Consider the following 495,769-nt stretch of genomic DNA (forward strand, 5'->3'; position numbering starts at 1 on the left):
TCTGATTATCCTGAAATTTTTTGTATGAATAGTCAATACCAATATGTGTATTCATGAGTAGTATGAACTTGCGGAAATGTCTAGTATAGAAGTTACAGGGATTCAAAAATAGAAATTTGCATTGAGCTTTATGGAGTAATTCGTTATTTTGCCGAACATGAATAGGCTATCATTAAGTTCTGAAAGTTAAGCATCATGATCGTTATGTGTCGATGTTCAAAATGCGTGAATTTAATGCGCATTCACAAACATTATAATAGCTAAAACTGCATTCAAAATTGTTATTTTTAAACTTTGCGCACTCATAGTAGTGCAAATTGATTTTTTGTAGATGGCACCGCATGTCTGCACCTATATAATAATGCAGATGCATCAGAAAGCCTCATTTTGATTTTGACTCCTGAGTCGACAACATCGGGTTTTTCTCTCTCTCTCTCTTGTTCTCTCTTGTTCTCTCTTGCTCTCTCTTGTGCTTTCGTCTCCACTAACCCTTTTTTCCCCTTCTCTTTCTATCACCCCTTTCTTCTCTATCTTTCTCCTATTTTAGGTCCGGTCTCCCCGCATAACGGTAGCCATGAGTCAGCATTACGCTGGGCTCAAACAGAAGGTCTCCTTCTGGCTACCAACGACTGCGGCCAGCAACGAATCCCGATGAACTATTTTGTTGATCGGGGATCCTTTGGATCATTTCGGTGCCCTCGCCATAAAAATCACAGCACCAGTGAGCGAAGTGCTGCTAGTGGTTCTTTCTTCGAGAATTCGAGGATCCCACTAGTAGACCACCTTCGTCTCATTTATTCCTGGGCTGCTGATGCTGCTTACGAGGAGGCAGAGAATGAGGCCTCTGTCTCCCCGAACACTGTGGCTTCCAGCTACACCCAGTGTCGCTAGGTCGTGTCTTCCATGTTCCTAGGACATCAGGAACATTCGGGGCGGATTGGTGGTCCCGGTATTGTGGTTCAAATTGACGAGGCCAAATTTGGTCGTCGAAAATACCACAAAGGCAGGTTCATCGAGGGTCATTGGCTGCTAGGGATTATATTGGATGGTTCGGAGGACTTAGTACTTTAGTTAGTTCTGCAAGTTCATACTACATTAATACACATATAGGTATTGACTGTTCATACAAAAAATTTCAGGACAATCAGAAGGGGGCTATAGTTTAGCCTTATTAATCAATTGATTATCTCTCTCTTTCTTTAACTAAAAGAATCTTGTTTACCAAAGTAAATTACCCTAGTAAACAAGTTAATGATTTCGATCAATGATCACAAGTTTTAAACAAATCAAATTTCAGAGAGTAAATTTAAATTCAATTGAAACAATAAAGACAAGAGATTTTGACCATTTCGTCAATTCAAACAAATTAAAAAGATCAACTTATCTTTTACTTTCCTCCATTTTGGTTCCCACGAAAAGAAAAAATTCGTCACCAACATGAAAAACAAAAAAAAACAAAGAAAGCATACAATTCATATTCATTTTAAAATTCAGATTTTGATATAAATACATTAAGTTACCTTTTTCTGTCGATTCTCCTTCTCTAATTAATCAATTAGTTCCTCGTAATTAAAACAATTACCTCTAAAATAGAAGAAAAGAAAAAGCCTTAGTATTGTAAACGGTCAAGGTAAATTACCCTGAACCGAAATTACAAACACCAGATTCTGATTGATTAATCAACTAAGTTAATCGGAAACAATCAATTGATTAACTCACAAAAGTAAATGACCCTTATTAAGTTAATCAAATTGATCAAAATTAAACAATTAAAACATAAGAAATTACAAATTTCAACTTACCTTCTGATGTGAACGGGGTTCCAATTGAGAATTTCTCACAGAGATTCTGAAAAACTATTCAGTCGATTTTCATGATTCAAACACTATCAGAATAAGCACATTTTAAATATCAAAATTGACAATGAATTAAATTAACAATTTATTAACTAATTAATTAAATTAATTTAGAGAAGAGACAAAAGTAAATTACCCTTAAATTTTATTTGCATTTCTTCAAAGTGACAACATGTTTTCACTTTTTCTTTGTTTCTTCAATCAAATCAACAATTAATTAATTATTTTTTCATTTAATTCAGTAAGTTAAAGGTAGATATTACGATAATTTACTCTAAACTACCTTTAAACAAAACTAATTCAATTAATTAGTTTAATTAGAAAGTGTGACTAAATTACCCTGGTCAACACGTTGTCTTCAAGTGATGCGTATTAATTTTGATTTGATTTCTCTTCAATCCTCGTTTTCTTGAGAAAATGCAACAATTAGTTAATTTTCAACAAAAGTTCAACAATAATCAACAATTAGATTAATTTAAAATTTTTCCTTTTCCATTCCTTTATCAACAATAACTTCAAAGTCAAAGTAGATATTGAATAATTTACTTCAAACTACTTTGTTAACTCTTATCCTATCTAATTAATTGTTGAATTAGGGTGATTTACTTTATACAACAATTAACTTTCCTCAATCAATCCTTTAATTGTCAACCACAAATAAAGTGCAAGTTTTAATTACCTGAACCCTTGGTGACATTGGTTGGATACGTGTTGTTAAATTTTGGATAAATTTAAATGGATAAATGGATAAGCAGTTGTAATCGAAATGGAACTGATTAGGTAATGAAAATATTGAGGTGATGAATTTATAAAGGAGTTGGATGGTGAAAAATTCAAGAAATTCATCAAATTAAAAGTTCTAAAAGTTTACGGTGAAATAACTGAACGTCAATTCTCAGTTTCATTCGATAATGTATCAGTTCAAGCGGATTTACAGTGGATAAGGTCAGTGGTGATCAACGATCTTACATTTGTATTCTATGTGATCAAATAGCACGAGTTCCGATGAAATGTATGGACTGTACCTTCTTCTATTGTCGTACCTGTGCTCGTTTTCTTCATATTCTTTCCAAACAATTAAAATCAACCTCTTACCAAGAATATTAATGAAAAATGGAATAAACAATTTCTATGTCAATTTAATATTTGCGGAATAATGGATTCTCAAATTCGACCTTTAGCCGAACGAACGACAATTAATCACCAGTTATAAATAAATTGTATATATTCAAATTGTAAAGAAAATGGTGATAGCGTTACAATAGGTAAACATTGTAAAATTGTAAACAATCATGCAGCAAATTCAATTATATTGTTCAATGTGGCCGATACTTTTCTTCTCAACGTGAAAATTATTAATCCGAGCGATTTATATTTCATCGATCAAATTGGTCGAAAATTTCACCGAAGATATTCAAGCTGCTTATAAAAAGCAAGCAAATTCATCATGAAATTTATTCAGTGATCCTGAACAATCAACATTATCAGATTCATCATCATCATAAACGCTCATCTGATACCGAATCAAATATTCCAGCTAAAAGAAATTAACTTCTGAAATATCTTCAAAGAAAATCTAAATCTAAAATTCAAAACAAGTAGAACAATTAACAATTAATCAAAAATCAATTTCACCGACTCCTTCATCTTCAACTACAACTACAAATACAACCACAACAATTAAAGAACCAATTTCAGTAGCAGATCTTTTCATTTAGCCGACTTCATTTGAATTACTATTAGAAAAATTAGGTTCACCTTTACCTATTACTCCTTCATCAGATAAACAACAAACTCCCAAAATGCTTTCCGTAATTCCACCTCCAAAACCTTTTACCTTCCAACGTCAAGAAATGTGTGATTGGAATAAACCTCCTCCACAACAACAATTAAAGATTTCATGTGAAAATCTAACGACAATTATTGAACGAATTCCTGATTCAGTTCCTTCAACTCCACAGTCAACTCCCGGTCCAACTCCTTCAGATCCTCGAACTCGCTGATCTATTCCTTCGTTGCACCTCTCATCATCTCAAGAATCTACTTCATTAGCTGTTCCTTCAACTTCAGCATCTCAACCATCTCCTTCTCCATGTTCATCTCAACAATCACCAAATTCAGATGATATCATTTTCAACTTCAGTCCAGCCACAAAATCACTCATCATCCGCCTCATCAGCCGATCACTCAAGCCACTCCAGCTCATACACCTGAAACTGAAGCTGAACTTCTTAAACGCCGTAAATCCCGATTATTACGAAAATATACTAAAGCAATGATTCCTCCTGAACATTTCTCGAAGCAAATTGCTTCCGCAGTTAGAAAAATCAAATATTATGGTTTCAAAATTTGTGCAATTGATATTGAAAAACAAACTATTGTAATGAAGGATGGAAGAAGATTTTAAAAATGCTCCAGTATGGATTTCGATTGTCAACCAGTGCAATAATATTATCTACAGGGCATTTCACTAAGTTTCCAACAAGTTTTTCTCGAATAACATTTTTGTTTTTAAGTGTTGAGGTCCCATATTCGAGTTATGGTAGTTTAGGCCGTACTCAATTGTCATATTAAAATATCAAGGTCATTCCGGTCATTCTGTTAGGATACGGTTTCAAGGTCATTTGGTGGTCACAATCATATTAACTTGCAATCATTAGGCTCCGTACATGTTTACAACTTTTGGACATTTTTAGTTGCAGAGATCAAGTGAATTAATGTCTTTGATGCCCAGGATGTGACTGATTGAACTAAGTATGTCTCCAGATCCGAAAGAAACGCTTTTTCTATCAATTGCTCTCACGCAACTTGATACAACAGGCGATGGATACATCAATGCTCGTTCTAGTACAGAGAAACAAGAGTTAATTCGTTGCGCTGCTGTCCCACGAACTGAATCAACTTTAACACCTAATTTTTCAACAACAAATCCAACATCCCCAACGTATCCCCATTGGATCGCTAGACCATGAAGTCCATGTTTGAATCTCTCTTGACAAATTGAGTGGTAATTAGAATTGAGAAATCTTAATAAGATGAACAATATTAAGAGAGAAGTCTAAAACCAAACTCAACTTGAATTCAGTTAATGGTTATATATTGAAAGTAACTTGGGGATATAATTAAAGAGAACTTCTTCCCTTTTCTCCTTTCTAACTCTTGTTATTGGAGATAAAGATGAAGATGAAGATAATCTTAAGATTAACATAATAAGATGATGATGTTTATACATCAAGGGAATACAAAAAATTAGACAGTAAAAAGAAAGAGAAAGATTTAAGCTTAACAACAAGAGAAAACCAAAGTTACTTTAACCTTTCGTCATTAGACAAAAGCTTTAGCTTTAACTATTATTGCTCATAAGAGTAAACAAGTAATTAGACGATACCATATATGGTTAACCATTTGGTCTTTGTCTGGACATTGAGACTGTTGATAAATAAGTACAAAAATTATTAAGAAAAAGTGACAATTGAACAATTAATCAGTTAATCAACATAAAGTTAACTCTATAACTGGGTTAATGTTAATTGTAATTAAAGTTAAAGTGAAATAAAATTAAATTGTTATAAAAAACTTTGATTAACTAAAGTTAAACAAAGTGAAAAGTTGATAATTGAATATTGAAGAGACTAAATTAAGATGATCAAGGATCAACAATCAAACTTAAGTTTGATTCCCTTCATAATTGATGATTGAATAGTTCAATTATGATCAAAGTTTATTGGATTTATTATTATAAATGGATCGAAATTATTAGATCAAGTGAAAAATGCAAAAAGTCATCGTGAAGTGATAAGTGAAAGATGAACATTGGTTATTAAACAAGCGATCAGTTAGAGAACATTATTATCATCTTCTTGGATGCTGAAGAAATTGTTTGCTATTTTTTCGATAGCGTCTAAGTTCAATCCAATTATCGTGTGATGATTACCATCAAAAAAGTGTTCGGTTCCAAGCTAAGAAAACACATAAATAATCAGTTGATTAGTAAATTGTGAACAAGATCAGATTGGTTAGTAAATTGACCAATAGCTTTGAAATTTACTTTGGTTTTATTAATACTTACTTTGAATTGAGTTTGTTTTGCACTTTGGAACAACGGTAGATCAGTTTTAGCTTGAATATGAATTATTTCAATAAATTTCGAATTCATCGTTGGTGAATAATTGGTAAGCATTTGTCCTTTCTGCAAAGTTAACTCATTAACTTTAGAAATCATATCTGCTTTATCTGCGGGAATTCCTTTATCGATCATTATTTTTGTGAATTTTTCGAATCTTTCTTTTCGATTGTAACAATTAGCTATTTCAGCATCGAATTGATTTGAATCTAAGTTTGTAAAATTCTTTTCACTACACCCTTGATAAACTCAGTCTCTTGAGTACTCAAAGGAGCATCATCGATGCGATTTTTAGTAATCTCTACCACGTTTTTCAACTTTTCAGGATCAGCATCAATAAGAATCAATTTCTCGATTATTGGTCCACTTCCACTAGAAAGAAAACGGCTCTCTAATTCACAAGCGATATTATAAGCAATTATACCTCCAAAGGAGTAGCCGACCATGTGTATTTTGTCATTTGGTGAATGAGATTTGGTCAAATAATCAGCATAATAATTTGCTGCAGACTCGATTGAGGTAAGAGATGAAAGATCGTAAGGCCAATTAAGTCCGAGTGCTGGTCTTTTAACACGATCAATAAGACCTTTCATCAAATCATAATTTCCTTCGATTGGAGGAACATAATAAGTTGGTTTGAATGAATTTGATCTTTCTAAATCATTCAGATTACTGATTATTCCTTTTGGAACTTGAATTGATAACAGTGATCCAAACATTGAATGTGTATCGTTTAATGAATTGGTCATCGAGATGTTGCTTGATAATGCTGTTGTTTGTTTATCATTGTTCATTTTGGTTGATAATTCCTTCAATTTAGATATTTTGAGAGCTCGGATCTCTTGAGAGGTGATCGAGATGCTATACTGTTTCTCCAGAACATGTTGAACTTCAATTGCCATCAACGAATCCATACCAAGTTCACCTAAAGTAATATTAGGATCAAGTGAATTAATGTCTTTGATGCCCAGGATGTGACTGATTGAACTAATTATGTCTCCAGATCCGAAAGAAACGCTTTTTCTATCAATTGCTCTCACGCAACTTGATACAACAGGCGATGGATACATCAATGCTCGTTCTAGTACAGAGAAACAAGAGTTAATTCGTTGCGCTGCTGTCCCACGAACTGAATCAACTTTAACACCTAATTTTTCAACAACAAATCCAACATCCCCAACGTATCCCCATTGATCGCTAGACCATGAAGTCCATGTTTGAATCTCTCTTGACAAATTGATTCCATATAAGAATTGGCTAATCCATAATTAGATTGACCTTTGTTACCTCTTCCACAAGCGACTGATGAGAAGACCACAAAATAATCACAATCAACTGGAGCTAATGATCGAGTTAATTTATCTAAATTCTTTGTTATTTTAACTTTAGATGAACAAACTTTTTCATAAGTTTCAGCATTTTGATCGGATATTAAAGCATCAGACAAAACGAGAGCACAATTAAATATCCCACCAATTGGATAAGGTGAAAGGGATTCGAAAAGTGAACAACAATCCTGTTCTTTAGTTAAATCGTGTGTCGATAGAATGACATTAGCACCAAGTGACTCTAATCGATCCAAAGATAATTTATGATAAGACGTTTTAGGTCCCGATCGAGAATTAAGGACCAATCGACGAGCTCCTTTACTAATTAACCAAGATGATAATTCCAAACCAAATCCACCGAACCCACCGACAATAATATAAGTTTTATGTGAATAGAAAATCGGCGATTTAATTGCCAATGGTATCGATCTTGTTGATATTCCATTCGCGTCTTTTGATGGCATGAAAGAACATTCACCATCTCTAGTTTCATCTTTTATTTTGATCAAGACTTTACCAATGTGTTTACCTGTGGCCATAAAGCGAAAAGCTTCTTCAACCTGATTCATTTTGAATACTTTGTGTGGAATTGGCTTAATTACTCTAGAAGCAATCCCTTGGTTCATATATGCAGTGATTTTCTCTTTGTTATTTTCTATTCCAACTTCTTTACTAATCGGACAACTCGCAGAGCCAATGAAAGAATCAAGTATAATTCCATGAAAAGTTCTACCCTCATCGAAAAGTCCCACGTTGATATTGTTATTCTGCATAATGTCATATTTACCAATTTCCAGAAATCGTCCACCTGGTGCTAAACATCTCACACTTGCTTGTAGTTTATCCTCAGACAATGAATTGAGAACAACATCAACACCTCGACCATTTGTGTGTCTAAGAATATGTTCTTCGAATGAAGTTGATCTCGAATGAGAGAAACTCGTTTCGTCGAGCGAAGGAAATTGTTCTTGAAGAAATTTCCGCTTCTCATCTGTACCAACCGTTGTAAAGATCTTACAATTCATACTCAAACAAATGTTTATCGCTGCTATTCCAACTCCTCCTGTTCCTGCATGAATAAGAACAGATTCTCCTTGACGAAGTTCACCACGAACCAAAAGACTATAAATCGCAGTTGCATAAACGACTGGAACGGTAGCTGCATCTTCCATGCTCCATGTTGAAGGAACAGACCAGCTAAAATCATTCGAACCAACTATAAGGTTAGTCGCTAATGCTCGATGAGGGACAATACCCATAACTCGATTACCATTTGAATCGACACCAGCATATTCTAATCCAATCGGTGTTGGCATTTCTACTGGAATACGCCAATCGGGATTAAGATTAGAAGGTAATCTTCCAGTCGCATGCATAATATCTTTAAAATTAAGAGATGAATAGTTGATCGTCACGAGAGATTGACCTTTTTTAGAATCAGGAATTGGATTGAATTGAGTCCATACAAGTGATGAAAGATCACCAGGAATTAAACACTGGACATAAGCATCTTTACTTTGGATTAAACATTTGCTATCGGTCTCTGGTTTTGTCGGTATCTCGAAGTGACAATAATCTCCCCATCCGAGTTTATCATCATAAATATTGAATTTACAGTCATTAGATATTAGTTGATGGAAAGTTGCACTATGCAAATCGATTGATGATAAATCGATTCCTTTAGAACCAGGTTGAAGAGCAACACAACGAATTCGAGATCCAAAGGTTCTAAACTCAGACATTTAGCTAAACCAAGTACACTTACATCAGAAACATTTTGACTAACCAACCAAATTATTGATTCTTCATTGGCTTTTATTTCATCCTTGAGATTCTCAAGCCACGAATATTCAAATGGATTAACTCGGATAATCTTATGTTTCTCAAGATTAATCGACTCTGGTAACTTTTTGAACATTAATCCGACCAAAGGTAACGATTTGGATGAAAGGGTTCGTTTACTTATACAAACCCAATTATTTTCTTTCATTTTATCAATTAGTGAATTTGAGTCAATTGAATTTGGGAGAAAATCTTTCAACAGATTTTGAACTAATGGATTCGATCTTAGACTTTCAAGGTTTGATGTCTTTGAGTTCTCTCTGGTCAATATCAACAAATGACCATTTGGTTTTAGAATCGATTGAATTTTTTCGACATTTGAGATTAATGAATCAATTGACTTATTAGTCAGTTTGTAAATGACTAAATCGTTTTTACTCAGATCACTTGGAGCTGGTGATTCATCGATATCCCAAACAATTGAATTCACAGCCGAAAGTTTATCAACGGTCTCTGATTCAGGTACATTCGATTTCACCAAAGTATAATCAACTTTCATTGAGCCTAATGATTGTGTTTCAAGAAATGATTGAACAGAATCAAAGAGAAAACATTGAGTATCATTGATTTCGATAATACTGGATTGCGAATTAATGTGTCCACCATAATATTCATGAAGTGTCGCAGTATTTACGAATGGCTTTAAAAATCTTTGATTAGAATGAAGAACTGCATTTGTACCAATCAACAAGTCATCAGATAGTTTAGAGGTAATTTCTGCCGTTGGTGTTTCTCCTCGACACAAACAGATTAAATAATTAGCCAGTGAATGTTGCTCTTTTTCCAGGTTAATGGTGTTTGTTAATGATGAAATTTCCTGATCAATGTTACAATCACTCGAAGTTAGAGTCTTTTTTCGTAACAAATCAATCAGACCAAAGACCAGTGATGAATATGATTCGATTGATTGTAATGTCATTTCATCAACAGAACAACTTTCATCGAATGGAGTGAAATCATAAGTTTCAAGAATAACTAATTGGTTTCTCCGATTAGTATCGGTTGCATTGAGCCCTTTGACCCAAACGCCATCAGTTGACAATGTTTGTGTAATTGGATCATGATAAACATTAAATTCTGGATAAATTTGTTTCTTTTTATCATCGGTCGAAGATGAAACTTCATTTGATAACTTTGAATCCTCTTCAGTCATCTGTGGTGGTTTATTTAAAGAGTTAACTTTTTCCATGATAGAAATTGGATCACAGATCAACGATTGAAAACCAGTAGGAATATAAGATCACGATTATTTTGACTGGACAACAAAATTAATTGTAAAGCTGAATCAGTAAATGTTATCCAAGTTTTTAGAAAACTGAAGATTCCAGCAAGAGATTTACCGATTGTGGTTGACGCTTTCAATTCTGAATTTTTTGGGTCTCGCCATTCGACTATCCCATGTGATCCTGAGTTCGAGGCTGAAGTAAGACACTGAAAATGTGGACCATAATCGTAGCCACGAACTCGTAACTCTTTGTAAATATCTTCTTTACTGAGATCATATTCACGAGTTTCTTCTTCAAGCTTAGAATGACAAGTTCTTACCAAATCCAAATCAGGACCTCCAAACGCTTTACCAAAGGCAACAACAGCACCACTTTCAAAAATACTAAAAGTTCCGTTATAAGGTAAATATTGAACAGTAAACTTAACCTCTTTTTCAGTTAAAACCGTAGCTCGAATTAGTCTTATGTCTCGAAATTCAATCGGAAAACGTGTTGATACAATTCCAAAATACTTAGCTACTGTGTACCAAACAAACATCAATAAACCCGTCGCTGGGTAAAGTATTCGGCCATCGATCTTGTGGTCTGCTAAAAACCAATCTTCAGAATCAGTGAGATTAACTCGAAAAAGATTAATTGTTGAGCACTGCATGTGGTCAAAGTATTCAGGATATTTGAAGACTTTCCAATCGGCCGAATGATCAAATTTGATTAATGAATTGAGTGAAAGAGTATCAACTGGAACAGGATAATTAACAGTTGGATATAAATGTTCAAGACAATAGTCGATTCCTTGGTCAGCGTAAAGTTTACCTAAACAGGTAAATAAACTGTCACCAGATAGAAAACCTTTATCGCTGTTGGATAAATTATACTGAAGCAGATTAGATGGTGAGTTTTGTTGATTAAAAATTGATTTCGGATAAATGAATTGTTGATCATCTGCGTTGACTATCAGGGCTGAAGTTGATTCTGTCAACTCTAAAATCACACGAATGTACTCATCTGGCTGAAGGATATTTCTGATCAGGTAACTTTTTAAATGGTTCATATTAATGATTCCTTGATATTTAATTGGACGCATCAACAGAACTCGTATTGAAATCAAAAAACTCATCGTTCTCAAGCGATTCTTTAGGCCATTTGACCATAATATTAGCCATTTGTAGATCGACAATTGTATTAAACATTTCATCATAATGTCCAGAGATGATACACGATTTACCTGATGTTTTCTTTGTGAGTTTTATTCCTTCTGATAAATGAGGTTTAATTTGTTCACATGATGATAAAACTTCAATTGTTGGATTGATTATTGATTGATCTTCTATTTGGACGAAATGTCCAAACCAATAAGCAGTTAGAATGACTTCTTGTTCAGTCATCTTATCGTTGGCATAAAGATTAATCAAAGATCCAATTGTTGGAATCACAACTCCATCGATATTTAATTGTATCGATTTAAATGATTAACAATCGCCAATTGAATAGCAATCGATGTAACAATCGATTCCAAAGGGTTAGTAATTTTTATCTCACCGAAAACAAGATCAAATAAATTCAAATCAAATGGTGTGAGGTAAGTTGTCAATCTAGCGATAGTATCTGAGAAAACAGCCAAATCTCTTAAATCTGGATGCACGTTTTTGAGATTTGTTGATGATGTCAGATAGACTTTTCTCCGTTCAACTGAATCGAGTTGGTTTCCAATGAAATGTTTCATTGAATATTTTCCAGGTTCTCCTTCAATCAATGTGAATCCACGATGAGGCATTTTACGAGTTTTTGAATATTCATTAAGAAGATCGAGAAATGATCTGGTTAATTTATTGACCGATGATTCGAGATAATTTTGGACATATTTAATACCTTCGACTGAACGACCAGGGATATTTACTAATCGAGGTAATTTTGATAGAGTTAAATTGAACTCATCAGCCGATGATCGGACATTATGACCACGGAGAATAACATGAGCATTAGCACCTCCAAATCCAAAGCAACTTAGCGAGATAATTTCATCTTCGAAAGGAGTAATCGTTGTAACTGGAACAATTGTCTTGTTCATTAGTCCTTCAATTCGAGGATTAGGAGTTTTTAAATGTAAATTAGGAGGAATCAGACCTTTTTGAATTATCATGTTGGCCTTAATTGTAGCGCAAATACCAGATGCGGCCTCGGCATGTCCCATGTTTGATTTCAAACATCCAACTTTCAAAGGTTTTGATGGATCTCGACCAATACAAAAAACATCGTGAATGGCTTTTAGTTCAACCGGATCACCAGCCTGAGTACCAGTAGTATGAGACTCGACATAGCTCACTTTGGTTGGATCAAGACCAACTTCGGTGTAGGTTTCATAAATCAATTGTCGTTGTAAATCGACCGATGGAAATGAAATGCCCTGATCTTTATAACCATCGGTATTGGATCGAGAATTAACTATCGTTGAGTAAATACGTTTAGCATCTGATGATTTTTGTAATACGATACAACAAACGGCTTCAGATCTTCCATAACCATCAGCTGATTCATCGAGACACTTAGATCGACCATAACGAGAAACCATTTGAAGATCTCGAAACTGTAAAGTGACCACTGGTATTAAGCAAATGTTGAATCCAGCGACCAAAGCTTGATCACAAATTCCTGACTTAATAGCTGTAAATGCTTCATTCAATGCTGAAAAACTTGACCCACAGGCGGTGTCGAAGTGACAAACTGGTCCTTTTAGATCGAAAATATAAGGAACCAATGTCGCATACATTTGTTTGTAGTTAGGAGACTCAAGTGGCTCTTCACCCCAGGCTATTTCGGTCTCAGCAAACGATGACCCATAGAAAAATCCAGTTTTCGATCCTTTTAATGATTCTATCGACTTACCTGAAAAGAAATGAAATAAAGTTTCCAATTATGTGTCTTAGAAAAGAAGATCAACATGATCAATCGTTTATTCACACAGTCATTGGCGAGGTAAGAGATCAACAAATCATTTTGGTATTGTATATTCAATCACTATTAGGTAACAGTAACAAATTGTCCGAATTCATAGAAGAGTAAAAAAGTTCTACACTATTTAGTTTATTTTCAGTCTCATAACTTTCAACATATTCTTGATATAAATAACAAAAGATCCCCTCATACGTCAAGAGAATTTCCTTCCACGAATCTCTCTTAATCGCTTAGGGCAGACTGACCCATGTTCAATTACTGTTCACATAGATGCTGCAAAGGTTTCACTTGATTGATTATTAATAATACTATCGTTAAACTATTGATCGATATCCATTTCTTACCTGAATCAATGATCGCTTCATAAGTGACTTCCAATAATTTCCTTAATTGTGGATCCATGTGATGAGCTTGATATTCGGGGATCGAAAAAAATTGAGCATCGAATTTGTTTAGATTACAAACTTTTCCGCTTACTTGAGGTAAATTAGTATGACCTGTAAATCAATGAAAAATAATATTGAGACAACAGTTGACCGTCAACGCTAGAGTTTTTTAAATTTTGAACATTGAACGCTTTAAAATCGGTTTTATCAAATTAATCTAGATTTGTGTCTTTTACATGGTTTCAAGTTTCCAAGAAGTTAGCTTGTGAAGATCTATTTAATTACCTGAACGGAATCGATCATTTCCTCCAGTTATCATGTCAACAGAATTGAACAGATTATCAGCAAATTCATCCACTGATTCCGATTTTGGGAATCGACCAGACATTCCTGAGATGACCACATCCTCTTTCACTTTCCATTTACGATGAATAAAGTTATCGTTATATTTAATATCCATGATTTTTCTAGCTTTATAATAGCAGTAATAATAATTAGCTATTAGTACAAGAACAAAAATGGAAGAAAGATCAAGTTTCACAAAATTTGTAAGTTTATTGATAAATCAAAGTTTATTAGAGGTATATAATGTCAAGCATCGAGAAGAAATAAGCAAATGAATTACATTTAATTAGTTGCATGTGATTAGTTTCAGATTTTTTTATCAATTTGATCAATTGTCTTTGATTTATTAATAATTATGGGCATCAACATTTGGAGTTGTTTTTGATTATTTAAATGAAGATTAAAAGTACATGTGAACGATCTGATTAACAGTATTAGCATTAGTATTGCATGTAATACATTGAGTATTATGATATATAATCATGGTTTTCTATCAATTTGATCGATCACGAAACTAAAGCAGTAAGTTAATTGAGATTAAATATATGATAATAACAATATTTTATCCTTGAAAAGAGGACAAAATCACTAATTGTAAAATAACTCAATTTAAAATTTTGAAATTGATTATCATTGATTAGATAATGTCAATCAAAGTGTTAAGAGATCAGTTAAAGTTGTCCCATCAATAGTGCTTTAATATTCCGACATTACACAAAAGACGTATTTTCTTGCGAAAACTAATTTAATGAATCAAGATATGAAGAAAGACAAATAAATGTATAGATTATATTCTTTTGCTTTATTCAATCAAGACTTAGATATTATCCAAAAAAGTCAAAAATCGAATAACAAATAATTAATCTAAACTATTCCATAAAAATTAACACAAAACGTATTAAATTAATACTTTGTAGCGATATCAATCAAATGCATGTACTTTTATTTTATAATGTATGTTATTGATTCTTAATCATGGTCAAAATAATATGAATTTCTCATTCAACTCATCTTAAATTGTTCACGCTTTCGAGTCTCAATGCATTGATGGTTTTGGATTGATGGCACAGTTTTTTGTCAATGAAAAAATAATAACTTAAACTATGCTATTATCATACGAACAGATTTAACGAGATTAACGAACTTAGTATCATCTTTAATCAAGGTAAGTAATTAATCAGTTGTTTCATCTAAATTCGTATTTACTCAGGCATTTATTGCAATGAATGCCTCATAAAAGCCTAAAGTAATTTCCTTGATTTTTGATCCTCATGATTATGATATTTATGTATCGAGAAAAAATTCGTCTTTAAATTTATTCATTGATTAACAAACTTTTCCCTTGTGTTAAATCATTACCTTTAAATAGATCAAATGATAACGACGATTCTTTGAAAGTAAATGCTCGGATGAGATCGATTTAATTGATTAGATAATTTTTCAATCTGGTTACAAAAAGTATAACAATAATCTGTTGAGAAAAAGTTTAGTAATTTTAGCGAAATGGCCATTTTCAAGATCGGTTTATCTTATTCGGAGCTTATTGAAATGTCAGGAAAATGTCTCAGCTTTTTACCTTTCTACTCATTATTACTATTATATTGTTCATTAGATTGTATGTTAACTTTTCATTTCTTGTCCTGAATTGGCTCATTATGATGAAATTCATTTTCTCGGAGCGGATCTTTAGCGAAGTAAGTAGAATAATTGATAAACCAGTGATTTAACCTTGTAAGCTTTAAGGCATTTGAACCTTACCTGGTACTTGTATTAGAATTAGTTCGAGACAACTCTGGTTCTTCACAAGATTCTAGAATTTAATCATTAAAAATACTGAATTCAATAAAAGTGAGTCTATCAGAACAAGCGGAAAATACAAAAATTGATCACAAAGTTATAAACGATGAATTAGAGAGCGTTAAGATTATTGGATATCGAAGAAATTGTTCGCTATTTTCTCGATAGCGTCCAAATTTAATCCAATTACCGTGTGATGATTACCATCGAAAAAGTGTTCGGTTCCAAGCTAAGAGAAATTAAAAAAATATTGATTAGTAATTGTGACAGAATTAAATTGGTAAATCGATCAATGGGTTTGAATTATTCTTACCTTGAATTGAGTTTGTTTTGCGTTTAGGAATAATGGATGATCAGTTTTAGCTTGAATATGAATCATTTTGGTTAATTTCGATTTCAGTTTTGTTGAATAATTGGCAAGCATTTGTGCTTTTTGAAAATTTAGTTCATTTATTTTAGAAATCATGTCTGCTTTATCTTCGGGAATTCCTTTATCGATCATTATTTTTGTGAATTTTTCGAATCTTTCCTTTCGATTGGAGCAATTTCTTATTTCGAGATCGAATTGATTCGGATCTAGATTTTCAAATACTCTTTTGATTACTCCTTTAACAAATTCTGTTTCTTGGGTACTCATGGGAGCATCTTCAAATCCACTTTTAGTGAATTCTACCACGTTTTTAGCTTTTCAGGATCAGCATCAATAAGAATTAATTTCTCGATTATTGGTCCATTTCCGTTAGATAAAAATCGTTTCTCTAAATCACAGGCGATATTATAAGCAATAATGCCACCAAATGAGTAGCCAATCATGTGTAACTTGTCACTTAGTGAATGACATTTGGTCAGATAATCAGCATAATAATTTGCTGCAGACTCGATTGATGTAAGAGAGGAAAGATCGTAGGTCCAATTAAGTCCAAGTGCTGGTCTTTTCACACGATCAATAAGACCTTTCATCAAATCATAATTTCCCTCAATTGGAGGAAAATAATAAATTGGCTCGAATGAATTTGATCTTTCTAAATCACTGAGATTGCTGGTAACTGTTTTTGGAACTTGAAGAGATAAAAGTGGCCCTATCATCGTATTTATTTCACTCGATTCATTTACACCCAAGCTGTTATTTGTCAAAGATTCTGATGTTTGTTTATCATTTTTAATTTTGTTTGATAATTCTTTCAATTTAATGATGGTTAGAGCTCGAATCTCCTTTGAATTCATTGAGATACTGTACTGTTTCTCTAAAACTTGTTGAACCTCAATTGCCATCAACGAATCCATACCGAGTTCACCTAAAGTAACATTTGGATCAAGTGAGTTAACATCTTTGAAACCCAAAATATGACAAATTGAGCTGACTATGTCTCCAGATCCAGTTGAAAAGCTTTTGGTATCAACTGATTTCACCAAACTTGACACGACGGGCACAGCATAAGCCAACGCTCGTTCTAGTACAGAGAAACAAGAGTGAATTCTTTGAGGCGCTGTTCCATGAACAGAATCAATGTTGCCACCTAATTTTTCAACAACAAATCCAACGTCACCAACGTATCCCCATTGGATCGCTAGGCCATGAAATCCATGTTTGAATCTCTCTTGACAAATCGATTCCATATAAGAATTGGCTAATCCATAATTAGATTGGCCTGGATTTCCTCGTCCACAAGCGACTGATGAGAAGACCACAAAATAATCACAATCAACTGGAGCCATTGATCGAGTTAATTTATCTAAATTCTTTGTTATTTTTACTTTAGATGAACAAACTTTTTCATAAGTTTCAGCATTTTGATCGGATATTAAAGCATCAGACAAAACGAGAGCACAATTAAATATCCCACCAATTGGATAAGGTGAAAGGGATTCGAAAAGAGAACAACAATCTTTTTCATTAGTTAAATCGTGAGTTGATATGATGACATTAGCACCAAGTGACTCTAGTCGATCCAAAGACAGTTTATGGTAAGACGATTTAGGTCCTGATCGAGAATTAAGGACCAATTGACGAGCACCTTTACTAACCAACCAAGAAGCTAATTCCAAACCAAATCCACCGACAATAATATAAGCTTTATTTGGATAGAAAAGCGGTGATTTCATCGACATAGGAGCCGATTTAGTTTCATCCATTTGTTTCGAGTCTTTTGTGGGTAAATAACATTCATCATCGCGAATCTTAACTAACACTTTTCCAATGTGTTTACCTGTGGCCATAAATCGAAAAGCTTTTTCAACCTGATCCATTTCGAATACTTTTCGTGGAAGCGGCTTGACGGCTCCTGAAGCGATTCTTTTAATCATAAGTGATCTTATTTCTTTTCTTAATTGCTCCATACCGTCTATTTTACCAATCACATGACCAGCAGTACTAATGAAGGAATCGAGTAAAATACTATGGAAAGTTCTACTCTCATCAAAAAGTCCCACGTTAATCTTATTATTCTGCATCATATCATATTTACCGATTTCCAGAAATCTTCCACCCGGTGCTAAACATCTAACACTTGCTTGTAGTTTGTCCTCAGATAATGAATTGAGAATCACATCAACACCTCGACCATTTGTGTGTCTAAGAACATGTTCTTCGAATGAAGTTGATCTCGAATGAGCGAAACTCGTCTCGTCCAGTGAAGGAATTGTTCTTGAAGAAATTTCCGCTTCTCATCTGTACCAACCGTTGTAAAGATCTTACAATTCATACTCAAACAAATGTTTATCGCTGCTATTCCAACACCTCCTGTTCCTGCATGAATAAGAACAGATTCTCCTTGACGAAGTTTACCGCGAATCAATAGACTATAAATCACAGTTGTGTAAACGACTGGAACGGTTGCTGCATCTTCCATGCTCCATGTTGAAGGAATAGGCCAGGAGAGATCATTTGATCCGATGATTAGTTTAGTCGCTAATGCTCGATGAGAGACAATACCCATAATCCGGTTACCATTCGAATCGACACCAGCGTATTCTAATCCGATTGGTGTTGCGATTTCTACTGGAGTGCGCCAATCGGGATTAAGATTAGAAGGTAATCTTCCAGTCGCATGCATAATATCTTTGAAATTGAGTGACGAATAGTTGATTGTACAAAGAGATTGACCTTTTTAGGATCAGAAATCGGATTGAATTGAGTCCATACAAGTGATGAAAGATCACCAGGAATTAAACACTGGACATAAGCATCTTTACTTTGGATTAAACATTTGCTATCGGTCTCTGGTTTTGTCGGTATCTCGAAGTGACAATAATCTCCCCATCCGAGTTGATCATCATAAATATTGAATTTACAATCATTGGTTATTAGTTGATGGAAAGTTGGACTATTCAAATCAATGGATGATAAATCGATTCCTTTAGAACCAGGTTGAAGAGCGACACAACGAATTCGAGATCCGTAAGGTTCTAAACTCAGACATTTAGCTAAACCAAGTACACTTACATCGGAAACATTTTGACTAACCAACCAAATTATTGAATCTTCATTGGCTTTTATTTCATCCTTGAGATTCTCAAGCCACGAATATTCAAATGGATTAACTCGGATAATCTTATGTTTCTCAAGATTAATCGACTCTGGTAACTTTTTGAACATTAATCCGACCAAAGGTAACGATTTGGATGAAAGGGTTCGTTTACTTATACAAACCCAATTATTTTCTTTCATTTTTTCAATTAGTACATTTGAGTCAATTGAATGCGGAAGAAAATCTTTCAATAGATTTTGAACAAATGGATTCGATCTTAGACTTTCTAAGTTAGATGAGTTTTCTCTGGTCAATACTAACAAATGACCATTGGGTTTTAGAATCGATTGAATTTTATCGATATTCTCGATTAATGAATCAATTGACTGATTAGTCAGTTTGTAAATAACTAAATCATTTTTACTCAAGTCGCTTGGAGCTGGTGATTCATTGATATCCCAAACAATCGTATTCACTGTGGAAAGTTTATCAGCAATTTCTGGCTCAGGTACATTTGACCGCACTAGAATATGATCTAACTTCATCAATCCCAATGATTGAAGTTCGATAAATGATTTGATACAATCAAAGAGAAAAGCTTGAGAATCATTGATTTCGACAATTTTGCAGGCCGAAGTATTAGAACTGTTATAGAATTGATGACTAGTTGCAGTATTTACAAATGGTTTCAAAAATCTTTGATTAGCATGAAGAACTGCATTTGTACCAATCAACATGTCATCAGATAGTTTAGAGGTAATTTCTATCGTTGGTGTTTCTCCTCGACACAAACAGATCAAATAATTAGCCAATGAATGTTGATCTTTTTTCAGGTCAACTGCATTCGAAAATGATTCCATTTCTTCTGCGCTAATCTCAATAGAGGTTAGAGTCTTTTTTCTTAACAAATCAATTAGTTCAAAAATCATTGCTGAATATGATTCGATTGATTGTCGATTGTCGATTGATGGTCATTTCATTGACTGCACAACTTTCATGAAATGGGATAAAATCGTACGTTTCGAAATTGATTGATTGATTTCGTCGATTTGCATCGGATGCGAAAAGACCTTTACCCAAACACCATCAGTCGTAACTGTCTGAGTTATCGGATCGTGATACACATCGAATTCTGGATTTTTTCGTTTGGATGAGTCTCCATTCGAACTTTCATCATCAGATGAATTTGCGTTTGGTGATTCAGAAGCCTTTTGAGTATCATTTAGATGCAAGGATCTATTGAATCGATTAACTGTTTCCATGATAGATACTGGATCACAGATTAATGATTGAAAACCAGTAGGAATATAAAGGTCACGATTCTTTTGACTTGAGAGCAAAATTAACTGTAAAGCTGAATCAGTAAATGTTACCCAAGTTTTCAGAAAACTGAAAATTCCGGCCTGTGCTCTTTCCTGCATGGATGAAGCTTTTAACTGTGAACTGCTTGTTTCTTGCCACGCAACTTTACCATGTAATCCTGAGCTCGAAGCGGAAGTTAATCGTCGGAAATGTGGACCATAATCGTAACCACGAACTCTTAACTCTTTATAAATATCATCAGTATTTAGATTGTAGGCACTAGTTTCTGCAATTCTCAATTTAGGGTAAGAATTTTTAACAAGATCCAAATCTGGATTACCAAAAACCTTACCAGAAGCAACAATATCGTCACTTTCAATGATAATAAAATTCCCGTTATCAGGCGAATATTGGACGATAAACTTGATCTCCTTTTTGGGTAAAACTGTAGCTCGAATCAATCTGATGTCACGAAATTCAATCGGGAATCGTGTTGCTATGGCTCCATGAAATTTAGCAACCGTGTACCAAACAAACATCAATAACCCAGTCGCTGGATAAAGGATTCGACCATCGATTTTATGATCGGCCAAGAACCAATCTTCAGAATCAGTGAGATTAACTCTGAACTTATAAGTGGTTGTAAGTCTATCATGATTAAAGTATTCAGGATATTTGAAGACTTTCCAATCGGCCGAATGATCAAATTTGATTAATGAATTTAATGAAAGAGTATCAACTGGAACAGGATAATTAATAGTTGGATATAAATGTTCAAGACAATAGTCGATTCCTTGGTCAGCGTAAATTTTACCTAAACAAGTAAATAAACTGTCACCAGATATAAAACCCTTTTCCATATCTGATAAGTTGTAATGGATAAGATTAACAGTTAGGCTTTGCGAATTGACGATTGATTTAGGCAAACAGAATTGTTGCTCATAAATAATAATTATTATCGTCGCAGATAATTCTGTAAAGCTTCTAACAGTTTGAATGTAATGATCTGAGAATAGAATTGTCTTGATCATGTGACTTTTGAATTTATTCATAATTTCTTGATTTTGTCCTGGATTTAAGAAAATATTTTTATCAAAGTCATTGCCAGGATCAAGAATTGATTCTCCAGGCCATTTAATCGTAATATTAGCAAGTTGTAGATTGATGATCGAATAAAATATCTCTTCATAATGTCCAGAAATGATACATGATTTACCCGATGTTTTCTTTGTGAGTTTGATTCCTTCTGATAAATGAGGTTTAATTTGTTCGTATGACGATAAAACTTCAATTGTTGGATTGATTATTGATTGGTCTTTTATTTGGACGAAATGTCCGAACCAATAAGCAGTTAGAATGACTTCTTGTTCAGTCATCTTATTGTTAGCATAAAGATTAATCAAAGATCCAATTGTTGAAATCGCAACTCCATCGATATTTAATTTGATGGATTTAAATAGATTAACAATCGCCAATTGAATAGCAATTGATTTAACAATCGATTCCAAAGGGTTGGAAACTTTCATCTCACCAAAAACGAGATCAAATAAATTCAAGTCAAACTGTTTGAGGTAAGTTGTCAATCTATTGATGGTATCAGAGAAAACAGGTAAATCTTTTAGATTTTGATCAACGTTGATTAGATTTGTTGATGATGTCAAATAGACTTTTTATGCTCAACTGAATCGAGTTGATTTCCAATGAAATGTTTCATAAAATATTTTCCAGGTTCTCCTTCAATCAATGTGTATCCTCGATGAAGCATTTTACGAGTTTTTGAATATTCATTAAGAAGATCAAGAAATGATCTGGTTAATTTATTGACCGATGATTCGAGATAATTTTGGACATATTTAATACCTTCGACTGAACGACCAGGGATATTTACTAATCGAGGACATTTTGATAAAGTTAAATTGAACTCATCAGCCGATGATCGGACATCATGACCTCGGAGAATAACATGAGCATTAGCACCTCCAAATCCAAAGCAACTTAGCGAGATAATTTCGTCTTCGAAATGACTAATTTTCGTAACTGGAACAATTGTCTTATTCATTAGTCCTTCAATTCGAGGATTAGGAGTTTTTAAATGTAAATTAGGAGGAATCAGACCTTTTTGAAATATCATATTGGCTTTAATCAAAGCGCAAATACCTGACGCACCTTCAGCATGTCCCATATTAGATTTTAAACACCCAACTTTCAGTGGATCTGATGGATCTCGCCCGATACAAAAAACATCGTGAATTGCGTTTAGTTCAACGGGATCACCAGCCTGAGTACCAGTACAATGAGCCTCGACATAGGTTACTTTAGTGGGATCAAGACCAACTTCGGTGTAGGTTTCATAAATCAATTGTCGTTGTAAATCGACCGATGGAAATGAAATACCCTGATCTTTATAACCATCGATATTGGATCGAGAATTAACTATCGTTGAGTAAATACGTTTAGAATCGGGTGCTTTTTGTAAAACAATACAACAAACGCCTTCAGATCTTCCATAACCATCAGCTGATTTATCGAGACATTTTGATCTACCATAACGGGAAACCATTTGTAGGTCACGAAATTGTTCAGTAACAAATGGGACTAAGCAAATGTTGAATCCAGCAAACAAAGCTCTATCGCAAATCCCTGATTTAATTGTTGCGAATGCTTCATTCAGTGCTGAAAACTTGACCCACATGCAGTGTCGAAATGACACACTGGTCCATTCAGATCGAAAATATAAGGAACCAATGTTGCATACATTTGTTTGTATTCAGGATACTCAAGTGGCTCTTCACCCCAGGCTATTTCAGTCTCTGCACATGATGACCCATAGAAAAATCCAGTTTTAGATCCTCTTAATGATTCAATGGACAAACCTTAAATGTAAACAGATATAATTCAGTGTCAATTGGCAATGTTAAAAATTATCTTAATGATGTTTATATTTCTGGTCATTCTTGGTATAATTAATTTTTATTCAAAACAATTAAGCTAAAATCCTTTAGAAGCCATGAGAGAGTGGTCGTTCATCTTCGAGTGCTAATATCTCCGAAACTGAGGTATGACTGGTAATGTTTTTGACTAATTTTTTAAAATTGATTAGCGGCTGACTGGATAGACTTATTGACTTTATTCAAACGTTATAATTACGATTAACTCTCTGGCTACAATTGATGAAAAATTCAATTTCATGATGATTACGATTGAAAAAATACGGAGGGCCAAATGGGGAATCGTCTTCTTTTGGATCTAATTCTCTTGAGAGTTGAGATCAATTTATGAAAATTAACATGTAACATGGCCTATGCAAATGTCAAATATGAAAATCTCAGCACTAAAGGCCATTTTGTTATTAAATTTTGAAGTTGATTTTAATGAAAATGATATTCAATTAGTTTAGGAACTTGGGCTGGATTGAGGCAATTCGCTGATCTTTTTTCTTATTACTAAATTATTTATTGTAATATCCGACTAGAATTTAGATCAATTGCTCGAATAATTAACCAAATAATAGAAAAATAACATTAACATTGGTTTGTATGGAAATTTAACTTTCGAGTTCGAACTTTTGTCCATAAAAAAGCCATTTATCGACATTTTTCTGAAATTTTTTCTAAGGTTAAATAATAGTCCAGAAATAGGTTATAATTAGTTTTTAATCGTCGAAATTCTAGAAAAAACTTTTATCTAATTATTTATTCGAGCATTAGAAAGTATTTTTTGCATTCGAGAGATAGAATTTCCATAAAATTTTGTCTATTTTTGTTCAAAATTAGGTATCGCAGTCTGTTTTCTAAAAATACAACGGAATTGTGGCCGGAGCACTTTAGATATTTTGGTAAGATCTTAGTTAATGGTTGGAGGTGTGGCCAATGGTTAGTTTTCACACTAATCTTATCAATTAATCGATTTAATTAATTAACATGAGACCTTATGATGAAGACTATTGTTTTTTTAAAATGAGTTTCCATGAGTTTGATTTTTCTAAATTAACTTTAGTTAATTTTGATTCAATGATTACATGTGACCGTGAAATATTACCTGGGTTTGAGTTTGCTAAACATGTTAAATTGATCAATGCCCCTAAAGCCCATCGATGTGTCGACTCTAATTGTGACGGTGTAATGACTATTGAGAAAAGAGATTCACTCAAATTGAAATACCGGTACCACTGCAACAAGTGCAACGCAGTACTTAACTTAGCCCAATATACATGGTTTTCAGGTAGCCGGTTGGATGTGTTGATGTCGTTGAGGTTGATATTTTTTTGGACAACCAAATGCTCAGTAAATTTTACCGCTAAAGCCCTTGGGCTAAATAAAAATACTGTGCTTAATTACTTCAGCGAGTTAAGAGAGATATGTATTAATAAATGTACTGACAACAAGGTAAAAATCGGTGGTGATGGTCATGAGGTCGAGGTGGACGAAACTAAGGTTTTTCACAGAAAAAGTCATCGTGGTCGTTTAACGTTTCAAGAGAGAAAAAAGTCGTGGGTTATTGGAGGCATTGATCGTGAAACAAATGCTTGTTTCGCTGAGCTGGCAGCCGACCGAGGATCTGAAACAATTAAGGTGCTAATAACCCGACGTGTTCACCAAAAAACTCGTCTATTGACGGACAAGTGGAGATCTTATTTGTGTCTCAATAATTGTGGTTATGTAGTGAACCAAGTTAATCACTCGAAAAATTTTGTTGATCCAAATGATCCGACCGTCAACACACAAAAAATAGAGAGAAACTGGCGCTCACTTAAGGCCTGCTTACCGAAAAGTGCACATGGAAAAGGTCGAAGTAGTTACATAGAAGAATTTGTCTATCGGAAAACATATTTTACGAAAAATTTTGGTTCTAATTACTCGATTGTACTACAAGATATCGCTTCTTTCTATCCGGGTTGTTTCTTATATGAATGAGTGAATTAAATCGATTAATTGATAAGATTAGTGTGAAAACTAACCATTGGCCACACCTCCAACCATTAACTAAGATCTTACCGATATTTTTTTACCAAAAAAATTTGATTCTCTGTAAGGACATGAAAAGTTGTCGATGGAATAAAAAATTCATGATCTGGAAACGTATCGTTGCTGAGAAAAAGCGACCTTTCAACTTCGAGCTTGCTTTTCTCGAAAACTACTGATCAGATAAAAAAAAAATAAAAAAATGTATTTGGACTTCATATTTGTGATCCTACACAAAGTTTTAGCTCTTAACTCAAAACTAAAATTTGATTTGATTATCTCTTACCTGAATCAATGATCGCCTCATAAGTGACCTCCAATAATTTCCTTAATTGTGGATCCATATGATGAGCTTGATATTCGGGGATCGAAAAAAATTGAGCATCGAATTTGTTTAAATTACAAACTTTTCCACTTGCTTGAGGTAAACCATTATGACCTGTAAATCCATTCATTCAACGTATAAAATATAATTAATAACTAGCAAGAATAATTAAATGATCCATTTAATTAGAGAACAATTGTTTCTTTCTTAAGGTATGACTGGTAATGTTTTGGATTAATTTTTTAAAATTAATATCAACTCTTCTATTCCTTATCTTATTTCATGGAATAGTCCAAAAGTCTTGTGAGTAAAGGAGATTGATTTTATCTTAAATTGTATCGATATCATTGTTAGCACAAAGTTATCATAGTTGGAAATTTGATGAATAATAATAATAAAATAAATATAAATAATAAATTATAAGAAATGCAAAATAATAATAAAGGTAAAGCGAAAGAATATGCAAATTACTGATAGAGATAATGGATTTTTGACTTATAGCCTTAGGTAGGTTTAGGTTTTTATCGGAAACTCAAAAAGCGTAATTCGAAATATTTTCATAATGATTAAATCATACAGTCCATTGAACCGATAAGCAGTAATTGTTGATATTAATTACTGATGAATTTATTTACCTGAACGGAATCGATCATTTCCTCCGGTCATTAGATCAACTGAATTAAATAAATTTTCAATAAATTCATCCACTGATTCTGATTTCGGAAATCGTCCAGACATTCCTGAGATGACCACATCCTCTTTCACTTTCCATTTACGATGAATAAAGTTATCGTTATATTTAATATCCATTATTTTAGTTTTGTTAATTGGACAATAAAGAAATAATATGAATTATTGTTAATTAGAACGCTTAAAAAATGAAACAAGTAAAGGATGAGTATACAAAATTCAGAATTTCACTTATATATTTAGAGTATAAGACGATCAAGGTTCTTTCGAGCATTGAATATAAAATTACAATTGTAAAGTTGATGATAGATTAATAGGAAAAGTTATCGGTTAGATTATTAAGATAAATGCGATGTATATTCGCATTATCTGAGTGCATCGTAGCTCCGCCTGATCGGAACCTCTTTCAGGGCCAATTCTGTTTTCGTTGATTCCTTTGGACACTCAGAAATTTTAATACAATAAGTTTATCGAGAATAAAACAAAATCAAAACAGAAAATTAATGACAATTAAGTATAATTAACTTACTCTCTCTTGAAAAGTTCAAAATTGATTAATATTGTTGCAATTCAACATGTTTGATTAACTTGTTAGCTTTTAATTTAATTATCCTTTACGAACTTTCATTTAATTAATTGATATGATTATAATCAGAATAATTTTCGCCTTTTTGTTTTCTCTGAATTAAGATGAAGATAATAAGAGTTATTTTCCAAATAATTTCAGAACTCTTAAACTGCTCTAAGATCAATAGTTATTTAATTATTCTGACGTAAAGTGATTAAAATTATCATTTAATTTAATTGGATGTGATTAAAGCAAAAAGATACAAAAACTTTTCTTTCTCAATTTATAAACTTACATTTTGATTAACCTTCGATGAAACGAAAACAAGATTAATTTTCTCGAGATAATCGGAATCAGATAGATTGATTCTTATCGATTAGATAGTTGATTGTAAAGTTTAATTATAATAAAGATAATTTGATAACATGAAGGTTAACATAAAATTATGAGGGAACTGAACTTGTTGTTTATCAAATTGATAATATCAATAATAAAACTGATGATTAATTGTTGTTTTTAATTACATTGTTATTGTATCAATGTTACTTGTTTATTTGTCGGTATTAAGTCAATCGGTAACTGAATTTGTTGATTAAAATCTTGTGAGTGAATTATTTGCATTTGATGATCATCAAAACTCAGGCCTTTAGTTAATTATTAATAGATTAAATTAATTCAAAATATTAATTTAATAATTATGCAAACAATTAAAAGTACATTTGTATTATTTTCTTAGTGGATTTACTTGTAAATCAATCTTGTCAAGAAAACTTTTCAACGATTTATAGTTGATATTAACTTGACTTTATATTTATCGATATTTACGAAATTATGAATTTATATCCTAAACAATTGCTGATTATAATTCTTGGTTATTAATTCAATTAGATTATTGGGTGTTTGTTATATCGTTATTATTATCATCTTCTTGGATAATGAAGAAATTGTTTGTTATTTTCTCGATAGCGTCCAAATTTGATCCAATTACCGTGTGATGATTACCATCGAAAAAGTGTTCGGTTCCAAGCTAAGAGAAAATCGCATAAATAATTAGTAAACTGTGGACAAGATCAGATTGGTTATTCAATTGATCAGTAGCTTTGAACTTTACTTTGGTTTTTCTTACTTTGAATTGAGTTTGTTTTGCATTTTGTAGTAATGGTAGATCAGTTTTAGCTCGAATATGAATTATTTCAGTTTTTCGATTTCATTTTTGGTGAATAATTGGCAAGAATTTGTGCTTTTTGAAAATTAAGTTCATTTACTTTAGAAATCATATCTGCTTTATCTTCGGGAATTCCTTTATCGATCATTATTTTTGTGAATTTTTCGAATCTTTCTTTTCGATTGGAGCAATTAGCTATTTCAGCATCGAATTGATTTGGGTCGAAATTCGCTAAAATTCTTTTCATTACACTCTTAATAAACTCAGTCTCTTGGGTACTCAAAGGAGCATCATCGATACGATTTTTGAGAGTTTCTACCACGTTTTTCAACTTTTCAGGATCAGCATCTATTAGAATTAATTTCTCGATAATAGGTCCACTTCCGTTGGACACAAATCGAGTTTCCAATTCACAAGCGATATTATAAGCAATAATTCCTCCAAAAGAATAGCCAATCATATGTAACTTGTCACTTGGTGAATGACATTTGGTCAAATAATCAGCATAATAATTTGCTGCAGACTCGATTGATGTAAGAGAGGAAAGATCGTAGGTCCAATTAAGTCCAAGTGCTGGTCTTTTGATACGATCAATTAGACCATTCAATATATCATAATTTCCTTCAAGGGGAGGAACATAATAGATCGGTCTGAATGAATTTGATTCTTTTAATGCACTATTTAGATTGCTGGTTATTGTTTTTGGAACTTGCAGAGATAAAAGTGACCCTGTCATCGTATTTATTTCACTCGATTCATTTACGCCCAAGCTGTTATTTGTCAGAGATTCTGATGTTTGTTTACCATTTTTAATTTTGTTTGATAATTCCTTTAATTTAATGATGGTTAGAGCTCGAATCTCCTTCGAGTTCATTGAGACACTGTACTGTTTCTCTAAAACTTGTTGAACTTCAATCGCCATCAACGAATCCATACCGAGTTCACCTAAAGTAACATTTGGATCAAGTGAGTTAACATCTTTGAAACCCAAAATATGACAAATTGAACTGACTATGTCTCCAGATCCAGTTGAAAAGCTTTTGGTATCAACTGATTTCACCAAACTTGACAAAACAGGAACAGGATAAACCAATGCTCGTTCTAGTACAGAGAAACAGGAGTGAATTCGTTGAGCTTGTGTACCTCGAATAGAATCAACTTGAACTCCGAATTTTTCAACAACAAATCCAACATCACCAACGTATCCCCATTGGATCGCTAGACCATGAAGTCCATGTTTGAATCTCTCTTGACAAATCGATTCCATATAAGAATTGGCTAATCCATAGTTAGATTGACCTGTATTACCTCGTCCACAAGCGACTGATGAAAAGATGACAAAATAATCAACTGGAGCCATTGATCGAGTTAATTTATCTAAATTCTTTGTTATTTTTACTTTAGATGAACAAACTTTTTCATAAGTTTCAGCATTTTGATCGGATATTAAAGCATCAGACAAAACGAGAGCACAATTAAATATCCCACCAATTGGATAAGGTGAAAGGGATTCGAAAAGCGAACAACAATCTTGTTCATTAGTTAAATCGTGTGTCGATATGATGACATTAGCACCAAGTGACTCTAATCGATCCAAAGACAGTTTATGATAAGACGTCTTAGGTCCTGATCGAGAATTAAGAACCAATTGACGAACACCTTTTTTGACCAACCAAGATGCTAATTCCAAACCAAATCCACCGAACCCGCCGATAATAATATAAGCTTTAGTTGGATAGAAAATCGGAGATCTAATTGCCAATGGGATCGATTGAGCTTCATGTATATTTTTCAATGCTTCTGTGGTAGAATTAATTTCGTCATCTAGAATCCTAACCAAGACTTTCCCAATATGTTTACCTGTAGCCATAAATCGAAAAGCCTTTTCAACCTGATTTATTTCGAAAACTTTTCGTGGAAGTGGCTTAACTGCTCCTGAAGCGATTCCTTGGATCATAAATGATCTAATTTCCTTTCTGGCTGGTTCCAAATTGTCTTTTTCACCGACCATATGACTTGAAGTGTTGAAAAACAAATCGAGTAAAATACTATGGAAAGTTCGACCCTCATCGAAAAGTCCCACGTTAATCTTATTATTCTGCATCATGTCATATTTACCGATTTCAAGGAACCGACCACCCGGTGCTAAACATCTAACACTTGCTTGTAGTTTGTCCTCAGATAATGAATTGAGAATCACATCAACACCTCGACCATTTGTGTGCCTAAGAATATGTTCTTCGAATGTAGTTGATCTCGAATGAGCGAAACTCGTCTCGTCGAGTGAAGGAAATTGTTCTTGGAGAAACTTCCGTTTTTCGTCTGTACCAACCGTTGTAAAGATTCGACAATTCATACTAAGACAAATGTTTATCGCTGCTATTCCAACTCCTCCAGTTCCTGCATGAATAAGAACAGATTCTCCTTGATGAAGTTTACCACGAATCAATAGACTATAAAGCGCAGTTGCATAAACAACCGGTACGGTAGCTGCATCTTCCATGGTCCATGTTGAAGGAATAGGCCAACTGAAATCATTTGGCCCAATTATGAGTTTAGTCGCTAATGCTCGATGAGGGACAAGACCCATAATCCTGTTACCATTCGAATCGACACCAGCATATTCTAATCCGATTGGTGTTGGCATTTCTATTGGCGTGCGCCAATCGGGATTCAGATTAGAAGGTAGTCTTCCAGTCGTATGCATAATATCTTTGAAATTAAGAGACGAATAGTTGATTGTCACGAGAGATTGACCTTTTTTAGGGTCAGGAATTGGATTGAATTGAGTCCATACAAGTGATGAAAGATCACCAGGAATTAAACATTGGACATAAGCATCTTTACTTAGGATTAAACATTTGCTATCGGTCTCTGGTTTTGTCGGTATCTCGAAGTGACAATAATCTCCCCATCCGAGTTTATCGTCATAAATATTGAATTTACAATCATTGGTTATTAGTTGACGGAAAATTGAACTATGCAAATCGATTGATGATAAATCGATTCCTTTAGAACCAGGTTGAAGAGCAACACAACGAATTCGAGATCCATAAGGTTCTAAACTCAGACATTTAGCTAAACCAAGTACACTCACATCGGAAACATTTTGACTTATCAACCAAATGATTGATTCCTCATCAGCTTTTATTTCATCTTTGAGATTATCGAGCCACGAATATTCAAATGGATTAACTCGGATAATCTTATGTTTTTCAAGATTAATCGACTCTGGTAACTTTTTGAACATTAATCCGACCAAAGGTAACGAATCAGGTGAAAGGGTTCGTTTACTTATACAAACCCAATTATTTTCTTTCATTTTTTCAATTAGTACATTTGAGTCAATTGAATGCGGAAGAAAATCTTTCAATAGATTTTGAACAAATAGATTCGATCTTAGACTTTCTAGGTTAGATGAGTTCTCTCTAGTCAATACTAACAAATGACCATTGGGTTTTAGAATCGATTGAATTTTTTCGATATTCTCGATTAATGAATCAATTGACTGATTAGATAGTTTGTAAATAACTAAATCATTTTTACTCAAGTCGCTTGGAGCTGGTGATTCATTGATATCCCAAACAATTGTATTCACAGCCGAAAGTTTATCAGCAATTTCTGGCTCAGGTACAGTTGATCTCACCAGAATATAATCTGATTTGATCAATCCTAATGATTGAAGCTCGATAAATGATTTGATAGAATCAAAGAGGAAAGCTTGAGAATCATTGATTTCGACAATTTTGGAGTTCGAATTGTCAGAACTGTTATAGACTTGATAATTAGCTGCTGTATTTACAAAAGCTTTCAGAAATCGTGGATCTGAATGAAGAACTGCATTTGTACCAATCAACATGTCATCAGATAGTTTAGAGGTAATTTCTATTGTTGGTGTTTCTCCTCGACACAAACAGATTAAATAATTAGCCAATGAATGTTGATCTTTTTTCAGGTCAATTGTATTCGAAAATGATTCCATTTCCTCTGCGCTAATCTCAATCGAGGTTAGAGTCTTTTTTTTAAACAAATCAATTAGTTCAAAAATCATTGCTGAATAAGATTCGATTGATTGTAAGGTCATTTCATCGACTACACAACTTTCATGAAATGGAACAAAGTCATAGGTCTCGAGTGTAACTGATTGATTTCGTCGATTTGCATCGGATGCGAGGAGACCTTTGATCCAAATACCATCGGTCATAACTGTCTGAGTTATCGGGTCGTGATACACATCAAATTCTGGATTTTTTCGTCTGGATGAGTCTCCATTCGAACTTTCATCCTCAGATGGATTTGCGTTTGGTGATTCAGAAGCCTTTTGTGTATCATTTAGATGCAAGGATCTATTGAATCGATTAACTGTTTCCATGATAGATACTGGATCACAGATTAATGATTGGAAACCTGTAGGAATATAAAGGTCACGATTCTTTTGACTTGAGAGCAAAATTAACTGTAAAGCTGAATCAGTAAATGTTACCCAAGTTTTCAGAAAACTGAAAATTCCGGCTTGAGTTCTTTCTAACATGGATGAAGCTTTTAACTGCGAGCTATTCGGTTCTCGCCATTCAACTTTTCCATGTAATCCTGAGCTCGAAGCTGAAGTTAATTTCTGGAAATGTGGACCATAATCGTAACCACGAACTCGTAACTCTTTATAAATATCATCAGTATTTAGATTGTAATCACTAGTTTCTTCAATTCTCAATTTAGGGTTAGAAGTTTTAACAAGATCCAAATCTGGATTACCAAAAGCTTTACCAGAAGCAACAATATCATTACTTTCAATGATATTAAAAGTCCCGTTATCAGGTGAATATTGGACGCTAAATTTGATATCCCTTTTTGGAAGAACTGTAGCTCGAATCAATCTGATGTCACGAAATTCAATTGGAAATTTTGTCGGTACGGATCCGTGACATTTAGCAACCGTGTACCAAACAAGCATCAATAACCCAGTCGCTGGATAAAGGATTCGACCATCGATTTTATGATCGGCCAAGAACCAATCTTCAGAATCAGTGAGATTAACTGTGAAATTATTGGTGGTTGTTAATTTCGTTATATTGAAGTATTCAGGATATTTGAAGACTTTCCAATCGGCCGAATGATCAAATTTGATTAATGAATTAAGTGAAAGAGTATCAACTGGAACAGGATAATTAACAGTTGGATATAAATGTTCAAGACAATAATCGATTCCTTGGTCAGCGTAAATTTTACCTAAACAGGTAAATAAACTTTCACCAGATAGAAAACCTTCATCGTTGTTGGATAAATTATATTGAATAAAATTAACAGTTGGACTTTTTGAATTGACGATTGTTTTCGGTGCATAGAATGGTTGCTCATCAATAGTAATTATTATCGTTGCGGCTTGTGTAAGCTTTTTAACCATTTGAATGTAATGATCTGAGAATAAAATTGTCTTGATCATGTGACTTTTGAATTTATTGATAACTTCTTGATTCCGTCCTGGATTCATTAAGATATTTTTATCTAAACCATTGAAATATCCACGATCGTCAATTGATTCTCCAGACCATTTAATCGTTATATTAGCAAGTTGTAGATTGATGATCGAATAAAATATTTCTTCATAATGTCCTGAGATGATACATGATTTACCTGATGTTTTCTTTGTGAGTTTTATTCCTTCTGATAAATGAGGTTTAATTTGTTCATATGACGATAAAACTTCAATTGTTGGATTGATTATTGATTGGTCTTTTATTTGGAAGAAATGTCCAAACCAATAAGCCATTAGAATGACTTCTTGTTCAGTCATCTTATTGTTGGCATAAAGATTAATCAAAGATCCAATTGTTGGAATCACAACTCCATCGATATTTAATTGTATCGATTTAAATAGATTAACAAGCGCCAATTGAATAGCAATTGATTTAACAATCGATTCCAAAGGGTTGATAACTTCCATCTCACCAAAAACGAGATCAAATAAATTCGATTTAAAAGGTTTGAGGTAAGATACTAATCTATTGATGGTATCAGAGAAAACAGGTAAATCTTTAAGATTTGGATCAACGTTGATTAGATTTGTTGATGATGTTAAATAGACTTTTTTATGCTCAACTGAATCGAGTTGATTTCCAATGAAATGTTTCATTGAATATTTTCCAGGTTCTCCTTCAATCAATGTGAATCCACGATGAGACATTTTACGAGTTTTCGAATATTCATTAAGAAGATCGAGAAATGATCTGGTTAATTTATTGACCGATGATTCGAGATAATTTTGGACATGTTTTATGCCCTCAACTGAACGACCAGGGATATTTACTAATCGAGGGCATTTTGATAAAGTTAAATTGAACTCATCAGCCGATGATCGGACGTCATGACCTCGGAGAATAACATGAACATTAGCACCACCGAAACCAAAGCAACTCAGTGAAATAATTTCACCTTTGAAAGGAGTAATGGTTGTAACTGGAACAATTGTCTTATTCATTAGTCCTTCAATTCGAGGATTAGGACTCTCGAAATTTATATTTGGAGGGATAAGACCTTTTTGAAATACCATGTTGGCTTTAACTGTAGCGCAAAGACCTGACGCGGCCTCAGCATGTCCCATATTAGATTTTAAACACCCAACTTTCAGCGGGTCTGATGGATCTCTACCAATACAAAAAACATCGTGAATTGCGTTTAGTTCAACGGGATCACCAGCCTGAGTACCAGTACAATGAGCCTCGACATAGCTCACTTTGGTTGGATCAAGATCAACTTCAGTGTAAGTTTCGTACATCAACTGTCGTTGTAATTTGACCGATGGAAATGAAATACCCTGATCTTTATAACCATCGGCATTGGATCGACAATTAACTATCGTTGAGTAAATACGTTTAGCATCTGGTGCTTTTTGTAATACGATACAACAAACGGCTTCAGATCTTCCATAACCATCAGCTGATTTATCGAGACATTTTGATCTACCATAACGGGAAACCATTTGTAGGTCACGAAACTGTGTAGTGACAAATGGTATTAAGCAAATGTTGAATCCAGCGACCAAAGCTTTATCACAAATTCCTGATTTAATTGCTGCGAATGCTTCATTCAGTGCTGAAAAACTTGACCCACAGGCTGTGTCGAAGTGACCTATTGGTCCTTTCAGATCGAAAACATAGGAAATCAATGTTGCATACATTTGTTTGTATTGAGGAAACTCAAGTTGCTCTTCCGCCCAGGCTATTTCAGTCTCAGCAAATGATGACCCATAGAAAAATCCAGTGTTAGTTCCTCTTAATGATTCAATTCCCAAACCTAAGGTATAAACAGATAAATCCCAAAGAATTTGAGTTTCCAGACTTTTTTAATCATTTTAAATTGTTATTTACAATTCAGGTGAAATATTATAATAGCTGATTGATTAAAATAAGTAAGTATATTCCAAAAACACGTGTCATTCAAATTCAATTTCTCAAACAATTTCGACAGAAAGTTTGGCCATACTTGTCACTTATATCAATAAATTACGAATTGATATTAATGAAAAGTTTCGATCATTATATTTTAAAGGCATTATTGTCAATTGAATTTAGTTTGATTTTAGAGCTCAATCCGTTTCATTCCTTACACCCTTTAATTATTTTTTAATTCAATCAATTTGAACCTAAAGACTTAACTCTGATTCGGTCCATTATAATTGCCACAATTCAATATTTTTGTAACTAAAAATATTGGTTCTAAGTGTAGCAAGACTAACTAATGAACTAATGATTCGTCTAAATAAAAAATTTCAATCAAGATTGTAATTGACTTAAATCATTTCTTACCTGAATCAATGATCGCCTCATAAGTGACTTCCAACAATTTCCTCAACTGTGGGTCCATGAGATCTGCCTGATATTCAGGGATCGAAAAAAATTGAGCATCGAATTCATGTAGATTACAAACTTTTCCACTTGCTTGAGGTAAACCATTATGACCTGTAAATTAATCGATTGAACGTAGACTATTAAAAAGTAGCAAGAATTTTCTTGAGGACATCAAGAAGAAAATGGTAAATGTAGAAAATGATCTGTTTCTTTTAATAACGCATATGAAATGAGTATATTCAAAATTTTATGGTTACTTTTTCACTTCTATTCTACTCTTCTACTTCTATTATCCTTGTTCTACAGAAAAGTATGAGAATATTGTGAATAAAGAATTTTACATTCAATTTATAAACATCGTTGAAATTATTATACATATGTAACAGTTAGAAGTTTGCTCGATGCATTGTAAGAAAGGAAAAGAAAGAAAGAAAGAAAGAAAGAAAGAAAGAAAGAAAGAAAGAAAGAAAGAGAGAGAGAGAGAGAGAGAGAGATTCTCTCAATGATTCAAAAATTAGTATACAGCCAAAGACTTTGAGTTTGCAACCACTTTTTAAATCATTCACGCAGTCAATGACAAGCAAATAACTTTTGATATCTGACCAGTTGACCATTTTAAGACTACATCACTTAAATTAGTGGACAAACTTATCATCATATCTCTGGGTTAACTTTATCTCTCATTGATTATATTCAACTGCGTGGATGATTTAAAAAGTGGTTGCGAACTCAAAGTCTTTGGTTGTATATAAATTTTGACCTTTAGCTTTATAAATTCGGTAAAGTTTTTTCTGATTGAGACTAACAAAAACTAAATTTTACGTATGTTTATAGCTCAAGGTAAATTCTTCTCGGAAAATCAAAAAATCGTAATAATTTTATGTTGACTAAATCATAAAATCCATTAAACCGATAAGCGGTAATTTTTGATAATTAGTAATTAATAAATTTATATACCTGATTGAAATCGATCATTTCCTCCGGTCATCATATCAACTGAGTTAAATAGATTTGCTGTAAATTCATCCACCGAATCTGATTTTGGGAATCGACCAGACATTCCCGAGATGACCACATCCTCTTTCACTTTCCATTTACGATGAATAAAGTTATCATTGTATTTAATATCCATGATTTTTGTGTTGTGAATTGAAATGAAAATAATTAACTAGAATAATTGGAAAATAAGACAAGTTGAGCATAAAAAATACAAAGTTAAACTTTTATTAAAAATATAAGATCAAGATTCGTTGGAGAATCGAATTTAAAATTACAATTGGAAAGTTGAAGATGAACTAACAAGAGAGTTATCGGTTAGATTATCGAGATATATTCAGATCATCTGAGTGAGAAAGTGTATCATAGCTCCGCCTGATCGGAACCTCTTTCAGGGCCAATTCTGTTTTCGTTGATTCCCTTGGACACTCAGAAATTTTAATACAATAAGTTTATCAAGAATAAAACAAAATCAAAACAGAAAATTAATGACAATTAAGTATAATTAACTTACTCTCTCTTGAAAAGTTCAAAATTGATTAATATTGTTGCAATTCAACATGTTTGATTAACTTAATTTGTTAATTGAACGTCAATTAAGCTCATGTGTTACCGATTTTTAGTTGTTAGCTTTTATTAATAATTTAATTATCCTTTACGAACCTTCATTTAATTAATTGATATGATCATAATCAGAATAATTTTCGCCTTTTTGTTTTCTCTGAATTAAGATGAAGATAATAAGAGTTATTTTCCAAATAATTTCAGAACTCTTAAACTGCTCTAAGATCAATAGTTATTTAATTATTCTGACGTAAAGTGATTAAAATTATCATTTAATTTAATTGGATGTGATTAAAGCAAAAAGATACAAAAACTTTTCTTTCTCAATTTATAAACTTACATTTTGATTAACCTTCGATGAAACGAAAACAAGATTAATTTTCCCGAGATAATCGGAATCAGATAGATTGATTCTTATCGATTAGATAGTTGATTGTAAAGTTTAATTATGATCAAGATAATTTGATAACATGAAGGTTAACATAAAATTATGAGGGAACTGAACTTGTTGTTTATCAAATTGATAATATCAATAATAAAACTGATGATTAATTATTGTTTTTAATTACATTGTTATTGTATCAATGTTAATTGTTTATTTGTCGTAGGACTTTATTGAGAAATTATAACAATCCATTTAATTTACTGGAATTGTAACAAGCACAGACAATTTATATCAACATTCAATTGATCAAATTACAGAGCCAATGATCATTAATTATTGATTCCAAAGGGTATCAAAAATAAAACACATTGATCTCTAAAATTAAACTAAATTCAATTGATTTTAGATAATTGTTATCTAAACAAATCGGTAACTGAATCTGTTGATTAAAATTCTCGTGAGTGAATTGTTATCATTTTATCATCATCATAACTCAGGCCTTTAGTCTAATTATCTTGAATTAAATATTAATTTAATAATTAAGGCGTTGAATAATTATGCAAACAATACTAACAATTAAACAACATTAGTATTACGTTCTTAGTGGATTTGCTTGTGAATCAATTTGTCAGTTAATCATGTCAAGAAAACTTTTCAAAGGTTAATGGTTGATAAAAAAAGCGGAATCAGATAGATTGATCCTCATCGATTAGATAGCTAGTTGTACGGTTAATTATAATCATGATAATTTAATATCCCGAAGGTTATGAAGAACTAAACTTGTTGTTTATCAAAATAAAACTGATGATTAATTATGGCTTTCATCACTATAGAATTAGTGATGAACGATCATCGATCGAAAATATCGATCCATGTTCCACCAAATTTCTCTAATAGTTTTACTCAATTTTAATCAATAAAAAGTTCGCACCATTGACTACGAAGCAGAGATATTAATAATTGCTTTTACTTTTGTTTCTTTCTTTTCCCTCTGTTTGCAATGATAGATTTTCTCGCAAAATCGATCGGTCAATTTTATTCTAAATAGGGTCGACCGACTTATTGATTCGGATCGGTGACCGATCATCGGTCCATCACTATTTTCAATTACATTAGAATTGTATATCACTTTTATCGGCCGTATAATTTTATTTACAGTCAAACCATTTAGGTTGAACCAAGTTTCTATTTAGCACAGAATATTTTCTATTTAGTTTGGACATGCCATCGGCTAATCCATCGGGATAATCTCTTTTCTCTAAAAGGGTTGGAATTTTTTCTATTTCCACGGGAAGATTTTCTATTTAGTTTGAACATTTTCTTCTGATTTTTTATCATTTCTCCTTCGAGACTTGTTTAAATGTAAATCATCATGTTCTCATAATAGTTGATTTAATCGTTTGCAGTGGCCATTTAACTTGCAAGATCAACTCATTGAAAAACATCATCAGGTGTATTTGGGTTGAATCGATTATAATTTTCGACAATTGGTTTTTCTTTTCTTTACTAATTTAACCATAATTCTGAATAGCATAAAAAATCAGAAAAAAATGTTCAAACTAAATAGAAAATCTTCTCGAGGAAATAGAGAAAATTTCAACCTTTCTAGAGAAAACGGATTAACCCGATGGATTAGCCGATGGAAAGTTCAAACTAAATAGAAAATATTCTGAGCTAAATAGAAACTTGGTTCAACCTAAATGGTTTGACTGTAAATGTCAAAAACAATTCATTCACTTAAACAATTAATAGACACAATCATTACAAAAATTTGTCGGAAAATTTTAATTAATTGTCTAACAAGTTACTAAGTTACAAAGTCGATTAGTATAGTTCTTGATTGAAAGTGAAAAAAATGGGAGACCCTCCTTAGATTGTTTATTGATTTAAATGTCAAGGAAACTTTCAACTTAAGATTAATATATGATATTTGATAAAAGACACATATTTATCGAAATTTATATGAATTCATATCTTAAACAATTTTTGATTATAATGCTTGGTTATTAATTCAATTATTAATAGATTGCTGGATGTTTGTTAAATCGTTATTGTTATCATCTTCTTGGATATCGAAGAAATTGTTTGTTATTTTCTCGATAGCGTCCAAATTTGATCCGATTACCGTGTGATGATTACCATCAAAAAAGTGTTCGGTTCCAAGCTAAGAGAAATTTTGATAGATTATCAGTTGATCAGAAATTGTGAAATTTTAAGATGAGTGAGTTAACCCATCAATAGATTTGAATGTTTACTTACTTTGAAATCAGTTTGTTTTGAACTTTGGAATAATGGTAAATCAGTTTTAGCTCGAATATGAACTATTTCAGTTAGCTTCGATTTCAGTTTTGGTGAATAATTGATGAGCATTTGTCCTTTTTGAAAAGTTAACTCATTAACTTTAGAAATCATATCTGCCTTATCTTCGGGAATTCCTTTATCGATCATTATTTTTGTGAATTTTTCGAATCTTTCTTTTCGATTGGAGTAATTTCTTATTTCGAGATCGAATTGGTTCGGATCTAAATTTGAAAACACTCGCTGAATGGCTCCTTTAACAAATTCGGTCTCTAGAATATTCATATCTTTAGTTTTAACTCGAGTATTTTTAGTTATTTCAGCCACTTTTTTCAACTTTTCAGGATCAGCATCTATCAGAATTAATTTCTCGATTATCGGCCCACTTCCGTTAGACAAAAATCGAGTCTCTAATTCACAAGCGATATTATAAGCAATAATACCTCCAAACGAGTAGCCAACCATGTGTATTTTGTCATTTGGTGAATGACACTTGGTTAGATAATCAGCATAATAATTTGCTGAAGAATCGATTGAAGTGAGAAGGGAAAGATCGTAAGGCCAATTAAGTCCAAGTGCTGGTCTTTTAATACGATCAATGAGACCTTTCATTAAATCATAATTTTCTTCAATAGGAGGAACATAATAAATTGGCTCGAATGAATTTGATTTTTCTAAATCATTAAGATTGCTGATTTTTGATTTTGGAACTTGAAGAGATAAAAGTGATCCAATCATTGAATTTGTGTCACTCGATTCATTAATGGTCGAGGCATTTGTTAATGATTCTGATGTTTGTTTATCATTTTTAATTTTGTTTGATAATTCCTTTAATTTAATGATTGTTAGGGATCGAATCTCCTTTGAATTCATTAAAATATTATACTGTTTCTCTAAAACTTGTTGGACTTCGATTGCCATCAATGAGTCCATACCAAGTTCGCCCAAAGTAACATTAAGATCAAGTGAATTAATATCTTTGAAACCCAAAATGTGACAAATTGAGCTGACTATATCCCCAGATCCGGTTGAATAGCTTTTGGTATCAATTGGTTTCACCGAACTTGACACGACAGGTACGGGATAAGTCAATGCTCGTTCGAGTACAGAGAAACAAGAGTGGATTCGTTGAGCTGCTGTTCCACGAACTGAAACAATGCTAACACCTATTTTCTCAACAACAAATCCAACATCACCAACGTATCCCCATTGGATCGCTAGACCATGAAGTCCATGTTTGAATCTCTCTTGACAAATCGATTCCATGTAAGAATTGGCTAATCCATAATTAGATTGACCTTTGTTACCTCGTCCAGAAGCTACTGATGAGAAGCAAACGAAATAATCACAATCAACTGGAGCCATTGAGCGAGTTAATTTATCTAAATTCTTGGTTATTTTTACTTTAGACGAACAAACTTTTTCATAAGTTTCAGCATTTTGATCGGATATTAAAGCATCAGACAAAACGAGAGCACAATTAAATATCCCACCAATTGGATAAGGTGAAAGGGATTCGAAAAGAGAACAACAATCTTGTTCTTTAGTTAAATCGTGAGTTGATATGATGACATTGGCACCAAGTGACTCAAGTGATTGATGAAGTTTCATTTATTTTGGTCAATGTTTCTGTTGTCAAAGAACTTTCATCATCTCCATTTCCATTATTTATCTTGACCAGTACTTTACCAATTTGTTTACCGGTGGCCATAAATCGAAAAGCCTTTTCAACCTGGTTCATTTCGAATACTTTTCGTGCAATGGGCTTTACTATTCCTGTAGCAATTCCTTGGTTCATATATGCACTGATTTTCTTTTTGATATGTTTCGTTCCACCTTCTTTACTAATCGGGCAACTCGCAGAGCCAATGAACGAATCAAGTATAATTCCATGAAAAGTTTGGCACTCATCGAAGAGTCCCACGTTGATCTTGTTATTCTGATTAATGTCATTTTTACCGATTTCGAGAAATCGTCCACCCGGTGCTAAACATCTAACACTTGCTTGTAGTTTGTCCTCAGATAATGAATTGAGAATCACATCAACACCTCGACCATTCGTGTGTCTAAGAATATGTTCTTCGAATGAAGTCGATCTCGAATGAGCGAAACTCGTCTCGTCCAGTGAAGACAATTGTTCTTGAAGAAAATTCCGTTTCTCATCTGTACCAACCGTTGTAAAGATCTTACAATTCATACTCAAACAAATGTTTATCGCTGCTATTCCAACACCTCCTGTTCCTGCATGAATAAGAACAGATTCTCCTTGACGAAGTTGACCGCGAATCAATAGACTATAAATCGCAGTTGCATAAACAACCGGTACGGTTGCAGCATCTTCCATGGTCCATGTTGAAGGAACAGACCAACAGAAATCATTTGATCCAATTATGAGTTTAGTCGCTAATGCTCGATGAGGGACAATGCCTATGAGACGATTACCATTCGAATCGACACCAGCATATTCTAATCCGATTGGTGTCGACATTTCTACTGGAATACGCCAATCGGGATTAAGATTAGAAGGTAATCTTCCAGTCGTATGCATAATATCTTTGAAATTAAGAGACGAATAGTTGATTGTCACGAGGGATTGTCCTTTTTTAGGATCAGGAATCGGATTGAATTGAGTCCATACAAGTGATGAAAGATCACCAGGAATTAAACATTGGACATAAGCATCTTTACTTTGGACTAAACATTTGCTATCGGTCTCTGGTTTAGTTGGAATCTCGAAGTGACAATAATCTCCCCATCCGAGTTTATCGTCATAAATATTGAATTTACAATCATTGGTTATTAGTTGATGGAAAGTTGCACTATGCAAATCAATTGATGATGAATCGATTCCTTTAGAACCTGGTTGAAGAGCCACACAACGAATTCGAGATCCAAAAGGTTCTAAACTTAAACACTTCACTAAACCGAGTACACTTACATTTTGACTAATCAACCAAATTATTGATTCTTCATCAGCTTTTATTTCACCCTTTAGATTATCGAGCCACGAATATTCAAATGGATTAACTCGGATAATTTTATGTTTCTCAAGATTAATCGACTCTGGTAACTTCTTGAACATTAATCCGACTAAAGGCAACGAAGTAGGTGAAAGTGTTCGTTGACTTATACAAACCCAATTATTTTCATTCATTTTTTCAATTAGTGAATTTGAGTCAATTGAATTTGGAAGAAAATCTTTCAACAGATTTTGAACAAATAGATTCGATCTTAGACTTTCTAATTTTGATGAGTTTTCTCTGGTCAATATCAACAAATGACCATTGGGTTTTAGAATCGATTGAATTTTTTCTATATTCGAGATTAATGAATCAATCGACTGATTAGCCATTTTGTAAATAACTAAATCATTTTTGCTCACGTCACTTGGGGCGGGCGATTCTTCAATATTCCAAATAACTGTGTTTATTATGTCAGAAAGTTTATCAACGGTCTCTGAGCACTTTTTTCGTAGGTAATTGATTTAGGATAGAAGAATTGGCGATCATCAGCATTGACTATCAGGATTGAAGTTGGTTCTGTCAACTCCAAAATCACTCGAATGTACTCATTTGGACGAAGGATGTTTCTGATCAGGTAACTTTTTAAATGGTTCATATTAATTTTTTCTTGATATTTAATTGGACGCATCAATAAACTTGCATTCAAATCAGAAAATTTATCATTCTCAAGCGATTCCTCAGGGCATTTGACCGTAATATTAGCCATTTGTAGATCGACAATTGTATTGAACATTTCTTCATAATGTCCAGAGATGATACATGATTTACCTGAAGTTTTCTTGGTGAGTTTGATTCCTTCTGATAAATGAGGTTTAATTTGTTCACATGATGATAAAACTTCAATTGTTGGATTGATTATCGATTGGTCTTTTATTTGGACGAAATGTCCGAACCAATAAGCCGTTAGAATGACTTCTTGTTCAGTCATCTTATTGTTGGCGTAAAGATTAATCAAAGATCCAATTGTTGAAATCGCAACTCCATCGATATTTAATTGTATCGATTTAAATACATTAACAATCGCCAATTGAATAGCAATTGATTTAACAATCGACTCCAAAGGGTTGGAAACTTCCATCTCACCGAAAACGAGATCAAATAAATTCGATTTAAAAGGTTTGAGGTAAGATTCTAATCTATTGATTGTATCAGAGAAAACAGGTAAATCTTTAAGATTTGGATCAACGTTGATTAGATTTGTTGATGATGTTAAATAGACTTTTTTATGTTCAACTGAATCGAGTTGATTTCCAATGAAATGTTTCATCGAATATTTTCCAGGTTCTCCTTCAATCAATGTGAATCCACGATGAGGCATTTTACGAGTTTTTGAATATTCGTTAAGAAGATCGAGAAATGATCTGGTTAATTTATTGACCGATGATTCGAGATAATTTTGGACATGTTTTATGCCCTCAACTGAACGACCAGGGATATTCACTAATCGAGGCAATTTTGATAGAGTTAAATTGAACTCATCAGCCGATGATTGAACATTATGACCACGGAGAATAACGTGAACATTAGCACCACCGAAACCAAAACAATTCAGTGAAATAATTTCATCTTTGAAAGGGATAATCTTTGTAACTGGAACAATTTTCTTATTCATTAGTCCTTCAATCTTTGGATTAGGCGTTTTTAAATGCAAATTAGGAGGAATCAGACCTTTTTGAAATACCATACAGGCTTTAATCATAGCGCAAATACCTGATGCGGACTCAGCATGACCCATGTTTGATTTTATCTTAAATTATATCGATATCATTGTTAGCACAAAGTTATCACAGATCAAAATTTGATGAATAAATTACATGAAATGAACGAAATGGTAAAGAGAAAGAATTTGAATATTTATGATAGTGATAATCAAAAGATAATGGATTTTGGACTTATAACCTTAGGTAGGTTTAGGTTTTTCTCGGAAAGTCAAAAAGCGTAATTCGAAATAATTTTATAATTACTAAATCATAAAGTAACATTAAACTGATAAGCAGTAATTGTTGATATTAATTAGTGATGAATTTATTTACCTGAACGGAATCGATCATTTCCTCCAGTCATCATGTCAACAGAATTGAACAGATTATCAGCAAATTCATCCACTGATTCTGATTCTGGGAATCGTCCAGACATTCCTGAGATGACCACATCCTCTTTCACTTTCCATTTACGATGAATAAAGTTATCATTGTATTTAATATTCATGATCTCCGTAAGGAATTGGCCAATAGACAAATAACCAATAACAATTAATTAAAATAATTGGAAAATAAGGAAAAAAACAAAAGTAAAGATGAGTTTAAAGAGTAACGTATTCACTTACATACTAGATAAGAGACTATGGTAGTCTTTGAATATACTGACGTAAAGCGGAAAAAGGAAATGACTCAGTCGGAAACAGTTCATGTTTGATCAGGTAAATCTACAGTCAAACTCATAAGTTTGTATACGGTACAAATGAATAAATAACAAGGGACAAATTAAGCACTTAAATGCGTATCTTTATTTAAAAGTGTTGTCAAAGTTAATTGTATGATAAACCGATGCGGCTTTGCCGCACTTTAGTCTGAATATTAAGTTACTTTCTAAAAGTATCAACAGGGACTTAAGGCCGAATTTTTCTCACTGATAAGCACTGAAGATAAATGCGGGGAAATAAGGTAATTGTGATTATCTCTTTTGTTTACCTGATAGAATTAAGAAGAAGCTTCACCTATTCTAAACCCTTTAGTCTTAACACCTTTTATTAATACTAACCATACAGGGTGTTTTTAATTGAGCTCCCGACATTTGAACAATCATAACTTTTTGGGTAATAAATTTAGAGATTTGATTTTTATTTTAATCGAAAGCTCAATGTTCAATTTAGTTAAGTCATTTGTATTCAAAAAATCAATTTATCACTTGATCTTAATGTTAGGATAATCCATTCATTTCGATGAAATAGTTAATAAATACAGTCGTTGCAAAAAATTTTTTGGTGGAAAGTTTTTATTAATAGTTAGTTGATTAAATTACAAAGTCGAGTTAGTATATTTTTTACAATTACTGATAAATTTCGAGAGGAAACTGAAAATTGACATTTCATTTTCAATGAATTTTTTTATTTTCGCAAATAATCTCATTGATTATTTTTGTTAATTTAAGTTGAAATATTAACAGTGTAAATCTTTGAAATGATTTAAATTATTATTAAAAGTATAATCTAATAATTTCTTGGTCGTTTAGAAATCAATTAAATAAAATGTCAAGGAAACTTTCAACTTAAGATTAATATTTGATAAAAGACACATATTTATGGAAATTTACATGAATCAATATCCTAAACAATTGCAGATTATAATGCTTGGTTATTAATTCAATTAGATGGTTGGATGTTTGTTAAATCGTTATTATTATCATCTTCTTGGATATTGAAGAAATTGTTTGTTATTTTCTCGATAGCGTCCAAATTTGATCCAATTACCGTGTGATGATTACCATCAAAAAAGTGTTCGGTTCCAAGCTAAGAGAAATTTGGATAGATTATCAGTTGATTAGAAATTGTGAAATTTTAAGATGAGTGAGTTAACCCATCAATAGATTTGAATGTTTACTTACTTTGAAATCAGTTTGTTTTGAACTTTGGAATAATGGTAAATCAGTTTTAGCTCGAATATGAACTATTTCAGTTAGCTTCGATTTCAGTTTTGGTGAATAATTGATGAGCATTTGTCCTTTTTGAAAAGTTAACTCATTAACTTTAGAAATCATATCTGCCTTATCTTCGGGAATTCCTTTATCGATCATTATTTTTGTGAATTTTTCGAATCTTTCTTTTCGATTTGAACAATTAGCTATTTCAGCATCGAATTGATTTGGATCTAAGTTTGCAAAAATTCTTTTCATTACACCCTTAATAAACTCAGTCTCTTGAATATTTAAAGGAGCATCATCAATGCGCTTTTTAGTAATTTCTGCCACGTTTTTCAACTTTTCAGGATCAGCATCTATCAGAATTAATTTCTCGATTATTGGCCCACTTCCGTTATACAAAAATCGAGTCTCTAATTCACAAGCGATATTATAAGCAATAATACCTCCAAATGAGTAGCCAACCATATTTAACTTGTCATTTGGTGAATGACATTTGATCAGATAATCAGCATAATAAGTTGCCGCAGACTCGATTGAGGTAAGAAGAGAAAGATCGTAAGTCCAATTAAGTCCAAGTGCTGGTCTTTTGACACGATCAATGAGACCTTTCATTAAATCATAATTTCCTTCAATTGGAGGAACATAATAAATTGGCCTGATTGTTTTGTTTGATTTTCCTAAATCATTGAGATTATTTGTTATTGTTTTTGGAACTTGAAGAGATAAAAGTGATCCAATCATTGAATTTGTGTCACTCGATTCATTACTGGTCGAGGCATTTGTTAATGATTCTGATGTTTGTTTACCGTTTTTCATTTGTTTCGAAAACTCTTTCAATTTGGATATCTTGAGAGCTCGAATCTCCTTTGAGCTTATTGAAATATTAAACTGTTTCTCTAAAACTTGTTGAACTTCGATTGCCATCAACGAATCCATACCAAGTTCACCTAAAGTAACATTTGGATCAAGTGAATTAATATCTTTGATGCCCAAGATGTGACTGATTGAGCTAATTATGTCTCCAGATCCAGTTGAAATACTCTTTCTGTCAATTGCTCGGACCAAACTTGACACGGTGGATACAGGATAAGCCAGAGCTCTTTCTAGTACAGAGAAACAAGAGTGAATTCTTTGAGCTGCTGTTCCTCGAATAGAATCAACTTTAACACCTAATTTCTCAACAACAAATCCAACATCACCGATGTATCCCCATTGAATCGCTAGACCATGAAGTCCATGTTTGAATCTCTCTTGACAAATCGATTCCATATAAGAGTTAGCTAATCCATAATTAGATTGTCCTGGATTACCTCGTCCACAAGTTACTGATGAGAAGACGACAAAATAATCACAATCATCTGAAGCTAATGATCGAGTTAATTTATCTAAATTCTTGGTTATTTTAACTTTCGATGAACAAACTTTTTCATAAGTTTCAGCATTTTGATCGGATATTAAAGCATCAGACAAAACGAGAGCACAATTAAATATCCCACCAATTGGATAAGGTGAAAGGGATTCGAAAAGCGAACAACAATCTTGTTCACTAGTTAAATCGTGAGTTGATATGATGACATTGGCACCAAGTGACTCTAATCGATGCAAAGATAATTTATGATAAGACGATTTAGGTCCCGATCGAGAATTAAGAACCAATTGACGAACTCCTTTTTTGACCAACCAAGAAGCTAATTCCAAGCCAAATCCACCAAATCCACCGACAATAATATAAGTTTTATTCGAATAGAAAATCGGCGATTTAATTGCCAATGGGATCGATCCAATTGATGAAATTTCATTTATTTTGGTCAATGTTTCTGTTGTCGAAGAACTTTTATCATCTCTACTTTCATCTTTTATCTTGACCAGAACTTTACCAATGTGTTTACCGGTGGCCATAAATCGAAAAGCTTCTTCAACTTGGTTCATTTTGAATACTTTTCTCGGAAGTGGCTTTATTGTTCCTGAAGTTATTCCTTGGTCCATAAAAGCAGTGATTTTCTCTTTTACTTGTGACACTCCACTGTCTTTATTACTGAGACGATTTGCAGAGGTAATGAATGCATCAAGTAAAATTCCATGGAAGGTTCGACCCTCATCGAAAAGTCCCAAGTTGACCTTATTGTTTTGCATCATATCATATTTACCGATTTCCAGAAATCTTCCACCCGGTGCTAAACATCTCACACTTGCTTGTAGTTTGTCTTCAGATAATGAATTGAGAATCACATCAACACCACGACCATTCGTGTGTCTAAGAACATGTTCTTCGAATGAAGTTGATCTCGAATGAGCGAAACTCGTCTCGTCGAGTGATGGGAATTGTTCTTGAAGAAACTTTCGCTTTTCATCCGAGCCAACTGTTGTAAAGATCTTACAATTCAAACTCAAACAAATGTTTATCGCTGCTATTCCAACACCTCCTGTTCCCGCGTGAATAAGAACAGATTCTCCTTGACGAAGTTGACCGCGAATCAATAGACTATAAATCGCAGTTGCATAAACAACCGGTACGGTTGCAGCATCTTCCATGGTCCATGTTGAAGGAACAGACCAACAGAAATCATTTGATCCAATGATTAGTTTAGTTGCTAATGCTCGATGTGGAACAAAACCCATAATCCGGTTACCATTCGAATCGACACCTGCGTATTCTAATCCGATTGGTGTTGACATTTCTACTGGAATACGCCAATCGAGATTTAAATTAGAAGGTAGTCTTCCAGTCGCATGCATAATATCTTTGAAATTGAGCGACGAATAGTTGATTGTCACAAGAGATTGACCTTTTTTGGAATCAGGAATTGGATTGAATTGAGTCCATACAAGTGATGAAAGATCACCAGGAATTAAACATTGGACATAAGCATCTTTACTTTGGACTAAACATTTGCTATCGGTCTCTGGTTTTGTCGGTATCTCGAAGTGACAATAATCTCCCCATCCGAGTTTATCGTCATAAATATTGAATTTACAATCATTGGTTATTAGTTGATGGAAAGTTGCACTATGCAAATCAATTGATGATGAATCGATTCCTTTAGAACCTGGTTGAAGAGCCACACAACGAATTCGAGATCCATAAGGTTCTAAACTCAGACATTTCGCTAAACCGAGTACACTCACATCGGAAAATTTTGACTTATCAACCAAATAATCGATTCTTCATCGGCTTTTATTTCATCCTTGAGATTATCGAGCCACGAATATTCAAATGGATTAACTCGGATAATCTTATGTTTCTCAAGATTAATCGACTCTGGTAACTTTTTGAACATTAATCCGACCAAAGGTAACGATTTGGATGAAAGTGTTCGTTTACTTATACAAACCCAATTATTTTCATTCATTTTTCAATTAGTAGATTTGAGTCAATCGAATCTGAAATAAAATCTTTCAATAGATTTTGAACAAATGGATTCGATCTGAGGCTTTCTAAGTTCGATGATTTCTCTCGGGTCAATACCAACAAATGACCATTGGGTTTAAGAACTGATTGAATTTTATCGATATTCTCGATTAATGAATCAATTGAACGATTAGTAATTTTATAAATAACTAGATCGTTTTTACTCAAATCGCTTGGAGCTGGTGATTCATCGATATTCCAAACGATCGTATTCACGACACCAGAAAGTTTATCAACAGTCTCTGGTTCAGGTACATTAGATCGTACCAAAGTATAGTCGACTTTCATTGATCCCAATGATTGTATCTCGAGAATTGATTTAATCGAATCAAAGACGAAACCTTGAGAATCGTTGATTTCGACAATATTAGACTTTGAATAAACGTCACCGCTATAAGATTCGTGTCCAGTTGCAGTTATAACAAATGGTTTCAAAAACGTTGATTAGAATGAAGAACTGCATTTGTACCAATCAACATGTCATCAGATAGTTTAGAGGTAATTTCTATCGTTGGTGTTTCTCCTCGACACAAACAGATTAAATAATTAGCCAATGAATGTTGATCTTTTTTCAGGTCAACTGCATTCGAAAATGATTCCATTTCCTCTGCGCTAATCTCAATCGAGGTTAATGTTTTTTCGCAACAAATCAATTAGACCAAAGATCAGTGATGAATATGATTCGACCGATTCTAAGGTCATTTCATCAACTGCACAACTTTCATGGAATGGTACAAAGTCATAAGTCTCGAGAGTAACTGATTGATTTCGTCGATTTGCGTCAGATGCGAGAAGACCTCTGACCCAAACTCCATCGGTCGAAACCGATTGCGTAATTGGATCATGATAGACATCAAATTCTGGGTTCATTATTTTGATTGAATCTCCATTTGAACTTTCATCTTCGGTTGAATTTTCCTTCGGTGATTCAGAAGCTTCTTGAGTTTCAGTTGATTTCAATGATCTATTGAACCGATTAACTGTTTCCATAATAGATACTGGATCACAGATCAACGATTGGAAACCAGTAGGAATATAAAGATCACGATTCTTTTGATTAGATAATAAAACCAATTGTAAAGCTGAATCAGTAAATGTTATCCAAGTTCTAAGAAAGCGGAAAATTCCTTCTTGAGTCCTTTCCAAAACGGAAGTTGCTTTTAACTGTGAACTATTTGGTTCTTGCCATTCAACTTTACCATGTAATCCTGAACTCGAAGCTGAAGTTATACATTGAAAATGTGGACCATAATCGTAACCACGAACTCGTAACTCTTTGTAAATATCTTCTTTACTAAAAGTAAATTCACTATCTTCTATTCTCAATTCATTATTTGAAGTTCTAACGAGATCCAAATCTGGATTTCCAAACGCTTTACCAGAGGCCACAATATTGTCACTTTCGGTAATGACAAAAGTTCCATTATAAGGTAAGTACTGGACGATAAACTTAACCTCCTTTTCGGTCAAAACTGTCGCTCGAGTCAACCGAATGTCGCGAAATTCAATTGGAAATCGTGTCGTTATGGTTCCATGAAATTTAGCAACCGTGTACCAAACAAACATCAATAGACCAGTCGCTGGATAAAGGACTCGACCATCGATCTTGTGATCTACCAAGAACCAATCTTCTGAACTAGAAAGATTGATTCGAAAACTATTGGTTGTTGAACATCGTGTGTGATTAAAGTACTCAGGGTATTTGAACACTTTCCAATCAGCCAAATGATCAAATTTGATCAATGAATTAAGTGAAAGAGTGTCAACTGGAACAGGATAATTAACAGTTGGATATAAATGTTCAAGACAATAGTCGATTCCTTGGTCAGCATAAATTTTACCTAAACAGGTAAATAAACTTTCACCAGATATAAAACCTTTTTCCATGTCTGATAAATTATATTGAATCGACAAATTCTGAGCACTTTTTTCGTATGTAATTGATTTAGATAAACAGAATTGTTGGTTAACCATATTAATCATTATGATAGAAGATGATTTTTTCATCATTTGAACATGATCATCTGAGGAAAGGATTTGCCTGATCAGGTAGTTTTTGAATTTAGTCATAATTCCGTTTTTACCAGGATTCAATAAGAAGTTTGTACTAAATCCAATAAAATTTTCAGAACAATCAGTTGATTCTCCAGGCCATTTAATTGCTATATTAGCCATTTGTAGATTGACAATTGAACTGAATATTTCTTCATAATGTCCAGAAATGATACATGATTTACCTGAAGTTTTCTTGGTGAGTTTGATTCCTTCTGATAAATGAGGTTTAATTTGTTCACATGATGATAAAACTTCAATTGTTGGATTGATTATTGATTGATCTTTTATTTGGACGAAATGTCCGAACCAATAAGCCGTTAGAATGACTTCTTGTTCAGTCATCTTATTGTTAGCATAAAGATTAATCAAAGATCCAATTGTTGGAATCGCAACTCCATCGATATTTAATTGTATCGATTTAAATAGATTAACAATCGCCAATTGAATAGCAATTGATTTAACAATCGACTCCAAAGGGTTGGAAACTTCAATCTCACCGAAAACGAGATCAAATAAATTCGATTTAAAAGGTTTGAGGTAAGATTCTAATCTATTGATTGTACCAGAGAAAACAGGTAAATCTTTTAGATTTGGATCAACGTTGATTAGATTTGTTGATGATGTCAAATAGACTTTTTTATGCTCAACTGAATCGAGTTGATTTCCAATGAAATGTTTCATTGAATATTTTCCAGGTTCTCCTTCAATCAACGTGAATCCACGATGAGGCATTTTACGAGTTTTTGAATATTCGTTAAGAAGATCGAGAAATGATCTTGTTAATTTATTGACCGATGATTCGAGATAATTTTGGACGAATTCAATACCTTCGACTGAACGACCAGGGATATTTACTAATCGAGGACATTTTGATAAAGTTAAATTGAACTCATCAGCCGATGATCGGACGTCATGACCTCGGAGAATAACATGAACATTAGCTCCACCGAAACCAAAGCAACTCAGTGAAATAATTTCATCTTCGAAAGGAGTAATGGTTGTAACTGGAACAATTGTCTTATTCATTAGTCCTTCAATTCGAGGATTAGGACTCTCGAAATGTATATTTGGAGGAATAAGACCTTTTTGAAATACCATATTGGCTTTAACCATAGCGCAAATACCTGATGCGGCCTCAGCATGTCCCATGTTTGATTTCAAACATCCAACTTTCAAAGGTTTTGATGGATCTCGACCAATACAAAAAACATCGTGAATGGCTTTTAGTTCAACGGGGTCACCAGCTTGAGTACCGGTAGTATGAGCCTCGACATAGCTCACTTTGGTTGGATCAAGACCAACTTCAGTGTAAGTTTCGTACATTAATTGTCGTTGTAAATCGACCGAAGGAAATGAAATGCCCTGATCTTTATAACCATCGGTATTGGATCGACAATTAACTATCGTTGAGTAAATACGTTTAGCATCGGGTGCTTTTTGTAGTACTATGCAACAAACGCCTTCAGATCTTCCATAACCATCGGCTGATTTATCGAGACATTTTGATCGACCATAACGGGAAACCATTTGAAGATCTCGAAACTGTAAAGTGACCACTGGTACTAAGCAAATGTTGAATCCAGCGACCAAAGCTTTATCACAAACTCCTGACTTAATTGCTGTGAATGCTTCATTCAATGCTGCGAAACTTGATCCACAAGCAGTGTCGAAGTGACATATTGGCCCTTTCAGGTCAAAAACATATGAAACCAATGTTGTATAAACTTGTTTGTATTTAGGTACCTCTAGTGGCTCTTCACCCCAGGCCATATCAGTCTCGGCAAACGATGACCCGTAGAAAAATCCAGTTTTAGATCCTCTTAATGATTCAACTGACAAACCTGAGATAGCAAACAAACAAAATCAACAGTCAACAAGATTATCAAATTTACAATTAACTTAATATCACCTTAACCCTTTACTATCATGACACTCAATGTCAACGACTCTGTCAAATTTTCTGGTTTGTGAATTTTCAATTTTATTTATATTAATATCACAGGAATTGTAATAAAAACCAAGTTATATTAATTTACAATTAATATTTTCATTCCGATGTTTAAAATTAACAAAGTTAACTGTTAATTTAACCTCCATTTAGGAGCCTTGATTTCTTCATGATTCAGTTGATTATCTGAATCATCATCGTTGTAACTTAATTATGATCTCTTCTTAATTCATCAAGGATTAAGTTAATTTTTCTCTGGATTAATATGAAGATCATGAAAGTCATCTTTATATTAAACTAATTGTAAACAATTAAATCGCCCTAAGCTAAATTGTTACAATGATTTTTAATTTCATTTCAACTGTTTAAAAAAACTTTCATTCTCATTATAAACTGAACGAGGTTAACACGTTGAGTTTTTTTCTTCACTTAATCATAATCAAGGTGAGAGATTAACTGATTGTTTCATTTTTGTTTGTTTTGATTAAGATTAATTTTCAATCAACAATTTGTCAGAATTAATGTTCTTAAAGTTAATCTCTTGATTTCGCTTTCTAAAAACTCTTCGTATTTAAATCTAATTGCACAATTAATCAAATAATCTTTAATCAAAGGTTTCTCATGCCGATTGATTTCGATGAACAATTAATCCTTTTGCGATAATCAAGAAAATCAGATCAATTTAACAAGAAATCACCACAGGGATAATCAATTGATTAATAAATTTGCATGATTTTAATTGTATTAATTTGACTACACAACATAATTGACTAATCTCATCATCGATTAATTTAATCAATTGTTTTATATTAATTGATTTTTAATCGGATTAATTAACAAAAATTCTGATTATCTCAATAGATTCATTTTGCTTTAAGGATCATCTCTTGCTCTGATTAATTTATTCACTTATATACTATTTCAACAATTATCAATTAACAATTAATTTAGTCTCTTTCAGTGATTAGCATGATTGAAATTGATTTTAATCAATATCTTAATGGACTAACGATAGTTTTGATTATCAATTATTGATGATAATTGGAGCTTCAAAATAATTTAATTTGATCCTTTGTTCATGATTAATAGTAATTATTAATGGAAATTGAAACAATAAAAGAAAATCACTAAACAATTAACAGTCAAAATAATGATTAACTTCTGAATTAAAATTGAATTAAGGTTGATTGATAGATGACACTAATATTATCAATATTCACTCACTTATAATTGAGAATGTTAATTGAATTGGTTTAATTGTTATACAAACGATTAATCAACAATTAGTTATTAACCGATAATCATTTCTTACCTGAATCAATGATCGCCTCATAAGTGACTTCCAATAATTTCCTTAATTGTGGATCCATATGATCAGCTTGATATTCGGGGATCGAGAAAAATTGAGCATCGAATTTGTTTAGATTACCAATTTGTCCACTAACTTGAGGTAAACCATTATGACCTATAAATTAATTAATAAAAATAATCAAATGATTACATGAGATTAATTAATGATGAAAAAGAGACAATTGATTATTGTGGTTGGTAATTAAGTTAACAGTTAGGCCTGATTGTTGACGCTTGGGGTATTTAAAGGATATGCATCACTAAGATTGGCTCAAAAGTTAATCAACTGATTAAACGTAGACTATTATTATTGATTAAGGACCATTGGATCCTCGAGGTTATTAAGAAATGATTGATTAAAACGTTTAATTGGCAATTTGATTTATAAATTGTGACGATAATACAAACATTTTAGTGATAAACTTACAGTCAAGTTAAAAGGCAAAGTTTAATTTGCGAGGGAAATGATAATTTAATTTCACAATTAGTGCTGTGAATAGTTATAATTACCGAGGAAACATCAATTAAATCAACAATTTAAGTTTGATTGCTTAATTCTGCAAGGGAAAAGTTTAGATAGTTGGCTATCAAATTTTATTGTTGATTTTAATCATAATGATGGTGATTTAATTAGCTAATTGTTTCTGCAATATTTTGGGACAATTAAGTGTAAATTGCAAATGCAACGGAAATTGTTGATAAGTGAAGAAAAAAATGAAAACATGATTAAAATTATACTAACTACTGTAATTAAACAAATTCTGAAAAATTAAAGTTAATTGTGATGTGATAATTAACCTGCTTGTTTGAATACAAAGCAATTGCATCAGAGTTTTATCTTGATTTTTTTTCACATTTTCAAGATTAAAATGATAACATTAATTGTTGAATTTAAACAAAATGATCAAAATCAAACCGTAATTGTGATTATAAATTATTTACTTATCAAATTGAATTCAATCAATTTACCGATCGATAGCTAATCGAGTTTTAAATCAAGTTCAAAGACGAACCTAAATTAACTTGCTAATTGTTGAGATTGATTAAGAATAAATTTAATTACCTGCTCGGAATCTACCATTTCCTCCGGTCAACATGTCAACAGAATTGAACAAATTATCAGCAAATTCATCCACTGATTCCGATTTCGGGAATCGTCCAGAGATTCCCGAGATGACCACATCCTCTTTCACTTTCCATTTACGATGGATAAAGTTATCGTTATATTTAATATCCATGATTTTTGTATTATTAAATTAGACAATAAACAAACAATAAAAATAACAATCAGTTAGCACAATTAATTAAAAAAACAAATAGAGAACCAATTAAAAATTGTATTCGAAAAGTTCAGATTAAGTCAAAGTTTCACATTTTTTCTAGAATATAAGACGATGATTATCATTTGGAACACAGAACTAACATGAAGTTCAGATGCAAAGAAGATGATCAAAGATGATGACGGATGAAGATAATTGAAAGAATGAGTTGTTTAGCTCCCAAGGCATTCATCCGTGTTAGTTACTGTTAATTATAAAATAAACTTCGCTCCGCCTCATCTGAATCTCTTTCACGGTCAATTTTACTCTCATCAGTTCCCGTACACACTCAGAGATATTGAAAGAGCAAAACCAAACCAATACAAAGAATTAACATCAATTAACCATAATTCACTTTCTCTTTTTATCCTTTTACCCTCTAGGAGATTAGAATTGGGAACAAAAAAACGAAAGGTTGATAATGTAAATCAGCCCAGTCGATTTTACGATAACTTATCGACAATATCGTGTTTATCTAATCTACTAATTGTTAGTTAATGATTCTCTTTTCTTTATCATGTTTAGTGATCATTAAAAGGACATTGATTTCTATTGGTTGATTAGAATCCTAAGTAATCTGAATGGAGAATCTTTTTTGTTATTGATTCTTTTTTTCTTCTTCTTGACCTTTACTGAACCTTAAAAGGTTATTTATGTAAAAGAGAAAAGAAATAAATGCCAAGAATTTACAATGACGAGGTCATTAGAATGAAAGAGAGAAGGTCAACTCTTTTTGGACTGTACAGTTTTCGAAATACTTCGAGAGATCGAAAAAGAGAAAAAAAAATCAAAAGAAAGTATCAAGTCTTGAGAAGGTTTTTTCTTTTCGGATGTTTGATTTTTATCTGTTTTCAAATTTTGATAATTCTTGTTTCTATCAACTAGAAATACACGATATCATCTCTATCGCCTCAGGGTAAACTTGAATTTTGATAACAATTCTGGTTCCATCTTCTCGTTTTTCATTCTTTGGGGTTTTCCATTTTCCTAATGCTCTTTATATTAATAATATATTGTTTACACGATACAAGTTAATTGATATTAGTAGCTCATTTCAGCCTTTGACGCTAAAAATGATGATGCTCATCATCATCATGAGGGGATAATCATGAAAAGATGATGATTACTTTCACTTTATCATCAAATACAAGTCAATGAAACCAAACTTTCATTCCTGATAAACAATATCAGTGTTGGTATTATTTTCTTATGAAATAATTACCTTGCATATTTATTTATTCAACTTGATTGTTGTTGTTTTTTATCATTTCTTTGATTGCTGAAAATTGTAAATTAATCAGAATTGGTTAAATTTACCTTTTATTTCATTCATATTTCATATTCTTTCATTTTTATTACTCTCTCTCTCTCTCTCTCTAATCAAGGTAATCACAATGTGATGCAAATGAATCAAGATGAAGGTTATCGTTTATGAAAACGTGCCAATTAAAACCCGGAATTATTAATAATTTCAATTCTTATCATATAATCAAAGGTATTAATTAATTTGTTGATTGCTTGATTTTCTAACTGTTAATTACAGAAACAAAGTTACCTTTTACTCTTGATTTTAAATTCGATCAGTGTTGATTTAATTAATTCTATTTTTTATAAAGAAAAATTGGTAATTACTTAATTATTATTACGTAGAAATCAAATATTAATAGATGAACAATTGAAATTGTTCAATAAAAAGTTAATGACAATTAATAACATTGAAAGTGAAACTTAACCATCAGACTGATTAACTTTAGCTCTCATGATTTATTTGATTGTTTGCAGCACAATTTTAATTGTAACTTTCCGTTGATGGTCAATTTAACCTTGTTTAATATTTAGATTACAATCTAATTGCAACATTGGATTTTCATCCATAGTAAATATCAATGGTAAATTTCCTTGAGATTAACTTAATTGACTCAACAATTAACTATACGTAATATTTGAACATTGAATTTAGTTTAAATTTTTAAAATTTGGTGGAAAAATTTGATCAATAATTAAGTGAATTGTCGGGTAATTTACTTTGCTGCTCCAGGCAATTACAATGATATAAAGGAATTGAATCAGTAGATGGTTAATCTAAATTAGATAACGAAACGTTATTCAAATCGTTAATTGTTCAAGGAATCTTTTTATTGTCCTTAACAATTTCTCATTGATTATTGTCGTTAACTTTTAAAAGTTTCAATTGCAAATGATTTAGATTAATCATTTCAAAGTAAGATTGAAGATTTAAGTCATTGAAATTGATTCTTATTGATTAGATAGTTGATTGTTCAATTTAAATGTAATAATAATCAAATTCAAATTGAGATGATTTGGTTATACGATAATAGGAATTTTAAATTGTCTAACTTCACTAATTGTGCAAGAAAAAGTCTTAATTATTATCAATGTTTCGCCAATTGTTAACCAAATAATCTTAATCTTTCATTGTGTATTAAATTAACTTTGCGAAGTTAATTAATCGCAACGGTAATTAATCAACTGTGAATAAATGATTACAATTAACTTATCATCTCCGAAGGCCTTAGAGATTAACTTAAATTGTTGATGTCCTTTTGTTATTGTTTTTAACAATGTAAACAGTTTGTTAATCAACTTGGTTGATTAACTGTTCTCAACTGTAACCATTTAAAATTTAACCAAGGTAACAATTAAGAAAAAAAAACAATTTAAAACTTTTAATTTCTCATGGATTTAATTTCAACTCTTGTTTAAGCTTTACAATCAAAAGTATTAATAACTACATGATTAAAGGTTAACGATAATTCATTTCATTTTATTTCACAATTGTTGAATTAAAACCATTAAGATAATAATTAAAATGTTAGCTAATTATTAAAACTTTTCTTCAATGAATTAGTAACCGAAAGAGGATATTAATTGTAGGTATGCTTTAGATGGTTCGGATTTGAATTCTATTATAAAATCTATTTATTATTAGCCTGGAGATTTACGATTTATGGATATTTGTTGATAGTCAGGCCAAAGCACGGGAATAATTAACAAGAGCGATTGAAGGAGATTGGGGAGTGTGCCAGAGTTTCGTCCTATCAGTAAAGTTAAGGTCACTTTTGTCAATGTGCAATCACGTAACGAATAAAGAATCGAACTGAGTTTCCGTTCGTCATCTACTGGCCTTGCCCCGAGTGACTTTACTTTACAATTTACTTTTCGAATGTGCAGAAAATAGATTCGCCCGTGTAAAGTACACTTGCCTTCAGCTGAAGCTCCGAAGGCCGAGGTTTTCTCAATGAAAAGAAGCCATCTTGGTACAGAGAGGGAATGTAAGTATCTTGTCTTTGGAAAAGGTTTATTATCGCCCGAGGGAATCGAGTAATGTTTCTAATAAATTTTTTATGACATAAAATCTCAATTTATCGAGTATCTTGATAGAATCTAAATCGATAAATTTCCTGTAAATGATTTACATAGTCAACTAGTTAGCTGATCGACAACAATTTACCAATAATCATTTTTTTAATTGTTTAATTTTTTAAAAGTTCTACTTTGTTTGTTAACAACAATCAAGGTGAAAATGATGATTAGAGGTTGATTAAACAACGAAGAGCCATAATGAAGGTTATGAGGAACTAGTTGCAAACAAGAAATAATTTAATTCCGATTTTAATCATCGTAATTACTGTTTTATAAACTTGACCATTAACTAAAATCTAATTGTCTACAGATAATTACATTGATTGAGACAACCAATAATTAATTTGTCTGTTTAATCTGGTCAAGATATTATAATCTAATAACTGTATTGGGTTAACCAAAAATAATCCATTTCCAGTTTTCACCTTGTTAAGATTTCAGTTAATTAAGTGAATTAAACTCGAAAACTTTAATTGATATTCAACAAGATATGTTACTTTTAATTGTTTTTCAAGAGTAAAAAAGTGAGATTTCATTAAATAGTAATAAAGGAGGGAAAATAATGATTGACCAATAAATGAGAATGGGAGTTAATTTTGATTGATTTTAAGGACTCCGATTGTATATTTGTGATTATTTGATGATATTGGCACCAATTAATATGTTGACATTATTGTGATTTTGGTCCGTCTTTTGATTGTCCATTTCAACTGCATTTTTAAACTTAATTTTCTTTGAGATGTTAATTCAATTTTGGCAAAAGAAAAAGTTGATTATTGTTAATGGAAATTGCAATTGAACTTTGCTTTCCTTTTGAGTTGCAGAGATCGGAGTCGAGATCGATTTCTATTATAATAAATGTTATCGTTAATTGTTGTTGTCATTGTTTCTTCAATTGTTACAAAATTAAATTATTTGTTTCTTTTGAGATGTTTGCCCTTCGAGAGTTTTCAAAATTTTTATATTCTTTCCGTCTTCTTTTCTGATGAAAGGGAATCGATATTTAAATTATTATCATGATTAAATTATTGTTGTGATTGTTGTTGTTGGTATTGGTAATTTTGTTTGATTCCGTCTCCATTTCCAACCAACTTTTTCAAAACACTGACGGAAGATGGACGATCTTAAGGTCAAGTTTTGATGGATCTAAATCTTCGGGATCATAGGATTGAATGTTGGATGATGATTGTTGGGATGATGAAGATGGTGATGTTGATCCATATGATGTTTTACCAACAAGTGAAGTCATCACTGGTTGTGAGGTTTGTGAGTATTTTCCAGATGATTGGACTGGTGAAGTAAGAGTACCAGAGGAGGTTGATGATGAGATACCTTTGACCTGACCGTTGGCTCCGTTTGATTGGACTTGAGAGATTGATGAGGTATCTTTGGAAGCGCACTCGGGATCTGAATAATATTCATTAGTGATCTGTGAATCGGTGTAAGCGGATGAGGTTTGTTGCGAGATGGGCTGTGAGGTTGGAGGGACGAGTTTATAAGATGGGCTGGAAGAAGGTGATGTTAGTGAGTAGACGGGTCGATATGAAGGTGATGAAGGTGCAGAGTAGCTTGAGCTTCCACTGGCTGATGAATAGCTTGATGATGGCTGGTAAGATGATGATGGAGCAGCGGCTGATTGAGATGATGAGTCTGATTCGTAGCCTGAGTTTGATGAGGTCATTTTAACTTGACTGTCACCTGAATAGTTATTGGTATAACTGTTTTGACCTGATCCAGATGAAGAAGCGCCAGATGATGAATAACCATCGCTACCATATGAAGATGAGGCTGGTGAAGCGGATGAAGAACCTGAAGAAGCTGAACCAGAGGACGATGATGATGATGGTGAAGTTTCCTGAGATTGACCATAGTTAGAAGTTGAATCGCTTGATCCTGATGAAGTGTAACTTGATGGGATTACCTGAGGAACTGTATTGTATTGAAGAGCGGCTCCCGATTGTGAGGGATAATCTCGACTTGATGAAGGTGAATAAGTTTGCTCAGGAGTAGCGACCTGAGTGTAAGAGGTCAAAGCTGATTGAGAAGCAGGTTGACCGTAGCTTGAAGCGGACGACGAAGAGCCAGAAGATTGTGAGGTTGAGGGTTGGCTTGAGTAGCTTGAGCTATAACTGTTCTGAGAATAAGTTTGCTGAGGTTGTTGGCCATAAGAACTGGACGCCGAGGTTGGATTTCCATAGCTCGACGAGTAAAGTGATTGTTGTGAAGCATAAGAAGACGATGGAGCTGAACCATAAGAACCATAACCAGTTAAGCCTGAGGATGAAGATGAAGATGATGGTGATGAGCTTGATTGTTGCGATGATGAGCCAGATGATCCAGTGTAACTATTGTCACTTGTTAGACTGTTCTGACTGTACGATGACGACGGGGAAGCAGCGCCATAAGCAGAGCCACTCTGAGGGGTCACGTAAGTTTGACCAGCAGATTGACTAGAATATGAAAGGAAAAGATAAGAAGAGTCCCGTTAATTAGAATGTTAAATTAGAAATTAAGTTAATTGATGTAATCAATTGAGTATATCAAAGACAAAAACAACAACAACAATTTAAAACAATCAAATAATAACCGATCCAATTGTTATCGATTTCAATTGGGCAAATGTTGAGTAAACTATTTAATCTCGTTGATGATTAGAAATTAAAAAGCTTTACATTTGTGACAATTAGATTTTTTTTACAAGAAAAAAACGTCAACAATTTGATTTAATTTTTTCTCTTATTGTTTAATAAGCTGTACAATTATTATTTATTGATTATTCATCAGTGTTGTTGATGCAAAAAACAAAACAAAAAGTATTTTTCATCGGTTGATTGTTGAGGTCATTTGAATGTTTGGTTAGCCCGAAAGTGAGTTTAACCAGTGAGAATAAATTTCTTGACCATCTTAATCGAACTGTCTCTCGATTAATTAATTGTTTGTTTCTTAAAATTGATTACATTTTGATGGATTACCAACGTACCTGTATGGGGCAACATTTGAATAAGATGAGATTGGTGATGATGATGATGATGATCCATAGGATGATGAAGCTTGAGGTTCGTAGGCTGAGACTGAAGATGAGCCACTTGGACCATATTCAGTTTCGGTGATGGTACTTGGTTGGGGTGTTTCGTCGTAAGTTGGGATCGCGGAGGCATAAGGTGAGGCACCGAGAGGTTGATGATAACCAATTGGCGATGATGCTGCTGATCCATAGGTGGTTTCGATTGGGAAAGAGGATAAGTAAGAGGGATTAATTGGTGAAGTCGCTCCAATACCATAGGTTGTAGCATCTACTGCAGCGGCGGCGGCTGCTGCTGTTGCATAATCTCCGGCACTGGCCACATAGGCACCGCTGTTATCGGCGGCTGCTGAACCATAACCTTGACTAGAATAACCTGATCCGCTTGCAGCTGAGCCATAAGATTGAGGGGCAGCTGAAGCATAACCAGTATTAGCACCACCATAGCCAGAGGAAGTACCGTAATTACCACCAGCTGATTGACCGCTGTAAGAGTTTGGTGCATTTGCAGTTTGTCCGCCGTAATTGTTTTGTCTTGATCCAGATGATGAACCTTGACCATAAGATGAACCTGTGGCTGGTGATGATTGTCCACCATAACCTTGAGCAGATGAACTTTCGTAACCTCCGTTTGAGGCTCCATAAGATTGACTTGGACCACTTGCAGGTGCAGTTGCTGCAGCGCCATAAGATTGGCCGCCGCTTGAAGCTCCATAAGATTGGCTTGGTCCACTTGAACCGCCATATGATTGACCGGAAGATGATCCACCATAAGATTGAGCAGAGTTTGATCCGCCGTATGATTGTCCAGCGTTAGAACCACTTCCATAGGATTGACTTGATCCACCGTATGATTGACTGGGTGCGCTTGATGATGACCCATACGATGATGGGGCTGAAGCTGCGGCACCGTAAGATTGGCCTCCAGTTGAAGCTCCATAAGATTGACTTGGTCCAGCTGAAGGAGCAGCACCATAAGATTGACCGCCGGTTGATCCACCATAAGATTGGCCGGAAGATGATCCGCCATATGATTGAGCAGAGTTCGAACCACTTGAAGCTCCATAAGATGAGCTCGAAGCTGGTGCTTGACCATAACTTTGGGAGGCTACTGGAGTTTCTTGACGTCCATTATATTGTTGGCCATAACCTTGGTTACCATTAGCTCCATAGTTGGCATTTCCCTGAGCGGGAGCGGCGTTACCATAACCGGCTTGACTTTGAGGAGCTCGAGATTCTTGTTTTTTAGCTGCTGCCCCACCAGTTAGAGCTGATGGACTAATAGCTGGTAAATCGTAAACATCTTGATTAGTTAAAGCTTTAAATTCGTGATTTTCCAAAGCACCAGTGAAATCTTGGAAAGCGCCTTTTTGATGATCTTCGATAGCCAATGGTTTAAGACCAGGAAATCGAACAGCTTGAGCACCTAAAGCGGCTGAAGAGTGTTTATTATTTGAACCATAACCAGAGTTACCTGAATTAGCGGCTACGGCGAGATGTGAATTGGGACTAGCGGCAGCGTAACCAGCTTGAGCAAGAACGGATGAAGCTCCGTTTGATGCTGATTCGGCGGGATAAATTTCGGAGGGTCGACCATATGAGGTTGAAGAGACTGAAGATGATGGGTGGCTTGCGGCTGGTTTTGAGGGAGCAGCATAAACGGCAGCATTGGTACGAGAAGGTAAAGCCAAGTAACGGTTTCCTTCAGTTCGAGTTGTTACCTCACTTTGTCGTCCAACCGATGAAGATACTGGTGATGGTAAAGATGCTGAAACGGATGATGAAGGTGAAGAAGCAGCGGTAGCAATGGTTCCAGAAGAAGCTGAAGAAGCTGATGGAGCAAATTGTGCTGCAGGTGAAGATGCGGATGCAGCGGGAGCTACAGCGGCAATAGGAACTCTTTGAACTTTACCTGAACTTTCAGCTCCCTGGATGATATCGTGAAACATTGGACTCTTTGCCTGGTTTGAATTACGAAGGTACAAAGGAATGGCAACTATGGAGGGCTGATGGTTGGACGGAGCGGCAATGGGTCCAAGGGCACCCGATGCTCCATTAACTAAACTTGACCCATGGCTGATTGCTGATCGTTTTAAACTGTAGCCAAGTTTTTCTTTGGCAAATAATCCTCGTAAAGCAGCTAAATCACTTTCAAGAAATTGTTGATTAAGAACGGGAAACTTTGGACCAATCGACCAAATCGAAGTGACTTGTAAAAGTAAAAACACTAAACCATAATTAAGGGTGAACATGATGATGATTAAAACAAAGTTAAACAACAATCAGCTTGATTACTTAAATCACAATGAGAAAACAATAACTAAGAATATGAAACAAATTGAAAAGTAAAAATGAAATTATTATCACAATGGAAATTGAATTGAACACAGTTTCTTATATTGATGATAAATCGTAAAAAGTTAATTAATAGTTGGATCTTAGAACCATTCAGTTTGAAATGATTCGTGAAAGTGACCTTAAGTGTTGGTGAGATGGTCAATTTATTTATTACAAGAGAGTAAATTGATTGTGGGAGAGATCAGAGTGGAAAAGGAGGAGACAAGGATGAAGATGAAAAAAAGAGAATGAAAAAAAAACAAGAAGGAGGAAAGAGAAATAAAAAGATACCTGAAGATGGAGATGAAGATGAAGATGAAGATGGAGATAATGGTGATGAAGAAGATGGGCTTAGGTAGATTACAAGTCTTGACCTCAAGACCAAGTTTATTTAAAGATTAAGTTTATTTCGGCCGTTCGTTCATGGCTCATATTCAGTTGACCAGTTAGTTAATCAAGAGAAAGTATGAAAAACATGTTATGTTTCATTCGGAATCAAAACACTGAATCAATCCAGTTACTAATACATTAGATCAACCTGCTTATCCATTATCATCTTTATCATCAACTTTTCATTTATCATCATCAGTTTATCATCATTCTCTTAACCATTTTGCTTAATTATTATTGACTTTTTACCCTTAGGGCGATTTCTTTTATTCTTGTGTTTCTCTCTCTCTCTCTTTCATTCAATACATAAAAATATTAGTAAAAATATACTTTCAGTTGAATGGACACAATTTTTTATCTTCTTGAGTAACAAATGATTTCTCATCTTCATGATCATCAATTTCATCATCATCTTAATCATAATCAGTTAATCATTGGTTTCAATTTACCTCTTTAATCTCACATTTCATGAGCAACATTAATTTTGATTCTCAGAACGAAAAGAAAAAAAAAGTGAAATCTTAATTCTTATCAATTTTCATCAATTGACCTTAAATTGTTAATCTTGATTACCCAATTAGGCGTGATTAAGATATTAAGATTAGTATTAATAGCTTATCAAATATCAACAATCAAATCAAGGGTTGAAATGTTATCACAATGGTAACCATGACCGGCGACATTGGTCAAAAGTAATTACTTGTCAACAGTTAACTCGACTGGAAATCTACTTCGCAATTAACTTTTTGTGATTAGAATTAATTAATCTTACTAATAAATTGGGATTTCACCAGAACAGTAATTTGATGTACTAATTGATTATATGAGTAAAACAAGCAAAGTTAATTAGTTTCAATATAAGTAAATGAGAAATGATTAAGATTAAAACTATTGTAAAGATAAAAAAAGGGAATTCTAATTGGGTTAATCTGATGAGATAACATTTAAGTGTCATATCATGATTAAGAAAATGTACAAATTGTTTACAGTTAATCCAGTTATATGGATTACAATTAAATCAACTTGTGAAGCTGTAACGTATCGTCTAATGATTCCTTGGTTAATCTTAGCTTATTACTACGATTTTGATTGTGAGGATTTTTTTGATCTTTTTGATTAATTGTGAGTAAATCAAGTTGGTTAACTAACTATGGCTACGTCAGGTAAGGGAAAGGTAGCAATTATTGGAAGGTGAGTAAATTATTGAACAATTTAGTCAAAGGTAAATGAACATTTTGTTTTAATTGTGTCAAATTAAAATTGTCAGTGGGCTGATTGGTCAAAGTTGGGCTATGATCTTTGTCTCCGCTGGTTATAAGGTTCAATTGTATGACAATCAACCGGAGAAAGTTATTGGAGCTGTTAAATCACTTGATGAACAATTAAACAATTTAGAGTCAAAGGGTATCCTTCGTGGCCAATTATCGGCTCAACAGCAATCAAATTTAATTAGTGGAGCAACATCACTTTCTGATTGTCTCCAAAATGCTTTTTGGGTTCAGGTAAAAAAACTTATCATTTATTATTCGTTATTCGGTTTGAAACATTGGACTAAATCAATCAGCGGCTAATCGTTTAACATTACTATTAATATTTCCATATAATATTTTCTCATGTTGATTGAATCAAGTAATCAATCCATTTTTCTCAGATCAATTTCAATACCTTCCGAATCAACGACTAAAGGTCAATGAAAAGGATTAACCACTAGCTGATTGATATAAAGTCGTTTTCCTCCAGAATCACCTTCTTTCTCCTTAGAAATAAACTTTTTTTCATTAGAATTAATTTTTCTTCAGTGCTGAAGAGGTTTAATTCCTGTTCTTATTAGAATTGGCCCTTTTCTCTTTCTAAATGAACTTTTTCTTCAAAGCAATTGATCTGTACCAATTCGATCTCATCAGTTGAAGTTAATTTTCCAATTGAACTCACCTTCTTTGGTTAAGAATAGATTTGCTAATAAAATAAGAAGAGATCATGAAGATAGTCCTTTGATCCTAAGATCGTTTTAATTTATATTCTCTGTGGAAATTATTATGATTCAGAAAATCTGATTTTCGATGATGAAAAAGAAGGCGAATTCAATAGGAATAATATGATTGAATTATTTATCTTTGAAATTTTTTATCCAAAAAAGGAATGTGTCTTCGAAGATGTCGATTTGAAACGAGATATTTTCACTCAATTGGATAACCTTGTCTCCGATGAGGCGATCCTTGCAAGTTCCACTTCGTTCATTCCTCCCTCAAAGTTCATGGAAAATCTGAAACATCGTGGTAATGCTTTGGTCAACCATCCAGTTAATCCTCCCTATTTTGCTCCGTTGACCGAATTGGTACCGTCTCCATGGACCAAACCAGAGATTGTCTCTCGTGCAAAGAAAATCTTATTCGATGTCGGATCAAGGCCGATTGTGGTCAAAAAAGAGGTTCCAGGCTTTATTATCAATCGAATACAAGATGCCATTTTCGCCGAAGCTTATAACCTGATTGACGATGATGTTATCGATGTCGACGATTTAGATGCCGTCATGTCCGAAGGTCTTGGAATGAGATATGCGTTCATGGGTCCATGGGAAACGGCTCATCTTAATGCCAACGGGATGGTTGAGTATTTTGAGAAATATGCTCAAGGAATTCATGATGTTCAATCATCATTCAAACCAATTCAAAAGATGGAAGGACCAACGGCCAAGAAGATAATCGATGCCATGTTAACCAAAGTTCCAATGAACCAATTGGCCGCTCGACGAAAGTGGAGAGACGAGATGATGATCAAATTATCTCAAATTAAGAAAGGAAAACAATAGATTCCAATTAAAATGATAATCTCTTGAAAGAAAATTAATCTTATCAATTCCAATTGGTAAACATGATTTGTTAGATTAACGATTATCTCAAAATATTGTCTCAATTAAGAAAACAATTAAAACGAAAGTCAAATGAAAGTTAAACTTGAAAACAAAATCTCGCAGCAATTGAACAATTATCTTTGTTGATAATTCGTGGTTGTTTATTATTACATAGTTAATCTTTATAATCACAATTAACTTGTTAATCCTAATCTTTAACTGAATCAATAATACAACATTAAGATGATTAAGGGTGATGATAATGATCATGTTGACGATGTTGATGTTTAATAATAAACACCAACAATTTAATTTAATTTAACTGTTGTTTCTAATATGTTAATAGTAATGGACGTGACTCAATCAACTATATTTACAATTAATAAACAACATCAACAATCAAGCAAAGGTTATCAAGGTTAAATTGTTAGGGTTTGGGTCACAATCAACTAACAATTACAATTTTCATCCATTTTCACGTTTTTATTTACTATTTTTTTCATCATCATCATCAACAACAACATCATCATCATCTTAATCATCATCTAAATATAATAATACTTTTAATTCAAATCTGAATAAACTTGATTTAGTTTAATTATTATCATTAAAATTAATCCAACAAAAGGAAAAACAAAAAAAATCATCATCTTTTACCCTCTCATTTGATTAACAACAATTTAAAGTTAATCAAGATAATCAGGGAATCGATGATTAAGTTAATTCCATTAATAGTTTCAACTGATTAACTAATCAATAAAATTAGGGGAAAAAATTATAAATGAAATATATTTGAAATGATTTCCAGCCAATCCTTTTTAAAATTAGTTACCTTTCAGCAATTAGTTTATTAATCAAGTAACAATTTTGTTAATCATTAAAATGAGTTCGTAAACAAATTAACAACAATCACACAATTATTTTGATTAACATGGCATACCCATTGAAAGATGATTAAAGTTAATTGTTTATAAAAATGACATTCAAACATTTATAATATTAAATTAAGGTGAAAATGTTAATGTTTATTATTATCACAATCAAGACCTAAATTGTTGATCTAATCTAATCTCATCTTTTTCAATTTAATTCAATAATCATAGAGATTAATTTCATCTAAAATTGTAATAATAATAATAAGGAGATAATGATTAGCTTAATCCAGTTTGGGATTAGTGTCTTACTTTTTCATCATAATCAAGATAATGTTAATCACCTGTTTGTTAACTATAAATTACAACGTAACAATTTAATTAACAACAATTAAACAGGTAAGATTAATGAAGAGGCAAAAAAAACTGAAACCGTTTTTTAGACCAAAATTAAATTTAATCCAATGATTTACAATCAATGGACAATAAATAAATTGTTAATTAAAAATAATGACCATTCAAATGGACATGATGATCAGGTCAATGAAAGTTGTGTACGGTTGCTAATTGGCGATGATAATGATTAAAGTGACCTTAATTGTTACCTTAATCATAATTAGAAGAAAAGTTTTTTTTTTCTCCTTTTTTTTTGGTTACAGTTTTAATTTAATCCTCGACCCTTTAGTTACTTTATTAACGATCTCAATTCTCATACATGATTAGTTGATTATCATCGTTTTGCTGATTGATTGTTAATTTTAATTTGACAAATGATTATTTTCTTGTGATTAATAATATTAATTGCGAAAGTGAATGAACAAAAAAGTTATTACATTTCTAATCTCATTGGTTTTATCATTTTCTACATTCAAATTGTTAATAATAATCATTCATCATTATTTTTTAATCAATCATCACAATATCATATATTTAATTAACTCCCAATTGACTATAATTATCATAAATTTATATTTTTATGTTTAATAGAAATTAACTAACATTAATCAGCTGATCACTTTGTCTCTCTTTCTCTGTGTCAATCAGTCTCTAGGTAAGAAGATGAATAATATATAAATTTACCGTTACTTTTATCATTTTTTTGGAAACTTTTTTATTTCTTTTGCGATTTCAGATCAATGAACTTACAATTCTTACTCATTTTCTTGTATTTGCACCTATCATTTCAATAATATTACTACTTTTATCATCATCATCATTATCATCTCGTGTTAATGTTTTCTTCCTTGAATCATTTCAAATGCCCTAAGGCATTTTTCCAGGTCATTATTCGTTCGCCATCATCACCATCCTCATCTTCATCTTTTAAACCACCAAATGATATGATTTTATCTGTAAAAATGACTATTTTTTTATCATCTCTCTCAATCTTGTGTTAATGTTTTGGTGTTATTTTGGTTACAAATACAAACCTTTAACAAAAAAAAACGCTAATTCCTAATGAAGATAAAGATGAATTAAGAATCAGAATCAAAAAATGGATACAAAAATCGCGATTATCAATATTATCGATAATCCATCTATTATTAGTTTATTTAACTTGAAATTAAATGTTAGTCAATAATAATAATATTAATTACAATTACAATTCTGATATAAGATTAAATCAGATCTCACTCATTTAACAGTTAATTATATTATATGATTTTTGCTGTTATTACTACAATTAAATTTGATTGTAATCATCATCATTTCATTGACACCTTTTTATATGGATTTTGATTCACTTAATCCATCCTCTTAATCCCATTTAAATATCAATTTAAAGGAGACACCAATTAACTATATTATCGATCGGTTTAATGGCCTTAATTATCAACTTAATTGTTTAATTGTTTGAATCTAATATTTATCCAATTTAACAAGACAACACTCAACTTGTCCTACTAATTAAAAATAACTACCATGATATGTCCGGTAATCATTTGGATTAATCTTAATTTAGATCAACATTAGTTTGTAATCCATTGAGCTTTTGTTGTGATCAAATTAAGTTAATCTATTAACTGTGGTTTATTTAATTGCAATTAACTGTTAACCTGATCATTTGAAAGTTAATTTATATTGACATATCAATAGTAGATCTAATTAAGTTTACTTATAATTAACATTGTAACATAATTAAGGTTAAATATTAAAGATGAACTTTAATTAACTTTAATTGTTAACAAGATTAGTATCATTATTGTTTTTAATTGTGTAATAACAATTAGAGTCTACATTTCAATGAGTACTACAAATTAACCTGAATTTTTAAATTGCTGATTCAATTGTCAATACATTTCAATCAATGTTTAATTGTAATTGTTTCCGGTCAACGATTATCAATATGATGATGACACTTTAATTGTTAAGATCAACTAATCAATAATTGCAGATTAAGTTACAACAATTAAAATCTATCATGTAAGTAATGATCATTAATATTATTAATATTTTTAATTCCTCAAAAGTAATCATTTAATTGAACAATTTAATCAATACAATGTTTACCTTTCTACTTGTTAATTTAATTGTGGTCACTTAATAACCATTACTCTTTAATTAGTTAACTAGTTAATTAACTAATAGCGTGTAGGTTTCATTTAGTTTTTTAATTAAATGAAAAATTAGAGGTAAACATTTTAAAGATGATTATCTTAATTGTGAATCATTTAAATTGTTTGATTAGGTTACATTTTAGTCAGAGCAATTTGTAATATCTTTCAAAAGCAAGGTAAGAAAGTAGAGTTAATTGTTACAATCAATTTTAATTGTAGAAGAAAAAATTAGATTCAAAGGGCTCATCTAATCAAAATGTTAATTAACAATTTGATTCAAGGTTAAATACTGATCCTATTTCTTGCCACCACCAAACAATTAACTGATTAACAATTAAATTGGAGCAGACAATTATAATTAATTGACTTAATTGTTATACAAAAATTAAATATAACTTTTTATATGTTTTTACCTTGATTACATTTCCAATGACCTAAACTTTCAAGGTTAAAGGTGAAGGAAACAATTAATTATATATTTTTAGTAATTAAACTTGAATTAAAACAATGACAATTAATAGTTTAAAGCTCCTAAATTGTTACAATTTAATGATATTAAGAAAAGGTTTCCAATGATTAACTACAATTTATGTGTGTATGTATAAATAAATACTGATTTTGTGTTAATTGTTTGCACAATTAAAAATGTAAATAAAAACAAACCAAATTCAGGTAAGTTAATTTGGTATCATCATCATTATAATTAATAGAAAACTGATTAATGATTAGTTAATAATTGTTTCTAATAATGTTAATCACAAATGATCAGTATAATCATAATTAACCATGATTTAGTTTGAAGTAATTTGATTATCGTTCAATTGTTATAATTAAACGTGAAATTGATTATGATCAACAACTATTGACTTGCAGCTGAACATTTAGTAAACAATTAAAATCGCAAGTTAATTCAGTTACAAATTATATTTAGATGATGATGATTAAGATGATTAATAAAAAAATAGTAAATAAAAACGTGCCAATGAATGAAAATTGTTACTGATTGTAATTGTTGGTTGATTGTGACCCAAACCCTAACAATTTAACCTTGATAACCTTTGCTTGATTGTTGATGTTGTTTATTAATTGTAAATATAGTTGATTGAGTCACGTCCATTACTATTAACATATTAGAAACAACAGTTAAATTAAATTAAATTGTTGGTGTTTATTATTAAACATCAACATGATCATTAACATTAGTTGTTGATCTTAATTTAAATATAAAAAATTAACAATTACTTTCATTGAGAAGGTTAATTAAAGTTCCAAATTAAAACAATGATGATGATTAAAAGTTATTCTTACAGTTCGTTGACATATTATCGTATTGGTCAATCAAATATCAATTTTAATTTGATTGATTTGTTCATGTGAAGTAATTAACTTGCTTGACCAAAATCTAATTGTCATTAAATTCATCATTAACCTTGATCAATTTTCTTTCTCAATTCATGATAACAATTAAAATGTTGTTTTTTTAGATTGAATCGTGTAGATGGTTAATCTACTTGTTAGAAATATCTAATGATAATTATAATCATGATACCGAATCAATTTCCATTAAATCAATCAACTTAATTGTGGTTACATGTAAATCATTTCTTATCATCTTTTACTTGTCATTTATTAACAATTTAAGATGATCAGTAAATATATTTAAATTATGTTCACACAAATAAACAGGTAAACATGATGATGATAATATAAACTGACCAAGGTAAATAACGGTAAATGTTGTAAACTGAACACAACCTTAATGTTGTCCATCAATCAGATGATTATCAAGCATCATAAATTGTTGATTATTATTACAACGTAATTAACGTTGTTCTGTAAATCAAAATGTTTAAATATGTGGTCAGTTAATTGTTATCAGAGTAAAATATCAAAGTTTTGTAAGATGAGAATAATTAATTCACTTGAAACACTGAACAGTTTTAATTAAAAGTTATGATTTTATCTGAAAACATTATCGTTTTCATAATTGCAAATACAAGTTATAATACATTTAAATGAATCATATCAAATGATAAACCACAATTGAATCAAGAGTATAATAATCAGCGGATAATCAATTAATTACAAGGCGAAACAAATCTCATCAGAAAAAAAATTGATTAACTAACAATTAGAACGGTAGATGATTAAAACACCAAGATTTAAATATAAATCTTAATCCACAGATGAGTTAAACAAAATCATTACAGTTACTATGTTGAAACACAAAGTGAAACTAATCTCAATTAAATCAATCACAACAATTTAGCAAGAAAATATAAACAATCAATCAGCTGGGTAACTAATTTTGAGAGCGAAAGTTAATCAAGAAGTAATTACAATGGATTATACAAAAGGGATTATGATTAGAAACGACTCTCTCTCTCTTGGTTAACTAGAATACATTTAACAAATTAAAAAGAAAATTAAATCAGCAATTAACTAAGAGAAAAAAAATGAACGATTAAAAATAGCCCAAGTCTTGAGGTCAATCAATGAAAAAATAAAGAGATGATGAAGATAACTGTATCTTAATTTTCATCTTCATCCTTTTTTTTCACCTTCTCTTTTTCTTGAAAACATTTTAATCATCTTCATCTTCATCTTCATCTCCATCATACTGTTGATGATGATGGAGATTGCAAAAAAACATTAAAATTTCATCTTCTCCCACAATCAATTTATTCTTGTATTATTATTATTAATGGATAATATCGATAACATGAACACTGATCAACACCATTAACATGAAAAGGTCACTTTTAATTTTAAATCATAAATTAGCTTCCAGTTCAATTTAATAATAATAATATTATATTGATCATCAACCTTGAAAAGAAAACAAATTTACAGGTAAATACGTGATCTGATTAAAATTGTAATAATAATAATCATAATCAGCATCAGTTTGCAAATGATGAGGATGATCAGTTATCTGTTTTTTACCTTGAAGATGAATTTAGGTTTATAAATAAGACGAAGCGAAAAAAAGTTTCATCAATTTTAATCATGATCGCGAATCAAATCTCGCTCACAATCAAAACTGATCATCGCACTAATATTATGATTATATTATTAGCCTCGATTGGCTAATAATTTGATGTGATATCATGACAACATCATCATCAACAACAAAAACAACTGATTCTAATCAAAGTGATTAGATATCAAACATTAATTATCAGTTTAAACCCAATAATTAGTTAAACTTAATTCTCGCAGTTACCCAAACAATTTATGATTTAAAAGGCAATCGATATATTAGAAACATTGTTTTCAATCAACAGGAATTATCTAATTTACTGTTGATTGTTGATTATCATGATTACCTGTTTTCTTTAAGATGGACTAATTAGTTTGATTGCTACTTTTATTGGAATTAAATTGCTAAATTGGATAACGAAAAGTTTTTTTTATTATTTATCATTTGAATACTAATTTTTGCTTATTATTTGTAGGGATTTTCATGTCATGATTATTATTGTATAATCCATGTTTCTAATCACATTAACCACTAATTAATTACCGATTTAGGCTAATAATTATAATCTAAAACAATCAAATGATCATGAGAAATATTTATAACCACAATTGAACAATTTTACTTAATCAACATGTTCAGGTCACGCATAAGGAATGGCTAATTATTTTCATCATTTTCTGTAAACAATTTAAGGGTTAAAGGCTAATTGTTGCTTGATTACAATTAATATTAATATCGTAACTCACAATCAGAACGAGATTAGTTTTCTATTATTAATTGTTTAAGTTAATCAGTAATATCGAAATGGAGATTTTTCTTATTATCTCCCAATTATTGACTATCAACGAGTAATTGACCACGAACTTTGGACCAAATAAACGAACTTTTTTTCTCTCGAACAATCGATCTGATCGATTCTAAGTTATTAGAATGAAAGAGGAAAAAATATTAGATAATCGACTGTCTTAATTGGTCAACAATTAATAAATTGTAGACAATTGGGATCATTTGGTTAGTTGCATGAACCAGGAATCAATTGAAAATGAAATTTATCAATCAATTGTCTCAATTGTACTTTCTAATTACTATTTAATTGTTTACTCAATGACTGAGTGGATTTTAAGTGCAAATTTAATCATCCTGATTACAATAATTCTGTTAATTGGTTGCAATTGAAATTAGTAATTTCATCTCTGCAATTTGATTACACATATTGTATTCTAGCATTAGATCATTATATCAGCAAACATAATGTTGTTAATGATGATTAAGATGAAGAGAATATAGTTAATTGTAAATTAGGGAAAGGAGAGGCTCATTTAATTGTTGTTCGTTTCAATTCAAATTGCTTGATTAACTTGATGTTTCCATGATCTTGGAAACTTGTTTCATGAGATAAAGGGTTGAATTCAATTCAGATTCATTTCTCTTTCTTTTCTTTCTTTTTTCTCATCTTCATCTTTTCTTTGAGAAAATCTTTTTGCTTCATCTTAGATAATCAAAGGTAACAATCAATTTTAATTGAAATACAATTAAATTGGAAGATTAAGCGATCAACATTTCTTTTAATCAACTTAATCAATTTCTCACATTATAATAATAGTTTTCTAATTTCCCTCGAGTAAATTTAATTGAGACAATTAACTTTTACCATAAACTAAACATGATTTGGAAGTTGCTTATTTATAATAAATTACGTAAATTAAATTAATCACAATTAATTTCAACCAATGTTTAAAAGGTGATAATGTCTCCCTAATGTTGATCATCCGATTGATGATAAAGGAAAAGGAAATGGATGAAAAGTATTTGTGTGCATGGAATTGATTAGAGAAATTGTCACATGATCAATGGTATTAATTAAATAATCCAGTTGAATTATCTACTTTTATAACTCAATTTGTTGTTCATGACCATTCACTTTACATGTCAAGTTTGAATCAAATGAGATTTGAGACAAAATTGAGATAATTTAGTTAATTTAAATAATGAAATTTAACAATATTTTTAAATTGTCTTTTGTTTTCTATTTCATCATTATTAATATGTTGTTAATCACAATCGATTGTTACAATAACAGTTTAAAGGGGAAGATCAGAGTGATAAATAATTGTAATTATTATAATATAAAAACAAATCTATTTAGATTGTAATTGTTATTAAATGTATTTATAATAAAGGTTCAAAATAAGTTGCCTTGGAATTGTTATTTTGATTAATTTCTTTATACACATTCATGAATTGACCATGTTGTTTGTTATTGTACCACAATTAAGCAATTTAGTGATAAATTTTTCTCTCATCAGGCAAAAATGGATATTCACATAATTCACTTAAAATCTTGTTGATTTTCACTACAATTGTTGACGATGAAATCAAGTTCGACTGCAAATTCACTGATTAAATAAATAAATCAATTTTCTTTTCTTTAATTGAGAAAATGGAGGGAGGATAGTCCATCGTGATTAAAGTTATATGGTAGAAGTTATTTTCTCGTGCTTTTTGTCACCACCATGAAGAGAACAACAATTAGTGAATTCTTGTCTTCTATTAATATTCTGTTATTCTCAGCGTGTTGCCTATGTGTGTTTCCCTAATAAACGATGATAAACACATTTTTCTCTTGTTCTTTGTCTTTGCCATTGTTTTAATGTCGCTGAGTAGATTTGCAGTTGTTGCTTTTTTTTAACTGCTTGTGGTTTTTGATGCTCAATCTTAGTTTATAAATATTTTACATGTAATTGTCATTACCACGAAGAGGAGTCTTGTTATAAACTGGGTTTGGTACAACAGGACGAGGTGGGTAATGAGATGAAGGAGAAGAGGCAACAGAGGAGGATGATGATGATGATGTTGAGTGAGATGGTGAAGAGACAATCTTTTTAATGTTGCTTTGATTGCGAGATGCTGGTGATGATGATGATGATGATGATGAAGCTGATTTTCCTGATGAAGATGAAGAGGTAACATCAATTGAACGATTAGTTAAGCTTGTCAAAACTTCTTTGACAAAAAATTCACTAACTCCAGGATAAATTTTCTCTGCAAGATCAAAGGCTCGTCGAAGTTCATCAATTGTATCAGCTTTATTACTCTTTGTTCCCATACTATTCCTCGTATATTTTAATTTCAACTACAAGAGAAAGAGAGAAAACAATTATTATAAACAGTTGAAACAAAACAATAAATTGAAATTTACCTCATTAAAAACTGGATTAAGAATCATTGTCGTGTAAGGAGAGGATTTTGATAGATTGGATTTTTCTAATTTACTGGTCACTTGGTCTATTTCTTTTTCTGTGCGTCCAGGTGATTTACGGTTAACAGGTAACACTGGATTAACATAGGAGCAGGATGGATTGTCCGTAATACTATATTTTTCACGTTTATCAGAATCATATTTATCTGAATATTGTACTAACGGGTTTGGTTTCATACGATGGTCCCTTACAGGTGATGAGGTTGATGGTGATGAAGAATTATTGAAATTACTATTTTTAGATGAGTTACTATCAATTGAGGGTATCGAAGATGATGTTAAAGATGAAGAGGATGAAGAGGATGTTGATGTAGGACTTTTTGGACGGTATTTATCCTTTGACAATTTAACAGCAGATATTTCATCTCTAATTGGTTCTTTAACATTTTTAGGTGTCTAGACATGAGAATTAGGAAATAGAAATGATAAAAAGTATATAAATTAGTTCAAGTGATGAATCAAGAAAATTAAAGGGAAAAGAATTCGTAAATAAATTATTTACATTGCCATTTTTAGCATCACCATTTTTGGGCTTCGATTTAACGTCAACTGTTTTCTTTGGAGTGACATTCACTTTCGCAGCTACCTTAGAAACACCATTGACCTGAGACTTGGCGATATTGGAAGGTGTGGAAGAAGAGGATGTAGATGAAGATGAAGAAACGAAAGACGAAACGGACGAAGGAATAGTTTCCTTCTGTGAATTGGAAATTGATGACACCTCAGAATCTTTTGCTGTAACCGATGATTTACTTAAAATAAATGGACTGATTTGTGGTCTAATGGTTAAATCCCAATTTAGACTATCACCTTCACTGTTATTTCTAGAATCGTCGCTACTAAATTAAATAAAGATGAAATCAAATGTTAGTTAGGTGTTACAATTAAATCGTAAAATGGAAGAAGAAAATAACTCACGAATCAGAGGCTTCAGAGTCGCTATCACTTTGACCACCGCCCGCTGCTTTCCAGCGTTTGTATCTTTCTATTAAGTCAATCAAATGAGAATTTTTCTTGGCTTTCCGGATGAATGGAAATTTAAGAAGCTCCTTAGCTGATGGTCTCTGAAAGTGGAAAATAGAATTTTTTGTTGTTGATTCAAGTGAGATACAGAGAAAAATAGAAAATAATTGTAAAGAAAGAAAATAACTTGTTCTCTACAACAAATTAAATCTCAAGATTAAGATATCATGGTTGGGTTACTATTAAGGTCTTACGTTTTCCGGGTCCTTGTTCAGACAAGCTTCGACAAACTCCTTAAATTGTTTACTATAATTTCCTGTTAGCTGAGGTGGATTGTTCTTGGGTATAAGGAAAAGAACTCTCATCGGATGTAAATCTGAATTAGGTGGTTCTCCTTTTGCCAGTTCTATTGCTGTAATCCCAAGACTCCAAATATCAGCCTAATGGTTTAATATGTTGAATAATTAAGTTGATTGAATTTCAATGAATAATAATTCCAATATCAGGTAGGAGAGAGGAACAGAGATAAAAGCAAAGCAAAGAAAATGAGGAGAGGGAAATAAAAGAGAAAGAAAGAAAGAGAGAGAGAGAGAGTAATGAATTAGCAAAATTATTCAACAGAAAAAGAGTGTTGGCTTTAACACTCAGAGAGAAGCCTTAAAGTTAACATGTAGTAACCTTGGAGTCATAATTAGATTGTTTTATAACTTCAGGAGCCATCCAAAAAGGAGTTCCTACAAATGTATTCCTTTTATTGGTGGTGTTAGTCAATTGTCCGGCGACTCCAAAATCAGCCAGTTTAACGTCTCCTTGTTCTGAGAGTAAAACATTAGCAGCTATTGAGCAGGGGAGAGAAAGAACAATTGATTACTAAATTATTACGAAGTTTTCTAAACATCGATCATAATCTCAACAATAGAGGAAAAGAAAAAAAAAGGTGTATTTGTCTATAGTTAACAAAATGGTAGAGAGAGAGAGAGAAAGAAAGAGAAAATTAAAAAATTAGAGTTGATGGTGATGTGTAGAATGGGGAGAGATTCAGGTGAGTGTTTACCTTTTATATCTCTATGCAATTTTCTTTCTGAATGTAAGTAATCCAATCCTTTAAGAACCTCTCTGAGGATAACAGCGATCAAATTCTCTTCAAAGTTACCAGCTTTCATTAGATCTAAGGCTGAGCCTCCGCCAAGATATTCCATGATGATCCATAATTTAGTTCCCTGAACGATAATTGAGGTAGAAAAAAAAGAAGAGAAATCTATTCAAGTTAAAACAAGTTCACAAGTAGAAAATATAAATGTATAAATGAGAAACAAACACACCCTTTCTGAAAACAACCCATTGGAAAATAACTACTAACCTTCAAGTATGATCCATAATATTTAGTAACAAAAGGTGAATCACATTGAGATAGAACCATAATTTCCTGTTGAATATCTTCAATTTCATCTTCAGCTTCTTCAAGGTCAATTATCTTAATGGCAACAACTTGCTGGGTCCGATTGTCGATACCTTTAAATACTTCACCAAAAGAACCTTTACCGATACGTTCTTGTTTGGTAAATATTTGCTCGGGATCAAGCCTCTGGTAATTATTATTCATCATGGTTTGTTTATTCAACCAGCCACATGATTAAGATTACGATAGTAAATTATCATTTAAGTATTGAGACAAATGATGTTGTCAGTTGTTGTTTTGGTTGTGAGGTTCATGTTGTATTTTGAACAATTAGTATTCAGAGTGTTTGATTTATCCAAGATGTTATCAGGAACCGAAAACAATCAGTGTGAAGAGAAGGAAATCAGTATGACGATGATAAAGATGATGGAGGCAAAAAGAAAAGAGAAAAATAAAACAAAAAGAAACACAATTAGTCGCAATGAATATGATAATATGGATGTTCAACATTAATTAGATTAAGGTAAGTAAAGGAGTGAACCAAAAATCCTTTAAAAGGAGTAATAAGGTTGTGATGATTTAAGGTGAAGGAAAAAATTGTTGATGGACACACAAAATACAAGAAAAAAAACAAGGTTGTAAAGGTAAAAAAGGAGGGTGAACAAAGATGGATGATTAAGTTAATTAATTTACCTCATTGTAGGCCATGTTAGACATCACGTTCAGATATGTGGAAAAATAAAATTCAAACTTGATTCTCTATTAAATTGATATAACTGATACATTGGAAGAAGAAGGTTCTTTTTTAGTTGAAGTTGGTTTGTTGATTTAATAGTTGTTTACACCGCAGTGTCGCTCATACACAGAGGGATGTTTCAAGATACAAGTTACACCATTAATCACAACCATCTTGGTGATTAGAGATTTAATGGAAATAGGAATAGAATTGGAGAGAGAGAGAGAGAGAGAAAATATATCGAACACAGAGAGATTATCAGATAATAGAAAAGATAGATAACAAAGAAATAGAGATAGAGAAGGAGAATAGATTAATAATAATAGGAAAAAATGATGATGATGATGTTAATAGTTGTTGTAGTGATGATGATGATGATGATGATGATGATGATGGTGATGATGATGATGATGATGGAGAGAAAAAGAGAGAAGGAGAAAGAGAGAATAGAGAATAGAGAAAGAGAAGCGATAAATTAGACACAGAACAAAATCAGATAAGAAACTGAAAGAAAGGTAAACAGTTAAGGTTAGAATTATAAAGATGCTTTTTAAAAGACCTTAGATTACAATTAGTTAATTGTTTAATTAAAATTGACAATTAAATAATAAACAAAATAGGAAACGAATCAGTTTATTGTTACTCTTGGTCTTTTAAACCAAACAGTAAACATTTGGTTCATTGGACTAAACCAAATATTCAAATTTTTTGGCGCTTTTTTCGAATTTTGATTTAATTCGAAATTTATTTTAATTTTGTTTATCTTTTTTTCCCCAACGATAATGGTTTGTTGATTACATGGAACAATTAACTCATTAATGTGATTTATCGTCATATGATTTGTGTATTTATTTGACGATCAGATTGCATGAGTTTTATCAATCATTTAAAAGGTTAATTTGATAATTGTTTTTGTCTCTTTTTGATTAATTAAGTTTCTTTTTCTTTCTTCATGTTAATTAGTTTTGATTGAATTAAATTGGGGAGAAGATTGTTTACTTTTTAATTGTTGTTGTTATGTTTTAAATTAGGTGAGTAGATCAAAGATGATTTAATTGTATTCGTTTACAATTAATGATTGTCTTATGATCATTTATTCAAATGGTTGAAGGTTGAATCTTTTTTTTTATAATTTAACAATTAAGTTAATTAATCTCATCTTGATTGTTGTTTAATTTTTTTTCTCATTCTCGTGATGTCTAATTACATAAGAATCTATGTTAATTAGATTTTCACTTGACAGTAACTTGAGGTTTGTTGGATGATCGTGATAACTATTTGATTTTAATGATCAATTTTGTAAATTGACCAAATTTTCATCAACTTAATTTGATTAGTTGTTAATTGAAATTAAAATCAGTTCTCCGGATGATTGATCAGCATGCGAACTAAAAAAATATCGTTCTGTCATAAGAGTAATCTAATTCCCATCTTAATATCAGAATAGATCTCAATTAATTTGATGAGATTAAAGTTTTCCATTTAAGAAACAAGTCAAACACTTTCCAACAAAGTTAATTGTTATTTAATTACTTCCATGGTGAAATCTAAACATTAAAGCTCAATATTTAGTTGATGAAAGATGATAACTCTTGTTAAGTCCAGAGAATTAACTTTGCATTCATATCCAAAAGGTGAAATGGTTAATGTGAACCATATTGAGGAGCATCATGTTAATCATGTAAATGTAGAATTGGAAATTTGAACAATTAAATGACAGAATGAGCCAATTGAATGGAGACAATAAGTTGGATTCTTATGGAGACCCTGTAGCAGGTTTGATGCCGTTTACAAGACAAGGATTTCTCCACGTAGACGAATTCAAATGTCAGACCAAGTCAAACCTGTCGAGGGAAAGGTAATTTATCTTCTCTCTTTCTCTCTTTCTCTTTCTTTCTCTCTCACAATTACCTGAGTAACTTGAAGCTGAGAATCGATGAATCTCAAAATGTCCACCCTTTTCCTTGCATCGATTGTGTGACGATTTGACTTGTCATAGACTCTCCTTCATGGTGACCTTTCATTGTGAAAGTTAACTAAATTTAGAGAGCTGAGCAATTAAGTTAATTTTACTCGTAGCCGCCAATCTTAAGTCGAAAAGCAGCTTGATGTTAATATTTTAAGCTGACGGATTCTTGTTCTGCTCGGTTGCTATTGGCAACAAATTGTTATTCTGATTCACTTTAATTGTCTCACATTTTGTTAAATTTTTCTTTTCTTTTTCTTAGTTTTTTCTTTGTTAATTTTATTAAAAGAATTCATTAAATTTGTATTTTCAGAGACAAAGTATCCAATGATTCTCAGAATTTTATTACTAACTTACTTGGATTACTGGATTAGATTAGATAATCCTAATTCGAATTGTGCTTTAATTCGAGGTGATGTTGAAATTCTTGCTACTATTGGAGGTGGAAAATTAACAAGTCACTTGTTGATTGACGAAGAGGAATATCAATGGTGAATAGTTGATCTTTCAGATGAACGGCCCGTGAATCTGCCCATAAACCCAGTTGAACGCAATTACATTATCATTAAAATCCACCGAATATACAATTACCCGTTGGTGCCCACATTAAATACTGATTTCAAATTATTGTTACATTTGATTTCTATCGCGAAGTTAATTGGACAGGTCAAACCAATCGAAAAGGTCGAGAGTACAAACTCCGTCTCAAGTTGTATCACGATGTAAACAACATTGACCATTGGCCAGCATTTTCATATCCATTATATTTACCACCATTTTCAGTGGTCTTTACAAGGATTGATTGTAATCAAAAAAATTGTAACAATTAACGATAATTAAACTTTCATCGTTGTTTCCATCAAGAAATAATTTTCATTTCAATTCTTCGATTCAAATTTGTCTCTCAAGTTTCGAGAACAATATCTAACTTTTCAATAGATTATCACAAGATCAGTTTTGATGAGAAAATAGATGTTTAAAAAGACAAAGAATTTAAATTGTCAATTCAATTGGTTTAATTTTCCTCTCGAACAACTTGTACACGTTACTATGAACAACAAGCTCTCCCTTTAATCAAGTTTCTCACTTGTCTCTTTGCCTTCATCATCAGTTGTTCATTTCTTTGTTTACAATTTTTGTTTCCTCATTTTGTTTTCTCTTTCTAATTGTTAATCAAATCTAATCATCATCATGGTTAAAGCAACAATTGGTTGGGACAATCTATTCACTTATGACAGTTTAGTCCATGCCATGGCGGGATCGGCCGGTGGGGTCACGGCGATGACCACTTTCATCCCTTGGATACTGTTAGGTCCCGATTACAGGTTGATGATTTAGCCAAGGGAAAGAATACCTGGATTCTGATCAAGGAAATTCTCGATGCTGAAGGAATGTAAGTGTAACAATTAACCCCAGTTAATTGGTGAAAAGTCACTTTGATCTACCAACAATTAATTGATTCATTTCTCTTTGTTTCTTTTTTTCCCGTTGTAATCATTTGTTTCCACCATAAAGGGAAGGCCTTTACCGAGGATTAGAACCCGTCCTTATATCTCTTTGTGCTTCTAATTTCGTCTATTTCTACTCATTCCATGGATTAAGGGCCATGTTCAAGACTAAAGCACCTTCTGCAATTCGTGATTTATTTCTTGGTTCAATCGCGGGGACAATTAACGTACTATTAACAACACCCTTGTGGGTTGTTAACATGAGGATGAAGATGCAAGGAGCTAAGGTATTAGTAATTGATTTTCACTCTCATTTCATCACTTGGGTTATAATGCATTTGTAATTTAGGATAATTAATCAATGTTAAAATTGTCCTGTCTTAATTGAACTGAGAATTATCATTTTCCACCAAATACTTTCCTTATTATGACCCAAATTATAGTTTTTATTTTTTCTATTTCCTTATTTTCTTCATTGGTTTTCCTTATTGATTTTTTTGTTACTTCTTCCCATTCAAGTTGAAACATGGCGGCGATTCAGTTGTCAGAAATTCACCTCGATACAAAAACATATTCCATGGTATTTATAAAATAGCTGCAACTGAAGGTGTTCCCGCTCTCTGGGCTGGTGCGATTCCATCCCTTGTTTTGGTTACTAATCCAGCGATACAATTTATGATTTATGAGAATCTTAAACGTCGAACACAATTATGGACTGGACAAGAACAAATCAAAGGGTCGACTGCCCTTCTCCTTGGAGCGATTTCCAAAAGCATGAGTACCATTTTAACTTATCCATTGCAAATCGTCCAATCAAAATTAAGAGTAATTATCTTCCAATCAATTGATCAACTTGAGATTCGTCATGAATTTGTTTCTCCTTCTATTATCTAATAATCTGATTGATTTATATTTTTCTTTTCTCTGATCGATTAGTATGGAAGTGAAGATGTTAGAAACAAAGATATGATGCAAGTAATTCGGATGATTTTACTTCGTGATGGGCCCAAAGGACTTTACAAAGGAATGGAGGCCAAACTTTACCAAACTGTTCTGGCGACAGCGTTAATGTTTTTCACCTATGAGAAAATCGCAGCATTTGTGTTCACCATAATGAAGGGTTCGAAGAAGATGAAAAAATAAACAGAAAACGCGAGAACATAATTTCCAATGGTTAATCTCATCGTCTTTTCTTTAAATCAATTATCCTTTACATACGATTTTCTTTCATCGTTTTCACTTTCCAATGTCCAAGGCCAACTTTAAGTGCCTCGTCTATGCAATATTGACTTTTTTTCTTTAATTCTCATTTTATTTTCGTTTTCTATTCTATTCCAACATTAATCCATTTATCAAATGGATACATTTATATGATTACCATAACAAAAAATTTTCACCTTAATATATAATTTAGATAAAATATCAACACAATTATCAATTGTAACGTTTAAAATGCTCAAAAGAGCTTTAAATTGACAATTATTTCTTTCAAACGTAGAGAAAGTTTCAATCTTCAAAAGGAGGTAATCCAAATAATTCAGGCTTAAAATCGTTTAAAGATGGAATAGATAATGTCGGCTCTGCATCATTCCATGGTAGTATCATTGGATCGGGAACTTGGACACATTGCATTCCAGCGGCGATGGCACCTTTGACACCATTAGTTGAATCTTCGAAAACTAGAACCTAAAACGAAAACAATCGAGATTTTAAGGATATTATTAATTTCTCTACAATAACAACTATCTAAACAAGAAAAGCTTCCAAATTCATGAATTTACATGTAGATATACAGCCAAACACTTTGAGTTTGCAACTTTTTTTTTAAAATTAGGTAATGATATGATATACGAATGATTTAAAAATGGGTGCAAACTCAGTCTTTGACTGTGTATTCTCATTAGGTGAAATAATTTATTGAATGATTTTGATTACTTACAAGTGATGGATCAGCTGGTGGATTAAATCTTCTTGCACAAACAAGAAAAGTGTCCGGATGAGGTTTACCATGTTTAATATCAGGATCAACTGCAGCCTTAACGATATGGTGAAAATATTTATCCGTCTCAAAGACTTCTTTATGCTTGACAATTTTAACATTAAACGAAAATTCCGAACTAGATGTTGCTATTGCCATTGGAATTGAATGTTTCTTTAAATGGTCCAATAACCTTAAGGCTCCAGGCATAAAGTTAATATTTTGAAATAGCTCTGAATAAATAGGCTCTAATAATTTGGTTGCCTCTTCAGGTGTAAGAGGTAAGTCAAGAGCATCTATCACAGTTTGTGAAGCATCTTTCCCAGTCTTTCCCATAGTTTTAGCTGCAAGTAAAATAAAAAGACAAAATGGAAAACAAAAACGTTAGAATAGAACAAATTAACTAGAAAACCAAAAGAATCCACAAAAAGAACAAAACCTTTAATCTCAGGTGTATATACTTTTCCATATCTTGCCGTAACCTCGGTTATTGCTTTAAAATATATGGTCTCAGTGTCTATAATTGGAGAAGAAACAACAATTAATATTAATAATTTCCAATTTAATTAGAAAATCAATTTCAATCTTACCTAATAAAAGACCATCAAGATCAAAAATCACATGAGTAATTGGTTTAAATGAAGTACTTGTTGCCATCTTAACTAAAGACTAGGATGTGAATAGAAAACAAAAGGTTTAACAAACAACCAAACAATCAAAATAACGTTAAACAAACTCAACTACAATTAAAAAGAGATAAAATTAATTAAGGTGTTAATTTAATTAACTGATTAACGGTTAATCATTAACCTTGCGAAAAAAGATTCACATGTAACCAGCGAATCCCAAACGATCCGATAGTATCGATACTCGTATTGGATAAATGGAAGTGAAGCCGAACAAATGGTTCGTCGGCTCAACAACTGATTCTTTTTCCGGCTCAAGACTGGCGACTTTTTGGAAAAGTAAGAGACTTTCATTTCTCTTTCTTCATGGCACTTTCTGCTTGTTGAGTTGTTTGGATTCCGATTTTTTTTACATTAATCAATTAGTTAATTTATTTAAATTGATTGAGTATTTTTCTCTTCATCTCTTTGTTTTAATCTATTAATTGTTAATCAACAAGACACTGAATAAATTGAACCTTTTCTTTTTTATATCTTGTGTGCTTAACTGTTGCTTCTAAATTGGTGACAGTTACATTTTACTCTTCATCCATTGATTTAGTTGTTTCTCTTTTTTTTCACTTTTCTCTCTCTCTCTCTCTCTCTTTCTCTCTATCATTGATTCTTTGTGTGTTTCCTTGTTATGTATTTTCCATTTCTACTTTCTATCAATTCTTAATTTAATTTCAATTTGTTCATTTTTCTATCAATTTCCATCATTCTTACAGTGTCAATTATTCTCTTCTAACTTAATATAAACCCTGACATTCTGTTCTCTCTTACTCGTTCTCTATCCTCTTATCCCTTTAAATTGATTCTTTTTCTTCTTCTACCTGTTCTTTTCTTTCTTAATTATTCTTTATTTCTCTCTGTTTAAGTTAAAATTGTTTAACTTCAATTTTATTCGATGGCAACAGTTTCAAATGACAATCTTCTTGAACTTTATCTCAATCCAACCTATCTATTTCCATTGATTGGTGTAATAAGCGGTTTAACGGTTTACCTGTTGGGATTTAATAAAACCAGTTCAACTCCACCAACACTTCAATTATTTGCCAATGGAAAGGAAAAGAAGACACAATTAATTGGTAGAAAAGAAAAGAAACGTGATAATCTTAATTCAACATCGATTACCAGTAGTCCGGCTAAATCGAAAACCCAAGCCAATGGTAAATTAAGCAGTTCTAAATCAGCATCTCCTGCAACTAAAAAAGGCAAAAGTAAGTAGATTAACATGAAAACCGAAATGAAAATAGTATTCAAATTAACGATCCGGTAAAAACTGGTTTAAATCGTTATGACATAATAAGGGAAAGAAGATGAAGAAAGTTGTTCATTTTACTGTTATAACGATCTTCTAACCAATTCTACCTTTTTTCTTGATTGTCTCTTTTTCAATAACACCCAAATATTTGCTCTTCCAAAATAAGGTTAAATTGTCTCACCGAAATCATACTTGTTATGATCAAATTTAATTTTATTTATAAATTAACAATTAACTGTTTCCCTTTTGCTTCTTCTTCTTCTTCTTCGTCATCTTCTTTCTCTTAAAATTTCTGAATACGTGGACATTTTAGATATAAAACATGAGTGATCGTCATCAGAGATAAATTACTGTTAATTGTTTCGTACGTCGACATCTGCTTCTCATCCAGCTCTTGTAATTAATTCTCTTTCTCTTACCTGATATAATATGTTGATTAACGATTTCTTTCAAATCATGATCCTGATTAAATAATCTTACATATGCTTACCAAGCTTTTACAATGATTTTCATGTTGACTAAAAAACTAGAAAATGATTAGTTTTTGATGAGTGTTTGTTTCTAGATATGATTGATTTTATTAAACATTGTGTCACAAATTATCAACAAAATTGATCAACTACTCACCATTAAAATGAAATATTGAGTTTATAGTGACAACGTATGAATCTCAATTGCTACTAGGGAACTTTAATTCCTATTCAGCTGTGTTGATTATCATTATTTTCTTGTTAATTGTTAACATAACCATTTTAATTATTATTATTATTATTATTTATTAATTTTTGTCTCTCTTTTTTGTTTTATCCAATTTTTAGATGTAGAAAGTCCTAAAAATGTGAAAGCAAGTTCAAAGGATAAATCGTTGGATTCTGCAAAGGTTAATGTTGGCAAGAAGAATAAAAAGAACGCAAATGAAAAGGAGAACGAGGTTCACGATGAGATCGACCAAATGTTGAACGATACCAGTGACGGCGAATGGAAAATTGTCACCGGTAAAGAGAAAAAGAGAAAGGATAAGAAAGACGAGCCCGAAAAGAAAGAATCATCAAAGAAAAAATCTAATGAGAAAAAAGTGGCTGATAAGAAAGTTGCTGACAAGAAGATCGCTGATAAAGAGATGATCAAGAAAGAAGTGGAAAAGAAAGAGGTGCCCAAGAAAGAAGTATCTAAAAAAGAAGTAGAAAAAAAGGAATTGCCTAAAAAAGAAGAGAAGAAAGAAGTAGAAAAGAAAGAAATTCCCAAAAAGGAAACATCGAAAAAAGAAGCTACAAAAAAAGAGACAAAAAAACAATGAAATTAACTTAGAATTAGTCTTCATAATCAATTGATAAGCAAATCAGATCAGAATCAATTATTTTCTTTGGTCCATTCTGATTAACTCTATTTTTCATTATTGTCTATGTTATAACTATTTTAACTCTATCTCTTCACGACTCATCTCAAAAAAAAACAAAAAATTTTCTCTCGGGCTTAATGTTGGGCGAACGGATTTGCGAAAAGACAAGAGACAGAAGCCAATTATTGCCAAATTATTTTCAACAATCAAATCAAATTTATTTTCCAAGTGTTGGTCTGCAAAATTGATAAGCAAAACCCCATACACATTGAAAGCAATCAACCTCTCGTCTAAAATATTTTTAATATAATTTAATATAATCAATGTAATCATCATAATAGACTGAGTGAAGACAATTAAGCCAATCACAATCATCATCCATTTTACTTTGGTCAATTTAACAACAACAATTAAGATTTCTTGATTTTCCTTTGCAACGTTATCCACTAAAGTTGAAACCGATGATTCCATTACCTGATTATGTGTTTTAAAAGCTGCTAACAACTCAAATCGACTCAATCAATTGTTTTTCTACAATTATCTGGCTAATTTATCAACTATTTCCAAGATGATTATTTTATTCATGGCTTAATCGATAAAGTCTTCACAATTAATAGGAACAAAGGCCCGACGATAACCTCAATAATTTAACTAAAGCTCAGTTACATTAGTTGGATTGGCCAAAGATTCCATGTCTCCTGAAGCTCATTGTGATGTTTTTAATTATATTACATACAATTTGTGATGGTTTCTTTATATTCTCAATATTATGGAAACAGTGAAAACAAAAAAAAACTCCAACCCTCTTGATTCAGCTGATTAATTTGTAAATATTTTAATAGTCTCTCTATTTCTCTCTCTCTTCTCATTCAATTTATTTTGTACACAGATGAAAATTCAACCTTTCCAATCAACTTGATCATTGTGAAGTTGAAATTTCAAGTCTTGTTGATTATCAATCAAAAAAAGAGAAAATTTCCAATTGTTAATCATATTCAATTTCTTTCAATTGAGGTAAAGATTGAATTACATCTAGTGAACAATTAGCACCTTCCTTATTCCTAATTTCAAATCAATAACTTCCAACAATCATAAATGACCAACTAATTTCCAAAATTATCCTAAACAACAAATGATGTAAATTTATACAACTAATGTGTTTAAATGAGAGAGCAAAATTGTCCATTCCATTGTTAAATCATTATCAGAATGAAACCTAATTGTAAACCTAATTAATATGTCACACAGAACAACATCAACAAAGACAAATCAATCCTAATTATGTTTGGTAACAATTAGTTATCATGATCAAATTTATATACAATTTAATCAACGAAAGGGTAAAAACGAAACATGTGAACAAAAAAAAAATCCCAATTTCCTTTTCCTCTTTTCCTTGTCTTATATTTTTGAAACAACATTTGCAATCGTAACTAAATCAACTTATCATTTCAAATCAACATGGGACTTCAACAACAACAACAACAATCAAATTAAATATTGATCAACAAAAATAATAATAAAAAACTACTACAAATAAAAATGAATTTTAAATGAACATTCAAACTGATACATCCAATCGAAACTTTTAATTTCGGTTTAATTGTTTGGGTTACTAATTTAATTTTAGTCTATTATAATCAATGGAAATAGAATGATGTTAATTGTTGAATTGAACTATTTTTGGGTTAGGAATTTTTGGTTTCTTTCATTTTCGTTTTTGGTGTATTGAGCCAAATTCATGTAACAAGAACTAATTTGGTTCTGCTTACATGTTAATTCAGTTTCCACTCCTTATATTGTATTAAATGTTTGTATTCCTGTGGATGTCTGATTTTTTTGGTAATTGTGACGATTGATTTTCTAAACATTGTTAATCACAGTTAGCTAACAATTAACCTTCCAATTGCAATGGTCATTAGAGTTTTGTTTATCATTTTCGGAGTAAAATTGTCGCAATTGTTTTTACTGCTAATTGAGTTGGTCAAATTTTCTGTCTTTTAGTTTTTTTTGTCTCAATGATTTTAATTATTGCTCATTGATAGTTTTAGTTTGTTAGTTATGATTTTGAGGCTTTGTGATTTACAATTAATCTTTGTTTGATATGATTCAGTCTAATTTAGTAAATTTGAATGATTTTTATGATTTTAACACTTTTTTTCTGGTCGAAACTAAGCAAAAACCAATGTAATTTAAAAAGTTCCCGGGCCAAACCTTAATTTTGTTTGCGATTAGTTGTTGATTGTGTATTTTTGTTTGCAATTTGATGAAAAGATGAAATCAAATGATGTCGATGGAGAAAAGTTAACAAATCAATCTCTAATTTGGATTATGATGAAGCCAAAGATCATGGGGAATTATTGGCAAAGGGATAGATTGTTTTAAAGAGGAAAATGATTAAGATGATGAGAAGAAGATGAAAAAATTGTACAAAAATGAAGATGAAGACAGAGGAAAAAAAGAAAAAATTGACAGAGAGATTTGCAGATAAAAGGCAGGAGAAATGTGAGAAGATGATGAGGATGAAGATGAAGGCGAAGATGAGGATGAGGATGAGGATGAGGAAGATATATGTTGGAATGAGAGTGAAGATTCATTTTTAGAACCCAAAATGATGATAAGGATAATGATTCTTTCCCATATCTGGATAAGCTCAAAGATGCTCCTTCATCATCATCTTAATTTAACTAAATTTAGACTGTAACCATAGATGGATATGATCAGGATGATTATAATTAAGGATGAGCAGTTGCAATTTATTTGGATGATGATTAACAATTGATGAGATCCAGTTTCGCACAGTAACCTAAACATTTGAAAGAAAAAAAGGAAAAATTTTCTTAATCAAGAAAATACAACAGGTAATCAAACCTTGTTATTGATTAAATTACAATTAAACTGTTGACTTTTTAATCGTAAACAATTAATCAGCAGTTGAACAAACCGTTAAACTGTAAATTTGCCTCACTAAACTTTCCCTGTAATTAGTTGATGAGCAATTAACAATCAACCGAATGATTTGCTTAATTGTTGAAGTTTTTTCTCTTTCTCTCTTCGTTAATCCAAAGTGATCGAAAAGTTTTCTTTGGTTAATTGTTTCAACTTTTCTTTTCTGTTTTAATTAATCACGAATTCTCGAGGGTATGAAATAAATTTATGGACACAAAATCAATTGAATTTTTTTGTTGTTTACATTTCCGTTTCCGCTTATCGTTTTTAATTTATAATAATATAATTAAAGAACAGTCAAGATCGTGTTGGTGTTGAAGTTGTCGATGGTGTGTTTTGGTTGTGTGTGTTTCGTTTTGTGTTGATCTTGGACACAAAATGTAATAGTAATAATAATATAATAATAGTAATAGAACAGCGTTTGTTTCAATTTCTCTGCCTTTTTAGATTTTCTTAAAAGGGAAGGTGTGAAAGTGAGAGAGAGAGAACACATTTATCCTGTGTGGGTGCGAGAGAAAACGATAGAGAAAGGAAGAAATTGACAGAGAGAGAAATATGTATATATAATTGATTTCCATTGAATTGATGTTGATGTAACTTTGATTGTTGCTGTAATTTGATGTTTCGATAATATTTGACAATCTGATTGCTTTGTTGTTGTCGTTGTTTTGAAATTTTTTTTTGTTGATGTTGTTTTGTGATTTTGATTTTTTTGTCTTCTTTCTTTTTCTTTTCGTCTCGAAATTGTTGATTTAGAAGCACTTTCTGTGGACAATTGCGGGTCCTGATTCGTCGTACTCTTGCTTTGAGATCCACATTTGTTGGAAGGTTGAAAGGGAAGCCAAGATGGAACCTCCAATCCAGACAGAGTATTTTCTTTCGGGTGGGGCGATGATCTTGATTTTGAGGGTTGATGGGGCCAAAGCGGTGATCTCTTTTTGCATTCGGTCAGCAATACCAGGGTACATTGTGGTACCACCGGAGAGGACAATGTTGGCGTACAAGTCTTTCCTGATATCAATGTCACACTTCATGATTGAATTGTAAGTTGTCTCATGGATACCACATGATTCCATACCCAAGAATGAAGGTTGGAAAAGGGCTTCAGGACAACGGAATCTTTCATTACCGATGGTAATTACTTGACCGTCAGGAAGTTCATAGGATTTCTCGAGGGAAGATGAAGAGGCAGCGGTGATCATTTCTTGCTCAAAGTCGAGGGCAACATAGCAAAGTTTTTCCTTGATGTCTCGAACAATTTCCCGTTCAGCGGTGGTTACGAATGAGTAACCTCGTTCAGTAAGAATTTTCATCAAGTAATCAGTAAGATCTCGACCAGCCAAGTCCAAACGAAGGATGGCATGAGGTAAAGCGTAACCTTCGTAAATTGGTACAGTGTGAGAAACACCATCACCAGAGTCGAGGACGATACCAGTGGTACGACCAGAGGCGTAAAGGGAAAGAACAGCCTGGATGGCAACATACATGGCTGGGGTGTTGAAGGTTTCGAACATGATTTGGGTCATCTTCTCACGATTAGCTTTTGGATTCAATGGAGCCTCAGTAAGGAGGACTGGGTGCTCTTCAGGGGCAACTCTCAATTCGTTGTAGAAAGAGTGATGCCAGATCTTTTCCATATCATCCCAATTGGTGATGATACCGTGTTCAATTGGGTACTTAAGGGTGAGGATACCTCTCTTTGATTGAGCTTCATCACCAACGTAAGAATCCTTTTGACCCATACCGACCATGACACCTTGATGACGGGGTCGACCGACAATTGATGGGAAGACAGCTCGAGGAGCGTCATCACCAGCGAAACCGGCTTTGCACATACCTGATCCATTGTCAACAACAAGGGCTGCTACTTCATCGTCACACATTTTGATTGATTGGGTTTGTTTAAGTTTTCACTGGAAAAACACAAAATCAAAAGAGAAAAAGAAGAAAATTAAAATTAAAAAATCAAAAAAGAGTTTCAACAAAATACTAAAGGAAAAGGTTAAAGATTGTTAAAAGTTTGTTTTGGACTATCCAAGTTTGGGCACAATTAACTAATTGAATGTTTTTTTTTCACTAAAGGAATGAAATATTAACACAATTGTTGATTCACTTACAGTTAAAAGATGAAAATTAGAAAGTGTATAAGACCGGCTGGGAGGACTAGAGAGTTATATTCCAAGTACCAAGACGAGACTGAAAAGCAAACTGATTAACTCTCGAGGCCCGGGGTGAGTTTAAATACTAACGATGGGTCTGGCCCTGGTAAGGTTGAAGGATGAGATTGCGTCGATTGTTGATCACAAAACGGTTAACCAAAGTATTTAGTTGATTATATGCGCAAGATGATGAACAGTTAAAGGGGGGGCTGATCAGAGAGAATTCGTTTCTTCGTCATCTAAAGTATAAAGTTGAGAAGAAGAGGGATGAACAGAAAAGGAAAGGAAGATGATAACTAAGAAGAAGAGAGGAAGAGAATGAGAGAGAAAAAAAGAAAGAGAAAGTAAGAGTAGTAGTTACATGGAGGGCCAAATATAGTCAAAAAAAGTTGGTTAAACTTAGGAAAAAATAACGTGTTACTACGAATGGGGATTCATTTGATAGATTAAACCAATTTTAGGAAGATACAGATGAGAAAAAAAGTGGAGAATGAGAAGAAAGAGAAACACAGAGGGAGAATGAAAATAATAATAAAGGAGGTCCGGGTTAAGATTAGTCTATGATGAATAAACTAAAAATAACGAGAGACTATGAATGTGATTCAAAAAGTATAGATGAAACCAATTTTAGGAAGATTCTTTTTCCACCTCTTGTGTATCATCATCCTCCTTATAGTCTTCATGAAGAATAACATATTCTCTTGAGCTAAAACCAAATTTGATAACATCTTTCTCGAGTAGTTCATAATATCTTTTTGGTTCAATTGGTTTGTTATTTAGAAATGTTCCATTAGCGGATTCCAGATCAATCAGGTAGGGACGAATTCTTTTACCAGAGGAACCATCTTCTTTCTTATAAGACACAAGGCGAAATTGGATCACGGCATGTTGCTTTGAACAGGAAGGATGGTCAATGGGTAAATCGGCGATTCTTCTATCACGGCCCAATAAGAATGCACTTTGATTTTTCAAACTTAAATGGGGTAAAGTCTCTTCTCCCTTAAAAGGATACAATCTCCATCGGCGCTTGGGAATTTTAGCTTCAGGTGGTTCGGTGTATTTAATGACAACTCCATTAAATGTATTAGTATCTTCTGCTAATTTACCACTTAATGAATAATTTGGCTTATTTTCAGGTGTATTAACCATGATTAACAAAAATATTTTTTCGAACTCAGAATAATGAAACAATCAAAAAAATACCAGTCAAGTTGAAAGTGTCCAGTGGTTTAGTTTTATTGTTTACATTTTCTCATAAACCAAACTGATCCATTCCAACTGAGGGCGTTACCTAGAGAACAGCGAAACGCGCTTCATTTAAAAGGATTCGTATTCAATGGTAATTAACTAAATGTTTTCTGATAAAATCAATTATTAATTAAAAATGGAAAAACGATTAATTTATAATTAAAATTGTTCCACTCGTAAACAACAATTCTAAAATTGAACAAGAACAAACCAAATAGAATTTCTTCTTGTCCACCAGATGGAGTTACTTGAAATTCGTTTTAAAAAAGAAAAAATTATTTTTAATTGTTCAAAATTAGAATAATGGTCTATTGATTTGTTAATTATTTCGTTTAATTTCTTACCATTACTTAATTGTTATTGTTCTTTATTAATTTTAACCTGAGTCGTTTTGTTTAACCGTTTCTCTATTTTAAGTTTCATTTTATTTTCTCTCAAGTTTGTTCTTTTTGTTCCTTAAAGAAAGTGTAACAATTTGTTTTCCAAAAAGTTGACATGATTGGGGCTAATTAATAGGGCTTTGATTTAATTGTGAAGAAGAGTTAATATTACTTCAGACATACTGGTGGTTACCTGATCTTCTTAAGAGCTAATTCAACGTCAACATGGTTCAGATTTGATGTACTAATTGGTAAGTAATTTAATGTCGCCAATAATTGTGTTTTTCATGATTTTATTGGAAACAACAAATTCAATTTTCTCTTTATAATTAAATGTTTATTTGTTTTCTTCAATGATTAATATTTCAGCGATAAATACACAAGGTAGAGAGAGAGAGAGAGAGAGAGTATAATTTGATTATTGTGATCAATAAAGATGATTTGATGAGAGATGAAAAGAGAAAATTGAAGCTGCCAATGAATAAGAAATCTTATTTTCCCTCAATCAATTAAAATTGAAGATTCGACGATGATGCTGATGAAGGAGAAGAGAGAAAAAGTAATATCAACAATCAAGATCAACAATTTGTAACTAATGTCGTTCAGAAATCAACCAATTGTGATGGATCTTTTTTTCTACTTTTTTTGTGAATTAGTTGAATGTTCAGAAGTGATTCCAGTTGGTTCCATTGATCGGTTGAGGAGGCGACGGAAAGCATTTCGATATTGTGGATTCATGATGAAATAAATTATCGGATTAACGGAGGCGCTAAACAACACCAACCAAAGAGAGAGTATGTAAAGGTAAGGATGCCTAAAAGAAAATCGAATAGATTATTAATTAAATTTAGAATCATAATCTCATTTCAATTGAATTAAGCAATCACAGTTATCTATTTCTATTTATTTATAGATTAATGAATTAAATTGTTCAATCCATCAATCAAATTAATACTGGAAACGTTTTGCTTTTCTGCTGTTATAATTTGGATCACCAGAAGTGAATCTGATAAACGTTAATCCCGATGTTTACCCATTGGATTAAAGATTAAGTCACATTTAATTGAATAACAGTAACAATTAGTTGTAACAGCAACAATTAAATAGGAAATAATTATTTTCTTTTCCAACTACAATGAGATAGAATTGGTGATAAAAATCAATCATGATGATGATTAAATATAATTTCTTACCTCGTTGAAGCTGAAGTTATTTGAAGGATTACTGAAGGTGCATAACATATAACGAAAACAGCGAAAATGGTGAACATTAATTTGGTTAATCTCATTTCTCTTTGGCTTCGATTTATCCCTTTATCAGCCAAATTTCGTGTATGAGAACGAACCTTAAACCAAATGATTCCATAGCAAAGGATAATTGTTACACAAGGAATAACGAAACTAATCAGGAAAAGGAAATCTTTCAATGCCTCACTTCCCATAATTGTACATGTTAACAGATTCTCCTGGTAACCGAAATAGCCCCAGGTATGGGTCAAAGGTAAACATAGAATTGTGAATGGAATGATCCAGGTAATTATTACCATAATCAAAAGATTTCGATTGCAATAGAAATTATTTGATCGACTATTAACAATAATGATAACCAATCTGTAAGAAAAGAAGGTGATTTTACTTTAATTGTAGAAAATTGTTTTTAAACAATTTAACACTGACACTGGAAAAATTAATTAATGTTAAAAAAATATGGGAAGTTAATTGTTCAATATTATTACTTTCTAGGAAAATGTATGTTAATTTGTTTCTAAATATCCGTTTCATTGATTAACTAATTACAGTTAAATTACAATTGAAGCGGAAATACCGGTACAATTGACAGAAGATGTTTAAGATAAATTGTTTGATTTCAATTGTCAATAGAAAAAAAGTTTTAATCGAAAATAATTAACAAATTAACGAAATTTGATTACCTGTTGATTGCGATGAAAGTTATGGACAAAAGGGAAACAGCGATGTTGCCATAGTAAAAATAAGGGTAAAGGTGACAAACGAATTGACCAAAAGGCCAATTTCGAGTGAGAAATGGTGTTGCCGTTAAGGGAACATTGAAAAGGCAGAAAATAAGATCGGAAGTACTTAAATTAATTACGAGTTTGGTGGTTGGTTGTTTAATTAAAGTCGTTGAATATTTGGTTAAACATAAAATGACCAAAAAATTACCAATGGAACCAATGATTCCAATTAACAGAGCAATTGAAAAGGTAATTATCGCTTCGGTTTGATTAGAGATGATCATTGTGATTAGAAATATATGATTACAGTAATAATAAAGGTCCGGATAGATTTGTTAATTGTTGAATTAACTAATTACATGGTATTAATTTGGTTAAATGAATAAACACTTGATGAACACACAAAATGATTTAGAAAGTTGATTGTTCACAATCAAAGGTTGGGAGGATAATGAATGTGAAAACAAAAACAATGAATATGAAAGATTAATCAAAGTATGAGTCTGATTAGTACAATTATTATGTTTTATAGTAACGATACTAATTACAGGGGAAACGGAAACTATGGTGGAGGAGTTACAGGTTAAATCAATTTTTTGCCACCAATCAATTGGATAATCAAATGAAGAGAAAAAAAAATTCACTCAGCTGATAAGTTGTTGATTTTAGTTAAATCAACTCATACCTTGTTCGGAAAACTGTTAACCAGATTTATAGTCAATGTTAATTGTTGATTCCAATTTAATCTTCGTTTCTTTCGTGAGTGTTTTCGTCTTTAGTTGATTTAGAGCGAATTTCATCTCGTTTATGTTTTCCAATTCTATTGGAATAATTTCCAATGTTTTCGTCTCTTTGGTCTTCTCTTCGGGTGTTGATTCTTTCTCTTCGTTTTCGGGTCAATTTTTCATCAACAATCATCATCTCTTTCCTTTTTTTCTGTTGAAAATCTTCATTATCATCATCGTTTTCTTCATCTTCTTTGAAAGAACTGAATTTGTCACTTCTTGCTTCTCTTCTACACAGAAAAAAGAGAAAAAATGACAATAAAAGTATAACGTTTTCTTCGGACAATTAAAAACAATCTATAAACTCACCTTAATGTTGAAGGTAAAATAGAATCTTTATCAAGTCTATTGATCGACCAGGAAAGTAATTGGTACTTGGAATAGACTAATGAATCATGGTTAACTTTGGGTAATTGTTGTTGTTGGAAACAATTAGTTTGTAAGAAAATGGTTAGAGAAGTAAAAACAATGAACAAAATGGCGGACACCAAATTCATAGTTCAAAGGCTCAATTCAGGAACAGTTCAAAAAAGTCTGATGATTTACCAAGAAGAACTGTTTCCATTTTTTCATTTTGACGATTATTTATAGAAGAAAATTTTTTCTATTTAATTAGCTGATGTGATTAACAGGACATTGGACTCAATGAAAAGGGTTAATGATGTTGGAATATGTAACAAGATAAATACACGATTAAGGAAGTAGCGATCAGAGTAATTAAACAAAACAAGGAACAGGTATAATTAATAATTGTCTTCATCTTCATCGATTTCCAAAACAAAATGATCAACACTAATAGAAAACAATTCAATTTTCTTATTTACTAAATAATCAACCAACTTGTCATTCCAAGACAATTTGATGGTCAGATTGTAATTAAATCACTTGAAGTCAGAGAGAAAACGTACGTTTGAAACTGGAACGACTTTTTGGAACAAAATTATAAATGTGAATTAATTAACTCTTTATGTGATCAAATTACCGAGAAATTGTTTAATTAAGATGAAAGATTGAAAGAAATTAAAAATTTGAAATCTTTTTGTTTTGACGAAAAAATTTGTTTTTCTGTCAATAGATGTCACTGATTTTCGGACAAAAGTTAACATGTGTTGAGATTTTCACTTTTCTTGATCAATTGTTTATGTTTGATTTGATGTGTTTTCCTTACTATTGTAATTAGTTTTGATTAAGTTACAATTATGAGGGGTAAATATAAGCTTCCTAATCACTATGTTCATCCAAAATATTGCGATTTGTGGAGCTTTGGTCTTGAAGCTAATCAATTGAACGGTCACATTGAAAATGCTCCTTACCAAGGATTAGGAAGGTAAATTGATTGTTGAATTTTTTTTCAACAAACTTTGTTTTGTATCTTGTTGATTTACCATTTAAATAATTATCTTCTTATTCATTTTGTTTGTCACTCAGATATGTTTGCCAGTTGAAAAGGATCACATTGAAATTTTGCAAATGGGGTCTGGGAAGCAAAGGAACTCGAGATTACATCGAAACTGATTTGGTTGATTATTGTCGCAACAATCAAGGTGTTGTAGTTTACCTTAAGCCTCGAAGGCACAAAGCACCAGTAATGGTTTGTGAATATTTGAATGGAAGCTACCACTGGATGGCTCTTCATGGTATGGCCTCGAAACACATTAAATTATGGATCGATTTTCATACTAACAGATCAGGCGAACCAATTAGAAAATTTGTCAAAGATGTTCGAACCGCTTGGCCATCTGTCCAAGGTCCATGGAACCCGTTCTTAAATACACCCAGTGAAGTAAATGTGACACCTTTCCCAAATGAAGATCGGTCTGAGTTTAGACCAATGAAAATATCTGCTACTGAACAGTTACTACGTTTAAAAGCCGAAGGCAAATTAGACAATATATTATTTGGTGATGAAAAAAGCGATTCAAAATTTTCAATAATCAAACCAACAGATGATAAATAATTCAACACCAAGTTAATATAATTGTTGTAATCTTTATAAAAAAAAATATCAAAGAAAATTATAGTTACTCTAGTGTAATAAAAATAAACTTAGTATTGTAAACAAATTACTAAACCAATCTATTAATTTTGTATCATGTTGTCATGAAAATACATCATTATAATCAAATAATTGATTTGGATATCGATGTTAATTGTAAGGAATACCAAGTTTTTTCATTTCCACAGCAACTTTGAACAGATAATCATAACATTCAGCCATTGATTTCGCTTGTTTCCAATTAGCGCCCCAAATATAAACACCATGATTACGGACCAGAACTGCGTTTGTATCTGGATACTTTTTAATTGCCTCGGTTAAACTTTCAGTTAAATCACATTCGAAACAAGTATTTTCAATTATGGGAACAATTAACGTATCATCGTACCGATGAGAGACATTACTTGATCCTTTCTTGATTCCCTTGATCATCTCTTGTTTAGTTATCTTGAATTCTGATCCATTGGTGATAATCGTGGCGAGAACAGAAAACAATGAATGTGAATGAATAACAGCTCCAGCTGATCGCAGGGAATAAGCAGCAAGAAACAAAGGAGTACATTCACTTTTCTTTAGATTACAATTAACTGGATCCTCGATTGTTTCTCCGTCACCATTAATCACGAAAATATCTTCACTCTTAATTAGCTCTTTCTGGACACCCGATGGAGCGATAAAGATACGATCGCCAATTCTAACGCTCATTCCGCCTCCGGTACCCGAAACCCAACCAAGTGAATAGAAATGATTACACAAATAAGGAATCAATTTCTTTCCATCTTCTTCGTCTAGAATATTAATCGACATGATTAACTGGGCAACAATCAAGTGAATCACAATTAATAATAGAAAACAAATGAAAAATGAAAAAAAACTGAAATGAAATCAAGATGAAATCAGTTGACTGCAAGTCTCATTGCTCAAACTCACAAACAATCACATGGCTGATAAATTGCTGATTAACATTGTAATTAAGGTTTGATCAATGAATTTTAATCAACATTTAACAATTGATTTTACAACAATGTAGTTTTTTTTGATAACATTTGAAATACATGAATTTTTGAAATGGATAAATGATATAACAGTAATTAGATGAGATTTTATCATTTAGTTGTAACAATTTTTTTTTCTTCACTTCAATCGTTAATTACTGTTCTTGTTTAAAGCGTTAATTGTTAATTAAATGGATAAAATATCTCGTTTAAATCTTTTGGCTTTGAGAAGATTTGAAGAACGTGAATCATTATGATAACCATTTGATAAACTTGAATCCATCACAGAATTAATTACAGATTCTGTTGATTGTTCAATTTTACTTCTTTTCAAATTGATTGCGTTACAATTTGATTGAATGTTGATCAATTCTTGGTGATTTGGTTCATCCATTTCTCGCATCCTTTTGTCAATCAGTTTATTCATTAAAGTATCAATTCGGAATCTTGTTTGACTCTCACGCTCTGAGATGTTGATTATATTCTTTGAAGGATCAACACCGTTAATTTGTCTTGGATTAGGATTAAATTGAGAAAATAATTCCTGACTTATGCCAACTTGAACTTCTTTATCTTCCGTTGAGATCACTGATTTAAGGTCGGAAGATGAATTAAATCTAATTGGAAATGGAATTGGAAGTGGAATCGGCATTGGAAGAGGTAGTAAATATGGATGGGCCATTGGACCAAATGAATTAGGATAATTAAATGAACTATTTGGTCCTGATTGTCCCATAATTGGTGCTGGATGAAATTGTAATGATGCCGGTGGTTGAGAACCTTGATGACCTGGTAAATGAGAAGGACAAGAAAATGGTGAATGATGATGAACTGGAATCGGAGGAAATGGTGGACAATGATGTCCACCAGGTAATCGGAATAAATTTTGTTGATTAAACGGTGGCATTGGAAGAGATTGACGAAGACGAAACAAGTCCGGTCGAAGTTGATGGAAGAATTGATGAGATGGATGAGGAAAATGAGGTAACCTCACTGGTCCATTAGGAAAACACTGATTCGGCAAATTGGTAAATGTCGGTGAACAATTAGTAACCGGCTCTGAGAATTTAACTGGCATTGGTTGATTAATTGAAGGACTAAGAGATGAAAACGGTACTGGATGATCATTAGGAGGGACAGATTCACAAGGTACCGAATTGGCTTTTGAACGTTCGTTAGTGCTTCCAATTTTGCTTCTATTTGAATCGACGATATTTTCTTGATTGTTGTTGAGATTTCGCTGACTTTTGACGGAACGTTGCTTGTTACAATTACCACTAGAAGATTTAAGAATTGACGAAGATTTGACTTTATTTTCTCGAGAATTACCAACTACTTTGAACTTAACTAAAGCTTTTTTAGTCGAAGTTTCAGTATTTCGAGCAATGTCTTTGGGTTTCAATTCTTCATTAGAAAGATTTAAATTGTCACAAATTTCTATGGGACATTTGTCGATTGGAGCTTGATTGTTGTGGATAGTTAATTGCTGAGAATTACTTTTCGACGAAGAGGCTGGCGAACTACAGAGAGACTCTAATGTTGGAGGAGGACTTGAGGATAAACTTGATCGTGATGAGGAAGATGAAGAAGTGGCGATCAATTTGAGGAAACTTGAATTTCGAGGCCAAAGATCCGGGGTTGTTGGTGGAGTTTCAATTTCCTTTGGTTCATCTTTATCACTCTCATGAAGGAGATCATTAGAAGAACGAAAAATATTTCCAGAATTAAGATAACTTCTAGGTGGACTTGGTGATCGATATACAGCAGAAAATGCGTTTAGATGAGCCTGAGTTTCACGACAAAAAATGTTCATCTTATATTGATTAAGACATTTGTCTGAACAAAATTGAAGTGTTTGTTCACCAGTGTGAAAATCAACATAATTAACTGTGTGACGAACGTGTTTACACCAATCACAAACTTTGTTTTTCTTAAACGAGGCTCGTCTACATTGAGCGAAACACAATTCACTACAAAAAGCCTTGAAGCCATTGTGAGTTCTCAGAGAAAACACTTTAGAGCCAATCTTTTGACACCAAGCACAAAGAACGTGACCATTTGAATCTTCATCTTCGTCACCATTAGAACCACCGGTGGAATTTGAACATCCATGAACATTAGAAGTAGCCATTGATTCTGTTGGTGAGAGATAGTCAACAATAGGAGGAGAAACAGTTGAACAATTAGAAGACATGATAAAAAAGTAAAAAATAAACGAAACGTTGACTAAGTGAATTGTTGATTACATCTGATGATCTTTATCGTCTTCAGGGTTCCCTCTCACCCATAAACACTAAAGGATGAAGATCCACCCTCTCTCTCTCTCTCTCTCTCTCTCTCTTTCCTACGCAAGAGTTAAGGATTATACGATGGAGATGAAAGAGAAAAGAAAACAAAAGTATAGAAATGGCGGCGTCGGCGAAGGGAAAACAATGTGATGTAATTTAATGGGAGAAAAGAAAAGTGGGTTTGATTGAGAGAACTGTAACCGGAGAAAATGAGATGATGAAAGTGAGAGAAAAATTCAAAGAACTTGATAATCAACGAAATTGAAGGCTGATGATGAGAAGAGAAATTAAAGAAGGAGGAGGAAGAAGAAGAGAAAAGAAAAAAATAGGAGGTAAAAGAACGAATTCTCGGTGATTATGGTAAACACGTTGTTGACAATTTCGCTTGGCGTTGGTGTCTTTTCAATCACAAAAGGTAAAGAAAATTTGATTAACTTTACTAATGAAGATCAACATGAGAAAGAGAGAAAATGAAAGTGAGAGTAAGAGTGGGAAGAGCAAATTTAGAAATATAATTTTCGACCTCAATTTGTGAATATATAATAATAAGGTTAAGAAAATGATCTTCAATGTTGATAGAAGAAGAAGAGAGAAGAAAATAAATGAGAGAACATCATTGTTTTCTATTCTATTCTATTCTCTCTCACCTACGCAATCATCATTTACTCTCATTCAATTGATCTTCATCTTCCTTTTGGGTGGACGATGTTTACCTGATATTTAAATTGTTACCTTTAAATTGCCCAAAAAAAGTCATCACTTGTGATACTTTAACTTTAACTTTCACTTGAAATTCATGAACATGAAATGGATTAAGATGAACATCTTGTCATGGACAAATCGTGGGAGATTAAGGGAGGAGAGTTAATCAACAGTTAATCTCATCTGATAATCTCGCCTGTTGGATAATTTTATCTTTTGTTTACTTTTTTTTTCTCTCTCTCTCTCTCAGACCTTTGTTTCCACCAAAAAGGATGATAATGTTGCTCATCAGATCAATTAAATGTCTTTATAATTAGTTAACTCTAATGGATATTAAATTGATTCTCTTTTAAACTGTTTGGTCAATTAACAACACAATTAATCCTTGGGATCGAGACACTAATCCGATGGAAGATAATCAACAAGGCGCCAAGAAAACAACAATCAACTGGTAACTAACCCAAAGTCTAATTGTTTCACTGTTTAGATTAGTGATTAGACAAAAACAATTATTTTCTCTTGCTCTCCAATAACATCAAACATTCATAATAGTCAATTGTTAATCTGATACTTGATGATGGAGATAATGGTAATCCTATTTCATTACATTTCCATTGATTCTTAACCATTTTCATCTCTCTTTTTTTTTATTCTTTTCTAACCAATAGATACAAATGGAGGATAATCAAGGATGAGTGTATTCAAGAAGGAGGATGAAAGGAAGACGGTGGTTGCGGTGGAAATGGAGGTGGGAAGAGGTGGTGGTTCTGAAAAGGAAAGGAACTAGTGAAAGAACCACTCCTTTGGTATGGAAAAAGAGAATAGAAAAAGGGAAGATAATGTACCTTGTCTCTTTTTTCATCTTCTTCTCCTCCCGAATCAAGGTGATTTCTACAAAATGAAAGGGAGGAGTTCGTCTTCATCACCATCATCATCTTCATCTTCATCTTCTTCATCAAAGGAGTTACTGATATTTTCCTCATCATCCATCAAACATTTTCTTCATCTTTAGTATCATTATCTTCATCATCTCATGAATAATTTGGTCACCTTTCAATATCCTTGGTGAATTCAGTTCTCAATATGAACATCAAGTTAACCAACGACAATTAACAGGAAATTTCACAAGTTTCACCTGAGAATAGCGATTTGATTAACTCATTTAATTAATTACAGAATTCAATTAATTAATTAACCATATTTGTTGATATTAATATTTTCTATCTCACGAGTTAATTGTTGAAAAATAAACTAAACTTTGGTATAAGTACATCAGCTGATCGAATTTTTCTCAACCCATTTATCAACGCAAATGTTACAATTTATATTGATCATTAATTTAGAATATAATTCGCCCTCTCTCACTCTTTCATCGACCAACAATCGATCAAAATCTTGGTGATTATATTATGGATCTTGATGGAAATTGAATGTTCATGTTTTTTGATGAGAAATTATCGCTTATAATATAATAACTTGATCCGCCTCTAATTTTCAGATTATCGGTACTAAATCATTATCTCTATTGTAGAGTGGAAAAGATTAACATCATCATCATCTCTCTCTCTCTCTCTCATCCTTTTCTCCTCCTCTTCTTTTTTTCTTTCTTCACTTTTTCCACCAAATATACTCCACCCTGATACAAGACACACTCTCTCACTGAAAAGAATCCACGATAATCAAGGAAGAGGAAAAAGAATTAGGAAAATGTGGGCGAAAATGAACTCCCAACGCCCTATGATTAACATGAAAAGATTGTGATCTAGTCTATTAAACACATTGAGAATCAATGAGACTCATCCCAGAATTTTGGTGTTAACCTTAATATTTGTGTTCCATTACACAATTAATCTAATTTAAAGTTTCAATGAAAAGTTTCTCAGTCCGAATGCGACTCACCTTCATTTAGATCATTTGATTGATAATTAGTGGCAGTTGATGAAAAAGGTGATGAACATCGTGACGATGGTTTATCACTTTCCTTGTCCATCCATTTGGTACAATTAACTTTACACTTGTTTCTAATAACTGATGAGAAAAAAGGTAAAAAGAAACAATAACAATCTAATAATAAACAACAAAAACTAATTAATTACCTTTGTTTTCATTTAATCCACAGATATGATTGGTTAATTTTAATCCGTTTGCTTTTCCAGTATTTAATTTATCTAATCCATACCAACCAAGTAATTCATTCATTGTTATTGCCTCGTAATCCTGTTACCATCACCACCAGAAAGAAAAACAAAAGATTAATTAAATTACCAAGACCAAAAAGGATAAACAATTTCAAAGTTAATAATGATGATGATTAGTGTTGATTCACAATCAAAGGCAATCTGAACCCATCATGGAGATAAAGGAGAGAGAGAGAGAGATAAAAACAAAATGGACGCCGCAAGATGAAACCAGAAAAAGTAAATTGAAACCCGAATTTGGTTCAAGTTATCTGATCACCATGAATCTTGAGTAATACGAATCAACAAATTGTTAGCCTGATGAACAAGGAACCTTAATAACATCATAAGTTTCGTTGAAAATTTCATATAAATTGGAAACTCACCAAGAAAAACAACAATCGATTCCTCAATCAGACTAATGAATTAACCATTGGCAACTAATCATGATTAACTTTCTAATTAGTTAAATGATTATAACTATGATAATATTATCATCTATTACCATATATGTTTATTTAAGACAATCAAATTAAGATCATCATCTAATCATCCATCCATCGATAATTAAGGAGAAAAGTAGATGTTTAATCATTAATTGTTGGAATAGAATAACAATTATTCAATAATTTAATTGAATTAATTACTATTAATCCATTGTGGTTAAAAGTATCGGATTGTGAAATGGGAATCAAATTTACTCATTGAAATTAAATTGATCATGTTGCCACAATATTAGATTAATCAGTTAACCCTTTTCACAACAATAACAATTACAATTAATTCCTTGATTGTTATTAATATGAATTTAGTTACTTTTGATTATGAAAGTTTTAATCATAGATAATTAACAACAAAAAAAGCAAGATATCAAATACAATTTAATTTAATAATGATTGAAATTTGATTCTATCAATGTAACTGTTATCGGAACTTTTTTCTGTTAAATCTTTTGTTTCAATTGTTTACAATTTATGATTAAAAGTAATTTGATTGAAAGTTTTAAGGTTTTAAATTAAATTATTGTATTTACCTTAATTTCATCCTTAATTGTTGTTGAGTTTAATTTAACTCTTTCCTCTGAGAAATCATTAGATGTTGAGCTTTGTTGTTCAATTGATTGTTGCTTTCCAGTCATTAATTTAGATTTAGAGTGTTAATTATTACAGATTATTTGATTAATTGTTGATTAAGATTGTGATGATTAACTTTCCCAGGGAAACAAATTGTTTATCATTCTTGTTTTCATGTTAACAGAACAATAGTTTAAATCAACTGAAAGTTAAATTCATCCATTGATCATATTTCATCTCACTGATTGTTGATGAGCATGTTCCGTACAATTTATCAAGTTAATTGTGATTACAATGGATTTTAATTAAAGATCATTTAATCAGTAATCTATTAGATTGTTGTCAATCTAAATGTTGAACATATAATTATATCTAATCAATGATACATCATACATAGTTGATTTATCTTCATAGTTCTGAGGTGAAGGTCATTCGGGATGACCTCGACAGAGGTTATTCATTGATACGGAATCGAAAGGTAAGAAATTTCAACAATCGAAGTAGAGAATTCGAGAATTGAACTTATCGAATTCATGAAAGAATTGATTCCATCATGAAGACAGAATTCAAAATGGAAAATAATTTACAATTAGAACTTTTTTATCGTTTATTTGGATGAGTTATAATCGAATATATTTTGTACAATCAACAGATTAATTAGAAGGTTAATTTGATGATGATTAATGATCGATTGATTCCTTAATTTGGCAATAGAAGTGGACAAAATTGCGAATTGATTTAACATCCGTTTCACTGGAATCAATTGCGATTATCTCTCTTCCAGTGTCGATTTGATTATCGATCAAAAACACCAATGAACCTTTACGGTCGAAAGTGTGACTGAACTCGCTAATGTCCACTTCGAGTGTCTCATGAACAGAAAGACACTTAATCAATTGTTCCAATTGTTGGCAATCTTTAATTTTAACTGCGCTTGATAATCTGCTGATTCTCAATTGTGGTTCCATTTTTTTAGACTCAATTTTCACTTCGATCAATTTTTTAATCGAACGAAAATATTCAACAAAATAATCACTTATATCTTCGTACGAGTGAAAATCAAATATCAGATCCAAATCTTTTCGAGTTTGATCTGCTCGAATAAGATTAACGGCCACATAATTGTGTTCGAAGTTCATCAAATTTGGTCCTTGTTTGAGGTAAAGACAATCACGGAATAAATTAATTCGATTGGGAACCAAGTTAATTATGAATTTAGTTCGCGGGTCAACTGAATCGAAATTGATAATCTCTTTCTCGATTAATGATCGAACCCAATTGTTGGTAATCACATTGGTCAATTCGCTGAAATATTTCTTAAGAAAACCAGTGTCTTCCCATCGACCATCAACTTGGAACGATTCAGTTTCCAAATTATCGTTAATTTCATCGCAATCAAACGACAATTTACAATTTAAATTATCTTCACGTTGTTTTTCTGATTTACAATCAACTTCATTTTCCTTTAGTTCTTGACCTTCCTGTTGATTGTTTGATTGATTGTCACTTTCACTTGTCTTTACAGTTTCACCTTCACTTTGATCATCATCTCCTTTATCATTAATTGGTCCAGTTAATTGTTTAACCCGTTTCTTAATATTTTTCACAATTAACTCTTCCACATCCAAGTAAACGTAATGCCAACCAAGTTGGTCTTTAATTTTATCACCTCGTTTTAGATCATCATTTAGGAGATCAAATATAAATTCACCTTTATTGGAACCATAGCCACCTAATTGTAGCAATTAAGTTTAATTAGCTCATTTTAAATTTATTCTGATTAGTAAAAAATGAGAAAAGTTTCCAATACTTACCAAAGATGAAGATGCATTTATAATTTGAATGATTTTCGTCCCTGAGAAAGTTAATCAATTCATGTGCATCTTTAACTGATTCAATTGATTGATTGTTCATTCCGCTATTAGATGGTGATTCAATTATAGTTAAATATGATTTACTTAAACGACAACCCATGATAATTCATGAACTAAATTAGATAATGATGATGATGACGATGATGATGATGGAACCACAGAGCAAACAATTAAAATATTCATCGCCTTCAATTAACAAACAACATAACAATCAGATGAAAGATTTAATTGTGTAACTTATTAGTTGATTGATAGAATTTCAAAGAAATCAAAGTGCAACATGATAACTTTAAGAATAAAATATGAACAACAATTAAGGGAAAATGGTTTAGATTAAGATGGAATCAGAATGCGAAAAACAGAGTAACTCAGAATTTCCCCTGATTCTTTGTTGGTTTTTCTACTCTCTCTCTCTCTTATTCTGTTTGATAGCTCACTCACTCTCACAAGTTAATCATCTTTAATGGTCCAACAACACGCTTCTAATTGTGACACAATTGAATTTCCATCTATCCCCTTGGAAATGTATACGATCAATTTCAAAACAAATCAAACTCCACCTTCTAATGGATTAAAACATTGAGGTGAATGAGGAGAAAAGGAAAACATTTAATGATATTTGGCTTTTTCTTTCTTTCTACAACCTTGTGGTCACTATCTTTCTCTTGACCAATGTTCTAGAAAATGATAATAATAATATTATTCATAATGCATAGTCAAATATGAAGATATCTCATGCTAATGGTCATCAAGCGTCCAAGAAGTAGGAGGAAGCCACTGATTAAAGAGCTACTATTTCAGTTTGAGTGGTGATTATTTGTCTCAATTCTCTGGTGTAATATTAATCATCATCATGAATGATACAATTTGGTTAATAGTTAGACCATGAAATTCAACAATTCGCAACATTTTTCAGGTTCTGAGTTAACCAGAAAAAAAAACAGCAACAAATCAACGGTCTAATATTCATGTTGACCAGAACCCCGACTTGATTACTGGTCAACCTATTTTCTTAGATTTCGATTGAAAAATTCTTAACATTATGAAATTACCTTCAAATGACCTCCAAACATGTAAGTTCATCAATGAGCATCTTTCGATAGAAATTCGAGTGCTCGTGCCGTTCAAATTTCTATGGCTCATACATGTAATAGTTGGTAAGAGAATGGCTGAATAGCCTTGAATATCATATTAAATTTACTCTTTTATCATGAGAATCACCAGAATTTTAATTAGTTAAATGAGAAATGGAAACAGTTGATGTAATACAATAAATATATAATTTAAGTCGATTAATCACCCAGACAATTAGTTAAACCATCTTGTTGTTACAATAAAGGGCTTCTCGTGAGTTCTCATAGATCCACATTCCGTATGAAGAGACTCGGGAATAAACTCCAGGGTAATTTTTGTGAGCACATTCAACGCCCCAGGAAACAACACCGACAACGTAAACACGTCCTCGTATCTTGGTCATCAAAGGTCCACCAGAATCTCCTGAACACGAGTCATACTTTGAATCACCGGCACAAATATGATCTTCAGTAATTCGAGAAAAACTGAGAAGCTTTTGGCACGTTTGTAATGGCCTTTCTTTCACAATTACCTCCATCAAACGCGTTGATGTTTCTTTCCCTTCACCGAGTGCACCCCAACCGATAACCTTTAAAGAGTCAAAGGTTCGCCTCATGTTTCGAGGAGGTAAACAAGCAGGTCCAATGTTCTGAGTAAAGGTCACATTTCTTTTCAATCGTATCAGAGCGATGTCAAACTTTTGATCAGCTGAATTCGGTTGGTACTTTTCATGGACAATCACCTTATCGGGCACATAAACGGTAACATTTTCAATCTTGGCTAAATCATGAGCACCCAAAATGATTCGGATGGTCGACTGATCAACATCATTGAAACAATGACCAGCGGTCAAAATGTATCGATTGTTGATCAACGTTCCACCACAGAAAACATTTTGTAAGTTACGATCAGAAATCGCGGCGATCCAACGATAATTGTTCGGAATCGCTTCTTTACCGTTAACAATTTTAGCGTCAATTCCTTCAATCCCACAACCTAGAAAATGTTAATCAGATTTATTGAATTAATGGTTAATCTAATTTTTCACAATTAACTGGACAATTTGTTATACTTACTGCAATTTAATTTGTCATATGTTAAAATGGGAACCAGTTGATTTAGTAAACAAATAACAACAATCAAAGAAACTGTAATATCCATTTTTGAACAATTTAAATTGGAACCAATTGGAACAGATTTACAATTTAATCTAAAGTTGATTAGAAAGTTATAAAATTGATTATAAATGACAATCTAATTGATTAGTTTAATTGTCGTCTATGGACATGAGTGTTTTCTTGTTGATCAACTTTTACCATTTGATTTAATTGTGAATCATTACAATAATGGGCCTTGTCTTTCACAATTAAACATTCAACTGATTCATAAAAGTGATTCTAATTGTGATGTAATTGAATTTCAATGATTTCATCTATTTATAAATTAAATCATATCAATATTTAATTGACAAGGTCAATGTTAATTACTCACCTTGATTATAATGTGACTTATCTATGGGAAGACACGAGAAGCTCAACAATTAACTAATAAATTATCATCGTAATTCAACATTATCCTAAATAATTAGTTGAAAAATAAATAACAATCATCATTAACAATCAATCAATAATCATTTTGACCAGAACATAAAATCATCTTAATCCAATTCAGTCAAAATAATGACTCGAGACTCGAGAGGTAAACAGTGTTGGTTTATTAAGACAATTAATGTTGGGTAGAAAAATGATTTAGTGATTGATTAGATCGTGATATGAATAACTTAATTGCTGTTCTGTTGATGAGAAAAAAACATTGGCTCAATTGGAGGAAAAGTTAACATATGGAATTACCATGTTACCAATAATCATCATTTTCTCTTGATAATATTTTATTTATTTTCTTCTTGGTTCAAGGCCTTCATTCATTCTGATTGTTTATAGTTACTTAATTGTTGGAGAAGTTTTTCTTTTTTTTTAAAGATCATATTGAAAAGGAATCGATATTAGAATGGAGTTTTAGGTCACTTTTCCGCTTTCGAAATTACCGCTTCAACGAACAAAGATCAAAATATTCTGCTCTTGTTTCCATTGTTTGGACAAAACTTTCGCTTCTTAAAGTGACATTTAAAATCTATTGTTTGTTTATTCTTGTGTTTCTCAATTGAATAACAATAATAATTAGATTGTGATGGACAATCAGTTTAATTGTGGTCACTTTTCACTAGGGCATCAAAGTGGTTTCAACGGTTTATCAACGATGGAGATGAAAGTTGAACCTCAAGGCGAATCGATAAACATGAGTGTTAATGGTAATGAATTTTATAGATCGAACTCATTATTTGTTAATCGTTTCCATTTCCGTGAAGAAATTAACCAATTGAACGACTGATTAGTTTATTTTCTTATCTTAATTGTTGTAAGTCTTTTCTTCTCTTCGCTAATAGAAATGACCAGTCGATCTTCATTCAATGGAATGGTTCTTTCTGGTCAATCCTCTGGTACTCTTGAGACACATGGAAATGGTTCCAATCAAATTTCAATTAGAGAAAATTGGATGAAAATGAATAATCGAATGGAACAATTAACTTCTAATGTTACAAATTCTGTTCGAGCAAAGATTCAATCCAATGAGAGACCAAAACCTCATAAACCAATGAAAAGTGTAAGAAAAAACAATTGGAACTTATTGATTATACGAAAAGAATAATCTAATTGCTGATTCATCTCAATTTAAATTCTCTGTTTATTTTTGTCTTTTAGAAAATGAGTCTCTTCAATAAGAGACAGAAATTTCTCATGAGGGAGATATTCAATCGGAACATTGAACCAGTTCCATTCGAACACTTTACCGACGTTTTCAACGCTTTTAGAGATAAAGACGCTCAACTTTTTGATTTTTCGGACTTTTATACTTGTTACGAATTCTATTTACGTTCATTGATAGAGGTTGGAATTCACAAGTTTCGAAAGAGAAAAACTCCCCGAGAAAGAGACATAAGGGCAGTTAAAGAAGAGTTGGAGAAGCTTAAAAAAGCAAAACGAGATTACGATGATCGATCAATGATGTTCGACCTCATGTCACAACTCGAGATGTCCAACAATTAGAAGGAAAATAAACTTCGGATGACAACATTTCTTAGCTTGTCGTCATTTTATAATATTAAGTAAAAATCAAGTACAAATTAAAAGTGTAAATTGGAAATCAATGTGGATTAAAGTGAAAATTTGATTTGATTAAATAATTAGACTTTAACTTGATTGAGTCTCTGATGTTGTAGTGTTTGTTGGGATAATCGTGAGATGATTGTTTATATAATTTACAAAAAAAAGATGATTTGATTTGTTGATTAAAATATAAATTGATGCGTTAATTAAAAATTGGGATAAATGAATTAAGTTATTCAGCGATTTCGGATCCAACTTCGGATTCACGGTCAATCTGGTCTTCTTCGACTCCTTCTTCGTCTAAATATACAAGATGAAAGAGCAAATTATTAATAACTTCGTTCAAATTAAGCAGTCGATAGATTGATTGCAATTAACTTACCATTATCATCACGATTTCTTTTTCTACCTCTGTATTGTCGTCCTGGAGCTCGATTCAGAGGAAGATCGAATTCGTTATGTTGTATCAAACTACTTCGATAGCTCATCAATGGCTGCCATTCGTCGTTGTGTGTTCCTGGTAATGCACTTTGAACACATTTGTCCAAATAAAGTAAACTAAACGAGAAAATACAAATTTGATTAATTTGATTGATAAAATCATCAGATTTGAATTAATCAGGTGATATACATACACAGTCTTTTTATCTTGTTTAATCAATTTGTTTGAAAATTCACTAAGAATTTCAAGAAAAGGTAAATTAGGTGGAGGTCCGAGAGGATCAATTGGATTGTCCAATTTATCAAAGCTAAAATGAATTCCTTCTCGATGTAAAGATGCTACGGCATCTCGATTTTTTTGATTATCAAGACCAAAAGATAAAGCAAATCTTTTAGCCAATTCTTTCAATGCCAAAAAGTTTTCGTCTTGTTTTGTAAATGCATTTGCGTTTTGATGGGATTCCGTTTGTAGCTCTTTGAAAACTTGGATCAAAGCACTGGCCATTGTTTTCGCACAAATGACCTTATTCATTTCTCGTAATTTACCAAGTGTGGTCTTGATGATATCTCCAAAATCGTTGAAAAACTGTTAAAGGAGCAAAAAATACAAATTTAATATCACATTAATTTGCAAATCGCTGCTTTCTCAATGAAAATACTCACTCTAACATAGTGCCTGATAACACAAATAGCATGTCTCATTGGGATTACGTTATAAATGATCAGTTTACAATATCCAGCGAGCAAGTGCCTTTTCTTGTGAAGTCGTTCAACCGAATTTTGGATTCCAGGCTCATCTAAAGTTCAGAATTGAAAGAAGAAATTGAATTTCAAGATCTACATGACTAAATGGATTAACTTCTTACCCTCAGATTCTTCATCATAAACAAAAACTCTCTCCATAATGAAAGTTTCCAATTGTTTGATCAAAGCGTTGTTCGGTCGATAAACTAATTGGGCTACTGCTGGTGAATCATTTTCGAGTTGGTGATCAAACATGAGAAGTAAATCGCAAATACTGAAATAAGCCTAAAATAAAATAGAAATTGAATTAAGTGAAATGAATTGATGAAATTTATTTTAGTGTTACATTTACTTACTTCTTGAGCTAAGTCTTCATTAGGATGGGTCAATATGTCACGTAATTCAGCAATAAATTCAATCAAACGATTACGAGTATAATGATCAACAGGTCCTTGATTTCGAGCTTCAGAGAGAGTGTGCAGTTCCCAAATCAAAGCATAATAACAAACACTTATCGAATACTTAATAGCTTCTTCGGGAACACTGTCAGCGTTTTCTGATCCAGCTCCTCTTATCCATCGCTCGAAAATTGTGTCCCACATTTCGTAAGAACTCATATCATGACAGGATATGAAAGCTGCAATCTTTTTCGAAATCATGACAACAGCTTCTCTCTCATCTCGTCCATTAGGGCGTTCAGAATAAGCTTCGACTGCATCTTTGTGTTTTCGAAGAACCAGAGTATCCAATAAAGAACTTTTAGAAACCCAGACTTCTCTTTTGAATGTGAAATTTTCGTCGTACAAGTACTCATATGCTTTGGCACAAGCTTCCAAAACTTCCGAATCCGAGTGAATTTCAACAAGAACATTTATCAATCTCAAAAGAGATTCAAGTTGATCATTAGTCTGTGAATAATAACTTAGCTCAAAATATTGAGGGATAGTCATTAGATTGGCGATTTTTTCAGGATCGGTCTTGTATTTGTCCAAAAGTAAAGGAAGAGCAACAATAAAATGCTCTGAGATACGGTTCTTGTCATCGGCCACTTGTTTAGCTTCTTTGGTTGATATTTGTTTTCGAACGGGACCTCGTCCAATAGGATATTCTCCCGTTGCCGCTTGTTTTATTGCACAAACCATAATCTCAATTAAACTGGTCTCTTGTCGATCATCTAGTGCTTCTTCATCAGGCCCTGGCTCTTCGAGCAGTAAATCAGTCATACATTCCCAATCTTTCATCATCGGGTGACTCTCGATTAAACTGTCAACCAGATATGCACCATGTTCATGCAGCTCACTTTCAATGAAGAAAGTTATCAAATCTCTAAGTAATGGAGTGTGAACCGATCGCTTTTTACCTCTTCGAGAGCATAAATTTGCTGTAACTTCTTCGTCAACCTGGAATAGTCTTTCATTCAAAAATTCACCAGCAGCTTGAGCGACATTCCGATGAGTAGCGTAAACCAACTCGTAAACATGTTCGCAATCTTTATCAGTTAAAACTTCTCGGTGATACTTGTGAATACTGATGATCAATTTGACCGCTTGAACTGCGACCTCATATTCTTTGTCCAATGACATGGCGACAATTCGTTCTTTGAACTTGTTGGTAAACAATTCCATTTTTCTTGCAATTTCTTCAGTTTCATAAAGTGGTAGCAAGGATTGTAAACATTTAAGTCGCACATCACCAACTTTATCATGTAATGTCCACCCAACGTATTTGAGGAAAGAATCATCGAGGAAATAATTTGGAAATCTTTTCATCCAAATGCCAATTTCATACATACACAACGCTCTGATTTCTGGAATAATGTCTCTGTATCTATGGACGAAAATTGATTTGAACAGATATCCAAGCATAGTTTTGATATCTTCCATGTTGTCATCAAGTTCTTGTCGTTTAATTTGCAAGCCATCAAGTTTATCTCCTCTTCCTCCTTTTTCTAGACGGGCTTTGTCATATTGACGCTGAGTATTATCAATATTGATACTAAGAGTAAGAGCGACATCAACTAACGCAGTCATCAGTTTCATAGCTGCTAAAGTTGCTGTATGACGGAAAGCTCGAACTTGAGAGTCAGATAATGTGATCAAGAAGGAAATCATATTCTCCATAAGATACTGGTCATAAATTATACTGTATTGACATTGTCGGATTAAAGTGTGGACAAATTCACAGAAGTTGGACCTAAATTTTTTCCATTGAGGGCCATTGGTAATTATTGGATAATCTCCACCAGCCTGGTCATCAAATTCTTCAACCAATTCTCTGATGATTCTTCCATTGTCCATAGTTTCTTTCATTTGTGGTGTTATTTTTCCCTTACAACCAGAGGCTAAGCTGAAAAACTGTAGCAGCTCAAGAGTTGCCGTATTTCTGTCTTGTCGATAAGATTCAATCCATTCATCAACAACAGACTGTAAATAATGTGGATGACAAACTCATATTAGTTCTAATTGAACAAATAGATCTCATGAATCTCGTTCTTACCTGTAATGCAGCTCGACCTTTTTTGACACTGGCAAACAATGAATTTCCCTACAAGAAGTTGACATGAAAAAAATAGAAGAGAAAAATAGAAGAACAAATAAGTAAACCAAATTACAAAGAAAAGATAATGATCAGCATTACTTACATATGATTTAAGAAGCTCAATGTCCATTTCATCTTGAACTATTGACCAAAGAAAAATGAAAGAGAAAATAAATTAGATTGAAAAGGTTAATGTCAATGTAACTCAAAAAGAAAATGAAAGAAACAATAAACAATAAGCATTACCTTTGCCATCTTTATCTTTATCATCTTTTTTCCCTCGTCTTTGATCTGATCCAACATAATCCATTTTAATTGTCGAACAAACAGAGCAGACAGTTGAGAGAATCAGTAATTAAAAGTATTAAAATATATTAAAATTAAAGTGAAATCGATTACAATCAATTAATTCACTTAAAAACAAACATTCAATTTGAAGAAATTTCCCAAAATGAGCGGGTAACCCAAAGGTGGCGCTTCGAATGCTTTTTGTTCTCTCTGTCGCTTTTTCTGTCTTCTTTGTTTTTTTTCGTTCTAATTGTGATTAATTTAAATATCTAATTGTTCAACTATTTGTTGTTAATCTGAATATTCATTTAATTATAGTAATTAAAACTCATTCTCATGAATCGCTTCTCAGAAAATGCAGGGAAATTCAGCTTTTTGTTTGTTTTCTTTTCATGATTACTCGAAAGCTACTTGGCCGATATGGTCCATATTTCGTCCAGAGAATTTGGAATTCATGAGAATATGAGAATTCAATGGTTAATATCACCTGAAAAATTTAGAATAACTAAAATGTTTCGAGATCTAATTAATTAGTCTCGATTATTGTTTCTCTGATTTCTTGGTCATCCAATTTTCTGAATTTAGCCCGTTAATTAATCTAATAGTAGAGAAATAAAAATCACCAACGAATCAATCAAGAATCGATCATGTTTTGTCATTTTCTCATTGTTTTCCAATTGATTTTCCATCTGATTCTAGATTATCAATATTCAACTGTAAAAATCAGCTTTATAATCAATGATTATAATCAAATCAAGGTTAACATTAAACAAATACTAACTAATTACCTGCTGGAATATTCTGATGATCTGTTAATTGTGTAAAGATTTATTTGAAAACTTTGTTAGTTCATCTAAAATCACACAAACAAAAAAAATCAAGGTCTAATTTTAGTTTACCATTAGTGTGATGTAACAGTAAATATTTTTAAATAATCTAAATCAATTTCAAGGATTCTGATTGATTTAGAGTTAATTTGGTAATGAAAAATTGGCTCAAATCCGAGTTGATTAAATGTCACCTTCAGTTGCCTTTTTTAGCACAGGAAAACCCCAATTTAGTAAATTACCTGAACATGAGTAACATTTAATGAGCAACAATTGAATTAGTTGTAACACGTGACACGTTCAGTAAACTGAATTAATTCGATTGATTAAATAGTAAATTCAAATGAAATATTCAAAGGATTCATGATGATTGATTAGATAGAAATTATTTGAACATTTTAAATAATAATGATAAATGGATTCAAATCAATTAGTAATGATTTAAATGATAATTGATTAATGATATGATATGAATGGTAATATTGAAACGAAAAGATTGATTAAATGAATTAGTACTATTCAGATTAACATCAATAACATTGAAAATTACTGAAAACTATATTTAGTAAAATTAATAGAATCAATGAATAGATCAAACTAATTTAATTGAGTTAATCATATCAATTAGATATACGAAGTGACAATGATGAGTCATAATAATTACAATGAATTGAATGTGATTAAATTATTAAGAAATCTGTAAGATCAATTTAATAATAAATGATTATCTAATATCTACTAAATCATCAATAGAGAAATGAGATAATATAAATCTAAATAAATAGATATGAAACAAAATGGAATAGAAAATAAAATGAAACTGGATTATTTTCTTGGTTAATTTGAAATCATTAAAAGGTAAATTAAAGATAAAATACAATAAAAATTAAATTTGAATAGAATTTCGTTAATTTATCGAAAGACAAAAAACTTTCCTCGCAAGTCCATCAAATCGACGAATAAGATGAAAGAGTTTACAAGATGATGTCCACCGGCATAATTGTACCTTCTTCACATTTAATTGTAAATTTAATCTCATTGTAAACGACGACGAAGATAACGATGACGCTGACAATTTAAATCTAAATATTGGTAATGATTGTTTCTCTTTTCCACTCCAATGGCAGTTCGAATTGGCACTTTTTTAAATCGAATTTTTCTTTTAATTTCGACAATTAAAACCACTACCAAACATCAGACTTTTTATCACGTTGTTTTCCTCGTGATTTGGTTCGAGCTTTAAATGAGGCGATATTTTCCATTTTCTAAGAGATGAAATGAATAATAGAAATGAAATAGAGAGAGAGAAAAAGAAAAGTAAATACGATTAGTAAACAGAAAATTAAATCACATTTTAACGATAAAAAAATATAGTAAATTAATGAAAGGGAAGCAAAAAGAGAAAAATTCAATCATAACAATTAATGACTCACATATCGAAATACAAGTCATAAGATTGATTGAAGAGGATAAATTGTAATTGAAAATAATATTCATGGTAAAGAATAACAAACAATTGAAACAACAACAAAAGATCAGAAACTCGATTAAAGAAAGAGAAAAGAACTTCAACAAAATCCAAACTAGAATCGAATAGTTTCTTTTACTTTTATAATTTCGAACAAAAGGAAAATAATTGAATCGTGTTCATGCTCATGAGAATTTGGAATGATGAAAGAAGTAAAAGAAAAAGGATAACCCAACCTTTTGGAATTTACTCATTTTGTGAACTGGTTCGTCGATTGGTAAAGGAGTACCTAATTCGAAGACATCGCGTAAAAGATCATTTTGTTTGAGATGTAAGTTCATTCCAGATCCTAGAACATTACAAAATGCTTCATATTGTCTTTTTCGACACCACGAATCGATGAATAATCTTTCTCGGCCAAATTTAACTGTTTCTGAGGGAATCTCATCGTCTTCAATATATTTAAGAACATCTCGAAAACTTGAACGTTGTTTCCGTCTGTCCTTTTTAGCTCTAAACTTTTGACTATCAGTGGCTAATTGTCGTAATTTATCAGTTAGACCAATTCCAGGTGAAATGTCCATTCGACCCTCACGACAAATCTCAAAGATAACGGCAATTGTTTCACCTGCGGCAATCCTAAGTTCAACATCACTACTATCTAATAGCTCAATTAGTTTGGTTAAATATTTATCGGCAAACTGAGCAACATAACTGACCGGTTGAGTGGTACAAACAAGTGTCCAAGCATATAAACAGGCGACATGTAGAGCGGTTATATCGGTACCATGATTGGGAGCTACACCGTTACCTTTAAAATAAGATGCACTGAATAGAGTTTGAAATGATTCCAATATTTCATCACAACTTTCACAATCAGATCCTGAAATGAAACAACATAAACCTAAAGTAGAAGCAAATTGAGACCTTACAATAGGTCCGACACTTTTATCCATCAAAATGGTCAACATTTGAGATTTTAATTCAATGAAAATGGCATCAGTATCTTCACCAGAACCCAAAGATATACAAATAATGGCCGCCAAAAGAGCAGCGGATCCCTGTTCTTCACCTTTTCCTTTTTTGATACACCTTTCCAATATATCACAAAAAGTTGCACGTCTATGATTATAGAAAAATGGAGAATAGAAAAAAAAACAATTCTATTGATATATAAAGTAGATATGGAAAATATTTCATCAGATGAAATACATGTAATGTATCATGGAAAGTAAATCATTTGACATTGATAGATATTAATGGAAAAACTCATTCGCTTACCTTTCTGCTATAAAATCAATGGCGTATCTCGATATGAAGGCTTTACGAATAGCCTCAAGGGCAGTAACTCGAGTCTTTGAGGCTTTTACAAATGTTGCATCAATCGCAGCCATTAATTTATCTTTAAAATCGTCCTCAGTTTCTGGTTCTTCATTTAAACCATCACCATAACCAACGTTATCTTCATCATCCTCAAACCGAGAGGATGACATAGAGTACATGGAGCCACATTCATCATGAGAATCTGTACTTGGAGCCATTGAGAAGATGAAAATTATGATTAACACACAATTAGAAAGGAACAATGAAAATATTATTTTAATTCGTTAATTTGTTGCAATCAAACAGAAAATTGTTGTTATTGATGTTACAACATGAGATTAAAATGTGTTGGGGAAATTATTTTTGCTCCCTCAAAGGAGTGAGTCTTTAAGGGAAAATATTCTAATAAAAAAAGAGAAATTTGTGTTTTTTTCTATTCGCAACAAAATTAAGTCTTTTTAATCAACAGGTAGAAAATGTTTAGATGAAAGATTAAGTTGAATGTCGGGAGCAAGTCAATGAATCACTTAGATTGGACGATTTTATCTTGATTGAACTTTCAGGTTCGTTGAGGGTAAATGCATGAGGAATGTTACATTCGGTGAGGAAAAGTTGACCAGTTAAAGCAGTTCGACATTGACCACCATCGAGGGTACAGTCTTTGAGATGAGTTTGACCAAAATGAACTTGTAATAGGCCTTGTGATGAATCTGCTGTTCGAAAGGTTAAATTGGAAATACTGACATCATTTGAAGCACAGTGAAGAAAAATTTCACCCGTTGGATCGCTAGATTCAAGAATGACCTCTTCTTTGGTCAAGCCAATTCCCGTGACACTTATGTCTTTAGTTATCCAAAGGGTTGTTACACAAGCATAAGTTCCTGGAAGAATTAGAACTTTATCTCCTGAGTAAGCGGCAGAAAAGGCTGAAGGTAAATCTTGATGGAAAATTATTGGAATTGAACTTTTCCCCTTGGACTTTAGAGAGGAAAGAAAGAAAATAAAAGATTAGATAATATGAAATAGATTCGAGTAGATGATCAATATTTCTTACTATTTGTGAATTTTTTAAATAAGAAACAATTTTCTCGAGTAGGGAAAGATTGAATTCAACAGCAACTAAGTGAATTCTTTCACCATCATCCATTTCTTTCGGAACATCGACAATCATCATGATATTTCGGAGAAGAGGATCTTCAAGTCGTGACATTTCCAGATCAAAATCTTCTAATTTCATTTGTAGTCGTAAAGACTCATAGAGATCAAAATCATTTATAGCAATTTCTTCGTTGGTTCCCCAATCACCTCCATCTAATCCTTGATTAACAGCTTCCATTTTCTTTTTAACATCTTCAAATCGAGCCTTTAATCGAGCACCTTCATCAAGTAAATAGTTGATCCGATCAATAACTGGCTTGCTAACCGCACCAGAGCCAATTTCAAAGTAAAGTCGGAGTCTATCGGAAAGGTAACTCTCAACAAAAGATGCAATTTGTGGACGGGTCAATATATCATCCCAGGGTCGCCAAATATGACGATAAAAGAAGCGAACATGTTCAATAACCACCGCAGTAACAGAATATTCATCGCTGTTTTCATTGATAACATAAAGCTCTGTAAGGGAAACATTGACAATCTTTTTCTTCAACAAAGAAGTGATTGCAACTCTTTCCTCATCATTACAATCGTTTCCTTCTAATGGTGGATATAAAAGCTTTTCAATGGACACTGTAGCTTCCAAATCACTATGAGAAACATCCAAAACTTCAACAATAAAATCACAAACTGTTCCCGGTGAATTAATTCCAGTCTCAGTGGTTCTCCAAACAGCTCGCCATCCAGCAGGTTCAATCAGAGAAGTGACATATTTAACCATACATTCATGAACCTTACCTGTCGGAGATGAGCCAATGATAACTTCAGAATACAAGTTCTCAATCTCGGATAATTTAACTGAAAAGAAACCAAACAATTAGATACAATTAAGAAAAACCCAATACAATGTAGGGATACCTACAGATCTTAAAAGCAAAAAAAACCACTTACCTAATTTTATCTTGAAGATTGGTGGATAACTTGAAGTGTGTGGAGTAAATGATGTTCGTTTCTTGAACATGATGATTAAGAAAAGTAAAAATTAATTCAAAACACTTAAAAAAAGAAATTAAAACGCAGAACAATTGAATTAAAAGATTCGGAAAATCAGTCAACAGTTAACATTGATCAAGACGAAAAGGGCGGAATATATTTGAAGGAACCGCGCAACTTTTTTTGTTTTTCCAGCTCTCTGATTGGTTGATTTTTTTTTGTTTATTCTTTTTCTTTAACCAATCGGATTGGTAAACATTTCATTTGATTTATTGTAACTGTTAATTAATTAAAGTAAATTAACTGATAATTTAAAGTAATTATGTCACGAGGGACTCTTTATTTCATCACCAGTAACATGGATAAACTTTCAGAGGTGGTCGCCATCTTGGGGAAAGATTTTCCATTCAAGGTAATACAATTAGTTTTGGTGAGAGAAATTAATTCATTTTAACAATTTAATTAATTATTTCTATTGAATTGATATTTGGTTTGAACAGTTAGCTTCAAAAAAGGTTGATCTTAATGAGTATCAAGGTGATGAAGATTTCATTGTGAAAACTAAATGTATTGAAGCTGTTAAACTTGTTGGTGGTCCAGTTATAGTGGAAGATACCAGTTTGGGTTTTGAGGCTTTCGGAGGTTTACCTGGTCCTTATATTAAATATTTTCTTGATGCAATTGGTCCGGAAGGATTGTTTCGAATGTTAAATACATGGAAGAATAAAAATGCATTGGCAACTTGTCGAATTGGATTCTGTGAGTCATCCAATTCAGAGCCAATCATTTTCAAAGGAATTGTTAAAGGAACCATAGTTGAACCTCGAGGATCTTCAGGATTTGGGTTCGATTATTGTTTTCAACCCGAAGGATTAAGTGAAACATTTGCTGAAATGAACAAGGAAACTAAAAGTAAACTGTCGCATCGATATGCTGCCGTTGAAGCGATGAAAAGACATTTCCTACCATCAAACGATAATGAGCAAAGCTAAAGTTCAAATAAAGTTCAAATGAAGCTCATTGATTTATCATATTATGGTATTATCACATTACCCTGATACACATGCAGTGTAACTAAGACCAAGAATTAACTTTATCCTAGTCCAAGATGAAGTGTATGGATAACAATCCACTCGAAACTGATTAAAAAAGGGTCATTACAATCAGCTAATCATCTTGCCTCATCTTTTACTCTCTTTCTCATTTTCTGATTTAAATACTTTTGTTAAAAATTAAGAATGAAAGTAAAACTAAATCGGCAATGTTAATAATCATTGATAATCGTGATAGATTGTGGATGAAAATCAGTTTCAAATTACATTAAATGAAAGGTCATGAATCTATTCATCACTAAGCAATAATGATTGATGAATTGATTTTAAATTGTTAACCAAAAAACAATCGGGGAAACTGATTGGTTAATAAAATCACAAGCACAATGAAAAAAAGTTAAATGTTGGTTGAAAATCTCGTAAGGCGGAAATTGTGAAGACAAATTAAAACTCTTTGGTTAACAAACGATTCTCCCATTCGGTGGACAAAATTGAATTAACACGATCCAGTTAATTGCTCAGATTTTGTTTATTCTTTTCTTTAACCAATCGAATCTTTAAACATTCCATTTGATTCATTTAATTGTTCTGTTCACTATCCATCATTAACATCGATGTATCAGATTCGTTTCTATGGGAACGAATTCTCTTGGACAACAAATCACGAAATTCTCGAATATTTTCAAAGCGAAAAGTTGATTGTGATTAGATGAATTAATTTTTAATCTTCAATTCCAATCGATTCAATTGATTGTTCGATACTTTATTATATTCAAAAAGAAAATTGTGTTGTTACTATGATTCTGTGTCTAGGTTCGTATCCATTTATCAGAATTTCGATTCAATCGAACATCAATTTAACTTGATTGTTTTTCTTTTTCCAGGTTTACCCAATTCAGGAAAAACACTCTTACTTCGATCATTATCATGTTATCCTGATAAAATTGAGAAATTCGAAACAGTTTCAACAGTTGGAATTAATTTGGTCAATTTGAATTGTTCTCTAAATGAATCAATCACAATTAGGGAAATCGGTGGTTCTATGGAACCGATTTGGGAAAATTATCTCAATTCCAATGTAACTCACATATTATTCACAATTGATGTTTCTAATCCAGTTGAAATTGGATCAAATGTAATCACGTTGATTAATTTGTTCAATTCGTTATCGGTTAAATTGTGTCAACCTCGTTTATTGCTGGTTCTTACTAAATTAGATTCCATTGGAACAATTAAATTAGATGAGACAATTTCTGGTCTACTTGTTGATGATTTAATTTCGTTACATTCATTGAACAATTCAATTGAAATAATCGGAACCAGCGCAATTACCGGTCAAGGATTAGATGATATTATCAAGTGGTTGTCGAGTTGATTAAAAAATCTTAAGTGTCTCCAAGCTAATTGAACAATTAACTTACTATCATCATCAATGAACAAAAAAATAATTGAGTTCATGTTAATTAATCAGATTGATAACAAATCGCTTTTCACTTCATCAAGAAAATTGTAACCAATTAATTGGTTAATCAATTGTTTAGATAAAAATTGCCATTGCCAACACAAAATCATAATAATCATCATTTTAATTAATTGTAAGTACTAATTGTTATCATTATCAATCAAGTTAATTTAATATCTTCTTTTGATTGTTCCAATAATTTTAATCTAACTGTTATTAATACATTGAGGGTCACATGTTGATTGTTTAAACCTTGTCAATTAGAGCACGAGGTTTCCGTTGATTTAATTTCATAATCATTTGTGATACACTTAATTGTTTAATCATTTAAACAAAAAAATTGATTAAATTGGGATCAAGAGGTGGATCAAGATTTGGATCCGATTGACTCAATATCTTTTGCTTGGTTGTTGTTGACAACAACAAATTGTTGTTATTTTTGATTGAGTTGAGCTCAGAACAAGCTGAAAGTTAATTTGATTGAACATTTTTCATTCTAATTGTGATTTAGATTTTGTTAAATTGTTCTTTTCTCTTTTTTTCTAATTGTTCGTTATTAACTTTTCTTTTCTCAAAGGTTGACCAGTAATTGTTTCCAATAAGTTTCTTTGTTGTTTCGAAAGACAAAATGTCCAATGATCTCAAAATGTTATTCGCTGGATTAGAAGGAGGATCTTCTAATTCGAACTGTGTTCTAATTCGTGGTGATGGTGAAATTCTTGCTACTATCGGAGGTGGAACATCAACAAATCACTTGTTGATCGGTGAAGAGGAATGTCAACGGCGAATAGTTGATCTTCTAGATGAGGCCAAAAAAGCCGCTGGACTTTCGGATGAGGTCAAACTGGACGGTTTAGGCCTTTGTATGAGCGGTTGTGAGGATAATGAGGCTAACCTTAAATTTGCCGAATCAATGATGAACCGTTATCCTAAATTGTCTAAATCAATTATCGTTAAAAGTGATACAATTGGATCGATTATGACAGTTTGTCCAACAGGTAAATTCATTGAAAAGTTTCCATCAAATTTGGAGAAAAACAAAAACAAAACCGATCCCTTTAAGGTTTGTACATTTACAGAAAAATGGATCAGTTGTTTTGTTTTTTTTTTCTCTAATCAGTCAAAACTTTTTGTGTTACAATTTAATTAAGATTTAGAGAAAGAAAATTTTAATCAACAAAATCTTCTCATCTTTTCATCTTGCAAAGTTAATCAACCATTTCCGAGCATTTGTTTACCTGAAACAAACTTGCGACAACTTTGATCGCACCAAAGTTTTTCACGATGAAAAGATTGAGCTAAATCGTAAATGATAAGATAAAATTAATTGATTGAGTAATCAGATTACGATCAATCTTTTCTTTCTCTAGAGAGAAATTATCTCCCATGATTACCTCAGAGTCTCATTGTAAATGAATTGGACAAACGCCCTTGAATCGAGATACACCTTGTCACATGTTCGAAAATTATTTTATTCTTTTCTCATGATAAGAATGATGAAGAAACTGATGATGATGATGATGAAGTTTCATTGAAATGGAATCTTTTTTTTTACATGGAAAATAATCTTTTAATTTTCTCTTTTTTTTTCTTCTTTCAATTTTCAATCTTCTTTTCTAACAATTAAGGTGGAATTGTTGTAATTGCTGGAACTGGATCAAACAGTTTACTTCTAAATCCGGATGGATCAACATTCAATTGCGGAGGTTGGGGCCATTTACTTGGCGATGAAGGCTCAGGTTGTTGGATTGGAATCCAAGCAATTAAAACAATTGTCGCCCATGAAACCAATTTAATCCATAGTCCATTCCCTATTGATGTGGTTCGTCAAACGGTTTTCGACTATTTTAATGTATGTTCATACCAACTAATCAACAATTAGTCCAATCATTTCACTCTGTTCATTAATCTCATACGATTTATACTTTACAGATTAAAAGTCCAGAGGAAATATTCAAACCCGCTTACGCTGAATTTGTCAAGTCTCATTTTGCTGGAGTTTGTACAAACATTGCAAAAGGTAATTAAAGTTAATCACTTGTCAATTTACAATGAAACCAATTGATAATTAACTGTCTTCCTTTGTTTAATTACTTTCAATTAAAGTTGCCATGGAAGGAGATAAACTTGCTCAAAAGCTTTTTTATGATGCTGGTGGTATGTTAGCTCGTCATATTGTTGCTCTAGTGCCTAAAATTGATCCGGTAGGTTAATTGTCACAATCAACTAGAATCTATCAAATTATTCATTAATTGTTTAACCACTTTGTTCTTGTCGCAAACAATTTAATTTTCAGATTTTGATGAGAGATGGTAAACCAATTACTGTTGCTTGTGTGGGCTCATTATTCAAAAGTTGGCCTTTACTTCAAAAAGGTAATTATATTAATAGTTATAATTAACTGCCCTTTTTCATTTCGAGTTAATTGTTGATTTGTCCTAAATTAAAAAGGTTTCCTTGAGATCGCCCAAACCGCTGGTGTTACATTTAATTTGGTACAATTAACTCGACCCTCATCATTGGGAGCTGCTTATTTATCCGCTTGCAATACAGATTTCAAATTACCGATAGATTTTGCTACCAACGCGGAGTTAATTGAACAGGTCAAACCAATCGAGATGGTCAAAAGTACAAACCCCGTCTCAAGTTGTATCATGATGTGAATTGTCAACCAAATCGACCATTGGCCATCATTTCCATTATATTTACCCAAATCTCCTACAAATTGTAAACTTATATTTTGACTTTACCAACAAATCAGCTAACAATTATTAATATTTTAAGTGAACTTTACATAAATTTATTATTATTAATATAATATAATCAATATCAATTGTAACTAATAATGATAATTAAACTTTCGTTTTCTTTTACTAAAGGATATCCCAAAGAGTAAGTTTTACTCTTTGACTGCTTATTAATTAAAGTAAATTAACTGATAATTTAAAGCAAAGAGTAAGGAACAATTAGTTTCTCTTTGATTTTTCCATAGAAAGGGTTTAATCAGTGCCCCTGATCCAAATAGTTTGCAACTTGTTCACTCTTTGATTTAGTAGTAAATTATTAATAAAGTTAAAGTAATTATGTCACGAAGGAAACTATTTCATCGCAAGTAATATGGATAAACTTTGTGAGGTGGTCGCCATCTTGGGGAAAGATTTTTAAGAATTGATATTTGGTTTGAACAGTTAGCTTCAAAAAAGGTTGATCTTAATGAGTATCAAGGTGATGAAGATTTCATTGTGAAAACTAAATGTATTGAAGCTGTTAAACTTGTTGGTGGTCCAGTTATAGTGGAAGATACCAGTTTGGGTTTTGAGGCTTTCGGAGGTTTACCTGGTCCTTATATTAAATATTTTCTTGATGCAATTGGTCCGGAAGGATTGTTTCGAATGTTAAATACATGGAAGAATAAAAATGCATTGGCAACTTGTCGAATTGGATTCTGTGAGTCATCCAATTCAGAGCCAATCATTTTCAAAGGAATTGTTAAAGGAACCATAGTTGAACCTCGAGGATCTTCAGGATTTGGGTTCGATTATTGTTTTCAACCCGAAGGATTAAGTGAAACATTTGCTGAAATGAACAAGGAAACTAAAAATAAACTGTCGCATCGATATGCTGCCGTTGAAGCGATGAAAAGACATTTCCTACCATCAAACGATAATGAGCAAAGCTAAAGTTCAAATAAAGTTCAAATGAACCTGTTGAAGCTCATTGATTTATCATATTATGATATTATCACATTACCCTGATACACATGCAGTGTAACTAAGACCAAGAATTATCATTATTCTAGTCCAAGATGAAGTGTATGGATAACAATCCACTCGAAACTGATTAAAAAAGGGTCATCACAATCAGCTAATCATCTTGCCTCATCTTTTACTCTCTTTCTCATTTTCTGATTTAAATACTTTTTGTTAAAAATTAAGAATGAAAGTAAAACTAAATCAGCAATGATAATAATCATTGATAATCGTGATAGATTGTGGATGAAAATCAGTTTCAAATTACATTAAATGAAAGGTCATGAATCTATTCATCACTAAGCAATAATGATTGATGAATTGATTTTAAATTGTTAACCAAAAAACAATCGGGGAAACTGATTGGTTAATAAAATCACAAGCACAATGAAAAAAAGTTAAATGTTGGTTGAAAATCTCGTAAGGCGGAAATTGTGAAGACAAATTAAAACTCTTTGGTTAACAAACGATTCTCCCATTCGGTGGACAAAATTGAATTAACACGATCCAGTTAATTGCTCAGATTAAGCAATTAAAACATTAGAACAGCTAAATGATTAAACTTAATTGATCAAGTGTTTATTTATTGTTTATCATCAATCAACTTTATCATCAAATAACAAGAAAAACAAAACAATTCAAATATCACCAACGAACGAGGATAAATAATAAAAAATCATTTTCGTGATTGTGATTAACAACAATTTAATTGATTTCTTTTGTTAAATTTGATCGCCATGGAAAAGAGTTTACTCTTCCTTCTGGCTTATCCATTTGTCGCTGGATTAATTCCTTTAGCAATTAAGACTTTTTTCTATGCCGAAGAAAAAATATCTCGAACATTGAACAACGATTATTGGGAAAATTCTTATGACTTTATAATCGGTAAGTGTTTGGTAAATCTAAATATCGACAATCAAGATAATTGATCGTAATCATCTTCAACTCAATTCAATCTTTTCCCCTTAATCATCGATTCTAATAGTTGGCTCATCAGCGGCGGGATGTGTTCTCGCCAATCGATTGTCCGAAGATCCAACTAAAAGTGTTCTATTATTGGAAGCGGGCGGACCCACTCCGAGTCTTAGTGAAATTCCCGCTCTGTCCAATATCTTCCAAGGGTCAGTCTACTCTTGGAAATTTAAAACTGTCCAACAAGAGAAATCATGTTTCTCTATGGAAGATCGAGTAAGCAATTAACTAATTCAATGAATAGGATCTTAATTGTCGGTTTGAGAAAATAAATTGAAACTTGTTGTACATTAGAAATGTCGATTGATTCGCGGAAAAGGCCTCGGTGGGACAACTATTTTCGATTCGATGATCTATTCAAGAGGTCACCCTGATGAATATAATTCGTGGTCTGCGTTGGGGTTGAAAGAGTGGCGGTGGGAACGTAACTTTCCCTATTTCATTAAAGTTGAACAGAAACGTGATTTCAATCCACATGATTCACATTATACTAATCGTAAGTTAATTGTTGCCACCAAATTACTTGTGATCAGTTTTATGCTTATTGTTACACTTTCTCTCAGGTAATTATGGTTCGAATGGTTTACTTCCTGTTAATTTGGATCCATTTGAAAATCTATTAACCAGATCGATGAGATCAGCGGCAGCGGAATTAGGCCTTCCCTATGGTGATATAAACGCTATTTCTAATGTGATTGTCGCTCGACCTCAATTCACTCAGTTCAATGGTACTCGATATTCAGCAGCTAAATCGTATCTTGATCCGATTATACATCGAACCAATTTAAAGATATTAACATTTTCTCGAGTTAATCGAGTTCTAATGGATGGGAAACGAGCGATTGGTGTTGAATTTTCCCGTCACGGGATAAACCATATTGTTTATGCTCGACGAGAGGTCATTTTATCTGCAGGTCCGATTAACAATCCAAAGATATTGATGATTTCGGGTATTGGACCGAGAAATCTACTTGAAGAGCATCGAATTGAAGTTGTCGCCAATCTCCCGGGAGTGGGAAAGAATCTGGTAAGTCCGATCTGCGCCTTTTCACTTAACTACAAATTTGAAAATGTCCCAAGGAATTTTCTCAATGATCAATTTGATATAAACACAGTGAATGAATACGCTGAAGGAAAAGGTGAGAATAAAAATATAATCAAGAAGAAAACGAATTAATGATAAAGTTTATCGAGAATAGAAAAAAACAATCGGTCCAAATGGTTCTAATCGATTGTTTGATTTCTTCAGGTCGATTCACTACCACGGGTTATGATTCAGTCGCATTCGCACAATCCAATATCTATGGTTACAACGATACCGGACATTGGCCTGACATTGCTTTGTTTCTTTACTCAGGTGGTCTAATCGCTGATGATGGTTACTTTTTCCGTAAAAATATTGGCCTGAACTCTGATGTTTGGGTGAAATTGTTTGAATCTAACACGAAAACACCTTCATTCACTTTGGCCGCTTGTCTAACTCGACCCCGATCAAGAGGAAGTGTTAATATTGTCTCAGTTGACCCGGACGATGATCCTGAGATTGATCCGAAATACAATCAACAACCAACTGACCTTCAATCCTTGACCAATGCCCTGAAATTGGCAAAAAATTTGGGTAAAACTCGAGCGATTCGTGAAACTGGTGCTACCCCATATTCCGATAAACTACCGACTTGTCGAGAATTCGCCCTTTACACCGAACCATATTTAGCTTGTTCGGCTCAATCGTTGACAATTCCCTCTGAACATTTGGCCGGAACTTGTCGAATGGGAGATCCCCGAGATCCTCTCGCAGTTGTAGATCAAAACCTTAAAGTTCTCGGCGGAGTGACCGGATTAAGGATCGCCGATGCTTCCGTTTTCCCTTCGTCGCCCGGTTTATCATCAGGACCAGAATACATGTTAGGTGAAAGATTAGCCGACATAATCCGAAGTCGTCGACCTTTAATCAACCCTTATACTATTCCATATTAAACTGATTCTTTTGGTAATTAATTAATTTCTCTTTCTCTCTATCTCTCTCTCTCTCTCTAAATTTCACTTTCATACTCTTTTAATTAAGTTACTTAGGAATCAGTTGTTAATTAAACCAATTAGACCAAATTCTCAGAAGGAAACATTTGGTTCTGTTTGATTGAAAAAGGATTTCAATTGACATCGAACCAATTTCACTGATATCTATTGAACGAAAAGCAAATTAATATGATTTATTTTACAATTTAAATTCATTTTATTCACTTTCTCCTCTTTTCTTTCACTCTTCATTTGTTACATTCTGTCAATTTACTCATTTTCATCATGATTACAGTTCGTCATCATCAGAATCATTGTTAAATTACCATAACCATAACCATTAACATTTTCATTATTCCTTTTTGTCACTTCCTACACATATTTATGTTTTACCAATCACAATATAAATCATTCATTTTTTTGAAAATCAATTTTTACAATTAATAATCAGTCGATGTGTCGATTGTATAATGATATTAACAACGTAACTGAAAGTTTTGAATGATTTAGATAGTGGAGATAAGTGGATAAGAAATGGCTTACAAATCATTTTTGAAAAAAAAAGTAGATAATGATTAGTACAATTATTGCTTCTAAAAAAAGATCGCAATTAATAATAGGGAAAGTAAGAATTATAATCTTAATCAAAGTGGTTGGAGATTAAAAGACGAAATATTCAAAGCTTTCGCTATAATATTTGATTCATTCTGAGAGCTTGAATTTCTTGGGATTCCTTTGAGGTGTATGAACATCATTTGAATCAATTTCTATTGAATTGTCAACAGTATCCAGAGTTTGTTGGAATGATTGTTTGTCACTTTCGTTGAGATTTGTCTCAGAACTCCAACTTGGTCGAGTGTCACATGGAGTCGCTCTTCCTGAAAGTTGATCACAGCTTTTGCTTAGTTTGGGTGTTTTCGGAGTTCCATTAATAGAACCTGGAAAGAGATTCAATCCTTTTCTAATTCCTTTTCCAACAGCTTTCATCATGTTACTCGCTCTAAGTTTAACACTGTCATCCTTTTTTACCGATAATGGAGTAATTCCACCATTTTGTCGATTAAATTGTTTAATTAGACTTTTCTTTTTAGGAGTTTCTGGCATACTACTAATAAAAGCGTAAAGTTCAGCAAGATGTTTAGCGGTTTCAGGTTGTTTTGGAATATTATCACGACTACAAAAGGTCAAAACTGTGTCCACTACATCGTCCGTAGCATCTCCGCTTTCAAGTTTTTGGTATTCTCTTTTAGCATCGATAGCTAATTCTTTTGGTGGATCAAAAATTATATTCACATTGTCAATCATAAATTTGAGTTCGTCCGTTAAAATAATCAAATGCTGTTGGATTTCACTGGCGGTCATTTCTTTTGGGAACAAAAGATGTGGCGCAAAAAGAGTAGACAAATTGCGGGAATTCATCTTATTGTATTCACTTTGAGCTGCAGTTTTGTTTAAAAGAAGCAATAAATCACGAACAAATTTACGCACATTTGCAGGTAATAAGAGTAGAAGAAGTTGAAGTTTCTTGAGTTTTTTGTTCTTCTTAGATGGTGATAATGAACCAGAGTTTGTAACTTGTTCAGTTATATCAGGAATTTCACAATTAATTTTATAGAAAATGTCTGTGAGAAGAGGCTGGGAAAGTTCCGAGAGAAATGTCTTTAAAACATTAGCGCAATCATGTACATTATACTGTCCATCCTCTAAATTAACCTTTGTCCCTCGAGTTAACTTGGATTTGAGTTCTTGTTGTCTGACTAAACTTCCACATCTTCGGAAGATACCTTCTTGCACAATATCTGTTGAAATAGAGAAACAATTTAGAAATAAAAAAGATGAAAAGAATTAGAAGAAAAACTTACTTGAGTCTTGAGCAATAAAATCGATCAATTGATTCATACAAAGAATAGTTGCATCACCAATCTGTTTGGAACCTGAAAATCGGCGAAAAGATGAGAGAAAAAAATCAACATGGATTAACATAATGAAAGTCGTTCGTGTCAAATATTAAAAATCAAAGTAACAGTTGAATAATTGAAGTTATTTAAAAAGAAAAGAGAAAAAGGCAAAGACAAAGAGAGAGAGAACAAAACAAGACAGATGATTTTTTTAGTGTCAAAGACTAATGATTAGATTGGTTAACGGAATATAAATTTACCATCAACACTTTCATCTTTCGATTTGTCATCAAACAAGGAAGCTAAAGTATCTCCAACAGCATCAATGTTAAACAACAAATGCATTCGAGCTAATTTGATGAAAACATCTTCCCGAGTTGATCTTAATTTCTCAATGATATCTTCATGCTCACTGTTAAGGGAACCACTTGAAGAGAAAACGGTTGAGCCCGAACAAGAAGAAGATGTACTCATACTCGTTACTAGTAATTAACAGTTAAGATAAGACAAAAAAAGAGTAAAACCAACAAAAAGACACAATCAAAAAAATATTAATAATAATTAAAGGCGAAAGATAAAACCAAAGATTATAATGAAAAAAAGTCTCAACTTGATAATAACAAGAGAAAAAAAGACAAACATCAAACTTTGAATTTCAATCTTCTTTTCTCTGATTGGTTGAACCGGAAATTCTTTTCAATTCTGATTGGTTGACTTTGTTTCGATGGATCGAATCGCTGTTATACAATCGATTCGGTTTTCTTGTAACCAGAAACATTTGAAGATAATTAACTTATGATAATTAATAGATTATCACTTAATTATTTTGTTTTAATTTTGTTATTCATTTTATTACCTTGGATTACTGTGAATCAATTTTCTGTCGATCCCGATAAGAAACAATGACAATGAGGTTAAGTTGGATGATGTTTTTGATAACTGGTATCAACAGTTGGATATTTACAAAAAAACTCACGTTTTCTTGTTATTGTATTTCTCCTTAATCATCTTTACCAATCATCGGCTAATTAATTAGTTTCAAGGTAAATAGTGATGATGATCATCATCAACTTCTTCTTCTTCTTTTTTCCCCAGATCACAATGGCGGTAAGATTAGATGAAGACAGAGAGTCACAAAGAGAGGAGGAAAAGATGATAGAGATACATGACAGTAGAGGAGAGATCAATTAAGGTAATTAAATAGCACAACAATTTAAATCAATCAATTAAGTGTCAATTTTTCTCTCTCTCTCTCTCTCTCTCAACAGTTACATTGGTCATTTAGTATCGAAATTTGGTATGATTACTTTACTTCTAAAGGTCGATATCAAATTTTACATGTTAATTGATTGTTCCGATTTTCCGTTTGGCTTCATTAACTTTACAAGGACATTGGACTAGAAAACGAATATAATAATTACATAGATTTTGCTTATTTCTCATCTCTCGTGTCAAATGTACACCATTTACCTTTTATTAGCTCACCTTATTGATACTCGATGTAAACTAAAACGGAGAAACATTACCGTTGGTTAATGGCCTTGTTACCAACATATCAATACCTTGGTAGTTGAATGTTTAGATACACAGTGTACTTATCATTAATCTGAACAATCAGATGATATTATTTGGTTACTATGAAGAAAGTTTTCACCGTGGAATCGATTGTGATCTTCTTGAGTTTGTTTTAGGCTTTCTTGGTATTTGTCTGCAGGTTTACATCTTCGTTAACATTGAGTGGACATTTTTTTGTTTGGTCGAGTTTGGGTTTAGTAATTTGAAGATAAGTTCCGAATAAATTATGGATGAATTAATGGTAATTTGAATATTCTCTCTCTTAATCCAATTACTGGTGGAATAATTGGTTCCATATTAAATTTACTTTTCATTTTGGAAGCAATTAAACACCAAGAATACAAATTTACAATCACCATAAATAATTGAATCTACATTAAGTTTACTCACCATGACACTAATCTCCATCCTCTGGCTTAATCCTTATCTGAAACGAAAACAATATTATACTGATAAACGAATTCTACTTACAGATATTATTTGTAAAAGTTCACAAAAAGTGAGCGAAGCTCAAGGCGAATGTGCCTTCGATTATCAGTTACATATTCTATTCCCAAAATATCCTTTCATCGCCATTTCAGAAATTGATTCAATTGATAATGAGCACGAAAAGGATGAAAATGAGCCAATTAAGGAACAAAGGAAAACGAAGTTATCCCTAAAGAAGAGAAAACGTCAACAACAATCAATAACAATCAAAATCTTTACCGTTACAATAAGTACATTTGGATGGAATCAGTGATCAAAATTCACCGAATCTCTTACATAATATTATTCACAGGATCTTATCGACAACCGAGCAGTTGATTGGAATCGCTATTCGATGAGGCGGACAATGATGAAGATGACAATAAAATGACCTCTAGGAAATGTCGCGTGAAGAAAACTCCAAAAAAGAATAAAATTTCAAAAAAGTTATAACTTATATCTTATATTTTCTTCTTCTTCTAGAATCAAGGTTTGTGCTAAACAGAATTTGACTGAAAAAACTATTTCGCTATTCTATTCATCGATTTGTCGGAAACTTAATTGGTGGTTATTTCTCCCGTGAAATCGATTGACGAAATGTATTCGGCAAAGAAAACGAGAAGGAAGAATGAAAATGCCCTGATTCCATTATTTGTTCTATGGTTAAAAGTCCAATGTATCATTCGACTATGATTTGTGTGTTGATGAACATCTTAAGTTGATCATCTTCAAAATTAGAAGTAGGTAAACATGATTGTGTAAAGCTCACAACAATCAAGCAAAGGAAAACAAAGAAACGTCAACAATGATTAACATTGGATTAACAACTCGAGTTACCCAAATCTGAGAAGTAAAATTGTTACAATTAAGGAAAATATGACGAATTCCTGATTTACCTTTACCTCGATATCGATACCAAAAGAACCTTGGATGGAGCAATTAACTTTGATTCTTAGTGAGAAATAAGCAAATTAAAAGACACGAATATGGATACAAGAAGACAGATTAAACCTCGACTCAATGGAAAGGATCAGTTACTTACCAGGGAAAAGGAACTTAATTAACTTGGAACTTATCAAATTAGCCCATTCGATTGATTAACTAATGGGCGACAATTTAGGACAATTCGTTTTGTTGGATTACGAACAATTAAAAGTGAAAGAGAGAGAGAAAAGTTTTTTTTTTCGCTAAAATCTGGTTCTGTGATTCTGACATTGAATTTAGATTAACAATCAATCAATGATGATCGTTGATTGGGTGATAATTTTGAAGATGGAGATGATGATGATGATGAAGAAGCAAAAAAATACAAAAAAGTTACAAGTGAAATTTTTTCCATGTTTTCAGCTGATTTTTTGAGTTGATTATCTCAAGTATCAAGTTGATTTTAATTGTGATTCGTTTCCAATGTTGAGATAATTAGATGATTAATGACGTCTTTTGATTGATCGCTAATCAATCAGTTGGTTAGCCAACTATCCAGTTTGAAGGCTGATAACAAAAGTCCAAATTCAACAATCAACAGGTTAATTGTTACATATGGTAATCAATTTGGTACCAATGGTTAATCCATTTAATTAGAGGAAACAATTACAACCTTAATTGTTAAGGGTGACAATTAGATTGCAGATTAATAGGAACCAATGTATTTTCTTGGTTGTAAATTTTTGATGATATGGTGACATTTTTGATTATTGGAATTCATTTAATCAGATAATTAATAACTACTTCAATTGATTGTGTGTGTACATTGATCATCAAAATATAGAGATGATGATTAACTCTTAATCAAATCTAATTGCTAATTCTGACAATTGCTGACAAAGAAAAAACCACTTTAACCTTTTTTTCTTAATCAACAGAACATTTAATTTAATTGAACTTAATTTAATTGTCAAGATCAACTGACATCAGCATGATCATGATCATGATCATGACAATTTACTAAACACAATCAACTCAAGGTTCTAATATATTGAATAGTAATCACAATCAACTAGATTTTCTTAACAATTTGACAGTTAAATTATGTTTCCATTATAAATCAATGTAAACAATTAACTTTTAAAGATAAAAAAAAATCTACAATCAATTGAAAAGATTATCAAACCCAATCAATAACAATTAACAAGAGAATTTAAATTTTTCGATCAACAATTTACTTTTCAACGATCTAATTTTAACATTGTTACATTAATTAACCAATTTACTAAATTAAAAGTTGGATCAAAGTTCGGTTACAATTAACTTTCTATTTTTTATTCATTTCATTTCATCATAATCAAAGAATCACAATCAACTCTAATCAATGATGAACTCGAGAAAAAGCAAAACCAATTGATTAGTAAATTAACATCATCGATTTACTAATCATTGGAACAAGAAAAGATAATGATTAAGTTAATCATAAATGAAAAGATACTTGAATTACATTCTTAATGATGTTGATTAACTCTTAATGATAATGAAAATGTGATCAATTTGGTTTGTCAAAAAAAGTCACAATTAGATCAATCGAAACAATTTAATTGTCATAAACAATTAGCAAACTATTGGATTGATTAATAAACTTTTTCCAAAGCAAATTTACTAATCAAGAGAAATTGCTCTTAATTAATAATTTAAAACTTATCTTTATCACTTTTTTAGTCCAAACAATCAACTAATTGTTTGATTAGAAGGTTGTTGTTATTTTGATTGTTTTAATTATATTTATAAGGAAGTAAATTAGTTGATTGATTATTTGTTAATAAACACAAGTGATTCAAATTGTTACTGTTAAAATCTAATTGTCACCATAATCAATATCCCGATCATCTTACTTATAATCTGATATTTAATCTGTTAATTATGGTCGAAGACCTTTTAACAATCAAGTTAATCAATCCTGTTACAATTAATCAACAACATGTAATCACTTAAATTAATATGATATGATAACAATTAAATAATAATAATTGGACATTTCTTATTTTCTCAAGCAATTTAATTTGATGAAAATAAAAGTAAATCAATGATTATGATCAACAAGTAAATGATGGAGTGAAAATTTTTCCAACAATTAAAATGTACATCGCAATTTAATCAAAGTTAATTGTAGAGAGAGAGGACAAATTAATCAAATTAAATTGACAATAAAATAGAATCACCGATAAAATGAATGAATATCTTAATTATCTTTAAGAAAATTAATCAAAAGAAGGTAAATTGTGACATAACAATTTGAAGCACTTTAATTAAGAGAACAGGGTAACTAACTAATCACAATTAACTCGATAACATGGTGACATGAAATCGACAAAAAGTGAAACAAATCAATCAATTTACATAATTTAACTCTAATTGTTAAATGAAAGTAAGATAATGATCATCATCATGATGGTTAATCATGGAAATTGATCAAATTAAGTTGATGATGGGACAGAAACATCAATCAAAGAGCAATCGGATAAATCACCACAATTTCAACCACAATTGAATTTAATTGGAAATCAATGGTAATCGAAATTGAATGAGAAGAAAAATCATCGAGATTAGATCAACCTGTATAAGAACAACTTAAAGTCAAGAGATAATCTGATAATCTATTTTCTTCTGTCAATTTTTCTCTTCTCTTTCTTTTTACCAAGAAGATAAAGTTCATCATTACATAGAGAGTTGTATGAGTTTGCTTTTCTTTTGGAAGATAAGGAAGAGAGAGAGAGAAGAAAAGAAAGACCTAAGAAGATAGAGAGAAATTTAAGAAGAAGAAGATGATCGAAAGAAAGAAGAAGAGATTGGATGAAAAGGTAATAAGAGAAAGAGAGAAAAAAGATGATGAGCTTGAAGAAAATAAAGAAGAAGAAGAAAAGAAATGAAATCTTTCTGCAAATTCAGATAATCATAATTAGCACTAATCATCTAATTGTGGGAGTAGATTAATTAAAGAAAAAGAATCAAATTCTCTCCCCTCCCTAATCCATCATCGATTTCATATAAAAGGAGTTGAATCAAAGCTTCGGGAGATCATAAGTCTGCAGCCTCTTCCCCAGGAATGGATCTCAGACTAATTCTCGTTTTGTGCGCTCTCGCCGCCACCCGAGTCGGTAAGTTAATTAACGATTAACTTTAACAGTGAATTTGACTTAATTGTTACGAGTTAAGAGTTAGTCCATCGAAAAGTTTACTTTTCTTTTCAACTTCTCTGTGCGTTAATTGTTAACATCAACAATCAACTTATTTCTTTCGTTGATCAATCGATTAGTGGATTTTCTTGTTCTCTTTTTTTTTTCGTTAACTTTTAATTCTGTGTTTATCTCGTTAATCTAAATTTTAATTCTTCAATGTGTTTCTTTTTTATTCTGACCAACAGCTTCACAATCGGACATCCACAATGGACAATGTGCCAAACAATGTAAATGTATGTATTTACAGTTAAGGAACCATTGTGATGATTAAGTTTCTCTTTAATTTTTCTAATTGATTTGTATTGTTTTCTCTTGTTTTTAGCCTCCGAATTGAACGAATACCCCAATGGCCTTACTCATGTATACAAATACTCAACACGGACTCTGGTAAACTCATGGAACACTGAAATTGATGTTAAAGGTGATGTTCTCCTTACCCGATTATCTACCTGTGATTACTCATTGGAGGTAAGTGACAGTCTCTCTCTCACTCACTTGAGGTTTTCTTTCTCCGCCATTGGAATATTGTTCTCATATCTCTCTCTCTCTCTCTATTTATCCCCTTGTGTTCAGCTTCGTAACGTTGCCATCAATGGTCTTCCAGAGTCAAGATCATGGGAACAACAATTGGCAGCCCGAAGTTTAAGATTCTCCTGGATCGATGGTGAAATCACTGATGTTTGCCACCACCCAGAGGAAGAAGAATGGGTTATCAATGTTAAGAAGGCCATCATCTCCTCTCTCCAAGTTGTTGGAACCAGTGGTTATGTTTCAAAGGTTGAACGGGACATTCTTGGTGATTGTCAAACAATTTACCAACAAGGAGATGTAACCAATGACCGAATTGTTATGTTCAAGTCAAAGGATATTTCTTCATGTGAATACCACACCGATGATAAACTCGCTTCCGCCATTGAGACTATTTTGACTCCAGGTAAACCTGAATACCAATGTAAACAAACCTGGTCATCTCAATACGTCCTCAAGTCCGTTAAATGTGGTCATGTTGCTTCCGCTCAAACCAATGTCATCGCTAATCTTACCATGGATTATGTCAAGACTGAATCAAGATCTTTGGCTGCTCCTCTTGAATCATTCCGACGAAGTCAACTTCATGCTTCTCGAGTTGAATTACCAAAGAAAACCATCACCGAAGTAACCAACTCATTGACTCACCTTTGCCAATCCGTTGACAACCAAATCAAGTCACAATCTCCATCAGCTTTCCGAGAGTTTGCTCAATCATTGGAAACTTTGAAATACGATGAATTGAAAAAGGTCTGGAACTCATTGATTTCTGGTCAAATCCACGAGTCTTGCTCAAACGATCGAGTCAAGATCATGTTCGTCGATGCTATCCTTCAAAGCCGAACTGGTTCAGGTCTTAAGCTTTTGGTTAAAGATTTGTACAAGGTCAATACGTTTCAGAAATGAAATTGAAGTCCGCCATCTACTCACTTATCTACCGACCATCACCTTGTGCCGAAACCATGGATGCCATCACTGAGCTTCTTCGAGGTGAACGATCATTTGTTCAAACTCTTTTCGGAATGACCGCTGCTATCCAACGATACTACGAACTTACCCATGATCGAGTTGTTGCCTCCGTTGCTCTTGACATGGTTATCGCTCGACTCCACAAGGCCAATGAAGACCAAAAGGTTGTCATTGTCCGAGCTTTGTCTAACGTTCGATTCGATGCCGAGAAAATCATCAAGGCTTTCGAGAAGTACTTCGACTCTGCCAAACCTGAACTCAAAGTTGCCATCATTGAGACTCTTAACTTAGTCGACTCATGTCACGAATCAGTTTACGGTAAAATCCGACAAATGGTTCTTGAAACCAGCCAACCAAATGAAGTCCGAACCCGAGCTCTTAAGGTTTACCTTCGATGCGCTGATGATGAAGCCGTTTCACAACTTAAACGACACATTGAATCACGATCAGAGGATGAACATTTCATCTCATACGCTGACTCTTACCTCCGAAATGCTTTGACCACCATGAACCCAGACAAACAAGTCGTCAAGGTGATTGCCAATCTTGGTCAATCATCATGGAAAGAACCTAAATTGACCATGGCCCGAAACATTGAATTCTCAAAGATGACACCAGAAGGTAAATTTGGTCTCAACTACGAAATCGACTCAATCGTTGAAAATGGTCAAGAAGCTCCAGTTTGGATGGTTCTTAACTCATCAATCCCAATCCGACGAGTCAACGCTCTTAACTTCGAGATTGGTGTTCGACAAGAAGGTTTAGACAAATTCGCCACCAAATTGTTCAACAAACTTTCACAAATCAAGGCCCAAAACTGGGAAAAGATCATCAAGGAAGCCAAAGACCGAAAAGACTACCAACCAATCGTCAAAGAATTGACCCAAATCATCGAAGAGATCCAACAATTGGCCGCAAAGACCGCTAAAGTCTCTGCCTACATCAAGATCAACGGTGTCACCCTCTTCTACATGAATGCTGCTGAAAGCTCATTCGACCGACGAGAATCTCTCCAACGATTGATCATTGAAAACACCGAAGCCCGAAAAGCCATTGAAGCTTCACTTGGATGGATGCTCATTGACTACAAGGTCAACTCTCCATTGGCTTCAGGTCTCACCCTCCGATACAAACACGAAGGTTCAATCATCCCTGGTCTCAAAGCTTCATTGAAAGCCCAATCTACCTCAAACGACCACGTTTTCGGTTTCTACCCCAACTTCGCCGTTGAATTCGTTTACGGTCGAGAATTGGTTCTCCAAAAACCCGTCGCCAGCAAACTCGTTAAATTGAACTTGAACTCTGATGTTGTTCTTGATGGTCTTCACTCTCTCATCCGATCTGGTGAAGGAAAAGCCCACAAGTTCGTTCTCAACACCAAAGATGAAATGGATCTTCTTCGATTGGAAGTCTCAAAGGTCACTCGAGACGCCAATGGAGTCGAAATGAAGGAATCAGCTTACCCAAGCCTCCGACAAAAATGGTGCTCAACTGAATACACTGAAAAGATCTTCGGATTTGTTTTCTGTTTCGATGGTCAAGAAGAAGTTAACGCTCTTCGAATGAAGGAAGATGCTCGAATCATCCGACGATTATACGCCAAGAAAACCGACAAGAGTCTCAAGACTTACGAATTGATTGTTAAGATGGACGAAGGTGTTCGAGGTTTCATCCTTGACACTCCAAACACCAAAGTTAACCGAAAGGTTGAAGTTATGGTTGGACGATCAGGAAACTTCAATGTTAAGAAAAACTTTGCTGGTAAATTCTGGGTCTCAGTTAACTTACCTGTTAAATCAGTCGATGTTAATGTTTCAGCTGCTTTCCCCACTGGTCAAGAATGGATCGTCACTCTTGATTCCCGAGTTGACCGACAACTTCACTCTGCTCGAATCACCTTGGCTCCAAAATCAAACCGACAACACATTCTTAACTTGATGGTTAACTCACCTGCTCTCCGAGAAAAGGTTGACTACGATCTTACCTTCACCAGCCCAATGGAAGCTGAAAATGAAATGATGGCTCAAATTCACTCAAACCGATCAGGTAACAAGCGAAACCGACTTGCCCTCGTCAAGGTTATCCGAAACCAACAAGATAAAAACAAAATGGTCAAGATTGAACTTGAATTGAACAACGAGCGATCTGAAAAGATCATCTCACTTTTGGTCGATGGTTCAATCAAGGGAACTTACCCAACCATCAATGCCATCCAATACAACGGTAAAGTTGAATACCGACGACGACAAGGAAAGATGGAAACCGTTCAACTTAACGGTAACCACAAGGTTGACACCACCGGAGAAGCCAAGGCTTTCACCAACAACTGGGAACTTAAGACCACCCAATGGCCACGAGTTAACGGTAAAACCACTCACAAGATGTTCTTGAAGATGGGCGAACATTTGGAAAACGAGGTTGAAGCTCGATGGGGCCGAGACTACGAACAAGAATCAACCCTTAACCGAGTCATCTTCCGACAAGTTTCATCCGTCAAAACTGGTGCCAAGAATGTTGAAATGAAAACCAATGTTATCATTGAGAACCGAGCTCGACAATTTAACCACAAGGTTGAAAGCAAGATCACTTACGTTCCAAAATCAATGGAAATGTTCAAATACGAAATTGTTCACACCGACTTGAACCGACCTGAAAACAATCACGCTTTGGTTATCGACCACAAGTTGATCGCTCAACAAGAAGGTAGCTTGTACGTTAATGTTTCATCAATTGGATCACGAAGTGTCAAGACCACTTACTCACTCAACAAAATGGCTCCTAAATTGAACGCTATCTACAAGAAACAATCAGCCGACAAGACCATCCGAGGTTACCAAGTTTCTGCTTCTCTTAACCGAGAATCAGCTAAGAAATCAGCTGACTTGGAAATCACCAACTTCCCTGAAAACAAACAAATTCTTAAGACTGAATTCGACTTGACCAAACAACGATCAAAGGCTATCGGTTCCCTTAAAGTAACTTTACGAGAATCACCAATTGTCAACGCTGAATACGAACGAAGCGCCGACCAAATCTCTGGTAAAATGACTGTTCCTCGAACTGGATCACTTGAAGCCAACCTTGACCGACGAATGAAATCAATCCGATTCATCACCAAGAACTCAAATGACTGGACTCATGAATTTGTTGCCTCCGCTGGTGAAGTTAAGGAATTGAAATCTAAGACCCTTACTGGTGTTTCATCTGTACCAAACTTTGAAATTCACTACAACCCAATCAAAAAATCAATGAAATTGTCACTTCGATCAATGAAGACCGATTTCCACTCTGAACTTAAAGACTACACTAGTGAACCAGTTTTACTAGTTGAATTCAAGTGCGCTGAACACGCTGACAAACATTTGACTCAATTCAAATGGTTGAGGGAATCATTCATGTTCACCTCTGAACACGAATCAAAGGGAATTAAGGTTTACAACACTGAGATCCTTACAGAAGGAAAACCAAACGAGAAAATCATCAAGTTTAACTTTAAGAATGGTAAATTCGAGACTCGAGTCCAAAATGTCTACAACTACGATCAACGAACCCTCAAGACTGACTTTTGTCAACCGCTGACAACTTCGAAACCAAGATCAACTCTCGAGTTTCTCTCCCCGCTCAACGAGGTCGATTCTCTCAAATGGCCAAATCTGAGCCATCAAAGGTCGACATGAAGGTTAACATCAAGATGAACGGACGAGAAACCTCAATGATCTTCAACAACGAACAATTGACCAAATTACATCTTCAACACCGAACCCGAAACAGTGTTCCATTTGTTGTTGACAGTAAATTCGAATCAGAAAAATGGACCATCATTGGTAACGCCGGTGAACTCAAATACAACTTGATCATTGTCCCACAATCAGCTGTCAAGTCAATTGATTTGGGTCTTGAAGGTTACGGTAAACAAGCCAAGCTCAACTTAGCTTTGAACAAGGAATCATCCCAATGGGTCGCTGTCGCTGAATCAAAACTTACCATCAACGGTGAGAAGAAATTCGACGAGAAAATTGAAGGTAAATTCGCCAAAAATTTGATCGCTGGTCCACACTCAGTCTCAATCAGAAACTTCGAACAAGAAATGAACGTTGTCTACAAACTCGATGATAACAAACTTGAACTTACCTTGGTCGCCACTGAGGAAGGTCAAAAGCTCATCAATGCCAAATTCAACGGTGACAAATTCACCCGAGGAAAAGTTTGCAGCGTTTCAGGTAAACTCGAACTTTCATCTGAAAAATACCAATCACTCCGACAAACCGTCTACGAACTCAAATACAACCGAGATGGACGAAAAGTTGACGCTCAAGTTGAAAAGAAAGGTACCAACCCAATGACCATGAAGCTTTCAGCTGATATCGCTCGAGAATCAGCTAAAGTTAACGCTGAAATCAATGGACGAACCGCTTCAGGTAAACAACGAAAACTTGTTGTCGACTACAACCGACTTAACAAGATCGATTTCTCCGTCAAACTTTACGACATGTCTAAGGTTGACTCTGAACTCGGAGTTTCCATTCCTTTGGTTAAAATCGCTGAATTCATCGGTAACGAAGCTTCACTTTACCTTAAGTCAAAATCTTTCGACTCAGAGATCGCTCTCTCACTCAAGGCTCCAACCAAGACTTCAGTCACCGGTTTAGCCAACATCAAGGTCCAAGGACAACAAATGCTCCAATACAACTTGGCCATTAACGATGGTTCATCAATCCAATTCTTTGGTGCTGAGAAACTCAACAACCAATTGACCAACCCAATCGCCGTTTCCAATGAAATCATCTTCAAAGGTAAACAAATCTTCACCCACCACGTCTTGGTCTCAGATAACCTCATCTCTCTCAAGACTGAATCACCAAACCATTTCAAGATCAACCAAGCTTTCATCATGAAAGAAAAGCTTCCTGAACTTTTGGGTAAATACTGTTTCGGAAACTCTTGCTCAAAGATGACCTCAAAATGGACTCTTGGACAAAAAGGTTTAATCGAAATGAACATTGAAGGACCAAAAGGTGCCGAACAAAAGTACGACATTTACTTCAAATGGAACGGAGAAGAAGGTAAAGAATATGGTTCAGTTCTTTTCGTTAACAACCAACGAAAATACGGTCACGAATGGTCTCGATTAGTCAAGAACCAATACAACACCGTTTACGAAAGCAAAATTACTCTTCCAAAACGAGTTATGACCATCACCACCACCAAAGATGTCAAGACCTCATCTGATGAGAAATTCATTGGTTCATACACCATCATGATCACCCCAAAGGAAAACGCTGAGACTCTTAAGATCACCTTGGAACGATCCGTTAAACGATCAGCCAACAACTTGAAATACGATCATCACATTACCTTTGAACACAAAGCTCTTACCCGACCAATTAAAATGATCACCTCAATGAACCTCGTTAAATCTGATGCCCAACGATACAACCTTTTGGGTGTTAAATCCGCTGACATGAAAATGACCCTTAACTATGACGGTGAAAACAGTCACGATCTTAACTCTGCCCTTTTCTGGGAAATTGTTGAAGACAAATTGACCTACAACTGGAGAGTTTGGCAAAAAGAGGAAAAAATTGACTTTGGATGCAAAGGTGAACAACTCACAACCGGAAGCATCAAAGCTAAATTATTCCACTCACTTAAGGACTACTCATGCCACTGGGTTGACCGAAATGGAGAACGAAAGGAAATCAAGCGAGAGCAAAAAATCTCAATGGGATCAGAGATTCTTGGTGGTCTTCCACGAATTACCTTCCACGATAACCTCAAACACCCACTTGGTTCATACTTCTACAACGGTACCTTCCACCTTTTCGAGGCCATTAAAGACGCAACCATTGACTTCCACACCCAAGACGGACAACGATACCACCTCCAAGCTAAATTCGATACCACCAAGCAAGAAAAGTGTTTAGAAATGTCTCTTTTCGAGAAAAATAACGAAGAAGAAAAGTACGGTCTTCGAAGTTGTTTCAACCCAAAAGCTCGAGCAGGTAAATCAGTTTTCCTCTTCGAAATGATCACTTTCGGTAAAAAGGTTAACATGGCTGACGGTGAACGAAAAGCCACTTTCACAATCAACCGAATGAAGGACTTTGCCAGCGACTATCTCATCTCACTCATCTGGGACACCAACACCATGGCTCAGGCCACTGTAAGTATCAAAATCGAAAGACAATTTAGAAAATGAAAGTTAATCTAACTCTCTCTCTCTCTCTCTTAATCTTAATTTAGTACCAAGCCATTGATGCCGTTGAACAAATGTCAAACAAACGAACTGCCATGATCAACGAACGAGACGCTGAATTGAAGGCCAAGATGGACTACATTCGATCATCTCTTGGAGAACACATCAACAAAGCCAAGCGAGAATTTGACAACCAAGTCGACGATTTAAGCAACGAAATGAGACCTGAAGTAGAAATGTTGGTTCGAGCCATCAACAAACTCGCCAAAGCCACACGACCCAAACGAGCCATCTCATTGATCCGAAGTGATGAACATTCAAAGGCCGACCTCACCTCACCCATGTCTTACGAATGGAAAGAATATGACATCGACAATGGTCGACTTGAATTAATTCTTCGAAATGTTGAAGCTCAAAAGGTTCCTCAATTTGTTTACAAAGTTATTTTTCGAAATTATTTGACTCAAGTTTAGGACAATTTACATAGATAATTCTAATTAACAATCTAACTCAACCAAACTAGAAACAAATTAATTTGCTCCAAGTTAATTGCGTTTTATTTTTTCTCTTAAAAATCTTTTATCCTTTCACCTTTCACCAACCACCCACTTTCCCAATCTCTCTCTCTCTCTCTCTCTTCCCTTTTAATTTTTAATTGTAATTCCAATTGTTTTGTTAAATTGTAACAATATGATTGAAAAAAAAACACTCAACACATAACGATGTCTAAATTTTATGGTTGTTACCCTGTTCAATAAATTATAACATTTCAAATTACCAGCATTTGCCTCCAATTTTGTGATATCATAAAAGTTGAAATATTAATAGAAGGGCAAAAAAAAAGAAAGTAACAATTATCGAGAAGATAAAAATTACCAATGAAAAGAATACAAAAAATTATGTCAGAAGTGGGGTTCGAACCCACGCCCTCAATTGAGGACCAGATCTTAAGTCTGGCGCCTTAGACCACTCGGCCATCCTGACGGAATAAATAATTCTAGGATATGTAAATATAAAAATGTAATCACAATTTATATTAATCATTATTTTCTAATTGTTAGACAACAATTAAATTTTAATTGTTGTTTGTGTATTTATAGACATTTAACTTATTCTGTGTGTAGGTGGAGAGTGAGGAGTGTTCACCTTTTTTCTCTAGCATATTTTATATCAAATACTTTGTAATTTAATGATTGTAATGTAGTTGTGTCATTGGAGATCCCGGAAGTTTATAGTTAATTGAATTTCAAGTAATCATAATTTAATTGTTGTTGTTTTTAAACCAGATATTTAAACAGTCGTAAGGATTAATTGAATTTGTAATTTCTTTCATTTGTTTAAATTAAAACTTGGTGTCATCACAATTAAGGATAAGGAAGTTAAACTTTTTGTTTGTTTTCAATTCAATAAACAACATTGAGTTTGGGATAATTGTTTCAATCGGTTTTAATTGTTGTACTATATTTGTCCTTGATAGAGTAACCAGATTTTGATTAGTTAATTGTGATTAGCAAATTAATTTTTAAAATAATTGATTTTTGATCGTTCAATTGTCTCTAGTTTGTTCCTGATTATCCTTGAATGGGAACAAAGGTTTTAACAATTGATTAAAGTAGTAATTAAATTAAACAGCAAGAAGGTTAATGAACAACAATCAAAATTTAATCAAACAATTTAAATTACCATTGAAATTAATTGTTAGCTGATTGTAACTCCCAAGCCTCACCTTACAACGGTCAAACTAATACAAACAATGGTCAAGATTTAATTTCAATGGAAACTAATTGCTCCTTTCAGGGATAATTGTGTCACTTTTTTTTCCCAATCAGATAAATAATTAAATCATCATAATGATGAAATGAAGATAATTATGATGATGATGTTAATAATTTACCAGAAATAACTGATTTCCAGTCCACACCCTAAATCGATCAGTCAAATTCAATATTCTGACAATTTAGTTTGGTGATTGTTGTTTGGTCAGTTGTGGTTCCTCAGTTGGTCAACTCATTGTTGATTTTTTTTCCCTCTCTATTTAATTGTAATCATCTGATAATCTCCACCATAAGCAATCAATTCAATTGTTTCTAATGATAAACGTTTCATGTTTGATTAAAATTATATCCACTCCTTAGCGATCAATTATCAACAATTAGATCAATAATCCTATTCACTTAATTGATCATTCAAGTTGATTGCCAATGGTAATTATCAGACTTATTATCATTACTTTCATTTGAATGTCAATTAAAAATCATCAACAATCAAATCAGTTTTAATTCAGTTTTGTTTCTATCACTATTATTAATTATAATTTCACTTGTATTCATTGATAAAGTATAAAAAATAAATAAATATCCATTCAATTGATTGTTAAATTAATCACTTGGGTAATAAATCAAACCTTACAATCAAATTGCCAATACACTTTTGTTAATCTAATCCAATGAATGATTGTTAATTCATTTCCACTTCATTCAAACAACAACAACAACAATCAACTATTGACCATTAGTTTAATAATCTTAGTTAACTAATTGCTCCCCAACAATGGACAAGGTCAACGATCATAATAACCAAAAAACTTTAATCATTTAGCTGATTACGAAATGATCCAAACCAACAATCAACTGTTTTAAATTATAAGTGACCTCTAAATGGAAGACAACAATTAACTACCTGATTGTTACTCTAAACTTTCCATCAACAATTAACAATATTTCACCATAATCATAATCAAACTGTTCCGTTATATTAAATACTAAGGCCAAGGTAAGTTAATTACTATCACCGAGAACGTAAACTAATTGTGAATTAACTTTCGTAACAATTAGTAACAATTAACTCGTCATTCTAAACACCATAGAAAACTTATCATCAAGTTTAACCTTCGAAGGTCAATTCCAAGTCGATTTGAGAAAAGTTCTAAAAATTTTTTTTTTCGACAATTCGATTGTGAACATTTTCAATTATCTTTTAATTGTATCTAATCATTTGTTCATTGACATTTAATTTGATTATCAAAATTTGGAGAAGAAAAAGAAAATTCTAATTAACTAGAAAATGTCAATAATCTTTCCTTACTTAGAAAACCCAAAGAAACTCCTTCTTTCTCTTTCTTTTCCTCTGTCTACTTTTTTCCTTTAAATTCTCTTTCATTTTCTCTTTCTTTTTACTCTGTCGCATTTTCTTTCTCAATCTCACTTCTCTCATCGATGGAACAACAACAAAAACATCTAAACAATAATAAATTTTTAGATAAGGTTTTTAATCTAGTTCTCTGCGATTAAATCTCAATTGAATTTGTGATTAAATTTCAACTGAATTTGTGATTAAATTTCAATTAAACTTGTGATTAAAATTAATTAAATTTGTTCCCTCAATTGATCATCCGGGTCTTCAAGTTCACGAGAATACAAGTGAAATCTACCTGAAGCCAACTAAATATTAGTGATCCTCCAGATCTAATTGTGAACATCAATCAAAATCACCTGCCCTTTCTCTATAACAAATCACCTCCAAAATAAGAAAGTGGAAACTAATTGGAAATAGAACTGTCAGCGAACATCATCACCGACAAAATGCCACCCAAACCAAAGGTAAGAACAAGACAGAAAGATGAAACAACCACAAATGTATTCTAATCAAATGTATTCTAATCGAATGTATTCTAATCAAATGTATCTACAAAACCTTACAGACTCCAATACTATTCCGTCGTGGAAAGTAAACGAAAAATTCAGCGAGGAAGAATATAAAACAGCAGTCGAAAGAATCAGACAGATCTTCGGCAATGACAACAACAACTCGAAAGAGACATTAGGAAATTGCGTGCCTAGACTCAGACACGCTGAGCAAAGACATAGAAACGGTACGACTAATGACATTGGACCCGATTGACACGATGGGTAACATCATTAAAAAACACAAGCTGACACCACTGAGAGGCGCGATCAGTAAATTAGAAAACGCTCTTAAGAAACGGGATAGAGCAGCTAACGCCGAAACTGCGGTCGCCGTGGAAGAGGAATCTGAATCCTCAGCATCCTCATCGGACGAAGAAGCACTTAATGAAATACAACCTCAGAAAAAGAAACTAAGAACATCATTGAACATCATGAAAAAGATAAACCCGAAACACCAACGAACTGGTGGAAATGGGATGAAATGCAAAGATTCTTCAGATTGGTAGTAGAAGGACCAGCAGAAAAACGAACCGTCCACAAAATCACTGAAATGATTTCCCGCCTCGACAGAATATACAAATTCAGAGTAATTGCCTGGAAAAAACTATCCATCATAATCACATACACAGAGCAAGACAGATCGGAATTACAACAAACACTGAAAGACGAGAGTCTAACCTTCTCGACACCCGAATGGCAAAACCCGAAAATAAAACTACTATTTATAAAACCACCAGAGAACGAATCTTGGAACACGTACATGACTCGCATAATGAGACTAAACGGGTTCAGAGACCCGAAACAATTCAAATTAAGAAGCTACTTCGACATGGACAGAGGTGAAAAATTCGGCGTGGTAATGGAGGTCAGCCCGGCAATCCGATCAGCGATCGAACAATCACTGAAAGGAAGGATGTCGGTAGGCTACACCTTCGTCACAGTACGAGACTCTTTCGATGTTATAAATTGCCGATTATGCCAAAAATTCGGGCACACCAAAAACAAATGTGTAAACCAAATGAGGTGCACACTCTGCTCAGAAAGGCATACAAAAGCCAACTGCAAAAATACGGAACGAAGATGCGCTTCGTGCGAGAAACCAAACCACTCAGCGTACTCGCAACAATGCATATTATACAAGAGCGAACTGCAAATGGCCATTTCGCAGATCGACTACCACTACGATTTCTTAATGATGTAGAAAAGCTGACTCCGAACTGAGGTCGCCGTGAGAAAAAGAAAATTAATAAATAAGTAAACACTCTCAAGAAGATTAAACTAATCCATAGCCTGAGAAGAAGAAAATAAAGAAAAACGAATAATCCCAAACTAAGACTGACAACAATAAAACTTGAAACTAACATTATCCTGTAAACAAACTAACAATCAGAACTCATTGAAACCAATTAACCTTCACTTGTAAAACCGAAAACTGAGAATTAAATAAAATAAAGAATTAAAACCAATCAAAACTGATTAAGTCTCACAGCCTTAATAAAATAAACATAAACAAGAACAGGTTAAGCCAGGCCAGAGGCCGAAAACAGAATTAAAACTACCGGAGGGTCAAAACAAATAATCACAAACAACGAAAGAATCACGACAACCAAGAAACATTTAAACACAAGTGAAGATGGACTTGACACCAGAACAACTAGTTAAAAAGTTAATAAATGACAAGTTAGTAAACACCAAATTCACCGAGTGGTATGAAAATACAAAAAATCTCCAAGAAACGCTAACAGACCTGATCGAACTAGATACCGAAGAGTTCGAAAGAAAATGGAAAGTGGATAAACAAGTGGCCACGGGTTTAAATGTGGTAACATCTCTACTGACACAACAAGACAGTGATTGGAAGCCCCAACAGCCCAGAAGAAACTGCTCCAGATCATCGAGCGACAACCATTAGAGGAAGAATTCGACCCCTATGTGGACGACTGCTTGGACGAAGAGATTGTGATCTACCACAGCAAAAACAAGAAATGGACACCACCAGACTTGATCAAGACCAGGATTAAAAAGACACTAGAGGGGAAGAGGAAAAAAGTACATGTGCTAAAACGACCACTCACGACAGACATAATAAGTGACTTCTTCGACTGGACCCCAGACGAAGTACACATGGCAATCCTGGGCTGGTATGTGCTATCAGGCACAACACCAACAATAACAAGAGACATTCAATCAGAAATAAGAGATTCGTTGAGCGAATTCGAATCTTTGTCGAGATTAAACATATGAATGAAACGACGATCAATGTCTTTATTAAGAAAGAAGAAGACTACGGAAAACTTAAGAAGAAGACACCGACAATTAAAATCGGAAATACTGAGATACATTTAATAGGTCGAGCCAAATACGGGCTATGCGAAGAGTGCTCGACACTTTATCAAGGGTGGCACCCGAAGCACTAGAAAGCGACAGCAGTTAGGCCGTAGCACTTCTCACCTCCGATAAATGTATGTCGCCAGATTGATAAAAAACTAAACACCCAGGGGTGTAACACTGTAACAAATCATCCAGAGATGGATAGATAACACCATTATTTATTTCGAAATAAAGATCACCCTCACACCTCAAATTAACAACCGTATGCCATCCTATTTTTTATCACCTCCGGGATGAGAAAACGATCACCAAGATCGATCACCTCTCCGGAAACAGGGATAGACGCTGGTAAAAGCAATTCGATTGTAAACTCTCTGAGAACCACCAACGTCGAGGGTAAAAGACTCTTCCATCTCGAACATGATATCCTCATCGTCGAACAAAACGGGGTCAATGTAAAAAACCAACAAGTCAGGCATTTGCTTGATAACCAAATCTCTCAGCGAACGGCAGGGACTTCCACAAACACCCCCATGAACGCGTTTCGGGCAAGTAAGAGAAATACCACCAGACCAAGAGACAGTGTGAAACAGCCTCGCTAAGAAGGAAAGGTACACCGGCCTCACAATAACCACGACCTAACCGAAAACAGGGAAATTATGAACAAAAGCAGCACCAGGGCCTCGACAATGTCGACAATCGAAAACACCGCTCACAACAACCATGAACAAATCGTGATAAAATCGATGGTCTTGAACCAACTTCTTACAGAGATCGGTATAAACAAGATCCTCCGCCCACCAGGAGTGGAATAATGATCAGAGATAAACTGGGAAAATGCCGCAGCAACCGGTGAGATGATCATCAAGATTGATATCGTTGGTGGGCTTCACCTTAGGCGGAAGAACTACCTTTCGGCCAGGCCAGAGCTTGTTACTCAATCCAGGGGGAAGATTACGAATGGAAAAATCGATGACAGCGGAAGCTTTCCGAACCTCTCGATGATACTCATACAAGCAGCAGGTCCACAAGAAACGAGTCTCACCTTGAGAAAGTATCACCTCCTTCTTAGTGGGACAAATGATCTTCCCATTGTTGATCTCACCAGTAACGGAGAGAAAACACTGAAAAGCACCCTGACGAATGAAGAAGAATGAAATAAAGGCACCAGAGCAGAATTCAAAAAACAATGACCCCTCCAGTTAGGCATAGGAACAACGCGAAGAGGCTGAAAAGTAAGAAAAATTAGGTTAGAAACGCTGACTCCGAACTGAGGTCGCGGGGAAAATTACCATAACAAGAACAAGGTGGTCATCGACGATAGAAGTAAGCAAACGATGACAGGCCATATCGTACGAACGATTGAAACCATCATCAGCACCAAACCCACAAATCCACCCACCACGGTACTTCAAATCAACGCGACAGAGATAGATTAGCACACCATCACGATCATGATGACAATAAGAATAACGTATCTCATGAACTCCAGAGCTCGGCATGGTAAGAATCTCTCGCTGCAGGGCCTGCTTGGAACCACGATGAAAAGGCTTACCAATCAAAGCAGCACAAAGGTTAATCCGGGTCTTAAGAGCAATCTCCACCTTAATAAAATAATCCGGGATACGATCCCGAGGAAGACTAACAGCCATGAATACTCTAGAGAGGAAAAGAAAACAAAACGTGAATTAGAAATGGAAGTGAAAATTAACCACATCAACTCGAACAAAAACTACAAATCAACACGTAACGCTATTATCAACACAATAAAAAGTGAAAAAACAATAACATCGATTAGTGAACCGAACAACCGAGCGACCACGAGATGGTTAAACAACCTCAACATCTTCGGTAAAAGACGCCAGGCAATGATAATATCACCGGACCTCACAGCGAAACCGATATTCAACAAAAGTGACTCTGTGTGTGTGGTGAAAGTGCTTGAAATTGATACAATCATCACAGCGGTATACATAAACCCTGCCGACACGGAACAAATGAAGTAAACAACACGATGGTAATGGGAATGATACGTCAAATATGTGAAGACTTCAAAGGGAAAAACCTGATATTCATGGGAGATTGGAATACAGTCTCACCAGCCTGGCAGAAAGACTACTCGACAGGCCACGCGAGTGGAAGACGAAGAATAGTGTTAGAGAAATGGCTTAACGACTACAACTTGAGACCAATAACAAACAACTTTCATACGACATTCAAGAAATCAAGGAACGTATTGGACATGATATTCACCACAACAACAATCGAGACCATAAATCCGAGGCTGATAGACGAAAAGCACTCGGACCACTACAAGATAACGACAACAGCCAGAATGAAAAGATCAAACAAAAAAGAAACCACATCAAAAGGAAACTAATGGGATCGTGGAAACTGAAGTTGAAAGAAATGAAAACGAAAAGCGATAAGAAATCGACTCTAATACAAAACTGCAAGAAAATAATCAACTTCCCGGACGTTCATGGCAAATGGATCTACACGAGATGTAAGAGAAACAAATTCAAAAGACTAACCACTGAAAGAAGGAAATTAGAAAGAAAAAGAAACAGAGATACGAGAGAAGATCGCCGATTAAAAGAAATAAGGGAAGAAATAAAACGGAAGATGAAATCATATTCGATAAACCGAACGCTGAACAACACCAAAGACTCGAAAGTAGTTTGGAAAACTCTGAATAAACATCTGCTACTAGGCAAACCGAAGATAAATTGGGATGAGCCGGTGACCAAGAAAAGCAAGAGAAATGGCTCGAAAACTTCACCAGCGATAGACCAAGTTACAAAGACGAACCAATCGGGGTGAAAGGCGTACTGAGAGACGAAGAGGAAAATCATAGGGATGAGATTCAAGACATCGAGCCTAACGGCCGACACCTTCTCAATAAGCAACTGGAATCAGTTTTTTAAAAGAAACAAACAAGAAATAGTGGAACTGATTGAGAAAATATTCTCGATATCGCACGTACCAAACGTGGTCACAACACTGGGCTGCGGGTTTGTAACCAAAGCAGACGGACTAAACCTACGAATGGTCCGCTCGCCAAACTACTTATATAAGATAATCGACAAGATACTCGCCGAACGACTACTGGAAATAGCGGACGATTACCTGATGAAGAAACCCAATTTGGATTCTGTAAGGAAAGAGGAGAGAGGACTACTTTTACCAAATATGGAAACACAGAGAGTTAGAAACCTCGACAATCATAAAACTAGATGTTAGTAAAGCTTTTGACTGTGTAAGCCTAGCCCCGATCTGGGATCGGCTGAGTGGTGATCGGTAACTCAACACTGAGCCTAATCCAATCAGCGTATTCGAACAGATGGCTCACGTACTACGATGACGGCAAGAATTATACATGAAAGACACATCGAGCGCAGCACAAGGCACCTCGACATCACCAATCTTATTCGTATTTGCTCTAGACAATGCGATCAGAAGACTGAGAGCAAAGAACATCTTCATAATATCCTTTGCCGACGACATGGTGATACTATCGGAACCAAGTAAAGTGAGCGAAACCATGAAAGAGGTAGAGGTGGAACTGGCAAAGATAAACCTACAGCTCAACAAAGAGAAGACAGAGATCTACCCACCGAGGAAAAAGCAATGGCTGGAGCTAATAGGCTTCGACCTACCAAGAGGCAAAGTATCAGCGACAGAAATACGAACGAGAATGCAGAGAACATTCGAGGAGGAAGTTCACCCAAGATTGTCAAAGGACTGGCCAGAAATCAGAAAACTCAAACCTCAAATCAAGAAACTACTCTCGAATTCGATTCTAATGCCGGCGATGTACAAGAACGTACTTTGGGCCGCGAGGGACGAGAATCGAATGATCGAAATCATTCAAAACATGGGAACGATAATGAATCGATTCTTGGGGAAGAACCCGAGAAACAATCGCTGGCTACACCTAATAGAGGGTTACTACAACATCGTGGAAACGGCGATAAGTTACAACTACCGATGGGAATGGCGAAACAGAGGAGAAAACGAAGAGGGCATCAAATGGGCGGAAGACGAGTATGTACCACTAAAAGAAATAACATGGAGACGAAGAGAATTGAACGGAAGAAAAATCAGATACATGACTTACAACAAGGGGATACTGGTGATGATCGAAACGGATGGGAACCAGGAGTATGTGCGAGTGGAGATCGAAGGAAAGAGGAACAGATTCAGTATGACGATATCGGGCCTGGAATGGATCGTAGAGAACTTCGGGAACGAAAGAACGACGATAGAGTTAGACGAGATATCAACCAAGTATCTATATGGAGAATCAAATTTTGCGAACGGGATAAGGCGCGCACTCAAATCACCGGGAGAATGGACGTTTATACCATACGAGAGACCGTGGCAATGGAGGGAAATCGGCTCGTTGGACTCACCTCTTCTCAACCCAAGGAACAACAACCTGGAACAAGAAAACCTGATAAATAAGAAAACAAAAGAAATAATGAGAAAACTTTACAATAAAGGAAAACTCAATTCAACATGTTTAATTACCAACTTGGAGACCAACTCACAAAAGGAAAAAAAGAACTAATGAAGAAAATGACGAGCTACAAGATACAAATGGACTGCTGCGGAAAATCTAAACAACCATTAATACATTTCCTGGACGAATGCGAATGGATGAAACAACAAATACCAAACCCCAGAGATAATCAAGAAACCGATCAAAGATTGGAACAGAGAAGAACTAAGCAAAATGGCGAAAGCATATGACATAATCAGAAAAAGCCAAAAGAATTATGTAAAAGAAATTATGTAAACCGCGGTCGAGATCATGTGACCGCTAGAGGGCAACACCCGAGGTTGCCCAGTCATATGACGACCGTAAAGGTCTAAACAAATAAAATCTCACTTCATTTCTTTATTTATTTTTTAATTCTTTTTTTCATTTTCATCAATCAACATTTAATTTTCTTTCTCCATCATAATTAATTCTTCTTTCAGATTAACCACCAAAGACTTTATTGTGATAAACAATTTGTGATTCTTTTCAACAGATCAACAGACTAATTAACTAATAGTGATCGCGTTTCAATCACCATATTCAGTGAGTGTCTACAAATCAGCGAATCATTTTGCTAATTTTAATTCATCTTATTTTCTCTTACATTTTCTACTTAATCCTTAATCCTAAATCTCTCTCTCTCTCTCCTTTATCTCCATGCAAGGTCTTCCATCTCTCTCATTGATGGATTAATCTTCCAATAAACACTCGGAATCACCAGAACTCTAGTCTGTTCACTGTTTCAATTTCACTACCTGTTAATTGACTCTCATATTTGCTAAATCAGTGAAAAGGTACGTGTTTATTTGGTGAGAATTTGCTTGATTACCAGTGAACCATATCATGATTTGATCTTATTTAAGTCTATTTTTCATTCTCTCTCTAATCTTTTTCTAATTTTTTTTATCCATCTTTCTCTCTCTCTCTCTCCTCTTTTGTTTATCTTTTTAATCATTCCCTTTCCCCTTTCTTTCAAATTAGGCTGCAATCAACGGTTCATTGAATTTCGTTCAAAATTTTCAATCGATTAATCAAAGAAACAGTAAATTAAACAATAGTGCCAAGATCAGAAAATTATTTACTTTTCTGTGCCTTCATATTACTCTTATAAGGTAATGTCTCAATTTATCTCTTGGCATATCAGTGTTATTACAATTAATTGTTCTTCCCCTTTTCTCTCTCTATCTCATTCTTTCAGAGGTGTTTTTTTTCCAACAACAATTTAATTGGTCTCCATTTAATCACCTGACTTGATTCTGTGAAATTATGTGTTTCAATTCATCGGCTACTACCAACACTTAAAATCTTTACATCATATAGGAGATTCCAACCAGTACATCTTTATGGTCTGTGTGTAGTTTTTGGTTATAAACTTTGATTTTTTTTTTTGGACAAAAGACAAAACAATATGAGTGACATGATTGTTCAGTGTTTCACTTGCTGTGTAACTCAACAAACACGATCGGTGGGTGATTAATACATCGACAAATTGGTTCAATATTTTCAGAATTTTTTCTTCATCACCAAACTAATCTGATTTTTATCTCTTTCCTTTTCCTTCTTATTTTTCTCTCCTTATTTTTCTCTCTCTTTCTCTTTTTCTCGTTTTCTATCCTTTGCTCATTTATATCATCATTTATCCTAGAAGAGGCGTAGAAGAATTGATAGATCCATGATTGGAAGCCCTACGAATTTCAAACACACCGCTCATGTTGGATTTGGAGAAATGTCATCTCATGTTAGTTCATTAGCTTCTTGAATTGATTCTCAACCCTCAATGCTCATCAACAATAATCTCCCTGATACTTACCTTAAATTGGAAATAATGAAAATGACTCACATCTGAATGCCCAACATTCAAATAATTTAGCTGATCACACAAGGAATTGATTCTTGATTATTCATTCAATTTACTTACTACCCTCATGTTGATATGATTATATCATCATCATATTATGTGTAGCACTTTAATTTACTCAGTATTTTTTCATTTATTCAATTTCCTGGTACTCTACCCTAGTCTTGTCACATTTTCATTATTTTTGGACATTATTCCGGTTCTCAAGTGATTATGTTGATGAGCATCAGTTGTACATTTTCAATCTATCGGGGCTATTTTATCTTCTATTATTATTAATATTTTTCTTTCTCTCTTATTTTCTATTCTAGATTGATGATCTCCAAAATCAACTGGCATCTAAAGGAGGCTACGAATATGCAATGCCTGTTAGTGTAAAATAGCAATTATCATCCATCTATCAATATTTAACTACGTTTTTAACCGATTCAAAATCATCTAAAATAATTTCTCCCTGCTACATGAAAAGAAAATTAACTCATTCTCTTAGGAATAAAAAGCCAACACAATTAAACCAAATTCTCTTCGATTCTTGGTCAACACCTAATCCACCGTTCATTTGGGCCCTCAGAATCTTTATCCTAATAATAGAATCAATTCAATCACCAACACCAACAATCAGATTTATAAGAAGACAACAAACAAACGGACAACCACATATACCATAAATTTCATCTCATTGAAGGATTTCCAGTGATGCCAAAAAAACCTTGGAGTAACTTTAAAACTTTGGTCTCTCTCTCTCGTTTGTCGAGCTGCAAAATCGGATCATTTATTGGGCCTAAAAAGTTTTTCGCCATTCTCACAACCTTTTCTAAAGCGTTAAAGTAACAATCCTCACCATTTATGACCTTTTTTATCGTTGGTTTTATCGTAATGATGATGTCAATTCTTACATTGAAAGAAACCAATTAATATGCATACGTATGAATAAGCATAATATCTCATGAAAATGTGCCTCTTTTGGTCCAAATCTCTTCCAATTTTCAGTTGGTTTTCATTTTCTTCTTTTTTTCTATTGATTACCTGAATATATCCTACCTGTGGCTGCTGCTGCTCATCATCTCAATCACATTATCATCTCCGTTGAACTTACTTGATAAAGAAACAAAGAAACATCATCTTCCTATTCACCACAATACAAAAAAGTTGATGAGTCCATTGAGCTCTAGTCTTCAACACGGGTGCTTAGTGGATCTAAAGTGACTCAAAGATGTAGATACAATTAACAAAGAGATATAACAACAAGAAAGAAAGATGAAACTGTGAAAACATCAAAACTCAAGCCATATGATAAAATTAATTGTGTGTTAAAAAAGGAAACCCAAAAATCAACTTGATCATCTATTATGAAATTAGTCAACATATTGTTTTCCCATTATCATCATCATCATAATCATCACCCATCAACAACAATTTAACCTTGTTCACTACTTACAACAATCAAAGGAGTTTCCATGTTACAATAATATTATAAAAAGGGAATCTACTACAATATATTATATATATATAAATGTTATCAATTGCAGTTTAAATTATCAACATTAATTTACTTGAAAAAGGATACCTGATATTGAAGCAACGAAACCGAAATTAAATCCAATTACTACACACAAGAGACAATTAGTTACCTAAACGTGATAAAAGATTTGTTGATATTGGAACTAATATTTTACCTTTGGATTCTTCTCAATTTCTCTTTCATTCACTTTCTCCTATCATCATTATCATCTTCATCCTCTCATCAAAAGCCATCATCTTATATTATTATTATAAATAGTTATATTACAACACACTAATTAATTAAATTTGATTCTCTCGATGACATTCATGGAAAAACGAAAACCCTAACTTACTTGTACTAAAAACAAACTGTTATTATTATATTGTGGATTTGATTGATTAACTAAATTGCTCCACTGATTTAGAGACAGAAAATTGTATTTACCAACTTTAATTTCAAAGGAATCAACAATTTACCCTCAAACAACAACTGAAACAAAGCAATCAAGTTACAATTAACTTTTAAATTTAGATTGTGTTTGATTATTTGAAATCAATCACATTTGCTTAGAGTATCAACAAAACAACAAAAACTTAATTACAATCATGTCGATGAACCGAAGAGGAGTTAATCTTAATGTTAATTGTAACAAAGAAAAACAATTAACTATTAAATGTTAATTGTGATGCAACAGAAATTATTTGTAACAACAATTTACTTGAGTAATTTCAAGTTTGATTATCAACTTTTGATTGTAATTAGATGTTGATTTTTTTTGACCAATCATTTCCGTTCCATTGATTGTAACAATCAACACTGAATCATAATAACAATCATGATTGTAATTATGATTTTCAGTTGTAATAGTGAAACAAAAAACAAATGATTAGTTTTTTGTTTGTTTGTTACAAATTGATTGTAATTGTTACGATACAATTACACCTTGATCCATACAAATCAATCAATTTTAATCTAGTTTATGTTGATGTTATTTGTTCAATTAATCGATTCTTGATTAACCTTGGTCATTGTTTTAGCTGAATTAAATTTGACCGAGAAAGTTAATCAGTTGATTTGATAATCAATTAACTAATTGAAAGTTTTATTCAAGTCAATACAATAATAATATCAACCATTATTTTACCGTTTAAATATTAATAGTAACCCGATTGTTGAAAAAAAGGAGACATAAATCGCTCGAACAATTAACTCAGTAATAATTTATTTTCGATCACAATTAACCAAATCACCCGATTAACCAGATAGCCAGCCGAGTGGACCGGATGGATGAGCGGCCAGTATCATGGGCATCATCACAATCGCACCCGCCATTGTTACAAACATTTGATTAATTGTTCTGACAACTGCTCCGGGAATAGCGATGATTATGTCGCTTAATCCAATCAGACTTGGCTTAATTGTTCCCTGTTCATTAAAATTACCTTTAAGATCACTTACTTGGGATGAAGCTGAAAATAGATTGTGAAGATTTTGAAGAAACAAAATCAATTGACTTGACATAAGATTTGATTAACTTTTAAAATTTACTTACATTGGTCGATTGATTTAGCTGAGCTAATTGTTACCATTAGAGTCAAGGCAATCAAAACAATCAAATTATAATTCATTTTTCTTTTATCAATTAATCAGTTGAAACGCTAGTTTATTATAGTTAACTGTTGGTGAAAAGTAAAGGGTTAAATTGTAAACGTGGTTTTTAAATTCATTTCCTGATTTTAATGATAATTTTGTTGTTTTCTTGATTCTTGATTTTCAAGTTCAGTTGAATAATTGATACTCTTATAATTCATGAAGTTAATTAGAATTCAGAATTTGATTAACTTTCTCTTTCTGACCCAGTTAATTGTTGATAAATAAATGATGAGCTTTTAATCAGCAGTTTAATGGATACAATTTCTTAATCACCAAAGGCGATCAGAGCTCTTCAGGCTTGAGGAAATCTTCTCGAATCTAATTAATCTTGTGCGTTAATTGTTGCTCTCGATATTCGAATCGATTATGTTTATTTATTGACTTTCGAATGACAATTAACTAATTTTCTCCACCCGAAGGTGAAAAATTAGTTGATTTTAGTGAATAACTTTACTTGTCAGCATTTTTTTTTCGTTCTCTCTCTCGAATTGTAATTGATTGTCCATTGTCTTTTCTTTTAATTAATGAATATTTATTAGTTACAATTTGGATTCCATGGTCAATACCCGAAAGTAGAAAATATCAATCAGGATTTTCCAATTCGTTAGTAGAATAAAAATAATACAAAGCAAAAGAAAATGCTGACATAGTAATTGGAAATTTAGAATATGAATATTTTTTGGAATGTTTTTTTTTCTTCTCTTCAGTTATTGTAAATTTTCATTTGTTCGAGGGAAAATTTTTCGATAATTATCACAATCAGCGAATAAATTGTAGTAATAATATTTGATTCGATTAAAGAAGAAAAGTTAAGTATCGTCAAAGTTGTTTGTCCGTTTGTTGTACGATCGTCGATATAAATTGGATTGAGCACAAATCATGATAACCATTCAATTTAACTTGGTGTTTCCGTTGAGGTCAATGTAATTTCAGCATTAGATCCATGTGATGTGGATGAGGTCAAACTGTTCTCAATACTATTGGTCGATTCGGATTCGGTAACAACGCTTTCCACTTTATTCAACATGAGAGAGACAAAATCAATTATCGATTCCTGATGGACATCAAACTCTCTTCTCAAGGGCAATTCACTGTCAAATTGGCTCAACTTTCGTTTACCGGAAGACATGGTGATCAATACAATTGTTTTAAGATACAAAATTCACTCGATAAAATATAGAAAACCAAATCACAGGAAAAGACAATCAAACGAAGTAAAGATTTTGTTGAGGAAAAAAGCAAATATAAAAAAGATTATGTTGACAACCTGTAAACAAAGAGACAAAGGAAAAATGGATGAGAATCAATGAAACATATAAACTGATACGTGAAGAAAAAGTATTCCCAGGTAACAATTGTTGTCTACCTTTAAAGAAGAAAATGATTAAAGTGTATTAACTCTCCCCATTATCTCCCATGTTAATAAAAAAAAAGAATAACAATTTGATGATAGTCACAATTAACGAAGCAAAAGAAAAATCATTTTCCACCAAACCAGAAAATCAAGTAAACAGAAATTCTTTTCTTTACTCACCGTTAGATGGAGCTCAAAGTTGGAAATCGAAACGAAATCAATTAAAATCTAACAATTAGTAGAAGATGAGAAAAAAATCCAAACAATCAACCTTGAAGAATGACAATTAACCTTCCACTGATTTAAAATACTCCAATTTCCAATTACTGTTCTACCAATAGATTTGAACGGAAGGAGTAAAAAAATTTATTCTTTTTTTTGTTTGCATTGGAAAATCAATCAATCCAAATTTCTTTTCTTTTTGAAAAACGCGCCAATTAAAAGTGAAATTCTACTTACCCATAAATGGGGCGGTCGCTCTCTTGTCTTACTTTAATTGTAACTTTTTCATTGTGACTCAAGTCTCTCTCTCTCTCTCTCTTTCTTTGTTTCGTTTTTCTGTTTATCGTTGCTAATTAATTGCAATTACTAATTAACTTTTCTTACCATGGCTCCTGTTATTGGTTATTGGAATATCAGAGGTGTAAGTAACTTTTAATTGTAATTAGTTGGTTTTTCTTTTCTTTCCCTTGATGTGAAATGTGAACCTACTATTATTCTGTTTGTTACATAACCTTTTCCCTTATTCAATACCTTGATTTTTTTTTCTTTTCTAATCTCTTCAAATAATTGTCTTGATTATTTTATTTATTTATTTTCTCTTCAATTAGGTTTGTAATTGCTTGTTCCTAAACAATTAATTGATTGTCGATCCTTATTTATATATTGTATTTCAGTATCGTTACTTTGTTTCTCTTTCAAGTTTTCTTTCCTTAATCCATGTGACAAAGAGATATTTTATTACATTTTCTTTTTTTTCTATCTTCTTTTTTTCTCCATTTTTTTTTAAATATCAATTTCTTTCTAGTTACGTAGTTATTTCTATTTATTCAACTATTAGGGATTCAGTAATAGTGTTACTCTTGTTTTCTTTTAGAATTTAAAGTTATTCAGATTCTCCGATTTCAATAGTCTGAGGGCTTTACTCTTTTAGCGGCTTTCTTTTTCTTTCTTTTTCTTTCTTTTTCATTCTTTTTCACTCTCTTTTTCTTGTTGCCATGGGCTTGAAAAGAAAGTGTTAAAAGATAAGATTAAATTGCAACTATTTTCACACCGTTGCCTTGTTCACAAGTTACATTCTCTCAAATTGTAATCACTTGGTTAATAGATTAAATTGTTAAAAGCTAATCTAAATTCATAAGGTGTTACAATTTCATGCTGTTTAAATTGCTATGATTTGATAGCTGCAATTTTTTTTTATCTAATTTTATCTAAAGTTAATTCTCTCGTGACAATGTTTCCGTTGGACTCAATTAACTTTATGTTGCATTCTAATTTACTCTTATCAATCTGAATTAGCTAATCAATTTCTTCTGATATAAACCGATTATCTTACTGTCTTTACTTAATCACGGTTTGTTTCACTGTGACAATTTTCTTTATTCTTTGTTGCAAGTGTGTAATTAGTTTAATTCTCCATAACTACCCGAATGACCTATGATACATGTATATTAATTTACTCTAATTAGATGATTTCTAATTCGTTAACTTGATCATTTACTTTTTTTCTTTTTTTCTTTTTTCCTTACATTTTCTCTTTACGTCTGGTTTTCTTTCTTTTAGTTGGCCCAACCCATTCGTCTTCTTCTTTCTTACAAAGAGGCTGTTTTCGAAGACAAACGTTATAATTATGGACCCGCTCCTGATTTCAGCAGAGAAGAATGGAATAAAGAAAAGTTCACCCTTGGCTTAGCTTTCCCTAATCTTCCCTATTTCATCGATGGTGATACAAAGTTAACTCAAAGTAAAGCGATCATTAGACATCTTGCTCGCAAGTATGAACTGGATGGTCAAAATGAGGCTGAAAAACAACGAATTGACCAGATCACTTATGAGTTGACTGATATGTTCAGTTCATTTACCTCAATGTGTTACAATCCTGATTTTGATAAACTCAAACCTGATTATATCAAAGGTCTTCCAGAAAAATTGAAATCGTTGGCTCAATTTTTAGGCGAGAATAAGTTCGTTGCAGGAGAGCACATCTCATTTGCTGACTTTATTCTATTCGAATTTCTTGACCAGCACCTTTTCTTACTTCCAAATTGTCTCAATGAGTTTCCAAACTTGAAAGATTTTCATACCTCATTCAAAGCCTTACCAAACATTGATAAATACATGAAAAGTGACCAATATATTAAGTGGCCTCTCAATGGTGATCGAGCAAAATTCGGAAGTCGACACAATCCTCCGGAGGAGTAAAGAAGATTCTTGACGGAAACACTTAACATTCCAATGGAAAAAGAAATAACCAAAATATCTCAAAGTATAAGTGACGTCAATTGAAAACGAATCAACAAAAGAAAGAAAAACATCTTGTTAAAATGTCCATGTTCTCATGAAAGAAAGAAGAAAATTCTTTCGTTACAGAATTTCACATAAAGTTTTCTCAATAATTATTGACTCTCTTTCTCTCTGCGGTCAACAACCAGTAAGCAAAATCATCAATTTCATTATCCACAACTAAAGTTGATGAAAGTTATAGTAATCAACACGTTCAGCAATCACGCATAGTCAGACAAGATATTCAAGTTAATTTACACCGATGGAGAGGAAAAGAAAGAAATTATTATGTATTGTCATCTTAATTACAAGTTAACATTTGCCATTAATTGTATTCTTTTGTACTTTCATTATCCATAACCAGTGATAATGAAAAGAGAAAACAAAAAGTACAAGGTTTTCAGAGAACGTGACGGTTCAATAACGACCAGTAATCACGCGATTATCACAATATTTAATAATCTAATGAATATAGTTGACAATTTACTCTAAACAATTAATATCATAATTCTGATGACAATTAACTTTCCACTAGTTTGGGTCAAGAGATTGACCATAATTACTTATCGATCTAAATAGCAATTCAGTCAATTAACATTCTCAACTAATAACATTTTCTATCTAAACTAATTATTAATACAAGTTGAATTCTCTGATATTTCCAATTGGGAATACCAAAGTTTCAAAGTTCACTCTCATTGAGTAAAATAAACACCAGAACAGAATAATGCTAATAGTATCTCTTGGAACTATTCCAGCGACTTAGAACTTTTCGCAAATGTTCCCTTTGATCGCAATCGATTTTACTTGCTCGAAATTTCGGCCTCAAGTTCGAAGTAATAAAAAGTTTCTTTTGTAAAAATTTCCGATAGTTTTCAAGTGCAATCGTGATTCCATCTAGAATTGAGAATCCAAACCAAAGACCCAAAATACTTCCAGCGTAAATAAGATATTCGGCCAAAGTAAATGCTGGATAAGCGATAGTGGTTTGAACAAATTCTGTTGGAGATTTCATGTAGATAATATAGAAATTGACATCAAAATTCTGAAGAATATTCTTTAAGGTCGACGAGAACGAAATAAGTCTTCGATTAACTAGAGAATAAGTAACACGTTCACATTCAGGTGCTTGAATCTTTTCTCACATTTGGTGTACGTTTCCAGGTCACCGTCAGTAGAATCATAGAAACTACTGTTCGTATTCATCGAATACTTTTCCCATTCGTATAATGCGGTTTTACTCATGTGACTCCGATTCTTGGACTCATCCGATTCTATTATACAATCATGAAGTATTCTTAGTCTATCATAATGATGACAGTTCGTTTCATATGGATATTCAAGTGATCTGAAGATTGACTTTTTATACTTCACTACGTGTGCTGAGATTTTCTCAGTAAATATCAGATAATTATCAAAATTATCGTCAGGTTGAATTTTAGGATCACTGAATCGTAATCCAAAAGGAATAAGAGTGAGAAATCTGATCATCGCTCGATATTGGCTCATTTCGTACTTTTTCTCGCTGAAAATTTGGTTGTTATTTTTACAAACAATTCGAAAAATAACCGCAATGCCGCTGAAATAGATCTTTTTTCTGCATTTGTCAGTGACTTTTGTGTTTTTACGATTTTCAAGCTCCCAAAAAACGTCATATTCTAGGTCATTGAACAAATTGAGTTCTTTCATGACTCCGATTGTAATGGATTCACTAATAGATTCCCAAAGTTGGCTCATTTGTGGAATTAGTTTCATACATTTATTGATAACTGAATCATCTTTTTCGAAAAGATTATTCATTTTATTGAAATAATCATGACGCGTTGACGAATTTAAAATCTTTTCTGAATATCTGAAGCAAAGTTCAGTTAAATTCAGAGCCGAAGAAGCAGGAAAATAGAGATCGATTGCTGGTAACTCAACGGTTGTCAATTCTTCGAATGTCACATCATTCCGAACTTTGAATGCGAAAAATTCTTTCGTTATTATGAACAATTGAATCGAACAACCAATCAAACAGAACAATTTAACGAATAATATTAATCTTCTCATCTTGGCAAAAAAAACACACATAAAAAACTAACTTTTCCTCTTTAATTAGGAGTAACACCAATATCATTGATAAATATTCAAAATTATCAATAATAATATCAAAATTCTCATTTATCGATTACTATGAGATTGAAAAACAAAATCTTAAATAAAATATCAATTAAATTGATAGTTTTGAAATCGATTTGGTAATAATATTGTTTTGAATCTTTGAGTTGAAAAGGAAATAAGCAAATGACTCGTTTAATTATTTAAATTAATCGATCGTAAAATCTCACAACTTTTAAATCAATTGTTTCTCATTTATTCATGAAATCGCCGCGATTCTCACTAAAAAAAACGCAAATTTCATTGATTAACTTTTTCTCTCTCCTTTCTATTCAATATTATGGCCTTATTCTTGAATCGGAACTTCTCATGAACGGAACTTTTCAGATTGCGTTCCAATATTTTTCTGTTTTTTACGATTTTCGGCAGAACTTTTTGTTATTAACCTTACTAATACCCTTGTAGCTTGAGCACAGTCTTTACAAGTACTTAGAAGGTACAAGTTTAATCAACCAATCTCATAATTAATTGACAAGTTAATTTAATTAATTTTCCACTTACTGGTCAATATAATTGCAGAAAAATTTAGTTCAGTTTTATCTTCTTCTTACTGTTGTAACTATCAAATTTGATTGTGGAAGAGAAAAGATTTTCATTAATTAAAGTTAACATGTAATAACAAGACAGAACAGTTTATTATTTAAATCAGGGTCAAAATAATCAGTTTGACTTAATTGTTGTTCACAATTTAATTACGAGTTTAAAGGTTAAATGATTGATACAGACTTGAAGAAGAAATGAAATTACAATTGAATGATTTGATTGACATGATATTTAGTTACGAAGGTTAATTGTTGATAACAGAGTGAATGATGATTAGGATGACACTTAGATGATTAAATTTTCAATTTAAACAGAGAGAGAGAGAGGGAAAGTAAAATTGTCTTTGACTGTTAACTTGCCTCGAGGTATTGTTGATCAATTGATTTTGATGATGTTTGATTTAGACAATCAGCTGATTTCTCCGTAGGCATTGAATTATTCATTGACTTTGGTGAATTTGGCAGTTTAACTGTTTGTTTAGAATCAACAATCAACGGTTGATTAATGGAGCTTCTTATTAAATTTAAATTGTTATCAACATTATCGCTTCTAACTCCATCACAATTAGTTTCCACTCGTTGTTGTTGTTGTTGTTGTTGCTCTTGGTGGTGAAGATAATGATGAAGATGAAGATGATGATTTACCATTGAGGATAACTTTGATTACACAAAACAAACCACCTAAACCAATAAACACTAGACCAATAATCTGAGAAGGTAATTTAATTGTTACAATACCAATTAGAAGAAAAATTAATCCGATTGCCAGGCAACCGAAACCCGAGTAGATTAAAAAAGTTAAACCATTTTTATCTTCACTTGAGATGTTTACACAATCAGATGAATTATGATTACGATCAATTGATTTATTTCCTTGTTGATTTGATGAATTATGATGATGATGATGAAGATGATGAGGATGATAATAAGATGTTGGCAAATGATGCAACTGATGACCGGCGATATAACTACCTCTTGCGAAAGGATCGCCGATCAGTTTTCCTTGGCGATTCTTTTCCCGCTCTCGGCGAACAGCAACCGCTGGCATAGCCGAAATCATCTTCGATAAACAAACAGTTAACTCTCAACGTTATTGATTGAAATTAATTTTCTTCTTCCCTCTAAACAATTAACCAACCATTCAACTTGTAATGATTAGAAGCCAGTTTAAAATTGATGATTTAAGACCTAGTAACTAATAATAATTAAATTTGATTCTCTGGTTTTCCTTTTTCTCCTCTTTGATTTCAACGTTAAATTTTCTGGATATTTTTGGGTAACTATTATAATAATTAACTGAACATATTATGTAAACATCACAATTTAACATCAACAACACATGAATCTATCAGATGCTGATTCCATTGTTGATTAACTAATTAAGATGTTGATAGTGTTTAAAGTAAAACTGTTGTTGTTGTTGATCACTTTACTGTTTTCAGATTCAAATCAACGTGTTGCTTTTTCAATTGTTCAAATGGTAATTTACTTGTTACACCAAAACAATAGTAACTTGGTGAGTATTACAGAGGAATTACAATTAACCCGGTTTGCTGATTTCTCATTGAATTAACTGTTTTTTTGTCACAATTTCTTTTCCAGTGATTGATGTTGGTCACAAGTAACAACAATGATGTTCAACGTTGGCGTTGATTGTGGTGGATTAACTTCACTTTCAATGTAATCCTGAAACTGGAATAAATATATTTATATATATAAAGAAACAAAAGGAATTAAAGTGCTCGAAAAAAATAGGAAACACTGAAAAGAAGAAGACAAAAAGAAAATTAGAAGAAAATGATAAAAGGAAAAGGAAAAGAGGCGGAAAAAGAATATGATGAAAATGGAAAAACAAAGCTTAAGAAAGAAGATGAGGATAAATCCAAGAGAAGAATATGAGTATATAAGATAAAGAAGTCAAGCTTGGTGATGATGAGAATATAAGTAAGTGAGCAAAATGGAATAAGAATGGTAAGGAGAAGAAAAAAGTTCTTTTGGGATGTTTATATTGTAAAAAGAACGAAAGAAAAAAAGAGGAAACAGAAATGATGGAAGATGAGGTTGGTGGTGGAAAAGGTTTTCTCTTCTTGAAGCAACAGCCACATTAAAATCTTCAATGAGTCTAACCGAGTTTCACAGAGTTCCAAAGTATCATCTATCGACTGAGTTCAGCTCATGCTTCATGTTTTCATCATCATCTTGTTCATCTTACATTAACTCTATTCAACTGTTTTTCCAACGATCAATTCTCATCTTCTCTTTCTCTCATCTTGTTTCTCTTTCATTCGGCAACTTCTATTCTCTCTCGAACTCTCTTCACAAGTCCTTCCCTTTCACTTTAATCATCATTATCATCGAGCATTAATTTACCTTTGATAATTCAGTTCATTTCAAGTCACTGAACAATTGGTCCAGTTAGAATATAATCAAACCTTAGAATGAAAGAGATTTCTGTCCAACTCCCATTCCCTGAAACTCCTTTTCCTTTTTAATTTCTCCTTCCTATTCTCACTCACCTTCACTCTCTTCTCACTTTGTCCACTTCAATCAACAGCAATGGTCATTCTGTTAATTAATACAAAGAGAATGAGAGAGAAAATTTTTTCTTCTCTTTTCAATCCTCAATTTATTTCTATTATTTACCTTTCCAACTCTCTCAATCTCATCACCACAATCTCCAAATTCACCTTAAATTCTGATAGTTTTTTACATTTCATGTCATAACCATTCGCTCAACGAACACTAAACTTATCTGTTTATGAAATTCTACAATGAATAATAGTCGAGGATCTTATCTCTTTTCTGTTTATTCAACGATCTCCTCATCATCATCATCATCATCATCATCATCTCTCTCTCTCTCTCTCTCATGGAATCGCCTTTTTATCGTCTATTTAGATCTCATTTTTTTCTTTCATTCTTTTTTTCTCCTACCTTCCTCTGGAACAATATTAATGATAATAACCAACTATGATAATGATAATGGTAATATTAATAATAGTAATATAATCATATTATCATTATCGTCATGATTAACATTATTATCATCATTACAATTCTCTTTTTAACTTGAATTTCAATTCAATCCTCCCAACCATTGATTCTCATCTTCACAACAATATATCATCTTTCACTGAAAAAAAAACATATCTGATTGTTCAACTACCCATACAGTTTAACCATCTAATCCTTTAATCAAATTGTATCATCAGGATTGATCATTTACCCTTTTTCTCATTATCATAACTCTTGTAATATAACCTTTCAACCTCAACGATAACCATAAGCATTTGTGTCTCTCTCAACCCTTGAAGCGCATATTAGGCCTTAATTGTTGGGTAATTTATATTTACTTTCTGATTTTTGCTCTTCTTTTTTCAACAATTATCACGATGAGGATGAGGAAGAAAAAGCCATTAGATATTAACTTTTCTCTTCTTCTTTTTTTATCTTTCCTTCTCAACTGAATCATTTTTTCCTGTTCAACTTTATCCTTCTCATGATAACTCAGAATTTTTCTTTTCTCATCTTTCACTATCATATATATAAATAAAATAGTTTCCATGATAAAATCACATGTATTTAATACACTTCAAAATGGGATAATGTTAAATGAAAGAAAACAAAAAAAAATATTACATGAAAATCAATCTGAACGAAAATATTTCCATCAGATGAAAATTGGAAAATGGAAACAATCATGAAAATCCATCAAAGCGATACTGTTAATTCAGTGATATTTTAGCTTTCATACACTTTCACTTAACATTATCAAATTGTTTCAATATGATTATCATTTAATCAGCCCAATCAATCATTAATATCAAAACAATATATCACTTTAGCTGATGAGTTTACAAGATAAAAACAATCAACATCTTTTGTTGGTGAAAAAACTAACCAGTAACTCCATTGATTAGCGACTCGATTACCATTGAACAATTAGTTAAATTAAGACTTGAACACCAAAGAATCCGAATAGTCCAAAGATACAAAAAGGAAAACCAATGCCAAAGGATGCTACTAGATTTCGAGACAATTATTAAAATAGTTGAGAAAATGAACAAATAATATCCTAAATATTAGCTCAGGTGATTAGAGTATTTCTAATGATAAAATGATCAAAATTGAAGATTCTAAAGGTTTAATTGATTGATGATCTTCTACTCTTGCACTTGGTGATTGAATTTGGATTTGCTTTCACATGAATTTTGCCATGAAACTGATGACTACTGAGAAAGTAATCAATTTCCGTAGTGACTCCTGTCAGTTTGATTACCTGTTAACTGTAAAAATTACATAAAACAATATCCATTAAGTTAACCCTTTATTGTTATCATTAACGATCAAGTTGACAACAATGTTGACATGAAATTGCAAATTAATATAAAAGCAATAATAATAATCTGAATGTTGTCAATGACGTAAAATTTACAGATGATGAAAATGATAATAAGATGATTCTGGTGATAAAGAAGATGAAAAGTACAAAAGGATGAGGAAGACAAAGATTCAAAGGTCTGATATTAAGTATAGTCAATATTATGATCTGAATGATGTTTATGATGATGATAATGATGATCTCTATAAACTCAATGAAAAGGTTGATTATGATGAAATAAATGGCAAGTTGAATGCGATTCACCAATAAAAGGACTTGTCATCATCTTCTTACAATGATAATGATTAAACATGGCGATGGAGATGATGAATGTTGATATACAACATGGACACTCGTTTTCATCCTCATCCTCATCATCATCAGAATATTTTCCTTTCTTTCTTAGAGTCTTTTCCTTTTTAATTTCATCGTCATCATCATCATGAAAACATCATCATGAGTGGTTAGCCTGAAAACCCAATTGAAGTTGTGTTTACTTTCATTTCCTACTATGGATTCAATGAATTCATTCAATGGTATTATCATGTTTTCAACAATCAACTATGTTAAAATTACCACAGTCAAAGCCACACCTTATAATTTATTATTATTTACTCATAATTTAATAATATTTGCTTCAAGTTGATTGTTCATCATCATGATTAAAGTTTATCATGATACCAGACAAAACTAACTCCCAGTTATTATTAATATACTTTTTTTTTGTCTTCTAATACTTATCCTTGTTGATTATGCTCGCAATTTAATTTGATTATGTTAATTCATCTATTTTCGTGTCTCTTTTTAATCATTTAATTATCTCACAAATCAGTCATCATCATCATAATCATTATTATTAATGATAATCATTTGAAAATTAAACATTTACAAATTGAATTGAATTGAAAGTTTTTCATTCAAATTCAAATCTATTCATTCAGTTGTCTCCATGATTATTGTTATTATCATTTCAATTTAACTTTTAATTTAATTTAAAGCTTTTTTATGGACAGAAATTGTTAATTCGGTTAAATTTGTAAATATTTCTGATTCATTTTTACACACAATCAGCTGATTTGTTGAGAAATCATCAAAATTTATTACTAACAATTGAAACAGTTACTTTCTAATGCAATAAGTAAAAGATGAGGGCCAATTTAATCACAATTAGGGTTGAGATTATCAAATTGTCTCAGTTGTGATATTTTTTTCCTCTATTGGTCTAAAGTAATTAGTTTAATTGTGCTGAAAGTTTTACTAGTAGTTCGATTCAATTTAGATTCAATGATTATATAATGATTTCTTTTGATACTATTAATACATTAGGAATCCAGAATCAATTTATCATCTTTGTTATTTAACTTATTAAGAAAAAAATTGTTTTATTAATAGTAACTATTAATAAATTTGATTGTGAGAAATGTTTATGACTATAGCGCCTCTTTGGTCACAATTAACAAATATTCGCTAACAATCAAGTTAATCATGAATTATCAAGTCTTAAATATTCACTTGATAGAAACAAATTGAATATAAACAATTAATTTGAAATGATTAGCTGATCATTGCCATTGATTGATAATAGTAACCAAAAGAAAGTTTAATCCAATGGATTAACATTAGGATTGATTGGTTTATAACAGCTAATTAATAGTTAAAATTTTCAGTTGAAGATTTTATTTAAGCTCAAAATTTAATTGCAACTAATTAGTTAATTTAAATTTCTTTGAGATGTGAATTTAATTGTAATCAATTTAACTTGAATGGAAACCGTTAGATGGCTTAAGCTACAATCAAATTTAACCAAATCAATCAAATTTAGTTGATAACTAAGATCAAACAACCACAAATCAAGCTAATCAAAAATACTTGAAATTATTAAAAAAAAACAATGGAAAACAAATATTTCAATTAATCAGAGCAATTAACAAATTAACATGAATCAAATCAAAATGTTTCGTGATGTTATTAATAATTGTCAATCAATGTGATCAAAGTTTCTAAATAATTAACAATCAACGGTGAAATATACAATACAAGACTTTTAGTTAGTCAATACCAAGAGAGTAACAATTTACAATTAAAGTTGATTATTCCCAATGACATTAATAAATAACAATAATTGTGACACAATAAAGATGAAAGAAAAAATTGATTTTGAAAATTGTGACCAAATTTGGAGTCACAATCAGGTAAGAAAATTAAAAACTTGTGGGTGACAATTAAGTTAAATATTGAAATCGACAATCAAACAATCAAAAAACAAGTACAACCCGTAAGATAAATATTTGATTGTTGATTGTTAATTGTAATGAAAATTAATCAAAAATTAAAGGCCAAGAGAAACTAAGAAATAAAAAGTAATTTTTATCCAAGAAAACAAAAAGTTTGTGACGAAAAAAAAATCCCGAAGTAAATAAACAACAATCGTTGATTGCAAATCGTAATTGTAAAAGAAATAATAACAAAACAATTTAGGGATAATTGTGCCAAATGATGATGATGATGATGAAGGAGTAAATCTAACAAGGTGAATGGAAAGTAAGAAAACAAGTTGATGATGAAGATGAAGATGAAGATGAAGGTAGGATGAAAATTGTAGGTGATGAGGATGAGAGTTAATCATGATGATGATGATGATGAACAATTCAATTGATTCAACGTCTTATTGTCAATTTTTGCAATAATTTGCCAACTTTCTCTTGTCTGATTACATCCCTTCCTTATCATCATCCCCACCATCACTATTATCATCATCATCCTCTTTCTCACTCTCTTTGTTACCTGATCAACAACTTATCGTTTTTTTTTATCATCATCATCATCAGTAAATCAGGTTAAAATTTCATATTGTACTAAATAATCTTGATAAACTTGATTACTATTCTGATCAATGCAATTGTTTACTTATTTTCATCATCATCATCATCATCCTCTCTCTCTCTCTCTCTCCTTTATGATTGAATCAAATTTAGTATCAAATGATACAGAATTTTTACCTTTCTCTTTAACCCTTACCCTACCATAGATTAGTCTCATCAATTTATCTCATCTGACCATCAATTATTTAGATACTTGATTCGGGCACAATTTAGAACTTGTCAAAATTATAATCTATCGATTATTGTTTATGATATACTTTAAATTAACCTTAAATTACCAAAATTTTGTCCGAACAGTTTAAAATCCACCTTAAGAGTCTGTCCGATTGTCCAATTTTCAACATACTTCCCACTTTCTTATTAATCAAAGGAAAAACCTTCTCTCTCTCTCTCTCTCTCTTCTCCTCATCTTCATCTTCATCATCTTCCTTTTCTCTCCCTCCTTTTTTTCTTATTTTTTTTATCATCCTCCCTCTTCTTTTCATCCTCAATCTCTTTCTTTCTTCTTATTCTTCTGTCAACTTTACATTCAGGTCAATAAGTTACTGTTGTTTTCGGAGGCTAAACCAATATCAACCTTAACCGTTAAAGTAACCATCATGTATCAGAATTTTCATCGATAAACTTTCAACGTTTTCATTTTCATCTTTATCTACACCATCATCTTTCCCCTTGGAATAGGATATTCATCATTCATTTTCCTAGTAAGTTATTTTCCATCATTCACTTAATTTCCTTATCCTTACAGAGAATCAATTCGTTGTCCCTCTCTTTCTTTCTTTCTTTCTTTCTCTTTCTCTCTCTCCAAACTTGTTAACTTTAAAAGTTTTAAATGAATAAACAAAATGTCAACAAACGATCAAATTAACATTAAATCTAACGTTTTAATTTGTTATTGTGAGGAAAACTATTTAAATTGACTTTGTATTGGGTCAAATCAACTTGAAAAAAAGGGTTCATCACAATTAAGATTACAATAACGTTCAAGATAAAAGTTTTTAACCTCTAGGGGCAGATGGAGCCACAGATCGAAAGAGAAAAATTTCTCTTTCGATTCTTTCAATGTTCTTTGTATCTACTAGCGCCATCTTCCTTTTAACAGTAAAAACTTTCATCTTTTTCTTTAATGTGAATGTCCCTTTTGTTTTGTTGTAATCAAAATAATTTTTAAAATCAAATTAAAAAAAAGTCAACGAGTATAAAGATGATAAATTGATGATGATGATTCGACGATTTTTTGACATAAATGTAGAAAGAGAAAATCGTTGATTTAGATTGGACAATTTAATCTTATTTGATTGGTTAAACTGATTAAATCTAAATATGAATAAATTGTTAATCATCAAGCTACTTAATCATCTTTATCATCTTTCCTCGTCTCTCTCTCTCTCTCTCATTCTCCCTCCCTCTCTCTCTCTCTTTCTCTCTCACTCACTCTCACTCTCTTTCTCCTCCTGCTCCTCCCTTTAGTTAATTTTTGTTTCTAGAATCAATATATTCTTATTTTCATTAACTTTGATTTATGAACAAAATTAAGTTTTCTTTTCATTTAATTACAGTTTCAATTCGTTGATTAGTAAAAAAAATCAACAGTTACTACTTGACTGACCAACAATTAACAAAAAAAAACGACAATAACAATCACCGACTCATCATCATCATTCATTAGTGTAATCATCATGTTAGCAAATTTGTTAAACACAATTAATTATGTTCATTATGAAGTGTGGCAAGAAAAAGGTGACCCTCGAATCGATTCATATCCCCTCCTTCATGGTGGACCATGGAAAGTTCTGACCATTGTTGGTCTTTACATTTTCTTTGCCAAATATTGGGGACCAAAGATGATGAAAAACTCAGCCCCATGGGATTGTCGAAGAGCAATGATTATCCACAATTCAGTTCTAATTGTGCTCAATTTGATTGGTTTTCTGGTTGGACTTGCAGTTACATCGTTCGGTGCTGAAGCCTGGTCATGTAAAGCATTGGATACAAGTGATGTTACACTTAAGACCCGATTAACATTGGCCTTGGGCTATTTGTATTTTATTACCAAATTTATGGACTTCTTGGATACGCTATTTTTTGTGTTGCGAAAGAAAAACTCTCACATTTCAGGATTACATGTTTTCCATCATGCAATCATGCCCTTGACCGCTTGGGCTGGATGTAAATTTTTCCCCGGCGGTAATTCAGCTTTAACTCCATTGGTCAATTCATTTGTTCACGCAGTCATGTATGGCTATTACCTGCTCGCTGCCCTTGGTATACCCCAAGAAAAATATATCCATCTTAAAAAGCACATCACCGAAATTCAATTGCTACAATTTACCCTTGTCCTTTCCCATTCACTTTACTCTTTAATCAATACGACCTGTGAATGGCCTCGAGCTATGGCCATCGCTGAGGGCGCAGAGGCGATCACTTTCCTCAAAATGTTTTCCGATTTTTACATCCACACTTATTTAACTAAGAAAGTTAAACAAAAATGATTTAATTAGCTTAGAAAATTTAACAAAAAATTCAAATTTTTTCTACCCTTTTTTTGGTAACTACAATTAACCTTATTTTTGAGAAATTTTCTTCATCATTTCCGTTTCTTGTTGTAAACTCTTTCCCTTAATTCCCTCTCTATCTATCTATCAATCTCCTTTCCTTTCCTTTCCTTTCTTCCCTTTAAATACACTTTGTTAATTGTTGATTTTTTTCTTCTCCTTCTCCTACAATTTAACAAGCAATTAATGGACATTTTATCTAATTAATTGATTAAAAAGGTACACACACACACAATTACACTTTGAGTGTTTTCCAATTTAAAATGATTTGTCTCTCTTTTTTTGCATTTAAATTTAACCTTTGTTTTTTTATCATTTAATATATTAAATTAATGGATAAGCTGGTTTACAGAAAGGTAATGGGGCTGACCAGTGTCCATCAGAGTTACAGGTAAGTATAGTTGATCCCTGGAGACGATAATCAGGTTTACATACAATTGAAATTGTTTCACCGATATTGTAATGAAATTTGGTTGGTATCAGGTAACCATTAGTTGGTTCACCGGGAAATTCACATGAAGCTTTACCTGTTAATTGTTAACGAAAAGATGACCAACAGTTAGTGATTAGTTAATTATGGTAAATGATTAGACCTTTACAAAGTTTTCACTTTGATAAAAAAAAGTCAATCGGATTTAGATAATCCGTTTCAACTATTAAAACTGATCAACAACAGTTGATTGTTAATCTGATTACGAAAAACGATAAAGTTGATTAAAATTGTTTAAACTGGAAAACAATAAAATTAATCTGATTAACAATTAAACAGCCCAAGGTAATTTACTATTATTTTTCACCTTGACCATTGGCCATTCACTATGATTAAAGGTAAAATGTTAACCATTTAATTGTCACCTTAATTTTAATCATCAATCTTAATTATCACATTTACATGGGAAATTGTTGGAAAATATATTTGATACTAATTGTTAATTTTTGCTAATCATCACCCACTCAATATAAAAGTATCAAAGTTTCAAGTTTATCAAATTTAGGACATCACTTTAATCATAATTGTTAAATAATCACAATTAACATTTACCAATCATAATCAAGATGAAACTTTAATAATCCAAATTAACTTTCACTTTTTCTTGTTTATTACTTAACAATATCAACGTGATTACCTTTAACCCTTAAGGCCTTGGATCATAAATGAGGTCTTGATTGTTAATCAAGTTAATCAAGTCAAGTTTGATTAGTGTATTTAGTTAATTAATGAAAAAGAAAATTCCGTAAATTTTATTAACCATTATTATTATTATTATTATTATTAGTTTAATTAATTGAACTCTATTATTATTACTACTACTATTTAGTGGCTAATAAAAAGGTAAAATTGTAATAAGATGTTGAATGATTCAAGTAATTAGATTGATTAGTTCCTAATTGTTGGGTGATTAGTATTAATTGTAACAAATGTTAGTAAAAACCTTTCAACCAATTTAAACAGTATCAAAGTTTGTTTTTTTAATCAATTAATAATCGGTTAATTAATTACTTTATATACTTACAAATGGGTGTTGGTTTGGACCAAGTTCCGTTTTCAAGGCAAATTGATAAACCATCACCGATCATGATGTAACCTGAATTACAAAAGTATTGAACATAATCACCAGTACGATAGTGACCAGTGTCCAGTAGACGTCCATTGGATGGGGTTGATGGCATGGGGCAAGTGTTTTCTATCAATAAAAAACAATAAAAGAAGAGCAATTAAAATACATGATGTAGATTGATTGAGAAACGATTGTTAATCCATCAAATTTATAATTATAATGAATGAAAAAATTCTGTTGATATATTCAGAGGATCATGAGAATGAGAAATTCAAGTTTTCGAATCGAAAAAAAAAATAATCGAAACTTTTTGTTTCTCATTAACAATTCGATGACAATGAATTAAGGTCGAACCTGAATTCTGGCCTTGACCAGATAACTTGAACGCTTCTATCCGGTTCAAATGTGTGTTCCGATTAAATAATGAACGTTAATATTATCATCGTCATCCCCAGATTAACATGTTAATCAGATAATGGAAAAGGTAAAAAGTTAATCAAAATTAATTCTAATTGCTTCAAGTCTTTAAATCACTTGGATACACCAGTAATATTAGTTATCATCTCTGAGAGGTCAAGTAATAAGACTAATTGTGTTTTTTTTAATTCTATTAAAATAAGAATTATATTTATCATCATGATAATCATAAAGAGGAGGATGAAAAAAGCCTGATGGTCAGTCTAATATAATGTGCAAAAGTGACCATTGATAATGTATCATCTTTGATAGTGATTTGAGTTACCTTTTTGATTGTTAATGATTAACTAAATTTGCCTGAAACCATTAGTTATGATAATATTATTACATTTGATTTACGATTAATATGTTACTTTACAGATTTATTTTTTCATCGACTCCAACTGATGATGAGATTGGAAATGACCTGAGGCTAATTGTTATATCAACGATTATTATACATTGACAGTTAATTGAATGAGAAAATGATTGTTAATTTAATTATCATCACTATTTTAAATTTCTTGATGATATGAGATGGAAACTTTTACTTATTAAATGGTTTCCAATTAACGTTAATTGTTAATTGTTGGCTCTTAATTTGATATTTTTTTTTAAGGAAAGTTGACCAATTATCAGACTTTTAGATTTATCAATTATCAACAAGAAACTGTGATGACAATTTAAGCTAATTGGATCAATTTCATTTGGTTTTGTTGATGTTAATTGTTGATTAGAAAACTGTTTCAGGTCAAAATCACTTCGACTTATGGTTTTAAGTGTAAATCTGTTGATTCGTTGGGAGACTCAACGATTAAGTGCAATTACCATTTGCTTCTAGCGCTTAATAATCAAGATCAGTAATCAAATAATCATGTTAATCATCACAGATGATGACGGTGATAATGGTTAAAGGTAAAATAGTTGACAGAAATTCTGAGAGTTAAAAGTGATCTGGAAAAATTTGAAAGCGAAAGTGAAAGTTAATCAGTTTGCGATTTTCAACTTTTACCGTTATTTTCTTAATCGGGTGTAATCAGTGTCAGTAGAATGATAAAAGATGAGGATGAAAGAGATAAAAATGGCGGGAAGATAAGATTTCAGGTAAGATTGTAAAACTGTCTCAATGATGAGAGTTTTTTTTTTACTTCTATCAAATCAGAAAAATCTGATATCAGGTAATTCGAGTGCGAAAAACTTTTGCTAAGAGGATAAGTGAGATAATATCATGAATATTATCTGAATTAATCTTAATTACTCTTTAATTGATCACAAAAGATATAGTTAATCACTATTTAAAGTTGATTAGTTCAATTGTTTCCAATCAGCAACAATAATATTAATAATTATCGAAACAGTCACAACAAAAATATGATCAGCAAACTATTGATTCCTAATTAAATTCAGCATTATAATCATACTGATGATGAGGATGGTGATAATTATTGATAAATATCTTGATAAATATCAACTGAGCCATGTGACAGGGTCAAGGATGTGCAATGAATTCATCATCAGCTGACCAATGCTAAAGTTTTCCCTGTTTATCAAAAGTAAATCATAAGGACTTTCAGTCGTTCGTCATAGTGAAATTAAGACTGAATTTATTACTTAAATCATGATGAATTATCACCAGAATCAAGAGCTGATTATATTTCGTTATTATTATCATTCTAATTGTTAACAAAACTTCAGATATACACAAAAAATCAAGGAAATGATTGAATTTTATCATGTCAATCATGAAGATAAGGACAATGATGATCAGAGTGAGAACTCAAGTTCCGATGAACTTGAAAATCCTCCATAGGCCTTTGAGTCCTAATCCCATGTAACTGAATAGACTCAACTTATTTTTCATTAGTTGAATTTTTTTTTGATTAGTTACGTTAATTGTTGATTAACAAGTAAATTTATTCAAATTTGATTGACGAGTTAATCAATTGTTATTAATAGTTTGATTGGTTCATTTGATTTCTTAATATTTTTTCCTTCTCACCTTTAATTTTTTTCATCTCACAAAACACAATCAACAGGTATCAATATTATTGGAAAATTAACTTAACTGAATTAAAATTGATTAAAACAGAAGTGAAAACAAAAATTATCGCAACTCAATTTCCTCTTGCCTTGATTATTACAATTAACTAAACAGCAAAAAGTTTAATCAACAATCTTTAATTGTTAACAGGTAACAATTAACAGGCTATCAAATTAAAAAAAAAATAGAATGAGGGAAGATTTAAATTGAAACCAAATTAAACTTGTTACAATTACAATTTAGCTTGAACTTGTTACAAAGTTGATATCACAATTTGAATTATCAACTTGAAGGTGAAGGTTACAATTTATCATGATAATCAATTAGTATTCACTTGAATAATCATCATGAATCATTCAGATCGGTTGAACAAGGTAATCAATTGATTCCGTTCAAGCTCAACTGATGAAGAGAGAGAGAGAGAGAGAAATGAATTAGATTCATGGTGAATAAGAAATCACATGAAATAATGAATTAGATGAAATCTAATGAGTTGATCATAGAAGGAGAGAAAAAATCTCACAATTTATCATGAATTCTGTTCATGTTTCAATCTTTTCTTTTTTTTCTTGTCATTTCCATAGTTAATATATATAAGTTTCTCATCATTCTGAGACATCAAACATTATTCATATGTTAGATTTAAGATCAAGATTAATATAAAGAAGATAAAATCTGACAGCCTGACATCTGAACATGAACTTCAATTGTTAAAGTAATCATGAGATTCATCAGGAGATCTCAGATTACTATGGACGATATCCTTATGATGATGTTGATCAGAATATTGGTCAAGTGAATTATTATTAGTTCAATAGAATTGGGAAACAGAAAAATTTCCCCTGAAATTTATTATCAATGAAAATTTCAATTGTCAACGATACGAGAAAAAAAAACTAAAAGTTCTGAATTTTGATTCAGCAGGAAATTAGAGTAACATGGAAAAGGATTAAGATGGAAATAGAACCGGAAATTGTAGAGTAACTTCCATGATGATTTATCAACAATGTAATTTCACCAGTTATCAGGTAGAGATCTTATTGTTAACGATAAAGAAAATGATTGTGGAAACGGAAATAACATTAAATGGTAGTGAGAAAATGAAACTGTAGCTCTTGGAGACATTAAGATGAAAGTGTAACGGTAGAATATTAGATTGGAATCGTCATTTGAATGGTTAACAGAATCAATTGGATAAATTGATTCAATTGTGAAAATTTTAGTTAACTTTCTGGTAAACCTTTGGATCTGAAATTACCATCAGATTCAATTCATTTATTCAGAGTATCTCCTTTACTTTTGGGTGAAATGATTTCATAATGAAATTTTCAGACTATCCACAGGATTTCATTACTATTATCATTATTATCTCAATCTAATGAATGCTGATTGATTTTCAATTGTAAATCTATTAACTTTATCATCATTATACTGTTGTGTATACACTATTATTTCATGGCTCTTACTCAATCCTCTTCAGGGAATCAGGGAGAAAGTTTCAACATGATAATATCATGATGATTACCATGATGATGTTTATCAATTTTTACCTTCACATTGAGGTATCTCATTGCTCCAAGTATTATTTTTGAAACACGAAATTGATGATAAGCCATTTAACTTATATCCATTGGGACAGGTAAAGTAAACTCGAGATCCAAATGTCCGATTGTAAGTTGATATCTTCAGGTATGGATCATCAGTTGATAAAGGTGGACATTCAATTGCTTTAAATTTAAAAGATAGTTAGACAATTAGTTGATTGACCAATTAACTAAATCATTGGCAGATCTATTAATGTAATAATAATTGATTTGTTGTCGTTGTTGATGATGATCATCAGGATATGACAAAAAAAACGAGTTAACAATTAGCAATATGGTTTATTGATTGCTAATCAATATTTCACCTTTAATAGATTAGCAAAATTTAATTATCTCTGGCAAGGTAATAAACTAATCAGTAAATTGCTTCTAATTTGATTCTAATGAATGGGTAAACAATTAACTCATCTGATTATACAAATGGTACGATTTTAAGTACAGTAATTGGTATGAAAATATACCAAGTTAATAAGACAATTGTAAATTGAAATTAATTACAATTTATACTAATCATTATCCAGCTAATTGCTAATTGTGATCAAATTAATTGAAAGCAAACAGTAAATTGGTATTTCACTTGGCATTACACTGATACTATTAGGTAATAGGTTTGACATTAAATAAGTATAGAGGTTGGATCCATGTATTAATAGTAGTAATTGTTTGAAGTAAATGATAATTAGTTAATTGTTAGTTAATTACCTTGACAGTTTGGTAAAGGATGAGACCAGTAACCATTTGGTGTACATATGATATCATCAAAGCCCATAAGGTAATAGCCTTCAACACACGAGAAACGAGCCTGTGAGTGCATCTTCCTCCCATCAACGGTCATTATCCGGTTCGGGTCACTTGAATCAATTGGTGGACATTCAATATCTATGGTCAAGCCATGAAAAAATTGACAAAAAAAAGTAATTCAATTAGTTGGTCACCTCTTATACTTTAACATTAATAACATGAATGAACATGTCTAAAGGTTATCAATGTTATCGTTATCATGTTAATTATCATTAATTGAAAATAAGAAAACAAAAAGAAACCATTTCTATTAGGAAATAGAGATTAATGGTTAATATTGAAGTCTAATCATCTAATCTTGTTATTATCTTAATCCAATATTGGATTGAATTTAAGATTAATCTTTTCCGGTAGAAAAAGTTGATAGAAAGTGAAATGATCACTTTAAATGATTGATTTTTACTAATTCTATTTATTAATTTGTTTATCAAGGTTAATTGTTCTAAAGATTATCTTTTGATAACAATATCATTCTGAACATGATCATCTTCATCGTTTCCCTTTAAAAGGTAACCATCATAATCCGTCACTAGGTCATTAGGCCAAATACCGGACGGAACGGTGAACGAAATTTTTTTCTTACCGCTCATTTACCTGATCTACTGTTAATATTATTACTTATCATTTACTTCAATAAATTTTAATAATACTTGCTGATTGTTGAAACCTATTTTTATTTGAGTATTTCCAATCAAATGAAAAAAAGCACCATCATCATGGTGGCAGAAACAAGTTTCAAACAGTAAATAACTTGCCCATCAATCTATTGGTCAAGCATGGTCAGTGATGGTCATCTTACCTTGGATAGATGGTAATGGATTAAAAATATTTCTATTCATTTATCTGAGAAGAAAAAAATCAACACAACCAACGATAGTGAATATGCTTGACCATTGGGTCATTAAGAAAAACTTGAGGAAAGGAAAATCAATCTAATCGATTATCTCAATGATTTAATCGACTCAAGATCCAAGACCAAGTTTAATATTAAGGTAATTTAAAGGTAATCAAAAAAAAGATGTAAAAACAATAAAAAAAACATGATAATAATGATGAACAAGTGACTTATTGTATTAACATCCTCATCCTCATCATCATCATCATCATCATCATGGTAAATACAATTTACCTTGGTAACGAACAGTTTTTCAAGTATGAAAACCAGTTTGCTTTTAATGTTGTTGTTGGTCAAGTAACGAAACTAAAAGTAGACCAAAAAGTAGCCCATCAAATAGACAAAAATTTTCATCTTCCGTTCCTGTTTATTAGTAATATTATCAATTGGCCTCAATATTTTCCTTTCCAACCAATCAATTTATCATTTAACTTTTACACAACTATTACCAATTAAAGTCCAACAATCAACTAACAATCATCAAGTCAACAATAACAAAAAAGAAACAATTTAAAATTCAAAACGGTAACTGCCATCTACCGATCATCTAGAGTATCGACAAAAAGTACCGTTATCTTTTCATTTGGTTATCTAAAATTTGATTATCACCCATGAAAATTGTTAATGATTAAAGTTAATCTAATGAATATTATCATCACTTTTATCTCTATGATAGGATGATGAACTTTTCCATCAAGTCACCCTGAGGGTATGAAACGATGATTAGATTTAAATTGTTCATAGTAGTTTGATATTCACTCAATGATTGTGGACATTTTTTTTGTCCTTCATCTAATACTAATCATCAATAAGGTTGGATAAATTTTTCAGGCTGATAAATATCATCATCTCACCATAATACCTTTCAATTGGCTCAGGTTTTTCTTCATGATCATGATTTTCCATGATGATGATTCTGTGAGTTCTGCTGATGATCTGAATCATAATAATCCAATAGTAAATCCAATGATAAAAGAATTCATTATTTCTTCATTTGTAATAATGATAATAATCATAATATTATGAAGGACCATTTATCAATAATGTCTTGAGTCTATTCAACTAATCAGTTGATGGACTCAAGATGATTTTCATCATGTTGATGGTCATCATCATCATCATGATTCATCATCATTCTGATGACAAGAAAATATAATGATGAGGTCAAAATGATGATGACCAATGGGAAATAAAAAGGATCAAGAATCGAAATGGAATTGACATGAAATATCTGGATTTTTTTTCTCCTCATCATGAATCCATATCATCCTAAATACTATCATCATCTTCATCATCATGGATCATTGTCATCATTGAATCAAATGAAGAGAAATATTTATCATCACCATGAGATTAAATATTCTCTTTTTTTTATTTACCATAAACCTGAAGAAGAGGTTAATTTGAAAAGAGAAAATCGATTCATGAGTATTAAGATTATCATGCAGAAAATTAAATGGAATTGAAAATGAACTTTAATTCAATTTGTTCAATATTAATCATTCATCATCTTTAGATAACAAAAACTGTTCAAAGTTAAACCTACATCATGCTCGATGGTGATTATCCTTATTCTTATCTTCATCCTTCTCAATCATGATGAGATGAAATAATAAGGCTAAACCAATTTACCGTTACTTTTATTACCAAAGGGGATCACAAAATAGGTACACAAGATGAAGGTGAAACATTGGCTCATCTTGGTGAATTAAATTGAGTTTATCATGAGTTCACATGGATTCAGATGAATACAATGTCTTTTTCATTGAGTTATAACCTTATTATTTTCATGGTAACAATGAGAAAATTCTGAGTAGTCAGGGAAAAAAGATATTAGTTTCTTATCTTTATCCTCTTTCTTCATTGCCAGTGTCTTTCCGTTTCCGTGAAAGTTTGAAATATCATGGAAACTTGAAATATCTTTAAAAATTGATCTACAGAAGAATCATGAGAAAATCAATATATTACATGAAATTTTCCACCTCAGATATTATTCAATAATCCAACTGACCACTTGAATATGAACCTAATCTTATCATAGTGTTTTTGTTATAAGAAATGAAACCAATTGATGTAACAAAGTGTTCATGTTTTCATGAGGATGATACAAGTCACCATGGTGGAAGTAAAAAAAACAAGTTACTCTTTTAAAAGGATTTCGGGTTACTCTCAATTCCCCTGAGGGTGTTGTGTTATTATTGGTAACTTTGTTAGCATCCAGTTAGTGTTCATTTTCAAAATAAACTCAGTCTCTTTTTACCATGAAATTTCTGAATCTATTGGAATGTGAATATCCACTCAACCAGATAATAGTAATAATACTAATCAGAATGATAACATGGGAGGAAAGAGAGAGAAATTCATATTAAAAGGAAACTCTGAGTCTAGGAAAAAAAAGGTAATGGAAGAAAAAGAGAAAAGAACTTTTTTTTACTTCTTCTTCTTCTTCCTTTTTCACCATTCATTTCTTGATAATCGAATGAAATTTTCATTCCTAACTGAATATGAGGTTAACTCTATTTTCACCTTGAGCATCATGATGTTAAAATTGTTTACCCTGAATCAAGGGAAAAGTACATCATCAAGAAGATGAATAAAGTTGCTCAGCTAATCAGTTGAACAATTTAAACTGGCAATCAATTCATGATTCCAGATTAAGGTTTTACAATCAATACGAATCAGTTGTTCATCAGTTTCTCAATGAATATATTTACATGTGAGACTTTTTTTTTTTCTTGTACCATGAAAACTGATTTGAAACTTTTACCTCTTAATTGGTAATTCAATTCAGGAATTGGAGAGAAAATGTTTTCCTCTCAATTTTTTTTGTTCACCATGTACCTGAGTAAATTTCTTGGAACTTTTTTTCCAAATAATAGCAAAAGAGAAAAAAAGTAAGAAAAGTTCTTGAAAAAACTAGAAAAAAAGTTTCCCCAATTTCACTCAGGTAAGTAAAGGGTAACAAGGTACAAATTAAAGTCAAAACTCAAGCCTTAAAGGTGAAAGTGTTTCAAGTTAAAGTTACTTTTTGCTCAGGTTACTAACGACTTACCTGTGTTTTTACCTGTTCAGTTTCAGGCAAAAAGGTATTATAAAAGATTAGGTTGAGATAGAATTGAACTTAATAGAAGATCAGAATTCATCTGAGAGACATTGGAAATTTTTTATTGTCTTTTCTTTTTCCATCTCTATCTCTTGTTGAACATTTTACATTTCATCATGAAAAATGAATGGAATACAATCAACCTGAATGAGATCAGATAATTGGTTAGAACTTGAAAAAAAGTAGAAAATTTTTTACAATTTAAACATTGAAATCATTTCTTATTCAAGATTGTAAGAAATTTATTCAACTTTTTATCGAAACAATTTCATGGGTAAAGATTGAATTTTATCTGAGCTTTTATTTAGTTGTTTGTTCATCTATTTGTAAATCATCATGATTAGATCAGAAGTGGAAATTAATCTTAACAATTAAAACTATCAGTACAATCATGCACCAATTAAAGTTCTAAATAAAATATTAATAGTTCATTAATCAATCAAGTTCGAGAACTAAAAATCTTCCCTTTGTTTCATGTAACTTGTTTGTCTTTCTCAATCTTATAAAATATTAATCATATTGTGAGCCGATCGATTTCATGATTAAGTTCATTGATGCCAAAAAACCTTCATGATTATTCAACGTATTATGATGGAATCCTGCGACTGCTGATTTCAAGGTCAAAACTTTATGTAAAAGTTGATTGAAAGTCAACTCTTATATAACGGTAATTCTGTAATAGCAAAATCTGAGTAGGTGAAAGTCCAAATATCTAGAGTGTACCCAGTACTTTTTTCTCAATTCTAGTTATTTTATATTGCTGAATAAAGTGAGATTTTTTATATGTTATCAGATAAAATTATTATTATTTTCATTAAGAATTGATGGTGATTAAATTAATAACAATGTAGAGAGAGAGAGAGAGAGAGAGAGAGAGAGAGACATGGATTTACATGATTAGAAATCAATTAACTTGAGAATCAATTAGGATGAGACGAAAATTTCATCATTATTATTCACATGTCTGAGTTGGATATTCACAATCTTCATGATTAATACGATGCATCTCATCAAATGAATAATAATCAAATCAATTAAATCATTCCGATATTTTCTAGTCACAAGTTAATTCTGGTTGCATATTCAGGCTAGAATAGTTTCCTCATGTATTTTAATCAATTAATTTCATCACAATGATTTTTTTATCATCGGCTCCCTGATGAATCATGAATCATGAATTCATTTCACCAAGGTTATACCTTTATCTTTATCATTTATGATTATCGTTATTGAATATTAGAGAGAGAGAGAGAGAGAGAGAGAGAGAGAGAGAGAGAGAGAGAGAGAGAGACTCATTTTTACGGCGGAAAAACAGAATATATAGTTGCCAACATGGTAAATATTGATTTGTTCATTTTCTTTTCTCACCAACTATCTTCATCCCTTCTCCTTTTCATCATGAAAATTATCATCATTCTCATCTTTTACCCCTCCCTTTCCTTGTCTTTGTAATTCTCTTTTCTTTAACTCACCTCATCTTCCTTTATCATTCCCTCCCTTCAATGTCTTCTTATCTTCTTTCAATAGTTAATTCCATTCATTCATTCATTCCCTCGATCACTCAATGTCTCAAGAAGTTCATTTAATTCCTACTACTATTCATTGAACATGAATATACTTGAATCTTTATCTCATAAGAGAAAAAAACTTTTACCACCTTCATCAGCCTTCATCTCTATTCATCTCTTGCACCCATTTTAGCATGAAAATTATCATGATTTGTTCATTTTGATTATTAACAGGAAAGAAACCAAAGAAAACCAGAATGATGTGAGAAAATAGGGAAGAAAGTTCAGTTGATAATCATCATGTTCGTTTATTATTTATTATAACCACCGATCAAATAGTTCATTTCAATGGCAATAATTTAATTCTCAGTTTAACTTCCATGTAAATATGATTATATCTTATAAAATTCTTTAAAATTTTCACATCAACTTGTTGAAAGTTAAATCATGTTTTCATCTCATTTCTCACCCTGGATGAGAACCATGAAAATCAACCTGAACTGCAGATAATACATACGATAACTTCATGATAACCCGAGTTTTTTGTGACTTGAAGGGTTTAGAAAGTGGTTCCTCAAATTTTGATTTGATTTTCTTAATAATCAATTTATAATTTGATTCAATAATCGTTTGGCTAAATTAAGCCTATTAATCATATTTTTTGTCTTTATAAAGTTTTGTATCTTTTGTATCCGTTAAGTTAGAAAAAGCTTAAACTATTATTAATTTGATTGAGACTCAAGTCTACCTATTATAACCTTTGATGTCATCTTCAAGATGATGAAGATTTTCCCTTTCCCTTATCAATGTTTCTTTATATATTAATCATTTATCTTAAGAGAGATTAGATTACGTTAGTTGAGATTAACGATAGTCCAAAAACTGTTAAGATCTTTTCTTGTGTTTTAGCTCAATTTATCTTAATTTTCGATTGTGTTTAGTTAATATTTATGTTTAATTTGAAAGTTTTTAATAAAAGAATCAAGTTTCAAAGCTTGTGGTGAAATCTAATAATCTACAAATTTGAAATCACTTTGAACACGAGATTGACGAGAAGGGCAATCAAACCTTCAGAGTTTGTCTTCGTGCTAAATAAAACGGAGAGATTGTTAAATATAATCCCTTCAGACTATTCCTTTTATAACTTTAATTTTATCACTAATCACTCACCAAAAAAGTTCTTAACTAACTGATTCATCATGTTCAGTTGATAGTCAACATTTGTCTTAAAAATTCAGTCTGAATACTTTTATCTTTAAACTCTTAAAGTAAACTCATATGAGCTCACATGTATATTATTAATATAACAATTTGAAATCATCTCTAATTTCACAATTTTATCTGATTAACTTTTTTTCGTGATGGTTCCAGAGGATAAATAGAGTGGACTCAGTTATACAACATGTTACATGAGATGATTAAGAGAAATTTACTTTTAATGAGCATCGGAAATGTTGCCTGGAGTAGATTGAGAAGTAACTGATGATAGAGATAAAGTTCAGGGGTAAAAGAGAGAGAGAGAGAGAGAGAGAGAGAGAGAGAGAGAGAGAGAGAGAGAGAGAGAGAGAGAAGGATAAAAAAGAATTCAATAAGAAGATAATCGAAAGATACACTAACAAGAGAATAGAATTTCAAGTTTAAGAAGAGATTCTGAAACAAGTCCAGAAATTCAAGAGGGATAAGATTTTCGCCTTTCCACTAATCACCAAATTCTGAAATAAATGTTAACGGTGAGAATAAGTTAAAAAGAGCAAAAAATTGAACCTCTCCTATGAAGATAATGATGATAATATTAATTAGACTGAAGAAAAGTTTGATAAGCTTGAATTCAGGGCAATCCAATGATGAAGTAAATGAGTTCGTTTATGTCAATTTAATTGGTATTTAGAGTGGAAATAACTTGGAACCACTTGATTCAGAGATTCTGTTAATTTTCCAACATTTTCCCTTTTTATCAACATGAATACAAAAGGTTATTCTGAATTGATTGTGAACAATATAACACCCAAAGCTAATCAAATGTTAATTCACTTGGCTGGTAATCAAATTAACAGGGAATCAAATTTGTTTGGCTTAACAAGTTTCACTAATATTTTGATAAGAGACAAGGGTAATCATTAATGACAACTAATGATCAACTTTGATTAAATATTAAAACTTCATCGTTTTACTCATCATCATGTTTTCATAATTAACCATAACATGATGAACACTCATAAACTCATAAACTTATCAACTTTTTCAAACTTTTCCCATGTAACTTTCATTCTGATTATTATTATATTACAATTCGAGTTGATTTCATGATAACTGAACACAATGTTTTTTGAACTTTTTGATGGAAACCAAAAAAAAACTAAACTCCAATCTTCCTAATGTTATTTACAATGAATCGATTTCATGATTGAACAATTTCAATGACAACTGAATAATGAAAATAATAATAGTAAATATAATTAATATCTAATCATTATAAGTGTTTGACTGGAAAATTGATCAGCATGGATTGAGTTTGACGATTAACAATTAACCAAGCAAATAATTCATTTATCAGAATTAAATGGTTACCAGGATAATTAAATTCTCCTCTCATTTTTAATCAATTTCTATCATTAGAAAAAAAAGAAGCAAAGAAAAAGTTCTAATAGTTAAAATGGATATTAAGATATTCCATTGGAAGGTAGAAAGTTATGTTCGATCATCAACTCGATGAATGTAATTCATTTAATTTACATTGAGATGATAATTCAATTCTAACTGAAGAATAATAATAATCATGATAATTCATCAGTTGACAGAAAATTAATTCTATTTATCAAGTTATCTCATCAACATTCTGATTGAATGTACCAAGAATATATTTAAATGCTAAATATAAATTCAAATTCTGAGTAAGATTAATTAATTTGTTTCATTCAACATTATTGTCAACACTTTTTTTTTCACATTTCTCAGATTGATTATAACAAACATTTAATAGATTGTCAACTTTGTTATAATACTTTAATTGTATTAATTGTGCTCATTCAACGTCTAATTAGTTGATTAAATTTATGCCCCACAATCAGGCATAAAACATTTTCCTTTATTCATATTGGATTAAGATAATCGTTTTGAATAGATGACAATCAATATTACTAATTAGAATGAGGATGATTACTTGATTTTAATTAGTGAACAAAATATCATTTGATGTAACGAACAATCAACTAATTGTAAATCAATAAACTTAAGCCCTATGATTATTATGCTGCTTTAGGAATAATTAGTGATTAGTGATTAGTGAAACAAACAGATTAAGGTTAATTAGTTTAATCGTTTCACCAGGTGACTAATGAGCTAAAGCTGTTAATCATTATCGATGAATTTTCAAGACTTGAAGGTAAATTGTGATAATCAATCAGATGTATACATGAAAAACTTCAAAAATTTCATCGCATTTTCATGATGTGTTTCCGGAAGCACCTTGGAGACGTGAACAAGTAAGTTTCAATCCTCAAGAATTTGATAGCAAGCTTGGAGCTCAACGAAATTCCAAAAGCGAAGAGATATTAATAATATTAAGAATAACGAATTATAAATTCTATTTACGAGAGCCATCATTAGACACAATAAGTAAGGAAAACATCTAAAGGGTGTTTCGTTCAACAGCGACCAAGGTAAACAAACTAATCAATAACTCAACTCACCTAAAAAGATGATGAAGATGAAGGTGATGATAGGGAAATGGTCAACACTTTGCCTTTGACCTCTGTTGTTTTTCATTTTCACCTTCATTTTTATCTAATCTTTTTCTTTGTCACCATTCATATCATTTTTTAGGTAGACTGAGCCATTAATTAGTTTGTTTACTTTGGTCACTGTTGAACGAAACACCCTTTACATGTTGGATTGTTACACGTTTTCATTGTGTACAGAGCATTTCACCAAGTTTTCTAGAGGGTTTTCTTGAGTAAATTTTGTATCAGTGGGTATTTAAAGTATTTATTCAGACTCATGAGAGCCTGGATGATACTCAGCTGTATCAATAAAAGAGCTAAAAATTATTGGTAAAAATCGAGAATTGGAAATTCAATCGAGGCCTAAATGTATTAATAAAATGATCCCAAAATTTAGAACTAAGTTTTCACTATTATGTAGCTATTCAATTGTTTGTATGATTAATAATCACGACTATTATAATAATAACTTGCTGTATAAATATCAGTTAATCATATTTAAAATTTTCCAATTGCAATTTGAATTTCAAGAAATAATGAATTAATTGTAGTGTAAGTTTTCAGGATCGATTCCTGTCTCTCTCGCCATGTACTAGTAGTTCATTTGGTTTCTTTTATCATGACATTTCAATTCTAATTTATTCTCATTAGATTCATTCAAATGATTCATTGCATCTTATTTTCTAGAATGAGATTGATCTATTTTCCCATTTTCCAGAATCTTCATTATCATCACCATCTTGAGCAATAACATTAATAAAAGTATTTCAACAAAACTCCATGGTGATAATTATCAAAGATTATGATGCGACAAGGCAGGATGATTAAAGATTGAAATTAGAACGAAAATTTTTGTCTTTTTCGTGAAACCTGAAAAATGATTGAACGAACTTTTTTAAATAAAAAAATATCGAAACCTCTTGTAGGGTTTTTTGTTGGGTATGTTACCGTAGGTGACGAACTTTCTGTTCAATCGATAGAGAATTTTATCTCTGTGAGATCGAGTAGCTTTGACTTCGATGTAATTCAGAAGAATCTGCCTACAATTCAGATGTCTTCAGGTTCTTTTAGGATACGCACCAAACAGATACACCAATGTATGTGAATCAATGCTGATATCACGATAGTGATCAACTTAATTAACCTTTCAGAGAAAACTGTACTATTTATTTTATTAGAACTTTTTATTGAACTGAATAAAGTAAGAACTTTTCCCTTTTTTGAATGAAGCTCAGAGTGTACTGTTAACTTTGAGAGTAGCACTAAGACTTAACAAAATTAGGTTAAGTTGGTTGATTAAATACAAAATCTTGAAAAGAGGGGAAAATTAATAAAAACAATGAAATCATAAAGATAAAACATAAGGGGAAAACTTGAGATTAAAAAATGATAATAATATCACCAAGTGATGATAAATTGTAACAATTAACCAGTTTTTGGGTAAGTGACGTCTTTTTGTCGCGACTTTACCAAATTTTGGTAGCTTGAAAAATCATCATAGGTAAAGGTGATTAATAGTTTTGTTATAAAAAGCTTCTTTGGCTTAGTTAATCTAAATCAAAATTAGAAAGAGAAATAGACAGAAAAATAGAAAGAGGAATTTTCTTTCTTACTCTTTTTACCACTTTTTGGGCAAATTAAGTTTACATAAAAGATTAAAGAAAAATCAAAGTTTTGATAAATTTAACGGAAAGTTATAAGAGGACAATGGGGTCTATATCGGGACATTAAGATTTTTAGAAAAATCAAATTTTGATAAAATGATTAAGAGCTATAAGAGGACAGTAGGGTCTATATCGGGACGTGAATTTTAATCCGAAATCATAATAGTGATTAAGTGGAGATAATTAAGATAATTAAAAGAGAAAATTAAAAGTGAAAAGATTGTCTTATTTGAGACAATTGAAGACTAAATCATCATAGTGATTCAGAATTCAGGATTATCGGGGTTTCTGTTTTTATACCCTTCAATCCCCCATGTTTTGATGAAGATACCTCAATAAGACTGAGTTCAGAATTCGACCTTGACCATTACTAGAACCTGAATTGGGTGATGATGGCCATGAACGGGTTGGATAAAGAAGATGTCGTCGAACTTGAGATGATGGAATATCATTAGTTGATGAGGAATCTTGAGAGGTTGGTAAACTTGGTGGGTTAGAAGTGGTTGATTCTTCAGCGGGTGGAATCGGTAGATTTCCTTGGTTCATATCGTTTACACGATCAGGATTTTCTTCAGAATCTTCCTGGGAACTTTGTTGGTTTTCCATGATGATGGTGGATGATGATGAGCTTTCTTGGGAGCTTGGTTGGTTTTCCGGGATAATGGTTGAAGATGAGGAACTTTCTTGAGAAGTCATCAAGGGTGTGTTAATAATGGTGGTGGCTGAGCTTTCATTTGAATCGGTTTGGGATGAAACTGATCGGTTTCCTGGTGAATCAGTCTCTGTAGTGGGACTTGTTGATTTTGACCTTTTCGGACTTGTTGGTTTTGATTCAGGAGATGATGAGGATAATGATGAAACTGGTGAGTTTCTCGGGTTTAGGTGAGCGTTTAGAGCAGCAAGTGTAGTAATTGGAGTGGCTTTCATAATTCGGGATGGTTTTGGAGAGGTGAGCGTTGAGCTTGAGGATGAATTTGATGATGTTGTTGGTGATGAAACCAACTTGATTGTTGAAGATGATGATGAGTGAGTTGTAGAGGCTGATGGGCTTACATTTACTCGGGGATCAAAGTCAGGTTGATCATGACGATGATTAAAATATGACCAATTAGCTGGCCAAGAGGCTTTTCCGGCAGCAATGAGGTCAGAAAACTTTTTGTGAAGTTTTGAAACTTTCTGGTTGTTGAGATAATGTTTCATTGAACTATTGTGAATTCCGAATGCTGAGGCTGTTACCTTGATCTCTATTTCTTGCCAGAAGGCCATGTAGAGACGCATTGCGGTGATTGATTCGATGACGGGAGAGTGAGGTCGATTTCTAATGGTGTAACCAGAGAAAATTAGAAATGCGATGAGAGAGAGGGAAGCAGGTGATTGTCTATATGGAGAGAAGTAGATAGTTACATCTCTGCATTTGAATCGAAGTTCATCGATTTCAGTTGGTCTTAGTTGTAGGGCTTTGAATAGATTAATAAGACCAGCACCAATTAGATATTTAGCTGAGGCGAGATATTGGATTACTTGATCGCGAACAGCAGCAAAAGTTTTTCCAAATTTGATATCATTGCGACGAAGTCCATGGTAATTAGTGTCCATGTATTCGACATCTTTGTAATTTACCAAAGTTTCATACACAACGTTACAGTTACCGTCGATGATTGTTATCCAAACGGGATGAGGGGCAAGTACCATTTTTCCAGAGGAATCAAGTCTGTGTTTTCTTATATATGCCGCATGAATAGCATAGGTATTCATGGGATCAGGATGTTCCTTGGTGTTAGAATCAATTAATTCTTGATGTTTTGGTTTAAGATCTTCCATATGAGTTCGAGTGATTCTTTGGAAAAGATCTGTAGCTTTGGCACGTCGATTTGCACGATATTGTTTATTTGGATTAGGAGGAGGAGGTGGAATTGTACCAATTTCGATAAATTCACGAAGAGAGTAGGGAAACCAAGTGGTTATTTTTTCTCGAACCTTGGCTTGGCTCTCAGGGTCAGTCGTAATCACCTTCTGATACATAAAGCCATTCTTCGGAGTCTCGGGTTAGGTAGTCAGGGATAAATAGATTATCGCCTCTGATGTTCAGAACTTTTACAACAGTTCGAGGGCGAACTGGAGCGGGATCATGAGGATGAATTGAGGGAAACCCTAATTGTCTAATAAATTCTTCTTCCTCGCCTAGGGGAGTAGTAGGGTCTTTCTTTTGATAAAATGAGGTCCAAAAACCTAATTGTAAATTGGTTTGGCCTCTGATGTTCGCAGCGGTAAGATATTCATCTTCAGGATTATCTTCTTTTAACTGAAGGAGACACGCAAATAACTCAAATTTCATGTTCCATTCCAATGAATGAGACGAGTAAGTTATTTGTGGTTTAGGAACTACCTTAATATGGGGAGGAATGAAATTCATCAATCGTCGAGGAGCGATTGAGGACAATACCTTTCTAGAGGTTCCGGTACGAAAAATGTCAAGGGAGTCTAAATCTACTTCTTGTCGGAAGAGACCTAATCGACAAGCTTTTTCATGTTGTTCTAGTAGGTTAGAAGCGAACTGTTTAGTACACAAAGTGTAGCGACAAGTTAATTTACACTGTCGATAGTTAACATAATTTTCAGAATGAGAGATCTGAGAGTAAGTGGGGTAAGTATCAAGTTGAGCGAAGTTTTTGATACAGTAAGGGAACAAGCAAATGAATTGATCTTGTTGTTGAATTGGGATCAATTTCAAAATTTGGATCAATTTTTGGGTGAAAAGAACGCAATTAAGACAATACCAATTTTGGCAAGAAGAACACTCGACTGGGTTTATAACGACTTGTTCACAAAAATAACATCGAACCTTATCGATGAAAGTTTCGAGTTTCTCATGGTAAACTGAAGGCTTTGAAATTCCCTTAGGAATCTTTGGTAAATCAATTTCGAAAATTGATTCTTCTTGGAAAAGATTAAGATAAATTTTTTCTCTAATCATTTCTACGTATTGTGAATAAACGGTTTTAAATCCATCGGATTTGATTTTTACTAATTTTTTAATTGTTTGAAATTTCTCAAGTGAGGCATATTCAGGAGGGTCTGATAATGGAAGAGGAGCAGGAAGTTCAACTCCGTATTCGGCTGAAAGGGGATATTGACCTGGTTTAGGATACCTATTAGGGAAATGACTCGGCTTATCTTCAGAAGATTGATTTTGATTAACAATCTTACCTTGTTCATTTTCCATGGTTGAGTCACTTTTAGATTGTTTTAATTGTGGTTGAGAATCATCAAGGTTGTTAGATCGTTTTAGCGATAGATTGATGGCTTGTTGACCACGATCACTTGATTGTTCGTTAGGGGTTTAACAATTGTTGAAGTTAAACTGGTTGAGGTTGATGGTTGATCAGAATCAATGTTAGGTGTGAGCCAATCTTGATGAGGTAGAGGAGGAACAGATCGTCTTGGGCAGTAGACTATTGAATATTCTGAATCTGCTTCAGAAATGTTGTCATCAGTAAAAGGATGATGAGGTTGATCACCAATTGGAATATTATCAAGAATAAGGTTATTATCACGACGTGAAGAAGACGATGATTGGTCGGAGGACACATTAACACTGAGCTCGTTTACACTTGATTGAGCGTTTATATTCATCTTAATCGAAGGAAGCGGAAATCGAAGATGATTAATGATGGTTAGCTTAATTAAACTTAGATGATTAATTAAGGATGAGTAAGCAATTAAGCTTATTGAAGCCAAAGTGTATGATGAACACGGGCAAAAGCAAATGAGGCTTAAATTAGCGATGGACAAACTTTTAACTTGAAAATTTCGAAGATTAAATTTTGATGAGATTTTAAGATTAACTGAGTTAATTGAAAATTCTGATAGGAATAGTTTAAAATTTAAGAAAATAATCGGAAAATTTTGAGAAAAATAATCGGTTAGGAAAAAGACGTTGTCTCTAAATGACCAAGAAGTCAAATGAAAGACAAAGGTAATTGGCTGGGCAATGTCGTTGATGACGGTTAATCTATTTTCCGGTCGATAATTATAATTAGTGTGATTAAAGTTAATCTTTGCGGTTTCGGGACTCATCGGGTTAATTTGTTTGTTGTCCGGTAAATTTGGGTTAAACTTATGATTAAAGTTTTTCAAACTTGGGTTTTTAGGTAAATCATGATAGTGATGGGCTGAATTAATTAATCGGGTTTCTAGAATTTCATTTTCTTCAGAAAGTTCATAGAATGAAAATAACATGTAAATATGTTGTTGTTGTTTGAATTGTTGTCGAGTCAATGGCTTATTTTGATTGTTGACAATTAACTTTGATTGTTGAATTATTTGTTGATCCGAAGTTAAATATTTTCTTTTACTTGTTTTTTGGTTAATTTTATCAGGGATTAAATTTTCATTGTTTGAATTTTCGGAAGTCATATCAGTAACTGATTCGTCTAGTTTAGTTAGATCTTGATAATGTTTATTTATTGGTTTAATTAGTTTCTTATTGTTTGAATTAGGAATTGTTTTGAGAAAGTCATTAAGACTTGATTGATTTGAAATTTCTTCTTGATTCGTTTCATCAATTTGATTGTTTTGGGTTTCGAGATTAAGTTCATTGTTAGTTGTAACTGAATCTAATGGATTCTGATTTGAATTTTCATTCAAATATTTAGATAAATTTTCTAATTCTTGATCTGCTTTTGATTTATCTCAGGGGAACTAAAATTTTCTGATTCTAAGTAAGAGTCAGTGTTGAAGTAATTATCTCTAAGAGATTGTAATTCTTGGTTGATTTCACCTTTGAACTTAGCTGTATTTCTAACATTAGCGGTGAAAAGTCCTAAATCATCTGTTTCTAATAATAAAAGAGCACCGTTTCTAATACCACAAACCAAATGAGGTCCATGCCATTTGTTTCGGAACTTTTTAGGTTTATCAGAATCGATAGCTTCATTTTTCACCAATATAAAATCACCGATTTTATAAGGAGATTGGGGATGCATTAATTTTGTTCTGTTTATTTGGTATAACTGTTGAGAATTGAGCCTGGCGTAAGCTAATTTTCGAGCTTGAGTAACTGAGACTGAAGGATTATGAATAATCGAAAGATAATTATCAATTGGTTTATTTGGTTCTCGACCAAATACTAGATAATAGGGAGAGAAGCGAGTAATCTTGTGAATCGAGGAATTAATTGCATAAAGACTTGCACCTAAAGCTAAGCTTAGATTCTTTGTACCATTCTCACAGACATAAGTACGTAAACGCTCTGCAATTGTACGATTGCATCGTTCAACAATACCCTGTGATTGAGGATGATACGGGGTTGAGATATCATGAGTGATTGCGTTTTCTTTAAGGAATTCTGAAACTTTTTCTGAGAGAAAGTTTGTTCCTTGATCTGTTTGTATGAATTTTGGGAAACCATATTGATGAAAGAATTGAGAGAGAAAGCTAACTACTGTTGAAGCTGTTTGATTGTTTGTTAATCGAGCATAAACATATCTTGATAAAACGTCAACTAAAACGATGATATACTTCTTACTGTTGTTGATGGTTATGGGACCTTGAACGTCTAATTCGAATCTTTCGAATATCTCTTTCGGGATTGGTTTAGTTGATGGATCGATGTAGATGATGTTTGATGGTTTAGATAAATTGCATGTTAAACAATTATCACAAAGTCTTTTAACTTCTTCGTATAAATAACGACACCAAAATCGTCGAGCGATGTTTAGATAAGTCTTTTCAGTCGCGAAATGACCACCTAACGTTGATGAATGTTCATGTTGAAATATCTCAGCGAGAATAACGGGATCGATTACCAATCTTGAACCAAAGGGTGTTCGAGTATCTTTTCTGTAGAGTAAACCATCTTTTAATAAATATCGTTTTGATGCGATTGATTGAGGATCTTCAAGTTGAAGGATGATGCTTTGAATGTTGGAATCTTCTTTTTGGCGATTCCGAATTTTATTTTCCATAATGAGAATTCAGCAGGAGTTTTATTATTGTTGAGTTGATTTATTTCAGTTGAAATTGAGTAGATTAAAGTTGGAGGTTCCTTTAATTGTTGATGGTCGAAGAAGGGTAGATTGAATGAAATGTTGATTAAGTTTAATCCAATATCATAGTAGTGATTATCATCGGGATCGGTTACATATTCTGTTAGGAATACTTTGTCTAAGAATTCCTCTTCAGGATCGATGATCTTTCGGTGTTCCCACTCTGATTGGTATCTCGAAAAACAATCAGGAGGATGAGTTAAACCTTTTCGATATATAACTTTGAAGTTGAAGGCGGATAACATTATTGACCAACGTTGAAGTCTTGAATTTTTGAAGTTGATTTTTGTTAGCTGGCAAAGAGCATGATGATCTGTTTCGATCAGGAAGAAATCGTTATCCAGGTAGTGGGTATATTTGTATACACCAACGAGAATTGCGAGCAGTTCTTTTTCAGATACTGAGTAATGAAGCTGATGCTTTAAAAGTTTTTGAGAGAAGAAACTTATCGGTAGCCAATCTTTTATTTCTTCGATTGGAGTTTCAGGATTGTAGTTTTCAGATTTTTCATCTTCTTGCAGAAGTATACCACCAACGGCAACATCGGAAGCGTCGACGGCGATTTTCCTTCTTAACTTTGGATTGTAGTGAACCAAGAGCGTTTTTTCGAGTAGAGCCTTTTTAAGCGAATCAAGTGCAACTTTATCTGCTGGTAGAATTTTAAATTTTCTTTCTTTGGAGATGAGACGATATAAAGGAGAAGCTATTGTGCTGTAATTTTTTATATACCGGCTGAAGTAATTGTAACATCCAAGTATGGATTGAGTTCTCGAACATTTCGAGGGTAAGGTAGATTAACAAGAGCAGAAACCTTTTTAGGGTCGGGACGTATTCCTTCACCTGAGACTAGGTGACCAAGTAGTAAAATTTCAGTAGCGCCGAAAGTACACTTTTCTGGTTTTACTTTAAGATTATATTGTCGAAGACGATCACAAACTTGAGCTGTGTTTTTGATTAAATCGTTAAAGTCCTTACCGACAACGGGAATATCGTCAAAGTAGCCAATACAATTGACGTATTGAAGACCATCTAAGACTTTATTCATAAATCTTTGGAAGATGAATGGTGCACCTGATAGACCCATGGGAAGTCTCTTGTATTGATATTTTCCATCCGGTGTGACGAAGACAGTTTTTTCTCTTTCAGAGATGGGAAGTTCTATTTGATGATAACCCTGCGCGAGATCAAATAGATTGAAGAAACGACCATGACGAACAACTTCCAGGCAATCGTCAATGCGGGGCATTGGATGCTGAGGAACTTTCGTTAAGCGATTGAGTAACCTGTAATCGATAACCATTCGTGGGGAACCATTTTGACGTGGAACCAGTAGAGATGGTGAACCACCAGGAGCGTCTGAAGGTTCAATGAGATCGTTTTCCAACATTTCCGAAATAATTTTCTTAAATTCTTCGCGACGTTTAATTGGGCAACTGTACGGCTTTTGGTACGGTACAGTTTGATTTTCCAAATCAATTCGAACTGGACAAACGGTGGATGGTACTAAACCCAAATCATTCTTGTGTTTAGCGAAAACATCTTGGTAGAGATCAAATAATTCAATTAGTTGTTTCTGTTGCTCTGGATGTAAATTTTCGTTGATACGAGAAGATATTTTTTCTTTTAGTGGCGGATTTTTTATTTCCTGGACTTCTTTTTCAGTCATAATATCGAACTTAGCGATGATGGCATTTTCTTGGAATTCCTTATATTTATTAACAGGAAGTTTAATCAAATTTTTTGATTGTTTAGCGTGTTTAGCAAGTGGAGAATCTAATATGTAATCAGATGAAGAGTTTCCTGTGACTTTAATTGCTGATTCAATTATGTGTTCAGTTTCTGGTTGTGTACAAAAACGGAAGTAAAAGTTTGGATCTTTTTGTTCAGGTGAATTTTTTGTTTCTTTGAAGGCAAATTTGAAAGCAATTCCATCCGATTCGAGTTTAGAGAAGTAAAGATGAATGAATGCATTTCCTAGCAGGAAAACAGGATCAAAGTTTTGCAGATATGAATTTTAATAATTCTGGTTTCTTCCATGTTGACATGCTTAACTATTGCATAGGCGAAACCTTGAACATTCACGAATGAGTCTGAACATATTCCTTTAAGGTAGCGTCCAATAGGAATACAATGAACTTGTAGTTCTTTAGCTAGATCAGCGTCGATGGCACATGCATTAGCGCCAGTGTCGAGAAGAACTTTTCCTTCTCTTACCATTTCAGCGGTAGGTAAACAAAGTTTTAAGTTTATTTGAGCCATGTGAGCAAGTGGAGCATTTCCAAGCTTCGTAATTTGTTCCAAGTCTGGAGAAGTAGCAAAACTTATTGCTGAATCGCGTAGAGCGTGTTGTATTGGTTCTCTTAATTGTTGAGATTGTTCGTTAACAGGAGAGTAAACTTGTTGTAGAGCTGGGGTGACCATTGTTGTCAAATTAGCAGGCAAATTAGTTGAAGTTTGTTGAACTTGTTGAGGAGGATTTTCAGATTGAAGTTTGCGAGTTTTGCATTCATCTGTATTATGAGTTTTAGATTTGTGGAATTGACACCATTTTGGTTTGGTGTATGGTTGTTGAGGAGGTTGACTCCAATTATCTCGATTAGCTGGATAATTATCTCTACGAGAAGGTTGTGTTGAATTGAAGTTTGTTGATTTGAAAAGTTTGTTTGGCTTTTCGTTGTTTCGTGGATTGTTTCCATCTTTCGGTTTAGATCGATTGTCTTTTTTATTGACAAATTTGTACTCAAAATGTCGTTGAGTTAGAAAGTTGAAAATTTTTGTGCGATCACCATTTAAGTTTAGGGTATATATATCATCTCTGATATATTTTGGGATGTGTTGTAACACTTGAGAAAGAAATACTCTTTCATTAACATTTCCCAACGATTTACTTACTAATCGTTGCATCTCAGAAAAGAATTTTTCAGGATGTTCCTCTGGACTGTATCGGCATTGTTGTAGCTCAAAGTCTGCAGAGTATTGACTTTCTGGAGTCTGGAGTTTATCGAATAACGAAGAAACATATCGGGAGTAATCAGTTATTGATTCCAAATCAATTGCAGCGGCTTTTATCTCATAAGCCATGGCTTTCTGTAAGAGCCTAAGACGTGTTGGATCGTCAACATTTTCTTTTGCTAGACGATCTCTTGTCTTAACTAACCAGGCGAATTGGTCCTCACCTTTCACGAATTCGGGTACGTGAGGATCTTGTTTTAATTGTTTAAAGATCTCGAGGAGGTTAGTTGTATTAATGATATCCATTGGCGATGAATGGGTTGATGAATGGGAAGTTGAAGCTGGTGTTGGATCAACTACGTTGAGGATTTGTTTAATTTTTCGGATTGTACCGAGTGAAAGAGGGGCAGCAGTTAATTCTTCATGATTAATGCTAAAGATGATTGATTCATCATGTCCAATAGTTTTAATAAATATTTGAATCTCACCCTCGTTAATCTCATGATTACGAAATTCCAATATCCATTCCGGGATGGGTTGTTCCTTAATTTCTCCAACTGTAAGATCGAGGATTTCATCAGAATCCAGATTTTCTCCTAGTATTAGTAGATTTGTTTTCACTACTTCGGTCAGTTTTTTCTGAGCCAATGAACGTATTGGAGTTTGTATATTCCATTGTTCGAGGAGAGTTGATATCTCAGCAGAGGTTAGATCTCTGAGAGATTTATCATTAACACTTGTTGTGTGTCTAGTTGATCTAGTCGGTAGAACGGGAGTTACTGGTGGGCGTTGAGATGAAGCTGGTTGTTGAATAACCGGTGTTGGATTGATGATGGTGTCATCGGAGACTGAAGCCGGGATGTTCCTGGTTGAAGGTCGTCCAACACGTTTAAGAGTTTTCTTTGGGGCCATTGTTGTTTCACTGTTTCACAATGTAAGGGTTCACAAACACTGAGGGTCGAGGAGGAATGACACGTATCCTGCCTGGGTCGCCAATTTGTAGGGTTTTTTGTTGGGTATGTTACCGTAGGTGACGAACTTTCTGTTCAATCGATAGAGAATTTTATCTCTGTGAGATCGAGTAGCTTTGACTTCGATGTAATTCAGAAGAATCTGCCTACAATTCAGATGTCTTCAGGTTCTTTTAGGATACGCACCAAACAGATACACCAATGTATGTGAATCAATACTAATATCACGATAGTGATCAACTTAATTAACCTTTCAGAGAAAACTGTATTATTTATTTTATTAGAACTTTTTATTGAACTGAATAAAGTAAGAACTTTTCCTTTTTGAATGAAGCTCAGAGTGTACTGTTAACTTTGAGAGTAGCACTAAGACTTAACAAAATTGGGTTAAGTTGGTTGATTAAATACAAAATCTTGAAAAGAGGGGAAAGTTAATAAAAACAATGAAATCATAAAGATGAGACATAAGGGGAAAACTTGAGATTAAAATGATAATAATATCACCAAGTGATGATAAATTGTAACAATTAACCAGTTTTTGGGTAAGTGACGTCTTTTTGTCGCGACTTTACCAAATTTTGGTAGCTTGAAAAATCATCATAGGTAAAGGTGATTAATAGTTTTGTTATAAAAAGCTTCTTTGGCTTAGTTAATCTAAATCAAAATTAGAAAGAGAAATAGACAGAAAAATAGAAAGAGAAATTTTCTTTCTTACTCTTTTTACCACTTTTTGGGTAAATTAAGTTTACATAAAAGATTAAAGAAAAATCAAAGTTTTGATAAATTTAACGGAAAGTTATAAGAGGACAATGGGGTCTATATCAGGACATTGAGATTTTTAGAAAAATCAAATTTTGATAAAATGATTAAGAGCTATAAGAGGACAGTAGGGTCTATATCGGGACATGAATTTTAATCCGAAATCATAATAGTGATTAAGTGGAGATAATTAAGATAATTAAAAGAGAAAATTAAAAGTGAAAAGATTGTCTTATTTGAGACAATTGAAGACTAAATCATCATAGTGATTCAGAATTCAGGATTATCGGGGTTTCTGTTTTTATACCCTTCACTCTGAATAAACGGATAAAAGGTGATGAGGAAAATTCTATTCTTTTCAACTATTTAGGGTGAAAATAATAATAAGACAGGTAAGACGACAATGATGATAAAGAACAATTTGATTGCGTGAAAGAGCCTGATGATGACGAGATGAAGATAATTTTCTTGATCATGTTTCTATTGTTATTCTTGTTGATTTTAGTTCCATGCTCATGGTTCATGAAGTTTATCTATGTTGACAATTCTCGAAATAAGTTATCGTTGTCACGAAATTTCAACTCCTCCGATCCACCTGAACATCATCGTCCTTTCATCAACCAATGATAATGTATATTAATAAAATTATCATTATAATTTCATCATGAAAACACCATGAAAATGTGGGCACACAGTTTGTGTTTGTCACTATGAAACTTTATCGCCAAAATTGTCAGAGAAAATCTGAAAAGGGGAAAAAAAGTTCTGACAATGACATTGACATTCTAACTCTAGAAAATTCATATTCTGTCACTTATCTTGACCATGACAATATGATGAAATGATGAAATGATAAATTTTCTTTACAAAAAAAATAATATCATTTTTTTAGAAAATTTCATGGGTCTTCAAAGGGAATGATGATCGTAAATATCATCAGAATTGAAGATTTCTATTCTCTAAATTCATTTAGTGGTGATGAAAAGAAGAAAAAATGTAATTAGATAATCTGAATTCGGGAGATACTATTATTATCATGAAATTAGTTAATTATCTGATCATATTTACAATCAAAATTTTCTCTTCTATTGCTTTTTTCATCTTTGCTCATCAATTTTCAATTTACTGAAATTTAATCTGATTGTTGTAAGAAAATTTCAATTACCTTTATTGAGATTATCAGGTATTATTATCATCATCATCTCGAGTCTATTATGGGGATACATTAGTTTCATCTTGGTGACAATACTAATAATAACTCGACTCAGAACTTGGATAGAGAGAGAGAAAATTCTGATAATAAAACATGATAACCTCATGAAAGACTAAAGAATATATATTCTTTCAGTCTTTTTTATTAGATGGAATTTTGTTTTTCTTACAGGGAGAACTTTTCTCTCTTCAATTTTACAGAATAATGATGTTATTATTATCATCAGAATTTCCATCAGAACTTTTCATACTTCAAGTTTCACTCTTTCTTAATAACAAGTTAAGTTCATTGATAATAGATAATAATTTTCTTTCACTCGCCTCGAGGTGAAAAAAGCTTCAAGAAAAGAAAAAAGAACTTTTTTTCCTACAGAATTTGAAATGAACATCATAGAAATATTTATCTTCCATTTGATAACAAAAACAAAAATACTGAGAACTATTTGAATACTAATAACTGATAACTGTCAATTGCAGCTGAGATTGTCTCATGAACATCATGATGATAAGGTTCCTCAAAACCTCTGAACAGAATGATAAAAATTACTATTACAGAGGTGATTTCACTTAGAGAAAGTCGGTCTTCACAGTCTCCTCCTGGCGGATTAGTGCCTTTAGGCTTGGAAAAGGTAAAGTGTTAGTTCACCTTTTTTTATAAGAAATTGGCCTTTTCAGTTATGTAGGGGGCGCTGATAATTTCTCTAAGTGAAGTTTCTCTAAGTGAAATCACCTCTGTACTTTTTTATTCGGTATGATAATAAAATTATTATTATCTTCAAATATTTGAACATTTTCTTAGAATGAAAATTTATACTCAATATTATGATAATATCTACATGAGAGAGAGAGAGAGAGAGAGAGAGAGAGAGAGAGAGAGAGAGAGAGAGAGAGAGAGAGAGAGAGAGAGAGAGAGAGAGAGAGAGAGAAATTGATTCAATCGAAATGATATTCATCGTTTCTACATTCACTCACAAACCATTATCATGATCATCATGGTGGTAATTCCTGATTCTCATGAGTGAATTACTCTCATCTATGTAATAGTTTACCAATATCATTGATTAACAATGAAACAATTTAAAAGTGTAACAATAAAGTTAACTCACTTTTCCCATGTGAGTGATAACAAACTTTTAACTAATATTATCACAAGAGGAACAGATTGAAATAAGAGATGAGAAAACAAAAAAGGTAACTGTAAATTCTGAGTCAATTTGAATGCGATTTCTCATTTTCTAAATAATATTTTCATCATTGACAATGTTGCTTCTGTAAAATTATCATATCTTATCCAAAGGTTTATCTTTGCATTATTTGTAACCTGACAAGCTCAAGATGAAATTGTAATAATATTACCAAGGGAATCTGAATGTTACCCTGATAATGGTTAATGTTGATTTACCCTGATAAACATGATAAGGTAAGAAAATCAAATTGAGATTGATGCTTTTTTTTCACCTTTCTGTCCTCATTGTATCAAACAGGTAAGAAACCCATCATTCAGTTTATATGTCTAATGAAAAATTACCAACCTCTGGTCATCCAATTTGTTAACTTTTGTTTACTTTTACTGACCAATCCTAATGTTATTTTTACCCTTAACTTTATTGTATATTTTATGTTGTTAAACATATAATACCCTGGAGGTATATTTGAGCCTCTACATCCTCTTAAAATTTTGTTGATCATCACCATCATCTACTTAAACATTTATCTTCATCAACTACCTGATTACTTTACACCAGCATTTCCCATGTAATTTTGAAAACCTTTGAAAATTCAGTGGATAAATATAATAATACTAATCATGTGTACATCAAATCTTCATCATGTAAACCTGAGTTATTCTGGTTAATATCAGAATCATTTCCTGGATGAAATTTTCTTCTCTTTTTTTCCTCTTTTATCCTCAGATTCATCCAATCCCCTAGAATCTAATAAATACTTTGCTATTATATGCCAAACCCTTGCAAAGACAACCATGAATCCAGGGTACAATTCATGGGACTCAACAGCTAAATAAGTTGCATCTGATATATGGCAGACCAGGAGATCCGGAATATTTATCTCCTTGTCTCTTTCTCTCTCCATTGAAATCAGAAAGAAAAAACTTTTCATGGAAGATGAATAACTCTGAATGAACAAAGTTTCACCTTTGTGGTTAAGTCTGAATCACATGACATCATCACCATCATCATCAGAAACATTTTCTCCTGCTCTTCATTCATCCAATTGAATTCAGAAGAAAACAAGATAAATGAACTATGAGTGAACATGAGGAAATGTTTTCTCAACATCCATCAACCATCAAGTGAATCAGATATAAGTTTTTTCATTACCTGAAACTTACGATAAGTTTAATTGGATCAAAAATTCAGAGGATAAAATTGTCACCTCTTCATGGTTAAATCAAGAATAAGAAGAAAAAAAAGCAACACCGAGATTTAAAGAGCTTGTAGAAAGAAAATATTATATTGGAAAAATAGTTTATCGATAAATGTTACACAAGAATGAATAAACTCTGGTCAATGTCGTGAAAGTTTCAAAAACTTGAAGACATGATGATAATATTGTTCATTGTTTATCAATCTCTCGATTCGTTTTGATAAACATTATTACAAAAAAAAAATCTCTCGACACTTGAGCCTTCAAAAAATCAGTTTTCCCAAACACATGATCAACATGACAAAATTGAGCTTTTCTCATGTTGATTGAACTTTATGGTTCTCATATAAAAGTTTTTTCATGGTGAAAACAAAACGTTAACATTATGAAAATCAATCAATTTAAATGCTATCATATTAAACTTTTTTTCACTCCACAACATTTTCCGATTTCATTTTGATATTTAAGTTTCATCAAATGAATTCTCAATATACCTGAGCAACGAATAAAGTAATTATTCAAATATTGAGCTAAAGATAATTAGTATTTGAAAATTAAACGAAAAAAATATCTTACATCAAAAATGAAATGCAAGTTTTTTCTCATAACTTTTTTGTTACTTGAAAAACTTGGAATATTTTTCTTGTACCAAATAAGGTTGTTTACATTTCCGAATATTATTCAGATCTATTTAATTCATAATTGGAACAAATTTTTTTCCATAAACATTATTAACCTTTGATTAGAGTTTCTATTCAAAAGGAAAACATAAATTGTCTCTTATTTGTATGAAATGTTCATAGGGAAAATGGGAATGAGTGAATCTTTATACTCTCGTTATGTTAAATCCATTCATTAGTTGGGTAGTTTTTATATTTACAGCATTTTAGACTGTACGGAAATGTCATTGAATAAGGAAGAAATAATTTCTCTCTATTTTACCTTAGTCTTATTCTAGTTGATCACATTAATGAGTTGGATGATAATGAGGAAGATGATTAGATGATAATGAACATTTTCCTAGTCAGAACAGTATCTTTAGCTTAGTTACCATTGCGCCATCAAACTCTCAATAGCTCAACAAATATAATTGGCATCTTCAGATTCTGAATGCTGACCTAACGATAATCAGTCTTATTCATTTCCTTAAGTTCCACCTTGAAATCCTCTATTCTGAATCTTTCCTTTCTATTAGATCGTAAATACTATTTCTACTGAATTCCTATCGATTCGGTAGGGGGTGGAAGGAAAAAAATCTTACAAACTCGCTGGATTATGAAAGAAAGAGGAGGAGAAAAAGCTTGGAACTCAAAATAATATCATTATCGATACCTTGTTATAATAGCATCAAGAAGAAATTAAGAAGAAGACAGGTAAATATGACGAAGAAAATGCTGATAATATTAATGCGATAATATTGTTATCTAATAGAGAGTAACTATTAACTATCCTCGAGTTATTGAATGTGAAAAGACAAAAGTAAGAATACAACATGAAACTTATTCGTTAGAAAATAGGATAAAATGAATTCTAAGGAAATCCTTAAGATAGTGTCAAATACATTTAATAGTAAATATAGTCTCATCTGTAATAAATGTTGACCAGAACTTTTCTTGGAACATTTATTATCTTTACTGGAATTTCAAAAATCTTCCACCGATAAATGAAAATTAAGAGTTTATTTGATTTAACTTCGTGGCGATAATCAGAATGAAATGTTATCTACATGAAATTAACAGGGCATTTGGGATTCAGTGAAAACTTAAAGTGATAGAAATCGGTATGAGGGTATGTTTAGATACAGTTTTCCTGAGCTATTGATAATTTGTCGATCATAATGTTGTCCAAAAAATCTAATTGCTAAAAAGTTTATTATGGTTACTAAGAGACTCAGAAATTCATCTACTCTGAATATCATGTTTTCGTATTTTATCTGGAACTTTTGCCAACAAGTACAAAAGAAAAAATCGAAATGCCAAGTATTCATCAAAGATGAGATTCGATTTTGTTGTTTCTTTCTTATACTGTTGTTGTGTGAATGAAGAATAATAATTACATGTTTAACTATAGAACAAAAAACAAGTAGAATGCTAAGAATTACCGATAATACCAAGAGAAGAAAAGTTCTGCATAATTATTAATATATAACAAGTAATAAATGATCAGAACTTTTTTACCTCCCACCTTACCTAATATCAATAGAAAATCTCTAATCGATTAGAAGAATCATCTTTTTCCCTTCACTTCAGTATCAACCTTCCAGCATATTAATTCATCCTCATAGTGAAGTATTCAGTCATCAAAATATTGTCTTATTTTTTACTAGTGTATTCAATGAATTCAAGATGAATCAAAATATGTGTGTTGTTAGAAGAGTAGTTAATCATTGAATCAAAATTAACTAAAGTTAATTTAGAAAAATCAAAATTATCGAAACTCATTTTCACAAAACAATAATCACTAATTCTCTTAAGATTACCATAAGATCTCTTATTAGTTAATTGATTTAATCGATTAATTGATGAGGATCAGTGTGAAAACTAACCATTAGCCACTCCTTCCACCATTAACTAAAACCTTACCAATTTATCTTTATTTTTTCAAATTGCGCGCAAAAAAAAATCACCGAAAATTTTTGGTCCAGAGTGTACGCTTGGCCCAGACGGTGGTATTTTGTTAAGTACTTAGGAGGAATTGAAGTTTTCATGATAAACAGAAAGTTATATTCCAAGCATTTCCAATCTATTGGTGAAATTTACTCTTTGTATCAAACTAAATCATGAGTTTACCATGGGAAGATTATTTATCCAGAGTTTAATTAACATGGTGTAAGTTCATTTACTGTATTTCATGATTCCCATGAGTTCAATTGTTACTCTAATTTTAACAAGGAAAATAAAAATTTCAAGATGTATCATGTTACATGTAAATTATGATCACTTTTCTCAGGGTTAAAGATGAGAAAATTTTCATGGAAAAACTTAATGTAAGGTAATAAAAGGTGATCATTTCCATGCATGTTGGTGATGATTAACATGATAATGACGATGAAACATGATAATAAATGAACAATTCATACCCTTAACTTTAATGGTGATACTGTTAAAATGTCCTTTGGGGGTGGTACATTTAAATTGTCCAGAATCTTTCTCATTGGTATAATAAACAGAGAGACGATATTTCCAGTTCCGGGAATCCTCATTTACTGCCCAACCAGCTGGATATTGTCTGAAAGGTAAAAGGTAAATATTCATCATGAATATGAATTCGTATGAAATAAATTAACTATTATCATATATCATTATTGTTAAGGGTAAAAGTTTGATTTCTATGGATTGATTTAGAATTGATTATCATTTAATATTCGGGTCAGAATAGTAAAAGAGATGGAAAATTATTATTCTAATAATAATTCATTCCCTATTCATCAAGAGATAATCAGAGTAAGAGTAATTTTTTTCAGGTTCCACCTTTTAGGTTCAATATTATCACTGAGATTATTCAGCTTACAGGGAGAAAGGGGGAAATGGGTTAAAGCTAAAAGGAGGTGGAAATGAATATGAATGTATTCATGTATTAGATTCAATTGAAAATGAATGGATTCTGTTAGCATGTCAACTTAATATGCTTTTTACCTTATAATCCTGTTATTTTCATGTGAGAATGAAATCCATTCACCACACCTTAACATGAATTCTTATTACATCTTTTTTCATCTTCATCTTCATCATTATCATCATCGATGAAGATGATGATCATCTTTCTCTTTCTCTCTTCTACATCTATGTAACATTTTCTCTTACAATTCTAAACCAATCTTTAAGAGCATTAACTAAGCGAGAAAAAGATTCAACTTTTTTTCTTCTTCATCCGATTCAATGAATCTCATCATTTAAATATCTTTATCTTCATAATCATCGTGTATATGAAAATATCGTATCATCTCTGGATTGAGAAAAGAAACGAAAATGAATATCATGAAAAGAAAATCAAAAAATTTTCTCCTATCATGAGAACTTATTTTCTTCCCTTTCAAAGTTCTCATATTTATTTATATGGTTTGTCCTTTAACTTTGGTGTGTTAACTGTCAACACAATTTTAAGAAAACAGAAAAGTTTCTTTTTTTTTCATTCCACTGAACTTTTCATTTACTTTCTTGTACAATTTTAGGTGGAGAAAAAAATCTTCACATTTCCATTGAAAGTGGACACAAAGTTTTCGACAGAACATTCGATACAGAGAAGTGTCTAAAATTCGTTTCCCTGGACGATTCTTGTTTGACTTACTATTTTCAAAGACTTTAAGTGAAAAAGACAAGAATTTCCTCCAATAGATTGACTTGGTGTCGTTCATGATCATTTCATCCTCTTTTCCTTTTCCTTTTCATTCTTGACTTCGATTTTAATGATGAACAAAAGGATAATCGAGTTTCCCCTTAGAATTTTATCTAATACCAATCATCTGGTTCATTATCTATCTTTCGAATCCTATCATGTCTCTAGCACTCATTCATGGCAGAGAGAAAACTTCAACATTGTTTATCTAATTTTCTTAGAACATTTTCTATGTCAAAATTTCCAAGTCCTTTCAATTTTTTATTTACTCATATGATGTTAACACCGACAGTAGATCAGATCGTTTTCATGGTTTATATTATAATTCATATCTTATTTGCATAAATAACAAGATAATTCAACAATTTTGATGAGCATGATAGCTTCAATGGGCGAGAGAAATTCATTCTTTTATAATAATAAAATCTCATTAATAAATTAACAAACTCAAAGTTTTCACAATGTAACCAGAATTTATTAAAATATTCAGATCAAAAGTCGATAATATATTAAAACAAAATGGTTATAATTCCAGTTAAGGAATAATTCAAGCTGAATAACGAACTGAAATGAAACTAATCAAATTCTGAGAAAACCAAATCATTAATGTAACTATGGATTGTAATTTTTATCACTAATTGGAAGATAATCTAATGCTAACTTTAAAATCGCTGTGAAATATTGAATACAGTGTTTTCAATTTGAATTCACATCTTTTTGTTTGAGAAACTAGATTTGTATTCGTTGGATTACAGCTTTTCTCAGTAACTTTCGCCGAGTTCTCAACTATTAATAATTAGTCGAGTTCCCATTCGGTTTCGTCAATCCGACAGAGGGCAAAGTTTTTCTTCAATTAGTTCTCAGTGAGTTTCGACGATTCTCAGATCATTTAGTCAAGTTCTCGAGGAGTTTAGTCAACTCGCTTTTACATTTAATTTTAAGAAACAATTAAAAATGAGTTTTAATCAAAAAATTTAGTTTTCTACTCATTGTAAAAGCAAATTTAAACGAAAAATGTTGAACTGAAGGTATTGAAATTAATCTTGCATGAAATGTTACTTGTGAACAGAAAACATAGTTGATACCTTGTTTTTGACTGTTCTCAGGTTCATGATAAAGATGAGCAAAAGGTGATAACAGGAAACAAGGTCAAGGTTAAAAATGATGTTTATATTTAATAACATAAATGATAAAGACAAATACCTTTGAGCCATTGTCCATGTCCACTCTGGATCGCCATTTGATCGTGAAAATAAACAATCAAGATGAAGTACAGTTCCTGGAGTAATCAATAGTTCACCAGAATCTGTTATCCCAACATCACCTGAGGTTACACTATATACAATTGATGGAGGTGAGTCAACTGAAATGATAAAGGTGAGGATTTTCATGGGAGAAGTTTTTTCAAACAAGAAAAGAAAAGACAAAAATTATCATCAGATATCGAGAGGTTAATATTAGTGCTCGGAATAATAGTATCAATCAAGACTCATTAATCACATATTGAGAATTCACATCTTTCTCCCTTCGAAGATAAATGTTGATATTGACTAATAATAAGCGATGATTAATATAAGATGCTATGAACTCTTCATGATTCACTGAGTATTAGATTAGACATGAACATGAGTTGCCAATTGAAATGTTGTCATCGATGAATTTCAACATTTTAATTAGCTTGTTCCTCTTTTCCATGTATTAAGTGAATCTACTAAGATAACAAATACTCTGAAACTGTTGTAGCATTCATGTTATCCTTATGGACTGAATTCATTTTTGTTGTAATTAGTTTGATAGGGAAAAAAATGTTCAACAAAAATGCTTTGATTAGCTGAAGGAAATACCAAAATTAAAGACACAGGAATAGAAAAGTAACATTTCCTTCATCAGATTAGAATTCCAATCAACCTTATCAACTGGGAATAACTTTCAACACTGTTGACTTATTTTACTCAATTTCAATATTCCATTATTCAGTCAACTGAATGGATTCTCAGCCTTTTTACATGTTAAATTTTCCGGGGAAGTTTTTTTCGTCTTCTCAAACCAGAACTTTGACATCTTATCAAGCTAATTCACTTTAATTATCACAGAATTTGGAAGTTTTTTTCTGACACAAATTTTTTTCTTCTGAATCATTGTCGATAACATTTCACTCATCTGCTATTAGAGAGTATTCAAAGATAACCATGATCATATTGGCTTTTCTTTTGTAAATTTTTTTTCCATTTTAACTAACCCAAAACTTCAAATTCTCCCATGAATATATATTGAAAATGAAAATCATTCTATTCTCTATTTTTTCCTAGAAAACTTTCCTAGTAGTTATCTTGGAATTCATATAAATTCTTATTGTATTCCAAGGATTCAATTGAAATATCATCTTTATCATTCCATGGTTTTCCTTGAGTATTTATCATCTAATCAAAATACTTTCTCCCAGAAGAGATTTAAAATGTTCAAATATTTACCAATTGATAATAAAACCCACATGAAATGGAGACATTCAACATGAAGAAGATAAAGTTCTTGCCATGAGAAAATAATACCAATTCTTTAAAAGAAAATGTTGAAAGAGAATTGAAATATATTTTGAATGTGATTAACTCAGATTATCATTGTATTCGCGACAATGATAATAAAACATTAACATGATCAAGTTGTTCAAAGGATAAACATGATAAGTATCGGTCTAAGTTGTTCAAATGAGAATTGCAATTTCAATTTCAATCCGATTGCGTAGATCATAATAATTTGTGAGAGACCAAAAACTTACGAGAAAAATTGGTTTGCAATGTTGTCTCTTCACATTTCGGTAACGGGTGATCCCAAACACCTTTGATACATTGAAGTTCAGAGTATCCGGTAAATTTGGCTAGACCCACTTCGGTACAGCGTACCTGTGAAATTTGTGTTTCAAGAGAGATGAAAGTTAACGAAAAAAAAGTTCAATACATGATGAAGTTTCATTTACCTTAATGATACTTTGGTCAGTAAAAGTTTGAACTCGATCCAGAACAATTTGTGAAACATTATGAGTTATAACGAGTTCACTTGATTTAGGTTTCATTTGGCAATCTTTAAATGTTGGATGTTCAAATATATCGCTTCCTGTTAATGACAATTGAATCAATTGATTGTTAATAAAAATCATTTAGTATCATTCAGTTCTGATAATATCTCTCTATCATAATCAAATGAATATCCTCTTTACTTAAATGTAATACTAAGGGTGGAAAGATAATAAAAAACTTGAATTCACCATTAGATCAACCGATAGGATCATTAAAAGCTTAGAAAAGATGAAGAGAAATGATTTTTTCGGCTTTGAACAAAAAAAGTTTTCTCAGAATTTTCAGAACTTTTTATCCTTTTCCTGTTCTCATTCATCTCATATTAATATAAACACAATGTAACCAATATAATTGATTCCTAATGGACTGTGAAAGATATCATAATCACGATTACCTTCAATCGCTAATATCATTTTCATGAACTGGAACTGGAATAATATTATTAGTTATGAATGAATAACTCAATAAAAATCAATAAACATTGATAGAGTTACTTATTTTCAATAACTGTTAACACCATCTGATTGTTTGAACTGATTGGATTTTAATTAAGCTCACCAGGTTGATTAACTTTAACCTTAAATGTTGTTATTATTACCAAAATGTTTGGTTGATCAGATTGATTGGATAAATTCAGAGTAAATACTATTTTAATTTCCATGGATTCTCATTAATGTTCAGTTATCATGAACTTACCTGGTTTAGATGCACACATTGGTCCAACCCAAACACCTTTGATACATTTGATTTTACAAATGCGTTTCTCATCATTCGGACTCAACTGACCAACAAAAAGTATCTCCTCTATTGAAGTGAAAGTTGAAGATTTACCTCCGGTCACCATGTCAAGTATATCCGGACTTGGTGAACCATTGACCAGAACTTCCGGTGATGCACAAGGTGCTCCAACGGTTGGTAATGATTGTTGCTGTTGTTTAATTGCAACATCATTATCATTTGGATTACAATTGACACAAGCGATTGAAGTATTGATAATGATAATTAGTTGCACTGTTATATAACAATTAAAAGAAACATGATTAGTTAAAAACTCAATCAACATGATGATTATTTTATTTACCTGATAATAAGAGGACTATGGTAGATGATAAAGATATTCTTGGTGAAAATTTCGATAAGTTCATAGTTCTAAGTTTATGTAAAGGTTCACAGTTCGAACTCGTTAAATTATCAACATATCACAAAAGAAACTAAACTTTTATTTCAACTCATTTTACTGCGTTGATATTGTTGTCAACTTTTTTTTCGAACATTTCTGTTTTTCGTAAAACTCTTCGATAACTGAAATTCCAACTCTTAATGCTCTCAGAATTTCTCTCAGATTCTACATCGATTCTCATGGAGTATGCGTTCTTTGCTATAAAACATCAAAGACCAAAACTCTAAGAACATAGTCTCCATCTTTTGGAAGCGAATTCGACTTGATGGAGACAAAAGTCCAATTTGATCATCGCCATCTAATGAGATCGAATAGAACGAAAACTCGACAGCATTCACCTGTTCTCACGAACAAGAGCCTATCGAGAATTGAGGCTTGACTTGAATTCGCGAAAAATTATCGCTTATACATACGCCAAAATCTAACCATTTACAATGAGAACTATTAATACACGAAATGGATTCTAAAGTTCCATTCAAAAAATAGAAACTACAAAGGTCTAATAAGTTCTAGCAACGACCATCTACGAAAAATGCGCATTCGCAATACGCTCACTTGAATACTAGGGAACTGAATACTCACCATGAATGATGTTCAATATAACTTTTCAGTTCAATCAACAGCCTTTACATTGAGGTGAAACAATCAACTTACCTGGAAATAAATTGTTGATGATAAAAAAAACACTAGCAAATTGTAAAAACTATGGATCATCATTTGATGAAGTGATCAAGATTATCTTAAATCATCTTATTATCAACGGACTGAGATTAAGTGTTAATCATAAATAAATTGTTTGCGATTTAAGTTGATAAAAATCTTGGAGTACAAATCAATAAACTGTTAAGTTTAATTTAACTGATTTCCCTTGAAATTGATTCGGATTAATTGACAATAAAAACTCAGTGGATTAACTAATTGTTGTGATTGTGTTTATTGTGATTTATCATCATTACAAACAAGTGACCGGATTAAATTAACATTAACATTGTCAATCTAATATTGGAAAAGGTGAGCTCTCAGTCAATTTAAGTCTTAATTAGTTAACCACTTTGAGCAAATTGATAATTGTTCAAGAGTCTCTCTTAGATTAACTAATCTAATTAAGAGATGAAATTAATCATTTAATTTGTCAAAATAATTATCACAATGTGATTTAACTGTTAACAACCAACACCTTACTCTCAGACTAGTTTAATCACAATTAAGATTATACATAAGAGTTGACACTTAATTAAACTATCAATCAACATCATGTTGAGAAAAACTAATCAATCAAACAGAAAAATAATTAAAGAAAACTTTTTGTCAACAATTCAATGTAACTAAGTTACAATTTTTATTGATCAACATTCAATTTCTCGTATTTAATACAATCAGATACTAATCATTAATGTAATTCAATTATCACCATTTTCTTATGATAATTAAAGTTCGTAATTAAGGTTATCATCATTTTCATGTATTCATTTAATATCGAAACATTAATTTAATCTGATTGGAAGATTGAAAAGTTCAACCAAAATAATGATTCCAAAGAGATGGAATTAATTTTTCTCTCAACGATAACAATAATTTATTACAATTCGAAAATGTACTTAAGTTAATTGTAAACCTTGTTAACTAATTGTTGATCATGATATTTGGTAGTGATCAAGTGAAGGTTTATAATAAAACAGTAGACACGAATTTTTTTCTCGTAGTAATTTGATGTTGAATAACAATGAATATCCTCCATCATTTTTTTGTATCAAATCAAATGTCACGACATATGAATAAAAAGTGTAGAAGAAAAAAAATTGTATACAGAAAACTATTGAAAAAAGAGAAAAAAGATGAATACATAAAATAAAAAGTTCCAAATTCTCATTGAATATCCACCCAACATGAACCCGCATTGGATATGAAACATGTGGGTATTCATCTAGTAAAAATCATTCTCCAATAGTAATTATGGTAAATTAAAAAAAGTACCAAGTACCCTGTCTTTTCATTCATTTCTGTGTCCATCAAAATTACTGTGGGAATTAATTGAATACCCTGGAAGAGTCAGAGAGAGAGAGAGAGTTCAGGAAAAGCAGAAATGGTTAAAAGTTCATATCCCTTATCAATAACCAGCACATCTCAATATAATCATAATACCCACTCGAAAGACATTTATCATCTTCATCATCTTCATCATCACCATCATCAATTAATATGTTATAACATTTACCTGGTTTATGATAATACTAGCTACTTAATATTCAGATATAATAATTTAGACAAATTGTGTATTCACATTGAGTTCATAATTTAGGTCAAACATTAAATTATTACTTTGATAACTATAATGATCCCCTGAAAATGAGCTTGACAAAGGTAAGACAATAGTTGATGATAAAATTGTTAATTGTAAAACTGTCACATGGAGAAAGAAACGTAGAGAGAGAGAGAGAGAGAGAACAAAAAATATTCCAACACAAGAATTTTGATTATGATGGTTTTCACTCCATTTGTTATTAATATAAAGGTGATCCTCATATTAATCAACAATGTAATTAGCTAATTGATATAAAAGATAAATAAATTTGGTTATTGTTGATTGACTTTATCATACTCTCTGCACTAATGATTTGGATAAGATTTACTTTTCGAATGCTATTGGTCAAAATCTGTAAGGATTCTACGAAATATTCTGATACAAATCCAAAAAGCAGAAAATATTCCATCCATGATTGAATCAGCTGCTAACGGAGATTCTGATAATATCTTATTAATTATTATTAATACTCTGCAAATGCTTAGAAAGGTGAATCTTAACTTTCGGTAAAAAGTTTTTTCTCCTTGTTGACTTGCATGTATAATTATTCATTATATATTCGGATAATCTGCTGATCAATTGTATGGAAATTATTATTATTACCATGAAAATAAGATAATACTACCTGTGGAATATAATTGGCTCAGAATTGAGTGACTCTGATAAGAAAACGGAAATGCTGAGTTGATGAGAACAAAATAATTTATCTCTAATTTCTGATTACAGTGATTATCTAACATGTAATCAGTTATTTCAAAAGCATTGATCAGAAAGGTTGAACTGAATGTTTGACCAATCGGTAATAACAACAATAATTATCAGTATTTTGATCGTGATTCACAAAATGAACATATTATCAAGAGTAATGAATGAATTGATTACTACATGGTTTCGTTATTTACCTGATTGTTATCACCTTAATTTGATAATGATAAGCATGAATATTATTTTTCTTAGGTAATAAAAATCACGATAAAAGAAATAATAATTTCCCTTTTCAACTGAACTTTCTGATTATTCATGAGATTAACTTGATTCACCTGGAATCTATCTTTGATTGAACTGGATAAAGATGATTATTTAGACTAATTTATTAGCTTATCATCATGTTCATCATCATCAATTTTCACATGATTAGTGTTAATACCCTCATGGTTGAATTAATATTCTTTCACTGAAAAGAAGAAAAATGAATCGAATTCATTTCCCAACCAATTCTAATCATTTCCACCTCAATTTGTTTCCACCATTCCTAATCAAACCTAAATTTTATTCTTGTTCCGCTTTTTTCGTGCTGAGCTTTACTTCATTTCCTCGACTAACCGGCCAATTTTTGGACATTACAAAATCTGAAATCGTTTCAACCCACGATGGTCATTTATCAAACTAAACTGACCTCATTAGCTGGTTATCATTATCACCATTGAAAGATGATATGAAAATGAATATTTCTCATTTCATGGTGACCTCAAAATTTTTGTTTCATCAATATTAAGTTATTAGAACTTTTTTCCGCCATCTTGACCATTATATTATTATTACCATTATCCATCTTTTAATCATCATGTTTATCATCCAATCTCATTCAGATACAATTCAGATTGAAACCCTTTCCACATCTCCTCCTCAATTCACTTTCCATCTTGATCCTCGTTTTCACTGAATGATGTTTCTCATTTTCACAGAATTCATCATCATCTACAACTTCATTTAGTATAATGGTACAATCTTTTACTCCCTCGTCAACTTATCATCCTCATCTTATTTCTTTTCGTTTACCTTATCATTTGCTTTCTTCCTATTCTCACCTCCCAGTTCGTTAGGAATACTTATCATCTGATCTGATCTGATCTCTCTCTCTCCCTCCTGATGAATCCAATCAAATAGAAGTAACAGAAAATCGATGTTATCATTATTAATATAAGGATTTTTCTCCTCTCATTTTCTCCATAGTTTTCATCATCAAGAATCATCATCATCATCGTCAAATCGTTTGTAACTATTCATTTATCTTCATAAGAAAACAGGGATAAGGGCTGGATTTTAGTAAAGAAAAGTAATTTGAAGATAACATTGGTTACTATGTATATGACATTTGGTATCAAAAAAAACTTTCATTTACTCAACCAGAACTTTTCTTAACCATAAAGCTGAACTTTACCACTGAAAACTGATAGTTACATGATAATGTTATCCAATACTTTTAGTAATCATAATCTTTGTATCAATAATAGTTTTGATGTCATTCATCAATTTTCCAGTCCTCATCAAAAGTTAATCAATGAAAAAAAGATGATTACTGAATATTTCATGTCGAACAGCTTGAAAGAAAGTTTTGAAAAGTTTCGAAAACTTTGAAGAGAGAAAACTGAGAGCATGTAATAGTTATCGATATAACTAATCAAAACACTTGGCCAGAACTAATTACTTTCTCAGTTGGCATTTAGACATTCAGATATTCAGGTTTCTTGTGATCCTTGAGATGAATCCATAGACAATAAAGTGATGAATTTCATAGGGTTACTTGCAATATTCAGTATGTACTAAAGAATGAGCGTAATTCATTTGCCTATTGTTTAGTGGTCAAGATTCAACTTTTAGGTTCATTATGGTCACTTTAAATCAAAAATAAGATAAATCTTGCAAATGCAAGGTTCAATTTCAATGAACTTTCAATTCATCACGATGATAAGTCTCAGAACAGTTTTGAGCAGGAGAAAAGGTTTTAGGTATGATGTCAAGTGGGAAATAGTTAAAAATAATAGACCAATCATCTTGAATTTAAAATAGGTAATCGAGTAGAAAAATCAAAAAAGATTGCGAACAGAAAAGGTCAAAAAAGAAAATTCAATTCATCATGGAAACAAAAAAACACCATCAAAATTATATCACCAACTGAAACTTACATGTTCTAAGCGAAGAAAAAGTTTCTGAATCGATATTGAACCTTTTCTCATTGAATGAAAGATTCTGTTAACATGGAGGTGATAGTTTCTTTTATGATGATAATGAGTTTCGATGGTTATCACTTCCATAATAAAAGGAACTCTATTCATATATTTTTCATGAAAACTACACGGTGAAGTTTGAAATTTACGACTCGGTGCTAATCAGTACAAAACAGTAAACTTTGAACCTCTTGAAAAAGTTTCGAATTTTTTTCCTACAAAGTTGAAGTTCTAAGGATTTGGTTAATGTTTATGTCATGATGAGTATTCCCCACCTTATCTAACCCTTTTCCATGAAATGATTATCACCAAAGAAAAAAAAAGGATAAGAAGCACAAACACAGAAAATAATCAGAAAGCATTTTTTGTTCATCAGTGAATATTGATTATCAGGAGGAATCTTTTTCATCCATAACATTCAATGTACCATGTATTCACCATGGTATCAAAAAAGAAAAGAAAATCGAGTGAAAAAAAATGATTACATGGGTAAAGATAATCAAGTTGAATCTTTGACTTGTCAAACTAATTGAAAGTGAACCGTGTAATGAGATCAGAATAGATTAGCATGAATGGAATTCATATAAAAAAAACTTCGACTCCACCTTATCCACCTCCTAGACTCAGAATATGTATTATTTTAGTTAGATTTTATTCCATACTCTGGGAAGAAAAATCATTCTACACATCCAATTATCATCATCATCGTCATGAAATACCATGAAAACCCATCAAAATGATGATAAACCATCAAATTCAAAGTCTGTTACTTATCATCATCTTTACACCACCGATGAGGTTAACATACATGATGAGTCGAAAAATTTTCATTCATCTTTGAAAGAAAAACCCGAGAAACAATTTGAATCGTAAATATTATCATTTAAAAAGGATTTCCTTTTCCGGATTCTTTGTAATCCTAACGTAATAGCATAAATAATCTGGATATAAAATCCATGATACTCAACAGAAATACTAAAACAAGGGATAATACATGATAACATAAGAACCTTAAATCTAATTGGTTATATATATTTTTCTCCTCTTCTTGATTGTTTCTTCTCACCATCAATTATGTATCTTATACAACTCTGGTTATCTGTTTTATTGCATTAATGTTCATCATCATCATCATCATCATCATCATGATTACTATTGTGTTTACTGAGGTAACACCAAGAATCCTCATCAAACTGATAATCATCATAACTGATCGGCTTCAATTGAATAGCAATAATAGCATAACATGTTTCAAGAAAATGATGAAGATGAAGATTAAGGAGAAAGAAATAAAAATCCTATTGAATTAGATGAAAATGAATGAGTAAGAGTAGAGTTTAGATAAATATCAATCATTGATCAAGATTCATTTACCCTGTAGACTTATCATAATCATACACTTATGATAATCACCACAATTATCATACAAGAAGACCAGTGTAACTTTTATTTAGTCCAGAAAAATTAGTTTCTTGCCTTTATCTGAATGATAGACTGATTCTTTTGATTATTGTAAGCTCTTTTTTGACAATTTTGATTAACCTAAATAATGTTCATGATTTAAAACTCTTCATAATGATTTAAATCGTCAACAAGCCGGAAAAAAGTTCTGAATATTTTCTCAGATCCTTAACTGTATATTTAAAGTAAACTAAGGTGAAAAGATTGTGTTATTTTGTTTTTATTATTCCCTCTTTATGGTATACAAACTTTACATATCAAGTGAATTACAAGCTGATTCTGATTAACTCAGTTAATAGCTTAGAATGCAATTTGGTTATAAAAAGGATGAAGATGAAGCTTTCATGGAATAGCTGTTAACCCTTTTGGTGTGGAGAAAAAAAAATCATGAGAATCTGTAAGATATTACTATCTATTTTTGTAGAAAAGTTGAAGAAAAACTTTCAAAGATGTAATTAGAATTATCTAAATGTTAAATCTAGATGAATATTCATGTAATTCTGTGCTCAGAATAAATATTATTTTGAGAATTATCATGATAATCAATCAAGTGATTTCTATTCGATTAATCATTAAAGAGAAAACCATCAACAAACTCAATTCCAATATATAAACTTGGTTATTCTGAATGATTCAGATTCCAATTAAATGGTCATTGTATCTATTACATTCATTTATCGATGGACGTTCAAGGTAAATTCAGATTTCATTAGGCTCAGGAAAGTTCTGGTTCTCTCTCTCTCTCTCTCTTTAAACGTTACTCATGGTAAAGCTATTAAATGTTTTACAGCATAATCATTAACTTAATCACAGTAATCAGAATCATCAAGATCACCATCAACTAATCATAGTTTGAATTCTAATGACTTACATAGTTAACTTTGAATCTATTGATAGGATAAAGAAAAAAAAAGTTTCAACAATAGTATCAAACAAAAGGATGGAAACTGAATTCCAACAAAGGTACCATGTGAATTGAGTCACACCCTTAATATAATTACTCCATCATTATTCAAGTTTCCCTGAGAATCTAGTTCATCTATCGTTCAGATAACGATTCAGAATTTAGATTCAGAAATATACATAAAATCTAGTCAATTCTGTCTCATAGTATCATTATCATTATTCATCATCATCACTATCATCATGTGAATACATTTGATTTGGAATCAGATAATTTATTTGGTAAAAAAAAAGTAAACTTATATAATACATAAAATCAACATGCAAATCTTTCAATGATTCAGTGAGATTAAATTCATTGGGTACAATATGATAGTAACAATTATCTATCATGAGTCTAAGGAAAAGTCTGAATACCAGCAGCTAAAGATATTTGAAATTCTATCAAAGCAAAGGAGAAAAAAAAGATTATTATTAAAATTTGTGCGATTAGAATGCTGAATAAATTTATCATGAGAAAGGAAAAGAAGGAGAAAAATGAAAAGCAATAATGAATGAATTAGATGTATCAGAACTTTTTTAGAACTAGGAAACTTTTCTTCATGGAAAAAGTAGCAATGATCATCATGGAACCCCAATGATATTTACATTCTTATTCATCATCGGTTGTAAATGGATATTTTGAATATGAAATATGCTCTTCTTATTTATTTAAGTGATATTTCAAATTTTAGAACTCAACTCAACTCTTGAAAAAGATGATGATTTCTCGTGGTAAGTTATGGATCAAATTGAATAGATATTCATTGTATATTCGTGTAGTCATATTACTCGTAACGTGATACAGTTTAAACTGTAAAATGTTAGATTGTTGATCATCATGATTTTAAGGCCAATTGCTGATTTCCTATTGAAACAGTTTATCTATCCGATTCCCAGTGATCTCTATTCTCCTTCCTCTATCTCTTTCTTTTCAACATCCTCTCATCCATTAGTATTCAAATTCCTATTCTTGATGAATGGATGAAAATACACTTTGAGAACTTTTTTAGAAAACTGAGAAAAAAAGTTCCAAACCTTGAATATAATCACATCATGAGAATCATCTTCATCATTCAACGTAAATGGTAAATAGTGAAAATATTAACGCATTGATGAACTCCAACGGATTCTGGTTATCATGTAAATCATATTAATCTTGAAGCTTTTTTTTCACCTAAAATTTTCTTGTTTCATTAAATTCACAGCATTAATACTCAAGGAATTACACATAATTATATCATAATTCTGATCAACTGTTAATATATGAAGTGAAAACGTATTAATAAAAAATCTCATTTCTCTGAAACAATCGTTAGATGAATGAGTCAATTAAACTTTTCTGCTTCAGTGCCATTTCAAAAATTTATCAATCAAAATAACACCATGAGTTTGATGCAATATTCAAATGATTTATTCGTAATGCAAGAAATAGTTTAATAATAAGTTAGCGAGATGAATGATTTTCCAACTCATAATGTATCATGAACAATATTGAGTAACGGAAAGTTCATCACTTCAAAATCATGTGACTAGAATTTTTTATACACTCAATATCTTGCTATTTATAATCTCAGTTGGAGCTTATGGTTGTTGATAACAAAAAAAGGCTCAAATATGTTGAATAATTAGCTTAGTCACTTGATAAATAAATTTCCCCCTGAAAATAATGACTGAGATAATAATCAGTTTCAAAAATTACCTGAACAAAGGTCATAATTATTTTTAACTCAAATGTATTTCGATGTTGATTGATTCGTCGTGAAGACAAAAGTTTCAGTGGATATGATGAACTTGATTTCTTACCTTCAATTTAATGCTGATTCAGGTCTATTCATGAATGAGAGAGAAAAGGGTTCAACTTCATGTAGATTATAAAATCTCAGATTTTCTCAGAACAAAAATGAAAATTTCAATTCTAGCAAACCATTTCATCGCATATTTATTGAATTTTATCCAAAACTTTTTACAATTTCTTGATAAAGTGACAATTATTATCTAGATTCGATTGAGAATTTGGATTGAAATTTCATCAGACATAAAAAAAGACACATGAAGATGATTAAAAAAGGAATGAAAATAATCATTAACTAGATAATTAACTTCTGAATGGGGAAACATGAGATAAAGTAATGATAATTATCATCAGAATGATAATAATAATAATAATAGTTCCAATTGAATTACTAAATTGTAATAAGATTGTAATTTGTTAGCAGAATCTGAAGGTTGGTGAACAAGTTGAATTCAACTGATATAATTAACTAACTAAGGGATAGACACGAATATGTCTCTCGAATCAATTATTCATCCACTTCCACCTCCAATTACCATCATCATCAAATTATCGTTATAAGTGAACTCTGTCTTTCGTTGTTTTGAAATAGAGTTCGAAAAAAAAAGACTGAGAAAATCGAGCTGGAGTTTTTTTCTCTCTCCATACAATATATTGGAAAAAAAATGTTTGAATATTCACTCTAGGAAATTACTGATCAATTTTGAACATTAACAGAATCTGTTCATTATCAGAATGAAGATACTTGAGTCTCATCATGTTGCTCATTCACCTCAAGTTAACTGAATCTCATTTTTAAAATCAATTGAACCGTTAACAGGCAATTGTGAGGATAAAGATGGAAAATTAGTACTATGGTGAGAAAAAAATGTTCAGTTAAAATTCTGAGTACCCTGAAAATCTATTCACGCTCTCAAATTTCATCAGCTTGATGAAGCAAAAAGTTTACGAACTTTTTTTTCTAGACTTACGAACTCAATTCGATCAAACTTTCCGTTGAAGCTGTTGCTTTGATCGTAATCAATTTGAAAATTTATTCGCATAAAAAAAGTTCTGACTAAACTTTCAACTTCTAATTAGTAACAAAGAAATTTAGTATAACATTTCATCCTAGATTCCATTTAAAGTCTGTCATGATTGGAATTCTATTTACTGTTGAAAGTGTCACTCTTTGTTGTCACATGAAGATATTTATGCTGAGAGAGATGTTTGAAGTGCAAAATTGAATATATTCAATCTCGAAATCTTATTGGTTTGTCAATCTAAAGTTTACATTCATTTTCCATTATGAATCAAAGATTATGGTAACATTGACTTTCTACCATTGATACATGATAACAATTCAATCAATTATCCGATTTGAATTTTCTTCTTCTTCAATTCTGTCAAACCAAATACATTGACTGAAATCAATGATTACTATTTGTTGTTATATTTTACTTTTCTTATTCCAACCAAAAATACTCATGAAAACTGATAATAATATTTATCAAACAAGTTACTTGGAACTGTTAACTTGTTATGTTGACATGAGAATTCAGGGGGAAAGAATAAGATTCAGCCTTCTTCATGGTATCTGATAATTTTAAGAATCAATTTTTTTTTTCATCTTCATGTTCGATAACTTTTGAGATGCTCGTTTTATTTTTCCTGATAAAACTTGAGAATTGAATCTTGAAGGGCTCTTGGATTCTAGAGATTCATGAATTCTCAACTGACAAGTGTATCTTAACAATTTTTCATTTGCTTTGGAAATAAATTGCTGATTAAATTGATTCAGTAGATTTTGTTGATAACAGTATATTTACATACATCTTTTCATCCCCGTTGATTCACGTTACTTTCAGAATTTTATCATGATAGTAACCCTTTACTCTCTCGGTGGAAACCGTGATCAGACAGATAAGTTTTATCATCCAATAAGAATTGAATTTCACTCGTGAAGACCCGGAAGCTTATTCTTAGACGAGCTCAATCTTCAATCATTATCATCCCAAGTTACAATAAACAATAAACACCATCATGAAGAGATATTCACGTCTGATCATTTCATTCAATTCATGTTTCTTTCATCATGATGATGATAACCGATAGTTACGTTTAATTCTGGAACAATAAATGAGAATGAAACTCAATCTTGAGAATATCATTCTATGAATTAGTTATATCATTTAAGGATAAAGTTCTAACATTCACTGTTTTCTTCATGTTTTCTTTCCTCTTCCTTTATTTTTTTTCTCTGATGGAATGATAGAAGAAAAATTCTGATAAAATAAATGATAAACATCAAGGATCAAACTTTTATCCATGATCATCAACATAATCATTTCAACGTTCATTTAGGATGAAAAATCATGATGAGAAGATAAATTTTCACCATGAGATACATTAATATCTACGAGATGAATTGAGACTGAAACTGTTTCTTATCCTCGATTTTTTTTTGTTTTTATCACAAATACTCAAAAAGTAGTTAGAGTCTCATGAGTTTCAGTGATGATCATGGTAAAAAGAGAGGAAATAATTACAGTAACATAGTCAACAATTAAGTTCTGTTGACAAATTCACAGATTGTCAAAACTTGACTAATTGTCATCTTAATTATCATGTGGTTGATAAGTTAATCAAAGGGTTTCAGTTGATTATCTCCAGTGAAAATGCTGATGAGAAGGAAAGAAAAAGAAAATCTAATTGTGGTAAAGTTTATCTTTTTTTCTTTTGCAACTTTTATCGTTCTCAAGAGATTACCCTGAGTATCTGATGATATTCTGCTCATGATGTGATGAGTTCTGAATTTATTCAATATGATCTGTAGATTCCTGCAACTCATGTTTTACTTGCCTTCGAAGAAGCAAACACATTTGGATTTTATTCTTAAAAAAGTGCCAGAATTTCATGGACTGAAATTCAGATTTATTCTCAATATTTTCTCAGGTTGAAATTACCACTCCCAGTTTATCTCCAATCTCCAGATTCGAGTGATTAGTATTCATGATAAATCTTGAAATCGATTGTTTTTTCCCTCTTTGACTTGGAACTTTTTGCTCTTCTTTTTTCTGGTCTTCTTTTTAGACTTTTGGATTTTTTTCTCCCCATTTTCTTTTTACTTTTCCCCCTCTTCCTGTTCAATTGTATTCACATTCTGTTGATGATAATAATCTAGATTCTTACTCTCATTTCCGGTTTAGTATACAAGTAGACGCCCATTTCCAACCACCGTAATAATAAAATGTCATTTGCAAGATTGTCTTTAGATTCTAATTTCGACTTTTCGAAACTTCCAAGAACTTTCCATTTTCTTCAACAGTTCTTTATCTACCAGATCTACTATATTTCTTTGTCTTCGTCTTCAATCATTTATTGATTAGATACTTCCGGAAACAGGTATCACTTCCGATAATTTGGTCAAAATAATAATGATGATTGTAAACGAACACGAAAGAGCCAGATAAAAGTTACAATTAAATGATGCACCAATAAAATTGCTACGATCTAAAACTATATAGTAAAATCTGAATCAATCAATTCACCCAAAGAACAATCAATAACGATAAGCAATCAGCAACTCGATCAACTGTATTATAATCACGCTAATATTTTGTCAATCACCAAGAGATTCAGTTGATTAATGAATTTTCACCACAAGTCAATATGCAAATATATCGATTTTTTCTTGTTGGAGTGAAAAAGTTTCATAAAACTTTCACAAATTTCTCAGTTTTACCATGAAATCATGATTCTAAATTCTTTACACTTTGAGTTATCCATAAATCTTGTAGTAATTGAAATCGGAAATTTGGAATGAAATTGGAAATATTTTGCCAAAACAATTTCAGGTAGAAAATGAATCATTCAAATTATCACAAGCGAACTAGAATTGAGAAACTTATCCAATCTATCGATTGAAATCTATCATGAGTAAAGATAAGCTAAGATGATGAATGATAGTGGGAGGGATGAGAACATAAATCCTCATCTTCTTCTTAAACTTAATAAAAGTATAAACAATTTTTGTTAATCCTTCGGTTTTGACATTTACCTCTTTATCTTCATCCTTTATCTCTATCATGTCTTATATTTTATCTGCTACTCAATTTATAAGAAAATTTTACCCCAATTCTTTATATAAAGAAAAAAGCAAAAGTCACATTGAAAAAAGTTCTCAGGTTCAGAACTTTATTCAGTTCCATTTGGTTCTCATGTTTCAATCCATGTACCAACATGGGATAAATAAGTAAATCCTTTTCTTATTATCCCTTTTTGTCCTCGATGAACCATGAACTCGATTCTTGCTTCATTCTCAATATCAATTCCATGTTTACTTGTATTTACCTTTTTCATTATTTCGCTTCCTCTTTCTCTTTGCTGTTCATTTTGTTCACCTTGTTTTCTATTGTCATTTATTTCCATGTTTATCTGTTTATCATCTCTCTCTCTCTCTCTCTCTCTCTCTCTCTTGTTTCCAATTTTTACTTTATCACCGAACAAATTATAAAACTTAATTTAAGAGTAATTCACAACCAAAATTATTACCAATCATCGATTTATTAACTAATCATTTAGGACTTTACATAAGGTATAATATGAGGAAAGTTGATTGAAATTAACACCATAAAGGTGCCAACTCAACTAATCCACCAAAATGGTGGATTAAAGGAAAAGGAAGAGAGAGAGAGAGAAGGGGAAAAATTAAAGGGGAAGATGAGGTGGTTTGGCCAGGTACTAAACCAGTTTTAGTACCTGGCCAAAGTTGTTATGACATTATCCGGACGCCATCCTCGTAAAGTCCCTTTTACGAGCAGAATTATTCAAACGACTCAGTAGACTTTCCATATCGAAGGTTGCAGTTAGATTGTTCAATATAATAATAAATTTAAAAGGTTAATAAATGGAAATACCCAACACCAAACCAATTACACAGGTTAATAATTATTGATCAAATTTATTCTTAAGGTAATAATATTCAGCTTCCACGGCATAATCCTTAAATTCATCCATTGAATTTACCTTTACCACAGCAATATACTTTAAAATACCAGGGAGGAATCCATTTTTAATATATTTTATTTTATCGTCTAAATCCATATTTGGATCAAGTTTAGCACACAGGCCGACCATTTCAAAGAAATAGGATATAACGTCTTGACCTTCGTGTTGCTTTTTATTTTCAATTTTCGAGCGTAATTCATCTTGGTATAACGAAGGTTGTTTGAAAGCTGCGAGTAATTTTACTTTCAAATCATTGAAAATAGTTGGTCGTTGATCAACAGGTTTACTTCTTATACTAGCAGCATACCAATCTTTAGCGGGACCAATTAAATAAACAGGTAATCGTCTTAATTTATCAATATTGTTTAAGCCAGCGGCTTCAGTTATTTGTTCAAAATCGTCAATCCAATCATAGATATCAGCATTATTTCCATCAAAGTTTTTAATATTGTTTAACAAAGTATCATCAAAGTATTGGCTCGTCATACTTACGAATCTTTGTTCAATGTAGACTGAATATTAAATCCAACACAAACGAACCAGCAATCTTGAAATGAACGGCTAACTCAATTAACCAAAAAGACAAAAATTTCACAGATTCTGGAACAACGGACAATCGAATCAGTTACTTGAACGAAAAATGATTAAAACTAACAAATTATAACTAAATGATAATCAATAACTAGATTATCCAAAGAATAAAATACAAAATTTTCTGTTATAATAAATTTTTCCAAACGAAATTGACTATTAAATCCAAGACAAACGAACCAGCAATCTTGAAATGAACGGCTAACTCAATTAACCAAAAGACAAAAGTTTCACAGATTCTGGAACAACGGACAATCGAATCAATTAGGAAGAAACAAATACAATTTTCTCAATAAAGTTTAACAAAGATGATAAACAATAACTAGTTTACCAATCAAATTTTAAACGAAGTTGACCAAATGACGAAAGTGATAAACAATAACTAGTTTACCAATCAAATTTTAAACGAAGTTGACCAAATGACGAAAGTGATAAACAATAACTAGTTTACCAATCAAATTTTAAACGAAGTTGACCAAATGACGAAAGTGATAAACAATAACTAGTTTACCAATCAATTTTAAACGAAGTTGACCAAATGACGAAAGTGATAAACAATAACTAGTTTACCAATCAAATTTTAAACGAATTTGACCAAATGACGAAAGTGATAAACAATAACTATTTTACCAAACGAAGTTGAACGGAATTGAACAAAATTTTTTCCAATCTAAGATGATGAACAAATATAGTCAAGTCCAAAAAAAACTTTTCTTTTTCAGCAACGATTTTAGATTCATCAGACTTTTAGAGTTTCAAGTAAGCAAAATTAACCTAACATAATACCAGAATTGGTTGAAAATTCCTAACGCTCAACTCAATAAGGCAAGAACAAGTCTAGAGAGAAACTGGTTATTGTTCGCAACTTAAGAAAAAGAAACAAAGTTGCGGAACAAACTGGTTTGGAATGGGCTAGAATCGATTGAAAGTAATCGAATACAAAATCGATTCAAGACACAAAGAAACGATTTCTTTCGCTAACTTATTAACTAAGCTCTTTTTTATACTGAATATTCAATCATTTTCTATGAAGTTTCTAATAAACGAAAGTAAAACGAATTCAATAAAACCTCATTACTTAATTTTCCTGATAACGTTGTGATAAATTACACTAGAGACTCCAATGTTCAGTATAAAGATATTTTCACAGAAGATTAGGTTTTACTAATGACAATTTGTATTATTTGGAACAAAAACAACAAGAAAACAAAAAAATTCGTTAGATGAAGAAATGAAAACGACTGTTGAAAAGCGCATCACAAATGGACAAATTATCTTAAAAAAACTTGGAAACTGGTAAAACGTTAATGATTATCAAAATTCTGAAATAGATGATCGTTTCATTGAGGTTGTAATTTTGTTTTAAAACAGAAATCAGATAAAGTGAGGACATAATCTTAAGGCCAATCACGTCTAAGGGTCACCATTGTTTCCAATTTTTACTTTATCACCGAACAAATTATAAAACTTAATTTAAGAGTAATTCACAACCAAAATTATTACCAATCATCGATTTATTAACTAATCATTTAGGACTTTACATAAGGTATAATATGAGGAAAGTTGATTGAAATTAACACCATAAAGGTGCCAACTCAACTAATCCACCAAAATGGTGGATTAAAGGAAAAGGAAGAGAGAGAGAGAAGGGAAAAATTAAAGGGGAAGATGAGGTGGTTTGGCCAGGTACTAAACCAGTTTTAGTACCTGGCCAAAGTTGTTATGACTCTCTCTCTCTCTCTCTCTCTCTCTCTCTTTCTGCCTTCTTCTTCTCTCTTCATTTTCATTGATATCTGTCTATTTACTTCATGTAAAACATCAATTCTGCTAAGTCCAATCTTAATCTGAGCAAGAGAGTGACCGATATAAAGTTCATCCTTCAAGTTTCAGCTTATCCTTCAAACCATATCAATAATATAAAAAACATCAATTACCAATGATCATTATGTATTATGATACAATATCAGGGTTGTTTTCTTACTCTTTCCTGATGATTTTCACCTTGTATTATTTGGGATAAACTCCTGAATAAGCCCTACGAATCTCATATAATAACAAATCCATGAGCATAATTTTGAGAGAAAATGTTAATCTTGTTTACATGTCAAGTTCAGGGAATTCATAGATATCTATAAGCTATTATCTTTATCTTACGATAATATTCACAAAGTTCGGCATCCCCCTTTTTACTCAACATCAAGGCCAAAATCATCATAATGTAAGAATAACTATCGCAAATGACAGAGAAAATTTGAAAAAGAGAGAGAAGCGTTTAAGTCGAAAATGAGTAAAAAAAGATTCACCCACTTAATGAATAGTTTAAAAAGCTCTTGATTTCTAGAGGAAACTGAAACTATCGTTTCCCTGCCACCCATGAATGAAAAATAGCTCAATGAGTTTATCGATCTATTGTCTAAAATCAAGGTAAATATGGTAAGTATCATGAAGCGAGAAAGGTGATTTAACGAAAAAAAGAACTTCATCTTCACCTTCATCATCATGGTGTCTAAGTCATCTATCATTTTCATCATAGATTTTCCTCTCTGTATCATGATATTCATGGAAAGTAACACCACAGCCTGAGAAATCATATTTTCTTGAGTGGAAACATTGTCAATCTTATAAGATAGTCTAAGCTTTTGAGTCAACAACAATTTGAAACTTTTATTTGACTTTTGCCATAAAATTACAACAAGAAAAAAAAACAATGAATCCACATGATTGAGAAGTTCAATAAGCTCAATAACATTGAATTAAATTATATAACATGAACAGAATGAAATTACACATGATACACTATTAATGCAGTAGAAACAAAATTATCGTATATTCAAACATGAAAGAAATAGAATAAGAATAACAAAGATTACAGTTTCATTCTAATACTCAGCATGAATCTTGATCAGAATTTTTCATCTTCTCTTTTCTCTTTTTGTGTATAATAACATCATGAAAATCTTTCTCTCAATGAGTATTCACTTCATATTACCTGTATTACTCTTGAATACTACTCAAAAAGATACTCAATATGATGAATCAAATGAGAGCCTTTAAATTTTCATCATTCAAAAATCACCCTGAACATCCAGATTCACCGATTGAATATTTAATTCAATTGAATTTTAATTGCTTCCATAACTTTTCATATTAGTGAAGGAATTAAACTCGATGGTTGTATAAACAAAGTAATAATTATTATAAACTAAACGAAGCAAAAAAGGATGATGATAAAGTTTAAGGTTAATATTTTCATACCTGAATTTACCTGGAAAATAAATCAGATTATCAAAAGGATAATCTGATTGGTATGGTTGAAATTAACTTGAGATAATAAATTAACTCATGAACCTTGTTAACAATAATGTTGATACAGTTGAAATTATTGTTCCTATGAAAATGATTTTGTAGCAGGTTAATGAAAATGGAATCTCATCAATCTTCATTAATAACCTCATGTCAGTTGGTCAGTTGGTCAGTTTAGACTATTCTTGGGTGTAATTTAGATAATATTTTGTTGATAAATAATGAATGTAATCATGAAGTTGAAAATAATGATGTATTAATAACGATAACATTATTGGGCTTCCATATTATATGGAGATGGATTGAGGGCTGATTCATTTTACCTGAAAAATGATTATTTCATGATAAAAATAAAACAATATTAAGGTAATAGTTTCCAATTGTGATTACCGTATCCGCGCGCACAGTGGCTCCCGGCCAATAAATGAATCGCGACAGTTACAAGCGCCTTTCAATAAAATACGCTTGCGTCAAATCTTAGAAAAATTGCTTCAGAAAAATGTTTTTTCGACCAGTTTAATGGCCCGGGGCGGAAACAATTGAATGTAAACAACAAAGACTAATAATTAATAGCCAATGACATCTAACCGGACAATTCAAAAATTAAACAAAAAAAATTAAATAATCGTTAGTTTGACTGTGTTAGACCCTCGCAGCCCATTTTCATCGATTATCACCATTAGTGGTCGAACTCAACCCGATTTATTTCTCAAAAAAAATAAACTGATTAATTTTTTTTTCTCTTTTTCGATTAATTGATTGATCAATTGTTGATTACACTGAGTTTCCCAGGTGATTCTCTTCAAATCGAATTGTAAAAAGTAGTTGACTGATCGGTTATAAGAACTGTGGGCTTTAAAATGAACGAAAAAAGTGCTTGTAATTGAGTTGGCTCATTTTCTTGCCGGGGGCCACTGTGCGCGCGGATACGGTAATTGTCAAACTTGAGATAAATTCAATTGATTTTTTCTTGACGAATTTATCACTTTTACTGAATACAAATGGCTAATGAATGTTCAGCCGATTCTGATTCAGATTCTAATAATAAAGATAATGAGACTCAGATCGCTGTTCGTGGTGAGATAAATTCTTTCAATTGTTATTTACTTTTTCATAAATTCTATTTATATTTAGCACTTTATTTCAATAATACCTCTCATTGAGAATTCAGCATTTCATTAGTGGACAAAAACTCTATCTCTCAGCAGGAGCTCAATCGTTGTTCAGTATTAGTTTATTGTTGAAAAACTAATCATCAAAATTGTAGCATTTCAAATTGAATACAATCGAGGATAATACAATTAACTCTCAAATGAATTAAGGAATAGATCTAAATGGCTTACAATTATCGAACCAAAAAAAAGAAACAAAAATCAAAATTGAAAATAAATATAATTCGAAAGCTTAAAATTATTTATTGTCTCTTTATTACCTTTCTTGACTTAATGAGCAAATAATATTATCATACAAATCGATTCTAATTAGAGAATTGATAAATTTTCTGATTCCTGAATAATGAATTCTCGTTGTCTTTTTTTCCCTCTATTCTTTATTCTTATACGAGGAAAAAATCATTTCATTCTAATGAGATGGGAATTGACAATAGATAAATTATCGAAAATTGAAAAGTTCGATTGATAATAATGATAAGCTATTGTCGATTATTTTTTGTTTCTTTGAATATTAAGATTCACTTTTATTATTATCGAATGATGATTTTTATTAGTTGGATAAATACTCCCCTGTTGTGTTCACCGTTAGCCTACCGATGGATTAATAGTTATTCTCATAAATAGTTAATAGATTATCAGTCAATTCTCAAGGGAATTTTCTTTACCAAATAATTGGAATAAATTTGGATGAATAAGGAAACGAATTAATTTCAATCAATTCTACATAAAAGTATTCAACTAACTTTTAGCATAAATCTTTTCCAACAATTTAATAGTTTTCTTTTCGATCGGTCAATTGGTAATATCATAACATTTTCGTTGAACATCATTTCGATAAATGTTTTGAGCTTCCGGGGAAAGAGTTAAAATGTTATGATATAAAATAAAATGGATACAAAATTGAGTAAAATGCTACAGATGAAACTTTATATCACAATATCACAGTAATATGAAAATCTAATGAACATCAATATTCAATTTCCAGCATAATAAAATGAAACTACCTTTTAATTGTTTTACATGAATATTGAAACAATTGACAGAAAGTTATCAGGTTTCCATGTGAGTATAATGATCATAGAGTTTAACAACAAGTTAAATCAGATGATAAAAAAATGAACATTATCAAATTACGATTATCATATTTTACTAGGTCATAGCATCGTAATGAGCTATTATTCTGTTAACAAAATTAACTCAATTTCAAGAGTAAATTGTTAAGGTTTTCATGATAAAATATTCATATGATGTTCTCATTGAAAATGGAGGATTATGATTCAACAGGGACACACAGGAAAATGTAACCTCCATTGCAGGGTGAATTTCTCCATGAAAATTGGTGATAATTATGAACTTTGTGAAGTTTATACGTGGATATTTTTATTGATATTAGTTTATTTCTATCACATTTTATTTTTATCTATTCTACTTCCTGATTAGCGATTATTATCACGTTGTTATTGTTATTTCCATTCAGGGAGGATCATCTCAAATGTCCTTTTTTTTCAATTTTTCTTTTCATCGGTTGTATCTTAGTATCAACAGATAAAAAAGTTATCAATTGTTCCAACAAAAGTTCTCAATTACCCCGGTAGAACTTCCGGTTTCAATAGCCACCTACCAACAGGAAAGACAGAATAACAGTTACATTTTCCCCTCTTTTTTTTGTCAAACAATTCGATACAAGGATAAGACGCATCTAATGCATTCGAACTGTTAATTTCCACCAAAATTTGGCCTAAATTATGTACAAAAATCTAGAAAACTAATTAGTTGAACAATTGGAGGAATAAAAAAATTGTGTAATTGATTAGTGGATTAATGATTAAACTGGGAGTGTCTATCAAGCTTTTTGTATCATTTTCATGGGATTTTCAGTCACGAAATGTTGTACAGCCTGATGATTACAATTTAAGGTCCATGAGCTTAAATTTGACCTTTTTTTTCAAATCCCAAGTCTTTTATAATTGGCTGATAATGTATTGGCTCAGATCATCAAGAATTTTAGACGTGAGAGTTTCATACTTTTCATGAATTTTAATCGAAAGCTTTATTTGAATTTCCTAAGCTTATCATGAAATGTCGGACAAATTAATCTGATGATAAGAGATTTATCTTAATGAGTTTTACTCATTTACTTGGATAATAATCACAGTTTAGTGGACATTGTTTGTTAAACAAAGTCTCGTCCAGTTATTTGTTTCAACCTTATTCTCTGTCATCATGATTCATATCTAGCATATATTACTTGTTATCATAAGATTAAAACTTTATCACTTTTTTATGTTACATCTTATCGAAATTATTAATATTTTACATTTTATCTCAACTTATTTATACTCGATTCTGCTGAGATTTTATCACCTGATAAAAGATGAGAAAAGTATAATCTATTATTTGATCACGATTGATCTGGTCACATGATATTCTCACGAGGATGATATTGATAATTGTAGAATCTGAGTTAGGATCAAAAGTTCTATTAGTTCATGAATATTTTTCTTCTCACAACTTATCAACTCATCTCATATTCAAATGCTCATATTCTGTTGTATGTGAATTTCGTATCGTAATAAAATCATATAAAAAATTTCCATCTTTCAAATGATTATATTAATATTGTACATGAAACAAAATTAAATATAACGATCATAATAAAAGTTCATTTCCCTCCTGGATAAGAATCACTTCTTCAGGTTTTTTCTTATCTCTATTGATGAATTAGATTATTCCATATTATGAATATCTTATCATGGTAATAATTCAGAGTGTGAAAATTGTAACAAAAAAAATGAACTTGTTTATTATTAATAATTTACTGATAATCAAAGTTTGAAGAGATGAATAATCTAATAGAGCTTTTGGCTATATTCTAGAACACCACCGTTCGCAAATCGTCTTGAAACTTTTTCAGTGTATAGCCCTCAACATACTGATCATACATATGGATGGAATTTCTGCGGAAACTTTTGGTTCAGAAGATACAGGTAGTCAAAAATCTATTTTTACATAGGAGTCTATGGAGAAATGAAGTTTTCTACAGCATGACAAAATTTCTAGAACAATGTTTTTGATACCATGTATACATATAGGTATGATGATGTCATGTGTGAAAATTCAAGGTTCTGGGTGCCTTGGTTGTGCAGGTAAAATTGGATGAAAATTGTATTTTCATAGATTACTATCGAACCGAAGGTCGGTCACACTCGAAATTTAATACATATTATTCTCAAGGTCAAAGTTACCGGTCAAGGTCATTTCAAGGTTATCACTATATTTTTGTTTTGAGTCTCATTTATGCTGGATATTTCAATGTTAGAGGTAACTAATGGACGTATTAATGATACATAGACTTCTAGATGTATAAGTTTGATGAAAAAATTAGTTGAATAATATATGTTATGAGCTGTATGATCGTAGAATCAAAAAGGATATGCTAAGATTAATAGCCAAATGATGACCTGAGAATTTATGATTGATTGTTTCGTTTCAGAGGTGGCGTATCGCTATGCGACCACGCCTACCTGCAGGCGGGCAGGTCAAAAATTTCGCAGTCAGCCCACAGAGGTGTTTAAGTGATTGTACTAGCTATTCTTTTCTACATCTAAAAGTGTTTGAACTACTTGTGAGTTACAAGGAAAAGCATCTATTGGTTGTGTCTGTATGAACAGCTAATAGTTCGAATCTTGTTCAGAAACTACTGCTCAAAAACAAGACGGATACTTGCCAAAATAAGGTCTGGTTAGTTGTTGAAAGTCACATTATAAGACTTTGGCAAATCTCAGTGCAATCTTGAATACTTCTAGTTTGCACTTGATAAAATGTGAACCAAAGTCTTGAATACGTATCCCTAGATACATATCCTGTACCAAGTAATACACACACTACGCATGAAATAGCCTGAGATATTGATTTTCTATAATTTTATTTCATTTCAAGCTACTTGAAAATTCAGCTGACGTACAATAAATTCAGTGCTTCCATCTAATGCATATTAATCACCATAATCTCGAATAATTAACTTCAACACAAGTAAATTGCTGTTTACAGGTTAAAAATTTGATCATCCTTCGATGACCTTGAAATGACCTTGACTAGTAATTTTGACCTTGAGAATAATATGTATTAAATTTCGAGTGTGACCGACCTTCGGTTCGATAGTAATCTATGAAAACATTGAAAATACAATTTTCATCCAATTTTACCTGCACAACCAAGGCACCCAGAACCTTGAATTTTCACACATGACATCATCATACCTATATGTATACATGGTATCAAAAACATTGTTCTAGAAATTTTTTGTCATGCTGTAGAAAACTTTCATTTTCTCCATAGACTCCTATGTAAAAATAGATTTTTGACTACCTGTATCTTCTGAACCAAAAGTTTCCGCAGAAATTCCATCCATATGTATGATCAGTATGTTGAGGGCTATACACTGAAAAAGTTTCAAGACGATTTGCGAACGGTGGTGTTCTAGAGTCTTACCGAGCTTTTTTCTTGTACTCAATTTTGTAACAATTTCCATTATTTCCTATTAAATTTGAGTAAAGATATGGACATGATATTTATGGTTCTAGAATCGATGTAATCACTCAAAGTTAATACATTTGATGATAATCAATGTTAGGATAGTGCAACACGAAACTTCACCTGTTCTCCGTCACAATATTTATGCAAATAATTACTCAATTTGTGCTCGGTTTTGACTTGGCATAAATTTAACGTGATTATCCGATTGAAACCAGGAATATCACCCATAACAACCTGAAAACTTTTCTAGTGTTTTCAAATGCGCTTTTTCATTAAAGTTCCTTCAAATGACCTTGAAATGTGTTCTTCTACCAATGACCTAGATGACCTTGATTTTTCAATAGGAAAATTGAGTATCACTTAAACTTGTTCTCGGCAGGTATTGAGTCTAAAAGACTCATGATGAGAAACCACAAAAAAAACATCGACGGAAACAGTTTCCTTGTCCTTCTTTTTTTCAGACTAAAATGATTCGTTTGGACGAAATCGATATTAAAAACAATTTGGTTCTCAGATGAAAAGATATTTACTTTAACTGGCCGAAAGAATCGACAAAACCACCGGACATGGTTACCGAATGGTTAGCAAGTGACAGAAATTTTTAATAGAAAACGATAGAAAGTATTGTGAAAAGACTGAATTAATGCAGCGAAAGACAATGAAAATATTTCGTCGTTGACCTTTAAAATTCAGTTGTTATTGTTTCGTATTTTCACATTTATCTTCATCACCAATATTGGTCAGGTGGTGGTTTTGTTTACACTAGTCGTTTTTGAACAAAACACAATTCAGCATGTATTCAACTAATCTAATAACAGCAACCATCAAGATTGAGACAATTACATTTTTTGCAATTAGCTAATCTCCTGATGTTTGTTTGGCATAATTTACAAGTTACTAAGCTAAATTATATATTAAGTTTAGGTTTGAATAATTCAGGATAATTCATGATTACTTATCTTATATTTACGGCAAACGTGCATGTTAATGACCAATGGGATACACAAATCATGTTATCAGTTTGAATCCAGTGTATGAACAATTCAAACATAAACTATACTTTAATTGTTATCTTTATCATTAGCATGTAGTAACGAATAGTTATCAGGCTGAAATTTTCATGTTGGAAAAGTGATCTTATATTTCCTGTGGGAGTTGATTTTTAATGTGTTGCAAAATTATCATGCACATCATCATGATGTCATGGTAACTTTAATAGTCTATCATTATTTTCCGAGCCGCAGAAATAAATGCAGATTAGTGAAAGAGAGAGAGAGAGAGAGAGAGAGAGAGTGTCATAATAACTTTGGCCAGGTACTAAAACTGGTTTAGTACCTGGTCCAAACCACCTCATCTTCCCCTACAATTTTTCCCCTTCTCTCTCCTCCTTTTCCTCTAATCCACCATTTTGGTGGATCAATCGAGTTGGCACCTTTACGGTGTTCAATTCACCTTATTTTGTCTTATTTAAGGTTCTAATAGTTATTAAATTAATCATAATAATCATCATAATTTTGACTATCAATGTTTACGTAATTTATTTTAAAGTTGTGATTACAATTTAAGTAAATAATTAACTCGGAAATTTGAACTGAAACAATGGAGAATGAATTAATGTAATAAATCCATAAATGATTCGATTGATCTTGGAAAACAATGGTGACCCGGACGTGATTTTCCGTTCATCTTACATAGCAATTTTTATTGAATAACCTACTTCTCGTCCAGTGAATTGTTTTGTGTATTGAAAAGTCAAAGTTTTCGTTGTTTCTGCTATTTCTTCTCCAAGTTAGGCCAACCCTTCGTTTTATATGCTCTTTGTTCTAATTACAAGATCTTTGTAATACTTTTATACTTCTTTTGAGATTAACAAAATAATCTTTGATTTTAGTAAAGAGATAAAATCAAAGTAATTCAATGATAATAACCATTCATTTCTTTGTTGAAAGATCGAATTAAAAATCGATCAAAAATCAGGTTTTTCAATTTAGTTTCATTAGCAATCTTTTAGTTAAAGCCAACAAAATAATTATAAGGCTGTTCTTAAAAACTCGTTTGGAATCTCACCATATCGAGTGAAACTTATTAAGGATTTCAACCTTTGAGTAGAAACCAGTTTTCTTCTACCTTGTACGTAAAAAAACTCAGACACAAAGAAACATTAACTATTGTATCTCCAAAAAAAGAAACAAGCAGAAACAATAACTGTCGAGCAATGATGAATATTTTTTTCCCTTGCGTGAAATAATTCAACAATCTGACCCGTTTAAGTTAATATTTATCCTTGGTTTTAGCCTAATAATTCGTTTCTTTTAGTGAAATAATCGAGTAACTTAGTTATTAGTTACTATTGTGCTTCATTTGTGTTATTGGTGATTAATTTGTCGAAACAATTGATTAACTTAGTTAGTAGTTATAATTGTGTTTCATTTGTGTTATTGGCGATTAATTTGTCGAAACATTCGTAACTTAGTTATTAGTTACAATTGTGCTTCATTTTCCGTATTGGTAATTAATTCATTGGAACAATTGAGTAACCTAGTTATTGGTTACATTTGTGCTTCATTTATCTTCGTGGTAATTAAATCGTCGAAACGATTGAGTAAATTAGTTATTGGTTACTATTGTGCTTCGTTTGGCTCAACATTTGGTTAATTTCGAGTGATAATTTATTTATAAATTATCATCTTCGTCATTTGGTGAATTTCGTCTAAAATTTGGTTTAAATTCGATTGATAATTTAGTTATTAATTATCATCTTCGTCATTTGGTGAATTTCGTCTAAAATTTGGTTTAAATTCGATTGATAATTTAGTTATTAATTATCATCTTCGTTAATTGATAATTTACGTTCAACATTCGGTTAAGAGTTGGTCTGATAAACTAGTTATTGTTTATCACTTTCGTCATTTGGTCAACTTCGTTTAACTTCGTTTGATAAACTAGTTATTGTTTATCATTTTCGTCATTTGGTGAATTTCGTCTAAAATTTGGTTTAAATTCGATTGATAATTTAGTTATTAATTATCATCTTCGTTAATTGATAATTTACGTTCAACATTCGGTTAAGAGTTGGTCTGATAAACTAGTTATTGTTTATCACTTTCGTCATTTGGTCAACTTCGTTTAATTTCGTTTGATAAACTAGTTATTGTTTATGACTTTCGTCATTTGGTTAATATCGTCCAGTATTTGGTGCAATTTTATTGATAAATATGTTATTGTTTATCATCTTTGTTGCATTCTGTTGAGAAAATTTTATTTGTTTCTTCCTAATTGATTCGATTGTCCGTTGTTCCAGAATCTGTGAAACTTTTGTCTTTTTGGTTAATTGAGTTAGCCGTTCATTTCAAGATTGCTGGTTCGTTTGTGTTGGATTTAATAGTCAATTTCGTTTGGAAAATTTATTATAACAGAAAATTTTGTATTTGATTCTTTGGATAATCTAGTTATTGATTATCATTTAGTTATAATTTGGTAGTTTAAATAATTTGTCGTTCAAGTAACTGATTCGATTGTCCGTTGTTCCAGAATCTGTGAAACTTTCGTCTTTTTGGTTAATTGAGTTAGCCGTTCATTTCAAGATTGCTGGTTCGTTTGTGTTGGATTTAATAGTCAGTCTACATTGAACAGAGATTCTTAAGTATGACGAGCCGATATTTTGATGATACTTTGTTAAACAATATTAAAAACTTTGATGGAAATAATGCTGATATCTATGATTGGCTTGAAGATTTTGAACAAATAACTGAAGCCGCTGGCTTAAATAATACTGATAAATTAAGACGATTACCTGTTTATTTAATTGGTCCTGCTAAAGATTGGTATGCTGGTAGTATAAGAAGTAAACCTGTTGATCAACGACCAGCTACTTTCAATGATTTGAAAGCTAAATTACTTGCAGCTTTCAAACAACCTTCGGTACATCAAGATGAATTACGCTCGAAAATTGAAAATAAAAAGCAACACGAAGGTCAAGATGTTATATCTTATTTCTTTGAAATGGTTGGCCTGTGTGCTAAACTTGATCCAAATATGGATCTCGGTGATAAAATAAGATATATTAAAAATGGATTCCTCCCTGGTATTTTAAATTATATTGCTTTGGTTAAGGTTAAGTCAATGGACGAATTCAAGGATTATGCCGTGGAAGCTGAATATTATTATCTTAAAAACAAATTTAATCAATAATTAATCAACTCGGTGATTGGGTTTGGTGTTGGGTAATTTCATTTATTAACCTTTTGAATTTATTATTATACTGGAATTGAACAATCTAACTGCAACCTTCGATGTGGAAAGTCTACTGAGTCGTTTGAATAATTCTGCTCGTAAAAGGGACTTTACGAGGATGGCGTCCGGATAATGTCATAATAACTTTGGCCAGGTACTAAAACTGGTTTAGTACCTGGTCCAAACCACCTCATCTTCCCCTACAATTTTTCCCCTTCTCTCTCCTCCTTTTCCTCTAATCCACCATTTTGGTGGATCAATCGAGTTGGCACCTTTACGGTGTTCAATTCACCTTATTTTGTCTTATTTAAGGTTCTAATAGTTATTAAATTAATCATAATAATCATCATAATTTTGACTATCAATGTTTACGTAATTTATTTTAAAGTTGTGATTACAATTTAAGTAAATAATTAACTCGGAAATTTGAACTGAAACAATGGAGAATGAATTAATGTAATAAATCCATAAATGATTCGATTGATCTTGGAAAACAAGAGAGAGAGAGAGAGAGAGAGAGAGAGAGAGAGAGAGAGAGAGAGAGTGAGAGAGAGAGAGAGAGAGAGAGAGAGAGAGAGAGAGAGAGAGAGAGAGAGAGAGAGAGAGTGAGAGAGAGTGAGAGAGAGAGAGAGAGAGAGTGAGAGAGAAGAAATTAAGTAAATGATAGAAGCTTAGATATCATTGTGAATTTTATCTCTTTTCGTTTCAACCTTCTATTCAAATGCTCAGGCTATTTTTTTTCGATTCCTGAATTTCTTCATTCCGGTTACTGTCAGAATATTTTTATCTTGTATTCTAAACTTTTTATTTAGTGTTTTGATTGATTGTGGTAAATATCATAACTTACCAGTGTTAAAAGTTTGTTAATTTGTTTAGTTAATTAACTACTATTAGCAAACTCTTTGGTTAATCGATGTGTGATTTTTTATTTATGGCTTCAAATCCAGTTTAATCTAGTGTAGCCTGCAAATGATTAATATAAGTTTCTTACATTATAATTCATTAAGAGCTAATTATACAATAGATAGAGAGAGTCACATAAAATGGCGGGAAAATAGTAATTCATTATCCAAATGGTTTTCAGCTATCGATTTCTGGTCGATGTGTACTCATTCATAGCTACTCTAGAGTAGATATCAACATAAGTGGTTGTAAGTACATGAATGTGTATTCGTATTTAGAACATAGAGTTTTTCAGAGTTTTTTTTAATTTTGGACATTTTTTCGCTCTCTTTTGAGTCTTTTTCAACATACATGTATTATTTATAATTCACTGTACTAATGAATATTGTGAATATCCTAAACTTGGACTTGTGATGATGGAACAGTTAAGTAAACACAAGTTACAACTATTTACAGTGTTAGAATCCCCTGGAGTAAGGAAATGAAATAAATGAAGATGATTATCAGATAACTGTTTTTTTCATATCTTCAGCAATTCAGACAATATAATATAACAACTAAAACTTACCTTACAAAAGAAAGGCAAAGAATCAACAATATTGGCTTCAGGGAAGTGAAACTAGAACATGATGCAACTGAAGAGAGGCAAAGTTACTTGGGTTAATGAACATGTTGAATAAAATGATGTTCATGGTGACATCTCACTCGAACTAAATGAATAGAAACAAAAACTAACAGTTCATTCAGATACTTGACTTGAGAATCAAGATTCAAGTCGTTTATCATGCAAGGTGAATATTTTTTTCATGAATCAGATAACCTCTGATCTTCAGTCATAGTCCCAACTAATAATAGTCTATTTCTCCATTTTGTTTTGCAATTAGATTATGGCCTTGACTTGAACTTTTTTTGTTCTTGTATACTCTCACGGTTCTGTGATGATAAATACGTTGATCTGATTTGAATTCTGATCCAGTCAGTCCTCAGTCAGCTTTCCGTCCACATTCAAATGCCTTTCACTTTTTTTCTTGGTTCTAATTAACCGCTTCTGAAAGTGGACTTAAAACTAAAGATAGAGAAAACTTTTCCCTCTATTTGGGCCAAGAAATAAGGAGAAAGGGCAAATCTTTAGTCGACTCCTGACCGAAATTATCGACTGACAGTTCAAAAGCATTTGGTTTCATACTACTAGTCAAGGTGAATTTTTTTGTGTGTGAAATTAGCTTATCACTTTAGTTTGTTATTATTATTTTATCAGTTGAAATTGAAAAATTCCTAGAAAAATGAAGAACATCTAATTTGATTAATAGTATTATTATTAGTACATAATGTATTATACTTTTATCATGAGAGAAGAAAAAATATATTCTGAATTATAATGAGTCTTTGAAATCCTTCTGGAAAAAACAATGGATGATGAAACTGAAAAGCAATTCAAATTTACTACTCATTTCTAGTTCATTCATCCTCAGAATTATCCTCAGGGTATATACATTATATACGTAATATAAGTAAAACACTCGCCTCTCATCACCCTTACTCTTTTTTCCTTCTCCCACCATGAAGTGTATGAACATGAATTCTCTTTGACTTGGTGGTCAAGGATTTGACCAATGAAAATCGAAGGGAAAAATAACATTAAATTGACTATAAACTTGTAAGAATAAAGTGAGAAAGATAAATCAGAGTTTTGTCGGTAAAGGAAAATCAATTGAACCATAAGACATTTTCATCGACTTTAGATCATCATGAATAGAGTTCTCTAATAAAAGTCCATTGCTTTGAGCTATCTACCATGTTGACCATCACCACAATTCTCATCTAAAAAGACTATTTATTGAATATATCGATTGATTTGAACTTTTTCCTTCGTGAGTTCGAGCAGGTAACAAAAAGAAAACATCAAACCAGATGATACAGGGTTGGCAATTTATTTTTAGACACTTTTATTTGTTAATAACTTTTGAACTAAAGATTATTACTAATTAACTAAGGTATCAAATTGTAGATCAGATTTGGGAGATCATTTTAATATGTATTAAAAAGTCTACTTTGGATAGAATAACAAAATTCAGTCCTTTTCTTTGGGGTCAGTTCTAAATAATTGTCAAGACTGACCTCAAACTTACCTTTTTTCTCCATAGGGCTCAGAAAAATTTTGTATAGTTTAGAAGTCAAAACCCATAGAGCTCCATTATTTTTTTATCGATAACAGAATGTTTAAGTTCTTCTCGTTTCGATTGAAATTGAACGGATTAATACAATCAAATTATTTTTTTGGCAACTCTATACTAATCTCCCAAACTTGAGCAATCGGTTTATGTAAAAATTAAACAGATTAACTTATTAATTATCAAGATATTTAAGAATTAAACTGTCCAAAAATATATTGCCAACCCTGTATAATAAAGATTATCCATTTATGTTCAATAGCAAATTAATCAACAGTTGGATTTGATTGTTAGCATTATCATATTTTCACAAATGTAGGTGATTAATCATAATCGTAACTAATCAAACAATCACATAATAATCAAGATACACTAGATTAATCAATGTAATCATGACAACAATAGGCGGTGGCAATGTCTAAAGATACAATAGCAATAGTTTAATAGATAATTGCTGATCAATTATTCAACCAAATTGTTTGCAATTCAGTTCCAAATACTCTGTGGGGGATTAAAATGGTAATCTCATCCCATGCATATACCAACAAATAATTATAGACCAGTAAAAGATTCATGATAATTATTGGAACTGAATTTAGGTTCATTTACATGTAAAGTTAACCATCAATAAAAAGGTAGTGTAAGGAATGGAAATTCATGTTCTTAACAATAATTCCATTGATTTGTTGATCATCAGTTGCATGAGCTTATCTCTCTCTCTCTCTCTCTCTCTCTCTCTCTCTCTCTCTCTCTCTCTCTCGAAATTAGATTGATTTAACTTCCTAGTGAATTCCGTTTCATTGTTTAGTATTGATTTCTTGAAAAACTGTGAGTTCTAAAAAATAAATCAACTGATATCATGTGGGAAACAAAGATTCATCCTTATTGATTTCTTTGTATTTCTAGTGATAAACATGATCCTATCAATATAATTCCCACTTTCTCATTGGTAAGTTTTTCCCCACCCTCTGAGTCCTCTGTTGATTCTGGTATTTGAAGCTCTTAACATTAACTCAACTCTGTTGCTCCAATTTAAATATAATGAAAGTTGCATCTAAATGAATTTACAACAGTTAAATTCAATCTCTAAGTTTATCATGATTAATGCAACACAAATTTATCAGGCAAAATCTTAACCAATACTCAAGATTTATATCAATGTGGTTCTTAGCTGAAGCAATAATATCACTGGTCAGAGTTTTCTTTAACCTTTCTGACCATTTTTTTATATTCAATTTAAAGCAAACTCTAAACTCAATTTATTAGGTTACTTGTTCCTCCATTGAATAATATCTGAATTACATGGCATCATAATGAAATGAATCAAAAGTTAAACTTGCAGTAACAAGTTATTCTGATCTGTGTCATGGAAGGAAAAATGGCCGATCAAGAGATGAAGGTCAACGTCAACTTCAATGTACCAGTTGACCAAATGACCAAATGAAGTGAGTGAGTTTTTTTTCTATCATGGATTCGATTTGTCATATTCTATGAGATGCTTGTAATGAAAATAACGGTAACTGACAAACCTTCGGGGTGAAAATGAATCACAGATAAGTGGAAGAGACAAATAAAAATATTAAATAAGAAAACGTTACAAAAACATAACGATGATTGTGAAGCAAAGATGGAAAAAGAAAATGAGAGATTCGAGATTCGAGATTCGAGATTATCAGAATTCTCTGATGATAAGTGAGATGTTAAAATTCAGAAAGAGAGAGAGAGAGAGAGAGAGAGAGAGAGAGAGAATCAAATAATATGAGAAGGATAAAAAAATAATTCAACTGAATAAAAAAAGTTCCTAAGCTTTTTGTTAGCAGAAAAAAAGGAGAAAATCAAAGCTTAGAATTCAATATTTTCCACTTTCATGAAAGTTTATCTTTCTTTTTTTACTTCTTCATCTTCTTGAGAATTATTATCATTGAGATTACTCAGCATTGAGAGGGATGGAAATTTATCAACACAGGTTATTAAGATGAACATCAAAAGATAACATGTGATCCACATTATTATCATAACACTGTGATTATTATTCAATGATTTCCCTGAAGAGCGGGAAAAGCTTGAGATTTAACTATTTCAACCCCCTGAATTACATGAGAAAAGTATATAAATACATATATTAATATATACAAGGAAAAATGTTTCTTTACTTGATTCAGATATAAAAATTATTGTTGACATATTCAAATAAAGATTCATCACAAATTATCATGAATTTTATTCTGAAAGGGTGTTCAAAGAAAAGTTGAAGTTCTGATTGTTACCGTTTCCATGGATGTTAGCTAATTAATAATTTACAAGGTGAATATTATATAATAGAATGAGAAATTGATAGTTAACTATGAATGCTTAATTAAATAAAAAGAGAGATTCATTGAAAAGTGACTCACTGAATTCATGGTATTCATTGTATCTTAATGAAATTTTCTCAATTCTTCCAACTTTATCTATTGATAAACTAATTATGAGTATATTAATATTTCCCCTGAATGTTATTTCATATCTCATGTTTCAATTTTTTCATTCAAACGATTCCTAATTATATCAACGTCTTGAGTTATCAATGATTAACTTTTAGCTCTATGTTTACATTGCCTTCTAGGTGAACGATAAATGATTAACATGATGAGTATTCATGTAATTAATTGTACTCTATCTTGATTGATATTTGCATGGATTCCAGTGATCATGGAGACACTTGATCCAATTTGTATTGTTTCATCCTGAATATTTACCTATCAATTTCAGAGTCAAACTTTGAATAACTAAATTGATCAGATGGAAATGTTTCTTTTCAATCAACAATTAAGTTAAATGATTGATTTAGTTACATGGTGACTAGAAATTTTTATCAAATGTAAACAGATAAATTTGAACTCAAAATTCAATCAAAGGATTTTAATTGAATTATCTGTTAACTGTTGATAAAATTGAAACTTTTAAAGTTCAACTTGAATTCAAATATCAGAAGCAAGATCAATATTCATTCACAATGCATGATGTTTGCTCAATTGTTTTCATGGTAAAAATGTTTGTTGATTAGAAGTTTTTTCTTGTAAAATTTATCAATGAATCAGATTGATCATGAACTTTGAACAATCGCCGATGAACATGTTCTGTAAAGCTTAAAATTCAATTTCATACTCAGTATATATTGTGATTCGTTTAATTTCAATTCAAGTTAAAGTTCAATATTAATAATATTTTGTAATGTTTACAATAGCTGTTAAAACTGAATTTTGAACTGAAAATTGATCAAATTCATGATAAGTGAAATGATATCATTCAAAATTAGAAAGAGAGAAAGTTCAATGTTTATCTTATCAATTAGAGTAATTGTTTTCCTTTCAGTTTCAATTCATGATCAAATAGGATTACTGAGTATTCAGGGTATTTATGTGAAATCTTTCCAACTAAAATTGTTGTAATTCAATGGATTTTTAAACTTTCACTCCCACACACACATGTAAAATTCAACGTGTTCATATGTTTACTCAGGCTCATGAACTTTTATCTCACTCACATGGAATCAAATCTGACAGAATTCCCTTTTTAGAAAGGATTAAAGATTATTAGTGGCTACATTTACTTTTTGCTCCTTTTTGTTGACCACTGCGAATGGTCAAAGCTGATTTTTTTGCTAACAATCATACGATAACTTGAATGGTAAAGATTAACTTGTATTATAAATTGAACTTTTAATCTTGATTGTTTATTGAACTTTTTGTGATTTATAACCATGAGATGTGTCTATCACAAAGGAATTGAGAGTAACCATCAATGTTGAAAAGTGAATATAAATATTATTAGAAAGGTATAATTGAATTAGAATCAAATAGTTGGCAATTTCATGGAGACACATTGATTGGTCACTTTGAAGATATTTTCAAGTAGTTTTATTGGTAATAAAAATTGATTATAATTGAAAATAGTTCTGAATGAAGACTCACTGAAAATCTCGACATGTAACTTATCAGATTGATTATTTTCTAGAGCAATTGACAACATGATACTTTACTGTTGAAACTGTTTCTTTTTTATATGTTATTTCATCATTTTGTCTTCAATCATGAGAAAATTTATCCAACTTTTCACTATAGTGAGAAAAGTTCATTTCACCCTCACTACCCTTATCATCATCATCATCATCATCATCATCATGAGTAAACATGAGAAAAAAACACCCACAACAATTTTCTCTTGAAGAAAAACCATTGAGATAACATGTTCTCACTTGAGGTCATCAAAGTTTCTCATGGTTACCATGAAATGCTGACAAAGAAAAGATCTCTCCATAACAGAGGTTGAAATTTCTTTATTGGAAAAAAATCTTCTTTTAATCGATTTAAACAAGCTCCAAAAACTTCGTATTCTCTACTCGAATAGAATAAGTAAAAAATATTCTCAATAGTTTTGAATCAGAATCTTTTTCCCTTCGCATTAAACTTCACCGTCTTAATACTCACGAAAATTAATCACAACTAACTGAATGATACAGGAAATTTCCTCAGAAATCTTAATTGTTGTTAACAAGTGAACATTTCCCTCAGCTAATTAACTATTTACAGAAAGAAATGGTTAAAATATTCATCTAATTTCAGTTGATTGGAACCATGTTTCATGGTCGTAATTTGGTCTTTTATTCAAAGTTTATTTTTTCAGAGGTTGAAAAGTTCAGATCTGTTGATCAAAAGTGACATATTCTGACTCTTATAGCAAGTTTATAAGATTTTATATTTTTATTACCCATGAGATTATCGTTGATAATTGATTGAAACACTAATATAAATATCAAATGTCAGGGTAATAAAATGATTGTACTATTAATAGATGAGCTTAAATTTATATATTACTCTGAACTTTTATCTAACCAAAACTGTGGTGAAATTTAGTTCTTCGAGCATTTTCAGTGTCATTAAATTGTACTTTCTCTCTTGTTTTTTTTCTCTCCACGATAACTGATAAAACTACCATGGTTTCCTATTGTTTTCTGTACTCATAATAACAAAATGGTGTTTTAGAAGCAAAGTTTTATCAATGTTAGTCTGTAACTTGAATAAAAGATTAACATGAACCAGAATTTATGTTTTCATTTAGAAAATCATTTATGAGACTGAAGAATACGAGAAAATGAATCTAACAGGGAGGGAGTTTAATGTTTTCTTTTATTTATCAGGAAGAGAAAGTTAGTTTTACCTTCAGGAGGTAAAATCAGTGAAAGAGAATGAGTAAGTTCCATAAAATGTGCAAAAGAAAAGAGAAGAATAAAAAAAAATAGAAACACTGTAACTTTGAATTCTAAAGAAAGCGAAATTATTTTAGAAAATAATGTAGAAAAGTTTTGAAAATAATAATAACAAAAAGTTCGAAGCATTGAGATGGTGATAAACGATACAATTGAGTCCAAGTTTATTAATTAACTTTAAGTGAATCTTTGGTTCAAAAAGTTCTTGACCAGTTGATGAAAAGAGAAAGTTCTGACTTTGAAGCCAATGAGAGAATCACTCTGAGAATAATGAGAATGAGGAAATAATCATGATAATTCTCAACGTTTTACAGTTCATTTATATCAACTTTAAGTTTATAAATTTCTATTACACAAAATTGATAATAAATGAACATAATGTTACGAAATGTTACACACGTTTTTAATATTGTAACGATTTATTCAGTTTAAAAGTAAATAAGTCACAATGAACATAAATTTTTTTTATCTGTATTGATAAAAATGATGAAAATTGTGACGAGAAACAATTTTTCTCTGATTGCTTATCTCCTGAACATTTAATCATTATCGTAATTGCTATCTACCATTTCGTCAAGTTCTGTAACAATATCATGGGACAAAAACAAAGACAGAGAGAGAGAGAGAGAGAGAGAGAGAGAGAGAGAGATTATTTCCTGTCAGTGTGATAGCGTATACATATGGCATTAAGTTCAGTTTGATAACATGGTGTAAAAATGATCTCAGCAAAAAAAAAGGTTAAACATGATGGTCAACATTTACACATATATTATGATGACCAGTGGGATGATTAGCATTGATTGGCCAGCTTGAGAGTAAAATGACCAAGTGATGGTAATGACAGTGATACTCGAAGTCGATAAGAGAAAAACAATGAATAGCAGGGTAAAAAAGGAGTAGAAAAGATGAGAAAAGGAAAGAAATCAGAGAATGGAAAAGCAAATCGAAAATAACCTTGGCAATATCTGTAGAGTTTAAATGAGGTAATTACTTATTCCACCTTCAATCAACTCCTCCCAATATAAAAACACGGAGGGTGTAAAAATGGTCACCAGGGAGTGAAAGAGAAAAAGCAAAAAGAGAATAAAAATTCAGATAAATAGTCAACCATGTTTCTCACCTTGATCGTTTCTTTTATCCTTCCAAACTTTCATCATTATTTTTCGTCTGAATAATTCTCAGATTCTTGTTAAATTGTCATCATCACCTTTAATTTACTCTTTTACACCTAAGAAGATCTGTAAGTATTTTCACTCAATAGAAATGTCACAAAATTGATATCATTTGCTTTTAGTGTCAAATGTTAATCTTACATGTTTTCCATTGAATATCAACAATGAAAAATCAATAGTTTACCAATGATTATATGTAACAATTTATACACCATTTAGTGTATCTTTTCATCAACAAACCAATCAATTATTAACGATCCAAGACAAATTTCAGCTAGTTAACTATTTAGGAGTTTCTCTTTCACCTGATAATCAATTGATTACTATTGATTATTCTGACATATTGACAATTACATGGTAACATTAATTATTATATTTCTTATGTATCAATACAATCAAATGGTAATATCTTTCATTTAATCAGTTTCCCATGTAATCAGATATACAAAGAGTTGTTTCAATATCTTGATTATTTAGTCATTATCATTTTACCAACTGAATGATATTTACCTTGATTCTCACTCCAAATATTAATATGATAATATAAAAATTGATTAGTGGTCAGTTTTTTTCTGGTCAGTCAATTGGTTATTTGATTATATAGTATGAACATTGATATTAATTGTAATGTTGGCACCGTTTTGAAATCAATAAATTGCATTTTGGTAACTGAGTATGATTTTGAATATCAGGATTTTGACCTGAGTAATTTCAAGTGTCCATCAGGGATTTTTTTAGATTTATGAGATATTTAATGATAAGTTTCAAGTTGTTACCACAAGAACCGATATATTAATAGTTACCTTGAGCATTTGCATCATTGAATAGATTTCAATGTGAATTATTAACTTTCTTTACTCATCCATGAATAGACATTGACTCTCGAGTTTTTCTTTGTTCAGATGCATTTTCATGATGAAATCATCATGCATTTGAATCTTTTCCTTTGATATTGATGATAACTTTTTATTGGTTCAAATTGTGCGACACATTTCATATACAAATTGCATATTGACTCTTTCCATAAGCAATAAGTTATGATACTGACCAATGGTCTATGGATGGTTCTGATATGGTAACCAAGGTTATCTCATGTAGCTTCATCATTTATTCATAATTCAATATGATTATTGTTGAATTTATTGATCAAATTCAAGGTAAAAATAGGCTGGTACTCAACTGAACCAATAAAAATAATGTGAGCAAAAAAGTTACATCCATGATAAGTTTACCTGAGAGTTCAAGGTTCAAGGAGGAAAAAGAATACATGTTATTCATCGATGATCACGGTGATTATTTTCCTGACGATATGAGAGGAAAAAAAAGAAACTCTTATATCATGCTCAAAGTAGAGAACTGAAAGTTATCATTCACTCCCATTTGTTATCTTCCAAATGTTCATCTTCTTTTTATGTTCAATTCTTTTCTTACGAGAAAATATTTCATCAGAATCATCTTTCGAGATGAAATAATAGAAGAAATAACAAAAAGATCAACAAAATTCAGGTACCAAAGAATAGAAACTAAATAATAATAATAAAGAATCGAAACTCGTGCAGACAAACTCAATGTTCTAATAGTTAATAAAACTTCAGTTCTCTTGATAAACAATTATGACAATAGATAAACAAATACTCATTTGTACTTATGAACGAAAAGAAAAACTTATTGAACAGATTACAAGCTCTAAATAACCGTAAAGTAAAATTGGATGTCAAAGTAATATTAACGAATGAATTTCCTAACACTTATGCTTTGGTTTTTCATCACAGCTCATTACATGCTGGATAACAATCGAATGTGAATTCTAAAGCAAAAAGTTCTATTCGAAACTTTTTATGTGCACATCTTCATGAATGATCATTGAAATTTGGATTTTGATTAATTTTTTCCACGTTCTTCATTATTAGTATCTTTTTGTTAAAAGTTTTACCTTTAATCGCCTGACATAAACTAATAGGAGGTGTATTCATGAAAGAGATAAATACATATCACTTATCGATAAATATTTCACTTGGTAGTTTATAATATCCATCTGATTATGTTAAGGGTGTGGTAGGGTGGAGAGTGGATACTTTCAGAGTGATTGTTGTTGATACAAATTTTTATTTGTCTCCTTGATAAAGTAAACATGATGAAACAACTTGAACAAAATGATGACAATATTATTTTTTTTTGCTTCTGCTACTTTATTGTCATAAATATTATATTGGGAAGCAAATACAACTTATTTAATGTTGTTGTTTTCCTCGTACAGTCAGGGGAAGATTTCGCTCGTCTTAGATTCTGTTTATTCAATCAATAAAATTAATATTGAAATTCAGGGCATCCAAAAGATTCAATTGTTCATTGAAGTTTAATGTTAAGCTGGTGAAATACCTCAAAAATCAATAGTTTAATAGTAAATCAAGAATTAAGGTGAGAACCAGAACATTTTTACTCAATGAACTGTCTTAAGATTAGTGACATTTATCATTAAGAGTGGAAATAATTTATCAATAGTGATAATGAGATGATATGTTTGGGTGGAAATTTCATCAACATGATTCATTATCATGTTACCTTGTCAAAAGTAACAGTGCTAAATTTGAACATTTAGTTGCGTGTCCATCCAATTCTGGATGATACAAGCTGAATAATTGTTATCATGAAATAATGAAAGATTAAGGTTATCAAATTGAAGATGAGAAAAAAAATTCTACCAATCTTTGATTCACCTGAGAAACAGGTGAGCAACTTGAGTGAATTTCGGATTGGAATCGATTGATTTTCATTACTTTATTGATACACTTGATGATTTTTCTTTAGCTTTTTAATCACAGGTAAATAGTAACAGAGTATTAATAAATCCACTCTCAGAACAAACTTTCTCAAGTATGTTAATCAATTTAATGAGAAACTAATATAATACTTATGAAGAGAGTCAAGAAGATAATCAATCAATATGCTCAAGATTTCAGATTCCACCCTGATAATACTATGGTGATAATTCTGTGAGTATATTGGATGGAAACATATCTCTAACAAAATGGATACAATATGAGAGTATAAGATAAAAATGCTGAGTTGACCATTCAGAAGTTTATTCAGGTTACAGATTGACCATTGGGTTTGTTATTGCTTGTTAACAAATTGATTAAATGGCTTCACTTTTTTTTTGATTCATCAGTCGGCCATTTGTATTCTAGCTACAATGATAACTGTAATTTCATGATCAAAATTATGATCTAAACAATCAACTGTGAATGAACGGAAAGGTGGACCAAAGATTCAGCAACATTATGACTGTAATTTTTTCACTTGGTTATACAATAAGAAGTTGAATCCATGATGGAAATTGTGATAATTGAAATTCAGTTCACTTACACACATAAAGAGTTATATATTTTTCCTCCCCAAAGATGAATATCAATAAAATAGGAATCTGAGTTTCCTGTGAGTGAAGAGGAAGAAAAAGTTCTGGTGTAAATTTTGTTGGCTTTATTCGGAAATCAATTTTTACACCTTATTAAACTGATAATGATGATAAAATGATGAAAATCTGTAAAATCTTTGTACATGAATGAATAGTTTGGTGAAAAGATATTAATCATTGATCCAAAAGAATCAGAATCACTTGAAATTCAGGGCTGATTAAATGAATCATGTTGGTGTTTTATTTGATCATCAATCAATACACAAGAAAATTGATTGATTGAAAAAAATTTTCACGAATCATAATCATCATGTAATTTAATATTTTCATTTATAATCAAATTTTTCCATCAAAGCTTTTGTTTCAAATATTTTCTCTTGATTAATATCATGTTGGTAATAATTGAATAGAGGAGAAGGGGAAAATTTATCAAGAGGAAATTTCCTTAGGCAATTTAACTCAATTATGATTAACGAGAGAGAGAGAGAGAGAGAGAGAGAAATAAATAAACATGATTTTCTGATAATACAGATCGTGGTGTTGATTATGTTTAATTTACTATTAATCATCATGAAACTTGATGAAATTTGCATGAGTTTGATTGTTCTATAAATTAAATGATTGATATGAAAAAACTGCTTCCAGGTTCAGTTCAGTTTAAAGATATTTTCAAACCTTATTCACAATAATAAGATTTCACTTGAGATTCATGATTGAATATCTCAGGTAATCAGAATATGAGCTGAAATCTAGAAAGGAAATCCATTAGTCTCCCTCCATAAGCTTTCAGGTATATCAAAAGTAAGAATCAGTTCCACGTTTCAACCATGAAGGTTATCAGTTCAGGTCATCAGTTTTCTGCTTGGTTCCAGAATTCTTGGTAAACTAGGTGAATATTATATCCATAACGGAATGGAGTATTAACTTAATATCTCAAGAGTAGCTGAATAAGAAATCATCTTAATTGAAGCAATATCTCTTGCACTGTTGATCATCAAGCTGATTATCATTCTAGGTGATAAAAGTTTTATATATATCGCTACTCTCCATGAAATCGAAATGTTCAAAGATATGAATTCATGTAAATATGAAACTCGAGTTTATGGTTTATTGATTACAATCAATGTTACGTGACTATCGACATTAAATTTTGACCTAAAGTAATACCTGAGTTTGTACTAACGAGATGATCGAGTGAAAAACTGATAATGATAATATCCCTATTTACCATTATCATGATTATGGTGATTTGATAAATGATTGAACTTATATATATGGGAATATTTGTATTATTAGCTTTTTTTGAGAAAAAAATTTCTCTTTTAACAAACTTTGATTGAAATCAACATCACTTTCTATTGTGTTTAATGTTTTTCCTCAATTTCAAAACTCGAAATTGAAGACAAGTTATAAGATCGTTATAAGATCTCAAGCAGAAAGTGAAAAGCAATTGTAATGGATTGGAAAGGATTCCAATGTTATTAGTGTCATTTATTACTCTTGTTTCAATAAGATTATCAAATGAAGAAAAATTTATCTACTCATTTACAGAAATCACTGAATATATTTATTAGTCTAGTTGGAACCAAGGTGATAACATTGTTACAAAATGAAAAAGTAACAAAATACTTAGACTGAATTGGATATTAATCTGCAATAATTTATCGGAATAAAGCTCATTCATTCATTCAACGAATAAAGTTACTTTAACTTGTTGGAAAAATTAGAAAAAAATGGATCAGTAACTAGACAAAGTTGAGTTCTATACCAACAGATGGCGTTAGTCTACAGATAGGATGAAATTATTTTACCTTTGCAAGCACATAGATGGCATCAGGTGTATGATATCATTGAATGAGAATGCAAATAATTGGGCAATTTGATAATAAATATGAATCAAGATCTTGTCAAGATGATTGTTAACCAATAAAATATCATGTTGATTGATTAAGATCATTTTGATAAGAGATAACTTTTTTGTTCCCTTCAATAGTCAGTTGATTTACTTGTCAGTGATTGATGTTTGCAGAATTTTTATCATGCCCATGATAATTATATTGACCAGTAATTCATCATATTAGATAATGATATCTCTTTAAATATCAATAAAATCTCAACTGTTGATTAATCACTTGCATGGAAAGTAAAATATTCAATGAGCAATTAATGTTCTGACCAAATGGTGGTTAGTATTTTATACTCATCGTTATTTTTTTTTCGTAAAATTGATCGTATTCATCTGATTTGACCTGAATTTGGCTGAGAACAGGCATTCCAGCCTTACAAGGCTGTAACATTATACAGAATTTGAGTATCATTAAATACTTTTGCTTTATCGGTTCCACTTTTCTTAATGATTTCCTTGAATCTATTAGATGAAAAAATTGAATGCTTTGAATAAAGTATATCATGATTTTTGATTTCGAGTTTCTAATTGAATTTTATCAATTGAATTTGTATGAGTTGATCACTTGAAATAGACATGAAATAATTGAAAATGAAACAAAATTCATACGTACGAATTCAATAATAACCTTTTGACCTTTTCACATTTACTTTATGATATTTTTTTTCACTTTTCTTTTTCTCCTTCGGATATTGTAAATGATGGTAAGACAGAAAGTGGGAAAAAGCGGGAGAAAGGATGAGGAAGAGGAAGAGGAAGGAAGGTTGTGATGATGATGTTGGATGAGAGAATGTGAAAACAATAAATAGATTGGAATATGAAAAATAAGCAGAAAATAACAAAAGTGGGAGGTGATAACGAGGATGATTGAAGTTAAATCAATTGAAGTGGATAAAGTTTTTCGTTGGTGAATTATGAAGATGCTGGTTTATTTTATTTCTGTTAACTGAATCTTAAAGTGATTAAAATTCATATTCTGATGATGAAGAGTCAAAAAAGTCCCAAGACTATAAAAGTTCCATTTCATCTGACTGAAATTATTCTAAAAGTTCGTCATATTCAATGAAAAAGCTATGAGAACAAATTTTTGGGTTCTTACGCTTGAACTTCTCACGAATTCAAGGTCGAAATAGAGCTCATTCCCTAGAAGGTGCTCGTAAAGTTGGTGAATTCTGTATTATTAGATGTCTGCTCATGAACAATTCTCATGGTTAACAAATAGCTGACATGATAACCTTGAATCGTTTAGTATTAATATTGATATATTTTTAAATCATCTAAGAAACATCAAAATCAGAAGAAACCATAATCTTTGTGTGGAATTGAAATTGGTAATTGTTTTGATATTATCTGAGAGAGAGAGAGAAATAAAGGCGAGTGGGAGTTTTTGATGGGAAAACATGATAGAGGAGTTTTATTCTTGTTCATAGGTGATGATTTTCATTCGATAAACTCAGTAGACTGTTGATCAAGTGGAAACTCTGAAGAAATGAACCCCTTGGTGGGAAGAGGATGAATTATCAACAAAAGGTTGTACAAAGTTTTCTTACTCTCTCGCTCTAGTGGAAAGTAAAATTAGATGATGAAAAGAAAGGGTGGAGACTCAGTGGACCCATCAGACATGAGACGAGATAATAAGATTCTGATGAAGATTCTGCATGTGTTTATATCTTAAAGATGAATGAAAGTAATAGAAGCTAAGAGTTTACTCTTAGTTTGAAACAGAAAAGTCAAAAACAAGCAAAAAGTAGAAGAACGAATTAGAGTAAAAAAGTAGGTATGACTTTTCTTCTCTTCTCCTTTTATTCCATGATTCTTTGATTCTTTCTGGAACTTTTCTTTTTCAATTTCATTCCTGATCACATTTTGTTCTAAGGCTCAGTGATATTCTTCTCTTTTCGTCATTGACATTTCTTCATCTTATAATCAAAGAAGATCAGGTGAACCTCTTATCCATATCCATTAACATCCGCCTCCTTTTCTACCCTCAGCATTATTATCATCATCTTCATCAAATTTTCTTCCACTACAAATGCTATCACTCAAAATGTTTTCTATTCACTTGTAGAACCATTGATTCTCCGAATTGAACTGAGTTGAACTGAAATCAGAGAGAGAGAGAGAGAGAGAGAGAGAGAGAGAGAGAGAGAGAGAGAGAGAGAGAGAGAGAGAGAGAGAGAAGATGAAGATGAAGATACTACTCATGAAAATGAACATGATGATGTAAGTAAAAAAATCTTATAATCGGAAACCGGAAACCATTATTCTCATTTGAAAAGTAAAGACAGAAAGTAAATTGGTAATTCAATGAATTGAGTTGAATCTTATAAAAAATTTTTGACCTAGAAAAAAAAATCCCTTTCAAACTCATCAACGGCAAGTTTAATACAGAAAACATAAGTCAAAGGTAATTTACTATTTGACCCTTTATATTGACCAGTCTAGTGAGTTTATCTAAGTGTAAGATTTATCAATAGATTGATAGTGAATGAATGAATTGATCCCATGGCGTCAACTTGAACCTTAAAACTTGCCATTAAACCGGAAACAGGTTAATATGTTATATCAGTTGAGTTTCAATTTTCTGCTTCCTCTTTTTTTCTGGTGAAACATTTTGAAAACAGTAAACAACTTGAATCAACCAGATTCATGGAGATATGAAAAAAAGGAGGCTGAAAAAAGTTTCGATCTACTAATACCAATAGTAGAGAGATGATAAATAACACTTTTACTGGTCAGTTCTAATGATGAACTTTTTTTTCACTTTCTTTCAACAGCAAACATTTGACCTGTTGAAGGGATTAACTATACTTAATCTTGTTGATTAATCACTTAATTTCTCTGGGAACAAATGAAGAGTAAGAATCGGTAATGTTAACAATTTGATTCACTTTTAAGTCGTTAAATTACCACAACACAAGAATTGAATCAGATCAATTGGCAAAAGTATTGGGTTAGTCTCAAAGAAAAAGGTAAATTAACTTAAGTTAATCAGTGGAGATTCCGAATCTGTCCTTCACTAATACAGATCAATTTAAGGTTCGAATGAGGATTTCAATTAATAAATAATAACACAGAATTTAACTAATATAATTAATCTTTTATTTTGAACAAAATCTCATAAGAGTAAAGGTAAAGATGAAAATTGAAAATTCACTTAAGTGAGAACCATGAATCGTATTCTGGTGAAAGTTAGAATAAGACTGATCCATAATTAACTTCATCTTCTATTTATATGAAATTTTCTTCATTGAAATTTTGACCGTTAATTGTTACCATTTAACCAGAAAATCTATCATAAGATAATCAATCATTTTTCATCAAATTTCAGTTAAGTTAACTTATTGTTTTTCTTGATGATGATTACGATGTTAATTTTGAGACAATTTTAGTGAACATTTTTATCTTAAGATAAATAAAAAGAAAGAGAAAATTAATGAAAAGAAAGAAAAAAGAAAGAAAAAGAAAGAGAGTAGACTTTCTGTCTGTTACCAAGAGGTTAATTGGTAATGTGAGACATCAAGTCTGATTGTTTTTGTTAATCTTTTTTCTTGGGAAAATATCAGTTATGTGTTAATAGTCACATAAACAAGTTGTTAACTATTATTATTAAACTGTGATTGGTAATCTAATTTTAACTGAATCTAATTACTGTGAGTAACTAAAGTTAATTGTTGAGATTTAAATGAAGTAAGAAAAATGATTAAAGTTAATTGTTAACCAGAAATTAACAAATGAACTGAGAGGTTCGTGATGATCAACCCTACACTTCGGTGGATTTAGACCATGATATCCTCTCAGGTCATTCTGTTAATGTAAAGTGTTGACAATTGTAAATCCTTTGGATGTGTTGGAAGAGTGTAATCTTCTTGTTCCATTTCATCTTCTGGAATAACTTCAATCTCAAAATTCAATGGTGGTGGTTTTAAAGGTGAACTGGGTGATGATGATGATGGAGAAACACAAGTATTTCTATTGTATGATGGTTTATTTCTTGCTCCAGAAGTAAAATAGTGCCAATTTTCAGGCCATTCATCCAGACCTTCGCTTACTCGATTCGCAAAGATATCCAAAAGTTGAGCAATCTTTTTATTACCACAAGTAAGTTCAAGATTTTTACTATGAATACCATCATTTATCCTTTTACATTTTTCTTCGATTTCGTACCAAAAGGATAAGTAAAGTTGCATCGAAATTAGCGCTTCAACTGCTGGTGAATGAGCACCTTTCTCAATTGTAAACTTTCTGAAGACAAGGAAAGAGATGAGAGAAAGAGAACATGGGGTTTTGATGTAAGGTGAGAAATGTTGAGTAATCTCTCTCATCTTTGGTCTGAGAAGATCAATTTCATTACGAGATAATCCAAGAGCAATCAATTGATTAATTAGTCCAGATCCAATTAATTGATCACAAACTACCAAATACGGTATAACTTGGTCTCGTACTGACTCAAGATTCTTCGCATGTCGAATATCAGATCTAATTAGTCCATGATGTTCTCCTTGAATAGTTTCAATTTGTGGATATCTAACAAAAGTTTCATAGATAATCTCTTGGTAACCATTGACAATAATTATCCAAATCGGTCGCTGTTCTATTTTCTCTATGATACCTTGAGGTCGATCATATTGCGCGAAAATGCCACAAAGCCATATGAATAGAAAAGATAAGCTTAGGATTAGGATGTTTAGTTGTATTATCTTTATCAGAACTTCAAATTCTGATGGTAATGATGGTAATTGAATCTGAGAACATCGATGAAACAGTTCCACTGATTGAATAGCTTTTCTCATGAAAATGATTAAAATATGTGCGAGATGATGAGGATGAAGATGAAGATGATGATGATGATGAATCTCTTCTTGTCGTGAACCAACATTATAACTTTGTCTCTACATCTCTGAGAGAAGGAAAATTTGATTTGATTTCTTTAAGAATTTTGTCGACTTTCGATGGATGAATAAGATCGAAAACGTTAATTCTTATAAAGGGTTGATTCACTTGATGATAAGGGCGTTTGATTTCTTGGAAAGATTTTCTTTTCTTTTCTTTTTCGATTTGATCAAGAAGAAACCATTCAGCATTTGCTCTTAAGAGATAATCAGGAACACTTTTCCATTGGCAAGTTCGAGGCCTAATATATTGACCACTTATTGGTTTTCTTCCCATGATTGGATCGAAGCCTCGATCGAGCATCCATTGTTCTAATTCATCTACGGGTTCCGATGGGTCTCTTAGCCTTTTCAAACTATTCCAATAGTTTGGCCTTGCACCGCGAATATGATTGCGAATATTTTCTGGAGCCAATTGAGGATCATTTGGATTCTCATCTCGTTGAACTAATACACAGGCATATTCGGTATTTTTCTTGTCCCATCTCTCTGGATGTGTCATAGTCTTAGGATCAGAAACATTTTCAGCGATAGCTGATTTAAGATGAGGAGCCAAATGATAGGAAATTTTATGTGGCTTGACAAAAGTTTTCAATGTCTCCATGTTTAAATTTCAGTCATATCAAACTCATATTCATCTTTGATTAATCCAGATCGACATTGAGATTCATGAGTGAAATAATCTGATGGTTTAATCTGTTTATTACACAAATGTCGACGACAAATGAATGATGCTGATGAATATTTAACGAAAGTTGATGATGATGGTGATGATGATGAGACTCTTTGAAAATGGGTATTCATTTTGAGATGTAAATTGACAATACAATTTGTTTCAAGACACATGGCCTTATTATTGTCATTGGGTGGACAAAAGTTCAATTTGATTATCACTTTTCTTAACCAGCAAGTACAAGAATAACAATACCACTTTTCACAATTGGTACATTTCAATGGATTAATTGTAATATGTTCACAAAGATTACATTTGATCGTTTCCAAAATCTCATGAACATTGAACAGAATAACTTTTGATAACGAAAGACCTCTAGGTATTTCATCCATGTCCAAATTATCGATCTCAGGTATATCAATAAGATTTAATTTGATTTTCTTTGATTAGTTTGAAATACAATTTCTCAGCTCGTAATTTTGAGCTTCTTGTTCAACTTTCTTTTAATCTCAAAGAAACGCTCAGTAGAAAGATAATCAGGAAGAGGACAAGTAACATGAGGTGCTGGATAAGTGTATTTCGGCCAATAACGATCATTTGGTCCAGGGTAAACTTGTTGATCTTGAAATTGTTTACTTGCCTGTTGATGATATTGTCTCTGAAACGATTTGGGTTGATTATCAGATGAGGATGAGTTATTTATTTTTCTTTTATTGCCTTGAGGCTCTTTTGATGACATGTCAATACGAATTTGTAATTGTTGATGTTCATTGTTAATCGACGAAGAAAATGATTGTTTCATTTCGACCGTTTTAGTACTTTGATTTTTCACTGGAGTTGGTTTATATCTCGGGTTAGTGATACCTGAAGATGTACTCGGTTGAGGAAACTCAAAGTCAATTGGTACTGGATTTACCGGGTGTTGAGTTTGTTGATCACAAAGTTTTTTACCTTTAGGTGAATGTGTCTGAGTTGATGAACTTGATGAGGTAAATCTTCTTTTAGCATCTTGTTGCTTTTCGTACTCAGCTAAACCAGGAATCGGTGAAAAAGTTCGTTTTCTACAAACCTCAGGATAATCGGGATTATCGATTCGATCTGCATCTAGAGTTCCATCGGTGAAATAGTTGAAAGTTAAATCTGGTGGAGGTTCTCGTCGCCATTTCTTATTCACTTTCTCAGGTTTATAAACTAATTCTTCATCTAATTCAATTACTATGTCATCAGATGATGAAGATGATGAGGGTGATGAATCTTTCAATTTCACTTTAGTGAATTTCTCATTGATAACTGATGTTGGTGAAGATTGAGAAGGTAATGGTGATGAGGTTGAACGTTTTTCTTTCTCTTCATCGGTGGATTTTGACTCTTTTATAGTAAAAGGTTTCCAGTTGAAATCAAGAGGAACAAATGATGACCATGATTGATCAGGGGTAATAACTTTTTCACTTGTTGATTGAATCTCAAAGAGATCAGTTAATTCAATTTCATTTCCCTGGTCATCTATTTGATGAATTCTAGTCGTAAGTTTGTCGGACATTTTATCAATCAAATTGAAACAAATATCAAAATAATAACCAAAGTTATTGAATTTCAATTCAACTAGTAAACTGATGAAACGATAATAATGAGTAAGACTATTTCTTAATGTTAACACTAATAACAAATGAGAAATTAAACTTTGGTCATTGTAAACGAAATGAAAATGAAAATGGAAATGGAAAATGTGAGAATATTTAAGAAGATAAATTGGATGATAAATGAGCAATTTGAAGTCATAAGACTTTACCAAAAGAAAGTCATGAGAAAAAGATGATAATTTAACTGTTGATCTCTTTTTGTTCAAATTACCAATTTGTTCAATTAAGTGAGAACAAGTAATTACCAATTTACTTGAATTACTTTTTCTTTTAAATAACAAAATTAACAAAACATGATCAGAGTTAATTGTTTGTTGATTTTTCTTAAATTGAGCTCTTGTTAATCTTTTCTCACTTGAATCCAAAGTTGACTGTTTGCTTATCTCATTGTCAGCGGTTTTATATTTTCGCTTATTAGAATTGATTATTGACAATTGATCAATAGATTCATCACTTAAGTGATCTGAAGAGTTTTCATCAAGATTATCAGAATTAACATCAGCAGAAGTTTCATCACCAATAGCATCTCGTAGATGAGCATCCTCATCAATCACTGGGAATTGAACTGTACTGGTGATATTATATTTATGATGATTATCAATCTGATCAGTATCATCATCTAATTGAGCATTTTGATTATTAATTAGTCTTTGCGATTCTGAATAACTTAAGTTATTATTTGATTTTCTTTCTAAATTTAACTTTGAAAAATCTTCAGGCTGTAACCAATCAAGTGAGTTAATGTCAAAAAAGTTATCTCTTAACTGTTTCATGTCAGAATCTAATTCACCTTTGAATGGTTTTGTATTTGAACAGTTTACCGAGAATAAATTAAATTCTGTCGATTTCGGATCTAATAATAATAAAGCTCCTTTCTTCATCCCATATATCATATATGGGCCGTTATATTTTGGTGACAATTTCTTAGAGATTTCAGTTGATCTTGACGAGTTTTTCAGATAAACAAAATCACCAATTTTATAAGGTGGTTGTTTGAATAACTGTTTGCATCTATTAATTTGGTACTGTTGTTGAGCTTTGAGTCTCATGTAAGCAATTCGTTTTGACTGTTCTTGTGAATAACCTGAATTTCTGTCTAACTCAAGCTCATTATCTACACTATCTCTTGGCTGTTGACCGAAAACTAATTGAAATGGAGAAAAACGAGTAATCTTATGAATCGAAGTGTTTATAGCATAAAGAGACTTTTCTAAACCTTTTGCTATATTTTTAGTTCCATTCTCAATAACTAAAGTTCTTAATCTTTCAGCGATTGTACGATTTGCGCGTTCAACTATCCCTTGCGATTGGGGATGATAAGGGGTAGACACTTCATGCTTGATGTTTTCTCGAGACAAGTATCGATAGAAATCTTCAGATAGAAAGTTTGATCCACGATCAGTTTGTATTACCTTTGGGTGAGAAAAGATCAAGAAAAAAGTTTCAAGAAAGTCAATGACATTCTTAGTTTGTTGATTTGGGTAGATTCGAGCATAAACGTAACGAGATAATGTATCTACCAAAACTAATATAACTTTTTTAGTTGAGTTGATTGTAATCGGTCCTTGTACATCCAATTCGAGTCGTTCGAAGTTATTATGTGGAATCGGTTTTTCACTTGGATCCATGTAAATGATTGAACCAGGTTTTGCGATAGCACAAGTATTACAATTATCACAGAGTTTTACAATCTCATGATATAAGTTTTTCATGTAATATCGAGATGAAATCGCGAGAAAAGTTTTCTCTGGTCCGAAGTGACCACCAGTAGGAGATGAATGATACCATTTGAATAACTCTTGTAGCAATTCAATCCCAATTAAGGGCTTCGTATAAATAACGAAAGTTTTCTGATTAATCAAATCATTCTTAATACAGAATCTTTTCATTGTTTTTGGATCATTTTGAAGCAAAAGTTTTTTGATCTGTTGACAGTTTTCGTCATTGTCTTGAAAGTTTTTGATTTTCATCTGAAATGAATCTTCAATTGAAACATAACTTATTATCGGTGGTTCAGTGAAACTTATCATTGGATTATCTAGAATAAAGTTGACAATATTCAGTCCAACATTGAAATTTTCATCATCATGATCAATTATTTCATAATCAGAATTGGAAATGTTAGTGAAGAAAACTTTCTCCAGGTATTTTCTTCAGGATCAATTATATCATATTTTTCCCATTCAGTTTGTGCTCGCGATAAACAATCAGGAGGATGAGATGATCCTTTTCTGTAGACGATTTTAATATCGTACATAGACAACATTATTGACCAGCGACGTAAACGAGCGTTTTTGAAATTGGTTTTCGTTATTGTGCAGAGAGCATGATGATCAGTTTCCACGACAAATTGTTCTCCCTCCAAATAATGTTTATATTTCTCAATTCCAACGAGGATTGCTAACAGCTCTTTTCAGAAACTGAATAATGGAGTTGGTGTTTTGTAACTTTGGGAAAAATGCGATTGGTAACCAATCTTTAATTTTTCAATTGAGTCTCTTTAGAGAATGTTGGTGACTTTGGATCTTCTTGGGAGTATACTCCAACAGCGATATCTGATGCATCAACCGATATCTTTCGTCTTAAATTTGGATCAAATGGACCAACATGGTGGTGGTTATTAAAGATTCTTTAAGTTTATCCAAAGTCTTTTATCTTCATCCAACATTTTAAACTTTCTTTCTCGAGATATTAATCGAAACAAGGTGCAGCGAGTTTAGAATAATTTGGAATATAACGAGAAAAGTAATTATAACACCAAGAATTGATTGTAATTGTTTTACCGTTTTGGATAAGGTAACCTTAAGTGCTTCCACTTTCTTTGGATCTGGTTTAATTCCATTGCTGTTGACCACATGACCAAGAAGGAGCATCTCCTCATATCCAAATTTACATTTTTCCAGTTTCACTTTTAAATTGAATTTTCTGAAACGATCAAGGACGATTCGAGTCATTTGGAGTAATTCAATCCATGTCTTCCAATAACAGGAACATCATCAAAATAACCAAGACATTTAGTGTATTGTAATCCATCTAATACCTTGTTTATCAAATTCTGAAAGATAAACGGAGCTCCAGCTAAACCATAGGTAACCGTTTATAATGATATTTGCCATCAGGAGTAACAAAACTGTTTTCTCTCTCTCACTGAGAGGTAAGTTAATCTGATGATAACCCTGACATAAGTCAAACATGTTGAAATATTTTCCTCCTCGAACGGTCTCAAGACAATCATCAATTCGAGGCATAGGAATCGATCGAACTTTAGTTAATCGATTCAACAGCCGAAAGTCAGACACTAATCGAAAAGTTCCATTTGATCTGGGAACCAACAAGGCTGGACAGCCACCCTCAGCTTTAGACTCTTCGATGATATCAGCAGCGATTAAATCATCTATGGTTTTCTTAAAATCGAGTCTTCGTTCATTATTACAGGGATAGGGTTTTTGATATGGAATAACATTATCACCAATGTCAATTTCAACTGGACATATTTCATTCGGTACAAATCCAAGGTCTTTTTTATCCTTACTGAAAACATCTTCATATTCAGAAAAGAGATTAATCAGATCGATTTTCTTCTCACTTGATAATTCTGGGTTGATTTGTTTCTTAACTCTTTCCACGAAAGATAATTCGTTTGTTTCATTTTTGTAATTGGTTACATATTCATTCACTTTAGTGAAGAAAATTGTTTGATCTTTATCATTTCGAAACAACTTAGGTTGAAAATGAGATCTTCATGATGAGGAAAAGTTCTGGTTCACCATTTTCATGCGATATTTGTTTAAAATTAATTCTGTTTCATTTTCGCTGAGAAATCGAAATTTGAATGTTGGGTCGAGTAATTTTCCATAAGGAGTATCTCTTGCATATACTTTAGTATATTCGTCTTCAGCATTTATTTGCATGTTGAGTAATTGGATAAATGAATTTCAAGTAAAACATGGGGTAAAAATCTTTACTACCGTTACTTTTATAATTCGAGTTCCATTGATCTCAGGATGATGAATAACAGCATAAGCGAATCCCGCTGAATCGGTGTTTCCAGCGATCCCATAAATTTCAACATGACTGAACCAAATGGACATTGAATTTCAGTGCCAATTGATAATCAATTACAGATGAAGTAGCTCCCGTATCAACCAATACGCGATAAGTTATCAATGGTAACCGATTTGGTGTTTCAATATTGAGAGTACAAAGAGACATATACTCGAAAAGAGGGTCACCTTTATTAGTAATAATGGGAATGGAATGATAATCTTGACGTAAAGTGTAACTTATTTCATGATTTCCAACAAGAGATTCTGGTAGTTGAATTTTTTCTTCGCTATGATCATGTTGAACCAATGCATTAACCGGTTTAGAGGATGGATTCGAAGTTGAACCAGAATTGTTGATTCCTCGAGGTTTGGTTCTATCTGGACAATCTGGTGCGATATGGCCTATTTTCTTGCAAATGTGGCAAGTTAATCCCTTGTGTCTTGGATTTGGTAATTCGCGAGTATAAGGTCTTGATTTCGGCTTATCTTTAGATAAAGAGCGGAAATTACCTTTAGGTTGATTTCGATCACCATAACGCTCAGTCTTTGCTTTCTTTCGTTGTTCCAATTTCTCATAATAATATCGATAAAGACAATTAATGATCTTTTGTTCATCATTGTTAATACCATTTCGATAGATTTCTTGTTGAACAAAGTCAGGTAAATGAGTAATTAGATCAAAAAGGAATCCCTTTTCAGTAACATGATCTTTTACTTTCTCCAATAATTCTCTTAATTTATCGATGAATAACTGAGGAGGTTCCGAGAAATCGTAAGTGAAGTTTCTGAGCTGATAAGCTGCTTTGCTGTGAAAGTGGGCATACCTCAGTTTCTCGTTGAGAGCATTAATGTACTTTGATAATCATCGATTGAAGGATCAATTGATTGGCTAAGTGTAGTAACTCATGAGCTAATCCTTTTTTAAAGCACCTTAATCTTGTTTGGTCGTCACATTCTTCTAAAGACAATTGGTTTACAGTCTTTTTTATCCAAGAAGACATGTCTTCATTTTTCATGAATTCGGTGACTTTTGGATCACGTCGATTTGCAGCAACAAGAGATTCAAGTAAAATATTGAATTTATCATTACCTTGAGGGTTGACAATGTCATTTACTTGACCAGTAGATTGAACATTAACGACTGGTTCACTCGGTGATGGTGAACTTGATCTTGAATTGTCGGTAGAAATCGTTCCAATTTCGCCAATGGCTCGCAAATCTGTTATCTTATTCATGGTTCCAATTGATAAATTCAATGATTTTAGCACATCATCCGTAACAGAGTAAATGAGACTTTCTTCTCGTCCAATACGTGTAAGAATTATCTGAATTTCACTTTCAGTGATATTTAAATTACGAAACTGAGTGAGCCAAGATGGAGGAACAATTTCCAAAACTTCTTCTACAGGAAGATTATCAATTTCATCTGAAGTTAATTCATCACCATTAACCATAAAATTGGTTTTGACTACTTCTTTAACTCTCCTTTTAAGTAAAGAGTTAATAGGAATATTGGTAACATTGAGATTGGCCAATAGATCACGAAGACCTTGAGTAGTTAAGGTTGAAATCGTGGACATATCGAAGTTAACCAAAGTTGAAATGAGGGATTGATGTGAACTTTCAGATGAATTAACAGAATTTGAAGCAATAGAAATATTGTAAGTATTTCTTCTGGTATTTACCATTAGGTAAAAAGTTAAACACAAAATTATCTCTCAAGAGATCACTTTAACTGAGTTATTATTAATTGAAATCCTGGCGACCTCGCCAAGTGAAGGGATTAACTATACTTAATCTTGTTGATTAATCACTTAATTTCTCTGGGAACAAATGAAGAGTAAGAATCGGTAATGTTAACAATTTGATTCACTTTTAAGTCGTTAAATTACCACAACACAAGAATTGAATCAGATCAATTGGCAAAAGTATTGGGTTAGTCTCAAAGAAAAAGGTAAATTAACTTAAGTTAATCAGTGGAGATTCGAATCTGTCCTTCACTAATACAGATCAATTTAAGGTCGAATGAGGATTTCAATTAATAAATAATAACACAGAATTTAACTAATATAATTAATCTTTATTTTGAACAAAATCTCATAAGAGTAAAGGTAAAGATGAAAATTGAAAATTCACTTAAGTGAGAACCATGAATCGTATTCTGGTGAAAGTTAGAATAAGACTGATCCATAATTAACTTCATCTTCTATTTATATGAAATTTTCTTCATTGAAATTTTGACCGTTAATTGTTACCATTTAACCAGAAAATCTATCATAAGATAATCAATCATTTTCATCAAATTTCAGTTAAGTTAACTTATTGTTTTTCTTGATGATGATTACGATGTTAATTTTGAGACAATTTTAGTGAACAATCTTAAGAAAAAGAAAAGAAAATTAATGAAAAGAAAGAAAAAGAAAGAAAAGAAGAGAGTAGACTTTCTGTCTGTTACCAAGAGGTTAATTGGTAATGTGAGACATCAAGTCTGATTGTTTTGTTAATCTTTTTCTTGGGAAAATATCAGTTATGTGTTAATAGTCACATAAACAAGTTGTTAACTATTATTATTAAACTGTGATTGGTAATCTAATTTTAACTGAATCTAATTACTGTGAGTAACTAAAGTTAATTGTTGAGATTTAAATGAAGTAAGAAAAATGATTAAAGTTAATTGTTAACCAGAAATTAACAAATGAACTGAGAGGTTCGTGATGATCAACCCTACACTGTAAACATGTTGATTGAACCAAAATGTTGAAGATGATGGTGATGATGAGGATGAGGAAGTAAGATGAAGATGATAATAGTGATAGAACTGTGTAAATGTGATAAAATGTTTTCACTTGTGAGGTTTATTTGCTCATCGATTCAATAGATTTCTCATCTTTCCATCTTCATTAGATTCAGATGGAAATGAATAAGATGAAATTCCAAATTCATGAGAAATTTCTCACTCTAGCTGACTCACTCTCTATCTCCCTCTTCTTTCTTTCTTTCTTATCTATTTATATTCTCCTCTTTATCTGTTGTCATGATAAAGATAGAAATGATAATGATTGGTAAAGAAAATTAATATTTGATAAATCATCTTTATTCCCAATCCCCATGACGATTCTGAGTCACTGAATAATATTCATTTCAATTTGTCAAACTTGAAACTCTGATGCATGAAAAAAAACAACTTTACAAGTTTAGTGTTACTTGGAATCATCACCATGAAGTTCATGATAATATGATAAGCAACAGAAAATTGGAAGAGAAATTTTAAAAGAAAGAGAAAAAAATAAACTGAATACCTCATGTGGTTAATATTATCAATTGATATTCAAGTGAATTCTGATGATCAAGTTAATATTAGATAAAGTTGTTTACAAAATCTCTGAAATTTCATGAGAAAAAGTTGCTATATTTTCAGCATGTTTACAGATTTTTCAACTTTGTCTTCTTTCAAATTAACAAGTTTCACATCAATTGCAAAAACATCAATTTAAATATTCACTTCTCATGCTAATTCAGTTCAAGATTGAAGATTAAATCTCATTATCATGTTATCGTTACCATTTACCAGGCAATCGATTATTGAAAAGTTATTATGATACAATAACTTTGTTTCTCTTTTATTTCGTTTGGTCAGAGCTTCTGATGTTATCTGAACTCCTGAATTTATCATGAAGATGAAATGGTTTCACTGATTATCTTTCCTCTTATTGTCACATTATCACATTTTAAATCTTCAACAAATACAAATGATGATAAAAGTGGAATCTTTTTTGCAAACATTTCCATTTCATTAGAAAGAAAAGTTTACTCATGGAAAATTTTTTCTTCCTCAGTTTTCACTTCATCCTTTATCTGCTTCATCATCATGGTGATTTTGATGATCTCTTTACCGGTTTTTTTTTTCTCTTTGATTCTTTATCACACTTTAACTATTATCATCATCTTCTTCTCACCTCTTTTCACCCACTGGTTCGGAATTGATGCTCCACATCTCATCAAAATCCATGTTAAATCAGCCTCCGAGCGAATCCAATATCATCCTTTTATCAATTCAAAGCTTTTTTCCTTATACTCTCTCTCTCTCTCTCTCTCTCTCTCTTTATCTTCTTCCTTATATTTGATCATTCTCGTTTCTCTTTATCTTTTTTGCTTCTCCTTATCTTCTCTAAAGTAATAATATCATCATCATCATCTCATTTCTCTCTTTTTTCTCTGTCGTTCTCTCTATCGTTTTCTTCAATCAATACTGTCAATCTAATTTTATTTGCAATACTTTTTATCTACATCCTTATCCACATCTTCATCTTCATCTTCATCTTCATCATCTTTATCTTCATCTTCTTTTGCTCTTTTCAACCTTCATTCCAAATAATCATAACAAGTACAAAACTATTCTTCTCTCTCTCACTCTCACTCACTAACTCATTCTCCCTCATTCTCTTTCCTACCTATTTCAGAATTCACCTTTGTAACAACTAATATTATCACAATTTACTTGTGTAAGCTTTTCTTTTCACCTCCAACTATCTTCCTCTGTCTTCATCCTCTTCTTTTTTTGTCATCCTCATCATCATTTTCATCTAATCATTTGTTTGTTTTCTGGTTTTTCATAGAGAGTAAAAAGGGGAAAAACACAATCACTGTTGTGATACAAAATTCTGACACAAGTAAATTTATTAGCAATTTACAAGATCTTTCATCACCAAGTGACCACTGGAAAAACTTGAGAGTACCCCAAGTACATTAATTTGATTAACATACAATTAATCCTAAGAGGAGCAGATAGATAGTTGAAAGAACTCAGAAATGATTTTTGACCGAAATCTCCAAGTGGTTGTGTCACAAATGATTATCAAATAGCCAAAATAATAATAATATTTGAAGAAAAAATGATTCTGAGAATATTGAAATTTTTTCAAGTTAAATGAAATGGAAAGTGAATAAACATGAGGGTATGAAAAGTCAATGTGAATTTCATTTGGTGATAATGATGATAAAGATGAAATCGACTAAAGAAAAGAAGAGAGTTGAAATGTCAATTTGATGACAAGTTTGACATTATAAATCCTCAAGTAAAATCACTTAACCTGACTGATTATTTTTTTTTATTCACACACCAAAATGTATACAAAATCTTGGTGAGTGTATTTGTTCAAGACCCAGGGAAGACATGGAATCAGAATCGGAATATTTATCTATTCCAATTATTTGAATATTGCTGATGTAATTTATATGAGAGTGTACAGATATAGAGATAAGCATGGAGATAGAGGAAGGAGTTTATTCAAAATGAGTGTAATATACAGGGTGGCAAAGAAAGAGATACAAAGTTCAGGATTCAGAGTTTGAACTTCACTGAGAATGTATCTTAATATGAAGTTAACTGTTTCTCTCTCTCTCTCTTTCTTTCTTTCTTTCTCTGTCAACTTCTATCATGAATTTTTCCATTCCTATTCTAATACATGTTCTTACATACATTTACTTTTCCATTAGGTTTCATAATTCAATTTCCATGGGTAAAGAGAGAGAGAGAGAGAGAGAGAGAGAGAGAGAATATTAAAGTAATGATGTTGAAGGTGGGAATTTTTCCCTGCTCTCTCTCTCTCCAAGGCTCCCTGTAATTCAGAAGTTATCACATTTTCGTTTCTTTTGATTTTCCATCATGAACATTATTGATTATCGTTCATTGAATCAATTTAGATTCAACTAGTTGATTATATGATTCCAAAATCTCATCTTCTCTTCTATGATTGTTGATTTTTAATCAAGGATTTGATAGCTAATCATTGATTACATATCATTCCCAAATTTATTTGATTTACACTTTATTGTTCATTAAGTAAATGGTTAAATGGTGGTAATGCTAATATTCATGGTGAAAGATATTAATAGTTGACTAATTTATACACATAAGGTGTCATCCTATTTTCATCTATTAGATAAACTGATTAATATTCAGTTTCCATGGTGATGTTTTTATGGATGAGAATGATGAAAGTGGGAAGATAAGATTAGAGAGAGAATAATGAAAAGGGAGAAATCAGCAGAAGGGATAGAGATCAGGTTTGATGAATAATCAATCTGAAGGATGCAGCAAATTGATATTAAACTTGATTCTCTCTCATCATTATCCTTATCCTTTGTCGCTTCCCCTTTAGCATCATTATCTTGTCAATGGTTAATGTTTTTGTTTATCATTTATAATATTAGGTGATGAAGTTATTACAGGAAGTTAGTGAGGAGAGAGAGAGAGAGAGAGAGATCTTGATGACTAGGATGATGAAAATTAAGTCTATCATGAGGAGAAAAGTGTAAACAGTGAATGATAAGTTTTTACCTTGAATAATATTGTTATTATTGAAAGTTTATCATGAAAATCTGATGACAGCCTCAATGGATTTTCATCTTATTTACTTCACTATCATCATCTTATTATTGATACATCTTCATCATGATCCTCATCATTTTCATCATAAAAAAAACTCATATCAGGATTATGAATGAGATTAGTTTTAGATTAAGGAATAAGTTTTTCTGCATTTCTTTTTCATGCCTCATCAAGTAGTAAATATAATGTTTGTTTTATTGTTTATTGTTTTGGTTTATCTCCATCATTGAATATTTATAATTATCATCATTACCATGGAAAAATGGTGAAGATTTTCATGAATGAAGTAGATCACAATTGAATGTGGGTTGAAAGTTGAAATGAGTTAAATTGTCAAGTGGGTTCACCAACCAAGAAAATCAGTTTTGTTCATTCATTTGAAACTTAATTATAATCATGATGGTGGTGGAGGTTGAGTAACAGTCAATCCGCAGGCTAAATTATATTGTGGGAGTGATAATTATGTGGTTCTTGTTAATTGGATGTTGGTAATGTTGATAAAGAAATGAAAATGCTCGGAATAGGGTGTGAACATGATAATAGACTATTTGAAATTTCATTGTTAACTTTCATCGGTTTTTCATGTAACAGTTAGATGTGACTAGTTGAAGGCGAATTGAAAAAAAAAGTTCTCACCACAAAGTAAGAATTACATGTATCTATGAATATCGAGCTACTTTTCCTCCCCTGATAGAGGAAAAAGTATCATGAGAATCATTTATACACAAATTTTCAGTGACAACATTTAGATTGTCAGAATTTCTATCCTGCGTATTTCTTGCTAATTATTTGTTGTTGACAGAAAAAAAAAATCAGAAAGATTTGAATGGAGAAGAAAAAAAAAGTTCTATCCCATTTTGCCTTGGTAAAAATTCATTTTCTTCAGCATTATTCAGATAACTTGCTCAAGAGAGAAAGATGAAAATATGGAAATGATCATTATTATTGTCATGAGAAGATGAAGTCAACTTTAATCACAATTACACCAGTGAATATTAATTCAAGTTGAACTTTCATCATTAATATCATAAGAACCATAATTATCATTGCATTTACTTTTCCAATACTTATTTTATTTTCATCGCCATACTCATGGTGAAAACGATAACTATTAAGCTCTGAGCCACTTCAGAATTTATTACAGAAGGGAAATTTTCATTTCTCTGCTTTTATTTTTATTTCTCGTGACTGAGTAACATGAATACCGGTTAAAATGTAAGTGTTGAAGAATAAGGGAAAATTGTGATGAAAATTCTGGTGTAAGAATAAAGGAAACTCAAGACTCCCATGGAAAAGCAAATAAACAATATTAGAAAGAGACCATGAAAATGATAATAGTAGTCTTGATAATCTGTATCATGGTTTTTTCTTGCTTCACCCAAAATTGCAATAAAAAAAACATGATGGTGTGAAAATTGAATTGAAATTGAACATGAGAAGTGCTATTATCTTGTAAATGTTTATCCCTATGAAAACAGGAATGAATTTACAGAGAAATTATTTTATCAGAATGAGAATTTGAAATCAATTGGTTTTCAATTGGAAAATAAACAGTTACATTGTTATGAGAACTAAAATATTACATATATAAATCTATTAATATGGAAACATAGAGAAGACTGAATTTGTCAGAACTTTTCTCTCTCTCTCTCTCTCTTTCTCATCAGAATTGGAAATTTTCTCATAGCATATCCTCATCAGAGATAACATTTAGCTCTGATTAAAAGTTGTGTTAATGAATATGATGAGTGTTGATAATATGATAAAAAAACGAAAACCAAATTACTGTTGACAAAATGCCAGAGACACAATTAATATAATCACACAAATGATGAACATTGTTCATTATTCATTATCATGATTGTTATCAAGTTCATTATATTTACTTTCAACAGGATTAATTGTTGATAACAAAGGTTGAAAAAAGGAAGATAAGTTTTTTTTCAGTTCATTACGATAACAATAAACACTTATCCTGATTCTGATGAAGATAATCAGCTACTTATTAGTTAATTTAACTGGAAACAATTTAAGATGATAGATAATAATTTGTTTATGAAAATATTACCCACTGATTGTTGTTTTATCATCAATCAAACTTTAGTGTTTATCATACAAAAAGAAAACTATGATTGGACCTAAAAACTGAACAGATGATCAACTAATTTAATCTTTCATTAAACTAATTACAATTTTATTAAATTGTTACAAATTTACAAACCTTTTCATTCAGATTATCATTGAAATTAAAATTCAGTTTTATGTCTTCTTGAATTCAAGGATATGAATCATATTATCTCTGTCTCTCTCTCTCTCTATCTTTTGTTACATGATCAAATGAACGAATCAGAGTTTTCATCACAATGTTACAAATAATTAACGAGAGAGAGAGAGAAACGATAAAAAGTTCCTAATGAATCATCTTGATATTCAGGATACTCTCAGGGTGACAGAAGGTCTTTGAATTATTATCAATTGTAATAAGATAACCTTTTGATGATAGTATTGAAGTTAATTTATTCTGAATTTTCTTGCATGATGAATGAGTTTAATCTTTCACCATGAAAAATTATTCAAATTGTTTGATGGAGGGAAGGATAAGGAAAAGAAAGTGAAAAAGAGAGAGAAAACTTGTCCCTTTATGTCTGAATCTTTTTTTTTATTCAGAACTTTATTCTTGACCAGAGTTATATTTAGTTTTCATCTTTGAAAATCACAATTGATATAAAGAAAAAAAAACTGAGTAACATTTATCTTCATCACAATGATATAAGAGATGAAAATGAATGGAAATTATGAAAAATGAATTCGAATGATGAAAAATATTTTGATGGTTGGAATAGAGAATGAAAATAAAACTCAAATTCATCTTCTTTCAGAACTGAAATAATGTTAGCAAGTCTTGAGATACCAGTGAATATATTTCTAGCTCCCCTGAAGATTCTGTGGATTTCTCACCTTCATGAAAATTCATTGAATGAATTTTGAAACACAAAAAAATCATTGTAAATCATTTAGTATTTCATTTGATGTTATTGTTGCTCCTGTTGAGTTTTTTGTTCAAATGTGTTCAAAATTGGACAACATTGAACAACAAAAGTTTGGTGAACATTTTTTGATTATTTTCAGAGTTCTGGTTTGTTCAGGATGAATCTCATGAACAATGACAATGAATGATTATGATTCATAAAGCACAGTTTTCCACTCTGTTATCCGTCAATAATGTGTCACAATTTCATTGAACAGTAAACAGATGATGAGGAGGAAGAGTGAGAAATCATCACCCAGTTGAGCTCAATTTCTTGCTCAGAGATTAATCTCATCTTCAATGTTATTTATTATTCTAGATACGGTGTTTCAGAACTTTTTTACCTTTCATTTATCCTTCCCCGTCAGATCATCATCACTTACATAATGATGATACCAATGAGTCAAAACGATTATCTTGCCATGTTAACCCTTTTCTTCATGAAAGAAAGAGCAAAAAATTGATCAATAAACTTTCATGATAGCTCATGATATCTTTTAACAAAGGAACAAGAATATTAACTCAAAGTTAATGGTGAATCTGTTGATTGCTAAGGATTTAAATGTCAATTGATTGATTGATTTGGTTTTGATTTGTTCAAATTGTCGTCAAATAGAATCCAGGAAAGAAACAGTTCTGTCTGATGAGTCGCTTTTTGCTGAGAGAAAAGTAAATGGGATAAAAAAAGAAAAGATAGAAAATTATTAGGAAGATAAATAATGATGATGATGATAGTAAAAGAGAGAGAGAGAGAAATGATTTTGAGTAGATAAAAAATGAACAATGAAGATAAAGATTGACCATTATGTCCATTCAATGTCCACGGGAAGAGAAATTTGGAAAGATAAAAGGGGTTGGAGTAAAAGATGAGAGAGAATAACAAATAAATATCATCAGAAGAAGACAAAGATGACAAGGAAGATAAAAGATGATGATTATGATGCAAGAGAAAACTCAACAAGTGAGCTATTAACCTTTATCTTTTTATCTTCAATCTCTTCAGATTCTCTCAACTTTTTCCTCCCTTTATCATCTTTTTTACCCCTCAAACTCCCATATATATAATATGATATATAATAACTATTCCTCCATTCACATGATGTACACTTGGTGGAATAAAATTGTTCTGATCAACTGTATTTTACTTGATGCTTTTACCATGAAGATGATTGGGGAAAGAAAGTGGAAAACTCTGATTACATTAAAGGAGAGCAAAAAAATAGGAAGAAGAAGAGAAAAGCTTTCATCGAATTGATTGAGAAAGATGAAGATAAAGATGAAGATAATAATAATGATGATGATATAATGCAGAGTGGGTTAGTTTATGGGCTCCAGTAGCTTTTAGTTGATTCATTATTAAGGCAAAGGGAAAATACTCCAAAGGGGAGAGAGAGGATTAAGAGGATAAGGAAATGGGAGTAGGACAAAATGATAAGATGATGATGATGATGATCATAATAATAATAATACTATTGATGATAAACTCCAACTCCTACAAGACTATCAATCAGATAAAATGTTTACAACCACAGAAAAACTTACAGAGAGTAAATAATATCATGGATGTTATTTTTACTCCATTCATTATATATTTGGTGTTATTCAGAATCTTCGGAACTTTTTTTTTCTTTTGCTTCTTATTCTTGTTCAGAAAGTTTCTTGTGATTGTGATTCTGAATAAAAAAATAGAGAATTGGATTGATAATAATGATATGGAGATAATATATATAAAAGAATTATCATAATTATTATCATGCTGATGAGAAGGCGAAAAATTAATCATCAGGCTTATCATTCCCACCGAACTACTCTCAAGATGATTACCAACAAGTTATCAGTTCTCATAAGAATTGCATCTTGTTTATGGTGATTTTTTTTCGTATTTTCTTTTGCATTCACTATCAGGGTGACGATTCTTTTTGATTGAGAACTTTGATTTTCTCTTTTGAACATTTGCAACCACTGAGAGAATTCACTTTTCTCATAGTGAAAATCATGAAGCTCAAAGTGGTTAGAACTATTTAACATTTCGAAAGTTTCAACGACTAATGAACTTTTTTTTCTTCTCCAAATCAACAGGTATCCCCAATGGTAATTGGAACAGATTGAAGCGAACATTTTTCTTGTCTCAATCTTGGAACTTCAATCAAACTTCAATTTCTTGTTGAATTTACGATAAATATATACAATTAGATTCTCATGATGTTTACCATTAACTACATAGATTATTTGAAATCATTCGAATTATAATCTGTTAGTGGAAATTGAAAATCGCTGAAAATTCTGAGTAATATAATTATTCCAAATTGAGAGAAAAAGTTCTCTTCAGTTTTTTTCTATTTCCTCTCTTTCTCTTCTTCTATCTGGTTCTTATTAAATTCGATTGAACATTTCTGGCTTCCTGAACATAATCAGAACTTTGAAAGAATAAGAAGACAGATAAATAAAAAAAAAGAGAGAATTCGAAGAAAAGAGAATCTCGAAAATATAATCGTTCTAATCATTCCTGTTATCATCACATTCTTTTGGAAACTTTGGTATATAATTGAATATCTACACTACTCTACTTCTGGAATTCTGATTCTGATGAGAAATTCTGACGATGAAAGAAAAATTTTCACTCTTCCCCCTTCAATCGAATCTTGTTCTCTTCGACTTTTTCTTTTTGTATCAAATTAACGTCAATCCTGTAATCTCTTAGAACTTTATTTCCAAACCTTCCAACAGATTATCTTCAAATTCTATTTCATCATTTCTTTCCTTCATTTTCTCTCTTTTCAAATCCAAAACAAGTTCTCAATCTCTTCAGGTAGATGAATAATTTTTCTGGTCATCACGAATTACAGAAAAGATTAAACTAGTATACGAAGTTTTTTTTCTTCTTTTTCTTCATCATCATCATCTTGTTCTTCTCATTAACCTGCTAATTGTAATTCCAATATTAATTCTCAACATTTTCTACTCTTAATAATGGAACTGATTGTTTTACTCGACCGTGAAATCGTATCAAGAAAGTTAACCCAAGAATCGAGGGAAAAATTAGATCAACATGAAGATGACAATTCGATAAGAAAATTATGTCCATCCATTGAAGATAAAGTTATGGGTGTCACATCATCAGGTAATAATAATGAATTCATCAACTAACGGTAAAAGGTTGGTGATCACAATTAGAATTACCAAAAGTCAATCACGAAGAGAATCACGAAAAAAACGAAGGAAACACCGCCAAGAGAAGAAAGTTCAAAAGAGAAAAAAGAAAAAGAGTTGAGTGAGAGAGAGAGAAAAGCTAAGAAGAGAAGGGAGAAGATAGAGTTGGAAGAGAGTGAGAGAGGGAAAAGAAAAAGGGGGAAAGAGGGCAAAAGAAAGACAAAAAGAAAGGAAAGAAAAAGAGAGAGAGAGAGAAAAGGAAAGAAAATTTATAGAACAAGATGATTGGGGCAATCGCAAGTCGTCATTTGAACAGTCGCCGTCGAACTTCATCTCCCAATGTTGGATTAACACTTCAAGTTGCCTCAGAATCACGATTAACGATAACTCGTGAAGAAGAGGAAGAAGACGAAGAGACAGAAAGTGAAACAAATACAACAGATGATAAACATAAACAAAGGAGGAAACATCGACAATATCGACAACAACAATCTTCATCTTCTTCCTCTCATCATTATCCTCAACAGAAACAGCAACAGTATACAATTAATATTAGTGCCGATGAAGATGATAATGAGAATCATGGTAAATCATCAGCTCGGAATAAAACACTTAGTTTTGCAAGTGATAGTCAACACGATGATTGTTTAATTAGTACCAAAAGAAAGGAATATAATAGTGATTGTAATGATGATAATTGTGATACAATTAAGGATAACAATTTAAGGAAAAGTGAAAATATTAGTAACAAGTTAACTGTAAATTCAACTGTAACTCCAACAAATACAGCAACTGGAACAACAACAACAACAACAACTTCGACTTTAAAGGTTCCCGAAGATGTTAAGGTTAGGTCAAGATCTTCGTCCGTTTCTAGGCCCTCCATAAGTAGTGATATTATACAACCAGCGAGTCATTTACGTCGACGACGGGCCGTTGAAATTTCCGATCACAAAGCGTGCGTTTTATTACATTCAAAGTTGAAAGGGATGAAACTTGAGGATATTGCGTAAGTATCAAATTCAATCTAATTTAAATTATATTGTATGAATATAAATACCCTGAGTATCTCAGTTTCTTTCAGTTTGTCTATTACGAGTTCTGAAAGAAAAAATTTCTCTCTCTCTCTCTCTCTCTCTCTCTCTCTCTCTCTCTCTCTCTCTCTCTCTCTCTCTCTCTCTCTTTTCATTATTTTGCTTCTCAATTTATTGGTGATCATGTTCATCATCATCATGATATTATTCTGACATTCACTTTTAATCTACTCATCACCATCATGATGATATTTCATGGTATCAAATTTTTTCTCAACGATTATTACATTGAATATCCATAATTTCATCAGAATTTTATTATTTTCTTTTTTATATTAATATCCTTCAAAGTTAATTCACAAAACTTTTACTCATCCTCTCAGTGAACCCATTGAACATCATATCCATCGTCATGATAATGATGAAATTTACACTTATTGTTCATTCATGTTGACAAAATTTAGGAGTTAATTTGTTTGAGAATAAAAATTTTGATCACATTTTGATTGATAAACAATTTACCTTAAAGGTAAATACTAAATATTGATGATAATAAATAAAAACCATTCATCAAGTAGTCTTCAAGTTTTTATCCTTTCATGAAAATCACACTCAATCATAATCATCATCATGAGATGATAAATACATTTATCTTTTTGATTCATTGAGAATTGATTAAGTTTTAATGGTTAAATGATTTCCATTCATGTTATTTATCATGAAGAAAAGTGAAAAGAAAAAAGAAAAAAACAAATCAGAAAATTATTATTACTATTCACATTTTGGTGAGTTGAATCTTTACAGTTTCGAGCTGAAAAACAAGAGGATAAAAGTTCATGGAGAGAGATAAAAAATTCTGAATAGATTGAAAGGAAACATTAAATGAATGAGGAAGATACAAAATGATGAAGTGAAAATCAAATTGATGATAATTTTTCCTTCATCAGATGATGAGGTTTGATAGTATGAGAGAAAAAAGCATGACGATGGAAAAGGAAGTGAAAAATATTGAATGAAACCCACTGAATAGATTTTATCTTCCTCATCATCATCATTACAATGTCAATATTAACTTCAGATGGAAAAATATGAGTACATAGTTACCTTTAGAATTTAGGGTTTCCAACTTATACAATTTCGAGTTTTCATATTTTATCCTATTCTTTCCAACTCTTTTATCCAATCATTTGACGATATGTTACATTTAACCAGAACACGAATTCTGAACTTGCCGCTCTCTATATTCATATTTTCATATTTCTATCTTCATCTTTCCCGGCAACATTTTCTCCCTCCGATAATCAGATGGTGATGATGATGAATTTAGGAAGTCAGGGTAACGATAGATGGCAGAATATTGTTCAGAGTTTCAGAAGAAATCATTTTCGTTTCCATGGTTTTAGAGACGTCTCATTATTAGTGATAAAATTATCGAGTAAAGAAAGAGAAAGAGAAAGAGAAAAAGAAAGAGGAAACCAGAAAAAAGAAAGATAAAGATGGAAAAGTGAGTTGTTATCAAAGAGAGAGAGAGTGAGAAGCAAAGAAAAAAGAAAGTAAAGAAAGACTGGGAGGAATAATCTTGAGCTTCGCTCAGTGGTAACCTTTTTCACAAATTCATCGGATATTCAGTGTATATATGAATCAAGTATTAAATCCAGTGAAATATTAACCGTTATCTTTCAATTTTTCTTGTTCCCTTGTTCCGTCTTTGGTGTTTTCTTTTTGTTTTGTAAATACAAATATCTACTCTCCCTTTGATAAAGTTTACAAGCACTCACTGTAGAGGCTAACGGTGCTAACGTTGAAGCCTCTAAAAGTTATGGGGAAAGTGGATCAGGACCAAGCAATTTAAGCTCAGCAAGTAAAATGGCCAAGAGAAAGGGACCTTCCACGGAGGGCGGGAAGGGTCCAAGCTCGTGTTTCATCCTTAGTGAGGATAGTTTCCTACGTAGGAATGTAAAGGCCTTCACCGAGTGGTCAGTTTTCGAATATGCAGTCCTAGCGACCATCATTGCCAATTGTGTTGTTCTCGCCTTGGAGGAGCATCTTCCGGAAAAGGATCGAACACCATTAGCCCTTCGATTAGTATGTTTGTTTATCCATCGTCATCACCTTTAATCATCATTGGCCATCATCTTCATCCATTCATCATTTTCTTATTCTCTTCTTTTTTTCTTCTTCTTTGTTTATCTGATATTCCAAATTCAGGATAAAACGGAACCAATTTTTTTAGGGATATTCTGTGTAGAAGCTTCTTTGAAAATTATTGCCTCAGGGTTTGTGCTCCACAAGGGATCTTACCTTAGGAACGTTTGGAATATCATGGATTTCATTGTAGTGATAACCGGGTAAGTAAATTACTTGATTACCAATAACTTGATAATCTAATTCTAAGCTTATTTTTTCATACGATTAAATTTCAAATCTAGAATTAAGTTTTCTAATATCATAATCATTTTCCAATCCTTTCGTTATAATTTTTGTTTCCTTCCAAATTGTAGTTGTAACAATATCCTAGACTTTAATTGTTATGAGCTAATTTAGCTTTCATTTTCATTTTAATTTCTCATTGTTGTGATTTTCTTTTCGTTAATTGTTTGCATGTTTAATGTTAATCTATTATAATACAGGGCTATTCAGCTATTTTCGCCGATGTTTTTTGCAATTTTCTCAGCAACTAAGAGTCAAAGAGACTCGAGCCTTGAGTGGTAGGAGTTTGAGCGATACTCAATTGTCATATTAAAAGATCAAGGTCATTTGATGGTCATTCTATGATTTTCCACACTTATTCATCCTGGTTTAAGATTTTGAAGTTAGTTGTAACTGTCAATCAGAAGGTATTGCAGTTTAATTAAAAAGGTACTGAGATTCTTTAATTAATAATACTTATCATAACAGTTGACCCTAAAGACATAAGAGCCTGAAATTTTGATACTAGTGTTTTCACGTATACTGTTTTATGGTAATGCCTTCAAATGACCTTGAAACGCGTTATTTTACGTGTGACCTGAATGACCTTGATCTTTTAATATGACAATTGAGTATCGCTAAAACTCATACCACTCAAGGCTCGAGTCTCTTCGACTCTTAGTTGCTGAGAAAATTGCAAAAAAACATCGGCGAAAATAGCTGAATAGCCCTGTATTTTTACATATTTAGCTTTACCTAACAATAATAAACGAAAACTAATGTTTACCTTAATTGCAATAATTTAGTTGCCTAACTCAGTTGATTGAATGAAAAAGATACTAAGTACATACCTTGAGTAACCCAATTAGATGACCGGAATGACCATTGATAGTTAAATGGATTTAGATTTTTTCATATATATCATATGCTATGAACCTTAACAATCAACGATCAGAACAATTTACATGGAGTTAGATTTATCCTTTTTTTTAAGAAAAGATCTCAATTGAAATAATCGAAAATCAATTCCATTCTTTTCATAAACACCTTCGAACCTTTTTTTTCTCGAACACTAAAAGCTTGTCAACCAAAGTCGTGGAAGGAAGTGATTGGAATTTAGATCTTCGAATGCTTCGATCGTTTCGTGTTTTACGTCCGTTAAAAGTAGTTGCTCGGACTCCAAGTAAGTTAACTGACCACCACCAAGAAATAATGTTGACCCTTTTGAAAAGGATCAAATCAGTTGAACGAGATTTAAAAGAAATAGAAGAGAGAAACTTATTAATATAAATTGTACAAGTCAGGGGAATTCATTTTTCATCACAACTCGTGACATGAAAAAACTGAACAATTAATAATATTAAACTCATCGTTATATTTATGAATAACTGTTATCTTAATTGTTTTGTTTTCTGTTAATTTGATTATAATACTTTTATCATTGTCTGTTTAATCAATATCATGAAATTTTCTGGTACTATCTAAGCTTAATCCTAATCACTATCGATAATAATAATTAATTATCAACTATTATAACCTATTGTGTGAATTTTATTATAATATTGAAAGAGTATTGTTGTTATAATATAACAACAATTAACTTTTACTATTCGTTGCACTTAATTGTTTTCCAAATGTTAAATTGTTTCGACATAGTCTCTAAGTTTATAACTGTTTGTTTCTCGTTTCTATTTTTCTATTATTACTTTTTTTTACTTGTTCGTGATTCATAATAGTATCTAAATCATTCGTTATCTGTGTCTATATATCTATTAAATTTAAGAATTTATCGAATTATAATCATTAAAATGATAATATTTTTCGAAAACTTTTTCGTTAAAATTTCCTCGGGTTCTTCAATTAGGTTTGTCACCTTATTACCCGATGAGATTCTCGATTTAGGAATAGATTTGAGAACCCTGAGAGCCATTCGAGTGTTAAGGCCACTTAAACTGGTCTCTGGTATTCCAAGTAAGTAGTTCTAATACCTAGGATGATATAAATAAGAAAAGAAAAACAAACGAAAGTACTAAAGTTCTGATGGTCTCAATTTCGTTACGAACTTTATCAAAGTACAAAGATTAAGTTTCTTTTGGTTGAATTTTTTTTCACCAGCTAATCGATTTATGAATAGTTCATGTGAAAATGACAGACAATTTATGATTATCTCATTAATTTAATTACCAGGTTAGCCTTTGGTAATTAGTCTATTAATTGGCAGAATAATTAATTGTTAACATGAACTTGTTTGCAATTTTTTTTCAGCAAAAAAAACTGATTATCCATAATATTAGATTAGCAATCACGATTTTCATATTAGATTGAGTTGTTTGATTATAATTAATGACTGATAACATTTGTTAAGTTGATTGTAATGATAAATGTACAATCAATGACTATGATATCACTTTGGTTAAACAAGCATCAAAGATATACTGGTTAACTTAATCAGCTGATATGAGTATTTAATTTTTCATTCAACTGTAACACTTAAATTTAATAATAATTGTGAATTTATATAAATAGTTGCTTTTTCAATGTTTACTGTTAATCTAATTGTTAATCAATTCGAGAGAATTAAGTTAATCAACATCATCATCGTACCAATATGAAAAATGTTGTTTACAATTACATTTGATTCTCAATTGATTATCAAGGTTTTATTGTTATTAAATCAGGAAACAGTTTAGGAAAGCCAAAAAATCAGATCAATATCTTACTGATTTCCACAAAGAAATGTTAATGAATGAAGAATAGGAAAGTTCTGATAGTATTTCTTGGTAATCAGAGGATGAAAGAGAGAGAGAGAGAGAGAGAGAGAAATTTAATAGAATAACCCAAAATTTCCGGTTCCCATTTGAAATGATGTTACTGATTATTTTACCATTAACATGAGATGATGATTGTGATACTTTCTCATTGCCTTTGCATCATTCAGAAACTTAATCGTCGACATGCTCATTGCAGAATTTTCCCTGAAAATTCTGGTTCATAAATAATACTATTATCATGATACTCATATATTATACAAGGAGTTTGCACCAGGAAATACTCAGCCCATGTTTCTTTAGCTTCTCTCTTTCTTTTTCATTTTGGTTTTCTTAGTTTTTTTTTATTCTCTCTCTTCTTCTTCTTTTTCTTCTTATATTAATACATTAAATTTATTACATGAATTCAGTTATATATTATTTTATCATGATGATCAAACTTATCGATCAAAAATAGTTCACATTATTCTTATCATTAGAGTAGGTTCCAGTTTCATGGATCTTGGTGTTACCTTTCCAGCTCTCTGATTTCGTCATCAGAATTCAGCTTCCCCCTCTCTCTCTCTTCTTAAATTCATTGTTCCCTATCAAGCCTCTCAATTATTCCTAGAGTCCTCTTGATCAATTCCATCATGGAAATTTTCAACAGAACTCTGTGATTTTCTCAGTGGAAAGGTGGAAGCCGCTGACCTATTTGAGATCTTTTTTTTTTCATTCGAACTTATTTTTTGTTCCCTTCTTATCCATATTTCTGTCAAATTCACTTCTATTATTATTATTTATGAATTAAATTATCATTCTGATTATCATGACTCTTTGAATCATCCGCTGAATCGTTTATCTGTCCAATTCAGTGCTTTTTGAAATCTCCATTTTCTCATTTATCTCTGCAAGTATACACATAAGTATTTCTATGAAATTAAAGTTCTGTAAATTTGAATATAATTTAGAACATGAATTCAGCATGATAATGGTAATAATTGAATAAGCACAAGGAATTATAATCAGTCCCATAAAAGCTGAATATTGGAACTTTTTTTTCTAAAAGTAAATATTCAAAAGATTCAATAAAAAAACATCCAATGAGTTTAACGATAACTTTTACAACAAAAGGTATTCAGTTGATTTGTTTATTCTAACTGTTATAAAATTGTCTGAATTTTCATCATGCTGAGAAAGAAAAAAGTTTCAGAAATCTTATTAACTTTGGAAACTATTTATTCTGGACTTGAAGATAAATATTATTATTATTATTGTTACTTTCTATTTTTTTGATAGTTCATTGTGAAAGATATTCACCAGAACTTGAGCCAGAACAATGATTTGTTGGTTTAAATATTTACCCTTAGGGAATTGTTGTTATTATTATTAGTATACATTATGTATTGAGCATTATGCTTGAAAGATGCTGAATCATTAGGAAACTAACGTTATATTGAGAAGTGAAATGTTAATACATAAAGTATTATGATCGTTTGTATATATACTATTGGAGAGGAAATTTTCTCTTCTCTTTTCTTCAACATTCTTCATGGTAGATAAATAAATGTGTATTTTCAGCTCACCGGAGGAAATTGAATACACGCAGAGGCAGAACTCACATAGAATTGAACATTCTTAGGTCTCTCTCTCTCTCTCTATGTGTCTCCAGTCGAGAAAAATAAATGATAACAATGAAGAAGACGAAGGAAAAGAAGACACAACAATGACAACAACATAAAGATAATAGGAAGAATGAATATCTTCTAGAAAAGAGAACATATTTTTCATGATGAGTTGGTGGTGGAAAAAGTTCTGAGAAAAATTACAGTTAAACTATTCTTGTCTCTCTGTTTTATTCATTTCTCATGATATTGTATCAAACTACTTAACGTTGAACTCAATTGAGGTCATATAAATATTAAGAATTAAATTGGATTAACAGTAAAACTAATCAAGTTATAAAGGACAAAGAAAAGGTTACGATTATCCAATGGTAATTGAAACTGATTCAGTTCATTTTGTTGGAGAGAAAATTTTTTTTTCTATTCAATGTAACAATCGAAAGTAATTTAAATTTTGTTTCTCCTTCAACAGTCAATGAATCATGTTGATAATTTACACCAAATCAGATGATATTAATGATCTAATTTTACTCTTAAAAGTGAAAGGAGAATTGATAATTATCAATTAATCAATAAACAGTAAATGAGTTATCGTGGATTTGGAAAAGTTTGCTATGTAATATATTCAGACAACGAGATAGATGATATTTTTTTTATCTCTCTCACAGTTCTAACATGAAAAATTAGAACAGAAATTGAAATTTTCATCGTGAACATTAAACTGAACAGACACTTAAGTGATAATAGTAGAGCATTTTATATAAATTTACTTGTGAACATTGAGTTTTATAAATTGAATGGATGGTTGAGAAAAATAATACTCGAAATTAATAATGACCCAAAAGTTTTTTTTCCATAACTTGGGACTCGGAATTTTTTTTTTCCTCATGTAATATGAACTTTTCTATTCTATCTTTCAGGTCTTCAAGTTGTTCTCAAATCTATCATCAAAGCTATGGCTCCTTTGTTACAAATTGGTTTATTGGTTTTGTTTGCAATCGTTATATTTGCCATCATAGGCCTTGAATTTTACTCAGGTTCACTTCACCATACCTGTGTTAGCCTGGAAGATTTAAGTATGAATATTCATTCAATTTTCTGTTCTATTATCATATATGTAATTCAATTAAAATCTTCATCATCATCAAAAGTATTAGATAATTGTTGAAATAACACGATGTTCATGATAACAGGAAGATGAAGCAAATTAATATTGGCATAAAGAAAAAAAAGAAACACACTCACCACCCACAGAATTAAGTCAATAATGTTGATGATAGTCATGGAAGAAGAAGAGAAATATTATTACAAAAATAGAAGAAGAGTGAGTGAGTGAGAGAGAGAGAGAGAGAGTATAAAATAAACCAGAAAATCGATTTAACCCAAAGAGGTGGAAAGAAAATACAGAGAAAAGAAAAAAAGGTTTCGAAGTAAATATCGATTGAAAATAGAACATCGAGAATTCAGTTCTTTCTCATGTAACAAATTACGGTTCGTTAGCTGGGTAACTTCAAAATTGAACAAGGTATATCTTTACTTAGAATAATGAGTTTTCTTAATCATGGTAATAATAGTTTTCTCACAATTAAATTGATTCAAATTGTTATAACTAGAATGCTAATGAACAAGGTGCAAAAAAGAGTGAGTCGGTGAGAGAGTGAATAAGATTATCAATGAACTTTCAACAGAATCAGAGCCTTAACCAATTTTCTAAGCTCATTGATGATCCTTTTTCTCAAAATAATAACTATTCTAATTACCTATGAGGTTATGTTTCCATAATTGAAGAGATTAACTCATCTAATGAAATTTGAATCACAGATATCAAATGAAGGTGACAATTGAGAATCATCAAGATCGATATAGATGAAGATTTTATTTGTAATTCTAATTTGTGGCTGACTAATTTATCATTTTTCTTTCTTCTTCTCTCAATTAATAACAACCTCCGATTCCCTATGAATATTCAGCATCGATAATTTTAGACGGGGAACAAGAAACTCCCTGTTATTGTGGTAATCCAAGTAATTGTGATGATATCGATGATAAAAAGAGAGACAATGGAGCTCATTTCTGTGATTTAAATATATCTTCCTGTCAAGAAGTTTGGAAAGGACCTAACTTCGGGATAACGTCTTTTGATAACATCTTTTTCTCTATGTTAACTGTTTTTCAATGTATCACTCAAGAAGGCTGGACCCAAGTACTTTATTGGGTAAGAAACTGACCACTTTGATTGTATCGATAGCAATTCAATGATTCTGACAACTTTGATTCTCTATCTTCTAGATGAATGATGCTATGGGTACCAGTTGGAATTGGATTTATTTTGTCATCCTCATTATTCTGGGTTCATTTTTTATGCTCAATTTAGTTCTTGGTGTCTTAAGTGGGTGAGTTGAGATAATTTGTTTTCGTTTCGTCTCCATGATAAATACTTCCACTTGAGAGTAAATTTCGCATTTAGATACAGCCAAAGACTTTACATTTGCAACCACTTTTTAAATCATTCAAGATAACTTTTGATATCTAACCAGTTGACCATTTTAAGACTACGTCACTTAAATTAGTGGACAAACTTATCATCATATCTTTGGGTTAACTTTATCTCTCATTGATTATATTCAACTGCGTGGATGATTTAAAAAGTGGTTGAAAACTCAAAGTCTTTGGCTGTATAATCAGGTTATTCAATGAATGAATTTTTATTCAATAATTTGTGTCGATTTTATCTGTTTGATGTAATAGTTTCACCTTCAATTGCTTAGGGAGAAGTTTTTTTTTCTCTTCTCATGGAACTTTGGTTAGAATTGAGAAAAAGAATTGGAAACAACAACGATAGAAAAAAGTTCTTGTACTTCCGAGTCTATTGAGACATTTTTCTACAAGTTTTCTTCTTCTTTCTTTTACAAAAAGTAATCTGCTAAAATAGATGAGCCTTAAAAGTGCCCTGAGGCAATGAAAAAAAAAGCAGAAGAAATAAAATCGAATTTAAAGTTGATGAAGAAAAAAAAGATTAAAATTTTACATTAAAATCTAATTCTAACCAGCATGAAGAATCATTCATGTTATATTTACTTTGAATCACCCTTTCACCAACCCCATGAATTGACTAAATCAGAGTACAGGGTGAAATCAGGTAGATAAAGTAGATTACCTTGACTTACCATGACAACATGATAACAATTGAAATGTTCAGTTTTCATTTTATCAGGGTCATGTAGATACACTAATGATAAGGATAAATAATATAAAGTTTAAACGATAATTATAATAGTTAAAAAAAAATAGACAATAGTACTGACCAGTAGGGCATGGGAAGGTCAATTCAAGCAACGACTACAATAAATATTAATAAATTCATATTAATCTAAATGGACCACAACTGAATAATATAAATGAATTTATTTTACTAAATGTTTGTTGTTACCTGAAGTTTTTTTTTGTTGTGAATGTAATGTTAAACTTTGATAGTAAAATATTATGTTTATAAATATTGAATAACTGAATTGTGTATATAAATATTCAAGGTGTATTCAGTTGTACATGGGAAGGACATGGGATGATCATGCAAGAAGGAGAGAGAGAGAGAGAGAGAGAGATGAACTAAAATAAAATAACAAAGTTTATCGATTTACTGTTACCAGTCAACTGAACAGAATGCTAATGACTTGTGATCATACCCTTTTTGAATATCATCGATATCAGGGTATGCAAATAAGGTTTTCTCTTGTTATTCTGTTGTAACTTTTTTGTTCCTTTTGAATTCATTTTGCAAACCAATGCATTTTCTATGGATCTTTTTTTATTATCTTCCTTGATGCGATGAGAAAGAACAACAAAGTGAACACTCTGTATACTCGGCTGTTATTATTAATACATGATAAGTTTCTCTCTCTCTCTCTCTCTTTCGTTATAAAAATATTCTTACTATTTTCTTACCTTCATCTGAATAGTCACATTCGTATTTCCATCATGAATCATGCAAAAAAATCTCTCAAGATCAATGACAAATATGAGCCAATATTTTCATTCTCTTTGATTATTTTATATATTCATGGATTTTTCTTTTTCTTTCTAAAGAAATTATTTTCATATTCTTGATGATAAATCTCATGAAGTGAATTTCATTTCTAGATAATCTCAATTTCATGGTTGAATAAATTAAATAGCAGATCAAAAAGTATAAAAATACTCGACACTTACTTGTTAATGTTGAATTACGAATATTTTTCAGATTTTTTTCAATATTTGTTAGCTTAAATTGACCATTAAATTTGTTGATTTTCTTTAAGAAAATTACCTAATAATTGTTATTATTTCTTTTGATAACAGAGAGTTTGCCAAAGAAAGAGAAAGAGTCGAGAATCGACAATCGTTCTTAAGATTGCGAAGGCAAGAACAATTAGAACGTGAATTGGAAGGTTACGTCGAATGGATAATTAAAGCAGGTAAGATAATCTCATTTCCTTACAAGGAAAGAGAAAAAATTTCGATTCGATAATCTAATTGGTCAAAATTTCCAGAGGATGTAATACTTGCCGAAGAAAGAACAACGGAAGAGGAGAGAATTCACATTATGGAAGGTAAATAAGTTCGAAATGATTTGCTCGTATTTTGTCGAAATTCGAAATCTAACTAATGATCTTACAGTTAAGCGACGACGAGAGGCAACGAAAAGCAAGAAGGGAAAAAGCACCTTGAGTAAAAACACCGAAGACGATGACGAGGAAAACGCAGAGGAAGAAGAGGAAGAGGAAGAAGAGGGTAAGAAGAAAAAAAAGTTTCTCTCTCAATTAATCAATAACTTTTTCTATTCAATCATAACAATCAAAAGATAATCAATTTAATCAACACAATTAAGCATATTAACTTAATCACGATAAAGAAAAAGTTTAGAAACCTTGATAACCAAAGTAATCAAATCACTAGGAAAGTTTTTTATTTATTAATTGTCACCAATGAGCTTTAATCATGTTTCAAAAAAAGTGTCAATTCGTTAATTGTTACAATCAATTGATAAATTATTCTGCCCTTGATTTAAATTGTATTATAATATTTGAGTGAAAGTTAATTTTCATAAATCTAAATGGAAGGTTAAAAATTGATCAAATTGTTGATTAACTAACTAAATGATTACTTAAATTGTTAAGTGGTTAAGATAATGTAATGTACAAGATAAATTAACAGGTTGTTGATAGTTGGGATAATTAAATTGGATCTTATTGATGAGTGGTAATCATGATTGATGGGATTTGATAAGTTACAGTTATTGATTTTGCTGTTGATTAATTGTTACAATTTAATGATTGTAATACAAACAATTTTAATCACTTTGTTGATGATGATTATGTTATTTTATTCCTGATTAGTGTTGATCAATCATGATACCGGTTGAATTTTAAACGATCAGACATTTGACCAGCTGATCGAAATGTTGATAAATCAATCAAGAGTGTAAATTGTGTTCGTTAGATGTTCATGAATTATCATGAACCATGAGGAAATTATTTTTACATGGATCAAGAATCAGAGATTACTGACAGAATTTTTTTTTCTCTCGTTCTTTTTTTTCTGTTCTGATAATTAATCAATAATATTCTTCTCTTTTTTCTTTCTCTTTCTCTCTCTCTCTCTCTTTCTTTCTTTCTCAAAAATCCTGGATTCCCATTCGATCAAATTTGTTCAATCGTCGATTGTGAACAAAATACAAATTCTGAACCTAAATCCATTTACTCACCTAAGTGCTTCCTAAGAAGGGTGTACTTAAAGGTATTCACGATTAATTCTGATAACGAATATGCTAGAAAATGGTCATTATAAGCTTGTTCCATGTTCGATTCGATTATGATTTTTTTTGAACTTATTTTTCTTAAAAAAATCGTTAATCAATAGTTGACTGTTTGATAACCTTTTATTAATTTTATGTTCTTGTAACTTTAACGGTACTTTGAAAAGTACCAATAAACGGAATCGTTGCTTCATTTGACTCGTTATAACGAACTGAACGAACTTACTCTATCTCTGTGTGTGTCTTGTTCTGGCTCTGAACTTTGTTCGTAATCACTCAATTTCATGATATCCATTGAATACTTGATAACTAAATTTTTCCAGCATCATTTGATTTCAGCATTTCAATTCATTTTGGTTAATTGTTTGTTGTTATTTTTGTTTATTTTCATTTCATTTCATTGGAAATTTTTAAATACTACAAAGTTCAACATGATGAACGAAAAAGTTTCCACAATGAATGTCAATCAATCAAAATTCATGATCAATTGATCAAAGTTGAACTTTTCTTTTCCTTATTCTCAATCAATTAATTAATAGTTTTGCTTATGCTTAGTTTATTTATTAGTTGATCTGCTCTTATGCCAACAAAAACAATTAATCATCATCATCAACATGATAAATCAAACAACAATTAGTAAAACATGATAATGTTAATACCTTTTATCTCTTATCAATTATAAAAACTGATAATCAATTTAAATTGTTGCCATTAATTGAGTTCCCAATCCTATTGGTAATGTAAATTGTATGAAATTGATTATCATTGTTGATTATCAACAAGATGAAAACAATGTAAGGTAAACATAATTTCAGAATATATTGAATTTCTATGAAAAAGATTTTTTTACTCTGCCAATATGTAGAATTGAATATCCCCCTGTGTCAGAATTTTTCTCAATGATGACAGAATTAGAATAATAATGGAAGAATAAAGTTGAAATTCATCTTGTTTTTTTTCCTCTTCTCTCTATCTCCAAATAATCATGAGCATTAATGATGTTAAAGATAATAATTTCTATATTTGTAATGAGGAAAAAAGAAGACACCAAATACTCTGAATTTGATCAGAATTTTGAGAATACCCTTCTGAATAGAAAAGGTAAAAACCTTGCAAGTTGAATAACCTTTTTATCATAATATCAACATTCTGTTTAGATGTTTACCTGTTATTCAATATCTTCCGAGACTGTGCATACCCATGTTTTCATTTTCTTTACTTTCTCTCTCTCTCTCTATCTCTCTTTCTATTTTCATCCTCATCCTTTTTCCAAGCTGAATGTTACCAGATTCACTCTGATATCATTATTATCATCATATTACCTGTTTGTTTCACCTTATGAAATGTTAGGTGGAAATGTAATCATTTCTTTTGGAATGTGAAACATTTCAAGAAAATCCCCCAAACCATATAATCAACAATGAGAATCAAAATTTCCTGAATAATTTCATGATGATTCTGAATATGAGAAGATTTTTCTTTTCCTTTTCTCTTCCTTTATTCATTTTCCCAATCATTTTTTTTCCTCATTTTCTTTAACACAATCAATTACCATTTCCTCTGTTAATAGTTTAGACTTTCAATTGTTTACAATTAAGGTGAAAATTAACTGATTAAGATAATTGTATTTACTATTTTTTGCAATTCCATTCGGATTAAATTATACTTTGATACTTTATTGGTTTGATTGTAGTAATTGTTACTTTCTAATAGATTTGATAAATACTTAAATTGTTGTTGGCGTTGATGATGATGTTAATTTAGTTAGAAATAGTTAATCTAATCAAATTTAATCATGTGTCTTGCTGCTACTACAATCATTGTAATCAATTAATTATGATTGCAATTTAACCTGCAAACAAACAAACAAAAAAAATTGATTCAATTGATTAAACAAACACCAATATCAATTGATTTAATTGTCTCACTAATTGAACGTAATGTTTAACAATTAACAAGCAAATATAATTGGAAAAAGTTTGATTTAGTTTTCTGATTAGATGGATCAATTTTTTTACCATTTTAATTTAATTTTAAATCTCAATCAATTAATTGATTGTTAATGATGTTGCTCTGTGAATGGGTTGGCCTTTTAATTTTGCTAATAACGATAAATAGTTTGATTAACTAATAACAATTAACTTAATCATCAATAAACTTTGATTGAATGTGTTGACCCAAATTTAGTTAATTTTTGTTTTTTATTATTATTATTATTTAATTGTGGTTGATAAATTGTATGAACAAAATAATTAACATCAACAATCAAATTTATTTATTTCTTGCTTTATATTTTTTAATTAAATTAGTTGTTAATTACTAAATGACAAAAAAAAAGTTAATTTTATCAACCATTTTGATGATAAACAATTTAAATTGTTTTCTTGAATCTAAATTATGATTAGTTAAAAGCATTTGACTCTCGCAACCTCTTAAACAATTATATATATTAAATTAATTGAAACAATTAACCAAAAAACGAAATTAATTAACCCGAAATTAGCTTGGAATGATTAATTAATATGAATATAAAACCAGATTTAATAACAATTAACTCTTACAATTAAAAATATGAAACATTTTTTTGCTTAAATCATTTTGTTTGGGTTTGATTACAAGATCGATTTTTAATTTTGAAATGTTTATCATAATCAATATTTAATTTTCCTTAATTATTATGATTTAATTAACAACAGATATGAAATCAATCAATCAACAATATTGCCTTTTAAATGCTTCTTAACCCTTTCCATTGTTAATCCAAACAATTAGATTAGTTTTTAATTAATTTTCCCTCAATAAAATTAGCGCATTCGATTAGTTTAATTAAACGAACGTTGAAACAAATTAACATTCGATTATTTGTAAAGATCGAAAACTAATCGATTTTTTTTTTCATTTTCTTTTCTTTTGTATAAAAATTTTATCCTAACACTTAATTTCTTTCAAATTGTCAAAAATAATCACACAATAATTAACTGATTGTTAATTATATCGAAAACAAAAAGGATTCGCTCGAGCTTCTTACCTTCATTCGAAGATTAAAAATCGAGGAGCTTGTAAAGCTTTTTGGAGGACAGAGAAAAGAGTCAGGTAAGTGTTGGTCATTCTAATGGTCAGTGGATTTTGATGGTGATGCGGATAACATATAAAGATTATCGATCATCATAATGAGTGTTTAATTAATTTCGTTTCTATTCAAATATAATTACAGATCATCTGTTCGTCGAGTGATTAAATCTCAAGCTTTCTATTGGTTTGTGATAGTTTTAGTTTTTTTAAATACCGTTTGTGTTGCCGTTGAACATTACGGTCAACCTCAATATGTGACGGACTTTTTTTGTAAGTACCCAGTTAACCGGTCAATTGGTCACTATCAATGGTCATCGAGATACATTAATCACATTTCTCACCTTTTACAGTTTACACTGAATTCGTATTCTTGGGTTTATTTATATTCGAAATGTTTTTAAAAATGTACGCTTTGGGTTTTACAACTTACTTTAAATCTGCCTTTAATCGTTTCGATTGCATTGTAAGTTTACTTTGAGAAAAGTTTCTATGGGTCAATTTTTTTCGACTTTTTCGAATATTTCTAACTCACCTTTCTAAAATTCTAAAGGTTATCTCTGGAAGTGTTTTTGAAGTTATCTGGGATCATTATAAGGGAGGATCTTTTGGATTCTCAGTTCTTCGAGCTTTAAGACTTCTTAGAATTTTCAAAGTTACCAAGTAAGTTTTCGAGTTTATCTTTTTTTTTTTGCTTCAGCCTCCCTTGTTATCATTTACTTATCGATTCTGTGGTCATTTAATTTGGAATTTATCTTCTTCTATCTATCTATTTTAGGTATTGGTCATCATTGAAAAACTTGGTCGTCTCCTTATTAGCATCTATGCGATCCATTATCTCTCTGTTATTTTTGCTCTTTCTTTTCATTCTAATCTTTGCTCTATTGGGTATGCAACTTTTTGGTGGAAAGTAAGTTTATCGATTATCATTTATATCATTTATTTTGACCTTTCACACTGATAGTTATGTATACACACGTACCTTTGATTAGATGGTAACCTTTTTAATCTTTATCGGGATTAGATTAGAGCAGATTGTGTGTAAGGATTAGATATCTATGAGATTATATTAAATGTAATACAAGAGATTTGCCTTTGTGATGGTTTTAAATGTTTACCATTTTGCTTTTGGTTTTTAAATTGTTTCTCATTAAATTGTTTTAGCTTCAATTTTCCTGAGGAAACACCACCGGTTAACTTTAATTCATTTGTTGTCGCCCTGCTAACGGTATTTCAAATACTCACTGGTGAAGATTGGAATGAGGTTATGTACCAAGCCATTGAATCTCAGGGAGGTGTTGACAATGGTGGAATGATTTACAGCTCATATTTCATCATATTGGTGTTATTTGGTAATTATACTCTGCTCAACGTGTTCTTGGCCATTGCTGTTGATAATTTAGCCAATGCTCAAGAATTAACTGCCGCGGAAGAAGAGGAAGCCGAAGAGGATAAACAGAGAGCCAAAGATCAACTTGAAAATGAGATCGCCAACCTAAATAAACATGGAACTGGTACTGGAAATGCTCTTGGTTTACCTGAGGTAAACATTTGTCCACCTTCACCTTTGCAAAGTGGTAAACAGGTAGCAAAGGGAGGTGGTAAAGGTGATGGAACCAAATCAAAAGATGATAAAGGTGATGGTGAGAAAGGTGATGAGGAAGAGGAAGATGTCGTCGGTCCTAAACCGATGTTACCTTATTCATCAATGTTTGTACTTTCATCTACTAATCCGATCCGTCGAGCTGCCCACTATGTGGTCAACCTGCGTTACTTTGATTTTGTAATTATGGTGGTCATCTTTTGTTCATCAATTGCATTGGCCTGTGAAGATCCGGTCAATGAAGATTCACAGATCAATGATACGCTTGAAATTTTCGACAAAGCGTTTACAAGTGTCTTTACCGTTGAACTTTTACTGAAAATTGTCGATCAAGGGATATTCCTTCATCCAGGTTCTTATTGTCGCGATGTTTGGAATATAATGGACGCGGTTGTGGTCATTTGTGCTCTTATTGGTTACGGTATGGGGTAAGTTCGATCTCTTTGGTCTTTTTTTCCTTCTTTAAAATTCAATCTTCCTGTAAATTTAATCTCTCGCACTCTGAATCGTAAGTTTCTTAGTTTCAACTCGTTGGTTAACGAGAATTAACTTTGATTGTCTCTTGATCAGTCGATTTGTTTTTACTCTCGATTTCTTCTTCGTGTCTTGTTATTTAATACATAGACTCTTACATGTAAACCTTTAATTCACTTGTGATATGTTGGTAGTTATACTAATCCTTTCCAATCTCAATAGTCAGAAATACTATCCTCTTATCCTTAATCCGGATTAAAATTGAACAAAGTAGCTACAAGAATCATTATTATCAAGTAAGTGTAAGATAAAATCCTTTGTAGTCTTAGACAATTACCCAGTAACTATTACCTTGGATATTTAATCAATTGGGTTATTGTCAATTACTGAGAGTTAATTGTTTCTTTCATTTAAATTGATTTACTGTTGAGAGTAACAAAAGTCTTTCATTTCTTCAGTATCTCTCTCTCTCTCTCTCTAAAATGTTAATCCTAACCCTTTGAATACATTTTAGATTGATTTTAATCATTAATTTTAATTAATTGCATCTCTTGACAGTGAAAAAGATGGAGCTGAAAATTTAGGTACAATTAAATCACTTCGAGTACTTCGAGTCTTAAGACCATTGAAGACTATCAAACGAGTACCTAAATTGAAGGTAAGTTTTTGAATCTTCAGTCTTCATCTAAACTCAAATGATTAACTAATTTTGATCCTAATTTTTCCTCTCTCTCTCCTTAATTTATCTAGGCTGTATTTGATTGTGTTGTTACTTCATTGAAAAATGTATTCAACATTTTAATTGTCTACATGTTATTCCAATTTATATTTGCTGTTATTGCGGTCCAATTGTTCAATGGTCGTTTCTTTTTCTGTAACGATGAGTCCAAATTAACTAAAGAAGAGTGCCAGTAAGATAATCGATAATTTGATCGATTGGAATGAAACAAATTTCTATTAATATTTCATGTTTATTTCTTTTTCTAGGGGTGAATTTTTTCGATTCTCATTCAAAGAGAACAGTTTACCTGCCGTTGAAAAGCGAGTCTGGGAAAGACGAAATTTCCATTATGATAACGTAATGGCCGCAATGTTGACCTTGTTTGCCGTTCAAACAGGTGAAGGTTGGCCTGGGTACGTTTCAAATCGAGAAAATAATAAGAGCCATCTAATGATATGGAATGTGAAAATTCAAATGAATCGTATTAATTTCTCTCTATTATTTTTCATTACAAAATAGAATTTTGCAAAACTCGATGGACGCTACTTTCCAAGATTATGGACCTTTGCCTCATTTTCGCGTTGAAATGTCCATTTTTTACATAATCTTCTTCATTGTGTTTCCATTCTTCTTCGTGAACATATTCGTTGCCTTAATTATCATTACCTTTCAAGAACAAGGTGAAAAAGAATTGGAAGAAGGTGAACTTGATAAGAATCAAAAATCGTGCATTGATTTTGCGATAATGGCTCGACCTCAACAGCGATATATGCCCAAGAACAAAGATTCAGTTAAATATCGAGTTTGGAGGATCGTTGTTTCAACGGGTTTCGAGTATTTCATCATGATATTGATTGTTTTCAATACACTTCTCCTCATGATGAAGGTAAGTCACTAATTTAATTTTCCATCAAAAGTTCATTCTCGTGTTTTCCTTCATCTTAATCAATCTGAACACGTTCAATTTTTTTCCTATCGACTTTAACGAGACTTTGCTCTCGCCCCCACCATCAAAACCCAAACAACAAAAGATATTTATCTCTACACTTGAACCATAAATATATAAATACAATCATATCCTCGACAAAAAAATATCATATAAAATATTATCGAAAACTTTACATGTATCTCTGTGAATTTTCCTCATCCTTTTCTCGCTTCTTAACATATTAAGATAAAACTGGGTCACAGAACTTTTCAGATAAAGTGCTCAGTTTATCTTCTATCTATCTCTCTCATTCTCTTCATCTTCCCGACCCTATTCATCTTCTCTTATCAATAATATTTCTCTCTTGTCATAACGACGACAAAAAAATGCTAGATACTTAGGCCCATAATCGACAAGTAAAATTAGGCGAAACTAGAAACTACAGTAGATTGAAACAATAATACGAACAGAGGTCATTGATATTTCAACTTTGCCCTGAAGCTAAATAAACTGTAATTACAATATAAACTCGATTCCAAAGAAAAAGAAATTTCAATATTCTCATAATATTATTAATGATCATTCTAATGAGCATTCATGTCAAAGATTGAAATATCATCACGTTGACCTAAGGATTTCAAGTTGAAGGAAATGTTAGCATAAACAGAACGGACTTTAAACATAAACCCTTACATGGTGATAATATGAATATAAACTATTGATAATATCACCATGAACTGAAACAATCCAAGTTTTGCTTTCGTGAAGTTATCTTGGGGTTTGATGAACAGTTCGTTTGACACACACACATACACAAAAGTACACATAAAGTAACACGAAAAACACTCAAAAAACACATTCACCTTTTGGCGATCTTGATAAGTATTCGGGAAAATCGTGAAGTTAATCTTAAGCCTCGTGATTTATTATTATTGCATATTGAATCTGCATCGTGTGGTCATTCAGGGTTTATTATCATCAATCTCTACTCTGAATTATCATGATATTTTTAAGAACATTTCTAAAAAAATTCTAATAAATAAATTGTAACTTCGAGTTAAGGCTGTCATCTTCATAGTTCATTTTCGAAACTTATTGGTAACATGAATTCTGGATGATAATAATGTACTACTTTCGATAACTCTGTATTCTTTAACAATTATCTAACTAATTGACTTTGATAGTTATTCTTTTGATAGATAATCAGTTTATATATAAGTTCAATTTATCTGCCAATGATTATATCCAATTCTGGGAGGGAATCCTAATAATAATAATACCCTTTGTAATACATTGATTGAGCTTCAAGTTTATCAGTTGAAATCGATTTGTATTTAACTGATGATTAACATTTAATGATGACATGATTAACATGAGATCTGATTGAATTGATTGGTATTTATCATGAATTTCAAATTATTTGTAAAAGTTGAAGCAGAAAATCATTCATATGTAAGTCTCAGTTGTCCATATCCAAATTTAGCTTGGGTCAAACTCAGAATTAATTTGAACTGCAAGAGAAGCAGAGAAACTCATTCAGTTAGAAGATACAAAAGTTTCATCAATGATTCCAGAATAGAGATTCATTTTATTCAACGATAGATGATATTATTTACTTCACCATGGAATTTTCCCTTTCTCTCCTTCTCTGTCGAAACTGTGTCTTCATCTTTTCACCTGAGATGGAAAAAGCATCAATGAGCTTGAGTGAAAAAGAAACAGAATGAAAACGAGAAAAAAAAATTCTCGATCGATATTCTGGAAACTCTGGTGAAAGAAGATGATAAAAGATGAGGAGCAACGAACTTCTTTGACCTGGAATCCTTGTAAATGTTTTTTCTCATCTTCCTCATTTCATCTCTTTCTTTTTCTCTTTCTTTCATCACAAAAATCTTTTCTCTTCACTCAAATCTAATATAATTATTATTATTTGATCTCAATTCTCATTGTTACCGTTATGTTGTTTTAATGATAAAAATTCTGACCCTCCCTTGAGTAATATCATAAATGAGGAGTAGAAAAAAATTAACACTCAATTATCACAATTAACAGGGTAATTCAATTACTATAGATGATTAAGTTTTCCTATGATGATACATATAAATAATTACCATGGAATGGAAAACAGGAAGTAAAAATTGATAATATTGTGCTTCATTTAGGAATAGAAATGAATGTTTGAAATTTCAGGGAAATTCTCATGTTTCACCTTGAGATTATTATTACAAAATTCCAGCTCATAAATAATCAGCTGATCATTTATTTAGGACTAATAAATAAGCTTCGATCTCATAATCATTTATTATAATTTGTGATCATCATGTTCCTCCGATATTACCATGAATAAGATGAGATAATTCATGATGAGAACTTGAACGAATTACATAAAATGATCAGGATAAACTGAGCTCTAGGAAAATACAGATTAAGTTATTAAATCTCTCTTAGTCTCTCTCATTCTATTGAACAACTTTCTCCATGAAATCTAGAACTTTTTCAGAGTTTTCACTTGAGAGATTGAATTTTATCTCTCTTTATGTTATCGATTACATTAGATGATGGAAGAAATTTTCAGCAACTATTGTTACTTTATCATCTCTTTCTTTCTCTCTGTCTCTGTCTCTCTTTCTCTCTCTCTCCATGATTCCAGATAGAAATATAAGTAAAAAAAGTTCTAAAAGATAAAAAATAACAGATTGAAATGTTCAAGCAGAATCTTGAGTTTACTAGATTAAATTCACTCAATACATTACATTAAATTGTCATTAAAATGATGATAATCATTGATAAATCATCATGAAACAATTAAGCTTCAATTAGATTAAATAATACCATGATAATAGAAAGTTAAACATAATATTAAGAAACGAGAAAGAGAAAGAGAGAGAGAGAGAGAGAGAAGAATGATCTTGATTTCGTGATATAAAATTTCATCAGAATTTCAGAGGGTAAATGAAAAGGAGAAAATGAAAAGTGAAATCAATGAGAAAATCTCTCTCTCTCTCTCTCTCTAAATCGATTTCTTTTTGTGATAAATTGTTAGGTGAAATCGCTTTGTAAAAAATATGAATTCGGGAAAAAATTTCTGTGATTGGAGTGATATTCTTGGTGTAATAATGTCAGATGAAGTTGACATAATTATTATTACCTGACTTAACATGACAATAAATGATAATGATAAACATTGAAAATTGAACTTTCTCTGTTTATCATCAGAATTCATATTCAGATTTTATCTCTCCTCCCATCATGTTTCATGAAGATTATAATATATATTTTCTCTTATCATTATTATTATCAAGTGAATATCATTCAACATTTTCCCTCTCAAATATATAAATGAGATAATATTCAATGCTCTGAATATCATGATGATTATTATCACAATGTATGTTAGCACTTTTTTTCTCACCAATTTTCAATCATCATCATCACCCTGATCATGATGATGATGGGGACAAATGGAAATAACAAATAGAGAAATTAACTAATACCCTGAAATGGGCGGAGAAGGGAATTGATTCTGTCAGGATAATAATAACATTTTTCTTTCTCTTATTTTTTTCTCCTCTTGATGTAATACTCATGGAAAGTCACTTAGAACTTGTTTCTTTTTTTCTCTTCCATGTAATTTTTATACATTACGAAAACGAAAATGATATAAATGTTTTCTATTCTTTTCTGTTGTTTTTTCAACTCTCTCTTGGTAAGAATCATGATGATAAGAATGATAAAGATGATCATTCTCATCTCAAGTTTGTAGGCAACGAAAATGATAGAACTGATTCTAACTGTAACGATCGTTATGGTCCTTGACTGAAATTCTGCATCAATCTATCTGTCTATCTTATTGTCTTCCTTTTATTCAGCATTCGTATCATCATCATCTCATCTTTTTTCATTTTATCTGGTTTACGGTTCATCTATTTCATCAACTTAGCTCATCCTCACATATTTCTCAATGATTTCTTTCCATGAGTATGGTGAAAATCAGAGAGACCGTTCCCAAGTTACAGACAAAATGAGCAATCAAATGATAATATCAAACTTTTCTTTTTGTTTTTTTTATTCCTTCGTCTCTCTTTCACTTTATCAATTCCAGATATGGACAATTTCAGAATCTATCAGCTGATTAGTTCTTGCACAATTCCATTTGTGACAAATTCATTTTTTCTGTCAGTTTTTCACTCAGTTCCATGAACGATTCATAACTTTTTGTTTAGAAACTCGACAAAAATAAAGAAATAGACTAACATTTGTCTAATTATAATCGACCATTAATCAATCATCATGATGGTCAAACTGAACAGTAGGTTACAGTTTCGAGTTGTTATTTTTTCTTCATAACCATCAGTCTAATTTTCATGATAGTTTCCTATCATTCTAATCAATTCAAAGTCTGAGTCCATAGTTTACATATTCTCCAGGCTAAATAACCCTCACCGCAAACTCTTCCCTTTTCTTATGCTTACCTTAACTTAATTGACTAACTTTCACTTCTCATAAACTTGGATTTAAATTGGAAAAATTTCCCGGGTAAAAAAAATTTCTATTTTTTATTCTATCTATTCATCTTTTAGCATAATAAAGCCAGCCAGGAATTGAAAGATTTACTCAGATACACTAATATTGCATTCACGGCGCTTTTTTCCCTTGAATGTTCCCTCAAGATAATTGCGACTGGAATTCGGGTAAGAGTGCTAATGTTTCATGCTGAGAAAAAAAACTCAAAAAATTGAAACACAAAAAAAAATCTAAAAAGACTCAATTAATATGCAAAAGAAACAGCATAATCAGAATAGGAATCATCAGCTATCATGAAGAATATACAATGTATTCATGGGAAAGAAAAAAAAATTCGTCTCTCTTGATGAAATTCTGATTAATTGCATGTTACACAATTGATTATTTGGTATTTTGAGCAATCATCATGTTCACCGTTATCATCTGAACTTATAAATGAACCATTTCTCGAGAGTTGAGTATTTCAGTATTCATCGAACTTCAGTTTATCTCAATTAATCTCTTCGCTTTCTTATGTTTTAATTAAAGTCGAGCACCGGAGAGACAGATAAATTTGATATTTTCTTTCCAAATCTACGGATATATTTAACTTCTATCGAATATCAGTTGATTTCATTTCAAATAAGTTCTAACTCGAGACGATGTTCGGTAATTTACACTTTTCTATGTGTGTTGATAATTTGCATCTTGTTTTCATTGTGAAATTTTATCTGCATCTTGATTGATTTACCTTGGAATTGAAATTGAAAATGAATGAAGAAACAAAAAGCCTGATGATTGCATGAAAAATGAATGGTACCAATCAATGATCAATAGATTAATTGATCTAAGTCATTATTGATTAAACGATTTAAATTGCATGCTAATTGTAATTAAACTAACAAGCATTATGATTATCAGCATCTTGACCAAAGTCCGATATGCACGATGGACATTCACACTCTCACATATACATAAAATTTAACCTTTGACACCCTGACCATCAGAGTATCAAAGTATAATGATGAACAAAAAAAAAGTTCTGGTAAATGACAAAAAAATCATCGGAAAATCAACAGAAATTAATTCATTATCATGACAATTAACAATCAAAGGGAAATATTGTTGACCGTTTAAATTTTATTTTAATCCAATTGACCCCCAATAGGCTTATTTTTATGTTCTTATTAATCAAGATCAACAAAAATTGAGAGCAATTAAATTACAACACTAATAGAATAGGAAATGAGTATGTTACACTGATTTCGAAACAATTTGCTAATTGTTTCAAAGTTCTTTTGTTTTAACTAACAGCAAGTCGATGACGAACCAAATTGATGATCGATTATCAACAGGGAGGCGAAAAAAGCGATAAACTTGATTTTCGGCTTGATGGACTTTGAAAATTTCCATGGGAATGAAAAAAAGATTGTCCATGATAAATGTTACATGGATGAAATTTATTCTGTTGACCAAAGTTTTTTCAGAATTAGAATGAAAATGAATATACTGTTAACATGGAAGATTCCAGGGGAAAGGGTGAGGTTTTGATATTGATGAGAATTCCAGTGAAATGTTTTCTGTTTCATGGACACAGTCTAGTGGAACATTACCATGAAAGAAAATAGTATAACTATTATATGAAAAGAAAATGGAGTAAAAAACTCAAATTTAGAATCAGAATCATCATGTTAACCATGACAATGGATCAATAAATTGATTCACCAGATGAAAAGCTATTCTGAATAGTTGATGAGCTTATTTGCTTTTATTCATTATTATTAACATTAAATCAATAAGTTAGATAACAATTGGAGGGATAAAAAATCAATTTCAATTTTAAATCTTTTCCTTTGTTGATAATTAGTTAAAGCGGTTGGTATATTTTTGTTAATGGAAAGTGAAATTTTCAAGGTTCATGAGGAGATGAACATTATGATCATTGTGTTGATGATTACAAATTCACTCCAGGGGTTAATCGCACGTAGATTTAGAGTTACAAGATAATCGATCAATCAATTTTGACCTCGTAAAGGTGATCACATCTTTTCCCTCCATTTTATTCTCCCTTTTCTCTTCCAATCTCCCATCATCACTTTTCTCCATCATCTTCTTCCTGGGACATAGACTTGCTTCTAGTTAACTGACCTACTTTTCCAATACTCTTTCAAATTTCTTGACAAAACTTTTCTTCTTGTTGGATTTTTTTGCTCTTCTCATCCTTTTCCTACCCCACTCACTTAGCTTATCCTCTTCATCTTTCCTCTCCAATTATCATGATAATATTTCATCATCTTCTCTCGAAACCCAGAATTTGATATAATTTTCCCTCTTCTCACAATCATATTATTGAAACGTTAATCCTCCTCCAATACCTTAATGATGATAATCATTACCATTTAGATGAATCCACCTATGCCCTTCACAATTGATCAATCCTTTTAATCATAATTAACACAAAAACTTTCAATTAACATGCATTAATAATGATAATTAAAATTAAATGAACACCTTTGTCTTTGGGTCAATCTAAAGATGATTTTCAAAATTTTCTCACATTTTTCTTTCTTTCTCTCTTTCTCTTTCTCTTTCTCTCTCTCTTTCTTTTTTCCCTTTCTTTCTCACACCTAAAACCCATTCTCACCTTAATCATCAATTTGTGACACTTTTTCTCTTTCTCTCTCTCTCTCTCTCTCTGTCTTTTTCCCGTCATAACTAATCATATGTTCATTATCTCAGTATCATCATGCAGCTGATCTTTATCTGGATGTTCTGAGCTACATGAATGAACTTTTCACGATTTTCTTTCTATTAGAATGTATTCTCAAATTAGTGGCATTTGGATGCAAGGTTTGAATCCCTATTCTAATTTAACACTTTTCTTTTCAATGATTAAAGCTAATTACTGACGGAACATGGAAATCAAAAGTAATAGACAGTTAAATCATCTCAGGAGTTATTCATTTCTTTTCAGATTCAGTTCAATCTTTTAATCTTAAGAATCAAATTTTCATTTCAAGCTCTTTTTTTTCGTTGCTCTTAATTGGAATACCAAATAACTTGTAACATGTTCAAAGAAATTGGAACTTTTTTTTTCTTTCCAGAGAAAATTTCATGATCTTTCATAGACTTTTGTTTCTCTTTTTTCATTGTTTTTTTTCTCTTCATGATGAATCATTCTGATTTCATACTAATCTTCAATTCATTTACAACTTCTCTATACACAATCATCTTCACCATGGTGGTTTAATCATCAACCATTGAACAACCACATTCCTACCTCTTCCACCTTCATATTTCCCTCCATTTTTCTTTATCCAATTTTCATTTTCGCCCACTTGCGGATTCGTCGTATTCATATCGCTCAGAACTTTTTCAAAGATTCTTGGAATGTATTCGATTTCGTTACTGTTGTTGGAAGTGTTATCGATGCAATCGTCATGGAGTTTGGGGTATGAATGTTGATCAACTTGTCACAAACTAATAAATTAATCTATTTGAATTTTCCAACTAACTAATTCTCTATCATTCAAATCAAATAGTCCCAATTAAGATCATACCAGTTCAATGTTGGTTTCTTACGATTATTTCGAGCCGCTCGTCTAATTAAACTTCTTCGTCAAGGATATACTATTAGAATATTATTATGGACATTTATACAATCATTCAAAGTAATTAACGACAATAATGGTGGCGAAAATCATATTAACTAATTGTTTCATTTAATTTCTAGGCCTTACCTTATGTATGTCTACTAATCGCCATGTTATTTTTCATCTATGCCATCATTGGGATGCAGGTAAATAATATCATCTAAATCATACGAAACAGTTAAATTCAATGAGAATGAATTTCAATTCCAAACAATTGAACATTTTTCAATTCATTGATCAAAAATGAAAGCAAATTGCAAACATTTCAGCCCATTTGTTATGGAAAAGTTTCCCTAATTGTTTGGTGTATCATTACAAACAAATTAACTTTCCTCTTTGTATATTTACATGATTATTTGTCTTCATTTTGAAGGTTTTTGGTAACATCCGACTGAATCCGGAAACAGAATATAATCGTCACAACAATTTTCAAACATTCATACAATCACTTATGCTGCTCTTCCGGTAAGTATACAGAAAATGATGAAAATAAACAAACAAAAGGATGTACATGATAACCAGTGAATTAAACTCCATCATCATTATCCCCACCACCCACCCCATAGATGTGCTACTGGTGAAGCCTGGCAAGCGATAATGTTAGCATGTACCAAAGGAAGACCCTGTGATCCTGGAACTCGGAAAAATAAACCCGAATGTGGGTCAATTTGGTCTTATGCATATTTTGTTAGCTTTATATTTTTCTGCTCTTTTCTTGTAAGTTAATTAACTGTTTTAATTGTCATATTAATAACAATCTAAATGCAATCACGATTGTTTAATAATATACAGAGCTTTTCAACTTCATTTACAGTTATGAATCAAGAACAGTTTGCCCTACAATAATCAAGCTACGAACAACAAAATTCAAGGTCATTGAGGTCATATCTAGAAGAACCATCTAGAGGTCATTTGAAAGTTTTCTTGAACATAAAGTTATTCCATCAGAGTTTGAATATGAATGGAAATGAAGTTGAATTAGCTCTGTATAAGGATAATTAGTCTTAATTAATGGTGAATGTTTTTCTTTTTATTTAGATGCTCAATCTTTTCATTGCCGTTATCATGGATAATTTTGATTATTTAACTCGAGATTCATCAATTCTGGGGGCTCATCATTTGGATGAATTCATCCGAGTGTGGGCTGAGTATGATCCAAATGCCTCAGGGTGGATTCACTATACGGAAATGTATGATATGCTAAGGAACATGGATCCACCGTTAGGATTTGGTAACAAGTGTCCAAATCGATTGGCGTATAAGGTAAAGGAAATTGGTTCATCTTTTCCTTGGTATTGATTACGATTATCTAACTAATTGGTTCTCTCATTTTGTTTATACGATTGCTTACTAATCATAGAAATTGATACGTATGAATATGCCTGTAAGCCCTGAGGGTAAAGTTAACTTTTCGACAACCTTATTTGCCTTAATTCGTGAAAATTTAAGCATTAAAATGAGACCAGCTGAGGAAATGGACACTGCTGATAGAGAGTTAAGGGAAACGGTCAGAAAATTGTGGCCTCTTCAGGCCAAGAAAATGTTGGATAAACTTATCCCAGCTGATGATGGTAATTAAAGTTTCAAACACAATTAAGCATGGGAATCATCAACAATCAAAGTCTAAAATTAATTTTATTTGAAATTATGTAGAATTGGGTCCAGGAAAATTGACCGTTGGTAAGATTTACGCTGGACTTTTGGTCCTTGAGAATTGGCGAACCACCCGCTTTGGAACTGTCCCAGGTTCCGGCCTAGCTGTAAGTTCCGCTCGTTCATTAGTTACCTGTGGAATTATTATTTTTGTTTTTATTTCCATTAAGTTTATTTAACTTGATTTTTATAAAAAAAAAATTAATTTTCTAATTATAAACGCTAATCACTTTCTCTTACCAGGTAAATTAATTCATATTACAACCTGAAAATCAAACAAACAAAAATCATAAAACTGAATAAGCTAATCTAACCCACTAATCATAATATTATTAATTAACTCATAACAATCAACCTAATTAATTAACTAACTATGATGATAACTTATTTTTCCACTTAATCATTTCGATAGTTACTTTTTAGATTTACAAAATTATCACTTGATTCTAATACAGCATTTACATTGAGCTTTAATTGTTGAACTAATCGCATTTGACTAAACACTTTCTGTTAAACAAATCAAATCAAGATGAAAATTCTCATAATTGATAAACTTTTTCGTTGAATTATTAATTTACTAATTAGATGAGTTTTCGAATTCATCAAAAACTTTTATTCGTAATCCTTGATGTTCATTTTGTTTCTCTGTTCTTCGATCTGTTAGAACTTTTTCCAATTTTAGTTCTAAATTTTCTCAGCTGATTATCTCTCTAACATAAAGAACAACAAAGAGAAAAAGTTTGAAAAATTGTTCTAACAATAATTGGAAGAGAACATGGAAGAAAAACTTTTCTAATTCTTCTGAAACTTTGCAAAAATCGATATTTATCAAATAAGATCAATGATAAAAAAGAATCGAAACTCAATATTTTATTTAGAACTAAATTTCCCGCCTTTTCCATCAAAATTGATCTAAATCAAAATCTAAATTAAACAAAAATTAGATTTAAAAACTAAACTGATAACACTCAATGATAATTGATTTAATTTTTGATAAAGCAACAATAATAATAATCACTTAATGATAATAATGATAATCCGATTCTAATCCGATTCTGTATTTTATTTATCTTTTTATTTTAATCTCAACAATTATTATCACATTAAGATTATAATTATTGTTGTTATTTAATTTTACTTTATAATTATTTTTTTTTAGTCAATTAATAATCTAATTGCAATTTATTAATAGTTTGTAAGTTAATTGTTAATTGTCGTTATTGTGTATTGTGTTTTTTCAGGAAAAAACTGCTCTCCCTACTTCTGGTGATGCCTCGGTAGTGTATCTCAATAATTATTATTAATTAATTAATTGGAACAATCAAATTTGATCCTCCAACCACCTTGATTTTCAATCCTATCCATAACTGACCCTTGGTCAGTTGATATACTTTGCATCTTGTAATCCAGTTTCTGTTGAATGTTGATGTTTTTTAATCATTTTCTTTGATTAATTTTCCTTCACCAATTCTCACCCTGCTAATTGTTCATCAATTTGTTTTCTTAATTGTTGTTTAATTATCACTCGCACCATATTTTATCTAATTTCCTGTTTTTCTCATAATATTATCAGAGGATTAGTAAAATTTAGTTATTGCTGATCCTCTGATTTTATTAATTAGCTGGTTAGATTTTAGTGAATATTTAGCTGATTAGTTGAAAATTACTTAATTGTTAACTTTTTTTCTTGTATCTTTTGTTTTTTTTATGTTATTTCAATGTTTTCATGTTCTTTCATTGTTTCTCAGTTATCAGTTCAGTTGATTGTTAGAAATCATGATGAGTTCTTGGTGATAAATTGTGGAAATTGAAAGTTTCATAATCAATTATGATCAGATTTTCATCATCATTATCGTCATACAAAACTATTCTGCTATTTTCGCCGATGTTTTTACGATTTTCTTAGCAATTATCCTTCCTAGAGACTCGAGACTTGAATGACATGTCATATTGAAAGGCCAAGGTCTTTGAATATGACAATTGAATATCGGTCAAACTCATCTTCTATTGAAAGAATCAGTTCAGTTTATGGTAATTAGATAAGAGATTGAGTCAGAACTTTTTTTCTTTCGTTTCTGCTTATCTTCAATATAAAGACTATTAATGATTTACTATCGATCTGAAGATATTATTCTTACCATCGCTAATGAGTTAATCGGATTGTTTTTTTTTCTTTTTCGAAAAACTATCATTATTATTCACTTTGTAATCCATCACAATCTTTTCATTCACACAAAACAAGTTCACTATTCAATACTCACAACCACCACCTTCACCATCACTCACTCACTCCACTCACAAAATTCACAGCATTTCAATTAAATTTCAATATCTTTCTCTCTCTCTCTCTCTCTCACACACACACACTATTCACACTTAATTTTATTTTTCTCATGGTTTTCACCACAATTCCATTTGATTCATTTATTATCTCAAAATCTTTTGGTCAATATCAACAATCATTTTATTGGAAAACAACTTATCATCTCATCATCTTTTTTTCTTCTCTCTTCTCTCTCATTTCTACTTCCATATTGATATTAAATCAACATCACCATGAAAATTGATAACTTGATTTTATTGATCAAATTAACAATTGGTTTAACCATAAAAACTCAAATGATTGTGATTGCTTATCAACTTTATCGTTAATTATCGTCAATGCAAAATTATTTATTTACAATTTGATCTTAAAATGTTGAAATTAAATTGAACTGTGTACCAATAGCGTCCATCGTTATTACAAAGACTCATGGGTGCAGTTCGTCAGAGTAATTCCCATGCCACTCGAGATCCTCATGATGAACATTATGACAACGGAAGCGGAGGTCAAGAGGCAAGTCGCAAAGGCTCAGTAAGATCAAATCTAAGGTAATTTCCAATTGTAAAGTAAACTTTATCAGCTGATTAAAAGATGAGATCTCCCACCAGGAAGAAGAAAGCATGTAAATATCATCCTTATAACCGAAAGAAAAAAACTTTCTCTTTGTTTTGACTTTTTGTATTTCCCGCGAAAAAAAATTCCAAAATTCTGCATACTTTTCGTTTCTATTTCGTTCTCTCTTTTTTTAATTGTTTCTTTTTCGTTCCTTTTTCTTACTTGATTTGATTTGTTTAATCCAATCTCTCCCTTACTCACAACTAACACTAATTAACCCATTCAGCTCTGAACTTCAATAAACTCTCATCATATTCAATCATCGCTCATCATTGGTATTCTTTATTTTCCAAAGGCCAATGAAAAGAAAATGAGAATTTCCAATATTCGAAATTTTATCATTATAAACATGTTATTGATCTTATTTCAGCGTCGATGATGAGGATGGCAAGGACAGACGTCGATCTTTTAGTTTCCTTCGACGAGGAAGTAGTAAACGCAAGTCCAAGAAAGACTCGAGTGAATCGCGAAACGTTGACACTCAGGTTTGATTATTTTAACACTCAACCAGCAAAACAATCAAATTAATTAGTAATCAAATAAATTGCAAGATCAAAAAAAAAAACAAATAATCTAATCATAAATATACAACATTCATCATGGAATATGAAATAACCAAAGTGAATACATTAATCGTCTAAGTCTTTTGTGTGGCAACGTTTTTGTTTGTTTGTTTTGTCGCATTTGCATTTAAATGTCAACAATTAAATCTCACAAGTTATTTAATTTCAACAATTAACGCAGAACAATCATCTTACTAATAACAATCAACATTAATCGAAAGCTTTAAATAAAAGCGTCGATATCAACATCGAAATCAATTATTGGTTTATATTTGGAATCAATTGTTTTGTCCATAGTGTTCAAAGTGTTGCTTGTCTCTTAAATCATCTTGGATTTAATTGTATTGTTGATAGTTAATCAATCTTGTTGTTGTGTTAATCAAAATTGTTTTCTTGCCGTTGTTGTCGTTGTCGTTTACAATTCACTGATTGTTGATGTTTATCATGTGTATTATTTTGTTGATCCACCACATTTGCACATTCACACCATCCAAACCTCATTTCCCACCCTCCAAGTCCAATTTACCACCGCCACCACCAAATGGCTTGATTTGCATGTAAATATAAGCTAATTGTTGAAACAATTAACTTAATTGTGCACCGTACAAACAAAATTCCTTTAATTGATTGTATTTCTTTCTTAAACTTTTCAATGTTTCAATTTTCAATTAGTTTAATAATCTAATCATTGTGATTAATTTTTGTTAATCATTGTTTATATTCAATTTTTAATTACTACTCTATCATTATCATGACACAATTAAGCTTAATTGTGATTAATTATTGTCTCAATTATATTTACAGTCTAGGTAAAAGTTATAATCAACTTTTTGTTCAGTCAAAAATGTTATTTTCATATTTTTTTAATTGTAAGGACTTAATTATCATTATTATTTTTGTATTATTGATTTTTAAATTGTTAATTTATATATATTTAACATTATTTAATATTTAAATTGCTTGGATCGTTTTAATTGCTTTGTTAATTGTTGTCAATTTTATGATTTACGGTTCTTGCTTGATTTATTACTTTCGTTAATTTTAGTTAATTGTAACTAAATTTAGTTTTTAATTGATTAACTTTTTATCGCAGATTTAAATTACAATTGATTTTGGACTATTTGAAAATTTAATTGTACTTTTTTTTGTTACCTGTTAATTGTGCTAATTGTTAATTCATTGTATTAATATAAAGGCGATTATGTATCTACTATACAATTTAATTACAAATCTTTCTCTGTTTTTTCATCATCTAGACAATTAAGTAGTTAATTAAGTAATTAACAACTATTAGTGGTTACGATTGTTAATCATTAGTAAATTTTGATATTAATCTTGATCTGATTTAGTGATAATTTACTAATCATTTAAATTAATTTTCCTTTGGTAATTAATTTAATTTTATCTTTTTCTTGGTTTTCTTTTTCTCTTTTGGTTTGTTCTTGTTTGTTTGTTGATTGTTACACTTAATTGTCAACAATTTAGGATCAAATGTCTCAGCAAATGGCTCATCTTAAACCAGAATTACAAATAACTCGAGCTGGATCTCGATCGCCGTCGCCGACTCATGGGGATGAGGAGTCACCTCCAAAGGGTGGAATCCATCGAGGTCGATCGCCCTCGACCCGATCAAGGTTACACTCACCTCGACCATCAGATGTGGGCTTTGCTGAAGCTGTGTCCGATGTAGTGGACATAGTCAAGTACGAAACATCTCGAAAAGGTCGAGCAAGACGTAAGTGTTAGTTGCAGTTATTTAGATTATTAATTGTTACCTTTAATTGTTTCAATGTTGTTTAATTAGTTACATAGGGAATTTGTTTAATCCTCTACGACTATTTCACTGAAAATCTTAAGTAAAAGTTTTATAAGGTCAAAAGTTTTACCAGAGGACTTATCAGAATTGAAGTGCGCTAAGTTTCAAGTTTCAAGGTCATTGTGGTCAATTCTACAAAAGAAAATACATTTAGAGGTCATTCCAATTATGTAGTGAAATAGCCTTAGGGAATAAAACAAATTTCCTGAATGAATAGTTGTATTTTATTGTTGATATTTTTCTTTGTTTTCGTTTGTTATTTAACTTTGATTTTCCTCTTTCGACAGACAAATTGCTTGGTGACGAATTTTCATCTTACGGATCACCGATACTTGGACGATCACCAAGTCGCCGTCGAGCATCATCCCGACGTAGATCCCGTTCCCCATGGAGAGGTCCACCACCAGATACAACAACAGTTGAACCAAAGGGTCGAAGTCGATCAACCAGTCCAGCATATCGTACCACGTGCCTTGATGAAAGATCACGAAGTCCAAGTCCGATAGACCATGGTCATGATCCAAATGCTCCAGGTCACAATCAGGCAACACCAACCTCAGGTCAAGCGGATAACTATTATGGTACAACCAAATTAGCTGAAAGAAGTCGAAGTCCATCACCACAATCGGCTGCCAGTGTACCAGTGTCACGTTTACGAGCCGCTGCAACCGTTATAAACGCAGCGGGAACCCTTAACCGCTCTCGTACGGGCAGAAGACTACCTGCCACACCCTTCGTTAAGCCTACACCATTAAGCCTCGGTGGTTCTCAATCAGTTGAAGGAATTAATTTCCCAACCTTATCCCATTCGCCGACAATTCCGATGATTGATAAATCACCAAATAACATTAACTTTCCCCGGGTTAATGCATCACCAACCCGAACCGCATACGGACCAGTAAGTAGATTTAATTTAATCACAATCAACCAAAAAAAAAGTAATTAGCTAATAGAGAAGCTGATGAAAGGGAAAATTAATTCATTCAATTAATATAATAGTTGATCCGATAAAAATAAATCACAGATAAAAATCAATCAATAACTAATTCATACATTGAAATGAATAACTATCCAATTGATTTGGTTCAAGTTTCAAAATCTGATAATCAAATCAATTGAAAACTCAATCAATACCTAAATGATAATCAATTAACAATCAGATTGATAAATTATGTAAATTGTGATTTCTTTTTTTAAACCCAAGTAATCAATTGATTACCAATTGCACCCAAATCCATAGTAATCATTTGTTGTATTGTGATTTAATTGCATTATCGTTTGCCTCTTTCCGTTTCCGTATTTATTTCCCTCTTCTTTTTTTTCATACTCACAGATTGAAACGAAAACTTAAAAAAAAACTTTACTCTCTTTAATTGTGGTGATCAGCAACGATGATTAACTGACCAATATAATTAATTGTGCTTTCAATTGCTTATGTGAATTCCTGGTTTACTTTTATTTCCGTTAATTGTGATCAACTAATTATTTTCTCTATTGTGATTTACCAATTTAATTGTTTGCCAAATCATGATGATCTCTCTCTCTCTCTCTCTCTCTCTCTAACTTACACTCTTTCTCTGTGTGTCTATTTCTCTGTCTATTTTATCATCTCTTTCTTTCTTCTTCTGGTCATCGTCTTGGCATTACAATAACTGGTCTGCTGACCACAGATCACAAAGGATATTAATTGATATTAACTGGACAATTCAACATTTTAAATTTATATTATTATTATCAAAGTGATTTGCTCATTGTGTTTAAATTGTTGAAACCAGAAAACAACCCAAGTAGGTTTCATATAAATGAACTTTTTTTTTAATTTCAATTTTTTCATTTGCCTGATTTGTTTTAATCAAATTGATTATACATTTCAACTTCATTTTACGCACATTGTGAATATATATCTCGGAATCGAGGTCATTTGAAGGTTTTTTTTTAAAAGAAGAATATTGAATAAACCCGTCATCACAGTTTCGGCCTTAATATCAGTCCAAACAACGGATCAATTTGTCAATTTGCATAAAATGAGCACCAATAGTGTAAATTGACATAAATTGCGTTGGACTGTTTGAACTTTCACTTTCAAACTTCGATCACCAGGTAATTTAGAATAATTCTTCTTTTCAAAGAAAAAACTTCCAATGACCTCAATGACCTTGAAACTTTAAATAAGAAGTTATTCAATTCTGAAATGAATCTGTACGAGGTTTGACCTAAATAATCCGTAAAGTTTCTGAGTTATATTCATAAACGTGCACAAAATGAAGTTGAAATGCTCTGTATTATTATTATATTATATTATTTATATGCACTAATATTAATAAGTTTAATTTATGATGTTACCTGGAATCGTTAAACCTTGATTTTTATATTACACAAATGTAACAATATATACGATTGATTTATTTTTGTTACTTATGCTAAGGTTGATTCATTGTTATTACAATTAAATGTAATTGTTATGCTTTTAGTTTGGATTCATTTTGTTTGCATGTTTACTGATAATAATTGTTCATTTGTTATGGTCATTTTCATCATCTGGTCAGTTCTCATATTGATTCAGTTCTATGCTGAATTACCTTTATCGCTCTTTTGTCATTCATGGAAAAAAGTTTTTCAATGAAATAAATATTAGTTTCATGATGGAATCAGGGAAAAGAGAAGATGGGAATTCTGACACAGGTAAATCAGATTCAAGAGATAAACGAATGACAATATTAGATTTTTACTCTTTCAATAACTTTTTCTTCTGATGACAATGAGAATCTCGACTTTTTACCCTCTCTCTCTCTCTCTCTCTCTCTCTCTCTCTCTCCGGGTGGGTAGTTAGAAGGTCGAATTCAATGTCTCTCAATATACCACTCTCACGAATTACCTCCACCCTTTCTTACGAAATATTCGCTTAGCATTGTGTAAGACGAGGAAGAGGAAATTTATCATTTCTGCTAAAATATTGTTTATGCTTCGTTTTTCTACTCTATTCTCTCTCTCACTTACTCACTCATTCTATTCTCTTTCTGTCATCATTTTCCTTTATATCATCACAAAAGAAAACGAAAGGTCATAACCAAGATTTTTTTCACCCTCATCTTCATCTTCATCATGATGATGATGTGTATTAATGCATCAACAGCAGCATGAGCATCACAAGCATTAATATCATCTATTGAATACTATTTTGTTGTTAATGTTTCTCAATTGAAACTCATCAGAGACCATGAGTATACAATCACCATGTATCCAGAAGAGCGCAGGCTTCATGGTCTAAGAGACAAAGTCGATAACCAGGTTAACTGTTTCTCTCTTTCCAATTTTCTTTCTATCTATTTGAACATTATGACGAAAGGAGAAAAGAAATAAACGTAAGAGAGAGAGAGAGAGAGAGAGAGAGAGAAACGAAAAAAGGAGACAAAGTAAGAGTGAGGTGGGTTTTCAGGGAGAGTGGAAGAGGTAGAAGGTGTTCTTCATACTTACTTCGAGGAAGAGGTCATGACCTGGAAGAGGTGAAGGATACACGTAAGTCAGAAATAGGCAAAGGCGAGTGGGTGGTAGATGAACATATAAACAAACTAGTGAATTGTATTGCTTGTGATTAAATTAATTGCTTATAAGCCATCGATGATTAATTGATTATAATTATCGTAACTATTTAACCACTTTTAATCTCTCACTGATTTAATGGTAAATAAAATAATCAACTATCAATAATCAATCTTATTCATGTTAACATATCATCAACATTATCCTCCTTTTTTTAACTCCCAATAATATAATAAATCAATTAATTAATCATTATCGTTATTATTAAAGTGACTTAGATAATAATTTAGAATCATCCAAGACAATTAACTTATATATATACATTATTAATATATAATATTGATTAATTTGAACAATATTGTTTCTGATGCATGTAAGAGCAAAAACAGTTAATTACTTTGCATGATTAGTACTAATTGTATATGACAATTATATTTATATTGTTAATTATTAATCATATTTCAATTATTTAGTTAAGATCATTCAGATTTGATTTGTGCATATGAAATGGCTAATTGTTAATTTGATTATTCTAAATGACGTTTAGTTGACTAGTTGTTGGGATATGAAAAAAAAATTTAAGTTCAAAGTTTTGATTTTGTTCAACTCGAACTGAAAACTAATTAAAGTTTTTTTTTTCTAACTCCACTAATTGCTAATTAATTGGACTATCATTTTTTGTGTGCACATATCGATTAGTTTAATTAGCTATTAACGATTATCTCTATGCTTTTGATAGTAATTTCTTGTAATTTGATTTTAATTTTTTCTGTATTTTTTTTTGCTCCAATCAATCAGTCTGGACATTGGCCAGCGCAATCAACCCCGTCATTGGGGACTGCATCTAATCAACAACAACAACAACAACAACAACAACCGCCTTATTTATCACCGGAAACGGATCCGCCCTTAACATTTGAAGCCGCTGCCAGTCTTGGTATGGGTCAGGCTGGAACCGGCTCACGAGTACTGCCCTCACCACTGCCCAATGGTTATGGGAAACCGGTTAAACAGACAAATTCAAATATTACCTCGCGGCCTTTGCAACCACCGCCGTTACCATCTCGAGCAGCAACCGCATTGGGTGGAGCGGGAATGTGTAATAATACAATTGTCGGTGGACGAGGTCCACCACCTCCAATACCATTGGCTCCATCCTCAGCCATTCCAATGGGTTCATCTTTACCACAAGGTCATCATCATCATGTCCACCATCACCATCATCATCAACTTCCACCGCCACCATCTCATCCTCATCATTCAACATCATCATCAACACTTCCCAATTCTTCATCGCTACCCCGACCTGCCTCAGCAGCAGCAACCATACCAACACGATCACGGCCACCGCCACCACTACCACCGCCACAACCACCACCTTCAATCCCACCACCACCACCACCAAATTTAGCAGCAGCAGGTGTACTAATATCATCTTCACCCACTCCGCTATTACCACAATTGTTGCCCTCTTCAATGGCTCCAATAGCCTTACCTTTAACACCGTCAGGTCAACCGCCCATTTTACCACCTCCAGTACCTATTATGCCAAACGCACCATTGCCTCAACATCATCGACGCCTTGTTGATGGTTTAACACTTCTAGAGGTTGACGATGAAGACGATGATTGGTGCTAACATCGGGCTAATCTAATTGTTGTAATAAAATTGAAACTTTTTTTTTCACAATCAACGTTTCTTAAATAATATCATTTACTAATTGTTACTTTCATCATCATGTTATATTATAATCATTACAATTATTGTTATTATTTGTACACAGAAATCATCAACAAGCAAAAAAAGTTATATATTGTTAATTACAATTATGTGATCATCAAAAAGATTGTTAAAAAAAGTTTTGTTTTTCTTTAATCTTAATTAACAGTTAACACCCAACAAAAAACAATCCATAATTAATGATTTGAGTTTCAATCATTTAATTTACCTTTAAGTTTATCAAGGACCCGCCACAACCTTCAGGTGACATTGCAATAGATTAACCAACTACCTGTAATGTTTAATTGTTGTGAATGAAAATCATCGAGAGGATAAAAAGCCGAAGCCTTAATTGTTTTTTGATACCTTTTTTTGACTATGTTTTATTATGGTTGATCATTTAATCATTTAATTAAAATTATTGTTGTATCATTCAAGTAAATTGTATCTCTCTCTCTCTCTCTCTCTCTCTCTCTCTCTCTCTCTCTCTCTCTCTCTCTCTCTCAAATGCAGTTTAGACCAATCAAGTTCCGATTGTAAATGAACAAGAAAATTAAAACATCAACTGAATAAATTTCAGAGATTAATTGATTTTAATTATGAATAAATCAACTATCAAGTGGATTAATCCTCAAATGTTTTTCTTGATAGACATTAAGGATTCGACTAAGATTTTTAAGCCTTTTCTAAGCATAGAAACGATTGCATCGGTGCCGATTGAAAGTTCATTAGAAATCTCTTTGATTGACTTTCTCTGCAGTCCAACGACAATTAGTATAAAACTTAATGTTCGTGGTTGTATAAGCTATATAATACTTCTCGTGGATTTTAATTCAAGGTCAGTTGTAATCTAAAAGAAATAACATAAAAGAAGAAAAGAAAGAGAATCATTTGTTTAAATCATTTTCCATTCTTTCCAGAATCAATCGATAATTTGGATCCGATTTGCATCCATCTTCGAAAGCTTTTCCAATCAAAACGTAATGTTCCTTCATGGTATCAGCAGTCCAGACACGTCGAGCACTCAGGATATTGGCAAGCCCAGCCATTTTGTCCCATTCCATCTCGGGTCTTGGTGTTGGTTCCACTCCTGGACTGACTACAGGAAAACCTCTCAAAAAAAGGTCGATCACAGTGCTAAGAGGCGCGTCTTCAAGTTTGAAGGGCTTTGAAGATGAATATTGTTTATAAAGATCAGCGATCAACATTTTTTTTTCTGTTCTAAATTCAAAAGCAGCTCGTACCCGATCCATCCCTTCAAAAAATGAACTTCTATCCATTCTAATTGAGTTAATGAATCTAAAAACAGACTACTTATTATTAGATTAATTTAGAAAAACTAATTAAACAAAAACAGAATATAAAATTTAGATTATCAGTTGACAGGTTGGTAAAAATCTAACCAAGGAAAATGAGCTCTAAAAGTGTAGCGGGAAAATTGAACCTTTTGGAACTCTTGAAATGACAATTAAAAATTTAAATGGACCTTAATTAAAATTTGATTACATTTTACAATTGTAAACTAATCCTAAACAATTTAGTCATTTAATCACGTGGTCTAATTATTATATTGCTTAAAAATATAAATTCTATCAAACATCTTTGAATGGATATTCATCGAACTTACCAAACTGAAGCTCATCGTAATGTTGTCGCTCGATTTAATGAACGTTTCATATTATCACTTAATCAATGTTCAAGTTTCCTACCTGTTGACATGGAATTCAATGTAATACCTATTAATTCATGTTTACAACTTGAAGAACCTTCAGATTATAAGGATGTTCCATCAATTGATCTTCAAAAACTGAATGAATTGAAGGTCTCCCTTAAATCGCAACAACCACTGGGGACACTTGTTGATTGTTGTAAAACTTTGGATCAAGCGAATGCTGTTATAACTTTCATCGAATCTTTATCCGAAAAAACATTGAGAACAACAATTTCATTGACTGCTGCTCGAGGAAGAGGTAAATCGGCTGCCTTGGGATTAGCAATCGCTGGAGCGATCGCCTTCAACTATTGTAATATTTTTGTCACCTCACCTTCACCAGAAAATTTGAAAACTCTTTTCGATTTTGTTATCAAAGGACTAACTGCAATTCATCTTCAACGAAATCTTGATTACGATGTAATCAACTCAACGGATCCAGCATTCAACAAGGCAGTGGTTCGGATTAATGTTTTGAGACAATTTAAACAAACGATTCAATACATTTCTCCGAAAGAAGTTTGTAAGGATAGTTTATATGTTCATATGTTTAGATATATATTGATCGATGATCGTAATATATTATATCATTTGGATTCATCTCGCAGTTGACGAAGGAGTTTTGATGATCACAGTAAATAACAAAATAAGAAGAAAAAGAAAAATTAACTCTAATTACAACAAAGAAGAAAAGGAGAGAATCAGGCATTCAAATTCGAATTCAAATCATTTTCCATTCTTTCCAAAATCAATCGATAATTTGGATCCGATTTGCATCCATCTTCGAAAGCTTTTCCAATCAAAGCATAATGTTCCTTCATGGTATCAGCAGTCCAGACACGTCGAGCACTCAGGATATTGGCAAGCCCAGCCATCTCATCCCATCCCATCTTGGGTCTCGGTGTTGGTTCCACTCCTGGACTGACAACAGGAAAACCTCTCAAAAAAAGGTTGATCACATTGCTGAGAGGCGCGTCTTCAAGTTTGAAGGGCTGTGAAGATGAATATTGTTTATACAGAACAGCGATTATCATTTTTTTTTCTGATCTGAAGTGAAGACCAGCTGATACGCATTCGTCCATCTTGAAAAATGACCTTCTATCCATTCTAATCGCTTTAATGAATCTAAAAACAGACTACTTATTATTAGATTAATTTAGAAAAACTAATTAAACAAAAACAGAATATAAAATTTAGATTATCAGTTGACAGGTTGGTAAAAATCTAACCAAGGAAAATGAGCTCTAGTGTGTAGAGCTAAAGTGTAGCGGGAAAATTGAACCTTTTGGAACTCTTGAAGTGACAATTAAAAATTTAAATGGACCTTAATTAAAATTTGATTACATTTTACAATTGTAAACTAATCCTAAACAATTTAGTCATTTAATCACGATAAAAATTGAAAATATAATTATTATTATGATTGTAATTAAATCTAATTCTGTAAATAGTTAGTTTTCATTAATTATAATTGTGAACCTTGACAAGAAAAAAAAATGAATGATCCGAATTAGATTTACTGATTCCATGCTGATCACAATTAAGTGCACATTAAATATCAACCTACGAGATAATTAAATTACCTAAATTCAACCTACACAATTAAATTGTCACATTGGCTATTTATCTGATCACTAATAGTTAATTAAACCTAAAGATGAAAAAATTTGGCAAATCTTTCAAATCAACAAGTGTCCACCCAATTGATTGGATAACAATTAATGAGCAAAAGGATTGAAAGGAAAATGGATTAAACTTTAATTAAGATAATCAGTTAATCAACTTACCAGTGAAAAAATTGGTATCGACAATGAAAGCTCCAATTGCGGTTATACGTACATGTGATGTTTTCTTAAGGAATTGAAGAGTTCTAATGATGAAGAAGATGAAAAAGAGGATAAAAGTGGATTAAGATGATGAAAATGAAGATGAGGATGAGGATGAGGATGATAAGGTGGATAATTAGAGTCTCTCTCTTCGCAATTCTTTAGATGTAATTAAATGAAAGAGTATGCAATTCATTAGACACACTCATTAGTTTACATGATGATGATGTTAATCATTTAGTAGCAAATCACAATTAACAAATGACCGGTGGGATTGTTTACTTTTGCCTCTTTTCATTAAACTGACCATTATTTTGTTGACCAGTCTCACAATTGATCTCTCATGTTATATGAATTTTATAATTCATGTTGATTGAATTAACTCATCACAATTAAATTAAATAAAACCAGTTTTCTTTTCATCATGATAACAATTAATTTGTATCTCCAACTGAAAAATAATAAATTAACTTTTCTAATTTCATCGTCATCTTCATGATTAAATTTTCAATTCATAAATATTGTCCATTAATTAAGATTGAAATTTCTCATGAAATTAGCTCAATACAATTTAATTGCTCTAATCAAAATTGTTGGAATCATCTAAATCTTAATCAAGATTAACGGTTAACAATTGGCAATTAACTCCTTTCTAATTGTTTGACATTTCGTGTATTTGATTGAACCGCCCTCATTTTTAAGTATTGAAAGGTTGACTAGAGCTCTTTTACTGATCAAACCGTCTTTCTGCTTCTTGTAACACGTGCTTTATTTGTTCATAATTTTATGCTAATTTAAAGTTGATTTCATTCAGTAATAACTGAGGTTTTACCCAATTTTCTCCAGCTTTAACTAGTTCATGAACAATTTTACTTTTGTGATAAATCATACTAGTATTTTTATAATGATCCTCGCGTTGAAATCACGCCAACTTTACATTTTGATGGACGTTTTTTTGCGATCAATTTCATTCACACCACTTCAACATGACACGATTCCATGGGAAGTTATTGTCAGAATTATAAATAGTTTTGAAACACGTGTTAATGTATTCTGGGAAGTTTCTACTATAAAAGGTCACTACTCGACTGTGGGTAGAGTTTTGCTACACTGTTGGGCGTTGTCTCCATTTTACCAGTACATGGCAGAAAGATTGGATTATGATTTACAAAATTAATTTTCTTCGTTTCATTGTTTTCTTATATTGTATTTACATTCCACTGCCTTTCTAAGAATGTATGTATTTGTTTCTTTATAAGTAAATCAAAATATTTAAACTTGGGTTATGAATTCATCAAGAAAAAATGCTTTTCACCAATCCCTGAGAAAAGTATCTACCTTTGCTGAATGAAATATAAAATTAACAATTTGCTCTGAGCTGGATCCACAAAGATGTAAATGTATAGAATCGTGCCATTAAAGTGAATATTGATTAAATCGAGATCATATAAAACTTCATATATTTGATAAGCCTGACTTTAAATTCAAGTTCATAATTGATTATAGTGTTGTAAAATGTTGTGTAAAATAACAGATCAACTCGCATTGCTTTTCAATTGAGAAGCAACGTTATTACTCAACCCGTTCATCTTTCATTGCTTTTCAATTGAGAAGCAACGTTATTACTCAACCCGTTCATCTTTCATTGCTTTTCAATTGAGAAGCAACGTTATTAAACTACCTATTGATCTGGCATTGCTTTTCAATTGAGAAGCAACGTTATTACTCAACCCGTTCATCTTTCATTGCTTTTCATCAAGAAAAAATGCTTTTCACCAATCCCTGAGAAAAGTATCTACCTTTGCTGAATGAAATATAAAATTAACAATTTGCTCTGAGCTGGATCCACAAAGATGTAAATGTATAGAATCGTGCCATTAAAGTGAATATTGATTAAATCGAGATCATATAAACTTCATATATTTGATAAGCCTGACTTTAAATTCAAGTTCATAATTGATTATAGTGTTGTAAAATGTTGTGTAAAATAACAGATCAACTCGCATTGCTTTTCAATTGAGAAGCAACGTTATTACTCAACCCGTTCATCTTTCATTGCTTTTCAATTGAGAAGCAACGTTATTACTCAACCCGTTCATCTTTCATTGCTTTTCAATTGAAGCAACGTTATTACTCAACGTTCATCTTTCATTGCTTTTCAATTGAGAAGCAACGTTATTAAACTACCTATTGATCTGGCATTGCTTTTCAATTGAGAAGCAACGTTATTACTCAACCCGTTCATCTTTCATTGCTTTTCAATTGAGAAGCAACGTTATTACTCAACCCGTTCATCTTTCATTGCTTTTCAATTGAAACAACGTTATTACTCAACCCGTTCATCTTTCATTGCTTTTCAATTGAGCAACGTTATTACTCAACCGTTCATCTTTCATTGCTTTTCAATTGAGAGCAACGTTATTAAACTACCTATTGATCTGCATTGCTTTTCAATTGAGAAGCAACGTTATTACTCAACCCGTTCATCTTTCATTGCTTTTCAATTGAGAAGCAACGTTATTACTCAACCCGTTCATCTTTCATTGCTTTTCAATTGAGAAGCAACGTTATTACTCAACCCGTTCATCTTTCATTGCTTTTCAATTGAGAAGCAACGTTATTAAACTACCTATTGATCTGGCATTGCTTTTCAATTGAGAAGCAACGTTTCATAGCTAGCAAATCAGCTTTCAGTTGTGCATTCGAACGCATAGTAAATCTCTTTGAAATAAATGACATTTTCTTTTTAATTAAATTAACATTACATTTCATTTTGATTATTTAAAAATCTTTGAATCTATCTACTTTAGATAACATAGAGTGTAACTATAGAAGACGAATAAATGTTATCAGCATGTAAATCAAAGAGAATTAGTTTTCTAAATCGGTATTCAATCTCGCCATTACAGATTTAAAATCAGGATTTGATCCACATCCGATTTCGAAGGCTTTCCCAATCAAAGAATAATGTTCTTTGATTTCTTTAATATCCCAAATGATATTCTTTCGGCACTCTGAAATTTAATGAGGCACACTACATCATCCCATGGAACCGCGTGGTTTTGTGTTGGTTTTATTCCTTGTGAGGCATCAGGAAAATCACGCAAAAACATATTGATCAAAACACTGAGTTGGCAGTCCTGGAGCTTGTTTGGTATTAGATTTTGCTTATAAATAGAAGCGATTGTTTTATCAATTTCTATTAGCAAAATAAAGGGAAAATGAACCTGTATTCATTGTGAATATAAAATTTAAGAAAACTGATCTGTTACAGAAAACGATATTTATCATATAGACACGCGTATGATCCAAAACCAATGATTTTAAATATCATACAGTACTAGCAGAGATTAACATTCCATGCTCCAACGCCACCTAAGGCAGAAAATATCATATGAAAGTGATGCGGTAAATATGTTTGTAACTTGGTTAAATTTTTAAGCAATGAAAATCATCGAAATGTAAAGTCGAAACCTTTATTGAGTTACAAATTGTAACTTTCAATCATTTAATTTAAGTTTATCAAGGACCCACCACAACCTTCAGGTGACATTGCAATAGATTAACCAACTACCTGTAATGTTTAATTGTTGAGAATGAAAATCATCGAGAGGATAAAAAGCCGAAGCCTTAATTGTTTTTTGATACCTTTTTTGATTATGTTTTATTATGGTTGATCATTTAATCATTTAATTAAAATTATTGTTGTATCATTCAAGTTATTTGTATCTCTCTATCTTTCAAATGCAGTTTAGACCAATCAAGTTCCGATTGTAAATGAACAAGAAAATTAAAAACATCAACTGAATAAATTTCAGAGATTAATTGATTTTAATTATAAATAAATCAACTATCAAGTGGATTAGTCCTCAAGTGTTTTTCTTGATTGAGATTAAGGATTCGACTAAGATTTTTAAGCCTTTTCTAAGCATAGAAACAATTGTATCGGTGTTGATTGAAAGTTCATTAGAAATCTCTTTGATTGACTTTCTCTGGAGTCCAGCGGCAATTAGTACATATGCAATTTCCCGATCGATTGAACTTGATTTCGTCGCGATTCTTTGAGTGAAGAAGAAAAAGGCCAATGAGGGTAGACAATCAAGAATTCCATGTGGTGAAATGTTCTGGTTTTTGGTGAAAGATGTAAAACGAGAAAAATCCGCATCACTAAAAATTAGGTTAATCTCGTTGGATGATAATTGTCCATTTGATTTTGATTTTGAACTTTCTGAACTTTTACTTCTCATGGATTTTAAATTAAGATCAGTTGTGATTATTTCATAAGCTAACGGGATGGTCAGTTTTTTGAAAACTCTGTCCAAAAGTGAGACAAATCTACGTCTAAAATCAATCCAAAAATCGAACAGCCAATCGTTTGAAACGGAAGTTGAAAGTTCGGGTTTATCGTGTTCCAGAATTTTAATCATGATACAACTGTTTTCACCTGTTAATTCATTTGTAGATTGTCTTATATAAACTGGAATGAAACCACCTGATTTCCAGAATCGATAAAGATCATGAGTGATTCCATAACAAACACCAATGTAATCGAGTCGTTCAGGTCTCCTCTCTTCGAGGCAAATCAACAACGGTGGTAGTTTTTTTACCAGAGTTTCCGTTTGTTTTGACTTTTCATTTTTAACTTGTTGCTCTTCCTCATCACCACCAGCTTGATCGCCGCTTTCATCCATCTCTTGATCTTCATAAGGTGGAGTAGAATCAGTGATGAAATTTCCCTCGAAGTATTTACAGATCAATTCTAGAGCCTTTTTACCGTAACCTTGGCCTTGGTAGTTAGGATTAGTTGCGATTCTTATGACACGAGCGCCTGAGAGAGATGGAAATTTGGTATCTTGAAACTGTTGAGATAAAGTCCAAGGTATAAGATCACCAGCAGCTCTTTTGCCTCTTTTTTGATTGTCTATTAGAGATGATTGACTTATTTCACCTTCCAGGCAAATCTGTAAAAAACATAAAACTTCCGGAATTTTTGATCGATTTTTACTCTCAGATTCGGATGGACCAAAGAGACAGAATAAATGATGAGCGGGAGCATCGGCCATCATTTGTAAATCATTGGGCGAGTTCTTGTAATGAGATGATACATAGAGAGCCATCAACTTTTGTAAAAGTTTCTCAGATGTTGGATGAAAACTGAATAAAGTGTCTCGACTTATGTAAAATAGTTGACAATCATCAGCTGATGGAGGGACAGAGTTTCTTAGTTTTTCATTGTTAACTTCGAGACAAAGTAATTGATTCAACCACTTTTCGATTGCATCTCCATCTTTATATCTAATTGACTCTTTCAAGGTGATTTCACGAAGTAAACGAGCTTCTGGATCATCTTTAGAATCTTGAACTACAGATTTTGATTCATCTCGCAGTTGACGAAGAAGTTTCAATGACAATGAGCGACCAGTTCCTTCGTATCCATTGATTGTCGATGACATAAACACTAGATAAGGACCAAGTAAAGATCGTACGATCGGTAAAGGTATCGCAGCAGCTTCGTCGATAACAACCAGCTCGGCTGATTTTCGTAATAAACTATCCTTACAAACTTCTTTAGGAGAAATGTATTGAATCGTTTGTTTAAATTGTCTCAAAACATTAATCCGAACCACTGCCTTGTTGAATGCTGGATCCGTTGAGTTGATTACATCGTAATCAAGATTTCGTTGAAGATGAATTGCAGTTAGTCCTTTGATAACAAAATCGAAAAGAGTTTTCAAATTTTCTGGTGAAGGTGAGGTGACAAAAATATTACAATAGTTGAAGGCGATCGCTCCAGCGATTGCTAATCCCAAGGCAGCCGATTTACCTCTTCCTCGAGCAGCAGTCAATGAAATTGTTGTTCTCAATGTTTTTTCGGATAAAGATTCGATGAAAGTTATAACAGCATTCGCTTGATCCAAAGTTTTACAACAATCAACAAGTGTCCCCAGTGGTTGTTGCGATTTAAGGGAGACCTTCAATTCATTCAGTTTTTGAAGATCAATTGATGGAACATCCTTATAATCTGAAGGTTCTTCAAGTTGTAAACATGAATTAATAGGTATTACATTGAATTCCATGTCAACAGGTAGGAAACTTGAACATTGATTAAGTGATAATATGAAACGTTCATTAAATCGAGCGACAACATTACGATGAGCTTCAGTTTGGTAAGTTCGATGAATATCCATGCAAAGATGTTTGATAGAATTTATATTTTTAAGCAATATAATAATTAGACCACCACCATTAACAGTTTCAACAGTTCGAGCTAAAACATTTGGTGTTAGAGCTTCAAAATCTTGTAAGACCAAAACATCATAACTGTTACCAAGAATACGATCGGTCTCATGGTAATAACACCAACGGATTGTAGTCGATTTAGCAAACATCTCAAATGGATCAGCTTCATCGTCCATCATTTTTCTTTTCTTCTTATTCCTTTTAGCCTTTTTATCCCTGAAATCAAGTTCTTTCTTATAACACCATAAGACACTGGCCTTTGGTTTTCTCAGGAAATTGTAGAAAACAGGAATGACGGTATAAGGTTTCTCTCCACAGATTGCGAAGACACTTCGATGATGTCGAACATTATTTAACTCGATCAGTTGCTTGATCCTTGAATCAACCTTTTTACGATTCATAATTAATCAACTATGACAATTAACAAAAAAGAAGAAAAAATTAAACAACAGAAAATACAAAAGTTGAAACAAAAATGTGGATCAGAAAAAAAAGAAAACAAAACCACATGTTCATCGGGGACCGTTGATAAAGAAAAACAACAAATGAGCAAAGAGTGAGGGACAATTGGGTTTTGGAAGAGTCTTTTGATTGTGTCTAATTTGCTAATTGGTTTTAATTGTTTATAAGAATATGTAAATTAATCTTCTAGGTTAAGGTGGTTGAGGTCAGGTGGTTTGTGATTCAATGTCGATTGCTGAGCTTGTCGCATCTCTGTCAACCAATCCTTATTTTGGTGCGGGTTTTGGTTTGGTCGGTGTCGGTTCTGGATTGGCCATTTTACGGAAATTGACCATTATTTCAACTCAAATTTTCCAGAGACATTATCTCATGAGTTTAGAGGTTCCTTGTCGTGATAAATCATATGATTGGCTTTTGTTGTGGATCAATCGGAATACCTCAAAAGCTCAACATTTATCTGTTGAGACGACTTTCAATCAAACCGAAAGTGGTAAAATCGAAACTAAATTTGACTTTGTTCCATCGGTGGGTCAACATTATTTCTGGTATAGAGGTAAATTAATATTCCTTGAAAGGTCAAGAGATCAAATGTTAAATTTAAACACTGGTGTTCCCTGGGAAAGTGTCAAATTAACCACTCTTGGTAGAGATCGAAGACTTTATTTTGATATTCTTGATGAAGGTAAGTCTTTTTTTACCTTTGTTTACTTTCAATTCCAATCTAATATTGGTCAAATTTTCCATCTTTTTCTTTTTCTTTTTTATATTATTTTCTCTTAAGAATAGCAAGGAGAGATGCTCTATCATCTTATGAAGGAAAAACCCTCATGTACACCGCCATGGGCCATGAATGGCGTGAATTTGGTAATCCAAGGAAAAGGCGATCTCTTTCATCGGTCATTTTGGATTCTGGTATTTCCACCAAGATTACATCCGATGTCAAGGAATTTATCAACACTGCCGATTGGTACTCAGAGCGAGGAATACCTTATAGAAGAGGCTATTTACTCTATGGTCCTCCAGGTAAGATGATGATTTAATTTTGTGTTCTAATTGTGATCAATTTGCTAATCACCTTTTTTTATGTTTGCTTTTTCCTCCTTGAAGGTTGTGGTAAAACCAGTTTCATTACCGCTTTGGCCGGAGAATTGGAATTCAGTATTTGCTGTTTAAATCTAAGTGAAAGAGGATTAACTGACGATAGATTAAACTACCTGATGAATGTCACCCCTTCTCAATCAATTGTACTTTTGGAAGATGTTGACGCGGCCTTTGTTTCCCGTGAGGAGCGGAAAGAGACTCAACTTGCCTATGAAGGATCAAGTCGCCTAACTTTCAGTGGACTATTGAATATGTTGGACGGTGTGGCCTCAGCTGAAGCTAGAATACTTTTTATGACCACTAATTATATTGAGAGATTAGATCCAGCGCTCATTAGACCTGGAAGAGTTGATTTCAAGCAATTTATTGGCTATGCAAGTGATCAACAAATAATCAATTCTTTTGGTAAATTTTATCCTGAAAGTGATCAAACATCGGCAATTGAATTCAAAGATAAACTAAGATTAAGTCCAAAACCCGTTTCAATGGCATTTCTACAAGGATATTATTTATTATACAAAAATGATCATGAAAGTGCTTTAAAAAATATCATCGATCACAGAAACTCTTGATTGTTTTTTGATCTCATTAGCTGATTGATTGATTGTTTGATTTTCAAGTTTGGTTTTGTTTATTGTTAACAATTTGTTAAATCTGATTTGATGATCAGGTGAGAAATAATTTACAGTCATTTTTGAACAGTTTTTAGTGACAATTAAAAATATTACTATTAAATATATTAAATATGTTATACTAATGTTGATAATTCAAGTGGTTGGAGTAAAGCTGATTCTCGGTATTGGGTCAATCGGGTCTCTGACAATTCCTTGGATGCTCGAGTTTTCTCAGCCTGTGGGAATCGACAAATAATAATAAGATTATGATTTATGATAATAATCAAGTAACCATGAAATTAGGTCAACTTACTTGCCATAAATAAACATTTTGAACGGAAGCGAGTCCACAAAAGACGATCCCGATTCCAATTATAACACTGGTAATTAGAGCTGGAGTCTCATCAAAATTGATGAATGTGAATAGTATCACTCCTATGGAAGTAAAAATAACAGAGACAGAGACGGAGAAAGAGATAAACAAGATTAAGGATGATAAAAGAAGATGATGATGAGAGGACAAGGGAGAGGTAAAAGTTCATGTGTCACTTTCTTCTGTTTCCGTTTGTGACATAATAACAACATCCGCTTCCTAAATACATTCACGTTTTATCAACATTTTGAAAGTGAAAACTATTATTAACTATCGGAAGGGTGAGGTCACTTGGTGGACTTTTAGTTTCTCCTTTGTTAAATTAGATTGTTACTCGAAACTGTTTACCTTTTTTATGCTGATTTAATTAACTAGATAATTTAATTGGATGTGATAATCGATTGTGTCTACAACTGAGTTTAATTTCGCTTCCTCTCGAGCTCACTTTCCAAACTAATCAACTAAATTGCTTGCGAACAATTTGATTAATCATTTCATATGTTTACTGATTTTGATTAAATTGTTCAACTGATTGAGGAGTCTCCAAGACGGATTAAGATATTTTTATAACTGTTGATTAACATTGGAAATCAAGGAAGTAAATTAAATCCTGTTGGTTACAAAACTTGTTACATCAACAATCAAATTTGATTGTTAACTTTGTAATCATGCCAATTTAATTTAATTGTACTCATTTGTAAAACTTTGAAGGTTACAATTGTAGTTAACAACAACAAATTGATTGAAACAATTAGTTGATTAACTTGAAACACTAATCACATTGTCTATTAAAACAATAACAAACAGATGAAAATCAATTTGATTAACTTTGTTGATTTAAGTTAAATAATCAACAATTTAACAACTACCAACACAATCTAATTTAAAACTGGATTAAAACTAATCAACTTCCTACTCGTTTGTGTAAAATGTAATCAAATGAATCTAAATCAGGAAAGTAAATTGATTTAAACAAAAGTTAATTATAAACATTTATATTTTCAAACCAAATTGATTATATTAACTGATTGACTGATTATCAATAAATATCGAGCTGATTTATCAATCAGATTAAGGTGATTAGTTATGGATTGAAATTTTTGATAATCAAATTTGATTTAATGATATAAGTTGATACAAAATTGTTTTTCGTAACTTTCATATTATTATGATCATAATCTTAATCATGATTTGAAATCGTGATCATCAGATTTAATTAAATTGCTGTCAAACAAAACTGTCAACAATAAAAGCTCACCGTTGAGTGTGATTATCAGGATTAAATTGTTAACAATTAAATTTAATAACAGTTTAACAAGAAAAAAAATTAAACCTGATGTTACATGTTGTTAATAAGATAGTTGATTTAAATTTTGTTGACAGACAATTAATTTAAATTGCTACGATTATTATTCTGATTGCTGATTGTGTTGAGAAAAAAAAAATTCTGATCAACAAGTTAATTAAATGTTTCCATTGGTGATTAGACAATCAACACTTCACAGCGGATTATCATTAAATCATCAGAATGAAAAAAATTCTAGTCAACAATTAACAGTAATGATGATCACTAATTAAAATGATTGAACAATTTACTGATTCATTGGCAACAAATGGACCTTAACTACAATTTGATTACATTTTACAATTGTAAACTAATCCTAAACAATTTAGTCATTTAATCACGATAAAAATGAGTAATAAAAATTGAAAATATAATTATTATGATTGCAATTAAATCTAATTCTGTAAATAGTTAGTTTTCATTAATTATAATTGTGAACCTTGACAAGAAAAAAAAAATGAATGATCCGAATTAGATTTACTGATTCCATGCTGATCACAATTAAGTGCACATTAAATATCAACCTACGAGATAATTAAATTACCTAAATTCAACCTACACAATTAAATTGTCACATTGGCTATTTATCTGATCACTAATAGTTAATTAAACCTAAAGATGAAAAAAATTTGGCGCCAAATCTTTCAAATCAACAAGTGTCCACCCAATTGATTGGATAACAATTAATGAGCAAAAGGATTGAAAGGAAAATGGATTAAACTTTAATTAAGATAATCAGTTAATCAACTTACCAGTGAAAAAAATTGGTATCGACAATAAGAAAGCTCCAATTGCGGTTATACGTACATGTGATGTTTTCTTAAGGAATTGAAGAGTTCTAATGATGAGGAAGATGAAAAAAGAGGATAAAAAGTGGATTAAGATGATGAAAATGAAGATGAGGATGAGGATGAGGATGATAAGGTGGATAATTAGAGTCTCTCTCGTCTTCGCAATTCTTTTAGATGTAATTAAATGAAAGAGTATGCAATTCATTAGACACACTCATTAGTTAACATGATGATGATGTTAATCATTTAGTAGCAAATCACAATTAACAAATGACCGGTGGGATTGTTTACTTTTGCCTCTTTTCATTAAACTGACCATTATTTTGTTGACCAGTCTCACAATTGATCTCTCATGTTATATGAATTTTATAATTCATGTTGATTGAATTAACTCATCACAATTAAATTAAATAAAACCAGTTTTCTTTTCATCATGATAACAATTAATTTGTATCTCCAACTGAAAAATAATAAATTAACTTTTCTAATTTCATCGTCATCTTCATGATTAAATTTTCAATTCATAAATATTGTCCATTAATTAAGATTGAAATTTCTCATGAAATTAGCTCAATACAATTTAATTGCTCTAATCAAAATTGATGGAATCATCTAAATCTTAATCAAGATTAACGGTTAACAATTGGCAACTATCGTGTTGTCCCTACCCCGTTTTAACGGACAATCAAAACACGACCTTTGGTCAAACAAGAGGTTCAATCAAAAGTTGACCAGTTGAGAAAATTGTTCGTACTATTTAGGACATTTCATTTTTCGAGCAAAATTATTCTTCTCTCCTTTTTTTTGTTCTAATAAAATCTTTTTAATGGTTTCACTTGGAATCATTTTCATTTTCGTGATGATGTTGATCATCATGACTCTAAATTGTAACTACTACTGTTGATAACAATTAAATTAGATTGTCAAACCTTTTAGTTCCTTGAGGCGCTTTGAGCAATTTAACAGCTGATAAAAATTGTATGCAACAAACAAAAAGGCAGCACAAATTGAGTGAAATTGTTAGTGTGCTAAGCGACACCGATATTTGAAAAACACGAACATATTCACGAGTATTTACAACGATTCGCGATTGACTGAACACATTGACCGTTGTTTTATCCTTAATTGGTGGGGGACCGGTTGAAGGTGAAATCGGTATTTCATTTGGTTTAAGATCTTCAGGTATCGTTATTATTGGTCCAGTTCGTTGGAGAAAGAAAAGCGCTAAAAACGCCATTAAAAGTGATAATAAGCACATGAGCGCTAAAGATGACAACATTTCAGAGATTCCATTTGAATTGAAGATAATATCACTTGCTGATTGTTGATTCATTCTAGTGGGTGAAAAGGGTGGACCAGAAATTCTTGATATGTTAAAAGCACCATTTCGCAAGGGTGGTAATCGCGACCCTGGAGTGGGCTGCACAGTGGTCGATGATGATGAAGTAACCAAACCGGGTGGGGTTAATCCACCGCCGATTCCGCTACGAGTTATATCGAGTAAAGTTTGTTTTGTTGAATTAAATGTATTACCATTGGGCGAAGTTGTGGTTGATAATAATCCACCACCACCATTACCGCTTCCTCCTCCTCCGTTACCACTGCCACCGAGACCAACAAGTGAAGGTGAACTTATATGATTAACTGTTAAACGATTTTTACTTTGATTTCGATTGATTGTTCCATTACCACCACCACTGCCATTAATTAGCCCACCGTTCATGATTGGAGGTCGAGATGAGGATGAATTAGGTGAAGTTAATTGTGACAATGTACCATTTAAATGAGGTTGATCAATAAGAGGTGAAGTTGGTCTAACGGTTAATTGTTGATGTTTATGATGATGTTGTTGTTGATGATGATATTTATCCTTATTGTTATTATTATTGTTGTTGTTGTTGACACTATTAGCACCATTTGAACAATTATTGTTATTATTGATTCCGGTTGATTGTAATGATGTTGTTTGATTATTTGGTGAAACAATAACTACACCATTAGATGTTGAACCGTTAATTGTTGATAAACCATTGATGGTTTGATCGTAACTTTGATAGTGTGAAGTTGATACTGGCATTGCCAAAGTGGTTAATTGTTGATTAAAAGGTAAAGGTGATTATGGAAAAAGGGAGTTGCCTCTTTGATGATGATTTTGTTATAATTAAAAGGTATCAACAAATAGATTAAGTTGATTAGATTTGCGTTCATCAATGAGATTTGGTTAAGATTAAGGATCAACAGTCATCTTCAAAATGGCGATTCATTCATAGTAGATTAACATGTTTGGCGCTTAAATGATTGAATTATTGATCAAAGATTAATGATGATGAAGGAGTAACACTGGGCACGCGAGGACACGTGGCACGCGCGTTCTAATGACCACTAGGTATGTTGACTCATATAAGTGTATCTTCCATCTGCTTATCTTCCATAGCAATAGTTTTTCTTTTCTCCCTTTTCTGTCCTTTCGAAAGGTTTTTTTCGATCTCTCGATATTTTCTACTTTTCGAAGGTAAAAGTTCGCAGCTGAAAGGTTATTACCAATACGATATGAGAGAGAGAGAGAGAAGATGATGATGATGACAATGAGTGGTGATGATAATAATGATGATACAGCAGATGCTTGATGATCAAGAACAAAACAAAATCACAATTAACTGTTGATGTCACTGTTTATGTTTACAATCAATTGTTGCCTTTTGACTAGAATTGTTGATTGTTGATTATTAATTAATTTGTTCATTGGGTGTTGGCACTTTTTCTGAATCACATTTTAACCCAATTCCCGATGATTATGCTTGTGATGATGGAGATAAGCAAAGTTTATCTGTAATAATAACAAATTGAAAGTATTGATGATTAGAAACAGTTTTAGTTGTTACAACTTTTTACCATAAGCAAAGAGTGATGCCAGAAACGGGAGAGAGAGAGAGAGCAAAGATGATAAGGAAGATGAGAAGGCGGCTGTCACCATGGTTACACTCTTAAAGGTAGAGGAGGAAGATGATGTGGGGTGGATGATAAGTACAATCATCATCATCATCATCATTCAATGAGAGATATGCAACATTTGATGCGATTCAAATGTTTACATTTGAAAATCCGATTCTTGGAACTACAATTAACCTCTAATTAGATTTAAATTGAGTTAATTTTGATTCCATAGATGTTTAGATGGATAGAAATTTGTTACTAATTAAAACTAATCATTAGCTTTCAAGCAATTATAATTAATTAATGATAATTATTGGGATAACAGGTAAATCAGGTAATTTAGTAATTGTGATAAACCAATAATTATAATGGTTTTTGTCCACGTTGATGGTTAAATCAATTGGATAATTTTATCCAATAAAACAATAAAATGAAAAAGCAATTAAAGTCTAATTGTATTGTTGATAATCACGGTAAGAGTAAAAATAATGACCTATGAGATTGTGAATTGACCATTGTTTCAGTTAGATGACCATGAACTTAATTATGAAATATGATCAGTGAATGAATTAATTGTTGAGTAAAATGAGTAGACCGAAACGATCCCATGAAAAGATGAGGCTAATGATGATGATGATGATGATGATGATTGACTCCTACTCAATTAGTTAACTACCTGTGAGAGTGACCAGTCATTATCACGAAAGATCATGATGAAAGATTAACAAACAGAATTCACATAATGAATTAATCATGTTAATTACTAAATTGAACAATCAGATTATATTTAAGATCCCATGTAACCTGAGCCTCTCATGAATATTGAGTTGACAGAATTGAAAATCAATCATTTGATTGAGAAGAAAAATAATTTTCATTATAATCATTTTCATTGTTACAAATTGTACTCAATTAATTTGTTAATCATTTTCTGCTAATAATTAATACATTAGCAAGTGAAATAAAACCTTAATTGTTTACAATCAAATCTAATTGTTTATATTATAATAGTAAAAGACTCATATTACTTAATAACAATTTCTTATTATTCATACTAACCTTTAATTACAATTAAATTATATTTAACAATTTAAGAGACAAAAGTAGTTTTTTCTACTTCTTCCTATCATCATCAAGTTAATTACAACAATTAAGTTAATTCCTTGTTGTTACTAAAATAATTTACCAATTGAAATGAGAAACAAAATAAAAAATTAACTTGATCGTTTTACTTTTATGATGAAAAAAAAACTGCTCATGAAACTTTTAATTACTCCTACAAAATTGAATCAATTAAATGATCAAATTAAATACCAGGTACAATTAAAATTGTTTGATTAAAAATTGATTAACGATTGATGGTAATTAACTTAAACAGGTAAATGTTATTGACTTTATAATAGAATCATTATCACCTGAACAATCAAAACAAAGGTTAATGATTGAATGATGATCAGAATGAATTTCATGTTGATTGTCAATCTATTTGTAATTGGATTAACATATTAATGGATTAGAATTTAATTCTTGACGATAATTTTTTTCTTCCTCTTTTCAGAACTTTCTCTTGAACTTTCTCATGCCCTTCGATCAATCATCATCTATGCAACTCTCACATTAGCATGGATGCAAATCTCACCCTTTTCATCGTCGTCATCATCACCTCTCTCTCTCTCTCTCTCTCTCTCTCTCTCTCTCTCTCTCTCTCTCTCTCTCTCTCTCTCTCTACCTGAGAACTAGTTACTCAAGCAAATCGTTTACCATCATCATCATCTTCTTATTGTTGGTTTTGTATTTTAGCCGTTATTTAAGTCTCTCGCCTCTCTCATCATCATCCACATCATTGTCGTTGTCCCGCTATCTTCCGGTTCAACCGGAAATCTTACGAGTCTCTCAAGGTGAACTGAGGGGAAAGAGGGTGAGGTCCAGGATAAACCGGAAACATCTGTTACAGTCGCGTGAGTCGAGCAAAAAAAAACTACAAACGTCTTTTATTTTTCCATCTTCATCTTTTTTTGAATCTTCATCAACAATCAAAAGATGATGATTTACCTGTTGTTAGAAAGTGACAACTTCTTAGAAACTTTATCTTCATAATAATTTTTACTCGTGGGAATCATAACAATTTACCTTAACAATTATCTAATCATTTTCGCATATTTAAATTGTTCATATTTCACCTTGAGACATGATGAGAAATGTTTTTTTCTTTCTACTCTCTCTCTCTCTCTCTCTTCTTATAGTAAATATTAGCTCATCAATTGGCACCTTATCATCTCGTTATCTTCATCATTTTCACCTTTTAGCATCTTCATGGTACTCGAATAAAAATTCTGATTGTTCCACTTTAGAACTTTTCTTTCTCTCTCTTTACTTATATTTATCTTTCATTAATCTTTGATCACGATTTTGGTGAAATGTTTTCATTTCCGTTTATTTTTAATTGGCAATCAATGATTAAAGGAAGTAACAAGTTAAACTAATCAATTTAACTTTTAGCAATTAAAACTACTGATTAGATTGTGAGAGAGTGAGAAAAATTTTCTTTTCCAAATCAACTAACAGTTTGAATCTTAACATTTATACATCAATCTAGTTTATCTATGTGATACCTTAGATTTCATAAGAAAATAAGTAACATTTTTTTACCTTTAGGTTATGATTATTTATTTTATTGATCTTTACCTTTGACCCAAACTCATTTAACTGGCCATTGGACCTACAACGTTGAAATGACCTTCAAGGAGCAGAGAGAGTGAAAGCTTAAGATTCCTGAGATTTGGATGTTTTTTTTAACAACAAATCAACTGATTAGAGTGAAAAGTTAACACTTAACTTTTTGTTCATCACTTAAAACGAAAGCTTCATGAGGATAAAAGAAGAAGAAAAGTTCAAGAATCAGGTATTCAGAACTCTCAGAGTTTCACTTTCATCCCTCGTTATACAAGCTAATCATCTTTATCTTCATCATCATCTTTATGTATCTCTCTCTCTTCTCTGTGTTATGTCGTCTTGAACTGGTCTTTAGGGTCATCCTAAAGTGCTAAGGCCTTAGGGCAAATTGTTTTTGCTCTTCATTGCTTAAACTTCATCTTCATGATCATTATCTATGATTCTACATCTTCTTCCTTTTACTTTTCATCATCAATCTAAAATAATAATAATTCTAATTGTAATATTTACGTAATCCAGAAGCATCAGCTTTATAATATTAGTTTACAATCAACATCGCCTATTAGATATGTAAACAATTAACTTACCTGGTTACCGGTTTTTTAAATAACTTTGGTTGATTAGTTCGTTGATTTAGTTGATTTAGTCACTTTAACTTTCTCACTTTTATCTATCATTTACAATTTTAACAATAAAGGATAATTGTAGATTCCAAATTGATATGAAACATTATTCAGATGATTGTATCGATGATTCAAAGTAGAAAATATCAAATGGGAATAAAAAACAGTGAAAATAAGAAACGTTGAATTTTCAAATGCTGATGGTTGAGTTGTTAGCGATCATGATGATGGTTAATTTTTTGGAACTGAATAACAGATAAGACGATGAAGTTGCTGTTGTTGTTTGGTGATGAGGATGAAAAAAGAGGTAGTTGGATAAGGCCAAAGTCTTTTACTCCGCCTTGTTACTTGTTTTCTCGTTTTCTTGTTTTACTCCCGTGTGAACATCTCTCTCTCCATCCTCATCTTTTATCATCCTTTTGCGTTCTCCCTTTTATGTCGTTCTGTTTATTTTGTATTTCTGTCTCTCACCGTCTTTAGTCTCCTTCTTTTCATCTTTTCTCTCTCCATCATCTTCATCTTCTTCCTTTTCCTTTTCCTCTTCTACAATAACAGACATCTAACCATTCTCTCTCTCTCTCTCTCTCTCTCTCTCTCTCTCTCTCTCTCTCTCGGTTGTCGATCTCCCATACGAATAGTTACTATTTGACCTTATAAAAGATCAGCTTTTTAAGGTCAAACTGCTGGTCGACAATTTGTAAAACCCATTGATCGGTGGATGTTTGATTGACGATGATGGGAAACATGCATATCAACGGTAATTAAGATCAGTTGCATGCTGATATTATTAATACGTTTGAAGAGATAATAATGTTCATCGTCATAGTAAATGGTGTTTCATTTAAAAGCAGAACATGTAAACAATACAATGCATTTCTTATCTACTAGAGCTATTTCACTGAATATCCCAAGAACTAAAAGTCATGTAAATGTCAAAATCGATCAGGACTAACCAGAATTAAAGTGCTTTTCCCTACGATTTTCAAGGCCATTTTCCGAAGGACATGTTTAAAGGTCGTTTTGAGGTCACAATGCGAAAGAACATACCAAATTACCTCGAAAATTTATTTGGGAACGACTGTATTATTAATATATGTATAATTTTCTGGTTCAATGCCACAAACAACTTTGTTTCGAACTTTGTTTTGTTTGAAGAAAAAGGAAAACTCGACAATAGATGGCGTTCGAGTAGAAATAGATGATTGTTTATGTTTATGTTTTGTTTGTTAAGTAAAAAGAGTTAATTATAATTTGAATTATTCTTTTTCGTTTGTTTATTTATTGTGATCAAAGTAAATTGTCTATTCTGAGATGCCTCCAAAAAAGGGTAACACTTCATCAGGAAGTAAACAAAGTTCGGGAAAATCAGGTGGTGATGGAAAAACAAAGGAAACAAAAGAGAAAACTGGATCAGGTAACTCGATTAAAGTTCGTCATATTTTATGTGAAAAACAATCAAAAGCATTGGAAGCGATCGAGAAATTAAAGACTGGAATGAGTTTCTCCGAGGTGGCTCGTTTGTACAGCGAAGATAAAGCAAGAAGTGGTGGTGACCTTGGATGGATGACAAGAGGATCGATGGTCGGACCTTTCCAAGATGCCGCTTTCGCCATGTCAACATCAACACCAAATAATCCAATTTACACCGACCCACCGGTTAAAACTAAACATGGTTATCATGTCATCATGGTGGAAGGAAAAAAATAGATGTCAACATTTATTGGTTAACATTGATAACCAATTTTCAAAAGGATTCAGACTTTTATAATTGAACATTTTGCTACAAATATAAACCATGAGGTTGATTTGAATTTTGCCAACTTTTCTTTCATAGTTTTTTTAACTTAACCTTTTTAAGATCAACTGTAATTTTTTCATACGAAACGTCTGAAATCGTACGGCCAATCTTTGAGGTTGAAAGTTCGGGTTTATCGTGTTCCAGAATTTTAATCATGATAAAACTGTTTTCACCTGTTAATTCATTTGTAGATTGTCTTATATAAACTGGAATGAAACCACCTGATTTCCAGAATCGATAAAGATCATGAGTGATTCCATAACAAACACCAATGTAATCGAGTCGTTCAGGTCTCCTCTCTTCGAGGCAAATCAACAATGGTGGTAGTTTTTTTACCAGAGTTTCCGTTTGTTTCGACTTACCATTTTTAAATGGATGTAGTGGAATCAGTGATGAAATTTACCTCGAATTATTTACAGATCAATTGTAATTATCTCAAGACAACGAACTCTAATCACAACAAAAGAGAAAAGAATCAGTTGTTCAGATCCATTTCCATTCTTTCCAATATTAAATAGTATTCGGGATGGAATTTGCATGTGACTTCGAAAGCTTTTCCGATCAAAGAATAATGTTGCTTAAGGGTAGGAACATCCAAAGTCAATCTTCGAGAATCTAAACAACTCAAAAGCTTAGAATAACACTCCCAAAAACTCGGTTTTGGTTCCATTCCTGGTTGAGGAAAACCTCTTAAAAACTCTCCGCTCAAAAGGAGAAGTTGATGTTCTTGCAATTGGATGGGCTTTGATGATGAAATTTGTCGATAAAGAGGAGATAATGCATATCTACTTTCATCATCTAAACGATCTCGGATAAATTCATCAGGAAAATTCATAATGAAGAAAAAAGATTTATGAAGTTAATTAAGCAAAGACGAACTAGTTAACCAAAATGATGCAAAAAGCAAAACTTTCAAAAACTTATAACCCAATGATTTTTTTTCTCATAAACATCTGACCTAAAGAAACTCAACTCGATCAAAGTTTAGCGGGAAAGTTGAATTTTTCGAGAAAGTGGTACTAGAATAAGAAGTAATATCGATTCAACTGAGAGATTTGGAAATTTGATAATTTTATATTGAGATAAAGTCCAAGGTATAAGATGATCCACTGCTCTTTTTTGATTGCCCACCGAAGATGATTGACTAATTTCACCTTCCAGGTAAATCTGAACAAAACATAAGACTTCGTTACTATTTGATCGACTCTCTCAGAATCGGCTGATGATTGTTGTCACAATCACGACCATGACAACCACCACAATCTCCACCTTTCAATCCCACCACCACCACCAAATAGCCACAACAGGTGAACTAATATCATCAACAAGCAAAAAAAGTTATACATTATATTATATTGTTAATACAATTATGTGATCATCAAAAATTGTTAAAAAAAAGTTTTTCTCCCTTTAATCTCTGCTACCATCTAGCGTCTCGAAAAATAAGCTCTAAATGTCTAACGGATGATAAAATAGTGGTTCTTGTAAGTAATATCGATCCACAGAAAAAGGGTAAGAAAAATTCTATTCATTTGATGTATAATATGTATGTGTGTGTGTGATAAACCGATTGAGAAAAACTCAGGGAGCATGTGAAACTATTTGATGATAAAAGATGAGGAGAAAAAAAAGATGAGGATGGAGAGTGAGATGAAATGAGAGAATCATAATATTAGGAGTAAAAGTATTCACAGGAAGAGTAACATTCACTGAGAGTAATCTAACTGACAATGAATTACTTCCCAGTTAAATCTTAATGTTACTATTTCAGTGATATTTTAATTTTACTTGTTGTTTTGCTAATCATCATCATCCCAATCATAACAATCTAAATGATGACACTTTGTTAGCATCCATTGGATTAAGTGATGTGATTTCATGTGATTTGAGCACAGAGATTTTTTCTAATAATCTGTAACCAGAATTTTCTCACAACCAAATCTCAATTATCATAGTAAATGCCGAGAACAACAACAACAACATTATCATCTTCCTCTTTGACAGTTGATCATCATCATCATTAAACACTTCACTTCATCATTCATCATTTTATATCATCTTTTTGTCCACTAGATGGTGAAAATTATCAATCATCACAATTTTTGTCTTTTACTTTAATCTTCCCTTTGTAATATTAAATCAACATTCAGGTTGATTGATTTTCATCAATTTTGGTAATAAAAATCAATTAAAGGTCAACGTTAATCATGGTAAGTGAACAATTTATTATTTTAAGTTCACTTGATTGTAATAATCATCTTTTGCAATGATAATTTTTCTGATTATCTTGTTGACATTCATCGGTTTTATTTAATGTGAATTTCATGTTGAAACATTTCATGGTTCTAATAGATTATGATTATCATGAAAATCTCTGAGTAAGTGTTTTTAATAAAATTCTGTAGGAATAATACAATAGAAGATAAAAGTATTTCTCTTACGAAATTCTTTTATCATCATCTTATTATCAAATCTTTTCTGTAACATTTTCTTTCAATGGAAGATAAAACTTTCGTCCAAATTTGCAGAGTATTAATATCTTTAAGAAGATAATGAAAATACTATCATTTTATTCATAGAGAATTTGAAAGATAACCTAATATCTTCACCTCGAGAAGGAATCTAATCCATGTACCACCTTCATCCACTCCCAACACCAACATGATGACAACTTTTATTATTCCAAAATTCCCTGAGGCATTTTCTTCACTCAGTTCTCATTTATTCAATACCCTGATAAGCACATTCACTTGTTATATTTTCCTGTAACATTGAGACAACCTTGTGATTGAATTCCTGTGTTATACTTTAATTAACAATGTAATATGTAAATTAATGAGTTAATCAATCACCATTGATTAATAATTCTGCCAATGGATTAACATGTAACCGTTTAACTAAATTTATACAATTATTGATTAGTTAATGAGTCTTTGTTATCCTTTTCCTGATTTTTTCGAGTTGTAAATACAAAATCAATTATCATTAACAAAGACAATCAAATGGTAATGATTAACATTTATCTGTGTATTTGGTTGAATCGCTTTAATCATCATCATCATTTCTTAATCGCTTGATTGTAATGATTACCGATTAACTGGATGGATTAAGACAATTATTGATTGTGATTTATCATCACAATAAGAGATGACAATCAAATCTCTACTTATTTAAAGACATTTCAGATTCTAATCTAAGCTTTTCACTCTTTCATTGATAATTTCTAATTGAGATTAGATTGAGATTCATTATTGAATTGCAATTTTATCTATTAGATTTTATCTTAACCTGTTATTATTAAATGATCTTAAATTGAATCATGTTAGTCTTTATTATGTGAGGAAACATTTGAAACAGAGTTTCAGTGAGAGATAATAATATATCCGGAAGTAAAAAGGATAATATCTTAATGACGAAGAAAATGAAAAATCAGAATCAACCAATTCGTTCAATTTGTTTTTCCAGATTTCAACTCCTCTGGCTGATTCCATTAGATACTCAGAAAACTAATCGATAACAGTTCATCAAGCTCATTAGAACCAACAAAAGATAACATCATTGATTTTATTCTGAGATGAAAGTGATGAAAACAATATGATGTTTTCCATGGTTATCATTAAGATTTTGTTCAATTCATTGCTTTTTTCTTGGTGTTGCAATGAAACCATCAGGAGAAAGTTGAACAGGGAAGAGGGGGTGAGATACTTAGAGCTTCCTGTTCATGGCTTCAGGGTAAATTCAATGATAATTTGACAAGAATTTATGAATTCGAGAGGAAACCTTTTAAAAATAAATTCTCAATCTTTTCTCCCGCTTTCTTTTCATTCATCTGAATACAAGACGAAATCATGTAAGGAAAAGTACAAGTGATTCGAGTTTGGTTCAAATGAAGAAAAGTCAATTAAGATGAATCGAGGAAAAGCCAAAAGAAAAATATTCACTCACATCGAATTCTGATTTGATCGAATTGTTTGTTCATGTTAACCATGAATGCTGAATATTCATTCCTTCCTCATGATTATGAATCTTTTACCATTCAATTTTCATCTTCATCATCATTTTCTCTTCTTCTCTTTTTTTACTATTCGTACCATCATCTTTTTTTATGTTTATTTGCCTTCAAATGTTATTTTCATTTCAATCTTTTTTTTTTCATCTTCCCATGATCATGACGATCCTTATGGTTCCAATCCATTTTCATAGTAACATGTAATCCATTGAGCAACAATCAAATACATTAGACTTCATCATCAACTTTATCAGCATCATCACCAGAATATAATCATTATCATCATCATCTTCTCATCTGATGTCTGACAAAAGATATAACTCAATGTGTCATTTACTATTTGATAACTTTAGTCTTTCACCGTCACCTCTGAGTATTTCAAAGTCTCAGTTTCATATTTTTCAATGGAAAATTTTGCTCAGCATTTCATGATATTTAATATGTTTCCTTCATCTGATTCACCCTTTATTCAATTTGTCTTATGTTTTCTAACTTATCATCATCATCGAGATTCATAATCATCACCATTATTCATTCAATCATCTTGAAAGATGAAGAAAATTTGAAATGATGGAGAAAATGAAGAAAAGATAATCTTTCATACTCACTTGTTAGTCTGTCTGATATATATTAATAATAGAACTTGAAATTGAAGTTAAGGTAATTGCGCATTCACATTGAATTATCTCAACTGAATAAAATGATGAACTTTATTAACATCACCCAAACTCTAATATCAACTACCTGACAATCAGAATTTTTGATAAACAGAGAAAAAAAATTTCGATTACATGGAAAAGATTGTATTGGTTCGTGTACAATGTTACGAGTTTATGTTTGATTATCAATAGAGAAGAAGAAGAAAAAAAAGATGAGGATGAAAAATTGCAAAAAGAATATACTAATAATGATAATATGGAAGAAAATTATGATGATGATGGAGATGGAGATGGAGATAGGAAGAGATGAATTACTGGGAGAGTAAATTTACCATGAGAATTATTTTTACATTCATATTTCCCATGTTATCTTTTGTCTGTCTTATTGATTGGAAACTTTATTATTAGATAAAAGTTATTAGTCTAATGAGATTCCCTTCAGGGGTTAGTTATCAAAAGAAAGTAAAAAAAGATAATAGTTGGATGATGAAGGATAATGATGATAATGGTAATCATGATTTTGAGGTGATGATGATCATCATCATCATGAACAGGAAAAGGAAACAAAAATGATACAAAATTCATTATCATCTACCTGAAGGTGTTTATCATATCGATTTCTCCCCTCAGATAAATTCCAGCTTAAAATAACATTCTACTTGGATGATCCTCTTTTTGACATATTGGATAATATCACACTCAGAATTTTATTTCAAATCTTCATGAATTATCCAGTTTGACTGTTAATTAGTTTCAATAATTAAAGAATCAAGAGTCAAAATTGATGAATAGATTAAGAGGAGAGAAAAATAATCTTCTTAATTACTCATTTCCGTTCCAACTCTTGACAAGAATCAAGAGTTTGAATCAACAAGAATTGAGAAAAAAATAGAACATTTTTTTTCTCATTATTTTCACATTTTCATGATAATTTTTTTTTCTTTCTCTAGTTTTTGATTCATGAAGAACAAACAAATTATATTCATAGAGCAGTTTCATGCTAATCTCACACCCTGTCAACTGTGGTGTGTCATGCTGAGTTACTTTAATTACAATTATAATCACTGAATCATAACAGTTAAGTTGATAATTTGATTCGCCATCTTGATGAATTCATTTTCTGTGTCTTTGCTACTCAGTTTCAATTTCAGTTGGAATAATTTTCAACATTATAAATTTTATTGTTGATTCTAAATGTAAATGATTTAATCTGAATCATATCAAGAATCGTTGTGATCCAATTTATTTACCATCTTAATCAATAATTTGTGATGGTCCTAAAGCTTGATAGTCAAGTTACATTACTATTGTTATCCTAATACCGATAATATCTTAATCTTATTATTAACCAGGGAGGATAAACTAAGGAAACATCAACATTTCATTATAACCAGAATCAAGGATTAGGTTGAATATTAGTTCTGGTTACGATTTATAATAATTAATAACTTGATTAACTGTCAGTTTAATTACTGATTATTGCAAGAATGATGAATGGATTTTTTCACTTTTATATTCTGATAATTGAAGTATAATTATTACCATAATCAAGAATATTGATCTTGATCAAAGTTAATTAAATTTTCTATCAAGTTTAAGATTTTCATCTTTCTATCTCCATTGAAGATTCATGAGACTCCCTGTTATTTAGATGATGAACTGATTCATTCTGGTAATAAATTGATCAGTTTCACAAGCAATTTGTCAGAATTACTATTTACTATTAGGTGAAGGCAATTGAAAGGTAATTGAAAAAAAAAGAATCCGGAAAATAAACTTCATTTTTTATTCTATCTCTTGATTCAATTTCATGATAACATGAAGATATAGAAAATCTTAATATCTATTTACCATGAACATGAGAAGTTGGTACAATATTAAATTTCCAAAAGAATGAGAGTTCCAATTTTCGATTAACTTTAAACTTGCAAGTTGATTGTAAGAATTAATCAGCAATAACCATGTAATGCTCATCAATCGATTGGACTAAATTTTGAAAATCGAAACTCATCTGAAACAAAAATTCATCAGAATGATCACTCTGGTGATTTCAATGATTGAATCGGTTAATTTTTCTTTCCTTGGAACTGGAAATAGTTTATGGCTTCATGGGAACATGAATTCAGATGAAATAATGGCAACAAAACTAAAATGATGAATAAACTGCTGACTAGTGAAACGAATTCGTAGTAGAATTGAAAGGAGAAGTTCACCAAAATCGGCAATCTAAATGTTCTGATTCAAGAAAAACCATGAATTCTGTTGGGCTCAACAAATTTGTTTCGAAACTGAAAAAATGCTTTAGAAAACAGAATCATCTTAATCTTACTTGACTTATCTTATTCTTTGAACTGTTCATCATTTACCTTGAAATAATAAAAGTAAAACTCATGAGAGAAATACATGATTTCATGGTAATAGCGAAGATTGTGTTTTCTTGTTCTCTGAATTTCTGCAAATAAAAACATCGAGTCAAGATAATCTCATATAATTTAAATGTTAACTAATGTACGATTTCAATATTATTTTGCTTGTATTATCTTAAGTGGGTGAATATTAATATCATCTGCTATTCTAAACGATGCTGTTATATGAACGAATCTGAACATTTCTCTTTTCTCCAGCTCGAAACTTTTTTTCACCATTTTCATTTTCTTTATCGCTTTGGACTAAACCAAAATTTACGATTATGTTCATTTCCTATTCCAAGATTACCTGATGTACATAAACTTTGTTTCTTCATGAGATTTTTTATCTATCTCTCTCTCTCTTACCAGTATTATTTTGGTAGAAATTTTCAATGGTAACATTTATTATCATTACATTTTGACCAATGAACATCATGTTGATGGTTCTCTCTCTCTCTGTTCCCAATGAACATTAATCATGTCTAATTAGATTAGACTTACTTATGATATATTCAAATGATGATATAATAATTTTCGAGAAAGTTTTGTAATCCACACAAATTACAGTTCTCACAAATCTAAATTTCTTCAATTCTCCTAACGATTCATTGATTGGTGAGTTTAACTCTTTCTAAGAAATGAAACCAATTCACTTCTCATGTTATTGATCTTGATCATATTGTTTTAAATTGATTCATATCATGTACCTTCAATAGGGAAAAACTTTTTTACTTATAAAGGTTATTAATGTATCGAGATTGTTTTTCCTCTGATTTTCATCGATATAATAACATTTACGATCAATTGCAATACCCTTTAGCATACCCTCTTTCTCTCTCATACACACATTTCTCTCATCTCTTTCCTAACATTCCCACTTGCAATTGAAAAGATGAACATAATTCCTGAGAAGAGTAAATCTCCATTCCATTGTATTGATATTACTATTATATCATTTCAAACTATTCACTGATTCAAATGTATTTTCTTCTCATGATATCATGAAAAAATCATTCAACCAAATGAGTGTATCCATTTCTATCAATCATTTACCCTCTCATGCCTCAATATTATGTTTCGAGCTGCATTCAAGTTGACAATTTGATTTTTCACCTTCGACTTTTGATAAAAAATTGGTTATTAACAATATCGATATAATAATCAACTATTATATCAAAACTGTAGGTAAATCAATGATCATTGCTGATGAAAAAAAGAGGCAATTTACTAATTATCACAATGAGATTAAGTGTCGCCAGGAAAGAAGACTAAAAACTGCTCCATTTACTTACAGTTTATCTTGTTTCAAATGTTTACATTGTTAATTATTTAATCTTTTCGTTAATCCTCTTGATAATACATTATGTATTATCCTTTTGTTTTTACTGAGTTATTGCTTATTCCATTGGGACATTTGATTAGCAATGATGATGAGATTGTTTACTTTATGTTAATCATTGAAGATTAGGTAATTGTTTACTTAATCGTTCTCGCAAAAAACGATTATCATTGATTCAGTTGAAACTGGTCAGTACTTCTAGTGGAGATTTAACAAAACTAGTCAAACAATTGCTGGCTTTTCAGAAACAATTAGCATCAAAAATCAATTCCTGTCCATTTTTATCGAGGTAATTTTTGATAAAACGACTAATTAATGATACAAATTATCATATTGCTTCACTCAATCATCACAATTTAACCATCATTAATCCACGTATTTGATGTTTGTGATTAATTTGCTCTACTTAATTGTATTCATAGTGATGATAAAACATTCAAATTTCATTGTAATGTTAACATTAATCATTTTAAGACGTTGATTGTTGATCATTTTCACTGGATTGTTGAAAAGTAAGTCGTAAAAGTGAAACATGCAACTTGGTTTTATTCATATAAATACCAAAAGTTTCAAGTTGGTTCATGGTAAAAATTTTCTAAGCATTTTTCCACCAATTTTATTTCCTTTACTCATGCTGACCATTTATATATGAATTAGATTAAGTTCTTGAAGTTGATGATGATCTTCATCTAGATCATTAAATATTTCATCCTTATCTTCATCACTTATTTAGTTCTCACCTACTAATGCATCATCATTATCTACCTTCTCAATATCCTGAACTATTTCGATGGAGAAATTTTTTCTCTCTCATAAGCTCAGGCCTAATTCTTATACCTTTCAAGAGCATAAATGATGCTAATGAATTCATGGATTCAGGTTATTTACTCGGTGTAATTTCATGGTATTCATGAAGCTGATGATAGTTTTCTGATCATGTGAGTTGAGAAAAAAAGTGCAATTGTTGGTTGTACACGAATGAAGAATTGTGGGGAAAAAAAGTTCTGAAAAGGGGGAAAAGTGAAAATGGTTTTCTGTAGAGTTGAAATATTTCAATTTCCTGTCATCAGAAAGAATCCAGAACTTTTTTTTTATTCTAACTCAAAATTCTGTATAATTCTGAATAAACTAACAGAATAATTCTGTCAGAAGGAAACACACAAACATGTAAGTGGTTATCAAGAGGAGGAGGAGGATGAAGATGAGGAGAGTGAGAAATAGCTGAATCTAGGAAGATAATTATGTTACAGTCCAAGGTGAATGTTGAATTGAATTGTCAACGTTGTTTATGTATGAATGAATATATTGATTTCTAAATGAGATTCTAAGATGAGAAAAAAGACAAGGTAGAATTTTTTCAAAACAATGTTTTCGTTTTTCTTCCTACTTTTCGAACTTATTTCGACATTTTCGAAAGAAAAGCTTTAGAACTTTTTCTCAGTAAATATTTAGACTGATAGAAATGAGAATATGATAACTAATTTTTGTTACCACAAATAACGAGATTCAATCATTTGATTCCGTTGCCTCTTAATCCGAGCTCTATTATCTCAATGGGTATTCATGGGAATTTCTGGGAATGAGAAGTTTTTATCCTTATTTGGATTCTCATTGAACTCTGGCAGGTAAATACTCATAATACAATGAGGTTAATAATGTTATTTAGGTGAAAGGTAAGAAGAGATAAAAAAATGGATTCTTTTTCCTCTGATACTTATTTTTTTATCTTCTGGTCACAATGAACATGATAGGTTATCATCAATGGACAATTTTTCAAGTACATTCATCATTATCCTGAGCATTGGTCAGTAACAATGAAAATAGTCATCATAATCACCGAATTTATCAATAAGATGATGAACTATTATAGATTTTTTTTCTTCTCCATCTCTATCTTTATCTCTTTTCATGAGCTTTCAGAACTCTTTCTGGACTTACGAAATCTGTCAATTCTCATTAGTTGAACTTTTTTTTGTATCAAACTTTTCTTTTCATGATCAGCTGAATTATCTCAAACTGTTTCGTATTTTTTTCTGTATCTCCTCACTTTCTTTCTCCATGTAAGGCTCATATAGTTTTCTCTCAGCTAATCATGAAACAAACATCTGATTACTGAGTAATAATAATGATAATATTTACCAGAGAAAACTAATATTGGCTCAGAGCTAGAACTCCATTTTTACCGTTAGTTTTGCTTCTCTCATCAAATAAAAACAATGATAATAGATAAAGTTCATTTTTCTCTGATTCGATTCTCGGTGATTTCTATCTTGTTATCTTTTCCATTGATCTGTTCATGATACTATACTTATCACTAAAAATCTTTTGATATAATTGAGTAATGAACAGAAAAAAAGAGATGATAAATCAAGAACTGAGAGACTCAATTGGAAATTGTTTCTCAGCATTTGATTTGATTGGTGAAAACAATGTAACAAGATGATTATTAATCTAATTAACCCACTTGTCTTCAGTAGAAATTAATTGTTGAGGTGGAAAATAATCAAATGATTTCTCACAATTTCACTTTTAATTTAGATTCAGTTACGATGAAAATACTCATAGGAATTGTGTGATAATACTCATATAAACTTTTTCTTAATAATTATCAGTGAATATTATTTTCTGAATAACATGTTACCTTAATCATGACCTCATGAACTTCAGATAATTTAAATTCAGAGCAACTTGTTCATCTTTTGCCGATTTTTTTTGCTGATCAAGTTGATTAAATTACCAACTTTTTCGATTGTAATTAAATCGTTGATTTAACTGAATAAAAGCTTAGAGGTTTACAAAGGCTTAACTTTAATTGTTTCCAAATTGAATCAACTTTAGGTGAACGTTATAATTTGATTTAAGTGGAATTGGATAGAATGAGGTTGGAATGGGAATGAAGAAGTGAAACTTTTCAAATCATTGAAAGTTCTTGTTATCTTCTTAGTCTCAACTATCTTCTTTTATATCATCCTGTTAAATTGGAGAGAAAATTATCAAAATGTTCTGAATAATTCTGATGATGAACAATAAGAGGTTTAGTTGGTTCTGCAAAAGTGACGATGAGTAAATAATAAAAGTCATATAATTACTTTTTCTCATCAGAATCTATCTTATCTTTCATGAACAAGAAATTATAATCATTTAGGTGTAACTTTCCCCCTCTCTCCATGAAAATAAATGAACATTATTCACAACTTTTATTGCATCTCTATATTATGAACATTAGCTAATACCATAAGATAAACTATTCCCAGAGGCTCAGAAATTAACAAATCATAAGCATTTAGATGATTGTAATGATAAATAACATTGCGAAAATAAATGCAATTGATTGAACAAAATTATATCATGGTATCAAATTTCATGTGCTATGGATGGTTCAGTTTCTGTTAATAGGATGAACTTTCTTCCTCGATTGTTCATTCAATTGTTTTATTAATAACATCACAGAAATATGACAGAAACTAAGACAGTCAAAGTTAATTACATATGAACATTTGAGTAAAGTTTTAGATGAACTTTTCTAAGTTCAGATGTTGCATATGAGAATGAAAAATGAGCATCACATGACATTGCATTTGAGAGTGACACTAATATAATAAGGAATTTATCAAAAAATTTGGAATACAATATGGATCTTCTGTTGATATTCTGATTCTGAGCATGATAAATTCATTTTAACCATTGATTTTTAATTCATACCTAATCAACTTCCCAAATTTCAGTAACAACAATTACTATCAAACATTTTCTCTGATTCAGCTTCATCAAATTTTACATGATAATAATTATTTTTTATTTTAATGAACTTTTCATTAGAGTTATGTGTTTTTCTGGTACTCATAAGCATGTCTTTTTTAGTTTACTTTATAATGATAATTATACTAATTGTCACAAGAATAACATGATTTAGATAAACATAAGATCATTCATTAAAAATTCAAGAGTAATCAGGGTGAACAAGTTGGAATATGATTCTGTTTTTTCATGAACACTTCTTGTTCCATTGACTTTTGCTCTTAAGACTCGATTGTGATATTATTAGCTCAGTTCTATCCTAAATAAGTATTTCGAATGGTATATTAATAATACTTAAGTATTAATACTCAAGTAATTATTACAAGAGTTTACATGGTTACTTATCAAGAAGTAGATGAAATCAGCTCATTAAAAAACAGAAATGAATGTTACAAGTTTTAGTTTTATTATCGATCGATTTTAGTCACTATCCCCACAAACAATTAAAAATATTCAGTATTTTAGATTATCAATCAAAACTTTTTTTACGATGATAAAAGAAACGACAAATAAATAAGCGTTGGCTATGCTATGACTTCTCATGATTTCTCATCTACATTTTGAATTCTCTACGGAAACTATGGAGGCATCTAGTGAACCTTTCTCTAAGTACTTTCTGAAACATTCTCGTTGAGAGGTTATCTCAAAATCTATCCACAGAACTTACCAATCTAGCTGTAAATACAGCAAGGGAAATGAGTTTGAGGGTAATTTTATTCATTCGCGCAGCAAAGGTGATAACGACAATTTATAAGTAGTTAGATAATTAAGAAATTCAAATTTACCAATGTTTTGATTGATAATTAATTAGTGACACCATCAGACTTTGTACCATTAAATAATATAACAAGTCTGACCACCGATCTCCTGCCTCCGGTTCATAATATACGTTGTCGATATAAAATCTCCACTGATGATTACACTATCCACCGCACCGAAAAAAGTTCCTACAGAATCAATTTCACCAGATTTCAATCTTTCAGTTGCTGCCCAAAGTGTAGCCAGAAACCAAAACTTGCCGCCCTCAAAATTTTCGGTTTTGTGGAGGTTAATTACTCCAATCCTGTGAAACTGTGCTCCTCGTATAGTTGTGCGGATATTAACAAGGATATCACCACGACCACAATTAAAAGTTTGAACAGGGTCCGGTTTTAATTCTTTGGAAATACAAGTAGCGATACATAAAGGGAAAGAATGGGATGTTAAAAAGGTCCTGTAATTAATTGGATCTTCTACAAATTGTCTTGTTATCCAAATGTTTGCTTTATTGCAGAACAATCACTTAGAGACAATTCCTGAAAAAAGTTGATACAAAGGTTACTTTGGTGAAAGTTTTGGAAAACATAATTAAGTGAAGGGTAAAAAAGACGTTTTTATAAAGATTAAAAGATAAGATCAACAAATCACTCATTTTAATTGAAATTTGTGAATTTATAAAACGGAATAATTTTTTAATAGCTTTTTTATTAAGGTTGCTCATTTTAAACATCGTATTGAGTGAAACAACAACAAACAGGAAGGCCGTACTTTTCAAATAACCTATTATTTATTTCATCTCTTTCTTTTTTATTTGTGGTGGTGATCAATTTCGGAAGATATTTTTTCATTATTTCCGAATAACCAATGGAAACTGGATGATCTCGGCAATGATAACATGTCAAGCAATCCTCAATAGCATCTTGCGAAGGTGATGGAGTTGATGAGGCGAGATTCAAAGATGCACTGGCTTGAAGAGATGTTGGTGAAGAAGAAGTAGATTTTGCGATTTTGACAGTTTCATTTGCTTGAATAGATGATGAAGGAGAGTTATTCATAATAACGAAAGCATCGGGTTGGGAAGATGATGAAGGAGATAATGAAGGACACGGGGCATCAAAACTTTTCACAAAAACATCGGATAGGAAAGATATAAGTGATGTTTGGGCCTTCCTTTTGGATACTGACGGATGGGATTCAAAAATACTTTTCCGCTTTTTGGCCAGTGATTCACTTTCATTGATTTGGACTATATTCGAAAAAAGGAAATTAATGATTAGATTGATTGTTACTTATATTACCTTCCGAAGAATTGCGAGAATCTGAAACTATTTCAACATTACCCATGATTGTATTGATGAGAAAAGAGAAGAAAGAGTTTATCTTTCGACGAATCTAAGTTAAAAACCAGTTTGTGTCTTGATAATTAAGAAAAAGAGTCTTTTAAAAAGACATTAAATTAACAAAAGATAGTTATTGCTAGAATGTCTAGATGGCGCAGAGAAATTTCAACCGCGTTTTACGATTCACGAATTAAAAACTAAATCAATTAAAATTAAATTAAATAATTAGATTAAATTAATCTACTCTTTCTATGAATGTAATAGCTACGGAACAAAGTTCAGGTAAAGGTAGAGGTTAATGTTGTTTGTTATTACTGTTTTTAATTAATATCTTATGTCATTTGATCTATCCGGAGTGTATTGTAGTGTTCAAGCCGTATTTGACCTGAGAAAAAACCAGATTTTTAATCAAATTGACTTATCTCCTCTTAAGCTCTTGAATCTATTCAATGGACAATCAAATGATTTGTCAAAATGGACAAATTATCAGCCAGCAATTGATCAACAATTAGGTAGAAATGGATTCAAATGATTTGTCCGATTGGACTTATTATCTGCCGGAAATTCATCTGATGGATAAAGTTCTTTTTCCATATAGTTGTAACAAAATTGGTAGGTGGTAGGGATTGCCATAGACCAAATTTTGACGTTGAAGAAAACATTGAAACGACCTGCTCCTAAATCGGTCAAGGAAAAGATCGAGAGTAAAATCAAAGGTAATCAATTGCTTATGAAATATGTTTATTTTCGTTGTTCTGGAATCGAGGATGAAATCAATGGTAAATTTGAAGAACAAGTGAAAATATTGGAAAAGGCTCGTAAGTGTTTATTAGAGTTCGCTGCTTTATTTAATGTAATTAAATTTGATGTACCTGAAGATGTTTTGGAGTTCATAATTTCCGAACACAATCAGATTTATTGTGGTTCTAAATATGTAAAAGTTAATATAAAGTATGAATAATACGTTATGGTGTTTTTATCGCATTCGATGTGCTTGTTAAATGCAAAAATTGTGCTTATTGTTTTATTGATTATTGTTACGAAAGAGGGACCTTTCGTCTAGAGGACGAGGGTGATGTAACAAAATTATTGATCTTCACTTATTGTTGTGTCTACAACGTTACTATGATGATGACCATGAATATCATGGTCATCAATGATTGTCACGAATGAACTTATTGATTTAATAATTAATAGAATGTTCTAGAAGGTGATCATGATGTTCATGCCTTCGTTATCATTATCCATACATTGATACATTGTATCTTTTAATCAGTCCCACTTCCCTCTTCCCTTAGTCAACATTAAAGTCTAAGTCTTTTATAATAATTGTGGTTATTATTTAATATTAGTTAATATTGTGTTAATTAATAAGGTGAATAAAGAAACTCTGTTTCATTTGGCGACCCAGGCAGGATCTGCGGATCGAGTTCTCAGTGATCATTGGTTAATTGTGAAATGATTTGAATTCAATTGAACCAAAATTTATATACAAATTGGTGGAAAATATTCAATTAAAATCAATTGAAATTTGGTAAGCTTTTATTTAATTTATTTTGTGTTAATAGTAGCTACTCTGAAGCAGCTTAAAGAGCAAGCTGGAGTGGTGATATTAGTCACAATTAAATTATCTAAATTAACCAAAAGGTTAACCATTATTACGTGGATTGACTTAACAGCTTCAAAAGCAAGTTGGTCAGCTTCACATTAATTAGGTTTTGTGATTGTAATTAGATTTTAGATTTAAAATGAATTACAAAATTTAAACCCAAATTCTAAGACAAAAAAAGTGAATAAGTTGTAGTTAAAAAAAAAATGTCGATCATACAAAATGGTATTTTCACTGAGTCGAGTTTGAACATTTATCGATTAACTGGTGATAATGGTCAGGACATTTTCGATTGGTTCGAGAATTTCGAATTCGAAACTACGGCTGTTGGTTGGGATGATGAGCTTCGTTTGAAACGATTCCCAATGTTCATTGCTGGTACTATAAAATTATGGTACTTATCTTATGTTAAAAATAAAAATGTTGTTGACTATAACGTCGTGAAGAAAATGCTGTTAGCTGATATTGTCAATCCGGAGTATGGACACACATTGGAGAACAAATTATATCAAGGAAAACAAAAAGAAAACCAATCGATTTTGTCATTTATATTGGAACAGATAAAATTATGTAAAAGAGTTAATGTTCAAATGGACGAAAGAAAAATCATAAGGTTAATCATAAGAGGAATAAAACCTGAGATATCACAATACTTCGCCCAGTTTGAGATAAACTCGGTTCATGATTTACTCCAAAGGGCACAAAGAGCTGAAATTACTCATCAACGAGCTAGTGATAGAGGTTATCAGAGCTCAGGTAACTCAATGGATGAGCTGGTGCAGGAGATAAATCAAATGCGAGCTAATATCGATAGATTAGCTTCCCGACTTAATTAATTAGTTTTATTGATAACTAGGAATTTGGTTAAACGTAGGAGATGCCACATAGTGGACTGGTTGTTGTGTCAACGGTCGCCTCCTCCTTATCCAACTCATTGCGCTATTGGTGGCAAGGGAGATGGTTTCTTAAATTACGTGGCCGATGGATCCATGGGAATTTTACATACCTTGTTCTAGTTTTAATATAATTAATTATGTGATAATCAAGTTAATGGAGATCTTATTGCAATTTCTCATTCTAACTTGGATTAATGTTTAAGAAAATGTTGAAAGAATTTGTTATTTGAATGAATTATTTGTAAATTAACATTCTTAATGTTAATGTTACCATATTATATGTTATTTATTGTTATTAATCTAATTGTATTAGCTGTTTTCTGCTTTTTAACAGTAACCTAAAGATGACTTCAGAGGAATTAAAGGATAAAAATGATAACTTCGTCAAGGTGGTAGGGATTGCCATAGACCAAATTTTGACGTTGAAGAAAACATTGAAACGACCTGCTCCTAAATCGGTCAAGGAAAGATCGAGAGTAAAAAAGGTAATCAATTGCTTATGAAATATGTTTATTTTCGTTGTTCTGGAATCGAGGATGAAATCAATGGTAAATTTGAAGAACAAGTGAAAATATTGGAAAAGGCTCGTAAGTGTTTATTAGAGTTCGCTGCTTTATTTAATGTAATTAAATTTGATGTACCTGAAGATGTTTTGGAGTTCATAATTTCCGAACACAATCAGATTTATTGTGGTTCTAAATATGTAAGTTAATATAAAGTATGAATAATACGTTATGGTTGTTTCGTATTCGATGTGCTTTAAATGCAAAATTGTGCTTATTGTTTTATTGATTATTGTTACGAAAGAGGGACCTTTCGTCTAGAGGACGAGGGTGATGTAACAAAATTATTGATCTTCACTTATTGTTGTGTCTACAACGTTACTATGATGATGACCATGAATATCATGGTCATCAATGATTGTCACGAATGAACTTATTGATTTAATAATTAATAGAATGTTCTAGAAGGTGATCATGATGTACTGATCATGATCACCTTCGTTATCATTGTATCCATACATTGATACATTGTATCTTTTAATCAGTCCCACTTCCCTCTTCCCTTAGTCAACATTAAAGTCTAAGTCTTTTATAATAATTGTGGTTATTATTTAATATTAGTTAATATTGTGTTAATTAATAAGGTGAATAAAGAAACTTCGTTTCATAGTAGTAAGTTTATAACTTGACTTGAATTATTAAAATCTATACTATATATTTCAACTCTTATTTCTTATAGTTATTCATGCTAATGCCAATGCGATTCTTCAAAGTTTTTCTTTTTCTTTTAAAGTTTTTAAAGTTTAACATTTAAAGTGATCAATGGAGACGTCATAAATTCGATGATAGTGAAAACTTAAAGATTGATTAGAATCTAATCATTGGTTCAACGAAATATCAAAAATTTGCCATGACCATTGTCTACCCATTATATAAAAAAGTAGACAAAATCAGTATTCATCGACATAGTGAAAAAAGCAAAGGTGATCAAAACGCAGGTCTTCATGCAATATCTATAATTAAAACATTGGATAATTTTGTAGAGATCAATAATAATGATATATCCACATCACTGCGAGAATATAGCAATGTAAGATCAAAGGTCATGATCTTTTACCAAAAAGCAATGGAGTAGTTGAGTGCTAAAATTCCATAAAAATTGATGAACAAATTTTCACAAACTTTTCATAATTTACTTAAACCAATAGATGTACCTGAGCTTGTTGATCTTGCTTGTAACTGTTTATTATTTGGATTTATTGATATTTACTAATAATGAAGATAATCATTCAATAAAAGAAAAACTTATTGTTTTAATAATTGATCATTTAGAGGAATCATCAATATTGATAGAAAAATTAGTTCGAGATTTAGCAGAGTTTATCACAAAGTTTCCATAAGCAGCTGGTTTCAATTGAGTAATCATTTATTCAATTTCATTTTCATCATTACCTGAACCTAATTAAAAAGACATGAGAGTAAATGAATTTGACAATTTAGATATAAATTTTTGGTACCGGTAATTGGTAGCAAAAACAATTTTCAAAATTGTCGAACTCATTTACTCTCATGTCTTTTGATTAGTTAATTAGATTTGGTTAAACAAATAGAATCAAGTAGATGATTAGTTGATTAGATAATTGTAGAGAGTTAGATTAATTGTTTGTCTTAAAAAAACCAGCGCCTCTGATGCACTTCTACAAGAAATTTTGTCCTTTTATATTTTTAAACATAACTAAACTATTACCTTTACTCACAATAATCATAAAATTGGTTTACCAATACAAATTAAAGAGACAATCTGAAAAAATCTAAGCAAAAACAGTAAAAACAATTGGCATTGAGTCTACCTGGAAAAATATTTATTTACATCAAATTTTCTCAATTTCAATTTTGATCCAATTGTACTGGGCTTATACCCAGTACCATTAGTACCATGGGCCCATTAGCTAATAAGCCATGAATTTTGATTCGATTTTGTTATCGCTTTCGATGCGCAATAAATGCGATATAAATTTACCGTCATTTCCCTTTGCTGTATTGTTAGGTATTAATCCGCACTTCCTAAACCCTATTGGTAATCGACGATTGGTAACAATTTACCTTTGGATTAACTTTAGTTCCTTTTCTTCTTCCAATTATCATTTTGATTTTAATCATTTTTCTTTATTTTAATCTTATAAAAAATGACAATTAGACCTATCAACCTTAATAATGGGTTAATTCTGTTTTAATCATTTAATCATCTAAAGATAACCTTATGAGGAAAGTATATCTTCTGTTTAGCTTGATTAAGCTAACGTACATGTATTTATGTTTCTTTTTGATTTACTTTGTGTTACGGAAAAAATTCCGTAACGAGAGTTTCAATGAGAGTAACTGATTGAGACTCTTTGACGATGGTCGTGCCAAAGAAAATCTGTTTATTTGTTTTGTTTTTACCCTTTATATACTACATTTTTTGTTTCTAATCTAAAGAAATTATGATTCCTTTTTAAAGGTTAATTGGTTTGACGAGATAAGGGAGAAGATATACTGAAAGGAAACGGATAGAGAAGGATAAAGAGAAGGTATTGTAATAAATGAGCAAGAGAGAGAGATAAGAAGTATCATAATCTTGGGATTATACAAGGGGAATTAAGGTAATTAATTAATTAATTAAAGGTTAACAGATCAGGAGAGGGGAATTTCTGGTGTACATTAACTCTTTTGGTTGTTAGGTTGATTAAAGGTGTTAGTCTTTGTTTATTTTGTGACATGTCCCCCACTTGATGGATAACCGTCTCGGTTATTTAAAGGTTTTTAATTGTATCGTCGAAGTTTTGTATTAAGACCTCGAAATTCGCGTTTTTCACTTCAATTGATAATTCATTCGATAATTTTAACCAATTGGCTCTGGCTAATTCCATGTATCTCTTTGATTTGAATTCGTTCACTTCTTTTTTGGTGTAATGCAGGTGTAGCAAGCGATAATAGTAGTATGATCTCATCGTGTCATATAACGGAATCATTTGTTTATTTTTTTCTTTTATTGATTTAGGAGAAGGTTTGTTAGCTTTCCTTTGATATTCACCTTTCATTTGAGTCGCCCAGATAAGTAGTTCTCTTAATGTTTCTTCCATCTTTTAATTTGTATATAATTGATTAAAAGTTTTATTCATAAGTTTTTTTTTGAATTAGAGAGAAATTGATTATTATTTCACAGAACCCGTTCGCTTTTTTGGCTCACTGTTGAGAAGGTTATTGCCAGAGGAGAGTTGACTGTAGGTAAACAATGTGTTCAAGTTTCTTCTAGTTTATTGTCGATTGGAAAACTTAATGAATTAATTTTTACCAAGATTTTTTTAATGGTATTTGTGATGGGAAAGAACTTGATTATTAGTTGGGTTAACTTACGAGGTGGTTGTAAGCGTTGATTTATCGTTGTTTGATTAAATTTTCGATGAACTGATAATTTTGATGTTTGGTAATTATCACTTAATAGGTAACTTATTTGGTTAGAATTATACTTCGAGGGTTAACTGGTTGTTGATTAGGTCACTTGGTTGAAATAAAAACTAATGAAATTTTTCACTCTCATTAAAACTCGGGACTAATAGTCCTCATCGTGGGCTCCATTTGTTACGGAAAAATTCCGTAACGAGAGTTTCAATGAGAGTAACTGATTGAGACTCTTTGACGATGGTCGTGCCAAAGAAAATCTGTTTATTTGTTTTGTTTTTACCCTTTATATACTACATTTTTTGTTTCTAATCTAAAGAAATTATGATTCCTTTTTAAAGGTTAATTGGTTTGACGAGATAAGGGAGAAGATATACTGAAAGGAAACGGATAGAGAAGGATAAAGAGAAGGTATTGTAATAAATGAGCAAGAGAGAGAGATAAGAAGTATCATAATCTTGGGATTATACAAGGGGAATTAAGGTAATTAATTAATTAATTAAAGGTTAACAGATCAGGAGAGGGGAATTTCTGGTGTACATTAACTCTTTTGGTTGTTAGGTTGATTAAAGGTGTTAGTCTTTGTTTATTTTGTGACACTTTGTAAACCTAAAGGCGCCATTTCTTATTTTAAATTTTGTTCTTTTCTAAATGCTTTCCCCCCATTTAGAGTCTATTGATACATTGATTTAACCATAGTGTTAATCAGTTAGAGTTTTACTTTGAAACTGTTCGTTTCTAATTCTAATTCAATTAATAAAATCCATTTCATTGATTAATCTGTGCGCTTAATTACGGTCCTAAAAGTACAGTACTTGTAAGATTAGATTGTGAAGGACTAATCGCTCTTCTGTGTTCGTGAATTAATCAATAGATAAATTGTGAAACTCTAGCGAGACTCGGTAAAGTTCAGCCTATTGGTAAATGAACTCCCCTGTTTCAATAGAAACACCAAGTTACTCAGTCAATTCTCAAAATCTTCCCTTCAATATGTAACCATGAAAATCTAAATGATATTCTTGAAGATAGATGGCATCCATTGGACTATCATGAAATTCATGATAGATTTCTGTTCTGTTCAGATGAGAGAAGAATTTGAACTTTCATTCTTTTGGGTATGATTCTCTCTCATCTCTTTTTCCATGATCAGTTGAATATCAGTGTTAAGTTGATGACAGTTTCTTGTTTCTCATCATGAAGATAATCATTTTTCATCTTGAATCTCTCAATAATTTTTCATGAAATCTATTCAATTCTATGAACAGATAACCTAGAAAACAAAATACATTCTACAAAAGTGTTTACCATTTTCGCAACAATCAACTGAACTCTTTCTAAGAGTAAATATAAATAACATTTCAAGTTCGAGACTTTAAATTGAATATTATTGCTTATTGATCTCATTTTAATTGTCCAATTCCAGGCTGATTATCAGGATGATCCAGTGACCTACTACTCGGACGATGATATGGTCATGAAAAGAAAAGGTAACATCCCTTTTGGTGGATTGCGAAGTAAAAAAGGTCATCCAATATATTCCCGTGAAGATATTCGTGAACAGTATTGTATTAATCGTAAGGAACTTCAAGTTTTCGAGGATAACATTTACCATCAGCGAGGATTATTTGGATGCCTATCAACCTCTCACCTTCCAGACAACAGTCCATGTAAGAATTCATACCTTTTCTCATGTATGCAAAAAGGAAAATGTTCAACTGATTTGGAACCAGAAGATTCATTTCGGTAAGTTGAGATATTATCTTATACTTTTCTCCCTGAAATTTTATTAACCTTCATGGAAACAAAAAGAGTAAATGTAATTTTCTGCAAACAACAATCATGTTAATGGAGAAGATAAATTGATCATTCACTCAGAATACTCATAAGATTTTGCAGAGATAACATTTTGTTCACAATTACCATGAATACTATTACCATTATCAGAATGGAAAAATGTTTCTAGTAATTATCATGATGAGAATAATTTATTCACATAATTTTACTTAATATAAATCATCATGTTAATGATTATCTAATATTATTGAGAGATAAAAGATTCAAAATTAGTTCATTTTCCAAGTAAACCAGAACTTTCAGTTTATATTCATCAAGGTGTCCCAATTGATGGTGTTTAATTTGTATCATCATCATCATCATCAGAGCCTCTCCCAGTTATCAACCATCTTTCTCAATCTAATGATGTAGATTTAACTGAAAAAAAAGTTTCCACTCCCACCTCCCGATTGATGATTTAACATATTCAGAGTGATGAAAATTTCTCACTCCCAGAACCATCACTCCGATGGACTGATAAAACAACATGATAATATGATGAATAATCTTCATGATGTCTATTGAGACTGAAAATTCAGTTGTTATCCTTGAGAATTACCTGATTTACTTCATCTCTCTCATATTATATTAATACTAATAGAAAGATGATATTTCCATTTACAATATTGATCTGGTTCTGATTTTCATCTTGAACTTTCACAAATGTTTCACCCATAAAGAATACACCATGTATTCATTATAACTTGATTCAGTTTTCATCTTTAATCTGTGATTTTTTGCTCTCTATCCAATGATTGCTTATTATTACACCGATGGTATTAACCTTTGATAGGATGAAGGTTAATAACATGATACGTTGTGAATCTATCAGATGGAATCCATTTATTATGATTATATCTCATCTTTTATCTTTCTCGTTATTTTTTTTGCTCCTATCACCATGAACATGAAACATTCTGATGATGATTCTCATAAAGATTTCAAGCTGACCAAGAAAATGCTAACATCATTAAGATGGTGAAAAAAACCTTTATTCAGTAATGATATTGTTACATGAAGAAAATGTGATGACACCAAATGATAATAATGTATCTTCATCGTGTTGTAGTTGATTTCTTGTTCTAATCATCATGATTTTCATCCATATTAATTCATTTACTGAATATCGTTCATGGTGGGAAAAAAGGAGAGATTCTATCTGTTCAACTATTCTGAATGAATCGTTATTCATTTAGCTATTGAAAGCTTAAGTAATAATAATACCCTGAAGAAAGTGATGGAAACTAATTAATAGTAGAAAAAAAAAGTTATCACTTTCATCATTTTTCATGTTAAACTCATGAAAACTTGGAAACTTTCATCTATCAAAAAGGTTGAATATTAATGGAAAAAGGATAATTAATAGAGTATCAAGTTTGCTAGTTAATTAGTTGTTGCAATTGTTTAATATCGTTAAATTGTTTGCTTATTATTTTCCATCTCTTTGATATCATGTTTACAATTAGAACTTGAAATTCATTCAATTACATGGAATATGAATTGTTTCAATGTGAGAACTTTTTGTCGACTGTTAATATTTCGATTAACATTTGGACATTTTCTTCATCTTTTTTCTCGATTATAATTAAAAATATAATATTTACATTCAATTCTCCTGAGAATCATTTCCTATTTACTTCTTATGTCCAGTTTTCTCATGGTGGTCAAAATGTTATTCCCAGTTATCATTATTTATTTTCATCATTCCTATCATCATCATCATCATGATTCTGTCTTTTACAATTAAAGTTAATCACTTTCGGCTATGAGGAAAGGTTATTATTTGGTTATCCTTTTGATTTGTGAATGAAATGTAGCAACAATTAATTGATTGTGAAAAGTTAACAGAATTACATTGAAAGAGAAGCAAAAAATTGACATTAGATACTTTGTAAGCTTTATCGATCACAAATGAATGATAATTAGATTTGATTTTTGTTTAATTTATTAAAGTGATTAAACTTGATAATATTTCAAATATTTTACCAATATCAGTTTACCGAAAATGTAATCAAATCTAATTGAAAATTAATCTGATTACTTGGTAGCAATAGTTTCAAATTATCATATAAATTAGGTAACAAATGGAATCTAATTATAAGATGATAATAATAATAAATTCAATATGAGTGGGCGAAAATCGAGCTCAGGTTTCATCATGTAATAGCCTCATGATATTTCAATGGGTCTAATCAACTTACAAAATTTTAGTTAATTGAATAAATAATTTGCTTCAGGTTAAAGTTGACTGCTAATTAATGAGAATTGGGGTTTATTTAAATGATTAATCTCCGGGATTAACTTTGAAAGTTGATCAGTTGAGAACTTTTATCAGAATTCAAATTGTTTAAAATTCCAAAATTCTGAATATTCTGATCAATTCAGTTTATTTTGAAATCTAGACAAGTTTGAATGAAAAATTTATCACCAATAAATGTGAACATTATGATTCAGTTCATCTGTTTATCTCAAAGTTTCAGTTTTGTCTGAATCGATATAAACTCAAATATTGAACAGGGAAAATATTTCAAATGTTACATGGAAAAGTATTATTATTATTGGTCCATTGGACATTGGTCATTTTTAGATATACAATTCACCACAAAATACTACTCCTCCTATTATATTTTCATTGAAATCAGGGAAAAATTATCATGGTTATTGAAACATTTTCCTTATCCTTTTTTCTGGTTAATATTTGAAAGATATGAAATAATAATCTCCATGTTATTATGATTGTAATAATATTAATTTTTTATTACATTTTAATGTATTTTTTTGACTTTTGTTTCAATTTTTGATTGGTTTTTTATTTATATTTTATCATAGAAATCGGGTTATTGGAAATGAAAGTAAAAGTTCATCGGCTCGTCGATATCGGCATTCTCGAGGTAATGATTATGATGATGAAAATGTGAATGACGAAGATGAAGATTCTGATGGTGGGTTTAAAAGACGACCTAAACCTCGAACTTGTGCTCTTCTTGAACAATCCAAAAGTTCTTGGTCAGCTCACCATCATCATGGTAAAGTTTCATCTTCATCCGGAAGTGGAGGAGGTTCAGGCTCGTCGACAAATTTCAAGGCATTTGAACGATATCCAATTTCGTCCAAAACCAATACATCACAACCTTGTGGTAAATATCAAATTGATTAGTTAATTATTGAGTTTCTCTTTTTGGTTCTAATTGTACAATTAATTTCATTTCCCGTTTTTCCAGAACTTAATTATGTCTCCGGATACAAGTTAAACTACAAGCAAATTGTTTCAAGTAATCGTCCTAATGTACTCGAGTTTAAAATATCCAAGGTGAGCATTAGTTATTGAATAAATTACAGAGCAATTCAGCCACTTTTTTGATATTCTTTTCACGATTACTCAAAAACTACGCGAGCGATAAGGTCCATATTTTGTCTAAGGAAGTTTGACAGATACTCAACTATCATATTTCAAGGTCGTAAAGGTTATTCGTTAAGGTTATGGTTATTGAGTAATCGTAAAAAGAAAACCAACAAAGTGACTGTATTTAAATTTCTAATCATTGTCAATTGATAATTAAAGGATCTTCCTGGTTCCTATTCATCAACGAGTAAAAGTGTTGATGAATTAAATGCAAATAGTTCATTGGATTCATGGTCAGCCAGATCTTCAGCCTTACGTCCATCATCAACAATAAATCATCCACAATCAACTGATTATCATCAGAATCAGTGTCACCCTGGATACGATGGACAGCAACCCCAACAACCAATTCGAGATGAAAGGACGAAACATGTTAGTTTTGATTGTTCTAATTTAATTCGTTCGAATACAGTTTCGGCTGGACTTGAAGCATCTTCCCCACCCTCATCATCAGCATTATCTTCAATCTTATCAGGACTTCCTCAGCCTTTATCTTCCTCCCTGTCATCACATCATTTCCACCATGCAGCAGAATCCTCACCTTCACAATTTCATCGATTATATAGTTTATCCTCTACAACCACAACCACTACTCAAATCGATGCTGCTTTTTTAAACCAACTATCACCTGATTCAATTAATCCAATTAATCCTCCTCACAATCCTTGTCAAAATTATCACCATCAACAGGTAAATCAATTCAATTCGAATGCTCTTTGTGCCCAATCTCAGGAAAGGTTGATCACTGGTTCCTTTAAATCAATTGAAAAATGTGATTCAATTATGAGAAATTTAAATTCCTCTTCATTATTAGCTAATCAATCACTTCAACAATTAAACCAGCCTTATCTTCAAATGAATAAGCCCTCACAAGTACGATCAATGAGACGAGTAGTAATGAAAACTCATGCAACTCAAACTGAAACATTACTCGCCCGAGGCAATCAATCAAATCAACCTAAACTTCCAGCGACATCAAAAATTGCAACACAATTTGATCAAGTTTCCAATTTATCACAATCAATTCAAAAGCACAACAATAAAGGTGATAATTTGAATTCTTCCGATAGGAAACTTGATGAAAATTGGAAAAGATCATCCGGTGAATATGATGAGGAAGATGAAACAGATGATGATAGATATTATCATAATAAGCAATCATCTTTTAGTCAACTTAATCAATCGAGTGGTAAGCAATCTAGTTACCATCGACAGGCCAAACAACCAACAGTTCAACCGCAAATTCAACTTCAACAGCAACATAAACATCATCGATCCCATCATCATAATAGTTATCATACATCATTTGGTTCTAATCGTCGATTTCAAAGTTCACAAGATGATCCACATGATAACAATTCTTTGAATGCTGTGAATGATATTGGAAATGTAAATGATCCAACTGCACGAGCGAAGATGTTGACATCTCAAGATTCGGACGATGATGGTGCTCGAGAATCGTTGAAGTTAAGGGACCGAGTTCGTGGTTATAATAGTCAATCGAGAGATTCTCAGCCAGATGAACGTCAATCCAAGGCTAGAACTCGAGTTCGTGCTAAAGTTCAACGAAGTTTATCTACATCAATTGATGATGAACGTTTGGATGTAGAGATGGAAGATGCCGACTGGTCAAACAAAGCAACAAATGAATCAAATGATATAAATAATGGACAGAAAAGCAATAATAATAATAATAATAATGTTAAACTGTTATCATCTGAAGATGAGAAGAAAAATTTATCTCAATCAAATGAAGATCAATTTGAAGTAACTCATTCAACTACTTCATCGATCTACAATCAACGTAATTTTGTCAAATCAATTTCATCTGAGCAAATTGATTATGATCAATCACAATTAGATCAAACATCAGGTAGGGTTAGTTATCTTCCATCAGCCGCATCATCATCGTCTAGCCATGTAATCAGAGATCGAAATGTTTCCTCAGCCGATTTCCGTGATATTGGTCTTTATCGAAGGCACTCAGTTGCAGCCGATTTTATTAGTGACCTTAGTGTTCCGGTTCTTTATCCACCCCCTGGGTTTGAGGATCGTTCAAGTCCAACAGTAGCCAGTGGAGTGCCGGATAATATAACCCAAGCATCTACAGGGACAACATGTGAAAACATCAAACAAGAGACAATCAAGTTAACGGTTAAAGGTAAAAGTGTTTCAAGTAAATCATCATCTCTTGAATCAACCTCATCTTCATCATCATCTTCTTCAAGTAAAGCCTGTGCTTCCGGTGATGGTACTGATGAAGGTGATCATTCATTGACTGAAATGGACGATGATGCTGGTAGAGGTGCAGTTGGTGGTTGTGAAGGTGATGATAATGATGAGGATGATCTAGATTCACCAACACTGGTCAGTGAACTATCAAGTGGACTGATTGAATCATCTGATAAACAAAAGGGAAAAAGCAAAATAAAGTTAAGTGATAATATGAAAGTGTCTTCAATTAATCAACCTGAATCTCAATCAATATATAAAGTGATTGATAATAATTGTGTTAATCAACTGACAAATGAAGGTCAAGTTGACTCTGAAATCAGATTATTATCATTACCATGTAGTGTTTGTGAACCAATAATCGATACCAATGAAAATGTTGATCTGGTTTCTCCGGTGAAAAGTGAACCTTCTGAGGTGGAAAGTTCTGTTCAGGCTGAAGAATTTCCTGGAAATCGTAAAACATCCGGAAGTGGATCATCTATTTACATTACAGCAGCTGAAGAAGAGGAAGAAGATGATGACGATGAAGATAAGAATGGAAAAGGAAAGGGAGAGCTAATTGAGAATGCAAATATCACCAATCAAAGTGATGAAATTTTTCATGGTGATAATAATTTTCAGCAAATTAATGAAAAGCTTAACCTAATCAAAGGCTTCCAATCATCATCTGCATCTTCATTGTCATCGTCTAATCAAATTCAAAGTGTCTTCGAGGACTCATCCAACATTCCCTCCCCACCTCATGGTGAAATTGAATATCATCCAGCTCATTATGAGACTGAACCAAAGGTAAGAACCTAAAATGATGACAAATTAGATTGACAATCATCTCATTGATTATGAACGATGAATGAAGGTAACATGAAACTCAGAGTGTTGGAATAAGTTTATCCTTTTTTATCCTCATCATCATCATCATTATCATCTTACTTTATCCTTACCTTGTCATCTTCTTGCTTGTAGATCATCATCATCATTTTCTTCTTCTTCATTCATCCATTCATGCTCGTCGAAATTATCATGATGAGAAGCCTCTTAAGTTGGAAGTTCTTGTTCAAAGTTTAATTCGTCTTCGATTAATAGGTTTTTTTTTTCTCGTTCACCAGAAAACTTTTGACTTCGAACAAGACTTATTCTCATGTTATTTTGTTTCTCTCTCATTTAATACTAAATGAATTCGATTCGAAACATTATCATGATCAGGATAATTTATCAGAATCAAATTATACCGAACAACAGTTAGATGACTTTTGTATCATATTCGAAGCAAAACTTTTTCCCTCAATCGAACACATTTTTCGAGTTGGAGTCAAATAGTTTCCATCAAAATGATTTATCGACCATAATTGTTCATTCTAATTGTCTAATTGAAATTTCCTTTGTCTTTTAATCGACTACCATTAACTAATCAAATGGTAACACAATTAACTCTTTCCATTGCTATTAGTAAGTTACAATTAACATCAACCTAAAAGTTAATTGATTCTCATAGCAAAAGATAATCAAAAGAACTAAATTAATCATCAATTAATTGTTCGTTTTGTAATAGATTTGATTGGAAACAGAACTTTTTTTTTCCATCAAAACTTAGGATTAAAATTCTGATCAAAATCAATTTCTATTTGTTGATCGATCCTTAATCATCAATGTCAACTCTTGTATTCTTACTTTAACAATCAACTGATTGCTTATTATTTTGATCATCAATATCAGTTAATAAATAATCATACAAATTATTTCAACTCAATCATTCATGATAATCAGAGGATTTTATCTTAATGATTTATCATCAAAATCAGAGACATTTACTTATCTACTTATTTATATTCATTGTGAATAATTTTGAGACATGAAACATGGTGATTCCACAGGAGAGATGATGAAGATAGATTATTATATTTTGATGGATGAAAATGTTCATGAAAATGATGATCATCATGATGAAAATGAGTTAAAGTTTGTTAAGAAAAATATGGAATCCAAAATAATGATCAGAACTTTTTTTTCCAAAGCAGAAAATAAGACAACTCGTCGATCTCATTGATCCCATTCAATGGGAAATATTTCCTTCCCTGAAAGAATCTATTGGAAATAAAATAATATCTTTCGAAATCATATTTTTATGTCTCGAAATTCTAGTCAATATATTGAGCATTCAATCAACTTCATGGTAATTAGAGTTACACCAAATAACAAAAGAAAAAACTGAATTCCGATAGAATTGTCATCTTTTGGAGTAAACTTTTTCTTTTCAATGGAAAATAAAATCAAGTTCAGAACTTTTTTTTCTTCCTCTTATAAACTTGAACTTTTCTCGAATAAATATAAATTGGATCAAATTTTTACCCTGAAAAACGATTAACTTTCAAGTCTCATGGTTTCCGAGGTTGAAATTAAGTAATAATTGTTAATTGTTTACTTAATTTAGTTTCTACTCTTAATGTTTCCATATACATTAACCACATAGTGATCATTAATTTAATTGGAATAAGCAAATATTAATACAATCAACATCATCATTAATGATTAACAGAATTTTCATCTTAATTTAATAGAATCAACATTAAATATTTAAACTTCTTTTGTCAGAATTTCCATGATGAAATCAAAATAACTTTTTTCTCTCCTTTTTCATGAAAGTTCCTTGTTCAATTTCCTCTGAATTGAATCTGAATTACGAATTGTTTTTTTGTTCTTTCCAGTCTCATCTTCTTCCTTTTTCCTATTAATATAAACTCATCATCATTTAATAACAGGGAAAACTATTAATGATCATGATGATGATATGAAAGTTCTGACATTCTCAACTCTGTCTTCAGATTAATATGTACTTTCTCATGACTTTCTTGAACGAATATTTAAAGTTTATCATCGAATCTGTCAAAAGAAAATGATAAAGCAAAAGATGACGAAAAAAATAGATTAGAAAAGTTCTAATGTTTCAATATTCTGAACCAGATTCGAGAAAGAACAATATAATCAATATCATTGAATTTCGACGATAATATATTTGATAATCTTAAAGAATCACCGAAAATATTACATTTCACCCGAATGAAAAGTCAATGAATATCATGTTAGGTAAATGTTATCATCTGAATTATACCTTCAGTTCAATTCACTTTGTCACGAATTACAGAATTGAATTTCAGGTTGGAACATTTTTCTTTCCAATTTCTTCATGAATAAATTTCATCAGGGAAATAATGTCACGGTAAAAACTTTTAGAATTACAATCCAGTTCCTAGACGATTGTCTCATGAGCTTCCATGGAGACTTGAAAGCTAATTTTTCGTCAATTCTAATGATTGTTTTATCAGTTTGAGATTCTTGGTTCTATTTTTTGGTTACTCTATACTCGAACTTGTTATTAGTTTTCATATGAATTTCTCCCAGTGTAACTAATCTCTGAGTCTGAACTTGACGGAATTAGAGAAGAAAGTTGGAGGAAAAAAGAAATTTAATCGAAATTATGAAAGAAGGGAAAGAATTGCAATTTATTTTAAATTTAAAAAAAGTTCTCAAAAGTGAAGCAAATAAAATGGACATTAAATTGTGTAAAGAATAAGATAAATTCTGGTTATCCGTCTGATCCAGTTATTAGATTATCAGATGGAAAAACTAATCACAATAATAATAAAGTGATAATAATAATCGAATCAAAGTAATAACTAATACAAGAATAAAGAAGCGGAAAACTAAGAACTATGGTCGAATTTTTTTTCTCCTTCAGAACTTTTTCTTGACTTGTAGAGGAAAAAAGAAAGTTTGGAAAATAATTCAAAATTTTTCTATTCTTGTCATCATTCATTTTCTTTCGCCGTTTTCCATCATTTCTCTTCTTTTCATCCTTCTCATCATCACATCATTTTTTTCTTTCCTCGCCCAAATTATCATCATCTTTTTTACTCTCTCTCTCTCTCTCTCTCTCTCTCTCTCTCTCACTCACTCACGCAACCTCTTTCTCTTCACTATCGAACCTTTTGTTCAGATACTTCCAGTTAAGTTTCATAAGATTATCGAAGCTCCAGAATATTTGGGTCACAGTGATTATTTGATTAAAACATATACTCCCTTTTATACACCTTCCCCACCCCGAATACCCACTCCCTGCTCTCATCATGCTCATTCACGTCATCATTATCATCCTTATCCTTTTCTGATTCTGGAAACATTTTCATGATATTGTTATTTACATTGTGCGTTGTACAGCAGAAAAAAATAGGATTTCTATTTAAACTCAACTGAACTTTCAGCTTTCCCATAAAAGCAAAGTTCAGCTTGAAGCTACAAAAAGTAGTGAAAAACAAAAAAAAATCCCAAACATTGAAACTGAAACTAGTGAAAATTGTCCAATCTCTCCCTATGAATTTTATTAAACAATCTAATAGATGAGAATGGGTTAGGATGCTGACAAAAGGATAATGTAAATGTCATCATATCAACCTTCATTTATCATATTCTCATCCTGGAACAAGGGAGATAACAAGAAGAAACAACAACTTGTCACCAAATTATAATGAATAAGAAAATGAAGTTTCAGAATGATGAATAAGTTGATATCAGGGGAGAGGAATGATGAGGATGATAGAGATGATTATAATCCATGGAAGAGAAGAGAAAAAACTTTCAAGGTAACATTTTAACTGAATATCAGGCTGATCAGAATGAAAGTAGAAAATGTAATATAAAAAAGCAAAAATCAACAACTCCCAGATCTACTTATCATCAAACGATAATATTTACCATGAGAATCATGAAATGAGACAACGATAAAATCTGATAAACATGGAAATCGATTAGTTTAATAAATGTTAACATTTTTTATCGAAAATCATCATTAAAATATTTGGCTTCTTAATTCATTTGTCAGATTCGATAACATTTTCATGATGACTGATTATCGTGATAATAATTGATTGATTCCAATTAAGATCTATGATATAATTTGAACTTTTTCAATGTTTCCAACTTGATAAAAGTGTTTCCAAGTTGTTGATTAAAAGACTCACCAGAATAATTTGATTGTTGACTTAATCATAGTTAATTAGTTGTTAGTGAATAGGATTAAGTTTGATAATAGTTTGGTGTTTATCTTGATTAAATGGTAATTACATCGATTAATTTTCGTTTGCCTGTTGTATTTTTTGAATGCGTTTCTATTGAAAATTTGACTGAATAATTTATCACCATGGTGATGATTAAGTTCTTGAGATTTATAATAAGATTTTGATTTTTTTTTTCTTCACCATCAAAAGTCATTTTGATAATAATGATCAAAGATTTCAGGGTTATCATGATAATGATTTAACGATAATGATTGAACCATTGAAAAGCATTTGTATCTCACTTTATGATGAAGTGTTTACTTTTCTTTTCTTGGTATTGTTGATGAAAATTCAGCTCATGATGGTCATGAAGATTTCGATAAAATTTCAAGTGAAATGTCATTTTTGTTGAGAAATTGGAAGATATTAATTGATTTGACTTAAATTGTATCGAAATGTATCATGAAAGAAAAAATCAGTTACATGAAAAGTTTTCATTCATTTTTACAATTTCTTTCCCAGGGATTTATCATGATGATGGGCATAAGTTGTTCATTGAAATCTCATTGAAGATTATTAATACTTTGATTAGTTGAGTCTGATCAAGTTGTAAACTACAACTTGATAATGATGATAACTTTAATTGTAAGAATGAGTTGTGAGAGTTTATATTCTGAGTGAATTTCATGAATTCGATTGAATTTAAATGATCAGAGGTCAGCATTAAGTAATCGGAATAAGATTTATAAAGAGAAAATCTCATTTTCAACAAAAAAATTCATCGATTTCTGAATTTGAAGGTCGTCAATCATGGTGATGAGTAGGTCAATTTGTGATGATAATCATGATGAAGTAGAATGTGAAAGAAGTGAGAGAAGAACCAATTTATCGCTCTAATTGAATATGTATCAGGAGAAAAAAGTTCTTATAATCATTTTCTTATCTTCTCATCTCAATATCTTTTCTTAGTTCATTTCCTTTTCCCTTTTTTTGCTTATCCATCTTGTCAATCTTCACAATCAACTGTTTCCGTTTTAATCTTTCAGTTGTTTCCGTTTCATCTTCTTGATTATGATCAAATCTTATTTACATCAATTTATATTCAGTCAAAAACTTACCTTATTCATGATATTTACTCAGCTGATTATTACTGATTTACCTTTGAATACAATGTTCAATATTTGATTACCTTCAACCTTAATCATTATGATTGATAATTTTTCAACCTGTTTTTGCAAGTTGATTGTCAACACAGGGCGTTTATATTCACTACCGCTATTTCACTAAATATCTCAAGAACTTAAAGTCAAACTTGACCAGAGGACCGGACAGAATTGAAGTGATTGACCTCACGATTTTCAAGGCCATTTTAAGGCTACCATGTATAAGAGCATATCAAAGCACCCTTTATATTGAATAATTAATGACGTTTCAACGTAAGCTTCTGGAAAGGACCTTAACGACCGTGCAAGTCGTAAGGTCAAGCACATAAGTTCTGGCCAGACCTCTGGTCAAGTTTCCGTAGTTGATAAAAAAAGGCCCTGTAATTATTGATCCTCTAATGATATGGACATAATCTTGCTTGTCTATTGAAAATGTGCATTACTAATTGTCAATTTGAATTATATTTTGACGTTTGTGGTAATTAACTTGATCCTCATTCTAATGATTCTCTTTCCATTAATCTTTAAAAGGCTAATCCAACTCCTACTGGATTAAGAGTTCGACATAAGTCTGGTTCTGTGGTTAATGATTATTATGATGATAACAATGGTTCTCATGAGTTAATTAACCGATCATCTGAATCGGAGACTGAAATTGATTCACCAAGTTATTGGAGGAAAGAGTTGATCCAATCACCAGTATCTGAAGTGATTATGGTAAGTGGACTGTCCAAAAGTACACCTTGTGACTTGGAGATTGACCAAGACTCAGAACTGACCCATGGAGTACATAGTATTGATTTAACACCGATTCATGAAGGATTTTCATCTGACCCCTCGTCAACCGCGACACATGAGCAAATGACAATCATTGACACTAATCGAGTGACCAATAAACTGACCCGTTCACCAACAAGTGAAACTGATTTAATCATAAAATCATCTGAAGAGGCTGAAATAATATCCAATCAATTGTGTGAAAAGATTAACCCAATTTCAGAAGATGAAGAGGATAATGAATATAAAGTAAATACCATTGGTCAATCAGCTAATTTAAATAAAGTTCCAAGTCAAGTATCTGAGGAAAGTTCAATGGAAAACACCATTGAGGTGACACCAATCACTTTATCATCTTTACCCACTGAGGAAACAACAATCACTTCATCCTCATCCTCTTCAACTCCAACCCATGTTCACACAAATGATTCAATTGTTATCGGTGAGGATTCTGAAGGTGATCCAGTTGAATCAGATGATTTGGAAGCTTTTGCAAGTTCTGACAAAGAAAATGGCCAGCACGATACTACCACAGGTTCGAAGTCAGGTTTAGCCGGAAGCTCGTCTTCTTCTCCCTCTTCAGCAAATTCGGTGGCTGAGAAAGAGTTTTCTCTCTCAGCTTTGAATATATTCTGTCGTCGAACTCTTTCCGGTGAACTTTCAACCGTTTCTGAGGTTTCAGAAGAAATTTCCGGTGCAATCAAATCGTGTAATGAACTAGATGATCTGAATTCAGGGTCAGATTCAGGATCAAATGAGGATATCGAACCTGTTCCTGGTTTGAAAGATTCAACATCAACTGAACAAACATTGAACAATAAGGAAGATGATGTTGCCATGATCATAGTGGAAACAGATGATTACAATGAAGATGATGGTCAACCGATTGGTGATAATAAGAAAATTTCAAATGAAATATATTCCAACAACAATAATAATGATCGAACTGAGGTCAGCTCTCCATCTTCATTTTCCGATTCAACGACATCAGGTTCATTTGTTATCGATGGTCAAACCTCTGAACCTCAATCAATTTTACTTGATGATGGTCCAGTTGAGGTAACAAGTGACCATGGAGAGAATGATATTTTCGAGGACAAACTATTAGACCAAGAAAAAGAAGTGAACATTTTAGATAATGATGGAAACTTGGAATCCAAGGTAATCGATAAAGTTGAATCAGCAGGGGAAAAGGATAAACATAATAATGGAAATAAAGTTTTGAAACGAGTTCAACTTTCATCTGAAGCTTCAATTTTAGGTGAATCTTATGAAGATGATGATGAAAAACAGGAAGAAATTGATGAATGTAAAAGTAATAATAATAATAATCATCATCATGGTCATCGTTTATATCGTCCTGGTGGTGGAGGTGATAAATCTTCAGGGAATAATAATAATGCTAAAGAAGATGAAAAAGAAGAGGATGAAAGGAGACTTGATATTACTGGAGGTGAATCATCTCAGGCCACTGAACAGGATATGGCTCGATTGGAATTCTCATTGACTCAGCAAAGTTCTCAGGAAATTGATGAGGAATCATTATCCATGGGAACACATGGTAATAAAGATTTATTAGTAACCTCATCATCTTCCCATCATCATTCAATAGATCTAATATCAGATGGAGAGATGGAAAATGTTATTGAAGAAGAGCAAGTTAGAAATTTGACTAAAAATAGTGACCTTAAACCGACCACCAGTGGAATTGATAATAATAATTTGGTTCCTCAAGAAGTTTCAACAATACCCACTGGCCTAATTTCGGTAACTAATAAGAAATTGAGGTTCAGTGAGAGTAAAAAAATGTTCTATTCGCAAACTCTTGGGAAATCTGATACTTTGGATAGTGGAAATAGTGGTATTATCGAAACTGATCTTGATAAGTTCGAAACTCAGACTCATGTTAATTTAAATGAACCCAAGTCAAGTCTTGCTGCTTCACGAGTTCCAAATCTTCCAATGCAATCTTCGTTACCATCATCAGGAAATAAAAGTACAAATGATAAAAAACCGGCGATTGAACGACGAACTCGATCATTAACTCGAAGTCCAGTTCCACTAAGTTGTACGAATCAGTTTACTTGTAGTCACTGTGGTGAAACTAGTGCTCGAACCGGACAAGGTCACTCTAATTCTGGTCCAAATACCAGTTCTGGTAGTGTAGGACCAGGTAATGGACGTAAACCTATCAGTAGTTCAAGTCTAAGGTCACCTCACCCGTACCATAAATCGGCAACAATTGATGACATATTAAGTTACCGACGAGAGGATGATGAAGACATAGGCGTTTATTCAGATGCATATAAATCGTGTCCATGGTTTTATATTGGACGTCGAGATGAACTAAGAGTTTGGTGTCAACGGCGACTTGATAAACCATCTCAGTCCTCGAAATCGGACACAATAAGTTCAACTGAAAATCTAAACTCTGGCGACGAATTGGTTACTGATGGTGAGAGTACACCTTCGGAAAAGGGTTTCAAGAAACATTACGAAGCAGTGACACACCGAATGATCCATAGAAAGGCTTCGATTGAAATGTACAAAAAAATTCTCGACAATATGTTCAGTAAGTATTGGATTATTTTCTAGAAGAAGAATCGAAAATCTGATTCAAATTTTATAATAATAGAATCATTTATATAACTTAATCTTTTCCTTCAGACGTTGAAAAAAGTGTTCTGGTTGATCGTCACAATGGTGAATTTGGATTCAGAATTCATGGAAGTCGCCCTGTCGTGGTTTCAGCAATCGAGAAAGGTAAATACATTGTACTTAACAATGAACAAATTGTAAAACTCAAAAAACTTTTCAACTATCAATTGTTTTCATCAGGAACGCCCGCTGAAAGTTGTGGCCTTGAAGTTGGCGATATCGTTGTAAGTGTCAACGATATTAACGTTCTAGACGCATCACATTCAGAGGTTGTCAGATTAGCTCATGCAGGTAAATAAACATGATTATCAATAATATTAATCTTTCTGATTGTCCAAAATGTCACCATCAATAATATCAAGTATCAATAAGATAATCCATTATAATGATTGTCAATATAATTTCATTGTCTATCCTTGAACATTTATCATCATTTTCTCATCAGGATCTGAAACATTGAAACTTGAACTTGTTCGAACTTGTCAAAAGTTAAAATCAGCATTGAAAGAATTGAAAGATGACGATGAAATATTCAGTGGTTTCCTGAATCGTAAATCACCAAGCTTGGAATCCACATCAAGTTCAACCTCTGTAGTAAATGTATGGAAACGAAGGTGGTTCGTATTGAGGCCAGATTATTGTCTCTATTGGTATAATCAGCCTAAGGTAAATCAGTTAATCAACTAAATTGTTTCATCTTCAATTGGTAAATAACCTCAAGTTAAAATTGTTTTCTCTCTCTCTCCCTGACTATTTGATTTAGACAATTGATCCATTAGGAGTAATCAATTTGCAAAATTGTACAATAACACTTATCCCTCCAAAATCATTATCATCACCATCCTCATCTCCAACACCATCATCATCATCATCTTCATCCAATTTACCACCAATTGGTACAACATCTACCAATGAGAAACGATTCGTTATTCGTATTGACAGAATCGACGGTCCGTCCAGTTATTTACATTCAACAGTCGAGGAAACTGTTCAACGTTGGTTACATCATTTATCCTCAGCAGCTAATAAAGTCTCTCGAGTAAGTTAACCCTGCTAATATTTGGAAACTAATCAGAAACAATCGATGATTTTGTAAGAAAATTCATTCATGAAAAATACGACCAATGATGATCAGCTGATGAAGAAGATCATCAATCATTAGGGAAAAAAAGAAACGAGGGACAAGAAAAAAAAGATTTCAATCGATAACTTTTACGATTTCAATGTTCATATTGAGATAACATAAGTAGCAGTCGAGAATACAAAAAGTTATCCAATTTTTTTTGTATCGAACAAAAAATCTCTTCAATTTGTCCTCCCTGTTCATCCTTTTCATCTTCATCTTTGTCCTCATCCTCATCTTCATCTTCTCCTTAACCATTATCATCCTAATCCCTTAACATTTTCCGCATCACTTGGTATCCATCTTTTTTTTTGTCTTCTTTCCTCATCTCAAATCCATTCAATTCACTTTTTTACCTTTTTCTCAGCTCTTAGCATCATTGTCCTCATTATCTTCATCATTCTTGTTAATCGACAATCAAGCTTGATTAAATTGTGATAATAACGATTTATGATCTTGATAATGTTGAAGAGAAATGATTCCAACATTGGTATTAATATTTAGAATCCAGTTATTAACTAATAATTAGTATTATCAATTGAACGATTAATTTTGTCACAATTATTACAAATTATTTTCTTTCTCCATTTTCACTCAATAGACTAACTCTTATATTGAGAGGACACTTCGATGTATTCATATTAAACCTTTGTCCATAAAAGATGCTGATTGTCGTGGTTATTTGGGAATCTTTGGACAGAAAAGGAAACTATGGAAACAAAGATATTTCGTCCTGAAAGATGCTTGTTTATATTCATACATTGACATGTCATCATCAACAGCCTTAGGTAAGAAACATTCACAGATGAAGAAACTATTGTCTACCTTTCACTTTCAGGAATCATGGTGAATATGAATTGAGCTGAAATTCAGTTAATCAGATCAATAGGTTAACAATGAACCAGAATCAAAGGAAGAAAACAAAATTCAACTTTTGTGATAAGTTTTTTTTTTATATTAATACTTTTCTTTCAATTGAAATGCAAACAAAAAGTTGTTTCTTTGTCCTTTTATTATGAATAATAAACAGGGTGATCAGGGAAAAATAAATGAAGAAATTGATACTCTGATAATGTTTCATTTATATACCAATAAATTTATCATGAAATTTGAATCATGATGAACTTAAAGTTCAGGTTAACTCTCAAGTACATAAGTTGATATAATAAGTTATTGTGATATTTGTATAAGGTAAATAATTCAGGGAATATATTTCATGAGAGATTTCAATTGTGATGAAATTATATTGATCCAATTTGAGTGATTGAAATAAAACCTTAAAACATTATTTCAATATTGATACAAATTCAATTTTCTCTTATAATGTAAATGAATCAATCAGTTGATTAGTTGTAATCAGATTCACATGGTGATGGTAATGATGAACATGAAGTTTAGTTTTTTAATGAGAAAGATTTTTTTTATATTCTTATTGGAATAATTTTCTCATTAAAATTGGGTGAAATTCAAATTCTCTATTCTGATCTTGATGGAGATCTACTTTTTTTATATTAACAGAGGAATGGAAACTGAAAGAATAGCTCACAATATTTCATGGAATTTATTATATTAATAGTTACTTTATTTTTCTCTCTTTTTTTTCTCAGGAGTTTTTTATCTTCATGGATGTAAAGTTCAGAGCACTTCTTTGGCTGGTAAACGTAATACCTTTGAAATTGTTCCCTGGGATCGTAAGATGAAACACTTATGGCTCATGGCTGAATCTGAAATTGATAAGAAAAGGTACCCTGTTTATTCAATAGAAATTCAGAATCCAGAATTTTCAGTGAAAAAGAAAAAAACTTGCTATCATTAGGGGAGGGAGAGAAAACACCATTAGAGTTATCAAGAAATTATTATTATTAAATTCTCGCGATATTTTCATATCTGAATAGAAACTGAATTCTATCAGAAACTTTACAATTATCACATTTATTATCAATTCTACCATCGAGTATTGATTTTTTTTTTCATTCCATGGAACTTGACAATTCAGTTAAACAATAAATATTATCGTTAGATATGAATAAGCCTCAGAATTTATTCACTTGAAGCTCAAGAATTTACAATGTTTCCAGAAACTCGTTTAATAGAACTGTTATTTTCTCTCTTTATCTCTTCTGAAACACATAGTAACTTATTTACCTTTGAAAAAGTTCATGGGACATGATAAATCTGATTACTATCTCATTATATGAAACTTATGTTCCAACCTTCATGTAATAATCCTCAGAGACTCTGAATCAACTCCTACTGAGTTTTACATGTATATTTATTTATATATATATATAAGTGTAACTGGAATTCTGTTATTTCCATTTTAATCTGAATTTCATGTAGAAAAACAAAAAAATTATTACCAAAAACTTTTTCTCCAAAATGATAATCCCAATCAGAATTTAATTACAATTAACTAATCATTTCAATATACTTTCGTTTCATTTTTCTTTACTATTCAGATGGTTAGCAGCATTGGAATATTCAATTGATCGTTGGATAAAATTAACATAAAATGAATTAAATCACTTTCGATATTTAATTAATCAAATTGTATTATTAGTTATCAAATGTTATTAATATTTGTAATTGTTAAATGATTAAGAAATAAATTGTAACACTAATCAAACCTTGGGACCCTTTACAACTGTAATCAACACTAATTAAATTGTTAATAATTGCAACAATTTACACCGCAATTTACTTAACATTCGATAATTAAAATTCTATTAAATTGATAAAAAAATAAATTCTATTAACTTAATTGACTTATTGATAATTTTATTTCCATTTGAATTAATTGTCAACGAATTGGAACAATTAACTCTTTTTAAACTTCCCGCGCAAAATTGGAATTTTCGGTGAACCACCAGATGGAGTGACTTTCGTTTTCTATTTGTGATGCTTATGCTTTGTTTCCACCCCGCCAATATTATTGTGATCATTTGATTGTCACTTAATTTGTAATAGTAAATTGTTTTGATTGTGTTTTATTGTTTTACTTAATTAAGTATAAGTGTTCAACTAATTCTAAAATGGATGAAGAGACTGTTAAAACCGAGAATGAAAGTGAAATTGTCGCAGCTGTTGATCCAGACCAAGGAAAAAAATATGATAACCAAGTAACTGAAGATCGATCTAAAAGGTTTGAATATCTATTGAAACAAACGGAGATTTTTGCTCATTTCATGAGTTCCGGTGTTAAACCAGGTGAACAAAAGGCTAAACCAGGACGTAAACCTAAAGTTAAATCAGAAGAAAGTGGTGAAAAGCTTGATGACTCTAAATTTGATCCCAATGATCCTAAATTTGAGGTGAATGATCATCGTCACCGGAAAACTGAACAAGAGGAAGATGAAGAGCTTCTCAGTGAGGTGAAAAAAGATGTTAATTTATTTAGATTTGAGGAGAGTCCAGCTTACATTACTGGTGGTGAACTTCGTGATTATCAAATAAGAGGTTTAAATTGGATGATATCACTTTACGAGAATGGTATCAATGGTATTCTGGCTGATGAAATGGGTCTTGGTAAAACTTTACAAACCATTAGTTTACTGGGATACATGAAAAATTATAAATCAATTAATGGACCTCATTTGGTAATCGCTCCAAAGTCAACACTCACCAATTGGATGAATGAATTTAAAAGATGGTGTCCATCTTTAAATGCTGTCTGTCTTATTGGAGATGCTGCAACTCGATCAACTCTTATCAGGGATACTCTCTTGGGAAACCAAAAGGATTGGGATGTTTGTGTGACCTCTTATGAGATGATTATTAGAGAAAAATCTGTCCTTAAAAAGTTCAATTGGCGATATATGGTTATTGATGAAGCTCATAGGATTAAAAATGAGAAAAGTAAACTCTCTGAGTTTATCCGAGAATTTAAGACAACAAATCGTCTTCTTCTAACCGGTACTCCATTACAAAATAATCTCCATGAATTATGGGCTCTACTTAACTTCTTATTACCTGATGTTTTCGATTCTTCCGATGATTTTGATGCATGGTTTAACACCTCTAATCTGGTTGAAGCAGATGATGGTATTATCAATCGTCTACACGCCATCTTGAGACCTTTTCTTTTGAGAAGATTAAAAAGCGATGTAGAGAAAAGACTTCCACCCAAAAAAGAAATCAAAATTTATGTTGGTTTAAGTAAAATGCAGCGAGATTGGTATACAAAAATCTTAATGAAGGATATTGATATCGTCAATGGTGCTGGTAAAATGGATAAAATGAGACTATTGAATATCCTTATGCAGCTTCGTAAATGTTGTAATCATCCTTATCTATTTGATGGAGCTGAACCTGGTCCACCTTATACAACTGATGTTCATTTGGTTGATAATTGTGGTAAAATGTGTATTCTTGATAAGCTTTTACCCAAATTTATGGATCAAGGATCTCGAGTTCTCATTTTCTCACAAATGACTCGAATGTTAGATATTTTAGAAGATTATTGTCTTTGGAGAGGATACAAGTACTGTCGGCTTGATGGGCAAACAGCCCATGAGGACAGAGAACAATCAATTTACGAGTTCAACAAGCCTGATAGTGATCGATTCCTTTTCATGTTGAGTACTCGAGCTGGTGGTCTTGGTATCAATTTAGCTACTGCCGATGTTGTCATCCTTTTTGACTCTGATTGGAATCCTCAAGTAGATTTACAAGCCATGGATCGGGCTCATCGTATTGGTCAAACAAAAACAGTGAGAGTTTTTCGCTTGATCACTGATAACACTGTGGAAGAGCGAATTGTTGAAAGAGCTGAAATAAAGCTAAGATTAGATACTGTTGTCATCCAACAAGGACGATTAGCTGATGGAGGATCCAACAAACTTGCTAAAGAGGAAATGCTTGGTATGATTAGACACGGAGCAGATCATATTTTCGCATCTAAAGACAGTGATATCACTGATGAAGATATCGATAACATCTTAGCTAAAAGTGAAGCAAGAACCGAAGAAAGCAAGGTTAAACTCGAACAGCTTGGTGAAAGTAGCCTTCGTAATTTTACCTTAGATGCACCTGATTGTAGTGTGTATAAGTTTGAGGGTGAAGATTATCGAGAGAAGCAAAAAATGACCGCATTAAATTGGATTGAACCGCCAAAGAGAGAAAGGAAAGCCAATTACGCTGTTGACGCATACTTTAGGGAGGCTCTTCGGGTGAGTGAACCTCGCGCACCCAAAGCACCTCGACCTCCAAAACAGCCTAATGTTCAGGACTTTCAATTCTTCCCGCCAAGACTGTTTGAACTATTGGACAAAGAAATTTATTTCTATCGTAAAACTTTGGGTTACAAAGTACCTAAAAATCCTGAACTGGGAAGCGATGCAGCTAAAATCCAAAGAGAAGAGCAAAGAAAAATTGACGACAGTGAACCTCTTACCGAAGATGAAATAGCCGAAAAGGAAGACTTATTAACTCAAGGTTTCACCGCTTGGACTCGAAGAGATTTCAATCAATTTATCAAAGCCAATGAAAAGTATGGTAGAGATGATCTTGACAGTATCGCTAAAGAGGTTGAAGGTAAAACTCCTGATGAAGTGATGGAATATGCTAATGTATTTTGGGATCGGTGTCATGAATTAACTGATTGTGATAGGATTTTAGCTCAAATTGAGAAAGGAGAGCAAAGGATTCAACGTCGACAAGATATTAAACGTGCACTAGATGCTAAGATGGCCCGATATCGAGCACCATTCCATCAACTTCGAATCGCTTATGGAACAAATAAAGGGAAAAATTATATCGAAGAGGAAGATCGTTTTCTCATCTGTATGTTACACAAGTTAGGATTTGATCGCGAATTGGTCTATGATGAATTGAAATGTTCCATTCGTAATGCTCCACAATTTAGATTCGATTATTTCATCAAGAGTAGAACTGCAACCGAACTTCAAAGAAGATGTAACACCCTAATCACCCTAATAGAACGTGAAAATATGGAAATCGAAGAGAAAGAACGTTCAACCAAGAAGAAGCCCGGCCCGAAACCAGGTCTACCCAGAGGACCAAGTAAACGACCAGCAGCAACAAACGACAATAAGAACAAAAAAAGAAAGAAATAACCATTACACTGATCACAATTTAGTCTTAATTTCATTTTTTTTACATTTACAACTTTTAATTTCACTCATCCCAAAAAACTTAAACTTGTAAACAAATTTTCAATCTCCTCTAAATGAAGATGATCCTTCGTCCTTGTCTCATCCTCTTTTTGTTTTCATTCCAATATTTAGAATGAAATTTTGAATAAAAAAAAAGTATTAATTTTAAATTTGTTTTCTTTTTGTCTTCTCACAATTAATTGTAATAATTAGTAAATCTTATTTTTCTTTGATCTTTTCTCTTTTTTTCTATTCTCGTCCAAAGTCATTGAATCGAGAGCCATAAGTTTCTCTCGATTTTCCTCCACAGTTTTAATCCATTTATCGGCCATCACCCGCCATGGAACTGACCCCCCATATTCCTTGGGCAGTATGTCCACCGGGATTCGTTTGTGTAACTCGTTCAGGTCACGAGGAAATGAAAGACGATTCTGTAATTTCTGAGTCATAAAACCCGAGATGAAGATGAGAATGGTTCGGATAAGGTGGGGTAAGTTTATCCAGTGAACTTGTTTGTGTTTAACGGGCAGCGCTTTCTGTGGGTCGGAAGAAGGTCAATAGAATGAGAAATTGGTAATGATAAAAAGATCGAAGAGAGAAAATGAAATTAATTAAAGCAAAATGGATCTTGTGGTGATGATCGAAGCGGAAATGTTTCCATTTATCGAGGACAAGCTAAGAATAAAAAATGTTTATCATTATACATTTACCTCTCCGCTTTGAGCTAATCTTTTCAATTCTCTGATTCCTAAATAAGTGACCTCCGAAAGGCAGACACCTTCTTGATCGAAAATATAAACGAATCCATTCTTTTGATTATCTTCATTGTCCAACAAAATTTCAAATGTAATTATAATAGATCGAAATAGATCAGTAGGTAAATGTCCAAATTTTTGATTGAACATCGCACATCGACCAAAAATAACAGTTCGACCTCGATCGTCCCTTTCGAAAAGAGGAAAAATGTAACCACGTTTCATCAGGTCGTATAAACTGGTATCACGAATATTCAAATTCTTATAACAATAAGGATGAACATTTCGAACCTTTAAATATTTTTCAAATACTCGACAAGATTCATCGAAATTAAATTTACGGAAACGTAAAAATCGTAAGATAAACAAATCATCTGAATGAGAAAACAAAGAGAGAGAGAGAAAAAAATGATCATCAATGAACATTGAAATTCGTAAAAGTTGATTAAATGTTCTAAATCGTAGATGGACAAACTTACCAGTTCGAGGAGAAACAAATTGTGGCTGAGATTTAATCCAATCACGAAACTTTTTCACTAGAACTTGTTCTTGCGTGGAAATGGTCATGATGATTAGTTGATTATTTGCAAGACACAATTGAAACAATTTACTCGTTGGAAGACACAGAAACAATCCTAATCCATTGACGAATCGACAATTAACCAAATTATTCGTGAAAAAAAAGAGGAAAAGAAAGAGAAACAAACTGTCAGAGAGGAAGAGAAAGGGAGAGAGACAAAGAGTGAGAAGAGTGAGTTGGTTAAGGAGGGAAAGAATATAAGAAGATAAGGATGATAGAAGAAAAAGAAGAAGAAGACAAATATACGTGAGAGAGACAAATAAACGAATGAATTAGAATCAAATGTTAATAATTCATGATGATGATCAATCTCATCTCATCTCTCTCATCAAGATGATGAAGGAAAAGTAAGAGAAGAAAAAAAAAGTTCGACAGAGAAATCGAAAGTTAATTTATCTTCTCTTACAATTAATCTTCTCAATTAAGTTGATAAATTTTTCCAATCAAATGAATTACTTTTACTTTTTGAAAATTAAGTATCACAACAATTTCCTTATATTAATAATGATGAAATAAAAAAATTAATATTGAAAATTTAAAATGAAAGTTAATTGTGATAATAATAAGATTGATTTTTACGATTGCCACTTTCACTTTCCTCATCATTATCATCTTCATCTTCATCTCATCATCCATCCCTCCCACTTGCTCTCTCTCTCTCTCTCTCTCTCTCTCTCTCTCTCTCTTAGATTTAATCTAAATAATCTTAAATTAAATACTTTTAGGCATTTAACTTGATTGGTACGAGTGGAAAGGTGAGTTTTTCAAATTCTAATTAACCCTAAGGTAATTTACGACTTTACGAAGCAATTTGTTAACTAACGGACACCATTTCGATTATTATTAATAGCATCAATTAAACTGCTGTTAAATTATGTCCTAATTTTCCTGAAAAACGTTAATTGTAAATTAGCTCAGGAAAATAATCAAAAATCAATTTAAAGGAATAACAATTTCATCGCTATTTCTTTTTCTCAATCAAACAATTTAATCACATTTTCCTAAAATCAATCATATCAAATTTAAAGTTAATGAAAACAATTAAATTCATTTCTGTGTTTCGAACGAAAAATTTCAACAAAAATACTAAAAAGAAACAAAAAAAACTCTCTTTTCAATCAAATCACTTCAATATAAACCAAACTAGTTATTAATACAAATGTAAATGATTTTTAATTCCAATCTATTAATTGTTTTTCTCTTATACAAAAAAAAAGATTAAATAAATTGTTTGTTTTTCGAGAAAACGAGAAATTTAAATTTGGCGCTTTTATTTTTTCAGTCAGATTTTGACTCATCAGGTGTCGCCTGTCAATAGACTTTAATTAGAGTTGATTTTTTTTCATTGTCAATAGTTGATTGGAATTCAATGTTTACAATTAATAGATTGTCACAATTAATTGGATTCAATTGCCTCCCTTTTTACGTTGATTTGCTAATGTCAATTTAGTTGTTCTATAGTTCTTACCAATATTGGGTAAGTATTTTATCTTGATAACCCTTTTTTCTTACTTCCTGGTTAATCTATTTTTTTCTCCTTCTCTTTTTCTCAAATACTTGTCTCTGTGTCCTTATTGTTTTATTTTTCTATTCTTCAGTTTTTTTTCTTCATTTTTTAAATAGCCAACTAGCTGTCTTGTCACAACTTTAAAGTGACCAACAATCATGATTTCTGCTCCATCAAAGCGTAACACTGATTCTTCCTTGAACCATAATGATACTAATCATAGATCAGCTTCCAGCTGTAAAAAAAGACGTCGTGAACCTGATCAACCAAGATTAGGCCTCAGAAGTGAAGCTCCATATTCTACGGACGATGAAGCAATTAAGGAACGTAATGCCTGTGATTATTCGATTAAAATCACCATGGAAACAGCTAAAGCTGGTAAAGCGCCGAGGAGAGTTCGTGTATATGCTGATGGTATTTACGATCTATTCCACTTGGGACATGCTAAACAATTGAAACAAGCCAAAAATGCCTTCCCTGATGTTTGGTTGATTGTTGGTGTCAATAATGATGAGATGACCCACTCACTCAAAGGAAAAACTGTGATGAATGAAGATGAACGTTATGAAGCGGTTAGATATTGTTGTGTTGTCGATGAAGTTATTCGAGATGCTCCTTGGGTTCTTACTGAAGAGTTTTTAGCCGAAAATAAGATTGATTTTGTTGCTCATGATGATATTCCCTATACAACCGATGATCAAGATGATGTTTATTCGCTAATCAAAGAGAAAGGAATGTTCCTAACAACTAATAGAACCGAAGGTGTTTCAACAAGTGATTTAGTGGCAAGAATTGTTAAGGATTATGATATTTATGTTCGCCGTAATTTAGCTAGAGGATATTCTGCAAAAGATATGAATGTATCCTTTATAAATGAGAAAAAGTTTCTCCTGCAAAACAAAATGGACGAGCTTAAAGACAAATTTGAGGAAAAGAAACATGGATTTATACAAACATGGGAAGAAAAGTCAAGAGATTTTATCGGCAATTTTCTCGATCTATTTGGCCGTGAAGGTGCTTTAAATAACCTTTGGAATGAAAGTAAAGGGAGACTTCAAAGGGCTTTATCACCACCACCAAGTCCATAATCCAAATCATATACATACACCAACAAACACACACACACATTAATATATATATCCAATTAATCAATCGAGAGAGAAAAAAAATGCAAAATCTATTTATTGTTGAAGATTTTAAATCCAATTTGAAAATTCAATTTTCTATTTTCTTGGGAAAATAATGTTTTTGTTTTGTTTTTTTTTTCGATTCGACTGGAAAAGGAGATATACAACTTTACATACACACCAACCATCAACTTTAAATATATATTTAAATGTATCTTAACCATGGATGGATAATTAATTGTCATTTTTAGTGGATCAGTGTTCAAATTAATCAAAAATCAAATCAAAAGAGATGAAAATCAAAATCAATCTACGCTGACATGAAAAGATCTTAATTATAAATAATTGTGAGCAAAATAAAGAGCCAAATACATAAGGTGATTACATCTTAAAGTGATTCCTATTATTAAGGATACACACCTCATCTTTAATCATTAATGTAGTACAATTTAACAATCCTGTCAATCAAGTACCACTTGAAACAGGTTGATCTTGATCTTGATCACCATCATGATCATAGGTTATTCCCCTAACTATATAATTAACAAGTAACACAGAAATTTAATCATTTCCTTCATCAATTAACTGTACACTCAGTGATTAACGATAACAATCAACAAGTGAAATGTTCATCTGATGTTTTTCATATAATCAATTTTTTTTTTGATGATTCTACAAGATGATTAGTCTTAAGGCCTAATGTGTATTCATATACTTTGAGGATAATTAAGTGATCAGATTAATTAACGAGAGAGAAAAAAGTAAAATTATTTTCTACTATTGGTAACTAATTGTGAATTGAGAATCAATTGTTTAGATTTTTTCTTCTAAATATTTACAATTGAATCAAATTAACTGAATCATTTTGATTTGGTAAACATAACCAAAGATTGACTAATTGATTATGTTTTCGTCTTTAAATAAATAACATCAAATTGCCCGGAAGCGTGAAAATCAATTAATTACAAACGATTTCTCGGTTTATAATTAAACCTTTTTTTTCTGTTGATTATTAAATTATAATCGTTGTTTACAATCAAAATACAAACGAGAGACAATTATAAATAAAGTTTGATGATGTATTTCCCTTGAACAATATTCTGGTATCATCATCAACAAGTTTAAAATTAAATCAACAATTTAGATTGACAATTATTATTAAACCAAAATTATGGTTATATTATTAAGATAAATATATAAATAGTAAACAAGAGAGCACCAAAAATAGAATCGCAACAATTAATTACAACGAGATTGCGATTTGTTGTTTTTTTGGGAGGTGTTTCGATGATGCGAAAGAGAAATCGAAAGAGAAAAGCCCTTGGGCTAAACACGTTAATCTTTCCTGCGACCTTGTGATTAATTTGAGCACATTGATTGTGATTCCAAATCAATTAAACATTTCAAACGTAGTGCTGGTGATAAGCCTTCGAAGAGAAACTCCTCTTCGAGCGAGGACGCGAAATAAAATGAGAGAGAGAGAGAGAGAGAGAGAGAGAGAGAGAGAGAAAGTAATAAGATTAAAGAGAGAAGGAGGAGGAAGATGCTGGTTCGCGGTGGGGAGGTTCGAGCAAAGAGAATTAAATTAATTCGAGAGAGAAAAAAAAAACGATATAACAACAAATCGACGATTAGTTGATGGCCTTGATTAGCGGTTCAACCTTTTCTCATCTGATACATTAGATTGATACTCAGCTGATGATAGTAACAGTAGATTATAAATCAACAATTTGGTCACAATCGTAATCATTTTGTCAACATCCTTTCGAGAATCAACTTTGCATTCAACTAATTAACGTGTTCAACGTTCTGTGTATTTCATTTGTTTGTGAGCGAGTTTGTGTCCACTACTATAAATTGACCAATTGGTTTTTGTGCTTCTTTTTGTTTATTATACAAGAATGGAAATTGAAAATTTAATTACCGATCTTAAAATTACCTCGATTAGTCCAATTTCGTTGAATAAGAAGTTAATTGATTCTTGTGATCAACTTTATCGTGTTTATCTTGAACTTGTTTCTCTTGCACCGAACTATGATTTCCCTGGTGTTCCTCATAATGGACTTAGATCACTTTGTCGAATTATTGATAAATTCTCGTTCATTGTTCGTAATAATCTTCTAAAGGAAAAGGTCTCATTCGAACAAGTGATCGATGTCATTGAACTGTTTCGTTCGATGGGTGAGACTATTCTTAAACAGAAGCAAATCGAATCAACTGACCAAAGTGACCACAACAAATCTGAAGATGATTCAATCTTTCTTAAAGGTGTTACTCTTTGGTGGAATTTTGCAAAATCTAATCGAACTCGATTATCGACTTATTTCGACAAATTTACTCTTTTCTTTATCGAGCCCGAAGTTCGGAATTTCATAGTTCTTGCTGGTAAATCGATTGGGTCACTTTCTTCACCTCCAAATTTATTTGGATCTTTTTTCTCATCTTCGATAAACGGAGCGGCGCTTTCGTCATTGACCTACAATGGAAGTCTTTATTATCCCCTTCGAGCTTGGAGTTTATTTGACAATCCGATTGTTAATTCAATTGCTTCGTGGCAGGCATACAAATACTCGGTGGAAACATCAACAGTTCTAATTCCTCGACAAGAGAAATGGTTCATTCCGTTTGATGGATCACCAACACAACTACGATCAAATTATATGACCGCTAACGAATTTTCATTGATCTCGAACAATAAAGCAGTTCGTTGTCGTCTGCTTCGATCAAAGGTACACAAGCCCAATGGTAAATTGGCTATTCACTTTTCTGGTGGCGGTTTCGTTATGTTCAAACCTGAGGCCAATGAAGGTACTTATTTACAATATTGGGTCGGTCATCTCGATGGAACTACTCTTTTATCCGTTGATTACACCAAGTTGGTCACTTATCCGGTGGCTTTTCAAGAAGCACTTGATGTTTACCTTTGGGCTGTTGGTTTATCCGATAATCCAGATTGTACACCAGAATCAATCTTAGGCTTTAATCCAAAAGAAATCGTTCTTTGTGGAGATTCAGCTGGAAGTCATCTTTCATTTTCAATTCTTCGGGCACTTCGAGATATTCAATCCCTTTCACCTCACGGACCAAGAATCCTCTTCCCAGTTGGTTTCGTTAGTTTCTATACCAATATGACGGTCGATAAAGATCAACCTTCGTTAAGTTTATCATGTTTAGAATTAGCTCTTACTCCAAGTGTTTTACTCTCAATTTATGGCCTTTTAGCGTCAGGCTTTGTTCTAGACGATGATGTTAGTGTCACTAATGAGACCTCACTTGATTTTTATTCCAAGCCCGATCCATTTCGAGATAATATACGAACTTGGTTATCCCATGGACGAAATTGGTTCGATTGTGATCCAATTGAACTAACAGCAAGGTTACAGAAAATAAGTCACAACGCATCTAAAGCCTATTTAAGGCCACTTACCTCTAATGATATCGACTCCTTAGCCGATATACCGATATATTTGATTATCGGTGAATATGATTTCTTTCTTGATGGCTCAGTTAATTTAGCTAAAGCTTGGAAAGGTCCAGTTACTTTGGACGTGGTGGCAAATCTGTGTCATGGATTCTTGAGCTATTCCAAGATTTCAGCTCAAGCGAGGCGAGGATGTGATATTGGCTTAAAACGGATTCGACAAGCACTTAAGCTGTGATTAATTTAATTCTAACTTAATTGTTACAAAATGATCTCAAGAATGGAAATTGCGAAATGTTAATTTCCTCCAACATAAGCAATTTCTTAATCACAATTGACTTTTTATTTACTTTTTTGTCTCTCAACTTATTATATGTGTATTATTATTATTATCATTAATTACTAATTTAAATTGATTTGATCTTGTTAATGTTTCCCAAGGATCTATTGAACTAAATTAACGGTATTAAATTTAATTGTATGAAAGTTTTGCATTTGATTGAATAATCGGTTTGAAAGCTTGATTGTTACGTTAATTATATAACGGTATTATTATTTACAAGGGATTTGTTAATTACAGTTTTGGTTCAATTGATTTAGTTTAACCATTAAAAGTTTGCAAGGTTGGATAAAAAAACTATTATGTAAAAAAAAAAGTTAATTAAAAATGAAAAACAAATGAAATAATCATCAGGATATTATTGTAGTTAAGTAATTGCATTTGATGCTTCCAGTTAATTGTTTGCAATCAAAGTTAATTTAGTTACTGTAATTTCCTTCGAGAGGCAAATATACTTTTAGGTCGTTTCTTGAACGGATCGGTTACTCTTAATTCCTTGAGAATTGATTTTTTACATGATAAATTGCAATAATCTTTGGTTTCACTGTAACGATGAGATAATCTGTAAGACAATTAGTGAGATAATAATTAACAATTAGTGATAAATAATTAAATAACAAGCGTAACAATTGTTATATCAAGGTGATTGAAAGTTTACCTGTAAAAACGTTGAAAAAGTTTATCATCAAAATCTAATTTATCAATTAAAATGTCCCATCCTTCAGGACCTAAATGGTTAAGGTCAAATTCATCGAGTGCAGTGTAAGCCCGTCGCCATTGTGGTCCATGTGGACTTAGATTGGCCTCTGTTAGATTGAAATAGATGGTTTCATGGTTCTTAATGAAACCCGATGGATCGGTATGATAAACTCTGTAAGCGGGATTATGATCTGTATAAGGAGTAATACTTGGTCCAATGTAGACCATTGAAATGGCCTTTTCCGCGTTATATGGTGAATAAAGTACTCGAAATTCATCATGGTGAGTGTGTCCAAAATACTGGGCTAAAACTATAGTTGAAAATCTATCGATTATCCGAAGATAATTGAATAACCAGGCCTGAGTACACTCTTTATCGTCGGGTGGTACATGGCCTATTATATGAACTTTATCACCAACATTTTCAGCTTCATAAAGCTCATCAACCAACCATTTCAGCTGATTACCCGGATCAATTGGATTATAAAGTGTCCATGGATTAAGACGAGTACAATAATTGGTGTTAATACTTGTAATCCTGAATCCGGGTCGCACTTTAACCGTATAATAGCCCCCACTGAAAGAGAGAAAGAGAGATTAAATGAAACAATCAACTAATCCAATGGTCAATAATCAACTTACTATCTTAATGTCCTAACGGCATCATCAGGTAACCAGTATGACCATTCCTGGGCTAGAACATCATATAGCCATGAGATTGAAACTGGACCTTTGATTTCTGGTGGAGCGAAACTGTTGATTTAAAAGTCGATTTCCAAATTAATTAGAACTATTTTTCTCTTAATAATTTAATAAGATAATCATTTAAACGATAATTGTTTAACTTTGATTACATTTTGAAAATTTCTTCCGAGTCTCCAATTACAACAAACAACAATTAACTTGATCATTGAGGAATAGGGAAATTGTTAAAAGTCAATAAATTGTAATTATTATCATCATAATTTGGTTGATTGTTTATTTTTGACTATTATGATTAAGATTATTATTATTATCATTATTATTTTCCGTTCTTATTATCAGAATGTTGAAACCAAAAATAGCCTGAAAATATGATTCTAACAATTGAAATTGATTTAGTTTCGTTATTAATAGTTGACATTTATGATAATCTCTTGATTTAAATTGTTTAAATTAATGATTAGTTAATTGTTAAAACGATCAGATTAATTTTTATTCAAATTTTCATTAAATGATTTGAAAATCTTTTCAAGTTGATTGTCAATTGTTAATTATCAGGAAACTGATGAAAAGCTAATCAATCAATCAATAATTAAAAAGCCTTAGGGTATAAACCAGAAAGTAACAGTTACTTTCATTTTTTTTTATCCATTTTAATAGTTAAACAATTAAATTTGATCCAAGTAAATTAAAATAAATCCAGTTGATGTATTGTAATAATATCGCAACTTAAATCAATATAATATCATTATTACATTATCTTTAATTGTTAATCACTACAACTAACAGATTAAATTTGATCACAATTTAAATTGTAAGGAAATTGTTTATATATTCAAATGAAATAAAAAAAAGGTAAACAATTAATTTACAATTTGGTTCCTTGTTTGATTGTTTGATTGGATTAATTTTTATATATAAATAATATATTACATCCTAATAGCTTTAAGCAATTAACTAATTGAATCTAAATCTTTCTAGTTATTATACAGAATCATCATCATCATCAACAACAACAACAACAAGAAAATTTAAATTAATACAATTAGTTAATTATCTTGCTTCCTTATTCCTTTTCATGATAATCACTAATCTATGTTTGTATTATAATGATGATGATTAGTAAATTAATCCAGTTAGATTTGATTACGTTTGATTTGTAAGTAAATAAAAACAAGAAAGAAGGAAAAAAAAAATATTATTCATTTTGTCCAGAAAATAATAATAATAATAATATTTCATGTTCGGAATGATTTTTGATGTTTGCTGATGATAAACAATTAGGAAACAATTAAGGTTATACTTGCGCGAGATGATTAAGTTAATTATGATTACCTGTTAACTGGAACTGCTTCATGATTACCAATAACTGGATAAACTGGAACACGAGAAAATCTCTTAAACATATTAGTAATTAACTTAATTTGATTGATAACTTCTTTTCGAGTGATATTCCAAATATCATGAGGAGCAATATCTCCTGTCCACATCCAGTATCGAGCCTAAATTGTGATCATCAAAATGGTATGTAAATTATTAGATGATCAGTTGATTCAATTAAATTAGGTTGAAGTTGTCACATTAATATAATCATCATCCTCATCAATGATTTGATTATCATTAACATGTATCATTTTGTTGTTTAACTAAATTGTTAATTGTATGTATATTATGTATGTGTCATTGATCAATAGTAATCAATATATTGTATTAATAATATGTTATTATTTCATGTACGGATTAACCTTGAATTTGTGTCTATCTTAATCAATTTGATATATTGATCCAAAATCCATTGACACAGTTAATTAATAACAATAATTAAATCTTATCAATCTTTTCAAGTTAAATCAATGGTAGCATTTTTTTCATGTTCATCTCATCATTTAACTAATATTATTTGCATATCATCAGGATTATTCATGGAAACTAATCAGATAATTGATTTAGGTAATTAGATGATAATCAATGTGAAATTTATCGTTACTCAAACTCAATTAACGATCTGGTAATAATAATTTAATTGATTAGCAATGATTGAAAATTTCAAGATGGTTAGGATTGAGAAAAGTTGATTGAAAATGGTTATGAGATCAGATTAGGGATTAAGATTATGATTAATTAAGGTAATTTAAATAGTCAAGTTTGTTCAACTGATTTGCTAAAATTAAAATTGGTAACAATTAGTACTGATTGTTGTTCAACTTACGTTTGGATAAGTTTCGCTGATATGTTTCATTGCATGTCTTACAGTTCGTATTGGTGTATCACAAGAACGATAATCGCCCCATTTTCCGGCCATTTTATCGGAGTCAATTTTACCCTCAGTGGACCTACAGCAAAGCGGCTCACCACAAGCCGCCGCTGCACCCTCTTGATAATAAGGGTCAATATGAATATCGGTTAAATGAACAACACTGATCAACTTTTTCCCACCATTTCCAGGGGATTTTTGAATAGCATTGTTATTCATGTTCATTGGTTCATCAAGTGAAACTGGATCACGATATCGATTGTACCGAGTGGTTGATGTTAGTAGTGAGTTCAGAGAAGGGGGTGATGATGACCCTGTATTCCTCATCTCCCATCCACCTCCACTCTCACCTCCAATATGATGATAAACCATCGAAGAGTCTGAATATTTTTTCTGATTTCCCGATGATGATGATGATGACGATGGTGATGAAACTGGCGATCCACCAACTCGAAGTCTTTGTTTAGTCGTCGGAGAATCAGTTAAATGAATAGTTACCGATGATCGTCTATTAATTGTATTTGATTGTTGTTGTTTTGATGGAATTGGTATAGTCCAGTTTAGATTTTCGGTAACAGTTCGAGCACATTCAATTCCCAATAGAAGGCCACACATTTCTCTTCGAGTCAATCGACTTGATCGTTTTATATAATCAAGATCATCTTTAAATGATTCAACTACACCCAAGCAAACTCTTTCAGTGGTTCTCATCAGGTGACTAAATTGCTTACAAACAACTCGAGCTGCACCAACCATCACCTCTTTGGTGTTTAATGGTGACAAAAATAGAGTCATAATTGTATTACAAGCGATACAATTAATTTTAGATGATGAACCGATCCTAAGATCTTCAGAAACTTGAGTAAAATTAACCGATCGTAACATTTTAGATAAAGTTATGACCAGAAAATTTTTACGACTACGTGTTGGCTTAACGGGATTAGCACTTGTATTTACAGAAATTATTGATGAAGGTTTAATCTTATGATTTAACTCTAATTGCTCTTCTTGTTTAATTACTTCCAATGCAATTGATTCTAAAGCTCCTCCATTGAGATCACTGTCAATGTAACCATGATGGTGATGATCCGATGTGGATACAAATGAAACCGGATGGTAACCAGGATGATGAGAATGATGGTGATGAGATGAAGATGAAGAAGATGAAGATGACATTAGTGATGATGATGGAGATAACGGTGAATCATTGTCAAGAGATTTACGTTTAACAAAAGATGAAACAATCGCTTTAAGAACTGGAAATCGTCGTCGTCCACTTGAACGAGAACGTTTCGGAAATGTAATCGTTAATCGAGGTAAAGAAGAAGATGAAGATGAAGATGATAAAGATGATTCACTAGATTTTAATTTGATTTTTGGCAAAGATGAGGAAGAAGAAGAAGATGCTGATGAGGATGGTGATGACAATGATGACGATGATACCGATGAAGATGATAAAGGTAAAGCTGAAACAGAGACTGAAACTGATGCTGATTCGGATGCTGTAAGTGTTGCTGGTGATTTATGGTTAGATGATGATGTCGATGATGAAGGATGAGATTGTTGTAATACATCACAATATCCTGGTTCTATCAACGAAATGACCACAACACAGAAGATCACAAATGGACTTAACCAGTCCATTGTTTTACCATTGGTCTTCAAGTGATTTAAGTGATCTACACCTACCAGAGTAAATTGTCTCGGTCAATTTTCTTCTGTTGTTGATTAAATCACAACAATTAACATTAATCAATATCTGATGACAACCATTAAATCCTCTCAATGTTGTTGTATTAGTTTATTGTGGTTGTCGTCGTTGGTGTTGTTGTTGTTGGGTTGAAATTATTGGTATCTACCTTTTGTTGTTGTTGTTGATTACTTGTTATTGGTTTGATGATGATGTTGTTGATTGTTGTTGTTGATTTTTTGCTTTCTGATGATGTTGATGATGTTAGTTGAATCTCCCATCAACAGCAACTAACAGCAAAAACCGAGTCGGGTTCTTAACGCTCCAAAAGATCCAATGCTGCGGATATCAATCACTAAATTCAGTTCCGATTCATGAAGAAGATGATGATGATGATTAGGTTGAAGTAGAAAAAGAAACAAGTTTTATCTTTCAAAGTGGAAACTTTTACTCACTTATTTATCTTTCAACATTCGACATTATTTTTTTTTTCTGTCTATTTACCTTTCGCTCTAATATTTTACCATTTTCATCTTCTCTCCTTTTCTCCTTCTTCGTCTTCTTTATCATCCTTAATCTTACCCTTTTTCTTTCTTTATCTCTGTCTTCCATTTATCATCATCTTCTCCCACTTTTCTTCCATCTACTTACCTTGTTTTCTGTTTACCTGTAAAACTTTTCCTACTATCGCAACATTTACCTTAACATTTTATCCAATTTCCTACTTCCTTTTTTCTGCTCACTTTTTCTGGTTTTCTGGTCTCTTGAGGTTCGTACTTATTTTGTGTCCCATTGCCTTTTCGTAGTAAAAGAAAAGGTTACGATTTGTTCTGGAAACAATTTACTAATCATTGAGAAATCTCATAAAAGTGGAACTAATTAACTGCTAATTTTTCAACAAAAAATTTCCATTGATTCAATTCTTTGCAATTTAAGTCATAATAAATGTAATTATCTTGTAAATTGTGGCTCATTTTTCAAGGTGGTGGTGTTTTTATCATGTCATTCAAAGCATAATTGTTGAAGGAAATGTAATTGCAATTACAGAAAGAAAGAAATTACATTCAAATTTATTAAAATGCTAACATCATCTAACTGACCAATGGTCAATATCTCATTATCTATTATCGTTGACGTTGATTGTTGCTATGAAATAATAATGGTTTTGAAATGCGTTAATCAACAAATTGGTAATATTTAAAAGCCTCGAGGTTTTAAGCTAAAGATCAATGGTCGAGTTTTAAAATTTCGAGTTGAAAAAAAGGTTTATAAATACATGAATGGTTATTAAATATTATATAATAATAATAATGAGAAGCTTATCTTCATCATCCTTTTCATCATCATCTTCATCTCTTATAATCGGGAAATGAAACTGAGCAAAAAAAAATTAGATAAATGAAACTGGTTTCATGAATCAAGATGAAAACAAGAATCAACATGATGATGAAGATAAAGATAAAGATGAAGATAAGGATGAAGATGAAGATGAAGATGAAGATGAAGATGAAGATGATAGTAGGAACAGGACATGTTGAGGTGAAGGTAAACTGATCTTCATCTTGAGACAGTAACATACATTAAATGGCTTAACGAGGTTGACCAAATGAGAATCGATTTGATCATTTTGTTTATATTGTTAAAAATCAATTCAATTCAATGTTAATATGGTCGCAGTGAACTTTAATTGTCCTCTAATTGTGACAAAAAATCTGCAACACTATTGATTTACAATTAAGATGAACAAACAACCAATTGATTTCGAAACAAACTGATAAAGTTTTGTTTCTATCTCTTTTTTTTTGAGATTATATTTTCGTTACTGATCAAATGTAGTTAACAATTAATCTGATTGTTATAATTAGTTTTTTTTTCTCCAAACATTTTCTTGTCACTGTTCATCAGACTGTACAATTTAAAATTCATAATCATTAACTAATCACAATCAGTGATAAAATATTGAGAAAAAAACAAGTTAAATATTAATTTAAATTGTAAACATTAACTATTTGATTAGTTAATTTTATGTCTAATTGATTGTGTTTGTATTTATGTTTACACCAAATGTTTTCATTACAATTGAAATTAATTGTTTATGAGTAACAAAAGAGGAAGAAATTAAATTGTAATTTACTTTCGTTGTTAATTGTAGTTGATTGTTACTGTCTACCTCTCTCTCTCTTTCCTTGTTACTCTTATTAATTGTTGGTATTATCCTTTTAATTGTATCCCAATTAACAATCCAAGGTTAATTTTATCTGTAATCACAAGATAACAATCAAGTAACAATTAGTTAAATGGTTAAAAATACGATTAATGTTGATATTACATTGAACTTCAGTCCGGATGGTTAAGCAATTTAAAAGGCGATATAAAAATTGGTTAACTAATCACAATCAACTGATCAATGATAAATTGATTGTTGTCATAGTTATTATTAAAAACTAATTAAAGTCCAGTTGATTTCGGGCTAAATAATAAGCTAATTTGTTTCCATTAGCATGTAATTATTAATAAACAAAAATCAAATAAACAAATTCAGGGTTAATGATCTAATTAATTGTTAACAATTAAAAGTTTATCATTAAATTGTTACTTTTAAACGTAATAAAACAATTAACTACCATAAAAGTAACAGGTAATTGAAGAGCAATTTAATAAAATAATAATAATCCAAAGCTTAAACAATTAATCAATTTCTCATCAACTTGAATTATGGTGTTACAATTAACAGAAATTAATAATATTATTTAGTAATTTGTTCACAGAAATCAGTCAATAAATTAATTACCGATCCTTAATGAAGGCTGATTCCCTTTAATTCAGATTAAAAGTAATTTTCATCAATACGGATTACAATTAATCGATCAACAGTTAATTCAATTGATTAGAGGTTATTCAAAATTCCGAGTGAATTTTTGCTAATCTGATTAGAAAAGATGAAATTAATATTATTGTGAGAGTTTTAAATGAGTTGAGATCAAAATAGTTACACTAATTGTTGGTGGTCCGAACATGAAGCTCATTTAATTTGATTAAATTACAATTCGATTAATTGTTAAAACTGTGATCATGTTGAGAAAACTTTTTTTCATCAATCAGAATTAGTTCATTTCTCCGACACCAGATGTCACTAGTGATCGGATTCGAGTTCGATTTTACAAACGATTCTGATTGGTCGATTTCTCTCTTGTCACGTGACTTTTTTTCAGGTCAATTTGAATTTTTTGCTTTCGCTCAACTCAAACGGCTTTTGATCTTAGAAATAGACTTTAGTGTTTGTCTACCTGTTCATCTTTACCTGAGTCTTTTTTTCAATCTTTTTGTTTGTCAACATTTTTTTTTTGGCGCTTTTCATATTAACCAAATTGTGATTAATTTACTCTGGTTTCTATTGTGTGTGTGTTTTGTTTTGTCACCAATCAAAGTGAACAATTAATTCTTGGACTAATCAATAAAAAGTGAAGTGTGAAAATTCAATGGATTAAAAAACTGACCAATTCTGATGATCTTTGTCCACCTCAACACACATGTAAGTAGTTGGTCATTTTTCACCATTTTGAATTTTTGTTTTCTCGCAAATTTAAACATCGAGGTTGTCAAATTGTTGGTGATTAATAGTAATTTTGTTTACGTTTATTGTTTAAACTTTGATTGATAGAATTACAATTTTCAAATTTATTTAATTTAAACTGTTGTTGCTCCTATGGAGTCAATTGATAGTGATGATGAGGTTGTTGTTGGTTGGGGTGATGGTGGTGGTGGTGGTCGAGGAGTTAATCTGTTGATTGATTGTTGAATTTCACTTAACATGTAGATGATTGTGTCTAATTTACCATCTAAAGGTGGAGGTGGTGGAGGTGGGAAACCGAAAGGTGGTCGAGGTCCTCGGTGGGGTGGTGGTGGTGGTGGTCCACCCATTGGAGGTGGTGGAGGTGGTGGCGGGAAAACATTTGAACCCATTTCTTCAGGATTAAATTGTTCAAATTGTGAGACAACAATCGAGGTGAAACCAATAAGAATCAAAGTAAAAACAAACAAAGTTTTCATCTTGATTTAAATAGCTCGAGAAACACAAAGAGAGAGAGAGAGAAACAATTAACTAATAACGATCAAGTTGGACAAATGATTGTAATTTAATTTGATTTGATTGATTTACCCAAAGGGTTTTGTTTATATACACAAATCTAAACCACTGATTGAATTAATTAGATTTTAATCAATTGTAAAAGTATCGAGTACAAAACATTAATCAATTGATTATAAGACAAAAATCTGTCTACTCATTGGGTAACAATTGGAAAATTAAATCATAGAAATGATTTAATTGTTACCCAAACAATAATCCATGAAATTAATTGAACTTGAAAATTGATAATCAAAGTCAAAACCATAAAAACAATTATTTAGATACAATTAATCAATTAATTGTACAGAAAAAAAAGAAAAAAAGAAAAAAAAAGTTTTCTTCTTCAATGAAAAGTTAACCATCACAATACAAATACAATTAAATAATTGTAAACAAAAACATCAATTGATTTATCAATTAACCCGAATGAAAGTTATCCCTAATTTTGATTAACTTGTATCATGACCTGTGGTCAACAATTGAATGGAAACATTTTGTAGTGTATAATTTTGCCGTAGGCATGATAATAATAGTAGCCCAACGCAAAGGTAACCATAATTTCAGCCCACCTTTGGGCCATGATAAAGATGAGGAAGATGATGAAGATAATGATAGAGGATAAAGGTAAAAGTCTATGATAACCTTTGTTCAATTTTCTAAAATAACTTTATTACTCTATCGTCTTTTTTTTTATTGTGTAGAATAAAAAAAAAAGAATAGAAAAGCTCTAAGTTCTAGTTAAAAAGAGAAAGAGAAAACCATAAGAAATAAGAGATGAGCCAAAGTCCTAAAACGTGATCTTTCAAGAATTGGCCTTAGAACTTTTGAAGGAAAAAGGGGAAAAACAGGTAGTGAGAAGATGGAGAAGGGGAAAAAGCCACCGGGGTAACGGTCATTTAAAACTTTCGCTCTTTTCTCTTGTTACCAAAATTCAATATTTTTAACATTTTACGCTTTTTATCATTTCCTTCATAATACATAATATTATTATCGTTTCTCTTGCAACAGGTAAACATTTTAGGTCAATACATTAATATGTGTGTATCTTAACTTCGGGCTTGGTGTTTGATTATGCAATTTAAATACTCGCACACACATACACACACCTTATACTAACTTGTAACCTAATCCTATTCCCTAAATTATCAAAGTTTGCTAAATCATTGTAATCAACATAATCGTCGTTTTGTAATTTGTTTTGTTGTATATTAATCGTTGTTTACTTAATTCACATTTTCCGGTTTACTCTCATATTATGAATATGATTGTGATTAAAAGTCTTAAAGCAACTTAGCTTTGTTTTCTTGTTCTTTTGCTGGAAATTATGATTTAAACATCTACACACTCTCAGGTTAAGGTTCACTTGTTATTGTTATTATTGCCATTGAATGTTTACCATTGTTAGTTTCTTGTTTTTGCTTATTATGTTTTGGCATGTTTATGATGAGAAGATGATGATGAGGGAACAGGAGGAGGTGGAAAGATGAAGAAAAGAGATGAGGAGGAGGAAGAGAAGCCATTTTTTTTATTCTTTCTCTCTGCTAATTGTTATTTTCTCTCTCTTTTTATCCAACGTTTTAATCTTATCTACGCTTATAACTAGTGGACTTTGGATAACTACTTTTACCTTTAGCAGTTTAATTTAAATGCAATTGACTCTCTCTCTCTCTCTCTCTCTCTCTCTCTCTCTCTCTCTCTCTCTCTCTCTCTCTCTCTCTCTCTAAGAATGATAATCAATTTTACCTACAATTTGTCATTCAACTTGGCGAAAGTAAAAAAAAAAGTGTAATAACAATCAACAACAATCAGTATATCGGCCAATTAAATTGTTTTCAAGGAGCAACAATAAAGACAATAACAATTGAAGTATTAAGATGTTATAATGAGCCATCTTTCCTGATGGTTTTACCTTAATTCAACTGTACCCAAGTAGCTGTTAGTTTTTTTTGAGCTTCAGAGACTTTTTTCCTTGCAGTTGATGTGCTAAAGAGTCTAGGCCCTCCAGGAGTGGGGTGGGATTGACAAGGGGCTGTGTGTGTGCGTGAGAGAGAGAGAGTGAGGTTCGTTCACAAGGTTCACGCAAGATTAACAGAGCGTCTTGAGCTTCTGCTGTTAAGGGTAACCTTTTACCAGGGCTTAACATTTGTCTTCCCTGTTTGTTGTTGTTGTTGCTTTTTGCCCTCTCATCTTAACATTTGGCATTAATGCAGTGAAATGTACTTCCGGTGAATAGGATGAGGGGAAGTGATGCTGTTTGAGATGAAGATAAAATGATCAACATCTCCTTGGATGTGTAAAAATAAAGATGATGCTCATCTTAAATTGTATATGGAATCCGAATGTTTTAGAACCGGAAAGAATAAGAATATTGTTATTATATTTTATTTTAATATGTTAGAAAAAAAATATCATTCGAATGACCGGAAGTAGATTTACATTAAATTCGAAAACTTTTTCTGCCAAATATTTACTCTCAATGGATTATCATATTAGAGAAAAATGTTTGGTACTTGAACAATTTAAAAAATTCGTGGATTAAATTTTTGATTTTTCTTCTAATTGTTAATCAGCATGATTTTAGTTTTTTTTTTCTTAATCTGTGATTAGTTGATTAAATTGTGATTGAATGTTTTTCACTTATCATTGTTACAAATTGTTGATTAACAGAAAATTATTATAACGAAACAATTAACTCGTTGATTGAATGATTAACCTCAAACCAATTAACTACAACAGAAAAGTTTATATCTGACTAAAATTTGTATGGTTTTCAATAATTGATTAATTGCCGATGATTGATTGACAGATTTAGATGGAGGAGGGAATAAGATATTTGAATTTTGTGAGGTCTATTTCGTGTTGATTATTCATACATAAAATAAGAAGATGTAGTTAGATGACCATCATCATCTTCTTGATGATAATGATGACCGGAAATGTCGTGAGTTCCTTAATGATAAGTTCCAGTGAACAAAGTTAGGAGAAGATGGATCGTCTTCTGATCCATATTGACCTTAAAGTCGTGGCGATTCACATGAAGAGAGAAAGCAAAACAAAATTCATTCATTAAATTTGATTCTCTTTTCCATTCCAACAATTTACTAATTACAGGTTAACAAGTCGCGTGTATTGAATCAGAAAACTTTTACAACCATTAAACGAGCATCATAATTATGAATTACTATGGAAATGATAATCAACAATATCATAGTAGTTGTAATAGTTATGAGAATTCAATTCATTTGTTTACCTGTGGTAAAATTTTTCCATTGATCATGGATTTCAATTAATCGATTGACCGTCAATTGTAATTGTTATTATTTCTCTACGGAAATGTAATCAATGCTTTCGTGTCATATGTTGATTCGTTGGGTTAATTATCCAAACGATTGAAAGTTAATTGATTAAATCTGAATTGAAATGTTTCCAGAATACATGATAAACCGAATCACCATGATCATATATTAAAAGGTGATCGACTGAATTACTCTCGTTGCAATTGTATTATGTCAAAATTAACAATTAATCAACTTTATTATAACGTTAATTGTTGGAATATGTATTAGCAGATGATTGTAACACAATGATACTGTTAATCATGATATTTCATGATAAATGATCATTCAGACAATTTAATTTGTTCGTCATTACATTTTGTTTACTCCTTCAAGTTTATTCACTATAAAGTCTATGGTAAACAATTTACACTCTTTAACTTTAATTGTCTTCTCTGTGATTACTAACAATTATAATTGTAACTCGAAAAATGGTTCTAACCTCGTTGATCGGACTTTTTGCCTTGACCGTTACCGTTTCTGGTAAGTTTGATAGATTGATTTTCTTTTCTTTTGGAATATCGTTTCAAATATATTTCGATCTTTTTTACTTCAGGTAATTTCTTTGGATCACCATTCCCACCGATGCCAAACTTTCCCTCATTTCCCTCTTTCCCTTCGAGCTTTGGATCAGATGATTTCTCTTCTCAATCCGCTTACCCTGGATTCAACTCTTTCCAATCTTCATTTCCTTCATTCGGTGGTTCCAATGGTTTTGGTTCTCAATCTTTTGGTTCCTCTTCCGATGGTTCAGGTAACAATGTTGTCCAAACCATCAAAGTCGAAAAAGATGGACCTGATGGCTCGAAAATAACTGAAACTATCGAAGTCGATGGGCCTAATGGTGGATCATCAGTTAATCGTCAATCCTCATCTTCATCTTCATCCAACTATGGAAGTCCAGTGAATGTTGTTCATTTCCAAGGTGGAAATAAAAAGCCCTCAAGCCAAGGGATCGCTGTTGGTGAACCAAACCCTTCGGCACCAGGAAATCGTGGTTCTAATGGTGGTTTCCCATCATATGATGATTTCTCTAGTTCTTTTAGTAACTTTAACAATGGATTCTTCCCATCATCAACCGGTATTTCTACCGCTGCTACATCATCTTCGGCCTCTAATTTCGTCACCTCTTCATCGACCAAAACAAATCCCGACGGAAGTACAGTTACCGAAACTGTAACTTATGATTCAAATAATCCAAGTAAAGTTACTCGGGTCATCAAAAGAATCGATGCCAATGGTAAGGTAACAATTAAAACTGTTTAAACTACAATTGGTTAATCTATTTGATTAGAAATCGCGATTAATTATCCATAAATGAGAAATAAAAAACACAATTTAATCTAAATCGTGATTATATTTGCGCGAATTGATGTAAATACAATCCATGGGAATTTTGTTTCTTCATTGAATACGAAACTTTTTTTTTCTCTCAAAATTCTTGATGATTCTAAATAATCATCATGTTAAGCATCACCGAACTGAAATGCTCTATCTGTGTGTGGTCAAAGAAGGTAAAAAGTTAATTATTGTTACAATTGACCGAGAATTGAAATTTGAATGCAATTCAATCAAATTAATCAATGATTGACATTAGAAACTTTCAGACCTCATTGCGAATACCTTTAATTATCATTACATAAGATTGACAGGTTTACCTGTAACTAAGATAGAGATATATTCAAAATTATATAGGATGATGAGGATTATCAATCTCATTATCTAGAGATGAAGATAAAGATGAGTGTTAAAAATCATTGATATCGATTTGAATACCTGGTAAGAAGCGACTGCCTCCATCACCACCACCACCTCCTCCTCCTCCTTCTTGATGATAATTCACTTAATCATTTGATATGAATGATAATGATTTCTCAGGAAGATGATGATGATGATGATGATGTTAATCTTACCTTTACCTTAATGGAATAAACAAAAGTTTGACCTTGAAATATGTTAGATGATTATTTTTGTTTCTCCTCCGTTGATTTTAGGGACAATTTTCATAGAGATTTTTGTTTTCTACTGCTCTTTTTTTCCCTAACTTTTTGCCTCCTTAATTACTATCATTAAAATTCGTGATCCATTTGTAAAAAGAAAAGAAAGAAAAAAAAAATAAAACAGAAACAGTAGCAATGGTGGTAAAAGATGAAGATAATGATGATGATGATTGTGACTCTGATAGAAAACTAGAAAACAGGTAAATAAGAAATGATAACAGTGGGTTGATGAATTTTATCTCGGCTCTTTTTTGCTTCAACAACTTTCATCCAACTCTCTCTCTCTCTCTCTCTCTCATCATTATCCTCCTCTGCCTCCCCTAACCTGCTTCAACAGATATTAAAGTTTCGTCAACCTTATTATCATCTTCATCGCTCATCATCAACCTTGTCGCTCTTCCCGTTCCCCACCCTCTCCGTTTTACTTTTTGCTATTTTGTCAGTTACAAAATACACGCAGTTTTTTATACCTGAAATGTTTTGGATGATGGTCACTATTATCTTAATCATTATCACTATTATATAAACTCTGCTCTCTCTCTCTCTCTTTCTATCTCTTGAGAGGAGTTTGACCTTAACTTCCGGTCAGCATCTTCTATCATCATGTAATCAAATCTTATAAAGTAAAAGTCGTAGCTTCCTTTTAACATCATCATCTTTTTCCTCTTTTTTAATGTATCATCTACACATCGGTCATCTTATCATCATCTTTCATCCTCCCTCATCCTCATCCCTTTTTATATAAATAAATGAGGTTGTGAGGCCTTAGCCCAGGCCCTGGACCAAACCTTTTTCGTGTCAAAAATACTTAAATAACGTTATAATGTATAAATATCGTTTATAATAAGTTGACCTGCTATTTGCATTTTAAACTTTCCTCTCAACTATTACAATCTTAACACAGTGAAAAAAAAGGTTACAATTTAGTCTTGATTAAACTACTGCTAAGTTGATAATAATCTGGAACAATTTATATAATTTTAATTGTGATCTAAACTCTAGATCAACCAAAAATAGTGCTACAACAATTAACTTAATCAGGATAAGCAAGCAAAACAAAAAACAACAACTAATCGTCATATTTACAGTCAGAATTAATGAAAAAAATTCAATTTATTATCATAAAACTATTGAATTTTATGTTTACTTGAATGACCATCAATTGATAGTTAATTGTATCACTTTTTATTACTATTAGTTTACCAATAAAATGATTTAATCGATTGAACAATTAACTCAACTGTATTTAAGGTAATATGTAGGTATCATTACCGACTCTTTCTTTGTTGAATGAGATTCAATCAACCTGAAATTGGTCAATTTACTGACCACACAAAGTTGAATCATCATGATAATAGTAACGAAATCATAATAACTGTAATAAGAAGCAATTTATAAATTGTAATGGTCAAAATTTGATTGTTGGTCACTATTTATTTGCTGCTTCCAAGGGGAAAGTTATCAAAGTGTTGATAATAACAAGTTTGATTTAGTTGATTTCATGTTGATCATTGAAAAATATTTGAAAACTAAATTGTTGCTTAATTATCAATCAATTGAATGATTTGATTTTAATAATAATCGCACTTAATTGTTGTAACAGTTTATTTTACATTAATGTTAAATACAAAATTCATTATAATTAAAATCGTAAGTTTAATTTACTATGAGAGTTAATAATGTTTACGGAAAGCAAAAAATTACAATCTTACAAATCTTAATGATTATTAGTTAAAAAGTTAAATTAACTATCATTAAACGTTAATTTAATCACGATTTGTTTTTCTCGCTGTACTTACATTGATCACAATCAACAATTAAATTTAAAATTAATTCAAATTAAAGTAACAACTAATATCTCAATGATACAAATTACGTTGACTTTTACTTTTCCTCCCTGATTATGATTATTATTATTTTCCTACTTGATTGTAATCAGCTAATTAAATGAATAGTCAATGATCATGGATACTAAATGTATTTACCTGGCAACAACATCAACAACAATTAAAAACTTTAATTGTACTGTTTTCCTATTCAACTCGTGGCAAAACTTTCACTACAATTTAGGTTAATCTGTGATTACAATTTAACATTTGATTGAATTGTTATTTTTGTGATACTTTCTTAATTGTTGAATCAATTTTTTTTTGCTCTTACGTTTCCTCCTTTACCTTTATCATACATACAAAACCTTAATTGTGACTTGTAATCATTTAAATAACAATGAAATATATCAAAGGAACTGAGGTTAACCACAATCTCACTCAACCTTAACTTTAATTGTTGTGTTAATCATAATGTTTATTAACCTCACCAACAACAATCATCAACAATCAAACCTTTGTTATTAACTCAGGCATAGATTGTTAATGATTAAAGCAAGAAACAAAATTGCAATGGTTAAGAAATGATAATAATAATTGTTACAATTAGCAAGACATTTCAATTTTAATTTCAACTGCAATTTTCCAAACGCATTTGATTAATTGCAATTCTCAGACTTAAATTGTTAACAGTTAATTGTGTACAATTGTAATTTCAATTTCAATTTCAATCTCAATCTCTTTCAACTGTTCATTTTGTGCTCTCAATTATTTTTTACTTTACAAACAATTTACAATGAAATTCATTGCAATAAACTCATCATCTCTTGATTGTTGATTGTTGATTGTAATTAAAGAATCAGTTCTTGCTGTTATTACTCCCTCATCTCAATTATCATCATTTAGATAATTATCTTTTTTTTGGTCCATCAACATGATCCATCAAAAGACAGTCATCAAAGTAATCAACATCATCATTATCATGAAATAGATTAAGATTTCTGTTGATTACTAATGAGTGAGAAAAGGTTGGTTTTTTAATCACAATTTACAATTTCAACCTACCTTTGATTGTCCAGGTAGATGTTGTTTACAATTAAAACCAGGAAAAACAGGGATAGGAGTTTACCTGTTGAAAATGTTTGATGCTATTTACAATTTAAAAAGTTCATCTAATTTACCTGAAAGTTTCATCTTATATTATCAACAATTAGCTGATATTCAAGGTATTACTTGATTGTCCTCCTCTTCACATAATATAGCAACAATTAAGTAACAATCTAATTACTTGAAAGGATTGTCCTTCTCTTATTGATTATGATGGACAATCAAATTGTTAAGATTTCGTCTTATAAAACCATCATTTACAATTCACATACAACTGATTAGGGTCAATCATTAGATTGAAGTTTCTACTTGAGTAAAAAAAAAAGGATTGACAAAATGTTTCCAAATCATAATAGTTACAACATTTTTCCAGCAATTAACCTTGATTTTGAGTTGAATGTGAGAAAAAGCAATTAAAGCCGTTACCAGGATTATATAATACGAAGATGATTCTCTTAATTGTGATGAAGATTCGGTTGATTGTAAGCAAAATTTCAATGATAATTAAAAGGTAAACAAATAAGAAAAATAATCAAGCGCTGGTCAAGTTTATCAATCATAAAGCAGCAACATAAAAGCCACGCCAAGAAAAAGTTAATCTCATGTTGATTACTGAAAAAAACACACCGAGCCCATGATTATGATTATGATTAAGATGATGATGATGATGTACTCAACTGTCAGCCTATTCATTTCATGTTATAATATCATCTTGATTAGTTAAATTTGTAAATGAATGTGTGATAAGTGATTATGTTGCCAATTGACCGTTTTCATGAAAATTAACTAACAACAATTAAGTAGAAAAGTTTTACATATTAACCATTGCAGATTCATCATCATCTTCATCTGATTTATGTAAATATTAGTAACCCAAGTACCGTGTTATTAGGTCAGATTAGGAGCATCTTCACGATGAGATATTCATCATAATTATCATCTACAATTTACTCATCATCTTGTTCATCATCTTCCTCAATTCAAGTCTAGCCTTGTTTTTTACATCATCTTCATCTTCATCTTCTCATCATCTTCATCTCTTCATTGAGATGCTTTTTTCTGTTGATCTATTTAAATGGTTTACAAGACAAAAATACTTTACTTTTGGTGATGGGAAAGTTTTTCTTGTTGTGGTACCAAAGTTTTGACCCAAGTTGAGGATTAAAAGATTAACTCTAGATTAAGATTAGATTTCATCATCATCATCAGCACATTAAAAGTATCAGCAAGCCCATTGGATAATTTATCTTTACCCTAATCTAATTTTCAATAATTGTTTCCCATTGTCAACTTTAAATTGTAATCACTTTTGTTTGATTTGATTAAATATCGGTGACAATTTTCAATTAACTTTGTTCGTGACATTTACCAATCAATTAACCAATTTAGCTATTAGATTATCACATTGATTGACTAGCTTTAATTAGCTAATAATTGGGTAGCAGTTTAATTAATGTTTATTGTTTCAAGTTAATTGCTTCAATTAAGTTTAATGTTTCAATTACTTGTACATAATCAATGATAAAAATCAACAGGTTGTTGTTTGTTTCAGATTTCATTGATTTGTGAATGATTTTGTTACCTGTTCAAACAAATTCATTGCCTTTTTCTCATCATCATCTCACCCTGTCATCCTTATCATCTTATCATCTTATCATCTTCCCATTGCTCTTGTTACCCAGAAAATGTAACAAGTTTACCTTTAGATTAACAGGTAAAACTAATAAGAGAAGAATAAAAAAGTTTTCTTTTCCAGTATTCGAATTTTTTTCTTCCCATTTTTGTTGATTGTAAATACACTTAATGACGATTGTAATTGTTGTGTTCAAATTGTTAAACTTCAATTGATAACAATCAACTTAATCTTTCAATTCTTAGCAATGTTACTTTTCAATATATTACATATTGATTGTTGTGATTTCTTTTCATCCCTATTGAAACAATTTACAAGTACAACAACAATAACAATTAAAGGTAAGGGATGAAGAGGTGGAAAGTGGGTGTTGGAGTTGATTGTGAAGATAGTAACAATTTACTAATCATGTATTGATGGTGATAATCAAATCTTTGATCATATTATAATGATAATAAGTAGTTGACGGGATTATATAACTTTCACTTGATCAACAATCAGCTGTTATTATTTTATCAATTTTTGTTTATTAATGAGAAATTATTTCCGTCATTATCATCATTATAACAATTGTCTTGGTCATTTTCGTGATTGTTACAATAACGACAATTAAAGTTTATTGTTCATTTGATATTCATGATTGGTGATGATGTTTATCTGTTTTCTTTATTGATTGATTGGTAATAATAATCAAATTAATTGTCATTAATGTTAACAAGATATGCAAATTAATTCCATCTAATATTTTATAACAATCAACATGAGATTATTACTATTATCTAATTAGTGATTTGTTATTTTGTTGATAATACTTTTATATATATATAAGTTATTATGATGATAACAAGGATTAAATTGTATCCTGATTGTTGATAAGTTAATTGTTCAATCATGAAGCAGTCTAAGAGATACACTTTTCATATTATCATAACAATTAAGGTTAATCGAGAATCAAAATATTTTGATTGTTGTTGTTGTGAAAATGTCATTGGTTTTTTTACCAAAAAAGTGGTGAAAATTTTGGGATTAACAATGAGATTTAAAGTAATACAAGAACCCGTGGGTCCCTTAATCTTTTGTTAATCCAATATCTCTGGGACTCTTATCCTTTTGTCATCATAATCATCCTTTGTATTTCTGCCCTAAGGCGATAAGAAAAAGTTTCATCTCTTCTTAACCTTTTATCTTCTTATTTTTTTTCTTCATCTTCTCTCCTACTCATTGAAAGACTTTTTTTTTCCAAGGTACATCACCATTGTCATCCTCATCTTTTACCTGTGAAAAAAATGTCATTTCAAGAGTGTAAATATTTCATCTTCATTCATTGTTGTAATGGTTGGTCACCTTTTCTCAATCAACTGACCAAAACAATTCATATTGACACTTTAATTACTTTCATCTTCTCAAGTGAATATGTAATATGATTTTTTTAAGGAAAAAAAAACTCATTGAGATTCATTTTCATGGGTTACAAGTTCCAACTGATTCAGTAACTTCCCATGTGAAACTTATCTGTTCAATGATTTAATTAACTATTATCATCTCCATCGTCCATTGTCTTAATCATGGTGATTCACTCAACAATCAAGTCTATTGAGAAAAAAAAGAAAAGTATAATTTATGAATAATCAGTGTGAGTTTGATTGTTAATATTTACTATTGTTTAACTTGCTCATGTTATGGTTGGTTGTTGATTCTGAATAATAAGATTGATTGTCTAAGTTAATTAGTGGAAACTAATTTAAGGTTATTAACACCAACAAAGTGACAACAATTAACCTTCCCTGTTTATTATTATTATTATTACAATTTACTATTTTGTTCAACCTTTTCATTTATATTTCATCATCTCTTTTAATTTGTTACCTTAATTGTCCTCAACTTTAATTGTTGATATCTTTGTTGTTTCTTATTTCATAGGATTAATTGTTCATCAATGAAATGGATTATCTAACTCAATCAATTGGTAATCTTCAAGGTGATCTGGAGATTGGTTTTCAATCACAAAAAACGATCACAATTAACAGAGAATCAAATTCAACTCCTTTACATCCTAATCTAATTAATGGTAAGTACAATCCTAATAACTAATCAACTCAACAATCAATTGAATCAATCAAAGTTGATGCTTTCTATTTCCATACAACAATTTATATTATTACACAAATTGTTAACCTCAAATGATCAATTGTTGATTATTTCCTGTTGATTTATTAATTTGATTTCTAACTGTTAATTTTATAATCATCATCATGTTTCAATAATGTTTCAACATTTAATCAACGTGTTCCCATCAACAATTTAACAACAATATTTTAAATTGTTGTATCATAAGAATCAGCTTGATAATTGAATGTGAATTATTATTTAATATGAAATAATAAAAAAATCAGGAAATTCAATTGTAATTAAGAGTAACAATAAACTCTGTGAGAGCGATGATCATTTTTTTATTATAATTTAAGGCTAATTTAATTGTTACCTGCTGATCACAATTAGATAATAATAATAATGTTACTCTGATTATCATTAGTTAAACAAATATCTTAATCAGGTTGACCATCATTTGTGGTCATCATCAACTTAATCATGATTCTCATTAATCAATATCTTTTCATCAACCTGGTTGGTAAACAATTAGATTGGTTTCTCACTGTGATTAACTAAATCAAATGATTAAACAATAAATATCAAATGATAAAAGTCAAGACAATTAAGTAAATCAGTTAATTATACTTTTACTTGATTCTCAATGAATTATTAGAAATCAGTATAGAATCAGAATGATTAACATTTCAATTGAACAATTAAACTTTTTATCTGTTTGATTAATTGTATTTAAATAGCAGGTTAAAGTTAATTTAAATAAACTTTGTTTTCTAATTATGATTAAACTAAATTTACAATTAACTTTGTAAACATATCAAATAACCAAAGTTTAATTTAGATCAACAATTTTGATTATCTTTATAACAGATCGTAAGTTAATTATCCTGATGGATTACATTAAATTAGGTAATTTACTTGAAACATAATCAAAACAGAATTAAATTTAATCATAATAAAAAAGGGTTGATTGTTAATCAGATAGAAGGAAACAATTTAATCAGAACAATCAAGAAAAATAATCTATCTGATTATCATTATAATGATTACTATTATTATAACTTACTAATATCTAATACTTTAATGAAGTTGATTAAATTGTTTTGATTTGATTGTTAATCATTATTAAAATATATTGATAAATGATTCAGATTAGCATTTATGTATATTTACATCTTAATCATCATCACTATGATTAACTTGATTAACTGTCAATTTGATTGAATGTGATTGAAGATCTAATTGGTAATCGATATAATCATTTTTAATCAAGAAAATTTGATTCATATTTTGATTGTTGACTCTTTTTAAATTGTTGCTTTCCAATCAATCAAACTTGCAAACAAAGTATTCAATTTAAAGATGATTGTTGATTAAGTTGATTGTGATTTCGTTTGAGTTTTAATTTTAATTTGCAACCGATTGATTGTTTTTCAGGTGATTCTGATGCCGATTCTGGGATTGTCGCCTTAGGACCAGCAAGAATTGGCTCATCTTCATCAACTGACACCGATCCCGATGTCACTTTGGCCTGTAAATATGTCGCTAAATCATTGACATCTTCATCTTCCTCATCCTCATCATCTTCATCATCCAATCGAGATTCAATTGCACCTCCACCCATATCAACACTTTCTTTCAATTCGGATAAAAGAAAACCAATTTTCCAACGAGTTCGATTCGATGATCAACCGAAACCTTCGGTAACCGATTTTACTTTGCGAAAATCATTTCGAGAACTGTTCAATTCACCTACATTAATGGTCAACAATAATGACCAACGATCAAAAGAAGGAACAAAAAGATCAACAAACGATTCAACAATCAGAAATTCAAACAACAATCAACTAATTGTTTCGTCAAGCGATTCAAAGACAACTTCATCAATATCGAATTTGAATAATCATTATTCATCTTCATCACTTTCCAAAGAAACTCATCCTCTAGCTCATCGACGATTAACTGTTCCTTCACCGTTGAACCTTAAATCGTCAACATTATCGACTACAACAATTAACAAGCCAACAACTGAACGATCATGGTCAACACTTCCTCGAAATAATAAAATTAATTCCAATGGTAAATGGACCAATACAATCAATCGAAACAGCTTGAATAATGATATAAATCGCGGGAATAATTTACAAGCACCAACAATAGTAAATGGAAACGGACGAATTGGTGAAAAAATCGATTCCAATGGAACATTGAAAAGATCATTTTTCGATAATAAAAAACCGGATCTCATCGAGTCTCATTCAATAAGCACCAAATTAAACTCATCGTCATTCAAATTACCCGAGTCTTCAATCAATCTATCAACATGTTCATCGTCCAATTTACCTCAAGTACAGTCAACAACAATGTCCAAAAGTCGTAGTTGTGCAACTCTAAGTAACAACAATAAAGGTCAGTTGAAGGAAAATTCAATACAAACCAATGGAAGTTCAAACAATGAGCCGAAAATTACTAAATTGTGTACAATTGATCCTTTGGAATCAACTGATTCAATGGTCTGTGCTTTTGCCTCAGTGGCAAATGTGATCGCTGATGATTGTTCATCAATCGTCAGTGCAAAGGGTTGTGTTGATAAAGCAGTTGCTGCCGCAGTGGCCGCAGTTAATTATGTTACATCATCAAATCAACAAGTTAATTTATCAACAAATTCAACTGTAACAACAACATCATCATCATCATCATCAATCAGAAAATCATCAAATCACTCAACAAGTGTGACAACAAATGGTCATTCTAATGGTCATCCATGTAACCATGATAATCGTCATCTTCACCGTGCTCATCATAATTTTTCTCATCAATTTAATAATAATGATCGCCTTGAGCGATATAATTCAAGTAATATAAAAAACGAAATAGATTCAGATGAAATTGATGAGGAAGATGATAAGCTGGATCATCAATACGAAGCGATATTTCCTTGTGGGAAAACATCAACCTCTAATCAGGCAACTTCTAAATTAACAGTATCATCATCATTAGGAGAAATGGTAACTCAGGTCAGCTCACAATCTAAATCATTATCATCAACATCGCTCTCAAAAAGATCCACACCAACATCATTTTCATCGATCCCTTTGGAGATGATGCTGATTAAATCAAAGGAAAAGGTAACAATCGGTAATAATTCAGTTGAAAGGGAATTAAACCAATCATCAGTTAATTCCAATGAGAGTGAACCATCAAATAATCAACGAAGCATCTCAAGTAAAATGATCAGTAAATTGAACAACAACAACATTGCTCAAGATGAAGATGAAGATGATGATGATGATGATAATCTTCATCCCAATCATCATCATCATCATCAACCACAATCTCATGTTAATAATTATCTCAATGGTGAAAATGTTGACCCGATCTCAACCGGAATCCGTTACAAGTCAATTCTTAAACGTAGTTCAACAAGTTCACCAAATTGGCCTCAACAATCAATCCATTTTACTGAAGAAGAGACCGGGACGAAAAATAGAAATGATGATGGAGATGAAGATGAAGATGGAGATAATGATAATGATGGAAAATCAGAAGAAATAACTGATTGTGATGGAGAAAAATCAAATGAAGAAAATCCTGTTGGTGGAAATAATGAAGAGAGAAAAGTGGATGAGTATGAGGAGGATAAAGTTGTCCAGAAAAACGAAACCGAGCCAATGGCCTTACAGATCAATGGTCCGTGTTCCGTACCAAGTTTATCATCATCTGCATCATCATCACCGAGAGTATCATCCGCATCTTTTACTGCCTCTTCCTTATCCTGCCAACCAATGAACCAACAACAACATCACCAAAGTAAAGTTTCATCTAAAAATTTAATCGCCAATTATTTACCTGCCAATGGATATTTAACTCAATCAAATAGATTGTCATTGATCAATGATCATTCAGAAGCTACTTACCTTCAACCTGATCAAATTTATCCTAATCCTTTACCATCAGCAACACAATCAATCCCAACAATTGAATCATCAACGTCATTAAAACTTGATGGTCAATCTCAAAGATATTCAAATGATGATGATCATCACCATCAACAACAACAACAACAACAATCAACTAATGAAGTTGAATATGCAATTATAACCAAATCATTTGAGAAGAAAAATGTTTCTAATGAATCAACTAATATTAATTTTAATCATAATCAACATCATTATCATTCATCTCAACCTAATGATAATCGTTCAACTTGCCAACAATTTACATCTCAACTCACAGGGGATAATAATAAATTGTTACAATCAACATCATTAACTGCTGGAAACGTTAATCCAATAGTAAAAATGACTCGATTTGCATTAGATGAAACCGATGGAGTTAATTACAACCGTAATAGCAATTTAGCTAAAAGCTCATCGTCAACAGTAATTACACCTTCGGCAGCTTCAAATGGTAATAATAATAAATGGTTAACTAAGCGATTTGGTGGCCTGAGAAAAGCGATATCAAGAGCGTTCAGTAGTGATCGATTACCCAAAGAAAATGGAATCAATTTTAATGATAATCTGACTGCTAATTGCAAGGGATCATCAACATCGTCCGGACTCAGAGGAATTGAATCAACTTCAACCAGGGTTAAAAATTTGAAAATTTCACCCTCCAAATCAACACCAAATCTTAATTGTAGATCACAATTAACTGATTCTTCTTGCCAACGAAATCATTCAAGTGAAGATTTAACTATTGATTTAAAATCGTTTGTGAAAAGTGTTAAAAATCGTATGAGTTTTAGGAGAAAAGATCAAACCAAAGGAAAAAAAGTAACAACAGACAAATTAGATAATTGTAAATCTAAATTGTCAACAATTAATCAGCAAATTGTTAAAAGCGATCACAATACTGATACTAATCAAAGGTTAGTTAAACATTGAACCATTTCAATTGAATTAATGAAAAACTTATCAATGGCTGGATAATACAATTACCCTCAAGCCAATCAAACCTTTTGATAACATTTTCTCAATTATGGTTAATCAATGAGCCATAAAAGTTAATTGTTACAATTTATTAGACTTTTTTTTTGCTACTTAAATTGAAAGTAACAATTAGTTAACAATTGAATTTTGTGCTCATTGATTTAACTTTCAAATGTCATAGTATTTCAATTGAAATCAAACAAATCTAAAAGTGAAAACTTTTGGCTTTATATTGATTAAAATATTAGTTTAATGATCACTAATCATTGATTTGAGTTATAATTAAATTTCATCATGACTTAATCATCATGTATTGAATTAAATTGTCAGTGATTAATATAATTTAATGACAAGATAAACTTACAACAGTTGTATTAATATGATGAAAGTTGATTACGTTGACAATAATTAATAGTAATTGTTAATTATACAAATATTTAGTTCCCATCATCATAATTATGACAATTTAATTTTTTTTTTCATTATCAATCCGATTACGATTGTAAAACTTGATGATTAAACAGTAATTGATAATTAAATCATGGAAACCTTAGCAATTAAGTAGACAATTGAAACCTTAGGGGCAAATTAATCTTAAATATCTTCAACTAATCATCATCATCATTATTATTATCCTTAATTGCTTGGGTTTAATCATAACTATCTGATTGTTAATTATTATAAAAGCAAATATTTACATTATATTGATTGTTAATTGTTCTAATTGTCTACTTTTTACAGTAAAAACAATTGGATTAGTGAATCAAATAATACCAAAGATAATCTTGTCGATGATCAAGAGATTAATCAACTTTGGGGTGAATTAATTGAATTGCGATCTGATGGATCACAAGTAATTGAATTAAATCGATCTCAAAATAAACCGTTCGGCTTTTTCTTGGCAAGAGGAACAGTTAATAATGTTAAAGGTAATGATAAGAATTAATCACTCGACGACAATTAAACTAATCACTTTCCATTTGTTCATTTTTAGGTGTTTTTGTATCTCGTATGAGAGATGAGCAAACCCAAACCATATTAACTGGATTAATTGAGATTGGAGATGAAATAATTGCCATTGATGGATTAGATGTTAAAAGTTATCATAACATGGGTCAAGTTAATCAGCTGATGTCCAACAAAAAACGAGTTGTATTAACAGTGCGACCTTATATCAATCAGCATCACGATTAGTCAAAATCATCATCAATCGATATAATAATAATTCATAATTGTATCACTTTTAACACAATCAATTTATATACATAATTTAATGTTATTAGCAATCAGTCAACCTGCACTTGACCACTAATTTTGTGTAATAATTTTAATCACCATTTGAACAGCTTAATTGTTTTTCAATTCATTTTCATTTTCTGTACTCTAATATTGTAAAAAAATTAAATTCACTACAATTTATCAATTATTATTATTACATAGGATTGTTGCCCAATCAATTTGGATATTTTTTTATCAAAAAAAACCTCATTTTCTGTAAGGATATGAAAAGTTGTCGATGAAATAAAAATTTCATGATCTGAAAGCTTATCGTTGCTTAGAAAAAGTGACCTGAAGTTTTAACTTCGAACTCAATTTTCTCGAAAACTACTGATCAGATCAGAAAAAAATAAATATATTTGGACTCCATATTTGTAGCCCTACAAATACACAAAATTTGGTGCACATTCTCTTTGTTAAACACAATCAATTGTCTCTGAAGGTAATAAGAAGAGGAGCTGATTGACTCGAAATTAATTTCTTATTCTCATCAACTTATTGACCACTTTTCGCAACTATTGTTTATATTTTGTTGTCTCTTATTTTCTTAATTATTTTTGATACCAATCAACATCAATTCCATCAATCATCCCTTGAAAAAATCTCTTTAGTTAATTACTCTTACCAATTTATCTTTTTGACTATTGTTTGGCCCTCTTCTTCCTATTCCGGTCTTAAATTTTTGTAAACCATCGCCATCTAATTGCTTGGATCTCTAGCCTTTTTCTACCAACTGAATTAATTGTTAAACCATCGATTATTCTCAATTCTATTGAATTAACCGTGTACACAATTTATCATCACCATATCACTGTCACCACAATTTACCACCAACACCAATTTAGTTGAACAAACTAATGTTAGCTAAGTTGAAGAATTGAAATAAAAAAACAAAATTTTAGCATTTTAAACAAAGAAATCAAACCACAGATCAAATCGAGCAATTAAACGATTCTCAACTTAATTTCTTTAATCCATCACATAATTAAACCATCACCAATTGAATTTAAATTTCAATCCTGTTGTTAACAAACAAATTGCCTTCCAATTACTGCTAAATTGTGTTCACCTCAACTGTCTGTGTTGACTTAAGTACGAATACAATTACCAATTGATTAAAATAGTATCAACGAAGAATCAAATGGTAAACCATAATCAAGAAAACGAAACATTTGAAGAACGAGTCAAAGTAGATACGAAAGTAGGAAAAAGTTTGAACAAACAATCAACGGAGAGAATAAGGAACTTGGACCAGCAGAGTTTTTACCGCTGAACGTTCAACAAACTTATGGTGTATCAATTGACATTCATATTATTAGCAAGGGAAATGTTTTCGGTAATTTTGGTTCATCTTGTGCATCGATCTCTGTTCGTGCTCAATGACATGCGATGAAATGAGGAATCACTGTTCTTATTGAATAGCTTGTGGTCATCCAATGGCCAATAATCCTGCTTCTCTCACCATCTTTTTTACTTTGGTTATTGATATTGCATCACAACATCATTCATTTATTATGGGCCGAGGAAATGTTAATATCCGATCAATCAAACAATCAACTGGTACAGTTATCAATTTCCTTGATCCATCGGCTGTTGAAAATTCAACTATGACAACTTTACATGGTTCTCTTACCGTTCAAAAGTCAACGGTTATGATTAAAAGTCCATGTTTCGATTCAGTTGTCCTTGCATGGCAAGAACTTTTAGGTTATCTTCCTTTGGTTCTCATCTTTGACCTGAAAGAAGGTCAACAAACTGATTACACAGTTGATGAAGGATTATGAAGTCACCATTCTGATTAAACGGAAGCCTAAACTCATGAATATGTATGACTATTCTAGGGCTGAACGAGATTCTCGTATGCTTTTTCAAGTCCGATGACAAATATTGGAGTTAGATGAAAGTGAAGTTCCTAATTGTTGTGATGATGGCTAAACCTTTCTCCTCGTTTTTATCTCATTGTACCTTTAATCTAGTAAACATGATGACAATGAAAACGAATTTGGTTCTAATCTTAATTCTTCAAATTTTTTACCAAATACTTAATGGCAAGTTAATGGGCTTCTCAATTGGCCTTCAGGTGATTACTCGAATCTCAAAAATCTCCCTGATTTTGCTGCCGTTGCTGCTTCGGCCACTAACCCTTCATCTTTAGGACCCAATGGCAATCAAGGCTTTAGGCAATGCTTGCTTCTCAATTGACTAATTTCGCTGCTGCTAATCAAAAGCAACCACAACTTTCTACTCGATCAAATACTCCATCTTTCAATCTCGATATGTTGAAAAATAGTCCCGAAAATCGAAATGTAAAAGGCTGTATTCAATCTGGTCACAACATGATGGCCACTGCAACAACTCCAACAATGAATCAATCATGTCTCACAAGCTCCAAGTTCGTGAAGCTAAACCAAAAGCTAGTGAACCCCGAACTCCGACCCCATCATGGACTTGGTTTGTCTAAATCAATGCCTCACGAGATACTCAATCAAAGTCGACTTGATAGTTGCCGTGCAACTGAAAAACTGACCCCAGTTAAAGAGTCCGATGAACTTACGAGGTAAAAATCCAAACAATGGTCTTCTTGCAAATGGCTCATTGACCAATGATCTTCCATCATTCTAGGAATCGTCAAAATATCCAACTGCCAATGGAATGAAAACTTTACGTAAACAGCAAAGTTTCAATTTTCAACTTACACTGGAAGCCTGGAGGCCTTAACCCGTTTGGGCCTTGCAAAGTATATTGATTATTTTCAACGTGCTGATATCGATTTAATACTTTCTTATATTTTAACGACACCGAAGAACTTGGTATACCTTACTTTGGACGCCGAAAACTGTCAAGTGTAATACTTGACTGTACTTTCACCGTTCAACCATTTCGAAGCTACTCCGGGTGCAGAGAGAATACCGGAAAGTGGAGAACATCATTTGAAACGAAACAAAAAATGCGAATTATATTCTTGCTTTCACCTGAATAATCTTTTTTTTATTTGGATTGATAAAATAAACGCATACATAATATATCCACGTATTCCTACAGCATTTACTCACACACATCTGAACACAAATGTAACAATCATATCATTAAAAAGACAATCAATAAACATCCACACTAACAAACTAAATACAATAGAAACAAAATACAATATGTAAATTAAGTAGCTCAGAAAACATCCACAATAATTTAAACGAAAATTCAAATCGACATTTCAATTCCTGTTGTAAACTCTTTCACTTTTCTCTCTCTCTCATCATCATCATTATTATTATTATCCTTGGATTATATGTTAAAAGTTATCATAACATTGGTCAAGTTAATCAGCTGATGTCCAACAAAAAACGAGTTGTATTAACAGTGCGACCTTATATCAATCAGCATCACGATTAGTCAAAATCATCATCAATCGATATAATAATAATTCATAATTGTATCACTTTTAACACAATCAATTTATATACATAATTTAATGTTATTAGCAATCAGTCAACCTGCACTTGACCACTAATTTTGTGTAATAATTTTAATCACCATTTGAACAGCATAATTGTTTTTCAATTCATTTTCATTTTCTGTACTCTAATATTGTAAAAAAATTAAATTCACTACAATTTATCAATTATTATTATTAAAATGAAAGAACCAATTTATATGAGTACAAGTATAAAAATGTGATTGTAAAAATATCTTGAAGATTAATCAACAATTGGTAATGATTAAGTATCGATTGTTGTTGTTGTTTTTTTATCATAATAATTGATTATTACGATTCTAAACAATATTGATGTAGATAAGTTTCCAATTTGTAGGCAGAATTTTCTGGTAAATGATAACGTGATTCGCACTCTCGAGCGGACGGAGCTCCTTCTGGTACATTTCGATAATTTTTGGTACAAGTTCCATTCAGATAATCGGGTAAATTTTCTGGTTCAATGTAATCGTTGAGATTAAATCGATTAATGAAAATAGCGAGTCGCTGGTAATGTTCAGGTACCCAGCTTTTGGCCAGATTGTAAATAGCGTTCAAAACCCAGGGTAGTTCGTGGAGAAGGACATATTCAAGGCCGTAAGGAAAGTAACAGGAAATGGTGGTTACCATGAACGATAACATTTCGATATCAACATTGGCCAAACCTGCACCCTCACAGTCCCAGAAAGCGGCATAACCATGGCCCGATTTCTCTTTGTCCAATTTATTGATCATATAAACGAAAAATTTCTTATGAAGTTCAGACCATTCGCTTATCTTTCGGTGTAGTTTACCTCGAATATAAATCATGGAATTGCCTTTACGATCAGGTAAATAGGTGAAAAAAGAACCGGAAAGATAATATTCTTTCGGAAAATCGGTCTCCTTGAGCGAGTTAACGCCAAACGATTTTCGCCATCTCATCGATTCCCTCAACATGCCAAGGGCGGTCTCCGGGTTACCTTTACAGTGAAGTAAATACCTTTCAACTGACCAGTCATCGTTTCTTACCTGGTCAATATCTTGTTCATCATAAAGATGACCGTTTTCGGAAGCATCTTCCAGGAACAATTTTCGAACTTTGGAAATTTTATCCTCACAGGCCATTGGCTTCACTTTGGTGTTAAATTGTTTTTCTCTTTCAACTAAATCACTGGAAAATCAAACAAACAATCAATGAATCACAACCAAAAACTACTTGTTTGTTGAGCTGTTTAAACCACTTCAACTTAACATATGACAACTTGTTGAGTTAGATGACAACAGCTATCAAATTGCTCTGAGAATAGCTTCAAGTTAATTGTTATCTCATTTAACATTCAGTTGTAAATATTTAATCCGAAGTAAATTATTATGAGCCAATTGTTTTTAACAGAAACAAAAATCAATTCTTTTAATTTACTTTTTGGCTAATAAACTATGTTCAGAGTTATGTTAACTTTTCCGTTGATGTTATGATTTGTTGTTGTTGTTGTGATTTGGTTGATTTAGTGATAAGCATCAAAATAATTAGTGCTGGTAAATGAATTAAAGAGTAACGAAAAAGTTTCCTAGAAGTTGTTGCATTGGGTGTTTGATAAAATTTATAACTCAGATAAATTAGATAAATGTTGAGAGGTAAAGAACCGGCTAGAAAAGCGTAATTTGTAAGTCCAACAAAAGGTGCCGACATTGAGCACGAATAAGCGGTCAAAAGGTAAGCGTGTCGTAAGGCAGTTCGTACACAGAGTTGTTCATTTGTAACGGACATCATTCGATATCCGGCTCTTGCATAATCGTGACGAATATTCCAGGACAAAGCGTTAAAATGGGGAAATTGCCACGAATATAATATTAGTCCTAAAAGTATTGATGGTAAATCGATCATATTTGTCGCCGCTGTGTATCCCATTACTGGAGGTATCGCACCGACAATGGATCCGACCCAAGTATTGGCGATATTTGCTCGTTTCATTGGTGTATATACAAATGAATAAAGGACTAAATTGAAAGCACCAAGTGCGGCGGTCAATGGGTTAACAAAAGTCGCCAATGTGGTCAGTCCAATGGTACCGGAAATGATTGAGAATGAGAAAGCCCGACCGGAAGATAGTTGACCAAGGACTAGAGGACGATTTCGAGTTCTCATCATTTGTGAATCAAAAGGTATCTCCAAGAATTGATTCAAACTCGCAGCAGCGGCAGAAGTTAAACCAGTACCAATTAAAGAAGCACTAGCGACAATCGGATCGAAACTAGAACAACCCATAGTGTAACCAGCTAAAGTTGTCAAAACAACTAAACTGGTTAATCTAAATTTACTTAATTTAAGGTAATAATTAATTGACTTGAGACCATTTGGATCTTCCAATGGTCTCCATTCAAGTTTTACTTCATCTTGACCATCAACCAGTTCCAAGTTGCATCTTATTTTTTCAGATTCATCTCCTCGGATTTTCAATGTAAATGGTTGACCATCTTCGCTTGTTTGTTTTAATTGTTTCACACAATCTTCCGGTAGTGTTAATGAGGGTCGATCACCAGTAAATTGTGTTGATAAATGAGATGGTGAACTTGTAGTGGCAGAAAGTGATGGTAATGGTGATGATTTTGTTGATAGTCGAGATACATTGCTGTAGAAATGGCGAGTAACCACAATTTTTGGTAAATATCGAAACATAGACTTTAAATAAATCAAACTCGGTTAATCAATTGGAGAAAATATTGATTAATTATCGTAAAAAGTTAACAATTAACGGAGAAAATGAATTAATAGTTGCATGTTTCCAATGTCAACAAAAAAGTGATTCGCTGTGAAAATAGCAGCCAGAAGGTTATCTAAAAATAACTTTTGCTATTTTTACAATTATCTTCTCATGGTAAACTGAGTTTACTCAATGTTATTGAGACAATTTATAAATTTGGTTATAATAAAATACATATTTTCTTTCCATATGGAATTAATTTCAACAATAAATAGTAATATCGATTTTTTTAAAAAAGATTTCTTATCAAAAATAATGTGACAGGTTTCGATTTTTGGAGATTTTGTTTGTTTTGTTGTTTTGGTAAAATTTAATCAAGATTGATTATCTGAGGTTTGTTAATTGTTCCTCTCTTGAGTGATTGATTGTTGTTGTTGTTTGGTTTAGTTGAGTTTGACGAGCCTAATCTGAATCCAGTTCCAAGAAAAGGTGTAAAATTTGGTAATTCATAGGTGAATACATCTTCTTCGTCTTCGTCTTTATCAGTCTTTCTTTTTTGAGAGCCGTTAGTTTTAGAAACAGTGGGTAAATTTAATTGTTCTGGCGTAGTTGATTTTTGGGAGCTTTGACCATTTAATTGGTCTTCTTTAACAGCTTCAATGATGATAGAATCATCTATTTCAATATCAGGTAGATCATATGTAAATGAATCATCATCATCATCTGTTTGGCTATTTAAAATTTGAGGAATTAAATCTGGTAAAAAAGGTTGAACTGGTTGTGAAAGTTTTATATCCTGGCTACTTGAAACTTCATCTGATCCAATATCTTCGAGTTTCAATTTTTTAACTGGGTTAGATTCAAGAGAAGAACCAAGACGATAACCATTACCTGGAAAATTTTGTTCATTCTTTACGGGTGATATGTAATTTCTTATATCACCTTGTCTGATTGGGCTGCTTTTGGAGATTGGAGCAGCTTTAGATGGAGTTATTGTTGAACTTGAGGCAATTGTCTTGGCACTTGTACTTGGTGAAGAAGAAATTTTGAAGAAATCGTCGATACGTTTGTTATTTTGTAAATTGTTAGCTACCGTTTTTCCTTTATTATTCTGTTTTGGTTTAGCAGTCTTATCTGGTTCAGCTATTTTGTTAAAAGTTCCACCACAATTAGCTTGATGTGTAGTCCACCAGTAGTCATATGAACCAGGTTTCCTGTTATTGGCGCGACGGACATAACCATAATAAGGCGCTTTACCAGCACAGGGTCCATCACAACGCCAAATATGTTGCTGGTAATGTCTTACTTCATCGTGAAAAGTATGATAAACAGTAATATTGGTACCAGCTTCTTTATTAATCCTGACAAACAATGGAAAATTAGGATTATTAAAAATGAAAGACAACCAAACCAATAGATTAATTTAAAGTATCTTTTACCTGAACATATGAATATGAAATTTGGGACCATGAGATTCATGATTATCATCTTGTCGTGTCACAAATAAAAAGGCATGAATCATCTCATGAAGTAAAGTCTCCACAAGATCAGCTCTTGATCTAAGTTGAAGTAAAGGTTGTGACAATTTAATTGTAGCAAAATTAGTCCGTGGATTCCAACAGCAAAGCCCAGCAGTTGAAGTCATACGACCGGTAGACCACATAAGCTCAACGAAACTTGAAGTCAGTTTTCCATTGAAAAACCTTTTGTCAAATTCAGCAAATAAAGACCATATATTCGGATTAGGGTCCATCATTTCCCAAGCAGGATCAACCAAAGATAAATCGACCATCGTTGGTTGAGTCACGAAAAATATCAAAATAAAGAAACTACACCAAATTAACGAGCAAAAAGAATTCAGAATCTGAATTTCAGATCAGAAGAACATTTTAAATATTCGATCAGATGAATTCACTCTGATTGGTCAATTGTTCTTTCGAACCTGTTGCCATCTGGTGGTAGAGAAGAAAAGAAAACTAATGTTTACAAACGTTCTTTCTTTAATTATCGTTAATTAACTAATCTTTAATCTCTAATCGGTATATTCCTGTTTTACCGATTCTTTGAGTTAACATTAAAGTTAATTCCTTTTTCTTTGTTAATTTTCACAAGTTATAGGTTAGGTTTGGTTCGGTGTGAGACGTAAACCTAATTAATTATAACAATTGAAGGGCCTCGGACTATCAACCTATTCAGTAAGAATCTCTATGATTAAACTAATTAAACAATTTCAACCTTAAACTTGTGAAAATTAACAAAGAAAAAGGGATTAACTTTAATGTTCACTTAAAGAATTAGTGAAACAAGATTATACCGAAACAAAAATAACCTTCCATTAGGCTATTCTCACAGCAAATCTCTCAGATTTGTTGACATTGGAAACATGAGAAACTCAAACAAATTGACTTCTCTTTAAATTTATCTCATCTTTTCCAATTGTTTCATCTTAACAATTAATCATCTTAAGTGAGAATTAATTATGTTCCGATATCTACCTAAAGTTGTCGCTAATCGACATTTGATCAACAATTTATCCCGTTTATCGTCAACATCAAGTTCACCCTCATCTTTATCAACAGAAACACCAATGGTAACAACGCAATTAGATTGTGAACCCATTTCACTAATCATCTCGGATAATTGTTCTAAACGATTAAAACAAGTAACTGAAAATGGTGAATTTTTAAGGATACAAGTTGAAGGTGGTGGATGCCAAGGATTTAGTTATAAATTTCAATTGGATAATAAGATTAACGATGATGATCATGTTTTCCAAAAAAATGGTAGTTCAATTGTTGTCGATAAAACAAGTTTAGAATATATTAATGGATCGATGGTCGATTATAGTTCAGAGCTGATTCGAAGTTCATTTAGAATTGTTAACAATCCTAAAGCAGTACAAGGTTGTTCTTGTGGTGCCTCGTTCACAATTAAACTGGATTAATATCAACAATCGATATTAACAACAATCATTTCCTTTAGGAAAAACAAAAAAAAATATCCTCTTCTTTTTTCCTCATGTAATCATAACACAAATTCAAAATCGCTTCTTTAAATTAACCGAAAACAATCTCATCGAAAATACAAAATGTTACCATTAATTGAGAAGAAAAAAAAACCAAATCAATCGAAACTTTTAATCAACTGATTAAATCCAATTGATTTGAGCAAATGCGACAAATTGTAAAATGAAAATCAAGTGATACGCAAGCTTCAAACTCCAAATGTTTTGCATAACAAAACAAAATACCAATTGTATTTTAGTATTTGTATAAATTGTCGACCCTTTAATAAACACTCAGAAATGATTAACAATAAACTAATTAAATCACCAAGACAATGACTTAATTAGACACAAAGATCATCAAATGCTCACCATTAGTGTTTAGCTATTTGAAGCTGTTTTGTTTTCCTTGGTCAGCTGTTTGTTGCTCTTTGTTATTGTTTAGTGTTTATAGTTTATGTTATTTACTTTTAATTACTTGACTAATTATCCGTTTTACAATTAACCTTAACATTATATTGATTAATAATGGATTTCAATCATATCTCAGATTATTAGGACACAACATAATCTTAATTTTTTCTTCTCGTTTATCCACTTGAATGTCTTTTTTCCGAATACCTGTATTTCCCCTTTACCAACAGTTTCCACTTCTTGTTTCTCATCGTCATCATCAGCATCATTTTCAATCTAATTAAGTTTTTACCAGGGTAATTTTACCTTACCCATTGATCAGTTGATTCCTTGGTCCGTGTTAACATTTAATTAATCACCATTAACCTTATCATTTACGATAAATAGTATATATATAAATAGGATTGTGTTTCCAATTTGTGATCTTTTCCATTTGTTAACAAGTTGAATTTTTATTTCTCTCTTGGTTTTTTTTTCTTCCTTTTCTTTTTATTATATCGAATGTGATTTTGTAATTACAAATTTTTTTTAGGTAATTGATAAGTTGAACAATCAAATTGGTGCCATTATTTTGTTAATCATATAACCATGTCTACGGAAAGAAGTGAACTCAAAGTAGCCCGTTGGTATTTCGGTGGAATCGCTTCAGCAATGGCGGCCTCATGTACTCATCCACTTGATCTATTAAAGGTTCACCTTCAAACAAGTTTCACCGGAGGACAAGGAGGTCAAACTGTTACTACTGTCCAACCAACTCTAGTCACTACAACGGTTTCAATTGTCCGTAATCAAGGTGTTATCGCTCTTTACAATGGTCTCACTGCCTGCTTATTGCGACAATTAACTTACTCAACAACAAGATTTGCTGTTTATGAAGTAATTAAACAAAAATTGGTTACCATTGACCCCAATGACCCCAAGAGTATACCCAACATGCCATTTTATCAGAAAGTTTTAGCTGCCGCTTTTTCTGGTGCCGTTGGTGGTTTAGTTGGAACTCCGGCCGATATGGTTAACGTACGAATGCAGAATGACATTAAATTACCATTGGATAAGAGAAGAAAGTAATTAAACAATTAAGTTACAATTCTAACCTTTAATTGTTACCATTTTCTCTCCGTCAATATTAGTATCCTCTTTAATATATTCTGTCTCTTTTTATCAATTAACTGAAGATTTTTTCTTCACTTCTATTATCTTGATTCTCAATCAAATCATTGATTAACTATTAGAATTACAATTAACCTCTCAAGCTAAATTTTCCATCGATGATTATTACTTGATTGTAATATCTTCCAGTGGAAACAACCGCAACAATCAAGTTCTCATGTTTTTTATTTGTAATTTAATTCCTTTTCTCTAAATTTTATTATATCCTTTTTCCTATTCAGTGAGACTAAACTTTCTCTCTACTATTATTACCATTATTTAGCTTGACAACAATTAACTTTGATTGTTTCAAGGATAAATTAATAATAACACAGCCAAATCAATATACTGATACCAAAAATTATTGGTTCTGTTAGACAATTAGAATTGATTTATCTTTCCATTAGATCTAATCTTTCATTTCCTCTTAACTCTCAGTTGGCATCAATAAATAATTATCAACTTTAATTGTTAATTTAACTCGATTAATCTATTAACTGATTCTCTTTTCTTTCTCATCCATTTCTAGTTACGCTCATGCTTTTGATGGTCTACTTCAAGTATACAAACACGAAGGTGTCTCTCGATTGTTCAATGGAGCGACTTCGGCCACTTCGAGAGCAGCTCTGATCACAATTGGACAAATTTCGATGTACGATCAGTTCAAATATATGATGATGAAATATGCACCTCAAGTATTTGAAGACAATTTAACTACTCATTTTACCGCGAGTTTCCTTGCCGGGGCCTGTGCAACAACGATGACCCAACCATTAGACGTGATCAAAACCCGAATGATGAACGCACCACCGGGCGTTTACCGAGGAATAGGTCACTGTGCGTCTACAGTTATCAGTGAACTTGGACCATTAGGTTTCTTTAAAGGTAGTAAAACAATACAATCGATGGGATCGTTGAACAATTAAGACTAATTTTTGCTTTTCCACTCTAGGTTATGTTCCCGCTTTCGTTAGACTTGGACCTCAAACTGTTTTAACGTTTATATTTTTTGAACAGTTACGAATCAGATTTGGTAAATCTCGTTGAAAATTCAATCAAATTGAATCAAATCTCATTGAATGAAAGTTCAAGGCGGGAGAAAATCAACCGTTAATCACTTATTCATTTAGTACAAGAAACTATGTGATTTGTTATCATTGTGTTTTCGTTTGTAATTGTGATTTAAATTTGATGTTTTTCATCATTCTTATTATTGACACTTGACCTTAGATTTTTTTGCTCTCTCTCAATTCTATCAGCTGTTATTTTTTCTCATTCTTTTAATCCTCATACTCATTATTACTTAGCTCTCAAATATCCATTCCTTTGCAATATATGTATTGTGTGTCAAACTTAATCGATAAATTGTTCAATGTAACTTGGAAATTGAGATAATATATTAAATCACTTGAAAAGTTTATTTGTTTGGATAAATTTCATCGCACATTGTTTTAAAAGCGACAAAAGTTTCTTCGGCTGTTGGTGTTATCAAATCATCCGGTAAAACGAAACCATGATCACCGGTATCACGAAGTTCAAATGTATACGAATAAGGAACTCCAGCCTCACCATAAGCCCAATCATCTGATCCTCCGGAAGCGACGTCTTTGTAAAGAAAAGAATCGAGAATATAATCAATCATCTCTGACCATTCAAGATTAATCAACAATCAACTTACATAATAAATTGGTGGCACTTCCAACGGTATAAGGTGTATCGTAAATGGATTTCAAACTAGTGGCCGCTTTTTCAGCGACTCGGTACATTTCCTTGTAATCTTTAGGTAGATCAGTTGTCCATCCCCATGGTAAAAGAATCAATTGTGAATAAGAATGGAAACTGATGTACATGTGCCATGGGCCGTTTTTCAAGATATATTGAGACATCGCCTTTGGTTCGGGTTCGGAAAACGGAGCTGAACCAGCGTATACATCGGAACATGGATTAGTACTCGAACCACCAGCTAAAGGAGAAAAAAATATGGAAAAATATTTAATCAGTTATCAGTACAATCGTATTAATTTGTAGCAATAAACAATTACTTCGCCATTTGTAGGACCAGTTACGATTAGGATCGGCTCCACGGCAAATGTATCCCCATCTACTGTTGGTCAGTGATCTGGTCTTTCGCCACATACGATTCTAAATCAATGGTCAAACGGTTTATAAGATTAACGATATGATAAATTTACATTGGTAATTGTTTACTTACCGTTGTGTGAGTATATTCATATCCATCCGGATTGGCAAGCGGAAGTACAACAATATCGTATTTGCTCAAAATTGAATCAACATTTTCATCTTTGCCTACTGAAGTTACCAACTGAACAATGATAACAATTGGATAACAATTGCAACAATTAATAACAATTGAAATTGAATATCAAGTGAAACCATTTCAATATTTACCTTGTTGATAAAATACATTGCAGTTGATGGTCCAATCCATTCTCGAGCATGAAGTCCAGCATCAATCCAGATCTTTTTTTTACCTGAACTCGAACCTGAACTTATCTTGATTACCTTTAAATCACGTCCTTCAAATGATTTACCAATTGTTTCAATTGTGGCTACTTTTGAATTGGAACGAGCAATTTCATCTAACATCGACATCATCTAACAACCACCAATAAGACGATAAAAAAAATGATCAACAATCAAACTAATCACTTAAATCTAATCATCGGTATTCTTACGGTATCGTATCGCTGATAAGTGCTGAAAAATTGTTTAGCATTGGGTCGAGATCCTCTTACACCAAATGGAAATGGTAAACTTTGTCTTCCTTTGATTAAGTTTTCAGCATCAATCCGACTAAAGAGGAGGAAACAATTAACAAGACAATTTATATACAACTCGAAATGTCAACAATCACTTACCTTTGGACATCTTCAATCATCACACTTGGAGTTAATTGATTTGAAGCAAAAACTGGTGACAATGTTGAACGAGCCTCAGGTGATAACATGATATCAACCGATGAATTGAGGCTTCCTGGTTCTGTCCAGAAGTCAACTGACCGCTCCATTAAGAAAGTTTCATTTTGAGCTAATTGATAAAGAAAATGTAATTGGTCAGTAGTCGTTGGTTTAAATCGTAGAACTGAATAATTGTTGTATCGTTTGTAACCATCTTCAATGAAACACAATGAAAAGTTAATCAACAACAAGACGATGAAAAGTCCATTCAATGGAATCGATGTTAATTTGATATTAAACATATTCAATTTCACAATAAGTTGATTATTATTGATAAAGTAAAAAGCGTTTTCTAATCAAACGACAACAATTAACTGATGTCGTTGACTAACCAATGGTAAATGAACTAAATTTAGTCCGATCAATACAATTTATATATATAATAGGCAAACAATTTAAAGGCTCATGGTAAATTGTTTACTAATTTTAACAATGGTTAACACAGCAATTAATTATTTCTGGGTTACCCACAATTAAAATGATATCCGCAGCAACATTTCACCCTATGTAACAAACATATATCACAATTAACAATCAAAAATGAGTTTTAATTGTTACCTGATGACCTCGTTTTAACAATTAACTTTAGTCTGTCTTTGACCAATAATCAATATTAATTATTACCCATTGATAATTATCTAATCATTGACAATTGTTTGTTAATTAAAACAAAATCAACTCAATCAAAATTCATTATCATCAATAGTTTAATTTAAACTTGGTCAATGATTTGTTTAATTATGTTAATTGATTAACTAGATTTCTAGTTCATCGTAACAATTAACTATTAATCAGTGTTTTAGGTTAAATTGTTTATTGTTTAAATGTTATCATCAAATTGATCAATAAACTATCACTATTAATTATTACTAATGGTAGTAAGAAAATGATTAGTTGTAACAATTAGTAAACAATCAATGATTAATTAAATGATAACGGTAAAGCTATTGACCGGATTTAATTTTCCCTTTCTATTGATTAAATTATTTTTAATTGTACCATTTAAATTACTATAAATACTGATTGTAAAATCGTAAAAATAAAAAAGTTAATCAATTAACTAACAAAATTGATTATTCTAATCACGAGATAATCGTATAAAAAATATCGTACACAATTTAAATGAACTTTAATCAATTAACTAATTGTACGTGTTAAGGTGTGTGTAATTGTTTTAACGTTTTAATCAATATAATTGTGATCGTTAATCATTGACAATCAAGGAATTTGTCTTTTTGATTGAATATGAAGATGGCTGAAGGAAGACAATTAACTAAATCATATCTGATCTGCATAAATTTTGGCCAAACAATCGGGTGACACTTAACAGTAATTCCAATCAACTGTTAACAATTTACATCCAACAATCAATTTAAATCAATGATAATACACGTTGGTAATTTAAATAATGTGAAAGTTTAACTTATATTATGTTACCAATCAACACACTTAACGGTTATCGTTGTTTGATTAGTTGATTGTTTCTTAATTTCTTACCAACGATTCATCATCTTAACACCAATTTAATGACATTGATTATGATTGACTAATCCCACAACAACATCATCATCATGTCATCATCAAGATTAAGTTAATCATTGACTGGATCAATTTTTGATTATGTTCTGCAAGCAAAAACTGTTACAATTAATTATCGTTGTGTAACAAATTGATTAATACTTGTAATCAAAGGGTTGACTTTATGTACATGTATATGGAATTAGATTGCTAATTGTTACGATTAACTGATTTCTTTGGAATAATTTTGAATTTCTCAATCTCACTGATTAACTTGTCTTCGTTTCATTAATCTAAGTTGAAAACTTAATTGTTGATTAAAATTAATGATGTTCCGTTTGATTGTTCAACATGGTGCCGATTGGTATTGCTCATTACTATTAGTTAATTTAATTACAAAAGTTTGAAAACAATTGAAGCGATAATTGTTGATGTTATTGTTTATTATTGACAATACAAAATGATTTGAATGCAATCAATGATTTAAGCTTACAGTTGGTTGTTAACAATTAATTGATTAGTCTCAATTACAATAATTTGATTAATTTGACAGATTTTTGATTTCATTTGATCAACAAAAACCAATGAATCAACTAATTTCCTAAGCTAATCAAGATCCATTGAGTTGATTGAATATCTTTTTCCAAAGTCATTAAACCTGCACAATTAACTAAAACTATATGAGATTAACAATTAAATCAGTTATCAAATGATGAGACAAACAATCATCACGATGAAAACAATAATGACAAATGAAGATATAAATTCAGTTGTAATCATGAAAATCCAAGATCCTTCCGATCAATACGATTGAGGAACAATGGAAATTATTACCGTTAATCCAATGAACAATTAAAAGGTTTCCAAATAATAAGATTTTAATTAACTTACATCATTTGATTGTTCGTACGAATTGCTGATTGTACCATCAGCTGATAACCGATAAATCTTTGAATATGATTGAACTGGTGGATAATGAATTCTAGAAAGCAAGTAAATGACTTAAACGATTATTGTCAACAAAAAGATAACAATTAGTATACTATGGAATGAGACAATTGGACAATCGGTTTCATAATTAACGACTAGAAAATTTGATAAACTAATTCAATAGTCATGATATTTAAATGCTAATGGAACACAGTATTTGATTGTATCAGAATTTCAGAATTCAACAATAGGAATAACAATCGATCTTTTGATTTTTCTCTTTTCAAATTTCAACACGTTCAAGGCACGCGATTGACTTAATCTCAGAACTCGGAACTCAGAATTTCATCTTAGTCTCTCTCTCTCTCCATCAGAATTTGAGAAAGACGATTATTGAAAAAAGAGGAAAATGAAAGGGAAATTTTCAGAATTTAAAACTTTATTAGTCTGATGATTTTCATGGTAAAAAGAATTGAATTATTAATTTAAATTAGATTACTGTTGTTAGACATTGAAACAAACACTCAACCCAACAATCAAGATGATAATGATAATTAACAGTTTGATTAAATTGTTAACAGTTTACATGGTTACTGGTTTAACTTTAATTGTGATTAAATCTCATGAGAAAACATGAGATAAACTCATACTAAACGTTTAAAACAATTAATTTAAATAGTAAACAATTTAGTTAATGATTAAAAATATTGGTTGGACACTTTTTCACCTTTAGCCAAGTTAATTGTTGCCCAAAGCAATTTAGCAAAATTAATCTTTCATCAGGTCAGCCTAACAATTAGCAAATTATTTAATTTAAAACAAAACAAAAATCATAATCATTTACCTGAATCACTGATTTCTTAATTAACCTGGAAGTTCATTTAATTTGGTTAATTAATTAAGCAACTTTCACTTGTCGGACGAAAGTGTTAATAATGATTAGTAATAATTGAAACTGAAAAACAAATATTACTACAACAATTAAACATATTAATCATAATTAATCATCTTTCTGATGATTAAAAGTGAAACCATTATTAATTAAATTCAGTTAACACACAAAATGGTTTCATATAATTAAAGTTTCAAATTATCGCGTACATAATTGTAATTAAATTGCGCTAATTTAATGATTAGTGATTAATTAACGAAAACTTAATAATAATGTTAAAGAAATTGTCTAATTAATGAAAACATTGTTATTATTGTTGTTGGAAAGTTTTATCGTTTATTTGATTATTTGTACTTAATCATATTGTAATAGTTAAATTGTGATTTGGACTACTGATTGTCTGAATCTAGTTCATCATCAACATGTTAATCATTACAATTAACTTGACAACGTTGTATCTTTATCCTCTCAACCTTTAGCAATTTAATATATATAATTTATCATTTGTTGATCTTGTAGTTAATCATCATCAATGGTTAATTTATATTAATAGTGAAAAGGTTTCACAGGTTAATCATTATGATTATGGTGAAAAAAAAACATGTGAAACTTTTTTTTTCATGATAATATCATGAACATGGTTGAAAGATTCATATGATTTCAATGAGAATCTGAATATTCCCTTGGAAGAATTAAATTTAACTTTAAAAATATTATTCTTTTTTTCTTGATTAATCCTTAATTCTGTTGATGGTGTTGAGTTAATCATCCGGAAATTAGATTATCTTATTATTGTCAACTAACCCGAGAATCAAGTGGCAATGTTAATCATCATCAAGGTGTGAAAGCAACAATTTAAATTGTAACCGAATTGCTAAACAATCAGTTTAATCAGTTTTCGCATGTATATTATAATATAATAACTAAATTAAGAATTGATGATTTATATTTAGTTTGATTGTTGTTACTTTTTTTTTCGCGATTTCATTTGAAATTGTTTTATTTTAATCAATCATGTTATAAACAATCAACTCTATTGTTGAGATGTTTATCATAACACAATTAAATTTAATTGTCATTGTGGTTTTTTTTTCTGCTCATATAATAATCAATATAAAACCTTTAATTATGATTGTTACAATTGTGACACAGATTTTGTTGATATGATAATTGATTGATTTGTTTTTTGATTACCATTAATTGTAACGGAAATTAAGTTTTAACCAATAATGTTGATTAAAAACAATGGACCATCATTGGATTCCGGAGACAAGTTAATTGTTACAATTTATAAATAGTATTACAATTTATCAACAATGATAATCATATGAAATGCAGGGTTAATTTAAATTGAATTAGAATCACAATAATTTGTAAATCTAGTTAGTAAAGTGAATCTTTAATTTTCCTACTATGTTTTGATTGATTAGTTGATTGTTACCAAGATGATCATCATCATTGTCTTAACATTTAATCATTGAGTTAATTAAGGATTTCGTTTTTGATTGTAAACAATTTAACTTTATGTTTCAAGTTTAATGAACTTGATGATAAAGTTGATCAATGGTAATCCAAGTTAATACAATTTTATTGTCAATCCAATTGTTAATTAACAAGTTTGAATATAAGATGCAGGTTTGTATTGTGATTGTTTGATTAAAACAGTAATTAAAACAATAACAATTAAATTTGACAATGAAAGTTGATCAAAAGTGATTGTTGATTTTTGTTGTTGTGCAAAATTACAATTGAAATCATTGAATCCTGATCACTTTTCAATGATGATTTATAATCAAAATTTACTCTCATCTTATTGTTAATTAACAATTTAACATCAATTGTCACAATTAATTTGTGTACTTTGAAACAATTATCATTAACCAGGTACAAGATTATTTTCAAACTTATCCGTATACATGTTTAGTTAATTGTCAACTAATTTTCTTGTCAATTGTCAACCCAATTAACATGCATCAACCAGTTTAATGTTTAATTGTGATCAATATGATGCTAATTGAAACAAGCAAATATCCAACAATTTAAATATTAAAACAAATGAATAATCAAAACAATTAAAGTAACAATTAAGGATTACCTCAAATAATAATGATAATAATTATAATAATAGTTAAATCAACATCATTAATCCTGGTTCAACAAATTTACTAATTCAATTGTAGTAAAAATCAACAGACAATTAACTAATTAACTAAGTGGATATGGTCAATTTCTAGGTTTGAATTTTTTTCTGGTTCAATCATCTACGTAAATGATATAAAGATGATAGCAATTGAAGTGATCATCTTAATTATCTTGATGATAATCAGCTAAACTAATCATATAATCAAAGTGTCTTTGGTCATCGTAGTTAATGATAACATAAGTAATCAAACGTTTTCTAATGCTGTAAATTGTTCAATAATAATAATCATGATTAACGGTATTAATGGTGATAAATAATATTACCACAGACAATTGACCTTTAATTTAATTGTCAACTGTTAGTTAATCATATTAACTTTAACTTATGGTCAATTGTTTATTGATATATATAACTTGATTATTGATTGTTGGCCAGTTGATTATTTATTATTATTACACTTTAACTGGAATCGTTATTACATATTATATGTATATTATACTCTGTATGTAAATTTAGTTGAACATTATAAACATGATCAAGTTAATTGTAATTAAATCTTCAGGTCAATAGATACATTGAAAAATAAATAAATGGTTAAATCGAGAAATTCAATTTAAATATTTAATCTGATAATTTAGTAATAGTTTCAATTATCATGTTCAATATAAAGGAGATTATCTCATCTCGGAATCTTTTCTCATGGTTAAATAAATTTCATGGTTAAAATGGTTGATTGTTGAAGATTGAGCTTCTTGATTGTTGATAAATTATCATTTCAGTATATTAACCATCAACAATCAACTTGATAATCTTGAATTATTTTATATTCAATCTTATAGCCACAGGGAATCCAATGAGATTCATGATACAATAGTCAACAACATGATCAACTTGATTGTTATCATAAACATTGATGATTTATATTAATATTATCAACAATTGAGCTAAACTTTTCCAACCGTAATTAATTTAACATTGAATTATTGTTAATCAACTTCCTGTGATTAACAATAGTTGACCTGGATTATTTAAATCATATAATCAATGGTAACTTTCACCAACTTTAAATTTTCTTGATAATTAATTGTAGATTGATTATTAACAATTTAGACTACCCCATACATATTATAACAATTAAGGATTACAGTTAAATCTTAGTCAATGAAAACTATTTCAATACAACAATCAAAGTATCAACCTTGATTGTGATTTTGTCTAATTGTTGTATTAATAATATCATAAGATGGTTAATTTTAATCAAGGTAAATTAAAGTTAATCAAATATAATCAATAAGATTTACTAACATTAAAAGCCTAACCTGTGATTGTTTTTTTATTATCATTTTTATGTGTATTCAACACCAACAATCAGCTTATTGTTATTAATTCAGTTAATAGTTGATAAATTGTTAATTCTCATCACAAATCAATAAATTGATTGATTGTTATTATTGTTTATCAACCTCACCCATAATCATCAACAATTAAGACCTGAACTAATACGATTAGTTAACTACTATATAATGATCATAATCTGTTAATTTTCATTGTCAAATTATTAATTAAGAAGATGAAGTGAGAAAAAAATTAGTTAATTACCTGACTAATCATTATCGTTATAGTTTATTTATTGAACAATAAACTAATTTGATTAACTTATGGCGTGATTAACAAGGTAAATCCTAACCTTGATTATTGTTAATCAATTAATTATCAATTAGATTCTGTGATTTGATTGTTATTCTTGATTATCTTTGTAATAGCATCAACATTGTTTAATTTGCTCATTGTTTAATCTTCCTCATGAGTTAATCTTTTAACAATTTTAATCACAATTAAGTTAATCATAATAATAATCATGATGATGATGAACAATTTTGTCGTCCCCTCATAAACCAGATCAACATAATCTAATCATAATCATGAAACTAAATATATATTGTTTCAAAGTTAATGAAACTGAAAGATAATTATGATTAGTTAATCATGTTCAGGGTAATTCTGATGTGAAAAATGAGCTTATTGGATCAGACAAGATAATGTTGATGATAACAATTTAAGGTTAAATTATCACATAGACAATCAAACTGAAATTAAGTTAATTGTTTCAAAAGTAAATTGGCAAATTAACCTGACAAGGAATTAGATTCTTAATCAGAACAGAATAAGTTTAGATATTGAAATTATTACCATGAGAATATACAATTCATTTCTATTACATGAAATGTATTGAGAAAACTTTTTTTTCTATCCAATTCAATGAGAAAGTTGAGAAAAAAATTCCACATGAATAATAGATAATGTTGAATATTCTGATTCCAAACATTCATCATCATCGATTCATCAAATAAATCGTAGTTATTTTCATGGAAAATTCAATCGAATCTGTAAATCGTTGCAACGATAGAGATACTAACTTATTGTTAGAATTTAATATTGAACTTTTTTTTTGTTTTCGAACAAAAAATAAACTAATTTACATATTCTGAGAAATCTGAGCTTTTTTTCAGGAGAAAATGCTAACCAACTGATATTCTGAGTTCAGGTATCATGAAATTTTCTCATTCGCCTGAGTTGTTAAACTTTTTTTTCTCTTTCTTCTTATTAATTGTCACAATTAGTGTGATTATTTTTTTTAAAATGATTTTTTCTCGCGATGAGAAACAAAAATTGTTAATTAATTATAAACTATCCAATTAATAGAACTGGATAATAAGAAAATTGAATTAACTTCTCGTCGGATCTAAATTAGTGTCATAACAATTAGTTGAATATTAATTATTAAATATTGTTTACTTTTCTCATATTGATCACTGAACGTGTTGGTAAATTTAATTGTCGTGAACGTTAATTTTTAGCTAATCAATTGGCCTTTTTTTAAGTTGATCTTGATAATAATAAGTTTAGTTGATCAATTGATTGTTAAATGAGTAGATGGATTTGTTTTTCTGTCTTGTAATTAGTTGATTATTGAAAGAAAACGATTAATCTTATCAATGATGATGATCAGTTAATTTGATTCATTGAGAATCAATTGATTTTATCAATAATTTGATTTAGGGCCTGATGAAACTCAATGCAGGTTAATGTGTGTAAATAGTTGATACGATTACTGTTATTGTTGATGGTGTTTATTACCTGAATATCAATGATGATGATGATGATGATGGATTAAGATGATGATTATGATGAAAGTTTAGATGAAAGAGAGAGGGAAAAAGGTGTGATAAAGATCAAGTTGCCAATTAATTGTGATTAAGAGAAAAGGTATTCAAAGATTAGTGAACAAAAAAAAAGACGCATCAACGAATCCACAAATTGATTTGTATTGAGTTCGTAAGTTAAAGTTTACGTTGATGAAAGAGATGAAAAGATGATGAGAGAAAGAAGAGAGAAAGAGAAAGGGAATGAGGATGATACATGAAGAAGAGAGAGAGAGAGACTGGATTCTAAGAGAGTGGGAAGAACGAGATTTGGATTAAAAGAAAGAGAAGAAAGAGAAAAGAAAGAGGCAAAAAAGGGAAGGTTTTCTCAGAGTAGAAGAAAATTTTTCATGCTAACTGAGTTTAACGACTTACCTTCTACCTGTAAATGAATGGAAAAATGTAATAATAATAATTCTGATAATGGTAATAACTGAAAAGTAACTTCCCCATTTTGTCTTACTTTTTCATCTTCTTCTTTCTTTTTTTGTCTTTATCTCTCTTTCTTTCTTTCTTTCTCTCTCTCTCTCTCTCTCTCTCTTACCTTTTCTTGGTTTTATCTCTTTCTTTATCCAGATGAGTTCATTGCCAATCCATTAATCTATCCAACTCTTTTATCGTTTATTATTATTTCTGTTGATTTGGTTACTCACTTTGATTGTTATTCTTGATGTCGTTGTTTTCATCCCAACCTTTTCTCAGTTCTCAAAGATAATGTTAACTTGTCTCTCTTTTCACTGGTTCCTTTTGACAAGTTTCAGTTGCTGATCAACTCACCTTAAAGGTAGCGAGTTAAATCAACACAGTTTATTAAAAGATAAACACTAATCCATTTACCTTTTTGTTAATCTTTTGTTTTCCTTTTAATCTCAAACTTTTTCAATTTGTTTGTCAATCTAGTTTCCAATGTTTATTTCTAATGTTACCCAAAGATTATAACTGTAAATCTTGATCATCATCGTTCTCATCAAATTAAAGAGAGAAAATGTTAACAATCAACTAACCAACAGCAATCGGAGAAATTAAATCAACACAATCAACATAAATTTAAATAGAAAATCAAAGTTTCCATAGTGAAGGCGATTGTTTTTCTCTATCTCTCTCATTCTCTTTAATTGTTGAATAACATTTTTCTTTCATCTTCTTAATTCCAGTTAATTGTTCCATTGATTTGGATTGTGTGTTTGTTCATAACTGTTGATTGTTTTCTTCTTCTTCTTGCCGGACTAATCATCGTTAATTGTTTGTCTTGTTTAGTTTTAATTGTTGTTTCACCTTTGGGTTCAAATAATGTTCTGTTGGCTATTGAAAGAAGCCAAAATGCCCGCCGTTGACGAAACAAACATTGGCGCTCTCGCCCTTCATTATGCCGCTGCCAAAGGTTGTCCCGTTTGTGTTAAATTGCTCGTTGAATCTTGTCCCGAATTAAGGTAATTCACAGTTAATCTCATATTCTAATTGTCGACCAAATTTCTGATTGATTAGCTCAATTTCTGACCATTTAATAGACAGAAAAGAGAGAGAGAGAGAGAGAGGAATATAAATTTCCATCTCTTCCGATCAGATGATCTGATGTACATGCTTTTTACATTTACTATTCACTTGTATCATTTATCATCTTTACTTAATTATATCAATTAGAATTTCTAATTATTATCGTTAATTGTTATTTATTGACATGTTCTCTTTTACCATCAAGCCCATTGTTGTATCTTAAATTGATTTAACGTGAAACCAATCATGTGAATCTATTGAGTCTTTTTCCTAATGATACGATGATCACAATTTAAATCTAAATCGTTCTTAATATATACATTAACCATTCCAATTTGATTCAATTGCTAATCACTGTCACGTTCATATGCATATGATTTTAAGTATTAATGTCAATCCATTTGATAACAGTAATAATAATAAGGTAACATTTCACTTTACCTGACAATCAAATTGATCCAATGATTATCAATCCGTAAAATAATCAATTCAACTTAATCAGAAGATTCAAAGTTTTTTTTTCATCATCAATTCAAATATTAGTTTATCGTAATTCTAATATAATAAAATAACCTAAGGGCATAATCATGATCAGAATTCATATACATGTAATATGTATAAGTTTTCTCTCAAAAAAAATAGTGTATCAGTGATTCAATGATTTCCATGGTCGATAGATGAAAAAATATTTCGATTATTCTGATCAACATAATCAGAACTATTATTATTATTCCTATCAAACTGATCTGAATTTCTATTGAAAATCCCAATATATCATATTTTTGTGCTTCAGAATTCATTGATTATCCTCATCCCATTCATCCTCATAATCAAATATAACCTCTAACTTATCAACCTTAACCTTATTAATCTCAATTGTGACTCTCTCTCTCTCTCTCTCTCTCTCTCTCCAAACAGTAATAATTACAATTATCATGATCCGTATGATTATATCAACAGTAAATTACCTTTTACCCCTTAATATTTATCTCTTCCTCCTTTAGCATCTTCATCTTCACGCTCAGCGGTTTCTCAATTCATTTAGCGTAATTTTTTGCTTCTTTTTTCACCTTTTTCTACCTTTTCCTCTTTCAAGTGCTTGTTACAGTGTTTTTTTTTACACAGCACTGTACATAATTTTCACAGTACAACACTGTTACTGGTATTATAATATTGGCACATAACAAATATCAGCTTAACTGTTTCTTGAGGCTTCATTAGTCACCCTATCGTTACCTTAGTCTGAAAACTTAATGATATCGTAACGATAATCATAATATTATTATCTTTCTTTTTTTTTCTTCAACACTCAATTCTTATTATCTATTGAATTTCATTTTTTTTTCTTACCATGATGATGATGATGATGATGATTGCTTCACATCTCTTGCTTTTTCAAACCCTTTAACTTGTCATCATCTTCTTCCCTCATCATTATCTCCATCATCTCTTTTTACCAATGATTTTTCAATAACCACTTTCGCAAATCAAATTATCTCAAATTTCCTTGTTTTTCCAATCCATTTGCTTGTATATAAACCAGGAAACAAGTTATCATATTTTTTTTACCTTTTCTAATTTTTTATCGTTTATCTTTCTTACCTGTAATAGTTTTACCTGTCAGTTTGCTATTCTCATTATATTTACCTTTTTTTGTCTTACTTTTAATGCTATTAACTTACAATTATCTCAACTGTTACTGTTTTTGTTTGTTTGTTTGTTGGCTTAATGGTTTTGTAGTTTTTTACTTGATTATTAGATTGATATTGTTAATTGTTGATGCTATTGTTATGATTGACCGTTGATGTGGTTAACTTTGCAATAGTTAATTACCTAGTGATTATCATTTAAACAATGAACCTCAGGTATCATTGATGAACATTGATTTTACAACTATTACCTTTTATCTTTGTCAAGGTCATTTGTTTTGACCATTGTACTTGGTCATTTAAATAATTTACCGTTATCATTATTATTTTCATTATTATAACTGTTATGACAATTTGTTAATTACTATGAGTTTGTTTTGTAAACAACAATTAAACTCAAATTATTAATATTATTATTTTGTTTGCTTTTCAATGTTATATTATTCAATGATTTTTATCTCGCTAATTAATTACTCAATCTGAACTTTGGTTTATAATTATAACTGGATTAACATTATTAACCTTCAATGATTTTGTTGAAGTTCAATATAAATATATTTTTTTTAAATACAATCAAGATTAAAATCTTGCTTTGTTTTTAATAATTAACATGATAACAATTAGTTCCCAGTAGTAATCAGTGATTTAGCTAATAAACAATTATTATTATCCAGTAATTCACTTTACACTAATTAGAATGAGAATTAAATTTATTTAAGTCTTTTTTTTTATCAAAAAATCGCAGTTTTTTATTAGTCCATTGTTATTATAATCTAATATTTGCTTGACCTGTCTCGAGATTAGTTAGTTGATTTAGTTTTAATTGTTTTTTTTTTTTCATCTAATCATGTTAATAGAAATGCCTGTGGTTGTATTGACTCACTTGATTATTGGAATACTCATTTACCTGGACATCATCATGGTCCTAATGGTGATAACTTTTACCTTCGTTCGGGAGACGTTGGAGTTACAGGATGTGGAAATGGTTCTAGTGCCAATGAGAATGTTAATAAGTCAACAGATAACCTTGTTTTCCCTCGGAAACATTCAACAGCCACCACAACAAATTCAACTCCAACAACCGTAACATCACCTCATCACCATCATCTTCACCATCACCATCATCCGCATCACCATCCACACCACCATCATCATCATAATCATAATCACCATCAACCAGCTCACAGATTAAATTCAGCAGGAAACAGTAGTAAAGCTTCAGATTCTGGGAAAGAATCGGTTGCTGATGAAGATTCCCTTCTACCACCATCAACATCATGTTCTGAGCCATTTTTCCTCCATGATCCCTCGTGTGTCACCTCAAATGACCGGGTCAAGAAATTATTTCGCAAGAATCGGCCCAAAGGTCCATCCAAAGTCTATGAGAAACACCGTAAACCCGATAATCATTCAATCAAATTAGGTAAGATCAATTGACCGTTCCAATGATGATCGATAATCTTAACCATGCAAATCAGTTAATTGTCAACTAAATTAAACAGTCAAATGTCTATATAAACATAATCAACTTTATCTCAGAGTCTTTTTTGTCCAATTAACATGCAATTTGATCATGAAAACCATTGATTGTTAAAAATTAATTATAACACTCAACTGATGATTAAATTCAATACAATTGAATGTGATTAACTTAATTATTGGTTAATAATTGGCTCTAATGAATATCAATACAAAAAAAAATGAGACGAATCAATTGTGAACAATGTTAATAAGGTTGACTTAATTGTCATCATTAAGATTATCGTTAATTACAATTCATTTTTGATTAACAATAAGCAATTGGTAAACCGTTAAATGTTTAAATTAATATTATAAATAGAATCGAGCAATTAAATTAAAGAATTGAGAGAAAAAAAAATTAACTCATAATTAAATTAGTGACACTAACCTTTAATTATTTGATTAATACAAATGAATAAATTGTGAATCAAAAGCAGATCAAATGATTAATGATATAGTCAAGATTAATTATCGTTAATTGTTGTTTAATACTTGATTTCCGTTCATTTTTTTCTGTCTCAATTAAAGATCAACAGTCTACAATTAACTAATTTCTTTTTCTCTTCTCATGTCTTATAATTGAATTAACAGTTAAAGCTGAAGTTTATACCAATTCAGATGAAGGAACAAGTTTATCGGAATCATCTGATCCTCTGCCTGATTATGATCATGATCATATTAAAAGTGATTCATCCTCAAGTCCACCAGCATCCGAATTGACATCATCAATGTCCAGTGGAGTAACTGAATCATCCTCATCTTCATCTTCATCAACCAATAGTGATAAATGTATTTACTCAGAATTTGATGATCTAGAGAAAAGAATCTATCAAGAAGTTGATGAATTAGAACCAATTGTTGATTCGACCAACAAGAAGATGGAAGATGAATCGTCGAATAACAATAACAACAATAATAATAACAATTCTAATCATTTAAATAATAGTAATATTGGAACAATTAACCGACTCAATTCAAGTGTATGTTCAGAAATTTATATTAAAGATAAAATCTATTCAATCGACTCGCGTCCACTCAAAGTGGCACCAAATGACCGTCACAAAGAGGTTAAAAATTTGATCGCAAAACTAGATGTCCACGAATCGACAAACACAACAACAACTACTACTACAACAACAACATGTTCATCACCACCGGCAACACTTAATCGAGCCTCATCATCATCAACAATCAACCAACTGACCACAACTACAAACGGACCCACCTTGACATCAACACCAACCGTTAACCAGCAAACTCAGACAACCCCTAGTATCCAAAGTCATCAGTTGCCTCCACCTCCACCACCACCACCCCCGGCCAACTTGTTGATGTCTAAAGAATCCTCAAAATTACCGTTAACTTCATCTTCTTCCTCCTCTTCATCCGAGTACGAAGAGCCTGGAGCCAATTCAACAACCTCCAATGGTGCAGATAAAAATCGTAAAATGAAAACACTCGGAGCCAAACAATTAGCATTTATCCCACCACAATTTAATTCACCACCAGATTCAGATACTAACATTAAACCCTCTGAATATTTGAAACGTGTCGCAGGTAAAACAATATCTGCTGGGCCAAGATATGCAAATTCAGGCTCTGGACCAGGAATCGGTGGCGGTGGTGGAGGTTGTAAGGAGATGATATTCTTTGAGAAAAGACGAATCAAAAGAAGCTCATCAGAAACTCATCTCTATCAACCTCATCTAAATTCATCATCTTGCTCATCATCCAATGAATATGAAGCAATCAAAGATGACTCACATTCTTCAGCATCATCAGCTTCAACTCATAATCTACACCATCATCATCATCATCATCACATCTCACACCACAATCTTCATCATCTTACCCATCATCATCCACTTCGTCCCTCATCATCAGCAACCTCTGAACATTTATATGAAACTTGCCACTCAAATAAATCAGGATGGTCAAGTTCAATGCGATCAGAATCAAGTTGCTCCAGTAGTTCAAGTAATAACATTAACTCAACTCTAAACGGCTCTGGATTAACAAACGGCAATGGATTAAACTCTAAATCCAATCTGATTAACCGAAACGGTTTAACTGGATCTACATGTAACTTAGGCAATGGGTATGTTGGAATTGCATCTCCTGGACCAGTTGAAGGTGGAAAGGGAACTTCATTCAATGAATGTTCACAATCTAACAGCAAATCAATTGTTGAGTTAACACCAATAACTAATCAGTCCTCATCTTCATCATCATCAAACTTGAATGGTAACTGTAACTTTACCGTTACTCAGGATGAACTCAAGAGAATCCACCTGAGGAAAACAGTTAAACCTTCAAACGGTTAGTTATTATTACCTTTTATTATTATCATTTATTAACTATTATTATTTATTATATTGTTTATATATTTGTATGTGTGTGTGTGAGTTGTTTTATTTTATCATTATCGTTGCAGTTGAATGATAATTAAAATTAGTTCGTGTTTCAAGTGCAAACTGATTGTGAGTGTATCATGAAAGGGACGGTAAGATTATGATGGTGACAAAGAAAATGGATGAAAATAATTAACATGATGATAAGATAATGATACAAATTAAAAATGATGATTAAGAAGAAGAAAATTATTTGAAAGTGAGATTAATATTAAAAGAATTGAATATTTTATTATATTTTTACTTGTAGAATTTTAATTTCAACTAATTATCAATCCTCGAATTAGTTTCAATTGAAGCCTATCGATATGTTATCGATTCAATAGAAACAGAATTAGAAAGAAAAACAATTGTTTCAACATCTTTAATTGACCAATTAGTTTCGTAATTAACTCTTAATTGTTGTAGATTTTGCAATATTTATCACTACAATTAACTAATTACTTCAACTAGGAAAGGAAAAGTTTTACTCTCTCTCTCTCAATTGTAGTGTTTACATAAATTGAATTGAATAAAATAATATAATCACCATTGAATTTTCATGATAATGGTTAACAATCAGATTATCATTTTGTTGATGATTAAAGTTGACAATTTATCAATTGTTGATCCGGTTTACCTGTGGGTCTCTAACCTGTTGGAATTGTTGATCTTTGAAAGCAAAAATCGAGTCTCGGTCTTTTTTTTAATCCAATTTTCTTATTCTTTTAATCATTTATCATTATTGTACATGGAATTATTTTATTAATTTTAATCTTCTTTTTTTCTACTCTTTTTCTCTCTCAATTTATATATATAAATAACAGAACGAACAACAGTATTATTACATAAGAATGATGTTATCGCCGAACTGAAAATGTCCAAAGATTTGGATGGAATCAAGAAGAAAAAAGAACAGGAAAAAAGTCGAGATGAAGTAAGAGAAAAGTTTTTTATTTCTATTAATTTGGTTCAATTTTTTTTCCTTCTTGTTGTGTTTCAATTTAATTTAATTCTGATTCATGTGTATTATCAGTGATCATGAAAATGATAATCATATTGATCCAGAAAAAAAGGTTATGATGATAAAAATAACAACATGAAATATCATCTGATTGGTGTTGATTTGATAATAAAGTTAACACTCACGTAATGGTGATCATATTTAAGGTGTGATATCATCATGATGATGACTCTCAGCATCATTTTCAGTGTTTGTTGGTCCGTAAGATGGGTTTGGGAGAGAGAGAGAGGATGAGGATGATGACAAATTATTATTATCTTCTTTTTATTATTCTCTCATAATTGGGATCAATGTTTCAGTCTCAAAGTTTCAGGAATTGAGAGAACAGAAAAAAGTGAAATGTGAGAATTGCAAATGTCTATCAAATTATCATGTTCTTGATGACATTTGATTTAATCACATGTAACATGATTTAACTTGTTGTTTTCTTCATCATTATCGTCTCATTATTAACATCGTTTTCATGGTAAACATGATGATTTCTTACCGATAAACAATTGAAACTTGACTTTCCATTGAAATATCTTTGTCAATCTATTCAACATTGATTTCAAAGAGAAATATTTCCCATTGATTGAACTTGATTATTTCTCCATTGGAAATATATGAGTATTACTTTTATCGTTATTCTGATGATGAATGAAATTTTTTCCTTCTCTTCTCATGATCATGTTGATTATTTGATAAGGTAAATTTTTCCAAAGGTTAAAAGGATGATCAGTATAAAGTAGATTTGCTTTTAAAAGGTAAATCATTTATGTTGAAAGAAAAATGAATCTACATCTTGAGAATTGAGTGTAGACAGAATTTTGTTTGAAACATGAAATTGAAAATGAATTTTACCCAGAAGATGAATTGATCATGGTAATCACCGTAACTATTTACAATAAATCAATTCTATTTACAATATTGGCTTATAGAACTTTGTTGTTGTTGTTGTTATTATTATCGTTGAAAAGTTCATGATAACTTTCAGCTACTTGGTCTGAACTTTTTTGCTTTTATCCTGCTCCTTTCAGGTAAAAGATAAAATCGCTGAACTAGCTACTGAATATACGGTGGAAAAGTTTCTAGATAAAGTCGCCACCCATGATAATAGTGGTGTACCAATTCCTCAATGGAAAAGGCTCATGTTAGCCAAGAAAAGCGCTGAAAAAGCTCGTAAAGAAGCTGAACAAGAATTTCTGAATGACCATGAAGCGAAAAGGATAAGTGCTATACCCGAATGGAAGAGGCAATTACTTAATCGTAAAGATGATTCTAATTATGGTTACATCTCATCTAACTCATCCACAACCTCGTCAACTCCAACAGAAAGGTAATCACTTGACTGACCATTGGTCATTTTCATATTTATTTTTGATTAACCCACAAGATTATCACATTTATCTTGACTAATATGACATTATTTCACTATACAGTTAATGTAGGTCAAACTAATAACTTTTGCTTACTAATTGGACTCTTACCTGTGATTTTAATTTTACCTGATAAACAATTTTAATTTAAAAACACTGATTGATTGATTGATCCTAATAACACAATAATAATGTTAATTATCAGCTGATTGGCTTAATTATAACTATAATAATGTAATGTAAAGTTTTGTTATTTTGTCTCTCATTTACTCGTAACTTTTTAATCATTAATTTTACTAATTACTCTCACAAATTTAACTTTGATTGCAACAATTAAGATTTTAGTTTTTGTTTTGCCTTCACAATTAACTAATTTTTTTACTAACTTACTTTTTTTTGTCTATTTTACTTTCTTATCCCAAAAATTGATCAACAAAGTCACAGAATTGAGGATGAAGTTAATTCCTCAATGGAATCAACTAATCAATGTAATCATCAACATCGTCATCATCATGATCACCACCGAGAATCAAATGCTCCTTGGACATTTGGATTGAGAAAAACCAATTCAATCTATTGGTGATTAACAGTAAACAATCAAATGATTTATTCTAAGTGTCAATTGATTGAACTATTAAAAGGAACAACAATCAAATCAACAATCAACTAATCGTAAAGAAAAAGTTAACTGTTTTTTTTTATCATCATCATCACAATCAATGGATTTCAAAGTCACAATGTTTTTCAAGTTGATATCAAATATTGACAATTTATTTACAGATGATAAGTGATAACAATTAAGTCTAACAATCAACGCCAATGTTAATCAAAAATGAATCAAAGCCAACGAACGATAGTTAATTGTAACCCTGTAAACTAATAATTTTAATTCCTTCAAAACCAATCGATTGATAATTTTTTAAATTGATTTTTTTTCTATTAATCATTTTCTACTAATTTGATTTTAATCAAATTACATAATCATTAAGATGACAATTAACACTTTAAATTGAAGTTGTGATAATTTGAGTTCGTAGACATTCATAATTAAGAAATAGATTTGATTGATTATTGATTGACAGTTGATTAACTAATTGCTTTTTTTTTGTTTAATTACAATAATGTAATCAACCAGCTCTCTACTAATTGATTTTTAATTTTGTTTTTTTTTGTTACAATTTGTTGTGATTTATAATCAAATCAATTTAAAATATATATTATTTTATATCATTTATCAATCAATCAATTATGAAACATAAAAAATATGATAAATTGTAGCAATTAATTTTTATCTTGTAATTGTTTAATTGGTTAATTAAAAGATTTATTTTATTTTTTTTGATCAATTTCGTTAATTCATCAATTTTAATTACTCTCAAACTGGTGGACAATCAAGTAATCAATGTTATTGGACCAAATGAGACGAAACAATTTGAACAAATTGATTGTTAATTGTTGTCCTTTTCACTTTCTGGTTGAAATTAATTTACCTTAACAATCATGATTAACGATGACGATTAATGGTTAAGGTTAATGAGTCTGATTAATTGTTGTTTGAATAGTTGAATGAATGGCTAAATTAAATTGTCCAGTTTCGAGTACAATTAACTTGACAACAATGAGGTTAATCACAAGTCTTTAATTTCAAATGATCTGTTAACAGTAATTGTCCCCATCATTTAATCATTAACAGCAATCAACTGATTCCCTGATAAATTAAACTCCCAACGGCTCATTGATTGAGATTAACTGTCATGATTAACTTAATCAACATTAACTCACTTTGACAATTGATAAGATAATCATAATTACTGTTTATCTCTGCTGATCCATAATCATCATCGTTTCACTTTCATTGATAATAATTAAATTTATTTCTAAATCAATTGAATTACTTAATAGTAAAATCTGATCTCTATCACCTTGTATCACCATCAATACAACTTTTCAGGTAAAAAAAAGTCATTAAAAAGGAGATGATTGTTTCCAATTAAACTGATGATCAGTTAATCAATAAATAATATTAAACATTTGAAAAATTAAAAAAGTTAAAATCATTAACTATCATCATTAAGAGTAACAATCAACTGGGAAGTATCATCATGATATCATTTATTTATATTACTCCTTTTCCAATGCTAATGGATATCATGATGAGTGAAAGTTCTGGATGAAGGAGATTCATGATTATCATGAAAAAGTTTAGGAAAAAAAATAGAAACTGAATAACCAGCATTGAATCAGAATAATTTAGCTGAAAATTTACCAAAGGATTTGATGGGTAAGTTGATACCAGAATTTCATGGTTAATCTAATGAAGCACAAAAGGAATGAGATAAAATCATCTGATTAACATGTTGAGTTTTTTTTCTGTCTTCATCTATTCAGGGAAAGAAAAAATTTCCATGAAATGTTTTTCTCTTGGCTTAGAACTCGAGATTTGGAAACTTTATTTTTTTCTATTCCAAGACTTTAATGAAAAGCTAAAGACTTAAGTCTGATTTTTTTTTCTTCTCTTAAATTCCCTTCAAGTATAATAACAAAAATTGCATTCGAAATATTGATATTAGAACTTTTTTCTTCCACCCACTCATCGAATTTGTTGAGTTAATTGTAGCACTCATTTTCTATCCTTAATGTGTTAATTTCCAATGATAATCATTGAAACACTTACTCGATGTTTCCTTTGTAGAGAAAACAAAACAAACAATTCTTAAATCTTTCACCATGAACATCAAATTATCATTCATCTTATCATCATCATGTTTTCCTATGGGATAAGAATATCATCTAGTATTTTCATTAAATTGGTTCTAAGACTTGAACAAGTTCATTTCGTTGAAATTGTTACAAAAGTTGAAAGTTGAACATGAAAATGGTTTAGTAATTAAAGACAAAACTCAATTCTACTATTAATTACTAGCAACAATCTAAATCATGGTTTAAATTACCAGACAACAATCAACGATATTACAGACTTATCAAGCTAAATGTATTTATATTAATATCTTTTGAGATAAAAGTAAAATCTTCAATGAATATTGAATGGGAAATAAATGAAGATTTGATATTATATCATTTTCCTCAGTGGGTATTAAGATATTGTTATTTTTTATCTTCCTCTTTCTTCACCTTACCAGACACTTGAGAATTGTTTGAATGTTTTCCTAAATTCACCATGTAATATGTTTCCCATCATCATGATTATTATCATGGTAACTGAACAATAATCAACTTTTCAATGTAACTCTATATCTTTACTCTGGTTTCTTGACTGAATTTGGGATTAAATGAGTTCTGCTTTTATTATTATCATCTCTTGAATCTTTATCTGGTTTCATATTCAATTATTAATATCATATCTTAACCTAATCAAGTCAAGATTAAATTGTTATATCAACAATTGATGATGTAAAAACAATTGACTATTTATTATTATCCCAATTCAATTGTTTATTTGGTTGTATATTGATTATTAAAATTTGGGGAACAATTAAAATCAATTGTAAGTATTTGCTTCGAGTTGATTTAAAACTGTACGATATTAGTTAATGATTAAGATTGTAATTACTTCCTGGTCACATTAATCGTTACAATTAAAATTGTTTTGTATCATCAGCTGATTGTGATGATAATAATGACGTTTAACAGTTAATTGTTTGGGTTGATTGTTACAAATTGTCCAAGGAAATGGAAACAAGTGAATGTTAAATTTAGTAGATTAACTAACATCTTGGTGAGTAAATGAGACACAAACCAGAAACAAGTGAAGCAATTAAATTAACTCTGTTTTGTTGGAACTGAATTAACTTTGGATGAACACAGAGAGAGAGAGAGATAATCATCTTAATTCTTAATCATCATCAACATCATCATAATCATCATCAAGGTTAATTATTATGAATGAATGAATAAACACAATTTATCATTTACAATGAAAGTTGATTATCATTTTGATTAAAAATTTTCTCTCATCACATTTAATCAGGTTAATAAATGATTTAAGTTAACAGTTATTTTGATTGTTATTATTATTATGATAACAATTTACAATTTATTGTTATTGATCTTTAACCTTATTTGATTGTTGTTGACAATTTATACATTAATACTTAACCATATTGATTAATTGATTGTTAAGGTTGTAAAAACATTTAACATCCGCCTTTTGGTGTATTGATTGTAAATTTATGGTTCCACTAGTGAATCAATTAAATTGATCACAATTAGCGTTTAATTAAACTTACTGTGTTTACCAAACGGTAACCAAATTGTAATCAAATTAATGATAATCAAGATAATGTATCTGTATGTGTTTCTAGGTAATTAAGCTTGATTGTTTGAAGATTTTAATTTTCATGTTCCCTGCTAATTAAAATGATTACATGATAAGGGTGAAGTTTAATCAATGAATTAACTATTAGGCTTTGAGGACTTAAGTAATTAGATTTGATTGAGTAATTGTAATAGTATTAGAGAAACAAAATTAATATTAATACGGAAACGAGGGGTTGATTATTGTAACAATTAGTAAATCAGTGAGGAATCAAATTGTTGTTCATTTTCTTGTTATTATTATATAAATAAAATCGGATTAAATTAAAAGTATCATAATTATTATAATCGCAATTAGTATTATTATATTAACATTGAATTTACGATTAGTGGATTTAACTTTTTGTTTTGATAATCAATTGGTCACAATTAAGTTTAACCAAACCAACTTTTCAACTAATTAGTAAAGTTAATTGTTCATCGTCATCATTGATTAGTTGAATTTTGGCTTTAGATTTTTGTTTCTTTCAGAGTTCTAATTATTATTAATTATACATTTTTGATTAAATCTTTGTTTACAATCAATTTTTACCAAATTATTATTAAGATGATGAAATTGGATTAACAAGGTAACAAGATTAAGAGATGAAGGGTTAAAGGGATTGGGGAGAAAGATGGAAAAATTAAAATGATCAACTAATTGTAACAGATTAACAGGATTTCTAATTGGATGTTGATAATTTGAGAAAGCAAAATGATTGAAAACAATTAACTAATGTCAATGTTTCCCAGTGATGAAGTTGTTACAAATTGGATTAGTATTGGTTAACTAACTGATTAACAATCAATGATTAGGAATAAGGAGTTAATTGTTATTGGTTTTTTTTGTTTTTGCTCTTGGAAACTGTTGATTAATCAGATTAATCTCTTTGATTGTTGGCTTTTCAATTAACGTTTTTATCGCTTCTTTCCAGGTCCACCAGCAAATTCAGCATTAGCCAAACCAACGAGATGCTTAGCTGCCCTTTGTCCAGATAATCCTCGCCTCAGGCCAAGATCTAATCCTCGTTTATCACTGAACCAAATAGATAATAAATTCATTTATAAATATATCGGAATTTAAATTCAGTTCATTTGATCATGATGTCACTTTGATCAATTCCAGATCAGGGGACAATCAATCATGCAAATGTAATACAGAAACAGAAATTTGAACTTGAAACAATCAGTTAACCTTGAAATTTGATTAATGATTAAAAAGTTTTTTTTTTCATTCTCTCAACTGAATTAACTTTGAATGTCTCTTTTTTTTATCATAATAGATTTCAAAATAATCTGAATCAATTCCCTGATGATTTTCAACTGACAATTGGATTAAAATCTAAAGACAATTATCATTTTATCACATTAATCATTGTCAATCATTGGTAATGGTAAATAATTGTAACAATCATCATAATCGTCATCGTCATTATCAACTGATTTTGATTGAATATCTTTGATCAATAATAAGCTGATAATTTTTATCATGTATTGTTTTTCAATCCTCATGAGATGATTAAGAAAAGTATTTAACTAATTGTGATTAAGCTTCGAGAGATGGAAATTGAATCAGCCTCAGTTAATGGATTAACCAGATAAACTAAAGGGTTAATCTGATTGAATGATAAATCATAAAGTTGATCAGATTATCATTAACACGATCATCATGATTATCAACAGTGGATTAATTTCTCTCTTGTGATTAGCTGATTATTTGATTACTTTTTTCATGTAATCAGAACACATTAGATACACATCATGGTGGAAACATTGTTATTTGATTGTTATCATGATAATTTATTTTCTTCACGTCATTGTTAAGCTTAATTCACTCAACAATCAATTGACTATCATGGGGAGTTACAACAATTTAGTTATTATTATGAATACCTTTTAATATCATCATTAATGTAATCAAATGTTCATAATTGTAATCATAATGTACTTATTGATTTTTGATATTAAATTTGAATAACATTCAATGGAGCGAAATCAATACAATGATTAAGAGATTGATTAAAGTTCTGGTATTGATTATTATTGGAATGATTTGAATTCTGATTCTGTAAAAGTTATAACTTTTATTTCTGATTCAAATTCAATGATATTCCTTTGGTTGATTAACTGATTAATGGTTAAAATTAAATTAGCTCAATTGTATCAATCAAAGTATGAAAACTTATAAGTATGATTGAAGTAATTAAACAAAATATCAGCTAAATTAATGAAAATTTGAAAGGTTTAATTGATATCGATTATTTTTAAATGATTATAATTAATCCATGTAAATGATAAGCTCAACCATTAGAAAGATGATTCTGATTAAATTAACACAATCAATATTTTGTCACTATAATTATGATGAACATGATTAACTGATCAATATGAGACAATTAATGAAATAATTTATTCAATTCGTGAAGCAAATGATTAATTAATTGTAAAAATTGAACGAGAAACTGTTACGTTAATGAAAAATATTAATTCATATTGTAACTGAGTTTTAACAATTTAGTTAATTATCATAATGAATATCATGAAATTGGGAATTATGAAATTATCCCCATGTAAGTCAGATTTTAGATGATGAACTTGATCACAATTGAGATATTATTATATAAGAATTTAAATTGTTATCATTAAAGTAATTTAGTCTATTGAGTAAATTGCAAATGTAGAACATGAATGTCAGCAAGACAATTGAAAAGAAATGAATGATTTGAATATATTTCAGGAATTCTCATGAAATTTGAATTATTTGCAAGAATAAAATTGAATAAAATTTCGAGAGAAAAAAAATTCTGATTAAATTTACGAGCATTTAAATTGTCTGAAGATTTTCAGAATCCATTGGAAATTCCCATGTAATTACCATAATTGTCATGATATCATCTTAATTTCTGTCCCGTAAACTTGATCCATCGAGACAATTAATCAACAATTAACTGTAGACAAAGTTGATCCAAATGAAAATGAATATATCAATGAATTAATTACAATTCCAAGGAATAATAATAAACTCGATTCTGATTTAGTCCAAATGAATACGATCAAAACTAATGAGAAAATACTGACCCTCTCTCTCTCTGAATAGAATCTGAATTCATTTCAATCTGAAAGCTCATGTAAATGGAATTGAATTGAAATTCAGAACTAAGCTAATATGAATCAATATGAATTGATTATGATAATTAAATGTTAAAAGTTTTTCTTTGTTTGATAATAAATAAACAATAAGAAAATAATAGTTTATGTTTACTTTGTTTCTCTATTGTTGATATGGATTCTTTTCAGATGATATGTATCATGGAAAATGTTTCATCTTCATATGGATGAATGGATGAAGATGAATATATATCCCATTTAGATTGAGAACGGAAGATGAACATTTCAGGAGATACACTTGACTATTTCATCATCTTCGTTTTTTTTATCATCCTCCATCTTCTTGTCTCATCAATACATCAAGTAAACATCATTTCCAAGTTCATGGGATTGCAAACACTTGACCGTTTTTCACTCATATTCATTGGTCAGTTATTCAGTTATAGTTACTTAGTTTTCAACGTTACGATCAATTTGTCATCTATTTGATTAAATTGATTGATTATCTGTAATTTTTTATTCACTTCCAGAGTCTACTTTTAACTGCTTGTTAAAAGGTTAAGGTGATTAGGTTAATCATGAATATCGATTGACAAATTTACACTTTGATTTGATAGTTTTTCATTTTTGCTTTAAATTGTATTCTCACAATCATCATCAACAAATTGCATAATTAATTGCTACTGATTAGCTGTTAAAGGTCATTGTTTTATCTGCTCATTTGTTTTCTAATTTTGATCTTTTTTTCCTCTGGATAATTAAAGTTCATTGAATTCTGTATTAAGAAACTTTGATTTATTGGGAAGATTCAAATTATTTAGCCAACGGTAATTGATTTATTTAATTAGATACTTTAACGGTTTACTTTTTGATAGTTTACTTTATTGACCATTGAAATTGATGGAGGTTATAACATGATAATCACCATGAAGATGAAAAAATAAGGAACCACTAATATGAAATCAATGAATAAGTGATAATATGTATTCATATGGAATGATTTTTCATGATAATCTTCAGGAATGAATTAGGATTGATACTTTTTCCTAAATAAACAACATTATCATAGTGAAAATGAAGGTGATAACGATAATCATGGTAGATAAATTCATGGAATCATGAAATTTTGAGGTTAAGGTTTTTTTCTCAACTGAATCAAAAATAAATAACCATAAATTACTTTTAAATCCTTTAATCTTCATGTTTTACAATTCATTTGGATTACATGGGAAGACATTGAATCGATCAGTTTGATGAATTTAATTCATTTCTGCAAACAGGTAAACATTTTCAATCCATTCAGATTCCAGCAATCAACAGATAATTAAATTGTTCCTATTGAAATATTGTTGATTTTTTTTTGATTGTTTATTTTTAATTGTTTTCTCAATGTTTACTCATTTCATTGAATTTGTTTCCATTGTAAAAACAACGGAAACAAAAGTTTTCAATGATAATATCAATTGTTTTTTAATTGGTTTGATTTGTTTTTGCTGGATCAAAATGTTTATCACAATTATTATCAACAATTAATAGCTAGATTGATTCTAATCACAATACATTGTATCAATTGCTGTTTATCTGTGGGAATTTAATTGTGGGCGAGTAATTGATTAGCTGTTGATTATCATGTTCATGATAACTTTTCATATTTGGATTAAATCAAATGATTTAGTTTCTGTTTTTTCTTGTCTCATATTCAATTTACTTGATTAATTGTCTTGGGATTAACTGTTACAATTATCTAACAAACTAACAAATACTATTGAAATTTTGTCTCTTCAACTATCAGAGATCTGATTGAATCTATTTAGTTGATTTGATTTCTTTGAGAATTAAATCATTTACAATCTAATAGAATTGATTGAGATTTTCAAGTGACTGTGATTATTTGAGAATCAATTTATTTCATCTTGATAGAAATACTGAATTACAGTTGAATGATTAGAGAATTGATTTAACTCACTTTGTTGGAATTGAATCAAGATTTGATTGTCGTTGTTTTTCCAGTTCATTCAGCATATTCCGCCATTGAATCCATTCCTTGGTTACTGGATCCAAATTGTAACCGGAACCACGATCATCACCATTTGATTGGAAGGTGAGATCAGATGATGTTGGTAACCAACGAAGTGATGAACAATCAACTAAACTAATGGAAGCAATCAAATAGAGGCAAAGGGTTAGGTTAATCAGATTTAACCAGCAAACGGTTGACAATTTGTAGGATGAATTCATTGTTGACAATTTTTGACTTGAACTTGAGGATAAAATCAAATGAATTTTGGTTTTCCGATTTTATTTTATTTTATTTCTTTTTTCCTTATTATTATTCAATAAGAAATTAGAGAAATTGATTGATTCCAATGATAATTTAACCTTTAATCTTGTTACTTTGTTTATTTCTTGTTCGTAGTTAGGATTTTTATCAATGAAACTGATTAATCAGAATTTATAATTAAAACGAGAAAAACTTAACGAATTAAAGTTAATTGTCTGCAGTTTTGGATAGTATGTTGTTCAAAGATATTCTCACACTGGAATGAACTGAAAACTTGAACACTTAACAGTTAACTAACTTCTGATAATAGTTACTCTTCACTCCAAGTTATCGAACTTACAACTTAGAACTTTCTATATTTCGAGTTGAAAAGGAGGGACTTTAGGTCCAAATTATTTTCTATGGTTGATGCGCAATCAATTCTCATTATTTTATGAATTATTTTTCTTTTTCCTAAACTAACCAAACCTATACAAACATTGATTAAGATTTTATTGTGATCAAATAGATTCATCAAAACAACAATCAAATTATTATAAAAACAGCAGAAATTTTAGTTTTTCTTTCTCTCAACAGATGACACTTTTTCAGAATTTTTGACGAAAACAATTAATTTCAATATAAATTATTGGATTTTAATTTTTTCGAAATAATTTATTCCAATTAGTAAATAAATTGAATAGTTTAAAATAATTTCCATTCATTTTTATCGGTTAATTGTTCTCATTTATTGGAAACTTTAGTTTACATTTCGGAGATTGAAACAGATTTTAATTAGAAAACGATCCCTGAAATTCAGCTTCCGCTATTTCCGTTTTCTGACTCGGTAAGTGTTTGAATTTTTTTTGGTTTGATAACCAATTGTTTGGACAATTAATTAGTGTTTTTTAATTTAATTCTGTGGTGTTTTTGGTTAATTAATTTAAGTATTTTCCTCTAAAGGTAAGTTTGGTCACCTACTTGGTTATTTAAGTTGTTCTTTAAATGGCTTGATTCTGGTTTCTTACACTTACATTGTTTCTTTTTTTACTTTCGGTTTATTTTTTTCTTTAGTTTCCACAATGAGTGATAAGAAGGAAAAGAAACCTAAAGCCGCTCTCCCCGTACAAGCTGAGGTTAAACCAAAAGATGACAAGGAGAAAAAGGTTAAGAAAATTGTGAAAAAACGTGTAGCAGCCAAACCCGGTCGCCTCTACGTCAAAGCTGTTTTCCTTGGATTCAAAAGAAGCCTTCGTAATCAACGTGAACATACCTCATTGTTGAGAATTGATGGTGTTACCAAGAGAAAAGAAGCCAGATTCTATGTTGGTAAACGGTGTTGTTTCATGTACCAAGCTAAGAACAGGACAACCGTTCCCTTAAGAAAAGGAAAATACACAAAGGTTAGATGTATCTGGGGAAAAGTCACCCGAGAGCATGGTAACTCTGGAGTTGTTCGTGCTAAATTCAAGAAGAATTTACCAGCTAAGGCTATGGGAAGACGTATCAGAATTATGCTTTGGCCAAGTTTAATCTAGACTTTGATTAATTTTCTTGATGAACCTCTATAAATTAAAGCTTTGCTTAATTGTAAATGCTTACACATCATTTCATTTTTATTTTCAAATTTCCATCAATTTATTTTGCCTACTTTAGATTAGAGTTACAGAATTTGGATTATAATTGTTTTCTTTCTTGATATAATCCAGATACTTTTTTCTCATTGAAGAGCAAACTAATTTTCTCGAGGTGTACAAAAACGAGCAAAATTTTTCATCTCCAGTTTCCGATGTTTCATCTTCAATGTTCCCAGTTGTCTAAAAACGGCTTCATTAGTCAACCACTCAATCTGATTTAATGTTAATGGACAATCGATCATCTTTTTCGCTATTAATTTCTCCTTAATTGCAAACAATCTTTTGGCAAAACTGTGAGCAAAACTAATCCACAATTTAGGTACTTGTTCACTTCGATATCTCGGTGAAGATACAAGATAACTGGACAATCTAGATGATTGTAATAATGCTCGTTGGTAAATATTCAAGGCGACTGATTGATCATCCAACATACTACAATCAAGATCCCAGGAAAGAATTGAAAGATTTAGATTGCCTGAGGAAACAAAAAGAGAATGATAGATTAATCAAGTTAATTATATTCCAATCGACTTACTAATTAAATTCTTCTTAATGTCAACTTTCGGAGAAAATGGATTACAATGGAAAAAGTATTGACAATTTTCGGTTTGATATTTATCGTAATTGTAACGAATTGTCTTGGAATTAAGATGAATATCTCTTCCCTGGAAGGTGAAAAATTCTGATTGGCAAAGAGGATTAGTTGGAAAAGAGAAATTAAATTGTAACTTTTTCGTGTTAATTTCTAATCCATAATTAGGAAAATCGGATAACATTGAAGTTAAACAATTTTTTGCTCTCTCAAGTGACCTGGAAATGAAGACCATGTCATCTTCGATAATCAATCGACCTTCACCATTTTCCAGGCCAAAATTACCGACAACATTTTCCAATACATGAGTTATGTATAAAGAGCATAAGCCACTTGATAAATTTCCACCTTGACGAATTCCCTTGATTAGTTGATAATATCGATTGGGTCCAAGTCGAAGATAAGGAGTTAGAATGTAACTTCGAAACAGAGCTCGAATATCTTGAAGAAAATATTTGGTCAAAGATCGTTTGGGAACGACGACACAATTTTTTCTATTATTAGAAAGGTTATTGATCAGTTCGGTAAATTGTGTTCGACTTTCAATACTAAAGTGATGCTTTTTCACTTGTAATTTGGTGACGAAAGGTTTTACCAGATCGAACTCTTTGATCTTTAGTGGATCTTTTGTTGATGCATTGGAAAATTTTCGATCAAGTTTATCACAGAGTAAATCGAACAATTTACCTTGATCAATGGATGGATAACAATTAACAATGTCCACCCTGACAAAGTACAATTTAGATTCTTGAGATGAGTTCATGATCTCTTTTAAAGTGATCATATTTTGTCGATGTCTTTGAGCAGCCGAATGGTCAACAAGTCGACCCAAGAAATAAGACAAAATTTGAAGACACGAACGAGTCTCGTTTTTACCAGCCTCGACTCGAAGTTTGTTGATTACTCGTAACTTATTAGAACAAGGTATGAATCGAAGATTTGAACTTCGAAGTAAAAGTTTGTCCAAACGAGTCTCTTGTTTAATCTCTTCAATACTGACCGGTTTAAGTTTTTTCTCTTTGGTCAACTTATTGAGAAATTTATCTTGAATACTATTCCAAACAGGATAAGAGTAAAAGTGTAATTTGAAATTTGTTGATTCGGTTATGTAGAAATGAGCTTTCAATAGATTAATGAAATAATCGACTAACCAAATCATGAAAAGATCAAAAAAATATTTCTTCCTGTGGTTACACTTTAGATCGTTGAGCCAGGAACATGAATTAAGATCTAAATTTTGTGGTGTGAAATTTTTTATCATGAATCGTAATTTAGATCCACTGGTTACCAGTAATTTCAATCGATCGAAAATACCTTGACAATTAGAACGTGAACCGAAAAGATTTCGAGGGAAAAGGTAATAGTAAACGCTGTACATAAACGCGATCACTTGATTGTGATTAAATGATCTTCTTAATGAGCTCTGAATGGCCTCCGAAGTGTCCAAACAAATGTCTAAATCGACGGGATGACAACATTTGTTCATCAGGAACTTGAATTTACATCGTTTATTCCGTTTAATCGTTTCATCCATGATTTCTACCAATGGTTCAAATGAAAGTTCATTTTTCAGTTCGATATCTACCGAGCTGAAAATCCGTGACAGAAGATGACGAGGTGTAGTTTCTAAGTGACTATTAAAATATCGATTGGTTTGTTTACCATAAAGAAATTTCCTCTTTGTAATAACTGAAGTTTGTTGATTAGATTTAATGTACTTTTGGCACCAATTATCACAATTTAAACTTGTTTTCTTCAAAGGTTGTGGACAGTCCAAAGTTTCGATTGGCCTTTTCAACGAGTTTTTCTTAGCGTTGTTTGTTTTTGGTACTTGCAAAGGTGTTTCCTTGTTCCAGACGAAATCACAATAATATGGTCCAGTTCGTTGAAGAATGAATGATTCATCGACAATCTCGAAAAATGAACAGACTCGGATTAAGTAATTGATGGAAGAAGAATCAAGCATCCGAATGAATTTACACATTGGTGGATTGGAGTAATAAGAGAAGACATAATCTGGCCTGATGGAGTTCGCGGTGATCACAGGCGATTGATAATAAGCACCAAGACGAGCCTTAAGGACTTCTTTTAAAGCGTTTTGATCAACTGGCTTGGAAATCGGTTTGATTCGGTTAACATCAATAACCGATTTAGATGTTAACAATACGGAATCAAGAGATGAGAAAACATTGACATTTAATTTTGATTCCAGTCCAGTTTCGCGTATTAATTGCGTCACGGGAATCACGGTAAGATAATATTGGTGGAAATGTTTCAAATTAAGATCAGGTTGATTCTCGCTTTTAGAGGTGGGGTCATTAGAAGTTGTTTGAGAATCACAAATCATATTGATGGGTTGAAGAAGAAACTTGAACAATAATTAAATTTGTAACACTAATAATTTTCAAACATAAACATTTGCATGTGTTTCCAAAACAACGGAAATCTCAAATCTCAATCACAACCTTGTGGCTCCATCTTAAAAAAGTGAAGCTTAGGATTAAAGGGATAAGAGGATAAAGATTTACTTTACTAAAGTATTTTAGTTTGAAAGAAGATGATGTGTGAAACTTTGAATTATTTTATCAAATGGATTGAGGATAACAATGAATTGTTGATTAAGTAAGATAAGTGAATGAGTTGTCTTTTTCTGCTAATATCAATTGGAGTAAACTTTTCTTTTTTCTTTCGATTTGTTCTTTTGTGATCTGTTTCCTCTTTCTTTTTCTTTAGCACATCTTAATCTCTTTTTCTTTCTTTCTCCTCTTCCGTTCTCTTTCTGATTGTTGAGAGCGAGGAAAATTTCGTTTATGAAAGGAAAAAAATGGAATATATTTTGTTCTAATCAACAATTTAATCCTAGAAATAACCTCAGGATTTGAAATTGGTCATCAACCAAGTTAAACCTTCATACAGTCCATCTCCGTTCGGGGCACAAGATGGTTGGACAAACCAGTTTCTTTGGTTAAAAGCAGCGACATTTAAACCTAATTTATCTTGAATTTCTGATGGCTTCATAGCTGAAAAGAATAAGAAAAAGACAAAGACAAAAAAAAATTCAATTAGTAATAGTTAAGCAAAGGAGAGAGAGGAAGGAAATACATTTGATTATTAACTCATTTCCATGAAGGATATTTCTATTAACAGTGATTAGAAATAATTAATAAATCGAGAAACAAGTAAGGATAACTATTACCTTAATTTCTAACAAATTGTTTCTTTTTAAACTGCATTGTTATAAGTCATTTTGTAATCGTTTGAAGGTAAATGTTAGTTTTCATTGATTCTTATTAATTATTAGTATCATTTTATAACATTAAATCTTAATTCTAAAGATTATCAAAAGATGAGAGAACTGTAAACTGTATTCGGTTTGTAAGAGAAATCAAATGAAAAGATCTATTGAATTATGAATAAAATAAAGATAATTATGATAATATGATTACAGAAACTTTCTTTCTGTAAGAGTTAAAGCCGAATATCAAATGACAATAATAGGGATGATGATACACATATTATTCATGTAATGTAATGTCTCCAATCATTTGTAAAATTGAGGAAACAAAAAAAAAGCGATAGAGATCAGTAACAATTAGTGGATGGAGAGGTGAGATTAGCAACTATTATTCATTTACTATTGAAAGACTGGAAATGAGTAGCAAAAGGATGAGGTAAAAGTTGAATGTTAAGCTCATTCATCAGTTGATTGTGATAGAGGTAAAAAAAACACTTACCATCTGGGAGATCCTGTTTATTGGCAAAAATTAAAATAATAACATCTCTCATCTCTCTATCGGTTACAATTCGGTATAATTCTTGTCTTGCTTCGTCTATTCTGTCCCGATCTGATGCGTCGACTACAAAAATTAAAGCTTGAGCTCCAATATAATAATGCCTCCAAAGAGGTCGAATTTTTTCTTGCCCACCAACATCCTATTGATAGAGTAAAAGAAAAAGGAGAAAAAAAAGAAGAAGAAAATTAGTGATGTGAAATGGTTGACAGAAAAAAAGAACAAATAAATTTTAAAATGAGAAAACAACTACAACTTAAGATAGTTGTAGAAGCTTTTAACAAGTAATACATAAAGAGAGAAAAACAAAACTCGATATGATTCAACATATACTTGATAACTTTCCAATTAGTTCATTTATGAATTATTATTATCAATGTGATTTGATAAATTAAGAATACATACCCATACACTGAATTTAACTTTCTTATAAGTGACTGTCTCCACATTGAATCCGACAGTTGGAATGGTTGTAACAGATTGATTTAACTTTAATTTATACAGGATAGCTAGAGAGGTGGAAGAAAAAGATAGACAATTAGAGTTAAATCAGTCAACGCACACATAGATTAGGGTGGAAAATTTTTATATAATTAGAGCACTTTAAATCCAAGTCATTTTTTATATGGTTAAAACTATAAACAAAACCATAGAGAAAGAAAAAGAGAGAGAGAAAGATAAAAGAGAATAGAACAAAATGAAAATGGAAAATAAAAATAATAGAAAATAAAAAAACGTACTTGTTTTGCCGGCCGCATCTAAACCGAGCATTAATATTCTCATCTCTTTATTGCCAAATATTTTGGACAATAATTTACCCATGATGGTTATTTAAACTAATTAATACTAATAGACACTTAATTAAGAAACATTGGTAGAATGAGTTGAAGATTGTTAATTATTTTTAATCAGCGAAAGGAAAAGAAAATTTTGTGACAATCAGCTGAAAAGAACATTTTCCTCCACCAGATGGCTCTGCCTTCGCTTCGAAATTAGCGCCATCTGTTAGTAGTCATGATAATGTTTTCTTTTTCTCTTTCTTTTTATTTTGGTGAATTTGGATTTCGATTCATTTAAATTTCAATTGTAATTTAGTTAATTTTACTTTATTGTTTTACTTTATTGATTTGATTGTTCTTTATTTTTATCCAATTTGTGGATTCAATTGATTAGTTAACTATGGAATCTTCAGAATCAGCTGATGATTTACCTAAGGGTTGGCAACAAAGGAAAAGTCGATCAACTGGACAAGTATATTATTTGAATATTTACACGAAAGAGAGTCAATGGGAGAAACCAACATGCGAGGCGAGTACTAAAGATGATGAGAAAATCCGATGTTCTCACCTATTGGTTAAACATAATGAGAGTCGTCGACCATCTTCTTGGAGAGAAGATACAATTACTCGGACTAAAGAAGAAGCTATGGAAATTGCTGGAAAATATCTCCAACAAATAGAATCTGGTGAAAAAGAAATGGAAGATTTAGCTTCAGAATTTTCCGATTGTTCTTCTGCTCGGAAAAAAGGTGACCTGGGCTACTTTACTCGTGGAGCGATGCAAAAGCCATTTGAAGATGCTGCCTTTGCTCTTTCAGTTGGTGAGCTCTCCCAGCTTGTGGAAAGTGCATCAGGAATTCATATTATCAAACGAACTGGTTAAACAAACAATCACCTTGATCTTGGAAAAACAATGAACCTTTTCAAGAGCCCAATATAGCAATATGTTCATCATCATTATGTTTGTTTACTTTTCCTTTTCTTTTCCCAAGTCTAGCATAACAATTCTCAAACAAAATACTATGTTAAATTGATCTTTCTTTCTCGTTCTATCTCTTTCTCTCTCTTAATCTGGATCTGTTGATGTTCCAAAAAAAGTACTGAATCCAGAATTATTCCAATAATAATCTGTTAAAATCAAAACTCAAAACAGACTAACAATCAAATACATAAAAAAAATTGTAAGTGTTATCCCTTGACCATTTATAATATTAGTTGATTGGTCAATACATTTTTTTAGTGCCCCAACTGTGAGTACACATAAAATGCCAAAAACAATCAGAAAAAAAATTTAGTCTGTATTAGATTTAAAAATGAATTGAATCAATTAACTTAATGTCTAAAATGTATCTTCCAATCTGATGATTGTCAGTTAACAACAACAATTAACAAAAAATAAATCGAGTTAATCTTTTCCTCTGAATACATTTAAATTTAGCGCCTTTCGCTTTATCCGGTGAAGTCTCTTGTTGTTATTGTGATCAATTGATTTCTATTCTGAGTTAAAGTCGATCTGTTTTCCATTTAATTTTGTTCCAATTAACTTGTTTAGATTCGTTCTTTTTAAATATTTAAAATGCATGATAAAGGAAGACGAAACAATCGAGGTAATTTCCACCGACACACTGGAGGTTATCATAGTTATCCAAGGCCACCTTTTGATATTTACATGGTGGAAGATTATTTTCCTAAGGTAACCCCTTCCAATGAAATCGACAGCGCTCTTACTCAGGTAAATTAAACTTAATTCTTTGTTAATTGTTGACATTTTTGACATCAATTTATTCTCATACTGATGATGTATTGTTTCTCTTGTTAATTCTCTTTATTTTTGTTTTTCTTGTCTTTATATTTCAGGCAATTCTCAAACGAAATGGTGATCTTACTCCAACACCTGAAGAACAAACCAATTTAGTTAATCTTGTTTCCAAGACTCAAATGGTTCTTGAAAATTTAGCTCTTTGTCCGGGTACTTTTGATGCTTGTGTAAGTTTTGTATTGTTGAAAAAGAAATGGAGATTATTGGTTATTCTGATTTTTTATCTCTTTTGTTTCTACAGCAAATTGAGGAAGTGAGATGTATTGGATCGTTCAAAAAGGGAACAATGATAACTGGAAGAAATTTAGCCGATCTTGTTGTCATTCTGAAAACTTTACCCGTTTTAGAAGCAATTAAAGCTTTAGGTACTAAGGTTATTGAGGAATTAATGAAAATGGAATCGGGTGTTATTGTTCAATCAGAAGTTGTCGAAGGAGGATTTGATGTTGTCAATAGATTGAACAATGCGACTGTAAGATGTTTGATTACAACTATCCCACCGAATATGAGAAAAATTGATCCATCAATTCATTTGTCGGTGAAAATGTTACAAAAACACATGTCAGCGATTCGACATGCTCGTTGGTTCGAGGAATCAGCAAATCTAACCACAGTTAAGGTTCTGATTAGAGTTTTGAGAGATGTTTGCAATCGATTTGATGGGTTTGCTGCTCTTTCTCCTTGGATGATTGATGTTCTAGCTCATTATTCTGTAACATTTAGACATCATCAACAATTATTACCACTTAATTGCGCCTTCAAGCGAGTTCTCCAATTACTTGCAGGAGGCTCGTTCTTACCTGGATCAACTGGTATTCCTGATCCTTGTGAAAATGGAACGACCTCACTTCATGCTGGTCTCACTTTGGTTCAACAAGATTCCATTTGTATGACAGCGCAAACTTTACTTCGAATCCTTTGTTACGGTGAAGGTTACAAAGTCATTCTCGGTCTTGAACCCGATGTTTATGGAATCACAAACAACATGTCCGTATGGGATTCAGTGGTTGTCGCACCAAGTAACGCAGCCTTTGAATTGCCCCTTAAAGACGATGAGACGGAAACCGAAATGGCAGAAATACCAATTGACATGAAACCCAAATCAATCTCTCCCACATCGGCTTGAATCATCTCATAATCACAATCATACTCATACTATTTACAGCATTTGTATACAAAAAGTATTCACAGTCAATCAAAATGAAATCAAACTTGATTTTTATCTAAACTTTTTCTTTGACTTTTAATACAACTAAAAAAATCACTTAATCTTTTTCTCTTGACGAGCTTTCCATTCATAATACGAATCGGGTGGTGCAATATCTTTACCAGGGGTTTGACCGAATTCCCTGAGGAAAGGTTTCTCGATGTCAGGTAAATAATCGAGAACCGGCTTAGCATGAGGTGGGAACCACATGAATCTCTTTTGCTTCTGTTTCTCAGTCAAATAATCAGCATCTAAATCTTGGTTCCATTTTTCAAGTTCCTCTGGCTTGTACTGTTTATAGTAACCAAGATATTTCTTCGGTAATGGGCAAGTACCTGAACATGGAACTTGACCTGAAAAAGAACAATAAATAAATAAAAGAATTAGTTACAAAAAGAACTTGATAAAAAACAATGAAACGATTAAAGAAACTGATTCAATTCAATTTACCTGCAACTTCACATATACAAAATTGTTTCTTGTTGAAACCAAACTGAGCTGGATTATCATAATCTTGGGCATCTTTGGCTCTAGCAGATTCCAATTTCAATCTATCCTTAGATTTACCAAGAATTTTTGTCAATTGAGTTACAATCTCGTATCGGGTTTTCTCATAACAATCAAAGAGAACAGTTTTCCCATTATCAAGCCAACATCTTATAAATGGATTAGGAGTCATGTCTAAGAATCGGATGATTTGAACATCAGGATTTGCAAACTGGATTTGAGGAACATTCCAAAAGTGAAAAGCATTTAATCCATCATGTGGATTGCCGTATTTAATTAAATGTTCAACCGCGTATCTCCTCGGGTACCAATTACAGTGAATCTCAACAATTTTCACTCGGTCTTTGAATATAAGAGATCCTGATTTCAGGTAAGGAAGAGTCCGTCTAATGGGACCAGCACCTTTTAAAAAAGGCATAATCGAAACGAAGATTAAAACACTTTAAACTATCACAAGTAATTTAATTCACTTTAACAATCAAATCAACTTCACAATTTTAGTAAACAAATGATTGAAATTCATTGAAATGCTTTCGCTTTGAGTCTGCGCAGATCATTTATTTACTTTTGTGCTTTGGGGTTTTCTTCATTTTTGTTGAGGTTTTTACTCCTGAAATTGGACCGGAATTACCTAGTTAAATGGATCGTTTCATTTTTTTAATCAGTAAATTTCGTTAAAACTAGTGCTAGTGAAGGTAAGAATATATACAGCCAAAGACTTTGAGTTTGCAACCACTTTTTACATCATTCACGCAGTCAATGATAAGCAAGTAAAGATAGCTTTTGATATCTAATCAGTTGACCATTTTAAGACTACGTCACTTAAATTAGTGGACAAACTTATCATCATATCTCTGGGTTAACTTTATCTCTCATTGATTAGATTCAATTTGGGCAACTATATTATCAATCTCCATGTTAATTTTTTCTGAAACATTTTGGTTATCACTTTCATCTTGATTTAAATCAATAGATGCTTGTATAATAGGTTGATCTATTACAGTTGAATTATGATTTGTTGTTTCGATTTGATTTTCAGAATCGGTTTTCGTAATTTCGTCAACATTTTCATAATTGTTTTCACATATTTTTGAAATAGAAAGATCTAACTGGTAGCTAATTATTGTTGTTGATTGTTGATGAGGAATATCAATTCTTGGTGAATCAAATATATGATTAATTGATTTCGTTGTCCGAAAAGGATTACTTTGAATTGTTGGAAGATAAAGTAGTCGTTGATTTGATGATGTTGTTAATGGATGGAATGAATTTGTAAGTGATTGAGTTGATATTGGTGTTGGTACACTCGAGTACTTTTTTATTTTAAGCTTTAACAGCGACCTCAGGGGAGGCTCGATGAATTAGAATTCATCGTTTCCGGTAATGACGACCGTACCAGGGAAAGGGGAAAAAGGGACAAGGAAGGGAGTAATTGATGAGGAAAAGAAAACAATACAATAATTAACAATTTTTCTCCCCTGAGGTCGAATACAAATTTGAGATAAAATTTAAAAATAAAATTTAGTCACAATGGACAAAATGTCCTTTCAAAACAAATGGACAAAATGTCCTTTCAAAACAAATGGACTAGAGTCCTTTCAACACAAATCCCATTAGGGCTTTTATAAATATTATTAATTGAGTGGTTAGTTTGATTGTCCAAAGTCCAAAAAACGGTTAACTCATTAAGTATGAAACGAAAAAAAAGAAATAATAATAAACAAATAAAATTAGAATTTCAATCTAATCAAAGAAATAGAGAAAAGAAAATTGAATCAGATTATCAACAAAACTTACCAAGAAAAAGAAAATGGTTCAAGTTATTACGACGCAATAATAGCTCAGTTTTTAGAGTAACAAAATTAACTAAAGTAACTGTTGAATTATCATAATTTTGGTATCAACTTGATCCGTATGATAAGATAAATAATAATAACATAAAATTGAATTTTAAATTCACAGGTAAAGTAAATTAAATTAAAGTTTATCAGGAGCCTAAAAAATCATGTACTGACTTAAGGCAACATCTAAGTTCCCATCGCCATCTATCGGATTGAAGCTTTTTCTATGGTGAAAATAAAAAAAATCTAAAAAACGCTAGATGGCGATAGTGAGGTTTCTTTAATTGAGTTTCAGAAAATGTTGCCTTAAGTCAGTACTCAAGTGTATTGATATTGGTGGATGTGGTGAATTTTCATTTATTTTTATAATTGGTGATAGTTGATTTGATGATGTTAATGAATTTGATGTAACATTAATTGTTGACAGTGTAGATAAATTTGTCATATTATTTTCTAATGCCATACATGTTTCTATTGAAGATTTTATAGTTGATTCCTCGCCAAATAAATCGTATTGTTGAATAATTGACTTTTCCAATTAGGAGTCTAGTTGTAATTCGTCATATACTTGTTGTTGGTTGTGATAAACATCCACTGTTAACGCTTTAGCAATTTTTCATCTTTTGATGACCATCCAAATTTTGGTGGTGTTGTTTCTTGTGATTGTTCTTCAACTGGATTTATTTTGTTTTCGAAACATGTTTCGATATAAGTATTTACCTGTAATAACGAAATTTGGTCGAGATCCAAAAAACGGTATTGACTATTTTGACTCGAAGCAATTAAATGGGCTTTAATAGTGCAGAAAACTGGTTGTAACCATTTTAAATGTAACGCAACCAGGTAACAACTCTCACATGGTACCTGGTTTCTTCTGTTGGCTAATTTATTGCTGATAAAGATGATGATGCTGAAATATAGAGACAAGTTTTTCTCCCTCTTTACCAATAAAATGGTCATATTTCGGCCATTTTAAATCATGGAGAACTAATAATAAACATGTATTATTATATTAAAAGTGAATTTCCTTCATGATTGGCACCCTTACGGGGATAAGAGAGCTGTAAGGAACCCAACATGGTGATTGGGAAACATTCGAAACCAATTTGAATGAAGCTGTGGCCAAACTAAATAGCGAAGGTCGAATGAAGGGCGTTTTAGCTTTACCTGACCGCTGGAAGCGCGTAATTACAGCAGAAGGAAACTTTATTAGTAATTAACATTTTCACCAAATTTCATCAAAATCTTCAAAAAAATAACAAAGTTACAGCGCTTTTAAAACGGTTCGTCTTGCCCTGGACAACCTAATATATAAACATAATTAAACAAATCTGCATACAAATCTGCAGACGATTGTTTATTGGTCAAAGTGAGTAAATTTTCCAATTCACAAAATAATTTTCTTTCACCAGTGATAACAATGATCTAAACGAAGTCAGTGAAGACTCTTTGGTTCACTTCTCATGAAATTTAACTTCTGTTAGATAATTTTAGCATTTCAACAGTGAAATATTTTTCAATTTTGAGATTATTCTTACTTTTAAGTCAAATTTTCTTTCCACTCAGAATTAACAATTAAATAGTTAGTTACGACTCACAAGAAGCGATCCTATAAAGAGACTAAGGTCATTCGTTTTAGTGTATTGCAAACAATCCAGTGGAATTTGGTCTAGAAAACGAAGTCAGTGAAGACTCATTTTAGTTACATTTTGTCAGTTAAGACAAATTTATTAACCTTAATTCAAGTCAGTGAAGACTAAGAATTATATAGACATCCTAGATTCACTGAAAGCTCTATTGATCTGCCCTTTCCTTTAGAAATTGAATGTTTGACCTTAGATAAATTCTCTTGCCTTAAGAAATTTACTACAATTTCAAGTTTTATTAAACGAATAAATTCAACCTTCTTTTGACTTTGAATTGTATTATCTTTATCAGTTCAACAATCAGTTGCTTCAACAGTTAATCTAGATAACTAGTAAGTGTTTACTCCTGATCAATTAGCAAATGAATTTTTCTCTCATCTCTCAATTACAATGACTTCTAGACCTGAACCTTTGGATTCTGATGCCAATGATAATCAGTTTAGTCAAGCAAATCAAGCAAATCAAGTTAATCCACCAATAATGAGTGTTAATCTTTCGGGCCTATTAAAAAATCATGTGACTATTGAACCTTTTAAGGGTGAAAATGAAGATGTTATCGACTGGGTACTACAATTAGAATTAGCATCTCTAGCTTTAGGTTTAAGCGCTGAGGAAATGTTTAAAAGTATCCCCTTTTACCTTCAGGATTCAGCTTGTCGCTAGTACAACATCATCTTCAGCTCTTATGGTGCCAGTGAAAAACCTCAGATTTATGAAGAATTAAGAAAAAATGATTGTAGGTCTTTGCCCAGCTGATTATAGAACTCACTTCTCTCAACAGCTTAACAATAGTAAACAGAGACCAGGTCAACCAACAACAAGTTTCATCTATGAAATTGTATAACGTGATTAGAAAGGAAATAAATGATTGCTCATGGCGCTGAATAGTCTAGATAATTAAATAGAAAAGGGAAATAATAAAATCGTCCAGTCAATTAAATAAATTGAGCACAGAACTAATTAGGTTAGTAACTCAATCAATCACGAGAATTGATAAATCATTAAGAAATCTTGAAAATACATTAGATAAATGAACGAATAAAGCTCAATACTAATTGGATCATCCTTAGAATTAATCAGATTCCATCAATCACTACAGAATTAATTAAATTGAATCATATTGAAAATTAATCAAGTTGAATCATATTGAGAATTAATCAAATAACAAGAATACAAATAAAATAGAAACAATGGTAAGACTACTATACCCCCTTTCAAATCGTCTCAAAATTTTCTGTGTAATAACCTTTGACATCTTGGTCAACATTTAGTTGGTGTGTGCGAATTGTTTGTTTATGTTAAAAATCAACTGAAAACTCAATGTTTTCAGTTAATTACTTTGAGTGAATACAATTAACTAATTGTGTCTGTATATTGATCAGTCATGTTTTTGATGCTCTTCAAACTGATATAAGTTTGATTATTGTAGTCAAAAGATTAAGCTAAAAGTTGGGTGATTATGATGAGTCTCTGTGTTAACTCAATGGGGAAAATTTGAATACCAGTGAATTGATGATGTCGATGATTAAATGAAATAATTTTGATTAATTAAGTAAATTAAGGTAATAATTAAGGTTAATAATTGTTGATATAACCAACAGATCCAATTAATTTACGAATCCTTTCAATTTATCGAGAAAGTGAGTAACAATAGTCAACCAACAATTAAAACAATTAGCTATGGTTAGATTGATTAACAAATTTACTAAGCAGAAAGAGTAATTTATTTAAATCAAGGATTTTGTTTATTTGTATTCTGTTTCTGTAACCGGAAAATCGAGGAAAAAGATCAAACGAATAAAAAATTGATTCAGATGAAGTAGTATGAAAACCTTTGCTTGTGACTCACCCAGAAGCGGAAGGGGGGAAAAACTTTTCATAAAACTTTTTTTGTATAAAAATCAAAAAACCCGCCATCACCACCTGTTGCTGAGCAACATTATGCAACAATATTTTTCTACCTTTTTATGAGTGGTATTTCCTCACAAGTAATCTTTCTTAACCGCAAAATCAACTTAAGGTTAATTTTAGTTTATGTTTTAAAATATAATTAATTAATTAATTATTCAAGTAATTATTTTTATAAAATGTATTTATTATCATTACTGTTTCGTGTTTTAATAATTATCGGTGAGTTAATTTTCCTTTATTTATCATATATTTTGTTTTAATAGATTCTCCTGATTTTTTTTTTAAACAGGTATGTTGTATGCTGGTATAGACATCGTTCTCTAAACGTGCGGACCTAATCCGCAGTCCAGCCAAATTTTCATCCAGTTTAAACTCCTTTTTAGAATACAATAAATACAATAAATTCTGACCTAATTGTTTGTCTTTAGAAAAGACTCTAATCAAGATGACAGCAACATAAAGACTTGTGGTGAGTAGAGGTAACTGACCGAAGCATTGAAAGTTTGGATGGAAATCAGTGTAACAACCTTTGATACTCATGAAACAATATCTGAATCAACGAAAATAATAAATCAATGAGATTAAAATTGTTGAATCTGAATGTTAGAATCTGTGAATGCCACTTTGATTTATTTTCGAGACCCATTCTGGCTCTTGTTTATTATTCCAGGACAGGCAAATATTCCACAAGATATTTTAGTGAAAGTAAACCAATTGCAAAACTTTGAGCCAGTCGATCCGTGTCACTTAACAATTGGTTGTCAAGTTCTTTTCAGGGACCAGAAAGATCGTCCTGATGAATTTTTTGGTAAAGAGAGGTATAATTGAGCGATTACCATTGGAAAAACATGGAACTTTTTGCGTCACTGCTTGTGATTTTGGATACAAAATTGCGGTCAAATTACATTCACTATTCAAAATACCTGATAGTTATTATTGCTATTTGTACCATGTCCTAAATGAATGCAAGATCAATGTCCGTCATCAATGCTACAGGATCCATGATTGTCCATTTCGCGATGATCCAAATCATCGCTTAAAAAATTGCCGACTTTATGCAGTCTCATTATCTGGTTGTTTACTGTATATTTAATCGTTGTAAATTTTTGTAAATATAACATTTTGTAACTGAATTATTTATTGTTCCCATATACAGTCAAGTACCTAAAACTGTCCAAATTTTTTTTAGAGCGGGCAATTCGAAAGGGTTAAAATCTAAAAATTATTTCGATTAAAAAAAATATTTAACTAATTTTAATTTCTAAGATAATGGGAAATTAAATAGAAAATATTGATTTTAATTGTTTTAGACCGATTTGATGAGATTTAATTGAGAAACAAAATAATTATTCTAATTAAAACAATTGGGACTAGTTCCAATTTGAAAGATGGAGCCACGGTCTATGGACAATTTTACGTGGACAGTTTTAGGTACTTGACTGTAATCATAATCAACATTTAAGATCATCCCAATCATCAACTTAAAACATACCTTACACTTTACTGGATCATAATAGATCTCGTTGGCTATCTTGGCTATTTGAGATTCAAATTCATCTTTATGGATTCGTGGTGAGTCAACAATGGAGGAAGAAGATGATGATGAGGCATAATGACTAGTTCCACGACGAGATGTTGCTACATTAACAGCATTAGAATGACAAATGCTGGTCCCTGGTTCAATATCATTACCATTTCCTTTAACCAGAGGCGGGAATAGATATGATGACTTACTGTTACCATTAAGATTTAATGAAATCGACGAACGGAGTCATTTCGTTGAATGTGGTGGTGATTTGAGGTAACAATATCAAAACAAGAGGCTACTGGAGAAGAGGTAGTATTTTAAGTATTTGTATTGATACATGGCTCTAAGCCTTTAGAAAGAGAGGTAGATGTGGCTGACAATGAATTGTAAAAGCTATCAGATAATGGTGAAAACAGATCATTGGTACTCCATAATCAATCACAGTTTAGTTTAGACTCGGTTAATCCTTTACGAGACAATAATGAAGAACCAATAATATACGAATCAATTGAACAATTTGTTTTACTATCGGGTGCTTGAAAGCTACTACCATCATTTCGTTATGGAAATGGATTACCGTGGAAACCCCGAGAATTATTTATATTAGATCATTAACATCCCAATTATGAGTTGATGGACTATTTCGCTGTGATAATGAGACAATAACACCAATACTTTTAAAAATTTCATCTTCAGTTGAGGTTCCAAATAATTTGAAAAATTGTGAGCCTCTTGATGAGCAATCAATTGTTTCCATTTTTGGATAAGATGAACCACGATAATCAACTGATAATATATGTAAATATAAACCCGGAACAGAAACTTCACTTATAGCACCAACTAAAACAACTTACAAAGAGACAGAGAGCAAGAGAGAAATTTTTTACTTTAAATCGGTTCAACATTTCTCGAGAACCGCACGTCCTAAAAAAAAGAATCGAACATTTTTGGACTCAGCGTCAAATTTACTTTCTTAAATGTATAGAAATGTGGGTCATAAACTTAAGATTCATGAGATACTGACTCATTTTCGGTCACCCGTTATTTATATAAAATAATAGAATTATTTAGATTAATTTAGAAAAAAAAAGAAAAAAAAACGTAGACATAAAGGAAAAGAGTAAAGATATAGCAAAATAATCTTTCTCTCGTCTTTTAATTGTTTTAATAAATTCTGTTACATTGTTAATCAAACTCTACGATGAGCTCAATGGCGACTTAATTGATCATCGGAAAGTAATTGAAAACAATTCTGATTACATTTGATTGTAAAAATTTGAAATTTTTTTTCTTTGTGTTTACTATTTGAAATTACAAATTTCAAATTTCATTGTAAATATTAATAGTAATTGAAAATGAATGAAAATAGACTGGATTTACTAACTCAGAATTAAATATACTTTAGGACGGAGCAAGTAAATTATCAGTAAAATAATTGTATTTGGATAATAAACAATTAACTATTCATCAATCATCGTCTTCTAAAATTGGGTAAGTTAATTGTTATTGTTGATAACTCAATCAAGTTGAACTTTCATGTTTTTTATACTGAAAATGTAAGTTGAATAACAATCAAAATTAATCTCATTGTTTGGTCTTGGTAATTTCAAAGAGCATTTGATTAAACCAAAGACGCGAGGGAATTTGATTTAGCTGATGATTTGTTTCCATGACTTTTATTTGTCTGGAATCTGTTCAAATGAAGAGCACCATTAGCACCATATTTAAGGTGACAATCAACTGGAACCAGAATTATATCAGTGGTTCCAAGTGGAAAACCATAATGATTAACAGTCATATTATCTTCGAGTGTCAAATGAGTCAAGTAGACCATTTTAATTGGATTATTACCAATTAAAGTAGCTGCTTGATTACGAATGTCACCCATGGTCCTTTCGACTTTAACTGAATCCATCATGAAACTTGAATTATCGGAAACAAGAGTCAATTTAATTCGATTGGCTCCTTGTTGAGAATCCAAATTGTTGGAATAAAAGTTCAACATTTTACTTTGTTTACTATCGTCACTCGATTTACTTTTACGAGGTAAATAGAGGGACAATCGAAAACCTGGTTCACCATAATTCGGAGTATCAATCGGAAGTATTGTGATCACATTGTTTCCCATTTGGAAGCCACAATATTTAATTATATCTTTATCGTTCACTAGTTTGTGTCGCATGAACAACATTTGACCAGGATCGTGGCCTAAAGTGTCGGTTATAAGTGATCGAAGTGTCCGAATGGTATAAGTAGATTGAACATCATCGAAATTAATTGACCTTTCACCATAATGGAAAACCAGATTAACACCGGAAAACGAACCAGGTTTGGGTAGATAACTATTGGAATAGAAAGTGGTCAGTACTTTATTTGATTCTTTTGCTTGACCACCATCCTTATCTCCTGATTTAGTTCCACTGGTTAATTGTTTTTCTTTCGATGAATTTTGCTTTTCTGTGGTAATTTTTTGACTTTTCTTGTCCTTTTTATTTGTTCCAGTGTCAGTTTTGCTCACTATCGGTTGATTGTCTTTTCCTTTCTGGTCATTTGCTCCTTTTTTGTCTTTACCAATGGCTTCCTTTTTGATTTCGGATGGTTCATTCTTCGTCTTAGTTTCTTCTTTTTTGGCTGTGGCCAATTCGCTTCGTAACTGATCTATTACACCATTCAGCTTAGAGACTTTGATGTTCAATGAGTCTATTTTCTGTCTCATCTCATTGAAAACGATTCTGCAATCATGTCCACCGCCAGAGTCCAGTTTCGGTGACTTGCAAATCTTACACATATTTTCAGGATTAGATGGACATTGATTCCGATGAGATAGGAAAGTGTAATCAGAATAAGTGAGTTTTAATCCACACGAAAAAGGACAGTTCATCATCAGTCCCGATAATCGAGCTACATCTCGAGCACCAATCTCCCGAAAAGCTGATTCCTCAAATCCAATGGTCAAACATCCTGGAGATGGACAATAACTTTTACCCGATTTAATCCAATTACAAATACAATTGTAACAAAATAACGATGCACAGGTAAATGTCGATCCAATTACATTGTGTTCCCTTGGATCAACGACAATAAATTGACAAATTTTACAAACATAATCTTGAGCTAATGTTTGATCATGAAAATGTTTCAATTCCAATTTATCTCCATTTCTACTTTTAGGCTTTGGATCTCCAGTTTCCTTACGTTCACATAATGATGTCAATTGAACCAATGGGTTCACAGAGTCACAGTCAAACACAATTAAAGGATTATCACCAGTAGATGAAGTCAAGTCATTCAACAAGGCCATTTATTATCAATAATTTGATCAACAACTATTTAGACAATTACAATGAATCAAAAGCTGACAAATTGAAACATAACAAACAATGGACTCTGAAGCTTTGTTGAAATCAATTGGTCTGTAGCTTAAAACCCTATGGGTAAAAAAACTAAACAAATTGATAATTTTTCAATTCAATTATCATTATTGATTTTGGTTAATCTCTAATTAGATCAGTTATTGAGATTTTTCTGTTTGATTTACGACAGAAACAATTAGCAATTTTTATCAAGTCTGATTATCAGTAGTTTGAGATGAGAAAACACCTATTAATTAACTAATTGTTACATTTGTTGCGAAGAAGAGATTAAATCTTTTGTTTTAATTGTTACTTATGTTTCATTCGGAAATTAATATTCTCTCGCGAGGAAATCAAGGCAAGAATCTTTGAATCTTCTCTGAATATTTTCACAATCAATTTATGAGTTAATTAGATGATAAGAGTTTGTTATTTGAATTAATAATTGACCAGAAAGTAGGTGAAGAACGACCAACAATTACAATCAGATTAAATCATCTTGATTGTTGCTAAGTTTTTAATTGATTAGATTTGA

At 31.4% G+C, this 495,769-nt stretch overlaps 60 protein-coding genes, 3 long non-coding RNA genes, 1 other non-coding gene and 3 pseudogenes across 90 annotated transcripts; 32 read left to right on the top strand and 35 right to left on the bottom strand.

Moving 5' to 3' along the window:
• Positions 1-5,544: 5,544 nt before the first annotated feature.
• Positions 5,545-14,278, bottom strand: LOC128386679 (fatty acid synthase-like). Its single transcript, XM_053345746.1, is given in 10 exon segments — positions 5,545-5,815; positions 5,926-6,197; positions 6,200-7,174; positions 7,177-9,030; positions 9,033-10,388; positions 10,391-11,437; positions 11,469-11,843; positions 11,846-13,258; positions 13,672-13,824; positions 13,999-14,278. Coding segments are annotated over 10 exon segments (7,743 nt in total). The 5' UTR covers positions 14,174-14,278; the 3' UTR covers positions 5,545-5,692.
• Positions 14,279-15,468: 1,190 nt separating this feature from the next.
• On the bottom strand, positions 15,469-27,700 carry LOC128386681 (fatty acid synthase-like; annotated as a pseudogene).
• A 138-nt stretch (positions 27,701-27,838) lies between these two features.
• On the bottom strand, positions 27,839-37,784 carry LOC128386678 (fatty acid synthase-like). Its single transcript, XM_053345745.1, is given in 5 exon segments — positions 27,839-28,195; positions 28,295-28,367; positions 28,369-35,623; positions 36,136-36,288; positions 37,135-37,784. Coding segments are annotated over 5 exon segments (7,794 nt in total). The 5' UTR covers positions 37,310-37,784; the 3' UTR covers positions 27,839-28,057.
• Positions 37,785-39,935: 2,151 nt separating this feature from the next.
• On the bottom strand, positions 39,936-46,248 carry LOC128386701 (fatty acid synthase-like). The gene is given in 5 exon segments (XM_053345774.1): positions 39,936-40,286; positions 40,382-42,010; positions 42,012-43,880; positions 43,883-45,190; positions 46,204-46,248. Coding segments are annotated over 5 exon segments (5,004 nt in total). The 3' UTR covers positions 39,936-40,133.
• A 455-nt stretch (positions 46,249-46,703) lies between these two features.
• Positions 46,704-57,511, bottom strand: LOC128386682 (fatty acid synthase-like). The gene is given in 8 exon segments (XM_053345747.1): positions 46,704-46,951; positions 47,047-50,216; positions 50,219-50,437; positions 50,440-50,925; positions 50,928-51,133; positions 51,135-54,387; positions 55,807-55,959; positions 56,908-57,511. Coding segments are annotated over 8 exon segments (7,809 nt in total). The 5' UTR covers positions 57,083-57,511; the 3' UTR covers positions 46,704-46,804.
• Positions 57,512-61,015: 3,504 nt separating this feature from the next.
• LOC128386486 (hornerin-like) lies at positions 61,016-66,324 on the bottom strand. Its single transcript, XM_053345522.1, has 2 exons — positions 63,528-66,324; positions 61,016-62,997 (listed from the first exon to the last, which is right to left on the bottom strand). The coding sequence occupies exons 1-2, from the start codon at positions 65,819-65,821 to the stop codon at positions 61,644-61,646; spliced, it is 3,648 nt and encodes a 1,215-aa protein (XP_053201497.1). The 5' UTR covers positions 65,822-66,324; the 3' UTR covers positions 61,016-61,643.
• A 966-nt stretch (positions 66,325-67,290) lies between these two features.
• Positions 67,291-69,243, top strand: LOC128386510 (lambda-crystallin-like). Its single transcript, XM_053345546.1, has 3 exons — positions 67,291-67,487; positions 67,564-67,798; positions 68,434-69,243. Exons 1-3 carry the CDS (start codon positions 67,447-67,449, stop codon positions 69,103-69,105), a joined length of 948 nt encoding a protein of 315 aa, XP_053201521.1. The 5' UTR covers positions 67,291-67,446; the 3' UTR covers positions 69,106-69,243.
• An 8,464-nt stretch (positions 69,244-77,707) lies between these two features.
• Positions 77,708-82,552, bottom strand: LOC128386570 (serine/threonine-protein kinase 24-like). Its single transcript, XM_053345621.1, has 9 exons — positions 81,875-82,552; positions 81,143-81,367; positions 80,837-81,002; positions 80,461-80,618; positions 80,037-80,222; positions 79,738-79,883; positions 79,322-79,658; positions 78,760-79,215; positions 77,708-78,693 (listed from the first exon to the last, which is right to left on the bottom strand). Exons 1-9 carry the CDS (start codon positions 81,896-81,898, stop codon positions 78,292-78,294), a joined length of 2,100 nt encoding a protein of 699 aa, XP_053201596.1. The 5' UTR covers positions 81,899-82,552; the 3' UTR covers positions 77,708-78,291.
• Positions 82,553-84,968: 2,416 nt separating this feature from the next.
• Positions 84,969-86,784, top strand: LOC128386580 (peroxisomal membrane protein PMP34-like). The gene is given in 5 exon segments (XM_053345640.1): positions 84,969-85,174; positions 85,177-85,276; positions 85,399-85,618; positions 85,851-86,156; positions 86,268-86,784. Coding segments are annotated over 5 exon segments (933 nt in total). The 5' UTR covers positions 84,969-85,074; the 3' UTR covers positions 86,475-86,784.
• On the bottom strand, positions 86,622-88,153 carry LOC128386585 (pseudouridine-5'-phosphatase-like). The gene is made up of 4 exons (XM_053345647.1): positions 87,900-88,153; positions 87,749-87,826; positions 87,271-87,653; positions 86,622-87,017 (listed from the first exon to the last, which is right to left on the bottom strand). Exons 1-4 carry the CDS (start codon positions 87,964-87,966, stop codon positions 86,838-86,840), a joined length of 708 nt encoding a protein of 235 aa, XP_053201622.1. The 5' UTR covers positions 87,967-88,153; the 3' UTR covers positions 86,622-86,837.
• Positions 88,154-88,304: 151 nt separating this feature from the next.
• LOC128386584 (histone-lysine N-methyltransferase, H3 lysine-79 specific-like) lies at positions 88,305-92,135 on the top strand. Its single transcript, XM_053345645.1, has 2 exons — positions 88,305-89,194; positions 90,057-92,135. The coding sequence occupies exons 1-2, from the start codon at positions 88,882-88,884 to the stop codon at positions 90,533-90,535; spliced, it is 792 nt and encodes a 263-aa protein (XP_053201620.1). The 5' UTR covers positions 88,305-88,881; the 3' UTR covers positions 90,536-92,135.
• Positions 92,136-94,112: 1,977 nt separating this feature from the next.
• Positions 94,113-95,785, bottom strand: LOC128386578 (actin, clone 403-like). The gene is made up of 2 exons (XM_053345637.1): positions 95,644-95,785; positions 94,113-95,439 (listed from the first exon to the last, which is right to left on the bottom strand). The coding sequence occupies exon 2, from the start codon at positions 95,407-95,409 to the stop codon at positions 94,279-94,281; it is 1,131 nt and encodes a 376-aa protein (XP_053201612.1). The 5' UTR covers positions 95,410-95,439; positions 95,644-95,785; the 3' UTR covers positions 94,113-94,278.
• LOC128386591 (smad nuclear-interacting protein 1-like) lies at positions 95,644-97,099 on the bottom strand. Its single transcript, XM_053345653.1, has one exon. The coding sequence runs from the start codon at positions 96,832-96,834 to the stop codon at positions 96,313-96,315; it is 522 nt and encodes a 173-aa protein (XP_053201628.1). The 5' UTR covers positions 96,835-97,099; the 3' UTR covers positions 95,644-96,312.
• A 128-nt stretch (positions 97,100-97,227) lies between these two features.
• On the top strand, positions 97,228-98,513 carry LOC128386597 (uncharacterized). Of its 2 annotated transcripts, none has more exons than XR_008324907.1 (3): positions 97,228-97,564; positions 97,970-98,117; positions 98,227-98,513. It is a non-coding gene; the product is annotated as an uncharacterized LOC128386597 (long non-coding RNA). The 2 variants fall into 2 exon arrangements; XR_008324908.1 differs by lacking the exon at positions 97,228-97,564 and adding an exon at positions 97,732-97,872.
• On the bottom strand, positions 97,871-101,045 carry LOC128386581 (G-protein coupled receptor moody-like). The gene is made up of 4 exons (XM_053345641.1): positions 100,380-101,045; positions 99,244-100,300; positions 98,507-98,923; positions 97,871-98,127 (listed from the first exon to the last, which is right to left on the bottom strand). The coding sequence occupies exons 2-4, from the start codon at positions 99,567-99,569 to the stop codon at positions 97,950-97,952; spliced, it is 921 nt and encodes a 306-aa protein (XP_053201616.1). The 5' UTR covers positions 99,570-100,300; positions 100,380-101,045; the 3' UTR covers positions 97,871-97,949.
• Positions 101,046-101,156: 111 nt separating this feature from the next.
• LOC128386588 (39S ribosomal protein L43, mitochondrial-like) lies at positions 101,157-102,133 on the top strand. The gene is made up of 2 exons (XM_053345650.1): positions 101,157-101,397; positions 101,499-102,133. Exons 1-2 carry the CDS (start codon positions 101,270-101,272, stop codon positions 102,025-102,027), a joined length of 657 nt encoding a protein of 218 aa, XP_053201625.1. The 5' UTR covers positions 101,157-101,269; the 3' UTR covers positions 102,028-102,133.
• Positions 102,123-102,986, bottom strand: LOC128386589 (methylthioribulose-1-phosphate dehydratase-like). Its single transcript, XM_053345651.1, has one exon. It carries the CDS (start codon positions 102,871-102,873, stop codon positions 102,217-102,219), a length of 657 nt encoding a protein of 218 aa, XP_053201626.1. The 5' UTR covers positions 102,874-102,986; the 3' UTR covers positions 102,123-102,216.
• A 51-nt stretch (positions 102,987-103,037) lies between these two features.
• LOC128386569 (sine oculis-binding protein homolog A-like) lies at positions 103,038-109,490 on the bottom strand. Of its 4 annotated transcripts, XM_053345616.1 has the most exons (4): positions 109,262-109,490; positions 108,148-108,268; positions 107,951-108,079; positions 103,038-105,197 (listed from the first exon to the last, which is right to left on the bottom strand). In XM_053345616.1, the coding sequence occupies exons 1-4, from the start codon at positions 109,364-109,366 to the stop codon at positions 103,249-103,251; spliced, it is 2,304 nt and encodes a 767-aa protein (XP_053201591.1). In that variant the 5' UTR covers positions 109,367-109,490; the 3' UTR covers positions 103,038-103,248. The 4 variants fall into 4 exon arrangements, with proteins under 4 accessions (XP_053201591.1, XP_053201592.1, XP_053201593.1 ...); XM_053345617.1 differs by lacking the exons at positions 107,951-108,079; positions 108,148-108,268; positions 109,262-109,490 and adding an exon at positions 106,082-106,218; XM_053345618.1 differs by lacking the exons at positions 107,951-108,079; positions 108,148-108,268; positions 109,262-109,490 and adding an exon at positions 106,063-106,201.
• On the top strand, positions 105,612-109,171 carry LOC128386598 (uncharacterized). Of its 2 annotated transcripts, XR_008324910.1 has the most exons (4): positions 105,612-105,764; positions 106,302-106,640; positions 106,720-108,094; positions 108,171-109,171. It is a non-coding gene; the product is annotated as an uncharacterized LOC128386598 (long non-coding RNA). The 2 variants fall into 2 exon arrangements; XR_008324909.1 differs by lacking the exon at positions 105,612-105,764 and having other exon boundaries at positions 106,362-106,502.
• Positions 109,491-109,781: 291 nt separating the features above from the next.
• LOC128386577 (uncharacterized) lies at positions 109,782-111,596 on the bottom strand. Its single transcript, XM_053345636.1, has 2 exons — positions 111,116-111,596; positions 109,782-111,033 (listed from the first exon to the last, which is right to left on the bottom strand). The coding sequence occupies exons 1-2, from the start codon at positions 111,273-111,275 to the stop codon at positions 109,982-109,984; spliced, it is 1,212 nt and encodes a 403-aa protein (XP_053201611.1). The 5' UTR covers positions 111,276-111,596; the 3' UTR covers positions 109,782-109,981.
• A 782-nt stretch (positions 111,597-112,378) lies between these two features.
• On the bottom strand, positions 112,379-113,853 carry LOC128386582 (clotting factor G beta subunit-like). 2 transcript variants are annotated; one of them, XM_053345643.1, is made up of 3 exons: positions 113,741-113,853; positions 113,326-113,459; positions 112,379-113,245 (listed from the first exon to the last, which is right to left on the bottom strand). In XM_053345643.1, exons 2-3 carry the CDS (start codon positions 113,408-113,410, stop codon positions 112,488-112,490), a joined length of 843 nt encoding a protein of 280 aa, XP_053201618.1. In that variant the 5' UTR covers positions 113,411-113,459; positions 113,741-113,853; the 3' UTR covers positions 112,379-112,487. The 2 variants fall into 2 exon arrangements, with proteins under 2 accessions (XP_053201618.1, XP_053201617.1); XM_053345642.1 differs by lacking the exon at positions 113,741-113,853 and having other exon boundaries at positions 113,326-113,579.
• On the top strand, positions 113,645-115,454 carry LOC128386586 (uncharacterized). The gene is made up of 3 exons (XM_053345648.1): positions 113,645-114,557; positions 114,693-114,910; positions 115,009-115,454. Exons 1-3 carry the CDS (start codon positions 114,437-114,439, stop codon positions 115,351-115,353), a joined length of 684 nt encoding a protein of 227 aa, XP_053201623.1. The 5' UTR covers positions 113,645-114,436; the 3' UTR covers positions 115,354-115,454.
• LOC128386568 (cohesin subunit SA-1-like) lies at positions 115,362-119,591 on the bottom strand. Its single transcript, XM_053345615.1, has 9 exons — positions 119,383-119,591; positions 119,240-119,277; positions 119,095-119,142; positions 116,955-119,021; positions 116,721-116,883; positions 116,518-116,651; positions 116,049-116,440; positions 115,796-115,971; positions 115,362-115,713 (listed from the first exon to the last, which is right to left on the bottom strand). The coding sequence occupies exons 1-9, from the start codon at positions 119,444-119,446 to the stop codon at positions 115,646-115,648; spliced, it is 3,150 nt and encodes a 1,049-aa protein (XP_053201590.1). The 5' UTR covers positions 119,447-119,591; the 3' UTR covers positions 115,362-115,645.
• Positions 119,592-121,054: 1,463 nt separating this feature from the next.
• LOC128386576 (interferon-related developmental regulator 1-like) lies at positions 121,055-123,270 on the bottom strand. The gene is made up of 3 exons (XM_053345635.1): positions 123,001-123,270; positions 121,956-122,841; positions 121,055-121,516 (listed from the first exon to the last, which is right to left on the bottom strand). The coding sequence occupies exons 1-3, from the start codon at positions 123,258-123,260 to the stop codon at positions 121,436-121,438; spliced, it is 1,227 nt and encodes a 408-aa protein (XP_053201610.1). The 5' UTR covers positions 123,261-123,270; the 3' UTR covers positions 121,055-121,435.
• Positions 123,271-123,291: 21 nt separating this feature from the next.
• On the bottom strand, positions 123,292-125,319 carry LOC128386573 (SHC SH2 domain-binding protein 1 homolog A-like). The gene is made up of 3 exons (XM_053345625.1): positions 125,089-125,319; positions 124,097-124,995; positions 123,292-124,020 (listed from the first exon to the last, which is right to left on the bottom strand). The coding sequence occupies exons 1-3, from the start codon at positions 125,156-125,158 to the stop codon at positions 123,535-123,537; spliced, it is 1,455 nt and encodes a 484-aa protein (XP_053201600.1). The 5' UTR covers positions 125,159-125,319; the 3' UTR covers positions 123,292-123,534.
• Positions 125,320-125,378: 59 nt separating this feature from the next.
• On the top strand, positions 125,379-126,301 carry LOC128386590 (inosine triphosphate pyrophosphatase-like). Its single transcript, XM_053345652.1, has 2 exons — positions 125,379-125,542; positions 125,631-126,301. The coding sequence occupies exons 1-2, from the start codon at positions 125,453-125,455 to the stop codon at positions 126,120-126,122; spliced, it is 582 nt and encodes a 193-aa protein (XP_053201627.1). The 5' UTR covers positions 125,379-125,452; the 3' UTR covers positions 126,123-126,301.
• A 372-nt stretch (positions 126,302-126,673) lies between these two features.
• LOC128386593 (ADP-ribosylation factor-like protein 16) lies at positions 126,674-127,888 on the top strand. Its single transcript, XM_053345654.1, has 2 exons — positions 126,674-126,995; positions 127,067-127,888. The coding sequence occupies exons 1-2, from the start codon at positions 126,980-126,982 to the stop codon at positions 127,555-127,557; spliced, it is 507 nt and encodes a 168-aa protein (XP_053201629.1). The 5' UTR covers positions 126,674-126,979; the 3' UTR covers positions 127,558-127,888.
• Positions 127,889-128,108: 220 nt separating this feature from the next.
• LOC128386579 (N-acetyl-D-glucosamine kinase-like) lies at positions 128,109-130,454 on the top strand. Its single transcript, XM_053345639.1, has 6 exons — positions 128,109-128,642; positions 129,273-129,496; positions 129,577-129,664; positions 129,751-129,848; positions 129,941-130,019; positions 130,096-130,454. Exons 1-6 carry the CDS (start codon positions 128,273-128,275, stop codon positions 130,305-130,307), a joined length of 1,071 nt encoding a protein of 356 aa, XP_053201614.1. The 5' UTR covers positions 128,109-128,272; the 3' UTR covers positions 130,308-130,454.
• Positions 130,455-130,489: 35 nt separating this feature from the next.
• Positions 130,490-131,512, top strand: LOC128386702 (inosine triphosphate pyrophosphatase-like; annotated as a pseudogene).
• Positions 131,513-131,802: 290 nt separating this feature from the next.
• LOC128386571 (glucose dehydrogenase [FAD, quinone]-like) lies at positions 131,803-134,592 on the top strand. 2 transcript variants are annotated; one of them, XM_053345623.1, is made up of 6 exons: positions 131,803-132,278; positions 132,379-132,581; positions 132,660-132,861; positions 132,929-133,504; positions 133,615-134,355; positions 134,431-134,592. In XM_053345623.1, the coding sequence occupies exons 1-5, from the start codon at positions 132,131-132,133 to the stop codon at positions 134,340-134,342; spliced, it is 1,857 nt and encodes a 618-aa protein (XP_053201598.1). In that variant the 5' UTR covers positions 131,803-132,130; the 3' UTR covers positions 134,343-134,355; positions 134,431-134,592. The 2 variants fall into 2 exon arrangements, with proteins under 2 accessions (XP_053201598.1, XP_053201597.1); XM_053345622.1 differs by lacking the exon at positions 134,431-134,592 and having other exon boundaries at positions 133,615-134,363.
• On the bottom strand, positions 134,548-139,557 carry LOC128386574 (rho GTPase-activating protein 19-like). Of its 8 annotated transcripts, XM_053345631.1 has the most exons (8): positions 139,365-139,557; positions 138,620-138,716; positions 138,245-138,512; positions 137,765-138,160; positions 137,256-137,358; positions 137,136-137,159; positions 136,244-136,315; positions 134,548-136,180 (listed from the first exon to the last, which is right to left on the bottom strand). In XM_053345631.1, exons 7-8 carry the CDS (start codon positions 136,278-136,280, stop codon positions 135,084-135,086), a joined length of 1,134 nt encoding a protein of 377 aa, XP_053201606.1. In that variant the 5' UTR covers positions 136,281-136,315; positions 137,136-137,159; positions 137,256-137,358; positions 137,765-138,160; positions 138,245-138,512; positions 138,620-138,716; positions 139,365-139,557; the 3' UTR covers positions 134,548-135,083. The 8 variants fall into 8 exon arrangements, with proteins under 8 accessions (XP_053201606.1, XP_053201608.1, XP_053201607.1 ...); XM_053345633.1 differs by lacking the exon at positions 137,136-137,159; XM_053345632.1 differs by lacking the exon at positions 137,136-137,159 and having other exon boundaries at positions 137,256-137,361.
• Positions 139,558-142,261: 2,704 nt separating this feature from the next.
• Positions 142,262-150,958, top strand: LOC128386567 (uncharacterized). Its single transcript, XM_053345614.1, is given in 7 exon segments — positions 142,262-142,407; positions 142,674-142,721; positions 142,811-142,956; positions 143,062-143,899; positions 143,902-147,549; positions 147,552-150,148; positions 150,229-150,958. Coding segments are annotated over 7 exon segments (7,755 nt in total). The 5' UTR covers positions 142,262-142,355; the 3' UTR covers positions 150,655-150,958.
• Positions 150,959-151,081: 123 nt separating this feature from the next.
• Trnal-uaa (transfer RNA leucine (anticodon UAA)) lies at positions 151,082-151,165 on the bottom strand. Its single transcript has one exon. It is a non-coding gene; the product is annotated as a tRNA-Leu (tRNA).
• Positions 151,166-161,080: 9,915 nt separating this feature from the next.
• Positions 161,081-164,540, top strand: LOC128386595 (CDC42 small effector protein 2-like). Its single transcript, XM_053345656.1, has 6 exons — positions 161,081-161,287; positions 161,409-161,538; positions 161,726-161,856; positions 161,943-162,209; positions 162,390-162,482; positions 162,914-164,540. The coding sequence occupies exons 4-6, from the start codon at positions 162,153-162,155 to the stop codon at positions 162,983-162,985; spliced, it is 222 nt and encodes a 73-aa protein (XP_053201631.1). The 5' UTR covers positions 161,081-161,287; positions 161,409-161,538; positions 161,726-161,856; positions 161,943-162,152; the 3' UTR covers positions 162,986-164,540.
• Positions 164,541-165,303: 763 nt separating this feature from the next.
• Positions 165,304-167,598, bottom strand: LOC128386596 (uncharacterized). The gene is made up of 2 exons (XR_008324906.1): positions 165,659-167,598; positions 165,304-165,575 (listed from the first exon to the last, which is right to left on the bottom strand). It is a non-coding gene; the product is annotated as an uncharacterized LOC128386596 (long non-coding RNA).
• Positions 167,593-169,728, top strand: LOC128386587 (glutathione S-transferase Mu 1-like). The gene is made up of 2 exons (XM_053345649.1): positions 167,593-167,756; positions 168,896-169,728. Exons 1-2 carry the CDS (start codon positions 167,721-167,723, stop codon positions 169,532-169,534), a joined length of 675 nt encoding a protein of 224 aa, XP_053201624.1. The 5' UTR covers positions 167,593-167,720; the 3' UTR covers positions 169,535-169,728.
• Positions 169,729-172,403: 2,675 nt separating this feature from the next.
• Positions 172,404-174,866, bottom strand: LOC128386594 (uncharacterized). The gene has a single exon (XM_053345655.1). It carries the CDS (start codon positions 173,375-173,377, stop codon positions 172,883-172,885), a length of 495 nt encoding a protein of 164 aa, XP_053201630.1. The 5' UTR covers positions 173,378-174,866; the 3' UTR covers positions 172,404-172,882.
• Positions 174,867-180,143: 5,277 nt separating this feature from the next.
• Positions 180,144-182,399, top strand: LOC128386583 (elongation of very long chain fatty acids protein AAEL008004-like). The gene is made up of 2 exons (XM_053345644.1): positions 180,144-180,284; positions 181,140-182,399. The coding sequence occupies exon 2, from the start codon at positions 181,260-181,262 to the stop codon at positions 182,070-182,072; it is 813 nt and encodes a 270-aa protein (XP_053201619.1). The 5' UTR covers positions 180,144-180,284; positions 181,140-181,259; the 3' UTR covers positions 182,073-182,399.
• Positions 182,400-182,431: 32 nt separating this feature from the next.
• Positions 182,432-222,533, bottom strand: LOC128386572 (locomotion-related protein Hikaru genki-like). The gene is made up of 10 exons (XM_053345624.1): positions 222,302-222,533; positions 221,917-222,231; positions 221,121-221,257; positions 220,923-221,046; positions 219,350-219,509; positions 216,891-217,039; positions 188,498-188,674; positions 187,742-187,918; positions 183,650-183,820; positions 182,432-182,662 (listed from the first exon to the last, which is right to left on the bottom strand). Exons 1-10 carry the CDS (start codon positions 222,363-222,365, stop codon positions 182,460-182,462), a joined length of 1,677 nt encoding a protein of 558 aa, XP_053201599.1. The 5' UTR covers positions 222,366-222,533; the 3' UTR covers positions 182,432-182,459.
• Positions 222,534-223,024: 491 nt separating this feature from the next.
• On the top strand, positions 223,025-330,571 carry LOC128386696 (voltage-dependent calcium channel type A subunit alpha-1-like). Of its 7 annotated transcripts, none has more exons than XM_053345765.1 (37): positions 223,025-223,411; positions 288,237-290,316; positions 292,105-292,426; positions 292,550-292,689; positions 294,615-294,721; positions 298,043-298,198; positions 299,093-299,337; positions 299,412-299,515; positions 301,458-301,573; positions 301,649-301,708; positions 301,776-301,889; positions 302,868-302,894; positions 305,922-306,006; positions 306,128-306,255; positions 306,336-306,448; positions 306,536-306,645; positions 306,761-306,892; positions 307,147-308,013; positions 308,618-308,717; positions 308,810-308,970; positions 309,047-309,193; positions 309,300-309,666; positions 314,289-314,399; positions 317,580-317,663; positions 317,754-317,882; positions 317,945-318,010; positions 318,238-318,329; positions 318,431-318,581; positions 318,903-319,127; positions 319,225-319,435; positions 319,518-319,624; positions 320,759-320,794; positions 322,246-322,388; positions 322,826-322,940; positions 324,504-324,759; positions 325,122-325,732; positions 329,173-330,571. In XM_053345765.1, exons 2-37 carry the CDS (start codon positions 289,589-289,591, stop codon positions 330,010-330,012), a joined length of 7,506 nt encoding a protein of 2,501 aa, XP_053201740.1. In that variant the 5' UTR covers positions 223,025-223,411; positions 288,237-289,588; the 3' UTR covers positions 330,013-330,571. The 7 variants fall into 7 exon arrangements, with proteins under 7 accessions (XP_053201740.1, XP_053201741.1, XP_053201739.1 ...); XM_053345766.1 differs by having other exon boundaries at positions 324,504-324,753; XM_053345764.1 differs by lacking the exon at positions 314,289-314,399 and adding an exon at positions 316,951-317,061.
• Positions 330,572-331,699: 1,128 nt separating this feature from the next.
• LOC128386703 (RNA cytidine acetyltransferase-like) lies at positions 331,700-332,416 on the top strand. Its single transcript, XM_053345775.1, has one exon. It carries the CDS (start codon positions 331,700-331,702, stop codon positions 332,414-332,416), a length of 717 nt encoding a protein of 238 aa, XP_053201750.1.
• A 5,022-nt stretch (positions 332,417-337,438) lies between these two features.
• LOC128386471 (RNA cytidine acetyltransferase-like) lies at positions 337,439-340,367 on the bottom strand. Its single transcript, XM_053345502.1, has one exon. The coding sequence runs from the start codon at positions 340,269-340,271 to the stop codon at positions 337,500-337,502; it is 2,772 nt and encodes a 923-aa protein (XP_053201477.1). The 5' UTR covers positions 340,272-340,367; the 3' UTR covers positions 337,439-337,499.
• A 59-nt stretch (positions 340,368-340,426) lies between these two features.
• Positions 340,427-342,184, top strand: LOC128386473 (mitochondrial chaperone BCS1-like). The gene is made up of 3 exons (XM_053345506.1): positions 340,427-341,014; positions 341,119-341,355; positions 341,440-342,184. Exons 1-3 carry the CDS (start codon positions 340,558-340,560, stop codon positions 342,003-342,005), a joined length of 1,260 nt encoding a protein of 419 aa, XP_053201481.1. The 5' UTR covers positions 340,427-340,557; the 3' UTR covers positions 342,006-342,184.
• Positions 341,907-351,147, bottom strand: LOC128386472 (homeobox protein 5-like). Of its 3 annotated transcripts, XM_053345504.1 has the most exons (5): positions 350,751-351,147; positions 345,486-347,383; positions 344,518-344,603; positions 342,361-342,482; positions 341,907-342,283 (listed from the first exon to the last, which is right to left on the bottom strand). In XM_053345504.1, exons 2-5 carry the CDS (start codon positions 346,631-346,633, stop codon positions 342,182-342,184), a joined length of 1,458 nt encoding a protein of 485 aa, XP_053201479.1. In that variant the 5' UTR covers positions 346,634-347,383; positions 350,751-351,147; the 3' UTR covers positions 341,907-342,181. The 3 variants fall into 3 exon arrangements, with proteins under 3 accessions (XP_053201479.1, XP_053201480.1, XP_053201478.1); XM_053345505.1 differs by lacking the exon at positions 350,751-351,147 and having other exon boundaries at positions 342,365-342,482; positions 345,486-347,466; XM_053345503.1 differs by lacking the exon at positions 350,751-351,147 and having other exon boundaries at positions 345,486-347,464.
• An 839-nt stretch (positions 351,148-351,986) lies between these two features.
• LOC128386550 (peptidyl-prolyl cis-trans isomerase NIMA-interacting 4-like) lies at positions 351,987-352,597 on the top strand. The gene has a single exon (XM_053345597.1). The coding sequence runs from the start codon at positions 352,098-352,100 to the stop codon at positions 352,491-352,493; it is 396 nt and encodes a 131-aa protein (XP_053201572.1). The 5' UTR covers positions 351,987-352,097; the 3' UTR covers positions 352,494-352,597.
• Positions 352,598-354,093: 1,496 nt separating this feature from the next.
• Positions 354,094-394,336, top strand: LOC128386665 (serine-rich adhesin for platelets-like). Of its 2 annotated transcripts, XM_053345731.1 has the most exons (14): positions 354,095-354,794; positions 374,769-375,088; positions 378,008-378,315; positions 378,400-378,488; positions 378,741-378,953; positions 379,272-381,605; positions 387,559-390,376; positions 390,472-390,567; positions 390,643-390,753; positions 390,908-391,128; positions 391,226-391,501; positions 392,187-392,373; positions 393,193-393,328; positions 394,045-394,336. In XM_053345731.1, the coding sequence occupies exons 1-14, from the start codon at positions 354,792-354,794 to the stop codon at positions 394,094-394,096; spliced, it is 7,164 nt and encodes a 2,387-aa protein (XP_053201706.1). In that variant the 5' UTR covers positions 354,095-354,791; the 3' UTR covers positions 394,097-394,336. The 2 variants fall into 2 exon arrangements, with proteins under 2 accessions (XP_053201705.1, XP_053201706.1); XM_053345730.1 differs by having other exon boundaries at positions 354,094-354,794; positions 378,741-381,605.
• Positions 394,337-394,498: 162 nt separating this feature from the next.
• LOC128386666 (chromatin-remodeling complex ATPase chain Iswi-like) lies at positions 394,499-397,868 on the top strand. Its single transcript, XM_053345732.1, has one exon. The coding sequence runs from the start codon at positions 394,618-394,620 to the stop codon at positions 397,657-397,659; it is 3,042 nt and encodes a 1,013-aa protein (XP_053201707.1). The 5' UTR covers positions 394,499-394,617; the 3' UTR covers positions 397,660-397,868.
• On the bottom strand, positions 397,663-399,664 carry LOC128386670 (alpha-tocopherol transfer protein-like). The gene is made up of 3 exons (XM_053345736.1): positions 398,933-399,664; positions 398,409-398,827; positions 397,663-398,234 (listed from the first exon to the last, which is right to left on the bottom strand). Exons 1-3 carry the CDS (start codon positions 399,018-399,020, stop codon positions 397,908-397,910), a joined length of 834 nt encoding a protein of 277 aa, XP_053201711.1. The 5' UTR covers positions 399,021-399,664; the 3' UTR covers positions 397,663-397,907.
• Positions 399,665-400,354: 690 nt separating this feature from the next.
• LOC128386668 (choline-phosphate cytidylyltransferase A-like) lies at positions 400,355-402,051 on the top strand. Of its 2 annotated transcripts, none has more exons than XM_053345734.1 (2): positions 400,355-400,510; positions 400,632-402,051. In XM_053345734.1, exon 2 carries the CDS (start codon positions 400,699-400,701, stop codon positions 401,626-401,628), a length of 930 nt encoding a protein of 309 aa, XP_053201709.1. In that variant the 5' UTR covers positions 400,355-400,510; positions 400,632-400,698; the 3' UTR covers positions 401,629-402,051. The 2 variants fall into 2 exon arrangements, with proteins under 2 accessions (XP_053201709.1, XP_053201710.1); XM_053345735.1 differs by having other exon boundaries at positions 400,657-402,051.
• A 3,564-nt stretch (positions 402,052-405,615) lies between these two features.
• LOC128386667 (uncharacterized) lies at positions 405,616-411,446 on the bottom strand. The gene is made up of 5 exons (XM_053345733.1): positions 409,039-411,446; positions 408,165-408,331; positions 406,770-406,880; positions 406,087-406,704; positions 405,616-405,990 (listed from the first exon to the last, which is right to left on the bottom strand). The coding sequence occupies exons 1-5, from the start codon at positions 410,725-410,727 to the stop codon at positions 405,852-405,854; spliced, it is 2,724 nt and encodes a 907-aa protein (XP_053201708.1). The 5' UTR covers positions 410,728-411,446; the 3' UTR covers positions 405,616-405,851.
• A 2,414-nt stretch (positions 411,447-413,860) lies between these two features.
• On the top strand, positions 413,861-433,300 carry LOC128386638 (probable serine/threonine-protein kinase DDB_G0282963). Of its 2 annotated transcripts, none has more exons than XM_053345697.1 (5): positions 413,861-414,305; positions 426,724-426,871; positions 428,347-431,782; positions 432,585-432,772; positions 432,838-433,300. In XM_053345697.1, the coding sequence occupies exons 2-5, from the start codon at positions 426,745-426,747 to the stop codon at positions 433,035-433,037; spliced, it is 3,951 nt and encodes a 1,316-aa protein (XP_053201672.1). In that variant the 5' UTR covers positions 413,861-414,305; positions 426,724-426,744; the 3' UTR covers positions 433,038-433,300. The 2 variants fall into 2 exon arrangements, with proteins under 2 accessions (XP_053201672.1, XP_053201671.1); XM_053345696.1 differs by lacking the exon at positions 413,861-414,305 and adding an exon at positions 425,753-426,436.
• On the top strand, positions 418,565-419,585 carry LOC128386644 (uncharacterized). The gene is made up of 2 exons (XM_053345703.1): positions 418,565-418,720; positions 418,794-419,585. The coding sequence occupies exons 1-2, from the start codon at positions 418,669-418,671 to the stop codon at positions 419,501-419,503; spliced, it is 762 nt and encodes a 253-aa protein (XP_053201678.1). The 5' UTR covers positions 418,565-418,668; the 3' UTR covers positions 419,504-419,585.
• Positions 433,301-434,038: 738 nt separating the features above from the next.
• LOC128386643 (motile sperm domain-containing protein 2-like) lies at positions 434,039-437,840 on the bottom strand. Its single transcript, XM_053345702.1, has one exon. It carries the CDS (start codon positions 437,695-437,697, stop codon positions 436,885-436,887), a length of 813 nt encoding a protein of 270 aa, XP_053201677.1. The 5' UTR covers positions 437,698-437,840; the 3' UTR covers positions 434,039-436,884.
• On the top strand, positions 434,263-436,291 carry LOC128386705 (protein bicaudal C homolog 1-A-like; annotated as a pseudogene).
• A 112-nt stretch (positions 437,841-437,952) lies between the features above and the next one.
• LOC128386641 (protoheme IX farnesyltransferase, mitochondrial-like) lies at positions 437,953-439,289 on the bottom strand. The gene has a single exon (XM_053345700.1). The coding sequence runs from the start codon at positions 439,247-439,249 to the stop codon at positions 438,020-438,022; it is 1,230 nt and encodes a 409-aa protein (XP_053201675.1). The 5' UTR covers positions 439,250-439,289; the 3' UTR covers positions 437,953-438,019.
• A 146-nt stretch (positions 439,290-439,435) lies between these two features.
• Positions 439,436-441,228, bottom strand: LOC128386640 (DNA-dependent metalloprotease SPRTN-like). Its single transcript, XM_053345699.1, has 2 exons — positions 440,714-441,228; positions 439,436-440,635 (listed from the first exon to the last, which is right to left on the bottom strand). The coding sequence occupies exons 1-2, from the start codon at positions 441,064-441,066 to the stop codon at positions 439,645-439,647; spliced, it is 1,344 nt and encodes a 447-aa protein (XP_053201674.1). The 5' UTR covers positions 441,067-441,228; the 3' UTR covers positions 439,436-439,644.
• Positions 441,229-441,317: 89 nt separating this feature from the next.
• LOC128386645 (iron-sulfur cluster assembly 2 homolog, mitochondrial-like) lies at positions 441,318-442,602 on the top strand. The gene has a single exon (XM_053345704.1). It carries the CDS (start codon positions 441,754-441,756, stop codon positions 442,216-442,218), a length of 465 nt encoding a protein of 154 aa, XP_053201679.1. The 5' UTR covers positions 441,318-441,753; the 3' UTR covers positions 442,219-442,602.
• A 151-nt stretch (positions 442,603-442,753) lies between these two features.
• On the top strand, positions 442,754-445,261 carry LOC128386642 (mitochondrial dicarboxylate carrier-like). The gene is made up of 3 exons (XM_053345701.1): positions 442,754-443,756; positions 444,371-444,726; positions 444,794-445,261. Exons 1-3 carry the CDS (start codon positions 443,281-443,283, stop codon positions 444,886-444,888), a joined length of 927 nt encoding a protein of 308 aa, XP_053201676.1. The 5' UTR covers positions 442,754-443,280; the 3' UTR covers positions 444,889-445,261.
• LOC128386639 (carboxypeptidase B-like) lies at positions 445,228-447,201 on the bottom strand. Its single transcript, XM_053345698.1, has 7 exons — positions 446,721-447,201; positions 446,538-446,655; positions 446,251-446,457; positions 446,054-446,164; positions 445,884-445,983; positions 445,520-445,804; positions 445,228-445,446 (listed from the first exon to the last, which is right to left on the bottom strand). Exons 1-7 carry the CDS (start codon positions 447,059-447,061, stop codon positions 445,259-445,261), a joined length of 1,350 nt encoding a protein of 449 aa, XP_053201673.1. The 5' UTR covers positions 447,062-447,201; the 3' UTR covers positions 445,228-445,258.
• An 8,971-nt stretch (positions 447,202-456,172) lies between these two features.
• LOC128386487 (probable serine/threonine-protein kinase DDB_G0282963) lies at positions 456,173-466,283 on the top strand. 2 transcript variants are annotated; one of them, XM_053345524.1, is made up of 7 exons: positions 456,173-456,935; positions 459,506-460,071; positions 460,761-462,488; positions 463,387-463,496; positions 464,603-464,901; positions 465,005-465,175; positions 465,380-465,519. In XM_053345524.1, the coding sequence occupies exons 1-6, from the start codon at positions 456,796-456,798 to the stop codon at positions 465,006-465,008; spliced, it is 2,847 nt and encodes a 948-aa protein (XP_053201499.1). In that variant the 5' UTR covers positions 456,173-456,795; the 3' UTR covers positions 465,009-465,175; positions 465,380-465,519. The 2 variants fall into 2 exon arrangements, with proteins under 2 accessions (XP_053201499.1, XP_053201498.1); XM_053345523.1 differs by lacking the exon at positions 465,005-465,175 and having other exon boundaries at positions 456,174-456,935; positions 465,380-466,283.
• Positions 466,284-469,256: 2,973 nt separating this feature from the next.
• Positions 469,257-474,984, bottom strand: LOC128386536 (uncharacterized). Its single transcript, XM_053345579.1, has 2 exons — positions 474,330-474,984; positions 469,257-470,291 (listed from the first exon to the last, which is right to left on the bottom strand). Exons 1-2 carry the CDS (start codon positions 474,599-474,601, stop codon positions 470,174-470,176), a joined length of 390 nt encoding a protein of 129 aa, XP_053201554.1. The 5' UTR covers positions 474,602-474,984; the 3' UTR covers positions 469,257-470,173.
• Positions 474,985-475,425: 441 nt separating this feature from the next.
• On the top strand, positions 475,426-476,218 carry LOC128386688 (60S ribosomal protein L35a-like). Its single transcript, XM_053345754.1, has 2 exons — positions 475,426-475,586; positions 475,698-476,218. Exon 2 carries the CDS (start codon positions 475,706-475,708, stop codon positions 476,159-476,161), a length of 456 nt encoding a protein of 151 aa, XP_053201729.1. The 5' UTR covers positions 475,426-475,586; positions 475,698-475,705; the 3' UTR covers positions 476,162-476,218.
• Positions 476,136-479,223, bottom strand: LOC128386683 (uncharacterized). Its single transcript, XM_053345748.1, is given in 3 exon segments — positions 476,136-476,400; positions 476,403-476,735; positions 476,796-479,223. Coding segments are annotated over 3 exon segments (2,862 nt in total). The 5' UTR covers positions 479,200-479,223; the 3' UTR covers positions 476,136-476,275.
• A 138-nt stretch (positions 479,224-479,361) lies between these two features.
• Positions 479,362-481,574, bottom strand: LOC128386686 (ADP-ribosylation factor 6-like). Its single transcript, XM_053345752.1, has 4 exons — positions 481,384-481,574; positions 481,049-481,152; positions 480,587-480,785; positions 479,362-479,872 (listed from the first exon to the last, which is right to left on the bottom strand). Exons 1-4 carry the CDS (start codon positions 481,463-481,465, stop codon positions 479,724-479,726), a joined length of 534 nt encoding a protein of 177 aa, XP_053201727.1. The 5' UTR covers positions 481,466-481,574; the 3' UTR covers positions 479,362-479,723.
• Positions 481,575-481,686: 112 nt separating this feature from the next.
• LOC128386687 (peptidyl-prolyl cis-trans isomerase NIMA-interacting 1-like) lies at positions 481,687-482,845 on the top strand. Its single transcript, XM_053345753.1, has one exon. It carries the CDS (start codon positions 481,823-481,825, stop codon positions 482,303-482,305), a length of 483 nt encoding a protein of 160 aa, XP_053201728.1. The 5' UTR covers positions 481,687-481,822; the 3' UTR covers positions 482,306-482,845.
• A 41-nt stretch (positions 482,846-482,886) lies between these two features.
• Positions 482,887-484,469, top strand: LOC128386684 (interleukin enhancer-binding factor 2 homolog). Its single transcript, XM_053345750.1, has 3 exons — positions 482,887-483,154; positions 483,280-483,408; positions 483,483-484,469. Exons 1-3 carry the CDS (start codon positions 482,999-483,001, stop codon positions 484,365-484,367), a joined length of 1,170 nt encoding a protein of 389 aa, XP_053201725.1. The 5' UTR covers positions 482,887-482,998; the 3' UTR covers positions 484,368-484,469.
• On the bottom strand, positions 484,443-485,492 carry LOC128386685 (probable 28S ribosomal protein S25, mitochondrial). The gene is made up of 2 exons (XM_053345751.1): positions 484,899-485,492; positions 484,443-484,801 (listed from the first exon to the last, which is right to left on the bottom strand). The coding sequence occupies exons 1-2, from the start codon at positions 485,371-485,373 to the stop codon at positions 484,503-484,505; spliced, it is 774 nt and encodes a 257-aa protein (XP_053201726.1). The 5' UTR covers positions 485,374-485,492; the 3' UTR covers positions 484,443-484,502.
• Positions 485,493-495,769: the final 10,277 nt, after the last annotated feature.

This window comes from Panonychus citri, unplaced genomic scaffold (genome assembly GCF_014898815.1).
Source record: "Panonychus citri isolate SS breed McGregor unplaced genomic scaffold, ASM1489881v1 Contig00072, whole genome shotgun sequence".
Taxonomy (NCBI): domain Eukaryota; kingdom Metazoa; phylum Arthropoda; class Arachnida; order Trombidiformes; family Tetranychidae; genus Panonychus; species Panonychus citri.

Bases quoted from the DNA above. Each gene is read 5' to 3' on its own strand.
- LOC128386585 (XM_053345647.1), bottom strand. From the start codon at position 87,966: ATGGCAACAAGTACTTCATTTAAACCAATTACTCATGTGATTTTTGAT. The intron at 87,827-87,899 runs GTAAGATTGAAA...CTCCAATTATAG, and splicing joins TCTTGATGGTCTTTTATTAG to ACACTGAGACCATATATTTT. The intron at 87,654-87,748 runs GTTTTGTTCTTT...TTTTACTTGCAG, and splicing joins ATATACACCTGAGATTAAAG to CTAAAACTATGGGAAAGACT.
- LOC128386586 (XM_053345648.1), top strand. From the start codon at position 114,437: ATGGACAATCAGTTTAATTGTGGTCACTTTTCACTAGGGCATCAAAGT. The intron at 114,558-114,692 runs GTAATGAATTTT...CTTCGCTAATAG, and splicing joins GATAAACATGAGTGTTAATG to AAATGACCAGTCGATCTTCA. The intron at 114,911-115,008 runs GTAAGAAAAAAC...TTTGTCTTTTAG, and splicing joins CTCATAAACCAATGAAAAGT to AAAATGAGTCTCTTCAATAA.
- LOC128386570 (XM_053345621.1), bottom strand. From the start codon at position 81,898: ATGTCTAACATGGCCTACAATGAG. The intron at 80,223-80,460 runs GTTACTACATGT...TTAAACCATTAG, and splicing joins AATCTAATTATGACTCCAAG to GCTGATATTTGGAGTCTTGG. The intron at 78,694-78,759 runs GTAAATTTCAAT...TTTCTCTTGTAG, and splicing joins TTAATCCAGTTTTTAATGAG to TTGAAATTAAAATATACGAG.
- LOC128386578 (XM_053345637.1), bottom strand. From the start codon at position 95,409: ATGTGTGACGATGAAGTAGCAGCCCTTGTTGTTGACAATGGATCAGGT.
- LOC128386696 (XM_053345765.1), top strand. From the start codon at position 289,589: ATGATTGGGGCAATCGCAAGTCGTCATTTGAACAGTCGCCGTCGAACT. The intron at 299,516-301,457 runs GTGAGTTGAGAT...TTTTGATAACAG, and splicing joins GTTCTTGGTGTCTTAAGTGG to AGAGTTTGCCAAAGAAAGAG. The intron at 325,733-329,172 runs GTAAGTAGATTT...CCAATCAATCAG, and splicing joins CCCGAACCGCATACGGACCA to TCTGGACATTGGCCAGCGCA.
- LOC128386536 (XM_053345579.1), bottom strand. From the start codon at position 474,601: ATGAATTCATCCTACAAATTGTCAACCGTTTGCTGGTTAAATCTGATT. The intron at 470,292-474,329 runs GTGAGTTAAATC...TATTTGGTTCAG, and splicing joins CTTGATTCAATTCCAACAAA to TGATAAACGAGGATTAGATC.
- LOC128386687 (XM_053345753.1), top strand. From the start codon at position 481,823: ATGGAATCTTCAGAATCAGCTGATGATTTACCTAAGGGTTGGCAACAA.
- LOC128386583 (XM_053345644.1), top strand. From the start codon at position 181,260: ATGTTAGCAAATTTGTTAAACACAATTAATTATGTTCATTATGAAGTG.
- LOC128386487 (XM_053345523.1), top strand. From the start codon at position 456,796: ATGTTCTGTTGGCTATTGAAAGAAGCCAAAATGCCCGCCGTTGACGAA. The intron at 462,489-463,386 runs GTTAGTTATTAT...TATAAATAACAG, and splicing joins AACAGTTAAACCTTCAAACG to AACGAACAACAGTATTATTA. The intron at 463,497-464,602 runs GTAAGAGAAAAG...TGCTCCTTTCAG, and splicing joins AGGAAAAAAGTCGAGATGAA to GTAAAAGATAAAATCGCTGA.
- LOC128386668 (XM_053345734.1), top strand. From the start codon at position 400,699: ATGATTTCTGCTCCATCAAAGCGTAACACTGATTCTTCCTTGAACCAT.
- LOC128386571 (XM_053345623.1), top strand. From the start codon at position 132,131: ATGGAAAAGAGTTTACTCTTCCTTCTGGCTTATCCATTTGTCGCTGGA. The intron at 132,582-132,659 runs GTAAGCAATTAA...GTTGTACATTAG, and splicing joins GTTTCTCTATGGAAGATCGA to AAATGTCGATTGATTCGCGG. The intron at 132,862-132,928 runs GTAAGTTAATTG...ACTTTCTCTCAG, and splicing joins TGATTCACATTATACTAATC to GTAATTATGGTTCGAATGGT.
- LOC128386686 (XM_053345752.1), bottom strand. From the start codon at position 481,465: ATGGGTAAATTATTGTCCAAAATATTTGGCAATAAAGAGATGAGAATA. The intron at 481,153-481,383 runs GTACGTTTTTTT...CCACCTCTCTAG, and splicing joins AGATGCGGCCGGCAAAACAA to CTATCCTGTATAAATTAAAG. The intron at 480,786-481,048 runs GTATGTATTCTT...CTCTATCAATAG, and splicing joins AAGTTAAATTCAGTGTATGG to GATGTTGGTGGGCAAGAAAA.
- LOC128386595 (XM_053345656.1), top strand. From the start codon at position 162,153: ATGAGTGACATGATTGTTCAGTGTTTCACTTGCTGTGTAACTCAACAA. The intron at 162,210-162,389 runs GTGGGTGATTAA...CATTTATCCTAG, and splicing joins TAACTCAACAAACACGATCG to AAGAGGCGTAGAAGAATTGA. The intron at 162,483-162,913 runs GTTAGTTCATTA...TTTCTATTCTAG, and splicing joins TTGGAGAAATGTCATCTCAT to ATTGATGATCTCCAAAATCA.
- LOC128386670 (XM_053345736.1), bottom strand. From the start codon at position 399,020: ATGACCATTTCCACGCAAGAACAAGTTCTAGTGAAAAAGTTTCGTGAT. The intron at 398,828-398,932 runs GTAAGTTTGTCC...TTTCTCATTCAG, and splicing joins ATTTGTTTCTCCTCGAACTG to ATGATTTGTTTATCTTACGA. The intron at 398,235-398,408 runs GTAAATGTATAA...TCCGACCCACAG, and splicing joins GATTAGCTCAAAGCGGAGAG to AAAGCGCTGCCCGTTAAACA.
- LOC128386685 (XM_053345751.1), bottom strand. From the start codon at position 485,373: ATGCCTTTTTTAAAAGGTGCTGGTCCCATTAGACGGACTCTTCCTTAC. The intron at 484,802-484,898 runs GTAAATTGAATT...GTTCTTTTTCAG, and splicing joins TTGTATATGTGAAGTTGCAG to GTCAAGTTCCATGTTCAGGT.
- LOC128386510 (XM_053345546.1), top strand. From the start codon at position 67,447: ATGGCTACGTCAGGTAAGGGAAAGGTAGCAATTATTGGAAG. The intron at 67,488-67,563 runs GTGAGTAAATTA...TAAAATTGTCAG, and splicing joins AAGGTAGCAATTATTGGAAG to TGGGCTGATTGGTCAAAGTT. The intron at 67,799-68,433 runs GTAAAAAAACTT...TATCCAAAAAAG, and splicing joins AAAATGCTTTTTGGGTTCAG to GAATGTGTCTTCGAAGATGT.
- LOC128386594 (XM_053345655.1), bottom strand. From the start codon at position 173,377: ATGATTTCGGCTATGCCAGCGGTTGCTGTTCGCCGAGAGCGGGAAAAG.
- LOC128386471 (XM_053345502.1), bottom strand. From the start codon at position 340,271: ATGAATCGTAAAAAGGTTGATTCAAGGATCAAGCAACTGATCGAGTTA.
- LOC128386591 (XM_053345653.1), bottom strand. From the start codon at position 96,834: ATGGTTAATACACCTGAAAATAAGCCAAATTATTCATTAAGTGGTAAA.
- LOC128386688 (XM_053345754.1), top strand. From the start codon at position 475,706: ATGAGTGATAAGAAGGAAAAGAAACCTAAAGCCGCTCTCCCCGTACAA.
- LOC128386590 (XM_053345652.1), top strand. From the start codon at position 125,453: ATGTCACGAGGGACTCTTTATTTCATCACCAGTAACATGGATAAACTT. The intron at 125,543-125,630 runs GTAATACAATTA...TGGTTTGAACAG, and splicing joins GGAAAGATTTTCCATTCAAG to TTAGCTTCAAAAAAGGTTGA.
- LOC128386640 (XM_053345699.1), bottom strand. From the start codon at position 441,066: ATGGTCGATTTATCTTTGGTTGATCCTGCTTGGGAAATGATGGACCCT. The intron at 440,636-440,713 runs GTAAAAGATACT...ATTGTTTGTCAG, and splicing joins TTTCATATTCATATGTTCAG to GATTAATAAAGAAGCTGGTA.
- LOC128386666 (XM_053345732.1), top strand. From the start codon at position 394,618: ATGGATGAAGAGACTGTTAAAACCGAGAATGAAAGTGAAATTGTCGCA.
- LOC128386581 (XM_053345641.1), bottom strand. From the start codon at position 99,569: ATGATCATCTCTAATCAAACCGAAGCGATAATTACCTTTTCAATTGCT. The intron at 98,924-99,243 runs GTAATCAAATTT...CTTTTCTTACAG, and splicing joins ACTTTCATCGCAATCAACAG to ATTGGTTATCATTATTGTTA. The intron at 98,128-98,506 runs GTAAGAAATTAT...ATTTTCTTTTAG, and splicing joins ATAACTTCAGCTTCAACGAG to GCATCCTTACCTTTACATAC.
- LOC128386574 (XM_053345626.1), bottom strand. From the start codon at position 136,753: ATGAGTACATCTTCTTCTTGTTCGGGCTCAACCGTTTTCTCTTCAAGT. The intron at 136,316-136,539 runs GTAAATTTATAT...GCCGATTTTCAG, and splicing joins GAAAGATGAAAGTGTTGATG to GTTCCAAACAGATTGGTGAT. The intron at 136,181-136,243 runs GTAAGTTTTTCT...CTATTTCAACAG, and splicing joins TTTTATTGCTCAAGACTCAA to ATATTGTGCAAGAAGGTATC.
- LOC128386588 (XM_053345650.1), top strand. From the start codon at position 101,270: ATGAGGGGTAAATATAAGCTTCCTAATCACTATGTTCATCCAAAATAT. The intron at 101,398-101,498 runs GTAAATTGATTG...TTTGTCACTCAG, and splicing joins CCTTACCAAGGATTAGGAAG to ATATGTTTGCCAGTTGAAAA.
- LOC128386572 (XM_053345624.1), bottom strand. From the start codon at position 222,365: ATGAACTTATCGAAATTTTCACCAAGAATATCTTTATCATCTACCATA. The intron at 222,232-222,301 runs GTAAATAAAATA...GTTATATAACAG, and splicing joins CATAGTCCTCTTATTATCAG to TGCAACTAATTATCATTATC. The intron at 182,663-183,649 runs GTAAGTATATAA...AACAATTAACAG, and splicing joins GTCCAAACCAACACCCATTT to GTAAAGCTTCATGTGAATTT.
- LOC128386643 (XM_053345702.1), bottom strand. From the start codon at position 437,697: ATGGCCTGTGAGGATAAAATTTCCAAAGTTCGAAAATTGTTCCTGGAA.
- LOC128386642 (XM_053345701.1), top strand. From the start codon at position 443,281: ATGTCTACGGAAAGAAGTGAACTCAAAGTAGCCCGTTGGTATTTCGGT. The intron at 443,757-444,370 runs GTAATTAAACAA...ATCCATTTCTAG, and splicing joins CCATTGGATAAGAGAAGAAA to TTACGCTCATGCTTTTGATG. The intron at 444,727-444,793 runs GTAGTAAAACAA...TTTCCACTCTAG, and splicing joins ACCATTAGGTTTCTTTAAAG to GTTATGTTCCCGCTTTCGTT.
- LOC128386579 (XM_053345639.1), top strand. From the start codon at position 128,273: ATGTCCAATGATCTCAAAATGTTATTCGCTGGATTAGAAGGAGGATCT. The intron at 128,643-129,272 runs GTAAATTCATTG...CTAACAATTAAG, and splicing joins TATGACAGTTTGTCCAACAG to GTGGAATTGTTGTAATTGCT. The intron at 129,665-129,750 runs GTAATTAAAGTT...TTTCAATTAAAG, and splicing joins TTGTACAAACATTGCAAAAG to TTGCCATGGAAGGAGATAAA.
- LOC128386576 (XM_053345635.1), bottom strand. From the start codon at position 123,260: ATGGCTCCAAGTACAGATTCTCATGATGAATGTGGCTCCATGTACTCT. The intron at 122,842-123,000 runs GTAAGCGAATGA...CTATAATCATAG, and splicing joins ATTGATTTTATAGCAGAAAG to ACGTGCAACTTTTTGTGATA. The intron at 121,517-121,955 runs GTTGGGTTATCC...TTCATCTCTTAG, and splicing joins AAATGAGTAAATTCCAAAAG to AAAATGGAAAATATCGCCTC.
- LOC128386577 (XM_053345636.1), bottom strand. From the start codon at position 111,275: ATGGGTTGTCGTTTAAGTAAATCATATTTAACTATAATTGAATCACCA. The intron at 111,034-111,115 runs GTAAGTATTGGA...TGCTACAATTAG, and splicing joins TAAATGCATCTTCATCTTTG to GTGGCTATGGTTCCAATAAA.
- LOC128386568 (XM_053345615.1), bottom strand. From the start codon at position 119,446: ATGGATTATGTTGGATCAGATCAAAGACGAGGGAAAAAAGATGATAAA. The intron at 119,022-119,094 runs GTAAGAACGAGA...CATTATTTACAG, and splicing joins AAGGTCGAGCTGCATTACAG to TCTGTTGTTGATGAATGGAT. The intron at 116,652-116,720 runs GTAAGAAGTTAA...TCTGAACTTTAG, and splicing joins TTATGATGAAGAATCTGAGG to ATGAGCCTGGAATCCAAAAT.
- LOC128386584 (XM_053345645.1), top strand. From the start codon at position 88,882: ATGGCAACAGTTTCAAATGACAATCTTCTTGAACTTTATCTCAATCCA. The intron at 89,195-90,056 runs GTAAGTAGATTA...TCCAATTTTTAG, and splicing joins TGCAACTAAAAAAGGCAAAA to ATGTAGAAAGTCCTAAAAAT.
- LOC128386589 (XM_053345651.1), bottom strand. From the start codon at position 102,873: ATGTCGATTAATATTCTAGACGAAGAAGATGGAAAGAAATTGATTCCT.
- LOC128386550 (XM_053345597.1), top strand. From the start codon at position 352,098: ATGCCTCCAAAAAAGGGTAACACTTCATCAGGAAGTAAACAAAGTTCG.
- LOC128386472 (XM_053345504.1), bottom strand. From the start codon at position 346,633: ATGCCAGTATCAACTTCACACTATCAAAGTTACGATCAAACCATCAAT. The intron at 344,604-345,485 runs GTTTGACAATCT...CCTCATCATTAG, and splicing joins GCGCCTCAAGGAACTAAAAG to AACTCTTCAATTCCTTAAGA. The intron at 342,284-342,360 runs GTAAGTTGACCT...CGATTCCCACAG, and splicing joins AAAATGTTTATTTATGGCAA to GCTGAGAAAACTCGAGCATC.
- LOC128386582 (XM_053345643.1), bottom strand. From the start codon at position 113,410: ATGGATATTACAGTTTCTTTGATTGTTGTTATTTGTTTACTAAATCAA. The intron at 113,246-113,325 runs GTAAGTATAACA...AACATTTTCTAG, and splicing joins ATATGACAAATTAAATTGCA to GTTGTGGGATTGAAGGAATT.
- LOC128386587 (XM_053345649.1), top strand. From the start codon at position 167,721: ATGGCTCCTGTTATTGGTTATTGGAATATCAGAGGT. The intron at 167,757-168,895 runs GTAAGTAACTTT...TCTTTCTTTTAG, and splicing joins GTTATTGGAATATCAGAGGT to TTGGCCCAACCCATTCGTCT.
- LOC128386569 (XM_053345616.1), bottom strand. From the start codon at position 109,366: ATGACTGGAAAGCAACAATCAATTGAACAACAAAGCTCAACATCTAAT. The intron at 108,080-108,147 runs GTAATTAATTAG...TTTTCTCATCAG, and splicing joins TGGATTAAATGAAAACAAAG to TTATTAGAAACAAGTGTAAA. The intron at 105,198-107,950 runs GTGAGTCGCATT...TCTCACCAACAG, and splicing joins ATCAAATGATCTAAATGAAG to AATCAATGGCTACTTCTAAT.
- LOC128386645 (XM_053345704.1), top strand. From the start codon at position 441,754: ATGTTCCGATATCTACCTAAAGTTGTCGCTAATCGACATTTGATCAAC.
- LOC128386665 (XM_053345730.1), top strand. The intron at 378,489-378,740 runs GTGAGCATTAGT...TGATAATTAAAG, and splicing joins TCGAGTTTAAAATATCCAAG to GATCTTCCTGGTTCCTATTC. The intron at 381,606-387,558 runs GTAAGAACCTAA...AATCTTTAAAAG, and splicing joins ATTATGAGACTGAACCAAAG to GCTAATCCAACTCCTACTGG.
- LOC128386641 (XM_053345700.1), bottom strand. From the start codon at position 439,249: ATGTTTCGATATTTACCAAAAATTGTGGTTACTCGCCATTTCTACAGC.
- LOC128386667 (XM_053345733.1), bottom strand. From the start codon at position 410,727: ATGGACTGGTTAAGTCCATTTGTGATCTTCTGTGTTGTGGTCATTTCG. The intron at 406,881-408,164 runs GTAATCATAATT...TTAAATCAACAG, and splicing joins GAAGCAGTTCCAGTTAACAG to TTTCGCTCCACCAGAAATCA. The intron at 405,991-406,086 runs GTAAACTTTCAA...ATTGTCTTACAG, and splicing joins CTTTTTCAACGTTTTTACAG to ATTATCTCATCGTTACAGTG.
- LOC128386684 (XM_053345750.1), top strand. From the start codon at position 482,999: ATGCATGATAAAGGAAGACGAAACAATCGAGGTAATTTCCACCGACAC. The intron at 483,155-483,279 runs GTAAATTAAACT...TTTATATTTCAG, and splicing joins TCGACAGCGCTCTTACTCAG to GCAATTCTCAAACGAAATGG. The intron at 483,409-483,482 runs GTAAGTTTTGTA...TTGTTTCTACAG, and splicing joins CGGGTACTTTTGATGCTTGT to CAAATTGAGGAAGTGAGATG.
- LOC128386703 (XM_053345775.1), top strand. From the start codon at position 331,700: ATGGATATTCATCGAACTTACCAAACTGAAGCTCATCGTAATGTTGTC.
- LOC128386486 (XM_053345522.1), bottom strand. From the start codon at position 65,821: ATGTTCACCCTTAATTATGGTTTAGTGTTTTTACTTTTACAAGTCACT. The intron at 62,998-63,527 runs GTACGTTGGTAA...TTCATATTCTAG, and splicing joins TCAAATGTTGCCCCATACAG to TCAATCTGCTGGTCAAACTT.
- LOC128386639 (XM_053345698.1), bottom strand. From the start codon at position 447,061: ATGTTTAATATCAAATTAACATCGATTCCATTGAATGGACTTTTCATC. The intron at 445,984-446,053 runs GTAAGTAAACAA...CCATTGATTTAG, and splicing joins ATGAATATACTCACACAACG to AATCGTATGTGGCGAAAGAC. The intron at 445,447-445,519 runs GTAAGTTGATTG...TTCTTTACAAAG, and splicing joins AAGTGCCACCAATTTATTAT to ACGTCGCTTCCGGAGGATCA.
- LOC128386638 (XM_053345697.1), top strand. From the start codon at position 426,745: ATGGATTATCTAACTCAATCAATTGGTAATCTTCAAGGTGATCTGGAG. The intron at 426,872-428,346 runs GTAAGTACAATC...ATTGTTTTTCAG, and splicing joins ACATCCTAATCTAATTAATG to GTGATTCTGATGCCGATTCT. The intron at 431,783-432,584 runs GTTAGTTAAACA...TACTTTTTACAG, and splicing joins AATACTGATACTAATCAAAG to TAAAAACAATTGGATTAGTG.
- LOC128386473 (XM_053345506.1), top strand. From the start codon at position 340,558: ATGTCGATTGCTGAGCTTGTCGCATCTCTGTCAACCAATCCTTATTTT. The intron at 341,015-341,118 runs GTAAGTCTTTTT...TCTTAAGAATAG, and splicing joins TTTTGATATTCTTGATGAAG to CAAGGAGAGATGCTCTATCA. The intron at 341,356-341,439 runs GTAAGATGATGA...TCCTCCTTGAAG, and splicing joins TTTACTCTATGGTCCTCCAG to GTTGTGGTAAAACCAGTTTC.
- LOC128386644 (XM_053345703.1), top strand. From the start codon at position 418,669: ATGGTTCTAACCTCGTTGATCGGACTTTTTGCCTTGACCGTTACCGTT. The intron at 418,721-418,793 runs GTAAGTTTGATA...TTTTTACTTCAG, and splicing joins CTTGACCGTTACCGTTTCTG to GTAATTTCTTTGGATCACCA.
- LOC128386573 (XM_053345625.1), bottom strand. From the start codon at position 125,158: ATGTTCAAGAAACGAACATCATTTACTCCACACACTTCAAGTTATCCA. The intron at 124,996-125,088 runs GTAAGTGGTTTT...GTTTCTTTTCAG, and splicing joins AATCTTCAAGATAAAATTAG to TTAAATTATCCGAGATTGAG. The intron at 124,021-124,096 runs GTAAGAAATATT...TCCTCTCTAAAG, and splicing joins ATTTAAAAAATTCACAAATA to TCCAAGGGGAAAAGTTCAAT.